Below are 576,716 nucleotides of genomic sequence, written 5' to 3'. Positions count from 1 at the left end.
ATTCCTAGAGAATCATTACTTAAATACTTAAGGCAGATTCTCTCAAAGGGTTTGATATGTCCTAGATAAAATGCTTGCTTCAACTTTAAATACATATCATCTACACTCTACTCCTCTAGAATTTCATGATACTATAAATTTGGAGAAGTGATATGCAAATAAAGTGTTGGAGGGCAAACAGGAATTATCACATGCTTCAAAGAGATCAAAATCACTTCAATATAAGGATTTTATCTATGTGCTTTTATTTAGCTTAAAGCTGGGAAGTCAAGTTTAAGGGGCAAGTCAATATTCTCACAAGGACTTGTTTTACTTTATGATATAAAACTTGGAGATTACTTGTCAGCTACATTAGTTTATAAAGTCTGTTTTTACAGTGAATGATAAATACACTTTAGAAGAAACAGTTCTTTTTAAGGGTAGCATCTTAATTCTATTTCAAATATTGAGTGAAGAAAGCTCCAAAGAATCTAGTACAATAAACCTTTGCTATGTTCAAGACTGTAATATAAGGGGTGGGGTTTTTTGTTTTTTTGGAGTTGCTAATAGCAACTTATGTGGCGAACATAAGTACAGCAATTTAAAAGGACACTGTGGTAATGTGAATTTCTTCAAGTAGCTAAATACTAATGTCTTTCACCACATCAATGTCAGCTCTGCTCCCAGTCAAAAAAGCTAAGGACAAATGAACTTAACATTTCCATTTGCTTTTTTGCATTGAAAGGTTTTCAGAAAACCGACAATAGCCAGTCTAGTCTGTAATTTTAACTTGATTTATTTGAATTAGTGAAATCTTCAGTAAATACATCTGGGTACACTTCTTAAATGTTTCCCCAGAGAGATTAAACATCTATTTACTTTAACTCCACTAGTGCTCACAGACTTTTAATTGCGGTGCCTGACAAACTCCTCAAGAAAAGAGATGTGAAGAAAGGAAGAGAAGGTCACTCCTGTAGAGTGCTGTTGCCCTGAGTGGGAGCACTGGCTGCCATGCTCTACCTGCTCATCTGAGTGTCAGGCAAGTGTGTTTTTGTGGTGGGAAGAGTGGCTGAATAATTTACACTACAGGTTTCTTTTGTATGCATTGATCAGGAGGAGTATTTGTGTTCTTCTGAAGAACTTGCCTTTCTGCATGGTGTTCCTAGCTACTTGCTGCATCTATATGAACCTAAGAGTGGCTGCACTCATGTCCTCCACCTTAATCTGTGTTTGGGGTGACTGGTTAATAGAAAAATGTTTAAAGCAAAATCCTAAATGGGAGTCCCATGTGTACTGTCAACACAGACCAGACCTGTCAGAAGAGCTTGGCAATAAAATTGAGTAATTGCAATGTACATCCTTGAGGTGGAGTTCTACCCACGTTAAAATCAATGTCAACAGTTTAGTTGATTTTAGCCTTGGGTTTATTTGCTCTTTACTGCTGGTAACCATGGTATGGCATGCATGGTTCTAAAGAAGAATATGTGCTGTTGTCTTAGCTTGAGGCTTTGTTACAAAGGTTCTGGAAGTTGACAACAGGATTTTTCCTATCCACAGCAAGGGCTGGACTTGGTGATGTTGAAATTGAAATAAAAGACTGTGCTCTGTCCTCCTTCATCTCTGCAGAATCCCCCTAGCTCTCTCTAAACCATCCTGCTTGAAATGGCAGAGATAAGTACAACTTATCTCCCCCATCACTGGCACTCCTGCCCACTCAAAGATAATTCCACAGGCCAAATGTCTTGGATTGACCCAGAAGTATTTTCCAGAGTCCATCTTTAATTCTGTTTCCTGCCATTTCTGCTTCTGTCCCAGGAATTCTCCCTTTAAAGAAGTAGTATCCTATTTGCCTGTTCCCTGGTAAACTCAGCAACACAAGTAAAGAAAGTGAGACACACAAAAGATGCCTTTTGAAACAGAAACAAATTGTTTAAGAAAGAATTCTTGCAGATAGAGAAGACTGGAGTCTTCTCTATCAATGCCTCATGTGCAATGCTCTCTCCCTGGCTTTGGGAGTCACATTTACAGATTGGATTCAGGGAGCGAGGAGCTGGCCTTGCCAATTCAGAGGACCAGTGTAATTGTCCTTGAGACATTGTTTGGCTGCCATAGGCTCAGGATTGCCTTCGTGTGCCCTTTCAGTGTTTCTAAACAAATCTGAGTTTAACTGAGAATATAATTCCCTACCCTGGTAAAGTTTCTGGAAACTTTACAAAGGAAAAGGTATGGTCAGTATTTTGAAAGATATATGAATTTTCTGCCATAATTAGGTGGAATATGGATATACCATTATAAGTTCAATTAAAAGCATGTCGATAAAAGGCAGTTGTGTGCTACATAAAAGATTCTTTTGTTGAAAACTGGCCTGAGTTACGACTGTTTTATACACATTAATTTGCTTTGTACATACAGAATGGAGCTGATTGAACAGCATGATTGTCTGATGAGAGCTGAAAAGCAGCACTTGCTGTAGGTAATTTAAATTGAGCCCTATTATCATTTACGGATTTATTCTGCTTAGAATCAATAAGATGAAAAAGGGTCTGAAAGCTTTACACTAATGCTAATCACTTCTGGGTCAGTAATTCCTTGTGCTTAAGTTATGCATTTATTCTCTGTATTCACAGAGCTACTTGGAAAGTGAAATATTTTAAATATCTTCCACTGAAGAGAATCTTCCCACTTCTACTTCACAGAGCATTCAAACCTGATAAATATTTTGTTGTACTGAAAAAGTTCCCTGAGAGGGAAGTGACACTAGCCAAATGAACAAAAGAGATGCTCTGGAAAAAAACTCAGCACAGAATGCCCTGAAAAATTTGTTATAAAGCAGCATTCTTGGTGGCTGGAGATTCAACTTGACCTTAGGATGCAGAGCAAAGCTGGGTTTGGGTAGCTGCAGTTGTTCCACTTTCTATTATAGGAACAATTTTATTCCTGGATAATTTATCTTTTAATTTTAGAGAGGTATCACCAGGCCCAAGACAAAAGAGATCTTTACCAAGGTGATTTTGGTAAAGATATGCAATTAAGAGGGAATACAATGAAAGGAATGTATGTGTATAAAGCAGGAAAAAAGGTAAAATAAACCTGACAAATCAGCTTGAAAATTTTATTTCTCCAGTAAGACCTTGGTTACTCCTTTTGGGGCTGTGCTGGAGGGTTGTGTTTTGCACTTCTTTGTGCTGTGCAAAGCAACGGGGCGAGTGGTGCTCCTCTCTCTGAGGACATTGTGCTTTGCAGACAGGGCAGAATGTGACAAATGCAGAAGTGTCTTGCCTAAGATACCTGGAGGTGCAGGACAGAGTCAGAAGTAGAATTAGCTTTTCAAATCCCAGGTGAGTGTCCCAGACTCTGCACCTTGCTGCATGTACAGGAAGGTTAGTTCTGGATGATTAAACCATCAGGGCTATAATAACTATAGACCATATTCACCACTGTTGGAGCTTGTAGCAATGAGACATGGACTCTCTTGGTTCTTGTTCTGAAGAGAATATTTTATTGCCAGGCCATTTTATGCTGTATTCAGATGCTAAGTTCATATCTATTCACATTCTTGTGAAAAGATAACAATATGCACTGGCTGCCCCTGCAGGTGTTGCTGTTGACGTGTACTTCTAACCAATCAGCTTTCTGATCATGCAGTGTTCATGTGTACCCTGGGCCACCCTGAACCCAAAACATGAGGTGACCATACTTGGTTATACAACTGTTGTGGTTTGACACTTTCTAAAAGCCAGGCACCTATGAACAAAACCATTCACTCATTCTCTGCTGTAGCTGAGCAGAGAGGAGGGGAAAGAAGAACTGAAGGGCTTATGAGTTAACAATTGGGAGAAAACACTAAAGGCACAACAGGCTTAAACTTAAAAAGTTAAAAAAAAAAAAGTATTCACAGAATTAGAAGAGGATAATGAGAGCTTAAATGAACATTTAGAACACCTTTTTTTCTCCCTCTAGACCCTCCTTCCTTCCCACTGACAGCACAGGGAGACAGGGCATGAGAGTTTTGGTCAGTTTTTCACTTAAGATCTTTCTTTAGTTCACTTAGAGAGAGGAGTCTCTTCTGTTATGCTGTGAGGTCCTTCCCACGGGAGACGTTTCTCTGTGAAATTTTTGCCCCACCTGCTGTAACGTGAGTGCCTCCCATGGGCAAACAGTCCTCCCAAAACTACAATGGGGTGGGTCATTTTAGTTCATGGGGTGTAGTCTTTTAAGGATTCACTGCTGTAATTTGGAAGCAAGGGCTCTCTGTCTCTGGAAACAAGGGCCGTCTCTGTTTGGGTCTCCCATAGGATTATGGCTTTTCAGCATCCACCTGCTCCAGTGTGAGCACCTTTTCTCATGGTCTGTGAGTGGATCTCTGCATCCCCCCACGGACTTTATAAATTACAGGAAGACAGTTTATCGTATTACAGTCCTCTCCAAGGCTTGCAGAAGAATCTCAGCTCCAATGTTTTGAGCCCCTCTCGTCCTCCTTCATTTCACTGACTTTAGTGCCACCATGTTGTTCTCCTCACGTGTCCTCACCTTTTCCTTTTCTCTGACTCAGCAGAAAATTGTTGCTCATAGGTTCTTTTGTTCTCAAGTTCTATTGATTGGATAGTTCTAACAGGGTTTTGCAGCACTGAAAGGTTGACTTCATTTGGGCTCCGCATCAGGGAATTGCTTGCCATGCTGTGGAATGGTCCCAGCTGCGGTGCCTCCCTACCCCTTGGAAGAGCTGTGCGTGACTTTTTTTCGTTTCTTAAATTTGTCACCACAAAGAGGTGTGTCCAGCTTCTGTAATTGGGCCAACAGCATGTCCATCTTCAGAGCCAGCAGAGATTGGCTCTGCTGGATATAGTAGGAGCTTTGAGCAGCTTCTCTTAGAAGCTGCTTCTGTGGTTACCCCTGCCCCAACTCAAAACCCAGGCTGTGCAAAACCAACATAGCAAGTTGTTTTCTAGGTTATGTAACTTGTTTTTTACTGTCATGTTAGCGAACCTTTCCCACAGTTCTTCTCCATGAGCAGAACTGACAGAAAGGAAGAGAAATGATCAGAGGCCTACAAGGCCCTTATCTTATAAGACTTTCCTTATGTGCTACAGGAGCTGATTCCCAAATCTTTGTTATTTCACCAACCAAGTGGCTTTCCCTTCTCGTGCTCAGTTTCCCCAAATGTCTGAGAGTACTACTTTACAGGTTTAACTTTTTTTTTATGTGTTTTAAAAAACACATGGTAAACTTTCCTTATATTAAAATGGGCTGGAGCAGCTAATACAATCTCTTGGAGTAAATAGCTATAAAAACATCAAAGGTTTTGGTAACTGTTAGCTATATATTTTGTAATGCCTATTGTATTTCCATTTTGTTAGTTCTATTTAAAGAGCAGTATTATCATGCCCCATTTCCTGTAAGATAGTTCTATTTGTCTGCTCTACAGGAGGTAGGAGATTTTAGGTCCAAAAGAAATTATCTCTCAGTAAATTACTCCTAACTCCATTATGGAATACTAAGTACTTTCCCCTTACTGTGTGAGCAGCTTGAAGAGATAACACTGCAATTTATTTATTTGTTTTGTCCCACATATATAGGTGACACACGAACTCATCTGAGCAGAGACAGTGATAACTGACAGGTACATTAGATCAGACACATATAGCAATGCTAACTTTGATTATGTAGTAAGTGTCAAGATGTACAGTAGCTGATGTCAGTTTGATCTCCCTTATAGCATATAATGGCTTGTCTTTTTCATGGTTGAATGGACACTAATTTTTGTCTAATAAGTAAGCTATCAGTTGAGTGTTTTAGAGAGTAGACAGAGTTTTTTATCCTTCTGAAAGGGAAACCATTCGTGAAATTATTTTAAAATTTGTTTGGATTGCTTGTTGTATTCATTTCTCTCCTTCTGAAGTTGCCTGTTTACTCAAAGGTACTAAAGGTACAATATTTTCTAAAGACCTGCTGTGAATCTGTTGCATTGTGTATGAGACCTTTCCATATTGAAATTGTGGCAGAGAACAGAGTATTTTCTGTCTATTTTGATGTATAGCTGCCAAAACGCGAAGTCTGTATGTAACACCTGAATTTTAAATGGAGACAAAAGACAATATTCTGACATTACAACCCTCATCATGCTCCCATGTAGATAATGCCGGAATTATCTAAGACTGTAATTTTGTAGGTTTATTATTATCATGCATCCATGATTTCAGTTGAATTGTATTTATGAAAATAACTTTTAAAAATGTGTTTTGCGAGACATATTAACTGATTAATAATGGACTACAACAAAACTAAAAAAGCCAGACCCTCAAAATAACACTGGCAAGCTCTGGAAGTGAAGGGTAGGTAATATTCTGGAGTGTCTAACATGGCTTAGCTTCCTGGCACAAGGCAGTTCTGGGGGAAAAAGATATTTACAGCAAAAAGTAATTTCTAAATTTTGGGGGAAATGCCAATTAAAACTCCAACTTTGTGGCTACTAAAATTATGACAGTAATTATTAACATCTCTAAACCCTGTGCTGTTCACAGTATACATCCATGGGACCAGAAAGCCTCGGTTCAGCATGGTTAGATCTTCTCATTGAGCTGGTTTAGCTCTAATTCAGGTGATCTGTGGCTCTCATTCCACAGGTGGCTGATGCCTTTGTTGCCTTGTATTCATGGAGCTAGGTGCTTTCTTTTTCTTCTTGTTTATTTGTTTGTTGTTCAGTCTAGAAGGAGATGTTTCTTTTAGGTCATTCCTAGTGTACAGGAACATTCTGTAAGAAGCACTAGTGTGGGTGCCAGGAAGATATAACAGTGAGCAGAGACCACCTAGTCAAAAGCAGGGTGTGAATAACTAGTTTTTAAGTAGTAACAGTGGGGATTTTGAGAGTGCCTTTAGATTTGTTACAATAATCAAGGTTTCTTTCATTGTCAGGTATGTTTTCCCTAGATAGGCATGTCTAAGAAACAGACTGGGGTTTTTGGATGGCCTTCCCTGCTTTTTATTTCTCTGATCAAAGTGCTCTTCCACAAGCAAAACTGCTGAACACTGCAGTATCAAGGCTGTGGATAATTTCAAATATTTGACTACAACATAGCCATGCATTTTTGTCTCAAGAACAGTTATTCTTGAAAATATTTGAGATGGCACCTTCATAAGGTAGAATTCTGTAAGAGTCAATAGTAATGGCCATGCCTTCTCTTAGACTCAGGATGGGAAATTGAAATGCAGATTGGGTTCTTTTTAAACTGAGAATTTTGTGACTGCTCTAGTAATCCTTGGTGCTGCCTTTTTTTTTTGTTTTGTTTGGTTTTTGTTTGTTTGTTTGTTTGTTTTTTGTCTTCAAGGCTATGTCTTGGCAGTCCTCAGTACTTGCCATCCACCCTGCTTGGGGAAGGTTATTTGTTTTACAGCCAGGGCTGAGCTCAGAGCTCACCACAGTCCCAAAGCAGAAACCCTGCTGTTGAGCTGGGAAGTGAGTAAGAATCTCTTCCATTTGCTCCTGTGTTCTCCAAACACAACCCACTCACTGCTTTGCTTTCTCTTTGCTCAGCTCTGTACAAAAAAGCTGAATGTACACAATGACAAACATCACCTGAAAACTTTATTGCTGCTGTCAGCAACTTCTCTACTAGTTCAGTTTTAGAGAACACAAACAGAGGTAAGACTGAGATGTTCTGATAACTTACTGATGAGAATATCTCCAGGCTCTTCTCATACATTAACATTTCAGCCTGCTTCACTTCTCTTCCTATCTTCACTTTGGGATATATAGAAAATAAGGCTATAATAATGCTGTCCTTTCTTGTCTTCATTCACAAACATTAATCCCGTGATTTTTTATCAGTACAAAATAACCCTGGAGATAGGACAGTCTGTGGATCAGCTTCTATGAAACTAGAAAACTGAAATTATTGTGTTTAATTGCCTGTGAAAGTCAACTTTTGTCAAAATCTCTAGCTGTGACTGGGTGCTTACAAAATGCAATGTATTCTTTTCTTTAGCAGATTCCCTAAATACATTTCACTAGCAACCCTTTTGAACCAGATGAAACTGTAATTCAAGCTGTCTTGTCTGCTTCTGCTTTAGTTCACAATAATGTCACTATGCTGCTCACACCAAAGGCTGAAGTTTTTATCTGTAACATCAGGTATTTTGTCCTAGTTTTTCTGCAGGTCATTTCTGAGAAGGTAGTTTTTATAAAATAAATAAACCCAACCAACAACCCAACCAAACCAAACCAACTACCCTCCATTCAGTTGTATTTTTAATGTAAAAGTTTTGTTACTCAACCAGTGTGACTTTGCAAGCTCATCTCAATCTTCCAGTGGCTTCTCACCAGCCAGTACAGAGCAATTCTCCAGCTGAAATATAGGAAACATTGCTGCAGCCAACAAATAAAGTTAATAGAGAATATGATGTTCTTACCAGGTTTTCCTCACATTTTTTGGTCAACTCAGTATGTTAATTGGTAACAGCAGTGTGACCAGGAGCTGAGGAGAGGACAGGCAGCTGGCAGAGCTGCTGCTGTGAAGTCATGCCTGAGCTGCTTTGTGCTGTGGCTCCTCCACCTGCAGCAAGGACACTCTGTTCTCAGGCCTGGATGGGGCAGGAGGGATATCCAAAATCAGGACAGACTGTAACACCACCCACTAACTCAATTTCTTAAGAGTCCATATGTAGAACTACTTGACTGTAAGGTCTGCAGAAGTGATCTGTCCTTAATTGCCTTTTAAGCCTTTTGGGTAGCAGTGCAGCTGAAGTAAGTGAAGTACAGGTGCATGTGTATTAGCACAGGCTTCTTCTTGCATGTGTTCTTCATACAGCTTCCTGGGAAGCCATGCCAAACATTTGCTGTTAAGTAATTATATTGCTGTGCACAATCTCTCTGTCCCTCCCTTTTTTTTAATTTTCTTTTGGCAGTGTAGGCCTTATCTGGTGATCCATGGTGTTTTATGACAGTAATAGCAAAAAGGGAAAAAAAAGTTCTTTCAGGAAAAACACCTGAAGTTTGGGCATGCTTCTCCCTTGTGTTCCTTTTTCTTTGATTTCGGAGGATGAACAAGCAGAGCAAAATTACTATCTGGCTGGAGGAGAGAAATTCTGATTTACCTGGTTTAGCTTAAAGTCATCAGATCTCTGTTTCCAAATGGCAGTGCATTGGATTTATTGCTCAGAATAAGGAAAAACGTAACATCTCACACTACGGTTGGCAAATTTGCAGCAAGGACCCTATTGAAAGCTGGTGGCTTACATCTCATATAACTTGAAATAAAGGAATCACTCACACATTCATAATCAATACAATTACTTCTACTTTACATGAATTAAGTAATTTGTATGGCATTACTGTTTGGGGCATTTGTATCCCTATTCAGAGCACTTCTTCAGTATTTCGGTCCCACTGATGGTAAAGGCAGGTGCATGCCAGTTACCCACAAAACCAAGGCAAAGCTCTATGGGGAAAGTCTTTTATGTCCATCTAGATTTGAATTTGTAGTCCCTTTCCAATTACTTTGCTAATTGTTTAAGAGATTGCTAGACTAAAAAAGTTTTTAATCACTAATCTGTTTTTGAAAGGAACTTATAGGCTCAAAACCTGAACTACATACTTCTTAAATTAATTTTCTTCGTGAATACTTCTTTCTCAATACAGATTTGTGAGTCAGAACACCCTACTGTGCTTGTTTCTTTGTCTTTTCTTCAAACACCTGGCCTATTATTCTCCTTTCTTTTCCCCCAACAAAATCGCTTGCTCTTTGTAGGCAAGGTTCTGATGATATTATGTCACTGGAAATACGGAAATTTATCCAACATCCTATGGTACCAGAACTGAACTTGGACTGGAGAACTAACTGAAAAAATTTAGCCAAATTTGAGTCCTCCAAAAGAAATATTTATCAATGTTTCCTGAAGAGATACTAATATGCTTGCAGGATCTTCCAGCAAAACACCTCAAAAAATTGTGATGTGGAGAGCAAAGTCAAGAGGTTTAATTTTTAGATAAGAATTTTTCCACAGTGTTTGTAGAAGGTGGATGAGGTGGGATTGTATAGAGATTCCTCTGTGGCTTGGGAAATCCTTCCATATATTTTTGCTCTCAAGAAAATCAGATAAACCCAATAAACAACCAGGCTTGCTGGCTGAAGTTGGAATCTGTGCTGGGAAACAATCTTGATGTCACCCAGAGAAGATTTAGGCTGCAACCCTTCTTTATTCAGAAGAGAGGCATAGGGACAAATCCTTCAGTCTCAATCCAGGTCATTGCAGTCTTTGCCTAAATTAGGTCTAAAAATTTACTGCATGGGGCAAGATAAAATGTCGGGACATAATTGCAGTGTTCAGTGTGAGACACGCTCTGTAAAATGGCTGTCTTGTTTAGGATGTGGGAGGCTGCTGCCCTGAGAAAAACTGGGAAAGCAAATGTCCCTCCATGATTAATAGCAAAGGTGTTGACCCCATGTGCAGCTAGGCTGGAGGTTTTTCAGTTAATTGCACCCCAACATTTTTTTAAAATGTAATTTTAGTACTAGACTCAAAAGCTGGTAATTAAACATCTTTATTTAAAACTTAGACTGAATAAGTAAACCTTCTTCCCTTGGTGTGATATTTCATTGTTAGGTAGTAATAATTAACATGGAAAACTTTTTGAGTTTTGGTTATGAGCACTCTGTGCTTCCTAAGCTGATTTCAACTGTTGCCCTGCATATTTATTTTCATAATACCATTAGCTCTCACAGCTGGATTTCAAGTCACACAGAAGAATGGAAATTTCTTGGAAGGACTCGTTAAAGCAGAAAAAATGAGATCGCCTTAAAGAAAAATTCTCTTCATTTCAAAGTAAACCCAGATGAAACATCAGGAAGCTGTGTTCTCTACCTGTACCCATTGGGAACTGCTGATGATTGCAGACACTGGCTTCTGCCCGGTGGCACAGGGATGACAGCTTCTCCTTAAGCAGGAACAAAACAGGAAATGTACTTACCTTTGCTCTTCTGCCATGTGTCAGATTGGGCATAGTAGCTTGAAGCTGCAGAGCCATGCAGAAGTGTACGCCAGAGGAGACAGTCCTGGCTTCAGTGTGACATTGGGAAGAGTTCACGGCTGGCAGGGCAGTGGTATCCAGTAGGTGTTTGACTGTGGTCTCAGTAGACAGGAGGATTTCTTGGAGAAGCATGCCCTCTTGTAAGGAGAATTAGGACAGAGCAACACTCAAACTGGTAAGGCTTTAAGAGCCAACCCTGCTGTTCAGCCCTGCAGTTCCCATGGTGGGGCTGAAGTGGCTGTGTGTGCTGGGTGTAGGTAGCAGCTCCCAGCTCTGACAGGAGCCATCATGTACGTGAGTGAAGTTATTTGCCTCTATGTTTTTAAATCCTGTCACTGAAATAATTTCTAACCATAGCTATTGGAAAAACTTTGTTGATAGATAAATGTTATCTCTGATGTAACTGCTGAAATTTAGCTTGTGAATTTGATTCTCCCATACCTGAGTGAGATATCTGTGTCCCTCTGGTCAGTGATGAAGATTTTGATGATAACACAGGACCTCCTATTTCATGCAATGAATTACATCAGCCTTCAGCTCTTACTTTTCAACATGCTGCTTCTGGTGAAGTTGTCTAGGAATAAAATTCGGCAAAAATACTCAGGTTTTATTATTATTGCAGAATTCTTTTCTTAATGGCTCATGGAAAATGCAGGACAATTTCTGCTACTTTAAATGAAACAGTGAGTCTCCTTTCCTGTAGAACCTCTCTGCGTTGCAAGAGAGAGACACTGGTGGCAAAGAAAGTTACCCAGAAGCTTGTACAGAACAGGAGTTGTGTAATGACATTTTCAAGCCATTAACCTACTTAAAAGGTTTATTTGGAACAAACTCAACACTTGAGTGGATACCGTATTGTGCTGCCAGTTGGCAGCCTGGGCCATGAGAGTGGACTGGTAGAAGCAAATAGCTGTTGTGGAGAAAACACACTCAAACTTTGTGTGAGAGGTCCAGCTTACTTCATTCCCCAGTCTCCTGCTGCTTGACACACAGTGCAGCTGTACTGTAATTTGAGAAGGGACACAGCTGAAATACCACCACTTTCTCCTACCTGTGCTACTAATGAAGTCTATGAACCCAGGTAGAAATACTTCCGCTCTTGTGGAAAGACATGACTATTTGTCTTTGACTCAGCAAATTTCCTTCTCTGTCCTGGAGCTACGCACAAGCTCAGTGCAGTCTCCAGAAGCAGCAGCAATGTAACCAGAGCTCTGCACCTAAAACTCTAGCTGAGAACACAACTGTGTAGTCTTAAGAGTAGGCCCAGAGCTGCCCTGGGAAAGAAGTTATAAAGTGCACAAAATCTTTTCAGTGTAAATGTGTTTGAGAAAACAGGCGGCATCAGTGGAGGAGTTCCATCCTGTCCCATCAACCACAGGAACAGAGTTTGCTTGGACCTCTGCTACAGGTGTGGGAAAGGTGATCTCCATGTGCAGCCAACTGTTGCCCTTTCTTTTGTTGCTGTGAAGCAAAAATTAGCACTTGTAAAACTCTGCCATTTGCACAGTGTCTGTTTGTTTAATGAGTCCTCACAACAGCCCTGTGAGGTAGGCAGTGAGCTGCAAAAAGAGCATACAATGACGTATCCTCGTTTTTCACTAAAGCACCAGCATACTACATATCCCCATTTTACATAAAGCATCAGACCCGTGGAGAGTTGTTCTCAGTCCCATGTCCTGGACAGGGAAATTCAGCAGACTGTAAAACAACCTGTCATGGAGTCCAGGATTGTGACTGTGGACTCCTGCTCAGTAAGGCCTCTGTTTTCACTCATTTCAACATTGGTCCAAGGAAGAATTTAACACTTCACATTGAGTATTCATTTAAATTCTGAAACTACCCAAGGCATGAAATGTCTCAAAATATGCAAGTAATCTGTTAACTTACTGGTCTGATAAGGTATGCCAGAAATCTTGCTAGGAGTATTCAGCAACCTCATATTTACAGCTATAAGCTACTGATTGACATGTATATGCATACACAGAGAACTACACACAATTTACTGCACAATGCTAGCCTACTTCCACAGGATACAGTACAGAGGTTAAACTTTCTTTCTTAAGACATTGCCACCCTGAACATAAAGCAAACTTTTTTTTTTTTTTTTTTAATTTGAAACAAAGTACTCTTTACACAAATCCAGTTCTGAATCAAAAGTCCAAAGTGAAAATAATCCCCATCTCATTCCTGCTAAGTCTGTCTAGAATGCAATATTTCACTGGCATTTGCACTTCAACATGAAGCATGGTTTCCAAGTTAATAACTGTGTACTGATTCTCAAGTACTACATGTAAGAGTTCCTCCTGAGAAGTTAAGAATTGCTTAGAAATATGGTTATTCCTACAAAGAATTTGGAGCCTTTGGACCAGCTTCTGGTGAGTTTGGTGATTTCAAAGCTTCAAATACATGTTAGCCTGGTTTACAAAGATGAGATAGTCCTGCTTCTGTTTCTGCAGTGCAAGAAATGATATAAGCCAATTTACTACCTGATTTCGTGTTGTAATGAAGGAAAACAGTGTTTAGCAGGTTTATTTCCTTTCAGTCTATTACTAAAGCTGCAGGAAATACAGCTCTGTGTGTGTGTGTGTGTTTTCTTTTTTTAAATGTGTCTCTCTAATGAGAGCTACTTATTGGAGAAGGCATTCACTTTCCCCTCCATGGCTGTAGTCTGTGGGAGAGCTCCTAACAAAGTTCTTTGTTAGTGTTTGTAAGACTGGAGATGAGGTTTAATTGAGGGATTTGTGCTGAATGTTCTTTCGCTTTGAGTCTTAGTGCTGCAATGCTTGACGTTTTCCTTTCAACTGCTGCTGGATCACTGAAGGCAGTGAGAACAGGGTCTGACGGGGGTCCAGGAGCTTTCATTAGTACTGAAGCTGTTGTCACGAGAGGATTTAAAGCATTGAGAAACCTGTATTTGAAAGAAGTCAATATTACCCAAATTAAGAATTGTTTTGGGGAACAAATACTTACTGAGTTGCAGCTTCCCCCCACCAAAGTATTAGGAAAACAAAATCCAAAATTTCCAATTACTTCCAAATGTACATTTTTTAGCTTTATTTTGCAGTATTGTGTCTTGCCCTTAAAACCCCCACCCCCAAAACAAAAACCCAAAATCAACACCACCAACAAAAAAAAACCCAAAAAAACAAGCAGGCAGAAAACTTCACCCTAAATAAAAACCCCAAACCCTTTTCAATAAAATGAACAAGAGGTGATCAGACATAGCATGCAGATATCTAAACCAGGAACCATTTGCTTCACCCCTCATGCTAAACCCTTTCTAAACAAACCTTGGACGCTATAGATCTGCCTGTTCTGTGAAGGCAATAAACCACCTCATAAAAAGGCCGATTTATATAGCTGTTTATGCAGACAATTTGTTCAGATCAATTGACTCCATGTGAAAAGAATTTGTCTGTTAATGTAGTACTAAGACACAAGCTCTAATTTCAGCAAGAAATTCAGCAAGCTGTCTTCTAATTTTTAATATATTTGTATATACATATATATAATATATAATGTATTTATATATTTTATATGTAAGTTATTTATACTTGACAGCAAATGAGGGAGAAGGATAGAGCAGCCACACAGGTCACAGCAGTCTCTATGAAGACTAGAGTTCAATGGGACCAAGTAAGTATGCAGTAAGTATATACAATTTTCTTCAAAAAGCAACTACACATAAAGATTTTATTAGCATGACTTAAACCCAAATCTTGCTGTTCCTATTCAAGTGATCCTCACAGGAACTAACCCATTTTAGTAAGTTTATTGAGACCATGTGACTAGCAAAATAATATAAATGCAGCATTTTTAACAGTTTTGATATTTACAAAAAAAGAAAATTATTCTATACCTTCCAAAATGAGGATTTAATATAGGATTTCTGAAGAGAGAAGTCCAGGTAAGGCTGCTGAGGCCAAATGGCCCTAAGGTTGAAGGATTAAAAGCTGGGGACATGGACGGCACAGCCAATGCTGAAAGAGGCATTGACCTCCATGTGTGATCTAAGAGGGGAGAATGACTCAGTGGAACATCCAAAAATAGACCAAGTGGGTGCGTTAAGGAGATTCCCGGAACAGTCCCCAGAATTTCATTTTTTTCACGTTTCCTCCACTTTGCCCTTCTGTTTTGGAACCAGACCTTCAATAAGAAATTATAAAGGTATTAGCTGAACTTACTCTGCAGTTTTTCTTACCAGATACTACAGCATGTAATGATATGGACAGCAAAATAATTACTGTTAAGCCAAACCCCACTTCTTAAATATAAAAGATCTTTTCATAAACGCATTAGTGGGTTTATTACAAAATAAATCACTTTTAAATATTGTAAATTTGACTATTCTCTGACTGAGGTCACATATGTTTTAAAGCCATTGTAATATATTAACCTAACACCTGAAACACAAGAGCAATCATTACAAAATATCATTCTTCCTTTCATATAACCTATTTACTGAATGTTAAATTTCATCAAAGCTGTTCAAGAGGTGGCAATTTTAATACAGTACAAAAATTGTTTTCTAAGAGTTTTAAATAGCATCTACAGCATTTAAAAATCGGATTTTGGGAGACCCAGTGTGCTTTCCTTCAGCCATGCCCTGTGACCATTTTGAGCAGTGTAACTTACCTTCAGGTGCTTAAATGACATGAAGTGTGTTTGGGAGAAAAGCCCTCCACACACACTGGGGTGCTGATCCCCAGACAAGGCTGCAGCACGCCTAAGCCTTGCTGTCTCCAGCCTGATGTTGTTTCTCTCTGTCAGTAACAATTGACTCGTTCAAAGCACTTGCTCTGAGGTTCTTAGGATCCAGCTGAAGAAGTACTACACTAGTCCTTTCATTGCATGCAGTATATTTACACTGGAAAGTCACTGTTCTCCTGGAAGAGGGATTTATACCCCTTGGGTTACGTGTGTAAGACAGAACTGTCCTGCTCACAGGCAGTCAACAGAGGGAGGTGCACTCAGCAGAAAATCAGAACATCAAAATTTTGAAGTTAGTGCTTGAAATTCTTGAGTGTTAAGACTCATTCTTTGGTCTTTCCTCCAGTAATTGTCAGCTTTCAATAGTCAGTTGTCTTATAAAGAAATATCTGAACAGGGGACATGCCAGGCACCTATGGCTGCATGGCAGTGAGGACTGGATACTCCATCAGTATTAGCCCAACACAGGGGTCTGGTAAGGAAAATTACTGGGATCAGATGACTTTAAATGATAGCTAACCAGTTATCCTAAATATTTGTAAGTGGAGCTTAGCTAAGATCTCACAGGAGAAGACCACCAACTCAAAAGTATTTTCTATGAAAAAACCCCCTCCAGCTGAAAACTGTCTCGCACTGAGATATGCAGATACAGCCTTTCCTAAATAAGATAAATGCTGCAAGCGTGTTCATGTCCTTGCTAAATCTTGGCAATGTTCTTCAATCTATTCCTCATAAAGAAGCCTAACACAAAATTAAATATCTGCTTTTCTGCTTTCTCTCTACTAAAGCAAATCCATTTGATTACTCAGACATGCACTTTGACTACAAGATAATTTTTTTTTATATTACAGGTAATTTTGAGCTAAACCCCCAAATTTAATAATCTCTCAGATTTTGTATTTCTCAAACTGGAAGGAAATACCAGCGTATATATCTAATAACTACCATTAGAAAAAAGCTATCTTTCAATTACTTATTAGTACAAACTCATCAGTTCAAGTGATAACAGGAGTAGACCAATGCCTCATACCTTAGACTGACAAGACAAACAGCTTTCAAAATTTACTGCACACATTATAATCATTAACATTCAGATTAGTCATCTTGAACCTTTTGTTAAGCAGTTTCTTTTACTTGTGATAAAAGGCTTAACTTGCCTTTATTCTATTTTTAGACACAGCTGAAGTGACAAACTAACCATAACAGAAACTGCTGTAATAGTCTTAAGATTTTTATGGCTGTAATATCAATGGCAAATTACTCTAGAAAAAAAAGTATTACTTAATACTCAAAAATGAGTTTTAAACCATCATGTTCTGAATTGCATGCTAAATGTTACCCAGATTATATTTGCAATTGCTATTGCTAGCATCATGCATATCGGACAAGAGATTCAGTTATTTTATGAAGGAAAAGTTGACCATGTAAAATTTGGTTGCTTTCCTGCTGTAATTTTCTTTAAGAATGTATCCTATTCAATTGATGTAATACCTAATGATGGTAAAAAGATACATATAAAAAGATGCATAACTGTATCATACTTCTGCTGTAAGTGAATAAGAGAATCATAATGAGAAAATATGACAGATGTCTAGATTAGCTATTTCTGTAAGCCAATGTTTTAAAACTGATGCAGTTTATGGCAATGAAATACCCATGAAACCTTTTACCCCCCTCAAACAAGATAAAAGATTCTGGTAACTTTTTCTTATTTTCTTTCCATCCTAACAATATGAATGAGAAACATGAATGGCAACAACAGATGTAAATGCTATTGAAGAGCAATCCTAGTGTGGGTTCAGGTTATGAAAAGGTTTTGCAGACTCTCTTACTCCTTCTTTCCCAAGATAAGGAATGCTCCATCTCCTTTAGTCTATAAAAGTAAATAGGGGGGGGGGTGTTGGGTGAGGGGCATCTCTTTGAAATGATGATGGAATGAGCATATATTCATGCCAATTTTTTTCATATTTGTTCATTTTCATGTAAGACTCAAAAGGCAAGAGGAGGAACAATGCAGTGGCTGTTACCCATTTCAGCTGGTTGACAGAGGGTTCTCCGTTCTTCCCACAGAAGCAAATCTCCATTTGCAAAACACACTGAGGTGAAGAAATGATCTGGCTGCATTGGGTAAGATTAATTTCTTGAGTTCACACTTGACCGAATAAAGAGATGTCATTTCAATGTCAGCTTGTTTAGCCAGGTACCATGGAAGAGGATTCCAAGTCTTCATTTCACACAGGATGTGTTATAGAGCAGCTATGGGCATGGGCATATGTGGGAAGTATTTGGTAATTACAGTAGTTTAAGTACAGTACATCACTGTTATTCCTACACATCCCCTTCCCTCCAGGCTGAGGCCAGTTTCCCACAGGACAGGAACTGGGGATTGGCTCTGTGCTCTGCAAGTGCACACTATACAACTGTGCTGACTCTGTGCTCCATGCTCAGGAGACTTGTGTTAAGATCTAACATATTAAGGAGGAAAAGAGGTACCAGGAACAGCTCTTTGCTGTTCCTTCCATGCACTGGGGAAGTATCAACTCTGTTAATTTTCTTGTTAATTCTTTTTGGCTCCACCAAACACTAATGTTTTCTTTTAGTTTTGGTTCTGGGGTTTTTTTGGATGAGTCATTTGGAGATGAATTCCTCTTTGCCACGTACCATTGCACCATTCCTTCACAGAGTCTACAGACTATGTACTGCACTAAGGATATTTAACAGTAACAATTAAAGTAACAGCTTTCACCCATGTCTTTTCATTGTTAGATGCCATGTGCAATTGTCAGAGACTGAGGCATGTCAGTGACTAGAGGTTTTAATAATTTGTTTGTGTTAGGAAGAGTGGAGGGTACATAATTTCTCCCACGTCCACAAAACAGAGCTGAAAAGCTCATCTAGGTATTCTTTGAGTCAATATTATAAAGTACCCTTCATACTTGCGATGCCTTTTTTGAAGATGGTGCATATTAAAATAAAAAGCTAAAAAAGTTACAGTTTTACAGAGTGTAACTGGTGTGAACCGTGGCAGATCCAGTGACTGGAGTAATGACAAAGTATACAAACAAGGATCTGGCATTAACAGTATCAAAGCTATGCAGTAGTAAGCAGGACTGTCACACTGAGCAGCTGCACGAGTTCTCAGTCTTTCACAAATAGGCACATACCCAGAGTTGTGCTGGAACAGTCAATATCTGATCTACAGCACAAGCCAAATTTAGTACAATTGTAATTTGCAGCTTATAAGTACTTGAAAGCCTTCACGCCTATTGAAGCTATTTTTTTCCCTATAATTTCTGTATAAAAAGGGATTTCTAGGTTATCATGAGATGCATCTAAAGAAAAGGATTTTTAAGGGATATTGTTAAGCAGGAGTGCATAGAGTCAGGAAAAGTTACTAAGGGCTGTTTGTAAGCAAACAGCAAACTGCAGCCTACAAGTGATTAGTGTCTGTCTAAGTATGCTGAAGGTTTGCAGGCATTGGTGCAATCACAGCCCAGCTGGGCATGAAATTCTCCTGGACAGGACCTGACTGTCATATATGAATGTCAAATTAATCTTCCATTTGTTTTATCCAGTAATTTAGAAGCGTGACTGTTTTATTGAGCTAAGTTAGACCAAGAGAAGGATGTTAACTCTTGCAGCCTCAGTAAATAACTTCGGATACCCGACAGAACCCATAATTTTCTGTAAACAACCTAATTTATTATTTTTTGATCCTGTTTTAAAACTCAGGAGACTGTACCTGCCTTTCGACCCATGAAGGCGGCAGCACAAGCGGGAGAGAAGAGCAACCTGGGAATGTGCCTGAGCCTCCGCTTCCCCGCCACGGAGCAACGCGCCTCTTCCTCCGTCCCTTCAGCACCACCCGCCGCGGACAGGACGCGTGTGCGACACCGCCGCTGTTCCATTCTCTCCCGGCTGAACAAGAGGGAAAACGCGCTATATTCTACCCTCTCTCGCCCATTGTCCCCTCCGGCACTCACCTGAACCCGGGCTTCTGTCAGGTCAAGGCGCAGGGCCAGCTCCTCTCTGCGGGAGAAACACACAGTCAGAGCCGGAGCTTGCCCGCCACGGCCACGCCCGCCCCTCCCGCCGCTACCTGGTGAACACGTCGGGGTAGTGGGACTTGCAGAAGGCGCGCTCCAGCTCCTCCAGCTGGAACGTGCTGAACGTGGTGCGGTACCGCCGCTGCTTCCTCTTCACCGGCCCCGGTGCCTCGGAGCGGGGCGGGCGCTCCTCCGCCGGCGGCTCCTCCGCGGGGCTGCGCGCTCGGCCGGGCCGCGGCGTCTCCGCGCGTTCCGCGCCTGCGGGAGACAACCACGGAGTTACTGGGGCAGGCGGGCGTGGGGCGACCCCGCTGCCCCTCACCGGGCCACCTCTCACCGTGCCACCCTCCCCGCCGCCCCTCACCGTGCCGGCCCGCGGCGGGGCCCCGGCCCAGGATGCTGTCGATGAAGTAGGAGGTGAGGAGGTGCAGGGCCGGCGGGGCGGCGGGGGCCGCGCTCTGCATGGCTGCGGGCAGGGCCCCAGCACCGCGCCGCGCCGCGTTTTATGGGCCCGGCTCCGCGCCCCGGCATTAGCATTTCATTAGTGCGTGGCGTCAAGGCCGGGGGTGGGACGCGCCGTGCCCCGCTCGCAGCGCAGGAGCCGGGCCGCCTCCCCCGGGCGGGCACACAGAGCCGCCCCATCGGGGCTGCCCTGCGGCCGTTCGCTGCCCTGGGGCCGTACCGCCCGCTCCCTTCGCTCCCGCGGGCCCGCGGTAACTTTTTCAAACCTCGCTCGGAGGCGCGGAGCGGCTGCGGTGAAGTTGCGCCGGTGCCCGCGGCGGTGCGGGACAGCCGTGCCCGGCTCCTCGAGAGCTGCGGTTGGGTACGAAGTGGGGGCTGAGAGACCCCGGCTGAGACCCAGGAGTGAGGGAGAAGAGTCACTAGTGTTCACCTTCATTGCTTCTGATGGCCTTACACTTATTAAATTCAGTTTTAAGGCTGACCTTGCAAAGTACTGTGTGCCGGCCAGTGAAGGGAGCGTGCACAAACACGTGGAATACTGAGTTCTTTTTCCTGGCGATCTCTAATTCCACTCGTGCTATAATTCTGTTGTCGGTGCTGTTACAGCAATGGTTCCTCAACAGGAGGGCTGGAAACTGTTTCCTGCACAGGGAGACTTCCAGCAGTTCTGTGATCGTACTGTGGTGTACTGATAGAGACTGACATAAATTAGATGACAGAATTACTTGAGCCAGAGATCTTGATTTTGGAGGATGTGAATGAAATACTGCTTTCCAGAGAGTCCTACAGAGACTATGGCAGAATAGGGCTAAGAGCCTCAAAACCCCAAGCCATACAAATTTAGATTAGAAATGAGGCAAAGATTTAAAAATCTGTGTTTAAGTTTTGAAACAAAAGTGGTGGAGCTCTGTGTTTTCTGTCTTCATATCAAGGCTGGATTAGTTTACATTCTAGCTGAAGACATAGAGGCTGTCAGTGCAGAAATGCTTTGTGACTCTGTGACCTGTCAAAAATCCTTTGGTTGGTTTCTCCTCGTGTTGCAGCCCACAGGCAATTTTTTTGTTTTTCCCTCCTCTCACCTCATTGGGGCTGTGTGGCTGCTTTAGTGCTTCTATCTTTGTACTGACAGAACTCCTTCATGTCTCTCTGTTCTGCTACAGGGCTCTTCTTTGACTCAGACCTTGACTTCATTCCTTTCACTACAACAGTTTGGTTTGGCCTGAAGCAATACCTCTGTGGACCTGTGGCATCCTCTATAAGAAGGTTTATGACAGCCATTGTGATGTTAACTCATGAAAAAGTAAGCTGCCTGTATGAAAGATGACTCTGGGTAACATTTACAGAAAGATGTTTTTTTTTTTTACATGGCGTTTTCTTGACATTTCCTAATTTATTGCCCTATTCGTATCCTGATCCTAAGTTGTAAAGCTCAGACTGGTACATTCATGAGACCCAAAATGTGTTCAAAGGCTTAGAGACTCAAAGCACCGATTCTATGCATCCTACTGACTGAATGCTTTCAATTCCAGGAAACAAGATTTGAGCAATAATTTCCTCTGACTAAGGAAACTCTCACTTCATAAGGAATGTCCTGGACGTGAAATAGCCAGTGATACGCTTGTTTTATAGTTACAAATGTCCTACAGTCTCACATGTGTCTGTGGTCAAAGAGAAGCCCCTGCATCTTGGAGAGCATGCCCAGGAATTCCAGTGGGATCTCCCAAGAGCCAGAAGTGACTACATTTTTTTTTCTTCTGTGTTCTATACAAACCAAATCTGTGAACAACGGCAGATAAAGCTTCTTGTGAGGAGCTGCGGGGGTGGCTTCTGTGGGAAGCTTCCTCCACATTCAACAAGCCAATGCCAGCTGGGTCCAGCATGGATGTGCTGCTGACCAAAACTGAGTTTACCAGCAATGCTGGTAGCACCTCTGGAACAACAGAATTAAGAAGAGGGAAAAACCTGCACAACAGCAACTGCAGCCGGAGGGAGGAGTGAGAATATGAGAGGAACAGCTCTGCAGACACCCTGGTCAGTGAAGAAGAAGGGCAGGAGATTCTCGAAGTGCCAAAGCAGAGATTCCCCTGCAGCCTGTGGTGCAAGGCCATGGTGAGGCAGCTGTGCCCCTGGAGCCTATCAGGGTCCATGCTGGAGCAGAGATCCACCTGCAGTCCAGGGAGAACCCCAAGCTGGAGCAGGTGGATGTACCCTCAGGAGTTTATGACCTTGTGGGTGCCAGTGCAGGAGGAGGTTTCCTGGCAGAACTTGTGACTCCATGGAGGATCCATTTAGGAACAGTTTGTCCTTGAAGGACTGCAGCTTGTGGTGGAAGAGATCCATATTGGAGAAGAGCCAGGCCAGCTGACTCCACCTGACCAAAAGGATATCCCAGACAGTATGATGTCTGCTCAAAAAAGACTAAAGGAAAAAGGTGTAGGGTATTTATTATTGTGAAATTTGTCTTCTAGCTCTACGTGGGCTGATGCCCTACTTCCCCAAAAGCAGCTGGACATTGTCTGCTAATGGGAAATAGAGAGTAAATGTTCGTCTTCCTTTGCTTCTGTGCCTGGCCTCTACTTTTGCATTATTAAACTGTCTTTATTTTAACCCACTACTATTTTCATGCTATTTTCTCCCCTCCCTGTCAAAGAGGGGAGACAGCAGCTTGTTAGGCAACCTGTGTTTAGCCAAAGTCAACCCACAATACATTTTTATTTTTCCGATGTCCTCAGACAGGTCACATTTACACTGCTGACTGATGTTTGAGTTGGTTTTTTTTTTTTTTATTTGTATTGTGTCTTGTAATGAGCTGAGCAACCCATGTCATACTTGCTGCATAATGTCATTGAAAAATGCCCTAAAAGAATGGGATTTAAATACATTTTCTTTACTTTGTGTGTAACCAACCTTGTTGATACTACTTTCTAGGTTTTCTTTGACTCCCATACAAACTAAAATGTGGCAGATGAATCATACAACTCACCTTGTCCATGGAGTGTTTGAAAGATGAAAGGAAGCATATGCATCTGTTTGTAGATGACAGCAGAGTTGCAACTTCATGAGGGGCAGTGGTGTTTGCTGTGCTTGAAATGTCTCTTGGCATGTTGATAATGTATTCCAGTATTCTTTATACTGCTGTAAATACATAAGAATATGTTAATGAAGTTTAATATTTAGGTGTAGAAAACAATCCTGTACATATCTACATTGAAAAAAGTTCTGAGATTAAATATGTGATGAGATTACCAGGAAAAATTTCTTGAAGAGTGTCCAAGGAGTTGGTTTGATAGCACAGCATGGATCTTTACTGGCTTGAAGAAGGAAAATAGCTGCTAACTTGAGAATTAAGTGTGAAACTTGGGTAAAGCAGAAGTGATTCTGATGAGAGCTCTGCATTGACTGTGGCTGATGTTCTAGGAAGCAGATGAAAAGTGCTTAACACCTTTAATGCCAATATATCTCTTCGGATTGTTCATATTCTTATTAACACAACTGGTTTCTCATTCTATTTCTGTTTTACACAGAGGCCTGAGGATCTGCGTGACCTTCAAGATCAGCATCTCTCTTTCATTTTATGGGATTAGATCTAAGTTATGTGTGGCAATCCTGTAAATACTGGGGAAATGCAAGACGGAATGTTGTGGTACAGCCTAAGTTGGTTTCTCTCAAACCAATTGATACTTATTATACCAGCTGCACCAGGGTGCAGTAACTCTTTTGTAATGGAATCACAGTAAGCTGGTTTCCCATTTAAGTTAATAACTTGTGAAAATAATGTAAGTGCTTTTTGCTGATTAGGCATACGTGACTGCTTGGAAAAAAATGTGTGTGCAGTACCTGGCAATTCAGCTTCCCTTTCTGTGCTGCATATTCAAAAGCACAATAAAATATTAGTTGAAAGAAGAATAAGATAAAAATTTGAATGTTGCTGACTGTGGAGAAGGCATTGTGTTGAGATGGCAGACGCTGCTGTCACTGTGCTCATTCTGACCAACTTGCCTGGAGCAGATGTTCCTCTATTGTGTCCCCATCCAAATCTCTTGGCAGTCTCACTTTCAGATCTCTTCCTTCCCCCTCTGCAGACCTTTGATTTTAGGCAGGCAAATAAACTGAGAGCCTCAGTCTTCCCTTTGTGCATTTGGTTCTTGAGGGAGATAGATTGTTCATGGAGGGCTGGCATGTAAGAGCTTTCTGTTGAAATGACATGAAAGTGTTGCAAGATACTTGGAATGACCTAAACACACTGCACTGAGTGTTTTCTCAGCAACTGATGTAATGCACTATTTTTCAAACCGTTTAGGTAAAAAGTGAAGAGCTCTTTGGTGTACAGGTACATCTAGCAGTGCCATTATGGTGAAATAATATTTACTGCTAAAGCCGCCCCTTTGGGGTCACAATTAAATGAGGCTCTCATCTCTTCTAAAAGGTAAAAGATGTATTGTTTAACATCTCGAAGTCTCTAGACTCAGCATTTATGGGGCAAAAATGTGGTAGAATCTAGGCATTGTAATTAGTGGTCTGGGAGTCCATTTTCTCATGCAGGAAAAGCCAATTCTTTATTTACACAACTTATTTTATACGGTTTTTACAGACTTCATGTGCAACTTTAATTGGTTAATAGCTTTCTTGCCAATTATTCTATTGCTAACTAAAAGATATTCTACTTGTCTACCAAATCTTCTAGTCTTGGATTGTTTACATATTTTCTTTACTGATTCTCATGGGACAAATCCCTGGTTACTCTAGATGCATTTGTTTTAACCCAAGAACAGGTTGTTGTGCTAACAAGTTCTCATACTAAGATTGTTTTTACAAGTTGCTCAACTACGCTTAAAAGAGATTACAAGCTAGCTATTAATTTAATAGAGCAGGTCCAATTTTATAAGGTCTTTCTTCTATAATTCTTCTACCTGTCTATGACATCTAGGGTCCCAGAAGTCCAAAAATAAATAAAAAGGATGTAATATTAATTTGTTTTTTCTTAGAAAGTGCTAGATAGTATACTAAAAAAAAAGTTGTTATCTCTATTTAAGGGTTCATATTTTATGATTTCTGGGGGGTATCAGTCCTCTATCATGTTTGCATATTCCTAGAGTTTTTGGGGTTTTTTTCAAATTACTTTTTTCAGGGGCTGACTTTGAATGTTGAACTAGACTTGGAAGACAACATTCCTTCTTCCTTTGCTGGCTCTTGACAGTAAATCAGCACTTCTATGTGCATCATTTATTCATATGTGAAATTGGAATGGTCACACACTATTTGTGACTATCTCTGGGAAAGCTGGATCCTTTTAGAATAATTCCCAGCTGATGTTTACCCATTGTAAAATGTGTTGTACCCATAAAATACATGCTATATACATTCCCTTTTTAAGCCTTAAATATAACCTTGTGTTAGCTTCAAAATAGACCATTGGAAAGTGTGTTTCTGATTACTTTTTTCTGTGTTGGCATGATTATTTTAGAAACAAATCTTTACCAGGTACACACCTGAATATCTTCAATATTGTTTGAGGTCCTCTGGTGTTCATTTATGCAGATATGGAGCAATGCAGTTCTTTCAAAATGTTGTGGGTACTATGAATAATTCCAACTGACTATATGGACAGGGACTGAAGTCAGGGGACTTCAAAGCGTTGTGAACAGTCCAGTAATTGCAAGGCAGGTTCTGCTACAATCTTTGTGTTATCTGTGTTTCAATCTGCCACAAAATAGTAAGTAATTGTTGTTTCATCCTGGTATTTATAACAATTGTTCTACTACCATTATGGAGACTTGAGAAATGGAGAGGTGGAAAGATGAAGGAAATTTGGGCAGTTCTCTGTATATAAAGTGGTTGCTCATGTTCAGCCATATTGACTGAGATATCTGATTTTCCCTTTAATATACCCTCTTTAGTACACTAAAAATTTTATAGGAGGCATAATTGTAGAAATCCACAGCATTTCTATATGTTCCCATAACAAAAGTGTAAGTGAAGTAACCAGTCAATATATGAGAACCTATAGAAGGACAGTTCTTTTAGTGCATCCATGTGTTCAGAGCTATTCAATAATACCCTGGATGTTTAGTACAAAATGAATGTAACTGTAGTAAGGTTCCTTCACTTTTGTTCCTTTTGTTGAATGCTTCACTGTCTCACTTTTGTCTTTTTAAAGATCAGAAAGCCTTGTGTTTGGTAATGGAGTGATTTGGAAACTCCTTTGCTGGATTTATTGAAGTACAGAACCTTCTGGGCATGAGGGATCATATCACAGGTTCCTGACCACAGCAGTTCTGCTGCTCATTCGTGACTGCAAGTACAATGGGAATCAGGCCTGGATTGTGTTCAACTCTAAAGGTCATAGAATGGTTTGGGTTGGATGGGACATTAAAGATCATCTCATTCCAACTTCCCTGCTGTGGGCAGAAACTCCTTCCACTAGACCAGGTTGCTCCAATCCCCTTCCAACCTGACCTTGAAGATTTCCAGGGACGGGACAGCCTCAAGTTCTCTGTGTAGTACCTCAATACCCTACAGGGAATTTCTTCCAATTATCTAGCATTAATGTCCTCTCTTCCAGTTTGAAGCTATTTTCCTATGTCTAAACCCTATATGTGACAAATCTCTCAGTCTTTCTTGAAATCTCCCTTCAGCTGGAAGGCTGTCCTGAAGGTCACCCTGAAGCCTTCTCCTGAAGCCCCATGCTGAACAATCCCAATTGTGTCAGCCTTTCCTGACAGAAGAGATGTTCTATCCCTCTAATCATGTGCCATTCTGAGCTGTGGCACTCTTGGTAGCTGCAAGCACCTGAAGTCTGCCAGGGGTGGTGTTTGTGACAGCTGTTGACAATAACAGAGGGAAGTAACTGATATCTACTGCTGAGTTGACCTTTCAGGACTCCACAGAGATATTAGAAAAAAACCCAGAAACCTGTTTGTTTTAAATTGCAAAGAGTTAATAACTTAGTTCCACAGGTTGAAAGCATGGAAGATGTATTTGTGTTAGTCACTTGGCATTTTTATTTTATTAACCAATTCTGAACAGCTAACACTGCATAAAATTATTCTGTAATGAGATTTTTGGAACTGAAATAGAATGAATCATTAAAAGCAAGCAACTAAGCAGTGAAGACCTGAACTGAGCAAACACCTTAACCTCATGTTGGAAACTAATTGTGAAGTGTGGTACAAATGCAGACTGGATTAGAGTCAGATAACACCAGCACAGAGTGATTTTATCCAAGAGAAATGTAAGTGTGAAAAAGAGTTTTCTTCTCCTCCTTGAAAGTTTATGTCCATCTTTATGAAGCAATGTCTAAGGATATGTAAGTTGCTGTGTTTGATGTGAGTGGTGACAATGGCATAGAGTGTAACTGCTACAGATTGGAAGTCAGTGTGCTTAAGCATCTGCTTGATTGCTCTGTTGAAATATGCCATTAACTGTTGCTGTTAACAGTAGTTCCATAATATTTCAGCAGCCACCTGTAGCTAGCTGGATTGAAGATTTATGTATAATTATTACAATTATTCCGTTTTGTAACTTAAAAAGAGATTTGATGACTTTAGGAGAAAGTAGGTGGGGCGGAGGGAGAGAAAGAAGGAAGGAATGACCAGGGAGACCTTTCTGTACTGTGAGCTTTTCTCTCTTTTTGGTCACGTGTGCTGCAGAAGAGGAGATTCAGGGTTTTTTTTAGGGACCTACATTCTGGTAGTGTTTTAATGAGAAATCACAGTATGATGCCATTAAAAATGGGACCGTATGTACAGTCAGAAGGGTATATTTCCCTCATCTGTTCCTCCTCCCACATGTATATCTGATATGCTAGGGAAGGCTTATCAATTTCTTCCAAATATCCTATTCACACAGCTTTGATGAGCCTGCAGGCTTCTTTCTGTCAGGATTGCCTTGATTTTACCCTCCTGGGTAAAAATGGCATCAGCCTGTGTGTCTCTCTTCTTCAGGTGAGGTCTGAGCATTGGCTGTCTTTCAAGAGAGCAATGCTGCACTCCGAATGTGAGGTAACACCTTTGTCAAAGAAGAAGCCGGTTCCTTTTATTTTTCTGAGCACCGATGTGCTGTATAAAAACATTCCAAACTTCTAGTCTGACTTTGGTCACAGTTTATGACTACATCGAAAACATTATCCCTACCTCTTCTTTGGCAGAGCTTAAGGAAGGTGAACTCTGCGCTCCCTCTTGTGGTACATTTAGAAATGTGAAGAAAGTTTGGGCGAAAACTGCCCATAACAGTGAGGGAAGTTGAATGTGATCGTTTTACTTAGTATCTTGTGACAGAATAAAGTGAAATTTCTGATGTTACCCGGAGTGGTGTGAAAGTGAAAGGTTTTGTTAAGTCAAGACACAGACCTGAGGCAAATAGCTTTCTAAAGCAAGGCTAAATGCTGGATTTTATTATAGCTTTCCAATAGTCAAGGCATGCAGAATTGTGCAATACAGTTAGGTATATGCTCTGTTGATTGATTTTTGCATACACATGAAAGAATAGCTTTAACAGGAACATTTACCCCACACTAGTTAAATTTTTGTGTCACTTCCTGCAGACCTTTGTGCCATTTGGTGTGTTTTTCCCTTTCTAATTACTTCTTTAGTGTATTTGGTGTCTTTTTCCCTTTCCCTTATTCCTTCTTCAGGTTTGTGATCCAATAGCAGCAAATTAATTAATTTTGTGATCCGTTTGCTTGCTTGGCTCTAGATTTTACAAAACATTTACATTAGATGTGCAAAGATACTTATATACTTATCCAATAGGTGGAAGTTATGTGCACTCTAGAGATGAGAAAAGGAATAGCAACAGAGAACTACAACTCAGATTACTTCAGGTTGCTCCAACTCTGTAAAGATGCTGTGTGTTCTTGGACTCCATAATGCCACTTGTGATAATGTGTTTTTCTGGAAATATTTGTTACCTCTAAGAAGATTTTTTTTTAACTTTATAGTGAAGCATTATGCAAAGTCATCACAGGGTGAGGAGCCTGGTTTGAGGGGAACTTCACTATTTCTGCCTGTTTAGCTGCATGTCTTTGCCATGGGCTACGGTGTTACTGCATATACACATGTGGGAGTGCCCAGAGCCTCCAGGACCCTCAGGTACCCTGCAGTAGTGAACTGCTGCAAAGTCTGAGGGGCAAGTGAGGAATATCAGACAGAGTAGTTATGTAGCTGTTAAAGATGTAACTGGTGTTACGCAGTTACAGGAAAAGAGAAAAAGGTCTAGCTCAGTTATACAAAGCTAAGGCAACAGGATGACTGTGATTTTGGCCCAATAATAGTTTTAAGGAATGATGGTATCACTGCCTAAACAGGCGAATAATATTCTACAGGTTATATCATGACTTCCCTTCTCTCTTGATTATAATGGTGCCTATTAAATGTCTGTAGCCTCCAAATATCACCAATGGTCTTGTGGACGGTAGGAGCCATTGATGTTACATATAGTGGGATTTTACGAAGGTGGGATAGAGTTATTTTCTCTACAGTAGTTGTTTTGGGCCCATGGCTTGGATTTATGCTGGGAGCAGTGCTGATAACTCAGAAATGTTTTTGTTACTGCTGAGCAGAGTTTACCCTGAGCCAAGGCCTCTCTGCTCCTCATCCCACCCCAGCAGCGAGAGGTGCACAAGGAGCTGGGAGGGGACACAGCCAGGACAGCTGATCCCAGCTGACCCGAGGGATATCTGAGACCCTATGGCCTCAGCATATAAATCTGGAGGAGGAGGAGAAGAAGGAAGGCCAGGAGACCTTTGGAATGATAGAGTTTGTCTTCTTGTGTGACTGTATGCCTAATGGAGCCCTGCTGTCCTGGAGTTGCCAAGAACCTACATGCTTTGAGAAGTGGGAAATAAGCTCCTTTTGATTTGCTTGTGTGAACAGCTTTTGCTTTCCTATGAAAGTGTCTTTTTCTCAACAGAGTATTCTCACATTTACTTTCTCTTTTCCGCATTCCACTGGATGGCTATGTGGTGCATAGTTGCTGTCTGTGGTTAAACCACAACAGTGGTGAAAATTTTTTGACATTAATAGAAGACTCTGTTTTTGATGTGGCTCACTTGGCAGTTCCAAGCAAAATTGCTTTGCATTTTTCTTTGCTGTGATTTAAAGAATTTGTATTTGCTGCAGAATGCTTATGTAGATATTTGTAGTTTTACTGCTGGGTAGAGGAAAAGCCATGGAAAGGAATCAATAATTGCCTTATCTAGATTAGAAGCTGGGCTTTAGCCCTAAAGTGCTCTGAGCAATGCAAGCATTGAATGAGTGACTGGGACATATTTTCAGGGAGTAAAAGCTGTTGTAAATGTGGAATACCCTAATGTATCTTGATTTTAAAAGTCACTTAGAAATATCATCCAGAGCACGTTAAAGTGGGTGTCTCATATTTTTCCAAGGTGTGGCGGTCGTGAAGGATTTGCAGAGATACAAAAATAAATATTTCAGTGATGTGAAGTTTTGCTTAATGATGGGACATATTTCAAAACGTACATGAGATCCACTGGAGTATTAATTGCCCAGGTAACCCCTTTAAACCCTTTCATTGTATGAGCAGTAAAAGATGGATGCTTAAGCAAAGAAGTGGACTAGCTATGGAAGTAGATAAAAGTTCTCACAAGGAATTGGAGCAACACAACACAGTAAAAGATGATCTACTTTATTTAAAAAAGTCAATGAATCAGATTGAATTTAAATAGTTTCTGTGAAAAACCTATCTCATGGGTGTTAGAGGTGTGAGCTGCTCTTTGCCATTGTGGTGCAGTTGTTCCACCTGCTATCGGCTTTAGAATGTGCTGACCACAATTTGAAGTCTTAAGGGACAAATCTGTTTCATTATTTTCATCCTTAAATGCCTCAATGATGCTATCCCCAGACATTTACACCTCAGGAGGAAGGAGCCAAATGATTAGAAGTGTGGCCTGTAGAACCCTGAGGTTAAAGTAAATATCTGGTGCCATGAGCTCCTGTTTGAATCCTTTCTGTCTTGCAGCTGTTTAGGAAGCACCTTTATCCGCTTCTTCCAGGACCTGCAAGTAATATATCTCTTTTTCCTCTTTAAAGTGAAAACCTGAACTTCTGATGGGATCATGTGAGTCAAGGAATTGGATCTTTAAAACAGACCCATGAAATAGTGCAGCACTTGTGGTGAGTTATGGGAGCGCTGACAATGCTTTAAACAAGGGCTCTGTCATAATTCTTGGTGCCCATTTCCTGGTGAACATGGACATGTGCTGCTCTCCTTCCTAGTATGGAGGCGAGGGTGTTACAACTATCGAGAAATAAAGCAGAGATTTATTTTTACATTAACCTGCTACATAAATATCTTTTATACTGTTCGGCTGATTCACAGTCCTCATTAATGGATTAAACTTGCTGGTTTGTCTCTTTATCATGTTGATAGACCTGTTAAATGAAACCCTGAGAAATCAGACAGTTCAGTCCTGTGGCCAATGGCAGCTTTTCACAGTGAAGATTTCTGGCTGGGTTGTACGTGCCAAATGTTCAGGCAGCTTGTGCTTATCAGCATCCATTATACTTTTTGTTGACTTGGACCATTAATAACCTGTCAGATTAGGTAATTAGGCTGTCTCGAGTAGCCAGGGAAAATTGTTTTTCCTAACTGATGGTATGGGTTGTGCAGTTGTGCAGATAAGCACTTGGTCAAACGGCAGTTCAGGCAATTTTTAACTGGCCTTGCTGATGAATGCAAAAGTAGTGCTGAGACATGAGGGCCAGATAACAACAGAGGGACAGGCAAAAAATAAAATTACCTTCCACTTTTGAAATTCTCTCCAGATAAGACACTGCTTACTGTTCTGGTTCTGAAAATCTGCATGTAGGAGCAACCATGTTAGTTTCAATGCTGTGATGGTTTTATGAGCATTGTTCGCTTCTTCTGAATTAAAACTCATTCCAGACTGGGTGGAGTTAGAGGAATTCTCTCAAGAAAGTGTCATTTTACCCCTGTAGTAAAGCTGGCTGCTGGTAGTACCCATTACTGTCCTGGGATTCTCTTTGTTCAGTGACCTTCTTTCTTTGGCACTGATGGAGTCTGTTATGCCTAGGAAATGCTTCAGCAGTTAGTAGTTGCAGGAAAGGTCTGTTTATTCTGTTGATGCTGGCATCCCAACCCTTGGGTGAAGGACATTTACCTATTTCTAGAAGCAATCTTCATTGTTAAAAGGCTGAGTGTTTTGGCAACATCCATCAAATAATTTTAGTTATGTTAGAGGACTTTCTGCTGGAATAGACAAGAAAATTAATTTTCTTGAAAAGCCATTTGGGTTTTCTATGACTAAGGGCTTATATTCTTGAAGCTTGCTTTATTTGGGCCAACTTATAAGATAGCTGCAAGAGTCGTAGAGGTAACTTTATTCTGTAAGATTGGTAAGATGAATGAATGCATGCACAGAAAGTTGTTTTAAGAGAGAATTTGATATACTCCTTCCTCTGATCTGGAATGATGTTTAGGAGGGAAGCAAACCAGCACAAAAATAGTGATTGTCCAGACCTGATTGTCTGCACTGATACTGACAGATTACCACAATGGGTTGAGATGGTGGCAACAAAGCATGCTCAGCTCCCTGTTGTATGGACTCACAGGGGCATGGACAAAGTAAGTTGTGCTTGTGTGAAGGAGGTGGATGGATGAAGTGGCAGAGGGCTGGAACAACCTCTACACTTCTATATCAATAGTGAACATCTCGAAAGACATGGCTTATTCTGGCTGACACCACCCCCTCCCACTTCATCTTGCAGCCCAGGTGGGTGGAGTGGATCTGCATCCTGGCTGCCTCTGTTAAGCCATGTTCCTCAAGTCCATACACCTCACAGACTGTTCCACAGTCCATACACCAGACTTTTAGCTGTCTGCTGTCCTTTGCCAGCTAAGAGACTACTAAGATTTATGTGGCATAAACTTAACCACCTCAAAGTAAAAATACTTCCTTACAGCTAGCCTGGACAGGATTTATAGTGGAGGAGACTGAAAGTTCCTTCCTCCAGGGAGAGGTCATTGAAAATGGTGTTTTCCCTGTTCCCTCATGCCTTGTTAGTAGATACGGACAGGGCAGCAGCCAGGGCAGGATAGGCCTGGTCCTTGCCTTGCAGAAATAGTGTACCCTATTCTTAGGGTCCCTAATAGGGACCCTAAGAAGAGCTAAGTGTTCCCTGGTCGAGTGCTGGCCCATGCCTCAGTGTCCAGGGCATTATATGCTTTTACACTTTTTTGCAGTACCTGATGGGAGGACAAAGATTTCTCTTCTGAGTGTTGCTGAAAAAATTTTGGTGAGCTTCTGGCTGATAAAAATAGATGTGTTTAAATGGTCTCATTTTGATTTACTGTCTGAGATTCATTGGTGTGGTTCAATGCAACATTAGATGTTTAGAGTGGGTTCAAAGGTAGGAGACACTTGATCTGTGGAAAACAATTCATTAGAAGCCAGCTTTATCCAGCACTGAGATGGTTTAAACCATGGCTGGTTTATGGAAGTGATTGGATTTGGTCTACTGAACTTTTCACTTAAAACAGAATGAAAATCCGCTTGCTTTGAAGTTCAGCAATTGGACGTAGACTCCAGCAGTTCTCCTCTTTTATTTTCGGGATTGGCTTGACTTTTCAGTGCGGTTATTCCTTAACATAGCTACAAGGTTTGAGCGGCTAGCACGTTCATACAGAGCCCGCACTCCAGAGCCTGCCTTCTCTCTTTTCCCCGTGCGGAAGGAGTCCTCTACCTGCAGCAGAGGGACGGAACGAGATGATCTCTAAGATCCCTTCCAACCCGAACCATTCTGTGATTTTATGAGTCCCGATTATACATCTTGGCTTTCCCATGACCTGTCCCCGCGCTGTTCGCAGGCGATGGAGAGCTGGGAGAGCCCGAGCTCTGCCCGCTGCCTTTGCGGGGCGGGTGTCCGCCGTGTCCCGGCCCCTGTCCGCCGTGTCCCGGGCGGTGTCCGCTGTGTCCCGGGCGGTGTCCGCCGTGTCCCGGCCCCTGTCCGCCGTGTCCAGGGCGGTGTCCGCCGTGTCCCGGCCCCTGTCCGCCGTGTCCCGGCGCCGCCGGTCGCGATCGGCACCGCGCGGTGTCGCCGCCGGCCGCTGCCGGAGCCGCGGAGTCGCTGCCGCCAGCCCTGGCTCCCGCCGAGCCCCCGGGGCTCCCCAGATTTTGGTGCTTCGCCTGCGGGTTTATGTTTTGGCAGCTTTAAAAACGCCACCGCTGCTGCTGCCCACCTGCTTTTTTTGTGTTCGGAGGAACTTAAATCGTGGCCGAAAACTTCGCTGCAGCGTTCCAGGAAAGCAGTTGAGATGATCCTGCTCTGGGCATCGAACAGTATAATAACTAATTAAAAAACTAAAAGCAAAAGGACACAGGGCAAGAAGGCAGCTGCTCTGTCCTTCCTTATCTAAACTTCTTGTTATCCAGTCTTTAAGAAAACGATGACGGACTTTCTACAGAAAGTCCAAAGAGGAAAAAGGCAAAAATAAACAATTCAGGAGAATCTAGAGGTGAATCTTAGGTGAAACTTAACACGTTATAGACAGCTCTTATAAAGGTTGCTGTGGTTTAAGCCCAGCCACTAACTAACACACAGCTGGGATGGGCAGGAGAATTGAGGAAAGGGAAAACATGAACTGGGATAAAAACAGTTTAATTTTTGAACAGTTCCGGAAAGGAATAAAATAAAAATAAATTAAAAAAAAAAATTAAAAAAAAAAAAAAAAAAAAAAGGAGAATCATCTAAGTACAGTGAAGAAAAATTGGCCCCTATGGCTTGGAGGATAGGGAAAAACCTCAAAAATGTAGCCACAGGCTCCAAAATCTCACACTCAGAGGTAACAGCAAGTGCTTATTTTGATTATTCATGTTTCAGGTCTGTACTTACACCGGAGGCAAATGTACTGACCAGTGTGTATCAGAAGTTTGCAGGCAGAAGAAGGTATAGAAATCTCTAAAAAGAGATGACTCCACTTACCACAGTAAGGTAAGAAAAAAATAAACCACACTTAACTGCATAATGGATACTGTAAGACATTCCAGTATGAAAGGATGGTTCAGGGATGAAGAAAGTACAAGAAAGAGCTGGGGCATAATACTGGAGCATCCAAGTTATTGTTGTTTTACAGGATGTTGGGAAATAAGAAATTAAAATTCTACAGCAAAGTGATGTTGTCCACCCTGGGGTCCAGAACATCCTACGAGATCAACAAAGCTTTGCATGCTCCTCTCTAGGGCAGATGGTAGCAAGATACCACAATCCAGGCAAGTGAGGTGTCTCTTGTTTGCAAAGGGTAAGAAGACTGAATTTTGGACAAAGAATAGAAATTCAGTCAGAGCCTGGGCCAGTCAATACCTTTAGAATGGCAATAGGAAAAGGACAGGTTGTGCTGGGGAGAAGAGTTGATCAATGCTTCTTTATCCTCTGGTACTTGATGTTGAATGCTGCAGGATGCTCCTAAATGCATGCATTAAGTGAGGTGCTTTTTCACACAACTTCTCAGTAAAGACCCAAAAAGAAACAGGATCTATTTGTAACCTGTTGTTTTGTCAATGATTCTTGTCTCTGGCATCCACTCCTGTTGATGTTCTAACTGTGCTAACAGTTGCTTTGTGATGAAATAAAAACACACACTGTTCTCTAAAAACACACACTGACAAATCCTAGTCCCGGCATTCCCCTCTAGCTCTGTATTGTGACTGAGGCAGTGGAAGAAGTCATAGAAACCACAGAATGGTTTGGTTTGGAAAGGACCTTGAAGATCATCTAGCATCAACCCCCCACGATGGACAGGGATTAGACCAGGTAACTCAGGGCCCCCTCCAGCCTAGCTTCCACATTTTCTGGGATGGGGCATCCACAACCTCTCTGGGAAAGCTCTGCAAGTGCCTTTCTCCTTTCTAAGTAAAGAATTTTTTCCTAACTAAGATGTAATGTAAGTCTCTCCTCTTTAAATTTATAACCAGTTTGCTTTGTCTTATCACTATTTATCAGTATAAAAATTCACTCTCCCTCCTTCTTATAGACTGTTGCAGTTCTGAAAGAAATTCCAGTATCAGAGATTTAAGTATGTCAGTTCCTTTGTGAAGCTCATAAGAAGTTCAGTTTCTGCAGAGCTAGAAGAATATCTAAAAAATGTCAGCTGGAGAAGATTATCCTTGTTCTTGCATAACCTCTAGTTTAGTTACAGTTTCTCACATGTGATTCCATGCATGCCCCTGTAGGCTGATTTTGCAGTTCTCATACCTCATCAGGCTCACACATATGCTGTTTAAGAGGTATAGAATGAAGCATAATAGGAAAGAATTTACATCCTAGTTTAGAAAGAGATTTATCCTAGTTCATTTATATTAAATTAAATTCTCTCTCTCTTCTTTTATGATTACCCTTTTAAGAGCATCTAAAGTAAACAATTGCCATGATCATCCAGCTCACTGACATCTGAGAAGAGGCAATTCAAGCAGTCTCATTTGAGGCTCTTTTGTTTAAATATATTAATGATTTATATATAATGATGCATTTATATATAATGATACCACCTTATCTGATTTTCCTGACCTTATGTTCATCTATCTCTGTATAACTGCCTGCCTGCATTGTGTGTGATGATAATATTGTGAAATGTCATTTTGAATGCTGGAGGCAGAGAACGTACAGCTGACAAATTAATTGGTCAGGCTCGTGCAGAGGAACAGACAATTAGGATTAATTTCCAAGTTTACTGCAATTTTCCTAGTTTACTGCAAGTGTGTCTCTTCTTCAAAATTTATCTCCTTAGGTGATAAATCAGCTGTTGATAAAGCTTGCCTGTTAGGCCACTTTTAACGATCCTAAATAGTATTACACCATGCAATCATTTTATATATGTGCCTTCATATCCAAAGGACTTTTTATGCTTATGGAAAGTTAGCCAACAGTAAAGCAAATATACATCAGGTCAAGTTTTAGTGGTCTTTATCTCAAGTTTTGATCATTATTGTAGTTCTTAATATCTGGAAAAGTGTGACAGAAAGTTATGCATTGTGTTTTTTTATGGGTTATCATGTCCCTCTTAATTATTCAAAATGACTTTTCATCCCAATTTTAGCTCTAGTAATTGATTATAAATAGTAATTTATAGTAATTTAGCTCTAGTAATTGATTATACTTATGTAAGTTTTCTATCTTACACTGTGGTCCATTCAGGATCATGAAGTCAGTAATGTCTTCACTGTGCAGAAAAACAAGAGTACAGGGGGCTGCACCTTGCTTATGAAAGGTCAGAACTCTTCACTGCTAATTTCACATGACTCTAGGAAAGACTTCTGACCTGTTTTTCTTGTGAATAGCAGTACGTGTTAATACCTGATGGGTTTTTTTGGCACCTTATCTAGACAGTTGTACCTGTGAACTGGGAGTGTTGTGCTACCACCAAGGAAAAAGGAGAATTCTTCTTTGGAAGAATTTCACAGTCACTTTGTGCAGGCAGAAATGAAGATATGAGGGCTGTGGCAAAGGAGAGTCAGACCTAGAAATCTTTTTCAGCTTCAGGAAAATGATCAGACAGAGCCCTTCCCTGTCACAGGGCACAGCTGGCCTGCCATTGGTATGTTCTCTATATTCGTCCACTGAAGGCTTTGCCCTGGGCAGCCAAGAAGTGCCGCAGGGATATATGTGCCTCAACCCTTGCATCTCTGTTAGTTCCCCTCCTTGTCACCCTGAGAATTATATGACATGTCATTTTCTGTCAGCTTCTTTTCTCCTTCTGGGGCGCTGAGGCAAATAATTAATTTATCTTGTTTTAGAGAACGTCATTTTGCCATCTCGATAAATTTCCCTGGCTGCTCTGTCCCTCTGAGCCATTCAGGCTGCTTCACTAGCACCCCATGTGCCTTCTGGACTTGAATTTTTTTCTTTACTTGTCTGACTGTCTTACAGTATCTTTTATTTATTTTACTCCTTTGCTTTTCTTCTCGTTTGTTCACAGCTGATAGGCTTTAAACTTGCCAGTCATCAGCGTCTGATGTTTTAGTGTCCATATGCCTCTAGAATTTTTATAGCTTTTTTTCAGTCCATGCTGTCCTTCCCAATTTCAGTCCATACTGTCCTTTGCCCAAGGAAAGCTCACAGTGAATCCTGTCCTTAACACTGAGCTCAAAACAGTCCTTGCACACCACAGAACCTGCAAGCCACTTTTCTCTGTCTGCTCTGACAGTCTTATTTCCATGCAATTTGTTCAGTTCTCTGTGGCTTAGAAGCCTTCTCATCTTAGCAATATGAAAATCTTGAGTCCCATCATGAAATCATCATGGAAACATCATGATCTCATCCCACTGACCCCTTAGCATTGCAAAAATGCTTGGTCCAAGTTTTGACATTCTTCAAAAGGAAAAGGAGTAAAATTTTCCCATGCAGATCCATGAAAACTTTGTACATTTGCTGGTTTCACACAGCTTTGTTTAATGATTTGGAGGACAGTGGAGCAGGCAATACTGTGAAATCAGTAGCCTCCACTGATGGAAGATGACGTGCAAGAGATAAGGAAGAGGAGAGACAGCAGGCTGAGGTAGTGGTAGGTATCAGAGATGGAAACTAGGGAGCAGTTTGTCTACAAGAGAGCACCAGTGGGTTTAGTAATTTCATTGAAAGGGAGGAAGATGGATGTGGTTAGGATTAGTTTTAGGATTAGAGAATCACTGGGTGAAACAGAAGTTTTAGGTTCAGTGAATTTACAGCATGATGTCTTTGGTTAATATATTACTGCTATTTGCAATGCATCTGTTCCCTATGCCTATAGAATCAGATCTGATGGCTTCAGTTTGGGTTGGATTTTGGCCCTGCTATTCCTGTGAACAAGGTTAGAGAACAGGGTACCTTTTCTCTTTAAAATGTGTGCTTCGTCCTGCAGAACACTTTGAGGAAGTGGGAATAGGCAGCCAAACTCCTGAGCTGCCAGAAACTTTGCTGCATTTGGTTCTCTTCCCCCCACTCCTCTTGAACTGAACATGTCGGATCTGGAGTTACTCAAAGTCAATGAGCATAGAATCCTATGAAAGATTTGATGTCACATTTCAAAGCAGAACCCTAAGCCTGTAAAAGACCAAAGTGTGAGTAAAGGATAAAGAAGGCAGAGTGAAAGGTAACTATATATATTGGGGGAGGTGATGGCAGGTGAGGGTTATGTGGGAGGAAGAGAATGAATTCACATTTAGGGCTCACTCTGAGGCTTCATTCCCTGACCTGTGGTGGGTCTAAGTTTAGAGAATAAAGGTAAGATCTTAGGAGAGGGGAAACAGATAAAAGAAACAAAGCACACAGAGAATGTGCTCTCCTGGAAGTCTTAATTGAGTAGTGCAGAGCTGTGGTGCAGCCAGCAGCTATGACAGCTTAAAGGAAATCACTTTGTGGGGTCTGAGTGAGCTTTCCCCAGGGCAGTTACTCCAGTGTCACCAGAGAGACAGAATTATGTAAGTCTGTGTTTCAGGTGAAAGAGATGTTAACTTCCAGCAAGGGAGGACTCTGCTGATGAAGAATTTCTGTTTTAAAAGCTCTGCTATGGACTTAAATTAGCTGCTATCTAGACTCAGCAGTTATGGACTTTCTGGGATGTGACTATTAATACATGTAAGATAGCCAGTGAGAGTAGGGCCAGCACCAGCCTGCTCGTCCTCTTCACCTGCAGTAAACAAGTGAGCTCTCTCTTGTCCCAGTTATGCACGGAGGATTTTAGGCTCTGCTCCCAGGAAGAGCAGAGACAGAGCTGTTCTGTCCCTAAGCAGTGAAGATAAAAGGCTGTGAAGAACACAAGGTGCTGGCTCTCTGGCCCACCATCCTAGCATAACAATAGGATGGTTCTTGGCTGGGAAGTACACATGGAGGTGGGATCACTCCCTCCTCTAGCACTGCTTCCTCAGGCATGGTTGCAGTAGTCTTGGTTCCATGTCTTACATTAAAAGGAGCAGCTGCTTTCTACTTCTCCCTTTCTAAGTACTTCCCTCCCTGAAGCATCATTGTGAATAGCCTTGATGAGGGTACTAGCCCTCACACCTTTATTATTTTGAAGGAAACTTGGGGTTTACACTAGTTACACTTGGTTAGCCCAAGGTAAATTCTAGTGAAAATTCAGGTGTTGCAGTTTTAATGTGCACTAGTGGTCTGGATACATCCTTAGCTCTGCCACGGTCTTTAGCCTGACTACCCAAGCCCATGAATTAGAGGCTGTATTAACAGCCTTGAACAAACAGTTTATCTGCGGTGTAATAGAATATTTAAAGATTTTGACGAGGTATGGATATGGTAGCCACTCATTAGAGCTCTCTCCTGCCTCTCTCTGATTTCCTGCTTTGTCTCTTAATGGGCTGGGAGAAGCTATGGTGCTTGCCCACTCACAGGCAAGGCAAGATAAATCTTTCTGCCACACAAAGATATGCTGTTACGCAAGAATTTTCTGAGATTTTCTCAACAGAGAGCATATGACATTTTCCAGTTATTTTCTTACACTATGTTTTGGTAGGATACAGAATGGGCTAAAAATTGGATTCAGAATTTAGTGGAAACTTCCTTTCTTGTATTGTAGCTTTCATTGATACTTGCAATTTTGAATGAAAAATATAGTGCGAACAGCAATGACTCTGTGTAGTCCACATCATTAATCAAGAGGTGACTGGCAAGAAAGAGCCAATACAGAAGATTCCTCCTTATCTGAATCCTGTGATTCTGCTTTAGACAGATAGACTGAGATATCCAGCATAGGATACATCCCTTTCAGCCTTTTGTGTGAAAAATAAGGGCTCATTTGTACAGAGTGATATACAATGCCTGACTATGACTGTGACAGGACAAAATACTTAAATTCATGAACTCATTTCTGAGCTGTTTCTCAGTAGGTAGATCCAGAATGTCACATGCTCAGAATGGATGTAGATATCTTGGCTTTCAGAGAGACAAGATCTAGGCCAATATATGCTTGTTCTTTGGTCTATGAGCACTTGGCACAGAAATGTTGCAGTACTCTGATCTATCCAATGTAATGGGATTTTAATATATTTTTTTAAAATGTAGACTTCAAAAATACAGTGTTTGGCTCATGCAGCAAATTGATCTGACTTTCCTGAAGTTCAGAGCTTGAGAGTGAGCAAACAGATCATTCCTGGCTGCTGTAACATCATTCAGGGACTATATAGATCCAAGAGCAGTAAGAAAAAGACAAAAGTCATACTGAAATGAAGGGGAAGGAACTGGAAAATAATACAAAACCTTAGTGTACAAATTCAGGCCATTTGTCTCTGATCCTACATGAGAAGTGTTTATTCAAGGACTGTGTTTAATGCTTAGTGATGGTGAGGCAAAGAAGCAGAAGAATGGGCTATGAGAAAACTGGGTGCATGACCACTTGTGCCTCAGTGCCTGGCTGATCTCTCTAAACTACTGCTGGTGCTGAGAGTGTTTTCTCCAGCTTCCTTTGCTCCACATCTGCCTGGAGGTAGGAGTGTCTTGCCCAGTGCAGATTGGTAGCATGAACCATCTCTGTTTGTCAGTAGGGGAAAAGTGACGTATTTAGTAATCAAACAAAATTGATGAAAATGTCTAAAGAGCTGCTGAAACTTTCTGAACAGGCTCAGACATTTGTTTTCCCAGCAGCTTTTATCGACTAGCCTGACTGTAACATCTTGCCTGAACAACTGTAAAAAATATTTCATGATGGTGGTGAGTTGGATCTTTTTTTTGGATGAGTTGAGATTTCAACGATAAATTTCATTGCTTTTGGAAACATTGTAGTGCAAGAACACACACAGTGGTAGTTTTTCTCCTGATTACATGGCTTGCTTTGTGTTAATGGGCTTTTCTAATCTCAGGTAAGCATTTTTAATTATGGACAACCTGTGCTCCATGGATTTTCATCTTTCCTCTATGAGTATAAGCAAGGATTGGACTTAGACTAAATTAGTTGCTACAGCATCTTTTTCTGCTTGATAATAATTCTCCATTGATCATTGTGGAAAAAAAGGCTTCTGAGATAGCTGACTATCTCAATGTGTGTGCAAAGTTTGTCACCTCTTTATTACCTAGGTTATGTACATAATAGGAATTTTTTAAGTTATTCAACCAGAGAGAGAACTTTATAGAAAGCATAAGGATAGAAACATTGGAGCCTGGAGTGTGTAGGATCAGGATACAACTAAGTGTTATGCCAGTATATAAGTAATTAATTTGATGTTACTTAACACAAAAACTGAAAATAAGTTTGATTTATATTAAGAGAGATCTGGTGTTTTTTGAGTTTGTTCTGAGGAAGAAGGGTATTTTACTGAAAAGTCAGAATTTGAATATAAACTTTAAGCTGCCTTTGGGAGGCAGTAACAGAGATGTACTGTGGTTAAGATATAAGGCTGGGGAAGTTTTTGAATATAGAATTTTAATCATTAAAAACTGCTGGGTATGTAATGAGTAATACCTGCTGTGGTATTTAGAGGATTTTTCACTGACTCTATTATAGAAGTACAAGTGATATGTTTATGGTTAAAACATAACAAATGAAAAAATAAAGGTTGGAGATGACTGCTTTTCATAGTGTAACGAAGCTGATGTTGTATTAATTCAAATGAGCTAAAGTCTATAGGAGAAGCAGAGGGGCTGGAAGGAAAGTGGACTCATTTCTAACTGTTAAAATAAGAGTTTAGTTACAGGAAATAGAGATTATTCCCAAAGAAGGACCAAAGAAGGAGAAAAAGGAATCTATCAGGATGTTACTTCTGGAGAGAAGTGTCTGGGAGAGGAAGTTAGATTAGGAGTAGAAATAGCCTAACAGGAAGGAACTGCTGAGCACTCTGTCTCCTTTGTTTTTCCACTAGTCTTCTCTCCTATGGAAAAGCCTCATGGAGGGGTAAGATGATGCTGAAAGTTGTGCTGCTAAAAAAGTTAACAAAAAGGAACATAAAGCAGGGAGTGTGCACGTCCTATTCACCCTCACTGACATATTGTGATAGGACTCTGGAATGGAGGGATGGCTCACACCTGCTTCTTCCCTTCTGCTTGGCTCAGAATACCACGAGCAGTCAGAAGCACTTGTTTCTCTCATCCTACTGGCTGCTACTGTATTGATTAAATTAGTCCTCCTTGAGCTGAGACTGAACTCCAAAAACTAGTTTGCAGCCCGTAGCTTTACATCTTATTGACATGCGTATTAATGAGGTCAGATGTTGACTTAAAGCTGTCTCTTTCCAACTAATAAGGTTTTTATATTTAGTTAGTTTTTTACAAGTATTTCTCGTAAAATATTTCACGACACTTTACACATAGAAATGTTCTTGCATTGTGAGTCTCTCATTTTATTCTTTCCCTTCTGAGTCCCATTCTGTGGTAGATGAATCAGATTTGGAGTGATAACAGATATTTCAACATAACCTGAATACAATGATATTGAGGAACCTAACAAAATACCAGTAAACCCGAAAAACCTTTGGGGGTAGAATCCCATAAGACTAAATGCTGTCCAGCTCAAAAGGAAATCTTTGTGTCTTCTTGGCTGTCCTTGGCTACCCCGCTTCATAGCTGTTCAGTCACTCATGTGACTTTCCTTATTTTCTCTTGTGCCAGAATATTCTACAAGCCCATGTGAAGCTCAAAAATGTTGCATTCAGATTTGTGAGCTTGCAACATGAACAGCTTTTATTTATGACCTTTTATTTTAAAGACAAATAGAGCTGCCAATAATTTCAGCATGTTCTTAGACTTGTTGGAGCAGGCTAGGCAGTGCCTAAGGAGAGTTCCTTGGAGATGGAATGACGTAAGAAACAACTGAAATTCTTCAAAATCGAGCTACACACAGCAAAGCTAACTTCAGATGTGCTCAGAGAAAAAGTCTGAATTTTCTACATAGACCTAGTCTTTGTAAGATTTCAATCTCAATTGCCTTGGATTTTTTGCTCTAGTAGAACTGTGTGGTTTTACTCTGCATACGATACCTGATTTTTCATACATATCACAGTGTTTGTCATAACAGCATTGTTTTCCTGTGAGAGTTTAATTCTTCATGCCCCCAGTCTGGTGAAAAATAACTTCCTTTTTCTACAGGAATGCAGGCATATGCAAAACATAATATTAAGTACAATAAGAACTGAAATACCTTCCATTTTACTGTTATTCCCATGTTATTTAACGACCCATAATGGGCATATTAATCCCTGCTTATGTAAAGTATTTTTGTTGCACCTCTAGAATATATATCTTAGTACATTTACTTCCCAACAGAGGATTAATTACAGGTTTTAAAAGATCAGTACAAAAGATACAGATATAAATATGTCTTTTAAAAGGAAGAATTCTTTTTTATGGTATTAATACTCAGGTCAATTTAGTACATAATATCAAAAGACACTGTATTATATAACAAGGCACATACTCAGGTTACAGAAATAAATTTTAAATTTGAAGCTATAAGATCAATGAGTATTAACTATTTTCCCAGTTTATTTAGAGGTGGCAATAGCTTCATTTATATTTTGGGAAATCATTACGATAAAGTGTCCCTCAAGCAAATCTGGTTTTGTGGAGTTACTAGAGTTTTCTGTTTAAGGGGAGAGAAACAGAATTTACAATGTATGGGAGCTGCTGAGAAAATTTTAGAATCTCTTAAGGGTCTGGTATATCAGATCTCCCTAGAAGGAGGACATTTTTCTCTGGAATAGGGTGAGTCTATGTAAATGTTTTGATAGAAAGGAGCCGTCTGTGAAGATGGTCAAAGAAAGAGTGGAGAGCAGAAAGACTTTGTGGAAGTAGTTTTTTCAGTGGTGGGAGAAAGTGCTTCTCTATTTTTGTCAATGTTTTGAAAAATGTCATCAGCTCTCAAGGACTGTCAGCAGGATTTTGAAGCTGGCACATTGGAGAGTGATAGAAAGAGAGCATTTGGCCTGTTCTTCTCACCTAGAAACCCTGCTCCTCTCGCCAACCCCCAACAGCTGAGATTTTACTTCTTCACAAACCTGTGAGAAAGGAGGAACAAAACCAGACCTGGGAGGGGATTGCTGATGCCTGCCCCTGGCGTGGGTTCATGGGCAGGGAGGGAGCAGAGCAGCCAGTGACCACCCTGCCTCTTCCATGCTCCTGATGGGGTACTGGCCCTTCCGGCCCCAAGCAGCAGGGCAGCCCATCCTGACAAGATCTCCAGAGCCTGTATGTGTTACAGCACATGGGGCTTTTTCATGTGACACCAGGAGGAAGGACTTCTCTTTAACAGAGATCCCCTTCAGGCACAGAGGGCAAAATTTGAAGCCTGACAGACTTAGTGACATGCGAGAACAGAGTAATTCCACATTTCATACGAGGCAGGCACATGGGAATCTGAGCTGTGAGTGGATGTTCAGAGATTTGGTCACCCCTGAGGGTGAGTTGAGGCTTCCCTAAAGCCAGGACTTGAATGTGCTATGTACAGCTTAGCACATGGCCCAATGTCTTTTGGAGGAAGATGTGGATGTGTGAGAGGTGGGGAGGAGGTCTTTGAGGAGCTGAAATCCAGACATAAACTATAACTATTCCTGTTGAAAAGATGGCATCTGTGATGTCCTTGACAAGAGTGTGTTATGAATTCAAGTGGCTATTGTTGATATAAACTGAAGCTTGATCTCATGAGTGGGATTTTCTCCAAGTACAGGTTTTCAGGAAGGTCTTTGTGAAACAAGGGAGACTCCAGCAAAACATGCAAGAAGAGAATTCTCTTGCTCTAAATTCATTAAACTAAGAAGACCCTGTAGGACAGATCAAAGACCAAAAGGACAGAGAAGGAAGGAAACAAGAAAGCAGGTTTAAGCTGTAGCCAAGGCAAAGAGCATGGTAAATGAGGTGAAAATGCAGTTGTGTTGCCTTGGCTGCCCCAGGGTGAAAGAATTGCAGATCAATGTATCCCAGCAGGGGAGGATGAGGAACAAATAGACTTGTGAGTGAGTTTGTGAGTTATGGAAGCCAACTTATTAGGTGTAGCAGCAAAAGTTTCTCTCTTGGTTTGCTAAAGCCTTTACAGTGCTGACTGGTGACTAGGTGAGAATTTGAACTTTTAGGAGGACCTGGGGAAAGACCAGGTGTTTGTGAGTGTACTACTGCCACCAGGAGACACACTTTTAACTTCTGTGGTAGGAGGGCCTCAAGGACATGGTCAGAGAACTGGTCATAGAAGTTGGGTCCATTTTCCATTGAATGATTTTTCTGAGCCCAGATTTGGTTGGCATATTGATGTGCCCTTTTGCAGGCAATTAAATGGGATCCTAATCACTCTCAGGCAACATGAATTTTTAGGCTCCACAGACATGAATTCTTACTGTTTTGAGCTTTTAAGATGAGATAGAATGAAACTTTTACTCTGGAAGTTATCTTTTCTAGGGAAAGTTTTTGGGTGGGACTGCTCATCAGTCAAGTATAAAAAAACGCCTGTGACTAAATTTCAGAGTAAAAACAACGTTCAGAGACGTTTTAGAGACGTGTCCCAAATTTGTGCCAGGCTCCTGACAAAATCAGTGAAGTGGTCCTGATATGAAAAGTAACCTTTGCAGCTGGCCTCTGATTTGTGCCAAGGTTACTGTATTTTGCGTATGGTTTTTAAAATGTCTGTTAAACGAAAAGAGAGCATTTATTCCACCTTGTCAATGTTGGATTCTCCTGGGGTGATACAAGTGTGTTTAGCTTTCTGGATATTGAGTTAATCACGTACTCACTGTCACTCCACTGAAGTCATCAGAAATGAAGTTACCCTTTAATTATGGAAAGAGATGTGCCTTTTCAATGCTTCATCGAGCCTCGTATTGCTGACATTGGGCCTTTAGGCAGTTGGGAATGTCTTATTCAAAGCGCCGTGGGGAAGGATTCTGGTTATTTTTATAAATACCCTTCATTTCTCATACTTTTGAAAGACTTCCTTTACAAAATACACCTTCTTTGTAAAAAACTGCCAAGTGGCAGGCCAACAAAATTTTCAGCATTTAGAGTTTCTAAGAAGTTTATTTAGTATATAAGAAGTTTTAGTATACAGGAAGTTTATTTAGTATGTAAGTGCCTAGGAAAGTGTCACAGGGCTGATGTGGTAATTGTTGATCATATGGAAGACTGAGGGTGATGGCTTGAAGGAATATTAACAGGAGATTGCTGCTTTCAGCCATCCAAATTTCCTCTCTTTTGCATCTTGATAATGAGCAATAAAGACTTCCATTGTAGGTTTTTTTGTTTGCGCTGTTTTGTGCACTGCATCAGGGTTAACTTCATCTTCCGCCTTCTTATGGGGTCTTGAAGTGTTCAGGTAGTTGCTGCCAGAGTTTTGCTGCCTAGGAGTGTTTGGAGAAACCTGTGTTGTGGTTTGGAAGTAAACTGAGTGACAGACTCCAAGTCAGAAATACAATTTAATGAGAAGAAAAGAGAAAAAAAGATAAAATAAAATAAATGCCATAATTTAAAACAAAGAGACCACTGACACAGTCAGAATACAACCTGAGCAGGGTGATGGAAGCAGTCCAGGCGAGGTGGTCTTCCTGAAGCAGTGATCCCATAGAAAGGTCTGGTAGCTCCAGTCCTCTGGGAATCCAGTGGGTGAAGGCTGCTTCCACTGTCCCAAGTCCCAGCTTATATCCAGGTGAGAATGCTTGGCTCCTCCCAGTGGGCAGAGCATCTCACAGTGGGATGATGAGTCATCCAGGAGATCTTTGATGGCCCATTAAAGAGAGATAACTATCGGTGGGACTTATCTATGAGTCATGCAGCAAGGCATTTGATGGGCCATTAACTGAAGGCACCACAGAGGGAGGGGGGCCTGGGAAGGGCACTGCTCCAACAACTGGCTTCATCAGTTCATGAAGATGGTGATAGAATACATCCTATACTACAACCCAGCACAGCCTGTTGAATCACAGTACTACTGCAGAAGGGCTGGAAGCAGTGTAGTGAGGCTGTCATAAGATCTAGGACAAGGAGACTGACTTTGTGCTATTGGTTCACACTGGAGGGTAGAGCTAAAGTCCCATCTATGGCCCTGCACAACAGGCTTGTGATCCTGATTCTGGATAAAGATGGAGATTTGTCGTGCAGCCACTCTATGTACACTGATTGCACTGAAACCATTTAAAAAGGCTGGGATTTATACAGAGATATTTTCCTTTAAATTAAGTTAAATTTAGAGGCAGGGAGTTTTCAAGCTGGTTAGAATTAGGCACAGTTTTTCAAGTCTGTTCTTCACTTTAGCTATGGCAAAATACCTTGGATGGCTCCCGCATGCCATGTGATCACTTGAATCTCTGTATAAAGTCACTCTACAGCCTGCCTAAGAGATGTGTCAGCATTTAGTAAAGAAAATAATAACTACAATAGGAGATTGAATGTAATCAGGCATAGAATGCCTTATTTTTGTTTTAAAACAATTTTTCAGACCTTAGAAAAAAGTCCAGTGTTGATTACAAAGTTAACAAATTTCTGCAGAGCTGAATTTGTCAAGAGAGATCTTGTGCTTCAAGAGAGAGCTTGGTGCTTGGAAAACGATCCTGACAAAGAGAGGTAAAACCCTCTAGAGCTGAGAAGAAAAAGGATGTTTTCAGTTTTTTCTTTTCTTCCTAGTGTTTTCTTTTTCTAGATGAGTTAGAAGATATTATATCTTGCTGGTTTTGTGATATTGTGCAAGTAGAAACTTCTGGCTTTCTGTTATTTGGAATCCTGCAAAGGGAAATAAAATAATTTAGGGTTGAAATTAGTAGTTCAAGCCAAAATAAATTGTTAACTTTTACTGCATGTATATGCACAAGCACATTTTTATATATGTAAAAAATTATACTTTTTGAAAATAAATTGCCTTAGGTTTAGCTGAAGCATTTTTTTTCCTTTCCCCACTGAACCACTGATCTAAAAATTCTGTTATTTACACTTCTTATTGGTAAGGGACATTTGTCAGATCCTCAGGTTTGTAATGAAATTATATTATAATAACTTCTTCTCAGCAATTCCTTTATTGGGCTCTGCTTTACCAGTTGTCTTAGAAGAGTAAGGATCCTGACTTATTAAATGTAAGGATCCAGTGTTATCAACTTCACCCTGGACAAAAACTTTATTACGTAGTTTAGCAAAAACTTTGATTCCAGAAAGTATCTTAAGGCAGTTGTCTGGCTTCCCCTTTAGGCATGTTTGGCTTTTCCTCCAGTTCAAAACAGAATGAGGGAAATAATTTCCTCTTCACTTCTGTTTTAGTAGCCTTTTCACCAAACACAAGGAATTACATACCTTTGGTCTTCAAATAGTGTTCTTCTCAGGCAATAGGGAGAAAAATGTGGTTCTGCCTTGAAAATCTTATCACCTTGCTTTCAAATTCTTCATTTTTTTTGTGTCTGCCTGTCTGGGAACCCTTTGTGACTGGACATGTACTGTAACATTATTTATATAAAGTACAGGAAAGAGCTGTAGAGTAAGAGTTCAAAGGTAGGTAGTAATTCAAGATAAATCAGGCATTTATTTTCAGCGGGTTTAAAAAATATGAAAATGAAATACAAATAATCATTGTTTCCTCCCACAATAATTTTGAAAAATAAAATAATATTTTTATTTTAGATAATGACTTTGTTGTTTTGTTTTTAAACCCTAAAATACACTTAAACAGACATGGCTATTAGGAAGCATTTTTAAAATGTGTGGCTTCCAGTTAGTTTTCTATAAAGAGGATACAGATTTGAGTATTGGGGCCTCAGTGGGGATAAAACAGGTTAAGAGCTCTTGCAGTACCAGAGACCTGTTCAGGGCTTAAGTAATGGGACAGTCTTTACTTGGATGCAGCTCACTGGACATTCAGTCAGACTTGAGTGACTTGAATGGAAGCAGTATTTATATTTCCTCTTCAACCTGCCCTCTAGAAAGGTTTTCATCCACAGCTTGGGTCTGTCCAGTGTGCTGCACTCAATCTATGCTCGTGGTGAGAAGCCTCCCCTGGGAGAGGCCAGAAGCTGCACATCTCTTGCTGTGTTCCTCTGAATTTTGCCCATTGGCTGATGCTGAGGGGTAATTTGTTTCTCCAAAACAGAGGTAGAATTTCCACTTAGTAGGCAGGCACTGGGCAGAATCCATAGTACCTGGCAGTGCCTTGCTACTGTGTGTCTTAAATTTGGGTGTCTTCCGATACAGCTTTAGCACATTACAGAGGAAGATGACAAGTGAGCACATTCTGTACCTGGATTGTCATCACTCCTTGCCCCCAAACGAAGAACTTGTGCCTGTGAGTTTCAGAGCAATACTGAAGTAAGAAATCATCTAGCACTGAGAATCTCCTGCTGCCTCTGTTTCAACATTCCTATTCCAAAGGAAGAGCACCATGAAATATTGAATCAAGGAGGCACTCCTAATATTCCACCAGGTACTGTAAGGAGCACAGCAAAATGATTAATGAGACCCAGCTTTACCTCTGTCAAAACCAGATCCGTTGGGCTGCACAGTTTCTTCTTTTTTGGAATATTCTGTTTGGCAGCATGTTGCCACACAGAATCATCAGCAAATGAGTAGCAGATGGAGCAGTGACACATTTTATCTTGCAGCAGCAGGGACATTTTATGTGCTATGAGAATTCAGAGAAGTAAGTTTCAAGGAAGTAGGTGATGAAAGAAGAGCTGCTGATAGCTTTTCTTTCTCTGCAGAATTGCAGATGGACAAACAGAGAGTGGTTTTCTCAAGCAAAGCTGTAACAAAGAATGAAATGTTCAAGAAGTTAAAATTAAACCCCTGCTATGGCAAAGATATACAACTCTGCCTCCTGTGCCCAACTGTTACACCATGCCTTAGTTTTTTGTTTCACACGGTGTTCTTTCCTTCAGGTGTTTACAAACTGATAGGTAGAGCTACTGTGCTTCAAAAGTCAGATGTTGCTGGTCATGAATAGCAGTTAGTCCATAATTTGGGCTTTGTATAAATTTATTCCTCCACCCCTCATTCTATATAACAGATTAACATTGTAAAAAAAAAGTCTGAAAAGTAGTACAAGCTGAGGCTGTTTCAGGATTGTTTGGTTTCTGTGTTCTGCTCACATATGCCTTTTTCTCCTCTCAGCTCCATGTACCATAATGTTTACTAGAATACTTAGACTGGAAGCTGCTGATTGTGAAATTGAAGCCTGGGGCTGCATCCTGAAGCTAACTAGACTGCAAGAAAGAGTGAAGCAGACATTACAAAACCAGGTCTGAGTTTTTCCATATAACATCTAACTCGTGACAATGCAGTCATTCATGCTAGGCCTTGCAGTAAGATATCTTTTTTCCTCTATTATCAGAAGTGTTGGGGGATGCTTTTGGCCTGGTTTGTGTGGGTACTGTTTCTCTTTCATTTTCACCCTGACATTCATGTTGCATCCAGGGATCTGGTTGGTATTTTTTCCCAATGGCTGTATTGATCTGTATGGAGAAAGCATATGCAGTTGGCAGCATGCTGTGTGCCTTGCTGCTTACCAGGCACAAGGCTCATCCATAGTTGTCAATTTGCTGTGCAGTGCTGTGCAATATTGGTGCATTTGGTCCAATGAACCTCCAAAATATCTCAACCCTCCCAGGTGTTTTTTTATCTTGAGATAGAGCTTGTTCAGACAAAGAGGGATCTGACAAGGTACTTACAACAGCAGAGAATGGGTCACCATAACCCAACTGTCCCTTTTAATCCTATATCCCAGTCTTCTGTGTCTTCTACTATAATTAATATCCTCTTTCAGTGCATGATGCAGATCATAATTAAACAGCCTATTCTCCTTGCCTGCCGTGCCCCATGACATCCTTGATGCACAAAGGGCTGTGATTTATAACAATAGACATATTGGGAACCATGTGCTGGTGTGCAAGCTATGTCATGCTGTGCAGAGAGGGAGATGCTGGCAGCTAGAGCCAAGCCTGACACTTCCTGAATATAAAGGTGTGACTGCATTGCATCACCAGAGTCTCTTTGAAACCTGCAGTGTGAAACCTGGTGACTTACCAGGAGAGGACAGAAGGTAGCAGGAGTGGGAGCACATGTCAGCTCTAAAGGCTTCTCAGACAGTAAGGATGCCATGGAGAGAAAGTGCTTTCCTCTCTCCAGCCCAGCGTCACAAATACTGGCCAAAGTAAATTCCCAATTCCATTTAGGACAGAGGACTTAGCAATATGTTGATTACCTTTGTGCTGATTGTGGTCTAGTAAGAAATAGCTGGATTTTATTCGAAGTTCCATTCTTTGTTAAAGCACACAGAATATTAGCCAAAGTGCCTACTGCACACACAACACTGTGCCTAGTGACCATGAAAACTCATAGTCCTGCCACAGCTAGGCAGAGTGTAAACAGATGTTTTTCAAAAATGTGAGCTCTTAGAGGCAAATAGGAGAGACCTTGCTAGTGATGGAGTTTTGAATCCTGGAATCTGGTAAGTTCTTATAGAAGAAGTTGGTGGAAAGGAAGAGACAGCCCTTTTTGTTCCAGAGAATAATGAGAAAATGGTAGCAGATAGGACTGTTACATCAGAGTAAGGAGAGTATGGGGGCAAAAGCTTAAACTTTCCTCTAAGTGACCGTAGCATATTTTGAGAAAGCATTTCTGAGGCTTCATTCTGAGACAGTGTGTGTGATCAGGGAAGGTCTCGCTCACTCCCATCAATAGCTGGTCATTTCTGGGAATGGATGATTGATACAAAGCCTGAAAGAGAATGACAGTGTGCCCAATGTTTCCATAATGCTTTGTAGGGGACTTCATTCCTGCTTTACAGGTTGAGAATGAAAGTATTGAACAGCAAAGTGCTTTGCCCTGCCCCACTGGCTGCCCTGCTAAGCAGTGGCCAGATAATTTCTGAGTGCAGGCAATCCTCTCAGGGATCCTCTGGTGCTGGAATGTGAGGCTGCCCACAACGACCCTCAGTTTTCTGAACAGATGAGGGCAGGCTCCTGGCTGCTGCCAGGAATTCTCCAGCGTTAAGACAGAGAGTCCTTGGCCTCTCAGCTTTTGTGAGTTACAGCCTGGAAGGCTTACTACCACTGGAAACCCTCCTCTGATCAGTGTCATATATGCAAATCCTTAATCAGACAAAACTCTCACAAAAAGGCTTTCTTCCTTCCCTTTCTTTGTGCAGCCTGTCCCACCATCTGCTGGGAAAGAAAAGTTGGAAACTGTTTCTTTTAAAAAATTGAAGAGATCTCTTTCTACTGTTTGTGACTGTCCTTCTGTGATGTGGTGACTGGAATCTTCTGCAAAACTAACCCCTAACATTGTCATTAGTGTCTCTGGCATAGTTGGGAGGAATGAAGGATGAGTTTTAGCTGAACATTAATCTCAGAGTAGTCTGGTTTAGTAAAAAAAAAAAAAAAGGCAATTGTATAATTTCTGAAAACCAAATGGAGACAGAAAACTATTCATTTAGCTGTAAATCACTTTAAAGTGCTTGCTCCGGTTTGGAATTTAGTTGATGTTAAATTTATTGGCGTACAAATGAGGGGGAGAGAGAAAGGGGAAGGCAGAGTGTTATTGCAGGACTGCTTTCAGAACTCTTATAATCTTGTATATTTAGAACAAAGTGAAATCTTACTTTGTGGTACAACTGAAGATTTCTCCTAAGGAGGAGGAAGGAATGTTTGCCTTCCAGTGCTCACTTTGAAATTCTGAGCTTATTAAAACCCTGAATCAATATTCAGTGCAATTTCATTACCAGTTGAATGAATTGGGATTTTCATTCAAAGTGATTATTTCCCTCCCTCTAGCATTCAGAGAGATTCTTAAATACCCTTTTCCTCCAGAGTGATCAAAATATTAGTGGAGATTTGTGAAGCTTGGACCTTCTGCTCAGCACCAGATTCATTAGTCTTTTGGGTTTCTGACAGATGTTAACCAAAAGAAGCTGCATGTTAAAACTTCCCTGTAGTGATCAACCCATAAAAGTATTAGGAATGTGAAGGAATAAGACAGAATATATTATGTGCTGTGAATGTGTAACGAAACAGATAAAACAACTAGGAAATAAAATATGAAACTGCAGCTTGAGAAGATTTGCTATAATATTTGAGGAATATCTAACAATTATTTTTTTAAAAATTGCTATAATGGTTTGTTCTGAATTTTTCTCATACATATGCAAAGATAATACAAAGTTTAACATGTTATATACAAGCCTGGAATTAATTTGTATGAAATTCTTCAAATAAAAATAGATTTCTTTTATACTCCAGGCACAGATGCTGCCAATTCTTTTGAAATTTCCACAGTAACCAAGAAAATTTGTATATATTATGAGACAAGACTACTAGATCATAGAACTAGTCACTTAAACCAGGAAACACATTTATTAGGGTTTAATCAGTACTAACAAGTAATCATAGAGAATTTGCTAATTGAGCATAAATGATTGTTAATCATGATCTCTAAAAAGCAATGCATGCTCACTGTGCTCTTTCAATGTTCACTGCAAAGAGAGCAGGCGAAACGTAAGCTCTGGATAGGTGTGGTTTCAAAGTGAGGCTGCTTGGGAGCAGTCTGCATAGTCAGTCCTTGACCCAGGCACCAATCTGCCGACTTTTGGAGGAGTTTCTCAGGCTGCAGAAAGGCTGGGCCCTAAGGCATTGGGGGCAGCTGTGCTGTGGTGGCAGCTGTGGCTGCAGTGAATCACAGAGGGATGGTCCTCCTCTGGGGCCAACACAGCTCTCTGTGAATGCTGCAGTGCTGTGGTGCCTGTCCATGCAGGGGCTGGGCACACCATGGCCCACCTGGGATGTACCCCCAGCAGCAACCAAGCACTGTTGGTCATTGTCACTTGGTCAGTGTGACAGTGGGTGCCTGAAAGCTGAGATTTTAATTGTGTGTTATGGGCTGGGGGAGAAGGTGCAAGTGTGAACTCTGCTAAATACTGGCATACAGCCCCCAGAGCGAGGGACTCAGGGCTGGCCGCACACACAACATGTTGTATCTGTTCATCAGCCCCACAGGAGGGCCCCTCACAGGCAGGAGTTTTTGTGCTTCAGACCTCATTCTGCATTATAAAGCCATTATTTCATTATTGGGAGGCACTGCTCCTGGAAGGCTAGGGTCTCCTTTCCATGAGATTTTTGGCTATCAATAGCCAGTTACTTTCAATCAATGTGTTAATTAAGTAATATACGTCTTGATAAGTGATTTTCTTTGGAAGCATACTGAACTCTGGTGTCTCTGGCCTTTTGCATGTTATAAGGAAGAAGGAATTTAAATTTGAATATGAAGTGTTTACAAGAGCAAGTAACTGGGCAGCACTAAGCAGTAAGTGGCAGTGTGAGCTAAGGACAGAAAGCTTTGACCAGTGTGTCTTTTTTGACAGCCTTATTGGCATGAGCTGGATCCTATTTGACAGCTGTCAAGGACAGCATAAGAGGAAAAAGCCTTAAAAATTCTGCCTGGAAACAAGCAGAAATCTTCAAGAGGGACAATATTTGAATATATTACTGCGGGCCTGTCCTGAAGGATGGAAATTGGCATTTATATAATGGCTTTCAAACAACACCCTGAGTTATGTTTGAGTTCTGTCCCTCAGATGTTTTATAAAACCAGAGGACCATAGAATTTTTTAAATAGGAAAAGACCTCTAAGATGATAAAGTCCAGCCATTACCACAGCACTGCCAAACCCACCACTAAACCATGTCTGCAGGTGCCACATCTACACGTCTTCAATACTTTCAGGGACGGTGACTCAATCACTGCTTTGGGCAGCCTGTTTCTGTGCTTGGCCAACCTTCCAGTGATGGAATTTTTTCCAATATCCAATCTAAACCGCCGCTTTTTACAATTTGGGGCAGTTTCCTCTTGTCTTATTTCTTGTCACCTGGGAAGAGAGACCAACCCCCTGCCTGGCTGCGCCCTTTGTCAGGGAGTTTTAGAGAGCAATAAAGACCCTCTGAGTCTCCTTTTTGCCAGATAGAATAACCCCAGCTCTTTCTGTCACTCCTCATAAAACCTGTGCTCCAGTCCCCTCCCCAGCTCTGTTGTCCTTCTCTGGACCCACTCCAGCCCCTCATTGTCTTTCTTGTAGTGCAGGGCCCAATGCTGACCACAGAATCTGAGGTGTGACCTCCCCAGTGGTGCCCAGCACTTGGGATGGTCACTGCCCTGGTCCTTTAGTTCACCAGATCCTCTTTCCAGCCCCTTTTTGGAGATGGGCCCAACATTTGCCAACCTCTACTCAGCAGGGACCTCCTTGGTTAGTCATTTTGGTAGCTGGATTGCTGGTAGTTGAAGGAAAGTGGCTAGGACAGCTTAGCTGCCAGCTCCCTCAGTACCCATGGGTGGATTCCTCATAAGTCATTCTTCTGATGGCATTTTGATTTCATTCTTGTTTGTTTTAATACACTCTGAATTCAATTCTCAATTGCACTAAAGTATTTTCCCCTTCTTTGACAGCATGTCAGAGGCTACAAAGCATGATTGTATTAAGTGCTCTTAGTACTGTCAGAATGACATGAAATGTCGTAGGTTGAGTGAGGAGGTCTTTTCCTGGGGGCAATTTGGTGCTCAGGATTCCAAAGAAATAAAGTCTGCTGAAATAAATGTTTCTTTTCAACAGTGTCTAGAAAATAAATATCTTGTATGATCATTTGACTGTGGCTGTAATTCACATTTAATTCTCCCACCAGATCCGGGGAATCAGAAACAGGGACCGAAAAGACTAATCTGCAGTCTTTCATCTACAATCTTTTCACTGACTAATAGCAGGATTAAAATCAGTCTGTCCTCTCTCTATTTCCTACAGTCTTATTAAATCTATTAGATGGCTTTGAGCAGAAAGAATAGATTTTTTTTTTAAATAAAAAGGAGTGATTCAGAGTCATAAAGTACAGCACTATGTAACATTAAAAATAGATGCAGACCCCTGTGTCAGTCTTGTTTCTGGTTCAAAGCTGTGCTTTTACTCCTGAATCCTTCAGAAGAAACCCTTGTTTTAGCATGGTAAGGTTGTAATATATTGACATCAGTGGCGTGAACATAACTGAGATGAATTTAATTCCGCTTCTTACACCACTCTTTTCTTCAATCTATATTTCACTTGAGAAACTTGATTTGGTGTCAGGCAGTGTTGCATGTGGTTAGGAGTTCTGGCATTTTATTGCTCCTGCCTAGATGATATTACTAATGTTTCAAGGAGTGCTGTAAGGCATGAAAGCAAGACATAAATCTCTAAAAGTAGCCTAGCTGCTGAAAAAAAAAAAAAAAGCCAACCATTTGAATGTCCTGCAATGTTAGAAAATAACTTGACTAATTGACTGCTAATTCTGCTTATTGAAAATGGGATCAGATCCCTATTAGCCTGATGAAGTCAAACAGGCAAGTTACCTCATTGTTCTTACAATGAGTTGTGCAATGCAACAAGGGAAATATAGAAGGAAGAAACATGTGCCTAGTGTTTTTTGTGTTGACACTGGGCTATCAGTTGGAAGTGGCCAAAAGGCAGATTCCCCATGCTGTAAAACAACTTTTTTTAATTGTATTTTGTTTCAGTTTGAATCAGACTGCTACTAAATATTTTGACACTTCCTATGAACTCGATATCCTGGCAAAATATCATTCTGTAAATGCTGAAATATGTCATTGTGAATTTGCTCCCCTTGACCCACACTGCTTTTGGGCAAAATGTGTTTTTCTTTCTCAGCATCAGCACTGCTGACACAAGCTGTGAAACAGGCAGGAGTACTGGGGGGCTGATGATCTGGTGCTTGTTCCATGGAATGTGCTGTGAGCCGTGGCAGGCTCCTGGGTACCAGCCAGGCAGGTGTCAAAGCAGTACCACTGCTGGCTGAGTCTGCTCCATCTCTTCCTGTGCCTCCCTTCTTCCCTCATTTACACACTTTGCTGCTTTTGCTGGCTCTGGTCTTTGCCTGTTTGTCATTCAGGGCCCTTTTTTGAGGTAAGGAGCCCTGGGTTCCTGACTGTAAGCCCGTCCTCTGCATGCACAGTCGGTGTCCCCTTGACATGCAATGGTCCTTTGCTTCTGTGGCCTCTGGTCCACACTGAGCAAGTACCCTTGCACTTCATTACAGCCTAAGTTTCACCACTAGACCTTTTCTTGGGGTTGTTTAAAGTCAATCAAACTTGATTTGAAAAAGGAATTTTTCATTGATGGAGAGTATTTTATGTGAATTTTTTTCCTACAGAATGCTTCTGTCTACGTCATGTGCCATTTCTTGGAGTTGTATTAGATTAGTATTGCTTTCAAACCTACCCTACTTTGGGAAAACATTCTTTCCTGTGGATCTTGTTCCTTGAAATCCCATCTCATCTCAGCCTCAGGTTCATCTTCTGTGCTTTGTTCATTCACACATTTCCACTGACATTTTAGGTTCTGTCAAGAGTGAAGTCTTGTGGAACACTTAGCTGTTTTCATTAATGTAGGTACATTATTGCCTTGACCATGCTGGTGACCTGCAGAGTCTGATTTCCATGGTATTATAAACTCCATTTATGCCCGTTTGTATTGTGCAGTCTAGAGCTCAAGGGAAAGAGGTCAGGAACTGTGGCCCTGCAACTGAGACTAAAATATCTGACAGGCAGGTGCTGTACTTCACTTCAGCTGGTTCAAGGCAGAGAGATTACTTCCTTACTTTCCTGAACATGCTTGCCCAGCTAACACACACACCCACCAAAAAAAAAAAAAAAAAAAAAAAAAAAGAAATTCTAACACCAATCCAATAGAAAGACCCAGAAAACATCCTGAAGTGATGCTTGATTACTTTGTCTGGTTATTTTGGAATATAAAATTATTATCTTCAATCTTTGATGAGAAACATCCTGTAAATGAAAAAAAAAGCAGAGAAACTGTTCACAGGTTGGCAGATAATGGTGGGTTCACTTAAATTCTCATAAGTTACTAAAGGATTCCTGTGCCACCTCAAATTGTACTTCCTGGTGTGCCACCACACACCATAAGCTGCCTGACTTGCAGTATATACCAGAGGCACTAAAAAAAAAAAAATCAAAGGCATTTATAAGATATTTTCTGCAAATTATTCTGTTTTCCTTTTTCATTTTGTTACATGTTAGATCATGTTGCTTGAGACATTACCAATAGTAACTGCTAATGTTTCACTAATTGTGGCAGTCCTCCTCCTCCCAGGAGGAGACATTGTAATCTTGATAAGGTGACTCAAAATTGCAATTGGTAATTTAAAATTGGAAATCAAAATATTCATTTACTATAGTATGACACCTCATATTTTGGAAATGATGGCTTTGTGAGCACTGTAAATTAAATTAAGCAGGGAATAAATATTTCAAGATAAAAAGAGAGATTTTTTTTCCATTTTTGTTTAGCTTGCTCCACCTGCTGTGGTTGCTGTGCTCTCTGGCTTTGCCCTAAGAGCTAATTTCCCCAGCAGGTTTGGCTAAAAATATTAAAAATAGTACAAATTGCTATAATCACAGTCTGCTATGATGTACCTAAACTTTGACTCAGGTCTGACTGAAGGTAAGGGCAGGAGGATGCAGAGCTAAGTATGCTTCAGAGCAGATGGATCTAACTTGTCACTTCCAACAAAGATATGTACAACTGCAAAGAAAGGAGAATGCTTAAGACTGCTGGACAAAGCTGCCATTAGGTGATAAGATACAAAGGCCAACAGCAGCTATTTTGCTTGTGCTATCTAATGAGCTGTACTCAAAATGGCACAGAGAAAAGGGGAAATTAAACGTATTCAACCAAGACAATGCAGGTGATTGTGCATGGAATCTTTGATGTGGTGGAAAATGGAGTAGGCTGAAGAATTTCAATTAGTGGGAAGTGGGAAGGTATAGGTGGAAAAGGGAGATGGGGCAAGACCTGAAGACAAAGTGTGCCTTTCCAGCTAGAGTGTGTCTTTCCACAAGACAAAAAAAAAGTGATTCCAGTGTAGGAGAAGTGTGGGTCCACGACACACTTGGCATCTAATATATGGAAGTGCTATTTCATGCTAGATTTCATGCTAGATTTGACCTAAGCTTTTTTTCCTTTATTATTGGTAAAGTAATTTAATTTGCCTGCTAGGCTTTAATCCAACTGTAGCACTTTTATAGCCAGATATAGAACACTGGTGTGGACAGAAAAGTTCCACTAAAACAATACCTGTTCATGGGATAACTTGCTGTGTTCAAGGTTAGCCATGCCCTCAGGGCATGTTGGGAATCTGGATTGCAGAGGGTCAAATATGGGCAGCGTTGAAATGAATGAGAAGAAGGACAGTGATTTGGCCTGGCAGGTGATGCACTGGACTGGGAACAAGGAAACTCCTCTCTGCTTTTCATCAGTGCCGTGCTGGCACTCAGGAGTTCATTGCCCTTTATATTATTCTCTCCCTCTCCTTGTTTTGTCTGTTTGCATGGCAAGGGAGTGTTCATTGATGCACAACAAAGCCATGACCTTCACTGCTATCACTGTGTGATCCCACTGGTATAAATAATGCATACAGTTTATAACAGCCCTACCTACAGCAGTCAGCAAAGACAGGCACTTTTTAAAACCCAAAGCATGCTAAGATACCTGCCCTTGGCTGGGAAGCTTTTCAGAGCAAGAAGCTGATGTACTTCTGGAGTAGGCTGCCCTTAAGGAATAGAAGTGGATCCATATAAATTATTTCAGAACCATAATGGGGCATTTTAGCTCTGTATCTGCTGCTTTGAACTTGAGCCCAGGGTCGTTATATGTGATTCTGTCATAAAATCTCCACAGAGAGTGCCACATATAGGATCAATTAGAGTAGCAAACCTATATCATCGTTTTACATTGGTGGCTTTGCACAGAGAACAGAGCTGTCAGTTTCTTCATGATTAAAACTAATGCTTGTAGGAGTGTGGGTCTGTGTATGCACACACATGTATTTATATACGCACGTATATTAGTCCAAGGCAGAAATCTCATGGGTCAGGAAATTCAGAGAATAAAACTGTACTCAAGTCAGCTGGCTCAGCAGTCAAGCTGGAAAATCAACCTGTCTTCCCTAATACTTTTCAGAGCCATGTTTGGTTATCTCTGTTGCAAACTCTTGCAGTTGCAGGGAAGGGAAGGGAAAGGAAAGGAATGGCAATTCCATTTTACACTTTAGTTTCAACAAAAGGTCAAGGGCCATTTTCAGAGTTACTGCACCTTCAGTGCCTTCAGGAGCTTGTGCTTCAGTCACTGGGCTGGTTCTTCAGCAGCTGGAAATGTAAACATGAAGCAATAGATCATTTAATTTAACTTTGTGGGAATGCATAACTTTGTGATTCAGCTGCAACTTGGCTGCCATTAAAGGGAAACACTGATTTTTAAATGTACATTCATTCCAGCAAGAGACTGGAGGGACTTTTTAATATTTATGGTGCAATAATTGATCTTTTACCACTATCAAAAGCTCTTAAAGAATTAGTAGCTTGCTATTTCAGCACCATATATTCTATATAAGTTTCTCACCATGTGTCTTTCCTGCATGTTAGAGGAAGAACATTTGTTGGACTATTGAAACAGACAATTGCCTCTTCAAACTATGGTGCCTATGTAGATGTGTGGGACTTCATCATAAACCCTCATTTGTATTGTGACCCCTTGAGTCATGGAGAGGTCAGGGTCTTTCTTTAGTAGTGTGGTAATAGTATTTCATTAGGAAAGTGTTAAATTTGGATTCTCTTTAACGTTGGCTACAATAACTCAAGGCAGCGCTGTTGTGACAGTTCTGAACTGTGGCCCTAGAGCAAAGCAAACACTCTACATTGGCATGCTCATCTCATTTAGCTTCTAGTGTCAGTGCTTTAGTCTTGATCTTGCATGTTGTTTCCATACTTTCTGGAGTTTTACTTTGCTCTCACCTATTTTTAAGTGTTCTGTGATGATGAGAGCTGCTGGGGGCCCATGGGGCAATATGGAGCAAGGTTTTCAGAGACCACTGAATTCACCTGAAATAAATCCTTTTCTTCTTGTCCGAGTTGTTGCATGCAGATTGAAGTGGTAAATGTGAAAAAAAATTACGTGCTAGGTTAAGTCTTCAGCCGTTTGCCCTCCTGTAGGGCTCAGTCATTAGGCTTAACTTGGCCAGTCAGAAGTCTCCTCTGGTAAGGAGAACTCATGTGTGGCACATCATGTAAAGAAGTTCATCTACAAAGTTTGTGGTCTCAAGGTCTCAGTCTGGGAATATGTGGAACATGTAGGTGCCTGCATTGCATCTTTGCCTTCTAAAAAAGTGAGAAAAGAGCAAGAAAGACAAAATAGTGGAGAGGGAAGAAGAGTTAATTAAAATCAATTTCTACTTACTTTATTGTACAGTGAATTTCTAGAGAAAGAGAGATGGAATGAATTTCTGTAGTTCATTAAGATCCTGCCTGAAGGGTCAACCATGTTGTAGTTAGCAAAGAAAGGAATAAACTGAGCATTTGGTGAAAGTCTTATGTCTGGTCATAAAATAATCATGGTCTTTCTAGAAACCTTAAAGTGTTAAAGAATACAGAACTCCTTCAATTGTGGCCCTGTGGCATACCTCACCTGAGAATTTGGGCCGTGTCTGTTCTTTAAGGACTATGATTTTGCTTTTGACTATGACTTCTGAACTCTGGAGCAGAATAAAAATGCCTGTGACTTTTCAGAACACCCAGCACCAGCAGACTCCTTGCAGGATTTAGGATTTATGCAAGACATAATTTGTTGGGGCTCTTCATAGACTAAGACCAGATGAACATATTAGGGATGGCTAATTGGATTCCTCCCTACAAGAAAGCTGGGAGACATTCAGTTCCTGTTGCTTTTTATCGGTTTGATTTGATCTCCTTCCTGTTTGAAGCTCCTGTGAAAAATCCCTGCCATAACATTTCAGAAGGAGGATACTGTGGCAGTCTTACCTCTTGCTTTCTTGCTGTGCTGCAGATATCCTTGTGCCTTATTATGAGTCAATCTTTGAAGATTGTGGAGCTTTTACAAATCTGCTCATACTCCACAGGGAAGAAGAGAAGTTCTGATGGGTGGTAGTGTCTGCTCTGGCAGCTCCATCAAATTCAGAGCTCTCCTTTTAGATGAAATTACAGCCCCCCTTCATTTTGCTGATCTTTCATCAGGTTTTCTTCCTCTCCCTAACCTCTTAGTGACCTATTCTCTTACAGAGCATCTAAGAACATTTATAGACCTCCTGTAACTCAGGAGAGCCTTTGAAGACTAGAATGTTAAGCTGTGATTTTTTCCCTGCTGTTTTCCTCTTAACCTTCATCTCTGATTTCAGCCGTGTTCTCTGCATGCTGGTTTCCTCTTATGCACAGCCAGCTGTCAGAGGCAAGAGACACTTGGGAATCAGCTTGGAAATAGAAGTTAGTTAGGATAAGCTGCCTGACAACAGTGTGCTGACTGATTTTTCAAAGTCCTCCAAGAGTGAAGACTCTTTTGAACTAAATTAGATTATCTGAGTGTGAAACAATCGAGCATGATCACTGATGGATGGCCCAATGTTGTGAGTGATAGAAGAGATGTAACGCTACCCAAAACTGTTATGTGTCTGGTTTTATGTTCACCTGTAAATGGTTAGTGTTTATTTATATAAACAAAATTATGCAAAAGCTCTGAGAAAAGGCACAAATAGAAAGATTCTGATGCATTAGTGTTTGTGGACTGCTTTCTAATACAACTAGAAAGGCCAAAAAAGTACAGAAATCCAGGAGGAATGACAATGACCCTTTTACTTCATATAAATTGAGATAACACCTGACATGAAGACGGATAGGCTTCAAACTGCAGCATCTGTGTGTCTGGCACAGTGAAGTGGTGCTGTAAGCGTAGGGCTAGAAGCCAGGACACCTGGTTCTGTACCCAGCTTCTCTACTGCAGCCCTAAGGACATTACTCACCCTTGTGCTGTTATTTCTCCTCAGAGTCTTGGCTGCTTCATCTGCTGAGGCTGCTGACTCCCCCCTGCAGATGCTGTTCCCTGCACCTGACACAGTTGGGCTTTGCTTCCTAATCAAAGATTCCTGAAGTTCAGCAACAACAACTGATGCTGAAGAAATGCCACCCTTGAGTAACTTTGATTTGGGGATGAGTCAATCTTTGTAATATTCAATTCACAGCAAAGCAGTTGGTCCCATCCCTGTTGCAGTGGAAGGAGTTTGAGAAAACAGAATGTTGTCAGGCACCACATTGTAGATCTAATGGCCAACTTTTTACAAATAGGTCTTAAGATTTCTTACAGATGCTTGGATTATTTAGAACCACAGCATGTCTATGAAGGGCCACCCCTGAGAAGCCAGTGGATCTGTGGTACTTGGTGTGAAGATGGCAGGTTCAGGTCTGAGTCCTTGCCATGATGGACTTCAGGATGGATCCCAATGGTCCAAGCAGCATCTTGGCTGTTGAACTGTTTCCTGTATTTCATAGCAAAAGGCAGAATCATGGAGCAACTGCTGTTGTGTGTGTAGGGGAAATGTAACTCACTCACTCATGGCTGGTGGCCGGGATTCTTTCTCACCTGTCTTTAGAGGCTTGTTTCCCTTTTCTCTTTCAGGGAATAGAGACTGAAGACAAAAAGGACTTGGGAAGACAGATAGCTTATCAGCAAAAATAGTCCAGTGATGCTTTAAACCACATTTCATTGAAGGCTGAGCTCGTGGTATGAGTCTCTCAGACTTAGTTGTGATATGATGTGATTGAAATCTGACAGACAAAGCCAGTGCTTCCTTGATCTTCCTTTCCTTATGCAGGTCCAACACCTTTTAATGTCACCTTTTAATTGCAAGTTTGAGCCTTATGTTACCACAAGTCCTTTCTGCTAATAGTTTAAAATGTCAGGCAGCTGCATGTTTTTGTAGGTAATAAATCAATGTATGTTTCAATATCATAGTAATTTTAGTGAACATCAGCAGTGCCAAGGGGGCACTAGCTCTGTGTCCTTTCATTAGCTTTGTTTCCTCATCAGGCCACACATTTTTTTACTTCATTTGAGGATTTTTTCCTCCAGAAGTGAAGAAAGTTTTTACAAATCTGTGGAAGTGTATTGAAATTAGGAGGTGCTACACAGAAGTTAGAGGTCATAAGCTTAATTTGTTACTAATTAGCTGGAACTTTTGAATAACTTAATTGATTCAATGCCTCATCAGGCAGATCTGGAGAAGGTTTATCCACTGTAGGTCCCACTGCAGGCATTGCTGACATGGAGGCACTAAATAAACTCAGCTCCTATGGAAATGACCAAGATGCATTTTAATTTCTCACTTGGTCGTTGATATTTGGAATTGCTGGCTGAAGTCAGTGACTGCTCATTCAAGGACACAACAGCTCACAGCAAGGCAGAAGCCATGCACCTTTAGCATGTGGATTTCTAGAGGTGAAAAAGGGTTTGTGACACTGCCTTGATCAGGTTATTTTTCTAGGTTATAAATTTGAGAGCATGAATCTTTCTAAACTTGCATTTTCTATATTTTTTTACCAGGTTCAAAGATGACTATAGTGAGGAAGTGGTTGTGTTGGACTGACTGTTAATCTCAATTGCATTTAGCAATAGAGATCAGCAAAGGACAGGAATAGGAGAGGGTTTGCCCTCCAAACATTATCTTCTCTGATTAAGTTTGCTTCCCTTTTTTCTTTATGTGCCTTAGTATGTGCCTAAGATACCTTTACTTTTGCCAAACTTGTAGGAACTCGTGTCTTTTTGAATTACTTTTTTTTCTTCTGAATTTAAATAAAACTGGTCATCAAATTCAGTAATTCCTGGGTTTGAATGGACAGACATCACAAAGAGTGCCTTCCTCTTCTTAAGAGATGATACCAATAAAAAAATTAATGTTTTGTTTCCTGGTATCAATTAATAATGTTGTTTATAAAATAAAATCTACTTTCTTACAAATATTGTCTTAGAATTTAGAGTACGTGACAAGTGTGACTCCCCAAGGCAATTGTTTTCTTCTTCTAACATCTTAAATATATGTTCCTAGGTCTGTATTAAAATGAAGAAATGACTTTACTCTAGACAAGTTATTAGATGATGTGCCAAACATAATTATTATGGAAATTTCTATAACCAGTATAGCGAAATATAAAGTTTGTTTCTTGCCTTTGGTAATTTACAAATTCTTTTTCCCACTAGATTTTATGATTCAGAATTAGAAGAATTAGATTCAGTTGAACAAAAACCGAAACAACAACCCAAATTCTCACCCCAAACCTAGTAGAATGCAGTTCTTTTAAAAAAAAAAGACAATAACAAAATGATCCTTTTTTTTTCTTAAGTGAGCTCTGTCATATTTTCTCAGTCTCATAATATTTTTTAAAACTGCTTATCTTGTAAAGCCAGTCTGAATTTTAAAAAAGAGAAGGCACTGTGCACCTGTGCCCAAAACACCACATGTAATTAGGGAAAACTAGTGGAAGTTTAAAGAAGTAGAATTTTGGCCCTATCTCATGCTACTAGCACGGGAAATGTGGTGGGTTTTTGCTTTGGGGTGGTGTTTTTGTTTGGGCTTTTTTTATTTTTTTTTTTTTTTCCTTTTAGAATGCCACCTTTTCTTCTGGGCCAAATTTTAATAATTTGTTTGGAAAATATGAGCAAGATTTGGCACTAGAAACACACTGAGCCCTGGTGAAAGCTGTGGAGTAACAGGAAGCCAGCTTTTTCCTTACTCTTTTTCAGAGTGCTATAGTAGGTTAGTTTTATCCAAAGTCTCTGGAGCCCACGGGAATCTCACTGATAGGGAGTGTGAAATCAGCACCTGCATTCCATCAAAGGCTTTCTTTGCATTGATAGTGAATTTATTAGGGCTCATAGCTGGCCTTTGTTTTTGTACCTATATTCTAATTCCTAAAAATACTGGCTTTGTCTTTTGATTGCAAAAAAGCTTGACTTTAAAGTTTGACAACTGATAAAATCTGTTGTAGACGAGAAAATTTTATTCCTATCATTGCTTTGGGGGATACTTTGAGCTAAAAGTTGTCTGCTTTCTGTTGGGGAGCAGAAATCAGATTTACGGTATTTTCTTTTGCTCACTGAATCTTTCAGATATCCTGTTTAAACCCTTCTCTGTTTAAACATCTGGCTTCGTCTCATTAACTTGAGTTTCTATGCTCCATTCATCCATTTCTTCCATAAACAGCTCAGTGTCTCATTTTCCCCTTGTCTCCTATTCACAGGATACGTCTTTATCTTCAAGCTCTACTCCTTCTTACCTTAAATCTCACATGAAAACTAATTTAGGACTGCCAACAGTAAGAAAGTAATAGCAATCTTTGTTATCTTAGCTCTGCCTTTAATTTCCTCCTTTTATTTTGGACAAGTTCCTTAACAGAGGTCCAAGGGTGGAAATGTTACTGTGTGGGAGAATCAGGAATGGGAGAGAGGGAATGGGGGAGATATTAAAAGACACTGTGGAGGTACAAACACCCAAGCTGAGATGCTCCAGGAGATGATGGAGGTGAGGTTACCTGTGTAGGGGGGAGCTGAGGCAGAGACATGCCATCCACTCATACTCCTGTGGGCTGTGGCACAGTTACTGAGAGAATGAAGCCCCTTGGCATTGCACAGGAAGATGTTACTTTAGAAAAGAACATTCACCTCAGAACAGATGCTAGACACAAAGGTTGAGACTCCAAGGTCTATCTGTGGTCTCCACAAGATGTGCTGTTTTAACTGAGCCCTTTGTGCCAAGTCAGACCTGGAAGTCTTCTCCTGTTTGATTTTTATTGATGTTAAGTCATGCCCAAGGGGGATGTAAATCACATCAGGAAAAGCTCTGGGCTGAATTCTTCCAATGGCCTATCACTGCTATATGATAAATCTGTTACATAAGCAGCGAAGCCCTGGGGGACAGAGGATGTTCAATGAAATCTGTACAGATAATCCATGAACACTGTCCTGCTGGGAAACAGAACAGGAAACACTGCTGCTTTGGCCATGAGAGATCTGAGAAGAACACACCAAATCCTGTAATTAAATGACTACTAGTGTTCCTAAATGTTATGTTTCATTTAGACTTCTTAAACAGAGTTAACTAGAAGCTAATTTTAAAAGCTTCCTGCTTTCTTACAGTGTATTTGTCCAATACTGACTTCAGAGAGTTTATCTATTCACAGAACACCATGAATCACTCTCCTGTTTAAGAAAAAAATTGATTGCTGTTCTAATACTTATTGAACACCTATAACAGATGTTTAAATCTCTACAAGCTTGAGATAATTAAAATAATAAATCTCTCCCCATTTGACAAGACTGTTAGCAGAAATCAAAGATATAAATAATCTAGTGGAGCCATGAGACATTATTCTGCCAAATATTGTGATCATGTTCTCATGGAAATTTCAAGCCTGATTCTACCATCCTTATTAAGGCAATGCTCCCATTAGGTCATGAATAGGGCAGTGCTCAGGAAAGATGTCAGGATTAGGGCTCAGGACAGTTCAACAGCAAGGACCTTTAGAGCCTGGCCTTCCCTTGTATCACTAATGCCTGAGCACTTATCCATCCTTGTCCATATCTTCAAGAACTGGACACAGATCTATTTTGTATTTTTCTTAGAGTTCGTTTTGCTTAAGGGAATTAATTGTAGTATTATGTGGGCACCTGCATTTGCACTTTGCAGTGCTTGGCTCCCTCACAGTCTGGGAAGTGTCAGCTTACACCTGGCCCAGGGGCAGACATGTGAGAGGGGACTCAGTGTCCATCTCCCTTCCTTCCTTTGCAGCAAAAAACATACACCTCCTGTTCCATCAGCAAAAGCTCCTGTGGCCTCCAGCCCTCCAGGAAGGGCTGGCACAGCCACAAGCTGGGGTTCTGTGCAGGAGAATTCAGGACTCCCTGAGTAAAAGTGTTAGCGTAGGAAACACATAATCACGGAATGATTATATGAGGTGCTTTATTGAAGATCTGTGGCAGTTGGGGTACAGACCCAAATCCAGCTCCAATGAGGGCTCAAAAATACAACTCTATATTAATTATTAAGCCTCCATTGTTCTATTGTATACACCCAAGCATGAGTTTTGGTAAATATCTTACCTTGTGATTCTCATGATTCTGGTTTAAGGTAATTATCACGTTCAGCTACCAACAATCATTACAATTATGTCATCTATCATATGATGATTAGGTATAGTTTCACCTGACCTAGTAGAGAATAGCTTTATTTCTGAAACACATAGTCCTAAGTACAAATTGTCCTAATCCTCCTTCCCCCCTGATTACCCAGGCAAAGTTAAACTTTATTTGGTTAAAACAATAGCATGAAAGCCACATCCTGGCTGCAGTGAAGCTGATGTTCTATTCCCCAGCTTTGCAGCTGCAGAAATCATTTTAATTTTAACCCTATACACTATCACAAGAACAAGAGGTTATGCTCTTGAAGCTTGGTGTCCCAGGACAGGAAGTTGTGTGTCCTGACCCAAGGCTTTTGCATCACTGACTATTTTGTCACCAATATCTGAATGGCTCTTGAAACACTGACAGAAACCATCTCTTGCTTCTTCCAGCAGGGTACCGCAATAAGACCCCAAACCAAGAGGTACTATAAAGATTCTGAAAATTTTTGATTGCGGTGAGAATGTCATTGTATCTCCATGCTATCCAGTACTCTGGGGCTTTCTTTTCCTGAAATGAGTTTCTAAAAAGGAGCTAGGTGCCAAGACCAGCAAAAAGTACCAAGAGGTTATGTATAAATCATGATTGGATAAATCACGGGGATGACTCTGACATGGCCTGAGTTTGCGTTGTTGGCTGTTGGGGCAGCAGCATGTGCCATGGTTTATTCCCCAGTGCCATTACCAGAGAGATATCAATTCATTACAACAATGAAATCAGTGAATTATCCTGCTGGACACTGACAATGAAAGCACAGATGGGGCAGGAAAGGCAGGAAGACAGCATTTGGCACATCTGTGTACGTGGAGAGGAGTTCCCCTTGTTGCTTCTCTACCCAGGATCTTAGAAGTAGCTGGTTTCAAAAGTGTGAAGCCCATGAAGACAGCACGGTAATATAAATTATTCTCCCATTCACCCAACCCCTGATTATTGAGCACATCTAACAGAGCTGACAAAATCTGGGAGAATTTGTCAGCTATAGGGAAAATAAAAAAAATGAAGAGTGATATTCATCCAAGAGGAATCTATGAAACTGCAACACTGTCTTTTTATAAAAGAGCTACAGGACTAGAGGTCTGGATTCACATAACAGGATTCATATGACCATAACTAGACAAGGAAACACAAAAAATCCTCCAGCATCTAAAGAAAAATCAGTGTTTGTTTTCATCTCACAGCAATGGTAGCCTTGTGATTAGTTGTGGCATTCTCTTGTTCTCAGAGTAATGAGTATGTAAAACCGTGTTTTGTATATAATTTCTGGGCACCATGTCAGCTCCTTAAGATCACTTGAAAGGGAGATCAGTGGGAAGGACGCCATGGCAGTGATTGGAAAATAACTTTGCAAGTCTTTCTTGTTTTCCCTCTCCTTCAGCCTTTGCACACTCCCTCAGGAATCCTGGCTGGCAGAGGAGAGACGGCATTGTTAAACTCGAGGCAATGCCAGCCTGAGTGGTGTGAAATGCTCACCACAGAGCTGCAGCTGGGCTCATCCTTGTGCCCAGTCCCTGGCATCACCTCTGTCCTGTGGCTCTTTGCTTTGCTCTGGTATTTGTGATTTCAGGTGCTCTAGTAACACTGCAACGTGGTTTCGGTTTTTTTGTTTCCCTTTCCACTGGAGCTCTGATAGCAAAAGAAACCTACCAGCCTTTTGTTCATCACATTTTTTTCCTTCTATGGCAAATATTTGTAAGTAAACCAATCAGTCATTGTCAAGGGAACTCTAATGGTATGCTCCTATGTGGATAATTATTACTTCCTTGTCAGTAAAAGGTTATCAAACTTTTTCTTTTGGGAAAATGCAGTAGAGACATTTTTCTTGGCAGGCAAATATTGTACAAATGTTTTTCTCTGGATAATACAGCTGAAAAGCTTCTTGTAGGATTACCTGGATAAAAGCTTCTGTGGCCGATTTCTGTGTCACTGAAAGACTGTTGACTCTTTTCCTAGGAGGAAAAAGAGCTTCCTATGGTTTCTTCCTACTGGGAAAACATTTTTCAAGCATCTAGTTCTGTAAGGAAAATATAAAGAAAAAACACCTCCTTTTTTTTTTTAAGTGCATCAGAATCTTGGTTCAGAAAAGCTGTTAAATACACAATTAAATCTGTGTTTACAGAGACAGATTCTTACCTGCTCATCTTTTTAGTAGCTGCTCTTCAAGGATTACTTACCAAACTATGTTCTTTAGTGCTGGAAGTACAAGCTTATGAGTGAAGTTGAGTGGTATGATTTGCTGCCAAAGCCATGGCTCATCTAACACTGGCAGCACTTCCAGCTGGCTTGGCTGGATGGACTTTTTCCTGGAAACAGCTGTCTTGTATTGAATCATCCCAGGCGAGTTTTCCCAGACAGAAAAATAGAATCACACAGTTGTTCAGGTTGGAAAAGATCATTGAGTATAGCCAGTGCAAGGACACTGCCAAGCCCACCACCAAACCAAATCCACAGGTGCCACATCTAGATGTCTTATAAATACCTCCAGGGCTGGTGATTCGACCACTGCGCTGGGCAGTTCCAGTGCTTGTCCAGCGAAGAAACATTTTTCGGTGAAGAAATATTTTTCTACTCTCCAACCATTTCCCTCCCTCTCCTGTTGCTTGTTACTTGGGAGAACAGTGCAACCCACACCTGGATCCAACCTTTCAGGGAATTGTAGACAGTGATAAGGTCTTTCCAAATGTCAAGGAGACTTAGACACCTTGTGTCAGGTAATGGTAGCAGTTAGGCAAAGAGGGGCCCAGAAAAGTATGTTGGTCCAGGGTGGTGTGTGCCTGTGTATGGTGGTTGCTGCCTCTGACACTTAGTTCTTGGCCCAAATTTGTACACATATATTTTAGAAGGTGTGAGTGTTTTTTTTGGGTTTTTTTTTTTTTTTTTGTTTTGTTTTGTTTTGTTTTGTTTTGTTTGTTTGGTTTTTTTTGTTTGTTTGGTTTGGTTTGTTTTGTTTTGTTTTTGTTTTTAAAAAATTCTTCCCTGATTTGCCAATGATGGTGGGTAATGTTTCTGGCATTTCATATCAGCTTTATAAGAAAAGTGTTCGAGAATAAAGAGTAGGGCTTCATTGCTGACATCAATCAATGTGTGGTGCATGTTGTGTGTACAGGAGAAAGAGAATGACACACTCTGGAAAATTACTGCTTTCACCCTCTTAATTACTGCTGCTCTGAGGTCTAGGCTGATGTCCAAGTGCTGTTTCTCCGCTGCTTTATGTCCAAGACAGAGTAATATGGTTCTGAGAATCAAGAGGAAATGGAAAATGATTTGTAGTTCAGATAGGTCTAATTCAGTCTCATTCCCTTCTGTCAGTCTGTTCCCTCCTGGTGCAGTGCCACACAGGCAGATGGGTGGTGGCATCTCTGTGATCCCAGCACAGCTGCACAGCTGGACTCACCAAACTTGAAATTGATCTTTACAGTAGGACAAAATCTTAGGTGTCACTTTGTGAAAACTGCAGTCAAAGATGCTCTGCTGCAGTCTCATCCTGGTGCTCAGCAAAGGTAGTGGCTGTCCCAGAGGAAGGTTAAAACTTGCTGCTTTCTCTCTTCACCGTGGAGAAAGAACAGTGTGATGAAATTGGGCAAATGTTAAAGCCTGTGGAGCTCACCTAGGGCAAAAGTAACACACATACTAGCTAAGCAATTTCCTGGAAAAGCAGACTAAACAATGGCTTGTTTAATGGATTTGGACCCTCATGTAATGAACATATTTCTTTGTCCTCTTATATAATTTTTTGTTAATTGATTCAGAGAGGTGCAAGAAGTGCTGGAAAAGTGATCTTTCAGCTGAACCACAAGCAGGGGTGAAGCATGCACAATTAGAGGACATTTGACTGAGCAGAGCCAGCAGGATTCCTGAGGCTGCTGAGAACATGCAGTGAAGACAATTTATATGCTTGAAAATTAAGTGGAAAAAATAGCCTTTAAAGAAGCAGCACACTAGGGAGAGTGAAGAAGGTTGATGGAGTCATGTTGCTCTCCTATGATTGCAAAAAAATAAAATCCCCAGAGGCAGTGGTGCTGAGAGGCTGTTGAAGCAAGTGCTTTTGAAGGAAAATACGCTGTTGATGCAAACATTAGTATGGCTTTTAGAGTGACCATGAGGTCAAAAGGTAGCAGAAGGACACCTGATGGGCAGAGGAACTGGGAAAAAGACATTGGAAGTCCTCTTTGTGGACTCTTGCTCTATCCCCAAAACTTAGAGCGAGTATAAACCTGTTCCAGTTGAAACCTGCAGACCAGTATAAAGTTGGTCTGTGAATCCCTGACAAAATAGCTTCTTTACTGGATTAACCTCACCCAGCCAGCAGTGTTTATATATATATGAACTCCAACACATTTGAGTAGTTATAAATGAGTAAAGCCTAACTTGGAGGAGGGAGAAAAATATCTACTAAATTTCAAGCAAATAGGGAATCCAAAGTAAAATATTTTCCCAGGGTTTCAGCTTTTATTCTGTTGATGGGAAATGTCTGTGTGTCACAACAGCCTGACACTGGCCACCAAACTGCAGGGCCACATTCCCCTTGCTTGTGTGTGACAACTCCCCTTTTCAGAGCTAAGTGCCACTGGAAACAAACTTCTTCAAGGTACTTGCAGGTCATAACTTATTTTTGGAAGAGGCTTTCAATTTTCACATATTTCTTTCCAGCAGTAGATGGCAGCAATTTTCTTAGTCCTAATCTGATAAGATCTGTGTGCTAATTACTGTAAATGACTATATTTCAAAAGGTAAAGTCTTCAATTGCCCTTTTCAAGCAGACATTATGAACTAAGATACCACCCCTGCTGTTCTCCAGTTAGTCCAGTGCAGGGCAATAGCAGACCCCAGGATGCTCTGTGCTGGAGAGGCAGCTTGGGACCAACCAATCTGAGGCCCAGGCCCTCAGCCACCGGTGATATACTGACCTCAGTCAGCTCTGGGGTTATTCTTTGGGGATAAAAGAGAGACGGGAAAATGTTGGCCCACAACCTCACCTTCATCTGGGAGGGGAAGTGAAAAGTTTGGTAAATAATGAAGTGAAAAATGCTATGATGAATTGACTAGTTAAAGTCTGAAGAAAATGAAAAGGGCAGAGATGATCTGGCTCAGAAGTAATCAATCTGTGCATATTGCTCAAAGCTGAATTTTTCCTCTTCATACAGGCTGTACATTAATTTCCAGAAAGGGTCATTAGGAGACTCATTTTTAAATGAAATGTTTGTGATCAGTATAAAGGTTTGCAACAGAAGATAGAAAATGTGAGAAATAAATTGAGCAACATTATTATCTGAAGCTAAAATACAATGACATCTGTTATATGAGCATAGAATAATGTTGAAATTAGGGAAGCTTCATCAACTTTGGATGAATAGCTGATCTCCAGTGGACAGAGAGAAAACTGATTTTAATGACTGTTTAAAACTAACATTTGGTGAAATAAATGTTTAATGCGTTTGTTCTAAACCAGAATTAACTGCACTACCATGTCTTTTTCACAGTTCAAGCACTTTTTCCTATTCAGCTGTTTCGCTATCCTTTCTATCTCTCGAAGTCTACAAGAAGCTGAGATTTTAAAAGCTTATTATCCATTTTGAAATGGCTGATAAATATACCCCTTACTACTGCTGTTGATGATGTGTCTGGTAGATTTGGCTGTGTCATGGGAAATGCAAGTACAAGATGAAGAATCTGAAAATTTTATGATGGGGTAATTGTGTTAAAATAATATTAAGCCCTGTTAATCTTGAAACACTGCAGGAATTATTGTTACCTGTAGCTTTGCAGTCACCTATGTTGCATTTCTCACTGTGTGTTCAAACCCACCTGCTATTTTGTAATTAAAAATATGCTTGTGGTATAAAACAGGCAGATGAAGGAGACTGACATGCCCAAAATCAGAAAAATGGTTACAAAGAGCTGGGTATGGGGTAAGAGAAATGTCCTTGAATAACCTGGGCATTGTCACCATTGGAATCATTATGAACTGCTGACCTGTTTAAGAAGCAAAGTAAAACTTTTCCTTAATCATAGAAGAAAATTTGGCATTAAGATGTGAGCTTGCTGGAACTAGTAAAATTTCCTTATTCCCTATTCATGCCTGCACCTTGGGTAAGTGACTAGTTAAGATTATGCCTTTGATCAAAGAGAAATGGTCAAGGTCTGACTACTGTCCTTTAATGCCTCAAGGAGCTTGCCCAGCTGTGTTTCTGCTCTTTTCTTCTGCCTGCTTTTGTCTTTCCTTAAGTGTACTCCAAGGGCAAGGGTGCTTGTGGGACTGGTGCTTGTGCACTGTTAAAGATGTTTGCCTACTTTTATGTGCTCCTTTTTGACCTTGCCCTGTTTTCCCTGCTAAAAAGATGATGTACACAGTGAGCAGAGCTGTTGTAGAACCACCTTCATGCCTATTTAGCAAACATCCTGCTTTTTCCCGTGGTAACAGGGCCATTTCACACACTGGCCCCGGCAGAAAGATGCAGGCAAACAAACGTGCCTGCCCACTTCCAGGGGCTCTTGCAGAGTCTCCAGCACAGAGCAGGGAGGTGAACAGGGGGCAGCCCCGTGGCACAGGGCAAAAGGGCTGGCGTAGGAGGAGAGGGGTGGGAAGATGCAAAGCAGGAACCTCTGCCAGGTGGGAGGAGAGGGATGAGCTCAGGCACTGACATGGCTTTCCTGGCAGTCACAGCTGGTGACAGCAGAAAGCAGCAGAGGTTGTGAGCATTCAGTTTTGTGTCCAAGTCAATTAGGTGTTTCAATTTTTACATTACAATTGAGATTCAGATGTTTTATTTAGTTGCTCGATGTTTCTCAAACATTCTCTCCTTGGTGACATTGCCAATATAAGCACTTAAATTTTCTGGGAACAGACCATTTAATATCTAGTACATTCTCCCCAGGGCTTGGGTTGGAGTGATTTTGGTCAGTGAAATGATTCATGCTTTAAAAGGATGGCTACATGTGATGTGGGGTCTGTGCTTCTTTTCTCAGAGATGGCTCAGCAGGCAGGCTGCTCCCAGGAGCACTGAGATCTTCTGCCCCTCCCTACTGCCAGCAGTGGAATTCTCTGGTATATGACAGCCGAATTTTTGACCACATGCAGATGCTGTGAAGGGTTTGTTTGTAGCTTTGTGGAAAATGTTTCACAAGTATCTCTGACAAGAGGGATCATCTCCCTTTGTAGAGGATGAAATGAAAGTGCTCTCATTATCAAACACACACCACGCTCTCACTGAGTGCAGGCTGCATCTGCTGGGAAGTCAAAAGGTGATGAGTTTGCATTAGACAAGTGAACTTGCAATAGGAATTCTCCCTCTCTAAGATTCCTGCAGCTCTCATGATGCAGTCCTTTGGGCAAGGACTGTCGTGTACTACAAGGCTGTGTAGCTTATCACAATAAGACTCTGGCTCAGCTGATGCCTCTAGATACCAGCATGAAATAAATATTAATAACATGGCAGACTTCCTGCCATGTTACTGTATTCCTGTTTCCAGACTTCTTATTACTGATCATTTACAGCTAGAGAAATGGATGTAAAACCATCTTCTTTCAAATAAGACTACACTGAAAGTGGAAGAGGGGCAAAAAAGGGCAACTGAAATAATTACAGGCATGAGGGGCTTTGATTTGACACAATATTAGGCAAGAGAAAATTCATTTGACTCTCAGAGCAGACTAATAAACGAAAGTATGATGCAAGGCTGTATAATAATGAATGGCACACAGAAGGCTATTCCTCACCATGTATTTGCAGTGTATGAAAGGAATGCCAATGAAACTCAAAGGTAATAGCCTTGAAATAAATAAATTAGTTACTTTTATGCAGTGCAAAACCTAATCTGTAAATCTCAATTCCACGAGATGCTGTGTTGTTATGAGATACCCTTAAATACAGAACTGGTGAGATTTTTACCCATCACTCTTATTAGAGCTATTCAGTTCATTTAAAAGAAATTGAACTTCACCTTTTCACTAGAAATCAGAGGTGGCTGTGTTTCAGGCAAGAAATTTGCCTTAAAAATCTTATAAAACATGAACTGAAGATTATATCAAGAACAACATTGAACATTCAGAGCTATATGTCTTACCCTTATTTCTGCTAAGAGGTTCTAGGTAGGGTAAAGGTGAATGAGCTTTGTTGAACTGTGTGTTCTGAAATTACTGTGCAGGCTCAGAAAAACTGAATTCACAATTGATTTTTTATACTTTCCTTGGAATCAGCTATCTTGAGACAGCAAGCTCCCTATTTTGTTATGATATAGTAAGTGTTTTACTTGTTTTATCAGAGGAGATTGTGCCTAACTAAACCTCGTTCCTGAATCTTCATTCTGGGGGTCAAAACCATTAACCCATCTGGTGATTTTTTCCTGGAGTGTTTGGTACTAAATTATTTCCAGTCACACAATGTCTCTGTGGCTGAGAAAATGGAAATAATGATCCAGTGATACTCACTGTAGTCTAGCAGTTTATTTAACTTCATCCCATTAATACAATTAAATCTGAGGTGATGATCACTGCACAGCTTTATGGGAATACCTGGGCACACGATAAGGCAAAAAGTTTATATTCTCAGACAGTGTTAGATGCAAGAGAACAGAATTCTCTCTGTCTCTGGAGATGCAGTCACTGAAGTCCATGTTTAAACCAGTAAAGGACTTGGTTGTCTGGCTTATTTTGAGTGAAGAATCTAATTGAAGTACTAGTGGAGTGCTTACTTCTAAAGCTATTATAGAAATGAATTTTTGGTCAATTAGATGTCTCCAGTCCCACAGAGGCCTTTGAATGGAAAGCTTTTTTTTTTTTTTTTTTTTTTTTTTTTTTTTTTTTAGCTTTTTACTTTCTTGTGTAAGGGGGAGATAGTCTCACAGGTGCTTGAGAAGAGAAAAGGACCAGATGAAGAGGAGGAAAGTAAAATGTCAAATATCTCAACCAGTCCCTCTCAGTACCAAACATGGGCATCTACTGAATACAGAAGGCAACAGAAATAACTCTGGTGTTTGTTTTAGAAACAGATAGTTTACACAGGGGAGGAGCCAGGGAGTTCAGTGTGCCGGCATTTTTTGCCATTTAAATTTTCAAATGCAGCTGAACAGTGAATTTTGATAATTGGTCTCACTAACATTCTTACTAAATACAAATTAAGTAATTCAAAGGACTTGGGTTTGAACCTAATTATTAAAATCTCTGAATTGGAAACCAGCTTTCACTAACAGTTTTGAACCTTTTGCTACACATGAGTCATGTCACCCAGAAAAGCCATCCCACAGGGTATTCATCTGATCCATCTGGTAGTGCAAATAGTGGAGGGACTCAAAATAACAAGAAAACTGTTTACCTTTCTGAATAGGATATGAAATGACTTTCTTGCCTCTTTATAGTAACTCAAACATTTACACAAACTTGTTAAGCTGCCTAGGGACAGGATTATTTGTGCAGGTAATGCTTCTTTCAGTAAGTTAAGCTGCAAGGAAAGCAGATGCTTGACTTCATGAAATTTGGAGAAATTGCCTCTGGGAGAAATTTAAATAAATTAATAGAGAGCTTCTGCTTTCCTTCCTTCTCTGTCTTTATTTTAGACAATTTATTCCCTTTCTACAAAGATGGGTCTGTGCAATACTCACAAGGAAGTTATTTAATTACTTAAAGCTGCAGCAGGTAAATGTTATTTACAGTTGGCTAAAAAACTTTGTATTACACTCATTTGCTGAGAATAACCTCCCTTATTTCACAGCTGGTAGAGAGGTGTTTTTAATTGACATTAAAGTAAGCTGCAGATTGCATTCTCATGCATATTTTTACGTATTTTGACTGTTATCTTTCTTTGTGTTTTTTAATTGTAAGCCTGCAGGCACTGTGCACATTATTGAAGCAACCAATCTGTTTTTGTTTATCTGTGTTTTCAATTAATTAGATATGTGCAATCTAAATTTCCTACTGCAAAACATGAGGTGTAATGCTAAGGGATGAATCTGCTTTTCCTCACCAGGCTGGACAGCCAGTGTTGGAGAAGATATTTCCAGAGGAGGAGCACAGCAGTGTTTGTGGTCTGGGCTGGACCGTGAGTGGAGGGTGAGCAAATGGCTCTGGAAAAGATTGGAGAAGGGATCTGACTGGTCTCTACTCTTGGGAGTGAGGGCGAGCCATGTACCATGGGTTTGCTGCAGGCTGGATGCTCATGTCCAAGGGCCCTGTGAAGCTGCAGTGTTGTCCCTGGCCAGAGTGAGATGGTGCCCCAGGAATTTCACCTCCTGCCTGAGCTGGGCTCACAGCAGTGCTGATGTAGCTCCTGGATATTTTCTGTAGCCAGATTTCCGTTTTCCAACATTGTTCACTGCTGACACAGTGGCTCAAAACTTCAGTTTTATGAAGTACCAAGATGCACCCCTTAATCTTAATCTGACCTATGGCAGCACAGGTAAGACCTAAAGGTGCTGCTATTTGTTAGGGCATCTCAGTGGTTCTCAGAGACAATTTTATTTAGAAATAGCCCAGCTCTGCAGTGCTCACATGTTGAACACAGGCTAGTGATCAACTGTCAGGTCTAGCCAAGAACTGAAGAATTTGCCAAGAGTGAAGTTCCTGGGAAGAAATTGAAGACAATTTTCATGTAACCGGCAAAGGCAAACTATTTTCAGCCTGCTCACAGATGACCACTAGTAAGAGAGGGAATAGCCTCAGTTTTGGGTGTGCAGAATGGCAGGTACATGGCGAATTCCATAAAGGAATGGGTCAGTAAAAATGAAGTTCTAATGTAAAGCCAGAGGCAATCATTAGGGGAAATCTTTCGTACTAAAAGTAACTTATTGCTGTTTTTTGAGGTTCTTCTGACACTTCATTATGGATCTACAGCATTTTCCTATGTTCTTTGTGAGCTCAGGGTTTGCTGGTTTTTACTCAAAAGGATAAATAAATGGCAACTCTTTTGCCTGTACATATATATCTGCCATAATTCCACTTCAATCCTGTAACAGCCTCCCTGATGTCAGACTGGCCTTATACACACATTAATGAGTACTAACTCCCTGCCCAGCCCACACCTTTTCCCTCTTGCCTCCCCTCTGTTGCTCAGTCATTTTTCTCTGGTGTTGCTTGCCTGGAGTGATGGGTGTGTGCCCTTTTCCTCACTTGGAGTCTGGCAGTAAATCATTCGTCTGAATTTTTTTTTTTTTTTTTTTTTTTTTTTACATTCTGGAGCAGCTGCTCTGATTACTTTGAAGCAGAAAAAAAGACCAATAAATGGGTAGAATCCTGAAGGTAAGTACTTCTGTAAGGACTTAATGTCAAGGTACAGTACACATAGAAGCTTTTATAGGGACTACTTAAAAACTGTTATCCACTGTATATTTTAAAGGCTGGACATAATTCAGACATCTGATTGACTGCCCTTGAACATGGATTCTTGCTCTATAATCTCTATTTTTCAGAAACCTTGATTTAAGAACTTTTTGAAGGCATTATATACTGCATTCATCACCCTTAGTGGATTTCATCTGCTGCCTTAGCTTCACCAAGTTTGTGGGGACAATAGGGCAGAAGAAGGAATGTTAAGCTGTGTTAGAGGAACAACCCTGTAAATTGAGGATTGTTCAGGAATTGTTCTTCCCTCTTCACTGCAGAAAGTGTTATTTCTAATTTTTTTTTCTGGTTCTGATTAGGAAGGAGAGGATTCAGTGATCTCTGGTCCCTCCAGAGATCATGACAGTCTGAGTCCTTCTCTCAGGAATGGGGAAATTACAGTGACCCCCAGGGTACCCTCAATAGGAAAAGCATTGGCAATCTGAAGTACTGAGTCCATGGATTTAGGAAGGGCACTGGACTTGAAATGTACTTCAGAAAGCTGTCAATTAACCTGTAGCTTTCAAGTTAGACTAGTGCTTTTGAATGTATTGTGGTAGTGCTCTTTACACTGATATATTCCTCACAGCATCTCTAATAATATGGTGCTTCCTGTGACCCTTTTCCTGCCCCTCTTTCCATTTCCCCCCAGATGCACTCTCTGTGTTTCCCTTGATGTTAGCAGAGTTCAGTGTTGACCAAGTCTGTGTTCATCCCTCCAGAGAAGTGTTGTGGGTTTATTGCATGGTGTGGGGTGTTTGAGCAGCTCCTGCAATCTGAGGGCTTTTAATGAACAACCTCTATGTGGCTCTCTAGGTATGCTGAGCACCCAGAATCCTCCAAAAAAGCATGATTTTCACTCAGTTTTACACCTAATCTGCTTCTACTCCCCCTCTCATGGTCATGAGAGATGCTGGCCAGGTTTTCTCCATCAGGAAGCAACTGTTCTTCACTTTTCAGTTGTTTTTATCATGTTTCTCTCACCCACCATTTCACACAGTTGTTTGACTCTTCTTCATGTTGTTCCCTAGCTCAGCAAGGAGCTCTGTTTACCATCTCCTGCCCTCTTCTTAAGCCTTGGGACCCCTCAGAAGGTTTCAGACTGTAGGGTTTGCACCTCAAAGGGGTTTTTTTTGTGGAGCTTATGAAGTCAGTGCTGTGATTCTTCTACTCAGGCTGAGTCTGCCTCTGATCTGCCTGCTCCAAAGCTGTGGTTATTTAAATTGCAAGACAACTGATATATCTGCTCTGCTTGGCCAACTGGTGCTGTACATTGTTTTCCAAACTGTGGTTTCTTTATTTTGGAAATACAAGAGGTGTCCTGGCCCTGGGCAGTTCAATGGAAGCTGCACACTGGAGGTTTGATGGAGGTGGAGGATGCAGAGCATCCGCAATATGTGCCTGGCTGGAGAGGAGATGTCTGTGTACTTGTCTTCCACCTGTTTTCTGACAAGGAATATTAATACCCAAAACAGAAATTAAGCAAGTAATTTCAGCACACATGTTTTATTTCCTTTAATACAGAGTATAGCTGTAATGTGCTTTGTATTTCCAAGTACTGGCATGTTTACATAGGTAAGAAATATTCAAGTCTGAAATACACTTAACAGCTTCTTACAGAAACTCAAGCCAATTTTAGAATATTGCTATGTTATCACAAGCCAAGAGCATTGGCAATCAAAGATGTTTTTAAGGCCATTAGCTCCAGTTACACTGACTTGTTTTAGATTTTCTCTTTGACAAAATGTTGTTTTTGAGGAAATGAACTCACTGACAGTTTGGGGGGCAGGACTGGCTCAGGCATAGTGAGAAAAACCACAACATCACTATTTAGTCTTTGAGTCTGAAATTAAATCATATCTCTTTATTTCCATAAATGTTTCTCTTCGCAGATGTATAGGGAGAGGGTAATTCAGTGCCTTGAAATGTATGGACAACTGAGGATGACAAAACCTGAAAACAAATGTTCTGAAAAGTGTTTATTACCAGGCGTTAAAACAGGTAAGGCTGTAAAAAAATGTTTGAGCTACCAAAAATTTATTTGACTGCTACCAATATATTGGACTCCTTTCTTTCGTTTTTTTTTTAATCTCATCTCATTTATAGGACATGCTCACTGATGCTTAAAGAGACATTGAATTGACACCAGCATTGAATTACTGATGGGCTGAATGGAGGCCCACTTGAACAGGTCCTGCTGGAGCAGCCTGCCAGGTGAGTGGGTGGATGTGCAGGTGTGCAAGTGCAGAGCACCTTTGTCTTGCCAAACATATTTCTTGTACGTTCCCCTGGAAAAACAAAGCAACGTCTTTTCTGCCAAATGCTCTGCTGCATAAAAGCTCGAGGATCTTTACCCTCATGGTGAGGTGAGGGTTTGAGAAGGGGTCTTGGCATATGAGCCCCTTTGCCATGGCCTCAGAGGGATGTGCCCAGAGGAGCCAAGCCAGGCTCCTGCAGCTCCTGGCTCCAGCCTTCCACACACACCTGGAGCTTGCTGGGAGCTGTGGTGGCCAGGAGCTGTGCTGGGGGCTCACCACAGCTCACTTAACCTGCCTGGCTGCTTGGCACTCCCTGGCAGCCCCTGTGGTGTGCAGGGCCAGGGAAGACCCTTGTGAGGCATAAGTGGGAACAGGAAATTCTCATTTTCTATGTGGCAGGCCAGCCTGGTGCTTCTGCTTGAGTCAAAACTCAGTTGTCTTCTTGGGAAGTGAAAGAATCAGGCTGCAGAATTCAACCTTGGACTTCACATTTTGGTAATGGAGCCAGTCAACTTTAAAAAGAGACATCTGTTCACTATGGGATTGATGTATGTAGATTTAATAGACAGTTTATCTGTCTGTGAACAAGGATGTGAAAGAAGACTTTAGGTTGATCATTATTATTTTTACTGCATACCTCCCTTGCTCTGAAACTCTATTTCATTTTCATCTGAAAAAATATTTTTCTTCTTTTGGCACATGACCTGGAAAATCCATTATTCAATCAAATATAAGCCATCCCAAATATATGTAACTTCTGTCTTGAAAAGTAATTTAGGCTTTTAAGCCATCAGTTTAGAGTTTTGGACCATTTGTGGTACTCTTCCTTTCATACTTATGATTTGCTCTGTTCTGCAGCCTGAAATATGATAATCTGGGCAGAAGAGAAATGGAAAATAGGACAGTTTTTACAACTAGATTTAAAACTTCTGTTGTGTGCTACAAACACAAAGAAGTTTTAAAAAATGCTGTAATAATTTCTTCTTTTCTAGAAGCATGAGCAAGAAAAGGAGAGGAGAAAAGAAATCTGTAACAGAAGAACATAAATCAACATCAGTATTTGTTGATTTCTAGGTTTTGTTTCCTTTTACTTTTTAAACTAGGATTTTCAAACCATCCACTTGCAGAAATTTGCATTTTGTGAGTACAGAATATGATGAGATAATTTTAGGTAACTTACCTCATTTTCCTCAGTTTGTGGCATCTAAAACCAACCATGCTTGTCATCGTCTCAGTAATTTCTCATCACTGAAGCTAAAACATAATTTAAGTTTGCACCAAATGAGGTGTTCCAAGATGAGTTTGCCAAACTCTGTTTGCAGTGGGATTTCTGCAGTTATTATTAGATACAAACAAAAATGATCTCTGGAATACCAGTGAATGCAACATTGATTAACTTCTCTCAATCCCACAAGAGGTTAGGAGAAGCACAACTTGCATTCTGTCCCTGCATCTCTGTCTCTGCCAATCACAGTTGTGCTGGCAGATAAGCACAATGAAAAGGGGATGAAGGGGGGAGAAACAAGGAGATGATGGAGGACTTCTATATTACTTGGTGCTGATGTGCTTTAGAATGTTGTTGGTATTCACCAGAAGTCTGAGAGCTGCTGAATTGATTGTGTAGCTGCATCCCATCCAGAGGACAGAAATCACTAGTTCAAGAGTTTGCATATACTTATTATTTTTTCTCCTCCCCACGTTTTTTTTAGCTGATTATTAGTTCTCCCGCCATAATGTCAAATAAACAGGCAAAGGCAGCATTTGTCTTAGTCTTGCCTGAGAAATTCCCAGTGGCAAATAGAAGCATATTTCCACTATCCATTAGTGGATTTTACATTTCTGCTCCACAAACTATTCCGCACATGAAAAAAGGCTCCCCATTTGAGCAGTTTCCCTAGCATGCTGTTTGCTGGATTAAGGCAAAGTTAGGATTTGTGTCTGATTTTAATTAATCCCAAACAGTGATTCCCTTTCTGCTGCTGGCTCGACAGAAAGCAGGTAAATAGTCAATATGTTATATCTTTTTACCCTTGTACAGAAATATAATGCCTACTGCAGGAAGATGCTACCTGTGCTGTAAAGCTGTCATGTTATTCTTTGGGGAAGGAAGTTCTTATTTTCCCATCCATATACCTATGCAGAGCAGTTACTCTTCTTACACTCTGTACATGCAAAATGCTTAATAATTTTATCTTCAGCTTTCAAGCATAAAAGTGAGAAAGTTACCCTATTCCAAACTTAACTACTTGTGTATGTTGTTGGTATCAAATAAGATTACTGCTTGGAAGATACTGCATTTATCTTTCACTTGAAATAACCCAGGAGAATGTCAGATGCAAAATGAATTTTGAAATCTTGGCATTTACTGCTGCATTATACTCTGTGTGTGCAACTTCAGTCAACAGCAGTGACATTATTGTATGAGTCCCTCCAACTGAAAGGAATTGGCACTCTATTAATAACCCCTCTTTGCAGAGCTGAATGGGAAATATGTTACTACTCAGCTCTGTGTTTTTCTCCTGAAAAGTGGTGATCAGAATCATGGCTGCTACCAGGCAGGATTCTTTCCTTGTCAGTTTTTCCCTTCCTGTAGCTAATCCCTCATCCAGTGTTATCCAGCTGTTGTTGTCCTCCTCATTCCCTTCACAACAGGCACTCTTCGCTTTGGCTTTTGTCCCATGCAAACACAGCCCTGCCAAGTCCCTCTGTGATGAGCTCCCTTCCGTGCTCTGCTGCTGCAGCATCAGCATCTCCCCTCCTCGTGGCTCAGCACTTCCACCTCTCCCTGCTCCAGGGAGGTGGGTGCTGCTGGCACAGCACAGGGCCCTGGGCAGCAGGACACAGGGGGCTGGAGATGATGGAGGCAGCCTGGGTGATGTCCTGGAGCCCTGCAGACCTGCAGCTTTCACCTGGGCTGAGGCAGACTGGATGCTGTGCCCACCTGCACAACAGGGTTATCTATCAGCTTTGCATCACTGCTGAAATTAATGGCTGGGAAGGGTTGATGGTGTTTCCAGAGAGGGACTTTTTTTTCAGCTGTATTTTCTCTTGCTTGTGGTGGTGTTCACAGGGTGTCTTCTGAGCAGAGGCATACAGACACACACATACACAGTTTTCATGTGTGGCCATATTTCCCAAAGATCAGACCTGAATCTGTGCTGCTATATACGAAAGACTAGACATAAAGTCAATAAATGTCACTCTACACAGTTGTAAATCCTCTCATCCTGTCATCTTCCCATTCAGGCAAGAAAGGTGTGAGAATTATGTAGACTCAGAAGCAAGGCTGGGGCAAGGCTGGGGATCTCCTGGTCATAGCACAGAGGATGGCATCTTCTGGAAGTGGCTGTGTTAGTGGTAGGATTCATAAGGGCAGCTCATGTCTCCTAAATTACCTTCTTCTTGTTGGAGGCTGCACCCCAGCAAGCTGCTCATGTGGAACCCTGTTAATTTCTGCTGTGTCAAGTCAAACCAAGCTGTTCCTATTTGACTGAGGAGGAACAGAATGCAACACACTAAAGCAGAAGATCCATCAGTCCTTGGGAGGTGAGAAAAGAGTAGTTTGGGAGAGCAGCCTCAGCTGGTGGCTGTCAGATGAGGATATGAGGCTACAGTCTAATTGTAAGAGATGTGGGTAAGTCCACACATAGACTGATTAAAACTGATTAAGAAAGTCTACCTGACTCTTTCAAAGCTAGCCGAAGTCAGTGGAAAACATTTTTTTTCTCTAAATTCTCTGATACTGAATTAAAGCCCTAGAATATCCCAACATGAAATAATTTGGATGGCACAAAAAATGGAGACATTTAATAAATCAAGGATGGGAGAACTAAATGGGGTTTGAAATGACGCATTTGGTTCCTAGCTCTTCACAGATTTACTACCTGGGACTGCTCAAGTTCACTGTTCTTTTTGGTCAGCCCTTGCTAGTATGGACAGATTTGACAGTGGGAATAATTTTTCTCTCTCCCATTTTTATCGAGGTCAGCTTTCCCTTCTTTCAGTGTGTCTACAACACAGTGCACCTGGGAGGTCTTAGCTGGGGTCCCTGACCTGCTTTAGCAGAGATGAAAAAAACAACAACAACAAAAGAGGTCAGAAACAAAGGCCAAAGCAGGTCTCTTTACTTCTTTAGTGATACATCAGAAACAAGTGTAAGGCCTGGTGCATGGCAGGCTGCCCCTACAGCTCCTCTGAAGGCTGATCTCCTGCTCTGTATTCAACTCCATGAGTCCCACATTCCTCTTTGCCTTCCTACCTAAAGCGTGACAGCTGTATAGCATACTATTCTTGTCTGCAAAACAGATTACTTTCCACAATAGGCTGAGAAAACATCAGAATAGGGGAAACAAAGTTACCTTTAAAAATAAATTATCAGTCACTGATATGTTCCCCTATTTTTAATGAATAATGTAGACATTCATTATTCATATAGAGACCATAATAATTAACTTTTTTTTGACTTGGTATAAAATGCTGAAGAATGTCTAGTGATACCACTTTATCTGTGCATTTAAAATTCAAGTATAATTCCAAAATATTGTTAAATCCAGCTTCACCTAACTGTATATTTCAAAGTTCATGGGATGTTTTATTTCTAGGCTTTAAATCTTTTAATTCAGCTAAAAAGTGACTTTAGTATGTGACATGATAAATAATTTTAAAAGTAGCACTCTTACACTGTAATCATGCCAGGAGAAGTGAAAAAGTAGCTAAAGTGTCAGAAGTTATGAATTGCAGCAAAGTTATCAACATCTTGGTGAAGTCCATGTCACCTGAAGAAGCGAGGTCTCTTGGCCACATTTTGTCTCTTTCAAATTAGTTGAAAGAACTATACAGGCAGCAAAAAGCTTATTGATCTTTGTTGTATTCCTGCTCTACAGTAATTTTGCTCATTTACTGTATGTAAGGATACCTTGAGTGTGCCTGAGTCCTCCCCACATCCGGGACTGGGAAAAGTCACCATGTGTGGTTGTTCTTGGCCTTGCAGGTCAACGTGGCTGAACATTGTCTCCTTGAGCCTACAGAGGCTTTAAAGGATGGTTATACTCAGAGAAATGCCTAAAAATGCTGCTACTTTTGTTGTCCTTGTATGGTATCTAGCTCAGATTTACTTTGTCTGTAGGTAACAGGACAACATTTCTAATTGTCAGCCCTGTATTATGTGCTAAAGACCCAAAAGCAGAGCCGAGTGTTTTCTTGACTTTGACATCGATAATTGCAAAGATGCTGATGCTGATGCATAGCTGAGGTGAGCAGTGTGCCACTGAGCAAGGTCTGGATTTTCTCACCTGCTCTGGCTTTAGGGCAGGGTGCTGAGGGGATGCTGATTTCACTGGTGAGGGTCTCCTGAGGAAGATGCTTTCCACTGGCTGGCTGGTATTTAGGTTTTAAGCTTCTCACTGCTGTGTTGCTCAGTATTAGCAGCCTCTCAATGGTCACATGCAAGAGTGACAATTGCACGCCCTGTGACACAGCACCACTCAGGCCAAGCAGTGGCACTGGAAAGTCCTAAAGTGCACCTACAGAAATTTGTCCCATGATTTTTCTGTCTGTTTCTCAGTTGCCTGACAAAACTGAGTGTCCTCCTGTGAATCTGAGCAAAATGCAGATTATAGTCTGCAAGGAGCTATTCTAAGATATTTAAAAGTGAATTAAAAAACAGCACAGGGAAGCTAAAAATAACACTACCATTCTGTGGAAAGCGTAGATGTGCCGTGACAGAAGCAGAGTTAGGGAGGAGAAACTTAGCCTGGTCCAGTTCAAGGCAATCTGGTTAAATTGATGCTAATGGTGGTGTGAAAATGCGCAGCGAGTTTGAAAGCAGCTTCTCCGTTCAGCGCAGATGCTGTAACCCCTGGGGCGAGCTGTCCCTCTGTCCGCAGAGAAACCTCTGCGAGTTGTGCGGGCAGCCCGAGGCCAGGGCAGCGCGGCCCGGGGCAGGGGCGGAAGGGCTCCGGGTGATGCTCCCGATGTCTCAGCGCTTGCCTGCGACCCTCGGGGAGCCGCAGCCCGGGCTCCGGTGTGCGCTGTCACCGTGAGCTACCCTCGGCGCGGGGCTGTCCAGCGCCGCCCGTTCCGACCCGCGCCGCGCCGGATCCCCCGGTAAGGCACCGAGCCCTCCGCAGCCTCTGCTGCCGCTCCGCTCATCCATCCCTCTCTTGGCCACATCTTCTGGCGAGACCGGAGCCACGGGCGCGGCCGCACGGGTCGCTGGGCGGTGTGCGGGGCTCCGGGGCCGCTGCCGGCGGCGCGGGCGGTGCCGCGGGGCGGTCCCGGGGCGGCGGTGCCGGGGCGGCGGCGCCGGGCGGGCCGGGGCTGCAGGGCCCAGGCGCTGGCGGCAGGGGGAGCTGCAGCCCCGGCGGCGCGGCGGGCGCACCTGGAGCGCGGGGCCGCGGGTCCCGGCCCGCTCCGCGCCCCGCGCAGCGGCCGCGCCCGACCCCGGCCCGCCCGGCCCAGCGGCCGCGCCCGGACACGGACCGAGCCGGACACGGGCCGGCACCGCCCGCCGCCGCTCTCCCGCTGCCTGCGCGGCGGGGGACGCCCGCAGCCCGCCGGCATGGAGCCGTAGAGGGGAGCTGCTGTGGAGGTGAGTCCTGCGCGCGGAGCTTCCCGCGGCACTTCCCCTTTTTTATTAAAAAAAGGAAAAGAAGAAGAAGAAAAAAAGAAATCTCCTCGGAAAAAGAAAAGTTCGTCCTTCCTCGTGCCTTCGCGCTCGGGACGGGGCTGAGCTGCGGCTGTCGCCTCGTCCCTCCCGCAGCCGCGGGGCGGGCGGGGGAGCGCCGGGGTCCCGCTGGTGCCGCCGCGCTCCCGAGGGATCCGGGCAGGGACCGCCGCAGCTCCGGCTCTCCGTCCCAGCGCCGCCGGTCTCGGAGCGGATGCTCGGGGCCGGATCCCTCCGTTAGCGGCGCACCCGCTCCGCCGCACCCCGGATCGAGCCCTGCTGCTGTTGGAACGTTTTCTGTCCCGAAGGGTTGGTACCGAGGGTCTCTCATCCTCTCGAACGCGTGTGAGGCTTCCCGGGAAAAGTGTTACCGCCGGGGATTTAAAATAAAAACACTAGGTCTGTTGCCTTTTGGGATGTTGCAGCGCGGTGGAGTCTGTTGAAGTGGTGCCGGTGCTTTGGAGGCTTGGCTGCTCTGAGTTACTGTGGTGGGTGTTGAACAGTCGGACTTGAAACCTCTGTTTGCCTGTAAAAGTTCCGTGACAATAAAGCTGCTCTGATTTCCTCTGGAGTCTGATGGAAATCTGCTGTAGGGCACCAAACATTTCAGAAGTGGCTTGGATTCAGCAGCTGTTTTCAGAGAGCGTGTCCCTGGACTGCTGTCGCTGCTAGGATTCAAAGAATCAAAAGTTTCTGGTGGAAAATGCTGTAAGCTGCAGTTTCTCGAAGTTGTAATAAGGTCTGTGTACTTTTGGCAATTTCTGTGCCTGTTGGGTTAACACCCAAACTTGGGTTTGTACCGTGAGGGAAAACCTATTGTGGCAGGAGCCAGGGCTCTGTAGTGCTCCTCGGCAGTGTGTGTACCCTTTTGTTTTTATCCCGATTATTTAAAACCAACAACGTATTTTTTAGCGTCTGTGTAATGTTTGTGGATGTTACAATATTACTTCCAGAGCGCAGGTAGATTTGGGGTTTTTCAGGGAATTGTTAGTGGTGGGGGCAGGCGAGGTGAGGTGCTGTGGGCTCGGGAGCAGGAAGGGCCGCGGGGAAGAGCAATTTCACGGTGTCCAGGCGCTGTGTGAGTGTGTGTGGCTGTTGCATACACGCCCGAGCCGGGCTCTCATTCGCCCTAAACGCTTCCTGTCCGTGCCAAAAAGGGGACGTTGATTCTTATCAGGGCTAAACCTCTGCAGCAGCGTGGCTTTCTGTGGTGTCCGTAAGAGCAGGTGAATGCCTGTCCTGCTTCTGTGTAGCGCATGGGAAGCAGGTTCCCTCCGGAGGCAGGAGCGGGCCAGCCTCGGTGGGGACATGGTGTCTTAAAAGCTTTGCCCGTGCCAGACCCGAGGCAGGAGGTAAGTCTGGGGTGGAAGCTGATAGCGAGACGAGCGCTTGCTTTGCGATAGAATGACTGCAGAGGAGACAGTGGGACAGGCAGGGATTCGGGATTTTAGGCTCCCTAAGCCAGCGGGGTGTAATGCATGTGCAGTGAGCATGAGAAGTGGAGAGTTCTCGCAGTTCACCGAGGCAGAGGCAGCAATTCATCAGGGATTGTAACTGGCGATGTGCATGGATGGCTTCCTGAGGAATTACTAAGGATCGCATCCTTCTGAGGGTGTTTCTCTGGGCACAGGAGACCTCTTGCAGTGGGAGGACGGGGGCTTGGGCCGACCTCCCTGCAGAGTGCTTGTGTTGCTAGGCAGCAGCTTGCACCTCCAGCGTGCTCCAGATCCGAGTCTGCGAGGGGAGACCTTCCTCTCCTGAACTAAAGCTTTCTAACTGGTGACCAAGGGTAGAAAGCTCATGACATGTGGGCGTGGGTGTGCATGCACTTCTTGCCTGCTCCTGGGTGTTCGGGAGGGGTGGTCAGCTGGGAATGTTCAGGGTTGTTAGTTGACAGCAAGACTTCTTCCTACTCACGCACCTACTTGGGCTGCCGGTGAGCACAGGAGAGAAAGATGAGTCTTTGTTCTATTTGTAAGGCTTAGGAATTCTCTGCAGAGCACCTTTCCCCTTCCACAGTACTTGGAAGCTCATAGGAGGTTTGCCTTCAACTTGTTTGGTGATTGATGCTTTAGCAGTTAAATGGTGGGGAGGGAAAACGGAGGAAGATTTGCTTGCACAAGAGGCAGGATGGAAGGCCAGGTGTGCCACATTAATGCACTTAGCCAGCATGAGTCAATTTTAGTGGATGCCACACAATTGCTGAAGCCTCAGTGCAGGAATGGCATCAGCCAGTGTTGTCTGAACTGCTCTGTGTCTCGCAGAGCAATAGAACGCCTTTTGATTTTCAGAGCTGCCAGTCTGGTGGCTGCACTTTGAAGCAGTGCAGTAGCTGAAGCTGTTGGAAACTAGTGGGAAGGAGGGGAAGGGGGGACTGACCACTCTCCAAACAGAAGTCAGATCAAAAAAGAGCCTGAAAGGGTCAGGAGGTATTCATAGGCTGGTGTGGTGAAGGTGAGCTCAGCAGAAGGGCTGTTCTTGTGTCACAGATCACTTCTGATCAGGCAGGGATTGGTGGTGTGGGAGAAGGAGGAGGAAGATTTCCTGATTTGATGGAGGCTGGAGGCTTGGGCCTCAGAAGAAGCTGGACTTAGCAGCCTTAAGCCTGGATGGGGCTGCAGAGGAGTGTGGAAGTGGAGGCAGGTAGGAACACACTTGCTGGTCTCAGGATCTTGTGGGTGTCGTGCTGTGCCACTCTGGGATAAGCTTGAGCCATAGAGGGTTTAGGAGTGGGTTTTTCTGGAGGTGTCAGGCAGCTGCTGGAGGCAGCGTGTGTGTGAGGAACGCAGCAGAGATGCAGACAAGCTGCTGGAGAGCAAGGAGGAGGGAACGAGGACAGTGTGTGAGGCTGGTTCCCCTTGGGATGCTCTGCCTGCTTGGAGAGGACAGGAACATCCAGGATGTCTAGATGGGATGTTCCCATAAGAGGATTTGGTTGGTTTGCATAGGCAGAGTTATTTTTTTTTTTCCCATGACTATTCTCAGCTGTTTCCTGGGGAGAGAAGAATACATGTTACAGTAATTTCTTAAAGCTATGGAGAGCAGTGTCTTCTGTGTGGCATTTGGGAGAGGCTGTTCAAAACTCTCTGCGTCCTGGGTCGTGGTGCCTTTGTGGGACCAGAGGAGGAGAAAAAGTTCCAAGGAGCATGTGCAGCTAGTCATCCCTGCTGGCTGAGGTGGGAAGCTGCCAGGGATGTCTGGGGCTGGTGGCCTTGACCCGTGTGTCTGAGGGAAAAGGCTGAGAAGTTGTACTCACTGTGAGAAGTACAAATAAAGCATTTATAGTGCATGGACTTTTCCTGCTCTCTGAAACATTCAGGCTGTGAGTAATCTCTCACTTCAAACTGAGGCTCAAGCTGAAAATATCAAGGGATGCTAAATTGTGAACAATTGTTAAACAGCCTTAAAGAGCTGTATGGGAAACTGTGTCTGCTCTTCTTTTCTAAGCCTTCCTCAAACAATGAGAGTCTGAGCTATTTATCAGGAGCTCTTTTAGTGCTGGAAGGGAAAGTGAACATTTAAAGTGTATCACAAAATAAAGAGGCACTTTAAGAAGCAATTTGCTTTTCAGGATGTCCAACTAAAAATAAATCTTTCTTTAAACAGTCTTGAAAAGAAAACAGAGAGAAAAGATCTTGCCCTTGCTGAGAATAAGGGAAATCTTTTTGCTAGTTTTGATGGTGAGGGTTTCCTCTGGCATCTTGTACTAGATGCAGGTAAACCCTCTTGGAGCTGGTGGAGAACTGAGGGATGTGTTGTATTCAGCAACACACCATGTGAGATGGAGAGACTGTGTGTTAGAAATTACTATGGGGTTTTGGCTAATCCTTTCCACCCCGAAAGCACTACAGAGAGTTCCTTCCGTCCTGCTTTTCTTTGTTTTATGTAACAGTTAATTAACAAGGAAGTCTATTTGACAGAGCAATTTCAGGGCACATAAAATATGTATTTTACTTTTTTTTTTGGCTGCATCAGAACAAATCTCAAGATTTCAAAAATGCGTCAAAGTAGTAGTCTACAAGCAGTTTCTCATGGTTCTCAAATTCTAGGGAGATATTGTTTCTTTGCTTAGTTAATTATATTCTTATTTTCACTCAGATAAATGTGGCAATACATATGTGTAAAGTCCAGTCTCTGGTTATGTAAGGGAAGAAAAATCCCCATCAAGAATCTGTTTATCACTTTAAGGAAACAGAGATGATGCCGAGTTCAGTGAAAGCAACTTGCCTCTGCTGACGGCAAAGTGCCATGTCTGGCTTCTCTGGGACTGTTTTCTAAGTGGAAAACTGTAGACGAGTGTTTTATAAGGAGCCTGACAGCTGGTATGTCATCTTTTCCTGTTAATTCTGTCTTCTTTGAGCATTATGTATTAGGGAGTGTGTGGCCGTGGATGAGATCAAGGAATGAATTTCTAAGCACATCACATGCAGGACTGTATTCTCACAGAGCCTGCTTCATAAATGTGCAGGAATGGATTTGTACCAGATTTGCGCCATGAATAGGGCAAATACTGTTATTTTGTTAATATTGCAGAGCTGTGAGTGTATATAAGAACAAGGATAATGTCAGTACGGCTGACAGTTACAGCTGTAGTCTCTCTGCTGTGTGGCCATGGAAAAAGGCCTGTTTTAAAGGCTCTGTAAGAGCAGCGAACATTTCAGCATGCAGATGGCAGCCCAGTCTAAAATCTAGTTCTGTTTCTGCTGAGCTCCTCTGTAACGAGCCTTGAGGAGCACAAGGGGAACAAGAGAAGTGGTGTGGGGGAAAAGAAGAGGGATATGCTATCTTTCAGGATTGAGACCTCCCTTTGAACTGTCTCTCTCCATTTTTAATAGCTTTTCTGCAAAAGCTGCTTGGGGAGCAGGGTTAGAATGGTTATGAAAGGAGGAAAGCATCTAATCTTTTGGCTTAATAATGCCCCTGCTTAGGCAGCAGCGAATTGGGCAGACCTGCTTATTGATATAAGACCAGAGAGCAGTGAGTGGCATTGGTGTGGGTGAGAATGGTCTTTTCTCATCCCTTTTAATCTGAAATGTCTTCTTTTGTAGTTGAGGCTCTGTAGAGAGGACCTGTGATCGCTGGCAGGGCCGTCTAAAGCGCTCAAGAGAAAATGGCCGTGACCTGACCACTGGTGTTTGTTCTGGGTGTCAGCAACTGAAGAGCTGGAGTCACGTGTAGCCATGGTTTTTCTGGGATTTACAGGGTTTATCTGTGACTCTGAGGGGTTCTAAGATGTTCTCTAAGAGTTCTCTTCAGCAACTTGTTTTTTTTTTTACACTTGACATATGAAAAGCAGGAGTCAGAGTCCTTTTTCCCTGTGTGGGGCTTGTCCATAGCCCAGGACAGGCTGGCTGGGCTGGGTCTGGGAGCAGTCTCTGAGCTTGTCTCAGCCCACAAGAAATTTGGCATCCTGGGACAGTGTCCAGTTACCTTGTCAGGTTTGAGAAGCATTTGTGGTCACCCATGGCTGGGGCTCCTCTCTCCCCTCAGGTGGCTGTGATTACTGCTGCACCTTGCTCTGCATTGGGAGCTTCCTGCTGTAGCTGCATCTATTCTAGGATTTAGCCTGATTCAAGGTGATTCTTAAAATCTCTCCCCTTTCCTCAGTGCTAGTGTACATGTTTAGCTTTCTGAGCGCAGATTGTCTTCACATTTTCTTCTCTCCCCCAGTGGGCTTTTCTGTAAGCTTTTAAGTACTTCTGCAAGGTGGTGAGAGGCTAAGCCTCACTCTGTAAACCTAAACTCTGGCTCTGAGAGTCTTTACATTTCCTACAGTACTTCATGTTGCCTGAAGTACTGTATTGATTAAACCACAATCTGCAGGAGTAAATATATGTAGAATATTAATAGCTTCTACTCTAGGGGGAAAAAAAGGCTGTAAATTAATCGATCCATTATGTCGACCTCATAAACCATAAGAGCTTGCAGTACAGCTGTAATCCTCCTCCCACAACATGTATTTCAATTTGAATGTCTGTAAAAGGCCTGGACTACTCAAATTTAAAAAAAAATGATACTGGACATGCATATCTATCTATCCTCAGATGTGTAGTTAGAATATTGCCATGTTAAGGCCGAACAATAATTCTCTAGAATCCAGGGTAGTGCTGAATCAGTGCATCACTGATGGTGCAGCTGGGTATGAGGCTTAAAAAACAGTAGCTAACTTTCCCAATCTTTTGTCATTCTCATTCCTCCTTACAGTTGCTTTCTGTGTTTCCAAGTGCAGGCACTGCTATAATGAGGGGCAAGTATGATTCAGGGATTTAAAATCTTGTTTGAAGATATAATGAACTTGAATTCTGTATGAGTTGCTTAGGGAATTGAGGTCTGTGTGTGATGTGAGCTGGTAGAACTCCATCTGCTAATCAGTGCTGAGTAGTCCTAGTTCTTCTAGTTTACAAATCTGTTAAGGTGGGCTGCTTAGGTTTTTATCGAATTTTCATAGCAGCAATTTAGATGTGTGTGTACATTATATGCTCATCACTCTCTTTAGTGTTTTGATACTATAGATGTTGTAACCCTTTATCTATACTAAGAATATTTCAGGGGATTCCCGTTTTCTGCATTTTTTCCCCATAAATGAGCACTATTTTAGGCAGCTATTGGATCGGAAAATTCTTGCAAGAAAATGTTCTTCTGTTAATGCTTGCAGGGTCTTCTCTACAGGGCAAGCCAGCAGTTTGCTCAGTGTTGAGTCTGACTTCCACTTTACCATAGCTAAAATCACTTCTACACTCTGCAGCCAAACGTCTTAATGGCGGAAATGAATTAGTGGGGTGTTGACCATCCACAGTATTTTTCTTTTGTTCTTGGCACTGAAACCCATTTTTTTGTTTCTGTGTTACACAGTAAGATTCTTTTGGAAACTTTAGGATTCCACACTTGGTATCTTCTGCAGTTCCACTTGGAAGATACTTAACCTTTTAGTGGAAGCATTAAAATCTTTTCAAACAAAACCTGGGTATTAACACCAAGGGGGTTGTACTGTTACTGTTTATTTCTTCTGAAATAACTGGCAAGATTCTGAGTTTATTCCTTTCACGTCACAGAAGATCTGTCATTTTAGTGGTTTTTTTTTTTTTTTTTTTTTTTTTTTTTTTTTTTTTTTTTTTTTTTTCTCTCACCCAGACATTCAGCCTTTAGGGGAGCCATTACGTTAAGTATTATAACCTTGTCAGTATTTAGCTCTGGGTTCCTTTTGCTTTGTCGGGAAAAGGCCTTGCTTTTTCCTTGTTGTATTACCATCATGCAGGTGATACACTCCTGAGCCAGTAATAATTCCAGACAGTTTAGATGTTGTCTCTTGGTTGCTGTTTACTTTCAATTTGTGTAACACAAGCACTGTGTTCAGCATGCACACAATGTTTCCCTCATGTCTGACTTCTGGAGACAAATTTTAGGAGAAAATTCTCTGGACTGAGCGTTTCCTCTGAAGAGAAAGGGCTTCGATAACTCCCTTTTCTTCTGCCAGTGGGAAAAATAGATACCAGGGGATGACAGTGAAAAAAAGTAGAACTGTTTACTAACAAAGCAAGATATTTTCAAAGCACAGGAAAAAAATTTGAACCTTACATCTCACCCCCACCTCTCCTCATGGCTGAGAGGCAAAGATGCTGGCTGCCCTTCTTTGTCTCTGGGAAGGGACGGGAAAAGAGTTCAGAGCAGCTGGGAACCTGTTGGATGACTGGTGTGGGTCTCCTCCTCACAGCAGCCGAAGCTGGTGGATTTTAATGTCTTTTCTGGTATTGGTTCATCTCCTCCGAGGTCTCAGGTTCTGGGCGGTCCCGCCAGCTGCCCGGAGGGGCTGAAAAGAAAAACAAGCCAGGCCAAAAACAGTTCAAGGGAAAAAAACCCAACCAAAACCAAAAAGCCACCAAAAGGATTCCAGGTACAGCCTCCAGGCTAGAGGAAGGGGAAGGAAAAAGACTTCTGGCTTCAAACTAGTCTGACAAAAGAAACAATGTAGGGTCCCCAGGCCACGCTGTCTGGAGCACTGGATAGAGAGCTCAGACAGAGCCCCGGAATTCCAAGACCCTGCTGCCTGGTTCATCTTTAAGATACAGCAACCATTTCTAGGCATAAAGCAGATGATTAGGGAATAAAGTATCATCATAAAATCACTTAGGACACCTCATTTTTAAATTTGTCTTTAAATTTCAGCTGAACAAGGAGAATTAGGCAGATGTAAGTTTAGATAAGGACCTGAGTCCAGTGGAGACTTAAATCCTGCAAGACGAATGCTGAATGCACACTGCCTAGTAGAATTAATGCCCCTTGTATATTTAGACAACTTAAGTGGCTGGTTATGATGGTGAAGATGCACAATGAATTAGGGAAAATGAAATATTCTTTGATGCTCATTGAGCAGCAGAGCGAAGAACGCTGCATGACCCATATCAAGTAGAGCTGAAGAGACATTATTTGAGCTAGCATGCATCTCTGATCTTGAGTATTTCATCTCTGATCGTGAGTATTTTTTCTTTATGTTTCAGGTATCAGCAAAAAGGAACTGGTTCCCATTGTGGATTACTTCCCACCAACATATTATATAGGCTGAAAATCTTTTAGTAATAAACAGCTTAATGTGGTATGCTGGCAAAAGAGAAGACCCGAGAGTGAGTTCATATTAAAATTTAAAGCTTTAAAAAGTGGGGTGGGGAAATCGTTTGAAAAGAAAGGAACAGGACTAGCCTACTGTAAAGACAACAAAAGAATTACTGTTGCCATTTCACCCTTTGTCTGTGGGGTGAAAACGGTAATTTATTTTTGTGAGATATCTGAGCAACAAAACCTGACAATTGGAAATCACTAAAGAGGTGGGTCGCTGTTTTTAATGAGTGCCTTCTGCATGACAGCTTCTGTGGAGAAACCAGAACCTACAGAGCCTCGTGGTGTGTCAGCAAATCTCAGCCTGTGCACAGACGTGTGCCTGAGTGCACATGCACTGCTTTTGTTTTCTTGTTTTCTTTTCAAAAGGAGCAGTGCATAAACAAAGCTTGTGGTACAAATTACAGCAAAGAGAAATTATATTTAAAGCATGAATTTGGGAATCTCTTTCCTAGATTTTGTACAAAATATTAATGGTCTGATTTTCTTCTAATTTCTAAGTGCCTCCTTCTAACCTTGTCACTTGAAGTTCCTTTGAGTCCCAGAAGCCATATGAGCTGAAGTGGGTTCTGGAAAGACAGCAGGCAGCACATGAAGGAAATGGGAACAGAGCAGTTTCCCAAGCTCTGTTTTCAGAAGATTTGGGTGGAAGAAATAAGGTTTTCAAAAGAGATGAAGGGTGTTAGGCAGGATATGGGAGTCAGGGTGGTTTTTGTTAGAAGAGCAAAATTTGTTCTGCATTGCAGCCTGGTCCCCTGGTAGTTTTGGGTGCTTACAGGATGCTGTGACAGTTGCCTGAAGTCAGACCTGTAGTATAAATGGAGTGAAGACTGAAGGAGAGACCTTATTGGCAGTGCAGTGATGAAGAATTAAGTTGTCACACCATGCTTCTCCTACATGTCTCCCTCTGATAAGCAGCAACCTCTCTACTTCCCTGGATTCAAATACAACCTGGCAGGTCACAACAAGACTTGGACTAGTGATTTTTTCACCTTTGTCAACAAGCACTTCATTTTGTGTTGTTCTTCCCTCCTCTCAGTGGTTTTAGGCAAATTGGCTGTAATTGGTATTTCTGCGTCCTTATTGAGTAAGCTGTCTTCAGTCTTCTGGGAATGGCTCGAACTTGGTTCCCCTCTTATGAGGGACATCTAGCAGAGTATTACATTCCTGTTAAAGCTGTGAGCTCCTACTTACACCTGCTTGGAGTTTGCAGCATCAGAGTAGGCGGCTCCTCAGGGAAATGCTGCTCAGTGCCTGTGAGGGGAAGGTTTTGTCAAATGGCAAAATGAGCTGCTGCTTGCAGGAAGTGGCATTGAACTCTGACTGGTTTATTCTATCTTGTCAAGGTGGCACAGTCAAGATGTCACAGTTTTGTTCATATTCTTCATCTAACCATAGGCATTTATATCCAGAAGCCTGGCACAGGGCTGGCTTTCATCCTGCTGCCTCATGAGTGAATGGGCATGAGGAGGGAATTGAGACCAGTCCTGTTGGGAGAGATGGTGAGAGTCTTGGCACACTCAGCTCCAGAAACCTCCTGAGCAAATTTAGAAACTTAGTCTTGAACTAATACGACCTTCCTTCTTCTGGCTGCTGGACGTTCCTCTGGGGGAAATACAGCTTATTTTGTATCTTGTGTTCTTTGTTAACATGAATGTTTAAAAACAGTAATCTCTGATAGGGCAGTTTGAACAGCCTGATTGCCTGTAGCTGGCTGCTGTCTCAGGACAGAAGCCAGCTGACCCACTGGTGTGACTGATCCCACTTCCTGGTGGAGTGTCTACCGTGGTGGAAGTGACAGCTCAGACTCTGGTGTGTGTTTTCATGCCAGCCTCAGTGGAGTTATGTCAGACGTGACAGGCTGAGGCTTTGGGCTTGATTATGAATGACTAGGTGGTGCTGTGGTTTCTTGCCCTTTTCCTGCTCTATTTTCCTCATTTGTGGAGGTACAGAGACTGACTGCCTTGGTGAGGCTAGTGCTTCAAAAAGTAAAACTCCTATCAATGCTGACATAACCAAGAATTTTCTGCTCTGCCTAGCATTAATATTGGTTGGCAGAATTTGCTTTGAATTTAATGCAGCCTAGCTTGTTTGGGGTGGAGATGTACAGACCCACATGAAAAACGACCTAGGAATTCCATATTTCAGCTGTAATTACTGAAGAGAGAAAAGTGGAGAAACTAATTTGCAAAACTGTACTCAAAAATCATTCTAGCATAACATCATTATTACAATTATCTGTCAAAAGATTCGGTTCAATTACTTTTTTAAAGCTCTCTTGTCAAGATGGCCTTACTGGTTTCAGGATTTTGTTACTCCAAGGAGAGGTCAAGGAAGAGTGAATGCTAATTCTGTCATTAACCATTGTCTGACAGCCTTCAGTGCATATTATTTCTTGAAAATGCCTTAGCATTGTTACTGTGAGGAATCAATAGGAATAAAGTGCCATAGAATTCAGGGAGGAAAAAGAAAATCCACTGCCTGTTTATAGATTGTAGTGCGACAATGTGAGAGGAAGAAAATTCCAGTTTTAAGTGGTAATTTTGAAATAATTGAATAGCAGCACAATTCCTGTAGTGTAAAAGATTACACAGGGTTACTTACATTTTCTTCACACAATGATAGGCCAGTAATAAAATTACAAGGGAAGAATATTTGGTGTAATAAACTCAAGCTGAATAAGCATCAGTGAACAGCAGGACTTTGCAACCTCTACTGCTTTGTCGTGTTGGATAAATGTTCAGAGCTGGAGGGATCTGGGCTGCTCCTGAAGTTGAGGGTTTGGGACCTCTGAGTGAGCTGGGTGGGCAGATGTGTTACATTTAGCATTTATGGGAAGATTCCATTTCATTGGCCTCAGTTTTTGACTGCTGTAAAATGTATGCTGAATCTTTTGGTGCAAATAATGAACTTCACAGCGATTTAGATGACTGCCCGCTTTACCTGATAATAACGGTCCTGATCTAAAGTCTAAATCTTATATGGAGATGAATTCCTGGAGTTTAAATATATCAGGCCACTTAAAGACCCATGACTTCAAGCTAAGCATATATTTGAGGACTCTAGCTTATAATTAAGCATCTCTCTTTAAGAGAGATGAGCTTTGATAAATTCAGATTTGTTCTACCGTATTTTAAGTGCAGAGAAGGAGCCTCAGTTTGCTCTTGCTATCTTCTCTTGAATGGCCTGGTACTTGCAAATGAAAACAGAATTAGTTCCAGTAATTATATAAAATTAAAAATAAAATTCTAAACTGGATTTTCCCTTTTTCTTTTTTTATGTACATGATATAAAGTAAGTAGTAAACTTCACAGGTGAGACTCCTAAGATCTACATTCATTGATATCTGAATTTTTTCACTTTTCTTTATCTCATTGTATAGGAGAAATTTCTGGAACAGCCTTAATTGTAGGTAATTGTGGGGATTGTAGGAGCTTTTACAAGGTCACCAGTGTGAAAGTAAGGTTGCTAAGAGAGATTGCATGAATAACCTACTCTATATCTTTTCCTGAACAACGTGAATTTTTTAAAATATGTGGCCTTAAGTATATGTTTGGTATGAGACAAAGCTAGTTATGACCATCAGGGTCTTCCCCTTAAATAACATACAAAAATCTGGCAGATTAGACCCATACTACTTCAAATAAACTGTTACATGTCCTGATATTTTTCTCTGAGAGCAAAATGATATTTTTGAGATGCCATTTAAAAAAACCCAACCCTTTTGTCTGATAGTAAGAAGTAAATTGTTCATACATGTTTACTTTGAACTGTTATGTTTTCCTACTCCTGCCTGAACATAAACTGAGAAGTTGTTACATTAAGCCTTCACCCTGTAATGGTTCTTTGAGAAATGTTTAACTGTAGCTGCTGCTTTGTTGTAGTGAAAAGCTGTGATTCAGACTTTGTACTATGTTTGCATTTCAGCTGTCACAGAAAGTGAAAGATGAAGCCTCTTGTTTTCTTGGTTCTTGTGATCTGTACTGTAGTCAGCATGAATTTGAAGCTCGTGTCAAAGAGAAATTCTGGTAAGTCACAGAAAATTACTTTTGGATCTGGACCTTGTGCTCGTTCAATCAAGCATTTTAGATGGTTGCATTTTGCTTTGCATATATACTACTTTTCCTGTTCTGCCAAAAAAAAAAAACCCAAAAGTCATAACTGGTATGGTTTGCTTAGTAAATGGAGGCTGATTGTTGAAAGTGTCCTTACATTTTCTTTTCTTAAAAAGGAAAATGTTGATCAGGTTGAAACCTCAACCTGGAGGTATTACAAAGGTAATAATGACTTTGGCATTGTGGCATTGTTCTAACATCCAATCTTTTACTCATGCTAAGGGATTTTTTAACTGTGGATGTGGTCTGTGGTGAGTTTTAGGTCTGGATGATTTTTGTATGCTGAAAGGTGGTCTTTGAAAACATTATGCTGGCCAGACATGATCATATATAGGGTTAAAAGTTAAGAAGAGCTCTTCTGAAGAGATAATCTCTGATTATTCTGTCAGTGAAAGAGAATGAGAGTTGGTTCATGTTTGTATCTGCTTTTGAAATATCCTAGTAGTTAACAGAACACTTCAAAGAAGCATTAGAATCTCTCCTTGCAGGGTAGACAGTTCATCTGGATAATGGTTCATCTGTGATGTCCACTCAGTGCAGCTTTGCCCCCTCAAAGGAATGATTTCATGTGTTTCTCAAGTAACCTGTGAGTTTAGAAGACATTGGGCAGTCATGTAGGTCAGCTGCAGTGCTACACAGTGGTGTAAGTCTGCTACGTCCTGGTGTGTGTGTAAGGGTAAATGTTGGACTGTTAAACTTTTGACTGCATGTTGTTTTTCCACACTGTTTGTGTGCTATACTTACATATGTGAGGGATTCCACTGATCCTGCTGTCCTCAAGGTCTTCAGTATTTTCAACACTGCAGGTACAAACAGAAATTACTAACTTTAGTTGGTGTCACCTATGTTAAGTTTAATTTCTTGACAACAGAGGAGAAAATTACTGGGCCATCTACTAAAAAGAATTACGTGTCACATTCCAGCTGAGATGTGCTGCTCTGGGAACTGCCAGATGCTGGGCTGAATTCTTTCTGCCAGGCTGGAAAGTGTTAATGGAGGTTGCTAGATTGAACTAGTCTCTAGCCTTTTGTTGTGGCTATTGTGTCCAGAGCCCAGTTTGTGCTGTGAGAGCAGTCATGGATATTTGGGTTTGGCTACAGTGCATCTTGATCTAAACTCTGCTAAGGATGATGGTGTTCCTGTTCTTCAAAGCTGCTGTCACTGGCCTAGATGGAAAACCTCTGTGACATCCACAGGCAGTGTAACTGAACAGCCTCTATTCATCAGGCATCAGCACCTGGCTGCAAGAAAGGGCCTGTGCAATTTCCTTTGTCAGAAGTACATGCCTCTAAAAGTGACATGCTGGTGGTTGTAGCATTGTTCAGCTGGTCGTTTACCTTTAATTAGATATACATTTTAAAAATCTGCTTTCTTTGACTCTGCAGAATGTCTTGTGGTAAGGGTGGCTGTTGAAAGTGTCAATTTAGGTTCAATACAGACGGGAAAAAATGCTTTAATATGTTAGACTGCCTCTTGCTAAATATAACCCACTAGGGAATAGGTGGTTCTTTTTAATTTCGTTTGATTGTGCTGCATGTGTTGAGAATAAGATGAAGAGGAAAAAAGGCACATAAAGTAAAATTATAGTTTCTTTGCAAGTTCATAATCATGTAGCTGGCTTTCACCTTCAGTACTCATTCTGGTTGCTGCATAGAGCAATGTATTGATTTTTTTTTTCTTTTCCTACTACATTGTGTGTGAAATAATTTTCTGTTTCCGTGATATCATATCAGCACTTGGAGTAAAATGAATAATTTTACTCCTTTTCTGAGCTGTCTTTAGATTTGAAGGACTGTTGTTTGATTGCTTGGGGCTTTACTAAATATTATGTGCTGTGAAGAGAGAGATGCTCCAGCAACTTCCCAGCTTTATCTGTTTGTATGGTTTTAGTGGAAGACCAGGTACAGTGGGTGGATGCAGGCAGACAAACGCACAAAGAAACAATGTCAGCATGTTTTCCATAGGGTGACAGTAGCTGTAGCAAGCTAGTGCCTGTAGTTCAGAGTTTTGATTTTTTTTACACTGGTGTCTCGATGAAGGAGAGTGGAAAGGGGAAAGCAATGTAATGGTTGTTTTGGACATTCTGCAGTGTAGACTGCAGGATGTCTGGAAGCAGGAATAGTGTTTCAGCTGTAGATTAGAGGCTGAGGTGGGAGGAATGGGTGAAGGGCCCAAAGGATGCTTTGTGGACAAGATCTCTGCAGTAGTGTCTGGGTGGATATTGTAGTCTTGGGTCTTGCTGGCTGTTGGTATGAGGGGGTCTGTGCTGGTGAGCATCCTCAAGAGGGGAAGGGACATTGTGCAGACAGTTATGTAGAGCAGTGTGAAGCAGTGCATGGAAGGTGCTGACACTGATGATAAAGACAGATTTGGGCTACTAGAACAATAAACCAGCAAAATTAGTGTCTTTCCTGGCTTATGAAGACTGGCATTTTTTTCCTAAGCAATGCATAGAATTATTGCATGAATGGCCAGAATTATGATTAGTGTCAAGTACAAGAGCAATTATGAAGTTGATTGGCATGTGTATAATATCAGATAATGGACTGTATCTTGTTTAAGGGGTAGAGAGGATCTGAATAGAGCTGACTTGAGGAGGAGCAAAGAGAAGGTGAGGTAGTGTTGTAGGGTAATGACAAAGACATCACTGAACCAAGGCAGTAAAAAGAGGGGCAGAATGTCCAGAAGGGCTTTATAGGTGAAACTGGAGTTGACTTAAAGAGAGGAAAGATTTAGCTAGGGAAGCGTCTTCAGAGGCTGGTGCAGAAATTCTCCTTCAAAGTTAAGGAATAGAAACCCAAGGGGAGAAAGTTGAAGATGAGAGCTCCAGACTGCAAGTGCAGACAGTACACAGAGGCTGGACAACAGGCAAAAGTCATTAAAGAGAGGTCAGGACTGGAGGATGTAAGATGTTAAACAGAAGGTCATGAAATGGTGCTCCAGCTGCAAGCATAGAACTGTAGTTTGCTGAAGAAACAATCCTCATGGAAGGGAATAGAAAAACAGAACTGAAAGATTTTTCTCATGTCCTTTACTTGCCCTTTGTTACAGATTTAGGTGTCCATATTTTGCATTTGGAAAAGAGAAGCAGGGATGCATATGAAGACTGCAAATAGATTTAGAGTACCCTGCAACACTGCAAAAATGACACAGAAACTTGTAGCAAGACAAATTTGTTTGGCTGCTTCTCACTTGAGATGTGGTGCCAAAATAATTAAAATAGGTGAGCTAATTTAATTATGCTCATCAGATTCTTCTTTACAGGCAGCAGCTTCGCAATGCTCCAGAGGAAATCTGTCATGTCTACAGAGTAAAGATTGCTGTTTGTGGTGGGAACAGAATAGTTTGCCTCAAGCATCTGTGTGAGTGTAATGTTGACTTAAGTTTCACAGGCAGTTCTTAATATTAAGAAGCATTTTTGAAAACTGCAGGTCATCCTTTTTTGCTTGCTTTAGGAAGTAAAACTGAGCAAACAGCTAATGCAGGGACTGCAGCTTTATCAATATCCTAGGAAGGGTATTTTACAGGTGGAGGTTATACAAATGAATTGAAGATGTGGAAGTTGTTCCCAGCTGGTAGGAGATTTCCTTTTAATTGGATTAAGTGACTTACTTTTCCAAAGTCTTTGTATATGTAGTGCTTTGAATAATCATGACAGGGAATATAATACCAATACAAAATCATTGCTTTTTTTTTTTTTTAAGCAAAAGGTTTTTCGGATTATAGATTCTGTTTGACTTACTAGACATAATTCTGTTAGTGAATAATTGATGCCATTTATTGTTGCTGTTTTATTTGCTGAGCTGAAATGCCCTGTATCAGCATACTAGAGCTCTGGAGAGCATGCCAGCCTTGTGTGGAGGAACAGGGGCAGACATCCCCAAGGTTCTGTGAGGCTGCAGGGCACTTAAGAGCCTTTCTCCAGGTTAACACAGCTTAATTGGCTCAGGCTTGGCACCTTGTAGCAATGGGAAACAAAGACACAGGGACCTCCTTCTTGCTTTCTGAAGAAGATAATTTATTGCAACAAACCAAGCCTTTTTATGTTCTAAACTTCACCAAAGCAAGCATGCACTGTCTGCCTGCTGCTGTGGTGTCACTGTTCATGTGTCCCTTTACCTAACCAGCTTTCTGATGACAGGGTGTCCATGTGTCTCACCAACCAGTCACTGCCTCATCAGGTGACCACACACCAGCCATACAACCTGTTCTCTGGTTATAGAACCCATCTTTCACCTTGCTGTTAGCTGAACCTTTCCCAGAGTACTTTTTGGTGAGCAAGGATGAACTGAATTCAGCAAGATTTCTTATCTCCCACGGCACAGGTATGTCTCCCAAGCTAGAGTCATTTCTTCTCCTCTCCTCTGTCAGGCGGATTTGCTGTGGGATTCCAGCCTTCCCCTTCATCTTGGGACCATCCAAAAGCCATTCATGCCATAGGAGCAAATGTATCTCTGATCCTCCACCCACCTTGTCACCCTCCACCTTCATCTGACTTTGTCACCTGGCCTGGGAGAGAAAGGGTTTGACTTGGCAGTGGGCCTTGCTGTGTATGGACATAGACAAGCTGTCTTAAATTCACTTTGGTATTGCACAGTAACACACTTTTGAACATATTAATTTAAAACTTACTGGCTTGATATTTTGTGCTTTTTAAATGTCATGCAGACTATTTGTTGTGGTCTGATGTAGATGTTTCAGAGACCTTCACTTTCCTGCAGTTGTAGCTGCTTGTGCCTGTGATTTCTGTCTGCCCCCTTCTGTGAAGATCAGTCTTCCTGTGTTGTTGCCTGACCACTTTGGCCGTGGAAACTGTGGCATACATAGAAGTGGAGGTGTTTGTACTTCAGAGATGACTCATGGATTTGTACCTGGAGTGGGATATTCTAGATGAGCCTAACTCTGAAGTCCACTGCTCCTGCTGGAGTGGGCCCAGAGGAGCTGCTGGATGTGTGCTCACACTTGCCATTTGCTTTAGTTTGCAGTTGCATCTGCCTGAAGAGCTGACTTCTGACCTTGATGTAAAATTCATGGCCATGAGCCCTCCCATCTCTGAGATACAAAGGGATGCAAAAGAGGCTTTTGACTTTTGCTGCCTGCAAATACTGTGCAGGCAGAGGAGATGGGAGCTTGGCAGCGCTCATCAGTGCATGTTGATCTCTTACTTTTCCCAGAAGATGTTAAGTTATTCACAGCTCCAGCAAACAAAGTCAGAATCACTGCTGTTCTAAGCTGTCATCAGTGCAGGAAAGTACAGCCTCTCCTGCATAAGCTCACGGGTTCATGGCTGCTCTCCATCTGTTCTGTTTGGATCTGTGGGAAGCGAGGAGCCAGGCTCCTGTGCTCAGTCAGGTCTCAGGGGGCTGCCAGCAGGTCAGCTGTGAAGCTCTGGTCGTCGTGCAACTCATTACAGGGGTCTCAGCCTTAGTTTCTTCTCCTCTAGACAGAAAGCAGCATTGCAGCTGGACAGACCTGTCTGGAAGACAGCTGGCAGCATTTATACATTCTGTTTACAGGTGGGGAGGAAGGGACAGGTACAGAGAAGAACAAGAAAGGAAATAAATAATCTGCTAGGAGTTTGGGGGTTTTTTAGTGACCTCAACATGACAAGGTTTAAAATATCAACTTAGTTAAGCACTCAAGTTTGCATCTATTGCACACATTTAAAATGAGTTAATATATAATTTAAGCAATTAAAATATTGAGCTGATACTTAAATATTAAAGCTAGTTTCCTTCCCAAAAGAGAAACCTTTTTTATTTGAATAAAATAAATGAACACAGTTAAATTGTTTCAAGCTGAAGTAAATCACAAAGGTAGCATCTTCAGGGGATAGAGAGAAATAAGCAAAGCATGAAAGAAGTGCCCTTTCTTCAGTTAAAAATCCGCAATCTTCCACATCTGCAATGGGTATCATCTCAGCTGTTAGGATATCTGCTCCACATCTAGATTCAGCATGTAGAAGTTCATTAATAATATCTGAACTGCTAAAATACATGTCATTTTGACTGAGATTTTTTCCTCCCCTCTCCAAAGTGGGGCTTTTCAAATGAAAAAAAACCCTGATTTATCAATGTACCTTTGCTTTATTTTCTTTTAGATCCTAATTAGAAATTTTAAGAGAGTTGTTCATTTCAGTATTTGTAGTGTGATCACCTTGAGGGCGAGTGTCCTAGGTTTGCATCTTTACTCTAAAACTGGCTGTCCTGAGGGACAAGCAAAGTTCTTTTGGCATGTTTTGTTTTTCATCATGTTCATGAAAATATTTTTGGAAGGTTTGTCTTACATAATGTTCAAATGAAAGTATGAATAATACAGCTGCAGACTTATCCAGAGCAGTCTCCAAGCTCAGCATGTTGGCTAGTCCTGGAGATGAATACATGCTCATTTGGGGACATCTCCTTGTGCTGCAGGGGCTCAGAGGTAACGTAGAGGGACATGTACCCATAGGACCTTCAAGGCATATGTGGTGTAATGGCTTCACTCTGGGTCAGCTCCACACCACGAACAGTTCCCAAGTGTTCAAGTTTTTGTAACTTAAATATGTGTTAAGGCAGGTTTTACACCCTGCCAAATATATTTGAAGGAACACAAATAAGGTTCCTTAGATTGAATGGGGTATGAATATTGATACACATTTTCATATTTTTGTCAACCGAATATAAACTTTTTATTCTTCACTTTCACAACCTTGCTTGTTGTTTGACTAACCTGCCTTTCAGTTTTGAGTTGCTAGTGCCTGCAACACAATGTGTCAGAAATTTCTATTTTTTTTACTTATTTGCTACTTGTTTTTGCCAAGAGTGTAGCTGTTACAATCAGCAAAATTGTGAGGTAGGAGATGTTGGTATCACTGTGGCAAACAGTGAGAAAAAGGAGAATTAAGATGTATTTGTGTTTTTTGTTTTGTTTGACATTCAAGTTTTTGAGGAAGCTGGTTTTACAGATAATAGAGGAAAAGTTAGGCTTTTGCCCTCTCAGGAGGTGCAGAGTTAAGTATTTCAAATTGTTGACCTTTGGAGAAAGGAGGGAATGTGTTTTGGGTAGTGCTTGTATGTACAAATGTTTATACAGAGACCTGTGCGAGATTGTTGTGTGCTGTTGTAATTTACTAAAGTAGAAATGATTGCCCATCTATTAGTTGAAAGCAAAACTGGTCTGAGCTGCAGTGTCACCTCTAGAGGTTACATTAATCACTTTATAAATCTCTAACCCTTTCAAATCCAATCAATTCTTTCCTACAAGAAGCATGATTAGTCCTTATAATACATACTGGTATGTAAGTGTACAATGCTTTGCCACTGAAGATAGAGACTTAGATTCAAGTAAATATTCAGACCCAAGCATTTTGCTTTTCCTAGACGTGGTCACCAGGCTGCCCATGTTCCCCAGCCTCTGCCATCCATTCCTTCTTGCTTGCTCTCCCTGTGTAATTTTTTGTTCAGGCAGGAACAGAGACAGCACAAGAGTATTTCTGTTAGCTTGATTTGTTTCAAACCTCCTCCACTTTTTGGAGTTACAGGACTGTAGCTCTGTATGACCTGTGGAAACACACTCCCAGGTGTTTGTTGTTTGTTTGTTTGTTTTTTGAGGAAGGTAGGTTTGTGGAGTTGGTTTGCATCTTTCCGGGATCAGGATTGCTTACAAAAGGTATCAACTGAGGTTTCTGCATCTGTTATTCCAGATGAAAAATTAAATACTAACTGAATAAGTAGGAGACTGTATGATCCAGGAGCATTGCTCAGGTTTTTTTGTAATGAAACTGGAGGCAGTGGCAGTACCTGATGTGAGTTTTTGTATCTCTCTGTCTCATTCCTGTGGCTGTGACGAAGTGGGAGGAAAAGGAAACTCCATCAGTCCCTGACTGCTCCCGTGGCCTACCAGCCCCTCTGGGACCAAAAGCAAAGTGGTTCATGTCAGTTCCCTTTTCAGTGAACAGGCCTGAATAGGGCAAAAGGGAAAGTCTTAAGTTCTCAAATTATTTTCTAATGTTTTAAAGAACAGTATTTTGGGCGCTACTCTTGCATGTGTCTGGGGTATGTGCTGGTGTTTAGACCTCCAGTAACCATGTGTACAGTTCAAATGTTTGTTAGGGCTGTCTAACAGAGGCCTTGAAACATGATGGTAGTTTTTTTGTTTTTTTTTTTTTTTTTTTTTTTTTTTTTTTTTTTTTACTTTCCATGTTCTAGTTGTACTTTTTTACAGTTTTGTGGGACTATTTGATGTTTCCAGTAAACATCTGGTAACATGGTATTTCATATGAGTGTTTTTTGTCTCTAATGTTTGCTTCATAGTTTTTCCCATTTTACAGATGGCAGAAAACCAGCAAGAGAGAAAACTGCATTAGGTTACCCAGCACACTGAAGGTGGTTCAGGGAATAACACATAAATTAAATGTTCCTCTCTGTTTTGTTGTGTTACTAATGCCTTAGGCAAGGACGAGGAAAGCAGTCCTGCCTTCTAGAGAAATTTTGAGGCTAAATAAGCATGTACATAAAGTGTGCTTCTATATCCTTGGATACATGGGATAGAGAAAAGCTTCTTTAATTTCTGTTATTTCTCAGTAGAAGATAGAGAAAAGTGTCAGCTAGAAATAGAAGAGGAAAAGAAGAAGAGATACTTGGTTATACCAGGTTTTGTGCTTTAGTTTTAGGCTTAGAGCTTTTGCCTTTGACTATTACAAGTCTGTTGTGTGTGCTGGCTATTGGCTGTCCTTCTAGTGAGGAGCAGGGAGAGAAGAAGAACCACTTAACACTGTAAAATGACAGGTGGAATACCTGAGGAACCTCGAGCCCTGGAGGTGCCAATCACATCTCTTGGATAACCAAGCTGTAGAAACCTCTGTGTATATCTACTGCTCTGACCTAAAGAACATTTGCTGATCCTGAGCTGCTGGGACTCTGGAGGCAGTCAGCTGCACTCCAGCCACTCTGGGCTCCATCTGTGCTTACCAAGTAGCTGCCCTTAGATTTTTAGCAGTACCAGGAGCAGCAGTTCTGTCCTCAGATGAGTGAATGCCTAGAACACCTTTGTCCAAGGACACCTCAGTGTATAGTCTAACCAGATGTTCATGTTTATTTAAAGAAATGATGGTCCTTTCATCACACTGTACAAATACACATAAAATTTGAGGGCAAAGTTGTTTCACAGATTTTTTAAAATTTTTATTTTTTAAAAATATTTGAGATTTACTTTTCTGGTATGTTGAAGATAGAATTGACTTATTACTTGTGAAGTAATGATGTCGATATAGCAGATCAGATTTTCCACAAGACAGCAAGCATTGTTTATTCTTGGATTTAAGCATTATGGTTTTGTTTCACTGCCACTGTTGATGCACTCTGTGATCCTTATTTGGATCAATGTGCAGGGCCACTTCATGTATGCTTATGGTGTCTTACATGTTCAGAAAAAAAAAAGTGTGGCCTTGGAAGGGGAGGTGTAACATGAGATACAACCATTGATGTCCTTGAGTTATTGGTAAAATGCAGAAACATAATCACATTCTACAGAACAGAGCTCATCAGAACTTCTTTTTCAGTGACACAATTTAATTTCAAACAATAAATTCCCTGAGACAGATTCATTTAATAATCAATGGAAAAGTGCTGGAATGTGAATCAAAGGCTCTGTACCTGAACAGCAGCACATCTGTCATCCTTCAGATGGACATCAGAAGAAGAGGCTGGAAGACTGTGAGCACAGAGTGGTCAGGTCTCCACTCTTTGTGGGATTCCCTGAAGTGTTTGCCTGTGTCAGATGCCTCAGGTTTACTGCAGAGGAGATATGACAGCTGAGAAAGTGGGAGCACTTCAGTGGAGCCAGGTGATCCTGCAAACTTCCTTGGCTTCATGCTAGAGGTGGATCTGTGGCCATCAGCATTGCTCTCTGGCTTCCTTCTCCTTCCCAGTAAAGAACCTCCTTCAGGACCTGCTTCTTCCTCTATTTTAGTGTGTTTTGCTGAGAAAATAAACTAACTTTCATGTGTTTCTAAAACACTTGTTTATTCTGATGCTTGTGGTTTAGAAAAGAAAGTTTGAAACTTAAGCCAAGAAAATAATTATAAAAAATTGGAGCTCTTGAATGGATTATTTGGCTTTGTTGTGACTTTGAAAATCTTGCCCTATTATATAAAGCCAGAGAGGTGTGAATAATGATGTGGTCTTAGACATAAGAAAGGAAATTAGGATGTGTATCACTGATGACACATTGGATATAGAATTTCCATTGAAAATGACATCTGTAATTTTAGGGAAATTGGGGACTACAGTAGAAATGCATTTAGAAGTGAAGTGTTTCAGCTTTATTGGAGCAGATTGAAAGCTGAAGCTTTTTGGCTGACTTCTGATATAGGTCAACATAATTCCTATTTGCTGTGACTTTACATCATATTATTTACAGCATTATGATTTTTTCATCTGCATTGGATGATTAAATTTGCTCTTTACCACTCAGTGTTTATTGCAAAGGGTTTTGTTCCAACTGTGCAACATACCTCTGGCTTGCTGCATGAGAGATAAAGCCTAAATCCAATGACCTGGGATGCCTGGCTGCAACTGTTGTGGACTATACGCAGGGAGACATCTCTGTTGAGGAAGAAAGGTTCCTAATTAAATCCCGTTTTAGAAGCATCTACAAATGAACTGTTCCATTTGCTTTCCTTCATAAAGAGCTGTAATTGATGGTTTTCTCTGAAGGGTACAGATCCCATGTGAACAGTTGGTTAGTCAGAATGCTGTTGTGTGAAGTCACTTGCAGAATGTTACCAACTTGCTTCATGTTGTATTATGGAAGACTCCTAATGTGCTGTAGTAATTAATTGCCTTTTGGAAAAAAAATATTTTTTCTTTCCCCCCAGAAGTGAAATGCTGGCTAATTTGATCATGAGAACTTAGATAATACAAATTCCACAATGTGATTGTAGAATGGCTTGGTCTTGTCACACACGGTTGAAATGTTACTTTAAATCTCTCATTGGTGTTTAAATATGATCATCCTCCAGAAAGGGAAGGGGTTTATTGTTGCTGGGGGCTGCTGAGTCAAAGCTCTCCTATAGAGTATTTTGACAGCTACAATTGGCAAGTTTTTCAGGTTTATGCAAGATGAGTGCATCCTTTCCTGCACATAGAGTTGCCCTTTCAGAATGGCAATGTGTAATATACTTATAAAAATCAGATCTCCTTTAGTAGTTTTATTCTGCACATGAAAGTTGTGCATTATCAGTGTACTTACTTAGATAATTTAATGCTCGTTCCGTGCTTTACTATGGTGCTTTCCAACAGGGAGCTATAAAAGGCAATTTTGATCTACTTAAACTTTGTATAGATTATTAAGATTTTTTTTTTTTTGTGGCAGAAGAGGGAATTCTACCTTTTGCATAATCTAAAATCCCCTGAAGACTCACGTTTTAAAATCGCTTCAAGCAGATAAGGGAAGAGATGGGGCAGTCAGTTGTCTTGCTAAGTGTTCAGAGATTCCTGAGCATCAGCATCCATGGGTGGTGATCCCCAGCTGTGGAGCTGTGCAGCATTTGGTGACACTCATTGTCAGGTGTTTCCAAATGGCTGGGAGGTGAGAGGGAATAAAACCACCAGTGGTCTTGTGTAAGCATGGTACTGGCTCTTCCAGTCTGTCATTTGAGATGTTATTAAAGGTATCTTATTGCCCTAAGCACTTTAGAGGAAGAGAGGTGGCTGAGCTGTCTCCTTTTCAAGGTCCTGTTCCCTGGCCCAGTTGCAATGGGATGCAGCCCCTGCTCAGGGTGGTCTCATCAGGGACTTCTCAAACTTCTGTTCCACACAAGGGGTTTGGGCTCTACTCAGGGGAATTCGATTGGGCTGTGTCATGTTGCATGTTCCTGTCTTTTATTTTCTTCTCTGAGAAACTTTCTTTGGAGTAGGATATGCTGTAATATGCCAGGAGAATTAACCAGAGGAAGTGTCTATGTAAAGTGAGAGAGAAGATCATTAATTGCCTAAAAATTAGGCAGTTTCCATCTGAGTAATTGGTGTTGGCTGCCTGGCCAGCCTTCCACAGTCTAAGAAGTAGCTCATTAGTAGAATACACACAGATGGTACTGTGCTCTGAGGTACTTAAAATACACAGACAGGGAGCTGTGTTAATAAGGCAAACCTGTCCTTAGCCTCTGTGACTGAGTTTGCTACAAGCAGCAGAGGGAAGGGTGTCATTTGGTAAATATTATTAGGTAAATGGATTTCCATAAATTTATTTAGTTTTCACTCTTTTATTTTTTTTTCTGCAGATAACAGATTATGATAAATATTCAGGGTAATTTACTGTTTCTGGAAAAATTCTATCACAATAATAGACTAAGTATAACTGCTTCATTTCTTCAGTAGCTGATTTACCCATATAATTGCCTAGAGGGGGAAATGTATTCAGAGGCCAGTTTTTATTTAGAATATATATAGATTTCTTTTTCTCTCTGTTCTTTCTGTATGCAGTTTGTTAACAGCTAATTCAAAGTAAGACTTTACTTAAGTTGAGTGCCTTCTACAAATGTTAATGGATCAAAAATAAGAACTGCCTACCTGGGAAAATGGTAAATGCAGAGCCTGGGGGATGCCTGACACTCTGGAGTGAGCAGGGGCTCAGTAGGGGCACTGTGGCCCCCTCCAAACAAACTGCCTGTGCCAATGGGGCTGCACAGCCCTGGGGAGGGCACAGCCCTGCTTCCCCTCACCTCAAAGATGTGGGGCGAATTTGGAGGTGATAATAAGCATGGCTTAGTTTTCAAATGGCAGATTATCACTCTGCTCCTCATCCCATGTGTCCCTTGAATGCTGAACTGCTCCATCCCTACTCTGGGAAGTCTTTTTTTTCCAGAGCAGGGTCTGAGCCCATCTTAAAATTAGTGCCCTTGACTGTGAGCAGTGAAACACTTTCCTAACCCCATCTGCAAATTCCTAGTATATTGACTTTTGTGTTTAAGAGGCTTTTACCATTAAGACTGGGCTGGGGAAGAAATGGGCTTCCTTGGATAACCACTCTTTCCCAAACAGTCTGAGTTTGGTCTTCTATGCACTTATATTTTGTTTAGAGGACCTTTTTCTCTCTATGATTTTTTGTTTTTGTCATGTTTTTGTCATGAACTGTGACAAATTCTTTCTGATGAAAGAATTCAATATTTCCCTTGTTGATGCTCTGCAAGCACTTTTGTTGCATTTTCAGCAGATGTAATTTATGTTGCTGCTTTGCTCTGTTTTTCATTTCTCATAGCTTGGATGTCTTCTTATTGGAGTATATGCTGGTGTTGAAAAGAATGGTTCCACCACAGTTTGATTAGTCTCTGCACTGCTGTGTGTAAGGTACAGAGCCGCTTTGGTAGACCTTGTGGGGTTCATGTTTGTTTTTGTGAGGTATATTTTTAAAGTAATGTCTGGACCAGGTAACTCAGGAACTCATGTAATTTGTAAAGAATAATGTAATAGTTGCATTCAAGTGTTTTGAATGATGCTGATCCTCCCTGAGCCAGAGTACTGTTCATTTAAAATCCTGGTTTAGGCTTGGGTTAAATCCTTGGTGGCATGCATGATTTCCACAGCCTGCACCGGAGGGACCAGACACTAATGAAACAGATTATTTTGTGGAACTCAAATATTTGAACCTGAAAACTTTTGGGAGACAATGGAATGTACTCATGTGGCAAATGGGATTCAGTGTTTCCAAAGTCATTTAAAGATGAGCAGGCTGTTTAAGGCTATGAGTAGGAATGCCACTTAGAGCTGCACAGAGAGATGGGAGCATAGGATAGATGTCATACAGGGAGAAACAGGAAGGCTTTTTGCAAGGATATGTATAAAAGAGTAAGACTTTGGAAGAAAAATCTGTAAAATATTAATGGATTATAGATTTGCCTTGAATTGACAACTAGGGTTTACAAGGACAGGAAAGCACCGAGTGACATGATTTCCAAGGAAATTTCAGGAGTTCGGTTGCAGTGGAATTCTGTAAGCTGTTCAAAGGTGGCAGTGTATGCAGTTCTGAAAGCAAGAAGGGCTTTTAACTGATTATGTTGAAAAAGGAAGAGCAGTATTCATTTTAGCTTTCAAATTTCAAGGTAATTTGATAGGGTTTACTAGTAACCCTAGGCTATGGGGTTTTTTTTCCCTGCTGTAAACGTATTGAGTTTGGTGGAATTAAACTAGAAATTAGAAAACACGACTGTGTAGCAATGTGATTGTTTCTCCCTTCTGTGTGCCAAGCTTCTGCTTATTTAGTGTGATTCTGCAAAAACATCCATTGATTTTGTTTATTCAGCAGCTAATTGCCTCATAACCCACAGGATCAAGCAGCAGAGCTGCTTATTTAGTCTATAACAACAATTCTTATTATGGTGCCCAGTTGTGCTGGCACTTGCTACTCCCATTCACTGTCCTGGTGGGGTGGCAGCAGAAAGATCTCTGGTGGCTGCTATGTGTGTAAAAGGACAGCAGCTGCCATTTGACTAATGAGTCAAATGGGTGTGCTTATTCTGCAAATATAAGCAGACTGTGGACAGTGTCTTTTAAGCTGACTTTTTCCTGTTGGTGTAATTTGAAGTGTGCCACAAGTTGCTGAGGTGAGAGCACAAGCTGGAGGAAACCAAGGTATCAGTGGAAGGCTCTGACAGGTCCCTCCCTTGCTTCCACCTCAGGCATTGCAATGGGTAAGTGGAGAGAAAAATATAAACGTGTCAGAGTAAATCCCCAGGAAGAATCTTTGCCTTTTCTAGGTAGTGCCATGATCAAAATTATGCTGCATTACATTCTGTAGGGACCTGGCTCTTCATTGAAATAAAAGTCAAGCATGTCAATATGGTAGTATGTCAAGAGGTGTAGCAGCAGGAATTCCCCTAAAGTGACACCTTGGCTGTAGTCTGACTAAACAGACAACAAATTGTTTAGTGCAGGCTGAATTCAGACGTGCTGTGCAGATTCCTTCAGTGCATCCACTTAAAAAGCCCTCTAATGCTAATCCGTTTGGATACCACAGTATTGTTTCCAAATACAAAGTCTGAATTTTAATTGCAGTTTTGTGGTCCACAAGAGAAAAGTAATACATAACTACTGTTATTTCAAAGACAATTCCTTTGGGAGGATTGCAATTCTTCAAACATTTTTAAGATTCTCAGCAGCAAATCAATACTTTTCTCAACAACAATTATCCTTGGAAACCTTCCAATTAGATATGATATGAAGAAACAAAGCTGTGGTGGTCTCCAGCTGAGCATTGCCTGTGAAATTGCCTTTGCAACTTGAGACCTAAATGAAATTGTAAAACAGAGCTTGATTGTATCAGTAGGCAGCTATCTTTTGTCAAGTACATGTGGGGATAAAACAACCTCTGAGGCTGGAATTGTTGACTCATTTAAACTAAGTTCCCATGAATTGGCATCGTCTCTCTTCTGTATTTGACTGGAGCTCTTGAGTGCTTTAGCTGTATGAAGGACAAGCAATACTTTAGTAGTGCTAATTGGAGGGTTATAGCTTGTCCTAAAGTGATCTTTGAACACAGTAATAATGATAAAATATTAATCTCTCAGAACATTAATTAAGATTACTTATAGACATTGGGATCACTTTGTACAGAAAAGCAGAAATACTGCAATTCCTGGCAGGACTATTTAAAAGAAAATTAGAAGCAAAACTGTATAACTGATATTATTTGTGATTAACTTCTAATGGACTTGTGGCTAAGAGCCACACTATGGGTCAAGATTGCTTAGTAATTCTTCCACTGTGAGTTAGGCAGTGCTTGCCTGACTGAATTCACAAATTAACTTCATTCTTCAGGAAAATACATGGGATTGCCTGGCCATGTCATAGCGGCCATCTCAGTTCTGGCCTGTTCAGTTTGTAGCAGCAAACTAATGAGTGTTCGTGTTTTAGTCCTTGGAGCACTGTGGTTGGGTGTTGTAAAATGGCAGCAGAGTGTACATCTGGCTATATAAGGCAAAAGTAGGAATACTCATAAATATCTAGGAAAAAAATTGGTTCTGTTTCAAACAAATCCACTGTACTCTGACATAAGCATGTGAAGGATGCCTCTGCCAAAAATCCCGTTAAGCCTGCATTTTTAGGAGGAGTAAGACTGGAAATATCTATTTTCTCCCATCACCACTGTGGCTGTAAAGAACCAAAGAAGGCCAGTAACAGTTTTTGCCAGATATATTCCTCAGGATACTCTTGGAGGCTGAGGCTGCAAAGCAGTTTTCTAGAAGCCAGGTTCTAGTACCTTCTTCAAGCAGTTTTATGTCAACTAAATGAAATGAAATTGCCTTGAGAGCAGGGAGTTTTTAATAAGATGTGAGAAATTCAGGTTCATGCTTTCAGGAATCACAGAAAAGTAACTTTCTCTTAATTTCTGTTATAAATTTTTTCCTGTGTTTAGTCATCTAGTCTGTCTTTGATTTCAGTTTTCACAATTTGATTTCAAGTCCATGTAGTTTGTGCCACTAGCTGGCAAAATAGAATGTGGCAGCCTCCTCCAGACATTAAAGGTCCTCTAAGTCAAGAGGGATTAATGAAGTATCTGAATGAGACTGTAAATTATTGCTACTTTCTTCCATAGGCTTTGATGGCACAGTCAGATATTTCTGCTCCCAAGTGCTATTGCAAAAGCATCACTGATGCTGTCCCTTGCTCTGTTAACTTTTATGTCCCTCCATGCTGACAACAGTCCTTCAAGCTGCATCTCTAAACCAGATGAAAAAGGGTCAAAAGCCCACACCTATGTTTAATTCAGCTGATTTTAAAATGTCAGAGTTGAATTCTCTGGTGGTGCATTGGAAAACTGTATGAGAAAATGTCTTCTGCAGGGCATCACAGGATGATGATAAAGAACCTGAGGTCTCCTTGGACTTGGTAGGGTCTCTGACCTGTTCCAGCTCAGCAAGCATTTACTCTGCTGCACTAGCTCAGAAACAGTTAAGGACTTCTGAAAGCTTCTGAATACTAGAGCAGTAATTTTCCCTGTGTAACAGTGAAAGAATGACTATGCATAATCTAATTTTAACTTAATATACTGTATCTCATAGATTTTCATGTATAGAATAATGCCAGAAGCATTTGAAGAAGCTTTTCTTTTACCAAACCTGTGTTAAGCTCGGACATCATCAGAGAAAATATGTCGATTCAAAGAACTTTTAAAAAGCTCCCTCTTGATTTCTGCATTTGATGATCTAAAAGCACATTATCATGATTAATTTGTTATTCTTGTTAAAATCTTAAGCTCTCCTTTAATAAGACTGTGCTGATAGCAAAGCTTCAAATGCTGCTGTGATTTCTTTGTATATTAGTTAAGAGCTACCTAATTAGAAATGGAAAAGTAATTCTCACTTTGTAAACAAATACACTTAAGTTTTGGTATTTAATTTCTGCAGTACTAACAGAGAGAGGACTTTGTTGTGGGATCCGTTTTGCAGTACTAATACAGAGCTGGCTGCTAACTAAACTGATTCTTGAAAGAGGGGGTAAATTTGGGTTTCAAAATAGTGGTGTGAATTCTGCTGACCTGTGGGAAACAGAAGCAGAGTCATTCCAGAGAGACTGTGTGTTTTTCCTGTGTTTTGTACATTTTTCAGATGCTGCCCACACTACTTGTGTTTCTCTCCAAGGACATACTCAGTTGTATCTTCTTATTTTAATTTCTATAATGAAATGAAGATCTCCAGTGTTCCTGTCATCTTTTCTGAACCAGAAGGCAAAACATTAGGGAGAAAAGGAGAAAAAAATTCACAGTGTGACTTCTCAGAAGTGCTGAAGGCCTTCCTGCCTTTAAAAGAACTGTAACTCCCAATTTTTGTTGACTGCAATACATTTCGAAATACCAACCCTTTAAAAAATGTGGCCTTGAGTACCTATGACTTACTCTGCAATTGATGAGAGCTGCAGAACCTAAGCACCACTGAAAATCAAACTTATCAGTCATGCTCACTGGTTTCCTTTGATGGAAACAACAATACGCCTTGGGGAGTTTAGGGAGCTTTACTTAAAATTCCAGCACCTAAATGAAGAGAAGTTTCTGTTCATTTCTTTGCTTCTGGAGGTCTCCTGTGAGAGCAGGCACCGCAGACTCACCTGGAAACCCTGAACCCACATGTGCTCCCTCTACCCTATCCTGTCCTGGAGTGGGTAGCCTAGAAAGTGAACCCTCCTTCCAATGCAATGAGATTTATTTACTGATTGCTGTGGCTTACTATTAACAAGAGGAATTTCTTTTTCTCTTGAGATACAACAAAGGTTCTGGGTTTTTCTACGCAAGAAAAATTACTCAGGATGGAATGTCTTAAATTAGCAGGTTGTACCTCCTCTTTTGCTAATCTGTCTTCATAAACCTTCAAACAATAAAAATGCACTGTAGGGTTTTGTTGAGCTTCGGTAGCCTCTCTGTGCTGGAGGATGCTAATACGTGAGGTGTTGCTTACTGGAGTAACTAAGAAATAAAAACAACAAAGCCCAAACAGTAGAGTGGCTTCTTTTAAAGAGTCAATGATATCTGTGTTCATAATTAGAAGTTTAAACTTTGAATGACGTAGTTTTCTTTTTAATTGCAGTATTAACGGAGGCAAAAACCCAACTAAGTATGGAGTGTTACATCCTGATACATATGGCATATGCTGAAAGGGTGATACAAAACAAGTGGATATAAGAGCTTTGCAGGACCTGTGCACACTTAGAGCTGCACCTGGCCCATTCACAGCCTGCGTCTCTCTGTTCTGTAAGCTCTTGCTCAGGAAATAGGGTTTCCTGGGCTTCTGCACACACTCACACACTGAGTTTGGGGGTTGCTGATTAACTTCATTGGAACCACTGAAAAGGTTAATCAAGACATACCAAAAAAACCAGGCAAGTTATAAACTGTATAAAAGAATGGAGCTGAGGCTCTTTGCAAAAGTGTGTTTGCTTCATGGGTGAGGGAAGAAGCGGGGAGGAGAAGAAAGTGAGAAGTTTTGAAAAGACAGTGGCTTTAGCAGGACTTGGAAACTGAATGGAAGAGTGCTGCTGCACTTGTGGAGCGTGGATTGTTCATTCAATGTGCTGTTCCTCATAGCCTGGCTTAAAATCTTGGGCTGTGTTCTCATGATCCCTTGGGAAAAGAGGGAAACTTGCTTCTGGGAACACAGGAGCTTTGGCTGAGCCCAGTGCCAACCAAGGTAAGCAAACAGCTAGCCTTGGGCCTGGGGTTAGTACTCCTTTTGGGGTTTCCCCACCCCCCCACCCCACCCCCCCCCCCCTCTTCTTGTGGAGAACTGCAGAACAAGGAAAATAAGTAGAAGTTGGACTGCCTGTGAATTGGACCACAACGAGGCTTGTAAAGTACATGTTCATCCAAACTCTGCACAGGTGAGAGGTAGAGGAAAAAGCTGGGCTATCTATGGACCAGAGAGGGGACTTACTCAGTAAAGAGCAGAAAGATACTGAAGAGATTGGAAGGGAAAATGTTAAGCAGTTGAGACGAGGAATCTCTTGTCTAAATATAAAATGGGGTCAGGAAAGCAACTGAATTTCGCCTGACTTTACAGCTTCCATTCAGACCATTTAAATATTTTTTTTAAATTATTTTTTCTCTGCAGAAGCAGGGGCTTGGCTCAGTGTGTTCAAGGCAAAACCTTTATGCCGTGCTTGTTGGCTGCAGGGGGCATGAGGGCACAATTCCTCCAGCTGAAAGACACTGTAGCGCCTGCGGAGCTTAAGATGCTCTGGAATCCCCACCTGTCTTCATGAGCATCGTAGTATGCCCCCCTCGGGCTGTCAGCAAACACAAATAAAGGGCAGATTCCAATTAAAAATGCACAGGGTCATTGTAATGTAGCTAAAGAGGCTCTCTGGGTTGTATTGCTGTCAGCCTAGTGCTGGTTGCATCTCAGTGAGACGTGCTGAATTGGAGAGCAAAGCCCTGCCGGAGTGCAGCTTTGTTGGGCTTTGCTCTCTGTCGTTTTCAGCTTGCCTCAGAGCCAGGCTGAGCTCCTCAAGTTTGTGTTGGCTGCTCTGGCCCCTGTGCTCATGCCCTGCCCTTCAGAGGGGTCACTGTGCTGCCGGAGTGCCAGTGGTGTCTGATCATCGTCCCGCGGTGGGAGCCGGGGCAGCACCTGAGAGAAAAGGTCTGTTCACGTCCCTGTCAGGGACAGATCTGCCCAAGATGAGGGACTGCTCTTCAAGGTAAAGGGGATTTGCATCAGCAAAGCAAGGATGAGCTCTGGTCTTTGCCTCAAGCAAGCTTTCCTCGTGTTTGAAGGGTTTGAGCCTCATGCTGGAAGGTCATTTGCACATCTCTGCAGTACCTGAGTGCTCGCTGGATTTTACTGTATAGCTGCTATTCGAGGCAGAAACCAAAACCAAAGTATAATTAATATATAAAAGCCTCTTTTCTTTGCCTCAGGCTTGTTTCTAGTTTGTTTGTTTCAGTACATTTCAATGTGAATTTCTCTTGGTTCACTGACTCCAAACCAATGGCTGGCATTAAAACATAAAGCCTCGCAATCACTTTTGCCTCTTTCATGTGTGACTGCCTCAGAAATGGTGGCTCAGAGCACTAGAAATGTCAGATACAAGCAGATCTGGGGGCTACAGCTCTCCCTGTTGGGGTAGAGTTGTAAAAAAGGCTTTGGCAGTGAGATGAGTTGGTTCTCCTGGGTGTAGGGGACTGTAGCCGTGACTGCTACTATATTGAAATAAGATTAACTCCTGGACCTGATCCTTTTTCTGTCTATCACTCTAGTTTATTAAAAAGAGGTATTTATTCCTTGAGGGTTTTGTGTATTTGTGCAAAATAAATAGACGTTTCTTTACCCAGGTTTGATTTTGAGTCAGAGAGTTTATGATTTTATTTTGAGGTATTTCACGAGTTCACACTTAGTTAACTTAAATACATCTGCCCAGTACTTTTAGATGTAAAAGGTCAGTGAGGTTCACTCTGATTTTCTTCTTGACTTGGTTAAATACATTATTGCAGCTTAAGGCCATCAATCTTAAATAGAAACTCAGGAAATGAGATGCCAACAAGAGTGAATGGGGGATGCTGGTGATTCTGCTTTTCAGGAGCTTGTGGGATCCCAGCAGGGCCAGTCCAAACTCAGGACTTGTGTTTTATAGGAAGCTTCACACACTTTATGTTTACTTTAATTTCCAGTTCAAAACAAAACCTCAACTTCCCTCTAGTTAGAACTTAATATTTCAAAGTTAGAACGTAAATATTTCAAAGATTTTACAAATGGAAAAAGGATTTACAAATCCTAAAGACTCCTATTACCAAAAGATTTTCAAATGAGGGATTTCCAAGTGAAGAATTTTCCTTTATGACTTTCCTTTGTTTGTGTTGTTTTTATGTTATTTTGAAAACAGCCCAAACACACTACAAAATAATTTTTAAACAAGGAAGAAGATGGAAAGGCAAAATTCTAAATCTAACGTGGAACTGAATAATTCTTTTCAGGACCCAAAGATTTCCATAGGCAAGAGTCATGAGTAGTTTTCTAAGTAGAATTAAGAGACTGTAATGGGTTGACTCCATAAGCAATTTCAACCAAAATCCATGTAGAAAAAGCCATCTGCCTGGCTCTTGAATTGCAGTCTGTGCAATGATGCTGTGCTTCAGCAGGGATCAGTGTCAATGTGAGGAAGGGCTCCCAAGAGAAAGTGAAATGTGATATTAAGAATGTCAATATTTCACTTTCTAAACTGAAATTCTTGGTAGTGTTGAGGTAATCCATATGTCTTAATCAACTCCTGGTGTTTGAGTGGGAGGAAGCTCACACAGTAACTAGTTGAGGAGGAGGAGCAGTTAGTCAAAATAACTGCTTTTCTCCCTGAGGACTTTTGGGTTCTGGAAATGTTTAACAGATGAAATAGCAAGAGCAGCTGTCCCGAGGGAATGATCAGAGAGGCATTTGACATCGCAGATCGTATAGATTGCTAAATGAGTGTTTTGTCTGCAGAGGGCCCGAGGTGTGATAGCACCGAGTGGGTTTGGGGGATTTTTCTGGCTGTTGGGATTGCCAACAGCAGTATGGCAGTGGAGGCTCTTACAGCGTGGGCTGTGCCTCCTGCCCAGTGCTCTGGAGGAGAATTTTGGGACAGGACTCTGATGGAGTCCCAGTCTTTTGAAATGACACTGAGGTGCAGGTCTGCAGAGCTGGGGGTGAGGGATGCTGTCTGCAACCCAAGGCAGCAGTGCCTCTGGGGGAGTTTGCTGCAGGAGGGGTAACCAGAGCACCCAGGTCTGTTCAGCTGCCTCTCGACGGCTGGGTCTGGGTGGGAATTGCAGCGTCTCCCCAGCAGGTGTGAGGCACAAAGTGCCTCTGCTGCAGCTCTGCCTTCTCCTAGGGAGAGAGCACCCATGCATGCCTCACTCCTACAGCACAGGGTCACGGACTGCTGCTCTTCTGGGGCAGCTCCACTGCCACAGTGCTTCCCTGCACACCTGGGAATGGGCTGCCGCCTCAGAATTAATAATTTAACTGGTTATGAAGGCATGTTGGCAGATATTATAGTACCCGTCAAATCTAACTCTCTGTAAATTTAATTAGTGTGCAAAAACCAGATTTGGAGTATACCAAAACTTAATTAGTCAGCAACTTAAGGTTGTTAGCACGCTCTCCAGGGTAATAATATCCAAAAAAAGGGTACATGAAGGCTGTGATAAAATAATTAAAAGTGTAAGATCCTCATGGCACGTTTTCTTTAGACCTCATCTCTGCTGTTTATAAATCCGTATGGAGGGATAAGAACAGCAGCACCTTGGAGCTGAGCTCTGACGTGGGTGTCTTCCCTCAGTGGTGGGGGAGCAATTAATTAGCAGGCGTGGTAGCTCAGGTCTGGTCAATCCCCTGCAGAGAGCTGAGCCTGTTGTAGGAAGCATCCTATGCCTTTCACCATCATGTATCTACCTGCTGGTGGGGAAACCCATGGTCTTTACAAAAGCATGGATGAGTAATTAACAATTTGGGAACCATGGAATGGCTGGCGAGCTTTCTAACTGGGCTGATGGGGAAGCTTGTAATTAATATATTAAGTCTTTTAAATGAGGTAATTCGGGAAAGAGAATGGAAACTCTTCAGGGGCATTATCAGCAGCTTGAGTGGTGATGACTTGTCCCAGGCATGTTCCCAGCACTTCAGTATTCATTCTGGATTACCACAGTGGCTTTGCAGCAAGGGACAACGGCTTCCTGCCTGGGAGGAAAGCGGGTTTACAGTTTGTCTGCATACTCCTGCCATGCAGTGCTTCTGTGGAGAGAAGGATGTGTGACTCGCAGCCAGCCTTACTACAGGGAGGTTTTTGACACCGATGGGAAGGCACAGTGACTCACTGCAGGTTTTTTGAAAGGAAAGGGATGGGATTTAGTAACACTGAGTGTGCCCCATCTGTCATACCCCAGAGATGCACACACTTGTCTTCCTAATGTTCTGCTTCAGCCCTAAGCTGCTGCAAAATGTTTATCCCAATTACCTGAATTTTTATGGGAATAGCCGCTCCTATGAATGGAGCATGGACTAAAATTAAAGCAGCAAAATTTTCTTCAAGCATCCCTGGGCTTGGCTGTGGTTTGTTGTTAGATGTTTGCCCTCTGAGTGCTCCTGGTCTCTCATTATCCCCATGCATCATGGGGAAAGACGGAAACAATTACCTTTATGATCCCTGAAAGAGTATGTAAAAGTCAACAGTGTCTAAGAAATGTCTGGAGGCTGAAACCACTTATCCACTTACATTAAAAAATTGAAAGAATTAATAAAACATATTTTGGCTTCTCCATTCCCACTCCTCATAGCAAGGCAACAAATTCAGTTCCTGTGCCCTGCAGGTCTGAGGAAGGAGGTATTTTGGAGGTATGTGAAACTCTCCTCCTGCCAGAGTCAAACACAGGTTCTGGAGCCTCCCTAAATACTTGTAGCATCAATCTCACCCAGCCAGACTCTCCCAAGCAGTGCAGGACAGGGGTAGTGAGTGGGTGATCTGCTCTGGCAGTGGGAGAGAAAAAAACCATTGCCCATCAGTACTGGGTTGCCTACATGGACTGATGTCTGTAGTGTCACCTGAAGACCCCATTCTAGAGTATGGGATTAGTGGAATTATGTTCTGGGAAGGGACCTGGAGCCACAGCAAAGAGCCTCTCTGCACTGGTGTTTCATGGGACCATCTTTCATCGTATAATGAACAGCTGAATGGAACCTTGTAGAGTTTTCCTTGAAATCCTGTATTATCATGGGGCAGTATATCCACAAGAGCCAGGGTTTGGTTTTTGGAGAGTTGCATAGGGAGAAAACAAGGAGGAGAAGCAAGGCTGGATGCTGTGTGTGACTGCATGCAAACATACTTTCCCCTGCATTTAATACACATCTGTTAAGGTGCATTTCACTTTCTATAGAACCTAAAAGCTCAAAGCCAAATTTTTTTCTGCAAAAGCTCTGTACCACTTGCACGAGGTTCACCTACACCTCAGCCTGAACCTGCTGAATGAGATGATTTGTTGACAATCCTCTGCCCAATTGTGTTTAGCTCTTGTTTTTTGCTGTGACTGTCTCATGTAACATCTAGCCACTTTGAAGTCTATGCAAATTGGAGATTGACTTTGGTAAATCAGGATTTGAGGTGGTTTTTTCTCATCACAGGCCTGTGACAAAGTGAAGAGTAGCTGACTTGATTTAGTAAACCACCAGATTTCTGAGAGACAGACTGCACACTGCTGAGTGAGCTTAATTTAATGAACTGAGGGATGCCATGTAATCTAACTGCTTATTATGTTAAGAGGCAGCAGATAATCTAATGGTCCACAGGTGGCTATTTTGATTTTACTGCATGAAGTTAAATATGTGCTTAACTCCACCCCACTGAGCAGTGTTTGTCCCCGTGCTGAAGTGGTACAGAGGGGGGCTGGCAGGGTGCTGTGAGTGCCTGCAAGGATGGGGCAGCCTCAGGCTTCCAGAGATCTTTATTTCTGTGACCAAGAGCTCTCAGTTTTAGCAAAAAATGCTAGTGATGATGTGCCCAGGAAAACTTGCTGAAAACCAGCAGATATTATTTTTATATTTTAAGGAACACCTGGTGATTTTGTGCCTTTTTATGCATGTATAGGTGCTCTGGAGAAATGCACGTCAATGGTTATTTATATTTGTAGAATGCTTATGTATTTTAAAAAGTACCTATTCACAGCCTGTAATCAGGCTTTAATCATGGCCTGTAATCACAATCAATAAATTAATAGGTTAATTAATAAATTGATGCCAATGAAAAATGATTTTTCTATTGATTGTATGTTTATTGATTTTGGTGCCTGGAAGTGCCAGCCTCATAATTGAATTTTTCTTTAGAGAAGCAAGCTGAGTTTTAATGAGATTTGTGCCTAGCACTTAGAAACACCACTCTTCAGTGTACCCTACTCCCATTTTTGGGGTCACTAATGTTGTTGATGTAATACTGCTTCCGATCTTTAACATAAAACTCAACTTTACTTTTAATTGCTTTTGGTTCTGTTCGGTCTAACTGTAATAATTTCATTTTTTTTGTTTAAAATTTCAATCATACTCGCCATATGGCAAGCATCATTTATACATAAAAGCTGCTTGCTGTTTTACCTTTGGAAATCATCAGGGCCTTCACAGTAAGAGCTTCCTCACCATCTGCTCCCCTCTCTGACCTCGTGTTAATGTAGACATCTGCAGTTGTGACTCTGGGGTTATTAAGCAGCGATGTCCAGTCAAATGCCCTTGCGCCTGGCATTCCAAAAGGCGCTGCAGAAAGGCTTGGCTGCAACAAAAGCCCTTCAATTTGCAGCTGTGGTGGGCAGGCCTGTGCCCCCCAGAGCCCCCTGCAGGTCCTGCTGCACACAGAGGCAGAACAAGTGGATTTGGCTGAGGGGACACAGCCATCCCAATTAGCCATGGGTTCATATTGATGTCCTGTAATCCTCTAATGCCAGAGATGCTCCAGCATTAGACCCCATGCTAATCCATTTTTAGAACGTGCTGTGTGCATAAAGAAGATTATGCCATTTTAAAGTGAGCTAATTATTTGTAGTTAATCAGAGCATCCCTCAAATTACAGAAGAAAGTGCTGTAGGCTGAAATCCTGTCCTCGATTAAGACAACAGCCAGACTCTTCCTGGGTTCAGTGATGCAGGATGGGAGTGCTGGAGTTTGCTTACCCTGCCACCAGTGCTGGCTACCTCACAGCACACCCTGCAGGCTTTGGGGTGCTTAGTTTGATTTTGCTTTTTTTATATTGAAATATTGTATGCAAATGTTTGTCAATTAGAGGGAGAGGTGGCTCCTAGTAATCTACCATCTTGCAGGAGCTGAAAACAATGGAGCTAGTCACAAAATTTAGATGTCTAATGTTTCTAGTGTTCTGACACTTGTCACTCTTCATCTGGGTGCTGTGTAAATTGCTGATGAACACAAACCATTTATTTGAGCACACATTTATTTAAAAAAAAACAAACAAACCAGAAAAGGAAAAGCTAATTTCATTTTGTGGTTAATGTGCTGCTTTTAATGATTATTTTTTAAAAAGGCAAATATTGCTTACTAGAGCTGTTAAACTTTTTATATACACTTTTGGCATTGTATTCAGCCGTAATAGTGAGAATGAGACTTAATGCATTTGTGTTAATAGTGGTCTGTTTTCCCTAAAGCAGAATGCTTTTAAGCACATGCAATGATTTTGCTATTGAATGGTAAAAATCTTGGTAAATGGTTCAGGTAGTATCTTGGTCTAAAACTGATTCTTACACACATTAGTCCTTTTAAATGACACAGCAGGAGAACTATTCTAAAATATATTTGTTTTGTGGATTAAATATGGCAGTTAAATGCTAGAATTTCTGATAAAGGCCCTCTATTTTTAATGGCCCATAAGCATAAAATAAATCTTGGTGAGGTGGTAAAGGTTTGGGGGAACAGACCCTGGACTGGCAGATACAGCTGCTTAAGGGTTCTGTTTCCCCAGTCTGTCCCTGTCTGTTCCAGGGTGATGTCAGATCCACAGTAAAAGAAATACTGTATTTTGTATTATTTGGTGGTGGTAATGGAGAGCATGTTTCCCCCTAAATTTCTTTATTTTTCTTAAATAATCAGTCGCATGGATTTGATTTCTGAAGCAGATTAATTTCTTTATGCAAGTGGTCAGTAAGAAAATCACTGTAGGAAGTTGAACAAATGACTAGTTCAGATTACCAATGTCTCTGTTCAAGTCTACAGAGACAAAAAAATGGGTTGACAATGTGCATGCGTTCTCTGAAAAGAGATCAGTGAAGAGAAGTACCAGAAATGCTGTTCCATTTTTTGTTCTTGACCAAGTTTCAAAAATACTTTAATATGAAGTATTTGGTTTCCAATTACCTCAATGTATGGATTTTTTAGGAAAGTTGGTGATGTTTGTGTTTTTTGAGAGGATGTGGGTAGGAGGGGGGTGGCAGATGGGAAAGTCAGGAGAAGGTTAGGATATGCTTTTTAAAGGAAATGCAAATAGAAATGTAATTTAAAAATAAAAATGAAAGGATAAAAGGGTTTCTGAGTGATCTGTTGACTGAATTGGGATGGCTGTGTTCTCAGACAAGGGGTGAGGTGCAGTGTTTTAGCTTCTGTCACAGGTCCAGAGCCCTCCTTGCCGGGGAGGAAGGAGTTATGGATTCTGGCTGGCAACAGCGTGGATGTGAGCTCTCTGTGCTCTTCTCCAGCCTGTGCAGCTCCTGCAGCCTGGCTGTGGCTGAGGTTCTTTAGGGAGCGTAATTGACCTTGAAATGTGCTGGGAGTGCACAGGACAAAGTCTCTCACACTTTAGGGAACTTGTTTATTGCCAGTTGCTTCTTTTTCCTAAGCCTTAATTTAATTCCTTGCAAATGCTCCTTTTCAAAAATCCCTTTAACAGCTTCAAGTGAATCAAGGGGAGATGGCAGTTAAGGTGTTGCAAAGGTGGGTGCTTGCCTGTGGGGAGGGCTGTAAGGATGGGAACCCTGTGAGCAGCGATGTCAATGGGGCTTTGCCTCTCTGGGATGCCCTGTGAACCCAGTGCTGCTGCTTTTATGGGAGACTGGATCTTCATGGACCTCCTTTCCTTTCTGTTGTGTGGAGACCAGTAGTGGAGCTGAATGGAAAGGGGGAGCTGCATGGTAATTTTGCTGTAGTTGTTTAATTAAAGCTTCTCTTGTGTTGATTTGGACTTGAAATAGGTGTGACCACTGTCTCTGTGCTGCATAACAGGAGGTGAGCAGAGCATGTTTCCAAGATGGCAGCATGCTCCTAAAAATGCTTGTGAGTGTGAAGATGAGATCAGTGCATGATGTTCTCTTACACGGTGAGGCAGATACTCAAATGATCTGCATGTGACTCAGTAGCCATATCCATTCAAGCCTTTGTTGCTTCTGCTGCAGCTGTTCAGGTGAATGCACTACAATTCCTGTATTCCAGCCCCGTTGTCAATTGCACAGATCTTGCAGATCCCAGTACTCACGTTCCTTTAGCTCCTGGGATAAAAAAGAGAAGAATTTGCCTAAAGCTTGAGGTGTCTGAATACAGCATTATATCTGGGAGTGGGATGGGTGAGTGGAGTGCCTTGTTCCCTCCAGGAACTCCTTGGGAGCTCTATGTGTCTCCTTCCTCAGCCTCTGGCCTTTCCTGTGTAGCGGGGTGAACTTGAGAGTTGACCAAGCCTTCTGTCCTAAGTTTAAGTCTGAAATTACTTGGTGTAAAATTTTAACTGCTTATCTCCATTATTACATTCTCACTATAAGCCATAGTGCAACACTGTTACCTATTTCAGGACGACATTTTCAAGTGGTTGTGTCTTTTACATTTTGCTTTGAGAAGCTGTCTTTGTCTCCACCTGCCAACTTGTTTCTGGGCTAGACCCACCCATTTGTACGAAGAAGTAATGCCAGTTTGTGCAGAATTATTTCATCACAGAGTCTGTTTTAAAATGGTTGAATACAATTTCTGGAGTGGAAGGTGTGTGCTTTGTCTTACTACTTCCAGAGTAAACTGCTTATTACTACCTACCACTGTGTGATGTGACTGCTGGCAGTTCAGTTAAATGAACTGTTTTTCTGCCAGAGGTTCAGCTCCTCTTGTTTCAGCTACTCACCTTAGAACAAAAATCTACAAGGGAGCTGGAGAGGAACATTTTGCAAGGATGTGTAGTGATAGGAAAAGGGGGCATGGCTTCAAATTGAAATACTGTAGGTTTAAACTAGATATAGTTAAATTTTTTCCTGTGAGGGTTGCAAGCCACTGGAACATGTTTCCCAGAGAAGATGTGGATGGCCCATCTCTGGAGGTGTCCACGTTGGGCAACCTGTTCTAGTAGAAGGTGTCCTGCCATGGGAAGGGATTTAGAATTAGGTGGTCTTTAAGGCTACTTTCAATCCACACTGTTCTGTGATTCTGTGTGGGGTTCACTGTACAGCCAGAAAATTCAGGCACAGCGAAGCAAAGAGATTTGACCATTTCCATTCGGAGGAGGGATTTTGATCTATATCTTTTGATAATCTACTAAGTAGCAATTGACTCTGCTAAGATTTAGGAAAGGAGTTCTGTAGAAATCCTTTCTGGGTGCATCCTGTGGTGGAAGCTTGATTTAATCTTTGAGCAGAAGGCACAGTTTTGGGTGTGGCTGATCAGGTTTTGACCAAAAGGTGGGACAGACTCACACCTGGGAGCCCTCCTGAGCGGGTCCTGTTCCCAGGGATCCATGAGTCTGCCCGAGTGCCCCTTTGTGCACAGTTGCTCATTTTTCATTAGGTAGTGATTTGATTAGATAAAAATAAAAGTTGCTTGAGCATTCACTTTTGCAGTGATGCATAACAAATTTATGCAGATTCAAATAGGACTAATCTGCATGCAAAATATAAAATGTGATTACTAACCCGTATGCACCTGTACTGAAGTTTAATTGGGTACAAATGTGAACAGGAAGAGAGAAACCTAACAAAATGTACAGCCTTGAATTTTGGTATGAATTAATGCAAAGAGATCTTTATAGTGTTAATGATGATTCAGGTGTTTCCGGAGTAAATGAAATCTTTCAGTAATTTAAGAACACTTATTCCTTAATTTACATTGACTTTATTAAAAAATACAGTCTTGTTTTCTGCAGACTTCTCACCTTTTGCTTCCTTTAACTAAATTGTTGTATATGGCATTCAGTTCATGTCCAGGATCACCCTGAAATCACAGACGATTGATTCTGATCATGTGTAAATCAGTTGACAATGCTTGTAGTTTCCTTGACATAAAGGAAACGTTATCAGTGCTAACAGTGCATTGGGAGGTCAGGACTTAAAGTCAGGAGAGCTTTAAAGAACATGTTATTACTCATTTTCATAATAATTTTGATGGTGTTCAGTCATTCGTTCATGTAACACCGCAGCTTGTGTTCAAATAGAGTATTAGAGCATATCACTTGCCTGTGAAGGTCTCCACGATCCAGGGAGGCTGGATGTCAGCAGAAGTGCATTTCAGCTGATGTTTCTTTCTTCCAGGACGCTCTGAGAAGCCTGTCAATGTTCCATGGTTAAGCAGAGGAGAGTGAATTCAGGTTACAGAAGTGAATGAATTAAGAGAAGAAAAGCTGAAAGTCAGTTATCACTACCAGCTTCTCATTCTTTAGGGCACAAAACTGAAGGGAGACTCCAGCACCTGTAGTACCCATCTTCAAAAACAGAACCCATGTAATTTCTGTAATGAAATGAATGGAAAGTATCTGGCCTACTGAAGCTGGTACAGGGTACAGTGCTGGGAAAGTAACCCCTTGCCTTGCTTGAGGAGGTCTGGGCAGCCAGGAGCACAGCTTGTGCATAGTGTGGGCACCCTGGTCATTAGAAAGTAGTATTACTGTCTAATGCTAATTTATTTCTAATAATTGCTTCCATGTAAAAGCTTTCCCAAGTGGGTTTCTTGGGACCAGGCTCTTTTCAATGAGAGAGATGCTGTGATGAGGAGAGCCATTCTCAAGAGTATCTCCTGAGTAAACATTGCACATTGTGAACACCAGCAGTTGCAGCTGAGCCCTGCTGAGCCCTTTGGGTTAAGAACAGCTCTTGCTAAGAGATTTCTGACACATTTTGATGGAAACCAAATGTAAGTAGTGGGAATGCTTTAAGTAAACTGAGCTGACATCAAATAATCAAAACCACTTAACACTGTGACACAAAGTGACAGCATCACAGAATTTCAAAATTTAAGTTGACACTCTGTCCTGTGCATTAGTGGATACAAGAACGAACAGCACCATGGCATGGGTTAGTTATGGAGTGTCAGGATTTCCTCTGAGTGGCTGTGACACTGTGGGGCTGCCCATGACCCTGCTGTTGTTTTATACAGAGGAGTGGTTTTGTATACAAATGAACAAGGCCATGAAAAGGTGTCTTGAATAGAAGGGTCCCAGTGGAGCACTGTGTGGGAGAGTGGCTGGGGCTGCTTGCTGGAATGACTGCTGTGCTCGTTGAAGGCTGTGTGTGATGAGAGAGGGTTGTGACTGGAGCCTTGCTATGCAAATTTATCCTTGTTTAATAAGAATATCCCCAAATGACTGTATGGGGAGCCATAGGTTCAGATTTCTCTTGAAGTCATTCATCTGAGACCTCTCCATTTATACATATTTCCCAGAGGAAACAGCCTCTATTACTTCCTTTAAGCAGTTACCCAGGATATATGCTACCCACAACAGCTGCTGCATGCAAGAACCTTCATTTTGTAAATGTTACCTTTGCCAGAAAATATTCAAAACAGAAAATGAAGTATCTGTAGTGGTGTGTTCAACTCAGCAGGAAGCTGCATTGGTGCCAGAGCAGAGTGAGACAGAATAGTAGAGTTCTGTACCAAATAAATTATTTATCTTTAGCATATAAAAAGAGGAGCTGTAGAAAGAAAGAGTGGCATGATCTGGCAATGCTTGCAAGCACCTGTGAGTCTTGAGGCTGTACTGAGTTTCCAAGAAATATCTTTATGTTCTAAGCCCTTTTAAAAAAAACCACATTGAGGGAGCCATCGAATCCATTCATCCTCTGCCAAGCACAGTGCTGGCCTTACCAAGCCCTGCCACATCTTGGCTATCAAGTGTTAGATCAGGCAGATGGGAAGGTGTTTTATTCTGCAGTACCATCTGCAAGGTTTCAGAGTTAATAATGAACTGAAAACAAGAATAAGTTGTTCCACTGGAAGATCTGATAATTGCTTATCAACAAGTGACTAAGTGACTTGAAAGCAGACAAATGAGAAGTGCAAGTGTTGTAGGTGAATAGGCTCCCAGAGGTCAATATCCAGGGAGTGTTTGTTGGGCCTCAGGTTCCTCTGACAGCACTCGCCTTTTCAGAAGGCATTTGCTAGTGTCAGAATGGTATTTTAGAGAGGTCAATGAGCCCTTGAGGAGAATGGAGGAATTTCTTAATGGAAAAGGGGGAGAAAATATACCAATGAGAAGAGGAAGCGAGAAGGCAGTGAGGAAGACTTGTCTTTTCTGTGGTTATTCTGTATTTAGGTGGACTCTGTGCTCGTGTATCTGTGAATAGTCAGTGCGTATTAATGCTCCAGGAAAAGGTTGTGTTTCAAGACAAAATACCCTGATATTCCTGGCTCAAGTGAGCTCATGGTGTATATATAGCAAGATACAGCTTTGGCTGTGTCACTGGCACTGCCTGGGTGACGTGGCATCATCCGGCAGTGCTCTAGAACATGTTCAGGCCATGGAGGTGTGGTGTGTGGGCATAACAGTGAATGCGTATTTAGAGCTTGACTTTACATTTGGGTAGAGAAAATCTGAGTTTTCCATTTTGGTTTACCTAGGGTTTGGGTTTGCAGGGTGGTGTGGGAGTACCCTGAGCATTTACAAAAGGGAATCCAATGAAGTGCTAGAAAGTCACCATAGAAACATTAATGTGTGGAGAGTATGACAGAATTGTTTCTGTAGATAGCTTCCTGAGGTTTTAAAGGCTGATACTTTTCAGAAATGGTGGAGCGCATCCAATTAATTGAAATTGGAAGTTTCAAAATATTAGATTTTCGTAGATGTGTGGAGGGATAAGAGATACTTTTGGATCAAGTCTTCTGCTGTAGTGGGCAAATAGGTCACATACTCCTTTCAATTTTATCAAGATATCCTGTTCATAAGCAGCTGGATGCAGGCTCCCAGAACTGCTGCTCTCTCAGAACCCCATGGCTCTGCTGACTGGACACCTTCTCATACCTCAAAGGTTTCCATGGTTACTTGGAGCAGTGTAAATAGCTTTTCTGCCTCCCTGGTTCTTTCCCCTGTTATACTTATGAGTCCCTTATTTTGCGACTTTCATTTTGTAAAATTGAATCTCAGTTTGCCTGATCTTCTAGATTATCCTACTTAGCACTTCTTTCAGTGTAAATTTCTCAGTCAAATGTGACTGGAACTGTGCAGTTTCTCCCATCAACTTGTCATGTCGCATAGATGCAGGAAGTCTGGCAGTAGACATGTCCAGGGGCCAAGGGTGTGTTTCTTTTTGGCAAAAGCTTAGAGGTGGTTTTTATTTGACTTCCATGTGAAATTAGATGAATTGTCCTTTACAAGAGGTCAGAATTGTTACTAGTCCACATGTCCAATGCTGTGAGGTAGTATTAAGCAGTAACGAACCATTACATCTGTTTAAAATTCCCATGCCAGTTCTGCTTCCACAACAAATAACTGGCAGTTTCTATGGTTAAATGATACTTTGTCTATCTTCATCTTGTTTTGGAGGTAATTTTTGCTTGACAATTGCTTTGTGAGTGCTGTTGCCAGTCCTCTGTACAGTTGTCTCACCAGGACATCTGGAAGCTCTGAGATGTTCTTGGAGAACAGATGAGGAGCTCAGAGCCTTCAAAAGTTCCTTGCTGCAACCAGAAGTTGCTAAGGCAGCTGGAAATATGCACAGGACAGTTGGTGAGAACTGGGCTAGGGAGAAACCTATTTGAGATTTTGTATCTAACTTGGAATTTCATCCTGTGTTGCTTTTGTTTTGCTTTTTTAAACTGGTCACCATAGGGTCCTGTAAGGCCTTTGTTTGAGGTGTGTTAATTGCTCAAGTCAATAAGTTAATTGCTCTATCAATTGATAGAGCTGGTCATCTTTCAGGAACTTCTTTTAGTATTTCACACTGAAATATTTAAGACTCCACATAAGTAAAAAACTTTCTCCAAAAAGCTACTTCTTGTCTTGGAAAATCACACTAAATTATCCACTAGCCTCCCAGTTCTTTTCAGAAGTAATGGCTTGACCCAGTTACACAATTCATTCCTCATCATTTTTCTGAGTTTCTTGGATGGTCATTTGTTTCCCATATCATTGAATATCAAAATTACCTGTCCTATATTTTTCTAGTTATTTAGCTCCTGTTGGGTAATGGGAGTTTGTAAAGTCTTGGCTTTCAGTACTGAAGAGCCATGTTTCAGTGTATTTTGTAAGTTCTCACAGGAACCGTTTGTAATGACTTTTGTGTTGTGCTGGACTGGTGCTCCATGATGTTGCACAGTTAAAAATCTTCATCAGATGCCTTAGTTTTGAGCAACCACTGAACAACATTCTGAACTTTGCTTGCATTGGGTTTTTTTCCCCCCTTCCCCATTCCCAAATATTGCTAAATTATCTCAGTTATAACTAAATCTTGGGGTTTTTTAATCTTAAAAAATGACTCCTTGAGCATTTGCAGCTGTAATGTCGTGTTCTCTTATTGCAAATACTCACTGTAGATTGTATTTTTCTTCCCCAGTGCTTGTCAAAACTGGAAGTGGGTGGGCTTCTTTGTGCCTTGGTAAATCAAATCAGTTCCAATGAATGGCAGTGGGCTCCCACTCTGCATGCCATCCTTGCTGTGAATTTTGAAATGGCGTGCATGGTTCTAATATAAATTTTGTCTATGCTGTTACTGTAGCACTATTTTTTAATATAACATTTACGAAAACATTGGCAATCAAAGAACATGTTACCATTTGTGCTAATTTCAGGAGATGATCACAGGGCTTGTAATTAGCATTGATTAACAAGGAGCTGAATGGAGAGAGGCTACTTAGGAGAGGGAAGAGCAGGACATTTTCACTGCTAGACAAGGAACACTTTACAGTATGTTAATGAATCACGACAGCTGGAGAATTCATAAAGGCCAAATCAGAGATGATTGCTTCTGTTACAAGGCAATAGGTAGGTCACTGGGCATTATAAGATACTTAGAATGGTATCCTGTTGTACTATGGGGAAAGTGAGAGATTTATGTAATGGAGATCCTGTTTTACAGCTCTAATAAGCTTGTTAATAACAATTCAGTGTGTCATGGCACTTAGTAAGGATTTCAGATTTCGTAACATAGAATGAGGTGAAAAATTCAAGTGAAAGAGGAAGAAAGATGTTGCAGAATCTCTTTTCATTTTTGTGCAGCAGTGTTTGCTAGCAACACCCTTTAAGAGGCTTTCATGGACTGCAATTTGAAGTCCAGTTGCACAGTGTAAGGACAATGGCAGTTCCACTTGTGTTTTCTCTGAGCCACCTGCGTGCCCTGAAAATGTGCCTACAGTAGTGGAGAATTTGGTGGTGGGAAAAGTTTCCTTTTTTCAGTGTGTGACAAGCCATTGCTGCATGAAATGGCATGTGCCGAAGCTTTTCTGAGCTCTCATGGGAAAACCCTTGTGCAAACAACTCAAAAACTTGTATGCTCCCTCCCCCAGTTTGTAAACAGGATGCTGTGGGTGGGATTTGATAGGTGCAGGCTGCTTTTCTCTCCTTGGGATTCACCCACCTGCAGATTGATGCTACCAAATGGGAAAGGGGCAGAAATCTAGAGTGTTGAAATCTAGGAATGAGTTTAGTGAGTTCTGTATCCTGTTGCAGTGTTCATGCTATGCAGTGGTGCACCTAACTCATTCATGCAATAGAAATGCCTGAGTTACTTTTTGGGTGAATCTACCCTGATGTAGCAGTCATGAAGAACTCTAGTTCATCACCCAAATGAGGGAAGTGTTTACATCATTCCATTTCCCATCTAATCCTCTTCAGGCTTGACTGTACTTATAAGTTCTTCTGAGGGCTATTTAGCTCTGCCTTTCTGCTCAGACCCCAAATCCCAATGTCAGGGCAATTCCCAAAGTCAGTTTTCTCTTCTGGCCATCAGAAGAACATGTCCATGAGGATAAGTCTTTCTAATGGATTTGCATCTGAAACTGACCACTTGTTTATTCTGCTGTGAAAATCTTACATTTTTACTATTTGGTGCTGTCATAAGGCTCAGCAGCATCTGCACAAAACCTGTCTGCAGAAGGTGCTTTTTTCACCTCTTCACTTGAGTTTTGAATCATATGTATAACCATAGTTCTGTCCATTCAAATGCCGGTTCAACACTTCAGTGGTGGTTACAGTTTCTTTACTTGTTGGTCTGTCTGGGACATGATGCGACATCTGTGAAACATGAACCCTCTAATAACTGGAGAGCAGCCTGGAGCAAAATGTGGCATGTCTGAACAGCTCCACAGCTGCAGAAGAGGGGAGGGAATGCAAGCTTTTTGGTCTAGGCTTTCTGTGACTGGTTCTTTTCTCCTGATTAACACAGCTCTTGGAATCTCACAGCAATTTTGTGCATCAGAAACCCTTTTCTAGGCTTGTCTACAGAGGGCAAGGGCTGTGTTTTTTTGTTAGAACTTGACTTCAGTGACACAGCACAGCATATCTTTGCTCTTGCTTCCAGATCACTTGCTCATTTCTGAACTATGCAATATTGTGATAGAAGTAAGCACATATGAGCTTACTCCAGGTTGCTTGTGCATTGCTTCACTGTATTTTTCTGCCTTGCATCCAGTTAAAGGAGGAAGTCTCAGGGCTGTGGAGGTTGGGCAGTTTTTGGTCTGTTGCCCATTCCAAGTACATTCTTTTCACTAGGAAAAGTCACACTGGTAAATAGGTATCAGCTGTCAGCTTCACCTTTTTCTTTCTTTAGTTCTTTTTTCCTTGTCTTTTATTCTCTCCTTGAAGGAATGTGATGACATAGGGTTGTTCCCTAATTGCAGCAGAAGGCTAGGTGGGGAATACATTAAAGCATGAACAAACAGGAATCTGCTAGATAAACATTTAATTTTTGCCTCCCTACTTCAATTTTAAGTCCCAGAGGACCAACTTCCTACTATCACTGAACCTCATTATAGTTTTATCTCTGGTCTTATAATAAAATCAAAAGCATTAAGCAACTGGAGCTGTCCTAGGCTATTTAGGATCGATTCAGGTAACCACTAATTGCAGTTTGCCTCCCAAATACTGTGGAAATTGAAGGTCTTTTGCTGTATGTGGTGGTCAAATATCTTCTTGAGACAGTGCACAAAGCAAAGTTAATAGCGACCAGGGTTATTTAATATCCTAAATAAGGATACAGAGGAGGAAGTGGAAAGCAATCTGGCAGTGTCTGCTGAAGCTGCTGGCATGGTTTTGTTACAAATTAACTGTATCAGAGTGAATTAGAAAGGCAAAAAAGGGTTGCAACTGTTCATAAGATTTGGGCAGTGAATTTAGATTGGCTTGTATATGTGGCTATTTTCGTGTTTTCTGTGGAACTAGTTCATGTGGTTCCAATTATTCATTTAAGTTCTGTATTATTATCTTTGGTTTCCTGAGCGCATGATTTATGTATCTAAGACTATTAAAGCCAAATGCGCAAATTGAAATTCACTGCACATTGATTAAATTGGCTGTATGCATTACTTAAGTTAAATAAATTACGTATGTTAAAAAATTATTCTAATAGTTACAATTTGCAATTCGAATGGCCTATAAACCAAGGATTATTTGCCAACAAAATGTTTGAATAATATTGAGTAAGGAATATATTAGAGAATTTCATGAGTTCATCACAATCAATGAATAAGGAGAATATACTTATCAGATATTATGTAAGTATTTGTTCAGTGGAAAATCAAATTCACAACACGTTTTTTGGAAAATCCAGCTGAATGTCAAGGACCCACGAATGAATGAGGTGTGATGAATGCACCTAATTGCACATAATAGTGTTTTAAGAAGGTTGGCTTTCTGCAAGTATGCGTCTTCTTTCTGTGAATAAAGAGAAAAAATTGAAGACCATGGCCATGCTACATCCACAGAAGGTTATAGTGGTGTGGTTAAAGTGCTCATTCCTTTTTGCCTCCAGAATTAAAACATGATTGAGACTGAATCTTGATGGTGCTCCTCTCTTCTCTACAAACCTGGTCATGGGCTTCCTGTTTGTTTTCTGCAGTGCTGAGGTGTCTGGGGCTACTTTTCTCACTGGTGGGAATGTGGGTCTTCTGGGAGGGCAAAACTGCTGTGTTAAAATTTTTAAAAGAAGGTGGTAGCTAAGGGACTTGGTCTCATTTTTTTTCTAAAAGTTGGTTTCTATCGAAATATTTCTATTGCAGGTGCTGCTGTTAAAGTGAAGTACTAGAATGGGTAGGTTTGGCTTTATATAAAGGTCTTCTCATTGTTTGCTCTTGTCCTTTTGAAAACAAAGTAGTACCCTAAAACCCGTGGGCTATTGAGTTTTCAGTGTGAGAGGAAAATTATATAACAAACAAACCCAAACAAACACAGACTGTCCCTTCCCGACCAAACCAAACTATTTTTTTTCTGGTACCAACTTCCAAATGCCAGCAATCCATCAATATTCAACCTCTCTTCTAGCCTTCTCCAAGACAAACCGTTGTGTTTTATAAACCTTCCCAACAGTTCATGTATGTAGCAATAACATTAATGAAAAGTATAGAGTTTTATTTTAATGTATAGACAAAGCAGCTCTTTTTTTTTTTTTTTTTTTTTTCTTTACTAAAAGTTTTAACTGTAGGACATATGAAAACAGGTACTTTAAAAGATGAAGTGCTCAGCAAAATTAACAATAGATTGTATGGGGATCTTGAAAGGTCACACCAGGAATGAGTGTATTAAGAGTAAAAGGGCATGTAGCAGGAAATGGGCAAAGATGGATGTCAAATCTTGGATGTTAAAGTATTTCATTTTAGCCTGGTAGAGACTGAAGATGTGGTGCTCCTTATCACCTTCCATCAGTCCTCATTAATTTCTGGGAAAATGCAAAAGGCAAGATTAGTTCCAGTTGACTGAGGGGTGGAACCTTTGGCATTTCTTTCCTGCTTAATGTATGTTCACCTTGAAATTTATTTGGTCACAGTGGGAGACAGACAAGTATGTTAGTGTCTGTGGTGTGTTGACACACAAGACACACAAGACAAGTGTATTGTTGGCCTTTTGTTTATTAGGTTGTTTGGTCTGTTGTTTTTTAAAACATCCCTGTATGTTTGTTTATCTTTTCCCACTGAGGAAAAAAAAAAAATGAAAAGAGATTCTGAGCTGTTGCAGTTCAGGATTTTAGGTAGTGCTGCAGAATTGCCTAAGCAGCTTGGGCTTGTGCATCTGACCAGGAACAAAAGATGCCACAGTGTTTTCCCCCACTCTTCTCACAAATTGTAATGTTCTTTATTCCACACCACTATAGCCTCTAAAAAAAGCATTGTGGCAGGTCTAAAACCCAATTTATTTGTTGGAATAGTACTTGGCAATGTTACTGAGTTCTGAGCTCAACAAAGATCAGAGATGTGCACATGGAGAGCAGCAGCTGAAATACACAGTGCAATAAATTTTGGGCAGTGTTTTTTTTTTTTTTTTTCTTTTTTTTTTTTCTTTTCCATCTATTTCCATTATTTCTGTCGCCTAAAAATCTTGTGCGGTTAAATACTTGTTTTTGAAGTTTTCTTTAGAACGGTGTTTTTGCTGATTCTGCAAATCATGCATTTCTAAATGCTGTTGCAGTCCTCTTATAGTGGAGGGAATTGTATTTCTCTCCTGTGAAGTACCACATGCCTGGCTCTATTTGTTATCTTTCACTGTCATGGAAGTGTATTTGAAGAATAGAATCTGCAAATAGAGTTTAGGTAGAAGAGAAAAAATATGAATATGAGCAGTTCTGAAAAAGTCTTTGTAAAATAAATAGCTTTTTCTGTAAAGGAAGTGAGGGGCTGATATTATGTGGTGTTGAGCACCCTGTATATCAGTGGCAGTCAGCCCCTCTGAATTTTAAATCATAAAGTGACTTAATAGTCAGCAGCTGAGCTGTGATGGGACTACCAAAGCACCTTGTCCCCACTATTATATGTAAACTGTCCCACCTGACAGTAATGGTGTGTTGTGAAGATTAGGCAGGCTCAACTTTTAAATTTGAAATTAGTTTTATTTGTTACATTTAATTAACTATTATAATCCTTAAAATGTACTGTGTAAAACACACAAAATGAAAACAAATGACCATCTGTGGAAATTTAACATCTCTTCTGTGGCTAAAAAGAAAAATGAAAGTGGTAGCTTTATCTTGAAAAATTACCTTCAAGGTAAAAGGTAATCCCCCAAATCTGGCTGCCAGATGGGAAAATGTAAACCTTCATGCATGTGTCCTGGTGGGGGCTCTTTCTCTAATGTGAGGCTGATTTTACTAAGTTCTTAAGAGAAACCTGTTAATTTTGATGAAACTTCTTGCACTGGGAAGTAAATAAAGATGCATGTACTGAGAAGTACTACCTCGATGCAATTGTGTTTTTTTGTCAGAGCCTGCTGGACTCAGTGGAGAAGACTCTCTCTCGGTTTTATGTTGCTTAGAACATATTCTGAAAAGTGTTCACGATATGGATGTGTCTAAGTTAACAGAGGGCAGCAGATGCATGCTTGGGGTGACTCTCTTTCCAGGTGGTGGTAGCACTACTAGGAATCCAGAAGGTGCTCATTAGAGAGAAAGCTATTGCAGTTATTTCTGATCATAAGATATCGGGTTCCATCCTGGCAGAAAAAGATCTGTCTTACACTTGTGCTTGTTGTGCTAGTTTTGTAGCAAATGTTTGTGTTTAATGTAATGGAGCTTCAGGTACTGCAGGTTTTACAACAGTCTCCAGCCAGATACTGGATTGTTCACCTCCAGAAAATTGTGAGAGAAGTCTCTACAAGAGGTGGGCGACTTGGGAGTGAAATGTCAAGGCTGGAACTCAGTGCTGGTAAGGGAACTGTGCTGAGGATGAGCCGATTTGTCCTGCCTCGGTGAGCTCTGGACTTGCTCTGTCAGGTGACCCCCTTGTGTGGTAGGGTCAGTACCTTCAAGCCAGGCTCAGGACTTCAGTGGCTGTCTGATACAAAAGTCATTGAAATAAGCCTTTTCACTACAGGCAGTGGGCTGCCTCTCATGTTTTTGTGTGCTCTGAAGGTGTTGTAATCTTTTAAGTCCTGCATCTGATGTAAGGATAAGAGATATTTGGGTCTGTTGGTTTCTATAAAACACAATTTTACTTTAGTCACTCAGTTAATCTAAGTTGCTTGAGACTGCTGCGGCTGGTTGGAAAGAGCAGGTAGCTTAAATTGCTGAAAGAACAAAACCCAACTTGATGTGGAAGTTACAGAATTCACTGCACTGTCCAAAAGTGGCACAGTAGTAGTGAAAAATTGCTTTGCGTGCTGGATGCTTTCTAAGCTCATCTGCTCTGCAAGTGTCCCTCTGTGATGACAGATTTGGAAAAAAAAAAAAAAAAAAAAGCCTTGCCTTTGGAGAATTTTGTAAGCGGGTGGAATATGTTGAGACCTGGCTCTTGTGAACAAAGAGTAGCAGTGCTGGCACCTTGACTGGGCTGTCACATCCATTAGGGGTTGTGTGAGCAGGGCAGTGTAGGAGTCTCTGTGAACTTGAGCTTCAGAAAAACATAAACATTAATGTCAGCAGGACCAAGTCTGCCCACCTATTAACTTGCCTGAACTCAAAGGTGCTTCTGCTGGAGCTGGATTAGCTCCAAGGCCCTGTGCATGTCACTGTCTGCAGGAGCAGAGTGCCTCTTGCTTGGCTTTTCCCAGCCTCCCTTCCAGCACTGCTTGGGAAGTGTGCCCAAGGGGTGCATGTCCTGTCAGGCTGGGGTAACTTTACATCCCTTGCCTTCCTCCTTTGGGTATATTTCCTGAAACTTGAGATTAATTTCTGTTGTGCTTGGCTCTTCACATGAGTGTTTCTAGATTTTCTTCCCTTTGGTAGCTGTCATAGATTTTCTTTTGTATTTGTTCATTACTGGCAAGATCTTGTGTTTCTTTATTATTAAAAAATACAGATGTGTTTTCAAGTCATTTGAATAAATTAAAAGCAAGTGAACTTCAATACTTCTCATAAAATATGATTTGTTCAAAACCAAGCTGATACTTCATTTTTCTCGTCAAAATTAACTGTATTTCTTGACCTAAAGAGGTTATAATATTTAAGCTCCTACTTGTAATAAAATTTAGGTTCTGCCTGCTTTGATCACATTATGTTCAGAGCAATTATTTCTGATTTTTTACAAAGGCCATTAAAATACCACATTGAGAATATTTTTAAACTTATAAGAGATATCCTCTTGTTTTCTGTGCTGCTGTAGAGAGGTGTTTCCCATGCCTCTCTTGAGCTGTGCTGAGTTTTGCAGTTTTGCCAGGCTGAGGTGTGAAAACAAGGCAGCACTAGGCAAGGCAGAAGGGTGCTCAGGCAGGGGCAGTCCCAGCAGCTGCTGCTCTGCTGTGTCCTCGGCAGTGCCAGAGCCCTGGAGAGCCAGGCTGGGCTCTGTGGGACAGGACAAGGCATATGTGTGAGCAGGAGATGGCTTGGTCCCAGCACCAGCTGTTGTTGACTGTCCCTCTGCTAGCCCATCCCCAGCAGCAGGAACAGCAAGTCTGACTTCTCCTGTGTTTCCTACCAGCTGGAACGACCTAGGCTTGATCCATAGACAGCAAAATTCAATTTTGCCTGCATGACTGGAGACCTTTAGGAGGGCTGATGTGGCAGCTGCTGCTTGCCTTGGTGCTGGTGTGAGCTTGAGAAGGAGGTGTTCTACAAGCACTGCTTAATGGCCATGTCTTGTGTAGCACAGCCACATTCAAAAGGGACCTTGCTAGAATGTGTACAAGACTACAATCACCTGTCCTCACTCTCTCGCTGAAGTATGCTGATCCTCCAGTTTAATTTTTCTAGACGCTTCCAGAAGAGGAATTGGGCTGAATACAATTTTTAATAGTGTTTTAAGATTAAATTTGGGGTTGCCAAATGGAAATCAAAGTGCTGTCAGCCATTGAAGCATGTGAAAAAGCTTGTTCTCTCTTTTGGCTGCACTTTAATGGGGCTTCTCTGGGTGCCTTTGCTCTGGGAAAGTGCACATTTGGGCTGTGACTCAGAGTCCTTGAATGGGTTTGTGGTCTGCAGGGATAGGGAGTAGCTCAGGAAGAGACAATTTTCTTTTTCCTCTTGTGTATTTCTTAGAAAAGCCTAACAAAACAACAACAACAACAATTTCCTGTCCTCAGCTGCGGAGTGTGATGAACTCTGGTTGAAATGCCAGCTGTATTCACTTGTGTTTTCCCTCCTGTGCCATCTCTTCAAGCAAACTTTTACAGCTGCTGATTGCACAAAGACAACAGACATAAGCTGATGTGCTGCTGGAGCTGCTGCCTAATGCTGATGGGTATTTTGGTGCTGCAGCCTGTTGAGTGTATGTGATAATTGGTTTCCCTTTTGGTCTTTGAGGACAGAAGATGCAATTAGCATGTCCGGCATATTTTCTTTCATACATTCTCAAAATTGCAATTCTTTTTAGGAAAACCGAGAAGTCTTTAAATTGGGAATTGGTTCTTACATTGTAAAGTACCTTTGCTTTCTGAGCATCAGAAGTTGCTTTCCCTAGCAGCTGCTCTCTTGTTTTGTTTGAATTCAGTTGTGGAGTCACAGGTGCAAGTACAAAATCCTATTGAAGTACACCAAAAACATTAAAGGTGCTCTGCAAAGCTCTTGAGACTTGGAGCTTACACCAAAGGATAGGTGCCAGCCCTCAACTCAATTAGTCTTTCAGGAAAGGCTTGAGAAGCTTGTAGGTGGATGATGGGGAATATTTACATGTTAAGCATCAGATAGGGTTACACAGTGTACTGAAAACAACCTGTGTTGCACTTCCAAGTTTACCAACATCTGATTTCTAGCACCTTGCCTCTTCTGAACAACAACACAGCCAGCCTACACTGCAATCTGTCCGTCTGAAGGCTGCATCTGAGGAGAAAAGAACAAAATGTGAGGGATGTCTGGATTCAGGTTTGCACGTATCTGTATACAGGTCTCTGTGAGTATATGAGAGAGACAATTTTCCTTACTAGAGAGGACTGGAGGCTTTCCTGGAATGCTGGAGGGAAGTTGATAAGATCAAGGGCTGTATGCCCATTTCCCACACATCCCAGATTTGGGAGGATGCCCCTAAACCTTGCTCTTTCAGACCGTGGTCACTTCACTAGCCTGCCTTTAAAATGACGCCATTTAGCAACAGCCACTTTAGATTTGCTAGAGTTACACTGTTCTAATTACAGACAGAAACTGTTGTCTGAGAGATAACTGTATGGAAACTGTCAAGTGCTGACATTTCATGGCAACCATGGCAGCTGGAGATCTGTTTTGGAGGGGTTCCTAAAAATACTCTATAAAAAGTGAGTTTAAGATGTATTACTGCTATGTTTTAAAAATCTTCTCTGTCAGTGAATTTAATATTTCGTTAGAAACTACATATCCTACAATAAAATAAAAAAGCGAAAAGTAGAAATAAAATACAGTGTTTGTGTTCATTTAGTTGTTTCTTTACAGTTATAACTAGCAAAGCAAATTTGGAACAAACCCTATTAGGACTTCTATTCCTCTCTGTAGAGCTCTAAGCCTGGCATATAGCCATTAATTTACCAACTTTGAAAGGATTTTTATCTAATAAAAAGAGAGATGAGTAAGAGCCTGTACGTCATTGCAGGCACAAAGATGCAATTTTGAAGACGTTATCTGAAGCCCCTTTGATACAGCCTTGGTGCCCTGTGGAGAGGAAAAGGCACTCAGGGCTTTGCTCACTGAGCATCACAGCGAGCCCACCCTGCTGTGCCTGGGAGAGGGACGAGGTGAAAGCTGGGGTCTGGCAGGGTTGGCTGGCAGGTTTCTGTGCACAGCTCCTGCCTAGGCTAAGGAGAGCTAGTGCTTGCAGTATCAGATGTGTCACTGAGAAGGATGAGAAGAAATGAGGGAGCAAAGGGGAACCTTTGCCTAATGCTTAGCAGTGCACAGCAGGCAGGTGTCAGCCACAGCTGGAGGTGGTTCATCTCTAAGTGGACATGAGGGTGAAAATCTGCCAGCAGTTAGCTGAACTGAACCTAAGCGGGCTTAGGGAACTGATTGATTCCATGAATCAACTGATTGAATCCAAGAATCATGGCTTTGCATTGCACAGGTGATCCAGTGAAAATCCAGAGGACATGATGTGGTGGGGCCCAGGAGGAGGATGATGCTGTGTGCAGGCTGCCCGTGTTCGAACATCTCTGTTTGCTGCCTCTATTTTCAGTTAGTTTGGCTTGGAAACAAGGTTTTGAGCAAGGCAGGCACTGAGCATCAAGTTGTGCTATGGATGTGTGTAGTGGTAGGCATGCAGAATCTGGGATTGCCTTGAACTTGGAGGGGAGAGGATGGATCCCATTAGTTGGCAAAGCCAAGGTGCATGTTGAGGAACAGCAAGTATTGGGTCTGAGAGGGTGACTGGTAGAATCCTTCTCTGTCCTAGAAGAGGTTGAGATAGTCAGGAAGGAAAAAACCACTATAATCCAATTCCTTCTGTTTAGCGAGAGAAATATTACTAAATGCAAGAGATGGGTAAGATAGAGTGAATTATGTCAGAAGAGTGTCTGGGGCTGCTGTTGTGCCCTGTATTATGTGACTGAGCAAATTAGATGTGTGGGAAGAGTATCATCCTGTTGAGCACTCTGCAGGTCATGTTTGTCAGCTAAGCCATTTTCAACCTGGTCTGGGGTTGAAGATGTAGCCTGCTCGTTTTTCATCTGCTAGGAATAACGTGTACATCTGTGGTGGGCCATTTTTAGGAGATCTCTCTTGCCTTGTGTATTTTGTCACCTGGGAGCAGTGACATTGTCAGATACCAGTGTGTGCAGTGTGCACGCAGGTGCTTGGTGTTTGATGGCTGCATTCAAGTGTTTTGAATAATCTCTTCTTGTCTTGAAGGTTTGATGAACCATGGGTCATGCAGAGGAGATTAATTGCCTTCTGCTGTTTGTAGCGTCAGTGTTGTTGTTATGAACTGTGCTTCCTCACCTTGCAGAGTGGTTGTTGCAGAGGCTTCTTCCTTGTATCTCAACTACAGAAAATGGTTTGATCTTCAGTTTAGTTGGCAGAGGGTTAGAATGTAGAGCTGGAGAGGGAAAGGTGGTTTGGAGAATCCAGTTTTTGGATGAAAAGAAGAGTGGTGACTGCTCGTGCTAGTCTAGCAGGGCTCCAGTTGCATAAAATAGGATAAGGGTGAGAGGTAGATAAAGGTATCTTGTAATCTTCCTTCAAAATTTGTCAGGATGGTGGGATTTAGTATATCAATTCTTTCCTAATAGAAAAGGATTGGGATTATTTATCTTTCATCAAGATTATGACATTGTTAAGACCTTTTATTTCCCTACACCTTTTTTGTGCCTTAAAAAAAATCTAGCTGTGTGGGCTGGAATAGCTCTGAAATGCAGCCAACTGGCAGGCTGTAATCTAACTTAAAGCAGTAATTTTATAAAGCTGAAATTTGAAATCCTGGGAAAAACTAGTGTTTTGCAAGCACATCTTGAGATCTGTAGAGTGTGTGTGTTAATGTGTTTATCATAGCACACCCGCCTGACCCCTAGATCAGGTAAGTGAGGTTTGGTTTCCAGTGAGCTCCCTCTATCCACCCATCCTGCCCCAGCTGTGAGGCTGGCATGGGGCTACTGGCACTGTGGACAGCACACTTTTCAGCTGGTCCTGAGCCTTGTCCTGGCCACTGAGGTGGCCTGCCTCTGCACCAGCCCCTGTCCTCCCTGGCTGATCCTTTATTGGTGAGACCCTCAGCCTCTTCTCCTGGCACTTCAAGCATTGTTTGAAAACATTTCACCTTGTTTATTCTTGAGATGCATCTGAAGATCCTGCCACTTACAAATATTCCATAAATTTCCTTGTTCTGACAAGAGCATGACCTTTGAAGATGCAGTCCATTCTTGCCTTTATTGCAAAGCGTCTTTTTTCTTTTTTTTCTTCAGTGTTTCTGAAGTTTTCTGTTTGTACTAATGACTTGACACCCAAACAGGTCAATGTCTTGCTGATTAATTCTGATATATGTATTCAGCAGGAACCAGTTTTTTCTAGTGAAGAGGTGGGGGGGGAAGGAAATCCTACGCCTCTTCAGAGGATTCTTGGCAGGTGTAATCACAGGATTTGTGATTCATGTCCAATATCCGTGAGAAGAGCTGACATCTTAGGGCAAGTTGCAGATATTAAGGGGGCTAAGTAAAACCTTCTTTTGATGTTTCTGGATTTCTCACAGCAAGATCAAAAGTAAAGTTGTTAATTCAGTTGATCAAAACTCCAGTCCCTTTCCACACTAGAGTTCCTGGGTTAAATGCTGTCTTAATCAGCTCAAATCTCTGCCTTTTCCTTCTGCAAGGTACCACAGAAGTTACATCAGGAACCTCAGTTTATTGCAGCTAATGCAGAACAGAATGGGACTGCTAGAAGAGCTATAAAGCTTGAGGTAGTTATTATATGTAGTCCATCATATTTAATGATGAAATCTTGCTGTAGGTTTTTGCATGTGGAAAGTTTTTCAGGTCTGTGACTACTGGTGCTCTGAAATTTCAGCCTCTTCCTGTGCTGGCATGTTGCATTTTCTGTCTGGTTCCTTCTGTTGATACCCACAGTGTGTCTGTGCTGGTTATCCTTTGCCTGAACTTGGAAGGAGCTGCATGGCTGGGTCTGGTTCTGTATTATCATTGTTGGTGCTGGAATTACTGTGTTCATTTCTATTTCACTGATTTCTCTGTTTTAGAAATATTTAGTACCATAAGCAGGTAACTGATGGAAAGGTTTTGGAGTCCCTCTGCATTGCTGAAATTAAAATCATGGGGGTCCTTTCTTAGGAGTGTAACAGTAACAGGAGTCTTGCCTGCATGGAAGGTTGCAGGATCTCTTCCTGATAACCTGGGGTCTTCAGCTGATATGGTGAATATCAGTGGTGGCACAAGGTTGTAGAGGAAGGGAAAACTTTTCATGTGGAAATCAAAGAAGCTGCTCAAACACAGGGGTATGTTCCTTTTTGGGGGGTCCAGCTTTGGGTGAAAGTCAGCTTTTTTTGGCAGAGGAAACAAGGCAAAGGGGCCATAATGAGCTGCAGGAGTAGTGAACTCCAGAGTGCAAGGGACTACATTTCAGTGAAGTACCAGGGTTAAGTGTGGTAAAGAAGAGGGGATGTATAGAACAGTTTTGGAGGCTTTTCTAGAGAGAAAAGTTATAAAGCCTTAAATCCTACTCCTGGGATGTTTTTTGCAGAAGCAAAAAAAACCCCTGAAAAATGTACTATTCCATCATCTTATCCAGCAGGAGCTGCAGCATGAGGCAACTAAGGGATGCAGGGCAGTGCCTGTGGCCCCCTCTGTATGGGGACTGTGTGGTCTTCCCTGGTGTGCCAGCAGCTGGAGCCTCTCCCTGAACATGCCAGTGCCACTGCCAGGGCCATGCACTGGCTCAGGGTGTACATTGCACGTTAGAATTTTCAAACGAATTGATTATAGCATACTTTTAAAGAAGAAACAGATAAAACATGCCAGTGCCTGTTTATTTTAAATCTTAAAGTAGGCTGTGATATGACCAGTTTTTATTTTACATTGGTTTAATTTATTTATTTTTTAAACTGTAATGCTGTCAGATGATGCATTACCCATACCTAAGGCCTGCTGTTCACAGTGTAGGTTATCTCCACTTTGACAGCTCTGTATCTTCAATGTCAGGTACACTCTTCTTGAGCCAGAGTAGATTTACAGATTCTATTATACTTCTATTGAACAGCTCTTAATCTGGGTAGAGAAAACATGCTGCAACCAGCACGTTTTATCCCTTGCCTTTAGCGTTAGAGCCCTCTTTGGCAGGGTTGGACATTGTATTACAAATAGTCCTCTACCACCTCAGTCTTGAACACTAGAAATTCCCATAATCCTTTAAATGCTGGAGGTAGTGGTTTCTGTCACTCCCAAGCATAGGCTGAATAAAAACTAGCACTGGCATTAATTGAAGGTCTTTGTCCGTGTAACCTGGGTGTAGTACACAGGCCACTTAATGTTTTCTGCTCTTGTTCTGCATTCCTGTGCTACAATCTCCATGTAAAACAAGAGAGTTGTGAGTCTGAAAATAGAAGCTGTCTTCAGCCCCTTATTGTTTTGGCAGCTTTATTTTTGACATCACAGTTTCTTTAGTAATTGAAGATTACATGTGTGAAGAAATGTAACTGCTCTGTGCATGAAAAATGACATTTGTTTTGCTTGTATGATTTTCCAGACAGTTACAGATTGTTTGCAGATTGTTTAGCCTCTTCTGAACAGCATAACACAGGATGCTGCCCTTGACCTGTAAGGAATAGCAATGGCATTGCTCTGTGTATGTACCACCTTGTTGTAATTAGCAATGTTTCTCTTCTCCTTGTAAGCAGCATACTATGAATTAGCAGTAAGTAAGCAGGAGCATACCAAACACTCAAGGAATGTTATGAATGTGAATAGTCCCTGGTGGGGTTTTTTTCTTTTTTTCTCACCCTTCTATCTTTTAGCTTTCCTCCAAAAGCTGCTTTGACCTTGTATCTACCTTGAGATTCATGCTCCTTACTACCTTTTTATTTTTCCCAATTTATCCCTACTGTTAGTTCTTTGAATGCTATTGGCTCAACACTGTAGTTATTCCTATAGCTCAGCAGTTCCACTTTATTTCAGCAGATGAAATCTATCTCTCATCTTCCTCTGTATTTTGCTTGTTAAAGAGAATGAAAAGAAGGTGAGTTTGAATCCATCACTGGGAGATATACAGTTTGATTTCACTCTGTCTGAGGAGGGAGAGGACTGTAGCTCTTCCTTATGTGCCAATGTAGGTCATGAAAATAAATAATCAGCTTACACATGTATCTACATGCTGTCAGGAAGTAATCCTGCTTAGCGTCACTTTATGGGGTTTGGAGTCTTTCTGAATCTTCTAATCCTTAGTGATATTTAAATAACATGTTGTGATCACCGTTTGGCTTAATTCATGTAGGAAAGATGTATTATACAGATATACCAGAATGGAAATACTGTGTGTATGTGCCTAGACGCATACACACACTGATGGAATGTATATATTCAACATGCAGAATAATTGCCATTTGCAGACTCTGGGATGTGCTGGGGTAGCTCTCTAGACAGGTGCTCTGGGATGGCTGTGTGTCTAAGAAAGCAGAGATCCTACAGTGGTGATTTGCCACGCTATTTTTAGATGGAAATTTTGTTCTAAAACCAGAAGAACAGCCATGACTGTCCCATTTCTGCAAATAAAGCTCAGAAAGCATTTGCTACTTCAGCACTCAGGATGAGACAGGTGCATTGTTTTTTCTCCCCAGTTAGTTGGGTTGTTAGCCAAAGGGGGTCTGCCTTGCAGATTCATGATTTGAAAATAGTTGTGCAGAGCTGCTCAGTGAATCATGTGCAGAACGCAACAGAAAACATCTCAAACTACAGCGTCCAACACCTACACAGCCTACTGCTGCCTCCCACCTGCAGAAACCTTTTCTGCAAAGCACTGAACCCCAGGGAGGTCTGGAAGTGCTGAAGGCACCACTGATCAGGTCTCTTTCTAGGAAGAGATATTTGTGGTGCCTCACCAGAGTCAGAGGAAGTGTGGCTGGCCAGAGTCTCTCCCTTGCTTGCCATCTCCAGTGGTGAACTCTGAATACAAATGTTCCTCCTCCAGCTCCCCTGTGTTTGGAACAACCATCTGTGTTTCCTCCGTCAGCTGTGGAATGGATAGAGGATATACCACTCTCTACTTTTGGCGAAATACTTCCTGGGGAATTTACTCAGCATGCATTCCAAGCATGGGCCCAGAGTGTGCAATTACTTATTCTGAATTAAGTTGTAGTCCTGTCCTAGCATGTGGCATTGGTCAGTCACATACCAGCAGCTGGAAACAGTGCACTGGGGGTGCTGATACTGACCCTGTCAGAGCTGGTTGGCAGCCTGGTACCTTTACTGCCATTCTTCTTTAATGTAACTCCCAGAAAAGGTGATTGAGAGATGGACTTTGGTGTAGCAAAGCACATAAATGAGTAAATACATCCACCTCTTAATGAAACAAATGAAGATGGTTGAGTTTCAACCCCTGCACCTTTGTACTGCTGGCTCTGAAGGCAGGGTGCAGGCAGAACTGCTGGGTGTCTTTGGAAGACATGGCAGGAACAGGAACAGTATCCACAGTGGGAAGCCAGGTTGTGATTCATGAACACCCAATTTTGGATGCATGGCATGCTTTCCTGATTAGAATCAGGTCCATACAATGGTCTCATTATGAATTTATATTAAAAGTTCTTTCCACTGGCATGAGAAATTGCTATTGCAGTAACACCCATTCTATTGTTAAAAATTATTGAAGTGCTTGAAGTAAGAAAATACTAGCTGATATTTAAACGAATTATTATCAAATCAAAGTTCCTTAGATAAAAGCACTTAATTAGTCTGCATTCTATTTCCTAAGCATCTAGATCAGCATTCAATGGAGGTAAATAATGCTCCTATGCTTTTCAATACCAACTAGGATATTCATTTCTTGAAGCATTACTTCAATAACCAGCATTTTAGGAAGCTGTGTCCTGTAGCCAGAAGCTGTTCTGCTGTGCAGTTGAAGAACGAATATTAATTTAAAGCAAACATTCAGTTACACACAAAGTCTTTGAAAGCCTCCAAATACTGTTTTGTGAATCAAGGTTTCCCTATTCTTCTGAAGTTGTTTTTTTTCTATTGCTATGGATGTTGATACTTGGATGTTCAGATGATTTCTTTGACAAAGTCTTTACTGTGCATTTCATGTAAATTGACATTTCTCTTTTTCTTGCTCTTTTTTTTCCCCCCTGTAAAACTCTTGTAACTCTTGTCTGGCTTTGCACTGAGGAACATTCAGAGAGGTAACTCACGTCACCATGATAAGCACACTGCAGTCTCCATAATTTTTCTTTGTTGCCTGAAGGACATCTGGGGAGAGAGATGCTGTTAACATGCAGAATCTTTATCCTGAGGAAGATGATTCAGTGGGTTGCCTTACTGAACTGTAATTCAGTCATAAATACAAAGAAATGGTGTTTAAAAGATGTTGAAACTCTGACACACATTGACAAAAGAGAAGTAGGTACTCTTGATTATGAGTTGATCCTAAAAATCCTTGATCCTCCAGGTACACTAAGAGATTGTGACTGGTAAGTAAATATTCCTCTTTCTCAGCCCTACAGTTCCAAGTGCATGGTTTGATTTCTGCACCTGCCCAGAAATTCACTGTACTATTTGGAGTAGCTGAAGTCTGGAATATTCCACGTTATTAACTTGTTTCTTCTGCATATGGAGAGACGAAAAAATCTTTGGCACAAGTGCAAGAGGGTTTTGTTGGGATGATTGCAGTGTTTTTTCTGGTATCCCAATAATTAAAAACCACAATAACTGCTTGAATTTCATTTTGAAAAGAGAGTTGGGTTTCAAGCACTTAAATCCAATCCATTTCCTATAGATCACAATCTCAATTCACCAAAGAAATTTTTGATTTTTTTCTCACCTTTTCTATGCAGAACTTGCTAATGGATTGCAGTGTGTATGTTGTCATCAGCTTTAAAAGCCTATAATTAAGTCCAGTTCAAAACCAAACACATTTTTATTAGATGATTATGATCTTCTATCAAATAATTATTTAAGAAAGCATAACAAATGCAACCATTTATTAAAAGAGTGCTGTTGACAATGTAAGCACTTAGCTTGAGTAGGAACTGCTTATTTTAGTCCGTGTTGAGCACCTGTCAGGAGGTACTTACTCCTGGTAGTACTACTTTGTTGGCTTGTAATTTTAATTACTGGGATTTCTACTGAGATTGATGAATATTGCAGGGTGTGGGGGGAAGTATTTTACATCAGATATTCCTTGTTCTACAGTATTTTGAGGCTTTTTTACTTAGCAGTTGTGCACATGTGTTTTTTGATAAAACAGATATAATTGGCATATTTTATGCTGAAGATGCTCTTAATTTTTGGCTTTTAAAGAAGGTGTTTAAATGATCAGACTGATAATTTTCATGCTAATGAAATTTTTAGCTAGCTAATTAGCAAAAAAAATATAATTCATTGTTAGAATAATAGTTCAACATCCTTCAGATCATGTATTGCAATTTGCAGAACAGTAAAGAAGTTTAAAGGAGTAAATTGCAGTTTCAGTGCAAGAATTGGCAGGGTATAAGATTTCCTGAAGGAGAAGTGTGCTTTCTGATGAAAACGATTTATGGTTTTTCTGGCCTCCTATAATTTTTCTGTCATTACTCCAAGACCTGGATCAGAACAGAATTCTGTGATCCAAATGCTGGAAATTTGAGAGAATTTGGGCTGTGATAAATATTTTGCAGCTGACTCACTCAGCTTATGAATGAACTCTGCTAGAAAATCTGGCTCCCACAATTAAGATTTAGAGAGCTAATTGCAAGGCGAAGGGGAATTGTAAGCTCCTATTTTTGTGGCAACCAAGGTAATTTTAGATCCTGAATCCAAATGGCAGAACATATGGAAAAGTATGGATTCAGATTTGGGCTTACAATGAACTTTTCACTGCAGAAAAGCCCAAAAGCAATAATGGAGAGAAGCTTATCCACAAGAACTGAGAAATGCCATTCACTGGTGTCAGTGCAGTGCAAGGCTCTGTGCAACCATGGACAAAAATAAGTTGTATAAATGAGAGGGAGCCAGGAGCCAATAGCATCACTTAATTTTATGCTGTTCTTCAGTGCTCTCCTAAGTAATTAGTAATTATTTAATGGAGTAGTAGCCACAGGCTAGAGCTGAGATCAACTCATTTCCTTGGGTTTGTACCAGACAGAGGTGACAGGAGACCAGCGTACTCAGCCTCAGTGGTAATTCTGTACTTGGCCAGTTGTTAATTCTGTTGATTTTCCTTCACTGTACAGTTGTGTAACACTTCAGGGAGCAGAAGGCACTGAAGGATGTGTAGGAGCATAATGGCTCCTGCCAGGAGCACAGATGGTTGGAGAACAAGCCATCCTCAGCCATGCTGGGGATTTTGTGTTGGTTTTTTTTCCTTTTTTCTTTTCTTTCAAACCACAGTTTTAAACTGGGAGTAATTTAAACTGAAATAATTGGATCCCTCCCACTTCTTCCTGAGGTCTGTCTATGTGTGTGCTCTCTAGGCATGACTGTGATGGCAGCAAAGCCAAGGGGTGTTGTCTTACTGGAGGAAAGGTCTGTTTTTTCCATTTATCCAAAGAACAGGGAGCAGCTCTGTCCTGAGCAATGGCACATCAGATCCTTTGGGGTTGTGCATGGAATTGTGGTCATTGTTCTTTTATTGTTGTAATAATTCATAGAATCTGTGCTAATATAATGGCCTGGAGATGAATCTTTTCAGAAACTGGACAGGCTCCTTCCTTCTCTAAATACTGTGTCATGCACAAGGCTTTGGACTGTCATAGGACAGCATTAAAAAGATACAGCTCAAGGTTCTCCCCAATGGGAATTAAGAGGCAAATTTGCTCTTGCAAGACCTGTGGTAGTGCATGGAAGGAAATGGGAGGGAGGAAGGGGAGGCAGTGAGTGTGTTGCTCTGCCAGTACAGCAGGGAGCAGGCCTGGGCGCAGGGCTTTGGGTTGCCATTGTCTCAAGTACCAACTTACAGAGAGTCTTTCCTAGTGCAAAGGAGTTGTACATGTTCATGGAAATGCGATGTGATTATTGCTTCAAGGGTTACATTTTTTTCCCTGTGTGTTGACAGATGTATTTGTGCAGGTTATTTTTCCATTAGCACTTGGGTAGGTGAAGGCAGCAGTACCCTGCAGGTTTCCTCATGGAGGTGTTGGTACACAGCTGCTGTGTACATAAAATAGCTTGGAATATGTATGATATATCCCTGAGTTAAGATGAAATCTGCTGATGGAAAATATGCAGTTAAATATTTTATTTTTGTAGGGTAAACTGTATGTGCACATATGTGTGTATGTATAAAAGTTGTGAAGTTTTTTTTATTTTCTTGGTGATGAATGTTTCCATATTGCATTTGTGTTGCTAGACTGAGCAATTAGAAGGTCTGATAATGAGCTGAGATTCCTAGTTTTTGTATTTTATAGCAGTATTCCTGATTTCCATCACTTCTGCCTCACACCTGAGGACATAAGTGCTCTGCTCTGCCACAGTCTGCTGGGCAGGCTCCTGCTCTGCACAGCAACCTTCTTGGAGAGCTAGGGAATGCCTTTGCCTTTGGATGTTGTCCTGTAATAAGCTGATCATGGGATGGTTTTGTTTGTGAGTTTTGATGCCTGCAGATGGGAATATCCTCTCTGATGGATGAGTGGGCAGCGGTTACTGTCATGTGTGTGCTGGGGAAGGCAGAGGCTGCAGGAGCCACGGCCCATCCTCTGATTTATCCTTCCTGCAGCCTCCTGAAGGATCAGGAGATGCCATAAGAGCTGCTGGTTGTCCCACACTGAGCCTCTGGAAAGATACCTAGTCGATGCTGCTCTGATCAGCAGCTGCAGGAATTGGGGCTGGGGGAGCCCCAGAGTGGTGGTGCCTCTGTTCCTCTCCTGGCATCACTTTGCTATTACACAGTGACTCATGAGAATAGTTAATAGTTTCTGGAGGGAGAGTTGGAAGTGTAACATGCACAGTTGGGTTGGAGGGGGAGAGCAGGGGCAGACAGTCCATGTATTGACTTCAGCCATGGTGTGCCAATTCAGCAGGGGAGGACATAGACCAGGGAAGGGGGAGAGGGCATTTGCCAACAAATATGCAGACACTGTGGCTGGGTTGACAAATTAGTTCTGCATAGCATTCATTCCAGTGCTCTGTGACTTAATTTAAGAAAAAGAAAGCCTCATTGACCTTGGTTGTGGGGTACAGAGTTCACAGCCAGCCCCAGGACTGGAGCAGGGCACAATGCTGGCATTGCTGAACTGACCTTGGAAAATCTTACCATCCTCACAGTCTAGAGGAATTATTTGCAAATAATTTAGGGTTTGCACTTGCACTCTGGAAATGTTCAAGGCCAGATTGGATTGGGCTTTGGATAAGCTGATTTAGTGAAAGGTGTCCCTACCCACCGTAGGGGGATTGGAAGTAGATGATCTTTAAAGGTCCCTTCTTACTCAAACCATTCTGCAATTCTCTCCTGGGCTTAGGAAATTCTACCAATACATTTTGAAGAGGAATGAGGTAGAATCCCAGGAATTGTCATTTGTCATTGTCAATTGTCTAGAGAACTAGATGTGAGAAAAGGATATATCCATACTCTTTCCGTAGTGAAGTGTGGAGTCCCTTATTTCAGCTCCCAGAGACTTTGTCGCTGCCAGAAGCTCTTCCTGGGCTGCAGGAACAGAAAAGGGGCATTCTGCAGTGGGAATAGGTGAACTTGCATTGGCAGGGGAAAAACAAGTATAAAATGTTCCCCCTTTCCTACCTATGTTAGGAGGTTTCCATTTCAGGAAGGAAGTGTGGGTCTGTTCTGTCATACCTGGGGGTGGGAGAGCCCAGTGGTGTAATTAATGCTGCACGCCTCTGCTCCACAGTTGTAGACTGTAAACAGAGCTGATCAAATGATGGTGTGGGAGAGGAATTGTTTAAAATAAATTTTAATAAATTATAAATAACGTGTGACTTGCTTCAAGTCTACCTAGCCAGGCAGTATTTCCAAGCTTATGAAACACAGCCTCACATCAGTAATGCTCATGTGAGTAACTGCCCTGCTGGCTGAATGTGTCTCATCCACGTTGAGCGCAGCTCTTGTGTACAATAGTAAGGCCTTAAGTCCCAGTCAAAGATCAGGGGTTTATTTCTTGTGGCACTCAACAGGGGATGGCTCTTATCTAGAATTCCACAAAAACAAAATTCAGTGGCCTTTCTGATGTTTATTTGGGAGGAAAAGAGAAGATTTCAAGTTCTGCTTTTAACTGCTTCGTTTGTCAGAGGCTTGTGGAGTAAAGAAATCTAGTTCAGAGATGGTCTCTAAACCTGTCTGATTCACGATAGACCATAAAAAAGATAAACAAATAGACCATTAAAAAAGAAGAAATTAGGAGGAGTGAGAAGTCATAAGTCCTTTAAATGAAGAGAGCTCTGCTAGGATTAATGCTCCCTCCCTTGGCTGACCCAGGACAGTGCTGTGTTTGGGGCCTCAGCAGGAAGGACTGGAGTGAGCACAGCTGGGGATGCATGAGTTACTGAGCTGAAGTTAGGATGCTGCTCTATTACTGACCTTAGGAATTCCATTCCCAGATGTACAGGCATTGCTTTCCTTTTCTTGCCAGAGTGCAAATAGTCTTTAAAACACATGGTTTGGCTAAAATGCTGAGATAGCTGGATTCAGGAAAAAATGGGATGTTATTTGGCTGTTATGGAAAGGAGCTAAATAGTGTGAGTTAGAAATTTGACTTTAGTGGAAGTTAGACATCTAAAAATCTTTGTGTGTCGGCTGTATGCCTCTACATTTCCTTCCAGCAGGAATAACAGCACTTCCCTGTCCCCAGGGAAGCCGTGTGGATAAGTATGTAGTGTGATGGAAGCTGTTTAGATAAGCAGACTTACCCAGTGTGGATTTCCTTTATACCAACAAAATCAGTATCAGATGGAATACAGTACCAGTCACTGATGCTGCAAAAGCCAACAAATACCTTTTTCATTCCCATGGATGACAGAACCCCTGCTTATTTTTCTTTATTTAAGAGGTATTCAGGAGGCAGAACAAAGCTTTGCTATCGCCTCCCAGCAAGTGACCTAAACCATTTAAGCTGAAACATATGACTCCAAGGAAGTATTTTGCAAAAACAGATGCACAGAAAGTCAATTTCCTATTCATATTTTGTTGTGGCAATTGGTACTTTAAAGAGATGGCAGACTTAAATTAGCTGGAAAAGTGACATCTTTAATTAGGAAAGCCTCTCTGCCAGCACATTGAACAGTTGCCAGTTTCTCAGCATTTAGGGACCATTGATTGCCAACAATGGCAGCTAAACTGCTTCTGGGTAGAAACTAATTGAATTTTCTCAAGTTAAAACGAGGATGTGAAGTTAAATCAAGACGAACTCCTTTGCTTGCTCTCATTTTACTTACTGCTGTGATATTCTCAGCAGTCCAAGGGCTGTGCTGCATGCTGGTGAATGGAGCTGCCTGGGGCACAGCTGTACAAATCCCACCAGCCTCAGTAGTCCTGGGATGCTGCTGTTGCCACTCACAACACAGATCCATGTCTGCCCTGTTGGTCTTGCCATGCCATTTTCGTGGCTGTCTCCTCTGCTGGAGGACGCTTTTCCTGGGGCAGGTTGCTTTTATTTAGTCCTGGGCTGTTGGAATGGGAGCTGGTGGAGCCAATCTGAGGAGCTGGGCTGGATAGGAGCTGAGCATCCTATCCAAGCCAGTGCTGCCTACTCACTTGGGATGGGTAAATAGCCTGTGGGTGACATGCACAAGCTGTGAAACCGGGTTACAAATTTGCGTGGGGCTTGCCAACTTCAGTGGTTGGTGTTGGTCCCAGGCCTGCTCCCTTTCCTATGAAAGCTGAGGGCTGAGCACATCCTGAGGTGAAGCCTCACACCAGACTGGAAAAGGCCTGGGCTCTGAAGGATTGCTGCCTTTGCTGGCTGCAGGGTGGATGCTTTAGGTGTATTTCTGTCCCTTCTTTGGTTATTTCTTCATCTCAGGTGTAGCTTCTCTGAAGCAATTTTGGCACTTCCTGCATCTGTAAGCCCAGGAAGATTTGCCCTCTCTCTGAGCAGGTCCTCTTACTGTTCCTGGTAATCATCCAGGTTGAGTTCTGGCACAATGTCAGTTCTAATCCCATCCCATCCTTCCTCTCTTGCTATTGTGTGGTCTGAGGGATCATTGCCTGAGCTCTCGTATAAATGCTGCTGAAACCTTTGGCTGCCTGGAGGACCTGAGGGGAGTTCTGCTGATAATAATGATAAATCTGAAAAGTTTAGGATTATCTGCCCAACTTGTGTGGAAGCTACAAATGCATAGACCTGAACTGCCTGCCCCAGGCCTATGCTTAGAAGAGGAACTCAGAGATATAATTACATATTTCCCAAAGGGCAACTCAGTTTCTTATTTCCTTTTTTACCTTCATCCTGATTTATCTCCATTTGCCCTCCTTTCCCTTAGCAGGGGTTTTGGAGGATAGTCTCTGCTTGCTTCCTTCATGGTTTGAAATATAACTCTAGCTGGTCTCAGGGGAAGGAGCCTGCTGGAAGATGATCTTGTCCTAACCATATGTATGTTTATTAAAGCTATTCAGCTCTGGTAGACTGTTAGTGCTGTAAGAAAAGGATTGGGGTTTTGGTGTGTCTTCCATCTGGAATCAGAGTAAAACTTAGACTTCAGTTTTTGGTCAAAATGGAATTTTTTTTTTAACCAACCTCTTTTACCCCCAGGTATCTCAATAACTTTGTTTTTCTGTTTAAAAAATTAGGAAAAATTTGGAGGAAGGGCAATTCCTGCCTTGCTATATAGCCTTTTCTCCCTGGCAGATTACAAGCAGCAGGAGAAAGGAAAGGCTTCTTGGAAGCAGCTGCAAGGGAAGGATTCATTTGGAGTACTCAAGAAAGGCAGCTTTGTGAGGCATCAGCTGAGTCTCCAGTGGGCAATGGCTCCCAGCAGTTGTCTGGATTAGAAATGTGTGTTTAAAATGTGTCCTAGTTTTGTGGGTTCTCCATCCACCCAGCCCTGCCTTATGTGTCAGTATTAAAAAAAAGCTTGTCCAGTGTGTCTCCTCGTGAATTATGTACATTTGCTTTCTGTATGAGTCTCCTTTAAAAGGAAAAGCCCCACAACTGTTGGAGTGGGAGAGAACTTGAAACAGATTTGAAGATTGCACAGGAAAAAGAATTCGTTTAAAATCTTTTGTTAGAAAGAATCCTTTTCTCAGCAGCTTAGGGTATTGGACAACTTCTCCCATTACCTTCCAGCATTAATCCAGAACAGAAATATTTTGCTTATGAAATGTACATTCTTTCAGGTACTTTACAAGTGGTTTATTCCCATTACAAATACAGTGAAAGGAAAGAAGTTCCTTGCCCCTCTTACACACCCACTGCCAGGGAGCTACTCCTTTTGCTTCTCTTTGTAGTGGTAGATAGGAAAAGTATGGGGACTTCTGAAACGATATTATCTCTGGAAATATTAAAGGAGATTTTCTCATCACTGTTTGAAATGGCAGCAAACATTGCCGTATTTGGAAGTTAAGTTTAAAGGAAGAGACAGGAAAGATGTGATTGTTCTTAAGAGAACAACTTAAGAGAAGTGTTCTAAAAGTCATCTGCATGGAAAGCAAAAGGGACAAATTGCTGGGGAGTGAGTGTATGAGGGTTTTAAATGAAGCCTGTGAAAAGTCCACTCAGCTGTTACTAGGGAATGGCAGGAACAGATGAGTGCCCTGAGGAAACTGAAATTTACTGTGTTTCTGTCCGCCCAGGCACCAGGATGTGGAAGGCTGTGAAAGTCTGCTGCCACGTCCTGCAGTTCACAGTGAAGATGAAGAAGAGGATAGACAAACATGTGGCTACTGACATGGGGGTCAGACTTAATATTGCTGAAAGGAGAGAAATGAATACTAAGAGAAGCATCATGAGGAAGAAATTATGGGGAATGAGTGAAGTGCTTTTTTCAGGGGAGCAGAGGGGTCCTGGAGCAGAAGATAGTGATACTCAGAAAGCCCCTGCAATAAACAAATCTGTGCAATGTTGCAAAAGATGGAAGCCCTGGCCTGTGACGTGGGTCTGAGGAGTTCCCCAGCTAGCAACAGAACTCTAGACTTTTGAGTTAATTTGAGATTTTTACTATAAAAGAGACACTATGTTAACTGCTATAGAGCATATTTCTAGTTGTCAAAGCACACAAAATGGCCAAATTTTTAAAATAAAATTGAAAAGACTAGGGAGATTAGTTGAGAAAGGGAAGTGTTTTCTCCCTCTCATAAAAACACAGAGGTTTGTTCAAAGAAGCTGAAAAGCCCAGCAAAAACAAGTATCAAAAATCTTGTGGTGCCACAGATAAATCCTTCCCTCTTGCTGGCATGGGCTGTGCTTCTCAATTCTTTGATCTTCTACTTAGTTCATGTGGGGTGTGTGGCATAATGCAGATTTCCACAAAGGACTGAAGTGATTTGGTGCAGTCAAAGACAGAGATTTGGAAATAACAGATCATGTAAGAAGTGGTTATTAAGGGGTGGTTTTGACAGATTTTTTTTTGTGCTCTGAAACTTTTGAAGCTCATTTTGTGGGGCCAGTGGGGAGGGAAAAAAAACCAATAAAACTAATCATCGAATGAAACATAAACAAGGATTTAAATGTCAAAAAGCTGAGAAGGCACCTAGGGTTCTCTGTCCATGGAGCTGTCAAAGTTGGCTGGTGATGAGATAAAAAGAGAGATCCTGTTAAGTGTTTGCAGTCAAACCTGTTTTCCACAATGCTGATGAAGATTTACCAATTTCTTTTGCCAATTGAGTTTTGCTGGTAGAAAATGTAGGATTGGTGCAGATGTAGGATTTAAGAAGCTTGCTCAGATTTGAAGTGGGCAGTGCAAAGACATCACCTGTGTGGACAGCCCTGGGCCTATATATAGACCTTGCATTTCTGTGTGAGAAGAATCTCCTGCCCAGCAAGTCTCTACTCCATGTACAGTGTGTCTGTCTCCACCTCTGCTCGTTGCAGGATGAGAAGCTGAGCTTTGGTGTCATTTTAAGGTTCTGGTAGTTCATCTCCAGCCTAGAAGCAGCTCTTTTACTGTTGGGACAAGGCAGTTTGATCCTGGGATGAGGCTGGTTGAACTAGTGAGTTTTTCTTCCTTTCTGCACATCTGAGAGATGAGTAAATACTATCTAGTTACCTGCAAGGGTGCAGGTTTCCATTATCCTGCCCAATTTGATGCTTCTGTCAAGAACACAGCCTTATGACTGCCCTTTTTTGCCTCCTGAAGCTTGCTGCTGAGTGTGATGCTTTGGGAGAAGGTTTGCATCTAAGACGTACAAGAACCAGATCCTGTTTCAGTGTTCAATGCAGAAGCTTTTAGTCTTTCTAATTTTTTGCCTTGGAAAATTACTGATTAGTATTGCAAATGTGTTTGTATACTTCTTTAAAGTCTGGTTATTTTTCTCCATCAAATGGTATTCTTAAAGTATAAATGCAGTTGCCTCATCAAGAGAAGTTCAACCATGGAAGGTCATAGAACTTACAGTGAAGAGCAAATTTTAATAAGGCCCCAAGGTCCCCAATTAATTCTCCTTTTTTTTTTTTTTATATATACTCATCAATGCTGGGCCACCGATTGCATTGAGTGTCCTTTAAAATAATTCATACTGCAATCCCTTGAGTACTTTCAAGGTAAATAAGTTTTAAAGTTAATCACAGTAATGGTAAAGAGATAGAAACTGCTTTTTCCTGTACTTGTTGTGTATAACTATAGGCCCATATAGATAATCAAACATTTATAGGCAGATCTGGATCGATTTAGAGATTACAGCTGAAGCAAGGGTTGAATTGCAGCTGGATGTTGTTGAAATTGTACAAGCTCTCTTCTTGACATTTTTTTTTTATATTCCAGCTTCCTCTTGCTATTTTCCTCTTCCCTATAAAATCTTGTATTATCTGCAGGTTTTGAAGACTTCGTTTTCTAATCTGGGTTGCTTTTTTTGTTTTGCTCTTTAAATAGAGATTTGAGAAAATGTGAGAGTATTACTTGACAACCAAATTATGTTGGAGCGAAGCGAGTTGACTTTGTTGCGTGGAGCTGCATCAGCTGGTCTTCTGGCAAAGTACAGTTCAAGATGAAAGAGTAAAAAATGCTTTATTCTTAAACTTCTGGGCAAATACTAGACATGGCCTGGTTGTTATAGTGAAGTTACCTTTAAACACTAGTGTTTAATGGAAATGGATGCTTTCTGCCATCATTTTTAGTTTGGTTCGGGAATGTATTTTTACACGAACCTTGCGTGTCCCCTCTTTCCAGTCTTGCTGTGCTCTGTAGGATGGACTCAGTGCAGGGGCTGAGTTCCTTTCCAGGTGAAGACAGATGTGAAGATGGGCTCTGGTTCTTTGCCTGGGGCTGCTCCTCAGCGCCCTCTGCTTTCCTCCCCAGACCTGCCCTGTCACACTGCCCTGCCTAGTGACCAAGACTGAGCTGCAGGTATTTGTTCCATTGAAGCAATGGGCTTTTCTTTACCACTGGGTTAAAGAGAGAACCAGTGGTTCAGTGTCTGCTGGAAATCCCATCCCAGGTGTAGACAGTGCTCTGCTGAGTGCAGCCTTCTTGCAGCATCCCACATGGTTTGGTAAGTAGGAGTCTGGCTATTAAAATCAGCTGTTCTGAATGTTTAAAAGGTACCTTGTACAAAAAAAAAAAAAAAAAAAAAAAAAAAAAAAAAAAAAAAAAAAAAAAAAAAAAAAAAAAGTTTGCTGTGAATGTTTAACATCTTAATTGCTTATGTGTACTTAATTTGTTCTGTTTCCTCCAAAGTCCAGCTTCTTCCTTTTATGGAACTTTGATATCTCTTGCTTTTGAGAGGGTCTTCTTACTCGTACATATGCTGCAACCTAGAAGTATCCACATGAGAAATTTGTCTATAGGTGAGCAAGACTAGATTTTTTGCATTCTGCAGATCTAATCAAAGCTCATTTTAATAATGTGATTTGTCTCAAATTTTCCACCAGGTCTAAACCTTTAGACTTTTCAATCTGCTTTCCAGTCATTATAAGCAGATTTCTGTATGAATAATGCATAGTTTTGCTTTAAAACTCAGTCTACACAAATCCACTTTATTTTCACTTTTTATTGATTCCAACCTTGGTGGCTTGCATACACCAGAAATTTCACAACTTAGCAATGTGTCTATCCCTACAAACGAGTCATTGATCAAAAAAGGTTAATTTGACTGACTCCCTTGAATTTTTCATTGTCTATCCTTTTTGTTTCTATTTAAGTAGTAAAAACAACTTCCATTTAGAAACTTCAGTTTTCAGAAGAGTAGGGTATTACTTTCTCTGCTGAATGCATGGGCATAGAGTATATTCATTTAAATACAAATTCATGGAAACAATTCACAAATACAATTCACAGAAAATTTGAACCCATTGAAGTAAGTTATTACTGTAAGAATGCTCAGGTTATGCTTTCATTCCAAAGAGATTAATCTGTTGCTGACTCCTAATATTTAATTCATTATGAAGTTATGTACAACAGAATTTAATTTTTTTGAAAGGTAAAGAAAGTGTTTTTGACCTCTACTTCAATTGTTTTTTTTCTCTTTTCCCCTCCCCTTCCCTTGATATAATTTGGGGGTTTTTTTTCCCTTGAATTTCCTCAGGGCTTTTCTTCTCAGGTGCTCTGTCATCTCACTTTTTAATTTCCCTGTTACTTTCTGAGGTGGATGTAGCAGGGACCCAAATGCTGACTTGGAGATAACAGTGGAAAGCCCTGTGGGCACTGGGCCACTATGGCTCGTCCTGGTGGGCTGGGGTCTGGCAGCCTGGGAATTCACACCTGAAGACCTGGACCCTGATGGACTCTGATTGTGGAGACAGGGCTGCTGCTGGGTCTTTGCTGACCTACTGTGATTGTGGTTGCTAAGGTGTAGTCTGGAACCAGTGTCTTGTGATTGTAGGAATTAATAAATTTAAAATAGAAAACACTTCTCAGCTTACACAGATCTCTGTTTTATGTTGGCAGCAGCCACTACAGACCAGGTTTTTCCACTCTCCTTGAAGGGGACTTACAAAATCAGCAGAGGAGCTTTGCTGGAGAGATGCAAGATTTGGGTTCATGTTTCCCTTTAGAGTTCTCAGTAGGAGGTGAAAGAGAATTTCTGCTGTTATTTTAGGAAAGGTGATTTCTGTAAAATATCTGCCTTTTAGCAGGGAGCCTGAGGATTTTATATGGGACACAAAATTTTACATAGGATGTGGCAAAACTTGCCAGAGCAGTAGCAGCCCCTTCCAGAGGTAAGAGGGACCTGGTGGGCTCCATATGGGAGCAGCTGGGCTCCCCTGGAGCAGTGCAGATGCTGCTCGGAGTAGAAGACAATGTCCCCTTGCTCCTGCTGCTACCTTTCACTTGCATGGGCATAGGCACTTTTTTGATCATGATGCCTGGAGAGGCATCAATCACATCTGAATTATCTGCTGCCTCAGAGGTTTTATTGTGCAGCACCTGTTTTTCTCTAAGCCTGGGCACTGTGTGATCTGACCAAAGCCTGGAGGGAACCACATACTGCCACGCCAATTTTATGTGCTGCCAAACCTCTTACAGTAAAGTGCCTTTAAAGCAAGACTGTCAGCATGGTTGGCTGAGTGACAGAAGAGCCGTGCTCACCACTTGTTAGATACTTGTTAGTTGTGAAATGCCAAGGGGTTGTTATCCTCCCCGTAAGTTTCTTAACTCAACCATGTGCAATAAGGACCCTGACTCTCCTCAGGTAGCTTTAATCAATACACAGATTTTTTCATGGACATAAGGAGACAGAGCAACATCAAGGAAAGCTCAGGCAGTATTAGACAAGCACAAGTGGGGTGGGGAATGATGGCATGGTACAGCCTTGATCCATCTGAGACTAGGCCATTTTGATGGATTACCAACATATTTGCAAACAACAGTTGTGGGAAAAAAACCCCTGTTTTCTGTGTGAGAGGTTCTGTTTTCCTTATAGAAGTGCGTGCTGGTTGGACACTGCTCTCCTGTGGCTCTGGCTGAGATGTCCCCATGTTACATGGGCAAGGGGCCAGGAACCTGCTTCCCAGTGGTCACACAACCTTCCCAGCACACACAGCCCTGGCACTTCCCTTGCTGTTACTTCCTCCTTCACTGTGCTTGATGCTTGCAGGGGCTGGCACTTAAATATGCTCCATGCAGCCTGGAGCACTTTTGAAGCAGGTGATTTAAACAAATATAGAAATTGTTCCTGTCCTTCCTGTGGTAGTTTCAGCCTTTCTCCCATTGTTTCCTCAGCGGGTTCTTTGGAAACCAGTGCCTGAGCTGGCCCAGCAATGGCTCTGTGCTGAAGCAGAGGAGCTGCTAGAAACAGCACATCCCAGTAGATAATGTCTACTTTATCTAATGTTTTGAAATACTCTCAGCACTCCTAGCTGCTGGGACCCTGGTCTCCTGCCCATGTCTGCGGTGATATTTTATCACAGCCTGATAAAGTGTCCTAGCAGTGCAGGTTGCCCCTGCTTCACAATTTTATACCCTTCCTGTGTAACAGAAATAGCAATGTGGATGTATTTATTCAAAGCGTCAAGGGAAGGGGCCTTTAGCAGCCTGGCTGGCTGTGTGACATTTACCTTCTCATGTCTGTCAGAGTTTTCATGTCTGAAATGAGGCTTGTGAACAGCTCCTCTCAAGACTGTTCTTCAGCCAGGGCTGAAACATTAGGGAGGAAGAATAATAATCTATTGACTTAATTTTATGTAGTGAGACAATTTCCTATGCATTTGGGACACTTCTGTGGCTTGTATGTCATCATTCTTCATTGCATGTCTTTTGGTCTTGTAAGATTGACAAAAGAACCACTTAACCATCCGATTTCATATACTCTTTCTTAGGACAGCATTTGAATGAAAAGTTGACATTTATATTGAGTCCAAAGTAAGGATTCTTTATTTCCTGAACTGGGCTCTAAGAGCTGGATGTAACTGCATACAGACTTCAAAAGATGAAGATGTCATATCTCAGTATCTGGAGTATTTTATTTTATTTTATTTTATTTTATTTTATTTTATTTTATTTTATTTTATTTCTTTTATTCTGGCAAGGTCAAAAAGATTAAAACCTTTGTGTTATAAATGGGAAGGCATTCATTACTTAAGTGGACTCAGCCCATAGGCAATGCTAGATTTGAGGCTTTCCTGCCTGTCTCCAAGCAGGCTGACCAGGAGAGGCAGAGCTGGGCTCACTGGGTGCCAGAGAAGAGATGGAGCTGGAACGCTCAGTGGGTTTGTCCCAGCTGAAGGTACTGCTGTTGTGAAGCATGGGAAGTTTGGTGAGGTATGGGAAGGTCTGTGGTTTGAAAATGCTCTGTGGTGAAATTTCGTGAAGGATGCTGCCTTACTTTCTGTTCAATTTGAGTGCACAGGTGACCAGCACAGTGAAAACAGGAGCCAGGATAGAATGGCTGGGAGGATTCATTTATTTTTAGTAACATAAGGGAGATTTCTGTGCTGGCTTTGTTTTGCTTGTTTGTTCTGGTTACAATATCTGCATCATCTCAATACTTGAGAAAGCAGTGCCTTGGAGATGTCATCAACAACTGCCTGATGTTTCATTCTCTCTCATTATTCTAGAGACTATGTGAATGTGCAATATCATACTTATTTTTTGAGGTTATAGTAAGATTTCTTATGGTTTCTTCCTGCATACTGTTTCTAGCATTGGATGGGATTCCTAAATTGGAAAAGATATTAAAAAAATGAATGTCGGAAAAAAGCAAATAAAAATAAGGAATAAAGCTTAGCACATAGATTTCAAATAATTCTTGTACAAACTTAATTCTTTTCCTTAAGCACTGGCAAGTTTTTTCCAGAGAAGGGAAACACTGCTAACATTTTATTAACACCTTTGTTACCCTGGCCTTTTCAATCTAACAGCAGAGTGTAGCTTGGGGGAGGGTGTTACAGCTTATCTTCTACTCTTTTGACACCTTGTGCAAATTAATGACAAAGCCCCACGTAATGTGCAAGTGAAAATGAGGTTTTGCTGGTACTTGAAAACCCTATGCTAAAACTCCAAAATGAAAATTCTCTTTTCTTGAGCCCCATGGCCTAACCCCCTCCTGTGAGCAACTGGGGGGAGGTGGGAGAAGAAAAAAGGAAAGGGGGAAAGAAAAAATAATTTTAAGTTTTTTTGAGATTGTGACTCATTATTCTTTAGCTCTCTGGAACGCCACGAGACTTTTTTAAGCATCCGCTATTTGTCACTTTTGGCAGAAAGAGGCTGATAGCTTGAGACTTGAATTGTCATTTTGTACATAACACACTGACAGATCCATGCAAAAACAAACCTACCAAAATTACATTTAAAAATTTATAAGGACACCAAATAAACTTAACAGAGATTTTGCCAAAGCTATTCTTAATTCTGTGATAAAAGACAGGAAAGAAGGAGCTGCTGGGGTTGTGCCTCTTACACGTGCACTGATTTTATGTATCTGGTCCTATAGCTTTCTAGTTGTGGTCTCCTAAAAGGGAATGGTCTTTTCATAACATCAGGTAGAGGGAGGGAACTTGTGTTTTGGCTCTTTGGAGGCAGAACAGAGAATCCAACTAGCATGCAACTGCTTCAAAGTGGGAGTGATCTCCCTCATTGAGCAAGGTGCTCTGTCAGAAATTTGCTGTCAGAACGTGTCTGAATGTGAATTTGCTTTTGGGCGTGCCAGCATTTTTTCTAGTCTGCGTCCACACACAGATGGAGGATTGGCTTTTAATTGCATGAATGTCAGCTTGTATGTTTGGACTCTTAAGAAGTTGCTTTCATAATGATCTTTTCCTAAAAGGGCCCAGCCACAGTATTTTAGCACAGAAAGAACTAAGATCTGGTTTCCTCAACACTCCTTTGTCAAAGCAGATGTTGCAATGTGGGGCAAGACAAGGAAGGGTCTCCCTCACCCAGTTCTTTGCCCAATGCTTGTATGAAAGTGTCAAAATGTTATTTTGTGTAGCCTATCTGTGAATTTTATTTCTGTCCACTATTATAAGGAGCTTGACTTTGTTCTGTGGCTTTCCCTGTAGTATCAGAGGCCTTTTTCATGCTCATACTTACTTGTGCAGTTTTTTGTTCTGTTATTCTTCAAAGTTGTCTTACTTGCTCTGGATGGCTTTTGCAATGGTCTGATTGATTGCTTGGGAGTTGAACACTCCCATGGAGGTACTCAATCCATCAAATCTCAAACCAAAGCTGTGCTTCAGTGACAGTAAATTGGAAGTTATTTATGTTTTTCTACAGGCAGTTGGTACTATCACTGTTTTCCTTGGAGTAGCATAAACGTATTGAAAAAAGGGTTCCTGTTCCAGAAACTTTAGAGGTAAGTTATATTTTTACCATGAAAAAACAATCCTGAAAATAAATATTGAATAACTATTTCAGAGGAGCCAGGGGGAAAATTATTGGTCATTCCAACTACTGGATAATGCACTGCCTTGAATTTGAAAGGGAAGAACTTACCTGGCCTTGTTATCAAGGCTGCACCAAACTGAATATTAAAAGTTATGCTTTGAAGTCAAGCTGAAGGTACACAGTAGTAGGCAGTATCCACTGACTTGACACGTTGACCCTGACTGTTGAGATCCCATGGTAACTCTTGGAATATGTATGCATGTATATGAGAGGAATAAACAGAGCTCTCAAATTTCAAGAAGAGAAATCACTGTTTCACTGCTTTCTCTCTGACCTTGAAAGATCTTGAATTATTAAAGAGTCTCTTAAAAGTGCAACCTAGTTTCTAAACTGTGTAACTTCAAAATGGCATAACTATTGTGAAATTTAGTTCTGGAACCATTTAAGCAATTTTTTTCTGCATTACTTTAATCACAAAAATTGGATGTTTCTATTGCTTTAGAATGTTTTATCATTTTAATTAAAATTAATACTTTTATATACACTGCAGTACTGTGAATTCAGGATACTAAAAGTTTTAACAACTCCTAACACTCTGACAAAAATATTCTTGAGTAGCTGAAATACTGGGGGAGTTTCGGATAGCTGAGTACCACCTGAGTTACTTACTTGCTTTAATTACAGAGGGATCTAGGTAGCTTTAAATACCACTGGAGTACTAAGGTATTATTTACACTGCATGTGAGCAGAAAGCAGACTCCACTGTGAGAACTTAGGCTGGACCAAACTTTGAGCTGCTTAAAAAAACCACCTACTTTTGGGCAGCTTCAACTTGAGCAGATTTTGAAATAAGGATCTAAGGATGGCACCTCTGTCTTCTTCCTTGGGTTAGAAGTTTTCATACCAGAAAAATTTCCCATGATTGTATATGAGGCAGGTGATGATGTGTTGTAGTCTTTGCCCCAGATTTGCCCTTGGAACAGTGAAGCAGAATCAGAACTATTGCTGTTTATAGGTTACTATTTTGTCTCTCATTTATTAGCATCAAAGAAGTGGCATCTCTCCCCAGTTCCTAGATTTGGGTTATTTTACGTTCTCTTGTGCCTAAGTGAGTTTCACATGCTGTAGGAGAAACTTGCAATGGAAAAACTAATCCAACCTCCTCCTTACAGGTGTGACCCTATGTCTGTGTTTCAGCAGGCACAAGAAAATAGTTCTGCTGCAGAGCCACTTGCAGGCTGTGGTCGAAGCTGAACCTTGCCTCTGGCACAGCTTTAGGTCTTGCAAATTCCTTTGAGTTCCATCTAACAGAGAGGTCTTTGAATTCTGGGTTATTGTCAATGTTTACAGCAATGTGATTAGAGCCAATTAATGACTTGTGCTTTGTATGTGCTATAGTAACAGAGATGTTGTTTTCCCACTTTGCTAAATGGGCACAAGGCAAAGAAACTTTCTCCTGACGCTCAGGAGGGAGTCTGTAGTGAAAGACAGTCCCCCTGCACCAAATACCAATCTCTCCCTGCCAAGCAGGTGTACCTAAGGAAAGCAGGCCTGGGAATGTCCAAGTTTATGCTGAGAAGAGAAGCAGGGCAGCTCTTTTTGATGCACACGTGGGCCACATCTATCACTGCGTGTGTATTGTGGTTCCACTGGAATAACAGTGCAGGGCAGTATCTCATGGCTGATGTGATTTGCTGTGTGTGTATACAGCTGCACTTACTGCCCTGTAATTTGTGTCCATGCAGAACTCCTTCAGCAAAGGCTGGGGGAAATAGGAAGGGGTGGAAAGGAGCAATTAATTTTGGTGTTTCAGGAAAGCAGCATCATGTAGATCCTGCTATCACATCCAGTTCTTCTCCTTGTGCATTTGTCACAGATCAAGCCTTGTTACTCACTTCTAAATGTAATTACTGTAAATGAGGCACTCTTCAATTCCAGGCTGTTGCACCATCCCAGAGCTATGCAAAGGTCCTACAGGAATCCATCCTCCATGTCTCAGGGACAGAAATGCTGCCAAGAAGCATAAACTATCACTTTTGCTTCCTCCATCTTAATAAAACAGAGACATCTTTCAAAGTTAATTTCAGAATTTTCTTTGTTGTCAGAAGTAATTTGGTGGCCTCAAAGGGCTAAAAACCCCATCCCTTGGATAGTCAAATGCACTTTTTGGGTATTTGTGATGTGATCTGTGGTGTGTAAACAGGCAGCTTCCAGACTCCATGCCCTCTTTATCTGGATCTGTAGACTAAAAACAGTGTGGGTTTTAATTTGGAGATACAGTTAAAGCTGTTCAGAGATGAAAAATTGAAAAGAGACTTGCTTGCAAGATGCATGTGGCTCCTTTTTCTAACATATAACCATGAGCACACCTGCTCTTGGTGAGCAGGAGCTCCAGCTCTGTCTCTGTGGGACTGAGGCTTGGTGGAGCTGTGGAGCCCCAGCACTGAGGGCTTAGCTTAGGGGTGGCCAAAGGTGCAGAATTCTTCCACTGAAGGATTCCCCTGCATCTCTGCTGATGTTGGGATGGACAAGGCTGTCCTTTGTTGGCAGAGATGAAGCTGGGGCAGGCAGCTCCACCACTGGGGTCTGTAATGAAAATTGCAGAGCTGAGGGCTGTGGCCCCTTCTGGTGGGAAGTGCCATGCAGAGCTCTCCCACTGTGCAGGGCTGGTGGGTGTGCAGCAGCCAAAGTGTTGGAGGGTCTGTGACTCCTGGGAGATGAGAGCAATGCCATGTGGCTCTGGACCTGTCCCTCCTAAAAGTTGCACAGTAAGGGGAAATAGTAACAGTTGGTTTCTGCTCTGTGAGAGAAATTAAGCATAATAATGTGTTAGCCTAGACTACTACCTGCCAGAGTTAGACAGACTCAAGGCTGGGATAAAAAAAGATTGTCATCTGATTTTTCCATCTGGATGAGACTGCTCAGTTTGCCTGCAGACTGTGTCTCTGGGGGCTGAGGCAGAGTGATGCTGCTGCACTCCCTGCCTCGCAAGGGGACGCACGACCAGTGGTGAGGTGTCCTGCAGGAGCACAGATGCCTTTCTGGAGAAAACTGAGATGTAGACCCAAACATGCTGATGAAAAACAACCTGAAAGTACACATGCTGGCCAGTTGGGGCCTCTCCCCCAACTTGCTGCTCACAAAACTCAGGTGATTCCAGATGCTGGATAAATATATAGAAAATGTTTTTATCCCACTTGCCAGGAGTTTAAAAACATATTAGGAAGAAAAAGAAGTGACAGTTGTAAAGTATCTAGCATATCAATGCTAAAAGGATATGACCAGGTCCTATTAAAAAAGGATTTCTGTTTTGTATCTAGAAATTAAACTGTATGCAATTATGACATGACCATTTAACCTTTGTCCAGTCTACCTGTCATTACCTATTCAGTCAAGCTTCCCTGAACAAATTGGTTTTATAGCAAAACTACAAAAAGTGATTAGCACAGAAACAGTATTTATTCTGATTATTGCCTAGTGACTAGACTATTGCAAGAGTTAAACCTCATTTGCATCTTTCTGCAAACAGATGTGGCCTTAAAGAGCTGTGGTATTGCAGACAGCAAGGCTAATGTGTAGGGTGTGTGGTATGTCAGCTTTCTGATCTGGCTGATTAGGCTTATAATTTCCTGTTTAAAACAGCTTCTGGTTGTTGGATTGTAAAGGGAAAGGCACTTTGGGGCTTAGGTAGCAGGGGAATTGATGTACCCAAATGTGTTTCATCTGAACGTGATTTGTTAATTTTAGATTTAAAGACTATGCTGGTCTTTTATTTATCTGCTTCAGCCTATGGTTTGCTTCCTTGTATGTTTTATTTTTAACTGCAAGGTTGTACATCTGTATTAATAAGTCATCCAAGAAGTATTGTAGCACTAAATAATCTGCACTTTCTAAGTGAAATAATTGTCACAGTTTGCACAAATAGAACTGTCTGGTTTGCTATAAGTGACATGAATATTACGGAAGATAGTCCAGTGGTAGAGACAATCTTCAGAATACATTTTCAAGGATTTCTTATTGCTTTGCAATGCATTTTTTGGTGAAACAGGCAAGTGATTTTAACTAACAGACTAGCCTCATCATTATTTAAAATCACTGAGTCATTTTTAGTCTCCCGATTTTCCTCTTCATAAGTAGCTTTATGGATGGACAGCATGGAAGCTGCTAACTAAATTTCAATTTTTAGTCATATAAGTAAGGGTGATAAAAATCCTATTTAATGGGGAATACTTCTTTGCCATGGGCTTGATCAATAAATTAAATGGATTAATTAAGTTGAGCTGTCAGGACCAAGGACTGTCATGAAGTCAGGCCAGGAGAGTTGGCCATTTATCAGAGGCAAAAGTTTGTCAAGAAAAGGCAGCCTTTAATGGGTTATTCTGGAATGCATGCAAATGAGCAAGGACCTAAAATATCTAGCAAGGAGTGTCTGTCATCGGATCACAGGCAATAGAAAAGGAGGTAGATACATGGAAATGTGGAAAGTCATTAAATTTGCTTATCAAACTTCTTACTGTGAATTTTTGAACTTCACGTTCTGAGATGATGAACTGGCTTGTAAGTAATAGTCTTACGTATTTCCATTTTTCACTCTTCACTGAGAAATTCAATTTGTTTTATGTTATGAGATATATACACACACAGACAAACATATACCTATATTTGTATGAAGTAGTTTAAAATGCAAGCTTATTAAAAAATAGGAAAGCATTTATTGCTTTCTGAGCATTTGAAGGAATTATGCTCTGCAGGTAGAATTCAATGCAGAGATTGGAGGCAGACCAACACATTCCTGTTATTTCAGCACAGGACACTTCCAGCGTCATTTGTGCCTGGCTCTTTTGCTGCCTACATGAGAGCCCTGTTGATCCTGACCTTGAGGATCTTACAGCTGGTTGCTGTGGGCATCTGCATGGAGGACCCTGATGAGTGACCCAAGCTGTCTTTGGACATCATTGGAGAGGAACAACCAGCAGATTTTCAGTGCCCACTTACTGAGGGTCAAGAGACAGAATGCACATAGGTGCTCCATAAATAGTTTTTCCTTGCCATCCTTAGGTTGCAGAAAGGTGGTGATAGTATTTCCTTGGCAGGCATAGGTGTGATGGCTCTGTGAAGCTGTTGTTGTCTGCGCAGCTCCCCGAGGCTGTGTGAGCAGCAGAGCAGCAGCAGATCCTGGCTCTTACTGCTTTGCCATGGACCTTTTGGTACCACGTGTTCCTCCGCGGATGTGGTAGGAGTGAGCTGGTGTGTGCTTCCCAATGTAGAAAATGAAGCAGTGCATATAATTGCATCAAAGTTGCATCTCTGTTTTGGTACTTCCAGTTTAGCTCCAAAGCCCTGGCCATATGGATGCACTCCTACAGCCACTCTGGAGGCAAGCTGAGAATAAAATGAGCTGTGTGCAAGTGCTGCAAGCCTGTGTAAATGAAACCTGCCTGACAAACCAGAAACATGCCTTTTTGATGTATAACAAAAATAAAATTTTCTCAAGGCATAGAACTTTATATATGCTCAATTCCTGTTGATTAAATAGTTCTTGGCTCAAAAGACCAAGGGAGTCAGCCAGGGATGCTGATACCAGGGCAGTGATTTATCAGGAGATATGCAAAGACAACAGGGCTAGAAAAATGTGCCCAGCCATGTGGGCAAGACCAAGGTCTTCACTGTAGTTTGAAGATGCTCTGGTTTGACACTGGCCAATTCCCAGCCACCCATGGAAGTCCTTCACTCACCCTCCCCTGCCACAGGTGGGCAAAGGAGAGAAAAAAATTAATGAAGGCTTCATGAGTTGAGATAGGGAATGGGAGAAAACACTCCAACGGCAAAACAGGCTCAACTTAGAGTTGCAAAGTGAATTTATTACTAATAAAATCAGAGCAGGATAGCAAAATAAGCCCTTAAAAACACCTTTTCTTCCCCCAGGCCCCTCCTTCCTTCCCACCGACAGTGCAGGGAGACAGGGGATGGGTTTTTGGTCAGTTTGTTACCTGAGGTTTTCTTCTGCTGCTCTGGGAGAGGATTCCTTCCCCTGCTACACTGTGGGGCCATTCCCATGGGAGAGACAGTTCTCTGTGAATTTCTCCAGTGTGGGTCCACTCTCACGAGCAGCAATCCTCCCAAAACTGCTGTGACATGTGACATGCTGTCACTCTTACACAGAGTGCAGTCCTCCAAGGACAGGCTGCTCCAGCTTGGGAGCAAGGCTTCTCTCTCCTCTGGGTCTCCCAATGGATCAGAGCCTCCTCCAGACATTCCTCTGCTCCAACGTGGGCACCTCCCCCACGGGCTGTGGGTGGATCTCTGCATCCCCCGTGGATCCCCACAGGCTGTGGGTGGATTTCTTTATCCCCCATGGATCCCCATGGGCTGTGGGTGGATTTCTTTATCCCCCGTGGATCCCCATGGGCTGTGGGTGGATCTCTGCATCCCCCGTGGATCCCCACGGGCTGTGGGTGGATCTCTGCATCCCCCATGGATCCATATGGGCTGTGGGTGGATCTCTGCATCCCCCGTGGATCCCCAGAGGTTGCAGGGGCACAGCTGCTGCACCATGGTCCCACCACGGCCTGCAAAGGAATGTCGGGTCCAGTGCCTGGAGCACCTCCTGCCCTTCTCCACTGACCCTGGTGTCTCCATGTTGTTTCTCTCACATATTCTCACCTCCTCCTCTTTTCCAGCTAGAAAAAAACTGTGCCCCTCTGTTTTGATTTTCTTCTTAAATATGTTGTTACAGAGCCTCTCTAACTGGACCAGCAGCATGTCCAACCTCAAACCCATGAAAGATTGGCTCTGTTGGACATGACGGAGGCTTCCAGCAGCTTCTCACAGAAGCCACTTCTGTGGCCCCCCACTGCTATAAACCAGGCTGTGCAAAGCAAACACAGGAGGGAAAACCCTCTTTGCAACAAGGGCGAGAAGGTGCAAGAAGAAGAAAGGACTTGGTCTTTCCTTGAGGTTGTTCAGGAAGGGTGGAGAACAGGGTCTGCCTGACCTTGGCTCGCTGAAGTGCACCTGGGATGGAAGAGGATGGAGAGACTGTGATTGGTGATGACTTCTGGAATGCTTCCCCCTCCATGCTTAATGGGGCAATGAGAATCACTTTGCTGTAGTTTTGTCTTGGGGACTTGGGAGAAAAGTTAAAAATGCTTCTGAGTGGCTGAAGCACCTTAGCCATGGTGTGAGCTGGGCTCCTTAGGCGTAATTTTTTTGTGACACTGGTCTGTGGGGTCTTGATAAACATTTTAAAAATGACCTTGGTACTTCAGCTGTAGGAAAGCTAGGCTTTTTGTACCTTTTTTTCTTAAACTATTATCAGCAGCTGTGAAGTGATGCAATCCATATGCCGTATGGAGCACCTATATATAAAAATCTGACATATGGATGTTTTGAAGTTCTCGGAAGATTCCACATGCTCAAGATCACCCACGTGCTAAAAACATTCTGTTTGGGAATTAGTTGTTGAGATTTATGTTGAATTCCCAAAATGAAACCAGGCAAATTGTGCTGGGAATATTTGAAGCACAGAGTCAGGTCTGAATTATGCTTTTTGGTCCCCAGTGGAGTACCACAGGTTTTGGGAAGGATGTGTTTGGACTGAATGTTTTCAAGGTGTCTCTGCAAATAACTTATGTTAGATCTCTTAACCCATTGGATCTGAGCTGTTTCTAGCTTGTGGTTCTTCACTGTCATCTCCTGCCATCCCCTAGTTGGTGGCCTCTGTCTCTGTGGGCAAAATAGGAGGGGGAGGATGAAGCACAACATCACTGAACATCGGTTTCTCAATTAAGTCCTCGGGACTCAGATACACTGTTTTGCTGCATGGAAGTTAAGGCAGACTACTGACTGCTGTTTCTGTGGGACTTGAAGAAGGTATGGCATTCCAATGGATCCAGAAGATAGGAAGAACACAATTTGTAAGAAGCTTCTGCCTTTGCTAACACTGATTTTCCATGCTGCTGTAGCTCATCCTGTCAGAATGATTATCTGGAAGTTCTCCATGGCTAACTAGCATGAGTTGGCCAGACTTTTTTTTTTTTTTTTTTTTTTTTCTTTTTTTTCAACCTTTTTTAATCCACTGAGATGAGAATTCACCTTTCTACTGCTGATTTGGCTGGTGCAGTCGGGCTGGCTGCACTAACCTCCCCAGGAAATTCACCATCAGAGTGTGTGAGTGAGTGGCAAGGTGGGCATAAGGCATGGTGGGCATGTTGGCTCCACACAGATGGAGACTGAGGATTGAGTGAGCAAATGGTAAGGAGGAAGCCACACATAAACTGAAAAGACTTTTCAGTTTTACTCACTGTTTAAGAAGCACATAGCAAGTGCTATAAAAATACAGACGAGTAATATGTAGTTGGTTGATCCTCCCCTGGCCTCAGCAGAGGCAGATGGAAAGGGGCCCGTTTGTCTGCTGGTTTTGGGGCATGTTTAGAGTAAGTGTGAATACAAACTCTGCCACTGCACAAGGATCATGATCTGGGGAGAGCTTATACCCTTGGACATGCTGTGCTCCCAGATGTTTGTACCAGTGCCTAAAGTTTTCATGCAAGACATCTCAAATTGCAGCTGTCCTCTCTGTTGACTCTGCTCTTGTGGAATGGCAGAGGATTGACATTGATTTGGATCCTGCTTTCTGAAATGCTTAGTTCAGGGCTTTAGTGATGCAGTGATGTGGAGTAGCGGCAAGCAGCACACTCTGGAGCTTGGTTATTTAGGGGCCCATGTTACAGATGTTCTTGTTAGCCATCCAAGCTCAGGGTAAGGCTTTACTCCGGAGCAGGCAAACGGGTGTGGGGTGTGCCATGCCAGTTCTGGGGGTATGCTATGCCAGTTCACACAGGCAGGGTTGCAGGTTTCCTCCTGTTAGTCGGGCTTTTTGTTAATTGTGTTTTTGTTGGTTGGTTTGTTTTGGGTTTGGTTTTGGTGCTGGTTTTTTTTTTTTTTGTTTGTTTGTTTGTTTGTTTGGTTTTTTTTTTTTTTTTTTTTTTTTTTTTTTTTTTTTTTTTTTTTGGGAGGTGGGTTTTTATGGTTGGTTTTTGTTGTTGTTGTTAGGTTTTTTGTTGTGGGCGTGTTTTTTGTTTGTTTGTTTGTTTGTTTGTAATGGTTTTTACATGATCAAAAACTGCAGTTAGTAAAAGTGTATGAAACCAAAGAGAGTCCATGTAAAAGGATGTGTCTGTCCAGACCCATTCCTGTGTGGAGTGTTTGAGCCTATCTGTGGTTCCAGGGGGCCTTGCAGAAGAATCCTGCCTGCGATGTGAATGATCTCCTTTCTCTGGTGGCTGAGCGTAGGGAGGAAGTAGAAAGGCTGAAAAGTATTAGGGAAAGTGAAAGGGAAATAGATTGGTGGAGTTCTACCCTTCTATCCTTGAGGGAGACCCACCAGGAGTCAGAGGATTCCCATGCCTCCCACTGTCAGGCAATAGGAGGACACCTGGGGGGTGAAGGGGAGTGGAAATGGGTCCTACTCAGGGAGGTAACAAAAATTCCTCCTGACCCTCATCACCTATCTCGGTGCTACTTCAGAATAGGTATGAGGCCCTGGATTGGAGGGTCAGCCAGACGACTCAGAAGAAAATAATTTGTCCAGTGAGCCTCCCAATTGCACTAAATCTGTCGGACAGACCACCACATCTGACATTAGAAAGAAAAGGGTAGTTATATTGGGTGACTCCCTTCTGAGGAGAACAGAGGGCTCCACATGTCAGCCAGACCCATCCCACAGGGAGGTCTGCTGCCTCCCTGGGGCCTGGGTATGGGATTTCACTGAGAGACTCCCTGGGCTGATTGGGCCATTGGAATATTACCTACTGCTGGTACTCCAGGCTGACAGTGACAAGATTGAAAGGAGGAGCATCAGTGCAATTAAAAAGAAATTTAGGGCACTGGGTCAAGTGGTTGCTAGGACAGCAGCACAGGAGTGTTCTGCTCAGTCCCTTTGGTGCCAGAGAAAGGCTATGAAAGGAATGGGAGAACTCACATTATCAACAAGTGGCTCAAGGATTGGTGTCATCAGTAGAATTTTGGGTTCTTTGATCACAGGCCAACTTTTTAAGTGCCTGGCCTGCTGAAACTGGATGGGCTCCATCTCTCTGTAAAGGGCAGAAGGATTTTAGCTCATGAATTGGTGGAACTCATTGGGAGGGCTTTAAACTAGGTTTGAAGGGGGAAGGGGATGCAGCTGGGCTGTCTGCAAGCAGGTCCAGGGGTGGTAAGCCTGAGTTAGGGGTGAAATCAGCAGCTCAGCTGAGGTGCATGTATACTAATGCACGCAGCATGGGTAACAAACAAAAGGAACTGGAAGCAACAGGAAAGCTGTAGTCACCATCATGCAAATATGGTGGGATGACTCACATAGCTGGAAAACTGTACTGGATGTCTTCAAGCTCATCAGAAGAGGCAGGAAAGGGAGAAGAGGTGGAGGGATGGCTCTTTATATTAGGGAGGCTTTTGGTGCCATGGGTATTGAAACTAATGATGATAAAGTTAAATGTCTGTGGGTGAGCATTAAGGAGAATGCCAACAAGGCTGACATCCTACTGGGAGTGTGTTGTCATCCAGCCAGCCAGGAGGAAGAGGTGGACAACCTATTCTATAAGCAGCTGGAGAATATTTCAGGGTCACTGGTCCTTGTTCTCGTGGGTGACTTTAACCTACCAGACATCTGCTGGGAACTTAATACAGCAGAAAAAAGGCAATCCAAGAAGTTCTTTGAGTGTGTGGAGGACAACTTCTTGTCGCAGCTGGTGGGTGAGCCCACCAAGGGAAGGATTATGTTAGACCTGTTAGCAAATAAAGATGGGCTGGTGGGAGATGTGGTGATTGGAGGCCAATTGGGGCACAGTGATTGTGAAATTGTAGAGTTCTCAATATTTGGTGAAATCAGGAGGAACGCCAATAAGACTTTTATGTTGGACTTCTGGAGGGCAGACTTTGGCTATTTAGGAACTTATTCAGAGAGTTCCTTGGGAAGCAGCCCTTAAAAACAGAGGAGTCCAGAGAAGGTGTACTTCAAAACAGAGATCTTAAGGGCATGGGAAGAGACTGTCACATTTAAGAGAAAGATGAGTAGACAAGGAAAACATCCAGCCTGGATGGACAAGGAGCTTTTGAAGAAACTAAGGTGACCCTTTTTGGAAGGAGGGTCACATCTCTCAGAAAGTATTTAAGGGGCTTACTAGGGCATGTAGGAAGAAAAATTTGAGAGGCCAAAGCTCAGTTTGAACTTAATTTGGCAACTTCTGTAAAGGATAATAAAAAATATTTTTACAAATAGTAAAAGGAAGGGTAAGACCAGCCTTTTTTCTCTACTGGATGTGGGAGGGAACTTAGTAACTGCAGATGAGGAGAAGGCAGAAGTGCTTGACATCTTCTTTGCCTCAGTCTTTAGTGGGAAGATGGCATGTTCTCAGAATAATTGTCCTCCTGGGCTGGTAGATGGTGTCAAGGAGCAGAATGGTCCCCCTGTTACCCAGGAGGAGGCAGTCAGAGAACTGCTGAGATCTTTGGATATTAATAAATCTATGAGACCAGATGGGATTCATCCCAGGCTGATATGTTGTAGATGAGTTGTGAAGCTGCTCTCCATCATTTACCAACAGTCCTGGCTCACTGGTGAGGTTCCAGATGACTGGAAGCTGGCCAACGTGCCGCCCATTCACAGAAAGGATGGGAAGGAGGATCCTGGTAAATATAGACCAGTCAGCCTGACCTCAGTACCTGGCAAGATAATGGAACAGTGTGTACTGAGTGTCATCACACAGCACCTACAGGATGGCCAGGATATCAGACCCAGCCAGAAGGGGTTTTTAGGAGGGGTAGGCTGGGTTTGACCAACCTGATCTCCTTTTATGACCAGGTGACCTGCCTGGTGGATGCAGGAAGGGCTGTGGATGTTCTGCTTGGAGTTCAGCCAGGCCTTTGACACTGTCTCCCAGAGCACACTCCTGGAAAAGCTGCAGCCCACGGCTTGGACAGGAGCACTCTGTGCTGGGTTAGGAACTGGCTGGATGGCCGGGCCCAGAGAGTGGTGGTGAATGGTGCTGCATCCAGCTGGGGACAGTCACCAGTGGTGTCCCTCAGGGGTCTGTGCTGGGGCCAGCTCTGTTCAATATTTTCATTGACAACGTGGATGAGGGTATTCAGTCTTTAATGAGTAAATCTGCAGTTGACACTAAGGTGGGAGTGTGTGTTGATCTCTTGGAAGGTAGGAGGGCTCTGCAGAGAGACCTGGAACAGTTGGATGGATGGGCAGAGTCCAGTGGGATGAAGTTAAACAAGTCCAAGAGCTGAGTCCTGCACTTTGGCCACAATAACCCCCTGCAATGCTGTAGGCTGGGGACGGTGTGGCTTTCCCCAGGAGGAAAGGGACCTGGGGGGTTCTAGTCAGTAGCCGGTGCCCAGGTGGCCAAGGAGGCCAATGACATCCTGGCCTGGATCAGGAATGGTGTGGCCAGCAGCAGCAGGGAGGTCATTCTTCCCCTGGACTCAGCACTGGTGAGGCCTCACTTTGAGTGCTGTGTCCAGTTCTGGGCCCTCAGTTTAGGAAGGACATTGGGACACTTGAGCATGTCCAGAGGAGGCAGCGAGGCTGGTGAGGGGCTTGGAACACAAACCCTGTGAGGAACGACTGAGGGAGCTGGGGCTGTTCAGCCTGGAGAAAAGGAGACTCAGAGGTGACCTTATCACTCTCTATAACTTCCTGCAAGGTTGTAGTCAGCTGGGGCTTGGTCTCTTTCACCAGGCAGCAACTGAGAGAATGAGAGGACACAGACTGAAGCTGTGCCAAGGGAAGTATAGGTTGGATATTAGGAAAAAGTTTTTTATGGATAGAGCGATAAAGTACTGGAATTGTCTGCCCAGGGAGGTGGTGCAGTCACCATCCCTGGATGTGTTTCAAGAAACACTGGATGTGGCACTCAGTGCCATGGTTTAGGGTGTTAGGTGTGAGATGTTAGGGCATGGGTTGGGTCCAATGATCTTGAAGGTCTCTTCCAACATAGTAATTCTGTGGTTCTGTGATGTATATAAACCCCTTTCTCTCCAAAGAGCTGTCAAGGAGAAGTTAATTCTACTACCAATAAATGTTCGTTGTAATGTGTGAAGCAATAGCAGGAGAGTGACCCTACAGCATGTGTCTGTACATCACTTTAATTTGTAATCAACCTGGAATGGTATCTCATTCGTAGCTGTGTCTTAGTTATTTGCACGTGCTGTGCTACAGTGGATTCTACTTGCTTAAAACTCTTGTCAGGGAAGAAACATTTTTCTGGCTTTTATTTGCAATGAAAGCTGTTCCCTAGAGTCATGTCAGCTGCAGAAATCCAGACCCCAGCACAAGTGTCTGCATTAAAAACTGGGCTCCATTAAAATGCTGTGACTGCACATGTCACAAACAGAGACAGGCAGTGCAGCAGCACAGGCACTTGAAAGATTCTGCTTTGAAACCAAGGGGCTTTTGAAACTGTGGGGCTTTTGAAACTGGGGTTGCAACCCCGGAGAAAAGAAACAGCTATATCCTCTCTTTGCTTCTTCCAGCCTCTGTCAGCTTCTGGCTTTGAATTTTCTCTGAAATTATGCACTTGTCTCTTGGTAATCTTTCCCCATATTTTAATTGGGATGGCAGGTAAGGCATAAGGTCAAAGAACTTGAAATGACCTTGTAAAACTAAGACAATGGAGCTGGAAAGATGGCCCTTTAGTTAAAACTGGTGATAGTAACTGCCAAATTTTTGGGAATATTTGCAAACTCGTGATTCGATCAAGCAAAATTACATAAAATTTTTGACCTTTGAATATAAACAGTGCTGGAAGACTCTGAGAAGAGAATGGCAGGGCTCCAGTAAGAAAGACATGTATCATGACAGTTTAGTCCACACTGTGTAGGCAGCAAGGCATGCTGATGGGTTAATGCATCTTTTTCACATTTAAGAGAGAAGTACATGTCCTCTTCCTTTTCGTACAAAATGTTTCATTTGTTTATATGTGTGTGTATGCGTGTCACTCCCATCCATAGGTGGGGTGCATGCCCTTAAGACAAGGGTTGCCTGCTCATTCTGGCCAGTTTTTATAGATGGCACATTGCTGTGATTGTAGGAGTGCATTTTATTTCAGTAGCAAGCAATGCAGCCACCACTTGTTTAATATTAAGTCTGTTTTCCCTCAATTCCTTCCTTCCTTCCAGAGGAAGAGGAGGAGGAGGTTTGGAGCAGCATGTTTTGGTCGGTTTTGCTGCTCTGTTGTGGTGTGGCAGCAGGTTTGTCTGTTACTAGGAGACACTGGTTCCAGGGGAGCTTTTGAAGTGGAAGGGTTTAGGGTTTATGGTGAGGTCACAGGTCCTGGGGGAATTAATTCATCAGATCAGCTGATGAGAAGTGCTGTCCTCTGCCCTAGCAGGTAAGGGTATGCTCTGCTTTTAAGCATGTGAGTAGTCCATGTTGAACTTGGATTAGAAGCTGAGATTGCTTTTTGACAGTGTAGAAATAAATTAGAGAGCAATAATAAATCCCAAAGAAGAGATTAGGATTTTAAAAACTGAAGACTCTGACCTTGCTCATCCTCTGCTCTTGTCCTACTCTTTTTTGACTATAGAGCAAAAAGAGAAAAGTGCTGAAGGCAGTTCAGGTTTTAAGTGCAAAAGACTAATGTTTTGGTGAGATGAGCAGGAAATAATGGCCAGAGACTTGCAGAAGAGTGTTGAGACCTGCACTGATTTTTGAATCCCTGCTTAGTACTGCAGGTCATCCAAGACCTAAACTACAACAAAGGGCATTTCAGAGACAGAAAAACAGAGATCCCATAGGCACAGAGTGCACTAATCTGGATGTAGCAAGCAGGTTATGGGTGTTACGGATTCTTACTGTTTGGTGTGTGTTGGGAAAGATGGGAAAGGAAGGGCTTGTGGATATGATTGTCTGGTAAGAAATACTGGAGATGTAAAATCTGTGAGCAAAATAGAAATGAAGGCCAGCTTTGAGATGTAGGCATGGCAGGCAGGAAGACTGATTAACTGGAGATAGGCTGAACGACAGAAAACAAAAGGACTCAAGAATGCAGTCCATCTCCACCCTGCCAAGGCATCGAGGAAAAAGTAAATAAGAGTAGTCTTTAGAGTTTAGAATGTAGGATGAGATGGTAGTTTAGTAGTTCTCATAGGCTGCATGCAAAGTTTGTAGGTTTTGTATCTTGCGCCAGTTGGTCACTGTGAATTAGAATATTCAACACAAAAGGAGATATAATGTGTTGGAACAAGGTCCTTACTCTCTTACTCTCTTAGCTCTTACCTTCTCCTCTTACCTCTTGCTCCTTCCCCTCTTGCCACTCTCCTTTTTCACTACTTTTTTCCCTGTGCTCTGTTACCTCTCTTGCCTCTTCACCCCTTCTCTTGCCCGCTCTCTCCCTCTGCTTCTTCTACCTCCCTCTCTCCTACTGCCCTGACCCCGGCACTCTTCTTACCTCCCTTACCTCATACCCCCTCTCTCTCTCCCTCTCTCTTTAAGGGCTTCCCTTCAGCTGAGGCTGGTAGCTGAAAGCAGGCCGTCTTTACCTATGACCCTTGCAATAAAACCACGTGTTTCTAGAATATCTCAGGTCTGCAGAGTTCCTTATCCCTGCCATCCACGGATGCCCCTACCGGTGTGGGACTGTGCAAGCTGCTGGGTGTGTGCTCTTAAGCAGAATGAACAATTTTCTCAAAGATTTTCTAAGGTGTTAATCCCAGTAACTGGATAATGCTGTGTAAGTGCCAATTAACTTCTGGTAACTCTTTGGCAGCCCGAGAAAGTTCTACTGTAATTCCCCACTTTCCCATCCTCATGGGGAAAGCAGAGGCTAGGGAAGTTGAGCCCCGAGGTGGTTGTTACGTTCCTGCAGCTGGTGCTGATGGCAGACAGAACCCTGCAGCTGCAAATGGATCTTATGCATTAGGGACACCCAGGAGGTGAGTGGAAGTCTGTGAAATTCGTGGTTTAAGGATTTTAGATAATGTCATAAAAATCCCCAGGGAAAAAGGGAAGGATAGAAGGCAGTTCTCCCAGGCCATGCTTAGCTGGTGCAAAGGGCTGAACTCCTGATTTGCTGGTCCCATTCCCTGCTTTGCCACCAGGTTTTGTTTGTATTTTCTTCCACCCCTTGAAGGAAGTGAAGCGAGGCTCATGCAGACAACTCTTTGGTATCTAGACCGACTGAAGGAGCAGAGATACGTTCTGTAAGGACATGTCATTTTGGGTGTAAATAGTACATGATGAGGACCAGCAGAAACAATGCAGAAAGCAGCCTGGACTTGGGGACTTTCTAAAAGTCTGTGTCCCTGTCTCATTTCAGGACACCTCATTTCCAAAAGCAGTAAGAATTTCCATACAGCTTTAGACTGTCTCCAGATTCCTACCCACTCAATCTTTAATTAAATGTAGGAATTTCCGCTTTATGATTAATCCTTCTTTTCAGGGCAACTTGTAAAATAGTTGAAAAAGTAAGACTTATCTGTCTTCTGCTTTCCCTCTGCCTTTTTAGTTTGCAAATGAATGTATGGTCATCTCATATCATTCGTCTTCTTAGAACTTTTGCCAGTTTTAATTCTGTAAAACGCAATAGTCATTCCTCATACTTATCTGTAAATTGCATTGAATCTTGTTGCAGTCATATTAGGTGGTAATGATTTATATGCCTTCTAATAATTTATTTGATTATGCCAGCTATGTTCCATTTCTAAAGAATTATCAAGTTAATGCTCTTGCATAGGGAACAAAGAAATATTTTCCATAGTCCTTACTTTGCCTTTCTGCAGTTTGGTAGAGTGCTGCATGTTTGGTTTATTAATACAGTGGTGTGTAAGGATCAGGCTGACAATTTATTACAGATATTTAATATTGTTAGACCCCAGGTTGCACAGAAGGTGCATATCCAGGGGTGCTTTCAATGTAGTGAGTGTCAGTGCTTGGGTTTTTCTGCCTTGTGCACATCCTCAGATTCTGCCAGTCTCTGATGGGAGTATCTGCACCGGGCACAGATGGGGATGATGGCTTTGAGCTCACTGGGAATGTGAAGGACAAGTAACACTATCAAAAATCTCAGTGACAAAGTACATTGGGTTTTCCTTTCCTTTTCCTTATGCCCCAACAATTCTGTGCTGAGCACAAGGGACTCTCTCACCCCTCTCATCAACAAAGGGCTGGGTGCAGGGAAATAGCTTAAGCGGAGGTTCGACTTTAGGACTGGAACTACTCCCACAGAATTCTGAGGCAATTGTTCTTGCAAAAAGAAATAAACAGGAAATAGGGCTGCTAAAGGAGGGAGAGAAAGGCGCTGTAGGACTAAAGAAAGTGATTTTTCTATCTTGTGTGTTTCATGCGCTGGAAACTTTCAATATTTCCTTTCTTGATGGACTGTCTACCCTGTCTGTTTTCTCTCCCATTTGGAAATGTGTGCCTAACTCCTGGATAATATGCCTCCCACGCCAGCTGACAAAACACAAAGAAGTAGGAAGAAGCTTCAGCTCGAGGGAAAAATCTCTTCTCTTCATGAAAAAATGATGCAGTTTTTCTTTCCTTTTCCTTGACTTGCATATTTAGAGAAGCACAGGATGGAACAAAGTATTGCACGAGAGCAAATAATGTCCAAATTTTTTTTTCCTCACTAAAATTTCTCTTTGAAAAACAGTAAACTACTGAATATGTTGGCATAAAATATCATCTTTTGGCAGTGTTTGAATGCCGCTTTTTTTGGTAATTTAAAAGTACTATGCTGCTGAGACATTGCACTTTGAACAGGATGAAATATGGTTACTTCTTTGGAAAAATGCTTATGATTATTCCAGAAGCCAAGTTGTTGCCTTTTCCAGAGTTCAGAATACAGGCTGGTGCTGTGTGTGTGTGACAGAAGTTGTACAACTCAAAGGGACAGAAATAATAGGTGAAAAACCAGGAAGATATTTTACCCAGTGCACAAGCACCTGGAATCATGCAGAAAATCAAACAAGAAAGGACTTCCTAGCAAGAAATTAAAGCATCCAAGCAATGAAATGAATAATCAAAGAGACATATGATATCTTCTCCCTTTAAACCAGGTTTTTCTTCTCCTAAAGCACTTGAATTTTTGGAGAATATGAGTCCTGACCCTGTAAACTGCCTTACTCCCAGCTCTACACTTGAATAGATCAGCCCCTCTGATCACTGAAATTGAGGAGCCACATCCACAGCCTAGGTCACTGCATCTGCCCCTGGTTACAAAAATGCACTCTGTGTCTCTTTGTCAAATTTTTTGTTCGTCTTTTCTTTACCATTTCTTATTATTGCTTTGTATTGCTGTTATTGCATTGATTCTACCATGGAGTGTCACTGGGATTGGAAATGAGCCTCCTTAACATCTCTGTTTGTGTGCTTTTCGACATTATTTACTTTTTAACAGTAGTGAAGACAGCTGTGTGCACACAGAACATCTGGGGGCCTGCTGAACTGTAAAACCTCCTGACATCGATGTTTAATTTGCATTGACATATTTTCACTTTCACTTTATACCTGCTTGCAGCCTTGCATGTCTTTTGGCTCTTTGCTGTTTTACAGATGTCAGGTAGCAGGGAGCTGAAACAGAGGAATACCCTTGGTTTTCTGCAAAGCTGTGGTGTGTGAGTAGGGAAATGTTCCCAAATTTGTTCCTGTGGCTGCTGAGGACTGTTTGTGTTTAAACAGTCACTTGTTGTTTGCTGATACTCTCTTTTTAAGTGTTATTGTTTCATAATGGTCATTTGCACTTGTACAACCTCCTTGTCAAGAGAGTGGTTGATGGTTTGCTAAGAGGCTGATTTCAACCAGATCTTTTCACAGACATGGTTATTAGGGAATGCAGCAATCTTCTGACAGATTTTCTACTCTATTAAGCAGCCACATCTTCTCTGTGAATAAAAATGCCTACTTTTACAAGTGCTGGCTTTGGTGTCTTGAGGCCATTTGGGTGTTTACAATCAGTGCTGAGAAGCAGCTGATTCTGCAGGTGACAGTTCTCTGACTATCCCCAGACACTTTTTGGTGCAGATCTGCAAGTACCATGTCTGGTACCTTCTTTGTCTCCCTGTGCAGAGGGGCAGTTCTGTTAAAAAGGCACAGTAACCCCAACCATTCTACAATTCTGTGCAGCCCATGGCTTTCTCTGGACTGTCAGATTTGACCAAGCCAGGACTTTGTCCCCTGGGAGTATGGCTGGTTCCGTGGTTCCATGGCTGCCCAACAGGGCTCTGCTTTGGCCCCCTCCAGTGGTTGATTCTCTTTTGCCCACAACTTCCTCCTGAACCATTGTGTTTGCCTGTTGACTAAATCCTTATTTCCTTGGGTCTGTAGTGACCCTTAAATTAAGTTAGTACTATTTTTCCCAGAAATGTAAAATATTTGTTCCCCACACATGTTGGCCTTTTGCTTATTCTTGAAGGTATGATGTAGCTGAATTACTTCACTGTCTGTTTCTGTTCTGTTGTTGATGAATCTGTTTTTCTACTAGGACTGTTGTGAGAGAAGATTAATATTACAGAGAAGATACTTGTTTGTTTCAAATATTTTGTTTTCTTTCTCTACTGGGAATACTAGTATAAACACCAGACAATCTGAATTTAAATAGCTGAAGTATTAGTCTTGCTGTTCCAGTTGCTTTTCATTACACTTGAGGATAAGATTACAGCTGATTATACAAAATACCTGAACCATACGTTTTACATTCTCAATCAGCATACTATAGATGAACTATGAAAAACTGAGATAGCTTTTTGTGATAATTGAGAGAGATTTTCCTTGAAGTATGCAAAACTCTTGAGAGAAGCTGAATTGCTTGTCCATAATTCTGTTTTAAGCTTTACTGATATTTATTTAACATGCAGTTTATTGCTACTGAATACTTATGGCTTGTGTCGAAAGTGTCAAAACATGCAGAAGGTTGCTCCCAGTTTCGATACCTTCTGCACAGTGGTTTGTTTGTTAGACCAATCTGAAGCATCCTCCATGAGCCTGACTCATGGCCAAGGCGGCAGTGCATTTATGTGAGGAAAATGTAAATTGTTATTGCCTGACTCGGCCCTTTCAGGTCCCCACCTGACATTGAGGGTAATTAGCCAGCCCAGGGCCCAAAATGCAAACTGGCTTAGATTTCTCCAGTCCTTGTTCTGAGCCCCTTGGGCCACCCCAGACCCAAAATGCCAACTATTGCTGATCCCTGGTCCTTGCCATTGGAGATTTGAGGTTGGGAACTCAGGCTTGAGTCACTTCTAAAGGTCTGGGCTGTCGTGTCCCCTGTGTCAGCAGCATGGGCAGATTGGATTGACCTGCTCTTGCCTTGTGGGTGTCAGTACCTTACAGATGCTCCCCCTGTAAAGCTGTGTGGGGCAGTCCCCAGGCGCTCCCTGGCAGAAGAAGACAAGCACTTCTGGCAGTTAAATGCATTTAACAGGATAAGGGAATTTCATGTGCTGGGACTGTGCAGAAAAAGACCAAAGTAGACATTATATTTGACTGAGATACCCATTACTGCTTCAGTCCCTTCAGCTTGGAAACAGGATGAACCCACAGCTTGTTCTAGCACCAGGAGGCTGAGCTCTGCTAGGGAGGGGGACTCATGCAAGCACTTGGTACAGTCAGGTGGCTGTTTGAGACCCAGTTTCTCAGGAGCACCTGGCTCCAGCCTCATCATCTGCAGAAACTGGACTTGACCAGAGATTCTGCTGGATTCTTACAGCCTATTTCAGGTCTTCCTCTTCAGCTCTTCCCTGCAATGATTGCAAATTAAAGTGAAGCCATGGTTATTACCAGGTTGACAGTCAGGTTAAATTCAGTTTCGGAAGAAAAAGTTAAATATTAAATTCTCTGTTTAAATAAAGCAAGTGAAGCACTAATGCAGCAAGCTACAATTTTTTGTGATTTTACTATGCATGGTTCAGTTTGTCCCTGAGTAGGTGAGATACAAACTGGAATGCCAGACTAGAAATAAATGTCTTTCTGCCTGGATGTATGGCAATAAGTGGAAAGCTGCAACTCATTTTTATTTGCTGGCACCTGAGACCAGGATTGCTTTATGCTTGGCTGTTTTTGTTTGTCTAAACTCACAAGAGCTAGTTTCTCTACAGCTTTAGGGTAGACTCTCATGTTCTTTAGCACAGGAGAGCACTGCTGCTCCTGTCCCTTCCCTCAGTGTTTTAGTAGAGGTTTTATGCAGCTGGATATTGCCAGATGGGATGGGAGAACTGCCTCTGAACAAGAGGTGTTGTGGGGGACATTGGGGCAGCAGGACACAGCTTTATCCTCAGTTTATGCACAGGGATTCAGAGGTTGGAGAGCCCATCTGAGAGCTGGTGTAACGCCCTTAGCTCTGGTTTGGTTGGGTTGTGTTCACCACAGTGAGCCTCAATTTAGCCCACTCAGCTGTGCCCTCTGTTTGTTTTAGTGTTTGCAGCGTCGGGCTCTCGGGCATTAACTCCAGAGGAGATTTCTGTCTGTTTACCAAAATGGAAATAGCCTAGTTTGGGAGTGGGCTGCAATCCCTTAAAAAACCTCATCTTTAATATATTTCTTTTAATGACAACTTAAAAACAAACACACGTTTCCAAAATGTTCTTCAGTTTTTCACCTTGGTAATTCTCACACAAGCATTAATCATCCACTTCTCCTTTTAAGTACAGACCTCAACGTATTGGAGTGAAGAACTGTCTTCTTATGCCTGATGAAAAAGATGAGTGGATTTTACAGTGAAATTCCCATTGCTCTGGGGAGCAGTGATCATGCCAAAAAAATGTTCACTGACCTGTGTGACACAGGTGCCATCTGTGTCAGCATTGTGGTGGAGTTAACCCCTGATAATTCACTTAGCAGAACATCCTATCTTAAACTGCAAAGCTAAGATGCTGGCTTTAGGGTTGTTAAAACCTAGCCTGGCTTGGTAATCATTAGATTATCAAGTATGTGCTGGCCTAGGTTGTGCAGGGCATGACTTCCTGGAATTTCAAGGTGCCTGTTTTTGCCTGCTGTAGTTTGGGGCTTATGCCAGTGAGCCTTAGCGCTGGTATGTATAGTCCAACTTGAGGTTATGAAATGCAGGTTCCTGCACCACTGGCTTAGCAGTGTATCAAAAAGACATGTCTAAATATTATTCCCCTCCCTCTGGAAGTGATTGGATGGGTGGCTTTGCAAGTTGTTCATTGGGGTGAGTACTAATTCATTTCACACCACTGACATAAATTTTGTGCTGATTTTCTACCCTAAACTCTTAATTCTTTGATCTTTTTTCTTTGATTGAACTGCTTTCCTTTCTTCCAATTTTTCTACTGGCTTTTTGGCTGGAAAGAAGGTGCTTACTAAATTCAGATTCATTATTACAGGTGTTCAGTCTTAGGGTGTGGCCACGTAGTTACCTAGCGCCTTGTTCCATCATCTGTGCCTCTCATTCTTCACCCACTTCATCCCTTCCACCATGATCTGTCTCTCTGACCCATGGGATGAGCCCACAGCAGCAGCAGCAAACTGGACCTGAACTTTGACTTTCTGTGCAGTCCAGGGCTTAGGCATGAGGGTTTGGAAAAGAAAGGTTGTTTCTGATAGACATGAAATCTCTGGCTCAGCATGCTGTGGAGGCAAGAAACAAAATCCTGAGGAGTCTGTTGCAGGATTTGTTTTCTGTACCTCATGTGTTGCCATAAGCAGCCCTAGTATGCCATAAAGCAAAACCTGTTCTTTGGATTTTAACCTGCCCTGGTCAGCTCCAGCTACAGAGGGGTCAAGCACAGAATACAGTCTGTGGCTGCTGAAGCACCTCTGTGCTCCTGGGCAGCCTCCCGGTGTTTCAGCTGGAGGCTTCATATATGTTCAACACAAACATTGCTAAATAGAGATTTCAAGGTAGCAGATTTGTTGTGGTGGTGGGAGGAAGGTAGAAGTGGTCTTAAATTTGCAAAAATCTTTGACTGCAGCAAAGCTGTGTACCAGGATGTTTAAAAATTTAGCATGAAAACAACAGGCTGGCAGCCTGCAGTACTGCAGACTTAAAAATTAAAATGCCACCATGTTTAATGGAGCTTCCAAAAGTAATGATAAAAATGTAATTACTTCTGATGCAACACATATTCTATTAAATAAAAAACATAGTAACTCTTAATCGGCTTGGGTAACCTAAGTAATTTAAAATGAGTTATATTTCTTGGGGCTCAATATGCAAATGAATTGGAGATTATATATAGTTAATATTTGCAGGATAAACAGACAGTAATTTAAGTTGATTATGAACAAATCCAAATCCTTAGAGTGCTTATGGCTGTGCTGCTGTTTGGGGTCAGTTTAACTCAAACTTGACATTAAGACCTCAGTTCCAAAAAGCACTTAGCTGTTAGGTGCCTGGGCATAAGTGTTTATGCAGTATTTCATCTCTTGCATGGCCTGAATACATTCACACTTTGACTCCATAGGTGCATAAGTACAGCATGAACAGTTTATTTTCAGGTTTAACACAATTTAGTGGACACAATAATAAAGCCTTACTGAATTTCAGACTGTTAATTTTAGGAAGACACATCTAAAGATGTGATGAATTTGATGCTCAACTTCAGTCAAGAACCAGCTTGTTTGTACAACAGGAGCAATATTACCAAATGATGAGTCAGCTGCCATGTTGGAAACAAAATAAAGAATAGGTTTTTGTAACTTGTTTGAATTAAGAGTCCACCATTTCCCCAGACTTTTCTCCTCTATGTGCACAGTTTAAAAAATCCCAGCACCCAGAGTGCTGAAAAACACAGGAAAGAAAGTAAACATGCAGCATTATTTCTGGCAGATCTTTTTAAAGCTCAGAGGAGTCTGATGTGAGGCAAAGCAGGATCAGACATGCTAAGCAAATTTCAATTGACAAATATAACTGGAATTGAATTCACTGAAGCTGTGTCTGTAACAGGAATGAACTTGGCCAGACAGTTACACTCCATTTTAATAGGAAATAATGAATATTGATTAAGTCTGTGGCAGGTGTCACTGCACCCTGCAGCAGTGCCAGAGGAGGTGCAATAGGGTACATAGCAGGTGGTCCTGCCTTCCTGCTGTATTGTCCTTATGATACTGCTCTGCTCCAGGGCTCAAACCAGGCAAACTGGGCTTGCTGTGAATCTGGGGCTTTTTGTGCTGGGGCTCCCTGGGTTTAGGGCACAATGGGGCCATCTCTGACTGAGGAGGGGAGTCAGTGTTACAGGCTGCGTTTTGCTCTGAGCATTAGAAATGGGGGGATTAATGTTTGAGCTGTCTGTATAAATAGGAAGAAATATCCTATGGAAAGACTAAAGTGCTTATAGTTTGGTAGCTGTTGGACATCCTAACAGAGGTTGACTTTCTAATGGACTTGGGCATTAGTAAAAAGGAACCTATATGTGTCTGCTATGGAACTGCTGAGCATGGAATATTTATTGTTAGCTGAGCTATAATCAGAGCTATGGAGGGTTTAAAAATAGTATGGCCTGCTGGGAGAAAAAGGTAAGAGTGGGTATTAATATATTGTATTTATACCCACAGTGTGCTTTTTTTCTGGGTGATGAGTGTTAATTATAGCACATTACACACATGGAACAGATTTTGGAGACACCTGCATGGCTCTGAGGATGAGGGACAGAGTGCCATGGCTGGGAGGAGGCTTGGGAAGGTGTGGGAAAGCCAGCAGTGACTGTAGGCAAGAAAGGGGCAGTGGGTCCCTGCAAGACGTTTCTTGTGCTTTAATGGAGAGGGATTTAAATTTAGAAGTCGTATGTGACCCAATGTCAAGTCAGAAATGTGTGGTTGAAAGGGTATAATCAGCTCCAACTGGCTGCCTTGTAAATCTCAGGAGTGGAAACTGGCCTCGGGCTAGCAGCCGTCTCTGCCGCATCCCTGCTTGAGTGAACTTTAATTTGACTCTTTATCAAGAAAAGCAGTGAGAGAAAGAGGGGAAGAAAGATGAACACAGTGTGAGTTGCCCAGAATAGGCTTTGTGTGTATAAAGGTGATTTTACTGGAGACTTTGCAAAGAGTTCTGTGTGCCCTCTGAAAAGCAGTCCTGTTACCAAGTGTAGCGAGAGAGTAAGGGCCAAGAGAAGCTCAGAGAAATTCTCTAGTTCTGACTGTGGGAGCTGCTTCTGACTTTATTGGGTTGAAAGTGTGCACAGCACTTCCAAAAACAAAGTGATGTCAAACTGGAATTCTACAATCTGGGGCCAGTCTGCAAGAGCACTCTGTGCTCTGTTCAGGGCTTTGTGCTTTGTTTGCTTAAGCTGCTGCCAAAACCAAATCGAGCATCTCCACAAGGATCTGCAGTGGCACTAATGGCCATCATGCTGTGAGAATGCAGAGCTGTCCAGGGAAGGAGTAGGGGCATTAAACACTCTAAAATTTTGAGCAGCTCTTGGCTAGGGAGTTTTTTTGTGGTATTACAATGTGAAGTCTTCATTATGAGAAGAGGTTATTAATGTTGTGAAACTTAGAAAACCTCATCAACTCTGTCATGATTATTTGTGGGTATGTTGTAATCTGCCACACTTGAGACCAGGGAATATTTTGGACAGTTTTTCACAATTCTCAAGACAATGTAAAATAAAGAAGTTATTAGTGACAAATAGAAGTTTTATCTCAGGCCAGTTTAGACTCCTGGGAACTATATATTTTGGAGCAATGTGCTGTTGATTTCAGGAGGAGATACTTCATTTTGTAGCTGCTAAGCTTAGACTTACTTAAAAGAAAAAGTTCACTGTGTCAGTGAACCAACCAAGATCTAAAATTCAATTTGCTCTTAAATAAGTCAAGTTACTTTTTATAGTTGTAGTCTGGAATTTTAGCTTTTTATAATTTTCATGGGTTTAATATTGGAAATTTAACAAATTACAAGTTTTGCACATATTCATATGTTGACATCAAACATAAACATTTATATGAACTAACACTGAAAATCTGTTTTATTCATATATTGGAAGGTATCTGACTCCGTTCTATTTTCCCTGAAGGAATATTAAAATAATTTTTTAAAAGGAACCTGGATATAAAAATAGTGGTTAGTGAGTGTTCCTTGTACATAGATCTACTAGAAAGAGTTCTGTTTTCCATTTTTCCAGGAAAACAAAGGTGACATAATCGCACTATTTGCACACAGTAGAGTGTTTGTGGCCTAGAACGTAAACATGAAAATAAACAGGAATTCAAGTAGCTCAGTCTGCTCAGCTTATTAGAGAGAGTGTAGCTTGTAATACTCACTCAAAGAATTATGATCTCATCAGTGCTGTAATCTCTTCCCATGTGTTGTTTTTTTTTCCTTACATAGTGTATAATTGTTTTTTCTTCAAATCAAAGTGCTTGAGAAGGCAGAATGTACCGAGACTTTCTAAACAGTAGAAACTGTCTGCATACCCTGCCTGGTATTTTCAGTTGAGTCATGGCATGACCAGTGTTGGCAGGAGAAACCTCTGTACTCCAACCTGCCAGAGTTATACACAAGCTCCATCGTGTCTTTGCTGCACATTTTCACACCCTTGAACAGTAAAAGAAATCTGGCACAAAATCAACTATAAACTGTGAAACCGTCCCCAAGACAAGAACCCAGATACTTCTTTTACTCAGTCAATGGGAAATGATGCTGCCACTTTGAGCAAGTTTATTTTAAAGCTGAAAGCATTGAAGGTCAGCCCCAGTGGAATGACATTTTAGCCAAGGGCAGGAGAGATCATTCTGTGAATGAAACAGGGAGAGTTGTGACCTTAATGGAGTTGTAAAAGTTGAACAAGACACAATAGAAGTGAGTTCCCATATCCAAGGCAGGGGTTTATTTTAAATCAAGGACAAAAGGAGCAGTGAAGAAAGAAGTGTGAATGGTGTGAATGCTTCTTCTTCTTCTTCTTTTTTTTTTTTTTTTTTTTTTTTTTGTTTTGTTTTGTTTTGTTTTTTGTTTTGTTTTAAAATCAGTTTTGCAGTCGAGTTACCTTTTTTTTCAGAATTAGTTCCTGTTAGGTAACCATCATTGAATTAAGCTCTAACTCCAAGTACTCCACATCCTACAGTCTTGTCTGATGTTGGCTGCTTCGTGTGCTGAAATTTCTGTGGAGGAGGGCAGTGGGGCAGTTCACAGTTAAAACAATGTGACAAGAGCAGCAATGCTCTGATGGCCAGAATCTCCAGATTGAGATGTCTTATTTTAGACATGTTTTAGGTTTATACCTTGGATGTATGACCTGTAGAGCACTGCTCATGTTAAATGCTTTGAAAATGCACAGAGCACACAGAAGGGTATAATCTTATGGTGAAAATACATTGCATGTACTTGAAACATCTTGATTGCTTTGGCACAGGTGGAATCTCCCTTAATGCTGCCTACTTTACTGTAGTAAAATTTATTTAAGGTGTCTTGCAATTCTTTTCTATTAAGAAGAATGAAAAGTTTCTTAACTTTTACTGAATTTAATTTTTGCTTTTGGCTGAAACATAAACTTTCCAGACACATGGCTAAGTGCTTCCAAAACACAGGTGAGTCTTTGTTCAGGCTTTTAAAAATTTCCAAATTGTTGTCTGTATTTCAATTCTTTAATAAAACTGCTCCATATAGGACCATGGGAGATGTGAGAATCATGGGTTATGATGAAAGATTTAGCTCATCTCCCTAATGCAGATCAATGCACCACCTTGGTACTCCTACTGATGTTCAGGAAGAAGCAGAATGACTTTCATACCCTGACCAATCCTCTTAATTCAGCCTAAATCGTTCCATGTTCTCTATGCCACATTTCTCTCACAAGCACTACTTGCTTTCAGGGCTTTGCCTGTTACCTCTTTGTGTAGCAGTGCATTGGTTTGTATTTTCTGTGTGTGGAAATTGCACCTTCTAACAAGATGAGCAAACCCAGTGTTATTTAATATGTGTGCTTGAGAATGTGACAAGCAGCACCTTCTACTTGAATGGCTTTCCATGGTACCCATAGCCATCCTTCTTTATTTGCAATTGGTGTTTGGAAAGGACTGTATTGATTTTACATCTAGTTATCTTAAAAAAAAAGCAAAATAATATTATTTTAACAGGAATATAAAAATATTGCAGAGAAGAGAGCAATGCTTTGTCTCTATTGAGAAGTAGGGGACTAACTGCAGTTCCAGCTCTGCAGAGCATCTTAAGAGCCTCAGAGAGTTAATGAAACACCTAAATTTTGGGAAAAAACTTAGAATCCAGTTGCAGAAATCTGAAGGGGTCAGATGTGAGAGCTGGAATAGTTCTTTGTGCCATTATTCTGGGCCCTCTATGGAAGGAGCTTGCTGTTGGCAGACTGGATTCTGAGGATGGAAATGTCTTCCTGTCTGTGTCTGGCAAAGTCTGCTTGAACACTAAAATAAGTGGTTGTATTTACGGTTGTTATCTCTTGATGCAGCTGCTTGTAAAACTGGTCATATCTTCATATGTTGTGTAGATCTTGGAAAGTACTTGCTTATGCTTTCTTTATCATTTAAGGTAAAAGGTCCTGTGCCTTCTAGTAATCAGGCTGTTTGAATATGAAAAATGTACCTCCAGTAGTCTACTAATAGCTTGTTCTGTTCTTAATAGTCCTTTAATCTTTGCTTTTTGTAGGATTAATGATTAAAACTCGCTTCATGCTCCTGACTCCAGCTGATGTAAGGTATCGCCTTTGTGTCTCACCCAGGCACTGTGCCCGTCCTCCCACTCATACACTGCTGCAAGTTGAAAGCAGCCTGTTTTGGGGAATTTTGGACAGAGGGGGATAGGTACATGCTGTTTTCATATTGCTTCCTTGCTGCCTGCTGAGACTCATTGCTTTCAGGGCTGTAAAAAACCCCTAGTATCACATGTTTCGCTCTGGGTGCAGCTTTCCGTTGTCTTACAGCAAAGCAAGGACAGCACATGAGATTTTTTTTTTTTTTTTTTATGCTGAGAGGAATTTTAATCAATTGTAATCACAGAACTAGAGGGCTTGGGAGGCAGAGGTTCACTGGTGATTACTGATTGTGGTACAGTACAGAACCTGGCATGAAGTTCCTGGAAAAAAACCCGAAAGGTGTCATCTGTTGAAAAAAACCTATTGGTGCTTTGGTGTTTTATGGGAAAGATCACCCATGAAACCATTTGGACTATGGAGAGTTGAGTTTCAAAGATCATATCCTGTCATAGTGAAGCATTTTCAGGCTTGGCATATATGATTCCCCATTCTTGTGAGAATGTCTCCCTGGGAATGGTGTAAATGTCCTGCTGAAATTGAGAGAGGTCACGCGAGCCTCTGTGTGGGGGATTTGAACATCTCTAGGAGGTGACTCCCTCCGTCAGGACTGTGTGCTGCCCATATTAGTCTGCTCTTCTGAGAGAGTGTTCTCATGTGGTGTCTGCTTTAGGACACTCACAGGAGTTCAGACATCCCAGTAAGTGCTTTGAAAAGAGCCACAAACCCAACTGCTTGCTGTTTACGCAGGTAACCTTGCACAAGAAAGGCTCACAGGGGAAAGTCAAAGAACTTAAAGGGAAGTTGTGTACCAGCTCAGCTTTAGAAGCATTAGACAGCTTTCTTCTTCTTTATCAAAGAGTGATAATCAACTTTCTTCTTAGTGACAGAAGTAGCTGTAAAATAGTTCTTTTCTCTCCCACCCTGCCTTTTTTCTTGTGAATTTCTTTAAAGTTTGTTTTCCTTGTATGTACACAGATGCTTCACTGTGTGACTTGACAGAGAGACTTTTTCCTAAAATAGCCATTTAAAAAAATCTGTAAAGCTTTTGTTGTCATACACAAAACTGCACTTGCTTATTATTTTAATATTTAGCTAAAATTCTGGAGTTTTTGTTTTGAAATAGTTAATACAATTAAGATATAAGATAAGGAAATGGGATGACAAAATTATAATCCTGAGAGGTTACTAATTCTTGCAAAGAAACAAATTCTGTTTGAGTGTAAATTTTTTCAGTGCATTGGGTCATGATACCAAAGAGAAGTACAGGGTGCAGCAGCTACTTGCCTAGATCAAGCTTAGGTCATTTGTTTAGGACCAAGAACAAGCCTATAGATTTCTCCAAATAAAATGTTTTCCTTAAAGATATTGCCTGTGTCAGGTTAACAAAATCAAATGCACTACTTGATTTCTGAGAGCAGCATATGTGGATTCCTCAGATCTGTTCAGAGAGCTATTTGGGTGTCTTAAGTCGCGCTGAATTTTCAGTCCAATGGGAATTAGGCACCTGAAGAACTTTAGGAATCTGGCTTTTAATTTACTCTTTAAGCAGGGGAGTGAGGAGTTGGTGCTGTGCATTGGGTCATTGCCTTTCAATGTTTTTCCTAGCAGGTTTAGATTAGAGTTTGGGGATGAACCCTGCGACTGCCTTTGGAGTTCAGTGTCTGTATGTGTTTGAAATAGTTTGGTGTGTGTGTGTTTTTTTGTTTTTTGTTTGTTTGTTTGTTTGTTTTTGTTTGTTTGTTTTTTCCTAAAAGTTGCTTTTGTGTTGTCAAATAGGCCCCCTTTTTAAAGAGGGGAATAAAACCATGCAGTAAGATATGCTGGGTGACTCCCTGCGCTTGGCCTTCCATACAAGTGGGGGTATCTAGACTGTTTTGTGCTTATCATGAGAACAAGACCCAAATTAAGACACATCTTGGTAGCTGATTTTAGTCAAACTCCAAATTGCTGTAAGAAATTAATTGTTTTCTGATGGAACAGAGTTCTGCTGTTAGGAACTGACTGCATCAAGCTAATTACAGTATAAGGATGAAAATGTATCATCTCAAGCCTGAGCTTCAGCACTCAGTTTCACCTCATTGATTTTTAGTCTATCAAATGCTTGCACTTAAAGTAGAAGGTCACAGGCACAAAATAATCTGTACAAATTTTGATCTTTACCATTTCCTTCTTATGAGTAGTAGGAAAACCTACTCAATTACTATTGCAACTAAGTAAAGAAAAAGTATGTTACTTATTGGTACATTATGGGAGTGAGCTGCTTCTCGATATGGGTCAAATGTCATCTCATGGTTCCAAATATGAACTTCTTTAACAGTTTGTAACACTTCTGTACCTGTTTTGTTGCCACAAGTGCTATCTCTGATGACCAGAATGTCAAAATGGGTTCATTAAAACACAAGTCTTGTGTGTAAATAGATTTAAAATAAGTGAGCCAGATGTAGTAGGTGACCTCTTTTTTCCTGCCCTGTAAGGTCATGTGGAGGAGATAATCTAAGATAAGCACACAACATACCCTTTAGTAAGGAAGAAAACAGTAAAACTCAGCTCTTCATTTTCTGCAGTCCTTCTGCTTTCAGTGACCAGTACTGGATGATCCCTTCTGTTCTTCTCCCTCCATAGAGGCACCTGTTTATTTTGTCTGTGTGGCCTTTTTAGTTTATCTTTGTGTTACATTGTTCCTTGCAAGGAGAGGGTGTTTTGCAGAAGTTGTACCTGGAAAAAAACCTTATATTTAATTTCTTAAAATGAGTAAAATGTTTGGGTTTGTCATCACAGCTTTCAAAGCAATCAGTAAGGTTTCACATATTCACCAGAAGGAGAAACATGTCACCCTCTGTGTTTGGTTTTTGTCTGAAGAATAATCATAAGTGTTTCTTGTCTCTGATAGATGTGAAATATGGGAATTTAAAATAATGCTAGAAATGGTGGTTGTTTTAAAATATACCAGTGTATGTTTTTCAGGAGTGTAGATTGTATACAAATTCTCAATATATCGTAGTAATTGGCAATTTTCCATCCATACTCATGCCTGTTGCTCAGCAGTGCTTTCTCTCAGCAGTGCCTTTGGAATCTCCCCTGAATTTTGGCCATGCAGAGGGTCAATTTTGCTGTTATTTACACCCATGTGTCATTCTTTGTCTTACTGTAATAGCAGACATGAGCGGCCATCTGGGTCTCATGCTCCAGACAAGAAATAAAAATTCCTTACTTCCATTGGTCTGAAGTACAGAAGAATGAAACAGTGGCCTTAAAATTGGTGTTAGTGCCTTCATGTTCTGTTGATAGAAGATGATGGGGTAGGCAGGGCAGCACTTTTTTGCATCTGTCCGTGTTGCAGGATGCAGTTGATAGCAGTTGGTGCCAGCAAAATGGAAGAAGGCTCCCCAAAGCTTCATCAGCCAGTCTGCCTTTTTATTACCACCTTCACCAGGAGAAAAGGGGTCTGAGGGAGAGCTTCAGTCACGTCATTCAGGTAAATTCCCTTTGATGGTTTATAATCCCTTTCCAATATTCTAATGTGGTGACCAAAGCATCAGTGCAGAATCATTAACAATGATTTTCTGCAGCCCATCTTTGAGAGGTGACAGGGGAAAAGTTGAGTGTCCCAAGAGAGCCAGTGTGGTCTGTATCAGTCAGTTGTGACTGCTGATGTTTTCTCAATCCAAAAATGGGTTTTTTTCACCAAACATTTCATTTTACTGTTTTTATTGTTGACAGTGTTTTATCTATGTCTTTATCTGATATGGCTCCAGGTAGTTTTGTTTGCTCTGGCATATTAACTGCTGTGAATTTATGTGCAGCAGTTCTTCATCTATTTTGACATGTGTATCTGAAATTTTTATCAATTTTTGCCAAGACCAGACTGGTAAAATCTTCATCATAGTATTTGTTCTGGAATTGTCTACATGAACCCCTTCACATGAATTCTCTTTTTTGGTGGCTGGACAGCCCTGTGTTTTCTGACAAGGAAGATTTCATTTATTTATATGCTGAGAAAGCAATTTATTAAAATACTGGCGATAGTCAGTCACTTGTTAATTGTTTTTATCACATTCTAGTGCAAATACCCTGACTGATACCATAAGCATGGCCAAGTGCTGGTCAGGCTGAGAGAACCTCTCCTGCTGTCTGCAAGGCAAGTAGGAAAAGAGCAGCCAAACCCCAGAGATACAGAGTGGTGCAGCTGTTTTGCACATGATGACACAGGAAGACTGTCTGAGCTGGAAATGACATGGAGGTTTATGACTTTAAGCTCAGAGTATTGCTTTTGTTCATTGTTCAGCCCTCCTGATCTCAGAGACCAACCTACACTCCCACAAGACATCATTCTGATTTTGGTTATGAAAGGGTCTGTTAAATTTTTCAAACTGTTCTGGTGTTGTTCACTATGAGCTTTTCTGCCTCAGTAAGCCCAAACTTACTTGTCTTTGTTTCTGTTGAAGCTGACTGAAAAATACGTGTGGATGAGGAGTTGGCTCAGCCTAGCCAGATTTGGTTTTAAGGGTACATTTCATTACTTACTCTTTTTACTCCATTCAGACTTTCTTTTTTATTCAGTCCCTATGAGACAACCAATGTGTCTAATTTTTCACATCCTCAGTGAAAGGAATTAAGCAGTCTGAGGCTCTGTCTGCTGGATTTACTGCTAATCTACTGGAAAAGGTATTCTCTGTTTCTTGCAGGTTTATAAAGATACCATTGGCATGGTTTCTGTTAGGTCCTCAGCATTAGTGATTTGGGTTCTGAGTAAGCTGGACATTAACTTTACTCTTGCAATTTGCCTCCAACATTTGTTGCATTCTACAGTACTCAATCTTTGGCACTGGGAATAATCAGGCTAATGATCCTGCTCTTGCCTTTGGACTTCTCCAACATATTGGAAGGTTTTGTCCCACCAGCAACACCAACATTGCTGCCCTGCCTGCAAGAAGGCACCTGTATGCTTCCTTAGATGTGTTGCTCTTGGAAGGGGAGTAACAGTGTGAGGCTTCCATACCTTGTACAGCCCCACTGTGCTCCTTGTTCATGTCTCCCTCACCTGCTTCCTTCATCCTTTGGAGCTGCTTATGATTAGTTTCAGGTCTGTCTTCCTCTGTTACTTTCCCTCTGAGAGCGCACTGAAAGAATAATGGGAGTGTTAGAGAAATAAAAAACAATCTGGGAGCAGAGACTGGGGGTAAAGAAAAAGTTGTAGGTGAGAGAGGGGAGATGTAGCAGATCGCAGCACAAACAGATTCCAAAAGTTTCCTTGTTTGCTTGACACATTTAAACCTGTGAATTTTGCACACCTCTAATCTCATTCAGCTACTTCAGTCGTATGGACAAACTTGTGAATTTGTCTATGAGAAGTCTTTCTCTTTTTTTGTTCTAAGTTATTATTTAGAGAGTCCTAATGAGCCATGATTGTGCTTTAGGCTAATAGCTATCCAAGGGATTAAAAATCTGGGGGAACAATTATTTGAGTGCATTATTGCTTTATCTTCATTACTGCCAAAATCTGAAGGGTACTATTACTGTAAGCTGACTATAATATGTTGCATCTGATTTTCTTTTAATTAGTGAATTGTTACCTCCTCAAATACTGGTTAATGCCAATTAAGGAACTGCTGTGTGATAGAATGTAGTTCTGGTGTAATTCCTCACTGTCTGAATAAAAGGAGGGGGGAAAAAAGAGTAAGTTAGCAAGTTTTTTTTCTTGATGCTTTTGACTTCCTTACACATTTCTTTATTAAATAAATGTACACAATGATTCAAATGCCATGGCTGCAGTTGGAGGTTATTTTGGGATAGCTCTGTTCCCTAGCCCTCAATAATTCTTCCTGTACAAAAGAGTGTGGGGTTTATGAGTCTGACTGCTGTGTTAAGCAAAGTTGTAGGCGATGTGGAACACTGGAGTTTCTATGTCAGTCCTGATGACAGCCTTCAAAGCCTCAGAAAGTGATGAAGGGATAAATCCTCACAGGGATTGGCTCCTTAATGCTGAGAGAAAAATTCACATGTTGTCTCTGGGTGTACTTGACACATCTGGTGAGAATTTTTCAACACTGGATGTGACATTTATGGTTGATGACCTCTTGGGTCAGTAAACAGAAGGTGGAAAACAGGGCTTCTGGAGCAACAGTAACTTCAACAAGTTAAAACGAGGTACTTGTGATGCTAGCAGAGTGATCTTTCTACTTTAGAAACGGCAGGCCTTCTAACACATTGCAGTGGCTTATGTAATAATCAGTGAAAATAGGTAAAACATACATAAATTTTAAAAAATTGACATGCCATTGTCGTAATTTTTACATATAATTTAAAAGGCAAATTATGTTTCTATAGTCATTTCCTCTGTTCTCTGCAGCTTTCATTCTTGGCTGTCAGCAAATGGCTCATTAAGAGCTAATATTAAATTCGCTAGTGTATAAAAGGAATGGGCCCCTGAGCCACTGATTAAAAAGCAAGGTAGAGAAGGCCAAAGCATTTAATTGGAAGCATGAGAGCTGTTAATTCTTTTGTTTTTTTGCAGTCAACAAATTGCTGTTAAAATGAAAGAGGGAGAAAGGCTGCGCTTTTTCAGAACATGAAAGGTTTGTGAAGAAATCCTTCAGGCCCTCCTGCCTTTCTCCTCATGAATGCAGAATAATTCACTGAGAGGGGACAGTTATGGCACACCAGAAGTGCTTCAAGTATTGCAGAGTGTAAATATGAAGGTTTGAAAATGAGGAACTGACAGATAATGCACACTTGTGGCTGTGTGTGTGACGCCTAGCAATTTTTGTTAGTGACATTAATGTTTTGAGAAGTGTTTAACAGCATCTTCTGAATTGCTTTTTTGGACAACTGGCAGTCAGAAAAAGTGGCATGATGTTTTTCATCTCTTGATTCACCCCTCCCTCATGACGTTGGGTCGTGCTGTGGAAGGATGAAAGCACCTCTCCAAGTTAATGGCTATGCAGGAGGAAGGTGCAGTCACTCTGGTTCCTCCAGAAAAAGCCTTTTGAGCATTGACTTTGATAAACGTCCAATGTGGCAAAAGGCTCCTGCAAGGCTAAGGCTCATCCCCATCCTGATTCGTTTGGGGCTTGCACTATTTTTGACTGTGTTGTGTGGTGTTTGCTGTGTCTTTTCTGTGCAGTGACCAGGATTGGGATGAGGGATTTTTACTCTGAGCACTATTATCTAGTATCTGGCAGAATGGTGTCAGCCATAGATTGGTCCTTAACCACTAAGTCCATACAAATTTTAAGTACTAATGTGTAGAAGCCTAAGGGATTGAACAAAAACAGACATGTGGAGAAACAAAGAGAACCTGTTCTCAAGGTTTTTAACAAGGGACCCCCAGGGAGCAAAGGGAGCATGGAAAGGACATCCTTAAAACAATGACTGCAACAAATAAACTGCTCATATATGAAATGTTTGGCAAAAAATGAGCCTTGGAGCAAGGTAAGATCCATTGAATAGTTCAACTCTGCAGACTCTTTTGATGAAAAAAAAAAATCCCAAAGAAAAACAATGAGAGAGAACATATAAATATATAATGGCTATAAATCACAAGGTTATTCAATTATTCATATCCATACAACCCCCCTGCATTTATTCTAAGAAAAAAACAAAAATGGATTATTTCTCTTAGTTATTTTTTATTATAAGCAATAGAGAAACAGTGATGAGTGTTTTTTTTTCTTTCACAGCATTTGTAGTGTTCATTTATTTTGAGTGCTTTACTGAGTCAGTTCATTGGCAATTTTTTTTTAACAGTAGCATTGACCTTTCAGCAAATGGCATGGAATAATGGTGGGAAACAATTTTGCTTTTCAAATCAAGTATTCCTGATGGACAGACACATGTTCTGTAACCTTGAGGACAAGTCAGAAGTTCTCCCATCCTTGCAGTAGTGTCATGGGTAGGGATTATTCAGTGAATAACTGAAAATAAAAATAAAAGGAAGCCTGTTAGCATTCATGCTGAAAACTTGAGATTAATTACATAAATGTTTCAGTATGAATTATTCACTTAAATCCTTGTAATGGGACAGAATTTCCTGCTGATATAGTTTGACTGACCTCAGACAAGGTGAGTCACTGCAGTTGAGAACTTGGCCTGCAATTTCTTTATAATACACTGTTGGCTCTAATTTACCATCCATTTTTTATCCCGTTAATCCCAAATTAAATGCCTGGCAATAGCCATCACATGGCAGTGGACGACTTGCCAAGTTTGAGAGTGTGTCCACTGCCAGCTGTTGTGGTGCTGAGCTGACCCTGCTGCTCTCAGAGCGGGCAGCCTTCAGCAGTAGTGCCATCTCTGCAGTGAGGGGTCTGCTCTGAAACCTCAAGAATTAATCCCTCCCCACTTGAAGCAAGTGAGGTGCCCACAATGTTTAACTGTTATTGGTATCCCTCAGCTGTTAATTCCTTGTGCTTCAGGTTATGGCTGAGCTCCTTGTCTTCTTGTGCTGGGGCAGTTAAGTAACATTTGCCATACTGAAATGCCTCTCTGTGCCTGCCAGGGGAAGCAGGGCTGGGTACACACCCTGAGCAGGAGGACACCCATTCTCTGTGTCTTTGCTTTTGCATAAACAAGATCTTTAATGATATTAAATGTGGCAATGTGTTTATGAATTATGTAGCTCTACATTTCACACACTCTGGTTATAGCATGTGAATTTTAGCAGCCCTTTCTAGCTGCTGCTACAGGTTTTGTTGCTGCAGCAAATACCTCTAGCTCCTTCTTACACAAGTAGGATCAAGTCTTCATCTAAATCTGGGACACATTTTACTCTCTTTGTTTCACTCATCTCAATACTTGATGACCTCTGCTGAGAGAATATCATGCTGAGCTAGAATATTTTTGATTTTGAAGTGACATTTTGTTCAGAGTTTTTTCTCTGGCATCCTGGGGAAACAGCCTTTCTCATTACTATCACTTCAGTATCTTTATATGCCTGCTTACAGCTTCCTCTATTTACTTTTGAGTAATCAACAATATGAGCTGTATCATTGCAGTATTGTTAACAGGCACTAAGGGGGCTGATTCAGAAATTTTTGAGGTCAGGTGGACTCTTTCAGTTGATCTTTGTGAGCCCAGTGTAAGATTGATGGAAGTGGAAGCACGCTAAGTAACTCCCTGACCACACTGCTATCAATCTGAATGCTGAATCTCCTTGATTATGGTTGAATCCTGTCAAGTTTTCTAGCAGAAATTACTGTAATGGCCCTTGCAGCTTGGGAGAAATAATTCAGAATTTGTAACTAAGTCATAACTCAGGGAAACCTGCTGTTTGAACCTTTCTGTGCAGCCCTTCCCTGATGCCATGAAACTGTCTCCAGTTGATACTTAGCTTGGGTTGCAAACTCTTATTCATTGCTCAATGAAAACAGCCTAGAGACTAAATATTGGCGTTTTCTTCATTTTGTGTGTTAGTTTATCTGTTTTGTTGTTGTTGTAGTACATAAACTGTGTAGAAAACACTCTCAGAACAGGGACTGACTGCACTCTTGAACCTCACAGGGTTTAGCTCTGAGAATACTGAAGGAGCTTAATTTTTGAAGATGAGTGAGCAGCAATGCAATCACTCACTAGGTATGCACACTTACTCCTGCACGATTGAAGTCCTCAGTCAGAATATTAAGCACTTAATTGAAATACACAAAGCGTTGGTAGCATTTTCATGGTGCTCAGCTTCAAGACCTGCTTATTCCTGCCAACAATTGAGTAAACATGAGGAGTCTTATTTTATTTCAGGTTGAATTGAGGAGTTGTCACATGAGTACACAAGCACAGCCCAGTGTGTCCTGTGTATTTTGTTCCCCTCTTCTGTCTTGATACAACTGAAATAAAACATTCAGTACATACCTTTGTTGACTTCTATCACTGATACTGTCTCAGAGAATGCAGGCAATGTTGTTTAATTAGGATAAGGAAGGACTTCTGGACTGCCCCTGACATCATTACTAAAACTTTCAAAGCCATTTCCTCTGAAGTGCTTTGGAGCCTGGTTCTTAACACTCAGGTTAAATATGATGGAATTAATTTTGTAGATGGCCTCATCATAGAATGCATGATAGCATCAGCTCTATGAAGAGTATTCTGGTTACTGTGTTAATTTTAATTATATGGAAAAAAATATCTGTTTTACCCTGATAAGTTAGTGCTTGTCATTGCTGTAGATTTTCCTGGATGTTCTCCAGAGCAGGTAGAAGGTTAGCTAATTTTAACATGTGAATAGAGAAGGGAATATTATTCATACCCTCCCTCCAAACAAAACTATTTAGCACTACTTGAAAGAGAAAATTATAGGCTGCAAACAAATGATACTGTTCGCACCTAGACTTTACATGGGTCTTTGAATACACAGTGATAACCACATTCTCTAGTATTCCCATAGCAACAGGAAAACAGTAACACAGATGTAAAGTGATATATTGGTGACATTCCTCTTATCTTGTCCTTTGGGTAGACTTCATCTCTGCTGCAGCGGAGTGTCTTCTCTCCTGTGAAAAGGCTCTCCAGCCCAGAGCTGCTGCAGGGTACTCAGGTGTCTCTGTGAGCTGCTGCCTTCTGAAGCATCTTCAGCAGTGTGTGTCCAAATCCTCCCTGGATGGACATGCCCTTTTCTCCAGACAGGAGAGGAGCTCACTGCAGTGTGTGAGTGGCCTCAGGCTGGGGATGAGTCTTCCCCTGTCACCATGGGCATGAGGAGCCTTCTTTTCCTGCTGACAACTGGGCTGAACCCCTCAATAAATGGAGAATAGAACCCTGGAGGCTGAAAATTTCAGGCTTTCTGTGCTGAGGGGCATTGACCCTCAAGGAGACACTGCATTTGACTTGAAGCAATAGAAGAAACTTCCAAAGTTAAGTGATAGTACTAAAGTTGTGGGTGTGTAGTTTGAACAGTATTATGTGATCTCACAAGGTGAAAAACTTAGATTTAAAATTTTAATATACAGTAATATATATACGACAAGACAAAAGATTTAAAGTGCTGTCTAAATCTTTCTTCTGCACCTTCTTAGTGTCAGGTAGTTTTTTCTAATTGGGTGAAAAAATTCTGGATTGTGGGCCTTGTGTGGTCAATTATTGGGTCAAAAGTTTAAATAATATAGGTGTTATCTTGTTACTGAGTGATTAGCACTTAAATAACCTTGGAAAGAGTTAGAAGTGCTCCATTTAACCACCATTTTCTAACTTGCTAGTTAGACCTCACAACTTGTGGGGCTGTAATATAGATAAGAATTAATAAACACCGAGTCTGAACACAAAACTGTGATTCCCATGTATTAATCCCAGCTTCAACACAAAGAAAACAAGATAAAAACTTCACAGAAGAGAGGAAAAGTTTATTCCCATACATTGCTTAAAACTGGCTTGCACCTTGAGGTGTATTGTACTCACTTAATGAAGGAATGAATGAATGTGCAGTATCCTGTTCCTTGTGGATGTCTTCCAGTGTGAGATATCTGATGATCTCATGGAAAACTTTGCTAGCCTTGTAACAGGGATGCATTGCCAAACAGGTGCTGTTTGTAGTATCTCTTTGTTTTCTTGTTTGTGTTTGCAGTTAATTCATGTTTGATACTATTTAGGTCTATGTTCTTGGCAATATGGGCTTTTTTTTCCCCACTAAAGACACATTGAAAGTATTGATATTTACCATGTTTATGGAAAGGTGTTAGCTGAAATGGGAACCTTAATTTCTGAAATTCCAGTATTTATAAATTTATTTTCCTTCACTGTAGACCACCAAGACATTTAGAAGTTAAATATGTGATATAGATATTTTGTCATGGAATTATGGACACTAGTAAAATCAGAATGTTAATTTCAGTTTCTGTAGTATTGTAATTTATGACTGTGGGAAAAGTGAAGCGTTTTGGCCACCTGATAAACTGAAAATTAAGTATATTCTTGACACTGTCACAATTGGAGACCAGGGAATTTCTGTTCTAAAAAGCTAAGAAAAGTACTTTATTTGGCCAGATAAGAACGCTAATTAATAAAATTTTAAAATGCCACTGGAACCTGTGCTTGCATAATGTGCCTGGGACTTCTACTCAACCTGAACTCTTGACATTCGTAATGTCACGTACTCTTTATGTCCCACAGGTGGATAATGCATTCTGTCAATTTCACAGTCTTCTGATAGTCTTGAATATACCCTTGATCTTACTTTATGAAAAAGACTGAATGGTAGGCCTTGATTTATCTTTACTCTACCTTTCATCATATTGTCTTCTTTATTTTCATGTCATTTCTACCTTTGCTTTTGCTTCTCTGATCTAAAACTCCCAGCATCTTCAGTCTCTCCTGATACAGAAGAATCAGCACGACTTTAATCAATTTTGTTGCCTATCTTTGGAACTTTTGTAATCCTGCTATGTCCTTTTGGAAGTGGTATGGCCTGAATTAAATAGAGCACCTCATTCTTTTTTATGTGCTCTTCTCCCCTTTGAAGTACATTTTGAACATGAGTATTTCTTTTTTTTTCTTTCTTCTTCCTTTGGTTGCAAGAAAAAGATGAATTCAGCAGGGCAGAGACAGTATCTCTTTTGAATAGGAGATTTATTTTTCCTTGCAAAGACTTTGGGCATGTCACTTGAAATCAAGTGGAAGACAGTGCCAGTAGCTTGCAAGTATTGTACCCAATGTGAAAGTACAAGTTCCTTTTGAATAATGTATTATTTATCATGCATTAAACTATTAATAGAGTGAAGAGTCTAAGATGGCCTAAGACGAAAGTTGGGAATTTGGTTGAAAGGAGAAATGCTGTTGTTAAGTGAAACTTTTCAATGCATTTTCTTTGACCCACATTTTTGAGGATTCTGTTGTTGTTTTGGGAATGGATTTTAGTTTATTTGGGGAATGAAGGAGGACTGTTCATAATTTCTATATTTATCTTCAGACCCTACACTTCCTTACTAACCAGAGCAAGTGCATAGAAGACAACTGTTAAAGATACTTTCTAGCTTCTTAATGAACGAAAGAATAAGTCAGAGTGAAAAATTCTCTTATTTCTTTGTGTTTTGTGGTTGGAACTGACTGTGGTTGGCCACTGATGTGGCTTTTGCTTTTTCCAAAGCAAGAACCTCCCCCACTTGTGTTAAAAGATTGAGTCCCCTGCAGAATGCAAAACCTTGTAGAACCAGAGAGTCAATGCCTTGCAAGATCAGTCTTGCAAAATGCACCCAATTTTGCTGTGTTTCAGGTTACTTGCTTGCACTTCATGTTGAAGAATGTTCTGCAGAGGGCCTCAGTTTACCTTTTTTGGATGCTGGATGGCTTTTTGTGGAGATTTATCTAATCATTGAAGCTAAAGGAGAAAAGTGAAGGAAAGTACATACTTGGAAGTAGAAAGGTTGAAGTGAAGTTTTCCTAACACAAATAACACTGATTTTGCTGGCCTGGAATTACTCCTTGTTCAGCAGGGAGGCTTTGTTGAAATGAGACCAAGGAGGAGATGAGGATCCAGCCAAACTTAAGGGGCTGATCTCTGAGGAGTATCATAAAAGCCTATGCTTACCCTGTGATTTATCTAGTCAAGTTTGAGAATGCTACAAAGATGCTTTAATTTTCCTGTGTCATGATAGTGAGGAGGACAAATGATATAGTGCAGAAAATACCTATCCTTCCCATCTCATCCATTTTAAGCTTGTGAACTTGCTTTTAAATGGAAAAAAGAGAAGTTTTTTTCCACAAAGAGCTTTCAAGTGTAAAGAATTCACTGTGCATCCTTTGGTTTGCTTGTTCTAAATTTCCAGTAACTGGATCCAGGAGCATGACTGATGCATCGTGTCCAACAGAACCACTGGACATGTTAACTGAACAACTAGTCTGCACCACTGACTAACCTAATTCTGGGAGCTTTAACTGGTCTGAAAGGACAGGAATGGAACTGTGAAAACTGTCTTGACACTTGGTCATTTCTTTTTGATGCTAATGGGGTTAACATCCTCCCCTGCCATCATGAATTAAATTTTTTTATTGGTTTTTAGCCCACGGGGCTATTAAATGGAATCATCAAATGCAAATGAAGCCCCTGGTAAAGTCTCTTGAAGTTTTTCTCTTAGTAAAATAATGACACAAATGTATAAATTGAAATGTAGATCATTGGAAGGTAGCAAGACCAGAAACAGGAAATAGTATGAGTGATAAAAATAGTTGTCGTGATAGGGAAACAATCTGTTTTTTCCAGCAATATTGCCTGGTATGGAACTGTCCCCCAAATGCTTGAATATTTAGGTACCTGCTGTTAGGTATTACACTGCATTTAGGTTGGAAAAGACCCTGAAGATGATCAAGTCCAACCATTAATGCAGCACTGCCAAGGCCACCTCTAAACCGTGTCCCCAGGTGCCACATCAATATGTCCCTAAACATCTCCAGGGATGGTGACTTAATCACTCCCCTGGGCAGCCTGTTCCAGTGTTTGACAACGTTGAAGAAATTTCTCCTAATATCCAATCTAAAACTTTCCTGTGCATATACATACACCTACAGATGGATTTTTGAGGTGTGCAATGTTAAATGAAGATTAACAATTCAATGTCCCAATCCTGGTTTGACAGACAGGCCAGTACCTGGGTTGTCTTCTAGTTCCAGCCCTGTTTTACGTTTCTTTGAAGGTGTCTTACACACAATGAGAAAACAAGGTGAAATAATACACCAGCTTAAGTATTTCAGTCTGTCTCGCACAGGAATGACTTGTGGTTTTTAGTTTGTTTGTTTGGTTTTTTATTGAGGAAGGTGTGTTTGTGAGAGGCAATTTAATAACATGTGGAAACTAATCCCATTACCTCCCTTTCCCACAGAAAACAGGCTCAGGCATGTGGTACTCTCATCACTGCAGGACTTCTTCCAGCACAAAGCCATCTTCTAGTGCCTGTGGCCTGTGGGTAATCTCTCTCCTGTACTTCTGCCTCCAGGGCACTTTTCAACATTTTGTACTTAGCATTGCAATTTGGTGAATGCTAATTACCACAATAAAGATGGCCCTTGTATGCTGATTAGGACGTGTCTTTTTCCCTAACCAAAGTAAGATTGCTTATCACTTGTCAGAGCCTTTAAGCTGGTGAACTTGATTGATCATTCCAACATGTCACTTGGTACCGTGCAGCATTTTAGTACGCCAAAGTTGATGTAGATGACTGTAGGAACATGATGAGTAAGGCTGTATGAATCTTTCATAATGAAGCATGAAATAGGATAGAATTCTCCTGGACTCCAATCTTGCAGACGCTGATTTAATGGAGCAATATCCCCTAGTAAAAGAAAATTGAAGCCAGTAATAAGCACTGGAGCTGACTCGAAATTTGTTGTCAAAAACTGGTTTGGAATTACTAAGGGAAAAAAGAGAAGAAAGTGGAGAAAGTGGTGTGGAATTTATATATATATATATATATATACATATATATATATATATATATACATATACATATATATATATATATATATATGTGCGTTTGTATTCAAATATAGTTGCCTTTCTAAAACAGGAATTTTCTCCTGTGTTTTATGATTTAAAGGACTTTTTTGTGTTTTGCAGAAGTTATCACAGGAGGGGGAAAAAATAGCAATTTCAGAAAAATGATTTGAAAGTTATTTGGGCAAAAACAACTGGTGAAAAAGAAACTAAAGTGTCCTTAATAGTATGAGTTTTCTTGAGGTTTGTTGACTTAGTCCAAAAATTTCAAACATAAAAAGACACATTTCAGGTTAGCTGGAAGTAGCTTGTGGGAAATAGAGTTATGTAAAACATCTCAATTTATATCAAATTGGCTTTTATTTTTAAGCAAAGAAGTCTGAGTGACAAGTGAGTCAGCTTATGAGCTGTGTGCCAGACTGTATTAATAAGTCAGAAAATGAAAATAATAATTGCAAATTATTCACAGTGTCTGTGGGTATCATATGTGCTTTCAGTTGCCAGATCCATCCTTCCTGTTTAGGAAAACATGGAAATAAATGGTGAGATTAAGAGAAACATGACAGCTGAAGGTACTCAGATTTATGGCAGATCTGGTTTGTCTTCTCAAACAAGAGGATGGGGGAGTCAGGGGCATTGTGGGGTTTATCTGAGCCCTCATCTGGGCACCCACACAGCTCTACCTGGCTCTCAGGTGTCCTTATGGAGCGGCACCAACTTCAGTGGAGGCTTTTCTGAGTTCCCATGGAGAGACTGGGATGTCACAGCATGGAGACTGACCAGAGTGTGTTTTCATTTCACCTTCCTTTCCCTGTCCTTCCTGTCCTCTATTATTTATACAATAGATAAGCTAATTTGAGGCAGGAAAACATTCTATTTTTCCTGCTTGTATATCAGTCTTGTTAATAAATAGTGCTTCTCTTGTCAGGGATTTTATTAACATGTATAAACTGCTCAGGCTGCATTTAAAAAAGGACAAAAAATATTGTTATGTTGTTTTTGCTGACCTTCCTCCTAAAAGTGATGTGACTGATGACATAATAGGTAATAGAGAGAGACTGCACATTAATATTTAATAGGGATAGATAGGTTTATTACTGAAACATGTAAAATGCCCTCACAGCTGCCAGCTGTAATTACTGCCTCTGTCTAGAAGGTACATACGCATTTGTGTGTTTATGGAATTAGGTTTAGAAAGTCAAGATGTTCAAAGTTAAGCACTTAAATAGCCTGTGTTTGTCAGAATTAGCCATTATGATTGGAGGATTTTGAAGGAAACAGAGCATGTTTCAGAGCATTGGGAATTTAGGTTTTACCCTTATTAATCCATCCTGTTTCAGATAGATGGAACTTCCTGCAGCTTTAAGGATTGATGCTGATTTTGAAGTTACTCCAGGTTACCGAATATTGTCCATAGTCAGGAAAGGCCATTTTCACCGTGGTCTTTGTGGGTTAGTCTTCAGCTGGGTTTTTCATGCCCCTCAGCATTGAATCCTCTTCATGCCTTGCTTTCAGGTTCTGGACTTCAAATTCTAGCTGTGCAGGGGGTTTGACATAATTTTGAGGTACTGCTGCTATATTCTTTGGCTCGTGCAGAATATTTGCATCCCCAAAGCAGAAAGGAGCTTATGAAGTGGCTGAAATAGAAAAGGTCTAAACCAGCTATTATTGCAATTCACAATGGAAATTGATGGGATATTTCTATTGGCAGATAAAACTGATTTTTTTAATATTTATTTGATGTTCAAGTGACAGATTTTATCAGCCTAGAGGTTCTCTCCGAGTGTTTCCATTCCAACAGGCATATAGTAAAATCAAAGCTTTCCAAGCTTTCTGTCACTTCTACTTTCTGTCAATGTATACACAATCCAAAATTGTATCCTTTTATTAAATGAATGAGAACAGTGTGCTGGAAGCATGGTTATTCTCACCCAGTGGGCAGAGATCTTATGAAAAATTATGTCTCTTCACATAACAGTGTTGTTTGTTTGTTTGTTTTGCCTTATCTTGAAATCCCACCACATTGTTGTGAAGTTAATTTAGTTGCTGTTGCTTATGATACACACTTCACAGGAATGTATAGTGCAGCTGAAGAAACAGCTTCTGTGCTTTTTAAAGATCAGTTCAGTCTTAAAATAGAAGTTGTGGGAGAAGGAATAGGAATTGTATTTCAGTGGCTGAAGAGTTTCCTTATTTTTTTATCAGTGATCTGGAAGGACTACTCAAATCAAATTCAGAGAATTTTCAGTGCCATCAGGATGTCCACTGCATGGCTGCTGTACACAGCAGGGTGAAGGGGACTGTTCCTACTTCCCTTCTGTTTTCTGCTTAAGGTTAGGAGAGTTTTAATATACACAGTCTGACAGCGTTTACTATAACAAGCAAATCCCCTGGACTGTGCAAGTAAGGCAAGCTGTGCTTGTCAGCCTTGAGCAGCACTCAGACGTGCAGCTCTTGAGGTGCTCTCCCTCAGACAAGTATTGCTGTGCATTCCCAAGGGAGGCTTTTTTTCCTAAAGGCCTTTAAAAGTGGGAATGAATTAGGCATCTGTTCCCTGGTTCCCACAGGTTTGTGGTCCCTGAGTTTCATATTTAAATGAATCCCAAAAGCAAGCTTAGTGAAGTTTTACCTTCATAAAATTCCCCAGTCACCTATCTTAGCCCTTGTCATTTGGAATGCAGCCCAGATGTGCTACAATGCTCATACACCTTGAATTTCTCCTAGTTTTTTTCTCCTAGGAAGTTGTCCTACTTTTCCTAGGAAATCTTCATGGTCTTTGCCAAGTGCTGCAATATGATTTAGTCATACAGAAGAGCAGACCTGGTGAATGCTTCTGGATAAAGGACTGGCCTGGAAGGATATGAACTTTGAGAGGGTCAATTCAAGAGTCAATCTTTGCTGATATTTTATACTTACACAACTATGGTATTTGTATATATTGCCAGTATTTCTCTCAAGATGCAGAAAATTCCCAAATGTAGAGGAAATTCTGTATTTTCAAATAAGCCACATGCCATCCCAGTGGATTGGTGTATTCCAAAACGCCTGGAAGTGCAGTATCTCTGCAGGTCCTGAAGAAGCATTAGAAGAGGGGATTCCCATGCTTCCCACACCCATTGGATTCCCAGGCTCCATGGCAGATCCAGAGCCAACGTGCTGGCAGCAGGGGTGGGCTGTGGCAGCTGTAGTGTGAGTGTAATTGCTGCCTGTGTGGATTAATCTAATAATCGTGCAATTATGCAATCATGGCACTTGCGTGACTGCATTGTCTGCGTGGTGTATGGAAATGATATGATGATTATAAAGTCATTATCCAGTATTGCAGCGTGCCTGTGAAATCCAGTGCCTTCCCTGCACAGCTGATAGGTATCTGCACTCTGTACAAGGGATGGCTCTCCCTGGAAGGTTGGTGACATTTGTTTACTCTTATCTGTTACCCTTTGCAATGAAAAATTTAACCAATTTTCTCAGATCAGGCTTTAATGATTTTCTCTAACTACTGGCTATCTCTTGTAGTGCAAAGAGATTTTCTGGTTTTAACATGGATCCTATTTTAACAGGATTTCTATTTTAACATGGTTTTACAATTGCTGCTGTATCAGTAGTGTTTTCCTGTCATCTTTCTGTGATGATAAACAGTTTCCGAATTGACGGCTGTCACATACGTGCTTAGGTAGTGATTGGGAAGATCCATTTATGGACTGTATCTGAATTCTTTGACTTGGTCATGGCATCTGAAGAAAGGAGGAGCACATAAAAGGTTTTCTGTGACATTTTAAAATGAACTGTAGAATTTAATCTAATCTCTGTAACTTATCAAAATTAGTATATAGCAACATTTCTTGCTGTAAGAAGTCAAAGAGAATCACTGTAATGCACAACTGACCGGACATGGTCATGCCTAATTTTGTAGGCACAGAATTTCATTTATTTCAGTAGGACATCATTTACACATAAAATGATTGGTCATTTTATATAAAAAGTTTTCAAGATGTATTTTATATGACAAATGGTAATTGCTTATTATTTTCCCATTTCCTGAATTAAGATTTTCTGATGATTTTACTGTAAACAAGCTGCTGCCGTTTGGAGCCCAGTGACTGTTTGGAGACTTCCAGAAGCAAGTCCAGACTGACAGAAATATAGTAGGGGTTGAAAAGTAACAAGTCTTTAAGAATGACAGCAATCCTGTATTTAGAAGAGAGTCTCCAGTGTGGAGACTACCTTGTGTATTACACTTAAGTGGGGAAAGAAGCTGGATAGGCATAGATGTATGGAGAGTTGATTTTATTTCAGCCTTGGTGATGTTTTGGAGCTTAGCACCTTTGGAGTTCTGTGCTGTCAGGTGGTGGCATTGCTAGAGGATGTCTTCTGTCTGAAGTCCTTGCCTGGAGATTGTGTCCTGCTCAGGCTGTGTGCAGCCAGTGCCAAGGACAGCAAGATGGAGAATGTGTGGATGTAGCATCAGGGAGTGTGTGCTACCTGGCCTGATGTGTCTGGGCAGAGAGTTACTGTACAGGAGTGAGACCTGGTCTGCAGCAGACAGCTCTGTGACAGCCTAAGTGCTAGACTCAGGGGCAGGCAGAAAAGTTATTAAGGGAGAAATAGGGAACAAACCAGAGAAACACTGTTGTGCCACCATGTCTGTGTTGCTCCAGTGCTTTGAATTTCTCCTGTGATTTTGGTGCCTTTTTAGCAGAAGGAGTAGAATAGAGTAGGAAAATCTTATGGGAGGACTACAAGCAAGTTTGGGGCAGGGATCCAACAGGTGTAAACACAGGTCCTAGGCAAGCAAGGACGGAATTAGGAAAGCCAAGGCTTGTCTGTAATTGAACTGGGGAGATAGATTTCTTCCTGCCATTTTGTCTGTAGAACTGTTGAGTTCCCCTCTGTTATTCCTATCTGGGAATAACATTCCTATTCCTATCCAAGGACACTGGTGATGGTGTCATAGGAAACCAAACTGCCCTTTCTTCTTCTGTTCTTTCCCTCCCTACACTGGTTTCTCCCCAGCTCAAGCCTCCCCTTTATTCAGTGCTGTGCACTTTCCAGACCATGCCCCGTGAAGCTGCCATCCCAGCTGGGGTGCTTCAGCTCTGTGGGGTGCTGGGGTCTGTGCAAACTCACCCAGACAGCGCACAAAAGCCATGCATGGCCACACACCACATGTGTACAGTCAGCCTGGCAGTGACAAGAGCAGGTCTTTGTTTCCAGACAGCAGGGATGGGCTTGGAAACCTTCCCCAGCTGCCCTCAGTCAGAGTCCTGCCATGCTCTGGGGGACAATCAGACCCAAGTGGGCAATTTGGAATTTTGCAATGGTGCATTTTTGTGGATGGTCAGATGTACTTTGGAGAGAGGAAAATGCTTGTGGAGAGCCACGTTTTATCCAAGTTTTATAATTGAGTTATTACGGAAGTGTGTAAAAAATGGAGGTTTAGAATAGAAGTGCTGACAGTAGAACAGCATGAACACAGCTGTTATAATATAGTAAATTTGTAAGAAATTGTATAGCTAACAAAGTAGGTCAACAGCTTCAGAGGAAAAACTGTTTCAGATGGCAGGCTACTCTATCTTAGAAATCTTGATATTTTTTTTTAACATGAGAACAGAGATGTTTTCCCTTCTGTGCTAATTCCTATCATTTTCGCTTTTAAAAATTTTCGTGCTGGAAAGTGGAGCTGACCTCCAACTGTGAGTAAATACAAATCCAGCATGCAGAGGTACAGCACAGTGGATCACAGACCAGGAGATGTAAGGATGACTATTCCATGCCAGATCACAGGTCACACTTGCCTGGTATCCTGCTGTGATAGTGGCCAGTAATGGCTGGGTGTTAACAAGGGTGAGAGGGCAGCTGGCACTTGCAGCAGTTTTGCCAGAGCAGTCTCCTAGACAGAAGCAACTCTCATTCCTTTGAGACTTCCTAAACCAGAAGGGTTTACTTTGTACCTAGTTGTCCTTATGGTGTCCATTAATTTGTCCAGTATCTTTGTGAACTTCTTTGGACTTCCAATACACTCCTTTGGAAAGCAGTACTAGAGCTTGGGAAAGGAAATGTGACTTGACTTACCTAATTTCTTGCCTACCTTGCCTGCCTGGGCAGTGCCTCTGTGCTCATTCTAGACAGTCAGTCCCTGCCCTACCCTTGCTGTTTTTTGCTTTCCAGCTCAGTTTGGAGCAATTTGTTCAGCCATGCTGGCTTCTGCACTTTGGGCTGTTCTTGTCCTCCACTGAAGTAATCCCTGAAGATCATCCAGCTCATATGCTCCTATTTGCCCTTCAGAGAAGCTTTGATAAGATCAGTTCTTCAAGAAGCAATTAATGTATTTAGCACTGCATGTCATTTAAGCCTCTAAAGTGCTAGTAGTCTGGGTTTTACTCAGGTATTCTCCTTTATTGTTGCTCCCTAAATATGCATTTGCCTGTCTTATATCATGTTCCAGCTCTTGAAAAGACTGGTCCATCTCCTCTCAGCTGGGGAGTCCCCAGGTCACCAATGCCCTCTGAGGGAGATGTCCCCCAGCAGCAGTGATTAGAAGAACAGGATGTTTTCTGATAAAATGGAAAATGAATAAGAACACTCCCCACTGAATTACAACTCAGAGCAAATTATTCTAACCCTGTTTCTCCCTCATTCCTGGAAGGGTTTACATTGCTGTAAGTGAACTACCCAACATTAGATTTTCATTAGCTCATAACGAAGCTGACAACTGGAATACCTTGCTCAAACCCATTTGTTGCATCTCTGGTTCCTCGGGGTCCACCTCAAGTCTCCTTTCCCGTTTGCTCTCCTGCCCTGCTTGTCCATCTGGCTCACAGCCCCACGTAGCTATTTAGTCAGATTCATTTGGTTTGCTGAATGATAGTGTCAAACTGTTCTAGGGGACAAGGTTAATCCAAATACTAAGTACAGCCATTAGACTTTTCTGTAAACACTTTTTTGTGTTTGCCTTAACAACTATTGCTGCACAAAGGTGGCACTTCGCAGTCTCTCCATCAGTTTGAATTCCAGTGCCTTGATCTCATCTTCCTTGTCCCATTTTGCTTTCTTTAGTCTGCTTCTGGCAAAAAGGTTTTGAGATGCTTTTCTTGCCCTCTTTCAACCTTCCTGTATATTTCCATTGCCAGCCAGTTTGTTGCTTTGAGATGGGCTGTTGCTGCTGGGAAGTTCAGCAGTGATTCCTGCCTGGCTCAGAACAGTGCATTTTCAGCTACAGTTGTTCTTGGGAACCTCCAATTCTGAGCACACGTTAAATACCAGGGGTACCTTGACTGACAGGTTTGTCGCTTAATGGCATAGTTTCCATGAGAGGGAAGCCTTGACTGCTGAAGTGGTAACAAGATTGGGACCACTGGTAAAATATTAAGAAAGTCTGCCTTACCTTCTCAAAAGTGATCTATTTAATGAGGAGATGAAAATCATCTGGTTTTTTTATGGGTCAAAGACTCAGTGTTGAAGTCAGTCATGACAGTGATACTTAATTGCTCTGTGGAGCCCAGAATCTCATAATGATTTGGGGCTTTTTAAAGCAGCATCCTATTTAATTCAAACCTTTTCTTTTTATTTAAGCATTTCAAAACATCTAGCATTGTATGACAGAGGAAACGACCACTTTTGTTGTCTTTTCTATATTGTGCCTTGAGTCTGTCATGCAGTTTTGGAACAAATTCTTCTCAAAACAAATTGATCTCTATTTAAAAAAAAAATACTGCAGTACTTCCAATTCTTATTTCTTATATTGGCAGTCCTTGGATTGCTTTCATATCTACACAGCTTTTTATAAATTTGTTTTTAATTTTTATATAAACTGTAAACTGCTGCAATTTTGTTATGTGCTACAAAAACTCTGTTCTCCGTGGGTAATATTCCTACTATTCTCATCCTGTATGATACCACAATCTGAGAGCTGAATATTTCAATGAAATATATCTGTTCTTTGCAGAAGCTAATGCCAATGTTTTGGGTTTTTTTTTAGTTTTGTAATAAGGCTGTAGTTTTTTGCACAGAAATGGACCCAGATGTTACTTGCAGTGCCATTCTCAAAATCTGAAATATTCCATGTTTGAGTCATTTATTTTCATGCTGACTTGCAGTTAGATGTTCACACTGTTTTTTTCCTTGGGTTACATAATACTTATCTAGGCAGCTGACATTGCAATCTGAGTTGCGGCGGTACTTAGCAAGCAGTGGAAAAGTTATTGGAATGATATGTTTCAACATTTCAGAGTCACAGGACGTTCAGCTTATGCTGAGTAACTTTATTGATAACAGGAGTGTTCCTGAAATATTGACCCTTTTTTAACATAAAGCAGTCATGCTATCATGTGCTACCATGTTTTACCAGTAGAGAATGGGAAAAATTATTTACTCCTAGGTCTAGTGAATAGGTACTATTATTCAGAGAAAATAAAATAGCAAGAATTGAACCTCTTCCTTGCAATGAAATTAATGTTGCACTATCAGCTGTGTTTCAACTTAATGTTCTTTGCTTTGATTTTATATTTGCAAAGAAGTTAGTTCACAGGGGATGTAATTTTATCTACATGATGTACAACAAGTAATGAAAGACTAAAATTCAATCCATCTAGTACAAATAAAGTATTTAAATTGACTCATGAACATGAACAAGCATTTTGGTTGCATGTAAGTTTTAAGGGGAGGAAAGCAGCAGCTGATAAAGAGCTTACTGGAAACCTTACCAAAGTTGTGAGTCAGTAAACTGGAACCTTTCTTGCCCAGACCATCTGGGTCAGGGGCTATGAGCAAAATGAAATACTTGTTTTTGAACTAAACACTCCTCTGTAATATGTGGAGAATATACCCTTCCATGTGTGAAAGCCTTGAGCTCAGTCTTAATCATCCATCCCTTCACACTGCCCAGCTGGAGTGCAGATTTGCAGAAAAAGACTGGGTGGTCCTGGTGGGCACCAAACTGACCCTGACCCAATAAACCTGCACTTACCAGAAAGAAGTTCAGTGTTATCTTGGGCTGTGTTAGAAGCATTACCAGCAGGTTGCAGGAGGTCATCCTTTCCCTCTATTCAGCACTTCTCAGGCTGCACATGGAGTGCTGTGCCCAGTTCAGGGCTCCCAAATGCAAGAGAGACATGGACATACTGGAAAGAGACCAACAAGGGGGCAGAGTTGAAGGCACTGGAGCATTTCCCATGAGGAACAGCTGAGGAAGCTCAGACAGTTTAGCCTGGACAAGAGGAGACTTAGGGAGATCTTACCAGCATGTGTAAATACATAAAGGTACTGGCTCACTGCTGTAAAAGGGACAGAGCTCAAGAGGGGCCAAGAAAGGGTCAAAATTAATTTTGAAATTGTGAGTATTACTGCACTCTATGAAAGTAATGAATCCCAGTTGTTTGGAAACCTGTACGTGTCGTGTTTGTGTTTGTGGCTGGAGTGTGTGTTAATGTTGCCATGGGCAATGGGCATTCCACTCATCTTCTGAATCTCAGATATTGTACTGAAGTGTGGAATTTGAATAGTACTTAATCAGCTATAATCACAATCAAGATTAAATTTTAATGTTCTTTAGGATAATTAATCATGCATTAAATGGCTTTGGTTGGGGGCATGAGAAATATCTGACAGCACAAAGCCATGGTCTTCTAAGTTTCATTCAAGAACATTTAGCAAATTATTTAAATGAGCAGTTTTTGGCCTGTAGCTGATTTACAGCCGATTTTTTGCAAGTCTGTGATGAGTTTGTGGGACTGGTTTGTGTTGTTAGTGTCTGACACATTTCAGTCAGAGCTGGGGTATAAGATGGGCAGAGCTGATGATCTGCAAAAGTGCCCATAGTTTGTGTCAGAGGGGTCATATCCAGGTTCTTTGCATCCTTAGGGTGCTGGGAGGAGCAGCAGAACAAAGCAGAGACCCACTGAGCATTTCTGAATAACCATTTGGATCTGTTAATTGCTGCTAAAATGAAATTTTGCAAATAATTTTTTGTGGGACTGATACATTTGTGAAAACAATTGAGGGAGTGCCGCAAAGGACACTATGGAAGCTGGGGAAATATTCAAAGATGTTTGAACAGGTGCCCAAATGTCATCTATGTTACCTAGCAATAAACATACTGGGAGGTAAGGAAAACAGGTAGTGTATTTAAACAAGGATATGCAAAGTAACCAAGGAAAAATATATCCTTATTTTTATAGCTTGAACATTGAGATTACTGCAGACAAAAACAGTAATGGGAGATAAGTGTGTGCAGGAAGGTAGCCAGTGAAGTGCTGGTGTGTTACTGGTATTTGCAGAATCTGCTGGGGAATGGATGTGTTTGCTGGGTGAGGTGCCACATACAGCACTGTCAGTGCTTGTTCTGAGAGAAAATCATACCATATTTTAGGAGAAAAGAGAGTCTTCTAACAGGGACAAAATTGCCTTCTGGTTTCAGTGCCTCAGACATTGGATGATCTCCCATCTGGTCAGCTGCAATGCAATTTTGGGAGGTCTTCTACACCAGCTACAATTTTAGCTGGAAACATGAAGAGAGTATTCACTGCAAACATGAGCCTCTGCAATCCTCCTGGGTCAGGGAGAGGGTAGATAATGCTGTAAAGAAACAGGGGCCTCTTCATGGCTCACAAACCTCAAATTATTGTTGAATCAAGTACTTGGAAAAAGGGATTATATAGGGCATTGTGGAACACACAATAGCAAGATCAATGAAAAATGTAAATCAAGGGGTTAAAAATTGCTGGCCTGTTTTAAAAAGACATTTTTTCTATTGTAGGTAAATCAATTTGTAAGGTTTTAAACTTTTTTTGGACCCTGCATAAGATTAAAAGCCACTAAGAACTTTCTTTGCTAAATAAAATCTCTCTTATTTTTCTCTCTTGGAATATTTGAGTTAACTCTCACTGTCTTCTTTAGATCTTTATTTCTCTCATTCTTCTTAAAATATTTCATTTAGAAGTTTAGTGGATTGAATAATGTCTACTTGAAATGAAAAATTGAAACCTGCTGCTCGATAAGTGCAGAGAAGTGAGGCTTTGTTTGCAGTTTCCAGACATTTTCAATTTTTTCTAAATAAGAATGTGAAAGTGGATCTGATGCTGTGAAAATCAGATGTGCATTTGTACATCTGATGGGAAATGCTACAGTGGAGTTATTTTTGACCTGTTCTGAGGGAGGGATGTGGAGATGGGCACAGGGATGGTTTGGAGCAAACGCATGTTTCTGAGGCATCTGAGCCTGGAGCCTTTCCCTGGGAACCAGCTCTTTGATTGTGTATTCATATGTGCTTCAAAGGACCACAGAAGAAATGGTACAGTTTTGAGGATTTTATATTTATTTTTATTTTTAAAATCACGCGGAGTGTAATCCAGTTTGTCTTGTCCGTCTTTGGATTCATATAGGGCAAAGGTGTTGATGTGGGTAAGGCAGGCAGATATTAACTCATCTCTCATTTAAAAATAGGGGTATCAAATGCACAGATGTTTGCAAATCACACTTCAGCATCTTATCTATTTTTTATCTAATGGTTAGTTATTGCTGTAACTACCTCAACAGAAAGGAAAGAGTAAATTGGCATGGCTTCTAAAATCAATGAGCCATTAAATAGGTGACAATAATCTTGATATAAACTTAGAATATTTATTTGGCACACAAAATGCCTCTAGAGACCATTACCATTTCAGACTGTTCTCTAAATGCCAATTGTTTATCCCTTGCTCGTGAAATTCAAGGGCAGCCAGCTTTGATGGGATCACCCCAGCCCTGCTCCCATGGGACACAGATTGTGTCTCTTCCTGTAAGTTTTTGTGTGTGTCTGTGCTCCTTTTGTGGTTTTGTTTTCACTTCTGTGTGAACAGGTAGGGCGGTGACATTCTGCCAAACTATACCAACTGGTGTAAATGCCCCCACTTTATTTTGCTGAGCAGGATTGGTTATTTCTTACACTGCATTTTCAGGTGTGTCTTCACTGTTATGCGCAAGAGGCAAGATCTCCTCTGCACTTTGCCAGAGAGGCCTTTGTAGCTTGGCTATGACCAACAGATTTGGTTTGTTTTCTGGTTGATTTGTCTTTGTTTTTTTCTAGCTGATGTTCTTTGTCCCAAGTGCCACCTGTATTAATTTCTGGTTTTATAGCACTGGAGAGCATCTGTGCCCACAGAGATTGCTCAGCTGGCACCATTCTTTGGTTTGCATTGTAGAATGCATTTCCATGTTGAGCTTGGTGTTTCAGGGGGAAAAAAAAATCTAGACAAAGAAAAATAAGATGAAGTATTGAGATGGCAAACAGAAGCACTGTGGCTCATCCAGACAAACAGAGCTGGTGGAATCAAGGGTGGATCTCATGGTATCTGAACCACTATGACCTTGTGGCCTGATCAAGCAGGATTATATTGAGAGAAAGTGCTGTCTGAAATTGTTTTCTATTCTTGATTTTTGCATTGTTGTCCCTGTTTTACTCCCAGTTCACAAATTTCATATATATAACATAACTAATCTTTTGGTTTTGTATTTATATTAGTTGCAGGGTTTATGTTGTTCTTAGTTGAAATACTGAAATTGTACATTATGCTGCCTGATCTTCTAGAAGTGAGACAAGACAGTATAACCAAGACTCAGAACTGAAATCACATGCAATTGAGATTGATCCTTCCCCCCCAGAAAATAAGAATTTTAACCTCTCAAAATTGTTTACATGAAAATAGACAAAACTGCTTAATGCAAAAAGCAAATCATATAAAGAAAACATTATATTTCATTCTCCTACAGTGCAGAATTTTCAAAGCCTTTCCCCCTTGCCCTGGAAACATTTTCTCATGTGTTTGTTGTGCTCTGTTGTTGAAAATCTACCCTGGGAACATGCAGAACCCCTTTATTAAGTTGCCAAACGATTTTAGCAATCTTATTTTCCACATCTGGTTTTTAAACCTCTTTGAAAAGCAGCCAGGCCTGTGAAAAGAAGTCATGAATTGCAAATGTGTGTGTCCCTGAAAGTTACCTCACATTTTAAACCTAGCAGTGCTGCTCTGGCATGGTGCAAACAGTGCCTGCACTGAGTGATGCTGCCAGCAGCCCAGTGCTGCGGGGGACTGTGCAGCTGCAGAGCTGTTGCCTCCTGCGAGGCGTGACGACCTGGTTTCAGGAACAGCACAGCGACCAACCCCAGACCGCTCGGACCATCAGCTCACAGACACCAGTGTGGTGGATGGCAAATGGTATTTATTAGTGTGTTGCATGGGTTTATATAACTTGTGTTAATTGCATCACTTCCTTCTGCTTATGTTATAAACTGGGTGTTAATGGCTAATTAAGGGTCAAGTGACCTTTGCTAAGGAGGCAAGGGGGGTTCTGCCTGCCCGTACCGTGCGACATCTTCCGACCGCCTATCCCTAACTATCTTGAACTGCTACATTTCCCCCCTCTCTCATGACTATTTTAAAAACATACAAAGTATAAAGTTATAAAAATGTAAAAGTTAGTAAGATCTACATAGTACGTTAAAAAGGCAATACAAAATATATGTAATGAAGCAATATAAAATGTACGTAATAAGTGCACTTTAAAGCAGCTGTCGACGGTTAACTAGCAAAATGTTAACTTTTTCTAAACGGCTTTTAACAAACGACACTACTTTGTTTAGCATGCAAGGCCCAAGGATTAACATCACGAGTATTATGGTAAGTGGGCCGATCAGAGAGGAAACAAGGGTGGTCAGCCATGGAGACTTGTTGAACCAAGTTTCGAACCATCCTTGTTGGGCTTCTCTCTCTTTTTTCCTCTGGGCCAACCTTTCTCTTAATTCGGCCATGGAGTCTCGTACGACTCCGGTATGATCTGCATAGAAACAGCATTCCTCTCTCAAGACAGCACAGAGGCCTCCTTGCTGCAGTAGCAAGAGGTCCAGTCCTCGCCTGTTTTGGAGGACAACTTCTGAGAGAGAGGAAACAGATTTCTCTAGAAAGGAAATAGATTTTTCAATTCTTTGTAAGTCTTCGTCGATGGTCATCTGCAGCTGAGAAAGGCTTTGGTGTTGGTTCACGAGGGCTGAAACACCTGTGGTTGCACCGGTAGCTCCCAGGCCAAGCAGCATTGCAACGGTGATGCCTGTAATTACTTCTCTTTTGTGGAGCCGGTTGGGATCTTCTAAAAGGCGGTACACTTCTTCTTCTTGGTGGTACAGGACTCTAGGAACAATCAGAACTTGGACACAAAAGTCAGCAGAGTCATTAAATTTGTTAAGGAACACACAGGGACTCACACCGGACTGGTGACAGACCCACATTCCTGATGCAGATGGGATCACCCATTTTTTGTTGGTTGATTTATTAAGTTTGATAATTTCTGTACAGACATAACCTTTTTGCTTTGCCAAGGTTGCATTGCCAAAGCACTTACCTTGGCCTGTGATCTGACTCAGAGTGATTCCTCTTCAGAGGGTGTCCCATCTACACTGGTGTGGGTTTGGTTCTGCTGAGTAACTAAAAGGAACATTAAGGAAGGACAACACCTTCGTAGAAAGGAGGTTCCATGTCATAGCATAGCCAGCATGAACTAGTAAGGTTTGGGTTCGATTGGTTCAAGGACGCAAAGGTAGCATTTAACACGCTAAAAAACGGATCGTAAGGAGTTGATTTAGAGCTGCAAGCTCGGGTGTGGTGGTAAGGGTAAAGGTGGGATTAGATGTGGACCTTTTCTTGGGTTTAGTTATTGCAGAAATCAGACTGGGTCTCACTGATTGGGGTGCTGGCAGTGGGAACTTAATGATTTGAATGTTTACCCAGAAGTCGCGAAAGGCACAAGCAAACACTGACGACACTTTGCCCGTGTTGGGTGCCCTGACTGAGGGCAATTTATTGCAACGTGGCCTGCTTGGCCACACTTAAAGCAAGCCATTACACTAGTTATTGCAGTTTGAATGGCTGCCTGGATTGAGGCTAGTGGTTCTTCTTTTGCTACATGCTTAATCATGTCTGTGATGTTGGACCCTGCTGGTAGTGACCGCAGAATGTCTTTGGCAGTGGAATTACATTGTTGGCGCAAACACTCTGCTAGCACAGGGCCCTTTGCTTCTGGAGGTAAAACTGAGGAATCGACTGCTGCTTGGAGGCGATCTACAAATTGTGTAAAAGTCTCACTCTCGCCTTGCTTTATTGTGGCCCATGGTGATGGTTTAGCAATAACTCTGGAGGCAGAGCGGATTGCTTCTCTAGCAGCATGGGTAGTTACCATGACCTCGTGGCCCCGTAGGCCCTTGGCCTGTGCCTGGGGGGTGATCATGGTCGGGTCTGTGCCCATTAACCTCTGCAGGCTGGAGCCGTGTAGTGGATGGTCTGCCCCAGTTACCGAGGCTAGTTGCTTTGCACAGTTGTCCTCCCATTCTTGTTTAAAGACAGTCATTCCCGCCCCATCAGAAATTAATCTTCAGGTTTGTTTAATGTCAAATGGAATCATGTCATCCCCCCCAAAAACACTGTCAATGAGGGTGGAAACCATAGCTGAATTGATCCCTCTGTCTGCAATTGCTTTGACAATCGCCTGCACATCTTTAGGGTTTACTGGTGAATAAGTTCTCTGATTGCCACCTTGTCCCCCCACTCGGACTGGAAAGGCCAACTTGGCTGAAGGGGCCCAGCCGGTACACGCTACTGTTATTTTCCTCCAGTCCATGAGGGGAGTTTGCTCCTTCCCTTTGACCCAAGCAGGAGCATTAAGGTTATTGATTTTATCTACCCTCACTATCTCTTTGTCAGAGTCAGAGCCCGTGTCAGCTACTGAACACTCCCGAAACCACTTGTCCCAGCTGTTGTCTGACTCAGAGTCGGAAGTCGACTGAACAGAGGCTTCCGGGCTCCGGTACCTTTTTGTCAGGCTTCGACCCTGCCCCTTTCTCTTAGGGTCGGGCCACTCCTTCCCCCTCGGCTCACCCTGCCTCCTGCCGGGGGAGGCTGTTGCCTTGCAGGATGCTTTTTGATAAGAGTTTGAGCTGACCTTGTACTTCTCTGGGTTCTCCCCCGAACTTTGCTTGCAAGTATCCACATTATCTAACAAACCTTCTTTGTTCCCTCTAGCCACGGCTGCGCCTTTCTCCTCTTTCTGTAGCTCAATGCCATTTTGCGGTGCATAGGGTGGGGGTCTCTCCCAGGCCCCCTCGGACCCTGAGTTAACAGCAGCGCTCTTGGCCTCGTCCGCCAACCCTCCCCAACATACTTGTGCCTTCTCCTTTCCCTCTGTAAGTTGATCCGAGCTCTGAGGCTGTAAAAGGGGCTTTTGCCCTTGCGAGTTTTCACACTCAATAAAATCACTTTCGTCTGTGGTCTGTGTGGCTGCCCCAACCCCCAGCTGAGGCGTGACCATCAGACAGTTCTGTGCAGCTTTCCAGGTCTCTTGCTCTTGCAGAGCCTTTTGCAAAGCCTGCACAACTTTTCCCCATGCCTTAAGATGCTTTCCCGAGCCTGAGGACATTGTTTCCTCGGCCAGAGCATTAGTACATTTATCCCATATTTCTGGGTGGAGCACCTCCACCGGACGATCAATGACCCCAATTTGCATCAACCTCGCAATAGCGAGAGTAAAATCTTTTAGTTTGCACTCAATTCCCCATTGCTTATGAATCTGAGATACGACCTTTGCGAGAGCTTCCATCCTCCTCGCGGCTCCAGGGGCGTCCCCCTCACCGAGCTAGACCAGCTGCTCGGCCGCTGTTCACCCGCCCAGGTGACTCCCGTCTGCCAGGATGATTTCCCGGGTTTCAGCACCACTTGTTGCCTCCTCTGAGGCGTGGCGACTTGGTTCAGGAACAGCACGGCGACCAACCTCAGACTGCTCGGGCCATCAGCTCACAGACACCAGTGTGGTGGACGGCAAATGGCGTTTATTACTGCATTACATGGGTTTATATAACTTGTGTTAACTGCATCACTTCCTTCTGCTTACGTTATAAACTAGGTGTTATTGGCTAATTAGGGGTCAAGTGACCTTTGCTGAGGAGGCAAGGGGGGTTCTGCCTGCCCGTACAGCGCGACATCTTCCCACCGCCTATCCCTAACTATCTTGAACTGCTACACAGAGCTCTGCAAACAGTGTGGCTCAGGTAGGAAAATTCACTGCAAAGGGCATCTCTGGTTAAGTGCTCTTGTGCTGGAGTAACCTTAGAGACATGTTGCTTTTAGCATCTCTTTCTCTTGCTGCATCTGCTCGCTCCCTGGTCTTCTCAGGGAGGATTTTCAACTGCTTTTTCTTCAGATGCTGGGTTTACAAATGTTAAATGTTTAAAGTAAAGTAGCATATCAGCAATACTTTCCAGTATGATTCCTTCCAACCAAAACCCTCATTTTCCTTCTGAGTCACAAGATGGTACAATGATGGTCAGCCCCTGTATCACACAGCAGGAGAAGACATGTATGCCCCCAAGCCCTCTCTGCCACCATGGACGAGCCAAGGAACAAGATGTAGGACCTGAAAACCCCAATTTCAGCTGAAGTGGCATACTGATCACCTCCACTGCCTGCCCAGAACCCCATTCAGAGCTCGGAGAAACATAAACCTCTCCTCTTGCAGAGCTGAGTGTTGTTCCTTTCGGTATTTTGGGACAAAGAAACTGCTTCCCTTCTTGCTGTGACTGTTGTGTGATATAAATCTGTGCTGTGGCTGGTAGATGATTCGTTAAGCTGCAACCATAATAACTAAAACTCCTAAAGTCTGAAAGCAGCTTTGACCTCTTTATTATTGTACAGAGGTTATTAGTACTGTACAACTAGTACTAGCATGTACATTAGCAATTAAGAAGTCAGAAAAGGGGAGATGTGAACAATAGTCCAGCTGTTCGACAGAAATAACTCTTAAGACCAGTATGCATTTAGATGCTTCTTTACTACTAAAATTGCTGTAATGAATAATGTTCTTGTGGTAGAATTGCCTCATTAGCTAATGAAAATTCTTTGGGAAACCCCCAGGAAGAAGATTTGTGAAGTTCTAGGCAAAAAATTAAATATTGATTATTTTTAATGCATCAAATTAAACTTAATCATACTTTAGGAAATACATAATGTTTCCCAGAAATAATTTAAATCCCAGTGCTGGTTTTTGTACAAGGTGATTTCATACTGAAATGAGTTGCAGTACAATAGAAGTTACTGCCAACGTATAATTTGTGAAATTCAAAGAACTGTTAGCATATCATTTAGATAATGAAACCTTTACACCCATCTAGATTTGTAAGTACCAACTTGAGCAGAGGAAATGCTATTTCAGTGCTATTATATTAAATTATATACATTTGCTGGGGGGTTTAGATGGCTGTATATTTAATTTACAAGCTTTTCATTCTAAGCTTTTCATTTTTTCATAGCAATTAGGTGGTTTTAAAGACTACTGATAGTAGTGTTAAAATCAAGTGCATATTCAAAAGGTTGACCAAAGTCTGAATGATCAAAGTAGTCAATAAGAATGAATAATTTCCTAGATGCTTTTAATAGCTGTTTTTTCTGAATGTTTTAATTGCACTTTCCTCTTTTGAGCCACCATCACTCTCTCCCTCTTCCCCATTTGATTTAGGAGTAGCAGCTGAATGTCTCGCTGCAAGTGGAGGGAAGAGGGAGTGTCAGATTATTCCCTTTTCTGACCCAGAGATGGGGCATCTGAGAGGCATTTTAAAAACTTTTATTCCATTTTCAGTCTCCTGTGAGGGGTGAGACAGTGTAGATGTTATAATTCATGTCATCACAATCAGAAGCCAAACTGTTTCCTAATTACAATACATTATAAGCATTTCTTGGCCTATCAGCTTTTTCCACACAATGCTGTTAATGCCTTAAAGCCAATAATCTAAATTTACCCCTCGTGGGTCCTAATACAATGTACCTTTCATAGTTTTATTTTTCTAGAAGGGTTCTAGAAAGGAGGAGTGAAGCACACAGCAGCCTCTGGCTGTGGCAGTGCTGGTGACAGGGTTCGGTCAGTCCCTGCCACATGTTCCTCATGGACAGCTGAACTGCTGGGCACATTCAGCTCCACCATCTGCTGAGGATTTTTTGCTTGGGGGTTGTCACAGAGCAGCTTCATGGTCTGACTTACCCATTCAGTGCCAGGATGTGTCTGGGAGCTGCTGCCCAGATGTTGCAGTGGGGGCACATCTGGCTCCTGAAGGACACATCTGTGGGGCTGTGTGAGTCACAGCCACCCGTGGGGAGCACACAGCTCTCCTGCTGCCATCTGCCCCAGTCACCAGGCTGTCCTGGTGTGTGGTCTGAGTTATGGGGTCTCACATGTTCCCTAAATACAGGGTTTCCAAGTACAGCTGACACTGGTTTAGGTCTGTTGTTTGGTAGTCTTTCAGGCAGCTTTGGAAAGGATCTGTGATAGATGATACATTTTCCTATTATCATGTGTGTTGAAGTTTTGGCAAGTACTATGAGCTCAGAAATGAAAAGGTAACTCTCCTGTAACTGTTGGATACTTAAATATCCTGGTGAGAGATGCCTAAGAAAAAAAAGCAAAGCAGAATAGAATTCAGGATTTAGAGTCTGCAGAACTATTTGTAAAGTGCTGGGAGATTCTCACACAGAAGTGTGAGAATTTGCAGCAGGTTTTGTTTAGTTGTAAGGATCTCTTTATGGATGAATTTATTTTCATGAACTTTCTGCATTGTTTGCTTGTTGAAAATAGTTTCTGAAGGTAAATTGAGGCTTGTAGAGTGGTAGAGAATTTTCAGCCTAGAGAAGGAGGGAGGAAGGTTTCAGCAGGGCTCAACCCTCCAGCTTCATGGGCTTTTGAAAAGACTTGTCAGTATTGGGGGTCCTGGTGTCATTGCAGACTGGTTCTAAAAAAGGTAAATGTTTTTGAGATGCCAGCACCTGAATTAATGGGCTTTGTGCATGTTGAATGTGGGTAGTTGTCTTGGAGTGATTTATGATAACAGTCTATTCCATGAGCCTCTGCTTTATGCCCAGAAGTGGTTGCTGTATCTCAAGGCCTGGGCCCCGGTTTATGTGGGGCCAGAGATGGGAGAGCTTTGGACTTTTTGGCAGGAATTTTTGAAGCCTCACTGCTCAAGCTCTCTGTGGTACAGTTCAGCTTGGTTTTGCTTGGCCAGCTTGGTTTTATTGTCCCAGGCAAAAGCTTTTCCCTTCCCTGGCTTGCAGAAGCTGCAGGAGCAATCTTTCAGCTGCCTTGAGGTGAACTGAAGAGCTGCTGGTCCAAGGCCAGAAAAGAGGGACTGGCCGGAGCAGGGCTGGCCTGTCCCAGCCCCAAAACTCAAAAAGCCAAACCAGGGAGAGGAAACACACCAAGAGGCTCCAGCCCAGCTGCCCAGCTGCTTCATCTGCTGTGACAAGGATGTCGATGCCAGAGAACCACCAGGTTTTCACCTCCTGCTGGAACTCCTTCATGGAACTCCACTTCTTCAGAGTGAAAGCCAACCCCATCTTGCACAACGTGTCAGGAATTTCTACAACATTTTCCCCATTCTTCAGGCATTTTTGTGCCTTTGTTCCTCTGTGTGTGTGTTCCTCTTTGTGTGTGGGGTGAGTTCTGATATTTCACTGTTTAGCAGATATTTACTTTTCTTCCTTGCCTTGTGGGCATTCTGTTGTTAATAAACCGTTGGGTTGGGTATTTTTTTTTTCACTTTCCTCTATTAGTATTCTTTTTCTACTGGTGGAGGGGGATTGTTGAAGCTCTTTAGAGGAGACTACTCATTGAAGAGTGTCCTCTCTTAAATTTGTCTCTAAATTAAGACAGCAGAGCTAAGGGTTCAAGATTGCCCCCAAAATAAGAAACTTTGAAGAATGAATGCAGTGAGTGTTCTTGCTGTTTTAGTACCAGAACCAGGTGACATGTCTGTACCTGCTCATATTCTGGTGCTATCTTTGCCTTCCAGTGCTGTTAAGAACCCAGCTTGGAGGTATCATGGCACTTCTTCTGCTTGAGTAGGAAATGGTCTATAAAATGAGAAGGAGCTAATGGATACTGTGTATTTCCATAATCCTCATGAATTGTCAGTTTGAACATGGTTATTTCTGTTAATATCATTGATGTGCTGTCACCTTGGTTTTTTTGTTTTGTTTTTTTTTTTTTAAGTCATCCCCTCTTCTAAGGAGGGATTTCCTTCTTTCTAACAGCTAAAATAATTTTGAATCTTAGCACAAACCACAGCACTTTGTTTGAGATCATTATTTTTTCTTTTATTTGGAGGACCATAAGGTGGTCAAAATATTGAACCATGAAAGTAAACAGAATGCAGAGATATTTCAGGAAAGGATATCTTATTCCTGTAATTTCATGCTTCCAGGAGAAAAGTAGTGATTTACAAGGATACACTTTCCTATTCACACTCACAGGTAATGCATTGCAGTGTTCCATGGTCAGTCATCAGTGCTCAGTATCTCATGGAGAGGGAAAATGTTGGGAAATACATGTGGAAATGAAAAGACATTTGTCCAAAGATGCACAGTGGATTGAGAGAACTTCTGGAGTGTAATCAGGCCATGGACCCTTGTGTGGTGTTTTATCACTGAACTGTGTACTCAGCTGTGAGCCCTGGGCTTGGTCCACCCCTTCCTCCTCCTCTTCTTCATCCACAGCTGCCAGTGTCCTGATGCTTGAAGCCAAAATGTGGCCACTGACACTGTAGAGGTAGTAGAAGAGGGAGCTTGGGACTGGTCACTGTGGATTGGAAGAGGGAACATGGAGGTGCCAGAGGCACATTTGGCTCATGCTCTCCTGGCTGTGGGGCAGGACCATCCTCTGCTATGCAGAGACATTTTGGAGAACTTTCTGTCCTGTTTTGTCTGTTTGGTCTTTGTCTTGTTTTGGTGTTTTTGGGGGCAGTTGCATGTGAGAATTAATTGGGAATTAAAACTGGCTTCTGCAGAGCACACTGAGTACATCCAGTCAGTCTGAGCAGAGAACTATTGGTAACTACCTTCAAAGAAGGTTATTTTACTTTCTTTTGAAGCATCTCTGTAGTTGGTCATAAAGAGCTTCTGACCTTATGTCAAAAATCCAGCTACAGAGCTTCCAGTGCTTCCAGAGCAACAATGTGACAGAGGCAGTAACAATACCAGAGGAGGAACTTCAAAAAGGTCCTGAAAGGGTTTTGTGAAGTGCATTATGGTGGATTGTTTGAAGCTGTTGGAACTGATCTTTAATAGTTGCACCCTTTAAAAGCTCCTGAAATCTATTGTTTACAAGATGAGACATGAATTTCAAAAGGGTTTTTTTCTCCTCTTCTTCGTTTTAGTTCCTGCGTTAATAGGCATGGTTCCTGCAGAGAAATGAGCATTGCTGAGGTCAATAATATGTCTTTAATGTGAACTGTCAGGATAATCACTCTACTGAAATTCACCTTGACCCGGGGGGTGCCTGCAAAGCCCTCACATTAGGGTAGTCCAGGGCAAACCCCCTGATTTCTTTAGGATAATCCAGTAGAAAATGCCTGGAATGGGCTGGGGAGGGACCACTGCCAGGTTAGTCAGGCAGGAGACTGATGCATTTGGGTAAATTACAAGGTAGTGTTGCTAAACGAAATAATGAAGATCTTCACAAATGGGATATCTAAGACGCATCTCACCTTTGGGTTGGGTTTCACAGAATAAAGTGAGAAATTTTTGGAAGTTTAGGTTCATTTACTAAAACTGTGGAAAAAAAAAATCATATACATAGAATTTATGTAGAATTTATACATAGAATTGTAAATATTTTTTCCAACACTAGCTGAAGGTGGCTCATTAAGCTTGCTGGCACAAGAAATCCTTTGAGAAGTGGGTTAACACCACGTAGGAAAATTATTGGAAGTAAACTATCTAGTATTATAAAAATCCATTACAACTTTAATATGGAGTTTAAAAACAGCTTCAATAATCTTCAATTTTTGGCTTCAGGTATTTGGCAGACTGACTTGAAAACATTTTTAAGCAAGTATTTTGCATGTTTGTGTTATTACCATCATTTGCAAATGAATAGTTGGAATCTTGTTTTGTGGTAGCATCAATTAATCAAACTTGTAGTACCCTGAGACAGCGCTGACAGCTTTTAAGAAGGTAGGGTGTGGAACCAATATTGCAAGAGGGAAGCTAATTATTCTTAATTAAAGGTGGGCAAAAATCATGGACTTCAGGTCACAGCCTAACAATGTCCCCAAGGCTTATGTGGCTTTTTCATTAAAATGAAGGTTCAATAAAGCAAAACTGATTCTGCAAAGAAATCTGGTAGTCTTATCCATAGTTCCTCAAGCAAAATTCTCATTAGCTTCACTGTCATGAGCATGCAGACTGTAGTTCATAAACTAAAAAGTGTAAATATTTTTTGCTTTAAATTTTTGTCCTAGATCTAGTAACTTTGACACTAGGAATAACTGATTTTAGAAGGTGACTAGAGAGCAAATATTTATTGTTTCTCATTATAAAAAAACCCAGAAGGCACTTGGTGAGGACTGAGGCAGCAGACTTAAAATAAGTAAAAGCAGTATGTTTTAGACAAGGATGAAGTTAAATTGTGGTGCTTATTGCTACTGCATGTTATGAAGATCAAATGTATATAGAGGTTAGAAGTTCATCGACTGAGTTAATGGGGGACAGATTTGTCAAAATCTGTTAAGCATGGTGCTCTGAATCCAGCTCCTGCTTCTGCAAGTCCCAGGGCCTGTATTTCTGGAAGCAAGGATGCTGTGGCAGTCTGTGTCCCGCCCCTGCAGCCCTGGCAGAGTCCTGAGGCCAGGCACCTATGGGCAGGCAGCACGTCCCTGTGCATGGATCCTACTTCTGATGCTTAATGCGTTTTAATACCTGGAAAATGACATGAAAATAAAAATACATTGGTAAAGCATTAGCTGCTCCGTGGAATTTGACAGTATGTGGCATTTGCCAGGGGAACAACACTATCTTTGGCACCACTTTAGAACACTGACACAAACTAATGGACTTAGCAGACAAGATAGTTCACAAGGCACTGCTCTCTGGATGTGATTCCCTTTCTTTCAGACAGATCCAATTTGGAACACAATTAATTTCTGTGTGCAAAAGTCAGGAAAGAGTCCCACAAGTTTCAATAAGAGTGAAAATTAACACCAAGTCTTACCTTTGCATTGATGCACAACAGAAGGAAATGGCTGAAGATGCTTTGTCATAAAAAGCAAATCCTGCTCATATTAACAAGAGCACAGTAAGAGAGGCTTCAAGGACTTCTGCCACCAACATGATTATCTGCAGGGGTAGAGCATGAGGTTTAATAGAATCATGCTCCCTTAGCTATCCAGGAACAAAGATTTCTTCCATTAGATGTAATGGAATTACAGTGCAGGGGTGCTAAAGGGTCCTGTGCAGCTCCAGCCTGCGTGGCTTTTCCCCCACAGCTGTCAGCTGGGTGTTTGCTGGGGTCTGGCAGTGAGAACACAGCTCCTGCTTGGAGTGGATGGTTGGGAGGAAGTGTTTTGGTTTGACTTGGTCTTGAGAACTGATGTGTTCAGCTTCAGCTGAGACAGTGTGCATTTTTTAATTTCCACATGCCCTTACTAATGCTTTTCAAAGGTTTCACTTATAGAAAATGTTGAAATTCTGGGGAAAATTATGTTTGGACAGTATATCACTTTATTTGTGTGTTCTGCAATAATTATCTTGTTTAGGTGTAGGAACTTATGTCTCTGTACAAACACAAATATTCTGATTATTTGTTGGTGAAGGGTACTTTGACAAGCTGTCACAAGGATTTCAGCTTTTTTAGATGTCTTCTATTTTGGTTGCTTCTGTCAAGAGGATTTTTTAAACGTGAACAAAGTTCTGTTAAATGGTACAGATTTCTTTCCAGAAGATAATTTTAAATGTTTAGTTAGAGGTAGTGGTTTTCCTCCAGCTGTCACTGCTTGCTTGTTCCTACATTCCTGAGAAAAGATTTTAAAAATAATTAAGTGTGAGTGTATCTGTATCAGCCTTTCCTTGCAAGGGCTTTTGTTTATTTAAATTTGTCAGCTCCTCGCATTTGTACTGCAGGCTCTGCACCACATTGTTTCCCACAGGTCACAGAGTGGAGGATAGTTAGGCAGTCTTTACCCTTGGAGTGTGTTTTGGAGAGGCAAGGAAGAGGGCTGATAGAGATAGACCACAAAGTCATGTCACAGGTGCCATGTATGGGATTGTCAGATGAGTAGTGCAAGCTACCTCCTCCGCTGCTTTGGAGGAGAAGGGATAAATCCTGGCTTGGTGTCCATCAGCATGACCACAGGCACAGAGCCCTGATAAATACCATGGATTTAGGCTGCAAATGCCTCTGATGAGGGGATGCCCCCATGGGCATGGGGCTGTAAGGCACCAGGGAATCATTACAGCAGTAAAGCCAGGCCATAGCATTGAGTTGAGTTCCTCAGCATTCTCTGATCTGGAAAACAGAAATCAAATGGCAAAAGATACATAAATTTCAGTAGCAGTATTGTTAGTAGAGAGAGAAGTGTTGCTTAGCCTGTTCCAGTGAGGCTTAGATAGATGCCTGAGCTTGGAGTAGTTCAATAAATGACTTCAGGAAATTTTCTTGAGGGATGCAGCAGGAGCATCCCTCTCCTTGCTGTACCCAGTGTAGTCACGGCTGGTCAGAGCACAGGCACTGGGAAAGCTGCTCAGAGCCAAGGAGGTTCCCCACTGCTCTCTGCAGGCACTTCACTGCAGGAATTTGGCTGCCCCTTTTCTTCACCCCATCAGGAAGGAACTCACCTTTGAGGCTGGGATGGGAAGGAGCAGGGAGGGCAGAGCACTCACCCTTGGGTTCAGGCAGGTTTGTACCATGTGGGAGCACTCTGCAACAGAAAAATATTTCCCTCCTGGTGCTTTTGGCACTGCTTAACTTGGTGTTTGGGAGCTGGTGGCCACTGTGCAGAGCACTTGGGGAATCATGTAGGCATGAACAATTAATCTTTTAAGAGGTCTGTTGCTTGGTAATGTGCCAGGGAAGCCAGTGTAGCCCCACTATATAATATCAATTTTTAATGATGAGGACTTTGCTAAATTCAGCCCTTGATAAATCTTAGAGTTGAGTTTTCAAAGTTTAAAATCAAACATAACCCAATTATTTCAGTATTTGATTAAACTAAACTGCTGCTTTGGTAAAGTGTTTAAATAAATCAGTATTAATATACTTTTCTACAGTAAATAAAATTATGTCTGTATAGTTCAGATATGAATATTCACACAGAGCTCTTGGAAATGAAGCAGTGGAAATTTGCACAGAACATAAATTAACTCACAGAAAAAAATATTATTGATCTTTAAAAGGATTATGATCTTGGAGGTGATGACTGAAAATGCTGTTTTTAGAGCAGTGAAGCCACTAGCTGTAAATATGTTTTAGGAAATATATTGTATTTTATTTTGTGAACTCTGAAGACCACCTGCTGTAAATGCCTGAGGGCTGACAGACTCTGGGAGTCTGTTAATGGGCTTTTTTCAGGATGCTCTGCTGGCACTGGCTGCCAGGTGGCACTGCCAGGAGACTTTAAAGTCAGTTCTCAAACACAAAATTGTTCTTCACCCAGTGATACTTCCTGTCTCCAGCTCTATCAGCACCCTGCCCTGTTTGTGTGCAGGGATATCCCCTCTCCAATGGAATCTTCCTCATCCAGAGCCCTTTTGCCCCAGCAGGAACCTGCCAAGTGGCTGGGACAGCTTTGAAATGCATCTTTGTAAGAGAAGGCTGAGCACCAGGGCCTTAACATGCAGTGGAGTGCTTGTGCACACAGAAATAATTCCAAAGAGTGAGAATTAGGGACTGCTGTATCCCTCAGAGCCGCCTGCCTGAAACCTGCTCTGTCAGGAGCCATCAGCCAGAGGTGGCCCAAGGCCTGTGCAGTTTGACCCTGGCTGCCTGTGGGGTATAAAAGGGCACAACCAGCTCAACTCTGTGTAAAAATTTCTGAGCTGTCAGGAATTCACATGCTGACTTGTGTTCAGTTGTTCATCTCCCAGCTTGTTTCAACCAGTCTTACTAGAGATATGTTCGTTTTGTTAAGCAAATTATGGGCCTTCCAGAAATGCTATGAAAGGCTAATCTACCTGTTTTTATGCATGATTTCAATTTTCCAGGCTTGTAAGTTTCAATAAATTAGATCTTCCGTTCCACATCTTAGCTCTTCAGTTCATGGTAATCTGAAGAAGTGGGCTTTGCTCACTACTTTCAGCTTGGCTCAATGAAACTCAGTAAAAATAGACATCAAGAAGACAATACCCCCAAATGTGAAAATTATCACTGCTTTTGGATCTGTCTGTCTTGGAGCCCTTGTCTCTACTGTCACAAAACATATCTTTATTTCCAGGAGATTTACTTTGTGCTCCCAGGAGTAGCTTTCTGCTGTCCAGAGGTTCTGGGGATGTTATGCTTGTCTGAGGTTTCAAAAGGCCATTCTGAAATATTTCACATTTCAACCTGTGCCTGTTTCAAGCTGCTTGACCTGGTGTAACCCATATCCAGGATACTGTGGTACTCTGTCCTCTTTTAATTGTCTCTGAAGTTCCCCACTGAAGTGTAAGAAAACATCCATCTTCTGAAGCTGGGCGGGTTTCTCTGTAGCTGCCCATTAAAGGGACATATTCATCTCAGGGTGCTGCTGGAACATTCTTTGAAAAGAGACTAAAAGTTGGAGAATATCAAGAGATACTCAGTGAGCCCAATAATTAGAGCTGACAAAGGAAAATTACAATAAAGCGAAACTGTACCAATCCAAAAAACTGGGTCTTTCTCTGATTGCTTTTATTGAAAGGGTGATAAAACTGTTTCTCAGAGCGGGAGTTTAAGAGACTATATTCAACTCAAGAGATAAAAATTCTTGTTGCTTTTTAGAGCATTTAATATTTTAGCATTATTTTGTGATGAAAGAACATGTCCAGTCTCAGCTCTTTTCTTATGCAGACTTTTATGCTTAGTGCCTCTTTAAAGGCATGTTTTCCCTACAGATTTATACCATTTCTTTTACTTCCTTGGGCCATCATGGGTAGTCATGCTGGATGAGGTTTCTTACCTGGCCTCCTATGCTGTGTACATATGGATGAGAGGCTTTTTTACCTTAAAAACCAATTCACTCCTGCAATTAACTTTACAGGAGGGAATAGAAAGACTAGAAGCATGGAACTGCTTGGTTCCTAGGTGTGTTATGGAAAGGATCTCCTGAAGAAGTGTGTAACTTGGCTTTTTGTGGTTGAGCGTCTGGTATTTCTGTGGGATTTCCCTTATTTCATAGCAGGGAAATTCTGCTTTCATATGTTGCTTAATTTTCTGCACTACTTTTTCTTCCCCCCATCCTCCCAGATGCATATTCTGATGCTCTTTATGATAAATTTATGCCTTATCCTGCTAGAGGAGCATGGCTATGCAGTTTCCCAGCTGTGTAGCGTCTGTGTGTAATTCAGGGTCAGCTTGGACAGGGCTCTGAGCAACTCGATCTCATTGAAGATGTCCCTGCCCACTGCAGGGGAGTCGGACTAGATGACCTCTAAAAGTGCCTTCCAGCCCAAAGCAGCCTGTGATTCTTTAGCTCTCACAGGAAAGCCAGTAGTTCTGATGGCTGGCTCCCATCCCCTGCCTGATCAGTCATGTGAAACTCTTCTCTTCTCTCATGGTTCACAATTATTTAAATTCATGGAAGAATGTGTAAAAGGCATACACAGCCCTGTAAGGCTAAGGCGTGGTGACAAATGGCAAGTCTCTGTCCGTTGTGGGGAAGGAATAAGGTGGAATTAAATCAATTCAAATGACAGCATTGATGTGTGGAAGTAAGTTTCAGTGTAAGGCTGACCATGGTGAGTGATGACTTGTCAGGTTTTAGAATCGAGTTACCCAGATAAAGTCAGAGGACCATGTGAACTGTATATCTGGCTAATTGCCACAAATATTAACAGACACAGCCCAGGCCATACATTTGGATGTCTGGCAAGCAAGAGAAAAGATATTTTTTTGTGCTGTCAGCCAGAGATCCATATAGTTCATAAGTAAACACAACTGATGTATAATTTTGGCTCTTGAGGAGTAATGCAAATGTGGCTGTAATTCTCAGCATTCCTAAATGTGTATTATCTGGGCATTGTTCATTTTCATCTATGGCAGAAATCTCGTATTTTCAAAAAGAGCTTGTCAGTGTTTGCACCAACAAGAGGATCTCTCTGCAGCACTCAGGCACACATTGGCTTTAGCAGTTGAACTTCAGGCTTTGAATCTGACTTCAGTGTTACATTGGGCAGCTACAAGAGTTCTTTGTGTTTCTCAGTTTCATTGTGGGCTAAAGCAGATCAACACGGGATTTGAGCCAAAGCTCATTATGGTCAATGTAAGTTTTGTCCAGTTGATTTCTAAACAATGATTCTGTTAATGTAGCAAGGGCTGTATTCAGGGAAGAAAATCAAATAGCATTGTGTAATCTGCAGAAGTGGAGGCTCCTGCTACTTTAGTAACATTAGTTGCATTTCTAATTACTGTTTGCTGTTTTCCCAGGCTGTGAACAAGTTAGGGAATAACCAATACTAGGTCTTTTTCCATCTCTTTGTTATAATATAAACCAAAACAAAAAGGAGTAGGGGGATATTGCTGTTATGATGATGCTCTTTATCTCCATAAGTCATTTGCATGCCAGATAATTGTTTTGATAGGGTTAGAAACATGCAGCAATATATGCCTTTGCTTACGAATCTGGTGCTCTGTGTGCTCCCAGGATTGATAATATTACATCAATACCTTCACAAGGGATCCTGCTCAATAGAAACACATTGATTCGGATAGTCACTAATTTAAATATAATGTGACATCTTTGCTGGTGTGATGTCCTGCATGAATGATTCTGTGCTGCAATTAATTTGCAAAGCTCAAATTAAAAGTTCTTACAACTGTATTCTTTAGAGTAATGGAGGGTTATGTCTCAGATCACAAGCTATGTGAAATTATTAGAGATCAAAAAAGTAGTAATGTTGTGCTTTTCTCAAAGGACCAAAAGTTAATGGGGAATAGGAAGCAGCTAGGATGTTCTGCAAAAAACCGTGCTGGTCCTTTTTTTGTCCATGCCACACTTGTTTTTCAGTGCAGTAAATAAAAAATTCTTCTGATTAAGTTGGTAGAAGGATTAGATGTTGGCGAAGTGGTAAATAATGATTGATGCGAGCTCCGTCAACAGGGTAAGATTAATTTCTTTTAAACAACTTTGAAGATACATCTAGGAATAAGAATGTAACTTGTGCTTGTGTGGGTGGAGAGCTGTGCCTGGAAGGCAGCAGCTCTGAACATGTGAGCTCACGTTGAAAAACATATTGAAGATGCACCCAAGATGTAGAGTTGTGGTTGAGAGGAATAACATGAATATGTAAGCACCATAAAATACCAAGAAATACCAAGAGGGTAGAGAGAGGCAGCTTGTATGTTGTATACATTACTAGCAGTTGCTGCAATATATTGCATTCTGGTGCTTGAAAAGAACTGGGAAGAATAAGGAAAATAATTTCTAATTAATAAAGCTGCCTTGTAAGAGGTTATTAAAGGATCTTGATGTATTTATCTAGCACAAGAAAAAAAAAAGAACAACAAAAAAATATAGAGCTGCTTACACATCAAGGTACATCAGGATATGTGTTAATTTATTTGTGGAGATATTATCTGATTATTTGAAAACCACTAGTAGACCTGAATCTGATCCTTGAAAAGTCTACTAGAAAGCATTTTGTTCTTCTACCACGCTATCAGTTTTCCACTTATCCCATCGCATAAGGATCAGACTGAATTAGTGTTAGTCATCACCAGTAGGGTATGAAAGCCTGATCACATTAGAGACTGTCACACTGTATTAGCCAAAATTAATATGGAAAGAATATGATTTTAAAAAGTGCCAGTGTTTCAAATGCTCTGTCCTATTAGCACAGGAAGCTTTCTGCTCTCATAAAGCCAGTGTTTTCTCCTCAGTCTCTCCTGGTGATGTGAGATGAAATGCCATGCTCCATTTACACAGGATGCTAATGCTCTGCAGAGAGGACTTTACCAGGGGAGCTCAGGTGACAGGAGGCTTCAGAGACCAGTCAGGGTTTGGACTGCTGTTGACCTTAACTTTATAACGTGCAAGATAGGAATGTAGTTATCATTTACAGTTCCTGACATGTCACTTTAGAGCCTGACTTGTTAATGTAGGGCAGCATCAATTTTTTTCATCTGTAGCAGATTGCAGTTTGCAGAGTTCAGCAGGTGTCACATGGGGACCAGGGGGGACAACCTGGATTAATAAAATCCTTCCTTCATCTTGGGGAAATAGAAGCCAGTGCTGAATTACAATGAGAAAACTGCTTGTGGTTATGTAGCATAACCCCTGGCATTAGACCCTAGTTTAGTTAGAGTTAACCAGCATGCCCTGCTTGTAGAAGGGAAGGAACAACTTTCCATGGAGTTGCTAGCACCTGGATGGAGGTGCCAGTTCCAGGAGGTGCCAGCTTTGGGCTGCAGCAGCTGCCTGGCACTTGGCAATGTGAGTCACTGTTCCTGTGTGCTTTAGACATAGAAATCTGTTGCCTCTTTGGGTGAAATTAATTAGGTTTTTTTCCTATAAATTTGAAATAGATTTTATGGTAATGACGTAGTATTAAGCTGTACTAGCTGCACAGAAAAATAATCCTATCCTGTACCTGATGCACAGTTGTTTTAAATATATTAATATTAATGCGGTGACCTGAAATCTTGTTCAGTTTTAGCTCAGAAGCTCTTTTCTCTGAGACACTTTGGATTAATGGAACTCATTTCAAAGCTGGACAAAAAGCTCAAAAGAAAAATCTGAAATTAATGGGAGGGGAGAAGCCCTTAAAACTTAAGACAGAAAGATTTCTAGGCAAAATCTGGTTCCAGGGAAAGTGGAAAAGAATTTGCGAGCTGCTTTATCTGCTGCATGAAAGCTCCTGTGAGCTCATTGCTGAGGTTGGGATCTTCATTTTCCCCTCTGGGGAACCAGTAACTCCCAACTTCCCTCAGCTGCTGCATGAGGCACTGGTTGGCCCTGCTCCTGCTCCAGCTGTGTCTGCTGTTACAGGAAAAGTATTATATCTAGGTTTTTCTGTTTTGTTTTGCTTTTTTTCTGGAGGAAAGGGTGATTTTGCAAATTGGTGATTTCTTTTGGAATTCCCCAGTAAGGAGAGCTCTGCCCCAGCCTAATCCCCTCATCAGCTGCACTGTGTTGCCCAGAGTGGGCCTGTGGACAGGGCTGGGAATGAGGGAGGCTCCTTTTAAAACTCATGGCATGAGGGAATACACTTTTACTGAAGTGAGGATCTGGAAAGAGACTTGAAAAAATTGAGACTGGAAAAACTTTTTCCAGGGGCTTTCTAAATAACTTGTTAGCACAGGTGTGGATGTAGTTCATTTGAGGTGAACTGCATTTGAGGTGTGTCAGAGGCTGATGTCTGGTCTGTGGAGCCTTTGTCTGTGAGTTCAGCTGGTTTCCAGGAGCTGCAGGGACCTGCCCTATGTGCTGGGGCTCAGAGGGGCTGGGCATGTGCTGCTCTCAGCAGTGAGCTGATGGAAAGGGATCAGAAACAAAAAGACCCCTCAACACATCTTGTAAGGGGAGAACAACTGACATAAAAAAGCCCAGTTCCTGTAGACATCACAGGAGATGTTCCATGCATCCTGCTTTTGACCAGTCAAAATTAAACAGTAATGGGTTTGATTTTCTGTGCTCTATTTCTGATTAGAGAGGGTGATACCATAGGAGTTTGGTTATGCTTAGACAAAAATATCCCATTAAGATGAAGAAAGGTATTCCACAACCTCTTTCCATGGATTTATGTGGTTGCGCTCTTGAATGTTCTTGGACTGCAACTTGCAATATCTGTTAAAAGTTCACTGCTTGTAATGCTTTGGCGACTGCTAAAATATGTACCTATGTTAATTCAGTGTATTGATACATCAGCCTTCTGTGGAAACATCTACCTCTGGGCTGGCTGCCTCTCCTTGAACCTGCATGGACTGAGGCCAGGTCCTGTGTTTGTGCAGTCTGACCTGTGAGAGGGGATGTGAGGCCAGTAGGTGATGGAATTCTGGAAACTTAGGTTTTAGGATTTTAGTGCATAGTAAAATATATGGGGCAAGATGGAAACTTCAGAGTCGAGGTTAGTTGTTCTTTTGTCACCTTCTTCTTCCTTCTTTTTCATGGATTTGGGTTGTTTCCTGTAACTGGTTAATAAATCCACATTGCAGACTTCGAGTAGTTAGTTATTTGGTTTAAAGCAAAGATCATTTAGGTGGCATTTCACAATTGAAAAGACCTTGTAGAGGTAGACAGGTACTCCATTTTACACCTTGTTAACCAGAGGTACTGCAGAACTCACAGCTTGTGAGATTGTAATATAGATAAGCATTAATAAACATCTGAGTCCAAACACGAACATCATCTCTCCTGCTATTAATCCCGACTTTGGCAGAAAAAGAAGACAGAACCATCACAAGTGGGGTTTAAAAGAACCAGAGCTGTCACGTGCAGGCCTTGTTGAATCTTCTAAAATATAAAGTGGGAAAAATATGAAAATTGCCTGATTGTTTATGACTCTGTGCCTGTGAGGTTGGTGTGTAAGTTATCACAGAGGCTGTGTGTTCCCATGTAATCCCTGCTGCATCTGTGACCAACACACTGAAACATTCCCATCAGCTCACAAACATGCATCACTTAATTTTTAGGGTATATATGTCTGTGCTGAGGCTCAGAAAAGAGAAGAAAATGCTGCAGCTAATCTTCAGTAGTTGTGGCACGCATAAGTAGATTATGCAAAACTGTTAATTTTTTATTACTAAATAGCACTTTAGGGAGCAGAAGGCCTTAATACTCTGGCTAAAGATGCTGGTCACACTAGATTAGTATTGTTGTACATTAATAACAAAAATAGCTGGGTCTGATTAGTGTCACTTAAAGTTTCCTGAATGAGAGATATAACTCCTTGAATTAAACAGTTTGAATAGCAACTAAAGATTCCTGAGGAATAACTTGTATTAAAAAATTAAGACCTTCACTACTTTTCTAAAGGAATATCTGTGACTAGTGCGAGAATTGCATACCATTCACACAGCAGCATGAAAAGAAAGGATCTTCACAGACCGTGAGTGTAAAAAAGTAGCATCTAAAATTGATTTTCATTTAAGTAAATTACTTACGCTTTCTCCTAGACCAGGGAAAGCACACTCTAATCTCCATTACTTTTCACAAGTAGATCTACTGGTTTGATCCAGAGGATGGATCAAACCAAGCCATTCTTCCCAAGTACTTGCCTGTGACTTGGCACAGACCTGACAGTCTCTGCCAGGCATCAGTTCTCCTGTCCCCCAGGGAAATCTGAAGGGAAGTATGGCATGGCATGGGTTGCTGGCACTTTTGAAGATATGATGACAGACCAGGGGCTAATCCTGATTTTTATTTTATTAATGTTTTGTTGAGTTGTTGCTGAGCCCACTATGCAGATCCATGCTCAAAGCTATTCAACTTTGTAGATGTTTTAGCTGGCTCACTTACGTTTGTTTTTTAACCACAAAAGCAGGCCTTTTTGTATGCTAGCTCCTTTCTGAGGTTGTTCACAGTCCCCCTTCAACAGGTCTTTCACTAGACAGAGACAACTTCAGAGGCTGCTTTTATCACTGTAATGATGATGATTGTACTGACTGTGCAAAGAGCTGGAAATGAGAACATTGCTATTTCCCTGTGCACAAGCAAACAAGTTGCTGTCCACAAGAATTTTCCTTGATCTCTGTGACACATCTGCTGCAGGCACGTCAGGAGAATAGTCAGTTTGTCTATGATTATGCACTGCAAACAGGTTTTTTTACCCAATCAAAACACAACAAAGAGACTAAAACATTTGTAGTGAGGATGCATGCTTAGTACCCAGCAAATTCCAAAGAAAACCAACAACTCAAATGGAATATGTCCATACTGTTTTAGAGAGAACATATAAGCTGCTTTCACTAGGTTGTGATAGTGGCAGGATATTCCAGGGGTGAATATCCTACTTCCTACTTCCAAGAGAGTAGGACCTCTTCTAATCTTACAAATTCCCACTTCAAGAATAGCTATAAATGTTTATTTGATGTGAAAGAGTGAATTGTACAATCATTATTTTCAGTGTGATGTGCCTCTGCTGTTTATTCTGTGGCAGTAATTAATTCTGTTATTAGAAAATGTCCCACTAGATAATTTCTATGGGAACTCAGGCTATTGTCCAATGCAGGAAACCTTCAAGAAGCTGAAATTGTTTGGTTATGACCTTGGCAATCTGACTACTTTTATTGGCAAGGGCTGGTTTGCTCACTGAGGGATCATTACTGAAGAATTTAGCTTTTATGAGTGGGACTGGAGATCAGTCTCTTGATGCTGAGATTTGGTGCTGTGGATGAACGGATTTGCCCTGGCCTTGCTGCCTCTAGAAGGGGACACTGGACCTCCCTGTGAATTTGTATCTGCTTTTGATCCATCAGCATCTGCCATTCTATGAGAAGCTTGGATGAAATGAATGTGCTTCATAAGATATCAGAGTGAACACAAGAAAATCAATAAGCAATCTGTGTGATAATTAATTAGCGTGCCAGGATGAATTACTGTTTCTTCCCCTCCTGATTTGGGTCACAGTCACATCTGATTTGGGAAGCTGTCAGTTTTTCAATTGTAGCTTGGTCTTTGTTCTTGGTATGGCATTTCACCTTTTTTTATTTGATGTGCCCAGAATGAAGGACTGGCAGAGAGAAACTCACACTGTACAGAGATGCTTTTTGTGGGAAGGAGACAACATTGAGCTCAGCACCCAGCAGGACCTGATAATGAGGAAATGTACTGTATACTGTCAGAGCTGGCCTGAGTCTGAGTATTTGAGCCCCCAGGAGCAGGGGCATTTGTTCAGGGATCTGACACCTGCTCCAGTCTGCAGGGTCCTGTCCCTGAATTTCCCTGGGACTCAGATGCCATTCCTGGGAAGTAGAGTCTCTCCAGCCCATGTACTCCTGGAAATTCACCCACTGCCATCCCAAAACACAGAAGTAGTTTGGCCTGCTCTCAACTAGATTTAGCATGAGAATTATTCCTCAGGGTCAGCCCCAGGTTTTTTTGCTGCCTTCTTAAGGAGAAGGGCTGGTATTGTGAGCTGGTACTGTGAAGGCAAAGCAACAAGCAGCTTATTATCAAGCTTCAGGTGTAAATTCCAGCCCTTGCTATCCTGTTTCTTTCCTGTGGTCATAAAAAAGACTAATGATTTGGGATAGATTAGTGAACTCATTTTGTAAATACACCAGGTAGTGAGATAGATGTCTATTTAACTTTCTCAGTGAACTTCAAGAACACAGATTTCTCTTCTTTAAAACAAATTGGTTTCTATCAACAGAATAAAGTCTCTCAAAGCATCTCTGCTAGGTCTCTAAGGATAACAAATAACTCTGCTTTTACTGAATAGTAGAAGAAAGCAAAAGCACTCTACATCTGACATTCTGTGTTCAGAAAGGATAGGAAGTAAACTGGTGATGATCACCTGGAGCTTTAGAAATTATAATTTGCAATAGAATGGTGGGAGATTTTATTTGGGTTTTTATGTGTGTGGGTTTGACAGCCCGTTCCTACAGTGTCTGAAAGAATTAATAGAAAATTAAACTACTTTGGAAATTTCACAAAACCTACTTCAAAAAACAGTTTTATTTTTCTTCTTCCTAATTCCTATTTTTTTAAGGATTGTTCAGTTTGCCTTCTCTTAAACATTTTTCTTTTTCTTTTGGAAACCTTGGAGGATATGGAATTTATTTCCTATTTGTGTCACAATTAAAATATTTCCAATATAGTTTTCAGGGCACACTGGGAGCTCATCTTTATTGAGGGTCACATGTTGAGAGTCACTGATTACCTGAAATTGATGCTAGAGATGGTCACCAGTGTGGAGTAATTACATGAGAGCAGTTTCGATCTGAAACAGTTTGTTTGATGTGTAAGAAGTTAATGATATTTTTACAGGAATTTCAGGGTTTTATGACAACCTAGCCCTAACACATAGCTGTTGTTACTATTACTCCTGATCTCAGTGTATCTTTGCTATTTCATCTGATTGCCATACTTGTGGTATTTTAACCACCTCTGCTTTAAATGGACCAAATGTGGTTTCAGAAGTATGACAAATGTGTGAGAAAGGGAGATCTTATTTTTCTTTGTAGTGCATGGCATCAAAAAGAACATCTTGAGCATAGAGTAAACATCTTGTGCATACATATTATGAGAGACTTCTACACACATTCAGAACTTTCTGGTAATGCTAAGGTAATTCTATAGCACCAAGTTTAAAATTTGCAGTTTTTCTTTGGATCAATTAAAATGCAACTTTGGGAAGAGCCCAGTGGAGGGTTTCCTCCATCAGCAGACCACAGCTGGTGGCCATCAGAATAATTCTAACATGACTATAAATACATTCAGACAGAAAAACCTCTAGCCCATTCATGCTCTGTTTCAGAATCAGAGGCATTACAAGGAAGCTGAAGTTTGGCCCTTGGCACATTGTGGAGGCAGCAGCTTCTTACTCAACGTCTGTCTGTTATGTCTGTCACTTTTTCAGGAACTGAAAGCAGAGAGTCACATGCTGCCTACTCAAACCCAACTAAACTGCTGCTCCATTTGTAAGGAGTCATTTGGTTTTAATTAGCAGAACCTCTTGGCTGACTGTATTGATACAGTTGAAAGTCTCCTCTGGTTGTGTGGAATCAGGTTTTCTCAGGTTCCTGTGCTAGACTCCTTTTTTTTTTTTTTTTTCCAAGTGCAAGAGTACAAGGCTTATTTATAAAGCAGCATTTGCCGCAGGTTTCTTATCCAACCTCAGCTAGATAAGTTTAGGTTTTTAAGCAAATTGTATTTGGCATAGGTTGGCTGGAAGGCATCAGCTCAAATGTGATGTAACTTTTATTTTAGAATGAAGCCAAGGAATTGCTCAGAATCTCAATGGTAAGAAGCAGAGGGTGAAAGACCTTAATAAGAGTAAAGTGCAAAATTATGGTGTAAGGTACTACTGTGTGCCAGCTTAAGTGATTAGAAAGAAATATAGAAAACCTTCTAGTTTTCCCAAGCAATGATGGACTAATTATCCTCCAATTGCCAATAATTCAGGGTGAATGAAGTGATCTAAGCAGGAGCTGAAAATTGGAAGTAGTCCAGAGTGGTGGAAGTGTACATCTGTAATGAGCCTCACTGCCCTGAACTCTGACTGCTGTGGAGAAAAATTATTTTAGCTTCAGGCTAAATGTGTTCCCAACATGGTAGCAAAAGTAATGTTGGGTAGCTTAACTTAAGTGGATGTTGGGTAGCTTAACTTCAGAATATCTCCAAGATCAAATTATTCATTTTAAATCATGGCAGTTACTTGTGAAAACGAATCCAGCCTTCTCAGAACTCAGAAGTTCAGGCATAGTTAATTTTGAACTGAAATGGGGATGCTCTGAATTGACTACAGTCCTCAGACTCTCCCTTCCACCTTGGCCTTACAACCTTTTCAGTTCAGCACGATTTTCCACCTGCAATTTCACTCCTGACCCTTCACATCTTGCCTTTACTCATCACCACTGTATCAGCTCACTTGACCAATGTGAACTTCTGCTTTTGTTTTCAGTGAGTACTTCTAAAACTTGAGCAAAATCTATCTGTCTTTACAAAAAGCCATAGAGTAGGGTCTTGATGGTGAAAAGGTGGTCTCTCTCTGGGAGGGCCAGGCTCCTGGTCAGACTGGTGGTAGATGTATAGTAACTGGGAGGTGCAGGCCATCCTTCATCCTCACTAGGCAATGAACTTGAGCCATAAATCAGAACACTGAAATAGATTAGCAAGACTGAATAAATGTTTTGAGTCCAAAAACCTCAAATTGCAAGGTCTAATTAGCATCATTAGATCTTCTGAGGGCTCAAGCAACAAATTTTTCAGGAAGCAGCACTGATTATCCCCCCCTTCTCCCCAGTCTGTAAACATTACTGGCTGCATCAAACTCTGAAACGTGAGTATTATCTCAGTCTTCCTATTAACATGAGCTATTTCAAGTCTTGCTTCGGAATTGTTTTCCTTGTGATTCTTTCATGATAATTATGCAATTATCATTAATCTAATATTAATGCTGAAAATCCATACAAGTGAGCGAATTCCTCCAGTTAAACATACTGACAGTTTTATTTGGCTGCACTGTGTTTTATGAAAAGTTCACACACTTGATTAGAGGCAACAATAAATGAAAAGAAAATTTGAGTAAAGAAAACTGATAGAAAATGCAGATTTTTGCAGAGCAGTGCTGTTATTATCCTAGATCACAAAATTATTTAGGTTGAAAAAGACCCTTAGGATCATTGAGTCCAACCATTAACCCAGCACTGCCAAAGCCTCCGCTAAACTATATCCCCACATGCCACATCTAAATGCCTTTTCAATATCTCCAGGACTGGTGACTCCACCACTGACTTGTGAAGCCTGTTCCAGTGCTTGGCAACCTTTTTAGTGAAGAAATTTTTCTTAGTATCTAATATAAACTTCCCTTGATCAGGAAAGTTTGGAAATCTGTGACTGGAGATCTTTAGTTAAGTGGAAAAAGTGGTAGAGTTTTTAACCCCCAACCATCTACTTATCTTCAAAGTAATATGACCAACCTAACCTCTAGCCCAGATTAAGATACAAATTTTCATCCCTCAATTCCTGAGTAACAGGGAGAAGGGAAGATTTGTTGTATGACTTATTATGGAGAGAAAACATGTGTCATGTAATTTCAGGGGCTATAAATGGGTGTATAAATTGTTATTCATTTGAGGTGTCATGTTTTAAGATTTACGCGGACTATAATTTGAATAATGTGAAAATGGGGGAAACAAAATTTTGTCAAAAAGATTCGCATAATACCAATGTATTTGTGGTGATTTTCTCCTAATAAACTTTTCCAGCTGTGAAGGCTTTTTGCTAAAATTGAGTTAACCCAAATAGTGTTCTATTCTGTCTGTATTCTGCATAACTTTCAAGAAGAGTTGAGAGTGAATGTGATCTGACAGGTTCAAAGCATCTCCAGCGTGGGCAAAGACTTGGTGCAGTAGCAAAATCCTCATGGCTTCCAGGAGAGTAGAATGGAAAATTAAGTGAGGGAGTTGATGGCTGACATTTAAGTAAGTTATCTGGATTCTTACCTTTTTCTCTAGGAGGCTTTGTCTATGATCTTTTTTTTCTCAAGAGCAGCTGGGAGATTTATTAACTGTTTGTTCAATGGAAATTGAGTGAGGTGAGCTGATGGCACCTGTGTTCACATGTATGTTCCTTAGTCAGGCCAGGTCACCCCCAGCAAGGTGCCTGTATTCAGAATGAGTTCAACATTTGGGATGTTGCTTTAACTAGAGTGATGCTGTTTTGCTGTTTAGAGTCTTCTCCCTGTGTGTGAAGCTCTGTGCTGCTTCACTTACAACATGATTTGAAGACCTGACCCCAGTTCTTGGGTAACTATTTCTGTTGAGCTAAAAGGATCGATCTTGACTTTTGTACCAATAGCCAACTTCTTGTAGCAAATTTAATTTAGGCTGCATGTAAGGATGTAGCAGGATCCAGGTCCTGCCTGTGAGTACCAAAGCAGATAAGCTCATCCTTTACTGTCTTCCTTGTTGTGAAGGATGCAGCAAAAGCTTAACTCTGAATTTTGAAATGTCAAACTGAGTAATCTAAAGCATAATTTAAAACCTGTGTGGGCATTTTTCTCTCATATATTCTTTATATTTGTCAAGTTGAAACATTCCAATTTGCCTTGTAAGTTTGTTGTAGTGAAAATGCAGTTTGGCTTCTAATCCTAGCAGCTAGGTCTTAGATAGAAGCAATAATTTTTTTTTTTTTTTTTGCTAAAACATCCCCAAATAATTTCTGTTTTAGGTTATCTAAAAGTCTGCCTGTGTTCCTAAGATGAAGGAGGAATTATTTGTTTCTTGGGAGAGTCACCAGTGGGAAAAATTGCCTTTCACCTGTGCTTTTGTGCTGTGATTGGGAAGCACCTCTTAGGAGACCTCATTCAAGTTTCCATTCCTCCTTGGGGAGTTGTGGGATCACTTCTGGGAGGTGTTGTTGACTTGTGGTGCTTGCAGCTGACTGGAAGGTTACTGCTGTGTCTCGTCAATTGGTGGCTCTTGTTTGTCTTTCAAACAAATGCACTTCATTGTGCAAAACTATTTGGTTAGAAACAGGATGATTTAAAATCATTCTAAGACAAGTTTGACAAGACAAGAGGTTTCATATACAGAACATCTAGGTTTTGTATGTGAAAGTTTATCAAACTTTCACGTGAACATTGCAGTTTTTTAATGTCAACAAGCATTACAGAATGAAGTAATTTTATAACGCTAAATTGTGGATGTTCAAAAAACAGCTAAAATATACATGTAGTAAGGATTCTGTGATCTTGTGAGGGTGGAGTGCAGCTCTCTGTATATAGAACTGGATTTTGTAGGCTCAGAAATCCCAATGACATTTAATTGCTTAAGTCTTTTAAAAGCCCCAGCCATAAGCATCTCAATTTTTTACTCCTGATTTTTCACATTTAAGTCAAGTAAGTCTTAGTGGAAACACGAAAAAATGGATTAAAGCTACAACACTGAGAAAGTAGTACCATCTACAGCCTCTTTCTAACAAAATGTAAGTCTTAAAACTTCAGTTCTGGGTTGTGTCAGGATGGAAGTCTGAGCTTATGATGTTTGTGACTGACAGAGCAACTGTTAACTGGGGTCTTCACACTAAGACCCAGTTGTGATTTTGTTTGCGTGGGATAGTTACAGCAGCATTATGCATGGATTCCATGGATACCAGACTAGATACAGAGGGAGCAGCCAAAATTGACCCCTGCTTTGTCAAAAAAATTCAGAGGGGATGTTTCTGTGGTTTTGAGTTATAAACATACAGGAGTTAGTTTCTTTTTTGTTTCCTGGGTTGGAGGAAATATTAAATTGCAGGTCTATGTGCATGTGAGACTGAGTGCAGCGAGAATCTAGGTAAACAGAGCACCTTGTGAGGAACATCCCTTTATATTCTTCTGCACGTGTTCCTCATTTTCTTTCCTTGTTTGGTATTCTTTTGTCACGGGTATTTGGTCTTGGTAGCTCTTTGCAGCAGGGCTGTGCTTGCTGTGGATTCAAATCTCATCACTTTCCACACCCTGTCTGGTCTGCCGTGGGTCACAGAGATGAGGGAAACATGGAGGAGCAGGGAGCACCCACTGGCAAACTCCGTGGCACCTCTGAGCTTGTCCCTGCTTGCCTGTTGGTGAAATGGGGTCTGGTTCTAGCCCAGGAAACAAATGAAGATCCATTACACACCATCCATCTATTTTCACTAGGATTATAAATTTAAGTAGTTAAACTGCAGGCTGATGGTGATCATTTTTTTGTTAGTGTGGCAGTGTGAGAAATCAGCCTCTTAAATCAGACGTTTTAATGCTTTAGGCAGTGAGTTTTTTTTCAGAACTGTTGCATTTTTTTGGTCCTGTGTTATTTGGGTTCTTCCACCCTTATTTTTTAATTTGTCAGATTTGTCTTTGAGGAAGGTAAAGTGAAGAACAAGGAGTGTCAAAGATGTTATAGAGGTTCTAAGTAGCTTTGGAACGAAGTTCTCAATGGGAGATTTGACAGTTTGCTTTGTCAGGTGAAGTGGCTGCATTCAGAGTCCTTTGTATTTCAAATCAGAGCTGAGGTGTGATTAAAAATTACACAGAATAGTCTGGTTGGAAACTTGGTTTTCAGAGATGACATTTCTACAACAATTTTTGTTTTCTGTTTCACTTCATAATGAAATTTCAAAATTATGCTTTTTCCTGAAATTTCTATTTATAGATCATAGAAACCCAACACTTTTCTTTGTTGGTGGTGGTAATTTTTCCCTCTTTCCCTAATTTCAAACTGCTGCCATGTCTTGTTCCTGCTCAACAGGAAAAAGCTGAACTGCTTCAAAAGAAGGCAGTGAAAATGAACCATTTTTTTCTCACAATTTGACAGCTCCCTTTTCCATTTCCTCTGTTTAGGAAAATAGGCAAAGAGTATTAACAATCAATTCTTAATCAATATTATATAATCAAATAGAAAATGGTTTTCTGGCTTCCTGTTTTTGATACATTTGGCAGTGATTTGGGATTCTGTTAAAACACCCTCTGGGCACTAATAGACTATGGAGGAATTTTAGTGATGGTTTCAGGCCAGTTAAAGTCTGTCTTTCCATGATGGCAAATGGCTCTGTAGTTTCTGCTAGCACCTGTAACATATCCTGATACCTGATCTGAACACTGAACAGCTTATCAATGTTGCAAATGGTGGATATAGATCACTGCTAGAAAAGCCTACTTTACTGCAGTATTTAGAGAGCCTGAACTACAACTTCCAATTTCTTTTGGTGTTCACCTTTCCTAAAGAATTTGCAGCAGAAGACAAGCGCCAAGAGTTTAAATTTCCTGTTGAGGAGTATTTACTTTGCAGGTGTGAACACTGCAGTGATTTCTGTGAGCCAAGGATTTCAAGTTGAGCAGTGCTATGATAAATGATAAACCTTGCATGCTTCCAGGTAGTGTTAGGGATTTTATGTGATCTACTCTTCCTACTGGACCTATTTTTGCTATATTTGCTAGCACAGTGGGTGCGTTGTGCATATGGACAGGCATATGCCATGAGATGATTCTTTGGGGTGTGCTGGTCTATGTAGTACAAAGCTTTTTTGTCACTAGATCAGTCTGGCATCTCTCATCTCTCACAGTGTAACTCAAGGGGTCTGACATAATTAGTGCTAGAAACAGTGGATCAGTTTAAATACTGATGTTTTGGAAAAGATCTTGTATTTGATACAGAATTTATATTATGTGATTCTTTGAACACAGAATATAAATTCTGTGTGGATGTACAGCTCTTGGACTTGATAAGAAAGTTTGCCTTCGTAATGCACAAGTATAAATAATTCAATTCTAGTGAATGTATATACTGAAGATCAAGTCAAGGCAAATGAACCAGATCACTGAATTTGTGAGAAATAAAGGTGTTGTACAAATATTCTGCAGTACATACCAACTCCATATGCTGTCTTAGTAATGCTATAATTAAGCCAAAGACTCATGTCAAATTGGCCTTTTCCATCTGCTCTGTGATCTGCTTGGGGAGCAATTTGGAAAGAATGACAGCTGACCTCAAAACCAACAAGTTCAGTTAATGTATGATCCACCAGAACTGATACTTAAACAGAGCTCATCCACTTTCCTGTATGGGTGCAAATTGTCTTTTGTTTATTAGGGAAAATCAAAATAAGGCTTGCCTGATGCAGGCTTGTTCAAAATTTTTGTTTCAGTAAATGCCTCTTGATATTAGCTGAGCCATTTTATGGCTCATAAAAACATTCTTCCATTTTATTTGCAGCTATATAAACTGCAGTGTGGTGGTACAAGTTTAAAATAGCACTGTTGGGTTTTTCTGTTAATTTTTTATAGCTTTTGCCAAAACAAACCTGTTAATAATAAAGTCTCAGAAGTTCATATGAGTAATCGACATGTGAGACACATGAAACTCAGCCTGTATTTATAATACTAATTGATTTCATTTATTTTGCATCCCCTGTGAATTTCTCACTGCCAGTCTTGTCATTATCTTAATGTTGTTGTTTCCAATAACACTCAGAAAAGTCGTTTTGAAGGCAGGGGTTCTTTCAGCACAGATGCACCAGGTGTAAAGCTTCCTTTCCTCCAAGGTGATCCAATTGGCTAAAGGAAACCCTGTGGAATGGTACAGCTTAAAAACCAGGGGCTGTCCATCTGTTTGAATCTGTGTTACCTTGTGAAAATCTGCTTAATGCTTGCTCCCACGAGTGTCTGTATTCAGATAATGTGGGTAGGGTTTTTTGTTGTGACAAGAAAGTGTGAAAAATACTGCTGCTGGAATCAGTGCAGTATCTGGAAGGTCATAGTCAGGATACACAAACCTAAAGCACCACCTCATATGTTTGTTCTGCTGGCCTGGAATAAGGAAAGTATTCTGAATACTTTGGTAGAAAAAATCTAGTTTCCACTTCTATTTGGTAAAAAGAGTTAAAATGTAAAGAATACATTCAGTTAATTGTGTCTAGCAGGTAGGCTCTGCCTTGGTGTCTGGTAGGGAGTGTCCTGGTGAGTCACCCTTCTCAGAGAAACAAACTTAGGGTCATCCATAAATTTTAGCACCTGCCATAATTCAAGGTAATCTTTAAAACAGAAGTTTTCTTTAATCTGAGCTTTTCTGAGGTTCCCTCCCCTTCCCCTCCCTTCCTGCTGCTTTTTAGCAATTCTTTGGCTTTGCCATTTACTCTATAGCCCAGTGCCAGTGATTTTTCTGGAGAGAAGTGCAGCTGGCTCAGGGCTGGTGTCCTGGGACAGCTGCAGTGACTCACACTGTTCTCTACCTGCTGCTCCTCTTGGCATCTCAGAGAGGAATTCTCTGAAGTCTTCAGCAGCTTGACATTGAGTGTTCCAAAGTCACCACACGCAGTGGGCTTTCACCAAGGGCTTTGTTCAAGGTGAAATTCAGGCAAGGAAATTTGAATGAAGCATGCTCCTTTTTTCCTTTCCTTTCCTTTCCTTTCCTTTCCTTTCCTTTCCTTTCCTTTCCTTTCCTTTCCTTTCCTTTCCTTTCCTTTCCTTTCCTTTCCTTTCCTTTCCTTTCCTTTCCTTTCCTTTCCTTTCCTTTCCTTTCCTTTCCTTTCCTTTCCTTTCCTTTCCTTTCCTTTCCTTTCCTTTCCTTTCCTTTCCTTTCCTTTCCTTTCCTTTCCTTTCCTTTCCTTTCCTTTCCTTTCCTTTCCTTTCCTTTCCTTTCCTTTCCTTTCCTTTCCTTTCCTTTCCTTTCCTTTCCTTTCCTTTCCTTTCCTTTCCTTTCCTTTCCTTTCCTTTCCTTTCCTTTCCTTTCCTTTCCTTTCCTTTCCTTTCCTTTTCCTTTCCTTTCCTTTCCTTTCCTTTCCTTTCCTTTCCTTTCTTTTCTTTTCTTTTCTTTTCTTTGTTTCTGGTTTGATTTCTTGGACAAAACTTTGGGAAATATTTTCCACTTATGTTCTCTCTCCTTTTCCTGCCCCTTCTTCTAAAAGGGGAATAAGCAGCTATCACCTGCTCTATCCTGAAGTGTCTTAGAAGACAGTAAGTGAGTACCAGGAAGAAAATCAGAGTTAGGAGTGATGAATATCCTGACATGTTCATGTTTTAAATACCAGAGTGTGATACTAGTCTTTCTTTGCACCACACTAGGTGTCACAGGCTGAAGGGATGCAGGTGTGATCCTCCTGCAGTATTTGCATGATGGGCAGAGCAATATGTGTTTGATGCTGCCTTTTGGTATGTGTTGAGGGGGAGAAGGCACTTTACGTCCACTGTAGTTACTTGGGAAGCCTCAGAGCTGCAGTGTCTCGGAGCAGCTGGGGTAATGTTTTCTCAGAACACAATTTCCCAGCTCTGCTCCTGGAAGAGCCATACTGAGCTCACAGTGGAAACTGCATTAGCAGTGTCATCAGTAATGAGTTGCACCTTTTAAGTAACAAGGGCTGAAGCAGTGTGAGTGGGAGGGAGCCGAAGCTTGTCTGCAGTGACCTGCTGAGGCTTTCTGGGGGCTTGGCCACAAGCCACAGGTTTGAGTGGCCACAGGTTTGGTCGCGGCCAGGCAGCAGCTGGCACCTCTATGCAGTGTCCAGCCTCTTTGCTTCAGCATTGATGTGGAAAGGGAAAGGATGGGTGTCTCATCTTCAGGTGGATGTTACAGAGCTTTTAATTCACACTCTGTTAATCATGCTGCATTGAAGCTTTACCTGTTTGAGGTGGCAGGTTTGCACTGAAGACTGTTGTCAGGGGTATTATGCAATGGTCTGTTATTTCAATGAAGTATTAAATGAAATTGTTTCCACATCAGGAAATAGGGGGATGACCTGCCAGAAAGCCTTAGATAAACTTTCAAACATGTCTGAACCTACTGACCTTCAAGACACAGTGCAAGGCTCATATTTTCTTTTTACTTCAGACCTTGGCTAGATGGGATGGCTGGAGGCACCGTATCAGTGCATGGGGAAAGACCTCTCAATGCTGTCACCATCATTTAAATATTGATCAGAGCATGCAGAAGGACCATGCTGGCTAAGGGAGGTGAGTGAGCACAGTCCCTGTAGGCTTTTCTCTGCTTCTGTGAGCAGGAGCCATGTGACCCCTGGCTGCTCATGGGTCAGTGCTGCTCTGCAGCACCAGCCTTGCACTGTGCTCAAGTTGTGAATCACCAGGCCCATGCCTGGAGAGGAGATGGCTCTGCAGATGGGAAGGGGAAGCCTCAGCCATCCCACATGCTCGGTGGGCCTTGCTGAGGAGATGTGCAGGGACGTGGCACAGATGGTGATGGCCCCAGTGCCCTGGCAGTGGTCCCAGGCCCTGCTCGTGTGAGCGCAGCACAGCTGAGAGGCCAGAGCTGCAGCAGGTTTAGCAGCCTGCAGTGAGGGTCTGAAAGGTGTGTGTGTGTGTTCTTGGGTAAGGTTCAGTACCTGCATGTCTCCCTTGAGACTGCTCCTTCCCTTGGGATGTTACTCCAGGGTGTGCAGCCTCCTCAGTGCCCAGTGGCTCCCAGGGCTGTGCAGCAGGACCAGGTAGCTCAGCTAAGAGCACCCTGTGTTTGTAGTGGTGATGATGCTCCAGGATCCTATTGAGAGCCCTCCTACTCATACCTACACTCTGCTGCTGGAAAGAAGACATTTAAAGACAGGCTTGTCTGCACTGATTGTTTGCCAGCACTGGTCCTCTGAAGTACCCTTCGGAACCTGGGTTCTCTATGGCAAGGTTTTTGCCCTGTGGTGCCCAGCTATGGAGGTGAGCATGGCATGGCTGGGGCACTCTGCAAGGTGAGGTTCACCCTCTGCAGAACTGGAAGATTGACACTCCCCACAAACGTGTTGCACAGGAACTTACCCAGGGCCTCAGGCTCCTCAGCTGCTTATCCTGGGAAGGTATGGTCTCCCAGTCTCTGCTCTTCAGTACATTGTGCAGGAAGCAAAAGAAAAAAGAAAAAAAAGTGTGAAAAGTAGGAGTAAGAGTAAAGATCTTGCAATAAAGATTACTGCAATATTCTAGAATCTGGATTTTTTTTCTCTTTTTACTGGCTCCTGGTACTACATACCATTATTGTATGCTTCAAGTGAGCTAAGGTGAAAAAAGGGTAGTTAAGCTTTCATAAGGGTCAGAATTCACTTCAGGTGTACATTTACTTTTCAAAAGTGATTTTTTTTTCATGCATGCTCTGAAGGTCAGGTTAGGGCATTTTAGGTCAGGATTGAAGGAAGTTTTGGGAGGGCAGTGAGAAATTTGCCAGATGTGACCAGGAGCTGCTGTCAGCCCAAACAAGCCACCACTTCAGGCTCACTGCTGCTGTGTTCTAAGGGGTAGTGAGAGCAATTGATGAGGATTATTAGGTTCTCCTGCTCTCAGGAGAAAGCAAAGCTTTGCAAATAGATTGTTGCAATGTGATCACCTGGCTGGCAGCCCTTGAACTCCACCTGATAAATGTAGGTATACAGCAGCCTGTTTGTAAAAAGCCACCCATTCAGTGTGGCCACAAGTAAAATTTTTGGCAACCTTTGCCTGTAACCATAAACTTGACTCAGTGGGATCTATGAATAGTTGTCTGGAGTCCTGCAAAACATCCCAGCTCTGTGGAAGGTTTGTACTACCTGTGAGCTGCATGAAATCTTGTCATGGTTTGACACTCTCCAAACTCCAGGCACCCACAAGAGCCGATTGCCCAACCTCTCCTGCCACAGAGGAGAGAAAAATTTACAAAGAGTTCATGAGTTGAGATGAGGACTGGGGGAAAACACTCTAAGTGTAAATCAGGCTCAAAGTTGCAAAGTGAATTTATTACTAACAGAATCAGAGGAAGATAATGAGAAGGAAAATAAACTTGGTGGTTTGCTTTATCTTCTAGGTGGGTTGGGTGTTTTGGGTTTGTTTGGTTGTTTGTTTATTGGGGTTTTGTGGGGGTTTGCTGTTGTTTTTGTTTTGTTCTTTTGGTTTTTTAAAACAGTTCACATCAAATCCTCAGGTGGACCCTATAATCTAAATGCTTCTCTTTTTGTATTTTAAAAATAGTTATAAATAGGCAGATTTGTGTAGCCAGCTGTCTTCAGAAGCAGACTGAAATGCAGGAAGTCCAGATAGAGGATTCTTGTTCATAATCTGATAAGGAAAAGCTGATTGGGAAAAATTGGGGAGCCAAGATGTAAAGACCCCCAACAACCCTATTCTGTAAGGGATCATCACAAACACATTTCACAACACAAAAGTTTGGAGAGCTTGCAGGCGGTATGTGAGGGATGCTAATGGAAAAAGGAGCCCTTGGGGTAGTTCCATGCAGCTCTGTTGAGGAGGGCTCTGGCAATGGATTCCCACAATCCGGGGATCCTTTCAGTGCTCAGGGCTCAGTGAAGACATCTGTAGTGCAAGTCTAAATTGTGGCCTCTGCTCTTGGACTCTGACAACTCTGAGGCAAAAATAATGTGGAAAGCTGATGTTTTCAGTCTAGGTTTAACTTCGGTTATTATTGTTTTATCAACCTGGAATCTGAACAAGCCATGAGCAGGAAGCTCATGCAGTGAAAACTGTGGACTAAAAAATTGTGTTCAGATCCCTTCACTGCCAGTACCTTTGTCAGGAACTGCCTGAACAGTGTCTTTTTTTTAAGTGTTGCAGTGTATGAAAATATTTTTTTTGCCTTGAAGTGTCAGTATTTCTGTTTTCTTTAGGAAATGAGGATAATATTTTTATCTGCTTTTTAAATCACACTTTTATATTCCTGTGGATAAGCCTATTTCTGTCTGCTAGATAAACATCTCAGCATGGCCTGTGATTTTTATTCATCCCAATAAGTGGAGAATGTTCATTACAATCACACAGAGGAGATGACCAAGTGCTGTGTGCTGAACCTCAGTGGCTGTGCAAGTACCAGTTTGCACGCTTGAATTGCAGAATTGATGCTTTTCGAAAACACTTGTGCATTTTAAAAATGATAGTTAGGAAAGGATGGCTATTTTGTCCCCTTTCTAAATGTGATTCTAGTGGCACAGCAAGACTTTTTTTTAAGTGCCAGATTTCCCCAAGACTTCCCTTTTCAACTTCATTTGGGTTTTTGAGCTGAGACTTACAGTCTGTGTGCTCAAGTGACTGCCAGGGCATATTTTGTGTGAAAGCATGGAGAAATGGCACATGCAGGAATGGTCTTGCCCCAAATGCTTTTTCTATGGTATTCATTTACTATTATAATAACCATTTTTTGTGATAACCATTTTTGGAAAACCAATAACAATATTATTTGTCACATGACACATTTAGTCATGTTTAAAGTGTAAATGTATTCTAGATAAGTCAAAAATGACAATAAATTAGCATAGTAAAAGTAAGTTAAAAAGTGACTTCCCATGTACTCACATGGCCAAATATTAGGGGTTGGGAGGGAATTGATGCAGGTCATTGCTAAGTGACATAAAAGTACAGAGCAATTGGATGGGAAATGTCATATTTGCATAGTTATTTTTCAAGTGTTAGTGTTAACAAAGCTCTTTTGACAAAATCTGCAATACATAATTTTTCTAACAAATAAATCAGGTTTGAAACTGTATCTTTAATTCCCAAAGGATTTTGTTAGCATATTAATCTGACTGGTGGGCAGACTTAGTCTCCATGAGAAGGCTGCCCTAAGATAGCCTTCACCATCTGGGTGGATGCAAGACCAGAGAATTCCTGGCCTTGGCAAAGCTGAAATAAATGATTTTCAGATGCTTTTTGTGGGAGATCTGCTTTCATTTGCAGCTGATGCTTAAAGAGCCCAACACTTGGACTCGTCTGACTGTGAAACTTCTGTTGAAGCTCAAAAGAGACTTGGTAAAGTTACAGGCATAAAAAAATGCTTGAATGATTCAGCCACCTCTTTGTGAACATTGTCTTTCCATCCCCAAAGAAATCCCATCTCTCTTGTACATCACTCCACCAGGGAACCTTAGGTCTGTATGGCCAGGATATTTTTTGTTGTTGTCTCCCTGCAATAAAAGCAGCAATCCTCCTGCTGGCAGAGACAAAAGGTCAAGGTACTTGTAGGAATTCCCACTAGAATGAATAACAGAGTAAATACTCATCTAAGGACTCTTGGGGAGGAAAGCAAACTTCAAATTCCAAGTTTTGAAGTTTTTAGTATTGTACAGACAGCATGTGAACCTGGTTAAACTCTGTGGGTTGAAACAATGCAAAAAGGCCACCTGTAGGAAACACAAGGAAAAAAAAAATGTTGTGGAAGCCTGTTACTTGTGAAAGTTTGGAAAGTCAGGAGGGATGTGGTAAACTTTCTTCTTTGAATGTGGGTAGTTAAAATCAGGAGGATGTTAAGAAGCACAAGGTTGCCTACTGTCAGAGCAGCCTGAACTGTGTACAAGCTGTTTTTCTGGGACTTTAAACTGGGAGTTCTTGAGCTGTGGTCCATAACACATGAGAAAGTAACCCCTGCATCAGCTATAAAACAACAGAGGAGGAACAGTGTGGTATAAAGCAGAATCAAATAAAAGCAAGAGAAACATTTTAAATGTTCGGCTTACTTGGATGTGAAAATCACTGTGGCAGCTGGGTGAGTAGCAGCTGTTTATTGCTTCCCTCAGACCTAGCCTAGGTTTTTCAATTTAGGACTCTTCCAACTGCCAGCTGATGCCCTCAGTCCACTTATAATTCTTAGTCCTTTTGGCTTAGTTCTAAACCCCAACTGGGGTTGCAGGAGTACTGTGTCCATCCCCACTGCTGTCCTGAGCCTTCACAGGGGTCCTGTGGTGCATCTCGCCAACATTTGTGTGGGGAAGGAAGGACTGGCTTCTTTCCTCCAAAGAGTTTTAATGAACATTACTAAAATACATAGGTAGAGGAACAAACAATGATAGGTTAGAGTCTATTAATTATTTCTATTAAGATCCATTCAGGGATGAATTTCCTGCAGTTTCAGTTATTTTCATCATGCCTTAGGCAATACCACAAACATAATGCTCATGTTTATTAATTTACTCCATAATTGAAGAATAGGAAGAACAAAGTACAAAACCAGCCTAGTATACCTGAGTTGCAATTTCCTTCTGTCCACCAAAATTCTTCACAAAGATTATGTGTTTGAGAGCTGGCTTGCCTGTGAGAGGCAATCCACTTTCTGGATTGAACTGGGACGGTGAGGGAGGAACATGATAGAATTTGATTCCAAGCTGCACTACTGCTCTGTATCATGATGACAATGTGAATAAGGTCACCACAGTCACGAGAAAGTGGCCACAGCAGGATGTTGAAGGGGAGGAGATCTGCCAGGGATCTGTAAATCAGCTAACAAAGAGGCAGATGTAATCCTTAGTTCTGTGAAACAGATTAAGTTTTATTCAGTTACTTTAAAGAATCTCTTCAAGGCACAGTCTTATGACAGGTGAAATTAATGTGTATAAATGTTCTTTATTAAAAATAAATGCATCTCTTTGTAAATCTGTATTTTGTTTTAACAAAGCAAAGATGAGGTCCAACCATTCAGACATGCTTGGACAAGTATTATCTCCCCTGAGAAGTGCTGTCCCAGTGAATTGGATTGAAAGAGAAGTGCTGTGCCGGGATTTTGATATTTGGTGTTCCATATGGGGCACCTTTACATGCTCTTTGTCATCTTGGCATGGAGGAGCCTAATTTGAGACATTTGTTGCTTGCTTCATTGAGAAACTGCAGCTACCTTTGTTTCCAGTTTGCTGTTGGAGAGAAATGTTGTCTTTGGAGCTGGTGAGGAGTTAAAAACCACTGCAGGTCATCAACAGTCTTTGTGAGCAGGTGACACACTGACAGCCTTGTGAGGTGATGCTGAGCTGCTCTATGGCTTAAACACAGATTTTTTTAAGCTCTGTGGCTTAGATATAGATACATCTGCTCTGAATCTGAATCACCATCCAGGGTGGGAGCTGAGGAACCAGGTAGGGGGCTTGGGGTTCTCCCAGGTGAGCATAGTTTCAGCATCTGTAGGGAATTTAGCAATTTACAGAGTTTAAAGTTTTAGCACTTTCAGATATCTCAGCAAATTAACTGAATGTTCCTGTTGTTCTGATGGGTTTTGTCTAGAGCCTTAATTAATTATGAGGTGAATTTCTCTTTGGACTGGGTCCAGACATGCGTACTTGTTGTAGAAGTAGTTGGATTTAAATGTCATTTGAAACTTGCTTGGGGGACCTTGCACTTGATCTGTTTTCTTGGCAGTTCTCAGAGAAGAAACTGTGCATGGTCACCAGTGTTCCATATTTAAATGTCATAGGAAAACAGTATTATATTCCTGAATTGTACTGATATTATGAAGTATCTCATGATTGCATAAATTAATGTTTGAATGAAAATATATGCAAACCTTCAGCTCAACAAATTTCCTACCTATTCAGAGAATTTATAAAGAGTCTATGTACTGCCTTTCCTGGCAATAATATTTTTTGTTCATAGTGTATAAAAGCTGCAGAGCATTCATAGGAGTTCCAGTAATCAGTTACTTAAACTGAAAATAGAAACATTTTTTAAATAAAGAATAAAATGAAACACTATGCCTTTCCCTTTTTCAAATTAAGAATAGATTATAAACCCAGGAACCATAAAGGTGTTTAACTCTTATAGGGAACTGGTACTTAATTATCTTTACAGTCTGGGCCTTAGAAATTGTAATTTATTTACTACCATAAACATTTCACCCAAAACTGTGATTAAGGGCTTAGGGAATGTGTAGTTAACTCATAAAAATATGTACATAAATTCTGCTGATTAATTGGACTGTAAAGCACATCCTTATTTACTATTACAAATGAAACTCTAATGTAGTTCATGCAAAGTCTTAAATGAGTGCCATTCTTTTTCATTAGGTACCTCTTTAAAATCAATAATGTTTTCTTTAAGGGAAAGCTTTGGCTGTTACTAATTTAAATCTCATTAACTTTTGCCTTTTTTTTTTCCTTAAGGTTCAATTGGAGCTCTATTTTTCATTTAGATTTGGAGCTGCAGGCTATATGTAATTCCATTTAAAAACCCAAGGTAGACAGGAATAACGTTGGGTTAACAGTTATTCAGAGAACCAAAAATTCAGAATATTTAAGCATGCAGCCTACACTTGCCCTTTAGCAGTAAATGATTTTCCCAGCACAAAGTTTGGAGATGCATGGGTGTTTGAGCAGTCCTTTCCTAATTAATGTAGGGTTGCAGAAGCAGCTTGAAAGTCACTCTTCTTGCACTATATTCTTGTACCCCAGCCCCGTTTATCCATGTCTGTGTTTGCATGTCTGTTGGTGTGGGTCTGGTGGAACGCTGCTGTCATCCCTGACATCCTTCATGTTAGCTGTGCTCTCTGGAGTGCCAAGGCTCTTTTTAAATATATGCAAATAGAAGAGAAGAAGTGCAGGGTCCGTGATTCCTGCTGAGTGGATTTGTCTCTTCTAAGAGGAGAAGCTGTTCAACAGCAATTGGGCTATTAGTGGTGCTTTTTGTTATCTAAAGTTTGTAGCTCCTTAATGAGGTTGTATTTGCTTATCTTTCTTACTGAAGACACACTAATTAATCCCAGGGAAAGGGGAAAAAATCAAACTCTCATGATTTTGATGACATACTTTGGAATATTTAGCATTAAACAATAACAAAAAAATGCATTGCAAAGGTTTATGCAGCTCTAGGCAGTCTGGAGCTTGAAAGCTTAGTACAGTTTTTCAAAACGGTGGTTGGCTGGAAGGGTTCTGGGACCATGTTATTCACTGCACATGAAAATTAACACATTACAAGCAGTGGTTATTTTCAATTATGTAAAAGCAGACGAGTCTTTGGAGAGATTAAAATGGGATTTGTAATGGCTTAGGAGAATTCTTAAAATTGACAATTTGACACAGCATGATTTCAGATTATGTGAAATCTGGCATGAGGATATTTATATTTCTGTTTGCTAAGATTCTGTTCAAAGTCATCATGATGGAAATATTTGCAATGAAGACATAATAATGTCTTTAATATGTAAATCATTCTAATTGCGTTTCTTACACTGTCAACCTCCCAGTGAAATATCATTTATTTCACAAGTGACACATAAAAAATATGATTGCATTTGTGATAGTCTTATTTTTAACAGAAATATGACAGACGGTCTTTATCTTTGAAGAAGTCCTCTTTATCAGCAGTTCCCTTAACACAGTTTGCATGACGCCTGCATCTCTATTTCTGATTCATATGCCTGCTTCTAACAGAGCCTCTCTCTGTTTTATTCTTCTTCCCCTCTCACAAAGAGGGTTTGCTGTAGGGACGTGCTCCCCGGAGTGTCATCCCCCAGGGCTGCAGGATGCAGAGGTTGTGTGGGGTGCACTGATCTCCGTGGGAGCTGGATGCCATCCACACCTCTGAGGCTGGACCCTGTATCTTGTGAAAACAAGCATGATTTGTTGCCATTAAATTCTGCCTTGACCTTGATAAGAGCAGATTCAAACTGCTTGAATTTTTTTTTTTTGGTTGGTTTTTGTGCCCCAGTAACACGTGTTAGTCTGTCAGACACCTCTCACTTCACTTCCCTGTCTGTACCCAAAATCCCTACCCTGGGGTCACATGCCTCCTGTGTGCTTTTTCCTCTCCAGCTGGGAACAGTCATTTTCCTCTTCCTTCAGATGTAGAGCTGGACAGATGACAGTTCTGTCATCTCAACTGAAAAATCTGTCATTGTGAGCTGAAAAAGAAAATACAGTCAAAACAATAATAAAATTGGGTTGAATTAAATAGAGCATTTTTAATTGGGAATCCACTCACAACACTGTGTGTCATAATTAGTCCTCTCTCCCATCTCCAGCTTCCCCACTGGGAAACTTCCCCACTGTTTTACTGAATTCTACTTGGGTTTAGCAGGGGCAGTGAGGGAAGGATCAGGGACAGGCAGACAGGAGAGCCCCAGACCTGATGTGAGAGGCAGGAGCCCTCTGAGAGGAGCAGGGACAGCCTGTCTGCCCTGAGCAGGGATGGGCGTCCCCCAGGCACTGAGTATTTGCAGCCTCAAGCTTACTAAGGTAGCTTCAGCCAGGCTTGGAAATGAGCCTCGTCTTTATGAAGAAGATGGAGGGAAAAAGAAGGAATCCAGCTTTGCATTTCTATCCTGTCTTCCCTAATGAATGTGAAGGGTTTTTTTGTTTAAGAATTGAAGTACTGATTTTCCATGTTTCAGAGCACGGTTTCTTAAGTGGAAAACATAGTGGTTTTCTTTGGGGTGTTCATGACAGTGGCCAGTCCAGGGTTAGCCAGCTCCGTGCTTTGCCATATTAATAATTTTAAAATACTAATAAAACAGTAGTCTTTAAGCTGTTGTAGCAGTCTATTCCCAAGGCTGGAACAGGAAATGATGGAATGTGGGTTAGGGTAAGAAACTGGGAATGAATGAGCAAATGAGAAGTTTCCACATTGCTTACTGAGTATTGGGTAACCAGTGCAGAGACATTAATTAAACATATTGCTCCAGTTATGCAATTTTTGTGGTTTATCCGTAGCTCAGGTGGAGGTTTTTACAACAAGTTTCAGAGGTGCCTGTGATGATTTAATAATGATGTGCTGATGGATTAGGGGGCTGCAGGGCAGTGTCCCACCTGGAGGATGTGTTGACATCCAAAGAAAGGCCTGAGGTGCCAAGAGCTCTCCAGCTCCCCTCCCGTATTCTCAACTCCAACCTTTGCTGAGCCTCACCCCTGGAGCTCAAACATCTCCATCTTCCCATCCCTTTTCAGTGGGACAGGCAGCAGCTGCATGTTTTGGAGCGAGTCGGGGCCATTGAGGATGACAGGAGGCCCATGAATAAAACACAGACTTGTTTGTTTTGTGCTGTTCTGAGCAAATGATGTATTAGTAATGAAGTGTTTGCAGTTTGTTACTTTTGCTTACTAATAAATGAAATCTTCCTGTTGCCAGTTTTGTTTCTGGCTTGTGAAACTGGAGGGAAGTGTGAGGAGAAAAGGCTGTAAACTGGGGTGGTTTGGGGTCTATCTGCTTTATAGTGGTTCTCATTTAAAGGTAGTCACTGCTTTGTGTCAGCTTGAAGCAGGACCAGTGTTTGTGGGATTTCAGTCAGTGCTGCCTCTGCTCTGAATCTCCTGAGTAAAGACTTCAGAAAATTATTTGAAAGGATGAAGTCCTTAGGAATGGGACCATATGGGGTGCGGCAGTCCTGGGGATGACAAAATGGCCCCTCTGCCCCAATAAGGGATCATCTTGGGGGCTGGGGCAAGGGAGGAGCAAGGGAATGAGGGCTTGAGAGGGGACTGAGAGGAGTCGTGATAACTACTCCTGCTCAGAGGCACTGCTCACAACTCATCTGGAAGTGGGTGGGGGTTTAGGGACCTGGCAGGCCATGGAGGGGCTGTGATGGCAGTCCCCCCCAGGGCCTCTTCAGAAAAGGGGGTGAATGTGGTTCCATCAGCTTGACCCTTGTTCTCATTGAAGCTGAGGGGCTGCCAATGGATACAGTGCTGCAGGATGTTGCAATAGGCAGCTTTTAGGAAATGGATATGTAAATGTAAAGGTGTTCCTAAGCAAATGTGCGATGCTGTGCTGCAGAGCACAGCCCTGCATTGCCACTTTGCCTAGAGAGAGAGAGACACGTCGGTAGCACAGGTAGCTCTTGTAATGGCTCATTTTTCAATCATCCTTCATTTTTCTTTCTTACATGTAATTATAATGGCTTGCAATTAGAATAGCCCTGTTTGTTTATTTTAAATAGAAACAAGTCTTAAGAACAATTTTTTTTTGTTTAAAAATATCTCATTTTGGAATCATTTCATAATTCATCACTTACAGAAATTTTAATCAAATTACCCACTAACACTTCTATTCATGACTATCCTATAAAAGCAAATACTCTTGATTTGTGAATGTTCATTTTACTGAAAGGGAATCTAGTGTGTTCTGCAGTCAGGAGAGTTTTCTATTTAAATTCTGCTGCATATATGCAGATAATAAATTCAAATGAGAGGAGGAATTCCAACCTAGGTTAGAGTGTGGGTCACAACCTTCTCAGACAGAGGTCCTCCTATCATGCAGGTGGAAATGGTAATTGGCTCACTGCAGCTGAACTTATCCCTGCCAGATAACAGGAAGAATGGCAGAGCAATTTAAAAATGGCAAGTATGTCTAGGTATCCAAAGGTAAATGTGTAGAGTCAAAGCAAAGCAAATGACCGAAGCAAGTTATTTGTTGCAAGTAAATTAGATAAACTTGACTTGTTCTTTTCTATTCACGTGTATGTCCTGATTTAACATTGGGCATTATCTTTTTTTTTTTTTTTTCTTTTTTTAACATTGCTACATGTTTATCCAGTACTTTACAGATATCTAAGCCCCAAAACATTCATTCTACCCAGTGTATTTATGATAGGGAACCAGTTTTGTAAAACATTTTGTAATCTTCTGATGTATTGATTGCATCTTTATAAGCTAGAAAATAAATGATTAATGGGTAGGGTAGTGCAGATGTGCACCCAGATCTGGATATTTGTGAGGAAGGCTCCATTTATGTGTCTGTGGATTGTGAAGGGCTGTGTTGGTAATAGGACAAACCATAGGGTTGGGTGGGTTGGAGGAGACCCCGGAGGTCTGGAATCTGGCTCTGCTCCAAGGCCCAGGATGATGGCACAGTTGGTTGTGAGACAGGCAGGAGCATTGGTCAGGCACCAGTTGCCCATGGTAAATGGGGAATTTGAGTTACCAGAAATGTCCCTGCTGAGGTGTCCCAGTGAATGATTGCTTACACTTTGCACAAACACCATGGAGCTCGTTCCCAGGAATAACTCAATCCTGCTTTCCTCTGGTGGTGGGCTCTTTTGATAGTCTCCTTGCTCTCTTTTCCTGTCTAGCACTCTGCCTCTTCCACAGGTGTGGTAGGAACTCTTACAGGAGACCTGTGCCTCTCAAGGATTTTCCTCTACAGACAGCAGAAGAAACTGATTTAGCCCTGTGTATTCAACAGGGAGCCCATCTTCCTAACCTGATTCAAACTCAAGAGGACTGTGCCTTCAGAGCAGATAATCCAATTCAACTGTCCACATACTTAAAAAACAGATGCCACATAAAATAATCTTGTGTATGTACACCAATTATTCTACCCCACAGGGGCTACCAAGTTAATAGCGGTTCATTCTCTTAAGTTTCAAATTCTTGTTATTCACTATCCTTTCCTACTACTCCCTTCTGGGAATAACAAGCAGACGATATAGAGTTTTCTAATTGTGTGATTACTTAAAACTGCAACAGCCTGATTTGGGAGCTAGTTTTCATTTACTTTACCCTAAGTAACTTTATTCAAAGAAACTAATGAAACGAGACTCATCAATTATTGAGATGAATTCAGCTTTGTTCCCAAAGTTTGCACAGTGCTAAAGACATGAAAACAGAACTGTGTGAAATTTTATGTGGTTAATGTAGTTGGCTGGAGAATATTTAAAGTGTCTTGGAGAGTGTCTTTAAAGAGCTCATGTGTAGTCAACAGCACTTAAAATATTGAATGCACAAACTTCAGGTATAAAGTGTGTCTTCAGTGTGTTGCTCCTTACCCAAAACTGTGTTAGGATAAAAAACTTTTATTCATAAATGCAAAGAAATATTTTCAGTCTGTTTCACTTGTTATTGGTATCAGTTACTGTTCTCTCTTAGATTCTGATTCTTCTTTCTTTCTTTCTATTGCCTTTGTCTGAATATAGTTCTGTACACCAAAGAAGTATCAGAGATGCTGGGAAATCTCTCTTTGAGCTTTTCTATCATTCATTAATTCCCTCAGGAATCCAAAGAGCTAACAAAAATGGCAGCATCCACAATGCAGCATGCTAGAAAAAAATACTATTTTCCCTATTTTAAAGCTTGGAAGAGAAGTATTTTTGTTAACTGGGTTTTGTCGACAAGAAAAGAGCCCATCTGAGCCCATCTTCAGATGGGTATCAGATCTGAGTGAACACTGATTTAAAGCCTTTAAGTTCATACCGGTGTTTTCACTGACTGTTGGTTATCTGAGTTGTTAGTTTATGAAATTAAAATTTTAGGATTTAAACAGGAAAGTTTTGTTACTTGTTCAGTCCAAGCAGATGTAACATCCTGTACCTGATCTGGCCACTTCAATCTAGAGAAACATACTTTCCTTGCTTAAGATAATGTTCCCAGGCTATTTTGTGGTAATTTAATCGTGTTGTTTCATGACTGAATTTCAAGAACTAGATATTAATTTATAGATCCTCAAAGAAGAAAAGAAGTTTAGTGGTTTGGATACCTTGTTCGCTGCAGATCACCCACTTGGCTTTACTGCCTTGGAGCAAAGAGGGAGGCTGGGCAGAGGCAGGAGATGCCCCATGGCAGGAGGGGAACCAGAGTGGGAAGAGCAGGGGCCAGGCAGTGCTGGGGGGCTGAGAAGGCAGGGCAGGCTGGGGCACATGCCTTGAACCCATGGCTGAGACTTCACAAAATACATGAAAGCGTGAAGCCATGGATATTGTTCAAGTCCTGGCTCTAGTGCTGTTGATTTTCAAGGTGCCTTTTGCATTGTTTTCTAACATGGTGACAGCTGCAGAGAATCAAGGCATTATACTGAATATTTTAAACCAAAACACTTTTATAAGTTCCAATTTCCGTACTGTTTACTTCAACACAGGCTCTTTAAAAACCTGCCAGATATTGAAGTGATTAGGAGATCAAGGTCACCAAATACTCATTTTTAGGGTGAATATGCTGCATTTTAAAGAGCTGCTTTAGTGCCTTCTCCCTCTCTTTCTCTGTGCTCAGCAGAGCGATCAGCTGAACGCAAAGAGCACAGCTTTGGAAGGGCACTTCAGGTTCCATCTGTCTCTGGGAACATCTGACTTGGAAGAGGTAGCAAAGAATATGATGAGAACAGAGATTTCCTTTCCCTCACAGAATGTCTCAGACCTCACTGTCTCCAGCAAAATCTTAACCTGCCACCTGTGATTTGCTCTTCTCTCCATCAGCAAGTGTTCCAGAAAACCCCTGTGATAAGGTGCCGCCTGAAAAGCTGTCTCTGACAAGTGCTGCAGGACAAAATGCCCCTGTCCAGTCACTTCTACTGAAGTTGCTGCAGCATTTTCATTCTTCAAGTATAATTTCTAAGCCTTGACCTCATTAATATGTCATTGCTCCTGGAAGCTGAGACTTTGTTCAGGGTATTTTCTCTCCCTGGAGAATTTTGGTGATCTACCAGGATGTTCTTTCTTTTGCATTTTCAATACAAGGCTAAAATGCTCCTGGCTCCATATGCATATGTAATTCAGGGCAGAGCAATCTGTGGTTATTTGAACCTCTGGCAGTATATATTTACAGTGAGTTTTACCTCAAAGGAAATGATGAGTGTTCGGCTGGAATATTTGACATTTGAGTTGAGTTGTTTAGCTGTGGATCATAAGAAAAGCTGGTCAAAAAATGAAGCATACATAAGCCTTAAAAACCTTTTAGTCCATCCTACAGAAATCTGAATCTTTGATCAAAATTAGTGAAACAAGTTAGGTAGCGTATAAGGATGTTGAAATGCATTTTTCCTTATTTTTGGCCCAGATTTGGAGAAACATTTGCACGTTGATAAATTTAATGAAGATTTTTTGCACTCATCATTACTTGACTTAAGAATTTTAGAATATTTGCACTTTTATGTCCCTTGAAAGTCCCAAACATTTTTAATTTAAGTTTGAGTAGTCTAATTCTTGCTGGAAAATATTCAGAAAATGAGATCAGAGTAGAAAAACTACAAAGTCTCTGAGTGATCCTATTCTTATGTGCTGTGTTTCTACAGCAAAAAAAATCATGGTTTATTCCTGAAACAAGGTGTTACTATCATAGAAAAGAACTAGTAAGAGTTGTTGACAGGGTTGTAGGAGAAGCATGGCAAAATTCACCCATCTTGAACCATGATAAAACTTGGTTTTGCTCAAGATTTGTTATTTTCTAAGTGATGTTATCTCTAACAGATATGGTTTTTGATTTTGTATCCCTCAGGGGAAAACTGTTAGAATTTTTTCTAAAATGTACTTTAAAATATGGATATAGTCAAAACCTAGAGTCTACTTGATTCAAAGAAGGGTAAAACTCACAGGAAAGAGACATGACAGACACTTTGTCTGAACAGCCCCCTCCTCCCCTCTCTGCCTGCTCTTAGAAGTGCTCCTCTGCTGCTGGACAAGGCCACTCTCCCTCCTGGAGTATTGTCAGCGTGGGCTTCTCCTTCTACCTTGTAAAGCCAGGTCACTTGCTTTTCATGTCAGATACCAGCTTAGATGTCTCTCAGCAGATTGAATTTTTATTAGCAGTTATGAGAGTGTTCTTTCATCATCCAGTTTGGTCAATCAGGTAAGAGGGAGCTCTGCATGTAGAGATCTCACCATGCTTTGGGGGTAACATCCTTGATTCTGAACAGTTCGAAAGTTGTCAATATAGTGGTATTTGCAATGTGTTCTCTAACCAGCAAATATGTCTCTAAACACTGGAGTATTTAAAGAGTACTCGGAAGGGTGTGATGGTTGCTGGCAGTTTTTAGGCAGCTCAGATCCCAAACATCTCATGGTGTGAGGAGCTGTGAAGGGCTCTGGGAGGAGACAGGGGACACACGCTGGGCTCTGCTGATGCTGAGGCCTCACATGGCAGTGCCAGGCTGTGATGAGAAGCTGGCAGAGATCTGCTGCTAATGCAGCAGCGTCAGCATAGTGCAGCCAAAAATCCAGAGATATGAAACCAATTACATATGGTGAGGCTGATCCAACACTCTGACCCTTGAGACAATCACGTCCAGCCAAAGCTGCTAAAGGCTTTACTGGGTATGCTGAAATGCAGGGTGTGTTCCCTTTTTTCTGGAATGAAGATCTGAAAATACCAAGTTGCCAAAAATTCATAGGCTGTAACTGATTTGTCCCCTTTAAGGCTCAAAAAAATTTGCATCTCTCTTTGGACATTCTTAATGGAGTGCATCTATCATTGCTACATGTCTACAAACCCCAAGCATGATGAATATGAGTTCCTGGACTCGGCTGTTCTACAGCTAATGTATACATAAAAATATAACTCTTATATTAGAGGAATGGTGGTTTTATTTCTGACTATGTACCTCCATTGCCTGCTTTGCAGAGCAATAAATTTAATGCGTTAGCTACTGTATTATTTTTTAATGATTTATTTGTAGATGATTTCAATTTAAAATTAGATTTTCAGGTAACAAGGTAGGCAAACATGTTTAACAATGCCATGATATAAATTGCTGTAGGTGACAGATCCCTATAAAAATTATAACAGGCAGATGCGCAATGCAAAAAATTATTCATGTGACAGCAATCAGAAAGACAAATTACTTAGAGACGATGTACATGCTCCTCTATAATTGCTTATAAATTATTATGGTTCATGTTAAAATGCATCTAGACTCCCTAGACAACTAGATTTATTTAAAATAAGAGTAATGGGAAATTGCCAGGAAATGTTGAGGAAGAAGATGCAGTACATGCTCTGGGTGATTGCTAGCATAAAAGTACAGTAACTTACTGTCAGCCAACTCAATCTATATTTTCCTTAATAGTTTTGTAGCATTTATTTTCAATTCACTCTCTGCTCAGGTGGCAGTAGCCTGGATAGGTAACTGGGATGGGCTCCTTTGGGCTGCCCCGTGGTTCACTGCTGCTGTGTTTCCAAGCTCATCAGGGACATGATGGGACACTGTTCTGCACCCAGGCAGGAGAGAGCCTGGCAGGCAGAGCACTTTCATGTCCTGTGCAATAGGGCTGAATTTAGTCAGCTGGGGTAGAAGTTATGCTAAGGGGATGGGGAAGATTGACAGGTGGGCAAACCACTTCTCTTTAGGAACCTGGGATAAAAATGGGACAGTATTTTCCACATTTTCTTGTATTCCAAATTATATATTAAAAAAAAGTCTATCTTGGAAGTGTGTAAAGTACATCCACAATAGACAGGATTTAATTTGAATGAGCTTTCAGTCAGGCACTTACCAGGTGATTATAGGCTAGCAGACAAATGGTGTATATACATTTATTATGTAAGTGCCTCTCTAATGCTATTCTTTTTCTCACCAACTTGATTATATTACATATTGAGAGCTGGCCCAATGGAAATGACAGCAAACTTTGTTCTGGATAATGGAGTGCTGAACTCCACCTAAGCAGCTCCAGTCATTTGTAATGACAGCTTGGAGAATACTCCAAACGAATCTAACAATGCTCACGCTCCAGTGACTGACAGCACAGCAAGAGGAAAAATTCCAGTTTCCATGTGAGTGCAGGGAGCCTGACCTAGATTTAGCCTGTACAGCTTCAGAAGAGAAAACACTCTTACCTGTGTATTTAACAGGAAAAAAAAAAAAAAAAAAAAAAAAAGGGCAAGGGGAAAAATTAGTCTCCTGTTTGATTAGTCTTTCTTCAATAATTAAGATTTAGTCAAGGTGCTTTGAGACTTCTCCCCTCAGCAGATGTCATCAACACTAATGACTGGTTGCTCTGTTCCCTGTGTGCTCTTCTCTGTAATTACCCCCTCCTGGCCCGCTGCAGGGAGAGCTGTCACAGGGGAGCAGCTGGGGCAGACAGGGCCAGCCATGGGCAGCTGCCTGCCTTCACCTTCCCCCTCCACCCCACTCCCTGTGTGGGTCAGCCTCCTGTGGGCTGCTGAAATTCTTTCATTCAGATACTGTTAAGAAGAAAAGAAGTCTCTAGTGTAAATCTCCTTTTCTTTCCTTTCTTCCGTGGGATGCATGTGCTATGCTAGGTTCAGGTTGCTGCGTCTGGAGCCTTCACTGGAGCTCTGGCAGTGGCCAACAGAGCACTAGCCTGGTCATTGAGTGGGTCCATCTCCTCTAGGGGCAGCTGGAGGGAGTTTTTAGCCACTCTGGTGACCTGGTTGTAAATTACCATTCAAATACCTTTCATCTATTCCACTGTGCTTCCTATGCTTCAACAGCTCAAATTCTGAAATTGGAATAGTAGAGAAGTGCACATGAGAAGGGAAAATAAATTTTCAAAAGAAAGTGTAGGATGAGGTGCATTGAATGACACTGAGGTAGCAACCTCAGTACTGTTTGTTTGAGCTGTGCTTTGACAAGTTGTTTGGTGTGGATATGGGAGAAATTTCATTGGAAGCAGGATATTTTGTGCTTCCAAATTTGGATTTTCAAATTGGGTCAGTTCTTAGCTACAGAACTCCTACTAATTGTGTCTCTGCTCTGTGAAATAAATGAAGACCTGGCACTGCTGTCCTTGATCTACAAACTTTCCATGTGTGTCTCATTGGTGTGGTTTAACTTTGTTAAGCTACCACAAGTTTGAAAGCATTAGATGATGTGACAGGATTCGATTGACAGAAGAGTGACAGGATTAATTAGATTGGCTGAATTAATTAGCTCAGCTGAATTAATTTGGATCTAAATTCCAGTTCTGGACTCCCATATCCATTTCAACTTACAGCCCTACTTAGACTTCTGTGACTTCGCTAAATCATGGGAGAGAGAGTACCTTTGAGAATACTTGTGTGTACCTGGAGAACAAGGGATGAGCCATCTGGAGTGCTCAGCATGGCCTTGCACATCCCTTGCTGAGAGAAGGCAGCTGTGAGCTCTACACTGTTCTTTAATTGTGACTCACACCAGCCTAAAGAGCAGGACTTAAAGAAAGCACTGAGCTTTTCTGAGGAAGCTCTGTGTGGAAGACAATGATAGTGATACCTGCTCAATGTAAAAATCCTTTCACCTCTATAAAATAATTCATAGTGTCAGAACCAGGCATTTAATGTAAAAGTGGATTGAATGGGGTTGTAGGACCGGGAGAACCAGGTTCCTTCTCCAGCTGTGCTGTGCATTGCCATGTCTGTGCAGTAGTAAAACAGAGAGAGGTAAATCCAATGTTAGCAGCTTTGGTCATGGTGAAGGATGTTATAAACCTGGAGAAGATGCACTGAGAACAAATGCTTCAGTACAGGATTTTAAAATAATGATTATCCAAACTTGTCCTATTGTGTGCGCCGCTAGTTGCTAGAGGAACAATGCAGAAAAAACACTGAGGAAAATGAACATCAGTAAATTGCTGCTGGCTTTCAGTTGATGTCATTAACAGCAGTTGTTAAAAGCAATGAATTTTAATTTAAATCAGTAGGATGTTGTCAGCAAAATGAGAATGAAAATCAAAATTGAAGCTAACTGAATGGTGTGTAAGTAAGTTCAGGTGAAGGGTTTGGTTTGGGGGCTTTCTTCATGAAGTAAGAAGTCAGCTGGCATAAACAGCTGCTGCTTTTGTATCTGCCTGTGGGGTGGGGTCAGGAATAGGAAACACCCTGGGGGTGAAGGTGTTCCATGATCTCCCTTCACCTGTGAAAACTGTCATGAGTAATGTTTTGAGTAATGGGCTTCTCTTCCCTGCCGAGCTTATGTTATTTCTTTTTTTTACATGTCTCTTTTTCAGCAAGATGTTACATGGAAGTTTGTATATCAGAAAAGTATTGAAATGGTCAGTGTCAAAAAGTTTAATATGTGGCTCATGTGATCACAGCATACTTAAAGCTGATTTACTGTGATGGGAAAATTAAAACCTTCCATTTGTCATGGTTACTTTTGTATGATTAAAGAGAAACCTGAAAACTTGGTAGACATAATTCAAAGACTGTAAAAGTCACTAAAACTAGGATCAGATATGATATCCCATGTACAGAAATTTTTGCTCACTACCTTTGTTTAGGAAGTAAATTAAAAAATCACTTGATAACAGAATGCAATTGACAATGTGTGTAAAATAAAAAGTGTATGAGGATATCTACCATTTATAGTTTCAGAATTGACACTGTAAATGCAAAAGAGGCAACTTGAGAGTTACCTGGTTGAATTTGAGGTGCTGCATTAAGGGTAAAGGTGTTCCATTTACTTCTAGCTTAATATGACCAATAAATTCTAAAAGTTACAGATTTAATATTAGCATTAGGTATTAACACTAGGTATTGTGTTTGCCTTTTGATGACCTGCCTTTGAAATCTTTGTCTTTGGTTTTATTCTTTGCTGATTTTTCAAGCTTATAATTTTTCCAGCAATGAAAAAGATTGAATTAAAAAGCCTCTGATATGTGATATGTTGATATGTGTGCATGTGCTAGAACTGTATTGTAACTACGATAATAGCAATGGGAGAAAAAATTGTAGGGAAAAGTGATCTTTTGTTAAACTGTCTGATGTATGTTAATTTTACAGTGAAGTACCAAGAAAACTGTTTCACAAGTTTCTGCTGAACAGAACATCAAAAGAGGTCCTTTTTTATTTGTACGGCCCCTGATTGCATAGGCAGCATGTTGTAATTGTATTCTGTTGTATATAATACAGACCTCTACAGTTTGAGTAGGCTGTAGGGAAAAAACCCAACTATATGGAACTGCCTTGAAAAGAAAATTCTAAATGTCACATCTGTTATTTGGGGATTTTTTTGCATAACGTAACTAACAGAGGTGGATGGAAAAGTTTTAAGGGATAAGGTTGGCCAATGTATATTTTCCTCCAGCAAGGAATTGGAGAATTCAAAGCTGGTTTACAGAGGGAAGTAGTTAAGGTCGAAAATATTTTCTTTAATTACTAAAGACTTAGTGTTTTGGGAGTGAAAGTAATGATATTCTAAAGAAGTGGAATTCAGCAAGCTCAGTGTACTCTATTTATTGCCTGCACATTCACAGTTACACATAATTAAAAAAGGTGTATGAAATCCCTTAGTTGCCTGTAACTGCTTTATGTCTTTCATATTACCTTGAAACAATTCAGCACATGCCAAAAGCCATTTCTTTTAATGTACTGTATTGCATTTCTCAAGCTGCCTTTCACTATGTTGAAAAATGTATCTGTGTCTAATATTTCTTTATTATTGTTTTGCTTTCAGTTGATGGTTGCATTGACTGGTCAGTGGATCTCAAGACATACATGGCTTTGGCAGGTGAACCAGTCCGAGTGAAATGTGCCCTTTTCTACAGCTATATCAGAACTAATTATAGCATGGCCCAGAGCACAGGTCTTAGGCTTATGTGGTACAAAAACAAAGGAGATTTAGAAGAACCCATTATATTTTCCGAAGTTAGGATGAGCAAGGATGAAGATTCCATATGGTTTCACTCGGTTGAGCTGCAAGACAGTGGTTTCTACACGTGTGTTCTAAGGTTAGTATTGTGTTAAAGTCTAAATAAGAATGTGGGGATTATTGGTTGATAATGTATGCAGTATTAGATATTGGTTTAAAAAACATCATTTTAGCTATTAGAATTTAGATATTCATCCAGTGACTACATATTTTTTATTATTCTCATAATTATATGTGTCACATAATGTTTTGTCTCAAAATTAATTTCCCTAGTAACTATAGTTACCTTTTCCAATAGTTATAATTAATGTACTTTCACTTAATTACTTCTTTTTTTTAAGTACAGCATTTGCAAATTCTTAATCTGCTGTAAACCTTCAGAACCCGATACTTCTTAAATCATAAAGTATTTTGTTTAAGTACTTTTTCATTTCAAATCCTCTGAGTTACTAGAGAGTTTGAATTATTGTGATCAAGCCATGGGGAATTACAGTTCTGTCTGGCTTTTAAGAAATGTTTATTTAAATGTACAATTATGATTTACCACTCATTTAAGCAGACCTTGTTTGGTAAGGCACCAAAATATATTTCTCAGAAGTATCTTGGAACTGTTGGATCGGCCTTAAATTAAACATGTGCTGGAGCTTGTGATTTCCATCATGTAGATGCTGATGTCGTCTCTATGACTAAAATGAGACGATAAAAAAGAGGACTTTTAAAGAGTGAATGAATAATATTTCTTAAATGATCCAGTTTTGTATTAAAAGAAGTTTACAGATACTTATATGATTTGGTTTTAAACTATTAAGTTTCAGATAGTAAGTTTGCTTCATCCTTATCTGCTGTTCCATACTGAAATTAGACCCACTTCATAAATTAAATAACATTAAATAAAACATAAAATAAATATTAAACATAAAATAAATAAACTAAATAAAGTATTGCAGCAAATAACAGCACTATTCAGAACCCAGAATTTGCTCTCTGTCCATCTCTGCTGAGTCTTGCTCCCTCAGCTGCCTCAGAGCATTTTGAACCTGAGGAGTGCTACTGAAATCAAAGATTGTGCCCTGGATTGTGGTGGTTTGTACTGGGCACCAAGATCCAGTTTAAATACTGGGTAGATCTGCCAAAGTCAGCAGCTGAATTGTATTGCAGCCTTTGGAGTTATTCTTTTATCAGCTTTTCTATCAGAGGTTGGGTGTGAAGTCCCTGATTTCAAAATGTTACAGGAAGATGGTGATTTATATGTTTCAAGGGAGCTGCACCTTTTTCATAAGAAGTCATTGTTGTGATAATCAAGTTACTAGTTTAATACTCTGAAACATTTTAATGCAAATCCTTTGTAAAAAATAAAGAATTGATCTTGGATCAAATTCTGGGACATACTTTTTTCCGAGAAATTTCAAAACACTGCTCATTTACATGACAAAGTAGTTTTGGTAACAAATGGGCAAGTTCTTGAATAATTCATGGATTATTCTCATTTTCAGCTAAAAACTATGTGACGTGATTATTGGAAGGCGTTACACAGCAACTTGTCAGTTATGCAGATTCCTTGCTTTGACTAGAACTTTCTTATATAATTACAGAAATTTTTGCCTTTTTCAGATTTATGTCAGAGTGAAGAATAATATGTGTAGTGGTTACAGATAAAAGACTGTAGTTCTTCCTTTTAATGAATTAATTTTTTCTTCCAAAAGCATGGTAATGTATCCTTGCTGTTATTGTTTATGAAACCATAGGAGGCTTAAAATAGCGGAGGATGTAGCAATAGTAATTGATTTTAATTTCATTAAAATTGCTAGATGTAATGTTCTGAAATGTGATCACACTTCTGTGGGAGACTATCCACACCATTAACTGTGTAATTTCAGCTTTATTAATCCATTTTTTTTTGAGCGGGATAAGCAGATGTTTGCGTTTTAGTCATTAACCAGAATCACCTGGTTTATGAGAATTAAGAGGTCACAAATGAGAACAATAATTTTAGAATATGATTTTATTTTCTAGAAGCATTAACAATCTCTGTTACAAATGCTATCTTTTGTAGACTGAATTAACAGACACTGGTAGATAGAACTTGATGCAGTGGAAATGGAGAGGTGACTGTCTCCATCAGTGTGCAACACTGGGTTTAGGGTTGCATGCATAGCTGAGTCTTTTGGTTTGGTAGCTGGAAGAAAAAAATTGAGGAGGAAAATGCTTTTGATTCAAGATAATTTTGAAACTTTTTCTCAACAATGAATTTTTCATTCAGGTTCTTTAGGAGAAAATCAAAAGCAATTCAATTCTAAACTGATGCCTTTCTAGCCACTTACCAGGGATGTGTGCAGCTCTGGTACATCTCCCTGTGCTGTCCAAAGCATGAAATCCCACATTTGCATGTCCCAGTGGCCAGTTCCACCACTTCAAGCCTCTTGTCTTGTTCTGTTACTTGTGCTTTGTCTTTGCAAAAAAAGTGCAAGGAGATGAGATGCTTGGATGTGGTGCTAAGGCCAAATAGGATGAGTGGTCCTGGTCCTAGAAGTTCGTGGGTTGAAAGGAAGGACACAACCTTGATCTGGGAAGGCAATAATGAGAGCTTTGTTAATATACTCTCCCCCAGTTTGTTACTTTTTTCCCAGTCAACACAGGATGATATGTAAGAAAACTGTATGGGAAAAATGTCAACTGTACTTTACGCTGAATTTCTTATTTATTGAAGTGTTTCTTCTTGATTCTTAAAAAAAATAGCAAACCTGTTTTTCAAGAAGATTAATTTTCTAGTTTCTCATGTGAGCTCACATAGGAATCAAGGCACGACTATCAGTGAAGCAGTGTGAAGGAAACTTTCAGAAACCTCTTGGAAAGGGTGGATATTGGCAGGTGAAGGATAGGCTGCTATGACAGTGATTTGAAGATGGGTAAAAATTAAATGCGTCAATGGATTCTTTCTTACACAGAATTGTCATTTCAATAATCATAGTATCTGTTTTGTAAAAGAACCTGTAATACCGCATAAAATTAAAGAGTATTAGATCAGCCCTTCCTTATAAATGAGGTTGCTTCTCCGGACTGAAGAGATTTGATATCATAATTTAAATGTTGCCTCTCCTTTATTAATCAATTAAACATTATTCCACAGACAGGTGTGGGAGTGTGTGTATAATAGGAGGAACTTATTGTTGCATTAAAACTTATTTCTCCCTTCTCACAATATATTTTGGCATTGAACAAAATGGAGTGTGGTATTTTTCTCCAGTGTTAAGCATATTAAAAGGTCCCAATTCTGCAAGGACTTTTAAAAGATGCAGAGTTGAACTGTGTTAGTAAAGCCATGTGAATCTTCCAGTTCATACCCTGCATATGCCATTAATCTTCCAGCACACAGCAATGCTGCTCTCAGATAGAGCTGTTGGCATTTCTCTTATGGAGGTTTGATGTCCTGGGATTTTCACATCAGCACTTTGGATTGCAACTTCTTCATTTAAGAATTCAGAGATGAGCTTCAGAATGATGAAGGGTCAAAACCAAACATGGAAATTACACTCAACCTAAATGCATAGGGTGACCATGAAGTTCTGAGTATGTAGGACAGTCTTCCGCCAGATCATGATCTGCTTTTGCTCTCTAAACAAATACATCTGTTTTTCTGTGTTAAAAGCTTGTTTTTTAAAGACAGAACAAGAACTGGGCCAACTTAGATCATCTTCACCTGGTGAAAGAAAAGATGAGCTGGGGAAGAAATATCAGCAAAATTTATTCCAAATTTACACTCATCTAGAGACTGCTCATGGAAACCTTCTTCTAACTAGGCTCAGCTCCAAAACAAACTGTAGTCAGGATTTAAAGAATAAAACCAGTTAGAGTAAAAACATAAGTACATATTTGCTGTTAATAAACTGTTGAAATAAAATAACTGTTGAAATAAAATAACTTGATTCCCATAACGTTAATCAGGAGGGTAGAAAATCTGGGCTTCAAGAGGGTGCAGGAAAGCAGGAGGTGAAAATTTTTGTCACCAAATTGGCTAATGAAGCTAAGCCTTGATTTTTGTACAGGATGCAGAATAACAAGAGACTGAGGGCCTTGGATGCCTGTGGGGGAATAGGCTTGCAGATCTCTAATACCAGCATTTGATGCCAGAGAACTGCTGACAAATCAAGTTAAGAAACCTGTGTATCCTTTTTCCCATGCTGTATCCCTGTGTGCACAGTTCTTAATGGAAGGCAGTGTTGCTATGGACATGCACAGAGAAATTGAGCCTTTGCTGAGCCTTTGGTGAGCTATTGAGATGCCACGTTCTGAGCAGTAAAAAATAGAGCAATAGTAATTTTTAAGCCTTCTGGCTTCTGAATGTCTGTGGAGTGCATGACCAGCAAATCAAAATCAGATTTAGACAGCCTGGAGGGGCTGGCAGTAAAATCTGCAGCACAACCTGTGCACTCTCACTTCAGGGGATGTTTGGCAGGGTTTAGGGGCTTGTTGCAAGTGGCTGCCTGGACTGGAGAATTGCACCCATTAGCCCAGGAAAAGCTGCACCCCTTCTCTTCATGCTGAAAGTCTGGCTTCTGAGCAGCATGAAAAAAAGTGGTGTTTTCGGATCCAAGCAGAAATGTTGGACTAAGTCATACGGTGAACATGTGTAGGGGTAAGCTTGCTTTATCTGCAGCCATCTCTTATCGTTCTTACGATACATGTTATAATGCAGTTCTTCATTTCCTTGATGGCAATACAGAATATTTCAGGTACTTTGGCTTTGTTCAGCATTCAACTGCTCATGACAAAGGTGATTTTGTATCTCAAACCCTGTTGGATGCAGTGTTGTAATTCCAGCCATAGAATACTGTCTTCCATAACTGTTACTGCAAGTGTTTTATTCCCTCATAGAGTTACCATGGAAGGATCTAAACATGATACTTTCTTGTGGGCTAGTGTCATTAATTATTGGATATCCAAGAAGAGCACATCTTAGTAGCTGATGGAGTACATATTTCATAGTTACCTCTCAGCCTTGCACACTGGTATATGATAAGCTTTCCTCTACAGTCCCAGGCATGCCTGTAGGAGCAGCAACATCTCACATTTGGAGCAAGTGGGTTAGCATGGAACAGGCTTTCCAGGCTCTATAGGATACTAACATTAAATGCCACACATTAAAAGTGGGTGACATTTCCCACAATAAAAGTGACTGATTCTCTATAAACAAAATCCCTGTGAGATATAGTATTCAATACTTGAATTCAGTGCTACAGCAGATACATTATACAGTCAGTATGATTCATGATAAAATAAAATTTTTTGAGGTTTTATCACTGAGATATAATGTTTTGGCATTATCAAAATGCAGGGGAAAGTGGAATCAGAATGCTTCTACATTTCTATCTAAAATTGTGTAGAAACTGATGGCACTCCTGCAAATCATTTTGATGACATTGTCTTTATTGAGAGAAATCCATTCTATCTATTCTTTGCTGAAAAACAAAGATTTGTTTCTCTTCCCTGGTGATATGTATATTTCTGCTCACTCACCCTCCTCCTCTAAAGCTTTAAAAGAGAAATTATTCATCCTCTGTCGCCCTGAAAAACAATGTTTACTGTTGATGAGAAGCTGAAAGAACAGTCAGGGCTTCAAGCAGAAGCTTTATCCGTGTTGCTTTGTGGTTGGAGGGCATGCAGTGGCTTCCCTGTTGCAGTGGCATGGACAAGAATGAGGGCATTGTGTATCCTTCAGTTTTCCTTTTACTGAAGTCCCAGATTTAGATACTTTTAAAATGACTGAGCTTACTTTGTAGCCTCTACAGGTTGTCAGAACAAAGCTCCCTGTGCTGCAGTGCCTCAGTAATGTTTCAGCTCACTGTCACTGCTTGCTCCTGAAGTGCCTTCCCTGGTGGGCTTCAAACCTTGCCTAGAGCAGAGAAAGGATGCAGAGTGGAGGGGCTGCTTCCTCATGCAGTCAGAGTTTGCCTGCAGGAGAGCTGCTGCTGAGATGTTCCAGCCCTCCCCAGCCATCTCCTCTCCAACATGCTAGGGAGTTTTCATTTCCCTTCTGATGTCCAAATAACAGTGACACTGTGCTCACCCAGGTATCATTCCTGTTGGAATCCCCATGAAGCCAGCTGTAACTACAACAGGTCCATGGGAAATGTTGTCTGTGTGCTGTGAGTGGACAGACAAATGGAAGATTTCCCGAGGCAATCCATCATGCCTATAGTACAAGATGATGGAACCATAGGAAGTTAAACTGATATTTGTTAAGTGGTACTGGAGGAAAATTTCTTCTTTTCCACCAATTTCAGGAAAGGCACAAACAAGAGGACTCAGCTGCATGACTCAAAACAGTTCACATTGCAAGGACATTTATTTCATGATTCTTTCATTCCTTGTATACCCTGTGAGACAATAACTGATCCACTGGTTTTCCTGCTCAATTGCCCGTGTACAAACAGAGCAGGGCCTGCCTTTCAACATTGCATCTGCAAAATAGGACTTATGTGCAGAATGAAGGATGTGCTCCACAGGTTTTATTCCCCCAGGCAATAAAATCATTGAGATTTAGCAATGCAGACAAGTCTGATGGGTGTCCTGAATGCAACTTCTGTTTTGTGTGCTAGGTGTCTAATAAAAAAAGAGAAAGCATAGAGGAATAGATACGCCAATCCACACAGTGTGTGTTCTGGAAGAAATAAAAGAGAAAGTCTTCAGTCCTCTCAGAAACAGAGTGTCACAATTGCAAAATTATTAGAAGGCGATTTCTTAGTATTGTCCTGGGAGCAGTTGTTCCTGTGCCTCAGATTTATGTCATTTGTAATGGGACTTTTCAGTAAGACAATGTGATTTAACATTAATATCCAAATTCTAATAGAAAAGTATTAGGACATTGATGAAAAGGGCTTAGTCATTTGCAGCAGTAAACTTAAAAGCAACTTGCTGCCTTGTAATTCTTAAGGACAAGGAAGGAATTTTCCCTCAGAGCAAACCCAGCCATTTACAGGATTTCTTTTGCTGGAACAGGTTGTCTGAAGCTGACGGAGACCACATAGTTAATGAACTTAGGTGGCATTTGCTGCAATAACTTGGTGTTCTTTTGGCTTCTGCATTTCTTCTGTGTCCTGTATTGTATTTTCATATATTCAGTTCTAATATTTAATGATTAACATTAGGGAAAAGTTTTAAAAAAAACCCAAAACCCAAGGAACACTGTTGGCCTGTGTGATTTAACTTAAATGTTGGGAGACTTTCTCTTTGTGTAGAGACGGTTTTGTGAAAAAAAGAATTCTGGGTAGTCCTGCTTATAACAGCTGACTGGTGATTTGCTTTTCAGCTGCATCTGTCACAATGCTGAGGTTATCGGGACCAGCCCATGTGTGTGTGAAAGCAACCAGAAAAGAAATAGGCTCCTCCTGACCCTGACCATGTATGAATCAGCTGGCTGTCACTTCTTTCTTAAGACACGCTTAAGAAACATAATACTAGAGATTGCCCATGGATTTTCAAATCATAGCCACAAATTTTCAAATCATGGCCTTGCTGTTACTGGCTTTATTGCTGACTGTAGTAAGCACACTGTGACATTTTTATGTCAAATTTCCCTCTTAGGATGATGTCCAATTCAAATTTAAACTTAGAGATAAGCTTTGGTGAGAGAGACCCAACTGTGGGATGCTCTACCCAACTGCCATATCCAAACATCTTTTCTTCTTCGTCCCAGGATCAAGAAATACAAAAATTCTCTAAAGATGTCTAAACTCATAGTGAGGAGTACAGGTCTTGCTTTTAAGTGCCTCTGGTGAGAACTAGATTGTTGACAGGTGACTTGAGGAGACATTCCTAGGTATCTATTTTTCAAGCTGTCATTTATGTGAGCCTTTTAAAATTACCTTTCAGTGACTTTGCTCAGAAGTTTTTTTCTTTTCAATAGAGAGGGTATAGCCTTTCTTCACTGTAAAACATGAACCTCTGGGACATCCAGTATGTTTTAGTCAAGGTCAAATTGTCTTGTTTCTAGTGAGTCTTATGTAGAGATTGCATCTCAGGAGAAAAGAAGCACATAAAGAATATAAATTCTTGGTGAGTGGTGGGTTAGTTCCACACAGATACTTTTTCTGCTTAAAGGGAATGGGGCCTTGAATGGTACCTCTGTCTTGATTCACCACCTCTTCCTCTGTTGAAGGAAGTAGAGATAATATAAGAGGACTGGATTTATAACATTTTGCCAGTTTATCACTTGATTTCTGAGATCATACTTTCCATGGTGCTATTTTCTTTTTATTAGGGGGATCTTGAAAATATGTCAGGCGCTAAAGGAATGGTAACATGGAATTAAGATTTCTCCTTTTTAGGCATAGGACTTGGTATAAGAATAACAGCTGTAACAGCAACAAGAAAGCAAAATACAGGACAGGAGTGTTTGGAGCAGTACCAACCCTAGGTACTATATAGGATCACTGCATCTCTTGGCCTTTGGTTCAGGGAGCTGTCAGCCTGCTCCTGTTTGGGTGTTGCCCTCTCACTTGACAAATTTCTAAGAATTAAAACTCAAAAAATTTCAAGGGTCTGTGATTTATAACCTCTGGCTGTCACTTACACCATGGGCAGGAAATCGATCTTTTTCAAGCAATGACCCCAAATATGTAGGAGTCAGTGGAAGTCACTGAGAAATAAGTTAACACTTGAGTGAAACCTTGGAAGAGTAAGTAATAACCTGTTTGTTTTTAAGATGTTATATTTGTGTGATCTGAAAAAAGCCAGTGATAAACAACTCATTTTTCTTTAAGCAAATCATCAAACCATGACCTGGGTAACCATTGTGTGAACTGTAAAATTTAGACAGGAATAAATTTATTAAACTCTCATGAAGTGGGAAGAAAACAATCAAATTACTAAATCCAATCAGAGTCTAGGAGCTGATAAAACAGCACATTTACAAAGCAGCCAGTAGTGGATGTGGTTGTGCATTAATGCTTCAGATGGATTAAGATGGTTCGTGGTAAAGTTATTGCTTGTTGGAGATTAGAATTATTTTTCCTTCTTTCTTTGAGGGAATTTTGTCCCACTTGTTGCTTAAGAGATAGCAACACATGGTACTTAAGAGACAGAAGAAGTGGCCAAGGTGGGCGGAACTGTGCTGCTGGTTACTCTCTTACCTGGGGGGGTTTTCTCTTTGGAAGGGCAGAGACACCACAAGATTTTGGCTGAGAGGTGAGGGGATGGCCTTGGTTCCTCTGGCTCTCTGACTCTCAGATCAGAGGGCAATGGTCAAGTTGCTGCTACTGTGGGGAGAATTCTCTTCTGCCATGGAGTCCAGCCATGTACTGCTTCTCCTGCTGTGGGTGAGCCTTTGCCTGTAAGAGCAGCCACTGAACTGGGCCCTTACTCACACCCGATGTCCCTTGGGTGAGATCCCTCACCATCCCCTCAGGTGTCCCAGGGAAACGCCGGGACCCCGAGCCCCTTTCCCCCCCTTTCCTCTCCCGGCCGTGTTTGGGAGCCGGGCTGTCACTGCCCAGCCCCGCCGTTCCTCTGCCGCTGCTCCGGGTTTTTCACTGCGGTGTGACCCCTCAGCCCTGCTGCCGGGACACTCCTGCGGCTCCTGCTACAGCTCAGGAGTTCCTGATACATTTCCTTTGCCACCCCAGGGTGTGCCTGTCTCTGCCGGCCCGGCTCCACTCGGAGGTTCCTGCTGCAGCCCGTTTCACAGAATCACAGAATCACAGAACATTGAAAGAGACCTTCAAGATCATCGAGTCCAACCCAGCCCTAACACTTCAACTAGATCATGGCACCAAGTGCCACGTCTAGTCTCTTTTTAAACACATCCAGGGATGGTGACTCCACCACCTCCCCGGGCAGACTATTCCAGTATTTAATCACTCTTTCAGTGAAAAACTTCTTCCTAATATCCAACCTATATTTCCCTTGAAGCAGCCTGAGACCTTATCCTCTCATTCTCTCAGTTGCTGCCTGGAGAAAGAGACCAAGCCCCAGCTGACCACAGCCACCCTTCAGGGAGTTGTAGAGAGTGATAAGGTCACCTCTGAGTCTCCTCTTCTCCAGGCTGAACAGCCCCAGCTCCCTCAGTCATTCCTCACAGGGTTTGTGTTCCAAGCCCCTCACCAGCCTCGCTGCCTCCTCTGGACATGCTCAAGTGTCCCAATGTCCTTCCTAAACTGAGGGCCCAGAACTGGACACAGCACTCAGTGAGGCCTCACCAGTGCTGAGTCCAGGGGAAGAATGACCTCCCTGCTGCTGCTGGCCACACCATTCCTGATCCAGGCCAGGATGCCATTGGCCTCCTTGGCCACCTGGGCACCGGCTACTGACTAGAACCCCCCAGGTCCCTTTCCTCCTGGGGAAAGCCACACCGTCCCCAGCCTATAACGCTGCATTTCGCCACCCAGAGGGGCACCGACGCCGGCTGTCCCTGGGGATTTGCAAAGGAAGCCGTGTCTCTCTCTCTCCCGCCGCCCGCCCGCCATTACCGCCTGAGGGAGACGCGGCCGCGCCACAGCGCCCCCTGGCGGCGCGGGGGACTCCCGGCAGGGCCCGGCCCGGAGCCAGCAGCGCCCCCTGCTGGCCGTGCCCGGCCCTGCCCCGCAGGGGAAGGTGCCGCAGCCCAGAGCGGGGTCCCGGGGTCTCTGGTGTTGTTGGTTGTTGCTGCCACTGTTGTTTGTTTGCCTTGTGATCCATATACATACTAGTAAAGAACTAGTAAAGAACTCCTTTTCTCTTATCTTTGCCTGAAAGCCTCTTAATTGCACAGTTATAGTAATTTGGAGGAAATGAGGTCATATTTTTTCTATTCCAAGGGAGGTTCCTGCCTTCGACACACACCTGTCCTTCAAACCAAGGCATTCCTGTTGTTGCTCTAACTCAGAATGAGCAATGATGAATGTACAGGTTGATCTATCCAGTTCCACAGTCAGTAAGCCAATGAAAATGTCATTAAAACAGCCTGAGTGTTCAGAGACATGGAGAGAGATCTAAGCCTGAGGTGTGCTGCTCCCTGAGCACTGCTTTGATAAATACACTTCCCAGCTTTTGGATCTACCACTGAAGTCTTAGAATGTAATAAAAAACCCAGTAAAATGAAAAATGAATCTGTAAGGGGAAAAAAATCTAGTGTGAATTGTCTTGTGTAAATATGCGATTCAAAATTAGGTGGGGTTTTTCAGTCTAGTAGGTATAAAATATTCAACCACATTTCTGCCTCCTTCCTCTTTATAAGAAAATGAATAAATGGGGGTGGCTGGGGGAGATTCTGAGCGTATTAGAGACAAAAGTTTTCTACTTGACTCTTTTAACAAACCACCCTCACTTAGCACAAACACAAATGCAAAAAATGGGTTTTTCTGCAAAGTTGTGAATGTTTATTTTAATTTGAGTTCAGCCTTAGGGCTCATTAATTGTCTTGAATCCAAAACAAGATGAAAAACAATTTGGGGACTGGCACTCCAATTTCAAATGTCCTTATCCATTTTTTTATTTCCTCCCTTTTTCCCTTCTGTCCTTGCTTCGAAGTCAAGCCAAAAACAGTTTTGCTTTCTTTTGTTTTGAGACCTATTCAAATCCCGTGATTCTCGCTCTTCTTTTCTATTGGGTTCGAAGCTGGCTTCAGTTTGTGGTTCAGAGCCAGCTCCAGGTGGCCTGGGGATTACAGATGCCTTGCCACCAGAACAAAGGAAACTGCTTTGTGAACTCTGGCAAAGCTAAGCCCTTCTTCCTGTTTCCAGTCGAGAGAGTAGGCCCAGTGTGTAACTATTCCCTTGAAACAGAGAATTATAGATCTTAGTTTCAGTGTGAAAATATTAGACAATCTTTCTTCTTTGCACTGTGGAGTGGTTCTTTCTTTCCCTTTCCTGTTCCCTATCTGACCACTACCACTTCTTACAGAATTAGAACCCACTAGAAATCAACTCCTGTGGAAAATGCATGCTTTGGAAATATTTCAGAAAAGACAAATTATCGAAAGACTCATTTCCAGACCCATAGATTTATTTCCTTTACATATATATGTAAAATGTTGCCCGACAGGTTCATGTGTGTTCCAACATTCTCTACTTAAGTACAAGTCTTCTTACCTGGTCTCTCAATACTAAAATCACCACTGGAAGCCCTCCAGCATCTTCCTCATCCACCAGGAAGCTGCTTGCTTTTCATTCCTTTTGGCCACTGTTACTGACAGCAAAGCTCAGGTTACCTGTAGCTTTGCTGTTGTTATCTGTTGTTCTTCTTGTTCTTCTTTCTCATTAAAAATGGCCATATAACCTTTCCTGCCAGCCAGAGACTGCTGGGAGCACTGACCTCCCCCACCAATGACCGTATACTGAAAAACAAAAGTGGATCCTCCTTTTAATAATTCATAGGCCATCTGTTTAGCTTCTGAAAGAAGAAGAGCAAAAACATGGGGTTTGTGCTAGTTTATCTATATAGCTCTATGAAAAAAGAAAGAGCCTTACCATAAACAACTTAAATGCAGCTCATGAGGGAGAGCACAGGGGTCCTGAACACAATTGAGAAGAAAGAACTAGATGCCTTCCGAACACAGCAGCTCTATGGGTTTCCTGAGAGAACTCTTTAGGTGAGCTCCCATCAGTGCCCTGTGTGGCCAGGACTACTCTGTTCCTGTCTGTTTGCCAGGTGCTAAAAACAAAGTTGTACCAATCCTCTTTGTGATGCCCCTCCTGAGTTCTTGCTTAAGCTGTAAACTTTAGAGAGCCCCTTTTACCTCCAGAGCCCAGCAGCCAGGGAAGACACCAAGAAATAATCAGCACAGATGCATCAGCTGCTCAGAGAACTGAGAGATGAAATTTAACTCCCTAGCCTTGGGGAACAGCTTGCCCAGCACAGGGAGGAATGGCTCATGACTTCAGCAGACTTCAGCTCCCAGACTTCGTAAAAACTGAGAAAAACAGCAAGGCTGATCGGTTTTTTGAACAACTAATTCCTTTTGCACATGACTTGAAATACCACGTTTTCCCAGAGCTGACTAGATTAAAGGAAGACTCTTGCTTCAGTCGCTGACATTCCCGCAGAAATTGCCCTTTTCTGGACTACCAGCAGTAGCAGTAATGTGAGTGGCTGGTGAAGAAGCATCCATGAAGCTTTCAAATCTATTGCTTTTGGCTTAGTGAGGGCTTTCTTCATCATGAGCCAGAATACATTTATTGTCTTGGTCATGGAGTGTGAACAAAAGTGATAGTACTCACCAGGCACTTAGTTTCCTCAATTCTACTCAGTTCTAATTGTAACTAATGAAAAGCATACTGCATTTTCAGTTGTGCTTCCAGGAAGCATTTTAAATAGAAGTAGCCTCCAGCACTGTTCAAAATGCAATCTAAATAATGCAAGATTGTTAGGAGAAAATACAGCACTATTAAATAACACCAAGTAATGGACAACTACTCAAAGACATTATTCTTTATTAGCCTGGGTCATAATTTTTGAGCTCATGTGACCTTACTTGCACTCAGTAATACTTACAGTCATTCAGGAAAGCTAAATAATCATTACTGATTAATTACTATTGATTATACTGGGTGGTTGAATCCATATTTTGTGGATTTTCATTGCTGTAAAGATTCTCAAATATGTTTCGTTTTCTTCCTACAAGAAGGGTAACCCTTTTCAAAACCTAATTTAGGAGAAAGTTGACTTATTTTCCTTAAATTATATAAGCCAAATTATGGATTGTTTCCAGTCCACAGAAATTTTCTTTCAGGTAAAATAATATGTTTTGTGCAGTTTGTGAGAATGAGACCTTATTATAGACTCTGAACTGAAACACATCATGTCAGTGTGCAAAGTGAGCCTTTTCACTCAGAGGTGAGGGAATGGACAAAATATTCACTGATTCTTACACAGATGTACACATGGCATTTTGAGGAGAAGTGAGTAGGAAGGATGAAGTCTGTGGTTATGCTGAATGCATAGCACTAATGATGCTGAAAATGGGATGTTTCTGAAGATTGCCTCCTGATCTGCCTTGCAAATGACTCTGTCTGCCAATACCTGCTCATGGCACACCTTTGACAAGAACCCATTTGCAGTGTTTTGCCAGCACTTGTTTAGCATGAAGCTTTGAGCTCTGGGGAAGTGTCCCTATAGACCTTTCTATTTTCTTCCTAACCACAGGCTCACTTGACAGAAGGAAATGTGAGAGAAGATTTGTCATGGAGCATGTTGGACTCTTATTTTTTTATATAAAAACACTGTCCTGGGTCTAGTTGGTGGGAGTGAGCAGCCAGCATCTTTAGTATGAGGGTGTGACTGATGGATCACATTCTGGATGCACAGGGCACCCTCTGGCCTTAGCTAAACCAGTGTGGGCAGAGCTGTGATAGAGGAGGCAGTGGCAAAGCCAAGATACCTCCCACAAAAGCACTCTACAGCTCCTTTCTATGGGACTAACCACCCAGCGTGACAGGTTTGCTACTGGCCCTCTTGGTAGTGGCACAATCAACTAAAATGACAGAATGATGCACAATGGGAGGAAGAGCTCTGTTACATTGTGGCTTTTTTCTCCACGCACAGGGTGAGGGGCAGAGCTGGCAGTCTGGGCTGCAGCTGCCCTGCCCAGACTGCCAATGCCCCACAGTACAGCAGGGTATGTGTCTGATAGTCCTGTTAAAGCTGCAAGGCTGAAGGAATTTAATCCTGTTTTCATGATCACGTGGAATAGGAAAAGATCTGGTTGTGTTTATTGTGCCCTAATAATAAAACAGCTCTCAGGATTCTTGGGATTTTTTGGTATCCCAGGCCCCAGCAATCACTGTGCTGTGGCCAGAGAGGGATCCTGAAGACCTGATTTTTGTGACAGGAGTTACAGCCATGGACAGTCCATGCTGGAGCAGGGGAGCACATGAGGAGAAAGAGTTGGTGGGGAGATGTTATGGACAGACAACAATCCCCCAACTCCACCCCTCTGCCACTTGGGGAGAGAGAGGTAGAGGAAGAAAAAGAGGATGTGAGTGGAATGTGTTTTAGCTTTTGTGTCTTTCTCACCATCAAACCTATTATAATTCGCAATTAATTAAAATATTTTTTTTCCAAGTGAAGTCTGTTTTGTCTGTGACAGTAATGGGTGAGTGGCCTCTTTGTCTTTTTCTTGACTCAATAACTTTTTAATTTTATTTTCTCCCCCCCATCCCATTGTGGGGAGTGAAGGGTGAAGCTGGTGGGAGGCTGGCAGCTGGTCCAGGTTTACCCACCACAGTATCATGTGCTGTAGAATTTTGTGCAGGAGTTCCTTCTCAGGCAGAAATCCTTCCTGTGTGATGTGCTTTAACATCCAGCACATAACCCTTCTTCTCAAATGTATGGTGCTGCACACTGGAGCGAAACCTCCTGAAGGTGGGAGAGAACAAGGGTGAGGATAAGTGTTGGGGAGGGATGCAGAGGAAATGGGAGAGTGTATCCTGACCAACATTTGTGATGCCAACATGTTCCTGTTCATAGACTTGCACGCCTGAAAGACCTGCTGCGCTGGGTTGGATCACTTGTCAACAATGTTTCTTCAAGGTTCTTCATAGTCTTCACAGTCAGTCAGAAGCGAGCCTTTATATTTCCTAGGAATTCCTCTGTGCTGGAAATGCACAGCATGGCTGTCACTGTTTGAATGTGTCACTCAAGTGTTTATGAAAATAAGAGCTTAACACCAAAACCTACTGTTACCAAAACAAACATGGTGAAAAGAAGGCAGGATAAATGAAACCATCTTTCTGTCCCGGCAGAAACTCAACGTATTGCATGAAGGTGTCCATGTCCTTGACGGTAGCTGAGAATGAATCTGGGCTTTGCTACAACAGCAAGATCAGATATCTGGAAAAATCAGAAGTCACGAAGAGAAAGACAATCTCCTGTCCTGATATTGAGGATTACAAAACAGCCGGTCAAGAGCCTGATGTGGTGTGGTACAAGGTAACTATTGCTGTTTTATTGCTGTTGTGCTGAAACTGCTCAAAACTTGCACTGTTTTCAGTGAAGCTTAGCCCTGACTTCCTCTGAAACCAGTGGTTTGTGACTGGTCTGGAGAGTGTTCTCTCAGTATTACAGTTTTGCAGGTAAAACTATCCATCATAGTTACTGTCCAGCAGAAGTCAGTATCAATGAGGATGTTCTGTAAGAGAGCTCACAGGACCTCTCTATCAGCAGTACCCCAATTTCCAAACCACAGTGCCTCTGTACCAGTTTGTACCTGGATGTGGTGTCTCCCTGCATGATACTGGAGTGGAATGGAGCCAGAGGTGATCAGCACCGCCAGCTTCAGTTGTGCTGCCCAATTAATTTTTATGGAGTCTGTCGGGTAATTTCACCAAGACTTGTAAATCTTTACCAAAGTCTCCTGGAGTCTGCACAGAAGTCTGCTGAGGTTCATTGAGTAACTGTCGTGAATCGATTAATTTTAACTGACATCACTTAGGTACTTTTACTACTTACCAGGTAACTCATCTGCCTGCAATTTCTCCAAAGCCTGTCAAGTATCATACACTGCTTTCATCAGCAGATGTACTGGTGATGTGTTTCTGTAGCTCCCCAAGGAAGCAGGAGAATGAGTAAAATATGGGTTGGCTGGCAAACACCAAGTAGTGAGACCACAGCAAGGTCTGGCAAATTTTGCCTGTTGTCTGGACCTGGGTCAAGGTCTGATTTGAAAAGTCCTCGGGTATTAGTTGAAGGCTAAGAGCCTCAACTAGAGAAGAATAAAGAGCTAAGAGTCAGAAGGAACCAGAAATAGTTGGGCAATAGGGACAGTTCAGTGGGACCTATGGAAAATAGAGTTTGGATTGTAGGATTTTAGGAGAAGCTTGATTTGGGTAATACAGACAGAAAACATACAAACTAGTTAAACCCTAAATTTACAATGCTTGATTTGCTAACTTTAATAACATTCTTTAAAGACAATTATTTTGTATGAAATAAGCAATATGGGCAGACTAGCAGACTTTTTCCTCCTTAGCAGATTTCAGCTGAAAAGAGCAATTATTAAAATTGTCATTTATTTGTTTTTTTTACAGAAATCTCACATATTTTACAGTAACAAAATGTGTGCCATAACCCGCTGTTAGTGTGAATAAAGTTTTTCTTTCAGCAGTTGAAGCTCTTTCTCTCAGCATATGGGTTGAAATTTTCAGTGCTGTTCATATGTGAAATATATGATTTAGTTAATCATAGAATATCCTGTGTTGGAAGGGGCTCACAGGGATCATTGATCCCAAATCCTGGCTCTGCTCATGAAGTCTGATATCTCAGAGCAAGGAGGATATAGAAGAGAAGCTGCTTCTTGCCCTCTCTACCTCTTGGTATTACTGGACAAGAGATCACTGAAGATCTCAATTTTTTGCAAAAAAAGGCTGAAAAATAGCCTGGCAGAAATGATCTTCAACTGTCATGGAGCAGAAATTAGTCTAAAGAAGATGCATGTGCAGCCCCACACCAGTAATGCTTTGTACTGACTAAGACAGGGAGTGGAAGAGTCTGTTCCACAATCCCACCCCTGTTGTCTGGGTGTCACAAACAGCTTGTGTGACACCGGGCTGGAGTGTGACAGCTGAGTGACAAACCATCACTGAGGTGAAACTGAACAGAATTGGTGTCATTGGATGATAACACTGAGACAATTGAAGTTGACAACCTTTAGTCTGGCTTGGTAGTGAAAAGAGACATGGGTGAGATAACCTACTGCATACACCTTCTTATCTATAATTAACAATTATGAGTTATCATTTTGGCTCCTAGGGAAACACCTTATTTACCTAGACTTGAGACAGGAAGCTCAGCAGTGTGCAATCACAATATTAATGCTGCACAGAAGGTGTGTATGTCAGGGAATCCCTTGAAACTTATTCTGGAACAGAGTTTTGGATATTCTAGAAACTATTATGTTACTGTTAATGAAAGTCTGCATAATCAAAAGTGGAGAAGTCCAATTTCTAGAAAATATATAATTATATGGATTTCAAAATAATTTGGTGAATACTGGGGTAACCCCTACAAATTGCAGGCTGGGACTTAAGAGCATGCTGTAGGAGGCAATGTGAGTAACAACAAACAGGTCCTTTCTCCTGAAGAAGAGTGTAAAGTGTTATCCTGCCTTAGGATCTGACCCTCACTTTCCAAAGAAGTCATCCATTTCTGGTCATAGCACACTGGATCCTCAAGTTTTCCCCTCTACCTTAGATTTTTCAGCTTGATGTGTACATAAAGGCACCTTCTTGAGTAAATCTGCTCCAGAGGGTCGGGTGGGAGCCAGGGGGAGAGTGAGGAGTATTCCTTTTCATTATGCTGGAATGTATAGAGATTTTCACTCAGGCAGAGAGTATAAGTTGTCTGGAATAGAACAGTAGATACATAAATAAACATGAGGAAGTCCTTGAGATTTCTTTCTTTCTCCTTTCTGCTGAAAGGAGAAATACTTGTGTTCATGAGTACCTGCCAGTTCACTGTTAGTCAGGGAGTTTGGACTTGTGACCTATGAAATACCATCAGACAGGACAGTGATGATGCCAGCCCACTGTGTGCAGAACCTGCTCTGCCTTCCAAAAGGCTTTTCTGTGTTGAGGGATTGGTGACTCTGAGCTAGTAATTGCATCAATTTACTGGGAGTTAACTGTAATTTAAACATGCTCTTAATTATGCCTGAATAGAATTCCACATGCTCACCCGGTATGTAATATAACATTTGCTGTGAGGATTTGTTTTAACAGTAGTATAAACTTAACTTCTGGCTAGAATTACACTGCATTAGATATTTATTTTTAAAGCTTTTCCCAATTAATGCCATTGATATATACACAGCTCAGTTATGCCTATTAGAACTGTTTTGACAAGACGTATGGGATTTTTTTTTTTTTTAAGTAAATGTGTGTGTCAAGGCATGATTGAATGAATGGGATTTAAGAGTAAGAGCAGTTTCATGAAAAATAGCTGACAGAGGGAAAAGGCATATTACATCTTGAGTGTGGAGTCTTAATCCATTTCCATCATGTTTTTTCTGCTACTGGGTTGAAAGGAGGGCTAAAAGAACAATAAAAATGTCAGGTGAAGGACAGGTAGTTGTTATCTACCCAGAAAAATAGACTTTTGAGGTACTGACACTTAGATTTCAAGGAAGAGAAAAAAAAAGCATAATAGTGCGCACCTTAGTTACTGGGGGGAAAAGCCCCCAAATGTTTCAGATGTCTAAGGAAAGTAGATATTCTAGAAAAAGAAACTTGCAGAGTCTTCTAGCAGGTAAACAGAAGCAGAAGCAGAAAAGAGCAATTAATTGGATAAAGCCTTTGGGGAGAACTTAGACCACCTTCCAGTACCTGAAGGGGGCTTAGGAGATGACTGGAAAGGAATTTTTCACAAGGGCATGTAGTGACAGGATGGGAGGGAATGGCTTTGGACTGAAGGAGGGTTTAGATTAGATATTAAATTTTTTCTTGTGAGAGTGTTGATGCAGTGGCACAGGTTGCCCAGGAAAGCTGTGGACTCCCAATCCCTGGAAGGGTTCAGCACCAAGGTGGATGGGGCTTGCAGCAACCTGGTTTACTGGATGGTGTCCCTGCCCATGCAGGAGAGTTGTAGTGAGATGATCTGTAAGGTTTCTTTCAACCTGAACTATTCTGTGATTCCATGAAATGAGTCATACAATCGAGCACTTACCCTTTTAGGGAAATCAGCAGACCTCCAACAGTAAAGTCTGTATTGTTTTCACAATGTAAAAACTAGTAAGAATTTTGTTTCTCAGCCATTTTCCAGCTTCTCCTCTTTCAGGCTTTTAAGTTTTATTTATTAAATATATAAACAAGCATTTTCAACATTTTAAAGCCTGCGTAGTCAGCAGAATAAAAATAATTAGCTGAAATTTGGGAAAGGCTTATAAATAATCTTTAATGGAAGTGTTTCAAGAAGATACAAAAAGAATAATTAGGAAATTAGCAGTACAATTCCACCAGGACAATTCCTTTATGTAAAACCACAATAGCACAAACATTGTTTTTGATAGATCATTAATCTTTGCAGTAGTAAATGTGTCATCCTTCTTATTGCAACCTTGTATATAAAAATATAAAGCATATAAAAATGTATCTTCCATCCCTTTGTTCCTATACTTTAAAAAATGAAGTAGAGAATATAAAACTGGTAGTACATGGTAGATTATTTCCATGCTGCACTAAAGGGTGTGCATCTGAAATATGCTTACTTTGTGTGTGCTGGGAATTGTATTCCTTCTAAATTAGGATTGAATAGGACTGAATAGTATTCTTTGCCCAGTGTTCAGATTTAACCTACACTCTGAGTAGATGATTGATGTATGTTTCAATGGAACTAAAATATTGAGGTCAAATCAGAAAGGATTTAATGGCATTTCCTGGCTCAGATTTGTGTCCTGAGTGAGTCTCAGCACAGTAGATGGGATCTGGTCATTCTCTATCACCAGTGTTAACTAAAGTTCACTTGCAAGATGAGATGATGCTTCCCTTACAGCTGTACTTTGCAAACAGAGAGAGGTAACAGAGATCACTCTGTGACCTGCAGTAGTGTTCCACAACTTCTGAATCTGAAATCTGATCATATTGTAACTGAATTTGGCCTCCTAGGGACAGGGAGGTTTCTTCAGTGCTCCCTTTTCGAGTGCAAGGCCAGAAACTCTCAGTCCTATTTTTTTATTTTTTTCTATTGTCACTCTTTAATTTAGAATCTGACATGGATTCAGAACGCGTATGGAGTCCATGAAAAATTTATGTTTGTGTCACGCTGATCTCTTACTGTGGTACAACGTATTTGCATGTTGACGTATTTTCTTGTTTGGTTGTTTTCTTAAGAGAAAGCTTTGTTCTATTTTGTTTTCTGTGTTTCTGACACTGCTGTTGCTGATGAGCAGAAAATGGGGCATAGGTGTGGGCATGTCACCAGTCTCTGAAGTTGCTGAGCCTGATGTAACTGATGGGAGACTGCAGCAGTCTGAGAGTTTATTCCAAGCTGCCACCTTGAGAGAGGGAGTAGAGGGGCATTGAAGATACTCAGGCTCTATGTTGCTTTGTTTTTCCTGGGTACAGGATTAGCCAGAGGCTCTGAAACTGCTGGGACTACTGAGTGCTTCAGAGAAGTCAAAAAGTATGATTTTGTTGCAGAACAGGCTTGATGTTAAAGATATTCAGGGACAATAAATCTTAAGGAGCCATTTTCAAGAGACAATGATTAGATTTGGCCCATGATTTTTTGTTCAGAACATTCCAAGAGCAATTCAGTCATGAGTGCTGATCACATGGAAAGCAACTGATCTGCCTGCAAGGATCCAGTGGTTTAGGAAGGGGAGAGCTTCTTCTTGCTCTGTATCACACTCTATCCAGAAGGACTCAAATGCTGTTCCAGTAGGACCACAATTTGTTGCAATGAACCTAAATCTGCTGAACTAACAGCTCGCCCTGTGGGTGAAGCCTGTGAAAGTGGCAGACTTTCAGTACCATGTCCTGCATCAGAGGGTGCATGTGGGGATGCTGTTGCAAAGTAGCTGGTGATGGGAAAAGGCTGAATCAAAGCTCAGCAGGTGTTGGAGAAGCCAGTGATGAGAAATAAGGCTGTAAGGAAACCAGGCTTCTGAATTCTCTCAAAAAACTGCTGTTCTTCCTGTTTTCTTCTATTGGTAAATGGTTCTGGCTTGGGATTATGTTTAAAATTTGCCTTCAGGCTAGCTCTTAACAGATGTTGCCCTTACTCCCTTCAAATAGAGACGTATTTTAATGGTCCATCCTAAAGGAGATGTCTCGGCAGTTGTTATGAACAAAAAGAAGATACTTAACCATTGCTTGAGGGCACCATATATTAAACACAGGCCCATGTGATACAGTAGGAATAACTGAACCTTAAAAACATTTCTGCTTAATTTCAGTCCTCAAATTAATTCCAGTTCCAGATCTCTATGCTTTCTGAAATTAGATTTGAATTTTAATTGCAAAATAGATCTAGGTGGTGGTTTCTTTATGTATAATATTGACAATCTGATCAGGCAACACTGTCTTATGTTGTACACGCCAGGTAATTTTGGCACCGGCTTTTTTTCTGCAGGAATGTGAGCCAAAAATGTGGAGAAGTGTTGTAATTCAGAAAGGAAATACTCTCTTAATTCAAGAGGTCCAGGAAGAAGATGGAGGAAATTATACCTGTGAACTGAAGTTTGAAGGCAAGCTTATACGAAGAACGGTTGAATTCAAGGTTACTGGTAAGAATCTTTTTTCTATGTCAATAGGAAAAAATAAAGCTTTGAAATTATAGGAAAAAATTATATTCACATGTTGATGAAATCTGTCGGTGTATCTGTTTGATAGAAGTAACTTGAAAGCATATCCCAGTAGCTGAGCAGTCAGGAAATTTATATCAAGATCTTCTAAAATTCCACAGAAGAGTAATTCTACCTTTTGCTCTGTAAAAAAAACTGGAAATGCTACATATTTTAAGGTTTCATTTTATTTCTGATTATCAGCTTTTCTAGTCTAGGGATTGTCTTTAGAGAAGAGTCTGGCAAAGCCTGTTCCAAGAATGAAGTTAGCAATATTGAACTGTCAACTCAGGTCATGCACTCTATGGTTCTGACTCCATGTAGTATTTACCAGACAACAGTATTTTTCGGTCTATTTCTGCCAGGTATCAAAAATGAACAGCTAAACGAAGTATTGTCTACTGATATATTCCTGCTCCCTTTTCTTCCCACTGTACACTATGACATATATAATTATTATTTTCCTGTCTGTGGAACTTTGCAACTACCTGGAAACAGTTGAGGTTTTCTTCAGCCTTTCACACAGAACCATATAAACAAATGATTAGGTGTTTTCCCCATATACTGATTAAAACAGGGCCCTACTCAAAGCAGGTGGAATTCCTTTCTTTTATCCATCTGAATTATTCCATATGATGTTTCTAATATGTTATTGAAAAAAATGTCTTCCCTTTATTTTGAGTGGAATCTGTTTTTTTATTCTTATCCATTATTCTTCATTTTCAGTGAGTTCTTTTCCCTGTGTGCCCTATGTCATGTGAGCCTTTATTGCCCATTTTTGACCATGGACAGAACTCTAAAGTATTGATTTGACCTACCTGACCCTAGACCTGAGACATGAATGAAGATGTAATGAATGGAGATATAATACCTGCTTTTTGGATAGTTGCTACCTTAGGTAGTATGCTGGTCTTCAACCAAAATGTGAACTAACTTTGACAAAGTGAAAATGAGATGCATTTAACTCAATTCCTCACAATGGATATTCTATACTCTCCCCCTCATCATGACCTTGCTAGAAGTCATATGTTCTCTTCACTATTTAAACACTATGGTGTATTTATACTTCACCATTCAAGGAATTTGTCCTAAACTAAATAAAGTGTTTATTACAGTTATTTCTCTTATTAAAAAGTTTACTATCTGAATTATTTAAAATGTAAATATGAAATACACAAGTGTTCTCCTTTTTTCAAAATGCTTGAGAAGCAGAAGATCTTTCCCCTTTTAATTTGGTGTGAATTCATATTGCATTAAATTTTGTTTAGTTTATAAAAGCACGTATGTTTGTAAACAGCTTTTCCAGATGGAAATGTTTGGGAGACATGTCTGATGTTTTGTGTTTGCTGGTTGAATCTCTCTAGATACCTGAAAGGGGCTAGTAAAGTTATGTGAATGAAAACCTAAAAAAGTGGATAAAAACCTAAAATATGTGGATAAAAACTACAAATGTAATAGAACCATGTAAGCATATCATCTCACAGCTTGGTTAAGCAAGTTTGCTTCTCCCGGTTTTGTTTTTCTTCAGTTTGTGAATTTTACATGTGTGTAGGTTTAGATCTTTGTGGGGGAGAGGTCAAAGAAAACTTGTACAGCAAACAGCAAAGGATTGCTTGTGTTGTGTGTCTGTCCAAGCCAGGTGAGGGGGTCCTGAGGTCAGATCACAGCTGGGAGAAGGTACATGACATCCTTGGGACTTGGTGGGATAAATGTTGTGGTCCTTCACGGACATCCCAGTATGTCCACATCTTTCTTATAATGGAATTTGTGTTGCACTGGGCCCCATTTTTCGTCTGTCTGAAAATGAGTTCTCATCAAAATATTGTACCAGGAGAAGCTAGAGGGAGAACCAGTGCTCTAACTTCTGAACCTGCTGGTCTTTAAAATCACTATTAGCAAACACTGCTGATGGCTGTGGTAGAATTGTCTCTGCTAGCCTGCAACACACATGTGGAGAAAAGGATCTTGCTTGCAGCTTTCTTCTGAAGGAGCTTGTAATGCTGTTTCTGTTACTGGTACTTATTACCATGCCTGAATTGGCATTTATTGGCAAGTGTCTGAGTTCCTCTGACATAAAGATTGTGAACAGAAAGGCTCTATTGGGCACTGCTAGCAGCCATAGTAACCTGAAATTGTTATTGAAGAGTTACTCTGAAAATGAAATGGGTAACTCCGTGTCTCCCTTGAGTAAGGAGAGATGCACTGCCATGGAGAGAGAGGAAGCTGGCTTACATTCCCTTTAGTCTTTCAGGTGTTTGCTAAAGTACACAGTACACAGTACTGGTGTACAAAGTACACCAGTTAGGTGGATGAAGTTATTTATCTCTTGATTGTAAGACAAGGATCTTTTCTGCTTTGAAGTCATATCAAATATGGTACATGAGGTTTTTAGTCCTTTGTGAAGATTCTGGTAGTTATGTAAGTAGCAATATGAAATATTTGCTATTCATAGCTAAATGCGGAACGGGCATCTAAAGTGAAACTTGAAATCAGAATAAATGCAGTGCTGTCATAACAGAAGTTACATCAAAAGCTTTAGGAAAATTTCAAGGCATAAGAGCCAGACACACCATTTTAACTTGCTGTTGGTAAAACTAATCAGAATAGTTAATGAGATCCCAGACAAATGCAGCAGTTTTGCTGAAGATGTGATCCCACAAGCCAGCCTGATCAAAGTTAACAGCAGACAAGAGAGCAGTTGTGGGCTGAGTGAAGGACGACTGCCTGTTTGGTATTTATGTCAGTGTTGCCTGAGGATTTTTTTCAAGTAGAGGCTTTCAGTTGGGGACATAACCCATCTCTTATTATTTAGTTATCCAGCAAAGTCCAGTGATGTCATTAGAGCTGTTAGAAGGTGTTGCCTTAACTTTCTGTGCCAAGGTGTCAGTGCAGTTGTCTTAATGCTGTGCCTGTGGCAGGGAGCTGCAGGGACAGTGTGTGCTTTCCTTGGATCCTGTCTTGCCTTCTGCCTTTGCAAACCCAAATGGAAGATCTCAGTGGGCCAGTTAGAGGTAGGAGGACAATTCCTCCTCCTTTTCTTCTGTGACTAAGTCATGATATGAGGAACTATGAGATAATTTGTAAGAAAGAAAGGAGTCATAGATGGAAGCTGAAAGCTATCAGTTTGTGATGCCTGGCCAGGGGAAGACAGACAGAGGGACCTGAGTGGTATTGGCAGGTGAGCAGAGCAGAAAACAAACAAATCAGATGGCATTTGCAGGAAGGGGCAGCTGGACATAGGGCTGGCAGTGTCATCGTCTGGCTGCAGTGGGTAATGAACAGCTGAGTTCATTCAGCTGATAAAAGGCTTCAGAGGCTGTACTCTTCAGGAGTAAAGGAAAGGCTTGCAGCCTAGAATATATTTGAAAAATATTTTGACATGAAGTATTTATAGGGACAAAATCCTGAGCTACAATACAGCACTAATGAGCAGTGCCTAAATCTTGGTGTTTGGGTGCATCTAACAATAATAGATTGTCAACAAACCAGCTTTTTCATCACTAGTTCTTCATCGGTTTGTTATATTATGCAGACAGATGTGAAACAAGTCTTGTCAGCCTTTTTGCTGAAGAAACACGACAACAGTGTTATCTCTTAGCAAATAACACATAACCCTTCAGTCTATGTAAAAAAAATGTATTGATACCATTTCACTTTGCTTCTTGGTAGCTTTGGTGAGACAAACGAGAGAGATTAGAAACTGTGATCTAGGGTTCTATAGTGTAAAAATGGGATTCTAAAACGTAATGAAAACTTGGTTTTTAATCAGATAATAATTAGAGTGCACCTATTTAGAAAAAAAACTGAATAAACTAATATAAAGTTACAGATGACCTACATTATTAGAATTTATTAAAATTACAGTTATTCAGGAATATCAACAATCAAGAGCATGTTAATGCATATTGTAAATGCCAATGTTTATTGAAGAACAGTTATACTATTCAGATTAAAAGAAAAAAGAACCCAAACATAGGAAGTAATGTTGGTTTTGAAAGGCAATTTATGCATCTTGTTTTCCCCAGCCCTGCCAACAAGTTTACTTTGTCTTGAGGCACAGCAATGTTTCAATAGCTTTGAGGGTGAAAAGGTGCCATTGTGAAAAACTCCTGCTGTGTTTATTGCTCCTTCTTTTTCCTTGGAACACTGGTCTGTAAGGGCACAGGCTGAGAACAAGATGCAAGGAGGCATATCTTGGAGGTTTAGGAAAGGGTGATGCCTCTGAGAGGGGAGCAAGACCTGCTCTCACAGCGTGGCTCTGGTGCTCTGGCAGATGAGGCTCTTTCGCAGGGATGTGTTTCTTCAGGGACAGTTGTGCTAGTGGGAGAGGTTGCCCTGTTCTTTCTGCTGCCTATGGAAAGAGGTGATTTGTAAACTTGTACTGGTGAATTATTTTCCAGTATGACAGCAGAAGGTGGCCATCTGACCAACTTCATAAACTGCTGGTGATGGATTGGAGTGACATGCAGGAATTACTGGACCACTCTGTCCGGGAGCTCTGTCCTCCAAGTTTCCTTCATCCTGTACTCTGGCATATTTTTCACAGGCTGCTAAAATGCCTGGCTTTTCCTAAAAGTCATTTATGCAGCAATATCTGTTTTGACCATCGTAAATGACAAATTATTCCACATGGCTACTTGAGTTGAATGTTTCTGCCTGAATTCACTCTTTGATCATAGTTTTTCAATTAAATTCTTTCAAGTCTCATTACATCTCTCACTTTTCAAATTACACCTGCTGCTGTTGTTAGATTTTGTTTGTGGGTTTGGGACCCCTTTATTAGCAAAAGTAGTTGATGGTGATTTGCTATTGTTAAACCAAGGAGATGAATTGGATTTAGAAGGGCAAACAATTAGTTGGACTTTCCAGCAGCTCCAGTGCTGTAGAGAGAGAAGCTACAACAAAAGAAGTAAGGGTATGAGTTAAAGTATGTCCATTATTCAGTAATGATTGTTTTTCTGCCCATTTTTAATCTTCTTTGAACTGAATATGCTACTTTACATTATTATAAGTTGAGGCTAGTGACACATTAGCGGAATTTACTGGGTGCTGATCAGAGTCAAATTTATACTTGCAGTAATCTGTAGTTTGTGGTGGATAAGGTATTGTCACCTAAGTCCTACAAATGATGGGTTGACTGATAACATTTTTGACTGCTGACAGTTTCCAGAATAACCACAGCAAAAAGAGTTAAGATAAATTAAAAGCTTATTTAAACTGACCTTCATGAAACATGAAGGTCCTTCCAAGTCCTTTGGAATTGAGACTATTATAAGGGATTTATTTTTATGGTGTGAAATATAAGAGAATATATATATATATATATATATATATATATATATATATATATATATATAAAAGAAATATAATATAAGAAAAGCAGGTGGCTGAGGAGCAGAAGCTGAACTGAACATCCCCAGCAGTTTTGTGTGGTGACAAGTCTTGTGCTTGGGACACGCCTGGGCTCTGGTGTGCAGGGGTCCCTCAATTGTGAAGGAGCTTTTCCAGCAGAGCCAGTTAACTTGTTTGCATGATTTTTGGTACCCAGACTAACTCTGACATCTCTGCCTGGCATTGTACTCTACAGAGAAGGCAGAGCCTCTGGATTCTGATGGAGGCTGGACATGCTCCCATTCTCCCATTGTTCCTTTATTTTCTGCGCCTTTATATTCCACCATTTTCTTTGGAGATGAGATGAAGTAGCTATTGTTAGCACCATTTAATCATCAAATAAAGCAGTAACATCAATTAGAGCACTGTGTGAAAATAACATTAATTTCCATTTATGTAATTTTAACATCAAAGGTCATATTGCAACACTTTGTATTTCTGATTTTGTTATGTAAAATTACTTCTTTGTTGTAAGCGGATATATTTTATTTTGACTTGTGGCTGTATTATTTTTAATAACACATATAGCTACTAACGTATGTTACTGAATTTTTTCAGCATTTCTGAAATGAAGTGTTTTGAATGCTTCTGTTAATTTTATTTTTAATTGATGTTTTGCATGAAAATTCTTGTGAGATACCAAAATTTTCCCCAAATGCAAGCTATTCCTTTCAGCACTCAATATCTCACCTAATCCCTGGGATCTGGGAGTTGCATGAAGTGCAGTGGTGTTTTATTTTTGATTTTGGCCAGCAGCTCTGATGAGAGCTGTTAGCTCCCCTCTCCCTTATTTGTTTGTATTTTCAAGCATGGGTCAGAGAGTCTGTTGTCTCAAATAAAGCAGAAAACATTTCAAGGAAAGCCTAAAGCAGCCTGTGAATTTTCCTGATGAAACAGCCTGAAAAGCACTCCAAGGTAAAACATGGTGACGTGTGGATGGTGGTAGCTGCTCTGGCCTTCAGGGTTTGCTCCTCCTCACTTCCTTGCATGGCCAGTGCTGGCAGGCATGGGGAGTGTTTGCTGTACTCGGAGCTGTCTCAGTTTTTCTGGAAGCAGATGTTTCTTCCTGAGTCCTATATTTGTTTAGCTCCAAATCTCCAAAAGAAAAATTTCCCCTGTTTAGTGTTCACCAGAATTTTTAAGTTATATTGAAGCTGTCAGCAGCTGTAGGATCCAGGGATATGCTTTTTATTCTTTCCCTCCTCTGCTGGCTTGGTGGCTTTAGCCCGTCTTTGCCTGCTGTGAACAACATTCCGGTCACTCCCAGTGCTTGGCATTCCCCTCCACTTCTGACCCAGCCCAGGATACCTGTCCCCTGTTGTATCCCCTGCTAGTGTTCCAACCAGAGCTATTTTTTGGCAGCAAATGGACTGTTTCCAGCTGAAGATTCAACTCCTGCTCCCTGTAACTTCTTGGGGAGCTGCTGGAGTACAGTCAGGAATTTTGCCAGTTTCTGCTTTAGCCCTCATTTTTGTTCTTAACAAGCATTTTTATCTGTAAATCTGAACTCCCTCCCATACTTTGTAATACAGACAGCAAAAATCCCTGTGCAGAAAGCTCCCAGAGCAAGGGAGTGATGGATGTTTGAACCCCGTTTCCTTGGCTGATATAAGGTTGTATCTCACACCTTGGCCTGGGAGAATCCAGGGAAAAGGGAGCTCACACTGAGGTCCTCCTGGCACCTGCCTCTGTGCCATGGTGGCTTTAGGTACCATTACCCAAATAGTGTCACAAAGATACAATGATTAACCTACCAGGGCTGCTGAGCTCAAAATAAAGTGTGCATTTTCAGATTTTTCTCAAATGTAATGTAATGTAATGTAATGTAAGCAGTGAGGAGGGATAAAAAACTGGTAAGATTTTTCAGTTACCTTTTAAGTTCATAGTGTTAGTACATTCCATTGACTAATGGACTGTATTTGTAGTGGTAGATGCAGTGGTAGATTCCAGTTTTCCTCCTGGAAAACATACTTTAACATTCTTTTCATAACAGAACTTTTGGCAATATTTGAGTCCAAAAGAGAATAAATGAAAAGAATCTGGAGAAACTGATTGTTCATGAGAAGAAGTTTACAAAATAAAAGGCAAAGAGAAAAGCAGCTTGCTTATGACTGCAGTTCTAACAATTGTGAAAATTAGATATTTGTTAATTTGAAAATGAAACCTTGAAGTGAAAAAGTGAAATCTGCAGAATTGGGAGAGATACTGCAGATTGTTTGGGAACAGAAAATCCTTCCTGTTCACTTATAATATTGACATGTTAAAATATATAACATGTACATCATATCTCAAGTGACATTTACTTGCTTATTTAAATTACACATTTCCATAGCAAGACTTCATCTCTTTTCCTTCTTTGCAATATCTTGACACAGTCAGGGAATCATTTTTTCATTAAATGCAAGGGACATCATAAAGCCTGCCCAAATTAAGTTTTTGCTGAGAGTCCCAAGCCTTAAAAGATCTGTGGTAGGAGATACTGTTCTTAGCATTTCCTCTGCTGCACTTTCTTATAAATGATGCATTGCATCTTCTAGTATTTTTATTTTCTAAAGGAAACCTTTCTTTCTGTGAGAGAAACAAGGCAGAAATGGGTTAAATGCTGACAAATACAGTACTTAAAGACCAGGAAATGAATTTCACAGCTGGGTTCTCAAACCATTGCCAAAATAACTATCTATTTAAAGCTACGTATAGGAAGTACCAACTATTAGAGTTTTCTTTTGATATATTTTACGTGATTTGTATTAATTTTTACCAAGGTCTTTGTTTTGTAAATATTAGTTTTCTGTAATACAGTAAAGTATTTATCTTAAAACTTTAATTTCAACTCTGATTTGTTACGTCTGGCATCCTCTTAACTCCCTCAGACAGCTAAGCATGTTTCTGTGGTCAAAGCAGACTTTATTGCCACTGATTTCTATAGTGACTTTAGTTTTCTATCTACCTCAGGCGAAGCCCAGTATGATCCAGCAAGAGAAATGTGTCCATTTGCTTTTGACCCCATTTGGAAAATGGAGCAATTTCTCTGCCTTTTTCAGAGTATTTCTTGTTCAACCATGCAAAAACCCCATTATAAATCTGCAGCAACTTCTGTGTCTGCAAATAATCAACAAGAAAATTCAGTCCAAAGCATGGTATCAGTACAATGAGAGTGTCCATTCACTTGGAAGAAGTGACAGTCCTGTTCTGTCTTTTGACATCTTTTTTCCACCTGACACCCAGCAAGGTCCTGATAAATTTGACCAGCTATTCTGGTTTCAAGAGCACCTCATCAGAGCCTGTAAGGTGAGGATCTGGACAGTGTCTGAGGGATGTATGCGTCCATTTGTGGTTGCTGTGTGAACTGTGTCACTGTTGAAGTGACAACAAAATATATCCACAAAGATAAAAGCTCCTTTGTTTGCAGTCCCTCAAGTGACCCAGATTGATGATTTTTCCATTCACCAGAGTGACCTGTTAATACAGGGTTCATGAAAAATGAGATTGAAAGATAAACATTAGGTATTACTGCCATGTCTTCCGGAGAAACTGCAAGTTCTAAGGGCAGTGAGAAATGTAGCAATATGCTGCAGTCTATGAATTATATATAGTGTCAGTACTCTTGGCACTTTCCTTACAGCTCCTCAGCCTGCCTTCCTGGCTCATGAACATGCAAAGTAATTAGAATGGCAAATAGCATTAGTTTTTATTGACCTATGTTGCCCCCTAGTTCTCTGTCATGTTCTTGAACATCATGGCTTTTTCCTTCCACCTTAAATCAGCAGTTTGCTGTTTGTAGCATTGATTATTTGGTATTGTCTAATTTATTGATGCGGACAGCCAAGGCTTCCACTCATGTTATGGGTTGCTCATTTCTCCAATGATCTGTCTTTGTGCAGAGCAACTGTAGCTCTCTGAATCACTGACTATATACTGTAAATGTCAGATACGAGCTCCCACTTTAAAAACTGCTGCTCATTCCGGCAGCTGCTGTGCCACTTCCTCTAAGTGTATTGTGCTTTCAAGTAGTGGAGGTGACTTAGTATAAATTATAGGATTGTGAGGGTTTTGCCCACAATAGTGAGGTAAAGCACACACACTGAAAGAAACTTGTATGTTTTCATTTTCTGTGTTAGAGGAGACTTCCTTCATCATGAAAGTGTAGGCTGGATGCTCTTTCTTCTTTATTAATAATAGATAGGCAGATAGATGCACAGACACAAAATAACACTGCCCCTGAAACCATTTTGCTAATGGTAAAATAGATACACTTGAGTGAGCAGATTGCCTTGTCCACTGAAAATGCAGCTTTCCCACTCAGCGAAACTGCAAATCTTGCCTAATGTTTTGTCTCCTAAAAAAAGCTTGAGAACAGGGAGCAATGACTGTCTTGTTCCTTTGAAATGACTGGAGAAATTTTAATAGGTGAATAGCACTGCTTTAACTTGAGCTGGAGATCAGGATTATATTTTCACAGCACAATGTTGACGCCTTTCAAAACTGGTTTGTGCTGCCTGGCACTTGTAGCTGTGTATCTGAGATGAAAAGTTCTGCTGTGGAAGGAATAGTGCTCGCTACTGAATTGTCAGCATTATTTCTTGCTGCAGTGATGTGATCCTCAAAGGTGCCTTATTCAAGTGCCTGTTTGGCCTGACCCTGTTTAGCTTATGAGATCTGACAGTAGTAGTATTGCTTCAGGCTCTGATGTTGCTCTTATGAAGTTCACCAGAAGACTGGAGCTAATAACTTACTGATGTTTGCTCTGTGCCTTGCAATTTTTAAGTTGAAAGGACATACAAAAATATGCTCTGTGTGTTAAGTACCTTGTTTGTCTTTGATATCATGGAGCAGCATGGAAAATATGTTCTTAATTTTCATCAGCACCAACCAAGCTATTCTTTGTCTTTCATAGCATTGATTGACCTTTTGTAAGCAGAAAATAAAATAAGCATTCAACTGAATTTGTATTTAGGTGTTTATTACTCCAGCCTATTTCAAAGGGCTGGGTAGCTACTCTGTTACAGTAGACTTACATGTACTGACATATTTACTGTGTGTATTGAGTGGTTTTTGCAATGCAAGCATGTTTCAGTAAATAAAATCAATTTGCAGCCAATGGGAATGCAACAGTAAGTGATTTAACTTTTCATCTTTTTCTTTGGCTTAAAATGAAAAGCTCTCCAAGGTCTTTTTTATGACAAGCCCTCTGGGCTGAAGTACTCTGCGAAAGTGCAGGAAATATAAAGTGCAGAATTGCAAACCGAAATGATTTAACAGTAAAATTAATAAACAATATAGTCATAAATTTCTAAGGCAGCTTTGGGTTCTTATCCTCTGTTTTTTTCTGGAATAGCCTAGCAGTGGACCTAAAGTCCTGTTTCCCCTCAGAAAGGGCAGTGTGTCCGTGCGGTCTCTGATTTTATTCTATCTTGGCTGGTGCTGGTTCTCCTGTGTGGGTACCTGTCTGCCAGGAATTGGTCTGAGATAATTTCATAATCAATTGAGATGATAAAAGGGCTTTGGTATATTGAAGGATGCTAGATCCAAGCACCAGATGGCTTTTCATCTTTATACAGTACATATCACATTAGCAATCCAGTTGCGGAGAGTTGAGCTGCCCATCCTGGGCCAGGAGTGGTTATAGTTTCTGGCAGGGAAGGAACCAATTTGCCATAAGTTGTGTGTGCCCTTACAGCTTCTCTGTAATACACTACCATGCTGCTTTTTCTTCCTTAATATAAAGTAAGATTTACCTGGAACAAGACCCTGCCAGGGCTGTGGCAGCTCTGTAACCACTAAGTGGCCATAGCAACTGCATTTAGGCAGGTGTTTTTAAGGAGAGTGTTATCTAAATATTGGTGACTGTGCAGTAAAGCAATTAGATTTAGTGATGCCATTTGTGCTTCTCTTGGGATATGCACATGTTGCAGAAATACAGGCAACTTAATTTGTAAATGAAATAAGAAGGGTGCTCAGTGGGTCCTTCAGCATGGTGTGGATACCACTGTGAGGGAGACAGACCTCACAAACATGGTGAAAAGGACTAGATGGGGAGAGAGTAAGAGCTTTGTTACTTGGTTTTCTGATATAAAAGTCTCTTTGAAACAGGTGAAAAACCTAATCAAAGTATCAGGCTGATGAAACGTGATTTTTCAGAAAAACATGTGTTTTGTCAGAGAGGAATATTAGCATTTGCCCCCTTAAGAAATGATTTTTTCTCTTCAGAGTAAGAATTCTGTTCTGGGAAGAACTGCAGCTTTTCTGTGTTGTTCTCCAGAGGGAGAGAATTCATTGCTTTTCTATCTAAAAGACTTTTTCTATCACTTGACAAAGAAGCTGCCCTAAAGCTTTGGGCAGTGCAGGACTCAGAGGAAATACTGTGATCACAGACTGCTGCTGGGAAGAGAAGATGGTGAAGAGGTCAGTCTGGAAATGTGGAGTCCTCAAGGGTCAGAATTGTGGTTCCTACACCTCCTAGCAGTGACAGAGCCTGTTACGTTCTCACCTTTAACAGGTTGCATACAATGTTTCATTGTTTACTCCTGTAATGAAGTTAATTCACTGTGGGACTGTTTGTCTTAAACAAACTTATCTTCTGTGTTAGTGGCTTCCTGTGAAGGACTGTTCAAGTTCCTCTAGATCATGGCCACATGACTGAAGCAGTATGCTAAAGCATGGAAATTCTTTCAACAATTTCCTCAAGGAAAGTTATCAATGTCTTCATTCCAGAAAAGCAGGATCACGGAATTGAGCACAGCTATAATGTACATGTCGAATCATTCTATTTGTGGGGGGAAATGCCTCCTTTTTGGGTTTTATTTTTAAGGTCTGCTCTTTCTCCACCTTTCAAAAATGAATAATTCTATTCCCCAGTATCTACTGTTCTGGCACTGCAATGAGAATTGTGCATTTTATAAGCAAATACTGAGGTTTATTTCCGCTGGTGCTCCTGATATGGGGGAAGAGTTAATAGGACACATCATACTCTGAAGATAAGGAGTGTGAATTATATATATTAGTTTAATGTAGAAGATATGGACTGGAAAGAAAGTTGGTTCCTTTCCATTAAGTTGCGGGAGGGTCATAGAAACAGCTTTGAGCACCTCCAAAGTCTCTGGCTATCTGCCACCAGATCTATATTCCCCATCAGCCCAGACCTCATTTTAATATTTAAAATGGTACTTACTTTCTTTTCCTAGCCCTCAAAAGGCCTTTAATTCTTTTCCTCTTTCTGCCAGTGCTCAAGCTGCTACAGCTGTTGCTGTCACATTTAATAAGGACTTTGCAGAGTTTAAATATTGTGTTGTTGCACCAGCTTTTCTTTGGTGTGAGAGAAGGGATTTGTTAAGTTTGGGTGCTTCTCACTGACACTGCTGCTGACATGGGGTGTCACCTGAACATGACAGGAACTTGTCACTTGCCCTGGTACTCATGTGAAGCGCCATGTGGTGCCTGATACCACAATGCAGCCATGGATGGAGGTGCTGCAGACAGATGCCATCCAGTGTGGAGCCCATGCTGACTTTTCCCAGGGCTGTGGTATTTGAAAACATATGTTTTTCAAATAAGAACACAAAAATGATCACACTGCAGTTCCTAACCTATAGTTGCAGCATTACACTGACTTAGTGGTTGCATAGTTCTCATTTGAAAATCACCTGTGATCCTGTGGTTGTTTTTATGCAGTAAACAGGTAACTTTCCCTTGCTTAGTTGTAGGTGAGGTGAGAAACAAGACAACAATGTGGACAGGAGCTTGACATTTCAAAATGTAAGAAGGAGGAGGAAGTGGGACTAAAACTTGATGTCCTCATGCCTACAGTAACTTAACTACTTATTGAAATATTCTTCTCCCTAGCCTATGTATGTGTCAATCCAGCTGAATATAATTGGGGCTGTTTACTGTGACAGACAATCAAAATTCAAGAAAAACTTGGAAGAAAATACTCAGGTCCCAGTCTGCAGTGTCTGCTATATACCCTCCTGTGTACATTATATCTCTCCCTTTTTTCCTTCCCCCCAAATCCTCCATCTCTCTGCACAACCAAGCTAGATATTTACATTCATTCTCAATGTTAAACTGCATTTAAAAAGTCCATTTTCTTCCTGAAGCTATTAATCTTCTTTCTGGACCTTTGATGACATCCACTTCCTTTGATTCCAAATCATTCTCATGTTTTCAGTATGACAGAAAGTGATTTTATTATTTCCCCTAACACTAAAAAATGACCAACCTGTCTTGTTAGGATTTCTTCTGAAGTATCCAGGTGAAAAGAGCTGAGCTATGGGATATAAAAGTATTGCTAAACCACGACATTTTAAGGAGTTGATAATGAAGTCTCAGTTAAAAAAGAAGTTACTGTGCAATGCATATATTTTCATCTGAACATTACAGGCTGTTCTTTTCTTTAAATTTTCTGGGTGATGAAGGAAAATAGAGAAGTGCTCATTTTGGTAAAAATACTACATTTCAAGAATATTATCAATTATATTTGGATACCTCATGGCATGTTTCTATCCTTTAAATAGGATTGATTTTGGCTTAGTGTGCTTTTACTGCTCTGATTCTGCCTTAATTCACAGACATTTGCATTTCTCTGCTTTCCCTGTTGGTGACACGCTTGGTGAGTAACAGCTTGCTGGGTTTACATTATGAAAATAAGAATAGGAAATGAAACTGCAGATCCTTATCGTCAAGTAAAGATGCCTAAATTAGAGGAAATCTTTCTGTTGTTCTTGTGTTTACTAAATATAAGGGCATAGTCAAATCCCAGAGGCTGATGCGAGAAACAGCTGCAAGTATGGAAAGTGGCAGTTTAAATTCCCAAATCCGTGACATAGCCATGCTTGTTAACCCAGAACAAAGGAAAATTAAACCCAGAGATTGTTTCCATCCTTGAGGTTTTCTGTCATTCTAATGCATGCCTAAATGTCTGGCTGAGAACTTATAACCAGTCTGTGCTGTATCATCATGGAGAAAGAAAGAGTCTCCAAAGGATGAGTGCAATCTGTGACCCAGCACCAATAATCCAAATCAGTCCAAAGACCTGTTAGAGATATGGAAGGAGGCAGCTAAAACAGGTGCCTGAAAGAATCCAAGGACTCAACCAGCTCAAATCAGCAGCAGAAATGAAGGAGACAGTGCTGCTTTGTGCTGACCTTTGTGTTTAATTCTCATTTGGTTATTATGGAGGTGGGTTTAAAAAGTTGCTCCCGTTGATTTAGATTCAGCCTGCACTTGTCATGTGTGCCAAGGACCTTGCCACCGGAGAGGGCATTGCAAGATAACACAAGTAACAGCAAGAGCAATTGTTCTCCTCTCCTCTGAAGCACTGGTGCACCAATAAATATTTAAAATCCTTATTTAAAGGGTTTATCATAAACCTTTTCATAGCAGGAGCAGTTTTGAAGTATTAAATGCTATTTTCCTTTTAGCCGTAGCAAGGATGGGGGGAGATGGAGTCACTTGAAAGCATGTAGCTGCTATTTTGTGTATTAAGCTCATTTGTCAATGTAACAGATGTGGTGCTGCAGTGATGGGGTTGTTGTCATGGGCGCTGTGCATCACTCCTGGAGGTAAGATGCACATGTAATATTTAGCAGTGGAGGAATGTGGGTCTGTTCCCTCTCTGTTAGAGGGTGTGATGACTGTCCCAAGGGACAGGGCAGATGCCACCATGCTGTCATGGTGCTGCATTGTTGCAGCACTGTCTTCTGGGCTGGATGGCACAGTTCCCCTCTCCCAGTGGCATTGGTTTTGAGTTTCTGACCTTCAAAAGAGAAAAAGAGCATCTAGACAGATACTTTACTTGCAACAAAAATGGCAACAGCAACAGCAAAATCAGCTCTGATCTCTGTTCACGCCTGGGAAATTTCAGCCTTAAAGGGAAAGATTTCTAAGTCACTGGCTTGGCATGAAAGGGGCAACCTTGTAGTGTACGTGTATGTACAGCTGTAACTATTGTAACAATGTGTGCCAAAAAACCCTCAAAGTGGCAAAACATAATGTGAGAAGTGTAGGTGATAGGAAAGTGACTGGGTGAGGAAATAGTACAGAGCTTACAAGAAATTCATTGCAGCATGAAACTGAAATTAGGGTACTTGCCAGCTTCCTGAGGTGAAGGTGACTGTGAGCTAGACAGCCAACACCAGGAGGAGAATCCAGGATGCAAAAGCAAACATATTAATCTGGTTTCGTCTGGGGCAGTCCGTTTGACCCGTAGTGGTTAGATGGATGCCCCTCCATGACTCAGTCTGTGCCACTGGAGGGGCAGACATCTGAAATGAACAGTTTGGCTTCTCTTGGTGCTAATCAGAGGAACCTGTGTCACCCTCAGTAGGGTTCCACCAGAGGACAAGTTAGTCTTTGGTCTGTGGCAGGCAAGGTGCCAGTGCTGGAGAAGAGCAGTTCTAATGCCTAGGCTAAAGTGTTAGAAAAGTAAGAGTTGAGGTGAGCTGGCAAGAAAAACTTTCCATTTTCATGGAAGAGAGTGGATTTTTTGGTGGGTGTTAAATTCCCTTTGCCATGGAGAGCAAGCTTTTAAAGCCATTCTTTGTCCCCAGCTAAAGAGAAACATATGCAGTTCCAGCTGTGGAAATTATCACAGAGTAAACAATTCTCAAATGACTTTGCTACTTCATTTTGTAGTTATAATTTTGGAAGCATATCGCAGCAAAGGCCTTCATCCAGAGCTAAATTCAAATCAAGTTTTGAATTTTGAAATTGAAGTGTGTTGTGAAATCCCCAACCATTTAAAAATAAATGTCCCTGGAGAATTTAGCAGAAAAACAAAAAATGAAAATTTTATGTTAAGCAGTTCATTCAAAAGATAACAAAGAGTAGGGATGAAACATTTGTTTCTTAACTACAAAAGACTCTATTCACTTAGGTTTTGGATTATCTTCTCTGCAGAAAGACATGAAGACACAAAAACAAAAGTAGAGGTAGGAATGAATTTATACCAGGAGCACGTAGGCACATCCATCTTGCTGTGTGTTGTTAAAATGAAACCACATACATGAGCTTACTCAGAGCTCCTCATTGCTTGTATCGACAAATGCTTTGGATCTGCTTGGGCTTTCCAGTGTCTACTCTGACTCTGAAGTTCCTTGCTCAAAAATGTCAGGAGGTACTCATGGGCTTTAATTGATTTCTCTACCAGGGTAAAGCATGGACTTATTGCCCATTCCTTGACTAATTGTCTGCTGCATTCAGCAAAACATAAACAAGTGTTTTATTCTGCTGGAAGTGGACAAGATTTAAGCACAACATTTAAGGGCAATCTCAAGGCTTGGGCAGAAGAGAAATGGAGTTTCAGAGGAGGGTACATGTGGAAACCTGTGCAGGGTTCTTCTGTCTCCCAGGGCTGCCTGTGATCACCTCCAGCAGTACATGTCAGAGCACAACTCTTCCAGCTATCACAGAACCCCAGCTACAACTCTTGTTGTAAAACATCCAGTCCTCTTCACTAATGCCCTCTAATCCCAAACACTTGAAATTATATGGGATACTTCTGCTGAATCAATACCTTATGAATAAGGAAGCTTTTCTTACAGAGCTCTTGATAGAAATGAGTGTTTGGCTCTTTTGTTGAACAAAGTGTACTTGTGTAGCAACTTCATCTCTAAATGGCATTTTTAGATGCAGCTACAAGAAACATAAATGGCAAAACCCCATGCTCTGTTGTGAAGACCATTTTGAAAAGAAAACTTGTCTTGTGCTCATATACCAAGTAATAGTGATAATAAAAAAGCTGTTCAGAAAGTGCTACTACTTGAATTAGGCCTGTCTTCATCTTGTTAAAATAAATGTATTTATTAAGTATGCATATCTTTATCTCTTATGTAATGAGAAGAACAGAGGCGTATCACAAATCTTCAGTGTCTTTTGTGCTCTACAAATTCGATGCGACAGTCACCAGACAAAAAGTGATTTATTCTGTGTCTTGTAATGGGTGGAATAATTAGCAGTGATGGCATCCATCACTTCTAGAACATGCTTATCTCAGAACATTTCCATTGACTCAAGAGAAAAGCAGGAACAGAACAATAAAAGTCAGTTGTATATTCTGTCCTTTAACTTGGTGTGCCTGATTTGGACACCTGATTAACAGGTCTCTACAGCTTGAATGAAGTGTCACTTAGTAATGTGGACAAAGTCTGGCTTCAGTTTGTCAGAAATTAATTCAGCAAAGCTGAGAACAAGAGAAAAATAAGCACCACAACTGTCCATGGGATGTTAAGGCTGTCAAAGGAGTTTCAATTTTTCTCTCATACAAACGCTTTATTCACTGGGAACATAAACAGCTAAAGATTTTAGAAAAGTTTCCTGTCATTGTGAAGCATGTGATCTTGGATTTGGAGAAGGAGATGGTATCTTTACAAAATAGTATATGAACAAATCATTGCTCAGTTCTGGTGTAACTTATCTCTGGTTTACAACACCTGTTTGCTCCTCCAAAAGTTCAAGTTATTAAAAGATTGGGAATCTGACTCTAACTTAATGCACTTCTCTTTCATTCTTCTGGCACAGATAGGCATTTGCCATTACTGTATTTCTCTCTGGGTTTTTTCGGTTGTTTTGTTTTAAACAGCTGGTATAAAGCTGCTTGCCATCAAACTGCATGGAAGTGGCAATTCAGTGCAGTAGTTATCTTCTGGCAACAGTTTGGGAGCAAATGTAATGTTGCATTAGAAACGGGGCATTCCCTAGTGTAACCCACATTCCTGTGCATCTTCCTGCAGCTTTTTGCTTGTTTTCCACCATCAATAGTCTTCTGTTAAAAAGTAAAGCTTGTTTGCTAGTTTTGTTGGTTTTTAAAAATGGGGAAGCAATAATTAAGTATAAGACATGGAGAAAATGGCCCTCAGAAAGCAACTGTAGAAATCATACAATGGGATTCATTTTTTGGGGTTTGTTTGTTTGTTGTTGTTTTTTGTTTGGGTTTTTTGTTTGGTTGGTTGGTTTTGGTTTTTGTTCTGGATTGTTTTGGTGTTTTTGTGTTTTGTTTTGTTTTGTTTAGTTTTTTCTGAAAGTAAAACTCAACACCACATTACAAGTATTGGAAATGTCTGGGAAGGATTAGGTACAAGATCTGTGAGTAGCCTAAGTGCAGTATGAAGCTGGCTGAGGATAATTTCAAGGTTTAAAGAGGGAAGGAGATAATTTTCTGTGTATAAATAATACTTGTAATTATGCAAAGTAAGATTTGGATCTTTGGCTTCCTCACCTGAGATAGTTCCATTAATAGTGATGTCTTCCTCAGCACTGTTTGATTCTTCATCATTTGGTGTGAGGTGAAGGAGGGAAGAGTTGGTTACCATCAGTAAGGCATATCAGATCCACAGATTTTGAATATTTTCCGCCAGTAGATGTCAGATTAGCAGGTGGCAGTTCCATGCTTGTTCTCTAGGAAAATAAAAGTAATTTTCAGGAGTACCTGTGAGAGCTCAGAGGAGGAAGTAGATTTATCTCCAAAGCCCACCACCAGTTCTGTCCAAAGAATGCACGCAGAAGAGGAGGAGGCAATGATATAGGTCACCTAGAAACCATTCCATATTGATATGAACCAGTACTGGAGAACTGAGCCTGAAAAATCACAGTACCTGCTTGCAAAGGAAGGAACACAAGGAAAATATTTTGTTCACTCCTATTAAAATTGTACAATTGATTGTATGATTTGGGAGTTATTGTCATTATAATCCAAACAGAACAAAAATTCCTTTCAAACAAGAATCATTCTGGCTGCTATAATTCAAGTCACATTCAGATGAAGAAGGAAGAAAATTTTTAGTTCTGTTGTCCTTGAAAAACAGTGGTCTTTAATTAAAGATTGATACTTTTGTGAAATACAGAGTGGCTTAATAAAATATCAAGCTTTTCTATTGATCATTGAAATTCAAAGCACTCTGAATTCTGGCATTAGTGCAGAAAGAACTGTAATATAAATAAGTACATAATGTCTGTCACTGCTCTGGTGCCATGTTGGTTGTATTCTTAGACCATAGGCTGCTTTCTGTGAATCTGCTGACTGATAAATAATCATGTCTTTTGCTGAGTTCCTGTAACAGCATACACATAATCATCTGTTCAAAATAATTATGTAAGATTCTAGTTGATCTAAAGAGTCATATAGCTTTTTAGCCTATAATTAGCATCCATATTTTCCAGCTTTGCTTTTTCAGATAGAAATACAAACAATTATGTATTTTACTACACTTTTCTCTGCTAGAAGTCTACATTCCAAACTCTTCTTGAAAGCTGTGAAGGTCTTACAGACTTGGTGCTGGAAAACAATGTTTAAACCCAATAATTTCTGTGCAAGAGCCAGAAGGGAAGGTAGGATTCCAGTTCAGTAAAAGAGCTTGCACTGCACCTCCCTGGATTTTCTTTCAATAACTTAAAAAAAAAAGAATATGAACATTCCCTTAGGTTTTAGTGGACATAACTCTTTGTCTTTTACTGAGGTTCTTCTGGTCAGTGGATTAGAAAGGACAGAACCCAAACTGGAAGAGAATGAGTTGTTGTTCTCCACTAGTGGTTGACCCGCATAATAAAGATACATCTGGTTGAAAGTAGCAGCACTACTTAGCATGGCTGCTGTCTGGCTGCATGGAGATCTGAAGCTGCCAAAAGTTAAACCTTCAGGGTTTCAGCTCTATTCCACTCATGGCTTTGAACAAGTTATCAAATTTGGTGTGTCCTTTCCTCTCCCAGCAAAAGCTTGAGCATACCTCCTGCATACACAAAATGTAGGATACCCAGTGAATTCATGCTTCCAATGTTCTGTAGGTAGAAGGACAGAACTCAAAATAATAGTTGTTATCCTCTGGGGCAGGAACTCAGAATTCTTCCTGTGCTTGGCTTTGGCTAAAAGGTTTTCACATTTGTATCAGCCATCATGTAATCTCAGAGGGTGTTTTAGCTGGGAATTTGGAGCTGATTGTAAAAAAGTCCATGTCCCAGCAAATAATTCTTATATAATTGGTAATACACCAGCAGGACAGCATTTCAGTAACTTAGATTTATGCTAGTACTAAAAAAATGGAAGCTGGGGAAGAACAGCTGCCATGTACTTCTGTACAGTGTTTGTCCTGTGTCCAAACACTTTTAAGACTAGTCATACAAAATTCAGGTCTGTCCTGCAGTCAGAAAAATATTTATGGATTCAGAAACACTGAGTCAGTCACCCAGGGTGTGAGGAGGACTGGTGCAGAATTTCCAGTCCTGGTGTGTCCCTTTGGGTTCTGAGCTGAACTGAGAACTGGATGGTGCCTTGCTGCAAAGCACCTGATCCTAGGCTGCCCCAACTTCTCAGGTGGTAAAACAAGGCCCAGGACTGTACACAGTGATAAGTAACAGCAAGGAGTCTACTCATTGTGGTGTCTGTGATACTTTTGTAAAAAAGCTCTATTCATGTAGTACCATATTAGCGCTTTTTTTTTTTTTTTTCCATAGGGAATAAAAATATCTGGATGAGAACCATATGATTGAACCGTTTATTCAGAAGTTAGCCTGCACTGCAGGAGCAAAAATTTGCTGGAGAGACCTACTGGTGTTAAATCTCTCTGCAGAGTGGCATCATTTTATTAGTGGACCAGATATGATTTTAAAAATTATTTCTATTATAGATATCCCAGAGGCGTTCATTCAGAAGAGAGTAATGGAGCACAGCTAACAAAAGAGATTTGTCCATTTGGACATGCTGAGGGGCCTTGAGATAAGAAATAATTCTCACATAAGCAGTTTCTGAGTTATAATATTAATTTATAGGAAATACTTAAAAAAAGGTCTTTTGAGGAGATTTTACAAGGCTCAGGCTTCTCATTTTTGAGAGCTTTAGAGCTTACCTCACCTGGTAAAAATTTACAAATCCAATCCAAATAATTTGTGTGTTCACATTCACACTTCTGAAAGCATATTAACTTCCTGAGCAAGGAGTATGTTTCATTCAGGACATAGCCATGCTGTGATGTTGGGATTAGTTCACAGACCTCATTATTCTGGTCATTTCAGTGGACAAACCTTTGCCCTGATGGAGGCTCTTTCATCTTCCCTGAATGGTGCAGTGGAGATGGATGAGCATCACTGCACCATCCTGCCTGCTTTGCTTACGCCCTGAAAACCCTCCCTGAGCAACTGGCTTGGAGGCAATTCTCTGACAGACTGAGTTGCTGTTTTTAAAATTACTTAGAGACTTAGAAAGTACAAAACCCCAGCAACAACCCCACTTTTCTCTTTGGGGGAACTTTGGTTTCCCTGGTGCTGTATGTCCCATTCCACCCATTGTCTCTCTAAGAGCTGTACTTCCTCTGACAGGGGACAGTTGCAACTCCACTTTCATATCCAACTTAGTAGCTAGATTTCACCTTACATGCATATATGCATTTTTTTGGATGCCTATATATATTTTCATAAAAAATTTATGAGGTGCTGTCCTGGTTTGGAGCAAATTTGGGAGGAAACTTCCAAAAGGGTCTTTCTAGAAATGCAGATTCAAGTGGCCCCTTCCCCAAATGGTTCAGGAAAATTTTTCCTTGGGGAAAAGTGGGAAAAGCCTGTTTATTTAACAAGCAAAGTATTCACAAGCATAAAAAGTCAGTAATTATTAATTAATACTTAATAACTATTAAGTATTATTAAACAATAAAACCTCTCGCTGTTCTGAAGAGATGGCAAATTTAGAAAGTCCTTTTCATGGAGTGTAGCTCAGCTTATTCAGTCTCTTACCAGTCCCTCTGGTGCTGGGAAATGCCACGTCCTGGCCCTGGTGGGCCACAGGTGTGAGCTCTTGGTGTTTTTCTGGGTTTTCAATCTGGAGAAGGGCTGAACAGCTCCAAGAAAAAGAAAAGTCACAGTCTGAGGAGCTTCTTTGTCTCAGCTAGCTACAAAAACTAACTAAAAGCAAAGAGAGAGCTCTCTGTCCTTGTCCATGCTGCAGACAGCACAGTCCAGCAGAAGGAATGCAAGGCAGAAAGAGCAGTTTCTGAAAACAAACTCCACACTTCATTTTCCCCCCTTCACTCTCAGAACCAATCTTAAAGGTGCAGAACTTAATATCCAGCATAAACAGAACAGTTGGGGATAAACCATCATAAAGTCACCCTAGGACAGGTGCACTCCTAGGTACTTTGCTAACCTGTGAATTTCTGACCTGTGCTGCTGCCTGGCTTTGCTGTTACACCTCTGCCAAAGAGCAATCAGCTTGTGGGTTAATTCTGTGTGCACCATGCTTCCTGCTGCTTGTGTAGCCATTACCCAGTAGGCACTTAGAGAGTGCTACTTTGAGGGGTGGAGGAGAAGGTGTGAGAATTATGTTGTTCCTGCAGTTTGCTGGAAACTCTGAAAAACCATGGAGGCTACCAGGCTTCTATTGAGCTCAGTCCTTAGTTGATGTAGACTGCCACTCCCCTAAATGAGTCAGAGATTACATGTAGTCCAGCTACTAACCCCCCCTGGTCAACAGTGTACAGGAGAGGAGTGCATTGGTTTGCCTTTTATCTGTTTTCGTGATTATTTCTTTTTTACTTCAAGAAATCTGGTTCAAACTAATAGAAAAGATATCAGGAATGCAGCAACTTGGAGAAATTGCCCCTTTTGAAGAATTACTTTTATATTAGTAGGGTTTTAGATGTTTGGAGACTTTTTAATGACAGAGACAGTGTCAAAGCCCCATTTGTGCCTGCTTGCTTCAGATTGCGCTTAAGAGTTCTTTTAAAATGGTATTGAAAAATGACATTTATAAGAAAATGCAAGGAAATTGGACTGTGTAAGAATAATGGACTTCATTAGAAAGCTTGGGGACAGGTATCGTAGCTGGCATCTCTCCTTACTTTGCTTTTGGGAGCATCTGATGTTAATGTTGATTGCCTAAGGTGAAAGAGAACCATCCAAAATTTCAGCAGAATCCCCTGTGCTTACGGTTACTCTGGTAACAATTTCATTTTCAGGAATTGGGAATAGTTTCTCAAAGGTGTTCACTTAAATGAAAGGTTATTCTTTGCTTTGATATATTTAAGGTGCCAGATCTCCTAGGCACTCAATGCACTTGATGAAGTCCAGTTTTCTTTTCTGCACCTCATGAAAATGGTGTTGCATTTGGTGAGATGTTCCCAAGTAATATCTGCTGTTTACTCACTCTTACTTGCTATCATCTGAGCAGAGTGTACTTATCTCTCCAACCTGCAAGAAATATGAAATTTGCTTCTGGCTCTTTAGATTTTATATTAAGCTATTTTTCAGTGTTTAGTGAGGAAAAATGTTTTTCCTGCTGTTCTTTCCTTACTGTTGGAAGTGGCAACAGTCTGGTCATGCCGTCTCGCAGCCTCGCTTCTCATCAGCACTTCTCTTATTGCTGTGAGATTTTTCTTGTTCCTCACCATGTAGCTCTCTAGCAGAGACTGCCAGCCAGTCCTGACAGTCTGTCAATGATGTGCAAGAAGTTGTTGTTCTCCCCAGTGCCACATGCTGTGTTTTGGGGTGAGTCTGTCTACTGATTGTGTGCACAGAGGTAATGTCTTCAGTCTTCTTCAAGGTATGGTATCAAAGGTTGTGCAGGACTAAACCCTAAGCCTGATTTTCTTGGGAATAAGACATGGAAGCCTCTTCTTCCTCTGTGCACAGGCTGGACCATTCTAACAGAACAGAGAGTCTGGGCCTGGAGGTGTGAGTGTTGGTGATTGGAGCAGCTCACCAGAGCTGATAGTGTTGGGAATCTTCTTACTCTCAGATGATCCTGTCTTCTTGTGGCAGCAGCTTGGTCTGCCTAGAGTTGTTTTGAAGTTTTCATGTGGCTGGGAGTGGGGTGAGGGGCAGGAGAAATATAGAATTAGGAGTGACAACAGGTTTTGGTAGTAGCAGGAGAAAGCTTGCTTGCAAATCCCAGTAAGTATGCTCCTAGTTCTGAAGTGAAAATCACAGCAAAATCTCAGGCAGGGAGACTTCATACAACCCCAGACATGGGGAGACAAAACAAAGAGAAAGACGAGAGCATTTTGTTTGTTGTTGTCTTTATGAGTAATCTCTCACAGTATCATCCACCCGTGTTTTCTTTTTCCAGATTTTTTTCATCATTCTGGATTTTGTTTTGCCTTTTTCATTTCCCTGGATGTTCTCTGCAGTTAAGTGTCCAAAAGGAGAATGGATGCGTAATTTCCTCACATTCCCTGTATTTACTTAGAGGGGAAGCTTCATGCGCTTGCACAGGCAGACACATAGACACATGTAAAAGCATGATGGTAAATTCTACAGGCTCAGAAATGGGCATCCACAGTGGAACTACTTCCACAGAAATGAGCTGCCAGCTTACACACATTCTGCCACCTGCTTAACTGTACTCAGGCAGAACACTTCATTATTTGCCATAAGGAGTGGAGGCTTTTGAACCCAGGTTTAACACTTTCCAAAATGAGCTCTTGCATGTCAGGAAAGGCTGCTGTGCTCTCATCCTTGCTATGAGTGTTTGAGTCTGTGAGTGGCTCTGTGTTCCCATTTGCTCTGTGGTCCCCTTCAGGGGCTTTTGATCCTGAGTTTATTTTAATTGCCTTGCTCTGTCTGGTGGCTATCTCTGTAGGTACAGAACCACTGAAGTGATCTCTCATTATGTGATTTGATGTAGGCATAATTATAAAATTACAGTGTGTAATTTATTCATTTTGAGACAGGCCTATGATAAAATTCACAGCTGCTTCTTTCTCTAGAAAATCCTATTTTTATTTTTCACTCTCAAGGTTGAGTGGGAGGTTCCACAAAGCAAGCAAGGGGCTGTGTTTGCCTGGCAATAGGGCAGGTCAGGAGGGTGGCAGGGGTGGGTTGTGGGCACACAGAGTGGGGGCAGTTCTTTGCAGGTGTGTGGCCAGGTCTGGCCAGGTTCAGCCCTGCCACACCTGCACCCCTCAGTCCTGCCATGCCTGCACCCTGCAGTGTGGTTTTATCTCAGATCTGACATCTCTTTCCACACTTGAATCTTAATGCAGGCTTAGCAAGTAGAATTCCTTACAGAAGCTTTGTCACTGCCTTCAGGTTCTGATAGGGGAATGGGAAAGTGAAACATCCTTTCAGTGAAACAAAGGAAGCTGATAAAGTATGTCCTGTGAGTTGAATGTTAATTCCATTACAGGGCAAATACTTGACAGATTGAGATATCCTATTGAGAGCAGATCTGATCACAGGCCTTTAAGTGAATACAGTACCTTTTAACTCATATCTTATTTCCATTTAGAAGTAATTAAATGACTTTCATATTAAAATGGGAATTATTTTGTGGTGATTTAGATCTTCATACAGACAAGATGTGAAATTATCCCTTTTTTATTGTATCTGTATTCCAGCAGAAATTTATAATAAAATTGAAATGTTGCTTTTTATAGAAGCTTTAGGTGTTACTGAAGAAATCTGCTGGGATTGGTTTAGTTCTAATTTTTTTTTAAACTTTTAACAACTATATTTTAACCCAGCCTTATGCAATAACATTATTAAAGTACAGAATTAATTTAAATAAAATATATTTTTAATTGGCAAAACCTTTCAAATACAAATTTTATTTTTGGTTTGGGAAATGCTGTCTCATCACTATGGACCTGCTCATGGAAATGCATGGATATTGGTGGAAATTCAAAGGTATCTGCAAAAGTGAGGGCATTATAGAAACAGCCAGGAGGCTGGTTGTCCATGCAATCACATTGTGGAGACTGAAATTCTCATCCCCAATTAACTATTTGCCCTTTCTGCCAGAACTGCTCCTTCTATTCTGTTGTCTCCTATTGTGATGTTTATTCAGTTTATTCTATTTGGAATAGAAGGATCAGGATTTGATTATGGCTTAAAAGCAATATTGTAAAAAAAGTCTCCTCTGACTTTGCTGCCAGATTGAATTGCTGTTTTCTGATTATCCCTAAATCAGTGCAATTTTCAAGGGTGGAAGATGGACAGGAAATATGTTTGACCCAAACTTTCAGTCTTGGCTTGCACACACTGTGCCTTTAGGATATCCTGGGTGTCACAGACTAGACCATTTCACAAGGTCTGAGAATGATTCCATTTAATGCTGGTGTCACAGGTGACAGACATCATGAGTGTTTTCCCATGTCAGAGTTTCATTATCTGCTCTCAGCTGTGGAAAGGAAGTTAATTTGTGCCACCTTTAATTTGTGCCACCTTTTTTTTTTTTTTTTTTTTTTCTTTTTTTTTTTCTTTTTTTTTTTTTTTCTTGCTGGGTGCATCTTTGAGTGGTGGGCATGGCTGAGCTGACTGCTCCCTGACAGCTCAGAGACATGTGGAGGGGACAAATGGCTTATGCTGGAATTCTAGTGTAGCCCTGGGAAGGGATATACCAGATATCACTTGGGTATTTAACTTCTGTACATGGGCATGCAGGGTAGATGTATCACATCCCCTAGCAAAGGAATTAGCAACTCCCTGCTGGTACTGGAAGACAGCAGGTCAAAGATTTTACTAGCGCCCAGGAATCTCTTTTACTTAGAAAATTCCTAATTATCAGACAAATCATGCCCTCTGTTCAACATTTTGAATAAATATTTGAAGATGTGAAGCAACCACTTCCCTAGGAAGAAGATTCCTTTTTGGCTGGATATTTCTTTTCTTGCAGCATATTTCTCTTTAGTCTTAGGCACTATTTTGTTGTCTTTAATACCCCTTGATTGCATCTTGTTATCATCTTGTCTTGATTGGCTTTGTGGCTCATTATACAAAAAGGGTGCTAATCTTTGTTAATTAGTTCCTTATTAGAGTCAGTTGAGATTTGTAGCACAATAAGTGAGCTGTATTTCTGATGATAAATAATTGGCTGCCAAGGAATCCTTAGCGTGAAATCATGTCAGTATAACTGATGATACTTTAATATTTTATGTGGGTTTGTATGTGTTTACTACAGTACTTGGTTCTTCCAGCTTCAAGTCCCAAGACATCTTTTTTTGTCCTGCAGTTCTGTTACTAGCTTGAACATTCCTTACTCCATGCTGCATTCTATGATTTCATTACTACATTGCTAGACAATGTAGTAATTTTGTTCAGAAAACTATCTCCTGTAAATGGCAGGTGGGACTTTTTTCTATTGTTTTTCACACTTGTCTTTATTGTATCCTTGTTTTACTGTGTCATAGCACTAGATATTATAGATCTTTGGAGGACATTAAGACTTGATTTTTTTTTCAGGAGAACTGGTAATAGGAAATGGGATGTAAGATTGTAGTGATATTTAAATCAGTGGTATGCTCCTGCATTTCAGCAGGAATCCAAGTCATTGCTCTGTCCTGGCCCAACTGTTGATGGTCTCTCTCACAGGTTACCTGAGCTGCTGCTCAGAAGGGAGAGCTGTGAGAACTGTAAGGACTAAGCCCCCCAGTGTCTGCTGACCTCTGGGACATACCCCAGGAGATGAGGCTGAACCAAACCCAAGCCTTTTCCCACCCTTCTGGTATGCCACAGTGTTTTTCCTGGGAAGCAAACAAAGACGTGCTTTACAGCATTAATCCATATCCAAACAAAACCTCAAAAGTCTAAGCATTTTGAGACCTGTGTTCTCACCCTGCTCAGCTACAGCTCTGATGTACTGACCTGGGTTGTGCTCCTTTCTCCTCTATAAAATGAAATATAGGCACCCCTGGGAGCACAGTGATGAACTGGAGAGAAGCTGAGTTTGTTTCTTGGCTGGTGCTAGGGAAGGATTACCTGAGGCCGGAGTGGGCGCCTCTGCAGCAGAACGTCACTGCCCTGGTATGTTCATATGGAGAAAGGCAACTATCAGCTAGTTCAACCAAGGAATAGGAGCAGTGTGGGAGAATGTAGGTGTAACCTCTAACTTGGTTTTCAGTCTATTTGTAGCCTTTGTAAGTCTATTTGTTTTGTTAATGTGCAGTGGGATACCAAATGTCCCTGCTGCTGCGTCACAGTCATCAGCATTGTGTGGAAGAGTGGGATTTTCCTGCATGCATGTCCCTGAAGGAGCCAGCACAGCCTCCCTGCAGCGCTCTAGTGCATTCCTTTCAGTAGAGATCCTCGTGTTTAAGTAGATTATTGCTTTGCAGAAGGGTTGAGGATATTCCCGGTATGGGTATCCTGATCTGAGAGATATTTGGTGAGATCTTTGATCTAACGTGCTGCTTTTCCCAAGAAGCAGCAGAGACAGTGGTGTGTAATTAGTCTCACATAGTAAGGATGATTTGCCATATGGAAGAGAAGTGGAGCAAAAAGGCTAAAGAAAGTAAGAGAACTGTCACTTCGAGCAGTTGGTTGAGGAATCCTAGGGCTATATGTTCCTCCCAAATACTAAAATGTTCTGAATATCATTAACATACATTTTACAGGGCAAAAAAGTAAGTCAATTATTTTAGTCTCAGGGATAAATTTGGAAGTGGCTTAGCTAGCTTCCTGCTTGTTTTCAATTTCCTTACATTGTGGATGGAGCCTAGAGGTGCCCCTCAAATATATACACTTTATGAGTTGCTTTTCATTGGCCAGCAATACTTCCATTTTATAAAACTACCAGAACATTTTTTCTGTTCAAGTAACACACAGAGAAAAATTATTATTGTGACTCTCCCCAGAACCACGTTTATTTTGCAGATTGCTTTGGCATGGTAGAGGGGCATTCTGCAGCACATTACTTCCATTATGGGAAAGGTCACATCTCTTTCTTGCTCAAATCCCGTGAGAATTCCATTTTCAAGAAGGAGCTTCAGTTTTGCACATTGGCACTTAGCTGCTTGTGCTCTAAATGGTAGGATTTATACAAGTAAATACTGTAATCCAAAGATGGGCATGTGTGAAATGTGCTTGGTATCCATGGAGTGGGCTTGTGTCCTCTGTACAGATGCTGCAGTATTCCCATGCCGTGCTGAACTCCACTTGTGTATCCAGTACCTGCTCACATGAGGGAGAGCACAGAGCAGTCAGGTGCTGGCACCCATTCCACTCCCAGTGTCAGCAGCACTGTGGTCTGGGCTACAGCGTTGCTGTCAGTTCATGTGGCAGATAATTTTTAAAAGAAGCCACTGTATCTGCAACTGATGTTGATCATGTGTACAAATCTGTAGAGGTTTGTGATACAAAATCCACTCTAATTTTAATAATAAAATTACATTCTTCCACTGGTTTGTACCAGTTTATCAGTCTTCCAGCTTACATTTCTTGTCTCTAGTCTCTCTAATATACTGTGTAAACCATGGTCAGGTCTTGGAGTTTTATATCATGGTTTGTAAATGTTACCATTTCTTCCAAGCACTGTAATTTCACAACAAACAAATTTTAAAAATAATGATATAAGGTATCAAATGCTTATAAACAGGCTAACTTCTGGGCATTCCAATTTACTGTGTAGTGGTTGGAACTCATCTACAAAATAATTCTGGGCTGTTTCTCAAGGAAATATACCAAAGCCTCAAATACTTTTGATATTTGAATTGTTAAAGGTTCACAGTACATATCCAAACTATTTTTAGTGTGTAAGAAGCTGCATGTAGAGTGGTGCAGATTTAAACAGTGCATAAGATATTTTGGCAATGAAATATTCTTAAGACATACACTGAATGTTCATGAATTATGAGTCTTATCCTCAGTAGTCAAAACAATGTGTTTATTCCCATTAGTGAAAAAGTCATAAATCATGAGTGGCAAGATACCTTGGTAAAAAATGCTTGTGTGTATACAGATGTCTGTGGTCTTCTCATTTTCAGCTGAACGGTTGGGTTTATTTCATTATCCCAAACCATAGTGGTGAAAATCACTGTAGCTGGCATTGCAATCTAGTGAGATAAGCTGTTTAGCTCCAGCTGACTCCTGTTCATAGTGGAAAACAAGACAGGAATCTTATGGCATTGGATTCTATATTAATGGGACAATTTGTGGCAATTTCTCAAAGATGATTTCTGTGTTACAAGCTGGAAGTTCCTAACTGAATGAACTGAACCTGCTGTGGGCATTCTGACTATTTTCCTGTGCTCACTATTCCAATTGCATGTGCTCTAGTGAGTTGTGTTGTTGCTGGAGCACAAAATTTAAAAACAAACAAACAAACAAAAAACCCCCAACCAAACAAACAAAACCCAAAAAACCAAGCAAACAAACAAAAAAAGCTGGTTCTTGCTGCATGAGTGGAACACAAAATGTCACCAAAGGATCCTATTAACCCAGGAATGACTGCTAATTTGTAGATGAACAAGAAAAGTGGGCATACAGCTGGTATATAGTATCCCTTCTGAGTCTCCTTTCAGTTCTGTACATGGAAGTATGTGCCTAAAATGTGCATTTTAATCTGAGATTTGAAAAAGAAGTGTCATTGTGAGATGAATCCTGTCAAAGGAGGATGCCTCATTTTAGTAATTGCCTATCTAATGAGTTAAGAATATTTTTACAGCAAAACCAAAGAAAGCACAATGCAGAGCAAAGTCAGAGTCTTGTAAAATAATAATAAAAAGGTTATGAAAGAATCCAGTAGCACCTGTTGTTTAAAAAATGATGAATCCTGAACTGAAGACTGTCATGAATAAGATAAGGATGAAGCTCTCAAAGAAATACTTCAGGGAATTTCTTTTAATAAGACCTGAAAAGTATGCCTTGGGCATAGTATCACAGGATAGAGATTTGAAAGCCTCGAGCCAACTTTCTCTTTTGCCATTGTAATTTGACCCAGCTATTGTAGTTAATCACTGAATATAAGGTAGCTACAAGTTCCATCCTTTAGGTAAGCTATTAGAAGTTCAATAATTAGAAAAGTTTCAGCTATTTCCTATCATGGCTAAATGATTGGGGAAATAGTGTTAAAGCCCTTTCTCAAGAATTTTAAGAAAGAGAGGTACTTAATTTAGAACTTCCCATTCTCAGTTGTTCTTCAGTGGCATGTAAAGAGGAAAACAAATTTCAAAGTGTTGAGATGTTTCAGTGAGGTGCCTGAGGGAAAGTAGGGAACACTTGACATGCAGTGAACCCAAACTTACAGGAATCCGATACCCTCATCTCACTAAAATCGTAGGTAGTTTTGTGCCAGTGGGAGCTGAAAGTGCTTAGCCTTGTGTGAACAATCTCTGAGACTGCAATTTACTCCTGCACTCAGGGCTGCTGGAAAGGGCCTGGGGGTTACAGTGGATGCGGAGCTGAAAATGAGACAACAGTGTGTTCGATTGTAAATAAGGGCAAACACACACTGAGATGTGTTGTGAGGGGTAAAGTCAGAAGATGAGGGAAGAAGGCAATTCATGTCCATTCTGAATGTTCCTGTTATGGGAAAATTGGAGCTGACCTACTGAGCTCTTGATTTTGATTAACAGCATGTGCACTATCTTATTCTGCGTGTGTTTTCTTGCATCAGCTTATTTGGAATACTTTAGCTTGGGCTAAAACCCTGAGCTCCGTTTGAGCCTTGTATAAAACGTATGAAATATCAAGGAGCCTGTTTCAGACAGTGACTCCATGTCACCTTGAATATCTTACTGTAGCATTGAAGAACTGGTTTGATCAACACTTGTCAGCAAAGCAGTGGTCGTAGAAGACAGTTGAAAGAGGAGCTGATCCTCCCTTGGGGTAAGGGAATGGTAGAAATGGTCTCTACAGGTACCTTGGCATTTTTTGTCAGGCCTCAGTAAAATGTAGCAATGATAATCTGTCTAGTTGCTTTTATTTTTCTGTCTGTCTTCTGCTCCTGAGACCCTTTTGAGCACTACAGGTCCCTCAAGCAGGAGGAGAACTCCACAGTATATCTAAGTATATCTAAGTATATATAAGATTTGGCAGTGTGTCAGTGCATTTGAGTGTGCAATCTGTGATCACATCAGTCTCACTTAATCTTTCCTAATACTTGGTATACTGAGTTGCCTGGTTATCTGGAATTTTGAGTGTGAACAACAGCTTCCCAATGATTTTAATATACCTTGTTCTCAGAAATACGAATGTCCTGTTCATTGTTTACAGTGAGTTCCTCTGGAAAAGTTGCAGATTAATGTACTTTTTTTATTGTAAGAATCTTACTAAAAGGAATGACATCCAAATGCAGAATTTGTTTGAGAATCAATAGTGTCATTCTCCATGGTTTCCTCAGGCAGGAAAATGACATTTTGAAAGATTGGACTTTAAAATTTATGAAAGACCCAGCACCCCAAGTATTGCAGGAAATCAAAAACATTGTCTGTTACATTAATGCCTTGATTCCAGACTCTGTGAAACTATTTTATTAAATTTACAGCTGCAGTTCTCTTGCAGAAAATCATGATATATTAAAAAGTTTATGGAAATAGACAGGCTCTGTGTGAACCTTCAAAAAAAAAAACCAAACAGATTGTGAGTCCAAGTTTGGCTGGATAGCACATCAATCATCTTTTGGAAGTCATTGTTTAACAGCAGATGTGGGATAGTCTCTTAGAATTTAAGTCAAACGTATTTTAAATGGGATTTATTTATTTGTTTGTGGCTTCACTAGGAAAGGGAGCATTTACAGATGACACCTCTGAAATTGTGATTTTCGTTCTGAGTTTTGCCTTGTGTCTGTGAGAGTTGATTGGAGGGAGGAGAATGACACCTTCTGAATATTTTTAGCCTTATGCTGTTTTACAGTATGGTATTCACAGAAATCATTGGAGAGGTCACTTTATAAGCTGGCATGAAGTTTCACACTCTCACAGCTGATAGGAGAGCTGTTGCTGGTAATTACATTTTTCCAATCTTCCACCTATTCCATCATTCTAAAACAAATCCAGCGAGGAAATTTACTTTTGTGTTATGCTTTGAGTTAAAATACATACATTTGAACAACATGAGTTTCCTTACCTCAGCAAGGTGAGTTTCTCAAAATGTTTTCGTGAGATAGCTTTACTCTGCCTTTTGTAGCTGGATTCCCCACTAGTCTGAAGGGCCATGAGCCCTCGTGCTGCAGCATGCAATGAACTTTTCATTTCAAGTGGCTTCTGAGAATGTCTCCCTCCTCAGAACTTGTGTTTATGCCTTCTCAGGATGGTGGGGAGGAACTGTGAGAGGCCAAGATACACAGACAGCCTTTCACACAGCAATTGAACAGAAATGAGAAGAAACAGGACATGCGCTTTGGTTTTTCTGTTTTGTAGCCTTCATATGGACAATAGGGACAACGCTGATTTCCCTCTCTACTGCGTGTGCACTACTTTGAACTCAAAGAGATGTGATCATATTTACAAGGACACTGCTTGAGCTATAGAAAACATTAACACACAGCTGGATGCAGTTGTTTTCTCCGATTTGAATGTGTCATGATTATCTCACCCACTTTTGTGACAGATCCTTGACACAAATACTTGATTCAAGCTTATATAGCTCCAGTAAAAATCACTTCGTCTTGTCCTCCAGTTTGAGAAAACTTTTTCCATTTGTATTTCTCAGACTAGGGTTAATATCCATGAATGCAGATACCTCCATTCTTGGAAAACAGTGAAAATACTGAGTGTAGTCCTCAGGAGAAATCCTTTCTCCTCTCATTTTGTTAGTCTCAGAATAAAAGTTAGTTTCTAAAGCAGACCTCAGTGCAAATGAACTTAAGCTGTATTAGAAGGAGGTTTTAGATTTTGTGTAAATCTAAGAATGTTGAAGGTTGCTGGCTAGACTGCTTAACAAACAAAGTTTTCTCATGGCCTTGATGCAATTGCTCATAAAATGAAATTAGAACCCATTTTCCAATGGGTTGACCAGTTTTACTGGGCTGACCAGTATGGATGCACAATTCAAGGCTGAGCAGTGGAAATTGTTGGGGCCATGATGTTTCCTCCTTTCACTTTTACCTTCCTCTATCCCTTGATGACATCCAATTCGGAAACTCCCATTCAATTTGGAATATTGCTTGTGTGCACTGTGTAATTATGAATTCCATACTCCATGGCCTGACATCCATTATTCTGCATACACTGTCCTTTGTCAAAAGGGCAAGAAGGGACACATCCTCAATACAGATGAAGCTGTCTGTATGAGAGGACCTTCTGTGTCTGTCTCTGCACCAAGGAAGGGTGAGGCCATTTGAGAGTCACAACTGAATTTTGGCTAAGTTGAAGTGTTCACCTGCTGCATGTTCCCCATATGCTGGTGAACAAACACCAGCAAAATCAAGCACAAAAGAAAAGCCTCAAATATGAGATGAAAGAATGAAGGCAGATTTGCATGTATCATCCCCATAAGTATACAATTACAGAATTTGATCCTTATCCCTGAGGTACTTTGGAATGTGCACAAAAGCCTCCTCAAACCGTTGTGCTGTGAGTCCTGTTTGGATGTTAAGGACTCCTCTGCAGGGACTGTGTAAATTAGCACAGAGGTTGTGCAGTGCTCACTTTACAGCATGGGGAAAAGGGATTGACAAATTTTGTTTAAATTTACAATATCCAAAAAGCAAGGCTCCCATGTGATGCACTTCCACTCAGGAGACATTAGTTTTTCCATAGAATTTGTGTTTCTTAGAGCAAAACATCAGTCCATGACTGTCTGACATAAACAAATGCAGGTGTTAGAATTGTTCCCCACTTTGCTGTGGGAGTTTTTTTGTCCTCTGCTGTTTGCATGAATTTTCTTTCTCAGTGGAAACCCCATTTAGCTTAAACTTGTGGGGTTTTTTTCTCAAAGTATAACCTCAAGCTAAACTCTTTTGCTTATGTTGCTATTTTTTACAATGGTTTAAGCTGAAGTTAACCTTCCTATTAGCATTTTAATGGAAAAGGAGATTCTAGCACTTAGAAAGACATTTTGTCTGCTTGCAAATGGCAATGTGGTAAAGGTATGAAATGCTGTTTTTTCCATTGTTTGCAAATTCTTTTTTTTCCTGCTGCAAAGCTCTTTTTCTTTTATTGATAAAAATAAAAACAGCATTTGGCAGGGACATCCCAAGTCATCTGTTATAGTCATTCTCCTTATAACAACATCAAATACTTGACTTTATAAGCTAGTCAGTCCTGTTTTAAATGAAATTGATGGGGGTTTGCTCATGCTTTCTAAGCCTGTTCTGAATGTTCTCTTTACTGGTCATTAAAGTACCTCTTCATAACTTAAATGAATTCATGGTCAATTATAACCATTTGTTTCAATGCCAGGTGATGTCCTTTAGCTGAAATATTGTTCTTTTAAGTGAAGATGACTCTCCAAATATGGTTCTGTTACCACAGTCCTTCCTTAGAAATGTCCCCATTGTGTGACATTGTATGGGGAGCCATTTCCTTAGTGGGAATCTGAAAATGGGTCAGGACACTGTGTGTCTAAGTAAATAATATTGAATGTACTGTCAGCTTTCCAGAGATACTGCAGGGTCTTTCTAACACCCTCCCAAAATAGTGGAGGTTAAGCCATTCGAAAATCGAAGGGCAAGCAACAGATTTGTTGTACAGGCAAGAATTACTTATTAAAAGTTCCCAAGACAATAAAGATTATAAAGTAATGGTTATAATAATAGCTTTGTTCCTGCCTTGCTAGATGTTAATTCCATTATTAAAAATTAAATTTGTTTTATTTATGATCCTGTTTTCTAAGGAAACACCTATTGATCAAAACAGACCCTGCTTTATCAAATATTCAGAGCATTATCCAGATCAGTTGTCGAGCTGGATATATTAAACCAGAAGACGTTTTAACAGTAGCAGGCACAAAGTGATGTGTCCAGCAGGAGGGAAAGCCAGGCACATCTACAAAGTGTACCCCAAAATCCTGGAGCACCTTCAGGGCTGCAGGGGTGGGAGCACATGGTGGTGTTCTGCTATTGGAGTCACAGTAGTTCCTTGCTTCTTGGTCAGGGCAGTCATTGGCAGGATGAGGCTGTTGATAACAGCCTGTTAAAGGGCTTAATATTGAAAAAAATTAGTCTCTGCACTGGTGAAAGTGCTGGTCAGAAGGTACTTTCACACTGAGGGGCTCACTGTCTGTCGCTCAAAAAGGGAAAGCAGAAGCAACAAGGTACCAGTCAAGGCCAGACAGGCACACACAGGACACAGTGTCCATGTGGTGAGGATGGTGCAGTCTCTGTCCCCTGGCCTCTCCTGGCTGGAGAGGGAGGACAAGCATCAGCACATGCCAGCCCTGAGCTCTGGCGAGGAGTGGCATCTGCAACGTGCATTTACATGGGGACAGGAGGAGGAGGGTTGGCTTTTTCCTATGCTGGCTGGAAGACCAGCTGATAGAAAGCTACATTTTTCTTGTAAATTGGTGGAATAATGGTGTGTTTGGGGAGATTGTTGGATCTTGCACATAGGTATCTGATGAGGCTCTGTTAAAAGACAGAAACGTCCATCTGCTGTACAAGAGCAGTTCAGTGTAAGTGTCAGAACAGCAGGTCATCGGGGCTTGTGTGACTAAGCTGTGCCAAGAGTTATTTATATTCTTTTATTGAGATCAAGGTCTACAAAGCTGCTGTCCTCAAGAATAAGAAATTCAGATACAGGAGTATTTCCAACCAAAAGATGGACATTGCATCAGTAAATTAAATTTAGTTGTAAGAGGATAAATGTACATTGTCAAGCACTCTACCCATCTTATTCCCACTGGTTTGGTGTGGTGTGGGTTGGTGATGTTGCATTACATTCATATAAAAGATTTCTGTGAGGCTAGGTGACTGTACCTGGCATTTTCCACTCTTCCAGAGGAGAAAGCAGCTGTTAATTTAATGTGTTTTCTGGTTTGGATAAACTATTTTGTTTGGACAAACAGACAAAGTGCAGATTTTCCAAATTGCTTTTCCATGCATTTAAGTGAAGAATAATGAGGAGAGTAAAACCACAAAGACCATGCCTTAAGTCTTGAGATCACTCTTGCTGCAGAGTTGGATGGTTTGAGTTTAATAATAATAATCATTACAATAATCACTATTATGATAATTTTAAGTTTTTTCATATTTAATATTATTAAAATATTTTAATAGCAATATCTTTACCTAATTTGTGTGCATTTTGTCCAGTTTTCAAATTTGTTCATTTTAAGAAGCATTTACAGGTTGTTGGGATTAAAATATGTCCTTTTCAACGATTGTAACCACAGGCAGATATCCCAAATTCACACATACAAAACCGTCATTTTCATTTGAAATAGCTCAAAAGTATTATTTAAACTACTCAATTCTGCCCAAGTTCATCATACTTGGGGCCAAATTTTGACAGCAAAACTGTCAAATTGTGGCAATTGTGTCAATCGTGTCTGAAATTATACTTGTTTGATTTGTCTGTATTCAGGAAGAGAAGTTAGAGGCATGTAGCATGATTTAGTTGTGGATCACGTATGCAAGAGGAATGTTGTGAGTATGCAAGTGCAGAGTTGGTGTTTGCCAGCTGCTGCTGTGACTCTGCTCTGCTCGCAGACTGTTGACTTTGTGTATATGTAATGATTTTTTCAAAGAATCAGTGATCATTGAGGCAGCAATAATTGGCTCTGGGGAAACCTTTTAGCAAGTCTTCCCTAGCAGTCAGTGGTGTGTTGATTTCACTGGCTTTTGAATAGCTAGAAAGTGTGCTAATTTTCAGTTGTGTAGTAGCACTTAATTAAAAATGCTGTAGAGGCTTGGAGGGGTGGGCTCAGCCTTGGGCGAGATCCTGCTAAGTGAGCAGTGTGTCTGAGAATGAAGTGCAGTCTCAGACTAACTGAGCACTGGATTAATTGAAGTGCATGTCCAGCCCAGCAAAGTCTTTTCAGAACAGAGAACTGATAGACACTTGTGCTAAACTTCAAACATATGCAATGGCTGCAGGTCTTACAGCTAAGGCTCAACCAAAGGATAAACTTAGGGTTTGGATAGGATTAAGACAGAGAGAAATCCTGATTTGTAGCTGTAATTTCATTTGACCAGTGTGCAGCAACTGTGTGCATGGTGTTCAGGAGCAGAACTAAGCAGAAACAGGAAGTGCTTCCCTTAATTTTATTTTCAAAAAAACTACTGTAGTTGTCCTTACTCCTGCTTTCCTGGCCACATCTTTAACACAGAGTACAGCAGCCTTTACCTAAAATATTGGTATAAAACAGGTTGTACATGTGGATGACTGAACAGGTTTATTGAAAAAGGCAGTAGTTAAGGCTCTAGCTACTGCAGCTGTGAAAGAAGCTTCCAGAATTTAAAATGAGTTTAAATTAGGAAGTTTTATGTGCCTGAATCTGAAACTTGAAAATGTAAGAGTCATTGCAGTCAATTCAGTTGCTTAATGAAATAACGAAAGCATCATATGAAATTATGCAAAACCAGGGGAAATTCAATATCCTGAAATCCTACACACAGATTAATCAAATTAATGGCAAGGTATAAAAGGACACATTTGGGAGATTATGAAGAAAGTCAGCTGTACAGAGTTTTAACAGCCTAGGAAAGGGAAGACAAGCCATTGCTCAATGCTGTATGGCAATTTTCTCAGTAGAGTAGTTAAATGTAATATTTTGGAGGAAAAAAGTAGTATTTTGGTTTTTTTCTTTTTTAATGAAACCTCCACAGCACATTTGTTTTAGCTTGGAGGAAGTTAAATAATATTCAAAGACATGTCTTAATTTTGTGAAGAAAAATACATAAGTATGTTTTATGTAGCAAAAACGTCAGACCAATGGGTTTCTATTTGTGGAGATATTATTCTTTCTTTTTTTTGAGTTTTATTTTGGGGGGGGGTTATTTGGTTTGTTGTTGTTTTTTGTTGTTTGTTCTTTTGGGTTTTTTTATTTTGTTACCTAAAACTGAATTTGATGTTAATGTACTAACTGTTTCAGGCAACCAATAACACATTGCCTTTTCAGACAACTGGTAAACCAGTTGTCTTAAAAAATTAATGGGGCTCCTATCTTGAATATTTGAGAACTTCTCAGTGTTCAAACCGTGTGAAAATATAATTGGAGTCTCCTAGTTTCTGCTTCTTCTCACTGTCATATTTCAAAAATAAACAATATGTAGAAGTGAAAACGAACTAATTATTACCTGAGATATGTGACATTTGGGAAGAGATGTAATATAGCCCAAACTTATTATAAAGGTTATTAATTAAAAAATGTGCTTACCAAGAGTACCAGCAAAGAAGAACACAAAGAACAGATACCTTCCTGCCAAACTATTGCTCCCTAAATTTAGGAACTTGGAACTCAGGTACCAAATTTACTATCCTCAGTGACAGGCTGCTGTGCCACCACTTAGACCACAGAACCTCAGGAGACAAAGCTGTAAAGGATGAAGATAAATAGCAGCATGACAATAATCAGCCCAAAGTTTCTGCTTGCCCTAAGTGTGATCACAGGAGACAGCAGCGTCATCTCTCAAAGGAAACATCTCCAGATGAAATTTACATCACTAAAGGGACTCAGATTGGAAATTTCCCCAATCTGAGGGATTTTGCCTGCTCTTAAAGACTGTTCTTCCCATTCAGCAGTCAAAAACACATCAGTTAAGATTAGAACAGGCCTTTACATGAGGCCTGAGTAAAGCACTGCTTCACTTGGGGTAGAGAGCTTGTTCCCATCAGGACACCTTGTCACAGCCCACATTTCATGTCCCTGTTCCCTGTAAAAGTCCCACAAGCATCCATCCCCACATCCATATGCCCGTGGCTTGTACTGGTACTGTACATGCCTCTCCTCTTCCCAACCAGGATCCCTTGTGCTTGCTTCCCAAAGCAAACATTTCAAGCTGTGATATTGGTAAATCACTGTCCTGAAGGCACAGGAAGAGGGGAGGCAGGAGGAACAAAGCTTGTGCCATTAGAGGGATGGAAGGCACACACTCCTTGGTGCTGTTTCCTCTCACCATAGTGCAAATCTGCAGATTTTGAACATTCCCTGGTGGATGCCACTCATTCTGATGCAGAATTTTCAATTATGTTGACACAGCAGAGGTGAGCACCAGGGAGAAACCTGTGCTTCTCTGAAAACACTTCCTCAAAGCCTGTTTGGTGTGACTAACAGTGATCAGTGTACAAAAGAGGATGTCTCTTGAGCTAAGATGATAATGAAAGAAAAGAGAATAAGCAAGTTTCCTCAGATGCAGCCAAAGCTCCTTCCACGCCAGTTTGCCCACCCTGGCCAGCTCAGCTCAGTCACAGAGAAGAGCATCTGCCTCAACCACAGTGTCAAGGTGGGCACAGAGACTCCTGACCCTGAGCTGCTGCTTCTCTCATGGCTCACATCAGACCAGGTCAAGTCAGGTTTTTACCCTGAAAAATACGCCTGCAGAATAATTCTTGTTGGTTCATTTCCTTTCCAAGTAAGCATAAATACTCTTGTGAAGTCCTCACAGAGCTCTGAGTCTTGTGCTGCTGAGAACTTGGCTCTCAGGTAGAGCACACATTGCCTCAGGGGTAGTATAGCTATTATTAAAGGAAGTATTAAAGGAAATATCAGACTGCCAAAGGTGGAGAGATGTTTCAGAATAGGCACGTTTGTAAAATCCGGGAGGAAAATACTGGGGAGGAAGATGGGGGAGGAAATACTCTGTTAGATATCTGTGTATTGAAAGTGACGGCACCTAGTACTACTAGTGGGAAAACTTACCATGTGTTAAATTAATGTACTGTATTATGGGATGCTTTTATATAGCAATTTGGTTTACTTGGTGAAGTTTTGTATTGAGAAGTAATAAAGAAAATTCTAGTGTAAAATATGCTATCTTCAACATTCATAAAATGCACTGTACTTTAAAGGACCCAAACCTGTTCATACCCACAGAAATGGAAACTTTGCCATTGACTTCTATGGAAGCAAGGTCAGCTACAAAATGATCAATTAAGTAGGATTCCAAGTATGATTTATTGTCCTCATGGTACTCATTTTCACCCCATTAGTGTTCCTTTTCGTTAGTGTGACCTTCAGTCTTGCATAGTGAAATGCTTATTGCTCCAAACCACAACCTAACAGGGTGAGAATACAACTGATAAGGCAATGATCTGAGTCAAACATGATAGTGCCCATGGGCAGGAGCTTCTTGTACAGAGCATTGAACTCCCACACTTTGTAATGATTTTGGACATCCTGCCCGTATAAAATCTGCGTAATTCTAATAAATCACTGAATGTGTAGGTTTGAGCACCTGCCTGCCCATGGAATGAATTCCTTGTATTGATTTTCTTGTGAGCATGGCTTTTGCTTAGTGTATGAAATTATCTTTATCTCAACCATTCTCTTTATCTCCTACTTTTACTCTTCTGTTCCTCTCCCCAGTCCCAACATGGGAGAAGTAAGCAAGTGGCTGTGTGGGTGTGAGTTGCCATCTGGGGTTAAATTATGACACTGAGCTATAGAATTCAGACAAATATTTTCTTGAGGGATGAAATTGATATTAGTTCTTTTTTCAAATAAAAATATCAACTTTGGATCTATTAAATGGATGAGAAGCAAAGGACTAATCCCAGTAGAACCGGAATTCAGTTATGAGCAACCTGTACCACAGACCTGGCAAATCTTGACTTGCAGTTTCCATTGAAAGATAGAGGTGTTTGATGTTGATGTAGTGACAGACAACACCCTGAACTCTATATTCTTCTTCTGCTGCAGTTGGAATTGTGTATTTAGTGAATTAGTTGTGATTGATGATAGTGTTTTAAGGACTTACTAGCTCTTCCTGGGAAAAGATGGCATATTTTAGCTATATTAATGGCTTGAGACTTAAGGATAGCAACATATATTTTTTGTAATTTTTCGGCAGGAAAGCCACAATTTATACAAATGGATTCACTCTGTCTTTAGCTCAAGCAGCTCTGACAAAAGATGTCATTTGGAGTAATGTTGCTCATCATTCATAAATGCAAAATCTTAAGGCTCCATTGCTTTGATATGAAAGTGTGTTGCAGTTTTCTGCTTCTTTTAATATCAGTATATGGTGTTAATGATACTTTAACTGTTTTAAGCAGCTCCAAGTGAGACTAAGAGAAAAGAATGGTGCTTATTTGCCAGTAGAAAGATATATACTAACTTGGGAGTATGCAGAAGGGGAAAAGCAGCATTCCAGCAACAACTCAGAATTCCCTAAATGTCAGCTCTGCAGCAGTTAAAGAATAGTGCTACAATGTGTTCAGCCAAAATTGCCAATTTAGGGCGCAGTACAGGATATTACATCCCTTTACAGCACCTTGATAAGGAAGCACATCATTGCAGAGTAATACCAGGGGCTGGCAGAGGTCCTCTGCCTTGCTCTGGTGTATTTGCTGAAGTGTGGGGGTGGGCAGAGCCTCAGCTGCTTTGCCCTGGAGGGAGCCAAGCTGAGGAGTCAAGGAAGAATTTTGCAACTTCACCCAGAGCCTCTAAGACAAAGACAAACCTCCTAGTCACGGTGACCTGTCCGGAGACCCACAAGCCCCCTCGGGATTTTGTGTAGATCTGTTACAATTGATTGGTTCTGTACCCTTTTCCTCCCACCCTGGTGTCCCATAAAAACCCCTGGGTTTCCTCTGGTCAGCAGAGGCACCTCATCCCTGGATCCCTTTCGCTGGTACCCTCTCAATAAAGTACCACCTGCGGAAATTCCATACGAGACCTCTCTCTCTCTCACCACGGCCGGCTAAAAGAGGGGCAAACTCACAAGGGCATGAGCTAAGAGCACTGAGCTGAAATCACTGAAAGCTGAAATCACTGAGCTGAAAAATCACTGCTCTGCCCGATGCTGAGAAGCCCCTCTGCCAGCTGAGGAGCGCCCTGACCCCCCAAAGAGCTGTTTCTAGCGAGACATCCTTTGGGGTGGCTGTGGCTCTCTGGGTCCCAAGCGGCGGACCCCATCCACCAGCTGGGATACTGAAGTGCAGCCCAATCCTGCAGTTGTATTTGAATGCTCCCTGTGGTTATGAGATCAATAATGCATGCGTGGGGACCCATCATGGGATGGGCAAGAGAAAACAAAAGCATGGTTCAAAAGGTGGTCTTTAGACACAATCTGAGAGTAATAACAGATTAGGAGAGACATTCTAATGCCGTAAAAGCTTGTCTTACAGTACTGCTGCATTGTGCTTTTGCTTTTGTGATCCAGCCCTTTTACAATGCCACAATGCTTTCACTGGTTAAAAAAGAAAACAACACAACAATTAAACAACCCTTTCTATATTTAAACCATTGGTTCTCTAAAAAGCATTGGTATCATTTAGCTTGTAAATAAGTGATAGATCCTTATATAGTGCCAGTATTAAGTGTGCTGACACGCAAAGATTTTCTTTATTTACTAATTGAAATCTGTGAGACAAAATGCTAATATTTCCATCACTAATCCTGTATTTAGATTATCTCCATACTGCCCTGTTAAAATACTTTGTTCTGTAATTATTAATCCAGATATTGTTCACCTCCTGAGAAACTGCTATCCTCTTTAGCTATGCATCTCATGTCTTTCAGTTTAAGCCCTTGCCTTACATCTCCAGAAAACAGACCTTAGAACTGAAGTAAAACACTTGCTGAACAAGGCAGTTGTTTTCCCTGTAATAAATAAAGTGGTGTTTGATAGCTGTTGTGTATCAGAAGGAGTTGATGGACATGTATGTGTTGATTAGAGAGAACTGAATGTGGTGGATAATGCATTTTAAAGCAGATAACAAAATGAAAGAAAAAATTCCACTGGGGGTAGGTGGTAGGTAAAACAATTGCGTTTATGACAGGTGATGACACTCACTGTATGAAGAAAATAAGTAATGCAGTCTTTACTCTTCCCTGCCATTGCTGAGTTTGTGCTCAGCCAGCCTCTCCATCCACCAGTCTTCCCATCCTTAGGGACTGAAGTATGGTAAGAAATTTATAGTTTTTATTTGGAAGGAATTTTTGCGGTTTTTTTTTTTTCCCTCAGATTTTTGTTTCATTTTACGTTGGAACAAAACTCAAAATTCTCAAAACTCCTGTCATAAAGGCTTTTTTGACAAATGCTATGTGAGAATGCTGTTTCAGAAAGAAATAGAAGTTTCAGGGTGGCCTGACTGGAAAATTGGAGGGCGTCTTCTTTAAATGTCTTTATTGCTTTAAAATTGTTCCATGAGCTGGAGCAGTAACACTACATAATCATACAAGAGATATAAAATGGCAGTCAAAATAGTATGTTGAGTTTCAATTGACTGGTGTATTTTAAATGTAATGGCAGTTACTACCCAGAGCAGATTGAATCGTCTTGTTCTCTTGTTGAAAATGTCAAAGCAAAATCTCAAATTGCTTCAACACATGACAAACAGAAGACACTTTGAACAGGAAAATGAAGAGTCAAGCAGGTTCGTTACAAGAAGCTGACACAATTTCATGAGGAGTTTCTCAGAAATTACATTCCTGGTGCAAAACTTTAATCTGTCTGCTCGGAAAAAAAGCAGCAGAAAACCTAAAAGATGGGTAAGAAATATTCCTCTGAGGTCAACAGAGCAATGTAGAAGCTGAGGAAAGTGGTCTCTGTTTTGAGCTGCTTCACCAACACTGTCCAGATGGCTGAGGGACAAGAGTGGTACTGATGTCTGTCCTGGCACTTGGTGTAGGACTTACAGGAGGACAGAAAATCCCTCTCAGGAATCTGTTTGTGTGCAGGTAGTTCAGGCAGAGGGCAGGTGGTGTATCTGGGTGTTGGGGCAGCCCATTTGTGTTGTGTCCATGCCCTGTTCACAGGGAGCTTGTCCTGCCTTTTTCGCTAAGGCTTGGGGAGCAAGCCTTCCCCTTCCTGCAGCTTTGGGTGTATAAGCCTTGGCTGAGAGGATTTGTTAATAAAAATAGAGTTGGTTCCTCTCCTCTTTTTCCACTTGATGATTTTTGCCTCTTTCAATTTTTTATTCTATTTTTCTCTTGATTTAAAGATTATCTTCATCTTTTAATAAAGGATGGAGGAAATACACTGAAGGATTAAATCCTTATCTGCAGCCATTTGAAGTGCCTGTGGGACTGTTTAATCTCACGTTTCAGAGGATTTGGAAGCTAGGCCTCTCTGCAGTTCCTGCTGCATACAGTATATATGGGCTCAAATTGACCTGTGGGACAGGTGCAATCCATCCCTCACTCGCTGACAAGTTTATTTTATACTCCTCTAATAAAAATATCTGGTGTGTTGACAACCTGCTTCACAATGGTCACATCGATTCAAGACAAGTAAAGTCACAAAGACGGGTTTTTTTGCCACGTCTTCCCTGTTTTCCATTGCTTTTAGTGTTGCCTTGAGATCTTTGGGACCTTAAGCCTTGAGGTTTCACTGGGAAGTTTCATTTATTCCTCTCAGCTATGTTGGGTGTCACTCACTGGGGTTGTTAATGGGGCTGCCCAGGGATGCACCAGTGGGCACTGGAATGCAAATCCTTGGACTTTTTGAATGGATGGATCTCTGTGCAGCCTTTAGTCACGTTCTTCTAGGAGGCTTGCCTGCAATTCTTTGCATCCCCGCTGAGCAATAAACATTTTCAAGAAATGTGATAGTCTTAAAATATCACATTTACTGTTGAATACTTGCCTTCTGTAAACCTGATGCATTGCTTTGCGCATGTTTGGTGAACTTTTGTGAAAAAGAAATTGCATTCTTGGATCAGAGACACTTCCCTTTGTTTGATAGTAGCTTGTACTGAAAGGTTCAGGTCCCAGGCTGATCACCAGGGGTTATTATGCTTCCCATCAGCTGCTAGAAACTCTGATGTAAGTGGTAAAAAGCAGCAGAGCCAACTCTGAAAATGGGTCGTCCCGCCAGAGATTTCTATGGATGCTACTTTTTTTTGTTAATTCTTTTAAATCCTTTGCCTCAAATAAGAAGACAAATTTCCTGGGATAACTATCTCCTTCATTTCTTAAAGCATTGTCTTTCATCAGAAGATTTGCATTTTCTTGATCTTTGGTCATGAGGCAGGATAAACAATAGCAAGTGTATCTATCTATGAGTTTCTTATGTGCCTGTATTATGCCTGCGTTTATTCCTTTTCCTGCTCATTCAACCAATAATGACATGATTTGGCCCAATTTCTTTTCTTAACGATGCTCTACGTGCTCAGTGAGTATACAATTCAAACCTTCTTTGGTGGAGAAAATGAAAATATAACAAACCTGGTAGAATATATTTTGCAGCTTTTGAAGGCAAATTAGAGACAAAGAACCTACATAAATATAGCATAAACATTTTTTGAAAAGGTTTTCCTTGTCAAATACACTAACATTTTTCATCATTGTAACAAGCTTAGGAAGCCAAGGTGCTAATGCAAAGAATGCCTCAGAATTAACAGACTGGATAGGGCAGGTGAAACCTTCTCATTAGCCCCCAACAGAGCAAAATCAATTGGCAAGAGATGACTTAACTGAAGTTTCATGATTCTTACTTGTGAATATAATTAATCTAAAAGACTTACAGTTGAAATTCTATCTGAAAACTGTTTTTGGTGTGGCAACTTTGCCATCATAATGACCCTGCTGAACACCAAAGCAGGCTGAACTGTTGCACTGTGCAACATCTAAAATTGCCCAAAGTACAAGTTTTAAATGGTTGCTGCTGCAGCATTTGAGACTTAAGTGAAATGCACTTTTAATGTCATTCTTCAGTAGTCCTGTCCTTTTCTTTGAAAAGCTGCCCAGGGATGTTTGGTCTGCAGAGAGGATGTGATCTGGGCAGTCTCAGGGCACAGGTGAGCCATGAGGTTGCCTGAAACAGCAAAGTAAGAGAGGTGGCAAAATGGCACTGGCTCTTCCTTCAGCAGTTTGTGGTGAACACTGGCTGGAAGCTGCTGTTGAACTTAGAGATAGCTTTTCCTCAAAAAAGAGCACGCATTGTTTTACCTACATATGGTACCGTAAGTACTTAAAACTTAGTTCATCTGATATTCATCGTCCACAGTAATTCTCTATTGATACTGTATCTGTACCTAATGCAAATTGTTTCAGTTTTAGAAAATGATGGATTGCTTTGACTTTTGTTAATACAGTGCATAAAATCCACTGCATGATAATTCATGTGTCTGGAGTTGTGCTGTGGTGCAGTACCTCACTGTGCACAAGTGGTCAAACTGATCATGGAATATTAATGGGTTGTGGACTGCAGCCTTTTGGTAGCCTGGCTTCAGGTTGACAAGAATGATAGCTTTCATTTGCATGCAAAGACTCCAGCTGTTCCTTTAAGATGGATGAGGAGATCTGGCTTCATCCGTCACCACTTCTTTACCTTTTTATAAGTCAGAAAGAAAAAAAGAATTAAAAAAGCCAAACCATATAATGTCATAAAATGTTCTTTGCAGATCTCCTTGAAATAGAGGGTAATTTCAAGCATCTTATTTCTGCCCAGACTCCAAGAGAAACATTTTGAGTGCAGATGAAATTATGTGTCCTTTGTGCTAAATACACTCTGTTCATTAAATAAAGCACACTCCATTTGAGATTTTCATGAATTACATTGAAGGAAAATGTAATTTGCATTTAGTAAAAATTTATTACACTTTTTTTCTACTTCAGAGGAAACTCAAGCTTGATTCTTAAAAGCAAGCTGCATGATTCACATTTAGGAAAGGAGTAAAATGATCACAGGAATCGTTTTGGTTGGGAAAGAACTTTGCATAATCTAACGCAATCTGTGAAATTTAGAAATGCAGTGAAAAGAAAGGTGTGTTGTCAACTGTAGGAATAAGGAAGCTTGATAACAACATACAGTGAAAGCCCTGCTAACATAGAATTCTTCTACTTTCCAGCACCCACCCTGCAATGACTCTAGTGACAGCACCAATGGTAACCCCTACCATCACAGCCACTGAACGTTTCACATCAGGAGATGCATAACAGTCAATGCCACGGGCATTTAACACGTATATTGCAGTCGTGTTAAGTGTTCAGCCCTGTTGTAATTACTTTGTGATAGGCACCTTGTGGGATTTTGCCATCTGTGCTTCAGTAATGTGCAATCTGTGCTATTGTTTCTACTCCACTTCACCAGAGTCCTGAGCTGTACCTTATTGCATAAGTTCCACCAATCTCACCAATTCATTTTCTACAACCCTACATGACTTGGCTGCCTTGTGAGAAGGTGGAAGAAGGTCCAGCACCAACCTGAAAAATAGGACATCCCAAACCAAAAATCTAGCTAGTCTGTACTTCTCTTAACATTTTTGTGAATTTGACAGAATTCATCTAGTACCTTCTCTCCAAAGCCATTTGGCTCTCTCTGTGCACTCTGATAGCATCCCATGTCCAATAGATGGAGACATCTTATGTGAGGAGACTGGCAGCAAGACTCTTTATTCAAAGCGATTTTACCCATGGAATGATTAGCTGCTCTTATCAGTTCTAAAGAGTCACCATGGGTTATAAGGTCACGCCTGCAGTAGAAGCTGTTGGAGCAGCTGGTGAGAACAGGACAGGCACAGCCAGTTGTTCAGGATTTTGACTGCTCTCAAAGTCAAGGGAGCTGCAGCCATGGCCAGCTTCTTGGTGCCAGTAGCATGACCTGTCAAACACAGATTTGTCTGAGTTATTGAGAACTAAATGGGTTAAAATCAAAAACACCAGTAATGAACCAAGATCATTTGGGTGCCTCAAAATTAATTTCCATTATGAGCTGTGTTTCGGCATAGACACAGCATCTCCCTTGAAGCTGTGATTGTGTTGTCCTTCTCTCTATGTCATAAAAAGAAGTCATGTGATGAATTCCAATTATTTACTGCTAATATAAAAATGCTAAACTTCTTCTTGCAGAAAATTATCCCACAGAAGCAATCCTGACAGTGCATTAAGGCACTCTTGATCCTAGGTAAGGTTTTCAAAAAGTGGTATTTGTGGTGGTAGTGGCAGACAGAGAGGCATCCAGCAGCTGAATCTTTCCACAGCGTTTTCCCAAAAGAGGCATTTCCTGCTTGAATAGTAATAAATAGAGGAAAAACTCTTTGTCATTTGCTAATTACTCCTGACTTCCACACAAGTTCTGAGTTTACTAAGCTGGAATTTTTTTGAGAATAAGTGTTCAGTGTTTATTTTCAAAGACGGAGATATTTATCCTTAGACAACATCTCACTGCAGTAGCTTTATTTCTGTTACATGACAAATGGAGGTGCAATCGTTTTGTCAGCTTAAACTGAGAGGAAGGAAATCACACAATAGGCAACTGATGGAGAAGTGTGTTTTGACTGACTGGTGGAGCACACTACAATAGAGCTAATCAGGAAACAGGGCCCCTGTATAAACACAGCCTCATAAAATTGCATTTTTATGAATGAGTTGCGTCATATGGTTTCCTACTACTTTTCACCTTGTGTGGTAATTTTCTTCTGTGCTGAGAAAATGAAAAGCAATGATTCTGATCTGGTAGCAGGACTTGATGGTGATAGTGTGTTAGAGGACCAGTCCACAAAGTCCAGGTGAGAACCCTTGGCTTTTTAAACAAGCTTTTAACTCTTCAAGTGAACAGTTCATTTCCTATCAGCCAAATTTACTGTCATTCCCTGTCAGCTGTTACATTTACATCTGCACAACTGGCTCTCACATTTGCTTCATTGTAAGCAGAAACATGAAAGATAAACCAGTAGCAGGTCAGGCCTGAAGCATTTCACTGCCAGCCACTGAGAAATCTCTTGGCACAAGCTGGGATTTCAGGTGAGACAAAGGAGTTAGGTACATATTTTTATAAAAGGTATAATGCTGAGCTTCTCTAAGCAACATGTGCCCTCTGGTTAATACATTGATTGAGAGTTTTGTATGCAGTTAGTCCCATCATCATCTATGATGTGCTTGTTGCAGTCAGTGCCAAGGTTTGTCTTTGCCAAAGTAGATCTAAGCCATGTCTGGAAGTGTATGTATTTGAACTGGGAGTGAACAAAAGCTTAACTTTGGGTATGAGCTAGTGTCAGATTAAGGATTTGGCATGCAGTTATTTGCCCCAGAGGATGCTATTCAAATAGATCTGTTGTGCTGTCAAAAAGGTTAGCCAGATTCTTGATTGAATGATACTAGAGGCTCTGTGTTAATTAATGGTGGGAAAATGCCAGATCCTTTGATTGAAGGAAGTAGGTTGGCATGCAATTGTCTCATAGAAGCTTTGAAACAATTTTGTTAGATTCACTGCATTCTGTTTCATATTCAGATCATTTTTCCTTTTGATCATTGCAAATTACATGAGCAAATGTCCAGGAGGTACATCAATGGCAAAATTATAGAACAGCAAATGTACTTTGGGTGCTTATCACAAGAAGAGGGAAGTCATTATCCACCACAAGGAAGAAGAAGAAGAAAGCTGCTCCCCAGCATTTGACCAGTTCCTAGCCACATGGGAGTTAACATTTCAGCCCCCTTCTAAGTTATCTGGTCTGGAAAACACTCCAGCTGTGCTGAGCCACAAGAAAGAGGCCCTTCAAATCATAAGCACCTGGATTTCAGTGCATGACCCTGGCGCTGACTGGCTTCACACTGTAGCAGTTCAGGGCCTGGAGCACAGGTGATGCCTGTTGACTTGGGGCATGTTTGCATGGAACAGGGGAAGGGGATCTGCGTTAAATTCAGAAGCTGTGTTTAGCATCAAATACAAGCCACTCCAAATACGCAGTAAGAGACTTGAGTTCATCGTAGCAACAGTTTGGGCTCCCTGTCTGTCACTGTGCATGCTGTAAAAGCCTGACTGGAGTGGGATGGGTACTGTGAAGCTGCTGCAGAGGGAAGGTAGGAAATAGTGTGAGGAAATAGAACTGTGTCAAATAATAAACTGAGGAGCAACTGGGACTTACTGAGAAGTCTCATAGTTTTTTTAGCTGGTTATCACTGCTTTTCCCTAAGTAATGATACCCTAAGGCTGTTTGTTTTCAACCACTTCGTACTTTTTCAAGAGAACTCATTAGAGTTTCTGAATATGGAATGACAGATTTTTGAAACAGTAGGGCTGTGATGGGGAAAAAAAATGAGCCTCCAGGCTCTGAGGCTTCACTGGAACTTAAAAGCAGGAGCCACTCCTTTAAGGCGGTTTTCTTCTTTAGTTGGTCCTGTAAGTAGCTAAGCGTTGACCTGTGCAGCACATCATGCTCTGCTTTGTCTGACAAAGATCACTGTGTAACTAACGGGAGAGACCAAGTCTCTTACAGGTCTCATGTCTGCTTTTCTGCAGCATTTCTGGTACAACAGCATACATCTTGTGCCTATGAAAAAGAGAGAATAAAAGCATCATGTATGCTGGGAAAGAAAATACATGGAGGTGTATGAACAGCTGCAGAATTTCACGTCAGAGTATTGATTTGTACAACACTGTCTATTTAAAAAACTTATGGACAAACAGAGTGATAAGTGTTGTTGAAATCACAGCAACCTAATTATTATTGTTTTAAACTTTGTCTTACTTTTGAATGAGGTGAATATACAGCATTTTAGACAGTTCCTGAATGGTCTGGCTGCTAAACAGCCTCTGGCCATGTTCACCAGTCTCTTTTGGGAGGTACATGCATTGCGAGGTGCCTCTGGGTAGAGAAATGTCTTTCCAGCTTGTCATCAAACACCTCTGACTTCCATCCATGCCCCAGGTAGTGAGTGCTGTTCTCCTGGGACAAGGCACAGAAAGCTCCCCTCACTCTCAGTTCTGTGCTGTATCTGAGAGCACTTCCATAAACAAATCCAGCCGAGGCAGTCCCAGCCTGGTCACAGGATGAAATCCTGGAATGACGAGGAAAGGCAAAGCAACCCCTTAGGCTGCTGCACTGTCAGACCCAGTACCTTCCAAAGGTGGGTCTGTCTAGGTGGCTACAGGAGTTGCTGCCTTGGGAAGCTGATTGTTCTAGTGGCTTCACCACATAAGTGTTGCTGCTCAGAGCAGCCCGGGGACATGCCACATTCCATGGCATTTGGAAGGGGAAAAAAAAGTGTAGACAGCTGTAGCCCAGCTCTTCCCTTGACAGTTCATGAGGTAGACTCAGTTTCATGGCAGAATTACTGCCCCTTTGATAATAGGACGAGCATTTACAGTACATTTAATTGTTTTAATTTCATTCAGCTTTGTGGGAGGTCAAGTATGAGTTTCTGCTGTTAGCTTTGTTAAATACATGTTGATACAGTAACGGCACTAACTTTTTGTTCTTCTTTCCCTTGAACAAGGCTGTAAATCACTGCCACATGTGTATAAACTGTTCCTAGAATTAGGGAAACTTCTAGAGGAATGGGAATTTGAATATAGGTTGTTTTTGGACTGTGAAATGCAGAGATCATATAAGTCTAGAGCCTCTGGTAGTTGCAAATATCTTGTATTGCCTTTCTGTTTAAGAAGTACCAAAAGTGAATTTCATAAGGTGAATAAGTGATCTGATGTCTCATCTCTAAAATAAGAAGAGCCTTTTTTCTTAGTAAAGACATCTGACGTTGAAGAGCCAGCAGTTTGTTGCTTTCTTGTCTCAAAATCCCTTTGGGCCATTTCAGTTTCTATGGAAAGAGCTCTGACAGGTTGCAGTTCATTATGGTGATTACTCTCCAAGAAGAATATGGCAGAACACGGCCATTTAAAATGTGACATGCAGGAGCATATTTAGAAAACTTCCAGGTGCTGCAAGTAAAACTGAGGGAAACAGAGGCAAGCCCCCGTCAGATTGAGTTACAAAGTGTGTGGGTGGAATGGGATATGAAGAGAATATAAAGGAAAGCCTGAGCATGCTGGCACAGCATGGATGAAGCTGCTCCAGCAACTTTTCTCCATGTTCTACAATGAACAGATTACAATTTAGTACCAGAAAATAAAAATAATAATGTCAGAAAAACATAAAGGTAGCAAGAAAAGCCTGAAAAATTGAAGAAAAAGTTAAGGAAAAAAACCTGTTGTAACCATAGCAGAAACTGAAACACTGAGGCCATTGTGGATGTAATATTGTTTTGTAGGTCGGCAATTGTTGCTTATTTTACAAGCTTGGGTCAAATAATTTCAGGTGATGAGTTTTAACAGGAAAAGTTTGAATTTAATTTTGAAATGTTTAATTTCATGTGGTGCAAGGTGCTGTACTTAATTAAAAACGTTTCTCCCCACTTTCAGGAATACACAGTCATTTATTTCAAGCTAAGCCAAATTTCTAAAACCTTTGTGCACATTCTGGCCCTGAGTTTTCAAACAGGGGTGCGAAAGCCTGTGCCTGTAGCTATGTTTTTTGATAGTTATGTTATTTGCTTGCTGGAGTAGTCCCCTGGCAGGACAAGGCTGGGGTATTGTTTCCTGCTCTCAGATATTCCTGCACAGCAGGAAGCAGGGTCCCCAGTAAGGCTTTGAGGAGAGGGTCTGGGTACCCCACCTGCTGGTACTCCTGCTGGGATGGGAGTCTAAGCTACTGTGGAGCTGCTGGGGTCCTTCAAGCACAATTATGTGCAAGTTTTCTGTGTATTGTTTTGGACAGGCATTAAGACATGTTGGCACTGGTCAGACTGAGATAGATTTGTCTGGCACTTCAAATTCATTGTGTTAACTTTGCAACATGAGCATCTAAACTGCTTGTTCTACTTATCACATGTAAGTGAAAAGTGAGAAATTGAGTTTGTTCTACTGCTTTGCGCTGAAAATGTAATTCTTGAAACAAGTTATTTCTATTGAGTCAGGGGATCACCACAGCCACAAGGTAGATGGTAACACATTGAGTGTGTAACAGCTATAGTATACGGTAAATGTTTACATGCCATCAAATATACAAACATTTGATTACTTACATGACAGAGCTTTTCTTTTGCAGTCATTGTTCTCAATTTTTCCATTACATTTTCTCATTTTCTTTTCTAGCTTTACTCACAGACAAACCTCCAAAGCCATTGTTCCCCATGGAGAACCAGCCAACTGTTATAGATGTCCAGCTGGGTAAGTCCCCTTCTGGGAATAATAGATCCTAAACTTCCACTCTGGTAGCAGATGGGATAAATTGGAAGTGGTAAGAAAGGTTTAGTGGTAGTTATGACATGCAAATCAATTTGCAGCTACTCATTTATAACTGTACAATTTACTGCCACGGCAGTTTAAGGGAATGAACTTGTATAACATCAGGGAATGGCTGTACTAATTGCTTAAAATGGGTATTAAATATAAAGCACTGATGCTCTTCATAATATGTGTTTGGTAAAGTAAAATATGTTTATATGTGCTGTATTGGTCAGTTGATGTTCACCCAAAGACAAATGTTCTCATAAAAGAAGTGCTGATTCCTTTAGAAGTTAGTGTAAAGCACTGCATTTTCAAGTTGTTCTGAATGTGTACCAGAAAGGGCTTTTGACTAAAATGCTTGTATGCTTTTCTCACTCCTGTTATATATTCTTCTGTGAAGCATATCTCTGAATCTCAGCTAGCAGCCTCTATTTTTTGTCATGTTAGAAAATAATGTTAGTGTTCTGCTAACTTTGGGGAGCTGTAGGGCATTGTGATACTGAAAGAACCACTCAGCGTTGAGGTTCCAGAGGGTTTTTTCAGTGACTTGAAAATAGATTTCTAATTTTAAGAGGCAGAATTGGAGTTGCTGTTAAGGACTGTGGTGCCATGAGCTTAAAATTACTAGAGATGTATTGCATATGGGGATTATTCACTCAGTGCTGAAACTGTGGCACTTTCCTTCTTGAGCTTGACTCTCTTCCTCCTTTGTGCCAAAGCTGGCTAGAATTCAGAGGTGGAATAGTGTTTAATGGCAAGCAGGTTCAGTGTGAAACATTTTAAGAGGGCTGAAGACTTTGTGCTAAAGCAGTTTGTATTTGTGAAATTCTGCGAGGTTCTACATGAGTTGAGTACCTAGACTCATCCTTGTTCTTAAACCAGGTGCCAAGCAGTGTCAGAGAAGCACTGTGGACGCTATGAAGTATTTAAAAATGGGACTTGAATTCTTGAGCGTGCAATCATTTGGGACCTTAGTGAATCTTAAAGATTAGCTTTCTCTCATACACCTGAATTGACTTATGAGTCTGTAAGGGCTTGCATAGGGAAGACAGCAATGGATCTGGGAAGCAGCCAGTGCCAGATGAATTCTGCAGACAAGTGTATATCTCCATATTTAGGTTTCATGCCACAGGGCTTGAATATCTGTAGCTGACTAGAAATTGCCCCTAAAAGGGTGTACAAAACAGATCTGGAGCCATAGTTAAAACCCTACCTGAGTTAACAGCAAAACACAGTCATTGAAGTTTGGATCAGCCCAAAAGGCGCAATTCAATCTCCTCCTTAAAAGCCTTACTTCTTAAAAGTCAACTTTCTAATGATTTCCTTTGGGAACATACTGTGTCTGTATACATCTGTGTAATAAAGGAACTCAGAGTACACATCTTTGTTTCCTGCATTTTCATTTCATCTTCATTTTTTCTGCCAAGTTCCCCTGTTCCAGCAGGACTCTGTTGGTTCTGCACTGAATTCTTTGTTGTTGTTGTTGTTTGTGTGAAAACATTTTGTTCTGACTGATTAAAAGGAGGTTTGATTAAAAAAAATTAAAACAAACCCCCTCCTCTCCATGGAGATGTGGCTCAGTAAAAGGATTTTAGAATATCTCTAGAGGGAAATACAAATCTTGCATCTTTATATGCTGGAATGTAATCCATTGGTTGTCCCTTAAGATCAGGGAATTTACATATGGTCCTTTTTTTTTCTGATATGTTAATAGGTTTGGTTATTGCCACTAAACCATATTCATATGATGGAACCTTAATTTCTTTTGCAGTGAAGTTCATTGATTTCCCTCTTGATTTAACTTGGCAAATAGATAAAGCTGGAAGATTCTCAAGGAGCGTGTTTGTCTTGTGGAGGCCACCAGCAACCTGGGGCAGGAAGGCTGTGCTGAAATGTGCCAGAACCTTGAAGGACTGGGAATCATTTGATTTCACAATGAAATATGGGAGAACATTTTGTGTAAGGTCACCTGCTGGAATACCTCACTGAAATCTTACTAAGCTCCTAGGAGTTTTGAACAATTGACATTCTTCAGTATTTTATTAAATATTAAAGGAAAATTCCTGTATTTTAGATGCCCTTTAGCCCATGGAGTCAAATCACCCAATATGCCTGATTTTTCAGTCGTTATGCAAGTATGAATGTGCCACTAAGCTACAAAAGAAATGGAGTTTAATCCATCTACTTGTTCTGCAAAGATTATTTTAGTTTTCTATTGGAAAGCTAATCTTTAAAGAAATAGCTGTCTTTCCTCTATAAATAGAAGAGATTAATAATTATTTACTGTCTTTATCCTTAATGATTACCATGATGCAATGCAAAATCTCCCTAGGCCTCTAGGCAGTGGCCTAACTATTTAGCAGCTTATTTGGCCTTACTGCAAACTTCAATTTTCACCTTTTAGGTTTCAGATCTTATAAGAAGTTTTAGTGAAAAACAGGTATGCACAGTTCTTATTGACAATGGATAAAAGAGCTCCTTCAGGCTTCAAACATGGTCCAGAGCCTGCCTTGTTCTTCTTAAGGAGCAAGAATGTCCTTTGTGCTGTTTTTTTCTTTGGAATGTGACAGAGATCTAAAATCAATCTCTTCAAGATTAGAGAGAAGCAGAAACTGTAATTTGCTTCTTTTTTGTTTTTTGTATTTGCTTGTGGTGGAGAAACAGAGCCAGAGATGGGGGAGGGTTGACAGGAGGACAAAAGAGCATCCCAGAGGACTGGGTAAATAGTCCAAAACAGTTTCACTCAGTTGCTTTACCAAGTCAGATAATCATTTCATCTCTGGGCCAACCTAGAAAATAATGACTGTGGGTTTTTTGGTTGTTGTTGGCGTGGTTTGGTTTGGTGGGGTTCTGTTTGTTTTGTTGTTGTTGGGTTTTTTAAATTGTCCATTAACTGCTTCCTTTTTGTAAAAACAAAGCCAGAAAAAAACAAACAAACCTTTTTATTTGTGTTTTAGATTTTTTGCATTGAGATCAGTATAGAAATTGTTCTTAATTGCATAGTATGTGATACATTTAATCTTTCTCTAGCTTGGTGTTAACAAATAATGTTCGTTTTTACTATATAGTTATGTTTTGCAAATATATGGCAGTACTCTGATAATGAAATGTTCTTTCTCAAAAAAAAAATAAAATTCCTGAATTGTCTTCATGACATTAAAATTGGATTTGATAGTACAGTCCAAACTACACACAGCTCCTGTGCCCAGGAGATGGGGTGGCTTTGGCAGAAGGCCTTTAAGACCATCTCCCATATGAAGCTCTGACTGGAAATTTATTAAACTGTATGTCATTGTGATTCAAGGTTGAGTTGTTCAGAGACTCCTTTTTTAAAGCAGGAGCTTGCTGTTACTTTGCCCATTTAAACCTAAGTGTGCTTATGGATTGTTCATGCCAAATACCTGAGTTTAGAGAATTCCTTATGTGATTTATAAGAGTAAAGATTGAGACCTCAGTCAGGTGTCTTGGGGCTGTGAGCAGTAAGTTTTAAAGATCTGTTATCTATTTTCACATACAGCTGTCTGACAGCAAGTGGAGCATGCTGTGCTGTAAGTCTTAAGATGACATACTGCTCTGCTGATTTCTTAATTCAGTTGTTATATTCTTTTCCAGGTAATTTTGTTCACTCTTAGTGCTTTGAGAGCATGGGAAGAAGGAAAACCACTCTTTGGTGTTTTGATTGCATGTTACAGAGTAGGTTCTCCTCTGAATTTGCACAGTTTTAGTAGCACCAAGAAGCCAAAATCCCACTGATCCCTGGGAGCTGTTGTCCTGCCAGCTCTCAGCTGGTTTTAAAACAGTATGGCAGAGCCTTTGTGGGAGAAAGTTGTGCTCTGCTGATTTTTGCCTGGACACAGATCTGTAAGAATCTGTATCTAGCCAGTCTATGTATAAGCAGCTGCCAGAGTTCTTTAGCTTGCACCATGGCTGCTATTTTTCATTTGCAATGTTTCATTTTCAATGTTCCACAGAGTATCAAAAAAGCTAAAAATACATTATCAAAACAGACGCTAAATCTGTTAATTCTGTACCATTTATTGCAGTGACTGCAGTGTTAAGTTAGGCTTCTTATGAATGAGTTAGTTGAGTGGAGTGAATTTTCCATGTTTGGGTCTATGTTAATTGAATATATAATTTACATATCATTTGCTTTTCAGCTATGTCCTGGTTTTGTCTTCAGGTGTTTACTTAAGAAATGTAGCAGGAGTCTTACAAAACAAAGCAAGAATCCTCTCTGTAAGTTCATTTACTGAACAGGAAGGATGTCAAGGGGTTTAACTAGCTTTTGTCATGGTAGTTTCTCTGTTTCTAAAGATGCTGAGGAAAGAAAACACATAGTTTATGAGGACTGTCATTATTCCTAATAGCTGAACTGTTCAGAAAGATTTTGTTTCTAAAAGATTTAACAGCACAATTCCCTGGGACTCATTATTAGGCAGATCAATAGAGATCAATAGAGCTACTGTAAAACAAGTGCAAGGGAATATACAAAGTTACATCTGCTGACAGGTATAGGAATAGACTAAAAATAGGAATAAAAAAGTCCTTTTGGTTTGCAGCACTGGCTGGAAGGAATTATTTGAGAAGTGAAAATTCATGCATTTAGTGACATTTTAAATATACCACTTCACTCTCCACAGTCTTAATTTTCACTGAGATATCACTTCTTAAATAATAATTGTTAACAAAGAAAGTCCTGCAAGATGTTTGAGGCATTAATTTCATAACAAGCCTACTTACTCAAGACAATCTGTCTCATTACAGATTTGCTCATTAAATCTTACATTATTCGTATTTAAAGATATAGGTATTTGATAAGCAGTTGAATATAGTGGTGATCTTGGACAGAAAGCAATTCAGAAATTTTGAACTGTAAAATGCTTCAAATAGAGCAAGTGATTTGAAAGTGAACTGGGGAAGAAATTCTTATTTAGTGTGCTTGCAGTGTGGAAAGAGCCCTGATACTTGTCTGTGGTCAGGCCTCTTGAGTTTTGTGGACATGCCTTTTGATTTGGGGTTTGATTAAAGGTTCATGTGTGATAAGTGCTCAGGAATGTAGTGGGCATGTTTGAAAAACAGGGATCCTGGATGTTGGTTCCTCCATTCTCCCTTTCTTTCTTCCCTCAGCTTCTCCCAGGCATTCTCCAGCCTAGGGCTTAGCAGGGGCTCTCAGAGGGAGATCTGGGGTTTTGTGAGCTGGGTCAAACCCAGAGCTTTGCACCTCCCAGCTCGTCTGGGATGGAATAGAAGAGACAAACATTGAGGAATCAGAGGTGGCCTGGTCCCAACATGTCCTGAGTAGGCAAAGAGGCTGACTGAGAGTTATCCATAAAGAATAACTGTTCTTTCCTTGTGCAAGGCCTGAGTGGGGGATAAGTGACAGGCTTACCCCAAATCATGTCCTACTGCCTTATTCTGTCAGTGTGGAGTGTCCCACATCATCTCACAAATCCAGGTCTGAGTGATCTGAATGACAGAGCAGGGGGAAGGTAGGAATAAAGACAGAGAAGACCTGTGGGTAGTGTCCCTTCCACCCCAACACTGGGAAAAATTTGGTTCCCTCCATCCCCAGTTTTCCCTAAGCTGCACGTTCATCTCATAGCCCTGTTTCCTGTACTGTTGCTGTCTGGAGGAGCAAGCTGCTACCTTCACAGTCTCCTCCACACCTTCTTCCAGTCATCCATGGCTGTTCACTGCATCCACTTCCTCCCACAGATAAGCTGTGTGACATATTTTGTGGAATTAATTCATGTTTTATTGTAAGATATGGTACAAAGTCACTCATGTGTAAGAAATAAAGGTGTTAGGGAATTGTGCTGCCTCTGCCGGGAACAGGGGAAGCAGACCATTTGCATTAGAAAGAAGGGTGGCACCAAAAGGAGATGCATCTCCTCCAAAAATGGGATTGCCAACGGCCCAATGATCAACACCTGATGAACATCTCATCTACTTCGGCCTGGGTGTGCATCCCAATGCCTGGTTCCTGTAAATGTAATCAAGTGTCCATCCCTGCCCAGAAAACTATTCATTGGACCAGCAGCAAGGAGAAAAAGAAATATGAATATGCAATGAAGACAAGAAGGACAAAAGGATGAAGCAACACACTATTCAATCAAAAAACTGTATAAAAACCAACCCTGCAAAGACACACTGTGAACGGGGGAATTCAGTGCGATAGATGCCGGATCTGAGGTTCAGCCAATACCGACCCCAGGCTCAGTGCTGTTGTTTGTGGCTTTCTTGGACTTTCATTCTGCAATTTTTCAATAAAATTTTTTATTGATAAAGTCGGCTGATCATGTATTACAAGCTTGGAGATCCCGTTCTTCCCACAGGTGGAACAAACCTCATGTGTTGTTCCCCTCACCGGGTTGCAGACTTGCTGTGTGAATCACCCCAGACTCAGTGCTGGAAAATTATCTCCTCCCAGCAGTACCAAAAGCTCCGTGTTTTTGCACAGAAACACACACATAAAGGAGCAACTTTCACTAGGACTAGGAAATTAAGAGAAACTCAGGGGATGGTCTTTAGGACCTGCCTTCCTTTGCAGCACAAAGGATACAGTTCCACAGCTATTTCAGCTGTACGTGCCTGTAGGAAAGGAGGCAGGATTTACATCTATTGCAATCATTCTGTACTAATCTGCAGGGAATATTAGAGACAAATTGTCTGACATTTAGGTTTAGAAGTAGTTCCCTAAATACCCAAAGTGTATTACTGCTAATGCTTTGATGCTAATTTGGTATGTTGTTAATATCCCTGCTTTTCTCGGGGATAATGGTGAAATGCTGCACTTCAGAGACTTGGGCTGTGATCTGTGGTTCAGCTGGTGTAAATCCACAGTTGTTTTGCCTTTTGTATGGTTAATCCAGGTTTTCATCTGTGGAACTGAACAGTACTTTGGCACACTTCTTTCTTTTGTTTTAATGGGCTTGGAAAGACAAGCCAAATTCTGACTGCTGATCCATGGTTTTTAGACCCATTGGGATCCATAGGATTGGCACAGATATGTCAGAAATTAAGATTTAGCACTTTCCAAATTTTTTTCTGTACTTCTATAAACTATTTATTGCTTATGTTGGTTTCAGTAGATGTTAGGTCAGTATATTCTCTTAGGGCAACATGAGTATGCCTGTATAGAAAAAATTGATTAATTGGTGTCAGATAGACACCCTTGCAGTTAGTTTTGAAACACCAGAGCTATAGATCAATATGTTGTCATGTTGTCTTCTTTTTGTTCCAGGAAAGTGGTTAAGAGGAAACACTCCAGTATATCCTGACTTACAGTTGTCCCAAGGCATCCATCCAAGGGCAAGAGCTAATTTGTGATGATTGAGGAATGCCTCAAATCATCTTGGATCTTCCTCTGAAAGTAAATCTTCCTCTGAAAGTGGTGACTGTAGTGTGGGGATGTCCAGGACACAGACCTTTAGCATTTCACTAGAATTAAATTGCCATCAACCAATGCAACCATTTCAGTTGCCACAGACATGCATCTGTGCTGAGCTTGGCTAAAGGCTTTCTTGTTTGGTTTCTCAATTTACTTAATTTCTCAATTTACTTACTGGGAAATGGGCACAAATATGTTTCTGCAAAAATGAAGTTCAGCCCATGAGACAGGAAGTAGAAAAGATGGTCTTAGTGGAGAGCAGGGGCTTAGGGCTGTTGGTAATAGTTGTGGGGCTTTTTTATGTTATAACTCTCCTGACCTTGACCAGGGCTCTGTCCTCATTTAAGGTGAGGATATTGCTTCTCTAGTTTTTAGGAATGTTGTGACAAAAAATCACCTGTTATTGGGGAAGCACTCCAAGAAAGGCAAAGAAGGAGTGCAGATAGAAAAGGCTTTGACCTGGATTTTTCCCTCAGGGACCTTGCCTTTTTAGGCGCTGAGACTGACTGTGAACACAGAGACATTTAACTTCCCAGTCCACAGACATATGCTATTGTGCATTGAAAGTCAGACAATATTAATGTTCCAGAAAAGAGAACCACAGGGCAAAGTTTGCACCATTTTCCATGCTTGTTGGAAACACTGTCACTGGAAGAAATTCATGTGCTGCCATTTTACATTCTCTCTACAGTGTTTGTCATGTGAATGAGTTATTAAGCTGTGAATGCCTCATATATTCTGTAAATTACAGAGTAGAAACATTCTCCACTACTATTTTGACCTTTTCAGCATTCTGTGATTTGCTGGGCATGCCATTCCACATCTTTTGTTTACGGCCTCACTAAAACGTAGGGAAGGAGCTGAGTGGGCAAACAGTCAAAATATACGGGGCTGAGAAAGGTCAGGGTCATGCATCACAGCACTGCTGTTCAGTGGGCAGGGAAGATTAAAATCTAGACTAAGCCTTCTCGTGATTTTTTTTCCTCCTTCACTGAAAAATAATAGAAAATTGTATTTTGTAATCTGTTCCAAAGGCAACAATGCAGAAAATGAAGACTGATGGCATAATTTTTATTTCTTAAAATTTCAATACCGTAATGTCATGATCTTAGAGGCTGTGAAAATCAAAGCTGTCATAGTCCTTCAGAAGAAGTGAGGTGGAATTCTACGCACCAAATCTTTGCTTCATTTAAGTTGTGCTTGATAAATGTTGCTCTTACCTTCATCCTCAATACCCTTGTGCGTGTCTTCATCCTACAGAAACAAATAGTTTGTATTAGGTAATTGAACTTCGACCATTAGAACGAGATTGAGCCACAGTTTTCGTGTTAGATATTGCAATCCAATGAAGATCAAATGAAAGACAATCAAAACAAGGTTTCTCTTGAAATTAAGAGATATTTTTATTACCTACTGAAAACACATGTTACGTGACTTCCCAGAGCCCCTAATCAGATGAAAAGTAAAATATAGAGGAAGCAGTAATCTGAGGAAAAGCAGCAGCAGCACTCTGATTTCTACCATACTTTTTTATTTTAAAACAAGCCACACGGTGAATGATGACTGCAACGTTTTACTACTGAGTAGGTTTTTATTATCTGCTTCTACTGTATGAGAAGCTTACTAATCTTAACATGCTTGGCTCTAGTCTCATGAATACGTGAATATAATTAGTCAAGAAAACATCCACGGAGATCTCATTGATACACAGTCAGGTGTGCAGTTACTTGAGCTCACAGGAGCCTTACTTGAGCAATGTTTTATATTATTCAAATACAAATTTTACTGATGGTCTTGCACGTTGCATTAATTAAAAGGCCTTAGAAAATTCTGTTTTATATCCAGCAGAGTTGCAAATTTAAGTAAGCTGAATTTGCTGCTGCTATAATGTCAGTGATGAAGTTTGTAAATGGTGCTACGTGCTTTCCTGGCCAAATGTGATGTAACCATTTGCAACTCCAAGTGTTTTTCACATTTCTCTGATCAAACTCAGTGGTTTGAGTTGAGAATTTAAATACTTAGGATGTAGTAATTTTAATTTTAACAAGGAAAGCAACCTTTCTTGTGTGTTAAGTGTGCTTTTTCATTACTAGTGAGATGATTAAATATTAATTATTTAATATATAACTATTCTCTGAACTTTGTCACTCTTTATGAAGAAAAAGATTGTCCATATGGATGTTTCCTTGGATACATCCTCTAAATGCTTCTGGACTTGACACAGTATTTTGAATTGTTTTTTGTCAAGTCCTGAATATGCAGTTTAAAAAGTGAAACTGGTATGGTTGGGTGCTGATCAAATCAGGATTACTGCTTCCCAATCACATTACTGCAAACTTTTTTTAATGATTTCCTCATCTGTATTGATGAATTTGAAATCCAGTTTATAGATACTATTCTGCAGCCTGTCATTCAAATGTTGATATTAAAAAACATTGCAGGCAGAAAACTGCTTCGCTGTAACATTTGAGCACTGCCCCCATGAAGTGAATGCATATAGAGTAGCCAAATAATTTAATTTGTAAGTGCAGTGAGTACTTGTTGTTTAGTTTTTCTGGAATTCACCTGCCTTGCCTGCTTAACTCACTTTGGAAACTGAGTTGTAGGGACTGCACTGTGTACAGTAAGGAATCTGCTTTGCTTGATCATTGACCAAGTGCTCTTATTTAGGACTGTGGCTTAACTTTTCAATCAAATTGCTTTTCACCCTGTGGGCACATTCCCTCTGAGAGGGGTCTGTTGCATTTGAGCAGTTACTCAGAGGGAGGCAAGCATGCTGCTTCTCCCTGTATCACGATTTTAAATCCCCGCCTCTCATAGTCCAGTTCATCCCTTCACAGCCTAACCTGTCCTGTGTGAAATGCCTCCTCAGTCAGAAGACTCTTAAACAAACTTGTGATTCCAAACACGTAAATTTTTAGTGGCACTTGGGGGTTATCAGTCGCAGTTTTGCCTGTTAAAAACGCCAGGAAATCCACAGTTGCATCACAACACTCCAGCATGTCACAATGGGCGTGGCTGTCTTAGGTTATTAGAATAGCATTCTAAGGAGACGTCAGTAAATCATCCCTGGGAATTTGCAAGCATTTTGTTTTCTGTGCTAATTTTGTGTCAGAGCTTTGGTTCCCACCTGCCTTGTAGAATATGCTGTGCCAGCTGTGTAGTGAGGTGTTCTACCAACCTTTCAGCAAAACTGACCATGCAGATTCATTTTTTCTGTGATTTAAGACTCTTCTGTAACTAACTTGTAAATATTGGTGTTTCTGCATCACTGTTTTGTTTCCTTTTCCATAGTTATTTACCTTCCAGTTTCAAGCACTGAAATACCTGTTTCCATTAATCTCGTTTCTAAGGCTACATTAATTAAAATTACAGGTATCTTTTGATTGAGAGAGCTTTGGCAAATTTCTGCAAATAGTATTTTTTAATTGTGATTCTGTCATCCTACATTACCATGTCAAAAGTACATAATTTTCAGAAACATCACTTTAAGCATTTAGGGAGATGTTATCAGAAGTTTGGTTTATGTCAGCTTTTGGCACAGCAAAAATTAGGTGACAAATGAGAGTAGCTGAGAGTCTAAATTATGAACAGAGATGCTAAAACAGCATTGATACATCCAGGCCCAGTCTAGTTCACTGTGTTCTGTTACAGTATAAGCCAAAAGAACCTCTGTCTTCCAAGGGTGTGTTCAGTCATATGAAGAAGCACCCATGTGTTACAAATGTAGAAAAATTGTTGTCTTTTGTTGTGTCAAAAAAATATGACCTGATGTGTTTGGCATGGTATTATAGGTTACTGCCACCATGGCATGCCCTTTAAAGAAGTGATGCAATGATGTGAGCTCCCAAAATGAAGCCTGCTGTCTATGGCACCCAAGTGATGACACTTCAGACACACCTAGAACTCAGATATCAATGGAATGATATCACCTGTAGGAAAGGATGCATGGCCTCATAGTGACAGTGTAGTATTCCTGCTCTAACAGGAGCTTAATTTCCATCTGAGGAGACGTTGCTCTGCTTGAATTCCTGTTTCTTATGGTCTGAATAGGATATATTTTGTCTAGATCTTCGGGAATTTTGGAAATATGTGAGCACATTGCTTGCTGGGTTTTGTTGTTGTTCTTCTAATGGAAACCAGAGAAATATTTTCAAGCAGATTTTCAGGGGTTTTTTTTTTTGCCAGACAATAATGAATGATTTTGAGATCAAAAGTGGGCAGCAGAACATCTGGCATGAGTAAAATCTTGTCATTTTTTTTGCTATATCTCTGATTGAAATCACCAGTTTTCAAAGCTGATGCTGACTCTGTTGAATCTAATTTAGCTCCTGCATCAACTCAGTTGAAGCGTAAGTGTAACTGGGAAGGGAACCAAAGTTCTCTAGCAGAATGTCACATCTGCAGTAACAGACACGTGATTCCTCACAAACACCTGTTTTAATAAACAGCCAATTTGCTAATTCTCAGTTATGCCCACAAATAGCATCTGTTTCTGGCCAGTTGTCTACCTGAATATAGCATCCTTCTTAATCAGTGAAAGCCTCTGTTGCATAACTAGTCTGACTCATTTTCCACCCAGAGATGGGAATTACCCACTCTGCTCTCTGCCCTTAATATCCTTGAGGGAATTGGTGCAAAATAGAAAGTCTGCTGGAAAGGTTCCACCCTCCCTTCCAAGCAAATAAAGCTGTCAGGGCTTTGATATGTACATAAAAATAACTGCATTTTTAGAGCTGGGTGTTATTAAAACACCACATTGGCTGAATGATAATTAGTGATGGACCAGTGGAGCACCCAGGGCATTCCCACGGTGGATGTTGCTTTAATGATAGCTCAAAACAAATTTCCAGACATTTATAGTTGAGGTTGGATGCTGCTGAGAGAGAAACAGAAACACCTTCCTAACTCCTGGAAGCCAGCACCACGTTCTCAGCTGAAGGGAGCCTGGACAGTTGATCCAAAGAAACCTGGCATCACACACTTCCACAGTGCTAAATATATGGCTCCCACCCTTGGGCCATTGACTTTGAAGAGAGCCTGGCATAAGGGCACAGGAAAGACTTACTGTTCTTCCTCAGGAAAATTTTGTATCTTTAGACTGAAATTCTGGATCTAGTAATAAATTCTCTGTATAAAGGCTGTGTGTGCAGCCTTATGGTGCCAATAAAGGAGTAAATAAAACTGTAACACTATATAATCTCTAAATAATTTCTTGTCTTCTCCTTTGAAGGTAACAGTCTCGTGGGAGGAATTGTGGTGATAGGGCTAATCCTTTTCTCTTCCTGCCATGCCCCATTAGTAACTATAGAGATGCAGTAGAAGTGCATTCAGGTATTAAACTGCTTTATTGCTTTTCTTGTTTAAACATTCCTAATGGGATTACAACAGAGGCCATTGCACTCAGACAGGAATAAACTTCTGACCTCTGCCCATGCATGTAGGAAGTAATATATTGTCTCCTGTGCAGTTATTACAAGTAGTAAATTGATGATACAAACTGTCCAGTAGGAGTGAGGGACCAGGGAGACAAAGCAATTACATAGCAAGATTTTGGCAACTTTAATCTTTCAGGGGCAGCATAGCAGCAGACCATGTACCCAATACAATAACCTGAAACAGTATGATAATATAGCCAGGGAGAAGTGACTCTAACCCAGCAGAAGTGAAGCCATGACTTAAACCTTGACATCAATTTTTGTAAGCCGACTTGTGCTGCTTGTTAGCAAAAGACTAAATCTTTCATCCTCCATGGTAGTTCTGCCCAGAGGATTGTATTTGATGGAAAATCAGCTCAGTGGAAGCCAATCCAAACTGCTTGTGGCTTGAATTATATTTTTTAGAAATCAAGCTGTCCAAAGTGCTCTGAAAACAATGTGGTTCTGTGGTCCCTGATTAAAAAAAAATGATGGAACTGATTATTCACTTACATTTTCAAAAAGAAGTATTCATGCAGTACAAATTGTCTGATTAGTGAGAGATAAAGCAATCAGTCCCTTAAACCTCTCCTGTGACTGAACAACCAGCAGTGGTAGATGTTTATGGTTTGAGTCCATAATGTCCCCTGACAAGGGAGTTCACTGGATGGAGGTAGGCAGAGATAAAATTAAAATCGAATAAAAAACAACTGAAGCCTATGGACAAAACTGCAACATTCTATTCTTATTTTCGAGACAAATGGACTCACTGGGATTTTCTGAATGTCTCTCAGTGAAGTTGCATATTAAGTACCTTGAAAGCAAACGATGCAGCACAGGAGGGAGTTGGCCACTTGCTGTGCACTGAGCAGAGATTTCTCATTTCATCCATCATTCACAATGTGCTGCAGTACTTCCAGAACTTCTGGACTTACCTAACGTGGGGTGGAATAAGACCAAGAGCTCCATCTGCAACGTGTGCTCTGCTCTGAACTGCATGTGATAAGGTGGTTTGTAGTTGCTGGGTTTATTCCTACAGAATATTGTATGGCTGTGCACCCTGCTTTTTAGAATACATGGAATTATCAGCTTTCAGCTAACAAGAACTAGTTATTTATAAATCACAAGACTGACTTACATATCAGGCTCAAGGGGCTTTTTGCCTTTTGTTTCCTGTAAATGTAGATTGCACTCTACCTGTAAGTACATCATTAGAACTGTAGTTTAATAACTGCTCTCCAGCTTCTCCATTTCCCACAGCGTATCCCACAGACCTTAATGGATTTATGGATTTCCAGGTCATCCCACATATGACTATCCATACAACAGAGAGCAGGCTGTATAATAATTTACTCAGAGTAGCAGTAAAAATTTGCAGCTAATAGTAATAGTTGGCCAACCTTAGGAGCTAGAGATTGATCTCCCTAGACCCTTCCTGGTTCAGCATCCCTTGTGTTATGATTTAAGAAGCTGGAGATCTTTAAAAGGCTGAGACTCTTGGAAAAATTCCAAGATGTTGATGAATTTGGCAGTGTACCACTTCTCTCTTTCTGTTCACCACTTCATTTCAGTTAATTTAAATTCCATAATCAAATTATTAAAATAGCTTTCATTTGTCAGCTTCTTAAATACACTTCTGATCTTTGCTGTTGAAATGTATCAATGTGTGTGATTGGAGAGGTACAATCATCTGTAGTGCCCAAAATTATGGAATTCTAGAACAGTTGGAGTTGGAAGGGACCTTTAAATGTCATCTAGTCCATCACCTCTACTAGGAGGAGGGATGTCTTCAACTAGATCTGGTCACTCAGAGCCCAGTCCAACCTGACTGTGAGTGTTTCCAAGGATGAGGCCATGCTCAGGTACATGGCAGCCACAGCAGATTCTTACACCTGAAGCAATTGCATCAGTCCCTGCAGTTTGCTCTCAGTCACTATGTGCCCAGTCCCTGGTCTGGGTTGCTGACAGGCAGAACTTCGGCTGTTTTGGTGATTGAAGAAAGAATCTACAAATGGATTTTTGGGGGAGTGCAGGGGGGTGGGAAAGGGAACAGTGAGGACTACATTCTGCATGTCCTCTTTTTGTTACCTCTTCTTTTAGATTTTAAGCACTATGTCACAGACTGGTTTCCAAAACTGAGGTGAAGTACCTTTAAAAAAAAAGTTTGCAGCACTTGCAGCCTATTGCAGCAGACATTGTTTTATGTTTTAGTGTCTGGCTGGCCCCAGCTGTCACATCAACCTGAAAATCTTTATTCTATGTGTATTTTGTGCTCCCTGTCCTATTCGTGTCTGTACAAACCCAAAGCACATGCAGCAAGGTTACTTCAAGATTTATTTTACAGCAAATTCATTTCTCTGGATGCCTTGTGAGATTAAAGTCGAATTTAAAAGAATCATTTTCCAAAAGAGAAAGCAAACAATGATTTAGCTGGTCCATACACCATCATTCACCATTCAGGCTTGAGACAATGGCAGCATTATGTCACTGTCTTAAGTGTGAATGCTGCCTCTAAATTTGTATTTTCTAAAGATGGAAAGTGAAGCAGCCTTTCTCTGATGAAGGCTGGTTGTCTTTGATATCATAGATAAATGCTTTGATAGTTACTTTTTAATTGCTTTATTGCCAAAAATTTTCAATGAAGCCATAAAAGAGGAAAAAAAAAGATCAGCCTAATTGCCTCAAGATGGATATGTAATGCATAAATCTCTTGTTTAATGGATCTAGTAATAGACCACCTGTTTCAGTTGCCTTTTCCCATTCAGAATATGAATGAATGATTCTCTCAGATATTCACAAAGAGAAAACACAATTGCACCATCAAAAACTCAATGATTTTCCTTTTGCTTATTTTTCCTTGAGGTTTGTTCATTCTTGTTCTTTGTATCAGCCAACCTTGGTACATTTAACCTTGGGAAAATAAAACCCTTTGGTGTGATGTGAAAACCTTCATGCATTTTTGTTTTCCAGTTGTGTTTCAGATGAGAATAGAGAACCATGCACATTAATAAAACATTGCCAAATCCCCAGAGAGTCAGCCCTGATCTGCGAGTATTCCTTCATGATGTGGTCCATGTATATTCCCCAGTATGGATACCACCCCTCCTGCCCTGTTCTGTGTCTTTTGGTATTGGTATTACTTGTCTCTGATAGGATCTGATTGTGTTGAGGATATTTGGGCTCCACAGCCTGTCTTCTAATTCAATATGTTTTTAAAATAATAATAATAATAATTTAAAAAAAATTAAAAAGGACTGCACATCTTTGTGGATAAGGGCTTTTTCTTTTTGTGGGCATGTGAAATTCCTGAGCCGTTCTGAAGACAGGGAATTTTAGTAAGTAATCTTAGATTTCCTTTTACAGTGCTTGTTTTTTTCCTTGTAATTTTTTGGCCAGAGAGGGTTTAGTTGTTTGAGAGGGGTTTTTTCCCCACTAAGGATAGCTTAGAATACATTTTCAACATGCTGAAAGGGCATATACTGGCAGTTACCCACTCATGTCAGTAACTTTCTAAGACATGCTAACTTGCTGTCTTTTTAAAGTAGGAGCAGTACAGTTCTGAAGTAACATCCTGCTGTTCTAAGTCACTTTGAGACCATCCAGAAAAGCTGTCTCTGTGTGGTTCTTCCATGCTCCCTGCAGTAACTGTGTTCCAAAGATATGCATTTTCCTTATGAAAAATCTCTTTTCAAAGCTCAGCCCACAACAGCTGAAATCTGAGACTCAGAGGGCTCCTCCTATCCAGAGGCTTCATAAGCTCCAGTCAGAGATGAATGAATGAAGCAGTCTAGCAGGCATTAAAATGGCAACAAACAGGGAAGATGGGATGGGAAGAAAGGAGCACTCATTTAGAAAAAATCAAGACAGCAAGAACAATATTAATCAAGCCATCCATCGAGGGATATAAAGATTTTTTTTTTAATTTACACAGCCATGAAAGGAACCTGAGTGATAAACAATGAGAAAGAGAATGGCACATTTGAGGGCTTAAATTCAACCTGGTCAATAGAAGAGAAAACTGGTGGGAATTATTTGCCTGATGGAAGCACTAAAATCCATGTTTATCACCCATTTAAAAGCAGATGAGAGAAGGAGGAGCCATCTGTCAAAAGTGATGCTTGCAGCTTCTGAGAGAACCTGGAAGTAGTTTCTGATGCATGTGTGTCCATCTGTGTTGTGACCCACTGTGAAGTCTTTCACTGTTAGTTGAGGGCTGGGAAAACTGCTCCACAGTCTTGTTTCATCCTCATTGTGGCAGGCTGGAAATCAGACTTTATCAGCATTAAAACTTCCCCCTGAAGTACTCTATCCTTAGCAGGGGATTTATGTGTCAGCTTCATCCTGAGAAGCAAAGAGGAAAAGACCAGTCCACTAAAAGCTAGTTTAGTTTAACTAGATGTAGAAGACCTGTGATTTGGCAGTCTTGTTTCCACATGATATATGTAAAGCCCACATGATTGGAAAAAAGTTAAATCCAAAACATGAGCAATATTTCTTGATATCAGCTTTATTTATCACTGATGATATCACGAAATTGTGCCTGTGTTTCATCTCTACATCACAGTCTCTGCCACCATATCCAGCCCTCTCCTGCCACTGCCAAAGAGTCAGATTTATGATAAGTGTCCATACTACTATTGTTCTGATTTTCATGCAACACTGAGATGGTGCCAGCAATCACCATCTCTGTTCCAGTAGCTCCTGCACTACTTCCCTGTGGATGTCAGCTCCACAGAATCATCCAGTGGGATTTTGTGCTCGCTCTGCTAAGAGCAGCTAGATTGCCAGGCATGGCAGTGCAAGAGACACAGAAGAGAGAGCCCCCCATCACTGTTCTTTCTAAACTGTAGTCAACCAAATGCTAATAGCACTGGGATGTTCTGTTCTATTGAGAATTTTTTTTCCCTCAGTTTTGTTGAAAAGTTTCACAGTTGTATTGCCTGTGACAAAATTCAGATCAAAAATTGCAGCATTAAAGGAGCCACATTCAGTGTTTACAACAGTGCTGTGGTAAATCAGCTTGTAGGACTAAAAATTGTGGCTAAGAACTGGGGAAAGTTAGAGAACACTTTAGTAAAAGCTCAGAAGCCAAGAGTCAGGAAAGCTTTGCTCTGGAGTTACACTGAAATAGGAACAGTACATCGTGACACAGAGGTTCCAGGCAATAGGCACTTCAGTACAGCAAAATCAGCATGTCCATGAGACTGTAAAAAGGATGTAAAAACAAGGAGGGAGTCTGCTTTGAGAAGCATTTTGCAAGAACTACTGAGACTGGAAGGAGTAATCCAATCCCTAGGGAATACACTCATGTGGGGTTGCAGAAAGGCTGTTTCCACGTCTGGCATCATGATGGGATCCTTGCAGCAGTCTCCAGATCTGGCTGTTTGCAGTGGGAAGCTGAGTGTGAGGAGGACAATCTGGGGGGCCCAGAAGATAGGATAAAGAGCTGTGAAGAGTTAAAGAACCTCTGCTGTGTTCAATACAGTGCCACATGGCTTTGTCAGTGAGTTGCATATAGGGGAAATTTGAACTGGTGATGGAGAGCTCTTGTGTCTATTAAGCTGAAGTGTGTAACAAGAAGTGATTATGTTGTGTTGATGCTATGAGTGTATCCCAGACTTACAGCACAGGCTTTTTCCAGGGGAGGTGATAAAAAAAAAAATGCAGCAGCTCATCAGCCTGTGGCTCTCCATCAGTGTCAGTTCTTCAGTCAGGAGCTGGATTTTGCCCAATTCAGGATGTGCTGCTGTCTGACCTCATCCTGTGGCTTGTGGAATAAGAGCTCAAAATGGGAGATCAGAGGGCCCTTCTGCCTCTGTCATCTGCAGAAAGCTAGATGTCCAGTGTAAAACTCTTGAACCTGAAGTTATATAAATGACTTGATTTTAAAACCCTTTCAGAGTCAGTAGGATCCGAGCCATGGTACATAGCCAGAGTGAAATTTCTAGTCTGTAATTGTTAATTATGTGTGGATGTGCCATTATTTACAAGTACACTCTGTAGAGAACCAGTACATGAGAGAAAACAGCCTAGTTCAGGCTAAAATGATGCTATTTCTAATTACTGGTCAAGGCAGATCTTGTTCAGTATGTAGACCCCTGAGTACTGGAGATTGTCTTGCTCCAGAAAAAAACAGGGCTCATATACCGTAGAGCTTCCACCCCAAAATCTCTCCTGCGCTTCCAGTTTTGTTTGCTGCAAGCTTGTAGTAGTGGGGAATCTGGGAGATACACCTGCATGGCAAATGTATGATTTAATAAGGTTTGGGATTTTAAAAATTTGAAATAGTTATGCCAGTGCACTCCCTGCTATATAGTTATGCTAATATAAAGGTATCTTATACTTCAAAATACTTTCTTGTTCTTAGTGTTGATTGTCTGTGCCTGTTCGTGCAGATTCTGAGGTAACATATAGTTTTAATAAACCCCTTTGATAGTCTGAGTTTACACAAAACAAATATCAGATTATGCTTACTTTTTATGCAGCAACTCTATTTCTGGTTTTATTTCTCTATAAATAAAGAGCTAAGCTCTAGTTACATATGCCTAAATGCCTGAAAAGAGGGATTTGATTCCAGAAGCTGTTGTTGTAATGCAGTTAGCTCTGATTTTTCTGCTAGAAAATTTCATTTGGAATCATGTTAACGTAGGAGAGTAAAATAGACTGTGAAAGTTAGCTGTTTCTGGTGTTCGGAAGAACCTGCTTTTTTTCATCCATTCTCTATTTTATGAAGGAATAAGTCTAAACCCGAAGTTTATTTAGCTATTCCCAAGGAAATGGAAGTGCATAGTCTGATTCTGCCTCTTACCAGAGAAAAGTAATATATAAAACTTGTGGTTTGCCTGGGAGCTTGCAAAGCCTTATCCTGTTGAGTAAATCTCAAGTTTGGTCTGTATTACCTGAAAGAGGGGTTCATAAATAGCTGTACTAGGAATGGATGTGTTCATTGTACCTGGCAGTTTTACCATCATCTGCAGCTTCAGGTGCTGAGATACCCTGACAAAATGAAAACAGATGCTCATAGGTTTTTTATCTGTTCTTTCCCTGTTTAGTTCCTTGAATTTTAATTGTTGCATTTTGTGGCTTTTTTAAGCATAGTGTAGTGTTATGCGTATTCCATGCGTCTGCAGGCAATATGCTTTTCCCAAAATTCTTAGAGGTAAGTAGCCAAATTTTCAAAGGTATTGTGAATTGCCAGGAAAATAGTAAATCTGGACATGGTATTTTATCCAGGACTGCTAATGACCCAATTTATTGGCTTCAAGAGAACTTTCCCCAAGGCAAGTTATGCTTTTCCAGCCAGTCCTCTCCTGCTTCCCAACAGTCCCATCTGTGGCAGAAAATGATAGAAACTGTAGCAGGGCCATTGCCTTATTCAAACATTACTCCCTTTGCCTGCAATATGCTGTCATTGGGTATTCAGACAAAAGGGCTAATTCATTATCACCAAGTTGTTGTTATTAAGAATAAATCAGAGCAATTATGCATTATGTAGGCCCAGAACATCCTACATCCATTGCTGTATTTGCCATGATTTAATGGAATTCTATCCAAAAAAGGAAGAACCAGCTAGTGATGAGGAACTAAAGCTTAATAATTATGTACAATCAAATGTTTAACAGTCTTGAAAGGGGCTTCATATAACCTGCAGCTCTAACCATAAAGACAATGACTACTCAGCCCTATGCTCTTCATAGTTGTTGTTTTGTTCACTTCTGTTTGCACCACTCTTTTTACCTGGATTAGTTTCCATGTGCTGCTCAGGGAAGGATTCCCACTAAGAACTCATAATGCTAGTGTTAATACATCTAAATGTCTCCAAGAAAAAAATCCCACGGGGATTTTTAGAAATTATGAAAAAGGGGTTGGGGGATTTGTCCTTTTCCAGGGACTCTAAGAAAGGTTATGCACACAGGCTCTCCTTCATTTTACTATTCTGTTAACAGCCTGTGAAAGGTAGGGAAATGAGAATGATGGTTTCAGCAGCAGAAGAGAAAGGGAGAGATGTGGGGAAATGAAATAAAAAGTGGAACAGAAGTTGAAGGGAAGGAAGAAGCTGTCTGGGGGGAAAGAAAAGAAATGTCAGAAAGACAGGAGGAGAGAAACAGAAAACTACAGAAAGTAATCACCTATAAGCAAGAAGAAAAGTGACATGAAAACATTCTGATGGAGAAGAAAGGATCTTTTTAAAAAGGAAAAAGAAAAGCAAAAATGAGAGGCTTAAGAAGTGTCTCTACCTAGCCTCCAGCCTCAGGAGAGCTGTTCTAAAATTGAGGTATGTAAATAGGATACATCACTTCTCCTGCCCATTTACCTAGATGTATGTTTTATTAAACTCTGAATAATTTCCTCACATTATATTCAAACACTTCCTATGCTTGCCACTCCCTGAAACCTGGCAGGATTACCTGGATACTAACAACAGATCCTGACTCTACTTCTGTTACATATTTATGGTTAAGTGTGTGTGACTTTTGGTTAATCTGTACTGGCTGTATGTGAAGGGATAAGTCTGTATGTCCACATGGACCTTCAGGACTACACAAGTGTGCCAAAAACGGAGCAGCAAGTGTGTGTTTGGTTGGATTATGTAACTCTTCCAAAGGAGCACACATTCTGTCTCCTGCTCTTCTCCCTGAATCGCACAGTATTGGATCTACCATTAATTATTGCCAGTGAAGTTGAGCATATGGGCTTAAAAGAGTTCTAAATGATTTTGTTTTCTCTTTTATTGTTACCTATCTGATACATACCACAGGCAGCATAAGGCTCTTGATTCCCTTCACCAATCCCTTGTGTACAATATTGGAAGAATTCAAAGCAGTGCATATTTTAGCTGTCCTTTAGAGATGAATTACTGCTGTTTATGCTTCTTGCAGATGCTTGGAAACAGATTTCTGCATATATATCATATTTTGCTTGCAAGTAAGTCTTTAAAGCCACAGTTACATGAGATTTAAGTCTCAATTATTCTGCATTTTTTAAAATCTGAGATGGGTTTTTAATTAGCTAACAACAGTAAATCTGAAGTGAATGAGGGAGATACTATGAACTTAGCTTTTTAACCATTTCAAAATCATATCTTAACTGGAGAAAAGAGTCAAGATTCAGAGAAATGTCCTTTTAAGTGGACATGCCCACAATCCTGTAAACAATTTGGGTACGAGTTTAGGTGTTCTTCTCGCCCTTATTTAGACTGAGAATTCAGTGTTGAAGGTGAAATACTGGCCCTGTAGAAGGGAAAGATAAAGTTGGTACTAATGGAATAAACATTTTATTTCACTGTCTGTGTATCCTATGGACAGTGTCTGTGTATCCTATGATACACTGTCTGTGTATCCTATGATACACAGTATCTGTGTATCATATGGACAACTCAGTAACAGAATTCTGCTTTTGGTCAGAGTAGGTCAGCACACACACACAGCCTCATCACTGTCTCACACGCATATATTCATCTCTATATACTGTGCCTTGGAAAGTTCTGCATTCATGTATTGCAGTTTTACAGTGAAATTAACAACTGTCCTTTCTTTCCCCCCTCGTTTTTTTAAATGCAGATAGTGATTAAGGAAACTGTATGGATAAATCACAAAAAAAATCTTCTGTCCCTCTGCCTTGGTAGGAAAAGTCACTGCAATGCCTTTTTTTTTTTTTTTTTTCCTTATGTACAGTATTGTGTTATCTGAGTCTTTCCTTACTGTAATTTCTTTTTGTGTGTCACTTATTAAAAATTCTGACTTTCAAACAGCTACATAAATTTCCTTAAACATCTCCTGACTCAATAAAAAAGCAAGGAAGGGATTAAATTGAACACTCAAGCTTCATTCCATCATCTCACAAAAGTGTTCAGATAAACTATGAAATAAATCTTTCTGTCCTGTCAGGTCATTTCAATAGCTCTGATATTATTTATGGCCTCATCTATATAATCCTCACTCAGGAGTAATCGGAAAGTTCCCCTCAGTCAGCTTGCATGATCTTTAGAAGTGGAAAGTGCAACTGCTTTTGCTTAACTTCAGCTCAGATAAGGGACAGGGATCACACTAGTAGGAGGGCATGGTTATTCTCAAACAATATTAATGTTCAATTAAATGAAAAATTCTGGAGATGCTCACCCCATTTCAGTTCTGTAGGAACACAGCTGGAAGTGGGCTGCCTCTGCATGAGTTTTTCTAGAAAAGGATTCTGATTTCCATTGTAATTGTGCTGCTGTGGGAAAAGAGGTCCATTGGGAATATGTGGCTCCCAGTTTGCTTTGAGCTGTGAGATTTCAAAGGGCTTGGGGGAGGGAGAGTAGGTTTGGTTGGCTTTTGCTGTATGAGCAAGTTTTTTTGAGGAGGAGGCAATAACTCCAAAGCAGTTGAGAATTCAGAGGACAGCGTAATGGAAAGGAGAAGAACAGCTTTGGAAACCTAGTCTGTTTATTTTTGACCTGTTGGTGCCTCCTAACCCAGACTCGAGTTTAACCAGAGGCCATTGTTTGATTTTCACCCAAAAGGTGACATCCATCCACACACCCCAGGGGAAGCTTGTGCCAAAATCAGCTGCTGACATCCCCATCCCCTGCAGGCTTCTCATCAGAGGCAGTGCCGGGCCAGGACACAACTCTCAGCTGCAAAGGGGGCTTTAAAAGTAAATGTCTGGCTATAAAGGAACCTTTTGAAAACTATTGGCATGGGATCTGTGCCACAGCACATCAGTACACCCAAAAAAGGAGAGGAGTTTGCAAACATCATTGAGCTCTGCTCTGAGTGCTCTCCCTTTTTTTCAGTGAGACTTTGAACAGCTCCTCATAGAAGAAAGTGAGATTTGGTTTATTGATAGTCTTTAAAGGCTTGAGAAACATGGTTTAGAGAGACCATTACTCCTTGAATTATGTGCACTATGATTATCTGAGTTTCTAAATAGAGGCTTCAGATTTTTTCAATCTCCCGTTACATAACTTGGCATCACTAAGTTCAATACTTTAGCAGCATGAAAATAGTCATTGTCATAAAAATAAGGCTTTGCTACAGGTAATGTTTGGAAAATAAGTATGTTCTTCTAGACTAGTGGATACTTATACTTACAGCAAATATTCTCCTCCATGCCTAAAAGAATTATTATGGACTGCTGCATGAAAGACTTTCATTTCATATTTTTAAATGCAGATGTAGTTTCTGTGAATATTTTAAAAATTCAATTTCATCACTTCTGTTTCATGCGATATAGAACACTGTTAGGCAGCTTTTCTGCAGGTGTCTGCTGTTTTTTTTGCTTTTGTTTCAGTTGTCCCAGTTTGGTTCTATCTGAAAATCTTTTTGAAGTCATCTCATACACTGTATTGCTGTCATGGTTTTGACTGGCTGAGATGCCATGATGCCTAACCCTATTAAGCTCCATAAAGGCAGAAGTTAGAAATCCTCAGCATAATCTTAGCCCCTAACTCTTTTCTAAGCCACTTACAAACATACATAATATCCTTTGTCACGTATATTACACTCAGATAATGGAAGAGAGACATCTCTTGTACTGTCATAATTTAAACTGCAGTTCTAAGTTATTTTCCTGGACGACGATAGGAAGGTGGTTGAACATATGGAGTGTTTATATGCTTCTGTTTAGTGGGTTTGGTAACACAGATTTATGAGGGGGGATCTTAGGTGTTAGTTACTTCATGATGCCCTAGTTTGCACCATTCTATTTTAAAGAGTGAGGTTGCCTACTTTGCTATGTAGTAAATCAGATCCTGTCACTGTTACTCTGGCAGAATCCCATAGTATTATGCTTCAAAAGATCAGGCACGTACCAAAAAACGCAGCTAAGTTTGGGGTGGATATATGGCTCTGTGGAAGAGCCTGCCAGCTGTTAGTCATTTAGAGGGCATGCCAGTGCTTTGCCTGCTCAGACATGACTTGTTTCTCACTGAGCACCTCTCTACTTTTGTGCCCTGGCTGAAGAACAGTCCCTTTGACAACAGCAGGGCTCAGGTCAGCCCTCAGGTTATGGCAACATGAGATAGAATTTTGTTCTATAGTTAAAACACTTGTCCTTTATTTCAAAACTAACTGGAAACTTTGAGTATGCCCAGCTGCCATCCCTGGTTTAACTTCTTCTCCCATTTACTTCACAGTGACTGTTAATGACATAGCTCCTGCTCTCTTCTCTGGCATCTATTTTCCAGTGTTTCACATGGCAGTGGTAGATAACACAGAATGTGTGTGTTGATTTGGCATGGCCTGGTTTTTGGTAATAGAAGGGCCACAGAAGTGGCTTCTGTAAGAAGCTGCTGGAAGCTTCTACTATGTCCATAGTCCATCAGAGCCAATCTCTGATGGCTCTGAGGTTGGACATGCTGCTGGCCCAGCTAGAGAGGTTGGTAACACCTCTATGGTGACATTTAAGAAGAAAATCAAAGCAGTGGAAGTGCTGTTCTTTTCCAGGGGTGGCGTGGCACTGCGCCTGGGGTCATCCCAGCACACTGCAAGGAAACCATTGGATCTGTTTCTGACTTGGTCATCAGCTGGATCCACACATGATGGAATTCCTTGGGGAAGAGAATGATAGGTTTCTGAAACCGTCTTTGAAGCATCTGAAATTTCTAACAACGGCTTCTTGGAAAAGGTACAAAAATACCATCTGAACATACAACTACGGCAACTCAAAGGATAATTATGTCTGTGGCTTGGCTACCACACTTTATGAGCCTGAAGGATCAAAGGAGACTGATGAATGCTGAATGACTTTCAAGGAATCAAGTATATCAGTCACTAGCTGCTGACACCATTGATGTTCCAGCAAGGCGATGTGACAAGTAACTATCAATTTTGGCTATGAGAAAAGACAGAGGCAAACTACTGATGTGTTACTTTGATCTTATTTTAACAAGGTGCAAAATCCTTTCAGATTGGACCCACCATAATGCTTGCAAGTACTTATATTAATGTGAAATTTATGGAAATCATCAGTACCATTAGTTGAGAAAGCTAGAGATTTCTGCCTTGATTCAGAAAGATATTTTGTGCAGCCTAAAACCGCCCCAGCCTCTTGAGCTATCCTCTGCCTTCTCTATAAGAGGGATCCTCCTACCTCTGTGCTTCCCGTGGCTTTGTGGAGTGGACAGGTCTTGATTTTGGTTTTCTGGTAGTGGTTATAACTGGCACACCAAAGACCTGAGTTCCAACATCCCAAGTTACAAACGCATTAGTGAAGATTTATAGGGGGTACCAAAGCAAACCAGTGGGAGATCACAAGTCAGAACTACGATTTAATAGGAAAATTAAAATAAAGGCAATGTTACAGAAACACTGGCTTAAACTCACAGAGTCAGAATATGGTGTGACACCCTGTTGGTCAGGGTGGTGGTAGCAGTCTGATTAATTGGTGGCTGTAGTCCCATTGGAGTGATGGATATGGTTCTGTCAAAGCAAAGTGGTGATCCTGTAGAAAGATCTGATCTTTCTGCAGTGGTGGTTGTCAAGCTCCTGTCCTCTGGGAATCCAGTGCTGCCCATGGTGGTCCAATACTCAGATTATGCACAGGTAGGAATATTTAGTTCCTCTCCTTAGGGTGGGGCGTTTCCAATGGGATGATGTAATTCTGTGAGTCATGCTGTGAGACCTTGAGGTCCATTAGTGGAGATGGCCCCCCAGAGGGAGTTATCAAGGGTGACTCAAGGAGAAGATAAAGAGCACTGCCCTACCTATTTTAAGGGTTATGAACTGTGTAATAGAATGCAGACTTTTGGTTACATCTTACATCACAACTTAAGACAGGGTAAGTGAATCTGGGGCAGATTGTGAAAACAACCAACCTGAGTTTGGAGTCTGCCTTAGCCACAGCAGATGCTTGAGTAAGTATATTGCAGCGTGAATAGATATTACTGAGTTTTTATATTAAAGATAATTAGAAATATTAATGCACTGCATAAAACTGACACCATATTTCACTGTATTCCTTGCACCAAAATAGATTCCTTCAACATTAAAGTACTAATCTCAGAGGTATTTGTTATTTCCAAAGAATTAATGATCACTTAGTCAGCTAACAGCCCAAGGCAAAGCAGAAGGGTTTAACATTGTGCCAAGTGGTAACTTCTTGTAGGAACGACTGCTTTCAAAGAATTAGAGTTATGCAAAATGCTTTCAGGATGTGCCAATCAGCTCAGTGGTTTATGGCATTAATAGTCTGCTTGTTTTTCAAATCATTTACCCATTGTGATTTAGATGCTGCAAGTTACATTTACAAATCTAATCACTGCTTATAGAAGAACCAGTAATTATCCAACCAGTAAGTATATGAGCTTTCCCTCAATCAGAAAAACCCCAGGGGTATGTGCAGTTGATGTTAGAAAACGTGCCTGAGGACTCAGTCCTGTAGATAAATTGAGCCTGTTGGGTAGATTCTTTGGAAAACTGATCTAAATTAGAGTCCACTGAAATCAGCATTTCTGCTTTCACAGAGAGCAGCAGAAGTTACTCTTGTGCATCTTTGTGGGTAGTGGCAGGACTGTTGCAGAACACCTTGATGTGCTTTATTCAGACATAACTTTGAGTGTGTAGAAATTTCATTTTGAAATACCTCCAAGCCACAGAGATGTATTATTTCCATATATTGCAGCATCACTGGGAACACCATAGCTGGAGAATACCTTCAGACCTTGAAAGTTTAAGACAGAAATACTGTTTAGAAATACTGCGGCTGCCTGGTTTAGAGTCCTATTTCTACTCGCAGAACACCAGCTCAATTCACATTCACATGAATGTAGAGTTATATCACTCATTATCTGCCTTTATCTAAAAACTGCAAATGGAATATTGCTTGTGCTGTCAGGTAAGAATTCAAAACATGACTTATCCAAGGCAGAACTATTTCTTTGTGTCTGCTGAAGCCCAGATCTCTGTGATTTCTGCAGCCAGATTCACATTTTGTTAATGGAAATTACAATCTCTTCATAATTTCCCATCATGTTCTGTGGTTTGGGTTTGTTGAGTTTTTTTTCTGGTCTCCACAAATGTGGCGCAGACTGTTGGTGTAAAATCAATGTCTGGTGTAAAATCAATGTCATCAATGCATTTGCACTGATAGTGAAAATGACATATCATATATTCATAGCTGTCTGCATTGAAGTCCACATTTGGCATTTGCAAACCAAGACAAATTCATTACTTTAAATTTGTTAAACTTGTTTATGACCTGTGAGGGCAAAAGAACCGTTTTTACAGAACATGACTCATTTCCTCAGCTCTCAGCCTTGGGAGCAAAAGTATATCCTGGCTCATTTGACAGGACAAGGACTGTCTAGCATGACCTGTCAGTGATAAATAGGTTTCCATTCCTCCACAGTAGGGCTGGAATGAGTCATGAGTCCTGGACTTCTTTTTTTTTTTTTTTTTCCATATGTGACTAAACATGCAATCTTATGCTTTTGTTACTGGATCTTTCCAGCTGTAGCATATTTGGCTTTGTGAGTCTCCACTTTTACCAAATGGTGCTAGAATGTGATAGTACACTTTGTGTTTTAGAAGCAGAGCCCATACTGTTGTTTTATTAAGGTGGTTGTTTATTTTCCACTATAAAACAGGTTTTATTTGAACTTGGGCAAAATATACCTTTGAACTCAAATTTACCATTCTGGGGGAATATGCCTTCAACAATTAAATTAAATCAAATCAACTCACATGTATCTGAGACCAGTGCAAAATCAAACATTCCGTCTAACTAGGACTTTGTTAACAAAAACTTGATAATTTGGAGAGGAAGGTTAACAGAGATTTCAAGAATGTGTTCTTTGAAATTGCTGAGAATACCTGTGTAATTTGACCAAATTACAAGCCTTCACAGGGCAGGTGAACATCCAGCCTCTCACGGGTGTTGTTTGCTGTCATTATTTGGGACTTTCCTCCATTGACACACACTTGGATTCAGCTGGCCAGGCAGAGACAGGCTGTGCTCTGGGACACAGACAGCTCTGTTTCTTCCAGGGGATGTAGGGATTGGACAGAAAGCAGGTTTAAACATGTGTTTTCATGCTGTCTAGAAAATTTTTCATCCCGTCATCTGACTATCATGGTTTGGAAAGACAGGTGTCTGTCAGGGAAAGCTGGAGCTTCCCTTGGAATGGAGAATGTAAACCCCCTCCCTCCAATTATTATAATTTTGTGATTGAGGGGTCTTTCAGGTAAAGATATAGGAATAACATTTTTTTTTCCCTAGGAATATTAAAAATACAAATGTAGTAGTACAAAAAAAAAAAAAAAAATTCCTGGAAACACTGATAGAGTCACCTGTTGGTCAGGGTGTTGGGAGCAGTCCAGATAAATCCTCCTGGGGTGACAGATGTGGTTCTGTTGGAGTAGAGATGATCCTGTAGAAGGGTCCAGTGATGGCAAGATAGATCTGGTCTTCCTCTGAGAATCCAGTGGAAAACAGGCTTGCTGGTGTCCTGACTCTCAGTTTTTATCCAAGTAGAAATTCTTGGCTCCTCCCACTGGGTGGAGCATCTCACAATGGGATGATGTAATTTTTCCAGTCTTGCAGTGAGCCTTAATGGCCCATTAACAGCAGATATCCCCTTGAGGGAGGATGGGTCCTGGAAGAGGTAAATCACACTGCCTCACCTGGTTTTAACAGCTGGCTCATTAACAGAAGGCACCCACTCCATGAGGAAAGGATCACCTCCCCAGCCAGTTTCAACAGATGGGAAATAGAATACATCTTGCACTGCACCCAAGACACTGACCTGTGGAGAGGATAGAAAACAGCCTGTGTGAGGTTCATTGATCTCACCCGTGGGCCTGTTGTCTGGAGCCAAATAGAGATCCCTCCTTCAAAGACTTGGTGGTCCCAGATAAGGGCAAAGTTGGGGATGTTGGCTTCTTTGCCAGTGTGAATTTGCTGAGTCCCACTAGTGCCTGGGATGTTTCTGGAGTGCTAAGAAAGTCTGTGGAGCATTCCTGCTGAGCACGTAAAGAAAAATTTTTGTGATGAGGAAATGGGCTTGCCTTCATTAAAATAAATCAGCTTAAAAATAGCCTTGAAGGAGTAAAGGGCCAAAAGCCAAAAAATGTTTAAAAGTTGTATTGAGGGCAGGCAGCCTTGTATTTATATAGTTGAACAAATTCCACAGCTACACAGTAGTTGTTAATCCTGAGCTGGATTATCTGTTCTTTCAAAAGCACTCCTTCTGTGGCTGCTGCTCACAGCTGCATCCTCACCCTGCCTCTTCTCCAGCACAGGCATCACCTCTCCTGCTCCACAAACACCTCCAGGGCAGGAAGGAGCCTGGCCAGCAGCACAGGATGGAGTGATCCATCCTGCTGTCCTGGTAAATGCTGATCATTACTCTGGGTCAGAGCTGCCTGTAAACTTCAGTCTGGTATTTGCTATGCTGTTATACTTCCTCCAACTTTTTAAACAAAAATAGGTTTCAAAATAGTTAAATATCAATTCATTAGTTTTCCATTCAATTCAAAATTCATATAAATTCAAAATTTTTTCCATTGCTGTGGTAAGAACTGATGTCTTCATCATATCTTAGATCTTAGCTGTTTCCTGTGTGCAAATGCATCATTTAATTTGAATGTCTAAGACTTCATTTAGAAGGAATAGAATTTTATATTGCATCAGTCTTTCCTGCATTTTTACCTTTGAAACATTAGCTGAATCCCACGTGAGCAATTTTTTTTCTGTCATCTTCCTTTTGGTTTCAAGTCAGGTAATAATCACTTCTGTGGTTTTTCATAAGTGGGTACTTTTGATTTGAATGAAGCTGGGATGTGTAGAAAGGACTGTTTATTATCACAGCATACCTATTGTACATTGCTACGGAGAGTCCTGCCTCCTTTGTTCAAGGGAATAGCAATAACAGCATGAAGCAGCTCAGCAAAATGAGAAACAGAATTAAAAAACAAAATAGCTGTAGACATCCAGGAGCTGATTCAGCTTGTGTATCAGAAGTCAACACTACTACACTGCTCAGCAGGAACTGGTTTTAGCTAATGGTAGTAAAAGGAAACACAGGAATTTTGAAGTGGGAAAAATCATTACAGACTGTTATGGGAGAAACAGGCTGAGAGGGGTGAGATTTTCAATGTAAATAAAGTTGTTGTAGGAGTGTGGATATCCCTGATTTTTCAGTGGAAACCAGAAAGTCTTCAGATTTGCATAGGTGCTTTTTAAAAATCCTCTTACAGGGAATTTGTATGGAACACAATAGCATCTTCCCTGCAAACTATTTTTTATTTATTGCAATTTTGTTATGTAAGAAAATGTCATAAAGCAGCTCAACAAGGCATGTGTCAGGTCGCACATGTCCCCACACAGCCAAAATGGGGCTCTGGGACTGCAAGGCCTCAAGAAAGCCCCTTGTGTTGTAGTTCACCATGCAGAAGTGAGCCCAGCACTGTAACTGTGTCACCAGACAGAGCTGCCTGAGCTCTGTGGTCGTTCTGAGCAGTCTGGCAGAGTCACTGAATTTAGGAAGGAGCATCAGCTGAGATAGCAGTGCACATGGTGATCTGGGTGTGCAGTGTTCACACACCTCAGTACACTGAGGATAACCTTCCACCCTGCACCCTAAAAGGTTCCCAGTCAAGGCCGTTCTGAATGTTTTTTGCTACTGATAATCCCAGTAGCTAGAGAGCTAAAGATTAATTCTGCTATAAGGTTGAATTGGTTTATGTTGAAATGTTGAAAAATATTTGGAACAAGACTTTGGTTTTTCTCCTTCATAGGCAACTTTTAGTGAGAACTAAGTAATCTCCTAATTATGGTATTTGTGCATGTGTATGTAAATTTGTATAGTGGTGACATCTGCTATTGCCTAATCAGCTTCTAAAGAATAACAACAATAATCACAGGAAATGGATTTGGGAAATCTGTACTTTAATTAAATCTGCTAAGTGTCAAGTTTTGTTATAGAACTTCTACTTACTGGCTGTAGGTTTTGTCTTGTTCTTACAAACAGTTAATTATAACCTGAGGCAGAATTATACCTTAAATTTGTTTTACTCTGCTCAGACCCATTGACTGAGGAAGAACTTACATTCTGCTCAAAAATCGAACATATTTTTTACTGAGATTCATAAGCCTTCCTGTTGGAGTCTGTATGCTGCTCTTCATCCACTGTCTCGGCCACAACTCAGGGGGAAAACTCAGTGTAAAACTCAGGGGGAAACTTAGTGTAAAGCTGTTGAGTATTATGTTTTCCTTCTGAGGGAGAATTATATTACTACTTTTTTTAAAGAGGGCATTTGTGTGTTAAACCCATATTCTCAATATTCAGCAGTCCCACAGTGTGTTGGGATCTGTGAGCACTCTCACAGTGCAAAGTAATGTTCCAATGCTTGCAGTGTCCTGAAAACCTCTGACAGGACTGGGGTGCCACATGTAGGGGACAGCACACACATGGGGACACAGCCAGAGGGACTGCTGCCTTCTCCACTTTCTAGGAGAGACACAGAAGTTTTTTGATTCAAGGCATAACTGGGCTCTTCATATGTTCTTCTCAAGCTCCTATGCTTTGGAACAAGGCCTCCCCAGTTCTTGGTATTACTGTGTGATGCTGCCTCTTCTACACTGGAGGAAGTTGAGTTTAAAAGCCTTGTTTTTAAAAATATTTTCTGGACAGGCCTGACACTGGTGTCACCTAGCTCGTTTGTCCCCAGGCATTAAATCTGTGCAGCAGACAAAAAGAAATTAAATAATCAGTGTCTTTCTGAACTATAAATGTAACCAGCAAATAGATAAGAGTTCAGTGTCCTATAATAGGATGTCTTTTCGCTGACTAGCAGAAAGGGAGTGACTCAGCCTGACTGTGTGCACACACTGAAATAGACTTTTTCAAGTTTGGAGACAAAGGCCTTTACATGCATTTATAAAATTGTCTTTAAAATGCTTGTGAATGAGTTAATCACACAGCCATCTGATTAGACATGAACAGCCTCCCTATTTTTTGCATGATTAGGTCATCCCAAGAGAATCACAAAACAAAATAGACACAGATGTGTCATTCAAGGGTGACTAATAAAATGTAGTTGAAAACAGTGCAGTTAGGAAAATAGTGCAAGTAGGAAATTTTCAGGCCAGTTTCACAACTCTGTGTCCTTCATCTTCCCTGCCAGAGCCTGCTCTTCAGGAAGTTGATAGAAAAAGTTCCCCTTGGCTTGCACAGGCCCAGACAGGTCTCTGCTTTTTCCTTGCTCCTTTTCTTTCCCTCCTTGGGGCTGCCTCCAGCTCTGCAGTAGCATTTTGAGCATCTGAGCCTCATAGAGACTTTTCACTTTCACATGAAGATTGTACTTTCCTATGAGCTCGCTGAAGTGGGAACTGCTGCAGTGGATTTGGGAGAGATTGGGAGAGATTGGATGACACTTAAAATCTGGGGAAGAAGAGAAATGGCACGACTGGCACAGTCATAAATGTGTGTCTCAGTAGCAAGAGCAAGCACAGAGCTGTACCCTTTCCATACCCTTGTAGAGGGAACATTTTGTGAAGTACAGTAGAGAAGCATCCTTCTCATTTGCAGACTTTCATCTTACCCTGAACTCCAGCGATGTGAAGTTTTTGATAAGCTGAGATCATTGTCTAGGTACTTGTAACTTACTAAATGGGCTTTCAATTACAAGCTCAGTGAGCAAGAGAGAGAGGTGTCAAAAAAATCATGATCTTTATAGTTTTCCTGCAGTTTTAATTGTGAGTGGCATCTAATCTCTAGCAGGCAGCTGTGAAATGCAGTCTTGGGAAAGGAAAAGGCCCCTAGACAGCTGAGAATTAGAAAGAAACACGCAACTCACTTGATTACTGGTGTAATCTTTGAGGTGTCTTTGCAGTCCTAAGAACCTTGTTTTACAGCTGTCAGCTTTAAAGAATGAATGTCATCTTTCCTGAGCCTCTTTTTCTAGTGGTAGCAGTTGTCTGGGGAGATAAAAACTGCACAGACTGACACAGCTGCTGATATGAAGAGGCTTTCGATGGCTCTCTCACCAGTGCTGTAATAAAATGAAGAAGTACTCAGTCCAGGATTATCTTGTAGCAGATTTCTAGTGAGTAAAAAAGCTGCCCAGAGTAAGTCAGGCAAGTTCTAAAAGTTTTTTACAGTTTAAAAGATGTTGGTGGAGGAAGGGGTGACTGGTTGGTTGCTACACGGCAACATGTTTTTTGTACTAGTGGAATGCCTGGACTAGTTCTGCTCATTCTGAAAATGTGATGAATGCTGTTATGGAAAAGCTTACTGGTTCTAATGTGAAAATACTGGGTACTTCCACTACTGAGCACTTCTGTGTGTTCATTCTAATGTATCCAGAGGGACTCCCTGACGGGAAAGTGCTTCCCGGCTCACCAAAGGTTGTTAGTATTTATTTAGCTTCTCTCCTCAAAGTGACTTAAAACTGGGCAGACTAAGTTCCTCGAATTGAAAGGACTAACTGGTATTTTACTCAGTGCTGGGGTGTGTCAGCCACATGGTGTTTGGCAATAAACATTACTGATTTAGACATCTGTGGGAAAAATCAATGGAACACAATGTATTAATTCACTCAGGTTCTTTAACAAATGCACCCTGAGGTTGTTCAATATGCTCTGGTTTGCTATGATGATAGAATTAGGCTGGCCCGAACCTTTTAAGTGTTATTAATAGCACTGCATTAACATTGTGTGCATAATCAGGGATTGCTTAATTTGAAGTCACCTTAGAATAATGTAAATTAATTCTTACCATGCTGGCTGATGGCACCTCAAAATTCCAATCTGTCCGCATAGAGTGTCACTATTTTGCGAATTAAGGATTCTGGGACTTGAGTTTTGGTGCTGCCAAAATTTACCTCAAAAACATTGGGATTCACTGTAGTTTAATGAATAAGAAGAGAAACAGCCTTCCTGGCTTTTTCTTATTTTCTACAATCTTTTCTACCTTTTGGAGGTTGAATTTAATTCTTACTTTCCAAAAGGTGATTATGAATTCTTATGCTTCCCAGGAATGTAAAAGTAATGAGTTCAGGCCTTAAACATTTGTTCTCCTGTCAAAAACAGTTCCTCTAAAATCATTCCCCCTGGAGAAAAATATGAATAATCTTAAAGAAGAAATCTGTAGGCAGAAGAGAGCTTCTAAATAAGTAGACCTAAGAAAGAGAAACAGTGAGCTGCAGCCTTCAACAGCTAGAAAAAGTATATCTTATATAGACACTAACTGTGGTTTGCTATTCAAAGAGCTTGAGGGAAAAGAGAGCTAAGGCTATAGAAAAATTATTTCCTCAGAGAGAGAGTCTGCAGGATATAGCCTGTTGCTAGAGTTTAAGGGAAAACTGAAAAATCTAATGTTTGATTCAGAAGTTGCTGAAAAGAAGAAAAAGAGCAGCTTTGGATGTAGGGTCTTTTCAAGAACTCATTTGTTAACATCCTGCTGTTCTTGGGAATAAGGCACTGACCTCTTCTTGACAGACTGTGATGGGCCTGACCTGATCCTAAGGGCATTTAAATAAACCCTCTCCTTGGTTTTACCCAGAGCAGGACCATGTCTCAAAGCCAGAGCAGTCAGTCATTCTGCATTTGCTTTCCTTCGCTGGAGAAGAACTCAAATCCAATTTAACCCAATTACTCTGCTGGGCCAGGCTGTGCTGCTCTGATGCCTCTGTGTGTGTTCCAGAGCAGAGCAGTCAGAGCTGTGTGCTGATCTCATGTGAGCAGGGCTGGGGGGGTGAAGTCAGTGGCTGGCAGTGCTTCAGCAAGAACAGGAATTCAGACATTGTTTGGGATTTTCTGCATGAACATGGTGCCTTAGCAGAGGATAGAGCTTCGATGACACTGGTATATAATTGGGGAGGTGGCTCAGAAGTGCCTCAGTACACTAATGACAAATCCTCTAATTGCTGAATTCACCCTCCCGGTTGACCAATAAGGCAGTTTGAGATGACACATTACCAGTAACCCCCCAAAAAAACAAGCTATTACTAAGAGAAAAATATCCTGCAAAATGCCACAGAAAATAAAACCCTTATTTGAAAAGCAAAAAGAGGTTGGGAATTGATGTGTTCACTTGGAAACTAAGCCAGTGAGGATTTGCATGTTCAAATAAAAATAAATAAAAAATAGCAGAACATTTAAAGGAAGCTTATTTCTATAATAATGCAAAATGTTAAGCACAGATTTACAAGCATAAATAAAAAATCAAGTCACAAAATGGGTAGAGACATTATACCAGCAACACTAAATACATGAATAGCAGCAGTCAATCTAATAAATATTTTTTCTTTGCTACCTCTGAAGCCAAAGAAATCATACTGCTTTAGGGACATGCTCAAAAATAATTCAAAGAAATATCTGCTCTGCCTTCCTGCCACTGCCAAAATGTACCATCTGAGATCACAGCACCAAACCACTTTTCACTGTTGCCCTGGCCATTGCACACATGACAAAATAAGATTTTAAAGGGCAGCAAAAATGATGAGGAAAATGTGATGGCAGCAGCCATGGAATTCATCCTGCTGAAATCAATGGCTGTTTGAATTATAGTTGCTAAACTTATCTGCCTACTCCAGGAATTTCTGAAACTTACTTTCTCTAGTCCAGCCTCATTTTAAACATCTGGATGCTGGTTTGCCACGCTATTTCCTCCAGAGGAAAAACAACATCCCATCATTGCTCGGGGTGGTGGAAGCACTGATCGTTTTCTAGCTCTGTGGGGACATCTGTTGTTGCATCACTCAGTCTGTGAGTTAGTGCCAGCAGAAGCTCGGGTCAAATCCTCTTGTTCTGTTCTGGTAAAACCAGCTTGGAATGTTAGTTCTGATTATCACCTATTGCTAAACCAAAACCTTTCCTTTTTTTCCTTCACCCTCAAGTTACCTGGAAATCACATTTTTGTGTGAGTTTAGAGGGAGCACAGGCGAGCTGAGGAGTGAGGAGCAGGGTGCTGGTGGTGTGTGTGACACACTGGGCAATCTGTAAATGCTCTGCTGTAATGACAGAGTCAGTAAAACCTGAAATTTTAGGGCTCAGTTTGGAAAAGATTGTGCTGGACCCCATTGCTGAATGCTTGAACATATGCTTATATCCCCTGGTAGGAAACATATCTGAGTCTTCTTCTTCTGGCCTGAGTTTTGTGCTTTTGCAAATGGAGATGAAGAACTCATTTTGAGGGCTCAAAAAACCCCCAAACCCTCCCTCTCCAGCCAGGGCTTTGAGACACCATTTTGTGGTGCAGTTCTTTAAGCAAACTGCTGGCAAACCTCTTCTCCATAAATCCATTTGTATGAAAAGAAACAAACCTGGATATTTTTATTATATTTTTTACAATTTCACTAGGAGCCGGTGTTTTTAAATAGCCTCCTGCTTTCCAAAAGCTCATATGCTAAGGGCTTTTTGACAGAGAGAATCTGCAGGTGCCTGTAGTACCTTGTACTGAAGGAGTACCTCTCCATTTAGAGGGCTCAGTCATGCTTGATGTAAAGTGCTCTTCATTTTATTTAGGTAAATGATAGCTTTGGCTTCTGTAACTAAAGGTTAATTCTGCTCTTCTTGAGGGAGAGAGGAAGACATCTTAAATTAGTGCAGAGCACCATCGATCTGTCTCTTGTCATCTGATTCAGTTGTCCCAGAAGCCAGCAAGGGACAGAATCACAAGAGATTATGGATCAGGAGCAGCCTGGAATAGAGGAATTCTTCACTGTCACTCTCAGGTGCTATGATGGCAAGTGTGTTGTGGGAGACCAAGCTCTGTCAGGTTCTGTGGTGGTGTCCTCAGAGGCACCCTTCCTCTGCACATAAGGTGTGAGGGATTTCCATCTGGCACCTGCTGTTGTTCTGCCAGAGCCTGTGCATCACTGAAATCCAGTTTGGGGGCTTGGCATGAGATGTGTTAAGCTTTGTTCAGGCTCTTCACCCAGGGGAATGAAAGCACTTCTCGGTGATTTCATGGCAGAACACAGGCTGCAGAAATCCTGGGATGAGGAAGCATTTATTTACTGCAAGGAACTCTGCTTGCCAGCAGCTGATGTGGGCATAGTAGGCACAGAAAGGTCAAAGGCATGTTTGAGCAGCTTTTATACATAATAATATGCAAAATGAGTAAGCAATTTTTTTCCGGCTTGTTTTACAGATCTCTTGTGCCAGCCTGCTACAGTTCTGGTTGAGTTTTTGTGGGGTTGGTTTGGTTGGGGTGGGATGGATTCTTGACTGTTAATTTATTTGTTTGGGTCTTTTCCACATGGAGCTAATTCAAGTGAAACCAGCTAACACCTTTAGAGACATGACCGAACCTGGAACATTAGGGCATGTTTTATGTTGCAGAGACAATACTGTTTCATTTAAATTCTTTTCTCCTTTTGCAGTGCCTCATTTAAAAGGAATGAATATTTTCTGTTTCAAAGCCTGTTTCAAATTTTCCTGATCTTTTCTCTCCTGTAAAATCACCTTTAAGTCCATAAGGGTTTCATTGGAGAAAGTAAAATTGTTCAAGAGAGGTAATTTAAGGACATCCCTACCCATTTAAAAAATCAAAATGGATATGAGTTTAAAGTGTTCCCAATGCAGTGAGGTGCTACATAATATATATACAGACACAAGTTTTCATTTTGGATATTTTATTGTGTTTGTCCCAGGCTGGCTACTCAGGTATCCTGAAGAGCTGAAACAGGTTTTCTCAATGTAATTTGTTGAGCTTTTAGGCTTGGGATTTCCTTCTTTTCTGCAATGACATGCTGTGGATTTTGCCCACACTTGGCAGTAACATCTGTTGCTGACTGACAGTAGAGCCAAACTAGAGTAACACTGCAGCTCATCTGCTGAGCTAAAAGTGAAGTGAGCAGCTTTAAGAAGCCTCTAAAGTGCACCTAAGAGGAAGTAGATCCACTCCAGAGAAGAATGTGAAATTTCCAGTGAGAAATTACGGGAAATATCATCAGGGAGGAACTAACAATACTACACGAGCTATCCTTCACAGCATAATATTAAAAGTTTTCTTGTATAACCCGTCCCCTCAGCAGGAGTGATGGCAGACATTTTCATGTCTAGGTATTGTAAGTGGTGTCACTGCCTGTTAGCAGCATATTTGCTGCTAGAAATAATGGGGCCCCTTTGCTGCACTGCAGTGTTTGATAATTAAAGGGAATTATTACATCCGTTTGACACATGCAAAAGGTCCATGCATGTGTCTATTCATGCATGGATAAATTTATTTACTTTAGGGTACGGAAAAAAAGGAAGATCATTGCATATTAAAGCTTATCCTGGCTCTCTCAGACTGCGCCTGGGAACTTGTGCCTGTGCAATACTTGCTCTCCAAAGGCATCCCGCAACTGAAAAGTAAAGAAACACAGAACTCGATCTACTGCTTGGCTCAGCGTTCAAAAGCAGTGCCTTGTTTCCCAAATGAATTTCTCTGGCTTCTGTTCCCAGACATCAGTTCATGTGTAATTTCTCTGGACAAGAGAGACTCTAAGTACCCAGTGTTTGTTTTCTTCACAGGAAAGTGCTTACACTGTATAAACCAGTCACTTGTCAATCTTCTTTTTATAAACTAAATGTCTTGAGATTTCTGTAGTCTCACTATACGGAATTTTTCATGTGTCCACACAGTAAAGGTTTTGGGACTGCTTTTTGTATTTTCTCCAGCTTTTTTTCTAAGACAAGACATGAACATGCCGTGTACTAACCCAAGGTCTCACAAGTACTGTCTAAACTTCCTTGCTTCTTCTTGCCCTCTAGTATTAAAATTTAAGGAGTAAGTTTCCATTTTCATGCAGTTGGGATAACACTGGGAGCTGGTAGGCATGTGTAGATACCTGTGTAATATAATGCAGATCCTTTCTGCTATCCCAGAGGCATTCCCCCTCCTGCAAGTAGATTCTTATTTCTTATTTCTAAACTCCTTGCACTTGGCTAATTAAAATTTAGTTAATTTAACTGGGCATAGCTTCCCAGTGATCCCCATCATTTTAACTGGTTTGTCCTTCTCATGACGTGTCACTGAGCCATAACTTGTCACCTGCAAATGTGTCAGTACAGGATCTTGTCTTTGCTTGCAGGTTATTGATTACATCAGTAGCTCAAGTATTGCTTTTTGCAAGCCCTCCTGTGGAGCACACACACCTCAGGCTCAGTCCTGGCTGACAGCATTCCTGCCCATAGCTGATATCCTCTTCCCTGTGATCTGTACAGCTGTGTCTACATGTTGTAAACAATTAGACACTTCTTTCATAGTCAAGTTTTGCTCTTGGCTTTTGCATTTTATGAAAGAGAGGAAATAGTGGAAGTCCAGATCTTCACAGCCTCTTGTATTTTGGGGCAGAGGTTCTTCACAGTGACATGAATAGACAGACCTGTCTCATGGTTTTTGAAAATCTCTTATATTCCTACCGCAGGAGAATGAGTGGGTGACAGATAAGTCGAAGCAGCTCACCAAACCTGCCATAACATAACTGCTTGTCTAGCAAAAGGTACAGAATTTAAGAGTTTTGTTTCACAGCTGGACTGTTAATCTCATTATTATATTCACTTGTCAGAGCATGTTAATATAACCAAGTGAAAAATGCCCCTAGACACATTCCTATTGAATATTTAAAATGAAGAATTAAATGTGACTTTCAAGACATATAAAATAAGTGATGCTAAATCATTATGATCATTAAGGAAGGATTGGTTATTCTATATGTGTTCTGAGAGTCCTCCTAAATATAAATCACAGAAAATTCAGCTAGAAGTCAATTGAGTAATGAAAAAATATTATTATCTTCTTTTAAATCTCCGGGGGTTTTTTGTTGGTATCTCTTTTGTTAGGGGTATTCCTTAAGGATTGAAGTGGAAATATAAAAAATATAAGCTGAAAATTTGGTCAAGAAAACTATGCAGGTAGAAAGAATGTCAGAGATTAAAAACTTTGTTGACAAGACTGTGCTGTGTTTCTGTGCTGTGTCCCTGCAGATTTAATCCCTGAAGTTAGTAGGAACTTTGTAGCTGTGTTCTGTAAGTGCTCAGACTTAGCACAATAAGCCCCTGCTCATCCATATGGTCATTTATTTTTCTCCATAAATGTTCTCGTTTTAGATAGCAAGAACCAGGTTGTTTAAAGCCATTGGTAAAGCAAAATACCCAAATGTACAAAGGCTCACTGAGGACTAATTTTTTGTAGTCAGCAAGTACAGTCCTTGAAGATTACATTCTTTTTACTTCCAGCTGAGCAACAACAGGCCAGGTCTTGTCTGCCTTATGGATTTCAGTGGGGTCACTGATATGGATGAGCAAGAAGGCTGTGACAGAAAGTGTGCAGTACTTGGGTTCTGCGGCACTGAAAAAATGTTTCTTCCTCCAATGGAATAATTCCAACCTGTGCATCTTCTCTCTGATGGCAGGAGGAGGTAAATAATGACACATTCAGTGTCCTTTGTCTGTGCGGCAGAGGAGCTGAGCCTTTTGCCTGGGCAGGCTCCCTGCTTTGGAGCAGCACAGAGCTGAGGCATCTGGTGAGCCAGCCTGGGGCACTGGGAGGCTACAGCTCCTGAGTGAAGAGCCTGGGGAAGGCAGGGTGGACACAGTGAGTGCTTCTACTGGAGACAGTGCAGATTTTGGAAAGGTTCATACAGAATTAGAGCTCATAAACCCATCTGGCTGTAAATGATTCTGTTGCACAACTATCCAGGCTCCAGAAGAGCTTCCATCACTCTGTCTTGCTTTTATCCAATAGAAAAAATTTTGAGATGCATTGATCATCTTTCCGTGCTTTACTTTGGTCCTTTCTTCAGTGAAAAACTGGAATTTCCAGTATTAGTGTGCTGTCACTTTCCCAGATAAAACATACACAACACACGTATATTTAGATATTTGTATCATTTTTTGCTGCCTTTCACAGGCAGAGCCATTTGACATAAATCCTTTACCACTAATTTAATCTACAGCTCTGCATTGGTGATCCTTTTTGCAATTGGCTGTAACTACCATGACTGAATTTCCCTTCCTTCCCCTGTCCCTTGAGTATCAGTATGAATCCACATGATCTCTCTTTAAGCACAATGTAGTATCTGTACAAAAAAAAAAAAAAAAGCGGGATTTCTTCTGATTGGCAAGATGGCCCTGGGAATATTCAGAATAATTTCACTGAAAGTTGCATGTCCAACTTCCATTTTGGGGTATCCAGATCCTCCTTTCATCCCATTTAATGTTTTTGGTAATCAGCCATTAATTAAAATGTCATGGCTTGCCAGCAATAATGCAGCAGTGGCTTGGTCCAGCCCCACTCTTGTAGGAAATGTGCAAGATGGATCAGCCAAGTATTTGGTTCAGGTCAGTGCTGGCCTGTGCTCGCCCCATCCCAGTGTGTTGGGAGCAGCATGAATAATTCAGGGCTCCACAGGACTGTGACGGGAGCCTTTCCGAATGGTGCCTGGACAGATGGAGAGCAGGGAGCACGCGAGAGATCCGTGCCAAGGCTGGGACTTGGTTGCCAAATCTCCTGCAAAGTAGGGCTGTGCAGCTGAAATAGAGACGTGAATTATAGTTTTTAAATGCTCATTAAAACTTTTGGTCCTGCTGAGATGAAAAATTCCAGAGCAAATAGAAATCCCTAAGAACTCACCATGTTTTCTACAAAGGTCGCCTTCAATCTCTAATTTTTACATTTGCCTTCGTTCCCAAAAATGTTTAATTGTCACATGTGTGATGGCTTCAGGCTTCAGACTGTTAGGAAATTGAGACTGAGTCTTGAAGTGTAAACAAACCTCTCTGTCAGGAACAAACCTAGAATTATTTCTACTCCTTCCACTTCATAATGCTACAGCAGTTTTTAGTAGGTACAGGGTAGTTTGACAGATTGTGATAAAAACAGTGATGAACATATTACTATTTATACTGTAAAACTGACTAGATAAAAAACCTGGAGTATTGTCCTATTCTGACTTACAGTACAGAAATTCTCTGTCCTTTAATCCTCTTTTGGGGGGATTCTGGCTGGAACCTGAGCTCTGCTTTTGTAGGCAAAATGCACAACCCTCCCCAGGCAGGGGCAGGGGGCAGTGAGGGATGCTGGAGGACACTTGTGACCTGGTGGTTGGCAGAAGGGGCAAAGCTCCCAAGAAGCTGGTGTTCAATGGAAAAGCCTCCAGTATGTTAAAACAAATTTTTCCCTATCTGTTTTTTACCTTTGACCTGTTGGTTGCACAACCTAAAACACACACTGTTTTGCCCAAGGTGGGACTCCAGCACTCAGCAGTTTGGGGTGAAATCCAGACAGTTCATTTCTTTAAACTGAGTTCTTCAACTTAAAGATACTTACGAAAAAAGGCATTTTGTCCTTGGAGAATATTTAGACTCCAGATGTGGTGGTCTGATGTCATGCAGATAGATCCAGAAGGAGAATAAGTGATAAGACTTGTGGAGTTCATGCAACTTCACAAAATCTGCCCTGTGGAAGGTCTGTAGTGCTGAGAATCCTATGGTGCAAAATTAAAATTATTTTCATTTTATTAATATTGCCTCAGGTTAATCAACTTATTTTGGTAGATAGTGATGGGAAAGTCACGCAGAGAAAATTATTTTAATATACCAGAAAGTTTTGCAAGTAAACCACTGAATTTCTTTAAGAAGTATGATGCAGGAGGAACAGTAATTTCCCAGATTGATTTGGAAACTCAGGTGGACTGGAGATCATCTTTGGTGGCAGAGCTGCTTGTTCCTTTTAGTACCTTACTACACTAGGTAGCCTTTCTTTTAGGGCCATTAAATGTGGTGGATTAAGAGTATGTTTTGTTTTTACACACAAAACCACTTTGGAAACGTGTACCATGTATAGTGTTCAGGGATGACTTTAATCCCTTGCTTTTTCTTTGTTTGTTGCATATGTTATTTGGCAGGAAGTGTAATTTGAAATTGGCTTTGCCTTTTTCATCTTAAATGAATGAGGATTTCTTGGCTGCTAATGCTGGCATAGTTGTGCTTCCTTGCAACTTATACTAAGCACATTTCTTCAAGGCTTTTCCTAAGAGGTAATGTGAATTTTGGGCTTGTTTTTGAAATCCACACACTGCTTTTCTATTGTGCTTCTGAGACTTCTTTTTACTATGATTCAAGACTTAATTCAACAGGAATGCTTCTCACCAAAGCAACAGAAATGAACAATTATCTAGCTACTGTGAGAAATATTTTACAGAGGCTTGTATGTTCCAAACAGGCATTTCAATCCTCATGGAAATCTGCCCAGTAGAGTTCCATTTTCTGAAAATATTACCATTTTTATACAAAATAAGCTATTCTTTTGTATTGCTGCTCTGCAGAACTCCTTGGCAGGGAACAATTCTGTGTTCTGTAAGGATACTACAAATTGAAGCTTCAGGCCAGGTTTTGAAGTACTTTTTGTTTGCATTTTATAGAGGAAATGTGTTGACTTTGGGTTTTTACAGTATAGTGGAAGACCCTCAGATAGGGGGAGATTGCAGTGAAATTTCCTCAAAATGAAAGTTGCACTTTGCTGCTTCAGAATGTATTACATTCAGGTGTGAAAATACACATAACAACTTTTTTTGATGCTAATTCTGCTAGAATTCACCACTGAGACATCATTACAAATTGCTCTTAAAAAGACTTTATTAACTGCCTCTCTGCCCAGCCAGCAGGAGAAACCATTGCCCATAGCTAGGTCTGCTGGGACCTGCTGTTTTGGGTAGTTTTTCTATAGTCTGTATCAGTATCTCTAATTTACAGCCCTACTCCTGCCAACGGGATCTGCCAATGGATCAGGACAAAACTTCCTTGGCTCTTGAGTGAAAATTAGAGCTCTGTAATTAAAAAGAAATCAGAAATTTAGAAAAAAAAATTAGAATATTAGAGCCTCACAAGGAGAGGTTTGGTGTTTGGTGCTGGGCCACTGAGGCTCTCCAGTGCTGGAGGTAAAGCCAAGGCGGGACAGAACAGCCCATACAGTTCACAGCCTTTATTATCAAAGAGGAGATGGTCTAAAGTGAAGGTTGTATCCCAGGCTGGGAAATGTGATGGAGGATCACGAACTTGCCACTTGCTCTGCCATCCCTCTTACCAGGGTAGTAGCATCTGCCTGGTGGCCAGGCAAACATTTAGGGAATGTACCCTCCTAAACTGTCAGGGAGTTGTGGATTTCAGGAGGATAGTTGTGATTCTGGCCACAGCAAGATATTAAATATGTTTCTGCAGTGATAACTCTTGTGTCCTTCTGAAATAAATAGCTGATTTCTTGTGGGATTCAATGTGACAAACAGAAACCTCCAGGAGCATTTAAATATACAAATATTTGCTTATGTGCAAACTGTAAATAGTTTGTTCCAAAGAAGTTCCATTTGTTGTTACCTTAGGCTAAACCAAATTGCAGAGGAGAGTAATTTATTACAAACATGACATTTTGTGGCAGTTAAACCCATTTATTAGCAAATATGGAAGGCAAAATTCTGTACTTGCAAATGTCTTGGCATAGAAAATATTAAGAGGAAAACTAGTAAGGGCTGAATAGTGCTCATGAATAAATATACATGATCAAATAATAAGTGAAGTTAAGTTAGTGAAAACCTCTCTAATTTAATCTCATCTTCCAGTAAAAAAAACCCTAACTATAACTTTAGCTACCAGAATGAACTACTGAGAAAAGACACTTAATACTCATTTAATCTGTGTTCAGATGAAAAAAAACTTGCCTTATTATTTTTAATTCCTTCATAAATTTGGAATGATACTGCTTTCATGGCCTTGTTATAATTAGGAGTAGCTATTTCTTGTTAATCACCTGCAAATCTGTATAATTCATCTGACAAGCTGACAGCCTCACTCATTAACAAGGCTTGACCAGTATCTGAAGCCCTCTGCAAAAGATTTTCTCCTATGACATTACAAAATCGTCTCTGAGGTATCATATATAAATGTATCAAACACTGTAAATGGTTTCTGCAAAGAGGTTACAAAATCACTCTGCCAAGAAGTTTGTCTGTAACATTCATCTAGAATAGAGATTGTTACCTAGAAATCCTATTTTGCACCACGTTTATCCTACTATTAAAACTGTGCCGACACTGCTGATATCTATTAATCCCTGGCAATCAATGACATTATTTCTACGTGGTTTGCAAAAATTGTTTTAAAACAGAGAACAACCATCAGGCCGTCCAGCATGAAGAAGCCTCTGGATCTCCCCACTAGTGAGAAACACACTTTTGAAAAAGTTTGCCTATTTTCAAGAAAAGCTGTACTATCAGCTTTTAGGGCCTGATTAGTCAGTCCCCCAGAGAGTCATCATTTCTTGCACTTCAGTGAAATTTGGATCTGGCCCTGGCCCTTCTTAGCGGCACATTGTTACCTAATGTCTCTCTCTTGGCTTTTCTGCACCCATGTAATTAACTGGAATTAGTTTCTCCATTTCTAGGAAGTATCTTTTTAAATGGCATTAAGACAGGTTCAGTAATGCTCAGAAAGACACCCTGTTACATCTGCTCTGTGTGGATCTATTGATACACATTAATTTCCACACTTTACTGTGGGAAAGGCAAAGTCACTGTCTGAGGCAGTTTTCAATCCAGCATGATGTGATCTTCTGCATAACGTGTGGTAATTTTGTGTGGTCCAGATTCAGCACCCACACTTGGCATCTCAGACTTGCTGTGAAAATGAGACTTTTTTTATTGTTTGTCAAGCCGTTAGAAACTAGAGGGATTAATCCTGTAGAAAAGAAATGAAATTACAAAATCTGTCATCAGTGCAGTGTTTGAGAGATGTGAAGTAAATAAAGCCTGGGACCATGTACTGAACAAAAGGGCAAAAAGAAAATACTGAATAGCCTTACGCTGGGTTTTGTGATGCTTTTTAAGGCTGCGTTTAGGATGTGTTCTGGGAACCACCTCAAAACTTGTCCATATCAAACAAGAGCCAATCACAAGAGGTGTTGTCCAAATACATAAGAAGAAGCTGACCACCACAAGAATTGACCAAATAAATTTTTTTTTCAAGGTTAGTAGTCAAAGCAAAAGATAAAGGGAGCTAATTTAACCTCATATTCAGTGACTGCATTTTTTTGGAGGTTCATGAAGCAGGGGATAGGGAACCCTTGGAAAGCTTTGTTTCACAGCCAGCCACATTAAAGCCCAAATGACAGGTCTCATTTTGGTCACTAATATATTGGTATCAGGGAAGGAAGACAGTCAGTAAACAAGACTGTCACAGAAGTGGCATTGGGGAGAATGTGAGAGTGAATGATGATGTTCTTACTCAGGTGCATTGTTTGCTTTTGTTAAAAAATTCTTTTCTTCTCCAGGATTCCAGTATTCCAATAAAAATTACGTTTGTTTTATTTAGATTTCAAGTGTTGACTAACTGGTACATTCAAGTGGATTTCATGAGTAGTTCCAGCTTTATTTTTCCTTTGGGGAAAATTCATCTATCTTTACCTGCAGTTCAAGGAAAGATTTTCATTCTGGCTATAAGGGAAGAGCTCTCAACTTTCTTACCCTGGTTTCTTTCCTTCTCACTGCTGTTTTGCTTTATATCTGCCAATTATACAATTGTGATACAGAGGAAAACTGTAAAATTCCCTATTTATGTAATCTCTCATTTTTTTATTTCTGGAGGAGAAGCTTTTTGATGGACTTTTGATCATGGCACATTCCTTTCCTTGTTAAAGCAGTGACAGACCCTTTTAGCTGCTCCGTTTGCTTCCTCCAGTGAGGAGCTTTCTCACCACAAAAAGAAATAATGACACTGCTGCAGCTGGGGGCTGTGCTATTGGGAGAGTGTCCATGCAAACACCCTCAAGAGCTGATGTTGTTGATTCTACCTCAGCCCAGAGAGCTGCAGTGTAGCCCATGTGCAGAAATAGTGTGACCACAGTTCTTCACAGTGGTATTCCTGTACTGTGTCACCCAGGGTCTGGCCTGGCACAGGAGACTCCATGTGGAGAGAGCCCTGTATTTGCAGTGACAAGTAGCCCAAGGCCGTTGCTTAGCAGGACTTTCATGCATGCAAGTACTTCACTGATGTTGACACTTAAATTTATACACTTTCAAGAACCCTGGTGAGCAGGGACTTGAGGAGAAGCTGTTCTAGTCTGGAACAGAAATCATGTGAAACCCTGAAGAGAATGTATAAGTTAAAACACTGGCAACTTTCAAGGCATTTCTTTTTGTTTTTTTCGGGTTTTTTTTCTAAATTGGTTTTGGTCCTAAATATAATTTTGGCCCTGCAGAAAAATGCTTGAGCTTTTAGACTGAATAGCATTCTGTCCTTGTGCAAACTGAGTGCCATCATTGCTGTCTGGTGTTGGGAAGCCTTTGTTTTGCGACACTACCTCGTTTAAAAATCCTACTCCTTAGTGTAGCCACAATAATAAATTGCCTGCATTTCAAGGAAGAGAACAAGGAGCAGCACAGGAGAGCACAGGCTCTTCACAGGCGCCACTTTAGAGCAGCAGTATGTCCCGTGTCAGGACTGTGGGGCTGGATCCACAGCAGCTGTCAGCCTGCAGAGAGCAGTGGGAGCTGCTCTGTCCTGCTGCTCCGGCTCTGGCTGCTGCAAACAATGCTCAGATTAACTCCAGCACAGGCAGTGATGCTGGTGGAGGGGAGAGGCAGCAAACCTGTCTTTCACTGGTGATTTCCAGTAGGTAGAGTGTGCTCTTAAAGCATCACCAGGTTGTCAGAATACATAGAAAGGATGAACTTCCCCTTAGGACAGGGGACAGTATGATGGATGAGAGGCTCGCACTGACAGCTACCAGGACACTTCTTGGATAAATATGCCATTTATCTTCCCACAAAGCACATCTCTGTTCTGGGGTGTCAGTGTTAGGAATAGTACCAAAATCCAGTCAGCAAAATCTCTGAGACACAGGCAGGCTTTGGTGCTAGCATGGTTTCCACCTTCAGCTGCACCCGCCTACTTGGTGAGTTATTGTTATTGTATTTGTAAGTAACTCTACGCAGACAACTTTTATCTTAACCAGTGCAGCATATTTGCTTTGTGACAGCTTTAGCAGCCTGATTGCATATCATGTGTCCAGGCTGTAGGGAAGAGCAGCTCCTCCTCTCCTCCTCCATCACTCACACGTGTCCCTCCTGCCTCTCACCCTCCTCAGAGCAGGACAGGATGGGAACTGAGGGGATCCAGACCTCACTCTCCTTGTCCATGGCTCCTAAGGTTCTTGCCCAGGGCAAGGACAGTCTCTGGGCAGGTACTTTGTGTGGCAGAGCTCCCACCAAGGGACACTGTGTCCATCTCAACTATTCCTTCAGAGAGATGGCTTTTTCTAGAGCATTGCTGTTCAGGCAGGTCACAACCCTTGATTTTAAACCCTTGTTTTTTCTACATTTATAGAGACGAGGCCTGAGCAGTTTTTACCCAGCCCCTGGGTTCACACTGAGCCAGAACTCAGGCAGCTCCAGCTCAGCACTGCAGGAATTCAGCAGCCCCATCAGGGTAACATTGCCACTGGTTTATCCCCATTTACTGAGTCCAGGAGAGATTAATTGTGTAATAGCACACAACTCCAGGAGTCCCTGCAGATGGCTTCAGGTATCCACTTTAAAAAATACAGGAAAAATATGAAACAGAACATAATATTCTTTCAGGCAGCAAAACATGTATCAAGGATGCCTGGATTTAAACTCTCGATTAAGTATGGCTCTTAGTATCTGTCCAAAGAAGTATAGTCTAGTAAATTTTAACACATTTAAATAGATTATAACAACGGAAATTAGTATGCAAATAAACTTTAAACCACAAGCAGAAGTTTATTTCTGTCTTGTCACAAACTGACTTTGTGTGTGATAAGACCAGAAATATTTTGGTAATTATTATGCATCTATTATATAAACAGGGAAAATGGTCATCATCAAAGCTAGTTTCATTTGTATGGTGGCACACTGGCATTTCTGTGCAATTGATTGATTGTGTCATCTGAGACTGCGACCACTCTGCCTCTAAGACACTATCATAGAGAGGCTCAGCATGTCAGAAGGGCTTGGGGCAGAGGCTGACTACCAGCAGCTGTGAAATATGACTCCACCTGCAGCTCAGGAACCCCTTACAATTCTGAAAGGATGAAGTGTGTTCCAGGGGAAGGGTGGTTGTTTTCCTTTGGCATTCATCCCAGCCACTGTCAGAGAAAAGATAGGAGGCTAGATGAACTTCTGGCCTGATTCAGAATGGCTGTTTTTATGTTGCAAGGATATTATTTAATTATTCAAGAGCCAAGAGGAAAATCTTTGGAATAGTATAGCGTCAGTGAAAAATGGTGTTGGACTCAGACAACTGCACAGATTTTGACTGAGGTGTTGCTGATTTAATAAAGCAATGGAGAATTGATGGAGTTCACTGTCACTCCAAATGCATTTTCAATGTGTGGCTTTAATTTTTGGAGTAAGATCTCTCCTGGCTGAGAGCTGCATGCAACATCATTTGTTAGCAAACTGCCAGGTGTACTAGTAAGTACATCTGTGAGGAAGTTGATGTGGAAGTGAAAGATGGCAAAGTCTTTAAAAGCATTAATGAGTTGGAAACAGGTCAGCAATGGAGTCCTGGCTCGTTAAAGATGTCCTCTTGGTTCAGAATAATTGCCAGAGTAAGCTGGGCTGACATTCTCAGTGCCACAGACCGAGATGTACTGCAGAATCAGAAATAAATCACAAAGTGTCCACTATCTTCTGCTGCTAGGAGGATGGGAAAATATCCATTTCTAGCATTACTGGCTAAAACGATGCTTTAATGCTTTCACAGCCTTTTGAAATGTAACCCTTCCCTTTAAGAATTGTTTCATCATTGAGAAATTATATTCGGCAAGACCCTCAGAGAGTGTAAGTCCCAGAGAATTGTCTATATACAGTGAATGAGAATCTGTCCCATTAATCTTATTGCTCTACTAAGAAAACAGTCATATTGTCTAGACCTTCCTTCAGGCCAAAGCTGCCTGGAGAACTTGGAAAAAAAGGCCAATTTACAGATAAGGAGGTTTTCAGTCAAGCCCAGGGACCATTTTTCGATTTGTTTGCATCTTCTCTTAACCTAAAACTAATTTAAGGAATTTCATGTTTTATATTTTGAATAACTTTTCTTCTGCAGATAGATTGCTAAAATGACCTTTCCCTAAATTCTTTTTAGTCACCCCTACATTTAAGGGTAATATATTTTGTTCCTATCTCTAAAGCAGGAAAAAAAATCAAACAATGTGTGCAGAGTCACGAGAAAGAATATTTAATATGATGTGCAAAAGTCTGAAGATGATGAAAAATGTGCTGGGATTAGATTTGGACAACTGCACTTCAGTAATCAAGTCTGCAGAAAACAAAAGAAACCCGAGCAACTAAGAAATTCTTTGTGTGGGGGGGAAATGCCACAGGCTTTTTTCTGAAAATCTTCATAAGTCTCCTTGGTTTTACTGTTTCACTCTAAATTAGGATATAGGTCATCTTGCTTTATTGCGATGGAGTGTGTCAAATAGGCGGTATCTGTTGGGAGAAATTTTCACTAGTCATGCAAGGTATCATTTATTTGGGAATTTTTCATGCAAGTAATTCCATCAACATTAGCCTGCAGACTCTCAGAGCTTCAGGAGACAGTTGGTTAGTTCACCTTATTTCATCTTATGTGCATTATGGGCAATGAAATTTTCAGTCACCACCTGTGTTGAGCCTAGGACAGTGTGTTTTAAAAAAATTATACAGTTCATGGAGACAACTTGTCTTGATCTCATGGTATGGAGAGCTGGATAATTCACTGTTTCTCAGAGTCATCTCTTCCAACTGCTGTTTAGATTCAATGTTCCAAAGTGGTGTGTGTTTGCAATTAAAACTTTTCTGGGTACCCCTATCAGCTCTTTAAATGACCCTCTCCTGCTGTGCTAAGCAATCTTCCACTGTCTTGCTTTTCTTCCCAGCGAAATCCCTTTACACTCTATTGAGGCACCTTCCAATTCTCTTACTGACAAACTGAACACGCAAGTCCTTGAATTCTCCCTCTGGCCTCTCCCTGGCCTTCTTAAGGTGTTCTGCCCATCTGCCTTTCTCAGCTGGTGTCAGGCCCAACATCACAAGACTCAGTGGCTGTAACAGAATTAGCTGCATAAGTAAGGAAATTTTCACAGAAGCATGACCAAAGCTGGTAAATCTTGGATTTGGCTAAGTAGGTATAACATCATTGGCTGCGACTCCTTGTCAGATACGATGGGAGCTGGACTGTGCCTCTGCATGGGCACAGCATTAGGAGAAGTGTAGTTCAGCACTAGATGCTGCCAAGTAGTTTAGTTAAATTTGCTGCAGTCAGCCAGTCTGCATTTGGCATACAAAGAAACTGTGCACAACTTGCTAAAATGTAATCACTGAGTCACATCATTGAGCGCTTAATCTCCAGGAAAGTTAACTTTTTCGGCACAGGGTAGATCACATCAGCAGGATTCTTTCTTATTTATTCCCAGGTGCTGCTAATGCCTTCTGCTCCTCTTGAAAGAGAATTGTGGGCAGTGCTGTGGGAGCTTCTTTGATGTCATTTCATGTTACTTTTACACACACATCAAAAATGCAAAAGCGCAGCTTATTTACTATAGGTTGACAAAAGGATGAGTACACTTAAATCAAAGAACTTGCCAATACCAACATCTGAGTCTGCAGGCTTCATTATTAAAGAGCTCTTTGGGGGCTTTAAAACATGGTGCCGTGTAACAAAATCCTCAGATACCACAAATGAGGCTATTCCCCTCCCTTGGCAGGAATCTGTTAAATGACAAGCTTTTCCTCTGGAAGCTGTGCTAGGAGGAATAAAATGCAATGAAAAGGGTGTGCCAGTATTTACTGACTGCACAGCTGCACTCACAGGCAGAGGTACAAAGTCATTTCTTGAAATGCCTCGTGTGACAGTCAGGCTCCTGCTCAGCGTTCTAATTTCCTTGATGCCCTCTTCCCAATGTGTGATGGTCCTTTGAAACATCACTATTTATTCAGTTGACAGTTGCAATGTCAATGGCAAGGAAAGATGATAACTGTGTTGCGTTATAAAAATAAGTTGGAAGTGAAAAAGTCAAAGTCCTTGTTGAGTTCTGAATTGTCATCTTTCTGTTCTACTCTAGGAAGGTTTTCTCCATCTGACAACCTCCAGAATGACTTTGTATATTCAGGTCATGTACATTAGATCATCTTCTGTTCTTCAACATTAATGCTTTTCTGACAAATCAGCAGGGAAATGGGAAGACTCTGTAGCCTGTAAGGCAACAGTGGTATTTTTGCTTCAGTCACTTGATTTGACATTTCTTTTTCAGAGACTCTGTCCGAAAAAAAAGCACCCTCTCTCCTCCCCATAGCCTCTTTTGACTCCAAGTAGAGCTTCCCACCTGTATTTCTGCTTGCTTTCTTCGATATTTCTAAAGCATCATCCTGAAAGTGGGAATGGGCCTAATGGAGGAGTTTTTTGTCTTCAATTCTGCTTTGGATCTGAAAGACTAAAAAGATTTTCTAAATCCCCTCTTATCTCTGTCACTTTCAAGCCACTATCAAACAAGCAAGGAGAGCACTTGCAATTAAACCCCAGGCAGAATTTCTGACAACCTTCAGTGTCCTCAGGCATTCACTATCCTGGAAACCTCCTCCAGACTGTTTGGACTAAAACTGAAGTAGGAATGGAAGGGGGAGAGGAAATGGGGAGACTGAACAGGTGTGGCACAACTGCAATTAATCATAAGAGATGTTTGTTCTTTTTCTTCACTCTTGGGACCTGTGGAGTTTTAATAACCACAATGAAAGCAGGGGGCTCCCAACATAGTTGAGAATTTTGTGCACAAGGTTTCTGTTCACCTGCAACTAGATAATCATTATCTGCTTTCAAAACCCTGGCAGCTTAGCTAGCTCATGAATCTCTTTTTTCAGGAGAAGAAAAGCAAATCAAGCTGCATTTTCTGCATTCTCCAATCCTTGTTTTCAAAGTAGTGGCAGTATCGACAGAGAAAAGCAGTTACTATCTAGCAGGTAGCCAGAAAGAAATACAGATAATTTCATGGACAGCTTTGTGCTTACTCAAACCCTTCCTGCCAGGGAAGCAACAGAGGTTTAAAATGACATTTGTAAATGATGTGACAAAACAACCATTTTCTTTCCTGTGGGTGGTGATAGGGTTCTGATTACAAAGCTCAGCTCTGAAGGCACAAGCACAATTGAATGAGAAATACCATGCTTTCCTAGACTTCTTTGTAGTTCAGAAGAGTTAGTTCAGGACACAAACATATTTTGTATTATTTTGTGTTTTGGTAAAACAACAATCTAGATTTCTCTTTTTCTTTCGTCCCTTGGTGACTGAACAGCTCAATTTTCTTAATAAATTGTAAAGAATGGAAGCTGCTGAGTGCTGCTGGTGCACCCCTGTGTGTCCCAAGGAGAATGTGTACAAGATTACGATGGCACTGAGATAATAATAGTCATGATGGGTTGAAATCACAGAAGGGGTGAGACTCTGGAGCAGCTGTGCCAGTCAGTGAGAGCATCAAGCATCTGGTGAGGGTATAGATAGCCCATAGGTGTCAGGTGTGTAAACACAGTACGTGTTTCTGTGAGTACATAAATCCCCAGAGAACTGTTTATAAGAGTATCAGTGCCTTACTAACAGCCTACTAATTGTTTGCTGGTTTCTATTGATCTTTAAATTTCATAAACTCAAGATCGATTTCCTAAGTAATGCCTCTAACATTTGTATGTAGAACGCAATATAATGATTGGTCTTGGGTCATCTTGTCTGGGACTGACAACATGGTAAATGTCCACTGATCAATATATTACCAAACAGTGCTTTAGTAATGATACTTCTGGGAAGAAGATGTTTGTCTCACAGAAGCAATATACACTGCAGGAGCTGTTCTGAAAGCACAGGAAGAAAGGCTCAGTTTTCCTTCTCTGATCTTCACATGGCCATCTGGTCCCTGTAGAATTGTGACTTTTCCCTGGGCCTGTAAGAAATACTACACCTGTATTTAAGAACTAGAGTCTTTTCAAAAAACACCTTGGTGGACATTCTAATAAAGTACGTCCAAAAATTCCAGTTTGGATTAGACAGTAAATTCCATCACACTTCAGTGGAGGTGGTTTGCCATCATTTTTCAACCAGTACTACCTGTGCATGAGTCCTTCTAGGACTTCTCAGACACTCAGTATAGCAATGAAGAGATCAGTCATGACTCCTTCCTTAGATTCATTGCCCTACACCAAGCTGAGAGCACCTGATCTGACTCCCTGCCAATTCTACTTCCTTGAGAGAAACTGAAATGTGTTATTCTTTTCTATCATTGATAACCCAAAGAGTTAAAACAGAAGTCAGGCTCCAAAAATGCGTGAGAGAGTCTTAATATATATCTAAATGCCAGAACAGTCTTCAGGCATTGTTGGACACTTCATCATACTTGAATTAGATCACTGAACTTGAGTTTTCTCTATAACCAACAGGATAAAGCCAAGAATTCTCCTCTAGATGTCTACCACAAGGAGGCCAAGCATTTGAGCACCAGTATATGCAAAACATACATTGAGGTCCCACAGTGCAATCCCAAGAGCAGGCATTGGCACTTTTCCATCTTCCGAAGCTTCAGCATCATCAGCTTCTCAGCAGAGAATATGATTTAAAGCAGAATTGTTTCTGCCTTTCAGCTTGAGCCTGTGTCCCGCTCTGGGTGGGTTGGTAAAGTGGGTGAAGGATAAGAGGCATGTCTGAGGTACCCAAGAGCATCAGGGGAGGATCTAGGCATGGTGTTGTCCCAGACTGCCTCTTTCCTTTGTTCCCTGCTCTGGACACAATGGTTTGTTTTTCAACTTTTCAATTGGAGAAGTTCAGTAGGATTTGCAAATGGAAAAAATGAGCCAGCCTGCTCTATGTGCTCTGTAAAATGTACTATAAACCAAATCAAATGCTGTCATTGTAGCATGAAGTTGTTCTGGTTTGAGATGGAAGCTTTGGAGTGCACTAGAGGACAGGATCGTAGCTCTTGGTATCTACTTGAGCTTTTAGTCCCCTTTGAAGTTCTACTGCCTTGTGTTTTTTCTTGCAGTAAACATCAAAAGCCAGTGTGGTTCTGGCTGATATCATTAAGATAAGAAATAGGCAGTTGTGTGCTGAGCAGCTCCTGCTCCCTGAGGTCACAAAACAACCTTAGCAGCAGCCTGCACTACCAGTGCCTGCCTTCCTGCTGCTATCCCTTTTAATCCCTTCTGTCATTTGGATACCCTTGCTGAAGCCAACAGACTTAATCACATCAAGTTTACCTCAGAGTAACACTTTCACTTCTCCTCGTGGGGCCGGCACTGTGGACATTTGTGTCCAGAATGAATCCTGGAATAGGGATGTAGTTTTAATCTCTATATGCAAATGAGCCCCACCACCACCAGATGGATGTTCCAGTTGTTAAAAGTCTCTGTGAAAGTTTTGTATCAGCCAGGAGGACAGTGGCAGCAATGCTCTGGCTCTCTGCTTTAGCTGTCTGAAGAGGTGAAATAACAGCCCTTTGCTCATGATAGGGAGGTAAGGCCAGAGTGAGTCAAAACTTTCTTTCCTCAGTCTCGTGCAAAGAGGAGGATCTCTCAAAGCAATGGTGATTGGACATAGGCCACGCTCTCCCTTAATGAGAATATTTTTTCTCTTTGCCTTTTAAAGTTTTAGGTAAGTCTCTGTTAGGTTTTGCACATCAGTACCCAGGTACTGAATTGGAGTTTGGCATTCTGACCTCTCATGGTGATAGAAGCATTGCTGCCATATGTAGCAAAAGGCAGGGGTGCATCAAGAAAGACAAAGCTCGTTTTCTTGGACTTGGAGACCTACTTCTGTGAGAGGCAAGAGTGGCAGAAATTGGACATACTGCAAAAGCAGTAAGATCCTTTTTTTTTTTATTTCTTAAAACCAAGTAAGTTTTCAGAAAACAAAGATTGTTGTAACCCGTCACTGGCTGTTGAGTTGACTAAACAGGCATAACTGCTTGGATTGTTACCAAGGGCTCTGACAAACAGGGTAAGTGCAGGGAGAATTCCCCCAACAAGAAGTTGATGGATACTAACAATAACTACGAGAAGCAGTATGTCATCTGGTGACACACTCTGTGCAGGGTTAGTTTCTCATTACTACAAGCCAAGTCATGTAGAACTTGTAGTTTGCCCTTTACCATAATTTATATCAACTGAGGCTCTGAGCAGATTCATAAAAAATGGCAGCCAATCCATATCTATCATGTTTTATGTTGGGGCAAAGAATATGGATATTACTTTTTTTAAGTTTCATGAAATATCTGCTCTTATACTCATAGTGATAGATGACTGTGCCAAAGTTTTATTTTAAGGTGGGTTAGGGGCAGTGTACAGAAGGGGAGGATGCTAAAGGAGAGAAAGATGTCGAGTGTAATTTTTATTTTACTGAGGACAAAGAAGTCATAAACCCTTCTTGCCCTAGGGGAAGTGTATGCAAAAGACTCTCTGGCATAGCCAGAGCTATCTGTAACAGGATAATATTTTCTACAAGGTTTCTTAAATGCATTTTGCCAAAGTAGATTGATCCTGACTGAAGCCTTCCTGTCACCATGATGTTCTCTCTTGATCAGGGTCTTCCAGCTGTGCTGAGATTTGCCACATTTACAAATCTCTCCTGGGAACTGGATAGGGTCTTTTGATATTAGATGTCCAAGTGTGTAGTGCTGTATCTATCTTCCAAAATACATTTACTATCAAACAGAGGGACTGCAGACAGGTTATACCTTCCTAACTGCTACTTTAAAAATACTTTGTCACATAAGTATCTTTTCCAGGAGCAGATAAAATAAGGTAGAAGATTTTCATTTGCTTACCTTGTTAATCTGGTGTTCTCTTTCCTTCTTTAAAACATTCAAATAACCAGCACTAAAAAAAATCTACAAGCCCTGGGGAGGATGGTACAGATGTATTACTTGCAAGCTTCTGAAAATGAGGTGCTGGTCTCTGCTGTGGTGCCAAGGGGTGCACAGGGCTATCAACCAGCCCACAGAAGAGAAGGCTAGATGGCTGCTGAGGGACTCTCTGCTCTCTTTGTGTCTTCAGTGTTACACCAGAGCTTTTCTGAGCAGTGGATTAGAGATCCCAGACTGTTTCCCATTCCCAGACCTCCAGACACTCAGTCTCTTTCCAAATGCACTCTCATTAAAGCACTAGGTAATGGGCATGGGTCAGTAAGAACACCTTTTTGAGCAGGGGTAGGCAGAGATGCTCTTGATGACCTGTTCTATCCTTAAAAATCTCTGATGCCTGCAGAGAGATAGCTGCCAGTGCAGCAATCAGAGGAGCAAACCAGCATTAGACAGGTGAACTCCTTGTTGTTAGTAAAACCACACAGAATTAAATATCAGGAGAGAGATTCAGTTTCCAGCCTGAATCATACTGGCTTAGAGAGGCAGCATGCTATGTGGTAGACTCCTGCAGATTTCTAAGACCTCTTTTCCTGGATCAACCTGAGCATTATCATGTTCAATCCTTGTTCTCTACCCATTGTGGAGTTTCACAGACTGTGGCTGCCATTCACATTTTACAGCTCAGTGTGGTAAATTTGGGTCAGTGTCTCACAAAGCACAGCAGTGATAGGGTTGCTCTATCTGCAGTTGCTTAGGGAAATAAGCAAGGCAACATGCAACAGCAGTGAGCATCCTTCCACTGCTGACATGGGGAATGTGCAGAATACCCCAGTGTTGACACAAAGAAAGATCAAATTTTTGCTTTCTTGCAAAATACAAGGTGAACAAATAAAAAAAAATTGGCAGGTGCTTTTTTTTAAAATTGTAGAGCAGTATCATGCCTAGCACCCTAATCTGGGACATGTATGTTTTAGAAGGTAATCTTCAAATCTTCTGAAGCATGTAGCATCTACTTTGTGAGTATTAGCAGGAGTGAGACTTTTCTCATATAATTTTATCCTTTCCTTTTTAAGAAAATAAAATTCTGCAAGGCATCATTTAAAAGATTAAGGGATTTGCTAGCTAAATCTATCATCTGTGTACTGCTCTAGGATAAAAGCATGAGTTTACTTGGCATAAGAGGTAAGGAACAGTCCATTGTTCTGCAAGAGTAGGACAAAAGTATAAGTCCAGGTCCTCTGAGTCTGGACATCTTGCTCTAAGGAGAAATTGCATTTCACAGACTAGGTGGATCTCCTTAGGAAAGATAGTTAGCTGCAAAACCTCTCACAATGCAGCCAAGCCTCCTAAAGCAGATGCTAGAAGCGGTCTGTGTTACAATGGAACCAGGCAATTGCTTCTGCCCGCGAAGAAAAGCCCTTGGCTTTCCCCTTCTTGGCTCTCCTGCATGGATGAGTGGTAAGGAGCAACATTCTGGCTGTAAATGTAGAGACTCAGTCCCAAAAGAAAACCTACTTTTGTAGGTCCCAAAACCCTTGCTTTTGTCTTCCTTCTCTGTCCCATAGCCAAATGGCTGTAGGCATGAACCAGGCATTGTGTGCTTTGGTACTCTCAGAAGTACCCTCAAACACAGACTGTGTCTGTAGACTGACATCTTGAGATGCCATTTTTAACACACTAAAATTTTAAATACTAGCAATCAGAACAAAATGGAGTTTTGGCTACCAACCCTCAATCCAAAGAGACAGTGGCCTGCTTTGGTCTGCCTGAGTCAGGACTGAGACTCCGAATCCCAGCACTAGTCACTACCTTTTAAAATTTAAGCATCACTTGTACTGACAAATTGCTTTCCAAAGTGAAAAGCTGGTATGGGAACAGCTTGCTGGAGTTCCAGCAGGAACAGGGGAAAGAGGTGCATCTTGTGTGCCTGGAACAGAGGATTTAGGGGATGATTCATGTCTCCCAATCATTGCTTATTGTAAAACATATGTTGGGCTCCTGGCAGGTGTGGAGATGTGCCTATAGATAAGCCTGAGGAAGATCTCAGGGGCAGAACCACACCTTTGTGCTGTTCAGGAGAGTGGGGGAGCTCAGGTTGGCATCTGCCCCAGTGCTTTTCCTCTCTTTGGAAACAGATTGTTCAGTGTAACACACTCTGGAGGAAATGAAGAATAGCACCAGCAGGTGAGCATGTGCTTCTATGGAGCAGAAGATTCAGGTGTTGAACCTAAAGAACCTGGCCAGCCCTGGGAGAGTGGTTTCCGTGGTTAATTTTCTCTTTTTTGTGCTGCTGATTTTTCTTTTCATTGTGTTTGAAATTGGGAACACTTTGTTCAACATTAGTAGCCAATGGCAATAAGCTGTAGAGATCAGACTTTGCAGAGATACAGGGCAGGGGAAAGAAAAGGTGTGAGAAATTGAAATGACAAGGTTGTATTAGTGACTAGTGATGTGGAGGAAGAAAATTTTTACCTGGTGTGCTTTGAGGAGTAGTTAGAAGAGGAGACTGTAGCAGGCAGGAAAATCTTTAGAGGCTGAGTTCGCACGTCTGGAGCACATCTGGTGTAAAACAAAAGAAAATTTAATAACTTCTGTTTTAAATGAGTCTCTTTGGGAGATTTTTATTATCCTCTTTTTCAAGCTGGAGACATCTGAGCACATTTTCTTCTGGGAGGGACCCAGTATCAACTGCTGACTACATCTCTGTGTCTATGCATGGGAAGTAAGCTACTAATATGACTCACAGTGGTTCCATCTGTCACCTGTGATCACAGCAGGTCTCACTACTCAGGTTTTTATGTGAAATTGAATTCACTGAAGGAGTGATCATGTGTCTGAGATCTTAACATCCAAAGCCTGTCTGCACCCAAAAGCTTTATTGTGTGAACTGTTCTCATAAGGCTTCTCTTCCTGTTCAACTGTGGTCCCGAAGTGCAAATAGTGTATTTTTCTGCCTGAGAATAAAGATGTATTTTCATTTTATTAAGAGAATACTTTGACATCACTGAAAAACTAGACTTTACTAGAAATCTAGCATATTGAAAATGAAAATATTGTGGGGCTGTGGGGGAGCTAAGATACATCTGATTGAGCTAAAATGGGTCACATCATGCTCTGGAAAGATTTATAGTTGTACTTCTGATGTTTGTCTCAGTTACTCCAGCTCCTATTTCATAGGTTGAGTGGTGTATTGGAACAACTGTGCAAAAAAAGTCGGGGAGGTAGATGAGGAGAGAGAGACAGAGGCAGAGTCTGAGGATGGATGGATGGACAGATGGATGGATGGAGGCACACCACCAAGTGTCTGCAGTCCCTGATACAGTCCACCAACCCCTGGCAAAGCTGCTGGCCCAGCAGATACGTTCTGTTTACACCCTGCTAGACACTCAGGTTACCCTGTCCTATGCACCAAGCTGGCCCCACACTAAAGGCTAGTGACCATCAGGGTGGTGACTTGTCACCTGTGAAGTGCCTCAGGGTGGACAGGAACAGAGGAAGGAAAACCATGGACAAAAGCAGGGCAGGCAGCAGCATTCTGTTGGACAATTCACACACCTTTGATTGCTTTTGGGTTTGAGGTTACATAAACCTTGTCTTCGTGCTGTTCAGAGTGAAATTTCTTTCTGTGAAACAGACTTTCCCCAGGCACTGGTGAGGCTCAAGGGCTCAGATTTGGTGGAAGTGCAACTCAGGCTCTGCGTTTGCTTCTCTGCACAGTCGTGCATGTCAGCCTGGCTTTCACTTCATTTCCATGTGAGCAAGCAAAGAGCACCATCACAGAAGCTCTGAGCAGCTTGCAGATGACTTGACATGACAAAAGCAAAGTGCAGGGTGCCAGCAATCAGTATCTCCCATAAACTGCCTGTCACGTCTCCTCTCTTTTGCGTCTAAAGCCAACCACAAAAGTAGGGCAGGCAGTGTCAGGGGGTGAGGCTGCTGCTTGGGATGCCTTCTTCTGGTGGGGCAGACCCACTTGAGCAGTGGCTGTGCACAGAAGGGCTGAAGTTTCTTTAACCCATTAAGAAAGGATGTGTTAGTTCGAGTGCCTGCCCAGCATGGTGACAGCATAACTGGTCCAGGATCCATGGCTGTGAAGAGGGGAGGCAGGAGATGGTGGCTGACCACCAAGGGCCATCCACTGCTCCAGGAAGGCAGCCCCCACACCACAGTGGGCATTCCTATATAAGGAAAGGGGTTTTAATTTACCTCTAGACATTTCAGGAAGTTTACCTAGAACTTTCCATACCCTTCTCATAGTTATTGGCTCAGTGCCAGCACAGAGGTTGATGGGGCTTAGAAAGTGTAACTCAAAGTCTGTTGCTGGTTTCCTTGGGCCAGGAGCCAAATAGCCCACCTGAACTACTGACTACTAATGAGAGAGAGCAAAGAGGCTCAACACATTTTAGGGGTGTTGTAAGTGGATGAGACCTGTCCCTATACTGTGCTTGCTTTTCTCTTTGTTTTTGTATTTTTTTTCCTTATCAAAACCTTTTTGATTTGTCAAGAAATACCCGATGATGCTGTCTCACTGATTGGTTTAAGCCCTTTCTCTGCAAGGGCTGGACCCTCAGAGATACTGGGAACCCCGATACACTACCCCATGCTCTGCTCCAAGCCTGTGGGCAGCAGGGGCAAGCAGGCTGCTGCCACAGCATGGCTAATCCAGCCAGGCAGCAATGACGGGGCTCCCCTGGCTGTGTTCACTGCCAGTGATGGGTTTGCTGTTCCATTGGCACGTGGGGCAGATTTTCCTTTCTTGTCTAAGGTGACAGCAGCTGAAGAGCAACCATCCCCTGCCAGTCCCTCTGGAGAACTGTGGCCTTCCCTAGCACTACTACCCCTTGCACTGTTAAAACTGAGCTTGAGCCTATTCTGGTGGAGCACAGGCAAGGAGCTCCGCTGTGGCAGCCTTGAGAATGGCAATGTTGCTCCCAGGCAGGGCAGGCATAGTGCCAGGGTGACTGTGCAGGCAGCCCTCCTAGGATTTAGGGAGGCCACAACGTGTCCCTTTTATTCTCACAGTCGGGTGTTTCACTGATCATTGCTCAGGAGTGTGAAAGGCAGATGAGTTTTACCTTTCTGTGGGTAGGGGCAAGAGCTCTCTGAGAAGGTCAACAGCTCCAGCAGAAAATTTGTAGGGTCATTTAATCTAATAGGCCTGAAAAAATAGTACTACAGGAGTCAATATAACAAGTAATTAATGTCTTTTGTGTCTGTTGGGAAAATAAGAAACAATCAGAAACGCACTGGAAAAAACCCAGGAAAACTTGTTTGCAAGCAGAGCTGTGTTTCTGTGTGGAGCTGTCTTTTAAAAGAGGGTTTCATTAGGGGGACTGAAGCAGAGTGGGAATGTCTGTGTGGCTAATTTGTTTAGCACTTGGGAATAGTGAGGGTTATTTGGTCTGTTTGGCTGACGACTACCCACGGGATCCCGGGTTTCAAAGTACAGTGATCTGCAGGAGTCTGTGCTCATTCTCTGAGCTCAGCTGTGAGCTTATCCTTAGTGGGAAATGGGAAATGACACAGGTATAGATATCAGAGAGCACAAATCTGTCCTAACATTCCCAGTGGAGTGCTGCTTACAGGCTTTTGCCTGATACCTGCACAGCTCAGTGGAGGGAATGGTTTCTGAGAAATACTGGACTGAAATGGAGCAGCTGTAGCACGTAAGGCAAAATATGAAGAGGCCTTCAGTGAAATGCCAAAGTACACAAACCACACCCAAGAGAAGAAGCTTTCTGTCTACTCCCAAGTCAAGGCAGACGCAGTGTTGGAGATTCAGGCTGTAGGACGGCTGAGTCTGGAGTTAAGGGCAAAGGGGAGGAGTATTCAGTCAAGATGATTCCTGACAAATGTAACTTACTGTCTTTTTCCGAGCCGTAGCCCAAAGAAGAGCAAAACAATTAAGGAAAGTGTTACGGTTTTGACAGAGAAATAAAAGAAATTAGCTCAGACATATTAGTTCTCAACAAGGCAGCACAGAAGACAATTATGCCTAGAGAAAATTTTACCTAGCCTTTTCTGTCTGTAATACTCAGCAGAATCAGCAGAAGACCTAGAGAAAAACTTCTCTGATTTCAAAGAGCAACAGCCCCCTCAGGGCAGCTATCAGCTCTTCACATGTTGATCACCCTGCTCTGGGAACCCTCCGCCAGTATTCCCCTGGGTGCTGGAGTGGGAAATAACAGCAAAGCGCTGCCATGTTCCTGTCACCCTGTGCTGGAGAAACAGTCTCTTTCCTGAATTTGAAAATACATTCTGAACTACAGATGGTTTCTTCTGTTATATTTGTCTCTATTTGGTATTGCTGCATGAGCTATTGAGAACATACGCGGCATCCCTTTAAAAATCCTTAAAAGAAACATCGTCAGGAGGTTGGGGACGGGGTTTGCCTCAGCCTGCTAGCTGCAGGCACAGCTTTATTCGGTGCTCCGGGGGGTGGCAGAGGCACATCTCTAAAGGCCAGTCCTTTGGTCTCGCTCCTGCCCATTTGTGTGCAATTAGACCATCACACTTCCAGACAATCGCAATTACCTGGGTCCTTGCTTCATTTTGAGTGGTAGCAGGAGCTGTCCCAGGGGAGAGAAGATTAAGCCTCTAACCTTCTCCAGTTAATGCAGAGGTGAAGGCCACGTAAAGATTTCTGGCACTAGAACGAAAGCTCAAATAACAATCTTGACACTGAAGTGGCCAAGGTTTCACATTAGACCTTGCAGGGAGCAGCTTAATTTCCTTCTTGGCACTAGTACAGCTAAGAAAAGAGATAAGCAATAAAGAAGAGCAAAGCTTTTCTCTCAGGATGGTTTTTTCAAGATCTTGCTCTGAGCTCCTAAGATAGTGCCTTATATCCAAACACCACTGTGGGCAAGATGGAGGTGAGGGGCATTCTGAGGCTCTAGGTCTCTATAAAATCAAAGCTGCTTTCTGTGGGATCCAGCTTTGTGTGCCAATAGCTCTGGCACAGCTGCTTCCAGATGCTGGAGTAAAGGACAGGCTTGACTTTCTAGCTGGGCCAGACAGGGGGTCACTGCTGGGGATAGCAGGGCTGACAGAACTGTCCACATGGTGGGCAAAGGGCCCCTGCTTCCTGATTCCCCTTCGGGTTTGAAGAGCAGATGATATTTTTGAGCTAAACCACATAGGCTTACACTAAATTCTCAGGAGAGTGCACTGAATAAACATGTGCTCATAACAAGGCTTTCACAGGTCGAAATTCACACTGAGTTCCCCACAGTAGAGTATGTAGCTTCTCTCTTCTCAGTAAGTTTCAGACTCTAATTCATAACATCTTCCTGTGACTCTAGAGAATGACAGGCCTCTCCCCAAGAGCTGGTAGGGGGATGTGGGTAGAGATGAAGGACATTTATTTATTTAATAGACTTTGGGGGTTTTATTCTTTAAAAAAAAAAAAGCTTCTTAAACCTGTGTATGCTTTGCATATCAGGCTGAGGTCTGAGGATCTCTTGCTCTGTACCCACTTTCATCTCAGCATCACCCATTAGTGCCATGTGCCATAGCCTTGGGGCCACCTGGGAAATTGCAAGGCAGTGGGACCACCTCAGGGTGAATTTGTGTTTCACAGTGAAGTCCCACAAGCACACGAGATGTGGACTTTGCCTTATCCCATTCTGGTGGTGAGTAGGACAAGCTGGTGCCATGTTCACTGTATCTGGATCTGTATCTGTAGCTTGCTCTGGTTTCAGCTACCCCTTCTCAAAGCAGAGCTGGCCCCTGCTCCTCAGCTGAGCCAAAGGCACTGTTACCCTCCTGCTGTCATCAAAATGCCAATGTTAGTCCTTGCAGATACATCCTTCCTTCCTTCTTTGTTTATCCAGCAGAATTTTGCAGTTGTTGAGTGATTTCCCTGCTAAGTCTAGGAGTTCCCACATTTCTCTGCAAGCAGATGGTGTCTCATCAGAGAGAGTTCCCCTCTGCAGAAGTTTCAGCTTGGGCCAGGGAAGTGGGAGGGTTTGTTGTTTGTTTGTTTTAATTTTTGGAGTATTCTGAATTTTTGTCAATCAGCAATGTTGAGAAATTAAATTATTTTAAGAAAGAATTAAGAAATTATTTTATATTAAGAAATTATTACTTAAGAAAGTAAATTATGGGGTAAAATATGGGGAAATTGAAACCGTAGGGTTTGCCTTCACTGTGTGCAAAGATTCAGTGGGAATAAAGTGATGGGGCAGAATTTAGGAGTTTGGCACTCACCTAGGGAAAAATGAGACTGTTAGATTATTCCTGTGCAACTAAAATCACATCTAATATGTGGTTAATGTGAATACCATCAATTGAATGCAAGCCAAGAGGCTTAGGGTAAATCTAAATCCTCACTGCTAATAGGTTTAGGGCAATTAGTGTATTGACTTCTGTAAATCACATCTGTCAGAGAAAAAATAACAAGGTCCTTTTCAGTGTGGCACATGGCTGATGTGATAGATTGTGTGTCAAATAACTGAGCACAAGGAGATGTCACTGTATCTTTCAAAAGAGGTAGTTTTAACTCTGAGAAGTTGTCTGAATTTATAACATTTGTTATGATTGTTGCATCATTAAGTCCCTCTTGTAGGTCTTATGTCCTTGTTAAAAAATTCTTAGCCTAAGATTTTGGGGAAAAAAGATCCAAACACCAAAAACCGACCAACCGACCAGGAAAAACATTATGTAAAACTGGAGTATTCTGTGTGATTGACATTTCAAAAAGAATTGTCCACTTTAATGTTATTTGTTTGGGGTTTTATCACGACATTTTTAAAAAAAAACCAGTAAGGCCTAATACAAATGTGCCCTTAAATTTTTACAAATTGTAAAAGATTGAACTTCCCTGTTAGTTCTTTATTTGACAACAGAAGAACAATATTGATTTACTCAATAAGCAAGACACAGGTTGCATTTATTGAACTGCTTTACTTTCCTACTCTTCCTGAATATTATTTCTAAATTTAAATAAATGATAAATGGGAATTATTATTTACTGGACTTAGCTTGGAGAAAACATTGCTATGTGGCTGTTGTTTTCCTTTATAGATATTTTTTTGTCAATATAATCTTTCTTTTGAACTCACTGTTGCCCTTACTCAGCATGGCACTTTAATATGTGCTTAAATTTAATCAACAGGGAGCCCTCCCCCTATTCAGCAAAATGTTTGGGCATTGCTGAGTTTTTAGCACACCAGTCAGCTGTAGGTCCTCGTTTGGGTACAAGCTGATCTCAGTGGCCGTGTTCCTGTTGGTCCCATTGTGCAGGGAAGTGGGAACTTGGGTCACCTTATCACATGTCCCTTGTGGATGAGAAGCCACGCACAACGGAGGCCAAGTGAGGTGAAAGTCGTGGTTTAATTCATTGTCAGAGGGGATTGACATCTGTCCCTTCATCCCCCTAACTGGGACCCCACACTGCATTTGATTTATGTTAGGAAGGCTGGGAAAGCTGGAGAAATAAGAAGTTTGCAGCAGTTGCTGCCTCTTGTATCTGCAGCCTTTTCTTAGCCCTCCCATCCCTTTCTCCTGCACTGTCAGGACCATGGCAGCAGAGAGAGGAAAGGACTTGCCTAACAACAAAATACTTGCATCAAGGTGATATTTTGTTAACCACACTAACTTTTCTGGCCCTACATGCCTGCTGCAGGGCACTACAAAGAAATTAGTAAGCTATTCAGGGAGAACTAAGTTTTTAATCAATATATTTATACAAAACTGATATCAGAATCCATTCAGACCATCCAAAATTTACAGAGCAACATACTCTATGATTTAAACTTTATCTCATAGGCTAATTAGGAAATACAATAAACAAACATGACAAAAGGGCTCAATCCCCTCTTTGCCCAGAGAAGTTTATTATGTAAATCCACTTACATAGACCTTATTACCCATAATTTCCAGTTCATACACCTACCCTGCCTGACAGTGAGCGTGCTCATCCTTCCTCCTCTGTCAAGTTATGAGTGTTCCCTGTGTATCCTTGCAAGAAGTATGGAAGTGTCAGTAGTCTACTTGCTCTTGGGCCAGCTTCAAAAGCTTTTTGGGCAAACTGATGTTTTATACCCTCCAGCCTAGAGTTTTGGTCCATACCATTTCCATAAGTTAGTGGATTCTGAGGGAATTGCCAGACAAAGGATAGTGGCAAAACAGAGACAGTGGTTTGAGGTGATAATAGTAGATGAGGTTGTAATGAAACATGGTAGCCTCTGTCTGCCCACCTCTCCTGCTGTCTTTGACCTCATGGTGCTGCTGCCAACATGTATCTGGTCTTAGCATGAGCTGTGGTAGCCAAAACCTGAGCAGGGGTTGAGTGATCAGTCACAAACTATATAGGAAAATGCCCCATCTGACTCTAGATTCAGGCATACACAAGTGTCACTTTGTTTTCAAGGCAGGGCATCCATAGCGTGAAGCAGAAGCTTGCATTTGCATTGCTCTTTCTCGGAATTATCTATTCTGTAGTCAATGTCTTGGGGGTGTTTATCATTCTTTTAAAAGTCAACACAGAAGCTGAAAGAGGTTTAGTGTGATTTCTTCAGCCTGCTGCTGCCTGCAGCTGGTTTCCTTGACAACTTTAATTGTACCCTCTGCCTCCTAAGTGGGGACTTACCCAGATGTGTGGCTGGATACCCAGTACCTACTCATGTGAGTTCAGATTTTGGCCACATTGGTGGCAATAGTACTCAGTTAGAATGGCCCCTCCATGTACTTTCTTTACTTTGGAGCCAGGTTAATCTCCAGAAAGAGATGCTGGATTTCATCTTTTTTCTCCCCAAGAAGATCAAGGTGTACTTGCTCAGGAAACTGAAACGTAACACAAGAATGTCCATAGAAAATTAAATTCAGGGGCAAGCTGGAGAGCTGGAAACTCCTGCAGCTGGCAAGAAGCAGCAATGTGAGGGTAGGATCCTCCTCCCCCTCTTGCCAGCAGATTGATGTGAGGAGAAAGGAGCATCTCTTTGTGGCCATCTCTTTGTAGCTCAAAGAAAGGTTTGGCTGTTCCTCCTTATCACCGTGGGACAGTAATCTAAGGAAGCAAATGTTCCCTGAATAATTCCTGCTCTTCTCTCAAAGCAGTGGGAGAGATGATGGCTGTGATGGCATGAGGCCATGCCTGGGCCAGAGAGAGATGATTTGTTCCATTGCACTCTCTGCCTAGTTCACCTTATTTTGGATGTCACTGCTCTGGACCAGGCTGCCCCAGCCCTTGGAACCCCACCACCATGGGGACATTTTCCAAGTGCCTGCAGGGCATTTCCCTTAAATAATGTTTCTGTGCCTCAAAATGCACAGAAATGAGATTTTCAGAAGGACTTCAGCATTGAGCACAAATTAAAGCCAGCACAAGGCAAGTGTCAAGCTGCTTCTGGAAATCCTGCTAAGCATCTGTCATCACTGTAGGTGCGTTACTGAAAAGCTAAAATCCTTGACTTTCAGTCACACCTGAGCTCTCAATGACTAGGATTTTAAATTCTGACTCAATGGCAGTTCTGAAAATGGGATAAAGGATTTTACTTGATTTAGATGAGGTTAACTTTTTTTGGGGGGTGAGGCAGTAGAGGTAGCAGTTGGGATGTTTTCCTGGATTTTTTTTTTTTTTTTTTTTTTAAGAAAGCTGCTTTCAGTGATTTTGCTTTGCTTGATTCATTTTTGGAACATCTGATAAATTTTTATCAGCAACATTTCAGGCTTGTGTGTGTTTTTTAGTTTTGTTTTTCTCTCTTTGTGGGAGCTGCAGCCAATAGCCCACAAGCAGCCCTTGCAGTGGGTCGTGATTGTGTGATTAAAATTAGCAAGAGTTGGGGCTGTGTGGAATGACAGCAAATGCATTGACTTGTGTTCTTGGCAACAAACTGTCTAGAGGCTTAGTTGCTTTGTTTCATGTTTGGAGTTCTGCTTGCTGTTAGCGTTATTTTTATCCTACTTTTTTTATATGCTATTTGCTCACTTGAGTGAGACAGAAAAACACAAATATCTCATGGCTGTGTGTTTTGTTATGTCTCAGGGCATAAGAAATAGGAGCAGAGCAAGAAAGAAAGTTAAAATTAAGATTGCAAACTACACAAGACAAAAAGAAAAAAAATAAATAAAACAAAAATTCCCACCCCAAAACCTCTAAAGATCTCTTGCATTTTCTTGTTGAGTTTTTGCCAGTCTCTTTTTTTTTTTTTTTTTTATTTTTTGATTGCCAGACTTGCCTTTGTCAGAAAGTTCTTACATGAGTGAAGAGACAACTTAGTCTAAGTTATGTACTGCTGTCATTTATTTTTCCTACACATCCTTACAGCTGCCAGAATATTACTGTAGTGGTTGCATGTGCAGCTCATGGCAGAGGGCCTTGCTTAGGGGAAGAGCACCTCCTTTAGTCTTCTTTTAGGCTTCTTTTAAAAACCTGGGGACTAAATCTAATAAAATATGTATATTATATGGGTGTGCTTTCAGATGCTCTTAAACTGTTATGAAATTAATGTCTGGAGGCTAGTTAGGTTTGATTTCACTATAAATTTATCTTATTAAGAAAATTATTATCACTATCCCAAGCAGGTTTCTTAATTTTCTTCAAAATGCTTTCAGTTCATTAATTCCTGGCTGAGCTTTAATTATGCAAATGTTTGGAAGGCTCATATCCAGTCATGAATCTACTGGCTGCTGGAATAGAGTTTTGAAATATTATAGAATTTTCTGTAATTATGGGGTTTTTTTGATGAGAGAAAATAATTTGGTTTGAATATGTTTTATTTTCATTGCATCCAGTAATTCTCAAGCTAGTCACTGAACTTCATGAGACTTTTATCTAAATTGGATAACATGGTTTAGCATACAGCTAAGCCTATATTCTGTAGAATATCCAAGTAAAGGAGGAGGGAAGAGAAGCCCAGGTACAGTAATTAACCATCTTTATTGATCTTGTTGAACAAAACAAAGCATGGAACCTCTGATCCAGGGGTGCTGGGATATGGCCAGGCGAAAATAAGAGATAATGTACCTGTGGTTTTTGTGGGGGGTAACTTCAGTAGTGGGTAAATCTGTGAAGAATTTCAGTGCCACCAAAGCAGATAAGGGGAACAGAGCCTGAAGCCTCTGATGTGTGAGTGGGACTGCAGGTGTGGGAAACAGGTGATCAGCTCGGTGACAAAGCAAAGCCCAAGCACAGCCTCAGCTGCCCCTGACTGCTCTAGGACAGTGGTGAGCCCTGGGCAGAGGTTTTGTGCTTAGCAACTCAGCCACAGGGCTGGGCTCTGGTTGCAAGGGTGACCTTGTGTGGACACCATTTGCTGCTGTGGCCAGCCTCACATGCCCAGCAACAGCTCAGCCTGGTGTCCAGCATCAGCCAGCCAAGGCAGGACCGTGGTTTGGCTGGGCTGCAGCCCCTCCATCTGCTGCTGGCTCTGCTGTCACTGCCCAGCACAGGAGAGCAGCTCAGAGTCATTGCAGGGCACTTGGAGACAATTGACAATCTCTGCTAACTGCATAGAAGCTACCACACACACACACAGAGATTGTTTTTCCTGAGTCAAGGTCTGTGTTGCCCCTGGCATTTGTTTTGTGGATAAATTGCAGGCATAAGCTCTGTCTCCCATATCTTCCTATCCGGGATGTCCTTCTGAAAGAAAAGGAAATGTATTCTTTGCTTCAGGGTTGTATACAACCCATCCTGCGTTGCCAGGGGAGTTTAAATCACTCTGCTGCTCTTTGGCCACTTCCTAGCACTTGTAAAGCACATTAGAACAATAATGTTCTTGTCAGTGACATGGTGATTTGCCTTGCAAACCTCACAGCCTGGAAAGTCAGCTTCGATTCTACAGACAGCCTGCAGAATACACTTACTGAGAAGTGCTAAGTAACCTGCTTTTCTTGTCCTCTGTCTCAGCAAATCAAAGAAGCAAAACCCGTGAAGTGCCTGCAAAACATCTGCATGTGTCGAGTGGGAAGCTGCTCATTTGGCAGCACTCAGAGTCCTCTCCTAGTCCTACAGGGAAAGAGACACAAGCACCATTATCAGAGAGGAGCTCCAATATGCAAATACATATAAGGGATAAGAGGGGCTTGAAGTGACGGAATGACCTTCTGGTGGCAGCACCGCACACTCATCCTTCCATGTGTGCAGCACACAGCCCTGCAGTAGATAAAAGCAGTGGATTAGCCCCCATTGGAGTGGAAGATGTAAATCCAGCTAGCAACGTGTGCCGATCTGGTTTTGGTGTTGCTCAGTAAAAAAGGAGGCCTTTGGCACTTTCAGTCAGTTCTGCCTCTGCTTGGGAAGGCTCATCTGCTTCAGGTCAAGCTTGTCGAGGGCATTATTTTATCTGGAACAAAAATGCAAGAGAAAAGAGGGGGGAAAATTGTATTTCAAGCCATGGGAAAAAACACAGCGCCCAGGGATTCACAGACAACTTTGGCTGCTTGATGGGGCTGCTCTGAGGGTATGCTTCGTGAGTGAAGCTCTGACTTCCTGGAAGCATATTCTCTATTGTAGGCTTCAAAGCCACAAAATACACCTGCCTGTGCAAAACAAGTGAAGAAAAACGAAACGAAACAAAACAAAACAAAACAAAAAAACCAGAAAAAATGCCTTGACATAACCCATACGTGAAGAGCCTTTATCTTCCGTGCTGGTCAGTCATTCTGCCTTGGCATTTAAGTTTTTAAAAGACAGAACAACTTTTAGGTTTTTTAAGCTTCATTTACTTTATGCTTGAAACATGTCTCGCTCAGGAGGAACTGTGCTGCAGAATTTGTGATTCTCTGTCAAAGCGTGTTGACCCTGCATTAAGCACATTCTGAACCATTCCTGACTAAATTCTTTTGCAGACCCTTTCTCCATCATTAGCCAGTACTCATACCACCATCAGGCAGCTCTTTTGCTTGAATAATTGCATTTAGGTGGAATTCTCTTTGCCAGAAAAAAAAGCTGCTTGAATGTATGGTAGAGTTCACGCAGATTTACTGTGAAAATGGACAGGTGAAAACTGTACAATAAGATATAGCAATAAAATTTTTTACTGCCAGTGGTTGTGTCTTATCAGCTAGGAGTTTGCAACAAGCCTGCTTGACTGACAAGGTAGGGAAAAAGGCTAAAGCAGAGACCTCTGCTGAACCTGGTCCTTTACTGTATCAAGGTGACCCCAGCAAAGCAGAAGACTCAGTGATGTCTGCAAAACAATCTTTTCTACTTTCTTTCCTTGTTTCTTCAAACACTCTCTTAACTGTAGATTCATTAAAAATTCACTAATAATTTTCTCTGTTCCTCAGCAAATTATTTAATTAAGTAAAAAGGCATCTGAAATGTCTATCTGATCTAAACAGAATCCATCTGTAAATGGAAAACTTTCAGGATACTATTCATTCTAGGAATTTTGATGTTGTTAATTAAATGATGCAAGGGGAATATTTCTTAATGAGACCATTAGTAGTGGAACTACTGAAGGTCATGCAGAACAGCAGTAATGATGTGCAAAAGTTTGGGCCTTACCCAAGATGAATTGTTGGAGTTACAAATTGCCTGCCAGTTCCTTCTGCCTGGAACTGTGGCTCAGTGTAATATTGCATGGCTTGGAAGCTAGCCCTAAAACCAGGACCTGCAAAGGGGAACTTTCCATGCTCAGTGCCTGCTTCTCCACATATTCAAGGATATATTTAGGGACCACAAGGAATATTTAGGGACCACAATATTAAAAACCAGGAATTCAGCCTTGTTTTTAATATTGAATTTGAGGGAGAACACAGTGGAACATGCCATGTTCCTTTCTGCATGGGAGTTGGTTGGAGTTCCCTGAACACCTGTAGTAACAGGTTGCTGCTGTAGCTGTCTGGTGATACAGCAGGAGAGGAGAAATCTCCCTTACTTTTCCATATGGGGGCTTATTTTGAGAGATGAAGTGGTTCTGCAAGGAAGCCAGTGTTACCTTTCTGAGGGTGTCCCACTTCCAGAGGCAAAAGGAGTGAAGAGGGTTTTAAACCAGAAGCTATTTCAGACAGCTCCAGAAGAGTAAGATGTCAGCTTGAGGAGAATCAGAACGGCAAGTGAGAGTTTGAGTTTGGATGGGCCCTTGAAGTATCATCAAGCCCCAAGTTGTTTCCACTCCAGGACAGATCAGGTCAACCCAGACCTGCATCATTCTGCTACTGAGATAAAAATTAGTTGTTCCATGAGAAAAAGTTGTTTATGCCACCCTCTGATCAGTGATGGGTTTGCAGATGAGATGGACTGTGGGGTGTTTCAGGTGTTGCTGGTACCAAACTTTGAGCTGAGAATATGAACTCAATCCAGATTCTCCTGTTCATGGTGTTAGTTTATTTAGCTTGTTTCCCTGGTGGCAAAGCTAGGAAATAGATCTGCCCAGGCACATTCAGAGCATGCAGGTTGTCATGGTAAAGGTTCCTGATGCTTTATATTAGGTTTGTTTATTACAGAAGCTGCCTACCAACAGCTGGGGTTTTAAAGTTTTCCTGTCTGTGTAGAAAACTTCTTATTTGTTCAAACCAGACATTATTACCTGAGGGTATTCACCCTGCTCGTATAGAAATCTTATCTCACCTTGGGATATTTTCATTTCTCAGGGCTTCTTTTTTAAGTAAAAGTCTTCTGGTTTGAGGAAAAGAACGTTCTTTAAGATATTTCGCCTGTAACACTTAATGTCCAGCATGGTGTGCCAGGAAAAGGGCAAATACTGTCAATGCTGATAGGCCTCATCTATCCCTTTTCTTTTTCACATTGCTACAATGTCTTTTTCCATTAATATCAAGCATGGATTGAGCAGCCACATGCTAGGAATCACCAAGTGGTATTTAAAAAGATGTGTATTGTGACTCCAAGGCAAGCAGCACAAAAGACCTCACACCATGCAAGCATTCAGCATTTTGGGAAAAGGTGAGGTGGATACAGCCAGAGGCTCCAGTTGTCCCCTCTTTGTGGAGAACACACAGCACCTCACAGGGTTGGGTGAGCTCATACTGGAATTAAATGCCTGCCTAGAAGTGTTTCTGACTCTTCCTCAGTTAGTGAAGTTTGGAGCTTTCTCTGATGGTTGTCAGTGCTGTGGGATGTGCAGATAACTGAATACCCACCCCTTCTTCTCCCTTGTATGTCTGCTCTAGTTGTGTAATCTGCCAGCATCTGCAGTGTCCAGGGGCCAGCTGTGGTGCAGAGTTCATCATGAATATGGAGATAATGAAAGAGTCTGGAAAACATTTTCAGGATAAACATTTTCCATTTTTGTCTTTTGCTATTTGGGAAACAGAGACTCAAGTGCAGCCTTTAAATCTTTTCTTGCTGTATCCTAATGTTTCAAAAGAACTTGTAATTTTGGATCTTGACTTGGAAACAATTTAAAGGCGACTGATTTTCCGTGGCTGGAGTGCTGTGCTTCCTGGCTAATCAGACTCTTTAGACATGTCTTAAATTGGGCACTGAAATAATAGATAGACAAGTGCAAGTGGGTGACTCAGCTCTATGGTGGTTTAGGCAAAGGCACTTAAACACACAGCACTGATATGCTCCAAGTGTGCATACAGCAAGTTATCCCTCCTGGGCAGACAAGAGCTGAATGATTAAGGCACGATAACTCAATCATGGGAAACCATTAGTCCATGCTCATCCAAGTGGTGTGCTCCAAATTAGTAGCCCCTCCTTGAAAAGTGTAGGCCTGTACTATTTCAGCCAAGAGAGTCTCCTGCTGACACGGAGAATACCTGGCAAAACAAAACATTTCTTTTGAATACAGTAAAATTCATTATTTAGGCTTTCCAGGTTTGCTTGAAGCCCTGAAAGGTTCAGCAGAAATCTCCACTGACATTAAATTAGGTCTGTTCTCCCACCTAGGTTGCTGATTCTACCTCCTCCGTAACCCAGAGCACCTGTGTGAAGTAAAATAGGCAAAGAAATGTTGCTGCAGCAGCTGTGTGTGCATACTGATGGAATGGGCATGGTTCACCCAAATTTCCTGACTTATTGGATGTATTTTGTGGTTGTTTTTCAGGTTCTTTTTATTTGTTTGTCTGGTTTTGGGTTTTTTCTTTTTTTCTTTTTTCTTTTTTCTTTTTTCCTTTCTCTTTTCTCTTTTCTCTTTTCTCTTTTTTTCTTTTCTCTTTTTTTCTTCTTTTTTTTTCCTTTATTCTTTTTTTCCTTTTTTTCTTTTTCCTTTTTTCTTTTTCCTTTTTTCTTTTTCCTTTTTTCTTTTTTCTTTTTTCTTCTGCAGGCAGACAACCATCTGTCCTGGCAGTGTAAGCAGAGTCCTGGGGTACTTAGAACATTTAAAACTAACCAATCAAAAACCCAGTTAAATGCTGAATTCTTGAAGAGAGAAGAACTTTAGCTCATTTCCAAGTTTCTTTTTCTTTTTTTTTTTTTTTTTTTTTTTTTTCTTTTTCTTTTTAATGTGTCTTTGCAGAGGTGAAAGGAGGAATTCTTTACTCTATTGCCTAAATAATGCTTTGAAGTTTGGTCCTTAGCCAAAAGCCTGTTGACAGTAACATCAGTGTTGGGCTGACTAGCATCATGTATTTCTTGGGAATCTTAAAGAGGTCTCTGAGCAGCTCACCAAGGCTTGATTATCATTTGATTTCTATCTAAGTGAGGAAGGAATTTTTTCTCTGTCCCTTTAAGGTTGGATAAGGAGCAGTCATTCAGTGATTTACCTGCTTCTTAGGGACAAATCTCTAGTCCTGGTAGAGATCCCAGGATTCTGACAAGGAAGTCACCCCTTTGTTTTTAACAACCAGTCTGGTGTCACCTTATGTTGCACCATTCCCATACCTTCTCATTGCTCATGTACTATTTTTCTCAGAAAAATTAAATGGTAGATAACCTCAGAGTTTCGTTTTACAGCTATTTCCTGTAGATGCAAATCAACATCACTCTTTTCCCCATGGTTTATAGCTATTCTTTCTTTTGTTTCCCCCCTCCAGTTTTTCATAAGGACGTTTATCTGAGCTGTTGATATTCCTTATAATAATTACCTCACTAGTAGGTATGACAAAGTCTAATCTTCTCTCTTCCTTTTGTTTCCTCAGGAAATCCACTGACTGTGGCCTGCAAAGCTTTCTTTGGCTTCAGTGGAGAATCAGGCCCCATGATCTACTGGATGAAAGGGGAAAAATTCATAGAAGAACTAGAAGGTCACATTAGAGAAGGAGAAGTCAGGTACTTTTTGGATTATTCACTATTAGAAACACAATATGTCCCACAGGCCTCTTGGGTTGACAAGCCTTTAATTGAAACTGGAAATAATTTTCTGTCCAAAGAGTGATTGATGACTTGGAGCCAGGGCTGTATGAGTTGCTCCCTTTCCTCTGTTATGAGTACAGTCTGAAGACAGAGTAGCTTGTGTGTGTGCCTGAAAATCTGTTACCAAATTTCCCTGATGGTTGGTAGCTGAAGCATCTCCCAAGTGTTCTGGGGGTTGATTTTAGCCCTGTGTGGGAATTGTGCTGTCCACTGCAGCCATCCCATGGGACCTGCTTTGGCAAGATAACAGCCATTTCAGCACCACTGTTAATCTTAAATCTTTCAGTGCCACTGTTAATGTTAAAGACAAATTGTCTCCTGTCAAAGTCACCACACTTCTTTCTCTTCTCCTGATGTGTTGTGTGTGTGATACAGCTCTTGGTGTGCCTTACCCAGAGCATTCAAGAGGCAGTGTTTGTTCCCTCAGGCTTAACAGAGAAAAGGGAGAGAAAAGAGTGGCTGTGTCCAATATTCAACTTATGCTTTGCTTTTATTCAGGTGCTGTTATCACCTGATATAAGTTGTAAAGAAAACACACTTGTATCCCCATGAACTTCCATGGAATTTGCACCTAACAGCACCTTATTCTCTTCCTTAATAATTACCTGATTATTGGTTTTTGAGCAAAGACTAAGTTATGGTTTTACTGTAGGCAAGGTGGCCCCAGCTACTATAAATACAATTAATATAGATTATGATACAATGAATATTGATTATAAAGAAAGCCAAGTTTTTTTCACTTTCCAGTGCACATTTTTTTAATCTTGTATCTGAGTTTTTTGTTTCTTGTAAAGATGATTTTGGAGTGCAAGTGGAGAGAGGTTCCTTTCCTTTATTGCTTGATCAATAGGGTGCCATTATTATCAGCCATTTAGCCACGAGTTATTAAGATACACTTAATTGCACACAGATTAAATTTATCTTATATTGCCATTGTACAGTCCTCTTTTGTGCTTGCAACCACAAAAAGCAATTATTGGAAACTTGTGCTGTTGTAAGTAATCAGCACTTAATGACGTTGTGTTCTCTCTGGTGTGTATATTTATGATCAGAGTGATTTTGATCATGTTCTTCCTTTGCATCAGGACAATTTGAGGTTTGTATTTGAAGAGTGCTCCAGCTTTAGCGCAGTTCTGAAAGTTTCCTTTATGTTTGAAAAGGCTGTTACTTGTCCTTCATTGGATCATCTCAGTGCACATTCGTGTTTCAAATTAATTTGTGAAAAGTCGTTTTTCTCATTCCACTAAAGTGCTTTGACTCAGTTTACAGACCCTTCACAATTCAGTGAATCTTCACTTCAGCAAAGCTACGTATCACATACCTAATCTCCCATGATCACTGCCAGCCCTTAAAACAGCATTTTCCAAAACATACTGCATCATTATCAGCAGTACTCCGGTCCATCCTTTTTTTTTTAATTTAGAAGTAGCTATGGCAACTGAAGTGGTAACTTTTTGCCAATGATTTTTTTTGCTCATAAAAGCTCTTGTTCTTGTGTTCCATTACAGGTATGCTGCTTCAGGGGAACTAAGCAGCACTAATTGTTCTGTCAGTGCCCTGAGGCAGCTCACGTCTTCCACCCAGCTGTATTTATTGATGTATTTTAAAATTGTCATGTATGATTCAGATTTGATGAGCCGTGAAGTTGCTGGTTAGATGCCTTTTTGATCAGTTTGTTTCTCTATGGTGTTACCAGGACATTTCATTTTGAGAAGCTAAGAGTTATACAGAATTGCTACAACCAGAACAAGATTGGTTGATCCTTTGGTGCATTTTAACTCTGCATCCCCTTTCTTGAATTAATTCACAAATTTAGTAGCACTCTGAATTTATGGTGCTGTCCTTACCCTGGACTGTGCCCTGTCCACTGTGTTGCTGGATTTGCTGTGTGAGATGAGAATTCAGATTTGCAAATGAATGATGTGTCAGAGCACAAACCACCCATCCCCAGTGTGCATGGTTAGCACTCACTGTGCTGTCACGAAAGCACTGAAAAAAGGATGTATGTAACCTGTAAGCATTCCTGTTCAAACCAAATCTGTGGAAAGCACACTTCACCAAGAGTAATATTTGTGCAGCTCTGGGCTTTTCAGTATTTATTAGACCTTTTTACAAAGCCTCATAATAAAAAGTAACTAATCAGCATTGCAGGGTTTGGAGGCAATGACACCCTGTCTGAGCTGTCCTCTTGCCTTCCTTTGAATTAAGATCCTCAGGTGTTAGACATGCGTGGGGGGAAAGGAGGAAGAGACTTTGCTTGCCAGGTGTGTTTTTCACAGCAGTAATAAAAATGTCACATAAAGTGAACCAGAGTAATTAAAGAAGGAATCAGTCTTTAAGCATGTCTGCAGAGTTGTCAGTTGTACCTAATTATCAAAGCAGCCCACAGCAAATTTCAACACCGGCTCTCTGCCATGGCAAAGTATTTTCAGACATAAATATTGCTCTCTCAGCCAACTATGAGTTGCTTTTTTTTCTTATTCAGGCAACACTGCAGAATAGTCAAAATGCTCCTCTCGTAAAGTATGTTTGTCCTTGTTTTGTCTCCCTTGTCCATTTTTAAAGTATAAATACTTCAGCTCATCCTAGAGGCATGAAAAGAGGTGAATGGAGACATTTTGAATGGCAGCCTTATTTCTTCTGATTGATTTATCACCCACAGAAGTCAACAGATGGTTATGAAATGCTCAGACAAGATGAGGATGTTGTTTTCTATTAGGAAGGGGTGCTGGGGGCAGGAGGCAGAACTCCCATAGCTGCCTGGCTGATGTGCTGTGTACTTTGCAGAGAAGTATGGAAGCAACATCCCTCTCCTGAAAAGCTTATACTACCCAAGCAGACAAATTCAGGGCAGAGAACAAGAAGCATAGTACAGGAAAGCAAGAGGGAAGGTCCCTGTCGTGCTGCCAGCTGAATGACTTTGCTTTGGGAGAGGTGCTTGTGTACACACAGATCTGTCCTTCCATCTGCAGCCTGTTTTTAAGGAGTGGAAGGAGGGGAGCAGATTTCATAACCCTGTTCACAGTCCAGATCCTCAGATTTATAAAAATGAAAGTTCACTTTTTTGTAAGTCCCAACTCTCATGCAGGTTGGCAAAGGTTTGCAATTAGTGCCTCAGTCTTGCAGAGAGACCCAAGTGAAACTTTCGTGTGGCCTTGGTATCTGTGGTCATAAAAAGACTGAAAATTTCAGGAAAATACAGTCTCAAAGTAGAAGTGTTTTAAATTCAGATTCAACTTAGTGCACACAGGCACTGGGAAAATATAACCAAGTATTTGAAAAATCCAAACTATTGCATAATTTTCAAAGAAAGCGTTTCTATTCTCTAATGACATTTCCTTTTTAAAATTCATATTCTTACCTGAATATTATTCACTAGACAAAATGTTTTGTCTCAGATCAAATAGAATGCTTCAGCCTGAAGAAGAAGAAGGCATTGAGCGTTGTTTTTACATCACCCATCTTTTATTTCTCTCTTTCTATCCTTTTTGTTGTGAGTTGTCAAGTACCATTGATTTAGCTATGCATTAAATGTTGTAATTACTCTTACAGTTTGTTCAGCAACCCAGAAAGAGTGATTTATTATTTTCTCAACTTGTGGGAGCTGGCATGTGTTGACAGTGATGCTGGTGAAGTTTTCCCCACCTCAGATAGGTGCTTCATCTTCTGAGAGTGCAGCAAATGCTGTTGCTCCTTTAAGGTTTTACTTGTTGATATTGTATTCCTTTTCTAACCCAAAAATATTGTGATCCATCTTCTCTGAAGCAACCACAACAATTAATTAATTAAGGGATGTTAATGTATTTAAAAAATAGAGATGACCAACTGTGCATTTCTGAGGCAATAATGTAAGGGTAGAGTAGTGGTTTGAAGGAAAAAATAAGAAAAATGAAAAAGCAGGAATAAAAGGTTCAACACCACTAAGAGCTTTCTGCACGTTGCTGCCAGCATAATGTTTAAATGTTTGTCAGCATTTTCATGATAGATCCCACTCTAACGAGTCCCCTTACTAAAAACTGCTATTAGGAGATAGGAAGAAAAAAAATTCTCAGTCCAAATATATAGGATATTCTTTTTTTTATGAAGGCTCATCTTTAGCTGATCATGTATTATTACAATTTAGGTTGGGGATCAGTTATTTTATCTGACATACATGTAGTTTACATATAGATAAAAATAACAGTTTATTTTATCTTAACTGTAACCTATGATACAGGTTACAGTTCAGATAAACTGGAAGGGGAAGGGTTGTGTAAAATATCCTGATTACAGTAAACAAGAAAATCTGAACATTCACAGAATGCTCCAGATTAGTTTCCCAGATATCTTCTCTGTTAATGATTATATTGTTCCTTGAAGCATGATTTGTAGACAATAGTTTTTTTTGGCATAGTTTACCAGCAGAGAAGAGTGGGTTTCTTGAGTCTTTATGGATATAGCAGAATAATAGGTAAATTAAAATTTATTTATCTCGTGCCCAGTGATTTAGGCTGAGTATGCAAATGGACCAGGCTTTCTGAGGAGGGTTTTTCTGGCCAGAAATTATGTAAATTCGACCTTTCTTCCATTATTTCACCTAGACCAGGACTAAAAAAAAGGAAAAAGAAAAAAGAAAAAAAAATGGCAAAAAGAAACATAACCAATGAGAGTGAATTTGGAAAAAAATAAATAAATATACAATCCAAGTTTCCAAATGCAACACATACACCTCCCCCTGTTTTTAAATTAATGCTTTTCCATTTGCTTTTTTCCAAGTTATGCTGCCACGGTGAAGGAGGCTGAATAGTTGTGAATGCTCTGGTACCTCTTTTGAGTTACTGCAGAGATGTGTTTATGGCAGTCAGACTTGCATTTTTTTGATTGTCTAGTGCAGTGCCCTCATACTTCTCTTTTGATTTGTTTTCTGTTTGTTTGGAGTTCTGTGGACATCATGTGAAATCACTCTGCATAAGGAAATGTGTGTACACGAAATGTCTTTGTTTTATAACCGAGAAGCTTGGGGTTTGCCATTACTGACACATGTGAAGTAGCTTCCACCCAGAGCAGGCAGCACTCTGGTTCCTCTCTTATTGTGTAGTTTCCTCCTTTAGGTCTCAGGAGAAAATGTTTCTTTTTTGGTGAACCTGGGTTTTATTTATATCCTTACCTCACAGTTCTTTTCAGAGAACAGACTCACTGAGGTACCAGGTACAGTGGTGAGTTCACAGGGGACTGTGAGGGCACCCCACATTTTCTGTTTACCCTCTTGTGCAGCATTACACAAACAGGATCAAATTAACCTGGTGGGTTTTACATGACATTTCCCTGCTCAAAGGGGCAGCAACTTTTTCTTGAGCAAGTGATAAGCCTTTTGAGAGAATAGGGTATTGTTTTTTTGGGCTTAATATCAGCAGCAGAAAACTTGCATTTATTTTGCATTCTTTTTAATGTTCACATGAGAACAATGGCATGAATGTACCTCTGGCCTGAAAGTCTGCTAGAACTTTTATTCCATTTGTGGGAATTTTGCATGTCCCCTCTTTCCTCTCAAAAGAGCAGAGAGCTCTTGTTCTTGACACTGTTCTCCTTAAAAGTCAGGATCTAGCCCCAGAAAACAGAGGAAAATTCCAGAGAGTACCAAAGCTCTTTTTGTTGATTTTCCTGACTGAATTAAAATGCATCACAATACCCAGCCTTTAAACTTCCCTGTAATTTGTTCACTGATGGCTTGGTAGGACATCCTGCTTCTGGAAAATGGATATTTGTCACTTCTTTTAAAAGAAGCATTGTATTTAGCATTTAGTTCTGATGGAGCAAATGTGAAGAAGCCACACATAACCATTGTGCTCATGGCCACTCTTCCTGCACTTGGTTCAGCTCCTCACTGGACACGGCAGGAGAAAAAGCTTTCTGGTGGTCATGAAAAATGCCACTGTGAAGCCTCTTTCAGGCAACATGAGTGTCCTTTAAGTCCTTCTCCAGGAGTGACAGAGGCCAAGGAACATTGTCTTGTTCTGAGAAATCATAGTGCTTCTGGGAATGTGCCATCCACATTAATTCAGTTAAAGCAAAGGCTGTATCCTTCCTTCCAGACTCCTCAGAGAACATCTTGGAGAAAAAGAAGTTGAGCTGACACTGATCTTCGATGCTGTAGAGGAGGCAGACCTGGCCAACTACACGTGTCACGTGGAGAACAGAAATGGAAGGAAACATGCCAGCGTTCTTCTGCGCAAGAAAGGTAATTCTCCTTTTCAGTGACCTGTGATCTCACCTGCCCCAGCAGCAGCACATGAGTTTGAGGTCCTGCTGACCTCTCTGAGCCAGGCTGGGTTCCTGTGTGCCTGCTTGAAGTGTGCTTGTGTACAGCTTCAGTTTACCTTTTGTGGGGCGGGGGAAAAAAGCTCATGGATTGCTCTTGGGTGTCTGGCAAATTGGTCTTGCAGGTGATGCACTTTCCTGGAATACAGTCACCCATAAGGCACCAATAATCAGAAGTATTTTTGACTAAACAGCCTATTAATTTGATCCAGAATGGACTGACTAGGCCAGTTAAAATGTACATTTACTAGAACAGGTGCCCTGGCAGTGAGGTCAGATGTTCTCATGTTTCTCTACTTCCTGGCTTTGTGTTTTAAATTGAAAACTTGAAGCTGTATCCATGCATTTTGATTTCTAACTGCATCAGGAAAGAAAACATGCGAGATAAAAATACATGGAGACTTACCCCGTCATGGTTGTCTTGCTTGATACTGTTCCTGCATGGGGAACAACACTACTGACAAATCATCTATAGCAGAAAGGAAACTGTTTGGATTTGAATGTGCCAAATTTAAAAGTGCTACTGTTTGAAAAAGTCATCATCAAAGAGTTTAACAGCATCTCATGGCAATTCTTTTATTGCTTGTTCAATCAGCTCTCCTATTAATAAATAGGCTGACATTTAGACTGGGTGCTGATCTCTCTGAGATACAGTGTATTAGGAAATACAAAACCTGTAAGATAGTAATTCTTGGGAGAGCAAAGGAGGGTTCAATCCTTGGGGCAAAGCTGTTGTGTGAAACCACAGAACACCAGCACAGAAGATTGACTAAAGAGTTGATACCTTGTCCAGGTCTCTGCCATCATTCTTGGATGGAAATTCTTTTGCCGAAACAGGAGAAGAAGAATTGTTTTCATGAGGCAAACCTGAAAGGGCAGTTCCAGTCCCTTGTGTGCTTGTAATGGCAAAGTTGGAATAAAGGAATGTTGGCCTAGCAGATCATTCTACCGTCTATTACAAACTTACATACAGGAGGGCAGGAAGGCTCTGCAGAGGGATCTGGACTGGCTGGATCCATGGGCTGAGCTGTGTGAGGTTCCACAAGGCCAAATGCTTGGTCCTGCTCTTGGGTCACAACAAGCTCCAGGCTGGGGAAGAGGGTCTGGAAAGCTGCCAAGTGGCAAAGATCCAGGAATGCTGGAGTCACCCATCCCTGAAGGGGTTTGAAAACCACAAAGATGTGGCCCCTGGGGACATGGTTTAGTGGTGGGCTTGGCAGTGCTGGGTTAATGGTTGGACTCAATCATCCGGGAGGTATTTTCCAACTGAAACAATTCTACAATTCTATGATCTAAACTGACAAGCTGTCACAACTTTAATTGGGGAATCTGGTCATCATAATGAGGAATTAGTCTCTGTGCAGAAATGAGCTCTACTTTTCCTTCCACTGAACCTCATAAACACAACATTGATAGTAAGTATATCTTTGCTGGTACTGGTAAATGTTCTGCTCTGTGCATATAGTATAGAATAACAATCTCAGTTTATTTATAACAAAAAAATGCAGATATTTCAGAGCTCTGCTGGAATTATGGAAGAAGCCTTCTGAATACAGAATTGGGAGGTGGAAAGGATCACTTTGTAGCTCCTATTTCATTTCTCTCTTCACTGTGCTGTAGAAAACTTATATTCCCCTCAGGCACTCTCAGTACTTGATTTTCAAGCTATTAAAGTGTCATTTAAAATAACCACTGTATTTTACCATGTCCTTTGACTGCCTGTCCCATTGTCCTGTTTGTTATTTATTAAGTTCTTGCAAATACTTGACCAAACTTTTCCTTTCTGCAACTTGATTTAATTGCTTCTTATCCTAACTTTCTCCAGCTTAGATTTTACTATAGTTATTCATGAGGGGTAGATATTCAATACTACTGTATTTACTGAGCTGGGACAAGAATTAGAGCAGGACTTGCACAAAGCTGTTGACCAGCATCCTTTGTTTGTGTCAAAGAAGGGATTTCTACTGCAATGTGCTGCAGCACTGATCTATCTGTCAGAGCAATACCCCTCCCTCTAAAGTCTTACCTGTTAAGAGTTGCATTATCCATGTTTGACAAGAGGCACTTGTAGTTCTGTTTTGTCTCCAAACCTGACCTCTGCTCTGTTTTTTTCTCATTTGGATGAAAAACAAGAATAAACCCAAAATCTAAGTTATAGATGTTTTGTATAAGATTTTCTAGGGTTCTTGTTTTGATATTAGATGGTTATTTTTAGCTCATTGTTTGCTTTGAAAATAAGGATAAATTAGCTGCTCAAATAGTTCAAAATTTATTTTGGAAATATATTAAAATCTTTTGCTTTTAGTGGTACAGTCCCCACAAACCTTCAGGAGAATACGGGAGTGCTGTTTGCACAGCTCCAGTGCAGCAATGCCAAGGCAGAATCAGACATGCACATAAGACCTGAACGCAACTGTCTGCTGTCACATTCTTCTTTACAGGTTTAATTCAAGACCACATTGTTATTTGCTTTCAAGCAGTTCAGAAATAAGTTCTGAACAATCCGGTGTTTGCTTTTTTTTTTTTTTTTTTTTTTTTTTTTCTCTGTGCTGTCCCAGCATATTTGATGCTCAAATAACATGGAAATGTGATATATACCCAGTTGTCCCTTAGTTGTGGAAATAGTTCGGGATTCCCTTCAAAATGGTTTGAAAACAGTCCAGTATTTTAGTGACTGAAGTCTTCATAATCTACAAGAAAACTGTTCTGAAAGACAAATAACTTGTCAGAAACCACAGAATAAAGTCAAACCATGCTTTTAGTGGCAAGAAGTAGTGGATTGAATTAAAAGTAGATATTATGATGACTTTTGCTCACAGTATTTTTTTCAAGGAGGCTGCCTTTAATCAAGACATGGAAGGAACTAATTTTAGGGAGGCAGGTTTGATATTGATACTTCACTAATTTTTGAGGCACATCTATAATGTATTTGGCCCTCTTTTATTGGGAATTTATGAGACTTTTTCTATTTTCTATAAGACTATGAGACTATTTCTATTTGTATGAGACTATTTCTATTTTCTATAAGACCATGAGCCTCTGTAATATATTGTGGCAAGGTCCTTCTACATTGTTTTGCGTTACAAACTATCAATATTATTATTTGCTATTTTTCAGTCACTCTTATAGCAAAGAGACCAGATTCAACCTCTTTTCTAGTGTTAGATATGCTGCTTCCTTATTTATCTCAGTGAGGACCACTTGAGGAGGAAGGAATTAATCAGATGCCAAGATTAAGTAGAGTAGGCAAGAAATTTGAACATCCTGGGTTTTTCTCAATGCCTCCAGTTTAGAATGGAAACAAGGAGAGCTCAAAAGCCTTGGCTTTCTGCCTCCTTATGTCTGTCCTCTAGGAGAGTTCATGGGGTAGAAGGACAAACACTGGACATGCAAAAGGTGATCAATTTTGCCTTTTGAGCTGGATTTTGAGGGTTTGCTTAGCACCCTGTCATTTCCCCCAAAAAAGTATACACAACTCTGTGCTCCTGTTTGGGCTGCAAGGCTCAGCATTTTCTTTCCTTCCAAGCTGGCAGCTTTACCATCATCTCAGTTTCCTAGCAAAAAGAGATTCAGTACAATTAAAAAAAAAATCCCCTCAAAAGTGATTTTAACCAGCTCTGTTCTCCATTTGCCTAGATTGATCCCCCAGAGCACAGGCAGCATTATCATGCAGTGTAGTAAAAGTCCCATGAATTCCCTGTGTTCTCAGAGAGATTAAATAGCTATTATACTAGACTTTTTCCATCTATTAGTCCATGACTTCTTGCCAGACGGACATCAGAGATACTGCAAACTGGGAATAGCTTGACATCTGATGTTAATTATTGAAATACAAGGCATCGTAAGGCAAGAATAACCCCCAAAGATATGCAACTAATTTGCTTTTTATCTTGAAAGTGACACAAATGACACACGAGTAATTTTTTCTGACCCAAGTTTTAGAAGCGTAAAGATCACAAAAACTTTGTCCTGCCTGTGTTAGTTTGGCAACTTCTCTCTGTGTTTATCACAGCAGCAAATATCTTCATGACGTCTTATCTGAACTAATACAGGCTGTGAGAGTCAAATTGTCATCCCCTGTCTTTTATGGCTAAGTAATATGCCAGGTGGTGTTAGGAGCAATATTACTTCCAGAGGACATTTCAGGATAAAGAGCAATGCTGTTCAAGTTAGTCTCTTGAATCAGATGGAGCTCTGGACTGGTATCCAAGGGGTTTTATCCCATTTTGTCATTGGTATGCTGAATGACCTTGAACATGCTGCTTCTCTTTTCTAAGCCTGTTTCCTCAGCTGTAAAAGATGGATCACTGTGTCTGGATGCATTTGTGAAGTTCTTGGAGTTTTTGTGATGTTTCCTAACAAAAGCGTCTGAGTAGGAAATGTTAACTAACACTAGGTCCCATTAAAGTATAATGTGAACTCCACAAATATGAGAGAATTCTGTTAGAGCCATCACAACTCAAACAAAGTGGCTCTGTGCAGCCTGATGTGTGCTCCTGGCTTCTTGTGTTATCTTGGGCTTCCTGCAAGCTCAACTCATTTTCCAGTGATCCAGCTGAAGCCCTGGCTTGGCAGCTCACATCAGCTTGTCCACAGGCTTCACAAATATAAAGCCAAAGCTGTCTAATTTGTTGGGGGAGGGACCAGATCCCGCCCAATCTGTTCTCACGTGCTGCATACAGCATTTTATGCACTCTGCCAATGCAGAAGTTTCAAACTCCACCAGCTCATTAAAAGTTGGTTACTCCTCTGTGTAAAATCACTACGTAGTTCCTGTATAGGAGATTTACATGGATAGCCCCAAATGCATTCTGGATTTCAGATGGCTATTTCAGATGGGCAGTAGATGGAGTAAATGAGTAAGATTAGGTAATAGGTACTGGCAAAATTATTAGGCATTTTTAATGTTATGGTGCTTATAATTGGAAGCTGCACAATTTTATGTGGAATTGTATGGTGGATTAGAGAAAATATAGCTTGGAAAGATCATAACCTTTTTGCCTTTCCTTGCTAATTTTAGATTTGATCTACAAAATAGAACTTGCTGGAGGACTGGGAGCCATCCTTCTTCTGCTTATTTTGCTCGTGACCATCTATAAGTGCTACAACATAGAGTTAATGCTGTTCTACAGACAGAACTTTGGAGGAGATGAAGCAGCTGATGGTAAGCAGTTGCACAGGAAATTCAATATATGCAATGGAAATATGTCAGAGGCCCAAAGTGGTGAGACTGAAATGAATCTTAAAAGATACTTGCTGCTAGTTTAAACTACAAAGCACCCAATAGTGTAAAGCCCTAAGACTTTCCCCCGAAAGCCCCCTGAGATCAATGAGTCTCTCCACAAAAAAGTCAGTGGGCTCTGCCATGAGCAAGAGAGCCAGAAGAATTGTTCATGAGTGCTACAGAGGCTCACGTGTCATTTGTGAACTCTTCATGTTCATGTGTGCAGTGCCACATGTGCCCAGGGTCCCTTCTCCCCAGATCCTCACTGTGCATCTGAGCAGTGTTTCTTTCAGTGGGTGTTCTTCATGAAGCATTTTCATTGAATTGCCACCAGGCTTCCAGTGACCTCCTCTGACTAGTGAGATGTGATTGTTATGAGGCTGACTGATTACCTCAGTTAATGGGGAGACTGTAAACAACTTGATGGGAATGTGCAGCTTGCCTGGGGAGTATCTTTATGAATAAACTAGGCTGTTTTCCATTTTTCTTCTCCCACCTTCCCTCTCTAGCATTTATTCTGTTTAGTGCCTAAAGCTAAACTTGTATTTGTAAATTGAAGCTTTAATTCTCCTGAATATAGAACATTCCTTCCCCTGTGAAGCTGGAGTAAGCCCTGTAAACTAAATCCCAGTCTTTAAATCCTAATATTATGTTCTTAACACTTACTTCATAATTAATATACTATTTATATGCATCTGAGTAGTATCTGCTAAAGAGAAAAAGTGCAGTATTCAAGTACAGGTGCTTGCCATAGCCCACTGCAATACTCTGCAGTCACACAGGCTCTGGAATGGTACATCTAGAAACTCTAATGTATTTGAAAAGAGAGCAGAGAACACGTTTTCCACAGTGCCAAAACAATGTGCAGTTATATAGACATGCTGCTTTCTGCTGTTGGCATTTCTGTTATCACAGTAATAAATATTTCTTTCACAATGGGCAGATATGGCGTGAAAAGGTTCCACTATGAAATCCAATGATTTCAATGAAATCTGTAGGAGTTTTGAAGAATGGATGGAATGACATCTAGGGGATTTTAGAAAGAGGAAGGATGATCCTTGTGGGTCTCTTCCAGCTCAGAAAACTTTGTGAATCTGTGATAAATAGCAGGAATAGAGATCAGGAAACTTGCTCTTTCACGATCCTCATGTATGACTGGGAAAAAAATAAAATTATGCTTTTTTTCCATATTCTATGATACTTCACAATATTTATACTGGTACCTAGGACAAAGGGAAGAGTGAGGTTGTGTGGTTTGAGAAATACTTTACCTCAAACGCCTTGGGATTATACCGACATAATATCCCTGCTTCACACCAATCAAAATGGTAACTTCATCCAGCTTGCTTCAGTTTTTTTATCCTGTGTTTTCACTGTGAAGCTGCTGCATTTTTACTTGTGTAACTTCCTTGGTTCAATCACTTTTCAATTTATTAAACAATATTATTTTCTGGTTGTTTAGAGGAAGCCCCATGAGTACATAGGGGATTTTGTATGCCCATAAATTTTGAAAACAAGCCTTTATTTTTCCAGCACATAATTGTAGACCTTTCACAGCTTTGTGTCTCATTCTGATCCTGCAGGATGAAAGATGGAGGCAGAATGTTTACAGAAGTCCAAGCATATAGAGAGATATTTGTTTCTTCTCATGTAGGCAGCAGTGGGAGCATACAGAGCTCCTGTGAACACTCAGATGTATAGATACAATCACAGGGTCATTTTTCACTTGTATGTGTATCTCTTAAAAAAAGAAGATTTGGAACTCAACAGATCCGCTTTATTCTTATATCTAAAAATATCCCACGTAAGCAATGTTGGACGCACTCAATTCCTGTGTTGTGTGCAGCATGGCTTTTAGAGAAAATGACACTGAGGATTAAGGGTTCCATTTAGGAAATGGCTCCAAGCAGTGCAGCTCCCAGAGTCAGCGGTGGGCAAGTGTGGGCATCTCCTTCTCCTCTGTCCTGGTACAGGAAACCTGTGAGGAGCTGTAACACCACTGCTCGGGCTCCCAGGAGCCTGAGGGTGCTGGTGGTGTCAGCATCCTGCTCAGTGTCCCTGTGAGCTGAGGTGACAGGGGGCTTGGGGACTGCTGGCTCTCATGGTGCTCTGCAGTCAGGGATGTCAGGGCTCTGCTGCCCTCCCTCAGCTCCCACACCTCTGCAGGGATGCTGCCTCCGGGATCACTGGCATCTCCTAAAAGATCTTGGCAGGCTGCCCCTGTGGACAGGGTGGTAGGATTTGGATAGGCCTCCAAAGCTGGCTGGCCTGTTGACTTAGGAATTGTCAGAAAGCCAGGTGGACATCTTCCATCCTCCCCTACAGTCATGGTGACACTAGGCAAATTGCCTTTTACAAATATGTAATTATTCACATGCTTTGACTACAGCTCTGACCCTCATGGGTCTGGCTTTGTGTCAGTAACCATCAGTTCAAGGTCATCAAAAGATATATTTTATTATGATTAGGTATTTGTTCTTTTTATCAGAATATACTGAGGAATTTTAACTGCTTTAATTATCTTTCATGTTCACAATTCTTTACAGATAATCGGTACTCAGAAACCCTCCATTCATGCAGTTTTCTTCTCACAATATTAACTATTTGATTTTTCATTTTCTGTAAATAATGTCAGCTGTTCTCTTTCCTGGAGGCCAAATTGCTGAAGGTTGACTTTTTCAATATACTATTTTCCATCACTGCAGAGGAATACAAAGAGAAATGCCACTAAGACAGTCTGATCCCAGCATGGATCCCCAGTTCTGTGGTGGCACCACTTCTGTTCCTGGCACAATGACGAGCTCTTAGCTCCATGTTTTAGAAGCAGAGCTGGAGACAAGTCCCAGTGCTGGGTGGGAGGAGGAGAGGAGGGAGAGGAAAATAAATGTTGCCCTTTATGGCAGTTCTTTGTCTCTCTAATATTGTATTCCCCAAGTATTTCAAGTGTCCTGGATTTAGATTGTGACCTAAAATTATGTTAATAATTTTTTAAACCTTTTTTCTGGGGAAAAAAAAAAAAAAGCTTTGAATGTTTGTATTTGGCATTGTTTTATGAATAGTCAGTATTCGTTTGAATTAAGTCATGTCTTTTCTCACAATTACTTGTGGAAGGAAAATTTCCAGGCTCAAAACTTTCCAGGCTCAAAACTTCTCCAAGCTCGAAACTTTAACACATTTTAGAACTCCTGAGGAATAGAAGTTGAAAGAATTGCATTACAAATATGCAAAGGCTTTAAAAAATGTTCCCACTTTAGTATTTGTATGAAAATTTAGCCCATGATCTTTTCAGCTGTGACATGTGTCTGACCAGATGGAGCAGAGCCACTGCTCAGCTTGCAGAAGAAAACTGAAAGGATCCATGCAATTTCTGCCTGGAAGCCAGATTACACATTCCTGTGAAAAATCCCCATTTTGTTGGGAAATGCTTGCTGGTCTCAAGGAATAATACAACTTCCCCAGTACTCTCCTGTGTTCCTAACAGTGTTCTTGCAAACAGCAGGCTGAACATGATTTGTTTTCTTGCAGACAACAAAGAATACGATGCTTATCTTTCATACACCAAAGTGGACCCTGATGCATTAGATCGTGATAATAATGAAGAGGAGCAGTTTGCACTTGAAATCCTGCCAGATGTTCTAGAAAAACACTATGGATATAAGCTCTTCATTCCGGATAGGGACCTGATCCCTAGTGGAAGTAAGTATTTGTGACCTTTCCGTTTTATTTCTGTCTGATGTGTCACAAAGACCTGGACTGTGTGATAAGTATAGATAGATATGGAAAACCTTGGGAAATGGTTGCAAAGACTGGAAAAGTTTCCTCAGCACTGCAAATTTGAGTTCTCTGCTAGAGCTTGTTCCTGCACCACTGAAATCAGAGGGAGCTGCCATTGATTTCTGTGGGGGCAGGAGCTGGACCTTCCTACAGGGAAGGCTGCAGCACTGCAAGCAATACCAAATCCAAAATGTCTACATCAAACACAGGTAACTAAGCAGGAAACTTTCTAAATGGATTTTATCATCTCCGTTACATGATTGAAAATGGGATTATTATTTTTTTCAGTGATAAGTTGTTTTCTCTACAGCAGCTTTGCAAGTAAAGGTCACCTTTTCTATTGTCTTTTGGGTTTTTCCTTAACTTGGAAGTCTCATAAGATTCAGCAGCACTTTTGGATGTCTTTACCAAAGGTCAGTGCTTTCCTAGTGGTAGTTATGGCATTTTTTCTACCAGACTCATTTTTGAGGAAGTCAAAAAGACCATGAATCATATCCATTGTGTTGACGAATTTTGAATGCACAGTACATTTGCTGTAATGTCACATTTATTTGAAGTGCTACCCTTGTGAGAAATCAGGGGGGTTTTGGGGGGTTTTTTGTTTGGTTTTTTGTTTTGTTTTGATTTGTTTTGTTTTGTTTTGTTTTTGTTGGTTTGTTTTGTTGTTGTTTTTTTTTTTTTTTACAAATTCCGTCTCCAAATCACTTGCATAAAGACAACAGAAGGGAACATGAGCTTCTCTCTGTACGTGCTACTGTGTAGGAAATACAGTGGATCAGATGTCCCCAAACATGGAATAGGTCGAGCATAGCTGCATTGCAACCTGGCTGCCAAAAGACAGCCAGGTCAAAAGGCCATGTCTTTCTGCCAAAAGACTTGAAGCTGCTGCCTCACTGTGCCAAGCGCCTGTGCCTGACCCAGAAGTCAGAGCCTGTTTCTCCTCTGACCTTTGAGAGCACTGGAAACAGAGCTCTGGACCCTTTTACCACCAGGAAAGAGGAGTCAGAGCCTCGCCAGAGATCATGAAAGGCCTGTACAGAGGGCTTGAATCTATCACCTGCATTTTCAGCTCCTAGTTTAGAGCTGATTCACTTTTTCTTTTTGCCCCTGAAAGGTGTAAATTTTTCTCCCATAGCAACAAGTTACAGAAAGGGGACTTGGCTCATAGCTGTCTTATTTCTTACAGTACAAGCAAATTGTGTCAAATTTTTAAATATTATTAAGAGAAAATGCACCTTTTTATGGTAAAAACCACATAATTGTTGTAACTAGTTGTTTCATATCCAGCAATATAGCAGTTATACAAAGCAATCATGCAAGTGAATTAAGAAGTTTAAAGTTAACCCTTCAATGATAACTATGCTGAAGCATAGATTAATCTGAAATTAGATTCTTTTTTCCAATTGTTGTTCCAGCCAGCATGGTATTTTATTTTTGTCTATTTTTGTCAGCAAGGCACTCAGCAAATACTTGCCATCACTTTGGGTATTCATTAAACCTCTCCTGAAAATGTAGGGTACCTGAAAATGTCAGTTCTCATTTATGAACATTCACAGATTTAATCCTTCTTCTTTCCTCTCAAACTCACTTCTTCAGTATTATGAAAAGGCCTGATTCTAACACATGGAGCTTCAAGAACGCCTAATCAGACATAATGACAAGGCAGAATAAAATGTGGAGCTGTTGAAATGAGTGTGATTTGCATGTTTTAGCTTAGAAAAATGTATGGGGGAAAGCACTTTATTTCAAGAGGGGCTAGAGGGGAATGTGAGGGGATGGGAAAGGAGGAAAGACTTGGCCTCCTGTCTTTGTGAGCTCTCTGCGTGCCCTGGAGTAGTGGAACGTGCCAGTGTTCTGCCTAACACTCACCACTCTCACAAGGACTTGCAGTGCTTAGTGGAGGCAGTGTGATGTGTGGAATGGGCCTGCTGGAAACTTCAGAGGAAAACAGGGTATTTTAGAGCGACCATCTCAAAAAGTGGCAGATGTGACAAAATACATGGCTCTCCAGGGTAGATTTCTACAGAAGAACGGGGGGTTGATCACAGCTATTGTTTTATTTTAGGAAATATCTCTTCCCGCATGTTTCACTTCCTCATCTTTCAGTGTAAACTACTTTCATCAACGTAATCATTTCCCACTCTCTGTTCTGATGTGTGTCCTCCATCCTGTGCACTTTGGTGTGTGTCACCCCAGCAGGAGCTGTGTATGGCTGGTGCTCCCTGCAATCCGTGCAGTTGTGAGGAGCTGCCACGGGAGGGTGTGCACCATTCGCTTCCTTCTTGGCATGCAGCAGCTCCTACAGCTGCTCCCCTGCGTTTGAGAGCAGGCAAAAAATAGATGTGTTAAATAGTATTTCATTAATTTTCTTGCGCATTTCTGCAAACAACCTAAAAAAGCTGACTCCGGGAAAATTCAGGGACAAGTCTGATTGTGTTTCTGTCCAGCTGGCTCATCGCTAACCTCTGGAGGAAAGCTGTGATGGGCTCCCTGTGCAGCCAAGGGAGGGATTACAGCCAGATGTGCTGTGGCTGGGACACACCCACAGCCAGCTCCTCCACAGGGCAGGTCCAGGCTCTGCTTTCAGCTCTGCCTCTGATTCAGGAGTGTCCATGGTGCCATTGCTGCTGTCCCCAGGACAGAGGGGCTGGCTGTGGGGGCTGAGGCCACCACTTCAACATTAGGAAACAGATCCCAGGGTTCAGGTCAGATGGGGCTGAGTCATGTTTTGCAGTAGGTGTTGGTTTCTGAGCATGCAGATTTTATCCCAGTGGAGCATTTTGTCCTAGTGGGAGGGAGAACTACCATGAAGGATGCCAATGGCCTCAGCGATGCCCATCACACAGTGCCCAGCAAGGACCTGCGTGATGAGTCTTGATGCTGCCTGAGAGCAGCATGGAAGTATCCCTGAACTGGCAAGATGGAAAAGAATCCTACACAGCCAGGCTGTCTGGGAGGCAGGACTGGCAACCCAGCAGGGAGACACTGCAATGAAGACCGAGTTTGTAACCCAGGAGCAGAGTTCCATGTTATGGGAAGTGCTGTAGCAGCTCTCCTTTCTCAAAGAGTACTCTTTGTTCTTAACAGAATGAGTGTCTGTAGAGGCTGACAGCACACACATCTCCCTGCCCAGGTAACTTAGGTGTAACCTGACAAGTTAACCTGCGTGAGGAGACTAGGATCCCTGAGATGCTCATTACTGATTTCCTTAGCGGTTCTCATTATTTTCACCCTACTAATTTTCAGGGCTTTTATAACAAACCCCTTCCCACAACAAGCTCTGTGATTTTTTTAATTCAGTGTTAGGAGGCCTGAGGAGATTGAATAGTTGGTGGGGGGTTAAGAGGATGAGTTATGTTTTCACCTGAGACATTTTTTGTCTTGCCAAGGATGATGTCTGCAGAGAGAAATATCTATTTGCACTTCATTCTTCTAAAATCAGGACTAAATCAGAGGAAGGTACTTTTATCCATGGTTTCTGCAAATTATTTTGAAACCTGGAAGTCAAGAGGTGAAAATTGTCAAGTTATACTCTTAATACCAGCAATACATATCTATTAGAACATAATCTAGTTGTTTTCTAAGCATATGTACATTTGTTCTTGACAGAATTGAAAAAACACCAACAATTCACTCCAGCTCAGCCCAGGGTATGAGATCAGGCAGTGAAGGGAACAACAGTGATGGAATTAAAATATTTGTTTACATGAAAAATGAGAAGTTCTTAGCACAAGGGGAGAGTGTCTAAGGCGTGTGATAAAAAGCACATAACAGTCAGTATTGTAGTTCCAGCACTTTGTAGTTTTTTCTGCCCGTCTGTGTGGTTTTTGCCTGGTGAATTTCAGCTTCCTGGGTTCCTGCATGAAGAAAACACAGTTGGACCAGGGATATGGGGTTCCCAAGGAGCCTTCACTATGTATAGGATACCATTTATTTGGAACAGGAATACAGTATCCAGCTCCACAAACTCCTTTCAGAAGTCCCTGGCTCTTTGCTGTGTATGAACCTTACTTTTAGTGTCAGGGATGGATGAGGGTAGCAGGGATACACAGGGATATCACCTTAAAGAGGAATAAATATGAACAAATGCTGGCTGTCCTATAGCGCACTAACCTGCATTATTTGTTTCTTCATGTTGAACTCATCAGCTGTCCCTCAGCTCATCCTGGGATTGGGCTCTCCCTGGGAAGGGGCCATCGCTCTGCTCTGTGTTTCAGCTGTTCTGGTCCAAGCTCAGAGAAGGAAAACATATTTACTAAATAGGAAAAGCAAGACACAAAATTACTGGTGTAATAATAATCAGACTCAGGGTTTGGGAACTATTCAGCTAGGAAACCAGGACTGAATTACTCTTCTATAAATAACTTTCTCAAGTGATGGTCACACTGCCAAACACAGAAAGGCTGGTTATTATCAGAGTGACTGGAACCAACCAGCTTTGGTTTGATGGTAGATACTCTTTGGTTTTTGTAGTGCTGCAAGCCATGCTTCCCAAAAATATCCATAGGATTTTATATGATTTCTAGTGTTTTTTCCTTCTCTCTCAACTCCTTCTGCAAATCACCTGAATCTGGTTAGTCAGTCATTTCTTTGTGTAAGCAGCTTTGTGCTCATAGTGTTCATTGATTTCCTTGCTCCTATTCTGCTTGCATGTTAGGTTTCCTTCCAGCCTGTGGTTAATGTAGCTCATTAAGAATTCCATAGGCAGCTACAGATGATTTAATTGCCAACAGGATGCATCTCCTGGAATTCTCTTCTTCAGTGCTCCAAGCTACAGTTCAGCATCATTACATGTAGATGGTGTTCGGTGAGCACATATTTGCTGTCAGGTGATCTGTCTTCATTACCCTAGGGAGTCAGGCAAAAACAACGTTTGGGTTTGGGTAAAACACTTGCTGCCCGTTCCTCCTTGGGCATTTCATTGAATGTGATTCAAGTTACTGACAGAGCCACTCACAAAGTTGTTTTCGTTTTTTTAACCTATGGGAATTGCTAACCTTTTGAGAGCAGTTCTGTGCCATATTGCAAAATGGTGTTTCAAGGACGGGGGAAATGGTCAAAATTTAAAATTTGTTTTTTCAGTATAAACAAGTGGGTTTGATCTAGTGCTGACATCCTATTTTTACATTCTAATTTATGATAAAATACAATCCGTGGGACTTAAAAATGAGTAATTCCATACTGACTTTGTCAAGACAATTTTTTCTCCCTTTTACAATGAAATATCATTGAAGTTGACACCTCCTGCAGCAAAAGTGAAGTTACAGCAAAGTTATATTTATCTGATGGAAATATATTGCTCTGGAACTTTACAGTTGATAGTAGTTGGTGGCATTATTCCTGAAGTCCCCATTCAGTTTTTTCTCTTATAAATGAAGCAGAGGCATTGCTTGACAATAATTTCTTAACTCACTGGAAAGGTGAAAGCAACCCTTTCTCCATCCCACATTGCAATATAGATTGCTTGGATTTAGTACCTTCTAATGGACTGAACACTTGAGGCAGACAACTGAAACTGCAGTATTTTAGGAAGTCTCCAGTTCTGAAGAAAAAGGAGAGTGGATAATTTAGCAACTCAGAGGTTAATGCAGTCAGACTGGTACTGCTGGGAAAAATAAAGCTGGATTTTCCAGAGACAGGAATCTGTCTCCCCATGCTTTTCTTCACAGAAATGTCCGAGTCGTGCAAATTTGACATATGGTAGAGTGCACCCAATGGAACCACAGGCTCCAGGAAAATTGTCACCTGCGTTCAGTAGTAGTCCCAACCTGGAGTTAGTGGGGGTACGAAGTACTTCTGGACCAGACAGCTGGAAATTTGGGGTTCCAGCTTCTTATACCCCAGTGTACTTTATCCTCACTGCATCAACAAGTCCCCTGTTCATTGGCCACATCCATTAGTGACCAGCTCCAAACATGGAATTTGAGAGATCACCTCAAAACCATTTGCGAAGATGTTCATTAGTCAGCTGAGGACAGAGCTCTAATGTGTAGCAGTACCCAGTAAGGAAGGTGGACATCCAAAAGAGATAAGAGAAGCACAGTGGAAAGAAATACCCACCTAGGAAAATGGGGAATTTCTCCCATCTTCTTTCCACCATGTTTGCCCAAGGCACAACTTTTTGATTGTGATGGTATGATGGATTATTGATGGGGTGTTGCTATTGAAATGACTGGTGCTGGATATTTGAAGAGATGAAACTGGAGTGATTTTTTTTTTTGTTTGTTTGTTTGTTTTGTTAGTTTGTGCTTTTTTCTCAACTGGATGCATTTGGATATGCATGGCCATGCTCAGACTATCCTGGACATATGGTACTGCCCAGTATTGTGTCCTGCAGAGAATTGTCTTGTGCATAGCAGTGTTCTGAGTTTTTTGGAGGAGGGATGAATATGTCTCAGGAAAGATGCATGATAGTTTGTTGTTTTACTGTATCTTGCAGATTCAACCTCTAATGATGAAGCTTCCCACCTAAATTCTTTCTTTTTGGGAGCAGAAAGAAAGGAAGAAAATGAAGAGTCTGAGCTGTTGATACATTGGGATAATATCTTTCCATTGTATTGAACATTTCTACCTTTCCTTAAGTTTTGTTTCACCAGTTCTGCTTATCATTTTCTCATTGTTGCTGATTCTCTCCCTGCTCCACTGCCTCTCCCATGGATTTTAATGTTGAATTTTTTTCATTAATGAGTAACTATTTTACACAGAACAATGGGGGGATTTCCTCATAAAGTATTCAAGAAAAAAGAAAAAAAAATGTAAACGCTGCATGATTAAAAAGTCATAAACCATTAACTAAAAGCCAGGATTGTTGCATAGACATTTGTAATGTACGTGTATGTCTTAAATTTTTGTGTGTCTGTGGGATGTTTGCAATTGCCTCTATTTTCCATTTGTGAAAGAAATTCTTCTTGCTGCTAAGTGGTGAAATAAAACATCGGTAAAGGCAGATTTGATGCTAACTATGCCTTCAGTCTCATGAAAATAAGCTATTTTAGAATGTTCCTGTTGGCCTATTTTGTAGCTATTTACTTTACTGGAAGTGGTGTGAATAAGCATGCTGTGGTACAGTGCCTGGGACTATAAAATGAGTCTTGCAGTAACAGATGTTGATTAATGATGTTATTTGTAATTATTGTTCCTGCTAGAGGGCGGACGTGTAAGAGAGGTCCTGCCCTGTGCTGAGTAAAGATCTGTTCTGTGCAGCTCTTGTGTCCAAGTCTTCATTTCTAACACATGCTTCTCCTCTGTTGTCAGGCAGCACATTCCCAGTAGCATGGTCAAGAGGTTCATGTAGTTTGAAAACACAAAGATACCCTGTCTCAAAGCTTGCAGTTGTAATGCTGTGCAACCAGTGAACATTTTCTGCCCTTGGTGGTTTTGTTCAAGGGATTTAATTTTTCTGGTCTTGACCCAGAACCCATTGAAGTGTGTTGAATGAAGTGTGTTCATTTGAATGGGTTTTGGATCAGGTCTGTAAGTAGATCTCTTTCTCATCCTGTCCCATGTTAGACCAGTGTATTTGGCTTCTCTTCCCTACCATCCCTGGGGATAAGTGAAACTCAGGGATCAAAGTCCAACTTCACTAATATTTTGAAGTTCAATAAACTGGCATCATGGAGCTGCTGATGGGGCTGGCATTTCTGCTTACACTAATCGTTTGCAACTCCTTGGCATGCATGAATAAAAGAATTCTACTATTTTCTTTGTCACTGATGTCTTAACAAATAAATACTTCCAATATGTTTAAATTTTCCATTTGTTCCTGTCACTTGTGAAGTCTCTGTTAATACCTTGGGGTACATAGAAGCACAGGTTTGTGATACTAAAACAGACCACTGAGCCACAAAGAATGTTCTTATGCTTTTGTGGTCAATATCTAAAGAAGAAAAAGCTACCATGATGCTTCTATGCAATAGCACAAGTTCTGCATGTGATGAGGTTTCATTTCTTTTTGAGCTCTTGCAAGTTATGGTTCATACACCTTGCAGCACCCTCATGTTTTTGCATCTGGAACACAGAAACCACTCCCCAGAGCGTGCTTCCCTCAGTGCAGTGTTAATCACAACCAATGTTAATGTTAGAATTTACACAAACATTACATTGATCTTGACCTATCTTTTTTTCACTAAGTGAACTGTTTTTATTCACTAATGCACCTACACATCAAGGGTGTTATGCAAATGTCATTCTGCTGCAATGAACAGGGGAGAATAGCAAAGGATGGAGGGTGTTATTAAGGAGTTTTCTATGTGTACTCCATAAATAGGAATATTTTGTGATACACAATCATATTTTTGTTGGAGTTTATTTAAATGCCCATTGTTTCAAATGGTGTGCATCAGTAAAATGCAGGATTTTGTTATACTTGATTACAAGCCTGATGTTTTAATACAATAGACTTCTTTATTCTTTACTCTTTCTCTCTTTCTATAATTTGTAGCCTACATTGAAGATCTCACAAGATGTGTTGAGCAAAGCAGAAGACTCATTATCGTGTTAACTCCAGACTATGTTCTCAGGAGAGGATGGAGTATTTTTGAGATGGAAAACAGACTTCATAACATGCTAGTCAGTGGAGAAATCAAAGTTATTTTGATTGAGTGTACTGAATTAAAAGGGAAGGTGAATTATCATGAAGTGGAATCACTGAAGCACACCATCAAACTTCTCTCAGTGGTCAAGTGGAAAGGACCAAAAAGCAGCAAACTGAATTCTAAGTTTTGGAAGCGCCTAGTCTTTGAAATGCCAGGGAAGAAAAAGGAGGTGGTGTCTCGGCATCAGGTCTTGGATTCCGCAGAGCAAGGCCTCTTTGGAGACCTGCAGACTGTGCCCTCTCTCGCCGTCACGGGCACCTCTGCCACGCTGGTGGAGTCGCGGGCGGATCTGGGTTTCCAGCGGGCAGACGCGGTGCACATGCGGCACTACTGCCGAGGCTACGAGTACGACGTGTCCACGCTGCCCGCCAGCAACCACCACACCTACTGCAACATCCCCCTGACACTCCTCAATGGACAGCTACCTCTCAACAACGCCGTCAAGGAGCCCCAGGAGTTCCACAGGAGCAACCCCTTGCTGCCTTTGTCGGCCAAGGAGCTCAGCTTCACCAGTGATATCTGGTAGGGCTCTTTAGAGATGCTTCGTGCCCGCCACAAAGACGCGTCTGTAAAGAACTTCGCCCTGCCCGCATGGGGTGAGAAAACCTACTTAAAGCAGCAGCAGCACACTTGTTTGCTTTCCTACTTGAACTTTTTTCTGTTTACAAATTATCAACGAAAGGGGGATCTTTTGTAACTCAGTAATGTCCTTCCTGTCTTTCAATGTACAGTTTTATTGCTTCTTTGAAAAGGAGGGGGGAGAGAAAAAAAAAACAACAAACGCATCCTGTCAGTTCACAGTCGGTTTACTGGGATGGATAAAAGGTCACTGTATACGATCTCCAACATCCATACATATTTAAGTAACAGTATTTGGAATACACAGAAGTTGTTGGGTTTTTCATATAGACTACAGTACAGTTTGAAATTCTAATCATGCTACAAAAATTATTATCTCCTGCACAGACGACAAGGGGTGAATCATCTTGAAAAGGAAGGAGAAGGAAACCTTCCTGATAACATTGTCTTGCAAATACTCCTTAGAAGATGCCCAGCTGAAACAATGCAGACAAAGCTTTATCAATAAAGTGCATAGTAACAGTCACTACAAAATAAATCACCTGCTCGCATCAGCATCTCTTCATTTTATTATTGAGGCATGTTGTATTCCTAGTCAATGGTTAGCAATGTGGTTTTATTAAACAACTTACTAGAATATTGGAAGATGTTTAGGAGGATTTTAAACAATTTTTCTGTCAACTATAGATTATTTCACAACTTTTTGCAGATTTTTAATAAATTTTTCCGAACAGTTTAAGCATAAATTTAGCTGTCTATTGGCCAATTCATCAACCTGAAATTTCTTAAAACCTAAGATTTATAGTAAAGCAATTTTATGTAGAACTTTTTTCCCAAAACCAGTAGTTACAATTTGAAATTAACTTTTTTTGTGAGAACATCAGCAATAGAAAAGAAGTACTACAGCAATATCCAGAGATTAAGTGCTAAATTATTCAGGTTTACTAGTAAGTCTGACTTCTGTTGCAGTGATAACCACCTGAAACAGTTTTCTCTCTTGTTTATCTACCTGCCATTTTATGTACCTTTCAAATATGACGGAAGCAGGAATCTTTCTGCTGTCTGTGCCTAGTGAAAAGTGACGTTTTAAGTGACTGACAAGGACTTGCATTTCACACTTGTGTGAGTGATCCCATCAGTCAAATGGGATCTTGTCATTTGGCTCTCATGAATGCCTGTCCTGCTGCTGGTGGATGAGAATTGTTACACAGGTACTCAGCATCAGGCATTGCTGCTCAGAAGTACCAGTGTGTTTCATGGGGATTTTCACACTCATCCAGGTAAGGGTTGCAGAGTCAGGCTATGGAGACAATGTTATTAAAGGAAAAAAAGCTCTCAATAATGAAAGCAAAAAGCCAATTTTGCAGGTTTTGTCATGGTTCTAATGAAAACACAGCAGACATGAGAGTTTCGTCTCAGCAAGATCTGCTGGAGCAAGTTCCCAAAACTATTTTTATGGCAGGCAACCTTGCCTGTGCTTCAGTATGTCTTTAGCATTGTTCTCTTTGATTGCATGAATAAAAGTTAGCACTCTTCACTCAGCTGCCTGTGGTTTTATCAGCAAACAAGTTCAGTAAATCCTTGACATTTTGCAGTAGTTCCTAAATTGTACCCTACAGTCAAATGGAAACCAACACTGACCTGAGACTCAAAAGTATCCAGAATTGGCCCAAAGGCCATGAAAATTATCTCAAATGTGCAATAATTCATTGAGGTCAGTATTTTTCCATTGCTTCTTTCCCCAGTTCTTTATTCTGTGCCCTCCTTCACCAGTCATTGTCTGTAAGATTTTTCATTAGGTTCTAAATAATATATGTTTATCTCATTTTTTTCTAATATTATTATGCATTTGACACTAACACTAAAAATGGAAATCTAGAAAAGATATTCATTTATGACACAGTATAGAATTATAACTTGCTCTTTTGTGAGGTTAGGTTCCAAACATAGGTGTTTAATAGACGTATTTTTCTACTGAGAAAGAAAGCGGTTTTACCTCCATTATAAATATATGTATTTCAACTTCCTCCCAAAAATTTACAAAATTTGCACTGTTTTATAAGTGTTACAGACTGTGTTTACACTGGATATGTTCTTTAATGCAAAGTGTAATTAAAAAAAAAAAAAAAAACCAGAAAAAAACCCTAAATGAAAACCCTGCATGAAAAGAGCTGCATATGTTTAAATGAAAAGCTGTACTTTTCATTATTTTCCTTCCCACATTACTCTAGAATCTGATTAATTCACATAGAATGTTCAGTGAGATTTAAACCTGCTAGTTCTGTATTAAGCATGCAAACTCAAAAAAAAAAAAAAAAAAAAAAAAAGAAAAAAAAAAAGAAAAAAAACCATATGCAGGTTGGTCTGCTTGTTTTATTTACAAGGATTTAATACGGGTAACAAATTCATTTACCCAATGATAATATGTCTCAGAGCAGTAGTAATTCTAAAGCAAAATGCAGTCATGTTTGTATTGAGGAAACATGAAAAGAACAGGTTTTCAGTCATTTTGCAAAAGCACATTGAGTGTCTGTGTATCGATATCTTTTAGTTATAGATGCCAAGTCGCAATCTGCTTTAAGATTTTTGAGTGTGTATTGAGTACTACAACAATATATACATGAATCAGACCTGCCTGTACCCCTCTGCTTTAGTGTGGGAGTGGGGACCCAAGCTCGGGGGGCCTCTTTTTGACTCAGTTTTGTGTGATACCAGTACAGAATCATAGAATTGTTTAGGTTGGGAAAGATCTCTAAAATTATTTACTCCAGCCATTAACCCAGCTCTGCCAGGCCCACCATGTCAAGTGTCACAGCCACATGATTTTTATACACCTCCAGGGATGGTGACTCCACTACTTGTCTGGGCAGCGTGTGCCAGTGCTTGACAACCCCTTCCATGAATAATTTTTTTCCCTAATCCAAACTAAAGCTCCCATGGCACAACTTGTGGCCATTTCTTCGTGTCCTGTTGCTTGTTATATGGGAGAAGAGACTGAGCTACACCTGGCTACACTCTCCTTTCATGGAGCTGTAGAGAGTGAGAAGGTCCCCTCTGAGCCTCCTTTTCTCCAGGCTGAGCCCCTCCAGTTCCCTCGGCTGCTCCTCATCAGACTTGTGCTCCAGACCCTTCCACAGCTCCGTGTCCTTCTCTGGACACACTCGAGCCCCTCTATGACATGCATGAGGCCAAGTATTTCCAAAGGTATCACTTAAGGGTCTGGGAAGTCACTGCTAAACAATGAAATGCATGCATCCTTGGGACTTGGGGGGCACAGGAGCTATGAGCTTGTCCCACAGTGGGAATCACCTCCATAGCAGCCCCCCAGTGTGGCAGCAGTGACAGCTGGATCATGGCCTCAGTGGCAAAAATGCCCCAGCTCATTCACATGAATGAAATTCATCAGCTGAAATAGAAGGGCATATGGGCATTTTGTGTTCCCCTGTCTCACCAAAGCCACGGTGGCTTTATCAGCTAGATTTATCAGGGGAGAGGCCAGGACACCACCCTGACTGTGCAGCCCCAGCACCCCCAGCTTGTCAGGATGTGCCTTGCCCAGTGACAAAACTCACCAGCACCAAACATCATTATTGCAACCATAGGGACTTCTGGCTTGAGGCACATTCATCTTAAAGATGGTTTATGGTAATGTTTGAAAGCTACTGATTTTTACCTTTCTGTGTGATGTACTTCAGAGGCAATTGTGGTCTAAAGATTGTCTATAAAATGAGCCAGAGGTTGGAAGCCTATCCAGCGCTACAGATTTGATGCTCTTAAATAATATTCAGCAAGAAAACAGGGTAATTTTAAATTAAGTAACACAGTGAATATTAACAATTCTTGGGGGCTGTGTGCTGGGCTGGTATTTTAATAATACTCCTTTTTCTAGACAATAGATAAGAAAATATCCCTATACAGATATTGCCATACTCTGCCACCAGGCCTGCTCCAAAACCTATTCAAGCCAACAGAAAGAGTTCCATAAAGTCCAGCAGACTTTGGATAAGGCCATAATACCTTATGCTTACTGTGTATAGAGGAATACACACACACACGCACACACCCCCCCACCCCCAAAAAAAAAAAAAAAAAAAAAAAAAGAGAGAGAGAGAAAGAGATAGAAGGCAAGAGACTAAGAAGCATTTGCTTATTTATTCTGTCTAAACTAAAGCTTATTTTTGTCCCTGTTTGGTGTGGATATGCTCCAGGACCGTCCAGCCTTGGGAAAGGAATTTTGTTCATTCTTTGTTATAAACAAGATAAGAACTTGGGAATAAATAACAGATACTTTTACAGAGGGAAAAAAAAATTCATTATTTTTAAGAGCCTCTGCTCTCAGTAGCTCCTTTGATTCAACAGGCTCACTTTTCATGGAAACACATAAGCACATACTTAAATTCCCCTTAATTCAGTGAGAAATGATTTGCTGAGCAGGGGCCTGGAAGGGCAGTTCAGTGCCAGAAATCACAGCATCCAGCAGCCTTTAGGACTGAGCTCTGATGGAGAGCTCCAAGCAGCTTTCCCAGTGTCCATCTCTGAACAGAGGAGAGAGGAGCTGTCAGGTGTCACAGGAGGGATCACAGGAGGGAAAGTTTTCAATGCCATTAGCCTGGCAGCGGCACCAGCCTGGGAACTCCTCGTGGGTGGGAGAACAGTGGGGTTTTGCAGTGTGTCCCAACTGGGACTGGGCAACTGGGAGCTCGTCCCTTGGGATGGCTCAGTCAGAAATTCTGTCTGCAGGACGCCTCCACATCCTTGCTGCAGCCTGTGCTTCCCCTCTTGTGCACCCTTTGGGGCTCATGCTGGGGCTGCAGAGTTTCTGGGACTCTAAGAAAAAAGTGGAGAATGGGAAGAAGGGAGAGGAAGAAGAGAGAAGGCAGAGCCCAAGGGTTTTTCCAGGCAGAAACACTGAGTGAAAAAGGGGGATAGCAGATCTTGTATGAATGCATCATGTTTGTCCAATCTTCAATTGAAGCTGTGCCAAGTTCCCCAGAAGGATGTTGCTTCTTGCCAGCCCACTTGCTTCAGAACCCTTGTCTTGATAACTTTAAAATTAAAAATTCAGTTTTTGGCTGGATGGGAATTTCTTGGTTTCGTCCACAGGGAGAAAAAAACAACAAACAAACAAACGAACAAAAACCAACCAACCAAAACAAAACAAAACAAAAAAATCTGTTTCTTTATGTGTGGAAAAATTCTCCACAAAATAAAACCTCACACTTTTTGCAGCCCCACAAGTTTTCAACTTGCATGTAATGCCAGAAGTTTTTCCTTGCCCGGGCCCAAAGGAAAATGGGTACATGAACAGTACAATAATATTGATTTAACATAATCAATATTGTTCTATTTGTTTATAAAATAATGAAAAGTAGAGCAATGTGCCTTCCTCTACCGTCTTGGAAGTATTTAAGGTTTTGAAATGTCATAAATAACATTGATTGAAACAGTTCCAATGTAGAAGTAGTTAGCTCAGCAAATGTTAAAAATATGACATTTTGGAATATTTTGTTAGAGGAAGCAAGCAGAATTTGAAAATTTAAAGTAATGGAATGATACATTCTTGCAAACACAAAGAACAGTGTTCTGAAATATATTTTGCTTCCCTAAAGAAAGGACCTGCAGCATTTGTGGTGCTGAGGGAAGGACAGCTTTGCAATGCTTACCACAAGAATCCTTTTGATCATTTCAGTGCCACTGGAGAAATTCAGAGGTTAATAAGGTTCTTAAATAAAGGCTCCAAAGAGGAATAAAATAATGTCTAAAAAAAAGGAAACAAAGTAAATGTTACCAAGCTTTGCCAGGATATTTGTCAGATAAATATAAAACATCAGCACTGCCAATAGAAGCAGAACATGACCTGTCAGCATTTTCTCCTCTTTGCAGTATTATTGTATAGCTACAGACTAAGCAGTAAAGCAAATAAATAATAATAATAATAAAAATACAGTTTGTCAAGCTGAGCCAGATTCTCACGGTAGGTATTCTGTAAACTCCTCAAATTCATTTTGATAGAGTGTAATTGACTTTACAAGGCTTTTTAAGGGCTTTCTTCTCTTCAGGACAGACACGAGGAAGGAACAATGTATTTTACATTAGATGAATTTTGCAAGACTGAAAAGTAATTCCTTTGTACACAGCAGTGGGTGGCAAATGTGAATATCCACAGTGGATTCAAAGTTTGCTGGAGTGGAAGCACCAACTACTGCTGGACCTTCAGAGCTGGTGGAGTAACAGGGCTAAATTTGAGGGGAGTGGGGTACCCACCATGCTCAGCATGGCAAGGTGGGCTCAAGGAATTTGGCTGGAGAATAGAGCACCAGTTCAGACTGTGCTCACGCTGGATAGACAGATCTGCAAATCTCTGGTGCCCTCTTTTAATGGAGAAATGCAGAGTAGCCAAGGCAGGAATGAAAATTGTCAAAGGAAGAATGTGCACCTAATTTCTTTCTAAATCAAACTTATTTGGGATTCAGAGCATGCCTTGGGATTTATGATGTGCAGGAAAGAATTAGTGATTCTTATGCAGAGAGCACAAGGGGTTTTTGCTCTTGCTACCAAAGATGTATTTCCATGAGAAATTCAGACCCTAACGTGGCCTAGACTTGATGTAAATTAGCCTCTTATGAGGTGACTCAAGAAGAGAGGGTCTAATGAGAAGTGAAGAAGCTTTCAAAGCACACTATACTCTAATCAGCTCGTGTATGAGGCTGAAAGGTAACTTCTGTCAGCATCTTGAAGGGAGCATTTAATACTTACTCCCCAAATAACATTAGAGACTCCATGTTCTGTATAGGCTGAGCACAGAGAATTAACATCTCTTCCACAGATTATAACAACCTTTAAAACCCTTAACAACTCTTTGATTAAAGGATATCAAAGGCTTTGTGATCATGAAACAATCAATCTAACACCTAACTCCTCTGGGGAAATATTCTTATCCGTCCTTTAGCAAATGAAAAATAGGATTTAGAACCATCTCACCCAAGATCATACAAAAAAACCAAAGGCAGAGTTTGGGCTGTGCTAACAGTCTCCCAGTCTGGAGTTCTGACCAGTAGATAATATTTCCTGGACTAGACTGGTAATTCCAGAGCAAATTGCCTCATCTGGCTCTGTGGCCACATCATCTCAACCAACAGAAAAAGCTTGTTCCAGCCTTTGTGAACAACCTCTGGTGTGCCCAGGGGGGTCATCGGGGGGCTGTTCTGGGGGTGCAGAGCTCTCCCAGAGAGAATCATGGTGCTTCTGTGTGGCATCAGCAGCTCACTGCAGAGAAGGGAAAAGACAGAAGCTGATCATGGGCATTGAAGGACACAGGCAGACAGGATGACAGGAATTCTCTGCACTGTAGCAAATTATTGACAAGAGAAGACAGCAGGGGAAAACACTGAACTGACACATAATTTGTACCTAACAACCAGCTTGAACCCATATTAGAGCCCTTATGCTGCCAAGCTCAGGGAAAATTTGAACAAAGTTCAAACTTCATTTCTTTCACCCATCAACATAATGAACAGAAGAAGCATCTGTGATGAGACAGTGACAATCTGCAGGGAAGACTTCAACCAGAAATTTCAGTTTGCACAAACTGCCCAGGCCAATGCAGGTCTAGGTACAGGTTACTGCAGAGATAATTTAAAGCAGCCCCTTTATTGTGGAACAGAAGTGAGCACCCTGAGACAAAAAAACAAAGGAGGATGTTCATGAACTTGCTTGACCTGGCCTGTCCTTGTCAGACTCCCAGTTGTGAAATACAGGCATGAGTGCTCTGTGAGAAGAGTGACATGGCAGAAGCAGCCAGGCTGGGTGAGTGGGTGCAAGATATGCTACAGAACAGCAATTCAGGGCAGAGAGGGGCAGGAGCTGATGCATGAGGGGAAGGAGCCCACCACCACGGTCCAGCAGATGTGCCCATGCTGGCAGCTGATGGGGAAGTTGTAGGGCATGCTTGGACACAATGGCAGCAGCAGCATCACAAGATCACAATGATCACGACATTGCAGCCTGCTCTAAAAACCACAAAAATATTTCTAAAGCTATTTATACCAAATTTCTGAGCTCCTCGGGGTCCAAAGAGAGGTAAATCCTATCCAAACAGCTCTGCCCTCAGGAAACAGGCTAATAAGGGACTAATAAAGAAAGCAATAACAATAGCCATTAATTTGGCAATTTGTTTTAAATCCCTTTCTTAAACCATTAACTATATCTTAAACACACATCATCTTACTTGTTTTTAACATATTGAAGAGGGAGAGGGTGTGGAAATAGCATTGTGCAGAGCAGGAAGTGTTTTATGTGCCATATACAGCTGGGCACAGTCATTTAGATTAAGTGAGAGATGAGACAGATCTTGGGTGCCACTTGCAAGGGCTGGGTACCACCTGTGATGTCTGGGTGCTGCTGCCCGTGGGAGGAAGAGAGGGTAAAGAGGCCCTGCAGGGCAGCAGTGCAGAGGCCCCAGACAGCACCACAAGCACTGGGATGGGACAGAGAGCTGGGGCAGCAGAGCCCAATGGGCAGAGAACCCAGTGCCCTGTGGGCAGCTGAGCATCACATCCACAGTCAGCAAAAGAGAGGCAGCCCATGACAAGGGCTTCTCTTGCAAAATACAGCAACATAACCTTTGAGCTGCTAATCATTTTTCCTTTCTGGCAGCCAAACAAATGTTACGAAAGAGTAAATCTCAGCATCCATTATACCCTGAGGGTTAAACATGTGTAAGAAGAGATCCAGATAGAGAGCTGGCAGCATCTGCTTCTCCTTTACTGTGTGGAGAGCTCTTCTGAGACTTGAGGGATGATGGGAGTTGTCTTTTTTTTTTTTTTTTTTTTTTTTTTTTTTGAGAAATAAGGTCATGGAAATTGTCAGAGGGGCATACGGAGCGATTACAGCAAAAGCACAGAGATCTCTTAGAGAAATTTACTGATTTTAACAGCCTGATTCTTGTTATTTTACAGTAAGACTGTAAAGCACAAATTATCTCCAAGAGAGCCAGGGAAAGTGCAGTTGTTTGTGCCGGGCAGTGACAGAAGTTGGGGTGGGAGTGAGCAGAAGGCTCTGTGTGTGAGGGATGGCCCAGAGATGCCTATGTGGGTCCAGCATCCAGGGCACAGGGCTTCAGGAGCTGTCACTATCCCTTCCATGGAAGAAGATGCAACTGCATTTCAATAAACCTTGTGAGAGAATCTGCCTTCCAATGCTCACTCCCCCCAAGCCAACAAAAAGCCACAGGAATAGCACTGGAGGCAAACCTACAGTGTGAGAGTGGCCGAAGGATCACCAGGTAACCTAACCAGGGCCAGTTTAACTTGCAGCTTCTTTACTAGTACTTAAAAATGTGGTGTGGAAGCAGTGTTTTCCCAAAGTAGCTGAAGCAGAACAACCTCACATAATCATCAGCCTCAGTGTGTCTGCATGGCTTTGCCTGGCACCACTGAGAATGGGACTTTCCCCTGGGCTGACCTCCCCTGCTCCAGCCCACTGTGTTTTTCCCAGGTGTACCATGTGCTGGGGTATCCCTCCTGATCCCCCCAACCACCCTGCACTGACACTGTTTCCCTGACAAAACATTTTCATGTTTAACTAGTAGTTTGCACTGAGCCACATGAGCAATTCCCTGGCTCTGGGAAGGGAAAAGTTCCTCATGGGCAGCTTGAAATGCAGCAGTTGGGCAGTGAGGCTGACTCCAACACTTAGAAATTACCTTGTATGGTACTTGGTTGATTCAGAAGCTTACCAACTAACATCAAGAAACAGTCTCTAATGATCGGCCCCTGGGTGTTTTCCTTACGGAATGAAATTAGTTCAGCATACATGTGAGACACCAACAATAAGCTTTGTTAGAACTGAGCGTTTCTTTAACTTTGCTGTCTTCCCTACAGGCTATGGAGGAAGTGACTACCTCCTGAGCAGGCAGCCATAGACCTGGTGAGAGATTTCAGGTATGTATTGGAAGGTAAAAAATGTGCTGGTGCCTGTTAGTCAAGCACTAATCAGCACTACATCTAAGAAAGACTTCCCCAGGGAAATCATAGACTGCTAATTTGGAGGGAGGAAACAGTGCAGATTTTTTCCACTAAGATGATAAAATAAAGGTCTCCAGCTGAGATACCCATTTGGGGAGATGAATGATAATTTTCCCAGACAGGGGACAGCTGAAATTAATAATGATATTCTGCTGCAATTTATACTGCTCAAAAGCCAGAGTCAAATCAGTGTAGTCACTTGGGATCTGTACCTGATTTCTCTGAATGAGAATTTGTTCCATTAATCTGGGTGGCTTAAAAGGAAGACTGTAATAACTCTGAGCACTGGGCTTCAGATGGTCCAAAGGTCTCTACTGAGGACAAAAAAAAAAGACCTGTGAGCTATAGGGTCTGTGTTTTTGTAACTAGATTAGTTAATGTGACGTGGCTTGGCAGAACTTGTGATTCTCTCTAACATGAAGGGAAGTTACCAGAAGTATTTTCAGTTTGCCAGTTGCAGTACAAAACCACTCACCCGCTTCCCCTAGTTTTACTTGGTATGACATCAAGTACTTCACCCAATTTTAAGAAGTGAGCTTCCCACTCAAACCAAGAAAATCTTCCCAGAATCAGCTGTGCTGTAAAAGACCACGAAAGTCACTGAGGCCAGAATTGTCCCTCCTGACCTTAAGGGCAACCAGATCTCACTTGCCTTTCTTTTAGGTTGTGCCTCTGCAAAGAGCCTCAGCACATCTGATTGCAGAGTCACCCCCAGAGCTGGCCCCTGTAAGCCCTCCCTGCCCCTCTCAGGTTCCTGTCTCAGAGCTGAAAAGGCAAAACTGCAGAAAATGCTCTCAAAAGGTTAAAAATAACAATGCAATAGAAATTCTGGCCAAGGAAGGATCAGCCCTGGAAGCTTTCTTATTCTCAGTTTGAGCTTGGACATGTGGAAAAAATAATAGTCATGAAAGGACTCACAGGCTCTCCCAGCACAGATGAACAATAAACAATACAAAGGCAAAGAGAAAAATAGTAGATAAATTTTTATTATCCTCTGAGCAGTTGTAACATGGCAATTAGGACAGGATAACAGGCATTTTAAAGCCAGCATATGCATTGGAAAATAGGAGGTGGCCCCAAAGGGGATTAAATATGACTGGAGAAACAGCCAGCATTAGTATGGGAGAATAATCAAAATAAGCAAAAGGGAATGAGGATAAAGGCTACCAACCTTTGCGAGCTACACTGTTCACAGGAATGTCAAGGGAAAACCCAAACCCATACAGCCAGGCACAAGTAAAGCAAATTATCAGCCTGAGCAGGAGGACATGCCTAGACAAGAAAGAAAACAAGTGATCTCTGTGGGGTGACCTAAATTCTGCAAAAAAGAACAGAAGGGTTCAAGTACTGCAGCATTAATGTGAAAGTTTTCTGGTTGTTTTGTTTGTTTGTTTGTTTGTTTTTTATTGATCAGAGAAAAAAACTAGGAAAAAGAATGGAAGTGGTACTGCTGCTTCAAAGCAAGAGCTGGTACAAAGCGTGTGGCTCAGAGGAGGTGTGTGAGCACTCACAGCATGTGCATGTCTGCTCACAACCAGCCTGAGCATTCTGGTTTGACAGAACAGATTAAAGAAGAGAAGGTGCTGGGCACATGGGTGTTAATCCACCCCAGGGAAGCCCACTGGACAGCCAGGCTGGGGAGAAAACCCCCACTGTGTCCCAAAGTAGCTCAGCACAGCCAGGGCCGAGGGGAGCAGTGCTGGGTGGCTAAAACCACCCCAAAACCACAGAGTCACAGCTGAGGTGCCCTGAAACTGGGCTCTGGGGGAAGTGTGATGGACCATGGTGGAGGGCATCACTCCTGTTTGCTGCACCACAGCAGTGTGTTGCAAATTGCAAGTGACAGCTGTAGGTGACCAAGTTGCACAAAGGCATTGATGAGTTGGGTTCAGGTAATGAATGGCACAAAGTGCTTTACTGAGACAGGGTTCATCTTGGAAAGCCCATTCCAGCACCCTCACATCTGCTTCAGGGTCCAGGGGCTGCACTTCAGTGTCAGATCTTTCTTGGGTGAACCTGATGGAGAGGGCATCACCTGGGTGCTGAAAAGACTTGAGTTTTGGGGATGATTTGTCACTGGTTTAGAGAAAACAGCGGTGGTGAGCTTGAGCAACTCCACAGCTGTGGATTTGCCCTTCACATAACACTCATGTAAATGTCCCTTTCCAGGCATAAGCATGACTGACCTCAAGTATGTGGGCAAACTGTATATTTATTGCTATGAAATGACAGCAAGTTCACTGACAAAAGCAGACTGGGCAGCTGGTGGGGATTTTTAATCACAGAGAAGATTCAGTGGACACTGAATGTTAATCCACAACTGTTTACAGAGTCATGTTGTTACTGCAGCATGCTGTTTTTTCTTTGAAGGAGTTAAAATTGTATTCTGACAACATAATGACATATGGTTATTAACTGACTTAAAAAGAGCATTTAGGAGACATACAATGATTTTTAAACATATATAAAAATATACTTTATATATAAATATATCTAGCTATGCAGGATATGTCTCACAGGAAACAAAGGGGGCTGGTGATAGCTTCTCATAAAATTTTATCTTGTGGTTTTCTGGCTTTCAAGATATTGCTGATTTGTCCATTTAAAAACAAATAGAAAGAAACCCTAAGAAAAAAGCCTAGAACAGTACTTCAGAGACTTGGTTCTAAGCTTTCATATTCAAATAGAAAATCACTGTATTACTGTTCTCCTACTTGTAGTGTTAACTAACCCAAAGGAAAAAAAAAAAAGACAGGAAAGGGAGATAAAGCACTGGGATGGGACACCAGGGGATGACACCAGTTATGTCTGCCTACACTTCCACAGTGGATGTGTAAATGAGGATAATAAACTTTACTCCCACTCTCACTGTGTAAATTTTATGAGCACATGGGATATCCATTACTTCATAACCTACAGCTGGGGCTTCTGAAAAGCAAAGGAACAAAGGTGAAGTTGGCCTTTCCCAAACCTGCAAGAATTTGCTCTCAGGATCGAGGCCACAGAGGCTGATCCCTCTGAGGCTGGTCTGCAGAGGATTCCAGACTTGCTGACTGCGCCTGGGATTGCTTGGCCTGTGACCTCACAAGATGCTCGAGTCCTGGCTGGATGAAATCAGCTTTCAGCCTGTAAAGCCATGTAAGCATGCAAACTGCTCGGGGAAGGTAGGAGAGCTCAAGGACTTAAAGATGTTTAATTGGCTTAGAGAGCTAAACTCCTTAAAGAACTTAAGCTGCTGTGAAAAGGGAAGCCAGTTTAAATCCCCAAATCTCCCTGTTGGGAAGCCAAGCCCAAGTGTGCCATAGGGTGGCAGTTCAGGGCCTGGCTGTGAGTTGGCTCCTGCACAGCAGCCACCAGCCCTCCAGAGGGGACAGCTTTCCTGAGCGGCACAGAAGCTGCTGTGGCCAGGACATCTGGCTCCCCAGTAACTTGGGACTAGTGAAGCTGTCTGAGAGGCTGCTGAAAGCAGATCTGATTTGTGGAGGTATGAGCACTCTTTCACACCCTAAAAACCAAAAAGACCTGTGAGAAATGGAAACCAGGAGGTCTGTGAACATCTGGTGCCTTTGTTTTTACTTTGTTGAAGGTTTTTGGGGGTTTTTTTGGTTGTTTTTTTGTTGTTGCTGTTGTTTGGTTTTGGTGGGGTGGTTTTTTTGGGAGGGGGTTGTTTGTCTGTTTGTTTTTAGTTTTGGGGAATTTATTGTTTTTTCTTGCTTAGTTTCTGCTTCAGCTACTGGGGTCTCATTATGTCTCATGTGATTAAGATGCCACTATTTTCTCCTTAGTAGAAAACAAAAATGTCTCTTTTTAATAAGGTTAGAGCTTTATCTGTTCCACACGGGCACATCAAACCATTTCATCCTCAGTATTAATTTTTGTGTCCCCTCCTTTCACTGAATCCAAGTCTTCATTTCTGCTCTGTGCATTAATAGGAAGATGCTGGAGCTGATGTCTTAGCAAAGCAGTGCTGGAGGGAAAGTCCCTTCCCTTGTCTTTTATTGCTTATGCAGCTGATCCCATCAGCCCTTGTCCTGCAGTATTGCATGGAGGTGTTCACACAGATTTGACATAGTTTGGGGCTCTGGGCAGTGCCCAGGCAATGGGAGTCTGTGCCACAGCCCCTCGTCCCACTGTGTGCAGGCTGGGCTTGCACATGGCCTGGCACAAGCTGCTGTTCAGGTGAACATTCTTTCAATGGGTTTATTCAGCAGTTGTTTCCAAGTTATCAATAAAAACAGTGAATACACCTAGTCTCAGACCTGTGCAAACACACTTCTTTCCCACAAAACTTCTATGACTAAATATCAGTGAATGACTGGCAGATGTACAGAGCCTTCCCATTCCTCCCAAACCGCTAAACAACTTGTCAGATTTAATTTTTAAAATGTTTACAGTCTCAGCCAACAGCTGCACTGTGCAGCATCAACATCAAGGTGAGTGCACCTACCCAGTGCTCTGCCCAAAACCCTGTGAAGTGCAGAGAGAAGCTGGCAGAACCCCACAGGAGCTGCGCTGCCTCTTTCCAGGCTGAGCCTGGTGTTACAGGCACAAGTGAAACTTGGCTGGAAGTCACATGCAGGTTATTAATATACAAAGATAGAGAATGTTTATATAGGACTGGCACAGATCTGCAGGAAAAGACACAGACTTATTCATTAGTTAATGTTGGAAGAGGGCACTCTTGCTCAATGCCTAAATGAGCTTCTCTTTGCCTTCTCCATCCAGAAGACACACACACACTAATTAGGCAGCCTCCCAAACACAGGATACATTTCCCTTGAGGAAAAGAGGAGAATTTTAAGACTCAGCCACTGCACTGGGGCACCCAAGTGTGTTTGAAATTGTCGGAGTTAGCAAAATACTGAGATGAAAAGCAGCTTGGAACTAAATAGAAGTTGGAGCAAGAATAGAGGAGACTTCCCCAAAGATATTTAATAGGTCACAGAGGGCAGGTTTTGTTCCAGAGGGCTGGACGGAGGTTTATAAATTACAGTTCCTCTTTTGCCTTTATTTTCCTCCTGTAAGAAAAGGAGAAGCAGAGGGCCTGGGAAATGCAGATGTGTAAGAGGGACTTGAGCAATGACTTGGGCTTTTTTTGTAGCTAAGGCAAGGTTAAAATTGTGTAATTTTGTGAGGCACAGGTTAGGCTTGCAACAGGACTAAAAAAATCTGTTTAATTTACTGAGAATGTGCTCTGATTGACACCCAACATTGAGAAGGTTAAAAATATAGGATAAAGTTAACTTTTTGGTATATTTTTTTAGTAAGAAAGGTGTCCCCACATTTAAAGTTGTTTTCTTTTCTTTAGGAAAGAAAGGAACAGAAACCAAACCAACACCCTACCCCCAAAACCCCATGCCCAAGACTTTAATCTGACAATTCCTCCCAACCAAGGGTGATTCAGATACCAGCTCCTTTTTAGCTAACCACCAAACTTCAGTGGTTTGGATAAAAGGGAACCGTGGTCTGAGTCATCCAGAGTTAGTATTTTGGTTGGCAAAGCCATGCCTGCAGGATTTTCTAAAGTCAAAAAAAGCCTGCTTGTCTGCCAGAATTACCACAACTTGTCTTGCTTTCAGAAAAAGACCATCTGCCATGTGATATTTTGACTGATAAATGTAATGTGGTAGCGATTAAACTGTGCATTGTCAGTTTTCTTTGTGTTTTTGTTGTGGGATTTTTTGTTTTGTTTTGTTTTCGGTGCTTTGGTTTGTTTTTTGTTTTGTTTTTGGCTTTTTTTTTTTTTTTTTTTTTTTTTTTTTAACTGAGAGATCTGCCTGTGAAGAGGCAGCAGCTATTTTTTTCCATAATTGCATCTGTTTCAGAGAGCAGACAGATGTTGGGCTGAAATTCATTATGGTATTCATAAACCCCATTGGGATCTGATGACCTAGTAACATATAGCTACTGTTCCTTGCAAAGTGTTTCAAAGTGTTCTTACTTTGAATGAAGAAATAAATTTGCAGAAGATGGGAGGGAAGGGAAAAACCTCTAGCAAGGCAGATGGCTGCACAATGGCAAGATACAATAGTTATACAAAACGTGAGAGTTCAATTTATTTCAATAAATTATCTTTATTTTGCAAAATTGCCAGCCAGCCTTTGTGCAGTGGTATCTTTGTAACAGGCAGATACTGACTTAGTATTCTAATATAAGCCAGTCACAGTGAAATACTCAGTGACGCAGGCAAGAAAAGAAAATCAGAGTAGGAAAAATTCTCACGGGAAGAAAAAATAATAGAAATAGTTTTCACACAGAGAAGCAGTTATCTATATAATTCATGTATTACTGCACAAAATCACCACTGAGCATTCCACTGGTGCTGGAAGAGAGTCCAAAGACAGGAGTGCAAAACAACACCAGAGGATATGACTCCTCTCCCTAGCTGGTGTGGCTGTTTCCAGGGAGAGCAGAGCTGTGTGCTGGGCTGATGGGAAACTGGAAACTTCCAGTGGCAGCATTTGTTTCCTTGAGAAACTCTGAAGGGCTGAGCTAAAACAATGCTGTGGAGTCCTGGGTCAGGCGGGCACGGAGGGTTATCAGTGCTGCAGGGAGAGGGCTCCTGGTGCTCCCTGTGCTGTGTGTGGGGACAGCTGGCACAAGCTGGCTTTTCTGGGGACCACTGGAAAGGAAATAAGTTCCTGCAAAAGCCCCAGTGAGCGGCATTTGGAGTAATGCGTATTTTGTGGGAGACCTATACATTAATTTTTAGCCTTGGGAAATGAGGCGGACATCCTGGCTGGGATTACAGTAGTCAGAGGCACTTTTTCCAGCTTGCCTGTCCACTCAGGAATCCTTTGGGAAGGAAGCTGTTTGGTCTCATTTTGGATATCCTGTGAAAATGAACTAGCCTGGCTGCCAGGAACTGAAAAAAAGTTATTTAATTTTTAAAGAGCTGAAAACTACTGCATGTGCTACTGAGTACTGTACAGGAAATCACTGTTTTGGTTTGTTTGTCTGGATTTCTGGTATTTCCAGTTTACTCAGTATAGCAACCCTGTCTCTTGATCCTAATGCAGCAGTCTCTGCAAAGTGGAAATCTGAAGACAGATTCAGGTTTAAATATGACTTTCTGGCTCAGCCTTAGTGTGTTTGGAATGAAGTGGGAATTTTCTTTAGTTCAAATAGGAGAAAGCATGAGAAATATTCAGAGCATAATCCAACAACGCATTGGAAACGACGGCATTTTACTGTGATTTCCAAGCACTGTAGGGATGGGCCCTACAATCAGGAATGCAGAAGATATGAATATATTAGTAGATTGTGTTGGTAGTTCATTTCTTTTTTTTAATCTTTCAACTAAATTGGAATGTAAGTGGATGACCACGGCCTGAAACTTGAATCTTCCCTTTACAGTCCAAAAACATTTTGCAGCAGCTGCACTAAGTTATCCTGATATTTTCCAAGGTGTGACCTGATAAAAATATTCTCTGCTTTTCTGTGGTCATGAAACAGTACTCCTGACATTGTGTGACTGCTAACAAGCTAGCACCCAGATATATCCAGGTGGTATACAAGCCTATAAAGACTTCTAATGTGTAGCCTTAGCCAGACAAGGGTTGTCCCCTAAAGAAACACTAAGGAGATGTCTAAAATCTCTAGTTCATATAAAAGCAAAAAGTAATGGAGAATTTTGTGAAGTATTTTTATTCTGGGAGAAAAGTGCTGATGTTGGAGCATTGGCATCAATCTGAACAGGTGCTTCAGGCACAGGCATAATGCAGGTTCCTTACAGAAGGTAAGAAAACTTCCAACAAAATAAATCTCTCAGGGAGTGTTCCAGTGCTAAGGAAAGCTGGTGTTCATGGAGATCCTGCCTAATGTTGGTTGGTACATGTGCTGGAGAGCTGCTGCAGAGAGGAGTCCTGAGAAAGGCTGGCACACTGGGATAGCACTCCCACCATGAAGCTGGGAGCAGGGAAACCCAGAAGCTTGAAGAGGGATTTTTTTCCTACCTGTATAGCAGGGAGCCTCACTTGAGCTTTGGGGTTTCTGGGCTTCGTGTTGAATTTCTACCCTGAATTGCTGGGAAATATATGCAGAGGGTTGGCCCTGTGGTCACAGCATGACCTGCTGAGCCTGGCTGTTCCCACTGCCATGGGAGTGGCAGGGATGTCCATTCCTGGATCCTCATCTGGGTGATTTTTCAATAAAATGATCACGTGTGTTGGAGTTTTTCTGAATGATAATTTTTCTGAATTTACAGTTCAGAGAAATGAGAAATGCTGAGAAGAGTCAGTTTGTCCTTTTCAGGCTAAGCCCCAGTTTAAGAAGCTGTTTATTTCCTGTAGACCAGAAATCTTGTTCTGTTATGAGTTATCTTCTTGTTATTTCTCTGCCAGCTTCACACCTGTAGCTGAGACCCAATGTAAACAAAACTAGAGGAAACGAGCCAGCATGTCAATTTGAGCCTCAGTTTTAAACACTCTCTTCCTTTACTGATTGTCACATCTGGCAAGGGCAATTACTCTTGGTAGGATTATTATGGACCCAAATCTGTGTTAGGATGATGAAAGAAGAGCTCAGAATTAGCCCAGTACTTCAGGGGTACAATGGCATTTCCTTTGCTGAAACAAAGGAAGTTCTTTCCCCTTCATTCTTGCACTTCCCTTTTAATACAAAACATCCTTTGCCTGTACATAGACATTTTAAAGGACTTTATGTTTGGGCCTGTGGTTGTTGAATCTGGCTTCAGGGTTTTGACTATGGCTGTTGGAGAGGAAAGCTGTACAGATAGCATTTAATTGTCTCTTGTGCTTGTTAAGCTTTGGTTGTTTGGTATTTTTAAAATTGAATTTATTATTAAGGGAACCTGTTTGCTTTTTTTTTATTGGTGAGGTGAATGTGGGTTTAAAACAACTGCACTAATGGATCAGATCTCTGACTCCTGCGAGTTAGTCTGCCACACAACTCCATGCAGAACAGCAAGGGGAGAGAATTTGCTCAGAGATCAGCAATAGCACAAGCACCCTGTTTGGTCAGGGCTTTGGGAAGGGTTTGCCAAGAGCACGGCATGGGGCTCTGGGGAACACCTGGAGCACATTTCTGTGTCTGTAGAACCAGTCAGCAAGTTGGTGAAGAGCTCAGACCTTGTAAATCTGGTTCTACTATGTAAAGTAGCCTTGTCCTTGTGGCATTAGTAGCCTCGACAGATCTACTGTGAATATGGGTGACAAAAGCAGCCGTTGCTTCTGCTAGACCTGCAAGGCCTTTAAGGGGAAATGATGCTCTGCCTTCCTCAACAGCAAGGGAAGAATTGCTCAGAGCCCTGCCTGCAGTGGTGTGACTGGGACTGGAGCACCCACAGAAACTCCCAGCAGGGTGCAGGGGGAAGGCATGTGGTGGTAAAATGCGGTGGTAAAAGCACATAGCAGGGATAGTGAGACTCGCCTGCAAAAATACTACAAGCCATGTTACACTTCTAAACACTTTTATACTTCTAATTTTGGGGTGGAGCTTTCTGTCACGTGGAAATGAATCCTCAAGTTGGAGCACTCACCAGAGGTGAGCAAGGCAGGCAGGCTTAATTTCAGCAAAGGATCTACGAGATGGAGAGAGGGCCTTGGGTAGACAACAGTTGGGAGTTTCACATCAGCTCTCACCAGGGAGGCAGGAAGGAATTGGAAAGTGGCAGGTGACAAAGGACAGCCTGAAGGTTAGAGAGAAGAGATAAATAGGGATTGTGAGAAATAACGCAAGCAAAAAGGCTAATGATGTATTTATGTAAGGCAGGACGGCTCAAATAGGGAGCAAAGCTTAGCTTTGACAAAGGTGACATGAGGACCAGACTTTTCTAAATGCTGCCGGGGGAGAGCAGGGGGCTGGGCTGTTGGTGTATGTGCGCATTTCTGCTGCATTGCACATCGCTGTATTACATGTTTAGTTCTTCAACGAAAATACACTTTAATGCAGTGATTGGCGTCAACTTTTTAGCCTCCACACGCTGGCCTGCAGGCAGACAGAGAGCACAAATTCAGGGTCACATTAGCGATCATGTACCCAAGGCGGGCTGTTGTACAAGAATACTTTGAAGCTGAGTGATACATCAGCACTTCTTTCAAGGAAATTGCCAAACGCCTTTATTACAACACTGCCCCTGCTGCTGGCATCGCAGCCGTCCTGGTGTGCTAACAGGCAACAAAGACACTTCAACCACTTCGTCTTGATTTTTATGTCTGCAACTGTGAAAGTACTGATTGAGCATTTCGGCCCCTTTCTTGCTCTCTGCGAGGCGACAACGCCCTGAACACTCTTTGAGAATGTTTAAGGACTTTGTCTCGGAAGTGTGCATTTCCACTGACACTTGTCTCTAAATACGAGGCCCGAGCATACCCGCAAGCCCTTCCAGCCTGCACACACGGCGTGTTCTGTCTGCGGCCCCAATTACCGGGGGAAGGAGGCTGTGAGGGGCAGCGGTGCCGCGGTGGATCTGCCTGCGGAGGGCTGCGCGGGTCTCGCTGGGGCTGAGCCGCGTCCCGGAGCATCGCTGGAGCGCGGCTGGGAGCATCGCTGCCGCCACCGCCCGGGCTGCTGTTCGCGGCGCCCGTCACCCGAGGGGAAGGCGCTGGGAGTGCCTCAGCTGCGTGTGTATAAAGTCCTCTTCTTTGCACGCTGTCACCGCAGTTTTGCGGGGTTTCGGGGGTTTGGTTAGCGCCCGGTGCATCGCCCCGTGCGGGAGCGCTGCGCCGGGCAGGGAGCGCAAGGCTTGCGGCGCCAAAGGGGTCCCAGCTCTCGGCCCGGCCCTTCCCGGCCCCGCGTGGGGCGGTGCGAGCAGGGAAACTCCCATATCCCACATCCCAGGGGCGATCCCCCCGCGTCCCGCCCCGCGGGGAGCGCGCGTGGGGCGCGGAGCGCGGCCGCCCCCGCCCCGCCGGCGGCAGGTGGCCCCGACCCCCGCCGGCGCCGCACGTCACTTCCTCGCAAACTTTTTCCCGAGCTGCTCCCTCCGCCAAAGTTGCCGGCGGCGGCCGCCCGGGCCGGGGAGGGCGTTGGGGCCGGCCGGGCATGCCCGGCTCCCTGCGCCCGCCGGGGCACGGCCGCCCGCGGCACCGCTAGCCCGGAGCCATGGCCCGCAGCCTGGACGGCATCGACCTGGCGGCGCTGCGGGTAAGGACGGCCGGGGACTGCCCCGCGCCGGGGGGACCCCTACCCCGGGCTCGGGGCCGCTCCTCGCCCCCGCGGCGTGCGAGAGGGACACCCCGCGTTATCCGCTTGGCGGAGGGGGCTCCGCTCCGCCGCGCTTGGGGAGGAGCGCCGAGGCTGCGGGGCGGCTCTGCGGGGACCGTGCGGCAGCCGCGGTGCGGCGGGGACGGCGGGGCGATGCTGGCCGTGCCCGCAGCGGCGGCGCGGGTGCCCGCGGGCTCCGGGGGTCGCGCTCCGCTCCAGGTTCCGGGGTCCCGCGGGAGCGCTGCGCCGCCAAGGCTCCCTTCCCTGCCAGCGCAATAAATCATCCCTACCGACATCCCTGAAGGTGTTGTGGATGCTGTGCGGAGAAAATAAACGGGAAGCTAGGATCTCCTGGGAGAAAATAGCAGCGTGGGGAGTTGGCTTTTTTGGCCTTTTTGTTGTTACTGGAGTTTGAGGTCTTTTATCAGCCCCCCCCCCCGCCCCCACACACCTCCAAGCTAAAAAAGTGAGCATTCACCTGGTTTGCTGTGAATTTTTATTGTTATCTTCTATATGTGTTTTTAATGTAAGCCAAACTTCGGCCACATTAAAAGCTGTGCTGTCAGTGCTGCGCATCCACAAAGCAGTAACAGGGCTGTGCGTGGTGTCCCCGAGTTCCATTTGCCCTTTTTACTTGGGAGCTGACCACCGAGAACCCACCCAGCCCAGGCAGGTCTTTTATGGAGCACTGTCGATAGAAGAGAAGGGAAGAGTTCAATTCTGGCAAAAAGCAGTCATCCCCAGACAGTGAAACCAAAGCAAGCCACTTTCTAAAAATATCAGGGAAAAAAGAAAGAAGGCTGGGAGAAGCCTTTGCGATATTCACATGGCGAGGAGGGTGTTCCAGACTGGAGGCAGAAAGAGGAAAAGCAGCAGGGACGGTAAAGTCAGGAAGGATGGCAAAAGCAAGCAGAAGTTTAATCTGGCTCTGCTTATGGCGTGTAAGGCAAAATATTGGAAGTTCTTTTGAGCTTTAGCAGATGAATCTCATGTCCTTAAATAAATAAGGAAATAGTGTGAGTTTGAAAAAGTAATTCTGCAAAACAGACAGCAGGCTTTGTGACAGAGCCATCTGATTCACAGCCTCCAAAGGCAGAGAGCACTCTGAGTTTCAGCCTCTACAGGAGAAGACATAAGTGTCTTGATTTGGAAGAAACCCCTTTGAGCACATCAGCAGCCTTAGTTTGGGGTTTGTGCTAAGTAGGAAGTGGGAGGCAGGTGAGGCTAAGCTGTAGAAATTATTTGAAGACAAGGTCCCTTGACTTTGCTGTGTCTGAGGTGTTCCTGGGGCCAGTGGCAGCTGCCTGGTGCTGTGCTCCAGCCTCCCACAGTTGTGAGTGGGGTCATTTTTAAATTGAGATTGCCCTGCTCCCCTCCAAATGGGAGTTTGCCAGGGCTCCCCCCCTTTCCCTGGAAATAAAGGGGCCTGTGGTTTCCTAATGTTGCTGGGCTCACCAGGGCAATCAGAGGCTAAAAAGCCCCTGAACTCTGCATTAGGTGCCGAGGCACAGAGGCCCTGTAGAACTTGTGCTTCAGACACCTGTATCTTCTTCAGCTGCAGGGATGTGAAAAGTGCACTTTGGTCACGTCCTTGCTGACCAAAGCTGTATTGCTTTTTATTCTGCCTTGCAGAGGAGATGGATGTGGCCTGGGTGCCCCTGGGTCGGTAGTCTTGCTCTTGCTTTCTGAGTGTGCTGCGGATGACTTGAGGGGAAACCAAGGTGGTCACCATATGGTACAGTGTATGATGGTAATTAACCTTAGAGTGACGAATGTTCAGGCCAGTGTTTTGGTGTCTTTCAAAGGGAATCTATCAATCTGGCAGGTGCTGGCTGGTGAAGGGTTAGCTGGAGCATGGGGTTTAAGTGGTGGCTGAGAGGAAGCGCTGCATCAACGGTGATATGTAACTCCAGGATAATTAAGAAGGTGGCCCATTGTGAAGAATGCCAGCAAACAATGCGGTACTGATATCCAAGCGAGCAAGGGCAATCCAAGGACCAGAGCCCAGATTAATATCTTTTATGACTCTTAACAAGGCTTGGTTCACTGTGGTGTCCTGATTAAAAGAAGAGGGATGGCCAAGTGTTTGGCTGCACTCAGACCTGTGGAGGCTTGAGATGTTAATGCTCAATTTTCTAGCAAAGACAGGATAGGATTTGCACTATATTAACTTTAATGCTAATGTTTATTTAGATAACTGTTAGGGTCTTTCCTAGAGTGTCAGAAGCCTTTAGGAGCAAACTATTAGGATGCTAAGTCAGATTTAAATTTATTGAAAGAGGAAAGACAAGCTAATTTTGAGGTGCTTAAATTACTATATTTGCATAATAAATAAGCTTAGAGATGAAGAGTGAAGACAGGACACATTTAAGTGAGAGAGGCTGTTGCAAGGTCCAAGTTGAAAATGCAGTTTAGGTTCGTCTGGGTTGCTGTACACCGTGGGCACTTCTTAATTCAGCAGTGCTGCTTTCTGCAGGAGAAGTGGGGAACTGGGGTGCTGCTTGTGCTTCCCACGGAGTGCATAGATATTATGCATGGAAGACCTTCACTGGGAGAGTTTCTCAGAGAGCTGCTGTGAGTTTCACTGCCTGGACCACGAGCTGCCCACAGCACAGTTCTGTGCAGAGGTTGCACGTGAGGCAGAGGTTTTGTACCACCCACCAGTTGCTTTAGCAGTAGCAATGGTTTATTTGCTGACTTCAGCCCCACTGAAGTAAAGCATTTGTTTATATCCAGACTAGTCAAAACATAAAATGAGGAAATGAGAAGAAAGCAAAGAAAACTTCAGTGAGATCCAGTCTTGTAAGCATTCTTATGCCTGTGCTTTGGTCCATATGTGAGTCTTACCACTGATTTCCTTTTTAGTGAGGGCTTTTGGACTTAGGGTTTGAGTTTAGAAGGCTTACTGACTTGTTTTAAGAGAAAGAGAAAAAAAGACACAGACTGACCTACATGGGTCAAAAGTGAGTCATCTTGATCTGATTTACACATTGGTTTTTTTTTTGAAAAAATAAAAAGTCTTGTAGGGTTGACAGTCCAGGAATTTAAAGATTAAAACTCATTTAACTTAGAACCAAATGAACTCACGAGCACTTTTAGCTGTGGAAGTCTGGGTTGTGTTGCTCTGAAAGCTCTTGGCATTTATTATGACAGTTGTGCCAATAAAGGTAGAATCTGCTCAGAAAAAAAAGCCTGTGTGTTTCTACTGGGATTTTGCCAAGGTAAACATTTCTGTATCAAATATGAAGAAAGAATTACTTATATTAAAAGATTAACATATAAATGGAATTGAGAGTAGCTTGATACCTCTAAAAAAAAAGGATGTTTTGCAACCAGGAACATAGAAATTGTACTTCTGAGTTAATGTTTGTCTGTATCACATCCCTCAGCAGTACCAATACGCATTAAGTGACATGACAGATTGCTGAAACAGATATGGTAAAACTGACACATGGAGTTAATAATATTTTATATAAAACTCTCAGTAATACCTTGGCAAGAAATGAGCAGAGTGATCAATGGCTTAGCCAGAAACCAAGAAACTGGTTTTTGAGTTCTTAATGGTTTTAAATAAATCGCGTAAGTGAGTTTTAGCTGAAGGACGAACTATTTTAAGGTACTCAGTTGTTCAGGAGAGAGTATTGCCCATGCCTTGCAACAAGATGGGCTGCCTCTGCCTGAGGGGTTGCAGCAGTGCTGCAGAAGAACCTCTGCTGCAGTGGTTGGTGTTAGAGCAACTAGTGCTATAGCTCGAGGATAGAAGTCGGTTCATGTGGAATGGTAGACTGATCACCTGACTCATTCATCTTTTATGTAAATTAACAGCAATCTAGTTTGGGTTCAAAGCCAAGAGTTCAATACCTCAGTCAAATCCACTTTGCTATGTTTGCAGAACAGGAGAGTTGTGTTCTCAGCCTGCCCGTAAGTTAAGGTTGCCAGGTTTGGTACATTTCCCGTCACTAAGGTAACTGGACTCAGGTACTTTATATTAGAATTTTTCAATTCTGCTCTTCAGGTTTTTTTCCTTTGTTGCATTGCTCGTACCAAGTGTTTCACAGCAGAGGACAGCAGCTCAGCCTCCAGGCTAGCTCTGTGTGGTAAGGCTTAGAAACCTGGGGTTTTTCCTTCCTTTACTGTAAGCCGAGTCAGTAGTTGAATTCTAGTATTTTTCACGCCCTTTCATTTATTTGTTGTATCTCCTGTTGTGCCATGCTGCCGATCTTCACCAAGTTGTTGTGTATATAAAGTTTTGCTAAACTTGACTGAAAAATTAAATATTAATGCGTTTCTTACCCTGTGGTTTGGCAATTTCTCATTTTGTGTGTAGCACATATGATTAAGAGATGTGCCTCAGACATTTCATTTTTATGCTGTACAATTGCTTTCTGTTATGAAGTGGTTGCTTTAATCCAAATGATGTTATTTCTTCTACTTCTTGCAGGACCCTGCGGGAATATTTGAACTGGTGCAAGTTGTTGGAAATGGGACATATGGACAAGTCTATAAGGTTTGGATGCCTCTTTAATTTAGGATGCTGTTCTTCATAAAGCTGTATTACCTAAAGCAGAAGTGAGCACCATTTAGGAAGGCAGATAATTGTTCCAGTAATAGCCTGGTTTATCTTGCTCTCTTTTCTGCATAATGCAAAATGTATTACCTGTGAAATTCCATGGCCCTTCCTTCTGTCCTGTTTTCACATCTCTTTGCTGCCACAGGTCACATAAATGCCTTTTGTACTGACTTTCCTCTGCTCTGTGCTTACTTTCTCTTTTTAAAAATTATTTAAAAGGCATCTGGCAGAAATTTAAATGAGTAATGGCAAAATTTGGCCTGGATTGGGTGAAATTCCAAATTCAGACAGCAGTGCTCTTCAGGACACAGGTGCCAATTAGCCCTGCTTTGCAGGCGGGCAACGAGGTCTTTGATTTCTGTCATTATCTTTGTCACTGTGGTATCAAAGCAGAACCACCAAAAAAGAAACTACAGAATTAACATTGTCACAACCTAGCACTCTGTACGCAATGCAGTGCACCGTTTACTTCAGTTATAACAAGCCTAGAAAAGTGTTCTTTCACTGTGAAGCCTTCCCTAAAATGATTGAAGAAGAGGAAATAGTTGTGATTAAATAGAGAACCAAGTTCTCGTTTTGGGAATGAAGACAGAGGAAGGAAAAGGCCATGCTGCTGAACATCTGCAGGTACATCAGAAGAGCAGTGGCACTGGAATAAATCTGTCTGGTGTTGCTTCTTCCTCAGGTCCCACTGCTTGCCAAGCCCTTGTGTGTGTGCAGGCTCTTTGTGCATTGATCCCTCTGTGGAAAAATGCACAAGGGTCCTGGTGGAGCAATTCTTTCTCCAATGCACTGAATACATGCTGTGTTTTGGTGTCCATCCTCTAGTGGCAGATCTGCTGTAATCACATTATACTTTACCTGTGAAGCTATAGGTTCTGGAAAATGCTTTACAGGAGCAATTCTGGGAAGTCTCTCTTTTCCCATGCTACCATTTTTTTAATTATAATTTTTTATGTCAGAAGCAGGATCTTTCTCATGTAACTCTTTGTGGTGGTGAAGTCTTGTGTTGTTTCTGAGATTGTTACTCAGATACTGCTTTTAATACTACTGAATTAAAAATACATGCTCTTGGGTTCACATGGTCATGTTAAAAGGCCAGAGAGATTTAGAGGTGCTGTTGTTTTTTACCCATATAAAGATCTCAGACCTCCTAAATGTTCTGTGAAATAGTTGACTTTCTTTTTGTGTCTGGATTTATTTTATATTGGGAAAGAAAAATTTCAGTATAGTCATCTTTTATGAATTTTGAGTATGGATCAGCTGCTTAATCATGGCAGGAGCAGAAAGGAGCAACCTAGTTTGCTTCTCTGCTGCAAAAGAAAATGTTTTGATCTGTCATGTAGCTTACTAGAATGTTAGTTGCCAAAAGGTGCAAGAAATATTGACAGTGACAATTTAAAATTGTACCCAAAGGCTGCTCTCCACTGAGCAGGCAAGAGACCAGGGTCTGACAGCTCTAGGAATGGGGTGATTTGAGTCTCTGCTCATTCTGCACCCGGACTGGCTGGAACATCTGAGGAAGGCGCTGAAGGGTCTCAGCAGGGAAGCTTTGTGATTGTGCATTCTGCACTGGAGGAGTCAGGGGTTATGTGTAACCCCTAACTGGGGCTTTGGTCAAACAAATAGCTATGGTCAGTGGGGTGTTCTGCTGGGGGTCGTCTGAGGGATGGAGAAGCTCTTACTGGGACCATGATGGTGAAACCTGCTGTTGAAGAAGTTGATGGCGACAGCCAAGCTGGACAGATGCAGAATGCATGTTCCACACTTGGCAGCCAGCTCTGTCACTGTTGTGAACAATTTTCTCACAGTCCAGAGCTTCAGTGTGTTTAGAAATCCTCCTGCAGATGGTGAGCACCACCTGAATGTTCTTGGGTGTTGTCTGCCTGGTGGTACCTCCCGAGTGCTGGTCTTGCACCCAGAGCAAATGTCTGTTTTCTCAGGAGGGCAGCTGCAGTGGAACAACTTCTGCAGCAACCTTGAGGAGTTAGGCTCACACGCACTTTCCTTTTTAACTTCTGTGTAGTATGTCCTCTGATCTATAAAATGGTAGGACCGATAGAGGGAGTAAATGGAATCCTGGAAGCATTTTGCAGTTTGTCTGGTGTAGGCTTGTGATTATAAATATTTAAGTTATAAAGTAGTCTCTGTTATCCGTATACTTTACTCATATCGCTAGAGCGTGTTTTTATTCTCCTAAAGTGTTAGATTCTTCCATACGTTCAGAAACTACCCATAGTAATTTGCACGTAATCAAAGAAAAACTTACTTCAGGCTCAATAAATTATATTCAGGATTATTAAATTGCTTTGTTGGCTGTGAAGATGATTCATATTTTAATGAATGCTACTCTATAAAAGTGAAAATAAAATTTTGAGGATTCATCATTAGATTTGGAAAACCATGTTATACAGATTTATAGAAGGAGGGTATTATTTATATTGAATTATTCCAGTTCCAGTTCAGGGTCTTTTAAAATGAAATGGAAGAGGTATGAATTGTACACATAACAGTGCTAGAGCTGAGTAGAAATGTTATAAAGATCTGTGTATAATAGCTGACTAAAAGCCAGCAGATTTTTTTGACAACTTACGAAGTAGTAGGACATAAATATGCTGGTACTGGCAACTTCAGCCTTTGGAAAGTGTGAATTAGATGTGAAAAAAAGATCTGATGGTACCCAGAATTCATGAGACTTAGGCTTCATTACCTCTTGAAATGGCTGATGAGTTTCTCAGTTAATTCCTGGTTTCCATGTGATGGAATCCAAAGAACAATCCTAAGTAGGAGGTGATCCATAATAATGCCATAGGAGCTGGTAGCACAGATTATTCCCTGACAGTAAGGGAAAACTGAAAGTAGTTGGAAATAGTGCATTTGCTGGTGATTAGGAAGTATGAGTAGTGACTCTTTCATGCCTTTGTGTGCTCAGTGTTGGGGAGCACATCTCCACAATGCACCATCTCCATTGAATGCGTGTGGGAAAGACAAATTTCTGAACATCCCTTGCTCTGCTTCTGGTGAGATGTGTTCATCCTCCTGTGTGGTCTTGAGGCCAGGGGTGAAAAAGAGTGGGCAGGGCATGAGTGGTTGCTCTCCAAAGTATGAGGGCCAGCATTTTTTAGGGTTTCTAGAGCTGATGATCATTAAGGGCCATTAAGACAGCAGAGCAGTGCTTTGTGTGACATAACTGTCAGTGTCACCTGGGAGGAAGTGAGAAGGCTGAAGGTGCCACTTGGAAGTCCTTGGGATCTGCTGAGATACGGCCCTGTCATGAGTTCCTTGCCTACTCCCATTACCTGCAGGAGTCCAGCTGTATGGACTCCGTGGCTCTGGAATGCTGGATAGTGATGGTCCATCACCCTTGATGTAGAACAGCCGTATGCTGGTCTGTGCTTGTTGTTTAGTAATAACTAAACTTTAAGTTCAGGGTAAGTAAAATGTTTTTTTTTTCAAAGACTTCTGTTAGTTTCATAATCTTTGATGAGAGATGTTTCTTCCATAGAAGCCTTTTAATGCATTTTTTAATGTTCCCATTTTCAGTGCAGGGTCATTTTTCTGTTGAGTAAATGGGGAAAGGGAGATAGGGGGGCCGCTGAAGGGATTGCTGTTTTTGAGGTGTTTGGGTCACACAGTTCTGCCTGAACTCCAGAAGAGACTGAGTTTATGACTGCTCTGTTTTTTCAGTTGTCAAGATGAAGAGGAATTGTTCCTAATTTTTCTCATACAGCCATGCTCTGACAGTCCTCATCCTTCTGAAGTTTTAATGGGCCAAATGAGGTCAGCAATGGTTTTTTTCTGATATGAAGAGGCACCTGATGGTGCTTTTGTCTTCCTTATTTTTAGTGATGTGGATTAGCCTTCTCCTGGGCTTGCCATTTTTCCATGGCTTAGGGAAAGAGAGGCCAGTGTCTTTGGATAGTTCCAGGGGCTGATGATTTTTGGCACATGATCTCAGAGGCTGGTGATAAACCCTGACAGGTTTGCAGCTGCTGTGTGTGCAGAATGGTTGTGCCTTTGATGCTGGGGGCACAGGGAACTTGAGAGAGGTGCTCTGGTTTGGAGCTGTGAGAGTGAAGAGGGAAGACTGAGTAAGTGGCTGATGTAATTGAGTTGGGAGTTGTAAGGTGAAGGAACGTGGGTTTTTTTGAGACTGATACTGTGTGGAGGGAATCACCCGACCATGCTATGTTATGAAGTGTTATTATAATCTGTGGACTATATTGAAAACTTTAATTAATGGCAGCACCTGGAAGGTTAAATGTAAGAAACATTAAAATTATGTTCAGTATAATCCAGATGGTGAAACGGTATAAACTGAAAACCTTAAAACCATCCCTTCTCTGGGTGGGTCAGAAATAGCCACTTTCCAAAGGAAATGGTGTTTCAGAGTCTACAAAGTGCTGCAGAGATGTTAAAAATGATAGTTAATCTCAGGTTGTTTTGTTGTCGTTTGTGGTGAGTTACTAAGATTAGCTTGAAAACTGGTTGGCTTGAAAACTGGTTAGTCTTCAAGCTAATCTTAGTCTCAAGGCACTGAGATTTTGATGAGTCAAGAAGGGAAATCAGTTGTACTCTATAGAAGCAACAAGTGCTACTCTCTGTTTCACTAGCCGTTGGTAAAAGTGTTTGTTTGTCTGTCTGTTTGCTTTATTTCAGTTTGTGGTAGCAATGCCTTTTTCTTGGTCCTAAAATTAAGAACCAGACACAGTTAAGGGATAAAGGGTTTTTATTGGGTGTTTAATAAGGATCCTTTTGGTGCAAAAATTTGCCAAGGTGGAATACACCAAAATGCACACACACATGGTAGATCATGTATACAGTTTTATAGACCTTGAAAATGAACTTATCTAACAAAGATGTCCCAATGAGAGGCTTGAACAAGTAGTGTGACAAGTCCCTATTCTGGAGCATTGCCCCCCAGATGGGCCTAATCCTAATTTACAGGATATGTTTGAGAGGGAGCCTTGGTTTCTCAAGATAGCATGAGGCTTTCCAGCCTCCAGCTCTGAGGCCTTTGGGATATTTGGTCTCCTGGCCTTGCAGAATACCAGGACTATGCTAAGATACCAGGTTTAAAGAATTACAAGTACACGGGTATGATAATACATAAAAGGTGTAGAAAAATAAAAGGCAAAAATCATCATGGCATCAGTAGAAAAGCTGATTATCTTGTCTGCGTGAAGAACTAGTTAATTACAGTAGGCAGCAGTTTATAAAGTCACTGCCAACAGTGCATGGGATGGAGTCAGCAGCTCATTGATCCTTGGTTGGCTTGTGCAAACAAATAATGGAGATTGCCTGCTGCTCCTGGCAGCAGGGATCTCTCTCAGGAGTATGTCTGAACTTAATATGTGCTGCTGCCATTGTAATAAGATATGAAATGCTGTTGTGCTTATGAATGGATTGCCTTGAAATTGGAAGCATGTAGGGCTGCAATACCAGTAATACACAAGAGGAGCGTGGGTTGGGGTTTTGGTATTTAACTTTTTCAATTTTTAATAAGACCCTTGAAGTCTGCATACTACCAGGTATGTTTCTTCATCTTCTCTCAGTTGTCTGAAAATCCTAAATACACTCCCGTGATCGTCTCCATACTTTTCCTATTGCTTCTATACCACAGTTGTCCTTTTCCTCCACCATCAGAATGGATGTGGAATTAGCACCCTTGATACAAGGAGAGCAAACTCTGCCTTGGACTGTGTCAGCAAGAACCTAGCACGCAGATCACAAGGTGTAATTGTTTTTCTTGCTCTTGTTAGACCACACCTGGAATACTGTGTCCCATCTTTGCTCCCTCAGTTCCAGAGAGACGTTGGGAAAACAGAGAGGATTCAAGAATTCAAGAGGCAACCAAAACGTTTGGTGGGTTGAAGAAAGAAGGGCTGAAGGAATTAGATTTTTTCAGCCTTGGGAAGAGAAGACTGAGGGCAGTCTAGTGACAGTTTTCAGGTGCTTCTATGATGGTTGCACAGGAGGTGCGAGTACAGGGATGCACAGGGAAGATGCTTTGCTCAGGAAAAGTTCCATTTGGATGTAAGAAAAACATTCTGTACCATGAGAATGAGTCATCACTGGAATAGGTTTCTCATGGTGGTTGTGGAGTCACCCTTGCTGGAGATATCCAAGGCTTGGTTAATGTAGCCTGAGTCCCTGCTTTTAACAGAAGGTGGAACCATGTGTTCCCAGAGGTCTTTTCCAATCTCAGTTTGAGTTCAAGACATACCCACTATCAACTCAACCAATTAGAATCTGAATTTCTGACTTGGAGGATACAAAAACCCCCCTACTTTAAACTGAAAAAAAAAATTATATATACATACATATATATATATATATATATATATATATAAAAATATAAAAAATATAATAGGTAGTTTATTGTGTGTATTCAGTTGTCAGAGTCAGGAGCATTTTTGTGCTGGGCTTTTTAGGGGTTTGGCATTGTGTTTGGTTTTTTTTTTTTTTTATCTTGGCTTCCCTGCCTCTTTGCATGGCAGTGCTGAACTATATTCAGCACGGATTTTAAAACAATGGATCAAACATGCGAAATTAATTAGTAAATTGTGAAGTCCTGGTTCTAGTTAGTGAATATTTCAGAGGAACTCGATTAAAATTCTTAGGAGCCAAACTAGTTTATCAAAAATAGAAGAGTAAGAATGTGAAAAAAACCTCTCAGCTGTGGAGTGCCTCTATACAACAGAGGCTCTGACTGAGCAGAGCAATGTAGAATAATTAGATGTGCCATTAGAGAGTAGTAAAATCCTCGCAAATAATTTGTTGACAGGCCTGCTCCTTTTAGGTCCTCCATCTTTTAGACCTAAAAGTCCATGTGGGAGAGTACAATGCATTTTCATCCTAAACTCTTGGCATTTTGCGCTCATGTTGCATAACACTTCAGATTTTGTCACTGGGTCATGCTATTTTGGAGGTAAGAGATTGTGCTAAAAATGCACTAGTGGTAACACGAGCATAGTAGGAAGTAGTTCAAGCTCTTAATTCCCTGCTCAAGCACTTCATGTGCTTTAAGCACCTCACTAGTGACATTGATCTCAGTAGTCCTGACTGCTCAGTAGCATCCAGATTCACACCAATGTGCAGATACGCATAAGCATGGTCAGTGCTTCGTGAGTTTTGCAATATCTGACCTACACAGAACTATTTTCATTTTATACGATATATAAGTTTGTGGAACTTGGGGAAAACTCAAAATTGTCTGTTTGTAGTCCAGAATCCCATAGCTATGACAGTTAATGAATGAATGACAGGATATTACTTAATTTTAAACAGCAGAAAATCTAGTGTGTTTATGGATGCTTGAGCTGATTCCCATGGCAGGTAAGCTTTAGTAACTACTTTTTTCAAAGTGAACTATAGGATTTTAGAGCCTGGTGAAGACATGTCACCCTATCTTTATGTCTCTGATTCTTTATTAGGGGTCCTTATGGATTTTACTTTCCAAGTCTGCTTTATTATCCTGCAGAATGCATGTATGTTTTTTTCAGAGTCCTTCTTTGGTATCTCTGGGCTATAGCTAATGGAGCATAATAAAAGGAACAACAAATGCGTTGGTTTCCTAAAACTGAAGCAGAAACTATTTTTCAGCTGTTTGTAGTATGCTTCTTATTTTTCCAAGTCCCTTGTAGGCTATAAGTCTGCCCTTGTAGCCTACTGACCTTGTGCAACTCCTGAAAGGTTTTCAGATTTGCTTTAGAAGCACCTACTCAAAGGCCATTTCTTACCCATCCCCTACTTCCCACCCCTGAAAATATTAAATTTTAGTAACATCTGAGATCTTACAACTGAGAAGTCCAGGAGACACACTTTGTAGCAAACTGTGGCCTTTTCAGTGTCCTGTATGATATTAGCTCCTGTGTAATAGCCTGGGGTATGGTCTGGAACAGTGCCTTTAGGAGCTCCCAGTGTGTGAAAAATGTACTTTTTTTCATAAAGGTAAGAGAGGGGCTGATGTGGGCAGCTGTGACTCAGGAGATCTTGCTTCTCTTCTTGCCTCTACTTCTCATCCTAGCTAAACCCCATCAATTTGCTGGAAGTGGAGCTCTTCATGTGAGTATAGCTGTTAAAATGGAGGCAGCCCTTGTTCTTGTGAAGCATCTTGGGGTTGTGGTTAGGAGGAATTAGTGTGCTTATGGAGGTGATTTGTGAAAATTGGTTAGCAGCCACTTACAGAACAATGAGCAGTTTGAAAACAGTTTCACTTGAATCCAAACATGGGTTCAAGAGAAACTGGAGTGGGAAAATGTCAAGAAATGAGTTGGCTTTCATTTTCAAACTTTGCTTCAGAAACGTCAAAACATTACATTTAATTTGCTTAATTTGAGCATTTAAATTCAGCAGAGTGTTTAATAGATTGGGGGGAAAAGGTGCAATCATACTGAAATAATCTGGCATGACAAAAAGCAATGTAAATATTAATGTGAATTATTCTGACTTTCTGTTCTGAGAGAAGTGTTTGCAACGAAAAGCAAGACTAGTTGGCAAAATACTGACATTTTGCTGGTATTTACTAAATTCTGGAATTTACTAAATTCGTTTTCTGACTATGCGGTTGCTACATCTGATATGAGGTTTTTAAAGCAATCTTTTCTTGTGTCTCTGCTGTTAAAAATGGAAACATTTAGAGGAAAAGGGCATGAGACAAATGTGTGATGGCCTTCTGAAAAGAAAATTCCTCAAGTTCAGTAAAATGTAGATATCTTTCTTATTTAGTCTGCTGAATTTCGCAAGGCATTTCCCCAGAATTTAAAAATAAAAAGAATAACAATAACAATAATGACAAAAGAGTAACAGTTTGCTAATTATTTCTATTGCAGTAGATTTGTCTACTTCTGTTTTACTCATGGCTTTAAACCTGTGAACAATTATACTAAAATATGCAACAAAACCATCATGAAATATGCATATGACTTCGATAATGGATTCTCAAATGTATTATTTACACAGATTGTTCATGATGTTGTCTTGTTATGTGAAAAAAGGAAAGGGCTAGAAAAAATATTTGTTTTTGCAGTCTAACATGAAATATTTATCGTAACAGGATTCTTGCAAACATTCTGCCCCAGAAGCCAAATCATGTCAGTAGATATCTGATTGCTTTTTATTATTATCAGAGGGTAAAGTCAGGAGTTGTGGACCAGCGTTATCGCACGTGCTTTGAAAATCAAATTACTGTGATGGGGTTTCCAGTTTTCCTCTGTTTCGCCCTGCAGAAGAGGACTAGGCAGCCCCAGTGCATGACTGGGGGACACCAGACCATTCCTGGTTTGGGATCCCTTTGAGATGAAGAGACACTGGGCTGTGCTTTGTTGTCCCTCCCAGTGGAAGACAGCCAAGTTTTGCAGGCAGGCACACTGGGAGTCGAGGAGTAGGGGTGCCCAGTGAACCCAGCGAAGCCTGGCCTGGCTCAGATGTCATGGAAGGGGTTTGAGCCAGTGGATGTGGTGCACTAAGGGCACACTGGGCTTTTTGTGCATGTGCAGATCAGCCTAAGCAGGTCTGACGTTTCCCAAAGGCATTTTGTCTCCTGGCTCACGTGCTGGTGGATGTGGGAGCACGTGTGGATTGCTGGGTGCCCAACTGGCACCTGGCATGGAAAGGGCTTGCGTGGGGAGAAGATGTATTTATAGTATCCTGCGCTCCAAAAAATGTGCCTGAAAATGGAAAAAGGGTGAAGGAATAGAGAGATGCACTAACTTTCTTTTGGGCACTTGGAAAAACTGAGTCAGAACTCTTCTGAGTAGAGGAAGGCACAAAACAAAGACTAAAACTAAGGTCTCCAATAGCACACATTGGAGATTAAAGAACAAAAAGGATTTTGGACTCATCCTTTCCTCTGTTCCCCTCTTCATTTCTTTACATTATGTTGGTTGCCAGGTACCCACCTGTTGGAAGACTTTGCATGGCCTGTATCCCTGGCTGGCATGATGGAGTTACAGTATTTTCATGCTGGTGATGGAGTCAGCACGTACAGACATTGCTCAGGTGAATGCTCAGGTTTCTGCCCATGTTTGCAAAGCACCTACTGCCTTTGTGAGGCTGTTCAAAGAGTCACAGCAAGCTCCTGGTCAGGCTTTATAATGTCATTTAGCTTCCTACATCTGCAAAAGTCATGGTTCTCTGACCAGAAATGAAAGGAGATGGCCTTATCAGAGCTGGGTGATGGTTGGAGCCTGCATGGCACTCACCTTGTCTATCACACAGATTGGTTTTGAATGTCATAGCGAGTATTTGCAATATCTGGCTGGCTAAGCTTTTGTAGTTGCTGTATCCTGCATTATTTACACTGTTCTTGAAAACTTTTCCCTTTCAAAGTCATTAGTATTAAAATGGAGCAATTCTTTATCATGTGGAGATCTCCTTCTAGCCCAGCTCTGTTATTGGTGGCTGGGAGACTTCAGGCACCTGTGCTGGGATGTAGGCAATGCTGAACCACACCAGGGCTGAATAGGGACTGTAGGTGCCAGTGGAGTTTAGGCTGGAGATGACACTGTGGTCTGTAAATTGTGGTTCTTAATGGGAAGCCTGTCTGATGAATCCTCTGGTGTGTAAATGGTGCCTGATCTTCTTCTGGAGGAGTTGCATCTTCAGATTAGGTGAGCATATGCCAGCAGTGGGTTTTCTTTCCTTTCTGGCTTCTTTTATTGCCAGGCAAGTAGCATGAATGTCATTGTACAGTGCCCTGTTGTCTGAGCTGTCAAAAGCCGTCTTGTGGTGTGGAAAGTCCCCAGAGATTGCATGATGCATTTTGATTTCTCCTTATAGAATTGGGAGCATGATGAGAAAGAGAAATGAGGAAGCTGCTGCCTCTCCATTTTCCCCCTCCCTGAGGCAGGCTGGTGACTGTGCAGTTCTCTAGGTGTATTCCAGGAGCTGGTTGTGATACAATAAGCCACATCTGTCCTGCCTGCCAAGGGGGACATCCATGTCTGTGAAGGACCCTTTGTTAGAAAACAGTGTTTGCAGTACAGGAGGCAACACAGAGGGCTTTGAGCTTTAATTTTTATTTTCAAATTCCCAGCCATACTGTGTTTGCCTTTGGTGCAGCCTTGCATTTCTTCAGATGTGCTGCTGAGGTTTTGTGGTCCCAGCTGACGTCCTTCAGGTGGATCCCCAGGTGCTGGGGTTGGCCAGCGCCAGGGCGTGTGCCTGGACCTGATGGTGAAGCAGAACAACAACTCTCTTGAGGTTTGGCAGAAAATAGTTTCTTACCTTTTTTTTTTTTTCCTTTTCCCCTTGGTGAAAACAAGAGGAAGCTTTAGCTGGTAGGAAGGTTGATGCTTTGCCACAAAATGATGTTCTCGCGTATCAGTGCAGCAAGGGTAAAACCACTAGCTGGACCCACCCTGGCTGTGGGCAGCATTTACTGTGATAAAAGTGATAAAAACCCATGTTCTTTCTAATTGGATCGTGAGACATATGAATATTAAATTACTTCAGTTAATGGCTGACTTTTCTTAAACAAATTCTTTCTTAAAAAGGAGAAAGTGCTGGTAGCAGAAGTAAACAGAAAATTTCAAAGAACTGAGCAGTAATCTTCTGTTGAAGCCACTGTGAAAGTGGACAGAAATGGAGTTACGCAGAAAAATGAGCATTTTGATGACTGGTGTGGCTGGATCACTGCAAGGGAAATGACAAACCTGATCCAGGCCACTGAGCATGTCCACGCTTAACAAAATTGAACTGGAAATAACATTTCTAATTAAACTGGGTCAAACCATGTATGCAAACCAGGTCTTTAAAAATAATTATACGAAACCTTGTTTTTTTCTAGTCTTTTGCACATGATGTCATTTGTTTGACCTATTCAGAGAGGCTATTAAGTGCTAACAGTGGCATGATGTTGCTTTGTGCTCACTTTGCACTCATTTGATTACAGAGGAAATGGCAAATCAGGATCAGTGCAGGGGAGCCAATCCCTGAAAGTGGCTCAGTGACTAATTTCAGAACCTCTTCTTGTTAGGTATTTGTTTTTCTATAACTCTTCAGTTACTGAACGTACTAGGTTATTTTCTTGTGCAAACATGTCAAAAATAGGTATTTTCTGTAAGCCTCAGTGGTGCAGGGAGGAAAAGAGATTGTCTCGTCTGATTTGTACAAAGCACACAGGAATCAAATCATCTCAGAGACTTGAGATTTCGTTGGAATGGGCTGACTGGTTAGAACATGACTGGGTGCAAGAGCACTGCAATCCCATGCACTCTGTTTTCTTAAAAGGAAACCTGGCTGAGCTTCTGTCTTTGGTAGTGCAAGTTCTTGGAAACTCATGTGCCCCCCTGAACCTGGAGGTTCAGATGGTGGAAGGCAATGCAAAGCACTTGGGAAATGGCTTTTCTGGTGTGGGGTTTTCATTTGCACTTTTATTTTCTTTTGTTGATACTTTTGTTGTAAATAGAGACCTGATTATTTAAATTTCTGTTATTTAAGTTGATGCATCAGCAGTGCTGTAGAATTTTAGTTTATCCTGTGAAATTGTCCTCTGGCACATAATACCATATTTATCCAAAGCAGCAGTGAGCTCTTGATGGTATATTTTGGCATCTGGATGTAGATGATGGAATATGCAAAGGAGCTGCAAAAGGAAGCTTTTTTGGAAACTTGCAGATGGTTAAACTTTTCAAGTAAATTTTTTAAAGGAGCACAACTAGATGTTAAAGCAGAAATGCTAGTTTTTAAAATTTATATTGTATGTGTAAGCCAGCAAGTTGCTGGCATTAGCTGCATGCCTTGTGGAATGTTGAGGCTGTTTTGCTGTTTTGTTTTTGTCTTTCTTGACAGCTGCTTTAGATGTGATGCAGCTGGTTGGACAGGCTATTGCTGTTACAAGGTAAAGGAAACACTTAGGGTTCAGAAAATGAGAAGTGGCTTTGAGACTGAATCATGAGAAGGGTTCTGGTGCAGCTCCACTGACATCTGATGTACCTTGGGCTAGACCAGTGTTTCAGTTTTGACTATTTCTGTGTTGTTTCTGTGCATGCCCTTCTGCCTGTAGCACCTGGGTCTTGTTGTATTGGTGTGGAAGGGGTTCACAGAGTTTCGCACTGCTGCCTGTGAAGGCTTCCTGTGACACAGCAGCTGACAAACCCTGAGTAGGGTGATCCCGTCGGATCCCCTCGCCTGTGAACGTGAATGTGTGTCGTGAGTCAGAGTAGTGAGTGTTCTCTGTTTCCTTATGGCCTTTCCATCTCTAGCTGTATGGAGAGCCTCATTTCCCATCAGCTGTGAACTTTGGGTGGCAGCCCTGCAGTTGCTTGTCAGAGATACTTGGACATGAGTGGACACACTGGACCAGTGGCTTAGGTATATTTCTTGTGTCTCAAGCTATGGCCCAAACCTGTGAGAGGATCTGTGCAATCACACCTTTTCCAACAGAGAAACCTTTGAAAATACACTTTCTTTTTCATTGTAAAATGAGGTTTTGTTTGAGAAATTTGACCCTTCACGAGACAAATTCAGATCTTATAAACTCAACAGCAGAATTCCTTATGACACAGAATCATTAGGATTGTCTGGTTGACTTCTGGCAGGGCCAGGAGTGTGTGTGAGAACCTCGGTGTTGGGACAATCCATGATGAGCTGTTGGGAGGTGCTGCAGGAGACCTTTGGGAGGTGTAGCCAGCAGTGCATGGGACTCCCAGCCTGTGCTGGGGCTCTGGTGTTGTTTTACCCACACACACCTCACTGTGTGGTTCACTGCTTCCTTCATCTTGCCCTGCACAAAATTAATTTGGCTTGTTTAAACAGAGCAAGACAAAGAGATGAGAGTTTCAAAAATCCAGTAGGGCTGTTCAGTAGTTAATTTCAGGAAACTGTTGGTACCTCTTGTGACCAGTTCTTCCAGTGATTCACTGCTGCTTTTGGTTCATGTGCACTCGTAATTATGCTGAGCTGCATTGCTTAAGGCTCTGCGGTTCTTCAGCTGTAATGTGTTTAGCCATTTTCTTGAAATTATTCTGCAGGGGTATTTATTTCTTTCTTCCTCTCAAGAGCTCAATGTTCATTTCTGTCCTGCTGTGATTGACTTTAATACCTACAAGTAATACAGAAATTTAGAAGATAAAGCATTGAACAGTAACTGCTTGTTCAGGAACTATTACTGTGCATCTGACCTGTGGTTTGCTTGAGAGGGGAACCTTTGCCAGCTGGGCTTCTGCTGTACAAAGCTGATCAGATCAGTTTAGAAAAAAAATATCACCAGTGTTCCTCATGAATTCAGAATTTTTTTGTTTTGAACTTGGAATCTCCTCATTGTTTTAAATTCATTAGAAAAGCGAGCTATACTTCACTTGTAAGACTAATTAGAAGGGTAGTCTGGTTTCATTTTGGAAACTAACTTAACACTGAAAGCCTTTCCAAGCATTTAAGTAATTTTCCCTTGAGTTTTGTGAACCATCTGGCCAATAGGATTTTGGAAGGAAATGGGATTTGACTGCTGCTGTGAGATCAGTGCCATGTAGCTCATCTCTTACAGAAATCATTCAGAAATCTGGAAGCTTGTGTGTTTTTTCACAGACTAATTGTGTTCATTAACTCCCTTTTAATTTTTGGAGAGGATTCACTGGATGGAGCCAAATGAAAAGCATGATTAGATGCTCTTTTTTTTTTTTTTTTCCCCATCAGTTAAATGCTCTGTGAAGACTTTGGTATGTGTGTAAAGAATATGACCTTTCCCTAGGCTAACCTCAGGTCTTCTGAACTTGACAGTATTAGACAGTGGAATTTTTGATTCCAGGATTCACCTCAGATGAACAAAGTCATAGGGAGGGTATTGACCCAGAAACACAGAAGACAAGACTCTGAGACTGTAAAAAACCCCTTTTAATACCAGTTGTTAGTACTGGGCTGTCCCCTACTGTGTGTGCTGTACACAGCCATCTGCAGAGGTGCATACCCCCATGGTACTGCGATCTGTGTGAGAAAAACACCAGCAGAACTGGAATGGAAAAGTAAATCACCCTTAGCTCTGTTGTAGCTCTGTCATCATTTAGGCAGGAACTTGCAGCTGTGTACCCTGCTTGCCTCAAAGCCTTCTTTAAAAAAACCCAACAACACAGTTTTAACCTGTGCAGAGCCGTGTCCGTGCTCTGTATAATATGCAAGAAAAAATTCAACTACGTTACAGTTGCTGTTCACAAAAATGCTGAAGGATCTTTAAAAATTCAGTGATATAAATGCTAAGAGGTTAATGTGCATACAAGGTTGTATTTATGTGGCATAGAAGGCTAATAAAACTACATTGCTTAAAGAGTTAAAAGATGGCTCTCCTAACATGAGGTTCGTAATTGATGTGTGCAGCTTAACCTTTGTAGCTTTGTAGCAATGGTGAGCCAAAAAACCTTCCTTTGAGGGATTCTTGGTCCAAAATTCTGGCCACCCATCAGCCGACCTCCTGCTGTCCAGTCCTGACTTCCTTTCAGCAGGATGGGGCTGGCAGGACACTCTTAACTGCTTGTGACCTTCTCCAGCAGAGATGTGCAGTGAGGAGGTTTTCTCCAGCGCCCTGTATGTCTGTAAATGGATGCCTGTGAGTCAGGCAGCAAAAATTCACTGGGGTGGAGGGATTTGTACCTCACCCCAGACTCAGCTTCTCAGCAACCTCTGCTCTGCAGAGTGAGAGCCTTCCAAAGGCTGAGGCTCTTCCAAAATTGTTTATTTTTCCGGATGAATAGACTTCTGGTGCAGCAGGCCTTGGCTGTCGTAAATCACCACCGGGCTCCCAAGTGCTGTGTGCGACTGGCTCTGTGCCAGGGCTGTTCCAACCCTCCTGTGCACAGCAAGAGGAGCCCTGGGCCTTCAAATACTCCGTATCCCACTGCCCTGCATCCCTACTGCCCTGTGCTGTCCTGAACAACCCTCCAGCACGGTGTCCCCAAGCCAGAACTGCCGTGGGAAGAGGAAAGCCGCCTGTATCCGCAGCGTCTCCGTGCCCCTGACAGGGGTATCGAGCCCTGGTGGGCATCTGAGGCTGGAATATGAGAGTGTTTCAACAGGTGTGAAGGGACGTGACAAATGCCAAAGCCCAGGATGGATAGCGAGGCTGTTAAAGGTGTTACTTGTGCAAATAGTGATATTTAGGCTCAAGGAAATCAGTATTTATGTCCCAATAAATGGAGTGTGAGGAAAATGGGATAACTGCACAGTCTGCTTCTTGGACCTCTCCTGCTACTCACTGTGTTGCTCCCTGAGTTACTTGAGCCACACATGGCCCCAAAATGTTGCTTTTATTTCCTTGTTGGCAGCAGTTCTGGCTCGGGAGCCTGGCAGTTCCCTCTAAACTCAAGCACCTGCATGACTTTTGAACAGAGGAGAGCTGAAGCATCAGCATTTGCCATTCCCTCAGATGCTACTGAAGTATCATCAGATGGGAATTGGACCAAACCAAAGTCACTGGGAGCCTTCACCAGGAGCAGCTCTGCCTCCAGTAACCCTGTGACCCCCAGCCAGGCTGACCCCAAATGTGGCAGGTGAAGCTTGTTCCTCCAAGGTGCTCTGTGTACTGCAGATCTCAGTCTCCCACTGACACCCGTCACAGACCACCCTGTTTTCACCTGCCCCAGGAGAAGTGTTCCTGCTCTTTCCTGCAGTCTGCCTTGCACATTTTTCACATTGTTCAGAAACTTTAGGTAGCGGTTGAGGATCTAAAGCATCGTTTCTACATGTTAGCTGAGCAAGGGGAAGCCACAGGAATGGGTACTTGCCTCCAAATGAGCATGGAGATGCAGAAGATTACATGGGATGTTCTTCTGCAGACACCACCCGCTTAAAATAAGCAGAGGACAAATCTGTTTGTGCTATGGCTAGAATGGTATTTTCAAAAGAGGTTGGTGCTTTGCTTGATCTTGCTGATCATAGTGAGAGTAACCCATTTGGGAACAGGTTTCAGAATCCCAAAAGATCAGTCCCCAGTCCATTCTCATACAAATATGCAGTAGCCTTGTGTGGTTCATGTTTTGGATGAGGATGGTAATTTGATCAAGTGAACGTAACTGATATTGCAAAAAATGTAGATACTCAAGTATGTGTTTGTGAAAGAGCTTAAATTTGTTCCTTTGTTTCATTTTCTTTTCCCACTGGTCTGCAGTCAGACACAGACAAACATTAGGCAAAGCAAACAATCTGTGTTTCCACTCATACAATGGGAGGAAATAGGAACTGAAAGGATAAAAAAAAAAAACCTGGACAGAAAAACTGCTTCTGGTGCCTCTTGGGATTTACAGTTCATGAGGGTTGTGGTACAGACATTTACAGTGGGGATGCAAAACTGTCGTTTTCCTCCAGAGATCAAGGTGATTTGATCTGGTACTTTTGAAATGACCCTTGTCCATCCCACCCTTCTAGACAATGTGGACGTGGGTAGAATTTTAAATGACTGGTGGAGGTTATATTTTCTAATCTCTTCTTTGGGCTAATGTGTTGCTATTTTAGTATATAGGAAGTTCTCCTATACCACTGCCAACTTCGTTATCTTCAGTGGTATTATGATTTACAGTGGTAATTTTGTTTGTTTCTTTAAACACGTGACACAAGTAGGGGCCCTGGAATTCCTGATTTTCTTTTTTTACATCTTACTCCTGAAACATCTAAAACTTCATTTGAAAAAATCCATGAAACTAATATTTTCACTTTGAGTGAGTACATTGCCACTCCTGGTGTGAGGGGGGAGAGAAAAGCAATAGGAGGGATAAAAGGACATGTTCCGCACATAAATAGGGTGGTGGTGTTGTTTGCGAGGAAAATAATTTGTTTTTCACTGAATATTCAATCAATTTTTACTACATAAATGTGATAAACTTTAGAAAAATTATAGGGCTTTTTAAAAATTTTGGAATGCAGTGTGACATTTTAGGGGGTTTAAAATAATTTTAAATCCCTTTATTAATCATATATATCCCTAATATTTCTTCTTTCATATGTAGCAGCCTTTGTCTTAAAGAGCACTGAATATTATTAATCAACTTTAATACTTTCTCTGTGTATCTTCATGCAGAGATTTTAGGGTTTAGCGCTGGTATTTTGCAACCCAAGTTCTGGGATATGTGAAATAACATCTGACTTACTGGTATGGTCTATACCTAAAGGGATACATTTTAGCTGACTTCTTAGAGCACAACTAATGACTGAATGGGGTTCAGCAGGTAGGAGAAAAAAAGACCAATGTGACATAAAACTTGAAGAGCATGTCTTGATTATCTACAGTGTGTTACTGTTTCTGTTGTTCACCACTGACAAGGGTGATATTTTGTGGTGTTTAGGTGATGTGCTTCGCTTTCCCTGGCAGAAAACATTTGGGGTTGGCTTTGAAGGCAGCATTAGGCTGGAGTCTGCCAGGCAGTCCTGTTTCAACACGAGGGACTGTGCCTGGTGGTGTCTGATGTTGTATTGTCTGAGAGCAGCAAAGGACCTTCGTGTTGCCTCATGTTGATCTCAGGAGCTGGTGCTGAGTCTGCTGTGTGCTCTTCCTCTCTTTAGCACAGTTAATGCCAGCAAAGCTGTCCAGAGTGTGTTAAAGGAGCACAGGGAAGAGGAAATGCAATATTTGGCTGTGCTGACCAAGTGGTGCTGGGTGAGACCTGGGTCTGTCTGGAAATGGTGTGGCAGATGTGGGGGTGAAAGGGCAAACGTGTTGCATCCACACAGCCAGCACCGAGGCACTGCAGCTGGGTTGTGGTTTTATGGCAGTCCCTGCATCCTGCACTGCTGGCATGAAAGCAGTCGCAAGGAAAGAAAGATATGCCCCTGCTGGGAGATGGAGCTGGGGGCTACCCTAGAGGTGGCCTGGAACAGCTTCCAAAACCTCAGCGTCTCCCAGTATGATGGGTAAGAAAATAAATGCTCTAGGGGAATACAATTATTTGATTTACAGCCCTGAAATACAGCAGACATCCAGGGCTGATGTGACAAAAGTACCACCCAAACTTTATAATGTCAATCAGAGGAGGCTTTCTGCAGCCCGAGTTGTGTGATTAAAAGGATGAAGAGGTATTCAAAATGACAGCTGTGTTCTCCCCTGTCTGATGTTCTGAGCTCTTGGAGCTGGGGGAAAAAAAAAGACCTTGTGAAATGTCCAAGACATTTGTGTTTTGGGCGCTTTTGTGTGGTTTTTTGCGTTTGTGTTTTTGGAGATTTTTGAACTACCAGAGCTGACGTGGATTACGTGTCATAGTCTACAATGAAATGGATTGTTCCTGAAATCCAGTGCTAGTATTCAGTGCATGACTTACTCTGAACTTTGCCTTGGGCCATTAACTAACAAAAACAAGCTATAAGCTCTTAATTACTTCTTCCCTGGAATATATTCCTGTCCTTTCAAGTTTTGCATTACTACTGTATTTTTAGCAGAAGATCTCCAACCACAACTGCAGTGCGTTGTCTCACATGGTTGCAGTTGCAGAATTGAGACGTATGGAGTGTTCTTGCTGATAGAGCTCACCTAAAAACTGTCTTCTCAGGTGACACAGCCCCAAGTGTGCACGCCCTGACCACTTGTTTACATTGTGAAGACCCCGACAGACAGCAGGATGCTTCTGTGAGCAGCCTTTTGTTGTAGAACAGTGGCTGTGTCTAAGCTGCAGCGTGAGGAGCAGCACATCTGCAAGTTTTATATTTTTGGGGTTTTCCTCCCTGCTGTGCTGACCCACTGGTCAGCAGCTTCATGGGAGGCTGTTCCTGCCTGCAGTGTGAACAGGCAGAGCTAATGTTCCCACTGGCTCTGGAGTTAGCAAACATCACTCGTCCCTTCTAAAGAACTGGGTCTGAGTAGAAAAGTCCTGTGCCTCTGGAAAGGGAAACAGAAGGATTGTGACTTCGTTAAGGTCACATGAAATAGGACATAGGGTTTCCTGGATCCTGATGCAGAGCATTGTTCACTCTATGCATAATCTCTTAAAGGCTTTTCTTGTATTGGCAGGATGGAAAGGGTGGAGAGGAGAGGGGCGAAAGGGTGGGGACAGTCCCAGGGGGCACAGCAGGCTGAGCCGGCAAGCTGCCAGCAAGTGCAGGGCCACACAGATTTACCCAAGATGGGCTCAAACTTCAAAGTTCATCAGCGCATTTTGAACAGGAAATCTGCTTGCTCGAGTTCGCTTTTGGTGAGAGCTTGCAGCAACACAGCTGTGCCTTCACCTCGCTCCCAAAGGGCGGGTGGCCACAAGCTGCATCTGTTATCCCGTAAGGAATGCTTCTGGTTGATGAAAGACCTTGATTGCCAAAGTCCCACACCTCCAACAGCCACATCTCTCTTTACAGTGCAAATCTTGAACACCCAGAGAAGGTCCCAGGAGTTAAAGCTGTGGTGTCCACCAGCTTTTGGATTTACACAGGCAGGCAGAGCTGTGATGGGTCACCCAGGAGTCCCATATACCTTTGTGCTAGTGCTGTGAGCTGATTGTGTCTTGCCTGAAAGCAGAGTGTGTTTGATATGAAATGGCTCTTCATGTGGGCACAAAGGTGCAAACTGCAAAGTTGTGCAAGTCTTGTGGTTTTTGGGAGGTGTCCCTGCACACAGGCACCTGACTATCTCTCTGAAACCTCTGCTTTTTAAGAGAGACACAAGTGGTGTGGTGCTTCTGGTTGCAGGCAAGAAGACAAGGACGTGGACAAGAACGAGGCCTTCTTGTGTTGTCAAATGCCCCAGCTCTGTGCTGCCCTGGTGTCCTGCAGCCTTTCTCGTGCACTTTTTCCTGCTGTGGTTACGTGGGGACAGCTCCATCAGACAGGCCAGAAACACGTGAGCATTAATGAGAGCCTGCTGCCAAAAAGGAAGCCTGTGGTGGGACGGCCGTGGGCTGCCTTGGCACGGTGTGCAGCACTTAACTGGACAGCTGGCTTCTCCTGTCTGGACTTGCAATTGTCCACTCCAAATCTGTCGGATCCCAGGTGGGGAGAGAAGCTGATGGGAGCTGTTTCCCCCCCCAGGAAGAGAGATACGTGCAGGATCTGGGAGAGAAGCTGTAAAACCAAGCTCTCTGCATATGACTTGCAACCTTATAACCTCTTTGGGACCTTGCGTCTCTTCTTGTAATCATCGCCCAAGCCAGGGACTGTCCAAAATTTTTATTGGAACCTAACAGGAAAAGGTGTTGTACGTGACTGAATGCATCATTTTGTAAATATACTTAATTCATGTAAAGGCCCTTTATCAGCTAATACTGGCTGCTAATGTTGACACTCTTGTTTGATGTAAATAGAAAAGTACATGTCTTGACCCTTCGTAGAGGGTATAGATAAGCCGTTCCTTTATCTGAGATGAAAAGATAAATACACATCCAACAGAAATAGCACTGAGCAATCTGCCCTATTCCATGTGTCTCTCCCTGCAGAGATAATGCAGGGTTGGAGCTCATCAGAACCAGATCTTTGGCATAAAGCATCCCAAGTCTGGCTGCAGTGAGCAGTCTCTAGATTTGAAAAATGTGTGTGCTGGCTTCAGGTTTGCTGAATATTACTGTACTGACTAACTGGCAACTACAGCAGACTTTATGCGGAAATATTTTCTGGAGGGGACCAGGAATTTAGCTGGACTCAAAGCTAATGGGATAATTTTTTCCAGCTTGGATACCTCATCAAAATGAAGGGTGGAACTTCAGTTTTCAAAAGTCATTGAGCCTCAGAATTGTTCGTGTATGAGCTTGATAGAGTTTGATGTTGTACTCCTGAGTAGGAATATGGGTGTTGCAAATGGCTGTTGGATGTTTTGACTACATTCTCCAGAGCTCTTATACTGAGCATTTGGATGAGAGATGAAACCATTTATTAGGGAAACCAGCCCACCGACCATTTCAGCCTTCTGCCCAGTTTCAGGGGAAATGTGCAGTGCAGGATCTTGAATCACAGCAGGCTGAACTCCGGTGATCTGGAGAGGATGGGCAGTGACACAGTGAACAGAGGGCTGGGAGGGAAATGCCTCTTATTCTTCTTCCCATTTCGGATTCAATCAGTAAGGATGAACTTCAGCATGTCTTATCACTCGAAGTAAGTGAATCGGTTGATCTCATTTGCTTGGGAAGCAGTTAAACTAGCTAGTTTTTAGCTATTTTTAGCTATTTAAAGCTCCTAGAAGCTTTAAACAAAAATCAAGACACCACTTTTCTCAAAACAATTCACACGTGTTCAACTCAGTGGCTTCAGCAGAAGCAGCAGTGTGTAAGTTCCCATGAACTCTGGCTAACCTCTGAGATTTATTGATAAATGAAAAAAAATAAGAGACCAGCACTAAAGTCTTGCTAAGGCATTAGTCTCTATCTCTTAGCAAAAAGCCCAGGACTGGGTTCAGGATGTTTACTGCTTTTTGGGGTGTTAAGGAAAATTTACTCCAAACTGTTTAAAAGAACAATATTGAGAAATCTGTAGTTTTTGTTCTGAACTGCCAGCACAGTCATAGTCTGTGCCTTACTGCAGGAGCAGAATTGAGTTGGGCATCTTAGTTAACAGGGACACATTTTTTGAGGGGACTCAAACCCCACAAAACAAAAAAACAAAAGGACTTGATGTTTTCTTTCCCTTAAATACTGATTTTCCAAACCTTTTTTTTTTTTTTTGGGGGGGGGGGGGGGGGGGCGGGGTTAATATTCACTTTTACAGTGCTGAGTGTGAGCAGCAGGTTTTGCATACAGTGAAAATAATTGTGGCAGCAAAATAACCACTATCTGTTATACAGAGGGACAATTTGACCAGGAATTATGCTTCAAAACCAGGACTGAATGCCAAGCCTTTCCCTCTTCCTTATTCTGATGAATATTCAAATGCAGTATTAGCATCGTACCGATTGATTATTTTTTAAGTAAAGAAGCAGGTTTCCATGCTTCAGTACAGTTATAAAAATGAGTGTTAGTTCTTGGTGCCTTGCAGAATATACAGCAGTCCAGGGGAGACCCCTGTTTTCCATGGGCTGGTCACCTGGTCTGTCGTGTCCAGAGACATGGAGCTCCCAGCTTGTCTCCAGACAAACTCTGGGGTGAAGACAAGGTGACTGTGCCCTGGGGAAGGCCCTCTCCCCATATTGCCAAGACATTCAATGGAAATGGGAATATTGGCAGGCAATGGCTCCAAGAGAGGAGCTGTGGCTGTGCAGAGGAAGCTTGCTGACCAGTGTTGGTGTTAGCAGGGATGGATGCTGACCCAACACCAGCATCCTTTGGGCTGGTCACTGCCCATCCACACTCACCCACCCAGGCCTGTGTGGCCCATGGAGAGTGTACCCTATTTGTCTTCCTCCTGAGGCCTGTGCTGATATGTAAATCCTATCATTAAACTTCATGAGAAAATGCTTTGCAACCCCAGGAGTGCTTCTATGGAAAGAGGACACATAAAAATATACAAAAAACTCAGCAGGATTTAGTTTTTTGTAAAAGAAAACATGACTGTGACATATTGCCTGAGAATGAGGAATCATTTTTCTTTGATGAAAAATTGCTTAGTCTTAGAAATAACATTTGTGTGCACTTTTGTGCAGATAGAACCTGGGTTTTAAAATTACATCAACCCAGCTTTTAATTTTGTGGGTGTAAATTGCACCTGCAAATCATTTTGTCTGCAAACTGCAGCATTTCATATTTGATTTCCTGATTTCCAGTGGCTTCCCTAACTGGTGTCAGTTAGTTATTTTGATATACAGCTTTGCAGGCACTGCTATTTCAGGAATGAAATTGCGGTCTCAAAGCTTCAAACCCATTTCTGAACATCTGATGGAAGTGAGGAGCTGGGATGTACAGCAAACCCACTATATATTCAAATCTTTTGATACTGTTTTCCGGTGTGAGGTCAGTGCTGGTTATCGTGGTGAAAGACTTCATCTGCGGTATCTGTTGAGCAACCTGACCTCACCAAAGCAAGAAACTGCAACTGACAGCAAGATTCACGGTTGCGTTCATCATGCGTGGTCTTGTGAATCACATTTTGTCAGTCTCAGAAGCAAAGATGCTCTTTTAATTGCTTTATTTCCTATTACCTCCCTTTACCTAGCTGTGTTTTCAAAACCAAGCCTATTACCTAGCCTGAAGTTACCAGCTATTGTTTAAAAGTGACTATGGGGCATGGGCATTTCCTAATGAGCTGTGTACATGTGTAGGCACCCACGCAGTCAAAGTCCTGGGTTAGTTCTTCCCCACCACCATGGAAGATAACATTTTTAAATTCAAAGCTCTTGCATGCTTTTGGGGAAGTAGCTGAGATACTAGCTGAGTAGTAGCTGAGAAGATGGAGTTAAATCAGCTGAAGTAAGAGTTATTATGAAAACTAAGCATTTTGAAGTAAAAAGCCATTTAAAAAAAAAAAAAAAAGGCAAAAACATTTATAAAGCTTTAGTTTCTTGGCAGCCACATAGAGGTGGCCAGATTGATGTTCTGGAAGGCAGAGTTTTGTCTTTACCCTGAGGTGTGCCAGGACATGTCAGGGGTCAAGGTGGGGACAGACCCAGCTGCTCAGTGCCTTCCAGCTTCCCCAGCATGCCTTGGCCATGGATGGTGGGACAGGAACGTGGCTCTTCTTCAGGCATTCTGTGACTGTGCTGACATTTCCTACAAGAGGAGGCTTGAGGGCTGGCATCACCTGTTGAACAGAAGTTAGATGGAGACCCCATGTTGTGCCGTGAGAGCAGAGGTCTCCCAGCGTTGCTGCTTCCTTTGTGCTAAAGGGCAATTCAGCCCTGGAGAGGTAACTCTGTTAAATTCAGAGCACTGTAAGGGTGTGACACATCACCAAACTTTCACCTTGGTAGTTTTGTGCCACTGGAAGGTTGTTTGGTACATAGAATCATGGAATAGTTTGAGTTGGAAGGGATCTTTTAAAGGTCACCCAGTCCAACTGCTTTGCAAGGGGGAGGGACACCTTCAACTAGAACATTGCCTAGAACATGATTGAAAGCAATTAGTCAAACCTAGTTGTTACAGTCCTAATTTGTTGATGTATTCATAGTTTGCCTACATGTTTTACTTAGTGTCTTCTGTTATTTTAACAGGGTCGCCATGTTAAGACTGGGCAGCTGGCAGCAATCAAAGTGATGAATGTTACTGAGGTGAGTGCAAAACCAAAAATAATAAGGTCATTGTTAAGCGGCAAGGAAAAAATAAATAATCAGATCATGAGAGGGTGGACAGCTCATGAAAGAAGATCCACTGGTATAAATCACGGTTCCTGAACACTGGTTTATGTTTTATAAAGTACTGAGTGGTGTTAACACAGCCGTATTTTTAAGTGCAGCTGACCAGTGGTGACAAAGTGATAAGGGGGTGTATTGCCATAGATTCTGGTGTTCAGTAATTCAAAGACAAGTAGTCCCTTTCTGCTTATTTCTAGTTGATTATCTGCTTTCAGATTGCAATTAAAAAGATTTCCTGTATCTCTGCACTGCCTCTGCTGTGTTTCATTACATCCTATCCCCTTGTGTGCCAGCTGTTCCTCAGAGTAGTGCCCTGACAGCCAGCAAGCAGGAACATGTTAGAAATGCAAATGCAGTGCTTTTTTATTGTGGTCTGACAGATGAGAGAAGGAGACAGTTTAATTGGTGCTGTCCCTACTCACATTTATAAATGTGTGTCAGTGCTGAAACAGGGTGTTGAAAAAGTTGCTAAATACTGGGGTTTGTCTCTCATTTTAAGAGCACAGCCAGCAGTGGAGCAGCTTGTCTCCTTGACACCACATTAGCCTGAGCCCCAGGAAGGTTGGGGAGACTCTCTGCTTCTTTCTCTTGAGTTTCCTAAAAGTCTGGTTTGGTAGGATGCACTCGGACTCACTGAAGACCAGCTTCCCGTTCTGTCACTCTGGCAGTGTGGATATGGAGAACAGAAATTCATCTCCTCTTGAGATGCGATGGAAGGGTTATCATCTGAAATTAAAAAAAAAAACCACAACAAGCCAAATCATCTGAATCCTTTGGGCCAGGTCTGCCAGTGGTTCATCTACACATGGTGTTTGGACAAGCACAAGCAAGTCTTACTTGCATTTTTATGTGTCTTTTCATTGTCTTAAAAGCCAGCAGACCAAGTTGGTGTCTGTGTTGGTCTTGTCATGTAGAGCAGGTCCAGTACAGATCTTTCTGTTGATGGTCTTGGAATCCAGCCCTGAGCAGCAAGTGGTCTGAACTTGGATGCTCCTGTAATGTACAAAGCACATCCAGGGGCTGGTTTGACCACGGCTGCTCTTTGTACAATAGGTGTGTGTAGCTGCATTGCCAGTTTTGTGTTGAGGAGGGTGCTTTTTTTTAAATGAGTGCTACATTAGATTGGTGGGATTTCTGCTTTTAGGTCTGTAGGTACATATGTCATCAGCTGCTTTGGCTTTAAAAAATGGCAGTCACCAAACATGAGGCTGCTGGATTTTGGAGGAGAGAGCAAATATGAGTTGGATGACAGACAGATTCCTGAGATGAGAGCACCTCCCTGCCTTGACAGAGGAGGATCCTGGCACAGGCTCAGAAGTTACCCAGGTCTGCTTTCCTGCTTTGCTGGGTCAGTCAACAGTGTGTGAAGAGTGGTAAAGGTATAACTGGTGGGTTATCTTGTTAACACCAGTGACAGTCCCTTCCTTCATGAAACAATTGAAGAAAAGTCTGCCGGAAGGGAACCTTGGAAAGATTTCTTCCCCTGTGCTGTACATAACATAGTCTCCTTTGTATGCGAGCAACAAACTGTAGCATCCAGTAATGCCTAGTTACTTGCAAACAAAATTTGAATAGAGAACAACTATATGGTCCCGCTTCAGGAATCACCTTAGTAGACTTGCAGGATTCTGAGAACAAAACAAAGCTGTTTAGGTCTGATTTGCTGCGAGTGACAGAGCCACATCATGCTGGGGAACCTGTCTCTTTTTTGAGGGGCAGTGACAGCAGGTCATGCTGTTTTCACATTGAGACCCTTCATGAGTGTAGGGGCATCCCTGGATGGCAGGGACAAGGAACTCTGCAGACCAGAGATATTCTAGAAACACGTGGTTTTATTGCAAGGGTCGTGGGTAAAGAGGGCTGCTTCAGCTACCAGCCTCAGCTGAAGGGAAGCCCTTAAAGAGAGAGGGAGGGAGAGAGCAGGTATGAGGTAAGGGAGGTAAGAAGAGTGCCGGGGTCAGGGCAGTAGGAGAGAGGGAGGTAGAAGAAGCAGAGGGAGAGAGCGGGCAAGAGAAGGGGTGAGGAGGTAAGCTGTAAGAGGTAAGAGCGCAGGGAGAAGAGTAGGGAAAAGAGCAGGGAAAAAGAGAGCGGCGAGAGGGGAAGGAGCAAAAGAGCGAGGACCTTGTTCCAACACATTATATCTCCTTTTGTGTTAAATATTCTAATTTACAGTGACCAAGACAGAAAACCTGCAAACTTTGCATGCAGCCTATGAGAACTACTAAATTACCATCTCATCCTACATTCTAAAACTCTAAAGACTACTCTCCTTATCTACTTTTTCCTCGATGCCTTGGCAGGGTGGAGATGGACTGCATTCTTGAGTCCTTTTGTTTTCTGTCCTTCAGCCTATCTCCAGTTAGTCACCGTCTTCCTGCCTGCCATGCCTACATCTCAAAGCTGGCCTATTTCTATTTCACTCACATATTTTATATCTCCAGTATTTCTTACCAGACAATAATATCCACAAGCCCTTCCTGTGTCATCTTTCCCAACATTGGGAAAGTGAGGAGCATGTTAGTGCAACTGCCCAAAGGGGTTTTCCCTGGTGCTCTTCCCCCACTTAAATCCTGAACAATTCCAGCTCAGCTGTGCTCAAGGATTCCTGCTTTCTGGCCTTGGCACAGGGTGAGTGCAGGGCTTTCTGCTCTTTTTTCCATTTTCCTGATGTAGAGTTGGCTGTATTCCTGCTGCTAGGGCACAGGCTGGCATGTCTGGGTGCAGACACTTCTGCTAATCCTGCCACTTTTGTTCACCAAAAGATTCTGATTTGTTCACCAAACCTACAGGATTTCTTTTTCCACTAAAAAGTCATTTCACATCAGAACTTGCCTGACCAGCTCCAGCTGTGATTGTTCAGATCTGGGGCACTCCAAGAGCTCAGCAAATCTGCCCTTTGCTGTAATGAGCTGCAGCCCCAGGCTGGTTTCTTAAGAGCAGCAGCAGGATGCTGTGGTCATTGTGGGATCCTCTGGATATCTGTCAGGAAGTGCTGCTGTACTGAGTTGCACAGGGGGGTGGGGGGAGCCCTTTGAAATAGTTCAAGGGGAGCTGATGGCAACGTGCACTCGTGCCTCTCCATGCAGGCTCTGCTTCCTGTTTTTTTTTTTTGACAGAGCCAAACAAGCAGAGTGCTTGCACAGAGACTGGATTCTTGCTGCTTCTCTCTTCAGCTATGGGTGCAGGTGATCAAAGAGCTCTTCTCCAGCACATCCTTCTCCATCTGCCTTTGCTTTCATTCTTTTTAGAGAGCAAAATAACATTTAAATGCGAAGCTTGTTGTTAGACCTGCCCCAGTACTAAGGGGTCTCTTGGTGCAGTATTTATCTGCTGATGATCTCGTTTCCATTTGCGGTCAGAGGTGTGTGTTTCCTCGCTCTAATGCCACTGCAGATAGGCCCACATCTTCAAAAACAGCCTTTGATCATGAACCTGTCATCTCCGTGCATGCAGCCATCTGTGCCCAGGAACGCATTGGTTTGTGAAAGCAAACATCTTTTTGCACCTGCACATCTGCCAGCCTATTTCCTTTCCTTGAGAAGCATTATTTATGAGCAGGTTTGTAGACCCCTGAGAAATGGGGCTGATGGTAATGCTGGCAGGAGAGGTGGTAGAAAGTGGAAATTCTGTGGGTGTGCACTGAGCAGCTGAGGGTGCTTTTGTCCCCAGTCACTGTGCTTGAAGGATGTTTGTAGCACTGAGGCTTAGCAAGTTTGGGTTCAGTTCCTGGGCAGCCTCATGATATATGGCCCATGGGGCACAGTCACTCACGTTTACCCTTCTGCCTTGGTGTTTCCATGGCAGAAAGTACTTTTTCCAAAACTAGCTGCGGCGCTGGGAAGCCAGAGTGCATTTGTCTGTGAAATGCCCAGCTGCTGTCCCGTGTAGCCCTTTGCCTTACAGACTGACCAGGACCTGAAGCTCAGCCTGCTGTCTGCTCCAGGTAGTGTCTCCCCAAGGCATTCAGTACTGGGCAGGGTTACTTGGGCCCTGTAGGCATGGATGGGCAAGGGAAGGAGAAACAGGTGCAGGGAGGGATCAGGTTCTGGCCTTCAGGGTAAATAAAGACACAAGAGAAAACAGGAATTGCATCTTGCTGGTTGTAGGGAAGGAGCATTACCCATGTGCAGCTCCTCATATTCCTGGGCAGTGGGTGTGGAAGAGCCTGTGGGGTATCCAGGTTGTGTTCATGGACAGCCATGTGCTTGGTTTTGTTTAAAAAACATGGAGATCACATTGCAGAGGGATAGAAAGTACTTGGATAAGAACTTTGCCAGCATGGTTCCAACATCCGGAAAATTATTTGGGTAAAGGAAGAAGAATTGAAAAAGAGGCAGCAGCTATGAGGAAGTGGTTGCTATCTGTCAGCTCCCAGAGGGGAACTTCGTGAAAGCTACAGACTGGTGCTGAGGGTACAGCAGGAAGCTGGGCTCCACCAGGGCAAATTTCATGTAGGTAGACAGTGTTAGAAAAACCCAAAGCCTTCACATTTGTGAATATTTTAAGTAATTTGGAGAAGGCCTTTACGAAAGATGATTGTTGCCCCTCCACACGTTTACAGAAGGAGTGGGCAGAATGCAGGAAGGACAGCAGAGGAAGAAAGGAGTTCTCCCTGTTTGTTCCTCTTTCTGCCCATCTTCCCTAAAGATCCAGAAGCTTGTGTAGATGACGGAACTCTTGTGGTCAGGTCAAGGATGACAGTTCCTATGTCCTTATTCTCTGCCTCCTCCTTACCTGCTTGTGTCCACCCTTTCACGTGCACTGTGTGGAGTTCCAAAGGGCCTTGTACCCCTTCAGCACAAACTCTCACCTCCCTTTGATTGTGCTCTGTCCCTGTGCAGAGAATCCTACCCCTGGAGGGTTTCCTGCATGCTGTCTGGAGTCAGCTCCCATTTCTCCTGGGCACTCCACGTGCTGTATTGGGCTCCTCTTCAGCCTCACTATTTCAGTCATACAACATCCAGGGATGTATCAAGCCAAGGATTAAGGGTCCTCCTTTCTCCCTAACTGCAAACAAAAGATAAATGCATTATTTAGTATAATGTGTGCAGCATGAGAGCCTGTGTTCAACAGAGATTATTATGAAACCTGAAGTAGCTCATTTAGCTTCAACTAGAGTTATTTTGTGTCTTTGAAGGCTTAATACAGTTAGGCTTTGGTCTGGTAAGGTGTCTCCTGGGTGTTGATGTTACTGGGGAAAACTTACTGGTTACCTTCTGTTGGGAATCATTTTTATGTGATCAAGTTCAATACGACACATCGTATGATATTCTTGAGAGAACTTGGCTTTAGCCTGTCAGGCTTTAATGTGTTGCTCCAGGTAGAAAGGTCAATGTGCCTGGCTTTGTAAGCAGTCCATTATGGTAGTTAAAGGAATGCTTCAATGGCAAAACTGCTGGAAAATAGAGGAAAAGCACAAAAAAAAGTCCTTTGGGGCTGAGTTGTTCTTGCTGCCTCTTCTTTTTTTTTTTTTTTTTTTTTTTTTTCTCCTCTTCAGCCAGTAAGTGCTGACAGGGATGTTTTGCAGCAAGGTAAATTAATTTTCAAGTTTGTTGTACTCCTTTAAACCGATACAAGGATACCTTGCAGCACCACTCCTTTCCTGTTAAAGTGAATGAGATGGCAAAACCCTAGGTGTGTTCCACTGGGTGTTGTGCACCATAACAAACCAGCTCTGAAGGGTGAAGGGGCCTTTTCCAAATCAGGCAGCTCTCTCGGAAAAAGGGCATTTCCTTCTAAGGTAATTATTAAAACTTGTGTTTCCATTAGTTGTCTTATTGTGCACAATGTTGTATGAGCAGAAGAGAGCATCTGCCCTGGCGAGATTAAAGCAAAGACAAGGGAAAACAGGCAGCTGGTGCCTGGAAGATGATGTCTAGGGGTGTGATAGCCCCCAGCATGCCAGGGGGTCGTGGATGGCGTGATGTTAGGAGGGGGAAGAATCCCACAGTCCAGGTAGGGCAGCCTCACAAGGAAGGAAGGAGCAGAGCCTATACCTGGTTTATGCTGGAGTCTGATTTGTGGCAAGTCACCTCATTCTTGGCTTTGGTTTCCTCCCAGCAGGACCCTCCACGGGGCTGGGAAGACAAATTGTCTGATGTGTGCAGTCAATGCTTTTCCAAGTATTTAAGTAATGGAGTGTTAGGAATAATTTCATTTTTGTTTGAGTCTGGTTAGTTTCTCTGAGACTAAATTACTGTGTGCAGAAACCATAAGTAGTGGATAATAGGTCCTGTCTAAGCTCCCTGAGGAGACAATATGCAATTCTTATGCCCGAGTGGGGACTTCTTTGATTCTTTAGGTCAAGCCCTAGCAATTCACTGGTTTAGACCCATGGATCAGGGTGATTCAGTTGTCAATTTAAGAGCCCTCTATCAGCTGCAGTCTCATAATCCCAGGGTAGCTCTGGTCCCAGCCTCCTGCTCAAAGCAGGGTCAGCCATGGGATCAGACCAGGTTGCTCACTGTGGTTCCAGGTGGGTGTTGAGGCCTCTGAAGACAGAGATTGGTTTGCAGCCTTGGGGCTCAGTTATGTCTGGTCACCTAAGGAGCCTCCTACTCTCTTTTGTTACAGAATGAAGAGGAGGAAATCAAGCTGGAGATAAATATGCTGAAAAAGTACTCCCATCACCGGAATATTGCTACATATTATGGGGCTTTTGTGAAGAAAAGTCCTGCAGGCCAAGATGATCAGCTCTGGGTAAGTGTTTAGTGTCATTTCTGCTCATCAGATTTACAGCTTCTTCTTTAGAGCTCCAGCATGCTTGGCTTGGACTCTGTCTCAGTGAAGATCTGAAGTCATTGTTCTGAAGAATAACATATAAAAGAGAAAAATTACTCCTCCCTAGACATCTTCCATCTCTATGATTTCCTTTGAGGATGAGCATAAAGTATGTTATGATTTTTGTGACTTCTGCTGTCATTCTGATTTGTTGCTTGAACCTTTTTTCCAAATTAAATTCTTCTCTATTTTTTTACTGAAGTGAAAGAGCTTGTCCTTTTTGCCTTCTCTCGTTCTTGTTGCTTTCCTCTCCTTTTTTCAGATGGAAAATAAAAAAAGGAAGCAGAGGAATTGGCAATAAAGAAAAGAAGAATAATGAATCCTCTAATTTTTTGGCTGCAAAGTTTTTGAAGCTCTGCAGGAAAATGAGGAATTTCACATTTTTAAAAAATTTGAAAATGTTTTTCAGTGCTGTTAGCTCTCGGTTTTCCAATTTTATCTATACTAAAAAGAAGAAAAACTTTATAAAACCTCCAACAGGAGAGGAGCACTAGTGAGGTTTTTTATTTATTTAGCAGTGTATGTGATTCAGGAAATGAGATTTTAAGTCACTTGGCATCCGAGAAGGCCACGTGTAGTTTGCCATGCCCGGGTTGTGGTGGAAGTGGGTGTTTGCAGGTGTTCTCTCTGCTGGCCCCCTGGCAGAGCTGTGGTAAAGGTGCCCTGTGTGTGTTTGTCTCCCTGCAGCTGGTGATGGAGTACTGCGGTGCAGGCTCTGTCACTGACTTGGTAAAGAAGACAAAAGGGAACTGTTTCAAGGAAGACTGGATTGCTTACATCTGCAGAGAGGTTCTCAGGGTGAGTCCTGCCAGCAGAGCTTCGCTGCTCATTTGCAACCAAAAAGCCTTTGGTTGCTAAAATAGGTCACTAATGAGCATTATTGTTTAAAGGTTGTGATCCATGAGGCTCATGGGCTGTGGTCCTTGGGTTCAGAAGAGCCCTGAGAGCTGGCATGATGGCTGCCTGACATCCCATATTGTTGTAGTTAATCCTGTTTTTTGTATGAAGAACAGAAAAGTCCTCTTTCCTATGGCAAATAGCCATCTTCTGAAATTACAGACTCTGGGCACCTAGAAAAGCAAATAAATTTTCTGCTTTCAGTACGTCTGCCCTCCACATCAGGAGACCTTTCTGCTCAGTGTTTCAGCTGTTCATGCTTGTAAGATCTTTCTGTCCATAATTCCTTTACCTGCTCACACTCAGGGGTCCCTCTTCCATACTGTTAGTGGCAGTGTTGACTAAACAGCATTCCAAAATTCTAAAGGTGGCCCTGCTGGGACAGTATTCCCCATTCCCCAAGACAAATCTTGGGGCTATATTTCATTTTTATTTCATTTTATGCAGGCGTAGGGCTGCTTTTTTTTTTTTTTTCTTTTTTTTGCCTTTTTTTTTTTTTTCCTTGGAAAGTACAGAGGATAAAACAATTCCCAAGTGCAATCTAGTGAACTAGCCTGGAAAAAAAATATGATGTTGGAGCCAGTCATTCTAAATTCAAAGCCCGTTACGGAGTTACTGATCTGTCTACCCTATAATAGAGTTTTACATATTTTCTAGATAAATGTGTATTCTGGGAGTTGGAATGTAGATGGTATGGTAAAGTAATGCTTGAAAAGGGGTAGAGCTTTGTTTCTGGGGCATAGGAGTTGAGAAATATACTCAGCAGAGAATATTTGCCATCTTGCAGGGATTTGGCACTAACCTGCAGATTATGATCATTATATCTGGAAGATGTGGAGAGTTCTTCTGCAAAAGAAAAAAAAATCTTCATGATGTGGTCATGTTATTCCTCACTGGTGTGGCTGTAATGTCTCTGTTAAAGCAATTGATGTTAAAACATTTGGTTTATGCTCATGCAACTGAAAACTGTGACAGCATGTTGGTAAAAAGCAAGGGATTGGGTTTAATCATGCTTGTTTCAAGACAAAATGGCCCAGTTGCACGTGGATTGACAGTGTTTCCTTCTGGAAAATTTACAAGCTGGGTGGAAGCTCTGTTTGAAGCCATTAATGTTAGAGAGACATCCCTGGATTACTATAATGGATTATTTCAGTGTGTTCCTTTATGTCTATGCTAGTTCAACCATGGGCAATTTTGAAATGCAGGAGGAAGACAGCAAATATTAGCTGATGGAAAGCAATATTTGCTGCATTCAAAATGAGGTCTGACATGGTATTTTTAGCTTTCTCTAGTCCATTTACCACTGAATTTCTCATTTTGTTGAATGCAAAATTTAGGCCACTGCAGCCAGTCAGCTGCTGTCTCTGGTCCTCATACAGAGTATTCTGCTGTTCTCTTTTTCTCTTTTGTTTGCTTTTAGCATAGAGTGTAAGGAGCATCTCTTGATTCTGATACAAAAGTTTAAAATATTGCTACCTCCTTCTCTTCACACTTGACTCTAGAGATGCTCCACCACTGTCAGGCCCTTGAAGACGACAATCAAACCTATGGCTGCTGTCTTCTCTCTTCCCTGAAAATGTTGCTAGTAACATCTAAAAGACTTTCCGTATGAATAAAGACTGAAAAGGGTGAAAGTGTAAAAAGGCAACAGCGCTGTACTCAGGGCAATGTTAGGAAGAAAGAATAAGGCAAATCTGGATTTCTTTTAGGGGTTGGCACATCTTCATGCTCACCATGTCATCCATCGAGATATTAAAGGACAGAATGTTCTTCTCACAGAAAATGCAGAAGTAAAATTGGGTAAGTTTCCTTATATGTGTGCTAGAAACCTGTTCATCAAAATTTGACTTACATCTTGAGTCAGAAAGAACTTTCAGTAACCTAAGTCCAGCATGTGTGCCATGTCTTGTTAATGCTCGTGCTTACAAGGTGTCTGTAATGTAGAAAGAGTTGAAAATGTAAATTGTTCTGCAAGGGTGTCCCTCACACAGGACCAGCCCAGTAAGTCACAGCACCATCAGTTCTTCACAGAGGATCCTGGGATGCAAAAGACTTGCAGAGTAAAAAAAGTTGGGGGAACAAATTTTGCTAATCCATTTCTCTAAAGGAAGTGGTCTTAGAGATGTTGCATAAATCTGACAGTAGGTGGAATTACTCATGTGTAAGGGCTACTACTGAGTAACAGTCATCTCTCAAAAAAGTTGGAATTAATTTCCTTTTATCCTGTGACATGTCAGTGTTGACGACTTCTGACTTCCTAGAACTAAACTCAAGTACATATTTCTCTTGAGGAGGGCATGTCTTTCATGTTTTGGAAAGACATCACAGGGATGTGTTTTAAAGGAGGAAATCTCAAGGGGAGCACTTCTTACTTGTGATGATCTTCACAGTCCCTCTCTCTTTAACTGAAAAAAAAATTGCCGGAGAGTTGGAAAATAGGAAATAATAAACATAGCTTGTGGATGTGAAGTAGAATGTTTGGTTGGAGCAAGTAAAAATAAGTACTTTAAATCTCATTATGGTTTAACCTTGTGGCAAAAACCTGGCTTGACCGAAGTCAAAGGGAGTTTTGCTGTCAAATTAAATGAGAGCAGGATTTTGCTTGTCTCTGAATCATATGTACTAATTGTCAACTCTTCCCTCGTAAAGAAGGTAAGATGAGGGTGTTGTGTGTTTGTATAGTCTTGTATAGTTATTACTACCACTATTCTTCACATGGTTGACAGTTAAACCTTTCTAACTCTGGGTAAAGATGAAACAGATTTACTAAGTATAATGATTTTAAAAAAGAAGAAAAAAATGTTGCTTCCAGAGACATTTAGCTCATGTGTCTTAAGGCAAAGAAGCCTAGAAAGCTAAGAGGTTCTCAATTCAGTTCTGTTCCACCTCAGTGTGAGAGTGGAAGCACAGAGCACAGAATGACCCCGAAGGCCTTCTTGGAGAAGGTTTGCTAAGCAGCCACATGAAATTATAGCACTACGAATGATTTTGGTTTGCAGATAATCTGCAATGAGGCAACATCAATGAGAAAATGGTAACCACAGGCCTGTCTCCTTTCAGTCCTTCTCTTTCCCTCTTCCTTTGTCTCCTCTGTGAATATCACTCCACTGCCATCCCAGTGGATCCAATTAGTGTGTCTTGGGGTTTTGTTCAAAGAGAAATACAATCACATAATAATTGGTTGTATGGACGCTTTTCATATTTGAACAAAACCATTTTGCTGTACAGTCCATATGATTCAAAAGTATCACCCTTTTCAGCACAAAGAGAACCCCGTGATTCACTCATTATAATGATCTCAGATCAGAATAAAGTTATGGTGGTTCTTTTCAGCTTTTACAAGTGGCTATATCAGACACATCCAAATTTGACTTGTGTGTAGATACTATTTTTTCTTTCAGTCTAGTTGAAGACCTTGAGTCCTACTCAATGTAGCATTTAAATTAGGCATAAATTATTCCATAATGTTTTGTAGAGCGATTCTTCTTGCTGTAACCCACCAGGCAGATTTAGCATGCTGTTTATTTAATTCTTCTGTCAAAAAGAAGGGAAAAAAAGAGGTAGTTAAATTTCAGCTGTTGGATAAGACGTACTAGAGGAGCTCAGATTTCATATATATTGTAGCCCAAAGGTTTGGTGGTGTTAACAGAGTGAAAGTGACCAAGCATGTGACCCATGACCACAAGTGACCCATGCTCTGCCATGTGCATACAACTTTTTGCTCATCCCTTTACCTCTTCTTGGCTTTTCAGTCGATTTTGGTGTAAGTGCTCAGCTGGACAGGACTATTGGGAGAAGAAACACATTTATTGGCACCCCATATTGGATGGCACCCGAGGTCATTGCTTGTGAGGAGAACCCAGACTCTACATATGATTACAGAGTAAGTGTTAGACAATCCAGAAGGTAAGAAAACTTGTGGGTTGTTGCAGAAGTCCTGCTCATTTGAAAAGTTCAAACTTCCTGCCTTTTAAACCACAGTAATACTAGAATTGTACAAACAAAAATATCTGTAATATGTGGGTGGAAGCTCTTTTTAAGAGTAAAGTTTCACAGTGAGTGTTTTTTCTGAATTTTTAATACGTGAAATACACTTTTGTGAACTTCTCTGCAATAAAAAAGTACTAAGAAGGTTGCAGGTCTGGATAGAAGAGAAAGGAAGAGAGGAGTTCCAAAGGAATACTTGAAGTAGCGTAATATTAATAGGGCAAATTACTGAACACTGTGGTAGAGCTGTTTTCCTCTGTCCTCAGCTGTGAATCCCCAGTTAATTGGCAGTAATTAGTATCCCTTTGCTCATTCATGAGCATGTGACTGCAAGTGGTTTTCCATCCCAGAATGATTTCTGGTCAGTGGCAGCAGGGTGGCTGAGGTGAGAAGGCATGGAATTTTCTGTATTTCAGTTTGTGAGCATTGCCCCTTGTCCTTACCATACAGCATGTTTTCCAGGGGAGGCTTCCTGAGCAGGTGTCTTCTGGGTGACCCTGCAGTCACTCTATTAGTTCAGGCACTTTTCTCCATTGCCACTTTGCACCTCTCCTTCCAGTTGTGGCTTCAGAAATATTTATGAGAAGAACCTGCTTTTGCTTCCATTTTTGAGTGATTCAGAGGCTGTGACTCTTCCTTGCTGAGACCTTCTGCTGCACTGGCCCAGTGAGGTCATGTCATGTGTGTCATTCATGACTAAACAATATTTATTTTTTCCATATCATGCCAAACCTCAAGAAGTTAATCTCTTGTCTTCGTTCCCTGTCCCCAGTCGATTTTGTTCTCCAAATATGTACTTACCAGAAGGTTTAATCATTAAGAGTTTGCACCTTTAATTCTTGAGCTTTCTTTGCCATCAGTAGTAATCCTGGTTTGTCTACTTTTAAGCTTTGTATGCTTTTAAACTACCATACTGCAGATGGTAGTTTAAAACTGGTCAGCAGAGGGTTTTGGAAGCACTTTTGCAAACAGTGCTGTGACTGAGAAGGTGGCACAGATCTGGTCTTTCCTACCTAATAGGATGGGCTAAGTAGCAGGAAGCTACTCTGTAACTTATTGCTCTCCAAAAAAACTAGAGCAACCCAACAAGACAAAAGGAGTACAAATATATCCACATAAATGTGTTGGTATACACACTGAGCCTTGCAAACTGCTGTCATCCTACCTTACACCCATCTACCTCTCTTGCTTTGGAACTCCAAACCAAAATTCCTTGTAGCCTGGATGTTTCTCTCATTGTCCTCAAAACCTGCAGTACTATCCCTTGAACACTCTTAATTTTTACTCATTTACTTAATAAGTTAGGATCGTGGATCTCTGAAATCCCCTCCAGTTTTCCTGAATCCCTCCACAAACTGTGATGAGAACTGGCTTTCAGCTTGTGTGAAGAGGTCAGAGCAGCTGGAATGAGAGGGCTCTGTTGATAAAATTAGATTTAAAGTGCTGGGCTGGGTATGAGCTGCTATTCATGTAATGGTTTATTCCTTCTAATATGTGAAGGTTTTCTGACACTCTGGTTTTTTAAAAGATAAGTTTTAGAGAAGCTCTACAGGTTGGTTTGGCTATGTGCTTCTTATTTGGCTACATTTAGATGCAAAAAATAGTGAAATAATGCACATGATTAATCAAGTGGAAACGTGTGAAGTTTTTACAGCCATTGATAGTGATTGCAGTTTACCTTCCATGATCAAAACCTGGCTCTTGGCATCCAGATGAGCTGATAAAGAGAACTCCACTCTGTTAACTGAGCTGAGCATACATTGTGGCATAAATATGACTGCATGATGTACTCTTCTCTCGTGTGTGACTAGAGACTTTGTACAGAAAAAGTCAGACCCTAAGGCCTCACTGTAGAAACTCAGCAATGACTGCTCTGAAATAAGCATTAAGACCAAGAATTATTTTTGGCTAGAAGGAGAAGGGTGAGGCACTGCTGTGTCTTGCTGCCTCATGAAAACAGATTTAAGACATGTATTTAAAGAGTGCTATATTCTGTCTGACTCTTTTTTTTTTTGAATGCAGAAGGTCTGCATTTTGGGGCTGGCTGCTTAAATGATGGATCAGCTGTTCAGAGTTGCATGGGAAATGGGAAGCTTCTGGCTATTAGCACGTTTCCTAAAAGCTCAGTAGGGAGTGGGAGGAAGCAGAATATTTGTCACTCCAAGTAAAACAACATGATCCAGGAGAGATCTAGGGAAACTGTAAAAAAAACAAACAAACCCAAAACCAAGAAGAAAACAAATGAAATGAATAAGCTTGAATGCTGCAGGCATTCAAAGATGTGCATTGTTTCTTTTCCTGCAGAGTGACCTGTGGTCTCTGGGAATCACTGCTATTGAAATGGCTGAAGGAGCACCTCGTAAGTTATCTGATATAAAGGTGGGGGTGTTCTGTGGTTAAATAACTTATACTTGACTAGTGCACTGACGCACAGAACTCTTGTTCTGTCTGTATCTTTAAAAACGCTCTGACTTTTTCTCATTTGGATTTGATAGTGTTCTTCTTCCTTTTAGACTCTTTCAGTCTGCGTTTTGATTCCTTGCCTTCATCTCCTGGGAAAACAAAACGTTTTTTCTTAAAGCTCTTGTTAGCATCAATTTGTTTATTGCTGCCTATGGATACAATAAGCAGAAGTGATTGATATGTTAGGAGAAAATACTGACTGGAGTGGCTTTGAGTTTAGGTCAGTAAAAAAAATGATGGCAGTGGAAGAAGGTAGACCTAAAGGTTATGTTTTTACTCTAAAACTGACTTGTTTCTCAGAGATTTTGGGACTAATACGGCGTTTACTCATGTGTAATGTCTTTGATCTGTGACCACACTCTCAGCCTGATAGCAGATTTCCACAGTTTTACAGCCTGCTGCCCCCTCACTCCCCCAGAGAGCCTCTTGCAGCTCAAGCAGAGATCTGTGGGTGCAAAGTCCTCGTGCATTTTTGTTTGCATGGGGGGCTGGTGGCTTTGCCCCAGCTCCTGTGGAGCAGAAGGGATACGTGGGGTATCCAGTCACTGCTGAGAGCACGGGAGATGAAATCCATCATACCCTGGCCTGAGCCTGAGAGCACAGAGGCTGTTTTTAAACAACCCACTTGGCTGTTCTCCCATCAGACTTGGTTTTTAGCAGGAGCCAGCTGGAGTTCAGGAGCACTTTCAAGCCCTGTGCTTTAGCCTGACGGAAGCTTAGTCCCAAGACACAAGTCCACAGGGAGTTTCTTTGGGAAAGACTTTGCAATTTTGCATGGCGTTTCCTCATGTATTTGATGTTTTCCCTAGTTTTGACAGGGAAATGCTGTGGGTTATATACTGTTGCCTTGTGTTTTGTTTACTGTAGTACAACAGTGTCTGGGACTCAGAACTAGAAACCAGATTTCTGCCCCTCATTTCCACTGTATCATGTACTATTGAATATACCAAGGAAAAGTCAAAGCCAGAACCAAATGCAAAAAACTGTGGCAGGAGAAAGTCTGCAGGAGGCAGATTGAGAAATTAATAGAAGGTAGGGAAGAGCACCACCAGAGCATAGTCTTCTCACTTCTGCTGGTTCTGTAATGCTTTAATCCATTTCTGTTAAGAGCATCACTCCTGAACACGTAAATATTACAAGAAATCAACCTCCGTGTAGTGCCTACAGTTGTCCTTCAGTAGCTCTGTTTGGTGAAGGAAGGCCTTTTACCCTCAACATTTCTCCGTGCCAGAAAGAATACACTCACAATTCCATACAAAGTGCCTGGGATAGATGAGATGTGATGGTATTTGCTTTCTGCTGAGTTCCTCGTAGCTTCAGCTTTCCACAGCTATTCCCATAAAAACTGGTACAGTGGGCTGGAGAGAAGGTCCTTCTGAATGCAGGAGTCCAGTCTGGCAATGGTGCTCCCATTCCCAGAGCACAGGATAGATTAAATGTGTGCCCAGTCATTCTGCTCTGTGCCACGGTGCAGGTTATGAGCTCTGTGCTCTGTATCAGCTTTTCTTCATCCTGGGTTTTCTCATATGCCATGAACAACGGGGCAAGGAGTTTGGTTAAAATGGAGCTTATCATGTATCTGAAACCAGAAGCCAGACACAATAACTAGGTAAATACTTCAAGCTTGAGCTTCTGTTTATGTGCAAACATGCTTTTGTGTATGGAAAAGGTGAGCTTTTTTATGTCCTTCCGAACCTGTATATATGGAAAATATGAAGGAAGTTGTACTTCTTGCCTTGCAGCCTTTCTTTTGAATCTCTTTTAGCTGGAAATCTCTATGTACTCAGAGACTTGATTTCTTGGCTGTAGTGTGAATTTGGTTGGCTCCTGGTTGGGTTCTGGGGCAGATGCTGTGATGTTGGAAGTGGAGGTGTTTGGAAGGGGGAAGTGAGGTCACAGGGGGTGAAAATTATGCATCCTTCCATAATTTGTGGTTTCCTTTGCAGCCCTGTGTGACATGCATCCCATGAGAGCACTCTTCCTCATCCCAAGGAACCCGCCCCCAAAGTTGAAATCCAGAAAATGGTAAAGAGATGTGTAAAAAACCCTGTGCTTTTGCTGCAGTGGGCTTAGGGAGGGCTTTTAGCTGTCTTGTCCAGAGACAATGATTTTGTTAAATCATGTAGTTATCTAGGAGGTGATTCCTATGCTGTTTCTAAGACCTGGATTGAGCCAGAGAGAAGATATAGTTTATCTTTGGGAAGCAACACCCTTCTTTTGAACTCTGCCTAAACTGTGGCAGTTGTTTCATTTTGGTGTCTGTGGCCAAAATTGCAGGATAAGCAAGGAAGGTTTAGATGTTCTGCTTGGAGTCAGGGCTTTATTAGAAGATTGCTTGGATGTTGTGGGGCTTATGCCAGTCACCTGCCCTACAGAGAATTCTTTCTTGTTTTAAATTAATTATATAAAGGAAATCTTCACCTTACCAAAAGGTCAAGAGCGTTTTTGAAAGGCTTGTGTTGGCCAGATGGTGGTTTTGTTGATCAGGATGTAAATTCAAGGTAACAGCTCCTCTGAGAGGGTGGTGAGGTGGAGTTCACCTTCAGCACTGTGCTGGTTGCAGGAGTCTCACTGGTTGCAGAACTCAAATTGTCTCTCTCAGTTCCAGTATAGAAGGAAACCTTGCAAAGTTAGTGCTTTCCACCACTCAGGAGTAGTGCTTGGTCCACAAGTTGAAAAGGATTATTGGTGTTTCTCCACTGTTGTGTCTTTTTTAGGTCAAAGAAGTTCCTGAATTTTGTTGAAAGCTGCCTTGTGAAACATTATTTGCATCGTCCATCCACGGAGACCCTGCTGAAGCATTCCTTCATCCGAGACATGCAGAACGAGCGGCAAGTGCGCATCATGCTGAAGGATCACCTGGACAGGACAAGGAAGAAAAAAGGAGAAAAGGGTAAAGTGGCAAAACCAAAATAGAGGACACTTCAGAGAGCATGGCCTCTTCAGAATTTGGCAGCAGAGCACAAGGCAGATGCAGCTGAAATGCTAGAACCAGGAAAATTGAGGGAATGTTGTCCTTGATAGGGGGACATTTTGAAGATTTCCTTGTCAAAGCCTGGGTCCTTGATGGTGTTTCAGTGCTAAAGTCCTTGGAAGCTCGAGTTATTGAGAGCAGCTCTGATGCTAGCAGGGAGAAAGGACTCCAAGTAAAGTCTGGGTCTCTGCTTTCCTGAGCAGTGCTTCACAAGTGTTTCCTGGTCTCTCAGTTCATAATTCTGTCCCAGATCAAATTGATTTGCCTGTTGGATCTCCATATAATTTTGTCTTGTGAGTTCTTTGGGGGAAGCAGGACTCCTGAAGTGTTTTGCAATGGAGTGCACAAAGGAGACCTGGAGAAAACCTCCAAGCTCCAGTAAAACACAGATGTTATAATAAATCACTTCCTTCACAGCATGTATGAAGAAAAAGAGAGTTCAGATTTGTTCCAAGTGCCCAACCTTACCCTTCAGAGCAAAAGCTGGACAAGCAGTGTAGGAATGGGGCTGATACTTGTGAAAATGCCTGTGCATTTTTTTGCACAGAACAAGGGCTGTGTAAAGGGGACAGAGACACATGGCCTGTTGACCAACCCTGGTGTCTCTTCTCTTTTTCCTCTTATTATGTTTTATACTGCCAGAAGCACTGTGAGGATCAGGGACAGAGCAAACTTGAAAAGCACTATGGTGTTGGAAGGTGTCTTATTTATGCTCTGATTTGACAACAGAAATATTTGTGCCTAAAACGAAATTGCTGTTGCAAAGTAGATTTACTGACTCCAGTAGTAGTTGCAAATTCTGCCGCCTCTTTCAGCTGTGAATCTCAAGTGGATTTCCACACTGAAGTGGAAAGATAGTGAGTTAGAATTTCTCACAAATGCCCTTGAGAGGGGTGGAGGAGTGCAAAGATAACAGTCACTTCTTCATAAATAGTTACATTTTGACCTGAAAATGCTATTTTTAACCAAAACTCCCATGAAAAGGAGAATAGTGTGGAATTGCCAGACTACATATTTCCAAATAGTAACTTCAAAAAGAATGAATTCCCAATTTAGCATGTAATAGAGCCAACAATGCAGGGTAGGACCAGTTTGAAATTATCCCATAAAAACTACCTTCATTTTAGTCTTGAAGAGAACTGTGAAACTATGGGTCAGCTTTTGAAACTTCATCCTAAAACTAGTATTAGTTTTTGTTTTATTTTTTGCTTAATTATTCCCTTTGATACGAAGGGAAATCGGGATTTACTGGTGGCCTCAACATAGCTATGACAGAGATACAGAGCAGCAGAGCAGGGCAGTGCAAGCTTTTATGTCCTATCTAAATGTGTTTTTGAAGAACCCCTCTGCTGGTGGTGCTGTGGGGGTTGGGTTTCTCTGTGGGTTTAGCCTAATTTGTTTCAGATTCTGGAAGTAGGTTAGTTTTGCCAAACCAATACAGTCAGTCATGGGAAAAGGTGGGTGTGTGTAAAGGGGCTGCCCTGAATCATTATCTGAACTAGATTTTGAATTATGTGTGTGGATATTTTGCCTCTCCTCGGCCTCTCAGTACAACATGTGACTTTTAAATTCCAGTTCCTCTTTAGCATGTAGTTCAGGCTGAATGCTCAGAAATAAAGTTCAAGATCATGTCTTGAATAACAGCATCCTCCTCTGGTGTTTGTTTATTTTCTTTTTTAGAAGAAACGGACTATGATTACAGCGGGAGTGAGGAGGAAGATGATGAGCTGAATGAAGATGAAGGAGAACCAAGGTTAATTTTATTACTGGAATAGAAAATTTGACTGCCCAAGCTGTTCTCATTGAAGGCAGCTCTCCTCAGCCAGAGCAGCTTTCTTAACTTGCTCTGAATCCCTGATCTCCTGGGTCCCCTTTGGTAGCTCTAACTGTTTTGTAGCTGTCAGATGTAACTGCTGAGTATAAAATGTCTGTAATAGGCTGCTGCTTTACTTTCCTTGTGGTAGGGGGGAAACTCTCAAATGAAGGACCAAATAATCAGCTGGTTTGTAGCACACCAAGTAATTCTTGGCTGCAGAATCAACTGCTGGAAATACATCATTATTTGCTAACATAGGGCAACAAACATTCTCAAAGCACCTTGTATTCTCTCTTTAATGCTATGTTTCGTCATGTAGAAACCTCCTCTTTGTTTCAGCTCCATAGTTAATCTCCCGGGGGAATCAACTCTCCGCCGTGAATTTCTGAGACTGCAGCAAGAGAACAAAAACCGTTCTGACCCTCATCGGCAGCAGCAGCAGCTGAAGGACCAGGAGAAGTACAAGAAACAGCTGCTGGCAGAGCGGCAGAAGCGCATCGAGCAGCAGAAAGAGCAGAGGAGAAGGCTGGAGGATGTAGGGGGCTGGCTTGTGTTGTTATTCCACATCTCATCACAAATTAAAAATGTGCCTGTAGGGAGTGGGCTTTGCAAGGCAAAAGGACTGTGTTAAATTGTCAGCTCAACCTGGATCGTAGTCTTGCACCCTGGGGGAACTCGTGTCACTTTTGAACACAGTGGTTTTAGATGGGCTCAGTCCTTTATCTGCTGATAACCTGCCCTGAACTCTGTAAGCAGAAAATGAAGGGCATTTTACTTGAGTGGGTTTGGTGGTGGTAGCCCTGGCAGATGGGGTGACATATGCATTTCCTATTTTGCAGTCTGTTGGTCTAGTCCAGAGTCTCGGCCCTGCTTTTGTTTAAGATATTAAAGGTTGCCTCTTCAGCTGCCTGACACACTGTTGTCTTGGAGGCAGAGCTAAATCATAAAATCACAGAACCATTAGGGTTGGAAAACACCTCTAGAATCCAGTCCAGCCATTAACCCAGCACTGACACATCCACCACTGTATCTTGGTCCTAAGTGCCACATCCAATACTTTCTTTAACACTTACAGGGGTGGTGGTTCCATCACTTCCCTGGGCAGTCTGTTCCAATGCTTGACCAGCCTTTCAGTAAACATATTTTTCCTAATACCCAATCTAAACCTCCCATGGCACAACTTGTTTGTTCCATGGGAGTAGAGGCCGACCCCCACCTAGCTACAAGCTCCTTTCAGGGAGTTTTCAGAGCAATAAGGTCCCTCCTGAGCCTCCTTTTCTCCAGGCTGAACATCCTCAGCTCCCTCAGCTGCTCCTTATTAAACCTGTGCTCCAGACTCCTCCACGGCTTTGTTGCTCTTCTCTGGACACACTCCAGCCCCTCAATGTCTTTCTTGCAGCAGCACAACACAAAAATCACCAACATGTCTCTTGAGTATCTGACAAAACTCGAGCATTGTGTGATCACTTCAGAGCTGGTATTTGTGAAGCACAGTGCTGCTCCATCAAGACGGGAGTGCTCTGGGAAAAAAATCCCTTCCGTCTTGAAATGCTGGGAGGACATTTATCATTAGATTAGTTGCCAGCTGTCAGGGAGATCTCACATGCCTCATGAATGACAGATCTGCCCTGAGCTGCCAAAAGGGCAGAGGTTTCACTTCAGGTTTGGCAGTCACGGTGGTGGCAGCTTGTTCCTGCCCACTTTTGCCCTGTGGTGTGTCAGGTGCCCTCCCTTTAGTGACTGAAGAGCAGGAAATGGGCCTTGTGATTTATGAGCATTGGCATCAGTAATTGGTCGGTACTAAAGTAAAGTAAAACAAGCAATGATTATTCCCTGGCTTTCTTCCAGCACCAGAGGCGAGAGCAGGAGCTACGAAGGCAGCAGGAGAGCGAGCAGAGGTGGCCAGAGGTGAAGGTCAGTCAGAGGAAAGAGGAAAGGGGTAAAGAAGACAGAAGGGCTGTGGAAGATGAATACTTCATAGTGGATGGACCGAGGAAATTAGAAAAGAAGCAGGTATGAAGAGGGTGTTCACTGACAGCAGTTTGCAGCTCCCTGTTCTATATCTGATGTCTTTCTCAGTTCCCTGAAGGTGTTCCCATCCTCTGAGTCACGGACCAAAGAGATACTTCACTAGTGCATTTGTGCTCTAGTGAATGCATAAAGTGCATTTACTACGTCTTGTTCTCAGATTCTGCCTTCCTTTAACTCAGACGTTACTGAGTCACCCTCCTTATCCGTCACTGCCTCTCCCACTTTTGTCCCTGCTGTTTCTCTGTGCTGAAATGGTCAGACTAAAATTCCTTTGCCCTGAAAATGTCCAGCATCAGCTAAACCTAAACTTAAATCTCCAGTCCCCATTTTGCATTCATGTTGTAACCAGGACCATTTCTTGTTCACCAAAACAATGGAGCAGAGGTTAATTTTAATGCTGAACTGTCGTTGTCAAGTCTGTCACCTTGGCCACAACATTTTTCTAATGTTTCAGCTGCAACTTGATTTGTAATCAAACAGAAGCATGCAGTGTTTGATTGAAGACCTCTGGTTTTTGTTAAAGTAAAAAGAACCAATACGATTTTCTCACCTGCTGTCTAAAAAGTCAGTGTTTGGTGCCAGTTTATTCTTCCTGTTGGTTGGGGTTCTGACTCTTCTGTCTGCCCTGCTGGAACTGTGGTCACTTCATTCTTTGAAAAGCCACTATTTCCAGCAGGCTACTTGGTTATCCTCCAAGGCATTATTGTCTCTGAGGTTCATCACTCTCTGCTTTCAGAAGATGGAAGATGTGCAGCACAATAGGAAGATGCACCGAACTCTCCCCAAAGATCAGACACAGCTGTTGTCTCTCCAGCATGACCACAGGCAGAAGAAGGAGCCTTCCAAAAGTTCAAATGCAGGAGTGCATCCTCCATCAAGCAGCACAAGCAAAGAGGTACTGTCTTGGCCAGGGTAGCATTTTGGTGCTTTGTAGTTTATGATGCTGTAGGAATGTTGCAGCAGAGAGCAGACTGATCTTTAAACCTACGTCTGGAGCTTGACCTGACTTACTACACAGTCTTCAGTTTCCATTAATTTCAAAGGATAAGGGAAAGGAAGAATCATTCTGTCACTTTTGCTTGAGTTGAGAGAAGGGTTTGATTGGTGAGTGGAGAGATGAGGTTCTTCTGTTCAAGTAGGTGTCATCCCCTTGTCTTTCAAAGAGGCATGAAATAAGGTGATACCACCTGAGGTTTCATAGAGGTTAGGGTTCACAGAATTGACTCAGGCACAGAATGGCATCCTGCCTCCTGAGCACAGATCTCTGTACCCCAGCAAGCAGGCGTGATACCTTTTCTTGTTCTTTATGTCCCAGGATGAGGTTTCATGAATCAGGGATAGCCACATATAGTGAGCCTGTATGTAATCCATTTTCCTCCTTTGCTAACTCTGATGGTATTTCTACCCACCAAATCATTCTGGTCACTGTCATCCTATCATGAAAAGCTCTGGGTCCATTTCCATATATTATCTCCTCATTCCTAGCATGCTTTTTTATATAATCCCAACTGGTTAACCCAGTTCTACAGCTGGTGTGTGATTTGTTTTGTCACTAAAGTCGGGGTCAAAAATCTCAGCAGCTCACAGGTGCCTCCTCAGTAGAAAAGTGGATATGGTGTTCTCTGCCAGACTCTGCAGTCATGGCAAAGTATCTTCCCAAAGTGCCCAAAGAGAGGCTCGAGGAGAGCTCATGCACATGTAAAGAGGAGAAATGCAGTGCAGCTTCTTAACACTTCGCTGCTGTCTTTAAGCAAGTGCCATCTTTGTCATCTTCCTGTGTGTGTGTGCTGCAACTATTCCCTGAGCTGAAATGTCCTGTATTGATAAAGAGTTAAATGTAATTGCTGGGATTGGTGAAATGATGAATTTCAGTAACAGAACAGAGTCTGCAAACAGCCAAGCAGCAGCAGGAAGTCAGGAAAACAGAAGGTATTAAGTTCCTTATTAGAGGAGCAATTTGTGAAAATGAGAGTAATTCTGTTTCAAGTACAACCTAAGTGTCAAAACCACAAATACCCCGACTCTAAAAGTTTTATTGTACTGACCGATTAAACAAATTGCTGCTGAAATTTGAATGAACTGCTCTTGAAATCAGTATTTGTTTGCTGGTGGAGGGCTGGGTCTTATTCCAGCTGAAGAACAAACTGAGTGTGGACAGAGAAGTAAGCTGCTTTTTCTAAATACACAACATCAAAGTGAATAGAAAAGTTTTGCCTCTGCTAGGCCTTTAGTGGGTGAAAATGCAACTCAGATGGTTAATTTATTTTATACTTTATTATAGTTAGAAGACAAAACTCCAATAAAATAGTCTTAGATATTCATCTCTGGTTTTGGTATGTGTTTTGTAAAAAACTCCTTGATAGAAAAATGACATATGTTATTGAATTTAGTGGGCAGTCACTGTTAACTTTCAATTTACTAGTGAAATACAGTATTATTAGTTGCAGATTAGTTGCTTTTTAGGTTCACAGCATGAGGCTTTTGTCATTATGGCTACAATATTATATTCTAGTTTTAAGGATATTGTACAATATTATTTACTTAATCTCAGAACTTCCTGGAAGTCACAGATCCACAGTCACTAAACTAATAATTGGTGGTAGAGGGTTGCAGTTTTTGTTTAAGACTTTTTTTTCAGCACTTGTAACTATTTGAAATTATCTAAAAATGCTTTAAAGCTGTAACTGTTTTTAACTGGGACAAGTCAGTGATTTTGCTCCTGTTGATACTGATCTTTTCCAGTTCATTAGCCAGAGAGATGTTAGTTCCTGTGTTGAGGGGGACCTGCAAGGGGACAGTGGTAGTCTACTCGAGAGTGAGTTCGTTTGTACTTTTTAGGTGTCCCATTTCTAGGGTAACTCATCGATACACAGAAGCTCTCGAGATTTATAGTTTCATTGAGATGTTAAAAACAGAAATTCCTAAAGCCTTCCAAAGCCTCAGGTTTAATGTTGGGGGGGTACAACTCTCCCTTGGAGGTTCCTTGTCTTTGCCATTGTGCTTATCCTGTGCCCAGCAAGTCAGAACAATTTTCCCTTGCTCATCTGTGCCCAGATGTGAGCTCACTGTGTGCTCTATCTGGACTCACCAGCACCAGAGTGAAGGAGCTGGGAGGCAGACTCCAAGCTCCTGCTGACACTGCACTAGCTCAGAGCCTGGGTGGGGGTTGGCATCAGATCTGGAAGCCCAAAGTGTCACCTGCATGAGTTTGCATCTGGATCATAAAAGCCTTTCATGCCAGCTCCCCTTGGGCACAGAGCTGGGAGGGTGAATTATATCTGGCTTTCACATTTTCTTCCTTGCTTATGGTAAAATTTGCCTTTCATTATTATGAGTTGCAGGTAATGAAAACGTGGCCTCAGGAGTGTGCTCACTGTGGTTAGAATGTCATGGTGTTTGGCTGTGGTTGCTTGTTTTAGTAAGGGGTTTCTTTTATGGTTTTAGTCTTCTTTTTTTCCACAGTGGAGATCTGTGAGACTGAGTTGGAGTAATTTTCCATGTCCTCAGCAGTTTCTAGGCTGTGCTAAGAATATGCTTACCTTTTCGATACAGGCACAAACATACAGATAGAGCAAGAGATAGAATTAAGAATGCCCACCCTGACACAGATAAAAGGGTATTTTTATGGCATTAATCTCTAGTTTACTGTGAAGAGCTGTTTCCAGCTGCTGAATCAGAGGATATGCTAAAGATTTACACTAGAGAATGGGAATTAGTCATGTTGAAGAGAATTGAAAAGAGTAGTAGGGTCAAAACCACAGGATGAAGACTTTTGTAATGAGCAATGCCCTCAGGAAACCTACTCCTTCTAGATCATGTTCCTTAGTCTTTCTCACAGTACAAGTAACATACCAAAAGAGTGTTAAAAGTGGTTTAAGATAGAAAGCAACCTGCAGTAATGTCAGTGCTGTGGAAGGGGGTAATTACTGCATAGCAAAACAGGCTCCATATTGTCCAAGATAAGTATAGACAGATGATTCCTCCCAACTAAAAATCCCAGCCTGCAGCCAAAGGAGTGGCCTAGAATACAGCAAAGAGAAACACAGGCCCTTCTCCTTGCTGCAGCTTGGAAACTTGATAGAAAAGGAATGATTGCAAATGGAGAGGAAACAGTGGTTTGTACTGTGCCAGGGCTGTGCTTCTTCCTGGAAGGTCCATCAGAGGTGGACATGGGACAGCATCCAGCCCACAAACTTGTGGCTGTTTGTTCAATGTGCTGCTGCTTTTGTCCTTCCCAGGCTGAGGAGCGAGCAAAGAAGAGTGACAGCGTCCAGCCCTCCCTGCAGTGGCCAGCGGCGCTGGGACACGAGGCCACCCCACAGCCCAGGATGGGATCCGGGAGCAGCTCCAGCCCCTGCACCCCTGCGCCACAGAGAGCCCTGGTAGTGCAGGTACTGCTGCCCTGGCTGGGAAAGAGGGGCCAGGGCTAGTTTTAGGCAGGACAGTCCATCAGAAACAGAATTCCCTTCTGGCACAAATGGCTGAGACCTATGCAAACCGGCTCTGAGGTTTTGTGGTGCCGCCGCCGCTGCTGAGCTCTATGTGGAATAATACTTAAGCCCTGCAGATCAGGGTTAGATAAGAGTTGTTTTTTATGCTTGATGCCTGATTGTTGATTCCATGAAACTCCTCTCAGATGTTTCACAGAAAGTCTGAGTGACAGTGCTGTTGCAGCCCCTGGATGATGCATTATTTATATGGTGCCATAAATGTATATGGCACTTTACAAAAGAAATCCAAACCTGAATTTTTTATGAGTGAAACCATGTAAACAATCAAGATTTCTATTGATCTTATGAAATAATCTGTAAGTATGTGGAGATACAGTAAGGAGAAGTGCAAAATCAGATTTCACCTCTGGATAGAGCCTAGAAAGTCTGAGTCTTTTAAAACTTCAGTATTAGAGGTAGAAATGGGATCTAAACAGTACCTATATAGTGAAAACATTCTGATGAAGTTCTGCATTGGAATCCTTATCTTAAGCCATTTTAGCTCCAGTGCTGGAAGAGGTGTTTTGAGGTTCTCACAATGTGCCCAAAAATTTGGCTTCCTTTCAACATCCTACTCACAGTGTATGAAGGAAGCAGCTTGGACTGCAGGGTTTTATTCTCCAGCCTCTTGTGAAAAGACTGTAAGCATATGTGAACAAAAGAAAAACAAAGCAGCAAGCAAAAATGGAATAAACTACTCTAAGTGTGAGCACAAGTCATTTAGCCTGGATATTTCCACTTGTTCTGAAGGTGTGCAGTGGCCAGAATAATCTTACTGCTGTACATTTTACATAGTATTTTATTTTGCATTCATTCATTCATTCATTCATCCCCTCAGAGAGGACATACAGTCATAGCACTAGTTTTATTCTTCTGAGCAGCTCTCAGTTTCCGCTGGACTCTTGGAAGTATGGATGGGTGGATGCATGGGTGGATAGTTTTTGTATGCATCTCTCCAGTTGCTTCTGTGGGATTTAGCTAGTGCTACCCACAGGGGAGTGACATTCAGACCAGGCTTAGGCATTATTTGTGTGCTGCTATGACCTCGTTCTGTGCTGGGTCATGGAGTCAAAGAGGGAAGGTCAGACTGCAGAAGAGGATGGGTTATTGGTTGCAGCTCAGCTGCTTTCAGATCATGTCACACTGCCTCACTAAAGCAGCAGCATGGGCCTGTATGCTTCTTTGAGCATACCTGCAATTATAGGTTATTACCATGAGATTAGGTTGTATTATCCTAAATGTTTCTTAAACTCATTGCTAATTTTGTTTGCCATGAGCTTCAGGTGAACATCCTGCATGAAAGGTCACAGAGTCATAGGATGATTTGGATCAGAAGAGACCTCTGAGAGTCACTTAGTCCAACCTCCCTGCCATGAACAGGGACTTTTTCAAACAGATCAGGTTGCTCAGAGCCCTGTCCAGCCTGGTCTTCAATGTTTCCAGAGATGGGGCATCTGCAGCCTCTCTGGGCAGATGCACCACCTGGTGTTGCACCACCCTAATCATACAAATTTCTTTCCTTACTTTCCTAAAATGCAGGGTTCTGACTCTACCCTTTGCCTGAGCCATATTCTTCATGACTATGAACTCCACCAGTGTGTGTGATCACTGCAGCCCCAGCTGCCTCCAGCCTTGAATTCACTGATTAGCTCCCCTGTGTTGATGACCCTCAGGACCAGTATTGCATCCCCCTGGCGGGGCTGTCTATCACCTGGCTGAAAAAAATTATCCTCTCTGCATTCCAGGACTCTGCTGGATTGCCTACAGCTCACTGTGCTGCTTTCCCTGCAGATACTGGAGTAGTTGAAATTCCCCAGCACGATATGGGGAAACAGCTCTCCCCTATCCTGCTTTGGTTTGTGCCCCAGAGCGAGTCTCAGAGTCTGAGAGTCTGGGAGGTGGATAATAGCTGGCTCTTAGTGTCTGTCTCGCAGCCTCCCTGTGCCTTTCCTCTTCAGGTTGCTTTGCTGTTTGGTGATGATGGAAAAATCACCAGAGGCAGATGTTGTGAACAGGAAGGCCTCATTTCACCTGATAGCTTTTACCTGGAAAAATATTTATGTGTGTCTCCTCACATCCTTTTTTTCCAGGGCCTGTTTGTTGGTTCAAGTCACGAGTATTTTAAGTGGGCTGAGTTGATGGCCTAGCTTGCAGCATCAAATCACTGGAGAGCTATTGCAAGGTCTACAAGAAGGACATTTGTATCTTAGCCTTGGGCAGAGGCTGGCAGCTTCCCTGAGGCAAATACTTCAGCTCTGTAATAGCACTGGGAGCATCCATAGCTTATTGCAGGACATTTGGGATTCTGCAGGAGTACAGTGGCTGTACAGAGGATAGTCTTGCCCTGCTTAGGTGCCACTTCTGGGATGAGAGGCTGCTTCACCTGGGACAAGTGACCATTCCTCTGCACCCTGTCAGTGCTTTCCTGTTTTGTAGCACCTCTTGGAGCTACTGAGGGGAGTGGTGAGGAATGAAGCAGCATTTACCAACTTCTTTGACATTTCTTGATGGAAACTACACTACAAAAAAAATGCTGTTTAGAGTGATGGTGTTACTTAGGGATAACAGCAGCAAGTGATGCACAGTGGTTGCTGTGTGATTTCAGTCCCTGCTGGGAGGTGCCCTGGTACCCCCTCACAAGGCAGAGCTCCAGCTGACAGTGTGTGTGGACAGGGAGAAGCCAATCTGTGCTGCTGCTTGCTGTGTTCACATGGAGACCACATGAACTTCAATGGGTAATTTATAAATCCCCTGAAGGGTTATTTTTCCCTTTGCTGGTTGGGAGCAGCTGTTGATGCTAATGTTTGTATATGCTGCCTGCATTAGCTGGAGGTGCTTAGGCAATACAAGTGATGGGTCAGGTAGTCACCTGGGAGACTAAAAGACACAACAATATACTTGCGTAGTTCAGTATGTGGGTGCCTAGTTGATTTAAAATAAAATAACTGTGGAGTTAAAATGCAGGCTAAATTCATCACAGATGCTGCCCTGAAGAACTTCCAGCCAGGTTTGTCAGAGAGGGATCATCTGCCAGCACTGCTCTGCTCAGACAAAAATCACTTCTTATTTTCAACAGTCGTATTCAGTGTGATCTTGTGGCACAGCTTGGGTGCCCAAATCTCTCTCAGAATTATTTCACTGAAAAACTTAACACAGCTCCTGAGGTGAAAGGTGCATGATTTCTCGATGCCTTATGTCCTGTATGTTTGCTGAGGGAAATGTGAGATACTGTCTGTTCAGAGTGTACCAATTCCACCTGCTTTGTACCAGGTTTGTGTTTGCTGCAGTACAGTGGCAGATCTGGCTCTCTGGTTGTGGTGGTGGAGGATGAACGGCTTTGGACTGCTTGCAGAATTTCACAGAGGCTTCTTGAACAGAGTCATTGAGTCTGATCTTTTACCCAGCATCCCCTGCTGCCTGACTAGTGGAAAAATTTAGCTCACATCTGAAATGAGCTCCATTTTTAATTAACTGTTGTGGTTTTCCTATAGGATTTGCTAGGTGGATCTTCTCTATTATGTGGGCTGAAGTGACTGAATCAGAACAAGAAGACTAACAATATTACAAGAGCTGGCTGTCATGGACTGCCTTAGTATCCCAGAGTACCTCTGCTTAGAAGTTTAAGAAATTCCTTTTCCTTATGCTGTTTCCTAACAACACTTGCACTTAATCTATCTCCTCTATGTAGATTCAGTTCAAATTAGTAACTTGGGCATCATCCAAAAAGCAGTGCAGCCTGTCTTTTAAAAACTTCTTGCTTCTAAATGGTTTTAAACTAATTCTAGTAATGAGTCTTTTGTGCTATATCAACTTATGTTATCATTTCATGGATCAACGTGTTCTTTTCCTTAGCTCAGTTACATGTCCCTTTATGGTTTGAAGACACACAGTAGGTAACGCTTTCTCTACCAGTGCTTTCAGTGCATGAGGAGAGCTGCTACCCTTTCGATATTACTTACAAGAAAAACAATTTAAGGTTCAAATCTCAGTAGTTTAGAATCATTGTTGGGAGGGTGTTAAATTTTTTCCCTTTACAAACCTAAGGAGAATATAAAACACTCATTTTGGGGGTTATCTGAGATGGTTTTGGCCAGCTTGTGGAAGCAGGTGTCTGTTCCTGGCTTTACACAGAACCAGTGTTCTGGACAGAGTTTGTATTAACTCAGTCACTTATATCATGACTCAGCAAATACTTTTCTGGTAATCAGCAGGACTCAGAGGCTGGAATTTTAAAAGAAATATATGTATCTTGTTGAAAAAGTAGCAAGGAATAGAAAATTCTCCTATATTCTGATAATAATACACTTGCTACAAAACCTGTTTCTGTACCAACAATGGATCACTTCAGGTGAACACACTGCTGTTAAAATAATTCTGGTTAACTAAAAGCTGTTATTAGAGACAATCATGTTGGACAAAAAGGTATTTTGAAAGAACATAGATTATGAGATGTTACAACTGCTGAAAAAGCTGTTTTCTCTAAAGAGAAGCAACAGAACGTATTTTCCCAAAAAAGCAGGAAAAGCACCTGAATAACTTAAGTGAACTTCTCAGGGCTGGCTTTGACAGTTGACTTTGCCATACTGGTCTGGAAGGTTGCAATGAGACATCTTTGACATCTTTATCTAGTTTTAGAATTACTGCCTGTCAATATTTAATTGATGTTGAACATTGTTCCCATGAAATTTAGTCTTGTACAGTTATAGAGAGTTTGTAATCCTATTTTTGGAAGCTATGTGAAGTTCTGTTACTTTTTAGGATGGAGAGACTAGAGAATTTTATCTGACAGATCAATAAAATATTCGTCTGAGTCATTCTTTGGGGAAAGTGTACTGCAGATGCCTCTGGTCTAAGTTGCATTAACTCAGGTGGGACGCAGGAGTTTGACTCATACAAAAATTGCAAACTTCATTCTTAGGCCTCCAAGTGTTGGAGGTGCTGATCTCGCCATGTCTTTGAGGAAGAGGCACCTCCCAGAGAGCCCTGGCCTAGCACTGCATGGGAGATCAGACAAGGTGAAGCACAGAGTGGTAGAGCTTCAGGCATTTCTCTAATACTACTTCTATTTCTGTAATACCAAACTGGTTCTAGCATAGCAGTCCCTGCAGACAGGCTCAGCTCAGAGAGAGTTTCTGTGTGTTCTGTCTTGGTGGTGTGTCCAAGAGGATTTCTCATTACAGGGAGGCGGTGCTCTCAGTTGACACATTCAACTTTTGAGTTTCTTCCTCTGGTGTAGCAGATCCTCAGTATATAGATTTCTTCTTTTACATACAGAAAGAATCAGAGGACCAAAATTTGAATATTTTAGCTTGACTTCTGCACTGCTTACTTCTTGTTCTCTTAGAATGAAGATTTTGTAAGGAAGTAGCTTGATTCGTTCCCCTTCCCATGCTCTGACTGGGGTTTTTGGTATCCTAGTGCTCTAACTGGACACCTTTAGAGACGTTTTAAACACAGGCAGCAGCAATGAGATCACCTGGACTTGAGGGTGTAGTCTGAACATAATTTCATTTTTTTCCTTACTGATTCTCCTCTCCTCTCCTCTCCTCTCCTCTCCTCTCCTCTCCTCTCCTCTCCTCTCCTCTCCTCTCCTCTCCTCTCCTCTCCTCCTCTCCTCTCCTCCTCTCCTCTCCTCTCCTCTCCTCTCCTCTCCTCTCCTCTCCTCTCCTCTCCTCTCCTCTCCTCTCCTCTCCTCTCCTCCTCCTCTCCTCTCCTCTCCTCTCCTCTCCTCTCCTCTCCTCTCCTCTCCTCTCCTCTCCTCTCCTCTCCTCTCCTCTCCTCTCCTCTCCTCTCCTCTCCTCTCCTCTCCTCTCCTCTCCTCTCCTCTCCTCTCCTCTCCTCTCCTCTCCTCTCCTCTCCTCTCCTCTCCTCTCCTCTCCTCTCCTCTCCTCTCCTCTCCTCTCCTCTCCTCTCCTCTCCTCTCCTCTCCTCTCCTCTCCTTTCTTCTTTTTTCTTTCTCTCTCTCTCTCTTTCTCTCTTTTCCAAGTCATTTAAAAATTTGTTTCAGAGGAGGGCCCCTTCATAATCACTGGAGCACTTAAAAGTATTTGCAGCTGGCAGTTTGCCTCCACTGACTGTGGGTTGGTGGTGGCCATGCATAGAACAGCTTGGATACCAACATCTAAGTGTGGGGGGGGTGGGTTCCCACAGTGATTAGACTGTGGAAATTCTGCAGCAGAAGCATTGTCCAGGCTTGAATGAAATATAGTTTGACTGCATAGCATTTCTTCCATCATCCAGGTAGTTAGTTCCCTGTGCTAGTGACGTATTTGCTTCTCCATAGATTTTAAAAAAGGGTGGGGAGGTGTGTGTGTGTGTTTACACAAAGAGTAGATTTGTTTCCACTTTTTATTGTACTCTTCCCCTTTGGATATTTATGCCTAACATGCTGGAAATCAATAACTCACTGCACAGTGAACAAGGTGAGTAGGGCTCTATCCAAACACAATACTCCTGATAGGCTTAGTAAATATTTTATCTCTCAAGCAGAATCATTGATCCTCTGTTGAGACTGTGACCTGTTAGCTAGGCGGGGAAGTGCAATTCAACACGTGTTTTGTTTGTTTCAAGTGTGACAATTTCCGGGCTAGTAAGGATGTATACCACAGCAGTTCCCTGTCAGACATGGTGACAGCTCCACTCAGCCCCGGGCAGGACGACGTGTTCTGGAGCACGAGCCACAGCAAAGAGCAGCCCCCAAAGGTGAGTAAAACTTGGGGTGTTTGGCACTCTTTGGGGGGGTTGATGGCATTGCACTGTGTAGTATCCACCCTCTGCACTTCACAAAACTCTGAAAATCTCGTCGTTTGTGTATGAACTGGGTCATGTGAATCTGGAAAAAGGGATGCAAATTTACAGGCAGGTTGGTGGTGTGGGTTTATGTGTATGTCATGGTTTGACACTGGCCAAAAGCCCACAAAAGCTGTTTGCTCACCTTCTTTTGCTCTTAGCTGGGCAGAAGAGAGGGGAAAACATGAACAAAGGACTCATGAGTTGAGATGATGCCTGGGAGAAAAACACTGTAAGGCCAAAACAGGTTCAAATTTAAAGGTATAAAATAAATTTATTATTAACAGAGTCAGAGGAGGATAATGAGAAGTAAACCTTTAAAACACCTTTTTTCCTCCCAGCCCCTCCCTTTTTCCCACCAACAGTGTAGGGAGACGGGGTGTGGGGGTTTTGGTCAGTCATCACCTGAGATCTTCTTCTGTTCACTCAGGGAGAGGAGTGTTTCCTCTTCTATGCTGTGGGTCCCTCCCTTAGGAGACAGTTCTCCTTGAACTTGCCCAGCGTGGCTCCAATCTCACGAGCAGCAGTCCTGACAAACCTGCTGCAACATGAATCCTTCCCACGGGGAAGCAGTCTTTCCAAAACCTGCAACGTGGGTCGCTTGTCCACGGGGGCAGGCTGCTCTCGTTTGGAAGCAAGGGCCCTCTCTATCAATGGAAACAGGGGTTTTCTGTCTCTGTTTGGGTCTCCCACTGGATCACAGCTTTCTCTGCGCGTTCTGGCGTGAGCACTTCTCCCACGGGCTGTGGGTGGATCTCTTTATCCCCCATGGATCCCCATGGGCTGTGGATGGATTTCTTTATCCCCCGTGGATCCCCACGGGCTGTGGGTGGATTTCTTTATCCCCCGTGGATCCCCATGGGCTGTGGGTGGATTTCTTTATCCCCCGTGGATCCCCACGGGCTGTGGGTGGATCTCTTTATCCCCTGTGGATCCCCAGAGGTTGCAGGGGCACAGCTGCTGCACCATGGTCCCACCACAGCCTGCAAAGGAATGTCGTGTCCAGTGCCTGGAGCACCTCCTGCCCTTCTCCACTGACCCTGGTGTCTCCATGTTGTTTCCCTCACATGGTCTCACCTCCTCCTCTTCTCTGTCTAGAAGAAAATCTGCTGTTTGTGGGTACAATTGCCAACAAGTTCCACCAGTTCAAAGATTCTTGTAGGGTCCCGGGGCGCGGAGACGTTGATCTCGGTGAGGTTCAGGGCCCGGGGGTGTCCCTGGCCGTGTTTTCGCCGCCGGCCCCGCTGCCGCGGTGTGCCCCCGGGGCGCTGGCGCTGTGTAACACCTCTCCTGGCGCAGGGCCCCGGGAAGGCGGAGCCGCCGCTGCCCTTCTGTCCGCCTGCCCTCAGCACAGCTGGCCGGGGGCCAGCTTTGAATTGGAGAGAAGGGCTGTAAATACTTTAAAGCTAATAGATCCGCGGAGTTGCTTAGGGCTGGCGGCGGGCCGCTCGGAGATGGCGGCGGCCCGGTGCCGCGGACTGTGCCGGGATGGCCCCGGCAGCGCCTCGCACCCCCGGGAAAAAACCGTGCTCTTTTGATTTTCTTCTTAAATATGTCCTCACAAAGGCGCTACTTACCTCTCTGACCTCTCTTGCTGGGCCAGCAGCATGTCCATCTTCAGAGCCCCCAGAGATTGGCTCTGTTGGACATGGTGGAAGTTTCCAGCAGCTTCTCACAGAAGCCACTTCTGTGGCCCCCTGCTACCAAAAACCAGGACATGTCAGATCAACACAGTGTATAATATCTGCACACATGTAATATCTGCACGATCTGTGATTGCAGACACGCCTCTTTTGTTAGACCGGGTATTTGTAGCAGCCTGTTTGGTGAAAATGTCTGGCTTGTTTGTGGAAGAGCTTGTTAGTTTGTGTAATTGAGGTGATGGTGTATTTTTCTTTCTAAGAGAATTTCTAATAACAAATCCAGGACTATTTGAGCAGGAATTCATATGCCCATGTGTGTATTTATTTTACTACTTTGCGTTTGGAGCTTGGAGTGTGTCTCATTCTCCAGCCTGTGGTAACAGCATAAGGTGATCCACCTGCTGGGGAAAGCTGCATTCAGTGACTGTGGATGCCTTTCACTGTCTGCTTTAAATATTGACCAAGAATGATACTGACTCTGAGGAGAGTGCAAACCTCTTTCTGTCTGCACCCTGATAAGACTGTACAGGCTTGGAGCAAACTGCTGCTGACTTGCAGCTTCCAGTGCTGATAGCATGGAATGGCTCTCCACTGGTCCCACTGAACTATTGTTCATTTCTGTTTAGTTCTGTTCTGTTATGTCTTTTTTTAAATTGGTACAGGGTAAGCATTAGGTTTATTGACTGAATCTAAAATACCAGTAGCAACCTTGAAATGTTTCATTAAATCCTTAAGGTTCCAGAAAGGACAACCTCAAAATTTTACAGCAGGGATCAGCCTGGCCATCCGAGATGCCTTTCAAGGTAAGCTCTGAAGTGTTTTATGCTTATACTAAAAGTAAACTTACACTATATCTTTTATATACTTACACTATGCTTATACTATGTTTCATGCTTAAACTAGTTTTTTAATGCTGCTTATTGTCAATAAGAAAACCAGAGTATCTGGCAGGTGCTCTACATCAGTGCCAGTGGCACTGGTTTCAAAGGAGAGTCAGGTGTCTGAATGCTTTGGTAAGGGGGGTCAGGCTTCAACTCCTTGTGCAGGCACTTTTAATTACAGCTTGTGCTGCTTGTTTTGCCTGATAGTAGCTTGAACAGGCAGCTTGTAGATGTATTGTGACTATTTTGGCAGTCTGCCCTTAAGGCTGGTGTACTTTTTTCAGATCCCAGGAGAAAAGACCAAAGATGTCTAGAGCTCAGCAGTGAAGGGTAGCCTCCACTAGATGTCTAATCAGGGAATAAAATGGGTTGGAGAGACTGGAAAGTGAAGTAGATTTAGCTGAAATAACGGAGTGATGTGCAGCATTTCTGATAAGTCAGAGTCAGAAACATCATCTGAAATAACTTTCAAGTGAAATCAAGCCCTAAATGCTCTCCACTTGGGAATTACAGGAGGTAAAGCAGAAAAGAAATACATAAGTAATTGTCAGCGTTACAAGTGAGTAACTTCTGGGACTGGGTTTCTGGTTGAGCCACTGGCTTGGCAACTTATTTTACTGTCCAGTGCATTCCATTCTCCACTGGTAAGTGACTGTTGATGTATCTTCTAGGAAGGTAGTGAGTTGTAAAGCCATGAGATTTTGGAATCAGAACTGACACAGGTCTGAAGAGTCCAGGGGAGAGGTTATATAGAAGGATATTTTGTAATGACTTGAGAATCTCTGTAATCTCCCAGGATGACTGCCCAGAAGAAACTGTCCCCTCTGTCATCTTCTCTCGCTCTTGGGTGGCCCTTGTTGGTGTAGCAATGAAGATAAACTTTTTGTAACCCAGAGTATGATCTCATACTGCAACAGCAGGGAGCTCAATCCAGTGGCCCAGGAGCTCTGTTCCAGTCGCTGTTCCTGCACACGAGAGTCTCATCTGCTTTTTGTCTTTCTGTTTAGTAATACTCATCAGTCATCCCCTGGGGGACATGCTCTGAAGCTGAACAGTAGCAGCAGCACTCCTGGCACCAAGCCGTGGGAGATGGGATCTCACCAGAGCAGCTGGTCAACCTCAGGTGATTCCTAAGTCAAAGATCCATCGGTCAAAATGTACTAAACTCCTGTGACATGAAATGGTCTTCTGCAGGGTGTAAAGTTCTGAATTGCAAATAGGATATGAGCTTCTAATGACATTCTCTGGTGAGAGGCTTTTGAAAGCCCGCTGGATTTTACGGTTCCATGTTCCTAAAACATAAGCACTTCCTCTTTTGAGTAAGAAAAATGACTGTGAATATATTTTCATGTGGAAAATCTGAACTGTCTCAATTAAGAATTGAAAAAAAATCATTTCTCTTGAAGTTAGTGACACAATTGAAACTCAGCAGAGCCAACATTCCAGACATACAGATGTAATCCAATACTGATATTCACCCACTGGCAAAGTCTGCTCTTTGCACTGCCCACTGATAAGATGATACAGTTGAGCAGCTGATGTACACTAATATTTCTGCACTCTAATAGTGTACTGGCAACAGGAAGCATAAGTCTCTTTCTACAGCCCATTATGAAATATTTCTCCAGTATTCTTTTTATGTGCAGAAATACAGTGGAATTGAAAAAAAAAAAAAAAAGGCAAAATAAGTTAAAAGGAAGAGAAAACCATTTGATTTAGGCAAAGTACAGCTTAGTAACCTCCTTTGCTGTCCCCGGACGTGGTGTAGGAATGCAGCAGCTTGCTCGTGATTGGGAATTTTTTTTTTTAATACAGATTCTGGTTGCTGAAGTTCTGGCACATGGAAAAGTGGACGGCTTTTTTCCTCTCTTGCTACTCCTACGGGTGTTTTCTGTGGGTCAGCTGCAGGGCAGTTCTTATGTAGCCCCACGCAAAGCTCTGCTCTGCTCTGCTCTGCAAGGCCTTGCATCCAGGTTGGCCACCAAAGATTGGGAACATGGGGACTCACACATACCCAAAACAGGGTGGATTCAAATAACGTTCTGAAATCACCTCAGTGAGCTTATGAGGTCATTTATTTTTATATTGAGGTTTACATTGTTAATTTAAAAGCCCTAAAAAGCCCTAAATAAATGAGGAACAAATTGCTTATTTATTACACTTACACAATCAAGCCAGTTTTGCTTTTACTAGCTACACAGAATAGGATGCTTTTCTTCAAGAGAAACCCAAGTACACTTTAAATTGCTTGGGTTTTGTTTCTTTTTGCTCTTATGTCATTTTGTGTTTGAATAAGAGTTGAATAACATGCAACAGCCCAGCTCAACTTTGCAAAGTCCACGTGATGTGTAACTCCTGTGCTGTTTTGGCATGGTTTAACAAAAATCTTACCAGCAATGGAAAAAATAGAAAACCCCCCTTGTGGTTTAAACTGTCTCCTTGAGTTCTTAAGTGTCATTATATTACAGCTAGTTCTGGCATATGGCATTTCAGATAGAGTTTGTTGCTTTCCCAAACCCACAGGGATAATGAATTGGAGAAAAGGGCTATAAATACTTTAAAGCTAATAGTTCCGCTGAGTTGCTTAGGTGCTTATTGACCAGTAAGGAATTCTGAGTTTTGAAAGCTTTGCAAAATGGATGAAGACATGAAACCATTGTGACAAAACTGAATTACCAAAATACGAATCCTAATTTGTGTGAGCTTGAATTCTCCCCACTTAACTTACAAGGAGTCCTGTTGGTAACGGTGGGATAGTCATGGGAGAGACTGCTGAAAAAGGCAAGAGTTGAGCTGGCCAGCGTGTCCCAGGACTGGCTTTCCTCCCTTTCCCTTGCATCAGGGATTGTGAGCAGAGCATCCCTTCAAGGTTTCTTTTGCTTTTTCCAGTGCTTGCAGGCAGTGGGGGCCCACATTTCACAAGTAGATTTGCAGTTTAGCACAGCTGTTTGCCATCAGCCCAGTTGGGTTTAGATAATCCGACTCTTTGGACTAGTTTTGTGCAACAGTTTTATGAAGGCCAAATCTTGGCAGCACCTCTCTTTCCTCCCAGAGATGTGTAGGGGGGCTCAAGCTCCTGACTTTTCTTGCTGACCCCCTGTCTGCAGTCAAGAAATAACTGCATGGCCCTTTGGTGCTGGAATATGACCAGCAACTGTTGATGGGATGAGCTGTCTCTCCTCAAGATGAGGACCAGAGGAAGGGATTAGCACGCCCTCACCTTTTCCCTTGATCACTTCCCACAGAACTGCCTGATGTGCAGTGGGAGTATATTGTCAAGGGTTTTGTTTGCTTGTCTTACTCTTGCAGCATTAAAGTGCAACCAGTATCAGTTTATGTACATAATTTCACAGCATCCAGAACCACTGGGAGATGAGCAATGAGATTTTCCTTTGCAACAAAGAGAAAAGAGAAGTTGGTCAGCAGAGACTGGTATCTGCTTTGGGCCATAGCTATGCGTGCTTGTCTTGCTCTCTCACCTGCTGCATGTACACTTAAAAAAGAAACTTTTGGGTTTTTTTGCCCCCAGGGAATCCAGGACTGGCCAAGACAGAGAATGTTTTGTCCCAGAACCACGTGCAGTTGCATCAGAAGCCTGAAAAAGTTTCTCATCCAGGCCAGATTGCAGTATGTTCTTTTAAATCCACTGATAATTTTGATTTGTCCATCATTTTGTTTTCACCAAGGGGTCTGTCTCTGCAGACAGCTCTGTTTTGGTGTGTGAGTTTGCTGTCACTCATGAGTCGACCTGAGGGGGGCGTGGGGCTGGCTCAGGCTCGCTGCTCTGAACTCAGCAGAGTGTACAGTTTTGGCTCAAGTCACTTTCCTGTGTGAGATACCCACCTGTGATGGACCAACAGAGGCATCAGCTTCCTAGTAAAGCTGGTTTTGGTGTGGAAGTGACCATAACTGTGTATGCTGGGACAGTAAAATATGGCACATGCTGTTTAACAATGGGTTCTTCAACTGAGTTCTCTTTGCTCAGAGTCCAGGCTCCTTTGCCAAAGTGAAGGACAGTGCCAACTCCTTGTTAAAAGCAGCAGACTATTCCTCCTCAAGTGATGAAGCCAGCAGCAGCAGCAGCAGCAGTGATGAAGATGACACAAACCGCACAAGGTTGGCTTGATTACTATTATTATTATGAATAATAATAATAATAATATTCTTGTTACACAGTTCTAAATACTTAGAAAAGCTGGCATGCATAAATACTCCCCCTCCTTTGAAGTTGCTATCACTCATTTGTGTCAGTTGTAATTAAGCAATTTAATTGCATTTTAATGAACTCCTGGGGGTAAATGTTTGCTCCATCAGATGTGCACAGCGTAATAATATGCTTTGATGACTTGCTGCCCTGGAACAATGTGGAAATGTCTTGTTTTAACTGGATATACAGGGTAGTGCTTTTACAGGGACTACTTCATATTGATCTACATTTACATGGAATTTTCATGAAACGAGAGGGAAACAAAACTGTAAAAACTGTTTGCCTTCATGACAAACACAGGTTACACTGGAGAAAACAAGGCAAATACGATCCTTGAGTTCACATAGTCTGTTCACTCTGGGAGAAATAATTGCCACTGAAAAGTTGATTCCTTCACCTGGGCTTTTTATAAAAAGGAGGGATAGTTTTGTAAAATGCGTTGCATTTTTAAAACTGACATTCTGCACAACTGCTGTGGTTTCCAGCTGATGCTGTGGCTTGTCCCACAGCTGATCCCACCTGCGCTTTGTCTCTCTAGCTTTCCTGTTTATCTTGCTGGTTTTATGACTGACATCTTGTGGTGTTATACCTGTCATGTAAGATGTGTATTCTGCTGAGAAACAGTGGAGCAAGAACAGCTTGCTACTCCAAGAGAAGGGCATCAGGGGGTCACTTGGCCACCCCTGCTGTTAGGAACAGCAAACGGAAACACTTTTTGGTACTGGTGAATGAAACTCCTGGTTTTCTTGCAAAGAAACTTCAGTTTAATTCGGGTCCTAGGATTTACTTTGAAGTGCATCCCATATGAGCTCTCTGGGCTCTTGCTCTTCTGACAGAATTACACTATCAAAAATGCAGTTTTGTCAGGTGTCAGGCAGAGATGCCCAGATGCCCAGATTTGGAGCACTGTTGGCAGGTTAGCGTCTGGGCTTGGTACCAGTCCTTTCCCCTGTGCTGCTCTGAAGAGGTAGATTTTTTTGTGCATGCGTATGCTCCTGATTTGCATTTCTGAAGTTCATTTTCAAAGCTGAGATGAGGAGAAGGAATGTTAAAAAAAATCTTGTAGCTTGTTCACTGCATGTGAAAGAGCTGACTTTCACTGTGATGCCTTTGTTTTCCTACTGATCCTCTTCCAAACCACCTTATTCCAATCTGTAAAAAGTTTTACTCACTCTAGGTCATAGAATTCATCCTAGACCTCAGGAAGACTCTACATAAAAATATGGATTTGCCCTGTAGCAATGACTTTGCTGTTTAAGTGTCAGATTGCTGTGATTCTTGCATGCTGTAATGATTTGAAGGAGTGTTATCAATGCCTTTGGAACTCTGCATTTGTTATTTGCATCTCCTCTGTGTCTGAGATTCACCCATCCTCTGGAGAGGTGCAGTTAGCAGGATGCTCCCTGTCACGTTTACCTTCCTGTGCTCACAGCCACTGCAAGAGCCCCTGTAAAATCAAAGGTATAATCTTGCTATTATGTTCACCTTGGCTGAACATCATGTATATTAAAAGATACTTCAGGAAGTATATCCTGATTGCTGCCAAGTAAATTGCAAAAAGGATAGTGATCTGACTGAAAGGAGCAGCCAGTGTTGAAACTGCATATTCTGGATGAAGTGAAGGGTTTGGGGGTGTTTTGCTCTCTAAAGCATGTGACTGTAGGATCTGAAGCCCTTTGCACTCTGGAGTGTTTCTGTGGGGGCTGTGGCTGAAGCACCTTGGGCCGAGTTTTAATGGGCTACTGAAACCAACCTGTGTTTTCCTGTTCCTGCCTGTGCTGTGGTACAGCACCTGATGTCCACACTCCTGTTTCCTGAAGGTGCCCAGTGACATACACTTGTGACATATGCAAGAGAAGGAGCTTCCTCTGTTCTTGGATGAATCCTATTAACTACCCTGAGAAGGTGCCTGTCTGAAGATGCCTGACCAAGGGCTTGCTGTGTTTCACCAGTAAAGCAGCTTCTGGCCTTGTTTTTGTTTACAGTGAGATGAGCCAGAATTCTTCCTCACACACTCCAGTTTTTTGTTTTAAGGGAAGAGTGTCAGTGTCTGTGATCCAGAGTCTTACCTCCATGTTTAGCACATCTATTCCATTGATCTTAGTTCCTCCTACTTTATGGGGAGCGCTTCCTCCTCCAGTGCCTGCAGTATGCCCCTGAAACACTGAGTATCCTGGGACTCATTTGTATAGTTCAGTTTCCTCTCTCTGCTCTTTAATTGCTGTTTTCTACCAGCATTTGGATGAGGTGGATGCAGGTGCTTGCTTGGCTAGGAATTACTTTCTCCCTCTCCTAAGTTGGAGGCTGACATTGTTTAAGATCAACTGCTGTTTGCTTCCCTGTAAGAACAGGTCCTGGCATTCACCATTGATCCTAATCCACATCTTGTCATTCCTTATAAGTTTAGTATGCAAATATTTACCCACTCACAGAATGGGGAGACAATCCAAAGCAAAAAAATAAACAAGAAAAAGTCCCACAAAAACTTCTACTCCTACACACCCATTTCATATCAGTAGGTCTCTCACCAAACCTTCTTTGTTATCGCATGGGGCATCATCTAAAAGATAAAAGTACTTTACAATCTGCTACCAGTTGGCACATAGCACTGTAGAGCACTGTGGATTCACACTGGCTGAATCCAGTCAGTTTTATAATTACTGGAAAGGAGGCAAAAATGTAACAGGCTTAAATGGATTGCAGTAAAAAAGATACGACTATAAATAAATAAATGGGATAAATAAATCATTTGAGGTAGAAGTGTGCAGAAATGGGGCCAAGACATGTTTGAAGCAGTTCTACTTGGGTGAAAAAGTTTAAAATGCAAAGATACCTCAGGCAGTGCAGGAAGCAGTGATGTACTGGGAATTCACAACAGACACTTGCCTTGTTCTCACTCTTGCTTTTGGTATCAGCTTTTGATGACTGTTGAGGATGGGATGCTGGGCTAGAGGGGCTCTTGGCCTCAGCCAGTCCAGCAGCTCTTGCTTTCTTCTGTCTTTCTGTGCATTGGGACACATTTTCCGTGTTTCCTTTTAAGCTGAGGACGTCCATGTTTTAGGAACTAATTCACAGGATGAAATTCCAGTGTAGCCTGTCCCAGTAGGCACTGGCAAAGAGGTCCCTGACAGCAGCACATGGCAGAGCAGCTGCTGCTCTCTCTGGAGAACAGGGTGGCTCATAATTACACCCCACAGGGGAATGTGTAACAGGAGACCGAAGTTTTGAAGTAGGCACTTCGCAAATGACAGCTTGAGGGACTTGCCTGAGCTATGCAGTGTCTGAAAGATGATGGATGAAATGCAGGGAGATGAAGGGATGTTCCCTGTCAAGGTGGGGAGAGCTTCCTGCTGTGTGTGAGTGGTCTTCAGGCACAAGCCCATTCAGGCAGATCCACAGACTAATCAGCTTGCTTTTGTACAAGAACCTTCGAGTGTAACTATTGAATGTTAATTATGTTCACTTTTGAACATGGTTATGTGTAGTTTTTTCCTCTTTTTTTTTTCTAATTTTTTCCCCCTGAAGTAGTTCTGTTCATTAATTGGAGTTTGTTACCAGGCAACTGCTGAGCGGCAGAATTGCAGATTTCTCAAGGACAAGGGTACCAGATGGAATTGAACTGAAACCCCAAAGCACCGTGGCAGAACAGAAGGTAATTTGGCTATTTGTAAGGGGATGGGTGCAGTGAGGGGGAGTCAGGTCATTAATGTGCATGATAAATGCCATATCCATTACTTCATGGGAGAATTCTCACTCTGAAATCCTGCAGTGTCATTGGAAATTACAGCTATAAGCCTTAGAAAAAAAGACTGTGCAGTTTCAGGTTTTATGTTTCCTGTAGAAATGCCTTACATTTAGGTACAAAATTGTAGTTCTTTATTTGTCCTTCTTATTGACCTGTAGTAGTTTCTGATGTCAAGGTATTTTGTGAATGCACTGGGCAAAAAACACTGTTGGTTATTGTTGCTGGGCATTGTTGCTATTTTTTTAAATCTTGACTTCTTTTTATTCCAGTTTAAAGTGAACTACCTTCTACTGCTTAAAATATTAGCAGAACAGTGGAAAACCACTATCTCTCCCTACTGGCTTAGCGAAAATTCTTGTGTTCTCATATGTCATGTTGCGGTTCCTTCCAGCTGTAGTTTCTAGTAGAGGCTTCCAGTCATGTGGATTTTCCCCTGTGATAAATATTAGTGCAGAGAAGATGAAGAGAGACAAAGCAGAACTATGTTCTTTGTGGTTGAAAACAAGAAAAAAATTACAGTAATAAGATTTGTACTTGGTGTCAGGGCCCTTTTCAGATGTTTGTGAGTGTATTCTCACTTCACAGATAGGAAAAATGAATCACTGTGAAACTGGTGTTTTCTCCAGAGCTGTAGCAGGGTAAAAAGAAAAAGGATTTTTCTTTACCTCTCATGTCTCTAAACTCCAGACCAGAGTGGTGACCCTCCTGCCTGGGGAGAGAGTTCCACTTGGCCTTTGTCCCACCATCCTTGAAGAGAAAAGACTCTGCTTTGGAGGAAGAAGTATAAACAGGGCATAAACCAGTACTTCTCTTGTGGCAAAGCCAGCCCACTGTCTCCCTTTTCCCCTGATATCCTGGTATTTCAATTAGGCTGCTTGAGGGAAGGGAGAATGTTGGGGTCTTTGAGGCCTACACTCAGGATGAGGGAGGATGATAAAGAGTTGAGGTTATGTATTTTTGTGAGTTTGGAGAAAAGAGGGAGGGAGGGGGAACAAGCAGACGGCTGACACTTCTCATAAATTTCTCTGCTGCTGTCTAGTCTTTTCCCCCTTTCCCATGGAACCACCCATCCCTTCCTCTGACCCCTTTTTCACCCACCAGCCACAGCCACCATGAGTCTCCACGTCACCTCCAGCATCCCTTTCCTTGTCCTATGAGTATGAAATGCTTTGAAGTGGTTAGGGTGTGTCCCCTAAACTGCCCGAGTGATTCAGATGAGGATTTGGTTTGGTTTAGTTCAGTTGAATGTGATTGAAAACTGAAATAAAAAGCCCCATTCTGGCTTCGTTCCCCAGTCTTAAATACTGACTTGCGTATTTTGGGTTCAGCTTTTACATCTAAATGAAAACATAAAATGTATTTCTAGAAATCAACCTCTGACTCCATAGATAATGCTGTCAGGGAAAGAGTTTGTGTGGAACCTCACAAGTTCTCAAGTATTTCCATGGGATGCTGTAACGAGGTCTGCAGAACCAAATGACACTATAGTGGAAATGCTGATGCTGGGTCCTACTAAATGTTCTTTTTCTGGAGTAAGGTTTCCTAATTCAGTAAATGGAAAGTAGCAATGGGATGAATGGTGATGGGCTTTAAACTAAATGCAGGTCCAGAACCAAGAAGTGCCTTCTTCTGTCTGCAGTATACAAAGGTCAGGTCTGAAACTCATTAGCAAATCATTTGACTTGCTGTCTCTGAGGCTGAAGTTTCTTCTTTTTCTGTGGTGGATGTAATGTAGATGAAGAATATTTGTGGAGCACTTCAGAAGTAAACCCCAGATTTGTCATCTCAGATGTTTGCCATACACTTTGGTATTTAATTTTTGGTTTTAGTCTTGCTGTGGGGTTTGTCTGTAAATGATGTATCACAGAGAGCACTCCTCCCCATGTGCTCATTATTTATCATCCTGATTAACTGGAGTTGCAGAGTGCATTGGAAATAAACTAAATGTGGTGTTTAACTGTATGTTCTCATGCAGGATCACATTTTAGGGAAACAAATTCCAAATACCCAAGAAGGCCTTTGGAGCATAAACAACCAGAACTATCTTCTGCCAGATCTCCTCCAGCAAAGCCAAATTACAGACTCCTCTGTGAGCCCGCCACAAGTGCCACTGACTTGCCAGGAACCTCAGAACAAACCTCTGACTAAGGTAAGAGATAAATTACAGATTGACTGGATTGAACTCTAGTGTTTTTCAGTTCCTCTATCCTTTCTCTTTTTACAGTAAGTTTTTTCACTACATCACTTCTTTCCTTTACAAGTTTTATCTAGGAGGAAAATAAGAAATCTTGAGCTGCCTAGCATATTTTTTTGTTACACTTATTTTCCCTCATCTCCTTCTCTGCTCTCTTTCTTTATTAGCTTTTTTTCTTCTCACCTTTTGCACAAGCTAGAGGACTCAGACCCTCTGCTCCTTGCCATGGCAACATTCTGGTGTGTCTTTGCTCACTGTCCATGGCTTTCTCACACCCAAGCACCATGTGAGGGAGCACAGGGGCCAGGGCAGCCCCAGAGGGCTCTGGCACTGCTGTGAGCATGGGCCTGTGGGGAGAGGTGTCACTAGAGGCAGATAACAGCAGTAGGGGCACCACAGGGTGTGTGCCCCAAGCACTGCCTGCCTGAGGCAGCTCTTGTTTCTCTTTGCAGAGCCCATGTGCTGAAAGCCCACCTGCCAAGAGCAGCACATCCTCTACAACATCCTTCACATCATTCATAGATCCAAGACTTCTGCCAATCACCCCTCCCACCAGTCCAGTAGGACCCTCCTGTAGTTCTTGTGAGTATGCTTTACTTTTGCATTAAAATGTTCCTCCTGTTTTTTTGTTTGTTTGTTTGTTTGTTTGTTTGTTTGTTTTTCCTTTTTTCTCTCTCTTTTTCATTTTATTTTTTTGGCAGGTGTGGAAATGGCTTATTGCTTGGAAATGAAAACTCTGAGTAAAGTCTTCTGAAAGTGGAACTTCACATTACTGTGAATTTTCATTGTACTGCTTCTGCCCTTCTTTCAGATGTGGTTTGCTGTACTCTGCTGCTGTTTTACCACCATGCTTTCTCAAGAATGCTCAAGGAATTTCCCAAATGTTTTTTTGTGGCTATGCAAAGCTCTCAGGGTGTTTTCTCACCCCTCTGGGGTTTCTTTCATTCTACCATGAGCAAGGTGGTTCAAATATGAGCTGCAGCCAAACACTCACATTTTCCAATTGCGTGTCTTTCATTCCAGCATCTAGTTCCAAACCTGAGCCTGTCAGGAGGGAAAATGCAAGGAAGGGCTCTGTTGTCAACGTCAATCCAACCAATATCCGCCCGCAAAGTGACAGCCCAGAAATTCGTAAATACAAGAAGAAATTCAACTCCGAGGTCCTGTGTGCTGCTCTGTGGGGTAAGCTCTGAGTCCTTGGGCAGGTGTGTGGAGGGAAGGCACAGCAGGAGAGGCTGGCAGTGTCTGCTAGGCAGATTTCACAGTTGTGTTGCCACTCTCCTGGCAGAGAGTGCTGGAGTGGATCCCTGAGCTGATACCTGTGTCACTTACATGGCTCTGCCTTCTCAAGGATGAGATGGCAAACACATGAATTACAGCTGCAAAGGACTTTGTGCATCAGAATGAAAAAAAGTTTTGATCAAGCACCAAGTTGAAACTATGCTCATTGGGAGAGCCAAAAGTTGTAAATGTTTCAGCAGTTTTTGGGCTCATGAGACTCATCTGAGCTGCACATGGGTACAGCTGATCACAGAGCCCTGACCCAGTGGAAGTAATCCAAACACAAAGCCTTTTGCTGACATGTGTGTTAAGTATTCCAAGGATCCAAAGCAGGTTAGGTCCTTCCAAAAGCTTGTCTTGCTTAGTTCCTGCTGTCACTGCTTATTCTGAACATCACTAAGCCATTGTTTACACTTACATGCTTTTTACAGGGTCAGCTTCACATGTTGTAAAACCAAGATACAGCAGTCAGACCACTCTCAACAGCTGGAGACCTTGTCCCAGTCACACACTAGCTAAACTCTTGAGTTATTTTAACCATCTTTCTGCTTCAGAGGAAAAGATGTATTCTATGGGACTCACCCAGCCTTTTAGCCTCACTTTTTTAGCCTGGAATGGCAAGTGAATGAAGTAGATGGAACATTACCTAGAGCAAATGTAGATTTCCAGTTTATAGCTTCACAGATTTTTCGTAATGTGGGTTTGTAGGAATCAAAAATTTTAAATTAAGAAGAGAGCTGTGTGGCAAGGTGTGTAATTAAATGTGCATTGAGGCTGAAGAGCACCAGGTACTTGTCAGAGCATTGCCAGTGGAGAAGGGTGCTTATTACAGCAGGACACCTTATGTTGTGTCTTTAGAATCTGCTAATTAGAAACATAGATGTCATTCCAGCCAAACACAATTTATGACATTCTCTGATGTCAGCAACCCAATGGAGCCTTCTTTTCCTTAGCAGCAGTCGGATTTCAGATGGATTCACTCCTTAATTTGGCATTTGAAGGCGTTTTCCAAACCAGACTGTTTTGGAAACAGTCATGCAGCAAACAAACCTGCACGTCCTTGTAACACAGTGCTTCTTCCCACAAGTTTGGTGCTCCCATGATTTGAATGTTGTATTTGGAAAAAGAGACTTCGGGGAGGGGATTTTTTTTCTTTTTTTTTTTTTCTCTTTTTTTTTTGTAATCGACAGGGACCCTTGGAGCACTTAGTTGGGTCTCCTGTATCACTGCTGTAATGGTGCTGAACTGGGACTTTTACTCTGGTCACTTTCCTGAGTTTTACTCTGGTGCATTCCTGAGGTGACTAGGTTCACAGAATGTTTTCCTTTCTGTTTAAATCAACATAGACTTCAGCAGAACTACTCATTCTTCAAGTTCCATAGGTACACAGGTGTTCTGCTGAGTAAAAATTCTAATGATGAGATTTTTATTTTTTTTTTCTGGGAGGTCATCCACGGAGCAACAGAGAAATTATCAGGTACCATTAAGTGAGATGAAATAAAAATTGGTTCTCAAAACAAAGAGCACTCACTGACCTCTGAATCATTAGGTGACTTAATGCAGTATTTTTTTCATCTATCGACAGGAGTAAATTTATTGGTGGGAACAGAGAATGGATTGTGGCTGCTGGACAGAAGTGGGCAAGGAAGAGTTTATACACTGATTACAAGGAGACGGTTCCAGCAAATGGATGTTCTGGAAGGACTCAATGTGCTAATTACTATATCAGGTTGGTTCAGTGGCTAAAAGTATCTGACCCACGTTGGGGTTGGAGGCAATTAAAAAGAAGAATTAGGTTATAAACTAGGTTGAGGAATTTCCTCTTTCAGAAAATCACAGGACAGTTATTCTTGTTAATAGGAAAACTCTCCTGAGTTTTTAACATTTACACTCCCATTCCACAGTGGCTTTGGGGCAGTTCATTGCCTGGTTAATGTGTGAAATGATTTCTGGGAAGTACAGAGTGTTTCATATTCCTAAAATGAACTGATTCTCTGCAAGCTATATCTTGTCACTTTTCTTGTTTCTATGGTGGGTGAGCATCTATCTAAGTGCTATATCTATCTCATGATTTAACCTCATCCTGTGTTCAACAAGAGGTGTGAGCAGTAACATGAGAGTGACCTGTATTGCGAAAGCATCAATAACATTAAGTGGAGATTTCAACCTCTGCTGGGAAACAGTTTGGACTCTGGCTTTATCATGGCTGAGAGTGGCCTTAAAGTATGCACAACACATATCAAGGTCAGAGGTCTGGGTCCAGCTTATCTCCAATCCACACTCATCATGATGTGCAATGGCAACAGCTGTTTGTACCACACTGCCAGGTCCATGTGTTGCTGGGACATAACAACGTGTCATGACAGCCTTCTCTTTGGAGTAGTCTGTTAACCAAAGGTACTTGTGAACTAATACAACAAAAAGAGTGATTCAGATGAAGGATGACAAAATAATTCTCACCTGGAAAGGCTTACAAAGGAAAAATACCTGCTTTGAATGAAGACTGACAGCTAATTAGAACTAAATGAAGAGGTTATTCAAAGTGGCCGTTGTAGGACATGCCTGTATTCCAAGATAAACAGTGTGCTGGTTTCTGATAATACCTGCATCTGTAGAAACCTGTTCTTTGCCCAAGGGAAGAATTTTAGTCAGGTATGAAAATCTTGCATGAAGTTTGAGTCACAGGGTAATTGCACATGTGCCCAGTGCCATAGGATTGCTCCTGTGCAGTTCCCCCTGTGTATTCCCATCACCCTGGGCACTCCCTTGTGCCCTTGCTATGTTCGCTCAGCTTGTCAAGGTACAAAGACCCACTCAAGGTCACAAAACTCTGGCTTTTTGTAAGTGGGGAAGAGTTTGCAGTTCAGGAAGTTAAAGTGTTCTGTCTCTTCTTGCAAATCCCAGGGAAGAAGAATAAGTTGAGGGTGTATTACTTGTCATGGTTAAGAAATAAAATCTTGCGTAATGATCCAGAGGTGGAGAAGAGGCAAGGCTGGGTGTCTGTGGGTGACCTGGAAGGCTGTGTGCACTACAAAGTCGGTAAGGATTTCCTGTTTTTTTTCCTTAGAGAGATGCTTAATCATCCTCTTTTTGCATCTTGTAGCAGCAGCATTTTTCAGCTTTGTTTCAGGATTGTATTGGGTGAGTATCTTGTGAGTTTTTTCAAGACTCTGTTTTACATGGCAGGTCCCTTTGTCCCTGTCATTTCAGGCAGCATCTCTCCTTGCAGCAGTTATCAAATGATGTTATGGCTGTTCCCTGTAATGGCTGGAAGGAGGGAGTGCCAGCCACAGTCTGTGCTCAGTCCATGGTTCAGTTTTTTTGTCGTTACTTTAGGTTTTAATTGAACTAATGTGTTCCACCTCCTCAGTTTCCCTCTTGGCCCTCGGTAACTGCTAAGAAATTTGGCCTAGTTCAAGTCCTAGTGAATCATATTTGTAGGATGTCCTTAGGTAGATCGGCTCATCCCTTTCTCTCTCATGAAAGATCCAGATATACCTTTGTTTAAACACCCTGGAAATGGTACCATCTTGCTTTTCTTTGGCTCTCAGGCAGTTCATTCTTGAAGGTCAATGTGAGGATTGTGATAATTTCCATCATTTAACTCTGGAGGGTGGATAAATTGGCACAAGTTTTGCCTTGGTGAAGATGATGCGTGAAAGTGGCACTTTCTTCAAAGTCAAATAAGACCATGATACAGAGGATTGCAGGAAATGTGAGGTGGCTGCTTCTCATTAATACCTTGCTTGACCATTTTGGCTTTAGAAGTGGCAGGGGTTAAACTTAAGAAAGAATGTGAAACAGATGTGTGTTGTTACTTTAACTGTGATTACAGCTAAGCACCCACATATTCCACTTGACTTGCTTATCCTTGGGTTTGGTGCATTAAAAAAAAATCTACAAAATACTTTCCCTAAAATCAGGCAAATATTTGGTAGGAACTTCTTTGTTTACATATGACAAGCCACTCCTGCGATTTTCACAGCACAGCTGCTGCTTTCCCTCTTGGTGAATCTTCTCGTATCTTGGCCTTTGGTTGTACAGCTGTTTTTCCAGGTAGAAAAGGATAAGGGTGTACTGTTCTGCATTTTGGTGGAGTTTGCTAGGTTTTCTTGTTCTCTGCCTGTTTGAGATAGCATCCTGTTTCCAAATGTGTGTCTCTGGCTGAGTGAAAACACAATGCACAAAGAAATCTTAATTTTCAATGCATGATTCTTCATTTATTCTCAATGGGCCCAGCATGACCTAAACTGTCTTGGAGAAATTGCTCATCTCTTAAACACTTACTCATCTCAGAAAGATGGGAGTCCTTCACCCATACAGCACCTGGGAATTTAACCCACAGATGAGCAATGAAATGAAAATACATCCTGCCAAGTGTGACAGAATTGTTCAGCCAACAACCACCAGTCCTCCAACAGTAGTTTATTGATAACCAGTAGTGGTGAGGTGCGTTTATTCTTAAAAAATCGAGTAGGTTGGTTTAGCTGCAGGGTCAAGACCATTTTTTCTGAGTAGTGAGTTGGTTTTTTTTCATCACTATATGAAAAGGAATGTATAAATATTTGTAACAGTCATTTGGTATTACTGAAAATAAATGAATTGTATGTTTCCAGTCAAGGTATTGTCACTGGTGATATTAAACATTGATGTCCAGAATGCATTAGTCTCCCTTGCTGGATAATGTCTACCTCTACAAGTAATCCATTTAAATTATTTCATGTGATGAGATGGTCTTTGATTTAAGTGTCTGTCTGGTATCTAAGGAATTGTTCTTGTATTACAGTGAAATATGAAAGAATCAAATTCCTTGTAATCGCTTTGAAGAACTCAGTGGAGGTTTATGCTTGGGCTCCAAAGCCTTATCACAAATTCATGGCTTTTAAGGTGAGTGAAACATCATGTTGGTTCAGATGTGTCACTGTCTCTCATCTACTCTCTGCTTTTGTTTTTGTTGTTTTGTATAACATTTATTCTAGCTAAAGATAAACTGAATATTCTTTTAAAGAAAATGTAGTGCATTTGATGTACTTTGGAGAAGGCAAGCATGAAGCTGTCACAGTGGTGAGTATTAGATGTGAATAATTTGTTTCTCTCTACGCCAGCCAAACACAGCAGGTGCTGTGCCAAAATGTGCATTTGAAGTGACAAAACTGATGTTGATTTCCCTCAAAAGGGGAGGAAATTAGGCACAATGGTGGTCAGCCTACTTTTTGCCTAGCCCATTTCTAGAGTCTTGATTTCTTTTTCAAACCACAAATTAATTATCCAACTGTCCTTACAATTCAGTGGATGATGGATACTTAGCTCCTTAAATGTAACCTCCTATTTAACAAAAATAGCTGTCTAACTTTTGAATTTTGGGAATTCTTAGGATCCTAAATGTAGTTCTGCAAACAAACAGTTCTATTGTGTTACATACTGCATTTTTCTTTTTTCCAGTCCTTTACATCACTTCATCACAAACCACTGTCAGTTGACCTGACTGTTGAAAATGGGCAAAGACTAAAGGTCATATATGGCTCAGTAGTGGGATTTCATGCCATTGATGTGGACTCTGGATCTGTGTATGACTTGTACCTTCCAACACACGTAAGAGAATCCAAAAAACTACATTAATGCCTTTGTTCTTTGGGCTGTATTGTTGATGATCAGGTTAAGAGTTGGGCTATTTTTCAAAAGAATGATTAGTGGCAGCTAATACAAAACCACTTTTCCCATAGTTTGATAACACTGAAGTCCTGTTTAAACGCTTTTATCACATTTAGAATATCCATTTTAGTGGTTTAATATCAGAAAACCTATTGTATAGATGGTACTATTTTTTAATTGATTTATCTCAGAAATTTCAGACTTGAACAGTCAAAGACACAATAATATCTACATGAATTTAGGTGACTTTTACAGTCTGCCACTGCAGACAGCAGAAACCAACTTCAGATTGATCTTCTCGCTATTCAGCTGCTCCTGATGTCAATTCAGAAGCGGTTTTACATTTTCCTTGTTACTTTCTCATTAGATTGTCAGTAAGTTAGCATAAAGGTGTTGATTTCAGGAGTATGTGTATATCCTGCATTGTGTCTCTGTTTGAGGTGATGGTGATCAGTAAATTCCTGCTTAAGCTCACATGCCAGCAAATTGCCCTGCAGAAGTGAATGGCTGGCATGAGGCCGTTTAATATGAAGTCTTTGCTATGGTGTTAATATTTTTGGATTTTTGTTTGTTTGCTTATTTTTTAGCTATTCTAGATAGTTCTTTTCAAAGCTGTGAGTCCCAAAAGCCAGAGAATCTTGGGGGCTTAGGTTCAGCAAACTTGCAGGGTCCAGACTGGCTCCAGTCTAATGGGAGGCTCCCAGCAGAGAAATTTCTGTGCACACTTGAACCTTCCCTGAAGTCAACAGTGCTCCACAGGGGCTGGGGCTGCCATGGCCTCCTTGTATCCCCAGACCATGTGTCCCAAAGTTATGCTTGGGAGGTCTAAAGAAATCTCATCCCAGATCTGCATGTTGCAGCCTGTGCCATGAATCCATCTATTTTTTAACTTTTCTCCACTCTCAGCCCCTTGTTTTCAACTCAAATGAAAACCCACTCCTCCTGTGCAAGCCACTTGATCACTCTGCTGCCCTTGCAAGCCACAGCCTCCACATTCTGTCAGATCTGTGTTCCTGATGGACGTAGTGTGTAAGGTTGTCTGTTAGATTTATAGACTTCTCTTAACTGAAAAATGACTTTTCTAACTATTCTAACTGTTGAATCACCTACTAAAGCCTTGTACTGATTATTTCTGTGTTGTTTTTTTTTAAGGTATTTAGTATTTGTCTTGTTAGAGGATTTATTTAATCTGACAGTAGCTTTGTTAACTATGCAGCAGCTGTGATGAATTCACATCAGTTTGTAAATTGAAGCACGGTACCCACGTGCCTGTCTGGTAGTGGGTTGCTGAACAAGATGAACAGTGACTTGTCAAAAGGATCATTACCATAATTGCCCAAGAGAAGAAAGGCAAAGGAAAAAAGTGAACTTTCTTAGAGGCTTTACTTTTTCAACAGGCTGCAAATACAATTAGGTACCTGATGAGAGAGATTTCCCAGGTGACTGCCCTGAATATGTGGGGCACCTGAGACTGACTACACTTGTGTGAGCTCTCCAGCCACAAGTTAGCACGGACTAAAAATATATTTTCCCTTCAGAGTCTTAGACCTGGAATAAATCAGCTGCTAGAGCAGCTCTATCTTTTTTGATATTCTATGATTTTAAAAGAGCTAGAACTGGATAATTATCTCAAGGAGCTTTGTGGTGGCGACAGCCCAGACCATAACAGGCTGACTTGGGATACTCTTGCTTTCTGGTAGCCTCTTTTCCTGGTTCCCCACCTCTTTCTTCATCTCTTACCTGCTCCGGTCGCTCATGCGAGTCCCAAGGCAACGCATTAAAATTGCTCTGCGGCTCTGGATCCCTGTTCTAGTGTTACGGATAGTTGTTGCGGAGGCACGGAGTCAAGTGGGTGGCCTGAGTGTATTCAGTTTGGCAAGTACAGCTTCAGTGCTTCTTTTACTGTTCGTTGTGCCCTTCTGGTGTGCATCATGTCTGTGCTTGAGGAGAATGAACAACCTGTGTGTGGCTGGCTTGTGAGAATGATGTAAAGCTCCAGTCATATGCTTCCTATAAAAATATTAATTGTGGTGGTTTAATTTAATGTTTAACATCCTGTTTCGAGTGGCGCTTTAAACAAGGAAATGCTTTGTTACTGTTTTTTTAAGGCTGTCCTCTTTTTCTTTCAAAAATGCTTTCATAAAACCCCACCTTCATGGTTGTGTACTTCACCTTTGGTTTTGGTTTTTTTGCTTGGGATATGTTGGCTTCTGGGAGAGATTCGTGTGAGTGAAATGCACTGTTCTTGTGGCATGAAGAGGTGTGCCCAACAGCAGTCAAATGGGCAGCTGTTCGTAGTGAAGGATGTGGGAAGAAAAGAACAGAGTGAAAAGGTCCAGGGAGCTTTTTACAGCAAGATAAATATTACTGAATTTGCAGGTTTTTAACTTGTGAGTGGGGATAGGAAAATATCATGGAAAGTGAAAGCACTGATCTCCTGGAATGTGAAAGTTGCTGTCCTTCCTCCATCTTCTGAAAATGTTGTGAAATCAAATTTATTTCACCTTTCTCATTATTTATATAATGCAGGTGTTTTGTGAGTGACTAAGTAAATATTATTGTGTCTCAATGGCTTCATGGCTTCTTGAAACCAATTAACACTGGTAAATTTAAAGTGAACTGTTGAACATTAATTTATTTGCAAACCTACTGTCATATTCAAAGGCGGGGAGAAGGGGAGAAAAATCTGTTTCAGAGACTTACTAGCAAACTATGCAGTGTCTGAGAACGGGCATTTCTTTCACTTTCCATGAGCCAGGAGCTAGTTCTTTTTATTGCTCTGTCAAGCTAGTTAGATCGATGTCATCATGGAAATTGCAGTCCATGTTCTGATATAAATCTTAGTAAAATGCAATTCTAGATCCAGGGGACAATCCATCCACATGCCATTATCATCCTCCCGAACACCAGCGGCATGGAGCTCCTGCTCACCTATGAAGATGAAGGCATCTACATTGATATATATGGGCATTTCACAAAGGAGACTGTTCTGCAGTGGGGAGAAATGCCAGCATCTGTAGGTATGTATGAAAAATAGCTCTTTATTAAATACAAAGTTCTGCTGCATGAAGCCTGACTTCTTTATGAGGTTTGTATCTATGTGAAAATGGTTGTATGGCACATAAAGCAGCTTCTGAGCAAACCAGATGTCTAAAAGAGTAAACAGATTTATGGGTGTTTTGTGTTAACAGAGCCCATGATTGCAGTAGGGGCTTCCCATTTGGACCACAGTCTGTATTCTTGTCACACTGTTTATTGCATCACATATTGACTATACAGACAGACTTCACTGAGGAAGCAGCTTCTCACCAGTTTCCACAGGGAGAATTATGTGAATTACAAATGGGAAAAGGTGTTGTGGTTGTTCATAGCGCACAGCGTTTTATGTAGAAATTCACAGCTACTGAGGGGTCAGTTACTGAAGAGGTCTGTAACTGCTGTCAAATGGCCGCTTCATTTTATCACTTTAAATTCACAGGGCTGCCAGTCCAGGATATTTGTGATAGATTCTTAATCTCCCCATGCTTGCAGTTGGCTGTGTAGGAGGAGATTCTGGTTGTACTGGAGCCAGGACAGCTGTTCGTTTCACCTTTCCCATAGGGCTTCAGCCTAACAATATGGGGAAAATGAAGAACAACACAGCCAGATTTTTGGGTTTATTACTTGTTAGTTTTAATTTCTGTCTCAATCCTGTTCTTTATTTTAAAACAAACATACCAACAAAAACAAGCCCAAGACAATTAGACTGCACAGAAGCCTATATTGGCTTGGAGGAAACTGGATATCACAGTGAAAAATCAAGGATGTTCACTTTTTTCCTTTCACTTTCACCTGAGTAGTTTTAGGAAAAGCCTGTCTTTGGGACATTGTACAAACCAAATTTGACTTCTGATCGAAATCACATTTCCAATGAAAATTAACCTAACCTATAAACACACAACTTGAATTTCACATAAGGGCCTCTATTAAGTGTTATTTTAATAGTTTTACCACTAACTCCTGTTAATTTTCTTAATCCTTTGATATATCCTTGGCTGCAGATAAAAACATATGAGGGAAGTGTGAAAATTTGTTATTTGAATGGCCCAGCTTAGGAGCAACTTGACAGTTTCTTAAAAGATACTGCTTTCCTGGGATTTCTCTACTAATTTCAAACCTCCTGAAGCCTGTATGAGTGTATCCCAATTTTCACTCTCTGTTGCAGAGACAGGAGGGTCTTTCATTACCATCAGGGTGCTCTATACTCATCCTTCGCTCATTTCTTGATTTCTTTAAACAAGTATTTTGAAAAAAAAGTTTGTAGTTGGTGAGAGTATTTTGATACAAAAAATAAGAAATAGTTTGTATTATAATCGATGGATTTAGGGCAGGGAATCTAAATATATCTTATTCATAAATTGGGACCTCTGTGACCAATCTGTTAATAAGAAATAGGAGAGAGGAAGCTCAAATCCTATGGGAAATTAAAACTGTGGAAGTATTCTATGTTTAATCTGAAAGATGTACATATGTGTAGGGCTAAATATAAATATAGCTGTAATGTTTTCTATAAAGGAGATTTTAAAAAGGCATTAAGAAACATCAAGTTAATAAGATTTGGGAGCACTCTTGCCCTTTTGTGTGAGTAATGAATTATTTACAGTATGTAGCCATAGAGGGTTGACACAAACCTGGATATTCCCAGAGGAACTAGTAAAAGTCTTTATTTCCTTTTCCCCGTACATTTTTGAAGCAAGAAGACTATTCTGTAGAGAAACAGACAGTGTTACCAAAAGGTGGTTAAATTACTGCCTCAGTGCTCTACAACATACCAGCTGGAAGCATAGGATATTTTTATCTAAAGCTGCAGTGGAAGGTGGACTCAAAGTAACTATTCCCAAGGTGCTCATGGTATATGAGTTCCAGAATAAGACAACTCTATTCTGAGTATCTGTTTTCAGTTCATCTCACATGAAACACCTCTGAGAGCTCCCCTGTGGGAGGATTATCAAGACTCAGTACTGACCCTTGAATTCACAGCCTGCTACCCTCTCCATGTATAGATAAATCCTTATTACATGACAACTGTGCAAATGGTGTAATGAGACCATTTTGTTTGCATGCTGTTTCACAGGTGGAATTTGGGAAAGAATTTTTTTGATTCTGCTACACAACTCAGATTTTTGCTACCTGTACTTAAACCTGCCATTGTCAGTTGACAAGTTCTTGGTATATTGGCCAGACAACAGAGCAGCAGGGCTGAACTTGGCATATCTGGTTTATTGTGTTCCTGTTTTGAATACTGCCTGGAGGTTAGATCTCTTCAGAACACAGCAGAAGTGGTCCAGCAGATAAGCTAGAGCTTGCAGCAGAGACTGATGAAGTTGTTGCTGAGAGATGCAAGGAGCCTATCAAATTAAAATCTGCCAAAGGCACAGATGTAGACACAGCATAGTGCCACCTGGAGTGTAAATTTCATGTAGTGGAAAAGATCAGGTGGCTTATTAGTTCTTTCTTGCTAGACCTATATGATCTATACTAAACAGTGTAGCCACAGAATGGTTTCATGCTGTTTATATAGATACACCTGCTTTTCTTCCACCCCCCAGAACCACGGGGTGCCTCCGTCTCTCTTGTGCTCAAAAGCAAAGTTTGAGAAGGTTAATGTGATGTCACTTGGTACAAAAAAACAGTAAAAGTTTGATTTTTTGTATCATTTTGATGTTCCTCACTGTATGTGTGGTCTGGGCTTGCTTTTCAGATACTGTAGACTGCATGGGTGCTGCCCTGGGCTCATGCTGCTACTGCTGCACTGTTCAGAAATGTTAATGACACTTTCTTCACAGCAGACAGCAATGGTACCCTGTTGTACAGCCTGAAGCATAAAGAAAGGATTTTAAAATATATTCATTTCATGTGCTTGAGTTTTAGAAAATACTCCTCCTCTTTTGCAACTCACCCTTGGTTGCTCACTGCTGCTCTGCTTTTAAAATAGGTTGATTTCTTCCTCTTTCCTTATGACTGGGGTACGGGAAAGAATTCTCTTGCTCTTGGCACTAGTGGCAGGAAGGCCTTCATTGTGTGCGAAGAATAACTGAAAGTCTTCTGAACAGATTTAGGGGAAATTTATAGACTCTGAGGAGACTAAAATCACAACACTGTAACCAAACCGTATGTGTTTCCAAGGAGGTATGATTTTTATACATTTGTTTTAACAATTATAAAGCAAGGATTCCAAGTTAATACTGAATCAACCCTGCTAGAAGTACATACAGCTACATGGGCATATTGCCCTTATTTTCTGCTATCCTTCTCAAGCAGGATTGCAGGCTATTGCTTCCGGTATCAATCTGTACTGAAAGGTCAATTTTTAGACAAAAACCTAAATCAACAATGAAGGTTTTAAGAAGTGGACCTTGCTCGCACTAATAATGTAGGGCAGACATGCACTGCCCAATGAAACTAAAATCAAGTCCAGTGCACACATTCCCTCTAAATCATTTTAGAGCACCAGAATTCTTAGACTAATGAAATAACAATTGATAGTTGAGCAAGAGCAATTTCTGAGCATTGACTACCAATAAAGCATAACTAATGTGATTTTACCTTGGAAGCCCATACAAGTACCAGTTAGAAGGCTTTCACTGAAACTGTGCCTAATTTGAAATCTGTGGTGTTAACTCCTTCATCACTATTCTGATTTCTTATTGCCAGATTTAAAGAGAATGTTGTAGTAAGCTTCCATAGTGCTCTAATAGCTTCTTTTTGTTTTGAAAATATTGCACATATTATAACCATTTGGTTTTGGAAATATTGTACCAAATTAATCATGCTATGTCTTAGATTCTGAAGTATTTAGGTTTCAGACTAAGTTGAACTTCATAGTAAATGCAAACCTAGCTTACTAATAGGAACAGAGTACAGTGGGTACAGGGAAAAGTTTTCTTGAATATGAACAGTTAAAGGATGAGAGGCAAAGATGGGTACAAATTGCACCAAGATACTAGGAAGAAATGTTCAGCCTTGAAAGTAGTGCATTACAACAGGGGCTTGGAAAGGTTATGAAATATCCATCAAACCATATGTGTACAAGGTCCCGAGTAACCTTGTCTATTTGGGCCCCACTTTGGGGCCAGCAGTTAAACAAGATAGCCTTCAGAGGTTTCGTCCAAGCTTTTGTGAGTATAAGATATACTAAAGTAGTTAAGATTTATCTTTAGAGTTCAAAATAAGTTTGAGAGGACAAACTGAAATTTAGTTAATATTCCTAAGGCTTTTTGTGTAAACTCAAAATACAAATAATTCAGAATATATTGTTATCAAAGAAAAATGCATCAGATCTGTAATTAACATAAATGAGGCAAGAATCAGTCTTTCAGCTGTTAAATAGTACTAATAATTTTTCTTTCTTTTTTTTTTTTTTTTCCCTTTTCTTTTTTTTTTTTTTTTTTCTTTTAGCTTACCTTCAGTCCAATCAGGTCATGGGCTGGGGAGAAAAAGCGATTGAACTACGCTCTGTGGAAACAGGAAATCTGGAAGGAGTATTTATGCACAAGAAAGCACAGAAGCTAAAATTTCTGTGTGAAAGAAATGACAAGGTACAGAGATGACTACAGTGTGGTGACTTAGCAAAAATGAGTAATAGCTGACTATGAGAGACCAGTTCATTTTGGTACCTTTGTTATTGGTTATTTCTTACCTTGGTATAACTTCCCTGTTCAAAGCCAGTGTAATCACTGATCCAACAAAGCACCCATTATGGATATCCGTTATGGATGTTGCACACATTCCCACCACCAGCTGTTAGAACTCCCTATTCCACCCAGCCTTCACTGCTATCAGTGATAACAAATAAAGGCATTGTGAACTGCACAGCACCACAGGTGGGGCGGGTTAGTGAGTGAGCCCCAAAGATTCCCAGCTACAGGACTGTGTCTCCTGGGCTACTGAAATTACGGGCAGTTTAGAGCAGTCATCATGTGGAAAGAAATAAACCCCAACACTCTTAATTGCAGACACCAGGGTATGAATAGTCAGGTACGATTTCTTGCGTATAGCAATTTTGGTAAAGGTTCTCTGAAATCTGTTTAGTCCCACTATTGTATTTAGAAAACTGAAGCCCTTAAATTAATTATTTTTAAAGGCTCTTGTACATCTTTTCAAATAGGGAAATAAATACATTTTAAAAATGCAGTTGTATCAGAAGTACAGTTTCACGTTTAAAAGTTTCTCTTGGGATTAAAATTCAATTGTGATTTATGTATATCCTTGTATTTGGGACTGTGGCATTCACCTTTCCTATACGAATAAAAATATTTTCATAAATATAAACTGACAGCACCTTATTTTTTTTTTCTTCTTTTTTTTTTCCCTTTCAAGGTGTTCTTTGCATCTGTACAGTCAGGAGGCAGCAGTCAAATATACTTTATGACTCTCGGTCAAAATGTACTATTCAACTGGTAAAGCACATCAAAATGAAGAAAATGAATAATTCCCTGTAGGTAGCAGTGTAAAATTCTCAGAGGTAATACACACAAATTTGCATTTGTTACCTATAAAAATGTTGTCATTATTGACTTATCAAAATTCATGTTCTTTCAGCCCAGAAAGAATTCCATTTTCTTGTTGAAGTATTGCAAACATGTTTAGTTTATCTTTCAAAATACATTGCAAACAAAGATTGTATTAGGAGACTTTAGTGAAGAATGTAGCCAATATAAAAAACTCCTGTACTCTGAAAAATGGACACTTTCACTTTCATAGGTGATGTAATGTTGATATCTTGAACTGAAGTCACTTTTTATGGATAGCAACAGCTGTGGGTAGATAAAAACCACAGTTGGAATCTATTTTGAATTGGGTTTGGGCTCATTTTTCAGTTTAAGCAAGCTGTTACTGTGTCACCAAGATGAACTGGAATGACTTGTCCAAGCCTTACAACAGTGAAAGAGTAACAGTTTGTGGTGGGTCCCAATGCAGACAGGGAGGCTTGAGGGATCCTCCCGTGTGCTGAGTGGACAGGTGTGTTTCAGTAAAAGTTGTCAATTCTGAACATGTGCCACATCTGAGAGACTTTTACAAATGCAGTGGAGGACAGATTTTGTGTTTGTCTCAGGGCTGGATTCCTGAGCTCGTAGACACTGTAGGAGGTATTGTAAAAACAGTTTAAACCGTCTGTCAAAATTATAGATGCATAAAGCATTATGAAACAGAACCTGTAACTTCTTTTCACACCTGGGACCCACATTCACATGAATTGATTTAAAGGCACTACCCATGTATATAAATAAGGGGATAAGCGCAAGCATTTTCTTTTCTTACTTCTTTCTCTTTCACATTAAGTCTTTATGTATTTGTATGTAAATACAATCTTTCCACAATGGATGTTAAGATTAACAAATGTATTCTTAATATAGTTATGAAAATATCCAAAGAGTTAATCTATTATAAATAGAAAATATAAATAATTCCAGGTGCTTTCTATGCTAATTACATCTAAATAAAGCTGTGTCTTCTAGTGTTATTGGTGCCAGTGTTTATGCATAATCTCTGTTCTCAGGGGCTTATAAGTTGGCCATAAAACTATAGAGATATAATATATATATATATATATATATACACACTATATATATAATCATGTACTATGGATCAGTTGTAGGGTTTAATGTAATCCTCATGTAGCTGATTTTTGGATGTGCTTTGAAAATGTAAAGCATCAAATGTAGTACAAAAGAGCTCATTCCAGACATGATACAGTAGGGATAATGCTGTGGGCACTAGTTCCAGTGCTTGAAAATAGGTATTTTTACTTGAAATATTTGATGGTGATATTTGACTTGAAAGGTGCTGGGAAAGTGTGTTGGAATATCTGGTCATCTACCTCAAGGATGATGATTCTGTGTTGATTAAGAGGTCAGGAATAGAGTTGTTGGAACTGGTAGTTGTGCTGCCCAGTACATCAGCTCAGGTGCTGGCAGTGCTGCTGTGACTGACAGGTGCTCAGAACTGCTGTCCCTGTGTATGTCAGCAGGGAATCAAAGTAGGGGATAATCACCCTTCCCCCTGTTCCCTGTGCTGGCACCTCACTGCTGCAGGCTAGTCAGAGGTGCCTGCACTGTTGCTGTTATGTTTTTGGCTATATGGAGGACTGCACTTTCCAAAGTTAATAACCTAGCACTTTTCACAGTCACTAGCTTATCTCAAAATGTATAGTGTTTTTTAATGAAGTATCTTCCCTTTAAATCTTTAACTAACAGAAAAATAAGCCTAAAGCCATACTAAAAAAATACAGTTAAATAGTCAAAAGTGGTTCTTAATGTGTGAGAGTAATTAGTTTGTGTGCAGACTTGAAACCTGACTGGAAACTGCTTGGGCGGAGCTGTGTGACAACAAGAGCTCTGTCTGGTTGTAGTAATGTTCCTGCGTTTTGCCAGGGCCAGGGTTGGGGCAAATGAGCAAAGCCTGGATTGTCTCCCTGTGCTGCTGAGCACTTTGGACTCCTTGCATTCCACTCACAAAACAGGGGAAAAAAAACCAAACAACCAACCCCCTCCAAAAAAAAACCCAACAACAAAACCAAACAAGCCCAAATCTGTAACAGAACCAGAGATCAAAGTTACAATTACTGGCAAAAAGTAAGTTGCAGACAATCAACTTACTTACCAGCAACTTGCTTGCTTTTGACTTAAAAGTGTGAGAGACTGTGAAGGAAGAACTTTCATTTTGCACACAGTAGGCATTGCAAAACTTGCAAAGCTGCTTGTGCTATAAGTAATCAGTGATCCAGGCTGCCCTGTAGTATTTTTTAAAGTGTGCATATCTCAGCAGCCCTCTGCATTTTAAAGGATGGCTGTGAATTTTTCCCTGCCCTGTTCTAGTGTCAACAGGTAGGAGGCAGATACTTTCCTAATGTTAGAGTCTAGTTAAAAAGAATTTAGCAAATAACAGTGGGGATTTATTACAATAACCCATATTAACAGATATGCAAAGAAGCAAATGTGATCAAACTTGTTAAGGTTTACTGTAGCAGAGAATAGTGACAATAAGTTGACACACTGTGAAGAAGTTTAATTCTGTGCTAAAAGGGAAAAAAACAACCCCAAGCTCAAGTTAGGGAATATGCACTATTATATTGGGATTGTAATTACTCGTTCTGTTTCTCCCTATTAACTCTTTCTTCTTTCTAGCTATGATTCAAGGCAGTGAGTTGGATTTTCATGTTCTATTTACCATAAAAAAAAATTAAAACTTTCCATGTGTAATTATGGAAAGCATGAGGCACCTAGAGGTGAATGCTTTTGAAGGATTTAGAAGTGGCATTGCAAACAGCAAATAGCAACTGGATGCAACAAGGAGAAACCTGTGGCATTGTCTCTCTATCAAGAGATAGTCAGAATGGTAGAAGATGAGAAAGAGCCTAGACATGTTGAGAAGAGTAACAGAAGAAAGAGGAAGTAACTGAAGAGGAGGGAAAAGCTGAAGAAAACGAACAAGAGTAGCCAAAGGGGAGGGAGTGGTTGTCTGGTGCAGCATATTGCTGTAGGAGGAATACTAAAAATTAAAAGATGTTAAGGAAAAGAAAGCAGCCAAAGAAATGGAAAGGTATCTGAAGTGACTAGGGAGCACTGAATGAGAGAGTGTTTGGAATAACTGTTCGGCTCAAAGCAAAAGTACAATGGCCAGAAGAAAAAAATCCAGTAATCAAGGTTATCCAGACATAATTTTAACTATGCAAAATGTATATCAGATTTGCAATTTCATTTTGTGAGGTGTTGCACTAGCTATACCCCTTCACTAACTTCTAAAACCAAGAAGTGAACTGCTTAATATGTTTTTCTAGTGATGTCACTTTGACATGAAAAAATACTACAGGGGCAGAATGTTAAGGATCCATGTCATTAACTCTTTGGTACATGCAGTCTCCTAATGGCTGGTGGTGCTCATAATGTAGCATTTGCCAGACAAGATTGTGCTAATGCTGCAGCAGCATAGAAATCTGTGTATGTGCCTGCTTTCATTTTAGGCATGGTGAACTCTATTTTGCAGCCTGAACCTGGCACATGACTTTAAAACCTGGGAACCATGCAAGTTATGTATGTACACTATGTATTGTTCTCTAATGATGAAATTGTACAACTGAAACAGAAATAAAAATACTCTGAAAACCAAAACTAGTAAAACTTGTAATGATTCTGTTATATTGATATTGGCTGTTGTAAAAATCATAAAAACCTTTGTTACTGTTTTCCAAATCCAGTCACTGTTCTTAGGGAAACACCCGTATCTGCTTGTAGGGACAAAACAAACATATATCCTTGTATGGGTAAAGATGTTCAAGTGACAGTGTGAGAGTTCAGACTGACAGAGTGCTCCTAAGGGTGACAGCCAGTGCTGTGCTGTGTGTGCTACTAATGAGCTTCAGTGAACTTCTGTGTGTCTTACACAAACAACCAGTGGCATGAGGGCAGTGGAGCTGCAGCAAAATGATAGCTTGCAGCCATTGATGCTACAAGAACTGGCTTTTGTGCACATTAGCCTGAGTGCCAGGTTAGCCCAAGTCACTTTTTCAAGGTAAGCTCACGTAGTCTCTATTGCCACTGGAATTGTTTCTCCAAAGGCCATCATAAAAGTTGTCTTACAAGTTCAGTTCCATATTTTAACAGCTGTATTTAAGTTAAATGAAGCAAACCTGTAGTCTATAGAGAAGATGTCTATAGATTTTAAAACCTGTGCAGTAAGTCAAAGTTCCACACACCAAAAGTGTAAGAAATTTTCCTGCTGATAACCCATCACTTTTTTAAACTGCCTTTCAAAAGTGCAGAGAGCTGATTAAAGGACATGGGGATATCAGCTGAGTAATCACCCAAAATGTTACTTCAGCGTTACTTAACCACTTCTGTTATTTTCCAAGAAGATTTAACAAAACCACTTAGGAAATAAGATGAAATGCATCAGAAAAACTTT

At 41.4% G+C, this 576,716-nt stretch overlaps 3 protein-coding genes across 5 annotated transcripts; 2 read left to right on the top strand and 1 right to left on the bottom strand.

Moving 5' to 3' along the window:
- Positions 1 to 12,612: 12,612 nt before the first annotated feature.
- ESX1 (ESX homeobox 1) lies at positions 12,613 to 20,222 on the bottom strand. Its single transcript, XM_066338947.1, has 5 exons — positions 20,123 to 20,222; positions 19,812 to 20,016; positions 19,696 to 19,741; positions 14,862 to 15,148; positions 12,613 to 13,982 (listed from the first exon to the last, which is right to left on the bottom strand). The coding sequence occupies exons 1-5, from the start codon at positions 20,220 to 20,222 to the stop codon at positions 13,685 to 13,687; spliced, it is 936 nt and encodes a 311-aa protein (XP_066195044.1). The 3' UTR covers positions 12,613 to 13,684.
- Positions 20,223 to 90,484: 70,262 nt separating this feature from the next.
- IL1RAPL2 (interleukin 1 receptor accessory protein like 2) lies at positions 90,485 to 461,831 on the top strand. The gene is made up of 12 exons (XM_066338795.1): positions 90,485 to 90,761; positions 97,905 to 98,027; positions 101,947 to 102,047; positions 283,277 to 283,550; positions 299,185 to 299,371; positions 305,507 to 305,660; positions 359,656 to 359,730; positions 436,391 to 436,520; positions 442,676 to 442,821; positions 447,922 to 448,065; positions 451,651 to 451,821; positions 460,340 to 461,831. The coding sequence occupies exons 3-12, from the start codon at positions 101,966 to 101,968 to the stop codon at positions 461,017 to 461,019; spliced, it is 2,043 nt and encodes a 680-aa protein (XP_066194892.1). The 5' UTR covers positions 90,485 to 90,761; positions 97,905 to 98,027; positions 101,947 to 101,965; the 3' UTR covers positions 461,020 to 461,831.
- Positions 461,832 to 482,131: 20,300 nt separating this feature from the next.
- Positions 482,132 to 575,932, top strand: LOC136373802 (mitogen-activated protein kinase kinase kinase kinase 4-like). 3 transcript variants are annotated; one of them, XR_010745740.1, is made up of 32 exons: positions 482,132 to 482,203; positions 486,705 to 486,770; positions 511,804 to 511,860; positions 518,518 to 518,643; positions 519,412 to 519,522; positions 521,331 to 521,421; positions 523,374 to 523,504; positions 525,913 to 525,967; positions 528,018 to 528,096; positions 528,789 to 528,964; positions 530,726 to 530,798; positions 531,201 to 531,396; positions 532,710 to 532,874; positions 533,629 to 533,787; positions 537,131 to 537,283; positions 543,953 to 544,084; positions 546,550 to 546,617; positions 547,703 to 547,818; positions 550,225 to 550,322; positions 550,681 to 550,811; positions 554,461 to 554,554; positions 556,623 to 556,796; positions 557,294 to 557,423; positions 557,865 to 558,023; positions 559,708 to 559,851; positions 561,027 to 561,161; positions 562,909 to 563,009; positions 563,565 to 563,714; positions 566,635 to 566,794; positions 571,212 to 571,351; positions 572,133 to 572,277; positions 572,633 to 575,932. XR_010745740.1 is itself a non-coding variant. In XM_066338794.1 (31 exons), exons 1-31 carry the CDS (start codon positions 482,162 to 482,164, stop codon positions 572,214 to 572,216), a joined length of 3,693 nt encoding a protein of 1,230 aa, XP_066194891.1. In that variant the 5' UTR covers positions 482,132 to 482,161; the 3' UTR covers positions 572,217 to 575,932. The 3 variants fall into 3 exon arrangements, 2 of the variants coding, with proteins under 2 accessions (XP_066194891.1, XP_066194890.1); XM_066338794.1 differs by having other exon boundaries at positions 533,632 to 533,787; positions 572,133 to 575,932; XM_066338793.1 differs by having other exon boundaries at positions 572,133 to 575,932.
- The last annotated feature ends 784 nt before the right edge of the window (positions 575,933 to 576,716 follow it).

This window comes from Sylvia atricapilla, chromosome Z (genome assembly GCF_009819655.1).
Source record: "Sylvia atricapilla isolate bSylAtr1 chromosome Z, bSylAtr1.pri, whole genome shotgun sequence".
NCBI classification, from domain to species: Eukaryota; Metazoa; Chordata; class Aves; order Passeriformes; family Sylviidae; genus Sylvia; species Sylvia atricapilla.
Note: the sequence above shows the minus strand (reverse complement) of the source record. Positions and strands in the feature narration are given on the sequence as shown.

Bases quoted from the DNA above. Each gene is read 5' to 3' on its own strand.
- ESX1 (XM_066338947.1), bottom strand. From the start codon at position 20,222: ATGCAGAGCGCGGCCCCCGCCGCCCCGCCGGCCCTGCACCTCCTCACC. The intron at 15,149-19,695 runs GTGAGTGCCGGA...TTCTTATTGAAG, and splicing joins TGACAGAAGCCCGGGTTCAG to GTCTGGTTCCAAAACAGAAG. The intron at 13,983-14,861 runs GTATAGAATAAT...GGTGGGGGGAAG, and splicing joins TTAAATCCTCATTTTGGAAG to CTGCAACTCAGTAAGTATTT.
- IL1RAPL2 (XM_066338795.1), top strand. From the start codon at position 101,966: ATGAAGCCTCTTGTTTTCTTGGTTCTTGTGATCTGTACTGTAGTCAGC. The intron at 305,661-359,655 runs GTAAGAATCTTT...TTTCTTTTCTAG, and splicing joins GGTTGAATTCAAGGTTACTG to CTTTACTCACAGACAAACCT. The intron at 442,822-447,921 runs GTAATTCTCCTT...TGCTAATTTTAG, and splicing joins CGTTCTTCTGCGCAAGAAAG to ATTTGATCTACAAAATAGAA.
- LOC136373802 (XM_066338793.1), top strand. From the start codon at position 482,162: ATGGCCCGCAGCCTGGACGGCATCGACCTGGCGGCGCTGCGG. The intron at 511,861-518,517 runs GTGAGTGCAAAA...CTTTTGTTACAG, and splicing joins AAGTGATGAATGTTACTGAG to AATGAAGAGGAGGAAATCAA. The intron at 550,812-554,460 runs GTTGGCTTGATT...GTTTGTTACCAG, and splicing joins GATGACACAAACCGCACAAG to GCAACTGCTGAGCGGCAGAA.